Consider the following 576716-nt stretch of genomic DNA (forward strand, 5'->3'; position numbering starts at 1 on the left):
AGGCCAGAAGGAAACCCACTTTGATTAAAAAACAAATGTTTACACCTGTTTACTAGACATAGCCAAGTAAACCTTTTCAATGCAGGTGAAATATTATTGACACGCAGAGTGGGCTGGGTGGGTAACAGAATCAAAGATGCCAGGGGGGACTGAGTTATAGTCAACTTCAGAAACCCCACTATTGTGCAAAATCTATTGCATTACAGTAACTGTTCTCCATTAACTGGTTCTGCTATTAGCCTATTTCCCCTCACCCATTTTTGTGTTTCAGCAACCACCTTCAACAACAGGGATGATTTTACATTTAGACAAAACACATGGCGCCAGACTCGGCTAATGACAGGGCAAGGCACCCTGTATGCCCCAGCATTTTTCCACGATGATAGGGTTGACCCTAGAGTCAGACCAAACATATGGCACCAGACTCGGTTAACGACTGGCCAGGGTCCCTTTCAAATGCAATCCCATGTTTTCAACTTACCTCTGGCGAACAAGTATGGGGTTCTGGAAGAGGTAGACTGAATCTCGGCCAGGTGACCACCTGGTCTCCTTGTGCAAGGGAGTGCTTAGTGGCAAGGACCACGGACCCTAAGAAGAAGTCACCTAGCCCCCTCGAAATTGTCCCTTTTAAGATCACTGATATTGCTCACACTCGGGTAATAGCCCCCTTGAACCTCCCACAAATACAACTACTACTAGTAGATTTAAAGCTCCCATCACCATTAAGGATCCACAATCTGGCACTCTTACACACCCACACGGTCCGGTTTACTCACATGGAAAGAGGGAAGAAATTGGAAACGTAACTTGGGGGGTAGACACCATGCCCACCTTTGATTCCCTGAATGAGTTTCAAGTAAAAACGATAGGTACTGCAGTGTCCCCAGCAGGGCTTAATTTGTAAAAGAAGAAGTGCAGGTGCTGAAAGTTTTGCCAAGTAGGCCACAGCTCACTTCTTCCTCCAGTGAGCCCCACTTTCAACACTCTCAGTGCTTCAGTCTCTATCTTCTAACCTTGATCTGTTGTCTGTCCCCTAAGTCTTTTCTCTAAGAGTCTATCCTCTCACCTGTCTAATTGTTTTCTATCATCTTTGTCACACCTGGTGTGGAGAAGTGTGGCTCAATGGTTAGTGGAGAAGTGTGGCTCAATGGTTAGAGCGGCAGACCCTGATGCAGAGGTCTAGTCTGGGACCAAGGTTCAATTCCCGCCTCTGCGGGTCTCGGGCTCAATTTCCTCGCACCTGATAATTCTTGCCTCGGTGCCTATTCTAATCATGGGTCCCACTCTGCAACTCTGGGCAATAGCTTGCTTAATCTCCACAACGGCCCCAACAACTCTAGGATGCCTGGCTTCACCTTGGGGGTGCCCAGGAGTAGGCACTTCACAGGGAAAAGCCAGGAAGGGTTCCACAGCGGTATGGGTACAAGCGCTGAGATGCCTCATGGTGATTCGTGCTCTATACAAGTACTACACATTTACATTTACCTTATTTCCTGTATTTCTGATTTGCCCTCTATTCATTCTAGCCCTGCCCTTTTTCCTCTTCACTTTTATCCATGCTCTGCTCTCTCTCCCCCCGATCTTGGCTCTTTGCTATCACTCTTCTAGCACTCATTAGCTGTGTCTCCTTTTTATCATTTGTCTGTTTTTTCCCTCTGTCCTGTTCTCTACATCCTTTCATTCTATCTTCTCTCTTCCTAATGCTCTCTTCTTCACATCATGGCTGCTTTCTCTTTGTATCTGATTTGCTCTCCTTTTCTTCTACTTAGCTCCGTCTTATCTCTCTCCTCTCCTGTTGTTTCTTTCTCCTCTTTACTCCTGCTCTCTCTCTCTCATCTAGAACACTGCTGCTGCCTGTGACCCTGCTGTCAGCCTGTACATGTCCCTGCTATTTTGAACTCTGAGTTTTCCTGTTGTCATTCCTAAAGAAGTGAAATATGGCGTGTTTTACTTTACATCGAGTGCATAATCAGTGCGGTATGACTGGGTTTATTGTGGAACAGACGGCTGCTCGAGCACAGCAGGTGATGTCACTGCTAGTGCTGGCTGTAATTAGTAGGTCCAGGGGTGGCGACGGCATCGGCATCCACTGCTCAGCTTGCTGTGACCCTGCCTGCTACAGCACAGGCATTGTCCCCAGCCGTAATGTTGCCAATGCTGGTAAGTATGGCTGTGGTGCCTTTTGGACTCAGGCATGCTCAGCAATTACCATGCTGAGGTGCAGTGCACAGATTCTACAGGTGACGCCATGGCGCACAAAGGTTGTGTTGGTCCACAGCCACATCGAGCATGTTGAGGATAGCAGCAATGCAGGGCTGCAGGAAATGCTACTCTGGCTACGCAGCAAGTGGAAAGTCCACACTTACTTTTGTTTATTCTGCCTCAAGAGCCCTCACTCCCAATTTCCAAATGCGCTCTTGCAGCTTCCTTGCCTCAACTGCCTCATGAGCCAGCCCCCAGCTACAATTATCCAATGGGAGGCTTAGGCTCAGGCAGTGGCCGGGTGCAGCAGACTCAGGGAATGGAATGTAAGCCACAGTCTGTCAATGACTTCTTGGATTTGTGATTGGTGTGATGACATCATCACTAACGTGGTGATACACAATCACGCCTGCCTGGACAGGCTTGTGCTGGCCTGTCTATGAACATTTACCAGCCAGTCACCATGCAATGTAGGTTATTCATTTTATTTTGAATTTGAACAATTAAGATTGAGACCACAACCTGCAGGGCCAGAAATTGTAGCACTAGCCCTGTGAAAGAAGTGCCGGTGCTGAGCACCTGAAAGCACCTGCTCAAATTAAGCACTCCAGACATTGTAGACCATTCAAATATCAATGCTCAGGGGGACACTTTTGTCACTAGCAGTACAGTAAACGACCTCAAGATTGTATCCTGGAACGTGGCAGGCATCAAAAACAAGCATGACTACCCCGACTGTTTTTTTTTTTAGAAATATGAGATATCTGCCTGTTCCAGGAAACCTGGTTGGTGGAGAACTCAACCCGTAAGGCCTTTGTTACATTTCATATACTGGCTGTAACTGAGGGACGAGGCAGGCCATCGGGTGGGCTATGCACGTGGGTTGGGAGTCATCTTGGATGTAGGATTGCTTTAGTGCTCCACATCTCCCCAGATATACTGTGCCTTGTACTAACGTTCAAACCAGAGTTAACAATCGCCTTAATCAACATATACTCAGGCCGGTTAGGATTGGCAAGGAGTCAGCCACCCTAGAACACCTCAACAATCTGTTAGCTAGCCTCCCGAATAATGCTTTAGTAGTGCTGGGAGGCAATATAAACTGCCAATTTAAACCACTGAAAGATCTAACGGGTCCATCAGTAACTGAGGAGGATGAGCTGTGGTCAATCCCCGATACCAACATCACTCCCATTAGAGCCTGGACACCATTGGCACTTCAAATTAAGGCGCTTACCTTAAAGTATTCATTTTAAACCTGTAATGGTCGCTTTGGCTCAGCCTGCCCTGGAACCAAACTTTTAACAGAGCTGTCCATTCATCTATCTTAGATTACATCTTTCTAGAAACCAGGCTATGGCCCCTTGCTAAAGATTTTACTGTCCGTCCGCGGCAAGATAGCGACAATAATGCCTTAATCCTCACACTTAATCTTCCTCCCGTTGGGAACAAATCGGTGAAATCTTCCGGAGTTGATCACAGACTGACCCTCTCAAATAATAGGTGGAAAGTTAGGTGGGCCTGGGTGGAAAAATCGCAGGTAAAATTGTCTCTTATTTAACTCCATCATTCCCAACATTGAGGCCCTAGCAGAGATTGTGAAATCTGGAGACGTTGCAATGTCCCTTGATGAGGTTGATATGATCAATGAATCCATAACAACAAAGTTGGAGGAAACCTTTTGGATAATGTGCACCAGGGGTTGTGGTAGGACACCTAGGCAATCTTGGTTCAATGGGGATTGCCGGGTGGCCAAAAAGGCATTATTAGAGGCCATTAAAACAAAGTGCAACACTGCAGTAAAAGCAGACAGACATCATTATAAAAACACCATTGCAGCAACTAAAACGTCGTGGGAAATAGACCAGTGGGACATCTGGAACATCGTAACCACTGGTAGTAGCAACAGCCAAGCAGCATTTACACCAAACATTGCAGCTGATTGCTGGAGAGAGCATTTTGCAGCCCTTTATGCCCCACTAGATGGTACAGAGAGTAGTCAGACCCTAGCAACCCTGACTAACTTGGGGCCAGTAACAGCCACTCCGGAGATATCCCTGACAGTAGTCCTTAAAGCCTTAATTAAAATTGTACCTGGCAAGGCTGCCAGTTTGGATAAGATTCCAGGGGATCTCTATCGGGCTGAACCTAAGATCTGGGGCCCTTACTTCTGGGCAATCTTTAACGCCATCTTATTGGGAATGGCTCTTCCTGCAACTTGGTTAGGTGCAGAGATCATCCTGGTATATAAGTAGGGATCCCCTTTGTGACCGGCAAATTATAGACCGATCAGCTTGATCGATGTCTCACAGAAAATCTTTGCTAGGATTCTTTTAGAACATCTGCAGTCTTGGCTGGAAGAACCAAAGATTCTGACCCCCTTGCAGGCTGGCTTCAGGGAGAAAACATCAACAATTGACCAGATTTTCAGGCTCCAGCTTTTTTATGGGAAAACTGTCCATTTAGAAGGGGGCAGCCTGTATCTGGTCTTTGTTGACCTGAAAAGTGCGTATGACTTGGTACCCAGATATGCTCTATGGAGGGTCTTAAGCAAGCTGGGACTACCCCCTTACCTTTTAAATGTATTGAGAAGGCTACACAATGAACCTTATGCCCAAATTATATATGGGGAAAAATGGAGAACTAACGCAGCCCATCCCTGTAAAAAGGGGGGATAGACAGGGATGTGTGCTCACCCCCACCTTGTTCTGCATATACATCAATGGTCTGATTGATGCGCTGAGAGTCTGTAAGGACACTAACGCTCCTAAAATCGTGCAAAAGCAAATTCCTGCCATGATGTTTGCAGACTATACCCTTCTTCTCTCTAGTCACCGATGGGTATCCAAAGAATCCTAGATGGGTTTTGTGAGTTTTGTAGGACCAGGGGACTAGAGATCAACATTAACAAAACAAAATGTATGATCTTTAACCCCAGCAAGTCTACATGCCCTAACGTGCACATGAATGATATCCCTTTGGAGCAGGTCTCTGTATTTGATTATTTGGGTCTAACTCTTACAGAGAATATGACTTGGGGTGGGGGGGTCAAATTAGCAAATCTAATCTCAAAATGACACAGACCATAGGTGGTCTGGCCAAGTTCTTTAGGGAAACATTCCAGAAACCAGTGAGCCCGGTCATGGAGATATACAGAACTCAGGCCAGGAGTGCTGCCCTATATGGGGCTGAATTCTAGGGGCACTCCAACCTTAGGCCTCTGGTTACTACTGAGAACAAATTCCTTAGACAATTATTCAGTCTACCGATTAGCTCCCACCTGGTTCCACTGCGTTTGGACATAGGGGTGAGATCTATTGCTCAGGAAATTGGCTGCAGGCCATTACTATTTTGTCGGCGCCTCTGGGTAACACCGGAGCTCCTAGAGTACAGATTAGAGCTATTGCAAATCTTGAGTCTCCCCGGGTCAGGAATGTTGCCATGGCTTAGATTCATCAGGGAGGGCCTCTATGAAATAGGCCTAAAAGAACTATGGGATAACCCTGACATAGCTTGCTCGAGAACACCACGCAAATTATTAACTACCAGTGACTGGGGCAGTTTATCCGCAAAAGTCCAAGTAGAATCCGCTCATGGCTCTCTCACATTACCAGACCATCCACAGAGGCAGCTAAATTGGTCTGTATCACGAGACATTCTAATGTTAACAACAAACTGCATCAAATCATCACTTCTCAGTGGCATATTCTCATCTGTGGGCAGGGTACCCCACTCCCCAGACCAGTATTCGCGTTCCGTCGCAATAAGAACTTGCGCAATACTCTTGTTAAATCTGTGTGCAAGCCAGAAAGAGAGTTTGTCCAAAAATCCATTATAGGTAGCAATCCTGTCTTAGGTACACACAAATGTTGCAACTGCCATGCATGTAGTTCCGCCATGGTTACTGCGGAACTACAGTGGCGAAATAGGATATATTTTTTTAAACAAATGAATAATTGTAGAACATCCAATGTCATCTACCTGATTCTCTACCCCTGCAACCAAGGTTATGTGGGTGAGACTGGCAGAGAATTCAGAGTAAGATTTAGCGAACACAAGTCAGCCATCAGGAACAGACGAACTGGAGAGCCATTGGTTGAGCATTGGAGTACCCATTGCCATTCTGAAGGAGATCTCAAATGGATGATTTTAGAGAGAGTAGTTCTCTGTCTAATACGTCCGGTAACCCCACCCACCTTCCATTCGCTTCGCCATATATTTTCCCTGTGGTTTGAGCTCTCTACCAGAGCGGCCAGGGATGCGGACGGCCCCACTCGTAATGGTGATCTTCAACTTATAATTCAGGTTTTCATCTTTTTCGCTCCTCTCCCTCCTACTGGGACACTCGTGAGCATTTAGCGTTATCGCTGCTACACTACATACGGACATTTCATTAAGTATGTCCTGCCATACGCTTTATTTTTAGAGAGAGATCTTTTTGGAGAGTAAGACTTAGTGCTACCATTACTTCTTTCCCTACGGGTACTCCATTAAGCTTGTTCTAACTTGCTCTTAATTTTCAGAGATAGACCTGTTGGAGCAAAACTTTTAGTACCCGGGTATTCCTCCCCACACCCTTTGCACTTTTCCTTCTTAAAGATACCGGATTGGGATTGCTTTATTTCATGTCTCTATGTAAGTATGGATTATGTCCAACATTTTTTCTGCTCGTTTCATTTCTCCCGCTAGTATCGCCAGACTCTAGCTTTATTTCTTGGTGTATTAGCATTGTTTAGGCATTGGAAGGTGCTCATGGTTATTATTCTGCATCCTCTCCAGCATTCCCTCTCATGTATCGGATTGTTGGAGGTCCTTAGCACTGCGTGATTAGTGGTGTTTATTGGCAGACTACCTCTGGACCCCTTTTAGATGCCCTGGCCTGCATCAACTCATGGTAATTCTGCATTTTTAAATAGACTTAGGCTCTGTTTATTTCTCTATCTTGGGCTGCCTGTGTAATCCTAGTATTTTTATGTATGCCCTTACTAGATGGTTATTATACCACATGTCATGGATATTTGGTGATACCAAGAGCAGGAAGATTTATTCTTTTTTCAAGCTCCTGTTCTTTTAAAGTAGGTCCTGATTACAGAAGTATCTACCTCTCTTCCTTATCTCTATGTGCATTCTTTGTACTTGGGTATTCAGCCCTACACCTTCTGCCCAATGCAATTCGCTTCTTCACACGACTCATTTTCTGTGGTGTGTTTCTCATGTGGTGGTGGCATTAGTGTTGCTGAGGCATTCTGAGCACTGGGCTATCCTTCTTAACACTTGTACATAGTCTTATTTCACTTGCCGCTGATGGTATTCACTTAGTATTTTGTCAAGCTCTAACTTGGTCATGTTTTTAAATGTGTGATAGTTTTTAATCCTTGCCTTGTTGTTCCCGCAGATTTATCTTTTGTTCTTTGTGAGCCCTTACACCACATATCCGGTGGTCGCTCCACTGCACACAGATAGCCCTACAATATTGAAAGTATTAAAAGTTTACGCCCTGAAGAAGGACCTATGTATGTGTTTTAGTGTTCCGAAACGCTCATCAGCGTTTTGTCTCTTTGTTTTGTCTTTTTGCATTATCACTTCATTGTACTTTTGTATTGTGTATTGTTATTGTGTTTGATTTATTTTTGTCTTGAGAGATTTGGTCTTTGGTATTATTTGTAACTATTCTTCATCAAGTCTTGTTCTATAACTAATGGGCACATGCGTATTTCTTGTACATTTGTATGAATCTTTTGTTGACAAATGTTTGTGGAAAGAAAATAATAATTTTTAAACATTACTGTCTGTTACTTTGTTATATATTTGATAAAAAATAAAAGAAGAATAAATAATATGTTTGATGTTTTGAATCTGCGGGACAACTATATATGTATTTTGGATGAATCACCAATACTGTTATAGCTATAGGGGGAAGATTTTGTATTTTGCCTGTACTTATTTCCCTGCTCTCTTCCTCCAGATTGAGATTTCAGGGACCTTCTTCTGTTTACTTGTTGTCTCTCACATCACTCTTCCTGGAAGTAAAGGACACTTGCAGGCTGGAGGCATGCCTTGATGCAATCTGCCCGGCATTAGCAGGAAATTATATGTACAGTTTCGACATGGCTGTCTTCCCCTGCGTGCCTTCACGTGTAAATGGTCAGGTGGTAATTTAAGTGGGTGTCCAGCCTGTAACATGTGTGATGAGTCTGAACTTCATGTGTTCTTCTTTTATCCAGGATACCGCTCAACAAGACAAAGATGGTTAGTCCAGCTATACAAAAACTTAGGCACAAGCCACTGCATCAAAGCCGTCAGAATTTTAAAATACAACACAGATTCTCATATAGTCTTTGCAGTATCGCGCTTCCTAAATACCAAGTGGTGCGTTAGGACAAATTTCCTTAATATGCAAAATCAAGGACTTGAATGTGGCTGACTTTTTTATTGTCTTTTTAACTCAAAATGTACTATCTCAGATGAATTGTTTTATTTCTTTTAAACTTTTTAACTATTTTAACTGTTTGTATATGTTTGTGCTTGTTCTTTTATGGTGAATAACCGAAATAAAGAAATATTGGATTGGATTGGAAAGTTTAGAATTCCAATTTCAGTAGTTCTCCTGAAAGGGAGGATTTACAATAGCTGGATGCGGATTCTTCTTCCAGGTCAATTTAATTTTTTGGATAATCTGGTTTGGCTTTGGTAGAACATATGGACGAGGAAGAACAAAGTGAAGGAGAATAACTGGAAGTTGTGAGGGGAAATGGAGGTGTTGAGCAAGATGTTGATGTCCTTGGGGTCTGGGGTAATCCTGATTACGATGTGTTGAAGGGTGCAAGTGGTGGAGAAGAGAATGGTGTTGCAGAAGATGTGTGTAGTAGGCGTGAGAATCGTGTGGCAGAAGAGGTGTGTGGCAGGAGAGAAAAGAAAAACACCAAAGTGATTGGAGGATTTTATTTCTAGGGAACATTTGACATTATTTTGAATCTGTATACAGACTATTTTGTCTTTTTCTCTTCCTTAAAAAAAGGTGGAGGTAACATTCTATTTTATTTGCAAAAGTATGTCATCATAACTTATTTCGTCTTGTTTTTTACCTTCAATATGTTTTTGTATTTGCATACTGTTTTTACGTTGTTATTGTATAATGTTGTAGAATGAGGGGAGGTGTTATGTTGTGTTATAAAGAAGAGGAATGCATTGTGTTTGTAATTCTTATGATGCCTTTTTTCCTCACGGCATTTCATTCAGGAGTCTGCGGGGCCTGGAGAGTGGTTGGCAGAGCTGAGGAGTGGAGAGGACGGATGTACGTCGTTACAACGCATGCTTTTACAACGCATGCCTTTACGACACAACTTTTACAACGCAAGTCGTTACAATGACTTGCGTTGGGGGGTGCTGGATAGTGAATAGTTTAATTTACTATTCCAACTCCAGTCCCAGTGGATAGTAGGGAAGGTGTTGGATAGTAATTAAAACTATTCCCTATCCTAGAGCGCCCCCCAGCGCAAGTCGTTGTAATGACTTGCGTTGTAATGGTTGCGTCGTAAAGGTACTGCGTTGTAAAAGTTGCGTTGTAAACGCTGTTCCCCGGAGAGGACGGATCTGTGTCTGTTATTGTGGCTCCAGACAATCAACGCAGTGGCGTAACGAAAGTTGAGGGCCCCCCCCCCCACCAGGTACATGGAGGGGCCCCCTTTGGATTTAATCCGGAGCTCTCTGGCCTGAGTACTGTGCTGTGGGGGGCCCTTGTAGCTCAGGGGCCCCCACACTGCGGGGGCCTGTGTTACGCCCCTGAATCAACGTCTTTCCAGCTAATTTGGTTGTGTTGTGCATACAACAGTGAGGTCGATACACATTCACAGTCATCCACAGTCAAGGTAAGATGCCTGCATGGCAGTTTTCAGACCCTTCTCATTGGAGGGGCACATCCTGCCACCATGGCCAAGCCTCAGGAGGTCCTCCATAAGGTACCTATGATGGTGTCGACGGTTCTGTTTAAATGTAAGCACCCCACCCTCATAAGATGGATCTTAGCTGCCCCATTGTTTTCTTCAGATGAGGGCAGTCTATGCCTGAGGGACAAGGACTAAGAGGCGTCCAATGAGAAGATAAGGTTCAGAGGCAGAACCAGGGCCTCCAATGCTGTTTGTGTGGAGCACTGAACATCTTCACAGCGTTTCAATGCTTTGAATTACTTTATTCTTTGATTAATAAAAATCATTACAATGATGAACATACAACAATAAAAACATATGTCAGCCGGTTACTAAAATATTGACACGTGGGAGAATAGAAAAAAATACATTAACTGAGTTTCTTTATCTTTGCTTACATTATTTCCTCGCGCTCTTTTAAAAACAAGCCTGGGTACAGCTCTTTAATCCGTTAATAGTGTCACATATATAAATAGTGGATAATAAAGGAATATGATATTTAATTCTGCTTAAATATGGACTGCATTTAGACGAGGAATCCGTGTGGTTAAGACACTGTTAAAACAGTAATGATCCATTTTAATGTTAACGTCATGCTAAAAAGAAGGGGCTAAGACCTTAGCCAGTAGCCAATGTCCGACCGTTTCTTTCTATATAATGGCGTGGAGGAAGGGGGCGGTGCTGGTAGGTGAAGAGAAGGAGTATAGATTTTTTTTACCACTTGTAAATAGGTTAGATTTTGTTCGAAAGCTGAAAACATACCATGAATTTTTGGTGGCTTTACATCTACATAAATATACTACCCCGTAGGTGAAATGATGGTTTGGTGGCAAACCTAAGCTGCAAAGTCAACCCAGAATTTCGCCTACAGCAGTAAAACACCTCCACTTGAGAGTGTACTAAGACCCTACCACCTGTTCTCCACTGTTTAAATACCGGTAAAGGTGGGGCACGCCTACTGGAGAAAGAAGCACAAATACCTGTAGAATCTGCCCCACCTGTACTAGATTATTTTTACGATACTGGTGAATTAATATGAGCGTGTTGGTCAGTATACTTGTAAATGTAATTACCGTAATATGAAATGGGGAACGCCAGTGTTATCAATGTAGGCTGTTTTTTTAATCGTGACTATGTGAAAATGCACTACAAAAAAAGTGCACCCCAAGAAAGAAAATGCTATTAGATAAAAAGCGTCCATAAAACTTTTCATCGAACAAAATTTACATTTTTGATTTTGAATTAGGAGATTTTCATACTTATGGTAAAGATTATTTTGTGAAATGAGAAAAATACACTTGCAGAAAATCGTTACAATTGCCTGTACTAAATTCGAAAAAATCTCGACAAAGAAATAGCTTGCACAGACTGCTAAGTAATGTTTTTTGTTATTTGCCTCTTATCTAGATTAGCCTCACTGATTTCTCACACCCAGTAAACATTAGTCAAATATCAGCCACAGCCGGTAGTAGGTGTAACTGCAGGGCGGTGACGTGGGGAGGGGGGGTAGTAATGTATGGATTACGGATTTAACAGGTAAGTAAACATTTAAATAAATAAAACGAATTTCGTTGCGCGCACTGCATCACCAAATGCGATGCAGTGCGCGCAACTAAATTCGTTTTATTTATTTAAATGTTTACTTACCTGTTAAAGTCCGTAATCCATACATTACTACCCCCCACCCTGCCCCTCCCCCTCCCCACGTCACCGCACTGCCGTTACACCTACTACCGGCCGTGACTGTCAAATATCTATCGTTGAAACAATTCCCCTTACGTGTCACACCAACATGGCCTACACCAGGCACGCAACGCCCATTGGGCTCACGGGGCTTCAGTGGAAGAATTAATCCCCCCCCCCCCCCCCCCCCCCCCCCCCCCCAGGAAATATTTTTCAGCCCCCCGAAATTTGGCTTTAGTTTCCCGCCTGGCCTACACTCTTTTTCAGAAGTGATTTTTTGAGTGAGACATGTTTTAAAGTGTCCCAAAATCTTTCTTTCTCAATACTTTGCTTTAGGTTTCACCCTTGGGCAAGAAGTGAAGCCGAGGTGTGCGTATGTATAGCCATGCAGAAAGAAACCTGCTGCAGGTGAAAGAGGCGAGAGGGGAAAATATTTGTGTGGTATTTGCTCTCGAGGCGTTGCCCTCCCTCCTTATTGCAGGCTGACAGAGGGGCAGGTCTCTGTCAGCTCAAACAGGTGGCCAGAAACAGGGAGCGGCTGGGCAGCCTTTCTTCCCTTGCAGCGCACTCACGCTTCAGGTTCTGCTAGTTCGAGTCTGTCTGTCCTGTCGGTGGGCTCTGGCAGGAGGCGCTCACTTGTCCTCTCGCGCTCCTGCTGCTGACTCTATTGGAGAGGACCTCTCAGTCGCCGAGGAAGATGCCTCACCGCTTCCAGGACCCCAACCTGAAGGAGACCCCCCTGCCCGAGAACTCCAAGCCCACCCACTCCTCGGGCAAGACCTTCGAGCAGCTGAAGCAAGAGTGCCAGAGGAAGGGGGTGCTGTTTGAGGACTCCGACTTCCCGGCCAATGAGGCGTCTCTCTTCTACAGCGAGAAGCCCTCCATCCCCTTTGTGTGGAAGCGGCCTGGGGTGAGTGGGGCTGGGCCCTCTTGGTGGCGGGGCGGCCTGGGGTGAGTGAGGCTGGGCCCTCTTGGTGGCGGGGCGGCCTGGGGTGAGTGGGGCTTGGCCCTCTTGCTGGCGGGACGGCCTGGGGTGAGTGGGGCTGGGCACTCTTGGTGGCGGGGCGGCCTGGGGTGAGTGAGGCTGGGCACTCTTGGTGGCGGGGTGGCCTGGGGTGAGTGGGGCTGGCCCCTTTTGGTGGCGGGGGGGCCTGGGGTGAGTGGGGCTGGGCCCTCTTGGTGGCGGGGGGGCCTGGGATGAGTGGGGCTGGGCACTCTTGGTGGCGGGGGGGGGGGCCTGGGGTGAGTGAGGCTGGGCACTCTTGGTGGCGGGGGGCCTGGGGTGAGTGAGGCTGGGCACTCTTGGTGGCGGGACGGCCTGGGGTGAGTGAGGCAGGGCACTCTTGGTGGCGGGGCGGCCCTGGGGTGAGTGAGGCTGGGCACTCTTGGTGGCGGGGCGGCCCTGGGGTGAGTGAGGCTGGGCACTCTTGGTGGCGGGGGGGCCTGGGGTGAGTGGGGCTGGGCCCTCTTGGTGGCGGGGCGGCCTGGGGTGAGTGAGGCTGGGCCCTCTTGGTAGCGGGGGGGCCTGGGGTGAGTGAGGCTGGGCCCTCTTGGTAGCGGGGGGGCCTGGGGTGAGTGGGGCTGGGCCCTCTTGGTGGCGGGGCGGCCTGGGGTGAGTGGGGCTGGGCCCTCTTGGTGGCGGGGCGGCCTGGGGTGAGTGGGGCTGGGCCCTCTTGGTGGCGGGGGGGCCTGGGGTGAGTGGGGCTGGGCCCTCTTGGTGGCGGGGTGGCCTGGGGTGAGTGAGGCTGGGCACTCTTGGTGGTGGGACGGCCTGGGGTGAGTGAGGCTGGGCCCTCTTGGTGGCGGGGCGGCCTGGGGTGAGTGAGGCTGGGCACTCTTGGTGGTGGGACGGCCTGGGGTGAGTGAGGCTGGGCACTCTTGGTGGTGGGACAGCCTGGGGTGAGTGAGGCTGGGCCCTCTTGGTGGCGGGGGGGCCTGGGGTGAGTGGGGCTGGGCCCTCTTGGTGGCGGGGTGGCCTGGGGTGAGTGGGGCTGGGCCCTCTTGGTGGCGGGGTGGCCTGGGGTGAGTGAGGCTGGGCACTCTTGGTGGTGGGACGGCCTGGGGTGAGTGAGGCTGGGCACTCTTGGTGGTGGGACGGCCTGGGGTGAGTGAGGCTGGGCACTCTTGGTGGCGGGGCGGCCCTGGGGTGAGTGAGGCTGGGCACTCTTGGTGGTGGGACGGCCTGGGGTGAGTGAGGCTGGGCACTCTTGGTGGCGGGGCGGCCCTGGGGTGAGTGAGGCTGGGCACTCTTGGTGGCGGGGCGGTCTGGGGGGAGTGAGGTTGAGCCCTCTTGGTGGCGGGGCGGTCTGGGGGGAGTGAGGTTGAGCCCTCTTTGTGGTGGGGCGACCTGGGGTGAGTGAGGCTGGGCCCTCTTGGTGGCGGGGAGGCCTGGATACCTGGGTGGGTGAGGTCCCCACTCCATGTACTTCTATGGGGGTCCTTATGCCCCTGTCTCAGTCTGGCCATGTGTCCACTAATCACCTTACCTCACACTTGGAGGAACTGTTGCACCACAAAGTAATAGCAGGGGCCTTTCCACCAAAACCGTAGACATAAGAAAGATGATTTATAATTGGTGAGGATGAGGGAACACAGAGAGTATTAGTTAAATTGCTGTGGTACTCTTTCATTCTGCAGTGGTATTGGGCTGCCAAACTCAATGTGCTGCTTTTGAAAAGTCTCTCCCAAGCTCCTTTGCTGGTCTGTTTCTCCTGAAAATAACAGAATGACGTGCAGGTTTGAGAGATGCTCGGTCATTGACAATTTGAAGCTGAGAGAGTTTCTGGAAAGTTACACCTGTTTGCCAACAAGAGACGTTTTAAGGCAGGGCAAAGTGGGCTCTGGCCCAGGGCCCCAGCCTTTCAAGGGGCCCTCAAATAGATCCAGCTCTCTTCTGCCGGGGGTCTAGTTCTGGTGATTTTGAATAATTCTTAAACAGATTGTTTTAAATACCGTTATTACCTTAATTTATTTTTTATGTGGGTGATGTGTGAGTCTATTACAAACATTTTGCAAAGAAATGTTTTTGTTTGTTTCATACAACATCCATAAAAAAAGTTTATTTTAGATCAAAACACGACCTGGCATATGAGAAATGGGAGAGTGTCACGGATATTATTAGCAGCAATATGAGTGAACTGCTCCTGTTCACAGTATTGAAAACACACATCACTAGCCCTGAATATTAGATGTAAACACATTCATAATTTTGCCCAGTCCATTGTCAGTAACCTGGCCATAAAGGAGCTGAAACTGGATCTTAAATTCAAAACTGTTCTGAACAGGGGCTTCCAAAATACGTTTCGCCAGGGCCCCAAAATCCTTAAGATGTCCCTGTTGCCATCTCCAGTGCTAAGTATCTGTTGATACTTACATACCTCCTTTTCTGTACAGCCCTTCTCTGTATTTGTGCAGATCTTTGCTTCTTCATATGCTTGTACGTCTGAGAACTATTTCAAACATTCTACTAGGGCCCTATAATGTTCTCGCTGTTTACTTCTGTTCTTGCCCCCTCATCTCCCCACACAGCATGCTCACTTCTTAAAATATAGTAACCTGGAGATTGTGTTTAAAGGAAAACCTAAAAAGTCCTTCTTTTATCAGAAGGTACATTTGTTTTACCTGTTTTCATTTGAATTTATTTCAAAGATATGTTTTCGTTGAAAACGTGTGGTCCTATACATTAAGCTTTTTTGTATTTTATTTGGTTTGATAAATTGTATCAGTGAGAAGTACATGTTTATGCCTGAACCCTAAGCAAACAATGATGGTGGCACAGTATCACACATGGTTCAGAACTCTACTACTTTAGTTGTGGCCCCTAGCATCATCTGCATCTGCCCTCTCTCTGGTTGTATCCGCTTTGGGACTTCAGTCCTTTACTCTACTGCCTGCCATATTGATAGACGTACCTTTAGCCCTCACTCCTTGTCCCTTGACCTGTCATTGTGCCTTGAGATGGGGCTGAGGCAGGGATGTCAACGAGTTAAGATGAATGCAAGATGGCGGCCTGCATCCTGGTCGGCTTCACCCCCAGCTGACTACCTGCCATGCCACGCCCCTTGACTCACCCCCACGCCATTGTACATCACAGAGAAAGGAAGGGGCTAACATGGAGACAAAGGTAAAGTCCAACCCCAATTCCAAACTATTGACTAATTTTCAATGCTAACTGACTTGTTGAATTTGTAAATAGATGTGTCCCATATTTGTTGCTATTGTAGCATAAAATGAGGGGCCTATTTATTAAAAAGTAACACAGCTTAGCAAGTCACCTTGATGTGCTGCGCTGTGCTGCATTACAAGGAAAGGGGAGAAATACACCCTAATTAACACAATACGGTGCATCCCTGCCTTTTCCCCAGCACTGGAGCACAATGGGCTGCCTAAAGCCAACACATGCACCCTTGAGGCATATTCCTCTTTCTATGTGTGCTGCATTCATGGAAAGAGAAAGTTAAAGTGGAGAAATAAGGATCTTTCTTCTCGTAACGCCTCCCCTAGGAAGGCCTAGCTTTTTGGCGCATTCCCATGTCTACCAGTAACGGTAAATTTGGGAATGCTTCAAAATCCATGGGACCACCCATGGGACGCCTCCCTCGGGTAGAGTAACGCAATGCAGCGATTTACACTGTGGCGTTACTCGTAATTTATCAATGCACAGAGGGCCACACAAAGTGGCCTTACATGGCTTGATAAATCGTATTTTAGGGTTTGTGTTGCGCATTCACCACGTTGAGTGGTGCAAGCGCGATACAAACCTTTGATAAATATGCCCCCGAGCTTTGTTTCAGGTCTGGGAGGGGAAGATATAGTCATTTGGAGGCCATGTATATTTTTACGTAAGGTAGAAAAAAGGCCTTTCAGTTCTTATCGGCTGTAAAATTTTGTGCCAATCTCCATGTGTAAAACACGACACACCCTGGAGGCGTGCTCACTTGTCAGTGACGTGTCAGTGTGTAAAGTCTCTGATTCATTCCTTAAATGATACCAGGATTGTGAATTTTGGATACATCCCAAGTGCACCTTCCTTCATTCAATACGGCGCAGCAATCAGCAAATATTGGATAAGTGCTTTACATGAGGGTGGTGTCAGTGTTGAAGGGACGAGGGTCATTTCCTGAGTGGCAAGCAAGACTCACCATACTAGTAAAACGAAGCGAGTGTAGCGCTTAAGTAGGACGGATTGCATTGGGTTAATAAAGTGTGCAGTTTGCTGTCATTTCAAAAGTTCTAATTCGTATTATGATACCTTAAGTCCATAGGCATTCAAATCTGTATTTGTGGTTCACCTTTTTAAATCACTTAAAACATGAAGGTGTAAAAAGCTGGAGAGCTAGAATTCTTGTAGCTGAAAAAGTTTAGTTGGCAACCAGTCTCTAAAGCTTAGAAAGAAAAGAAAAACAGCACCTCCTGGGTTCAGTAGCCTGGTTTGCCTCGCGCACATTTTAAAGTAACCTTCGAGGCTTACTTGTGCCCTTCATATTGTGAAAATATGCACTTTATCCAAGGCCACCGCCATTAATGGATTCTCCGATCAGATTTTTTTTGCAAAAACTATGGATTTACCACACTTGCAGCATAATCCACACCGGCTGCATGAATTCCAGAGTCCGAGAATATGTGATTCAGATTTAAACGGATCAAAGGTTCATTCAAAAGATCACAAGTGGTGGCACACCGTGGCAGACCCTTTGCACCGTTACCTTTCGTTTGGTGTGTGCTGCCTTCCGGTGTTAAACTGGTACTAATCACACTACACTTTTGCCTGAACTGTAATCATTTGCGTTGAAATGATAGCAGCCAAACAGTACAGCAACAGAATATGCCGCACAATCATGGACGGGTCGGGCTGGTCTGTTCCCATGAGGCACAGGGTCAGACTGATTTGCATATGGCCATGTCTGAACTGGGATGGCAGAGTGGGCTAAAGAACGGTGATGGATTAAACCCAGATCTGTTGACTGGGTGTGAGTGTTTGATTGGTTCAGATGCTCCGTCCATCACCACCCCCTTTTGTACCGCACAATCATGGACGTCACATCACCAAAATACCAGGGGTAACGGAAGTGACTTCACTTGCCCTTTGACCTTCACTTTCACTCACACATACTTATACACACACACAGCCTATCCAAACACTCTCACATAAACACGCTCAAAAGTGCAAGCACGCACACAACATACATACATACATTTAAAAGCTTTTTTTTATTTTTAATTAACTCAGCCGCCAGGGAAAGTCATAATCCAGCTATTTGTACTCCATTTTAAAATAAACTAAAAGCAAATAATGTAATATTTTTCACTACTTAGTATAATAAAAAATTGTCAAAAAACAAGTAGAGTGAAGCCCCGCCGACATCCATAAGGAGGAGCTGCGTCTGTTCCTGGCACTGATTTTGCTAGGGGTCGCAAAGGCAGTGCCAGGGGTCACAAGGGGCATGCTAGGGGTCGCAGCTGCAACCCCTTCATGACGTCCATGCGCACAGTCTGCTTTTTTAGGTCTCGCCTGTCGATGCGCATGCGCATCGAGCTTGCGAGCCTATTGCGGCTCAAACAACGTTTAACTACGAAGCAAGGAATCGTGGCGATTCCTTGCAGTGCCCGTGACTTTTAAGCTCAATGCGCATGTGCATTGAGCTTAAAAGCGCGTGCACAGCCGCCCGCATTCCTCCGACACCTTTGAAGTGAAGCTTAGCTTCACTTCAAAGGCCCGGCTTCTTCACACCCACATGCCATTCTCGCTCTCCCCGCTCCGCTCCGCCCCCTCCCCTGCCCGGCCGGCTTCTTCACACCCACATGCCGCTCTCGCTCTCCCCGCTCCGCCCCCTCCCCTGCCCGGCCCGGCTTCTTTACACCCACATGCCGCTCTCGCTCTCCCCGCTCCGCCCCCTCCCCTGCCCGCCGTGTGACCTCGGCTTACACTCACCCCTCCTTTCTCCCCTTTAGGCTGCTTTCGGATGCTTTGTTCGCAGCTTGTCATTTACTTTTGCATTGTGGGCGTATTATGATTCCTCATCAACATTCACTTGGATGAGTCAGAACATATTGGCCCTCAATATGGTAAACTTGAGCAATTATTGATTTAGCTGATCCAGTCCTTTTTCTGTTTGATTGTTTAACAGCACCACACCCATAATCTTTACTGTCCTAAATAGTCAGAAATCGTCAAGTAGAAGTGGGAGAAGGTCTGGTCTCAGTGGCGCAAATACAGAGGGAGTTGAGGTGCCTAAAAGTGTGTATTAAATGTATGGATGTATAATCGATCTTGCCTGTTTCATATACATCTAAAGTTGCCGCTCTGGCCATAAACTCTTGTAGCCGACCCTAGGGTCGCTCTTGGGGGTCGATGAATGTACTTGACATCCAACAAATGTTACACAAATTGACAACTGTATTGCATGCATGATTAACAATGAAAAGTATGTATTCAACTTGAGCTTGTTTTAATAAAAAAGATTTTGGGATTAAAGATCTTGCCCTAGCTTCTTGTATGCATGGTGGGGAAAGCTGTGATGAGTCCGGGGAACTAATGTGCATACTGGACCATGCAGTTTTGTTTTCCACCTTTAAAATGATTCTAATGTTTTAGGAGAGGACGCTTTGCAGTCTGGGACTAGTAGTTTCAGGTTTTACCATTACAAATAAGGCCATATACATCTCGCTAGGCAATCTCCTGTTCTTAAAGCATGGTGATGGTGCCATTGCACAGTTAAAAGTACAAAATAACAATAGCACGTTGCAGGGCTCCACTTAGTAGTTATTGAGCCGACTTCACTATTGGGGGTAACTGAATAACGAGAGAAAGCTGGGTGGATTTAAGCATCGTAGTTCATCCAGTCACAGACAGATGACCCGCGTCGTATATAACCGCCTCAGCCCGCCTTAACTATATTTTGTTTCAAACTGTAATTTATATTCTAGACCGGCCTGACTTGTAGGTCCTGATTAATGTAAAACCTGAAACTACATGTCCCACAATGCTTGTGCGTTGCTGAGACTAGAAGGCAGTGTCACATGGATGCATTTGGGCAAATCCTAGTAATTCCGTCGTTAATCTGCTTCAGCGCCACGATCCGGAAATAATGCGCTGCATTAATACAAATGCAGTGAGCAGTGTTAGCTTTTCTCGGCTCCTTTCCCCTCCCCCAGGTGCATATCCCACATTCCTGCAAAACAAAAGTTGCTATAGTTTCTAAAATCAACAGGCACCCTAAGTGTGTGTTCCCGTGCGTCCATGTAAATGTGTGATGGTATTGTAAATATGCAAAATATAGCTTTAGCAAATTATTACCTGCTTTATGTTCCTATTTAGAACAAAAATTCCTTTTTTATGTGAAAATAAATTCAGTTTTAGCAAACTAAAAGTGTTTGGAAGGTTAGTCTTGGTGTTTATGTATTCAAGGCTTTACAGCGACTCACTGGCACACGGCGCTGCTTGCAGTTAAGTTACTCTCCCGTATATCTTCCCCAAACACCTACCGCCCCTCACGGCTTGTTATTTAAGAGTAAGGTTGTTCGTAATTGTGCCACTACACCCATTTTGTGAAAAAAAAACTCACTCCCTTACATAAAGAACAAAATGCTGCGCTGCAGGAAATAACTGATTACACTGATTACACGCCCAAAAGGACATTAAGCTGTCAACAGATATACAATCCAGAGCGAAACATAATACGAAAATAAACCGCAAAGCAAAATACGGGCTTTCCTACTCCGCTTACCCAGGCTCTTCCTAGGTGGCTTCCCCCTTTCATTTCACTGCGTTTCCATAGGCCTTTTTCAAATTTTTTCCTCTGGCTGTTTTCTCTCCCATCCCCCCCACTTTCTGTCGCTCCACACCCGTTTCCAAATATAATGTCCTGCTCCAACTGCTAATCCAGGAGGTGCCTGCCCCCCCGCAGCTCTCCAGTTTGCGCTTCAAGTCTGGGATCCAGTGTAGATCGATTCATAGAGCAGGACAGCCAGGGAAGTAATGCTGCCAGCAGCTACTTTTACCTACCTCACTTGGCCCTGCTGCCTCCTACCTATCTGCTCTACGTTCTATCTCAGGGGTCAACAGTGGACACTGCCAACACTCTAACAGCTGCCATTAATACATAAACAGTGAACAGTACCATCACAGCACTAACTAGGAGTGGCGTGCTACTGTAACCGCACAGCTGTGTCTACCGCAGTGATAACACACTAATAATGGGCACTAACAACACTACACGTTCACTGACAGCTGCCATTCCATATTGGGCGCAAGTATCCGCTTGCTTACTGTAATATGTTCTCTTAGCCTGGCATATTTCTTTGTGACCCGAGCTGGGTTGCTGCAGGTTGGCGTCTGCACTTTCCCCCAAATAGTTCCCATGTGTACAATTAATAACACTCACCCTCACTCACCCTCACTCACCCTCAAACCCTCACCCACACTCACCCTCACCCTCACTCACCCTCACCCTCACTCACCCTCACTCACCCTCACTCACCCTCAACCCCTCACCCTCACTCACCCTCAACCCCTCACCCTCACTCACCCTCACTCACCCTCACTCACCCTCACTCACCCTCACTCACCCTCACTCACCCTCACCCACCCTCACCCACCCTCACCCTCACTCACCCTCACCCTCACTCACCCACCCTCACCCACCCTCACCCTCACTCACCCTCACTCACCCTCACCCTCACTCACCCTCACCCTCACTCACCCTCAACCCCTCACCCTCACTCACCCTCAACCCCTCACCCTCACTCACAACACATATTGTGTTACAATAGGTGTCACATTTGCGAAAGATAAAACTATCTAGAGATGTAGCATAACGACCAGAGCTGCCATATAAGTCACATAAATACAAAACATGTTGCATTCCAAATGCTATAGGTGTCACATTCGCAAAAGTTATAACTATTGGCATTGTAAATGACAAAGCCATCAATTTAGCAATTTTAACAACGAAAAAATAAATAAATTGTCATTTACAAGACCAATAACTACAACTTTTCTAATGCGAAACCTATTGCATTGCAACGTCACTCACCCACGCAACGTCACTCCCACACGCAACGCCACTCTCACACGCAACGCCACTCTCACACGCAACGCCACTCTCACACGCAACGCCACTCTCACACGCAACGCCACTCTCACACGCAACGCCACTCTCACACGCAACGCCACTCTCACACGCCACTCATCCACGCAACGCCACTCATCCACGCAACGCCACTCATCCACGCAACGCCACTCATCCATTTGCAAAACGAAAAAAGTTAAACTCTTCTATTGCGAGACCTATTGCATTTTCAATGCTTGTTTCTTGCTGCATACTGTTAGTCAAATCTGCCCCATCCTTTGGTTCTTCATAGCTGCAGGGTTTCAATGGCCCTCAGCCTATCACAAGAAGGCGGCAGTGCAGGGCGCAGACACAAGCCCTGTCTGATGACACAACAGGCTCCGTGGGAAGCTGTGCGGCTGTCTTGTCGATGTAAGCGGGCACTGCCGCAAAAATGTCAGAAAGCCTCTCTTCCAGGGATTTTAGGGAAGTTCAGGAGCACAAAGTGCTGGGAGGAGTTCGCGAACAGTCAAAACAGCCACACCTGACACGGATTAATGATTCCCTGAGGAAATGTACCGAGTTAAAACCGCAGGCGTGCATCGACAGCGGCTGGATGTACACACCGCTTGTTTCCTCAGTTTATTTTGATAGCTTGGTTGGTTTTCACATCCGTGAATGATGGTTTGTGTAGCACTAGGTTCATGTCTGTTTTACAAGTTCGCTTTAGTTTAGGCAAACGGCTATGATTGAGCCTTTCCAAGAACATCAGTTAGCTGGAACAGGGGTTGCAGCTGCCAGCCCTGGCTTGCACCTGCTCCTCGTGGTCTCAAGCAATGGGAAATAGTGGTGGTGGCTTGGGGGGGGGGGGAATAGAAAGGAAACTGCGCCCTAGGAACCCTATTCACGTTCTGTCTTTTCTGCTCCTTGCTTTTGTCCTGCTCCTCGGCAGCAGCAGGGCTACGGGTGAGACAAGTGTCCAACTTGTGTTGAAATTGGTGGTGAAAAGGGGAAACATCCTTTACAACGCAACTTTTACCACGCAGTGCCTTTACGACGCAACTTTTACAACGCAAACCATTACAACGCATTGCGCTGGGGGGCGCTCTAGGATAGGGAATACGTTTAATTTACTATCCAACACCTTCCCTAGTGTCCACGGGGACTGGAGTTGGAATAGTAAATTAAACTTTTCACTATCCAGCACCCCAAAGCGCTATGCGTTGTAAAGGTTTTCGATGTAAAAACCGCGTTGTAAAGGCATGCGATGTAAAAGCATGCGTTGTAATGTCATACATCCGGTTAAAAGGCGTGCGATATAAATTCCCCTCAATGCTTACATTTGTAAAAAAAAATATGTATATAAGTGCAGGGGCCCTGGTTGTTCTTAGGACCCCGCTGCTGTCACCGCCGAGTGCTGGCATTGCACACTACCAAACCTGCCTGGTATTGATTCCTCCCCATGCCTCTTTCTTTCTTCACATCTTGTCTCTTAGTTTCAATCTTGCAGGTTATTTTAATGGCTGCCCTCTACCTTTGTCACCCTTTTCTCCCCCTTGACTTGGGCTAGTGCAGTGTTGAAGTTGAAAAATAAGCTCCAGTCCCAAAAAAGTGCCCACCACCTTCAACTATCTGCAAAGATTAGAGACTAGTTCCCCTACCACTGTGTTGAACAGGCACCCATGTGTATTGCTTTGCATTGTGTACGCCCTCTGACTGCCATGCACAAATTAACAAATACTAATATATATTCATAGTTTTCAGGACTGCAATAAGATTGCTGCTCCACCTCTCTGACCACCACCATCCATCGTCCACACACCAAAGTGACACCTGAGTCAGAACATACCCCACCAATGCGCTTGGTGGCACCTCAAGAGCAAAATGATGCATTCTGAAGGCAAAATGAACACAACAAATGGGGTAATGGGACTGATTAACTTTCTTTGGCTGACACTACTTATCAGCTCCCATCCCGTTAGTCTTAATAGAACTCAAAGTAGTAGGCCTCTGAAAGTGAATGCCCGACTCCATTTTATATGTTCTTAAGCATTTGCTGCAGAAGGAGCAAACCTTGGATACTTTGTGCTCACCAATGCCGAATTATGCTGGTTCGTACTTAATGTGGGTTTTCACACCCAGCTCGTGCTCTCATCTTCAGGATCTGTGTCTGGCTACTGGAAGACCATATAGCGTTTGGGATCCTTTAGGGTCCTCGAAGCGAGATTGCCCATCGAATCACAGACGTGGTGTGATCTGGCAGGTTACCCTTTACTGTGAACCCTGCCCACTTTTTCCACTTATGTGCAACTTTTGGGATCATAAAAACACACTCCAAGAAGCTTTTTTCTGATCTACTCAGTATCAACAACTGCAGTTGGAAAATGTTGCTAATAAATAGGCGAAATTGGCATTGGTCTCCAATAAAGACAGAATAAAACATAAGTCGTCTTTCAAGTGTTCACCTGTAAAAATAAGTGCTGCCCATTGCTGTAGCTGCTGCAGTCCAGACACTGTGGTGTACTTTCTTCCCGTCTTTTCAAACCTCCACATTCAACAATTGCTCTGAATTCTGGGAGCGTTCTGGTATGAAGCATCTGTTTTAGCGGCGGGAGTGAGTTTGTCAGACACCCTAAATAAATTACATTTTGGGAGATATGATATTTTGGCAAAGAATACAAAATTGTCCAAAAGTGGCAGCATTTTGTAGATTTGCGTACATAGGTTCTTGCATTACACATCGTGCATGGCGCACGCTTTATTTTTCTCTTTCCCAAAAGGCTTGTCGCACAGAAATCTTCTTGATCATAACTGAATAGTTGGTTCAGGTACTATGAAAGCGCGAATAGCAATTTTAAGAAAATTGACCTAAAAAATATGGACAGGTGTTCACTGCGGCACTGTGGTGAATGATGTGTCAGAAGACATGGATCTCTTGCTCACGGCACCTGCAGGTACAAATTTGACAGCGCTTAGTTGCTAATAAGGCAGATGCTCCTCTTGGACTATCCCAGGCAGAGTAGAAAGATAAATGGGTTGGGTAGGCTTATCATTTTGGGACAAAAGAGGTACCTTAGAGTTTGGTGGAGTGGGTTAACCACCATAAATAGGTGGTTCACCTGCTCCGTTAAACCGGTTGTATCCTCTCCTCATTTATTTTGAGATGTGGAGCCGCATGGTTTCCACTAGCAACACCTTAGCTGACTTATGACTGTCTAATATGGGGATTGTTTCTAAAAATTAAAAACAAATGCTGAACGAGCCAAGGAGAGCATGGCAGCTTGCACTTTATTAGTAATCACACATGCTGAGGTGACTAATATACTTTGGTCACAAAGATCTCTGCTAGGTAGGTGGGGATCTCAAAATGTAGAGGGTGGTCCTCCACCAGGAGAGTGGAGGCCAAATACCTAGCAGGCAGGCAGCCCCCAAAGGTCTAAAGGACCTCTATTATCAGACCGGTTTGTGTTTGTTTGACCCCCTTCTTTAAGGCCATTGGCTGGTTAAAAAATGATAAAATGTTACTCCGAGGGCCCTAAAGTGTGACAGCCCCACTAATTAGGCCTTGGCGCAAACATTTTCACTCCATCTAAATAAGGACCATCCCACTTCATCTCTCCTAGCACTTGTTCCCTTCTCTGCCCAAGCTGTCAGAACTTGCAAGCAGTTGTTAGTGCACAGGTGGTGGTGGTGCCCGCAACCAACATGTGAAGGACATGACAACATGATCCACTGAGAACCTCGGTACACTCCTCGCTAAGAGGTGCTTGCGATTCTCAGGTTATTGACTTTAGATTCTGAGAGGCTAGCAAGGTCTACCCAAAGTCATACCTGCACTAGCGTCTTTGACGCATGGTACACAGGAGAGCTTAGAAAAGACAGAGGGCCTGACTCTTCCGAAAGCTCTTTAATGGGCAGGTTAGTGCAACATTTCTTTGAATAAAACCTTATAACCTTCCACTGCTTCTAGCTTCTTGCGGGGTTAAGCACCATAGAAATTCTGCAATACACAAGGCTCCTTTTTGGAGACTCCTCGGTCAATTATGACACTGTTTTTCAAAGGCTACCAAGAGAGAGATCTAAAGCCTTGACTTACGGCTTGATGGTAATAACGGAAAGGTATAGAATGGATTTTTTTAAACATTTTGCTGCCTTTCTGTATTTAAACACATGTACAAATAATATGAATAACACTTTAATAATAGTGCTTCAATATGCACGTCTGCCCTTTTCATGCACTTCTACCGTTTCCAAATGCCCTAAATAACAGCTGCTACAATTGCCTAATTTAATAGTACTCAATTTACCGACGTTAGGAGGATAGAAGGCTGTGTTGGCCTTGCTAATATTAAACTTATGAAGTGCATCTCACAGAAGATATCAGCAGCCAATGTTTCACTCAATGAGTAATTCTGCTAAGATCCACATCGCTGCACATTGTAATCCTACATGCGGAAATCATCTTCATACGAGGTCCTTCAAAAGTATTCACAAATACACCATAAAAACACCACCACCCAAAATCGGGAGGTATTCATTTGTAACCCTCCTAAGAAGGGCACCATTCACAAATCTGATCATGCTGATATCAACAGGGATGCTTCTCTACAAGATCTGCGGAGAGGCAGTCGCATTCATGGGTTTGTAATAAATAAAAGGGACAGCCCAATGACCCTGGGGCAAGGCAATCAATAAAGAAAAAACAGTGGTACCTTATTGGGAAGTGTAAGCCTCAACTTCCTCAGCAACCATGGACAATCATAATTAGATTGGCTTCAACGGGAATCAAATCAGATTTATTCAATTCAATAAATGACATCAAGAAGAAAAACATCTTTGTGAACACATTGTATCACACAGTAACTCCACAACGAAGGCGGCACAGTGAAAGGGAAATGGGTGAACTTAAGTGCGCAAGTGGTATATACAAAACATATGAACAAGACTCGTGGCTGAAACGGATGCAAACTTCATTAACATGTATCAGAATATAATGTTCCACATCATAATTTAAAACCGTGTCAAATGGTATGTTTGTCGACGTTTCGACCCTATTAAATTACTTATATGAGGGTCATCATCAGGACCAACAGGATTGTTGGTTGCACCAATATGTTGTGGTAACCTCTGAAGCGCGATATGTTCCTTGAAAAGCCCTTCATGCAATAGTATGAATATTTTACTCCATCACCCAGCAGTTATGGTGCATTATTTGAAACAGTTAAAGCTTCGCAAACCCTGATCGCTTCAGGGTGGCAGTTGTAGCAAGTTGCCCTGTATCTTTTTTTCATCCTTAAGCATAGCTCATTGCAGACTTTACTGGCGCATAATTCACCATACTTGCTGGGTGGTGGGGTGAAATATTCATAGAATAGCATAGGTTTTCACGGAACCTATGCAGGTTTGAATAAACTTCTTTTAAGAGCAGCAAATATTCTACCTGCGCTTTGTTGTTTCTTCATGTGCTTTTTGCCTTTGAAAAACGGATCAGGTGGGAGTGAACACTGCCCTAGGGTGGAGATATCCAGCACAACTGGCTTTTACGCCACGGTGCTCGGAATGCCGTGGGGCCCCACTGTGGTGCCGCGTCATTCTTTAATCTGGAGTGTCTTTACAGCAGCCACTCCGCTGCAAACAGGTTTAGCTGTCAGTTCGGAAAGGGTGGCTTTACCATGTATTGTCTGTCTAAGTGACTCACGTCGTCTCTCATTCTCCCTTATTCTGGCCCATCTTGAAAAAAAAATATGATTACTAAGGGCAGGGCTAAATGATATTTTTTGAATGTTGTATTTCCTTTTTCTTTGGTACCATCTACTGTCAAAATGCCAACGACCGTATAGGCAATAATAGAGAACGACTGAGGAAATATTCTGTAAGAACTGGGGTCACCAGATCCACTGGGTAGCTTGGCGCGAGCGGGAAGGCATCCAAAAGCTAGGTGTTAAGCAGAAGTGCAGCACACACTCACACTGAGACAGGGAACGCACGCAATAAAATGACACCACACCAGCTAGTCGTTTTAAAACAAGATGCTTTTATCTGGATTTGTCTCATTGCAGGTAAGTAATTCATTATTATAACCACACATCAATGCATCAGGCAACATTTCATTGTAGAAGCATAGGTAAAACCATTCCTTTAAAGATCAACCAACATTTCATTGTATAGGCATGTGCATCAACAGTGGCCTAAACAGATTCAGTAAAAAAAAAACAGCACTTCATGGGTCACTTCGTGATGGAACATTTCCTAGTTGCCATTGAGTACATTACCTTATAAACCAAGGCTTAGGGATAGATCATTAAAACACATGAACCCCTGCTTGTATGGCACATCAATAACATAAACCAGGTTTCCTGCTCAAGGACAGGCTGCAGTGAACACTTCCCTAGCCAGGGGTTAACGTTAGCACCAAAAGCAGTCAACAAGTGAGGCTAATGCCCAGTTCAGGGGACCTGGTGTACTTTCCCCTCTCACCTCAGTGCTGGAGGGCCATCACGGGGTTAATCAGGGCCAACAGGGCACAGCTGCAGTCTCCGGCGGGGAAGGGGCGGTCACGGGGCTGCCTTTCGGGGTTCTGGGGGCTCCTTGGCAGCCCCGCTATCCCTTGGTGTTGTCGCCCTCCACCGGGGGGTGAATTTTCACTTCTAATTCCGGCCCCTTGTCATGTGGGCCGGTCAGGGGCTGCCGGCCCGGCTCCGGCGCTCTTCCCTGGGCCTCCCCGCAGCTTCAGGACGACTCCGGGCCTTCCGGGTCTCTCAACGGCCCGGGAGCCAATCAGGGCACGGTTCCTGGGGGGCGCGGCGCCAAGGCCCAATACGTGCGCGGCCGGTGACGTGGCCGCCGCCCCAGCCACGTGATACCGCCCTTCTCGGCTTCTCTAGGCCCGGCGCGGCCTACCCTGCAATCCCACAGCAGCCCTCCCCCAGGCTCAGGGGGCCGCACGGTGAAAGCGAATGGCGCGAAGTAGGTTGGGCAGGCCCCCGACAGCGCACCCGACGCTGCGCCACACAGCGGACTCCTTTAGCATGGCGCCCGGGCTGCGGCGGTGTTTTACGGCCCAGAGGATCTCCGAGCAGCGCTTCGGGACAGCGCAGGTGACGCCGGGCAGCGGCGGTGATTGGGCACAGCGCTTCGACGCTAAGGCAGCCTCCAGCTTTACCAGCACAGCGCTTAGAAGGCACAGTTCTTAGTTCAGGTGGGGCACAGTTCTTGGCAGGACAGCGCCTAGGGGGGCAGACAGTCCCAACAGCAAGCAGTTCACAGCTGAGGCAGGACAGCGCAGGGGAGCACAGCTCTGGCAGGGAAGCGCTTGGATGATTCAGCGCTGTTACCTGGTTGATCCCCCAGCAGACCTCACAGCAGGTAAGTGGTTCCTTGCGGCGCTGGTCGGTTTCTGCGCCCTTCTTATGTAGTTTCTTGGGGGGAAGAAGAAGGGGGGTTGAGTTGGTGGCTCAGAGGCAGGATGGTTCCCTTGGCTCGCTGGGGGTGGTTCCCTGGGTTCCCCAACGCTGGGCCAGATCAGTGGGTTTGGTAGAGTCCCTCTCCTAACTTAGAAAGCAGTGCCTTGGCCCAGTCAATTCCAGTGGTGTAGGTTCCTCCCCTAGACCCTACCACCTAAACTCCTGCAGAGGTTCCCCCAGGTCCAGTGATGCCCCAACTGACTGGCAGGTTTCTCCTTTCCCCTTATACCCCTAGGTCAGGTGACCACTCTCTAAAGGCGGCAAAGTGTAACCCCTCCCCTATTCCGGAAGGTTCCAGGAGCTTCCACAGTCTAGGCTATGGGCAGAAAAGGCGGGATGGCAGTTCTACTGTATCCTAATGTCCCAGCCTGCTCCTGACTACTAGTGTGTGTTTAAAAAGGCCACTCTGCAGAAGCAGGGGCCTGTGGCAGCCATGTAGTTAGGAGAGAGCACCTGCACCTTAGCACTGATTGGCAGTGGTAAGGCGCCCAGAGACCTAGGTCCAACGAAAAAGGTGGTGGAAAAAACAAGGCAAAGGGCGAAACAAATGGGGTAAGACCACCCTAGGGCTGACGGGTCTAACATATTCCAAAAAATTATGGCGTGGCACAGAAACCTGGAGCTTAATTTCCCCGCAGCAAGAACCCCAACAGAGGGATGTGGTCATCCCGCGACAAAATCCTAGGCCACTACGAACCCCCATGAACCAAAAAAGAGAAGTAAATATACATCCGGTATTTCGCAAGGGACCCACAGAAAGAGCGGCTAAAACAGATCAGAGGAGTTGAATAGAAAGGGGGAGGGACAGAAGCCAAACACGACCACCCACAACAAGCTGAATGTCACCCCCAGAACTTATACCAGCACCTACATGTTGTTGCACTGCCTAAACCTAGAATAAGCACCGCACACTATATGTTTAGTGTTAAATGTTGCAAGGCATAGAAGCAAGGAAGCAATGTAATGTGTAACAAAGATCTAAATATCCCACCAGCCTACCACCAAAGGCTGGGGACCTTGTAACAACAAGACGGCGAAGTTTAAATGTTTTATGTCATATTTTGTAAATGTGAAAAAATCTCAATAAAATTATTTAAAAAAAAAAAAAATCATGTATGTGGAATTAGCACATTGGGACATATTCACAGAGACCTTTTGCAGTACATAAAATACCTCTCCTGCAGCATTCTATTCTCTACTCGTACTTGCCGTTGTTACCAGGCCCTCAAAATAGGAGATATTCCTGGACTGTGGTGTACTTTCTTCCCTTCCTTCCAAACTTCCACATTCAACAATTGCTCTGAATTCTGGGGAATTTTGGGAGATATTACATTTTGGCAAATAATGGAAAATGCTAAAAGTGGAAGCATTTCATTGACATACATACATAGATTATTGCATTACGCACTGTGCATGGCACACAATTTATTGTATTCTTTCCCAAAAGGCTTGCACTCCAGAAATTATCTTATCATAGTTGAAGAGTTGGATCAGGTGCTATGAAAGCATGAATCACAATTTTAAGGACATTGGCCTAAAAAATATATACAGATGTTCACCGCGGCACTGTGGTGGGTGAAGAGTGAGAAGTCCTAGATCTCTTGCTCACTGTACCTACAGGTGCAAACTTCAGAGCGCTTGGATGCTAATTAGACCGATGCTCCTCTTGGACTACCCCATGCAGAGCAGACAGAGTTTCATGGTTTATGTAGGCTGGTCTGTGTACATTTAGTACAAATAGAAAAGGCTGTGACTTCTTTACACTTTTGCTAATAGGGGACCTTTCGGGGGCAATCCACAGAGTCATATAAGAGTGACAAAGCACTGTTAAGCATCCCACGTATCCCATGGGACGCTGACATGGATACAGAACTGTTGGATAGGGAATGGGCGACACTGCTGGCCTACCCGAAAGTAGTGTTGTGTAATGCGCCATTTAAACGTATCCAATACTTAATTATGCAAAGGGCATTTCTAATTCCACACAGAATACCCAAAATGTTCCCCACAGCATCATCAAACTGCCTGAGATGTATAGAAGAGGCAGGGTTTGTGCATATGACATGGGCATGCACGGCACTCACACAATGCTGGACACAAATAGCGCAGGTGCTAACGGATGTGGTAGGTTGGTAGACCTGGAATACGGCAAAGAGCGGCATATTGGGGGCGTATCCTAAATCAAAGTGGTATGAAGTGCAGGCACGACTTGTGAACTTAGCGCTACTGCTAGCAAAGAGGCTCACCACTAGAAGGTGGAAGGCAACAAGACCGCCAAAAATAGATGCATGGAAGGAGGAAGTGGTGAAGTGGACCCTAGCCGAAAGCGCTGCGATACGCAGGGAAAAACAGCGTGGACAGAGGAAAATACCCATAGCAATGACCTGAGATATGCTATGTGAGGCATTCAAAGCGTGGGATGGGACCACTCAAGTGGCAGAAGAAAACCCGGTTGAAATAGCATTGTCGTAGCCGTTAGTCATTCAAGCGTTGGTGTTGCATCATTGGGGGTAATCCCACAAGTAAAAAAGTTAACAGGGTAGAGAAGTGTAATTTGCACAGGTGTGCACTTAAAAGGTACTGTAGTAACCTGTACTGCACAATCAGCACTGTTGTTAAGAATCATGTACATAGAAGTGTACAGCTGGGTATACTTGAGCGAATACCAACTGGGTTTTCAGTTAGTCAACAGGGAGGAGGGAGGGGAGGGGTATAGTGGGTTAGGTTAAGTTTATCAGACATAAACATTGCGAATTCCACTTGCAGATTGGTACATGCAGGAAGAAAGAGCAAGTTGTACGACAGATTAAGGGTATAGGTATGTGAGCACCAATATGCAAGATGTGACTAAAATTGCAAATGCATAATCCAATAGGCTGGTGTTTTAGCCCGTAATTGTAGAATTATACATTAATGATGCCTCAAAATAAGTGTATGTATACATGTGTAAAAAATGCAATAAAGTTTGTGTTAAAAAAAACATTAACATTATGTGAAGGAGTAATCCTGTAGTACGTGAGCACAGCATACCCATAAATGCCTATGTTAATCGACCTTATTTTGCCTGTATGCAGTCCTTCCATCCCTTGAAGCTAAAGCATTCCACTCGTTCCTAAATTCTCCAGTCAGTGAAAAAAGAGTAGGACTGGTTCCACCACAGCCTCCTGGGCAGTAATGGGCTAGATCTCTGCTGCATGGTCAGTCTAGCAATTCAAACAAACAATAACCAAGAAAATAAATAAGGACAGCAAGTAAGGTGGAACCCACTAATGAGACTAAATTAATTTCTACTTTCAACTTGTTTTTATCAGTAGGCTGAAGGCTTCCCTTCTCTTATCTGTTATTGTCCTTAGAATTCACTCCTTGCTTCTCTTCAAGTTGCTGCTCTGCATGATCTTCACATCTAAACCTTTTTGCTTTTACCTAAGGCTCTTGTTAGGTATTCACCAGTTCGGGCTTGTTCTGTTTTTAAAGGGCTCCTTGTATTGTTGATAGTACTGTTCATTATTGCATCAGCTGTAGGTCTGACACTGAACCTACGTAGCCGGCTCGAAAGTGGTCAATGCTGCAGGACAATCATATGCTAAGCGTTTATTTCTTCAGGAGTCCGTACGTATGGATGCGGAATGTCTATAGCACAGATCTCGCCAAAAAGCAGCGGAATGCTGTGGAGGCTCATAGAGGAGCATAAAGTCTGCGAGCGGCTGAAGAAGTAGTTGGTTAATGGAATGTTAATGCATTGTGATGTAGTGTTCTTTAAAGAGGTTCATCTTTAACTGTTTCCTATATTGGAGCAGAGTGGGGGCGGTCTTGGTGGATACGGGGATGGTGTTCCAGCTCCTGGGTGCATTGATGGAAATGTTTTTCTTTCTTGAGGTTTTTCTTTTTACACTTCTCAGTTTTCAGTCTGATGGTGTCCTGACTGCCGGTGTGCCGAGACCCACCAGACATGGTGAGCTTGTCTTTAAGATAAGCAGGTTGTTGGTCATGATGGCTTAGTAAATGATGCAGCTGGTTCTGAAGATGGTGCAGGCCGACAAGGGAAGCCAAAGACTTTCAATGGATACTGATGTAATCATATTTGTTCAGGCCATATATGAGACATGCTGGGGCATGTAGGATACCCTCAAGGGGTACCAGTGTGAAGTCTGCTGGGCCATGGAGCAGATCATCAGTGATGTCACCAGTTATGTCATTTAACACGTTATGAGTGATGTAATAGGTAAACTTATAAGCAGTGATCGGTGAGTGGGCAAGTTATAGTTAACTCTGTAAACTAATACGGAGGAATTTCATAGTTTTTGTTTTTATATGTTAGTTTTCATCTAATTTTAACACCTAACTATAACATCACATTATACTTTCCTTTTTTCAGTAAGTTTCTGGTTTTCTTTTAATGCAAGCTGAGATCTTATTACCATACCTAAATAAAATGTCACTTTAACCTTTGGGTTTTTCAGTGAATTTCCCTTTTCTTTTTAACGTAAGCTAAGATCTTATTACCATACTTAATTATAATGTCACTTTAACCTTTGTGTTTTTTCAGTGCATTTCTGGGGTTTTATAATCTAAGCTAAGGTTCTTTTTCAATACTCTCTATAATGTCACTTTGCCGTTTTTTTTCTCAGTGAATTTCTGGGCCTTTTTAAAAATCATATTCAACGAACGCCACCACTGCACAAGGGCGTCACCCCGTGGCCACCAAACCGCCCACTGCACATGGACAAAGGCTGTGCATAGCAGGGATGTGGCCTTAAGGCCTGACCTCAGGCCACGCCCTATGTCCAACCCCGCCATTGGCACCCAATCTACTACTACACATGGCCTGGGGCTGCAGTCTGTCACCAAACATCAGTCAGCCAACACCCCCCCCCTCGCTGCACATGCCCTTCGGCTGTGTGAAGCGGGGAATAATCAATACCCTGCTGCACACGGCTTGTGGCAGCAGCTTGTGTACATTGCCACTAGGATGGCCAACTCCCTATGTACAACAAGGAGATGGTCAAAGGCCGAGTTCAGGCCAGGCCCTGCACCAAGCCGTCCGCTGTGCATGCTCTTTGGCTGTTCGCAGCAAGATGTTAGCTGCAGTACATTGCCTATGCCCAGGCCTTGTTCAAACCCTGTTGTGTGCATTAAGCCCTATCGTATGGTCTCTGGTCTGTGTGCAGCAGGGGTTGTCTTCATGACTTAGCCTTTGGCCAGGCACTGCAATCAACCCAGCTCTTCCAAGGAAGACCAACACCCCACTGCAAACTATTTCTGACAGGCTTTTGCCACAAGTTCTAGTTAGCTTCGTAAATTATAACTGGTGAATTTCTTTTTTTTTTTTTGTTTAAAATTGAGTTTTTATGGATATTTTCACATAACTCTAACGTTACTTTAACCTTAGCTTTTTTTCAATTAATTTCTGCGGTTTATATAATCTACCTATATTGTCACTTTAGCCATTGTTTTTTTTCAGTGAATTTCTATGTTTTTTAACGTAAAGTAAGATATTACCATACCCAAACCCTGAGTCCTGTAATGGCCACTTCAACGTTTCTTTATGTTGCGGCCAGCCAATCAGAGCACTCGCTCCAAAAATGCCCCCTCAGCTAATCAGAAGCCTTGAATTTCAGAACTTCATCCCAACTGTCAATACATCTATACATTTTCAATGTAAATTTCTGCAAAAATACTGAACGGATTTACACAAAAAAGAAGGTTTACTGGTTAAATATCTAGCTCTTGTCAAATATGGTGTAAATCCATTTAGCTAATTTGGCTGCAGTGCTGTCTAAACTTCTGTATATAAATTGCATTGGGAAATCAAATTTGGTGATACTCTCTTTTTTCACCCTTCCACTTGACCGATCAGCCCAAGACTTCCCAGGAAGGAGCTCATGTGGGTTGACTTTTTCTTAAGAAAGTTTCATGAAGAATCGTCAATCGACGCCAAAGTTATTAGCAAACCAAAAAACGCTCTTCTTATGGAAAGACTGACCATGTTTATATGTATATAATGAATATATATTTATTCGTATATATTTTTTCCTCCATTTTCTGTTGTGAGGAATAGCCTCCCATGCCCCCTCTTTTAAAAAAAAACCTTGCCTCCCTTTACAGTTACCCACCCTAGTACCCTATAACCCCTTTACCACTACCTGCCCCTGAACCCTAAAGCCCATCTCCTCCCTTTACCACTATTCAACCATGATCTCTAAAAAACCCTCACCCACCTTTACCACTACCTGCCTGAACCCTCAAAACCTTTACAATCCTTTGTTATTGCCTGCCCTTGATCCCTAAAAACACCTTACCACTCGTTACCACTATGTGCCTCTGAGCCCTAAAAATCCTTACCTCCTTTTACCTCTGCCCACTCCTGACCTGTAATTATGCCTTACCTTAACCCAAGAACCCCTCCTTATTTCAAGTAAATCCCCTGCATGGTAATGCTCTGCGTTGTAAAGTGCCTGAAAAAGGATTTAATGGGAGTTACCTGTGTGGTAAGGCCCCACAGTGTAACATTGATTGTGGTAACACGTGTTGTAAGTGTTAGATATTGATAGACAAAGGTGACAAAGAGGGTCACGTAAAGTGACAGACGGTAAAGAGAAAGGCAGAGATTTAGGGGCCTATTTACGGGAATGTGATGCAGTGTAGCACATCAAGTCACTTTGCTGCGCTGCGTGACAGGGAAAGGGAAGGTCTGTGCTCTATTTAAGGCAATACGGCACATTCCTGCCGTTTCCCCTGCGCTGGCGCCCTTTCGAGAGCCTTGCGCCAACAAAAGCACCCTTGCATCATGGTGCAAGGGTGCCTGCTTTGTGTGCAGGATTGTTTTTGTGCATGCAGGCATACCGTCTTACACAAAAACAATTCTGAGAAGCATATTCATCTCTCAATGTGTTCTGCATAATGCAGCACACATAGAAAGCGGAAGTAACTAGGAGAAATACATATATTTCTCCTCTTTGCACCTCTCCTGGGAAGACGCATCTTTTTGGTGCATTCACAGGTCTGGTAAATCTGGGAATATTTAAAAAATCATGGGAGTTACGTGGGAACACCCACGCAATGCCCATGGAACACCTTCCAACAGCAGAAAAAAGGCAATGCAGCGAGTTGGGTTGCCTTCCTCCATATTTATGGAGCCACTCGGGGCCAGGCAAAATGGCCGTGCGTGGCTTCCTAAATCACATGTAAGGTTTGCGTCGCTCTTGTACCATGTTCCATGGTGCAAGAGTGATGCAAACCGGATCATAAATAGGCCCCTAAATGTCTTTTGAGAAAGAGAGAAATTAGGTAGTTGAATGAGAGGAAAAGATAGTGAGCAGGATATGGAGTCAGGAAAGACTGGTTGATAGAAAGGTAGAGAGATCTGAAGTATTTATAGGCAGAAAAAGACAGATTCAGAGGTAGAGGTAGGCAGAAAGAGGGCGACAGAGAAGTTTTCTGGCCACTTTACCGGGGGTTTCCTTGGAACTGGGGCACCGTGGGCCATTGCCCACTTTGTCATAAACCACATAGTGATCTGGAGGATTAATGAAACAGTCATTTCAGCCTCCCACTAGAGCAATTAATCACACCAGAACTGACTGCATACCAGAAAGAAGGGAAGTGGAAGGACAAAGTGGGTACAAGTACTTTACTGTTTCAGGACGATGCCCTTTACTCACTCCCATAATAGGGTGGTATGCTTCATTCGCGGGCCTTTCCTGGCACTGATCTATGTGATCTATGTGCCTACTTTTCCCGTGCCTTAAATTGGCTCCATATAGTCATTAAAGTGTGCACATAGCAGGTATACATATAATAGAACATTGTGGATAATATTCAATACATACACACTTTTGCATGGTGTTTAACTTTTCATCTGCACCATGGTAAATCTAATTGTGAATCAAATACTTCTGTGATATCTCTTCTATACATTCTCAACTCCAGCCAACATATATAGAAGAAGGCCTCCCTGTTAGAAATTGGGTTGCTGATTGAGGGGAGTGTGAGCCCTTTTCAAGAAACAACCACAATCCTTGTGAGTGTGAACCACAAAAAGTCACTAAGTTAACCTGTGCCAACTGTCTAATACTTGGCACAAAAGCAGTCAGGCTTAATTTAGAGGCAATTTGTTATGTATTTATGCAGGCTCAATCAGTAATAAAGTGAGAACACCACACATGGAAAATTCCACACCAATCTACAAAAATAGAGTGCATTTTAATACATAAAATGATACCAGAACAATAAAAATCCAATCAGTAGAACTGGAACTATGGCATTTCAAACTTTCAGAAAGATTTAGCACCAGAAAGCGCAAAACATCAAATGGGGGCAAACCCGGGACAAAGTCACAAGTTCAAGCCGACAACAATGGAGCGCTGGCCTGGTACAGGACAGAGTTTATCCCGCTGGGCAATGTACCTGGTTGTACTTGGACTGAAATGCGAGGTCCTGCATCCCACTGCATTGAGTTGCGTCAGTTCCAAAGGGGCTCTGATCAGGACATGCAAGTTGCTGCATAGAATTGTGTTGCATTGGTTCTGATGAAGTCACACTATACCTGAGTTTGCCTTTTTATATTTTGTTTCAATATAATTGAACTTTTGATATTCAAATATTGTACATTGGGTCTAATATTCCTATTGTCAATTCATGGTCTTATAATTTTCGAGTGACCAACTTGTTGCCTAGAGATCTTTTATATGTACAATTCTATGATATGACTATACTTCGAGAGGCGTGTCCATGTCTCAACAATAGCATGCTCAGTGTTCATATAATTACATTTTCCTGCTGGTTATGAATAGTGTAGCAAGGATTTGAAAATGAGACCCTCCACTGGAAGGGAAAAGGTGTCACCTGCCTTTGGATAGAACAGAGCGCAAAGCGTCTCTAAATAACTAAAGGCAAATCTCTCAACCGGGGAACAGAATCAATAATAAAGCGGACACCTGAGAATGCACCTAATTAAAGAAACATCCATAGTAGAAAATACAAAAATATTTTATTCAAGATTAAACAATTTCTGAATGTTCTATACAGTTTTAAATTTTTTTTATATATACATGTGCACTAGAACAAAACAATAGATGTATTAACATAAATATATTCTGTCCGATTGAATCCACAAGAAAACATATAATAATGTGGCTCATGGCGTGCCCTCCAAAATGAATAAACTGCGGCAAAAACGATTAAAACATCTCATGACAATTGCATCCTAACACAATCTTAACAGACAAAATACCGTGATCACATCCACACTTCTATCTCACTATCACAATCAACATGAAAAGAATTGCATATATAGAGACAGGAACTTCAAATGAAAGGGACAGTGGTATCGTGCACAGTTTTGAAGCTGAGTCAAAAGCCAGCGCAACTCGATAAGGTAATGAGAATTCAAGAGATAGTTGGAATAGCATAATCAGACCACAATTACTCAGAGGATGTCATACACATTTTATAATTGGTTCAGAGGCATTGGTTTTGCTATGTTACTGGAGTAGTGGAAGAAAGGCACATGGGAACCCTTTGTCCTTTTCAACTCTTTTACATATACCACAGAGTTATTTCTGTCAAGCCCGGTGCCGACGTGCATTTCAGTGAAGGGCTAAGGTCTAGTCGTCACCTTCTTCAGGGCTCAAACAAGATGCAATCCAAGGTGGAAGCCGCAGTGGACAGGGGGAAAAAGGAAAGTTTTTGTATATCTAATGAGGAATGGGGTCCAAGTCTCTGTTAGGAGAAAACCCGCGGCGTAGATGCTCAGTCCGTAGTGACTCTAATTGTCAGCATCTGGTGTGGGTTTGGTAAACATCGTTTACAACGCGGTGTTTACACCGCAGTGCCTTTACAACGATGCCATTACAACGCAAGTCGTTACTACGACTTGCGCTGGATGGCGCTGTTGGGCAAGGAATGTTGTAATTTTATATTCCAACACCTTCCCTACTGTTACGTGGACTGGTGTTGGAATATAAAATTATATTATTCCAAAATCCTCCAACGCAAGTCGTTGTAACCCGCGTTGTCAAGTACCGCGATCTTTTAGATCGCGTTGTACTGACATACATCCCTGAGCCAATGAATATTCAGCTCAGAGCGAGGAGAATGTTCGACCCGGCCAAATTAAATAGCGGGGGTCCAGGAGCAGAATGCGAGGCACGTCGAATGGAGGCACCGCGCCCTCCAGAGTCGATCTGGGGCAGGCCCCTCCTGCAATACTGCGGAGCCTGAAGGTCTGAAACATCTGGTGAAGTGGGTCAGAGAAATAACCGTACGGGATACAGCTAAACGCGAAGCGTCTCAGTCCTCGGCGTTTTGTCAAAGGAGTAGGCGGTTACGATCTGCTTTGAAAAATGTCATAGCAAGGATGCAAGTAGGAAAAATTACCCCTAATGACTGCTGTTGGAGTCGTAAAATATAGTAATTATCAGTGCCCAATAGGCCCCTCCTGGCTCAGGGCCCAGCACCATTGCAAATGGTGCACAAATGGTAGTTATGCCCCTGCTGATTGTAACAATCCCTACGCTCTCAAGTATTCCTCTTGCTCTCCTCACTTCCTCGTGACACAAGTAAGTATGGACTTCATTTACTCTCTAGTCTAGCAAGTGACCTTTATGGTGTCCTGACTCCTGGCAACCAGAGAATAGGATATTGTGAAGATTCTGTGCACAATCTCTGTCCCGCAGAATCCAGAAGTGCATATATAACCAGGCATTCTGGGGCACAGTAAGCAACGACACTGGCATCATTTAGGTGGTACAAGTTTGCCAATCCTACCACTTTGTTTCCCATGCAACTGCTGTGCCTGCCCATTGTCTCTCATGATGTCATTTACTGTGATATCACTGGAGGGAGGTCTAAGGGAGTGTACTTTCACCTCTGCTATCCTATTAATTTAGTAGAATGATGGAACCATTTCAGACCACTCCGTGTTATTAGCAATTGGCCCTTTTCCTTTTTTGTGTATCTTAACTCCTCAACCACCTCCCTGCTCTGCTGTCTAAGGTTTTACAATCAATATGATAATTTCCTGTTTTCTTAAATGCCACATCTTTTCTACAAACTTTGTGGGTTACTAAAACATACCATCCCCTCTAACCAAGGCCCATTTATATAAGCGGAGGGGCCAAGGTCCCTCACCTTTTCCCCGAGAAGAAGTGTGTCTGTCAGGCTGAGCAATGGTCAGCCTGACAGACACTCTTCTTGTTCAGGTCAGGCAGCCAGGAGCTCGATATGCACTGAATGCGCAGGCTTCTGGCTGTCTGAGCTGTACCCTGCCAGGCTGAGGATTTCATAGCGCCTTGGGCATGACCTCCTTAGCCTGGCAAAAGTGCCTCGAGACCCTTCCCCTTGTGACCAAGGGGAGCGTCACCAATTGCCTGGGACCTGGGCACTTCTGTTTTAAGCCCTGAAGTGCCCAAGGTCAAGTGTCAATCAGTGACACCTTTTTACAGGGTGGGGTGGGGTCAGTAGGACTCTCTGAACCAATTACACTTTGTGAGCTGTGAGGGACTAGTGCCTTCCTAGGTCAGCCAATGAGAGAAGGGAGCAATCCTACCTCTCCTGGGACCTCTGAGGCTTTCCTTTCCTGCAGGAGAGGTAAGTTGTATGTCCCCCCATGTTTCGTGTGTCTATGTATGAATGTGTGAATTTATTGTGAGTGTTGTGAATGGGTGTGTGTTTACACGTTTGTGAATGCATGAGTGTGAGTGAATGAGTGTATATGTGTGTAACCTAAGCCCCCCTCCCTGCCAAACATTACCAGCGACCACTGCCTCCATGAGGGTACAATGTCTTCCTATGAGGTCAATAAACGGACCCAGAGTCCACTAACTTCATCGGTCAACAGTCAAGTAGCTCTTTCCAGCTCTAGTGTTTTGGCTTTTAGAGTTCTCTCAATAACAATCTTATAAAACGCCTAATGTCTACGTACCAAAAGGAACAGTGATGTAAATGAATATTCACAAAAAAAGATTGTAATATCACTTACAGATGCAGCCATTGATCTGTTAGTGAGTCATTCACGGTTATGTTCCGCTCAAAACAGCTTACCATCATTAGCATGCTGCGCAAAATTTTTCCCTTGTTGCCTGACTCCTTTAGAAAAATTCTAGTGCAGGCCCTTATTTTGAGTCGAATCGACTACTGTAACGGGTTTGCTTCTCTCCGCTAACGACGGAGTGTTGGCTAGACTCCAGGTAGTCCAAAACACGGTGGCCCGCCTTGTCCTAAATGCCCCCCCAAGAACAGCATCTAAACCACTCCTAAATAAACTACACTGGCTTTCCATCCGAGAAAGGGCAACATTTAAAATATGCTGTATTATTCATAAAAGCATAAATGGACAAGGCTCTACCTACCTGGAACAGAAATTCATGCCCTACATCCCCTCTAGATCCCGCACAAACCATTTACTGGTAGTGCCTCGTGCCAAAAAAAACAGACACGGAGGCAAAGCATTATCAGTAGCAGGACCCACATTGTGGAATGGACTCCTCGGACTCAGACTATGCACTGATCATCTGAAATTTAGAAAACACCTTAAAACCCTGTTGTTTAAAAATGAGATTTAGCCTTTGTATCACTCATCTTCTTTGCATATGTAAACAGGCCAAAAGCGCAGAGATACTCCAGTTGGAGTCGATTCCAGCGCTATATAAACTCGTAAATAAATAAATAAATTATGGGCCTTCTTCAGTATTTGTCTCACCTCTCTGTGAGTGAAGTCATGTGTTCTCTTCCACAATGTCTATTTCGGACAAAAAGTAGTCCCATTGCACAGTTTTACAAATACCATTCAGAAACATTACCAAGGGCCAATGTTGGCAGCCTTTACCAGACGTGACTTACCCAGTGTTTGTTTAGATTAGGCTGGTTCATCATCACAGTTTATAGCACACCTAGAAAGTGTCCAACATAAGTTAAGCCAGGTCACCATGCAATGAGATCTAGTTTTTTAAATCTCTGGATCCACTCACCTTACCATCCTCCAACAAGGCAGTAAAATGGGTACAATTGAGTTTGACATTTGTCAATAGTGCCGCACAGACAACAGTTGCAGCAGAACATGCAACAAAAATGCAACCATTATTATTATTTACATGTCATACCCCTAGGCTATATAGACCTTATACGAGTCTTATACTTTTTAAAGACCTTACTGACATAAGAGTACTTACATTTTTGGGTTTGAAGGTGTTTCATTTTTAAAACAAAAGCAAGAAACACATCATATCAAATAATTACCGTAACAAAATATAAATGTTAACACGTTTAAAAAAGAATAAATAAAGTCCAAAATAAAATATACAATATATTTTGGGTAAAATGAACTATTACATTTAGGGATATATTTTTGAAGAGAAATGATTTATAATTACAAGCTTCTACAACAGCCCCTGCATCCACAGCACTTCACTTTTAAAGGAGAATTTCCATGCTAACATAAATGCAGCTGCCCTGCAAGCCAGTCCTGAGCACGAGATCCAGGGCAAGATATGATAGCAAATATGCCACCTAGCTGTCATGTATACAGGTTTTATCGTCTTCCCTCCAACATGTTTTATATTTTTAGTAAGAGGGGACATGCAGATGTGATATCAGGGAAACAGAGATGGTTTGGAGGACAGAGTTGGCGTCTCTCTCGTGCTCTCTGCGGTATGGCGCCTTAGCCCGCACTGTAACCTGAAGTGTTCTCTCTCGGGTACATCAGAATCGAAGGGGAGGAGCTCTTCACCATCGAACATGGCTGCCGGGCGGCCATGTTCCTCAGCATCCATAGAGGCGCATTACTCACATACAGGAACTTAGGCTATTAAATCAATTTCCAGAGAGCTGAGGGGTTATTCTTTTATCATAAATAATAACTTGTGAGCCCCACTTTTATCATTAAAGGAGTCTTCACAATGTATCTATGTAAAGCATCTGAGAACATAGCAATGACATAGGACTCGAATCACACCAGGTCACTAAACGGAAACAAAGGACAAATCACTGCAATCTATATCTATGGACAGTGACATAGGACTACACCCAGAGAGGTTTGATACGTGGAAAGAGCAATAGGACTACTCCCCAGATCTATACTATCGCTGGATAAGCAAGCAGCTATCTTGGAATGGCTTCTATAACACTTAATTAAAATATAGCATGTGCCTGATTTCATCCTTCAACTACATAAACCACAATTTCATTGGTGACATTTCTCCTAAACTGGTCAGCCACTATGATCTAAGACCAAAAAAGATTTATCCAGGTCTACAACTAGAGACATAGGCTTCCTCCCACCACATAGGCAATGGAAACAGGACCACACCACTAGAGGACCCGCTAATGGAAACGGGGAGAGGACCCACTCTCAAGATATGTCATGTGGAACACATGGAAAATCTCATACTGTCCGACCCTACCAACCACTAGACAAAAGCGACACCTACACTATGGAGCTCATGGGCCAGCACACCTATTCCATTAAATACCCCCCTAACCTTACAAAAAAAGCTGCCAAAGGCTTCAAACATAGTCTATTAAAATCTCACCCAGAAATTCCAATCTCTGACCCTTACTTATCAAATAACAAAGTGCATATAACAAATTACATCATCTCCTATAGCAAAAGAAGAGCCCAATGGCGGAAAGCCTTTCTTGCCCTATTCGCAATTACATCCACTAAGAAAACAGGTCATTGTCTTACATTAGCCATCATTCCCTCCCTGTTCTACAAAGTGGCTGCTACAATTACTATATAAAACAGGATCATCCTTATGCAAACATCAGACCATAACCTAACTCTACTGGACAACATCTTTCTGCACATAAAAGAGAAGGCAGTAAGACCCCATCCCACCTCACCAACAGACCACTCCCCTAGCTCTCTACCCAACTCCCTACCAGACCCCCTTCAAGACTTTTTCCTTCGATATCCCATTGTACATATACACCCAACCCAGACCCAATCGACACCCCATTGATTGACAAACATCTCCCCCAGCCCTACACCTCCCCAGCACCACCATAACTTCTACTATGCCTATCACGCATCACACCCGTAACTCCTCTCCCCCAACCTTTCCACATGCCCCCTCTCCCCCCCACCACTACTCCACATCGCCACTCTCTCCAAAACAAACCAAAGCCTGTCTACTAATCTTGCTTGACCTATCCTCAGCTTTCAACATAGTCAAACATGATAACTTACTAGACCTCCTGAAACCTAGAATGGGACTATCTGGAATGGTTCTAAACTGGTTCACTTCTTTCCTTCAAAATAGAACACAAAGAGTCCAGATCAATCAATCCCTATCAAAGCCCACTCCAGTCACTCTTGGAGTACCCCAGGGATCCTCCCTCTCCCAGACACTCTTCAATTTGTTTAAGGAACCCCTCACTGAGCTTCTCAACTCTTCAAATGTCCACTACCACATGTATGCAGACGACACACAACTCTACATTAAGGTCCACTCACTTGAAGACATCAAGTCCGTCAACTCAACGCTCCAAAAAACACATTCCTGGTTGGCCAAAAAACACTTCAAACTAAACACCCTCAAAACAGAATTCCTCCTAATTGCCCCCCCCCCCAGCCAAACAACCATCATCCGCGAATGGATGAAGCACCTAACAGCACTCAACGGTCAACCTCTCATCATCGACTCTGTTAAATCGCTAGGAATAACTCTGGATATCAAGCTAAATATGCAGAATCACATCAGCGCTGCAAGGAAAGAAGCACATTTTCAGATGAACACCTTGAGAAGATATAAACCAGTCAAACCCGCAAATGACTTTAAACAGGCAGTTCAGTCTCTAGTAATCCCCCAAGTGGAATATGGGAGTGTTGCTTTTTGCGGCCTTCCCAGATCAATGACGGCCCCTCTAAGAGCCTCAATCAACGCAGCCGCCAAACTCATCCCAGGTTCCAAAAGAAACTGTCATATCTCCCCGGACTTTTGTTCCCTCAACTGGCTACCTTTTGAGGCCAGAATCCATCTGAAAATCGCCTGTATGACACACAAGGCATTACATCACAGCACCCCTAGATACCTAGCGGAGAAATTGGTACTATCGGGTGGGAACAGAACCACTAGGAGTTCATTTAATCTTCTGCTGAAACCACAATGATTTACCAAGAAGAAAACATATGATCGTACCTTCTCAGGAATGGATCCCAGCATCTGGAATGCCTTATCCCCAGAAAAAAGACAGAACCCAGTCCCAGCATCCTTCAAAAAAGATGTGAAATCGATTCTCTTGGCCAAATTCACTTGAACTATTTTATACTTTCTTGTAGATATCTGCAATTCTTCATTAGTTAACACTGCTGTATTAACATAACCTATAGTATCTCTTTTGTTGTACAGGTCTTTCACCTACATATGCCCTGTAAAGCGCTCTGATACCCGCAAGGGTCTTGTTCGTGCTATACAAAACCTTTAAAGAAAAACATTTTTTTTTAAATGACTCTGAATAAGATCATGTGGCCTCCTGCTCCGGTTTTCTGTCGTATAATATCATGTTAACTCCAACACCTTGGGTAAATACACTGTCACAAACTGCATCTGTCAGATGAAACGTAAAAGATTAAATAATCATTGGCTCGTGCAGATTGATCCTGGAAAGGTACAGGGATAGGAGGAAATGACGAAACAATGCTTTTTTGAAATTGATACCCCAACACCTGAGTTTCTAAAATGAGTCATATTTCTGCGAATATGCATGACGTAAAGAGCCTTTACAATACATTAAGTTGTCAGGCAAACTCTCCAAATTACAGAGTCCAGCAAATAGGTATGTCACAGAGATTATGTGTCCAGTACAAGACTAAAATACTAATATTACCAACAAATTATTACTTTTAGTCACTTAAGCTACTAAACAGTTTACTAACTGTAACTCTGAGGACGTGAATAAAATACAACCATACAGGACAGCTGCTGAAAGTGTGTTAAAACCATAATTATACACAATGTTATGAGCTTCTGCCCTCCAGGAACATTGGAGTAACACACACACAGCTCCTTTAATGTATAAAAGAGTAATTTTCCTGCTGCTAACTTCAGCGTGCTTACATCCAGAAAGGGCAGGGGACGGTCCTTTGAATGTGAGAACAGACACAACTGTTGGCAGTGATTGACAAGTTAGGTGTCGCACCCTTAAAAGTCCAGACTTTAATAGGGCAGGGGATTCATATAAACGAGTCTGGAGCCCCTTGAGTAGAAGTCGAAAGAAATATCTCTATGGCATACTTGGCATACTTGGCTCTTAGTTACCACATCATCGTCCTCCTACTCCTGCCAGGACTTAAAGCTTCCACCAACTGTGATCACCTGCCAGGCTTCAAATCAAATCAAATCGAGAGAGGACAAAGGCTTGTCTAGACAGTGAGGATATCAGTTCCTGTCAGATTTTGGAGCTGTGCGATCGTACTTGAAATAATGTGGCCATGGTCCGCAGAGTACAATGGGCCTTCGTCCCTGTTTTTAGTCAACAGTTATTGCTGAAATTTGTTGACATGGCAGTGTCTGAAATATCTGAATGGACTGGAATTTGGGTCCGTGTGTGTAAAAAGAAAAAGTCCAGTCTATGTCGCCAGATGGCCGACCACTTTATTGGAATGCAACCAGTTGGTCCACTTAGAGCCAAATGAACCATTTCTCCATAGGAGCAACGGTAGTTAGTTCAGAGAATGAATCAATCTTTACTTTGGGTCAGCCAGCACTGACACATTTGCAAAGACAGAAAACTAATTGGGCCCCCCAGCCATTATTTAGTGATGCTCTATCTACTTTGAAAAACATTCAAGAGGTTTTTGCCTTGCAACAGAAATACTGTGTTTAGTAAAAATGCCACTTATAATTGTGAGACTAGCAAATGCTGTATGGAAATACACAAATTGACCTACTCATCACAGGACTACAGCACCATTAAACGTATCAGAAAGCTTTGCAGTTGCCAGTGCACAAGGGACGACCACAAACTGTCAGAGATGGGATTTCAATCTGTGGGAGCATGGACTCCAGATGTTTGAGTCCATGTGAGGGTAAAACCTATTTTTATGAATTAAGAAGACTCGGTAGTAGCATCCATAAGCAGGAAGTTAAATTGGGAAAAAAAAAGAAGTTTACTAAAAAGTTTGTCATGTAGATCCTAACGATTTAGTTAGTGAAGCTAAGTCCTCTCCAGTGGAGAAACAATGCCAGTAGAAGTATCTTCCTGGTTGTAGCACAACCATACCAGCTACAATTCAAGTTAAAAAAACAAGTGGAGTGGTGTGGCTCACTGGTTAGAGGCGGCAGACCCAGGAAGCAGAGGACGGCCCGGGACCAGGGTTCTATCCCCGACGCGGCAGGGTCGTGGACCAGGGTCAGCAGACTCTATAATTCTCGCCTCGGTGCCTACTCTAACTAGGGATCACACTCGGCAACTCTGGGCATTAGCTTGCCTCATCTCCACAACGGCCCCCCACATACGCCGGGGATGCCTAGTTTCACCTTGGAGATACCCAGTAGGGACCATCTCACAGGGAAAGCCAGAACGGGTTCCCCAGCGGTCTACAGCGCAGAGATACTCCTTCGGGAGTCGATTCTAGCGCTTTAGAAACCCACAATCAATCAATCAATCAATCGACACACCTTACATGGATAGATACCTTCATATTCATACGGTCATCCACTGTTATATGCAATGAAGGCCAGTGGTGCCAAGATGTTGGGTGATATTTACCCTAAAACTGCAATACAAATAAATAAACCAAAAAGTGAAATTCGCTAACTCTGGACAGGCAAATCACTAGCGACAAAATAATAGTGTAAATGATGCAAAGTTGTGTGTTGGTTTGTAGGCAATCAAGCACAATTGTATAAATGATTGTCTATTCCCTAGCCCTGCAGCATCATTTGGCACCTGATACTAGATTGTCTCTCACACATCGTACACCAGCAGTCTTCCCGTCCAGCCTCCTAAAACAGGTATATAATAAACATTAGAGCACAGATTAAAAAGCAAGACACCGGCACTCAAAGTAAGTTCTAAGATGCAAAACTTTCCACTAGAAAGTCTGGTCACTGACTAGATCCCTCCCCCTCCCAGTTATTCACAAAACACCACCAGATGAAAGCCTTGTAGGCAGTAAGCAATGTTTGACTTTCAAGGTGGAATCAGAACAATTGGAGTTAGCAGGGAATTGGTTCACATTCGGGACCATAAAGCAGAACGTGTGGTCACCAACAGAAGAGCAAAGATCTTCGATCAGTACCATAGGAAATGATTGTTTCAATTTAACTAATTTCACCATTAATAGGGTTACGAGTCAACGTCGCTGATTTTAAGGTCAAGTAGATAGCTTGGTTATGGAGGAATTCCATTGGTGACTTTTTAGCTAATACATTGGCAAAAGCTAGTACCAAGATTGCTTTGATCATTATACTGCTCCCAAGGAAATTATGTATTTAACTACCTTCGCTGAAATGATCTTTAGGTATCTGCGCACTAAACAAATTTCTTTTTATGGTTTCATTTTTGCCTCTCTGTTGTTCACCGTTTTTCAGTCCACATCAACTGAGAGAAAATTAACCTTTTTAATTGTGTTAGTTAAATACTTCTAACGTGAACCTAGGACAAAGGGAGGTACACTGTTGCTTTACTTAAAACAATGAACAGGGAACATGGGATACATCAAAGGAAGTTGAGATAACATATTTTGGGGCGAGGAGTTGGCCTAATGGCTAGGGCCGTCGACCTCAAATCTGAGGCAGTGGGTTTGAGTCTCGGCAATGACGCTGAACATCCTGTGATTCTGGGCAAATCACTTAATTTCCCCATGCCTAACAAAAAAATAAATGGGACCTCGTGTGATGCAACTGGTGCTATGTAAAGCGCTCTGATAGCTGATTCGGTCAAATTCGCAATATATAAAACTCTGTAAAATAAAATAAATCATACATTTATAGCCGTAGAGTTTATAGCAAGGCAAAGACTTAAGCAAGGAACCCAAAGAGCATCATTTGTAAGACTGATGCTATTTAGGATTGGGTCAGGTATTCGGCAAAATTAGGTGGACTATTTTTGTGTATGACTGCCTGGACTAGTACACAGCTTAAAGCAAATCATTGCTTGTAGAGGGAGCCAATGAAGGTCATGGAGGAACGGGGTGTTGCGGTCAATGTCTTTTATTACGTACAAATCTCCCAGCTGAGTGAAAGACAGCTGTGTTTGGGGCCAGGTGTATTTGTGGAACTCTGCTAGACTCACGCTACTGAATATCAAACAATATCACAAGTGCCTGTAATGTTGTCTCCAGATATTCAGGACGGATGAGGTGCCTTGTTTTGTTCAGTAAATATAGGTGGAAAGTTATGTTAGCGTTTGGGGTAAATGTAAGGGTGGGATCAATAGTGAATCCCAGTGATTTGTCTGCTGACACCGGAACTGCAGAAAAGCTAGTGAAGTTTAGAGGGATCAGGAGAGATGGGTGTAACCTTTTCGACAATTTGGATTTTTTTTTGTTTCATAGGGAGAAGTTGTCTTTTTAGTGTTTCTATTTTGTGAATAGTTGATGTTTTTGACGCAATTGAGGATCATCAGCATATTGTGTAGGTTTAGGCCAGAATCTCTCATTGACAACAATGGCTGCATATAAATATCTAAGAGATTTGTTCAAGGATTCAGTCCTGGGGAACTCACCTGTCAACCTTGTTCGAACAGGGGATCTTTTCCCAACTGTTATGGCACTGTGTCTTATTTCATCTACATTGGTTCTGTGAGCATTCAATCATACATAATAAATAATTCTAAATACCCAACATTGATGTTACCCTGACCAGGCTCTAAAAAGTTGCATTAAGTCAAGTTGAGACTATTCTGGGTGGGCTGTGTGAAACCAGGGTGGTGGACAGGAAGGAGACAGAGATGCTATAGTGACATCACTTCTTGCTGAGGAGGCAGTGACATCACTATCTGGTTAGGGCATCTGAGTCAGGAGTCAATTCAATTAAAAGAATCTTTTTTAAGCCAATCGTGGCCATAAAAGGCACATATCAATACAGTACACTATTGTATAGCATTAAAATAATATGCTAGCCCTGAGTCGAGTCATTGATGACGTCACTTCTGGGTCAAGGGGTCCAGAAACCATTGAACTTTTGGAACAGGGCTTTTGATGCGGGTCAAATGTCATACTAAACTCACAAAGAGAAGAAGCTATGTCTAGTTCTGTGGAGACACAGCCAACTGGTAATCTAAAAAGGACCCCCTTTGTGACAGTAAAATTCCCACATAAGGGAAAGAATGAAAAACAGGAGAAAGAGAAGGGACAGACCGAGGTAAATAAACTCTCTCTCACAATCAGAGTCTGGAAGCAAACCAACAGGTTTGTTGAAGACTGCCCTCACCCGCTAGATAGTGGCTGGCTTTATCATTGGGCTGCTACTACACCCTGGTGCAGACCAACACTCGGGGAGGAGTGCTGATTTTTTAGAGAAAGAAGAGAGAGAAAACAGAAAGGAGACACTTCTCCTAATTGAAGAATCCCAAACATGCAGAGAAAGCGAAGTTGATTAAAACTGCCTAAGTGGTGACCATTGTATTAATTTTATTCTAGGTCCCACTTGACAGGATTCAAATTGGTTGATGGGTGTGTGGGAGAGGTTACCACTCCAACACCCCTTCTGCTCCTACCAACATTTTTCAGCCAATTGTTTTAGCCCTACTGGGTTTCTGGCCTTCTTCAGCGACCTGATCATTACTCACAAATTTGTTTTTAATCTTAAATGGTTCCAATGGAGTAACAACATTCATCTTTATACCCCAAGTTGCATTAGAAGTCCTCTCAACCCGGGACTGGAGTGGGACACCGCCCTGTAGTCAAACTTTCATTAAGGCTCCGGCGTAGCTGCATTAAAAGGGCAAGCGAAGGGCATGTTTATGCCCGAGAGCAAGAACGGCAATAGGGAAGAAAACTAGAAAATGTACAACAAGTAGCCACAGATTTAAAGGAAACATAGAAACAAAGGGGTGAAATAAGACAGAATTATGCATAACATTAGGAGTATTGGTAGCAAACACAATATGATACAAGAAAACAAAAGAAAAAAGAGATTAGCCATAAGCATAAAGAAGTATATAATTATGCAACAGTCCAAAAAATCCATGGGTAGAATTATACATATTTGAAACCATCAAGCATTAGTCTCCATAGTCTGATTTTTAATATTTCACAAAAAGGTTTTCTGTTTAGCAGGTTCATCAAAAGAACGTGAGATGCCTTCATGGGTAATCTTACAGAGGCAGGGATATAGAATGTCATATTGAATGTTCAAATATCTCATCTGGGGTTGAAGAGTTAGGAATTATTTTCGACTGGCATTGGTTGCACTGGAAACATGCTGTGAAATAAAAAGGTTATAGCCAGACTAGATAAGATGACGTTGTGCGTTAGCAGCCTTCAAGACAACCCTCAGGTTAGTGAATTCCAAAAAGAGCGTTATGATGCCATGTAGTTTAGCTGAATGAGGTTGAAGACAGCCCAGGTGATGTGCTCTCTGAATATTAAGAGGAGGTGTAGATGGAAGATCAAGGAGGTTCAGAAGAAATTTCTTCAAGAAAGCCAGAAGGTCAGAATCCTCAATGCTCTCAGGAAGACAATGGAGGTGAAGATTGTTCCATCTATTTCGATTTTCAAGGTCTTCTGTGTGTTGTTTGAGCTTCTGAATTTCTTGTTCCAACACACGTATCTTGTCAGTTATGTATTGAAGATTTCCCACACGTTGTTCCAGCTCTGACATCTTTCCCTCCATAACAATCAATCGATCCACAATTTGTTGCAATTTTTCGTTTTTTTCACGCATAAATGGTTGAAGTCCACTTACCTCATCTAAGTTAGAGTCTAAGACCGGATTCTGGGATGATAAAATAGGAGAAGGAGGGTCATTCTTCGATCTTTTTGGTTTTGTACCTGAAGAAGACGGTTTGGAGGTTGTATGCAAATCGCTGGCCATCTTGACATAGTGAGTCGAACACCACGTAAGGTTTTTTGAAAAGGACGAACCCGGCCCATGCACCAAAGAGGAAAATATCCGCACAAACAACTCAGTGAAGAAGCGTATATGAAGGGTTATTCAGAAAAAGCAGGTCACAAAACCTACATTCTCTGGGCCTGCTGTACTTGTTAACTAGTAGGCATCATAGAGTAGAACCACAGTGGTTTTCCAACAATAAGCAAATTAAAGAAGCAGACCCAGGCTATAAATAAACATAGTCATTCATGTGCAGATGTGTTTGAGGAGATATTACTTCACTGAAGAAACATCAACAAACTGAGGCAACAAAATCACTGCTGCAATACCGCGTCCGAGGATTATACCTCATAGATATTTGTCCCACTGAAGGAAGTTACCAGCCAAAATGAGGAAGAACTTGAAAAATTCAAAAAGAAAAGAAAAAAAATTCAAACGTAAGTAGCGCGACCTAAAATGGTGGGCGCTCGCATCTATATGAGGAGAATGACCGCCGCGGCACACAGGCCACAGAATGCACCTCTATAGTGCAGAACAGGTTGAGGACTCACCGCAGAAGATAAGGATCTGTGGACTGCATCCATCGTAGGCAGTTAAGGCGAGGAAGAGGCCACAAAAAGCACAAAAGCTCCATATCCGTACTGGAGCTCAGAACACAGCCTTTTAAAAAAAATGTTTTTATTGATTTTTTTAACATAGAAATTGATACAATATTTCAAATTAGCATCTTGTTAATGACCAGCATCTGTTAGCAGTTGAAGAAGAGAATTGAAAAGATGAAATCTATGATTTCAATAGAGAATAAATGTCAGACTAAGGTTGGTTGACCTAAAGCATCTAATTACAATAAAACATTAGTCCATACATAATCTGTTCGTGCCTTTCCTTGTCAGTAGTGTGAATGATTAAATGGGGGAGGGGGTGAGCGAAGGAGGAGAGAGCTTGGATGAAAGAAAATCAGAGGAAAGGACAACAATAGAAAAGCATTTTTTTTCGTGAAATATGCAATTGTTTGTAACAAACTATAAACTAACTGCAAAACTACAAACAGTATGGGAGGCAACAGTGGTAAATGGACTGTCTGTGGGGTGACCCAATGTCTTTTGTGTGCCCCCAAACTGTTAATGGACTGTTCCCATGAGGCACAGGGTCAAGGCTGATTTGCATATGGCCATGTCTGAACTGGGTGGTGTGGTGAGCAAAATAACAATGGATTAAACCCAGACTGTGACGCAATATTCCGTCCACCATCTTGTGTGTTTTGCTGCTCGCCCTATGTGGGAAGGGTATGCCCAGACGTGGGTCTCGTGCTCACTACGCCACTGGAGTCAAGCTATCCTGGCTGATGACCGCTGTAAGCCAGAAACCGGTCCTAGGATGCTTAATTCCGGTCCAGGGAAGACATGGCTTGGCAGTTCGGGCGGGACTGTTCCCATGAGGCACAGGGTCAAGGCTGATTTGCATAGGGCCATGTCTGAACTGGGGTGGCGTGGTGAGCCAAATAACAATGAATGAAACCAAGATCTGTGACTGGGGGTGAATGTGTTGCCAATGTGCAACATTCCGTCCATCATCTTGTGTGTTTTCCCGAACTGTTAATGGTCACATGTATGATTGTCCTGAAGGGCGCACCCGAAGGCCCACCTGGTCAACAGCACCATTCAATGTACTCCCTAATTTACATGCTGGCATGTGATGTATGAACATGGAATGTGTCTTGCATTATGCTCACTGTTTGCAGTCCTAAAAACAAATTAAAATGTTGGACAGAAAAAAACAATGGTTAGTAGGAAAGGCTTAGGCAGAATGGCTGTGGCCTCGGAGACATAGTGGACTTTAGAGATTAAATAGGCAGCAAAACAGAACTCGATACTCTGTAGGTGCCACCCAGATGCATAAGTTGTCTATGCAGATGAATATCATTAAATGTTGACAGACTGACCTTGTGTGCATTATATCATTACCTATGTGGTGACCTCCTTCACCTCTAATCTACCATAAGAGGAGGCACGACCCACCCACCCTACTTCCTGTTCCTCTGCCAAGCCTCAGTAATTACCGTGGCTAGGAAGGCCATACTCGGAGTAATGAAGATTACCAATAAGTAACCAGAGCATCACTAAAGACATCAGTGCATGAAAGAGGCTTAAATAAATGGACTACAGCAGTGAATGCTTTTTTAGATGAACAGAGAGAAAGGCTTTCATGCTGCACTCTCATCAGCATCCTCAGCAGTACAATGTTGTTCAAACCTTCTGGGTGCTCTTTGTTCTTGTTACTGGTTTAAGAGTGCCGAAACAGTTACCAGAGTACCTTCACCTCTGATAGCCAATGGCAGCCATCATCACCCCGATAAGTATTTGAAGCACAGGTTTGTGAGCTCAGTGTACTTTGTTACAATTAATATTAAACGGATATATGAGATGAAGATGAGCATTGTTGGATTCTAGAGCTTAGAAGATTCAAAGAGTATATTCTATTTTGCACAATTAATTAAAATCATTGCAAAATATACAATCATAAGACAGCGGAACAAACATGTATAAAACATATGCAAATTCAATTCATAATAAAAACAAAGTCTGTAATCACATATAACAGTCATCAAATCAGAATCGCAAGAATCCAATAGTTCAGTTAAAAATGCAATCCAAGGACATTCGACAAATTAGACCCTGATAAATGACGCAACACACCAGACTCCCAGGTTTAAAGAGCCAGTGCTTACCAGGAACTGACCTGCACCCCATACAAGATTTTTAAAGCCAATTGTTTTTAATTGCGAGCCTAATTATGCCGCAGTGAAGGTTCAAAAACATACGAAGGCGTGGAGAAAAGGAAGCAGCTGCAAGATATGGGCCCAAGTGGTGGATCTCTCCTTAGATCTAGAGTGTGAATACAAAACAGAACCTAGAAACCTGCTTGTAAAACACTGTCCTCTTCAAGTCATTATGAGAGATGGCAGGGTAGGGGCCTGGCTAGCATCCTGTTGTCGCATTCCTCACCAGTAATGACACAGTTGTTCTAAATGTTATGAATCTTGGTGCTAGTTGGCTTGATTTCCCTTTTAGATATTCTATGACAACCGCCTTGCAGACCCTTACATTGAGTTGTCTAAAGATGAGGAAAAGCCAAAGACGCTGTGATTGGACAGGAGTGGACAAAGACAGAGCATGTAAAGCTGGGGTTCCTTTGTAGCACCGCTGGCCCTACAGAAAACCTCCTGAGTCCTTGTTATCTGTCCATACTTGTATCCCTTAAGCCGAATCACACCTAACCGCAGGCGCAAGAGTTGGACCTCAATGCTGTAATTTGTGGGGCAGGATAGATATGTCCGGAAGAATTTTAGGTTCACAGAGGTCAGCTGTTGAATGAGCTTTGCTTTTCAAGTGGATGCTTTGTAGGCCCTCAAGGGCTCAAAGTAGCCCAGCTTGTTTCAGCAGAAGTTGTGAGAGGTTTTTTGTAGGGCAAGCATTTCACAGGAGACCCTTTGCGGCGGGCTGATCGGTAGATGTATAATGGAACATATGTAGGTCTGAGGAGGTAGCCTTGATGATATCCCACAAAAGTTGCTCTGGAGGCCCCGTCACTGCTGTTGACAATTTGACACAGATGCAAAGAAAACTTGCACTCAGTGCATATTCTTGGCGGACCAGGTTGATCTCGAGGCGAATTTGCGCAGGTAACTTGAGTAAACGCGTGTAGCACTGAAATGCGCCCAGTTCAACCTGCTAAAGATGCGATTGGGGTACACAAAACAGCCATAAGTGAGCATGGTCATGATTTTGCACTCAATGATTTTGCAGACGGCTGCAGGATCCCGATCTAGCAGATTCTTGAGCTGGCGCTAGAAAGCAAAAGGGAGAGCACTCGATCTTGCTGCCAGGGCCTCAATCTGAAATTTTAGGAGGTCAGGTTCGTTTAGCTAGACTCCCAGATACTTGATATTTGACACTCTCCACTTTCTGGCCATCTACAAACCAGGCCCTATTACTGATTTTTCTTTACCAAAAACCTAGATCTTGCTTTTGGCCGTATTGATGCTGAGCTTGTTGATTTTGCAATAATCCGCCAGGCTAGTCAAGGATCCTTGTAGCCCGGTTGCTGTTTAGTCTAATAATGTTGTATCATCCGTGTATTGCAGTAAAGGTAGATTTCTGCAAAGTATTTTAGGTGAGACATTTTATGAAACATTTATTTGATCATTCTGGTCCGCACTTAGTAGTGTGAGTAGTGATGGTGACTAGCGTTTATCTATACCGACAAGAGTTTTTGCACTGCAAGGGGCACGAGCAGGACTGTCCTAAGTGGTGTATTATATTTCTAAACATAAGTCTCAAGTGCCTTCCTTTTGTCTGCCTTTTCTGTAGGTATGCAAAAAGAAAAATTGATGGACAGAATGCAGAATAATGTCATGCATTCACCCCAGTACAGAGGTCTGGGCCTAAATCCATCGTTTTTTTCTGCAAGTAGGCTGGAGTCAGATAGAAACAAATAACACAAACAATTAAAGGGTCCTAGGGAATGTTTAAAGGCCTGGCGTGAACATAATCCCCCTATTCAACATGTACTACACACAACTGCACGTGGACTTGCTTGACCACTACTCAGCAGGAGGATTAAACCTCACCTCACCTGGCTGCGGCTCAGGGAGACGAAGCACCGCTCTGACCGTCGGTACTCGGGACGGTCATCCAAACCGTCTCAGGGAGGTCGGATGACCGTCTGGAGTACAGACGGTCAGAGCGGTGCAGAGGATATGATGTACACCTAGGATCCCAGGTGACATGCTTGTACGATTTTTATTAACTTATTATTTGTGCACAGTGCAGTAGCAATTATATTGAGGTCCTGAGGAAGGCAGAGGATATCTTTTCCTCTTTTTTGCTGAAACATGTCGACCCCATAATTAACGATGGCAGTTATTTGTTGAAAGCTGTCTCTTTTTGCACTGTTTTTAGTCTTGGGCACTGAGCAATATTAATAAATATAATTTTTCTCTCATTTGCCCAATTTGAATTCACTTTTTGTTATTGAGTTTCGCACTGCAATATAGTTTTTCCCATCGTAAATGATAATCATTTCATATTTGTAGGACATCCAGTGACTCGTAGGTTGGCGTGGGACACGATGAACAGGTCCCAGGCTCACCATCAAACGTTTCACTATGGAAATGTCAAGCAGAGACCCAGATGATAATTAAGGGTGGCACCGGTTGGTGACTGATGGTTATCCATACTTCTAATGAGGTCTCTTATGGTGTTTAGATTTTGAGTTGATTCATCAGCGAGGTAGATTTTGGTAATTGATTTAGACCCGTGGACAGTTTTGTGGCGTCAGATAGACCCTTGCATGAACACCACAGCCAGGAGCATGGAAAGTGCAACCTCTTCCTAGCCCGTGCCCACCAAACATTTCATGACCATGTAATATGTTCCACTGTATCTCGCTGGGGCGGAAAATATAGTTTCCGCTGTATACCATCCTTAGGGTATTTCAGTGGGTTTTAGGGCTTTCACTGTACGCACAAAATCACTCAAACTGTAGTTTTGAATTTCTGGGGCTTTAAAAGCATATGCTAATTTATTATGAGAAAACGTAAACATAACTTTTTAATAAAGATTTGTGGTGAAGGATAAACTGCACACAGTCCCATCTCACTCACTCCAGCAGCACATGACTCTTAGCCCGAGTAGCATCCTCTCACATCCCTACCCACCCGTCTTTGCATGGACTTTGACCTTGAGCAGTGGCTTCTGGGCAGGGGGGCTGGCCTGCGGCCAGGTTCTGGGCCCAGCCCTTTCCAAGCCAGCTGTGCATCGTTTTTGGCCTTACACACGAGCCTGAGAAAACAGGGTCTGGTGTTTGAGCAGCTCCTGCCCTAAGCACACATCCCACCCGAGCTAGCTGTGCCATATTCGAATGCGCGGAGAGGGACCCGGCTACAGCACCCCCTTCATCCACGACAGCAGCTCACAGCTGTTGGCCACCTGGGGTGGCCCACAGCATGCATTACATTCCCAGGCGTTTTTTTCACAGTGCCTTCACCCAGGGTGCTCAACGCTCACTACTTTATACGCATTTGAATATTAAATTGATGAAAAAATGTGTGTGTGCGAACACTTCAGCACGCACTGAGTTCCTGCCTGGGCCGTAACACAGGCCCTTGCGGTGCGGGGGGGGGGGGGGGGGGGGCTGACCCATTCAAGGGGTCACTCGTTCTGCCCAAGACCAATGGATATCTGTGAGATATAGGAGAGTAAACGTCCCGGCTCTCAAGATCCTGAAGTGGGGGGGGGGGGGGACATTTTACGATACGTCACTGCCTTCTGCATGTTAGATGTCGGGATAGCACTGCAGTTGAATCACGTCGCCGCTCTTCTCCTCTCTTCCTTTTTCGGCCATTACGGAATGTAAATTGTAAATACTTGTGCAGCTCTGCCCTTTTCTGTTTTTTTTTGGGCAAGCGTGACAATAGAGTCGGGTCGCAGGTTAGCTGCTGCACCCTGGAGGCTATGGGTGTTGGTCTGAGTTGTCACTCAACACAAGCATCCACCTTACAAATCTGCATTCCCGACACACCCGTGGTTTTACGACTACAAGATGAAATAGGGAAAAGATGACACCCTTGGGGTGTGCGCTGATGGTCTATTATTCCCAAAGAGGTCGAGAAGGGGCTGTCCCCGTGAGCAAATATGCCGCAAAACCAGTTCTTGTGTGTAGCTAAAACTCATTTGCTGTCAAAGTTCATGACACTACAGTGCTTAATTTGTGGAAAAATAAGGTGGGGTCCAACGTTCTTCTGAGCCAATCGCCCTTGCTGTCAAACATGAGGGTTTCCAAATAAAGGCTACTCAGTCATGACTCCTCCACCCACTCCTCTCTTCCACCACCCTGCGCTCCTTGTCTCTTTATCTCACTCCTTTAACTTCTTTATCATTCCTGTTTTCTCTCGTTTTCTCTGCTTTCCTATATTTCCCTTCCTCCTTCTTTCTCCCTTTCTTTGTTTTGCTGTGGGTCAAAGTCGGATGATAATAATATTTTTTATCAGGAAAGCTTGGGTTCATAATGTACATGCCGATAAATGTCTAGCTGAGAGGTGGATAGATAGATAGATAGATAGATAGATAGATAGATAGATAGATACATAGATTGATTTATTTGATTTTTCTCTAAGGGCTGTCTGTCAACATTTTGTGATTTTTACTTTAGTTAAACCATCCTAATTTTAACTGTATTTGAAGTAGCTGGGGAAGTCTTTCGACATTTTCTACTGACACATCCCTTAGTTAGCCCATTAATAAGCAGCACCCTTGTCTTGCATTGTATTGCAATGTATCATTTGGATTGCACTTTCCCACACTATTACTCAGTGCTGTCTGGGTGGTTGAGTAAGCAGGGGGGTTTATGTTTGAAGTATTGTGATTTACAAAAATGTGCCTGAGACTTGGTGCAGCAAGCTTGTGGTAGAAGCATGAAGAAGAAAGATGCGAGTCACTTTAGCATGTACTTAAAATACATAAGTTCGTTATAGCCAATGTTGACTCGATGAGGGGCTCTTGGTTGAGAGAGGCCAGTATCGAAGCCTCGCGTGTTTGATCCCGGAAATCAAAAAAACATTATTCCGTGTGTAGGCCCGTGAGCAGAAATGACGAGACCTTCAGAAGCAACTCAACGAGGGCCCACCCAGAAGTGGAAATGATACGACCCAAGAACAACCAAGTTATGTATTTACAACTGGTTAGGTCGGATCTAATTTTAAACCATATATCTATGGTCTACGTGTACAATGGTGGTGGAGGTGGACATTGGGCGTGCCACAGACACCACAGCTGTGGGTATCAGAGGTCTACCCTGAAACAGATGGTGCCAGACCAAGGACAACTTAAGACGCCACATTAGTGCATCCGTGACTGGCTTCTCCAACGAGCAGAGTAGCTCATGATTTATGGGTAGCTCTCCAACTACCCGTAAGTAGCTCTGCCGTATACAGAAAAGCACAATCAATTATCAACTTTTGCTTTCTTAAATTAATATATGTTTGACACAGTTGAAAAGTGTGTATTTATAACACAAATTTGTGTAGTTTCAGAACTCATAAGCTGATGCATGTAAAAAAAAAAAGGCTGCATTTCCAAAATATATTTAAAGCTGATATTGGTGTGATAAATCATGCAGCGTTGGGACAATTTATTACTAATATTATTAACTTGTTGCCAGGGGGGCAGCACAGTGGTTGTTCTGTATTACCCATGTAGAGGCATTCCACAGTGACAATGCATTTTATTTACATTAGTGCTGGAAACTATGCGTTATGCACTGAGGTGATCACTGGTGGTAACCTTGTATATGATGGCCACTGTTGTAATCTTGTTGATATGGACACTATTGCAACTCTAATAATATTATTAGATCGGGATGATTTCCATTGAACACAAAGAGCTCTATGATAGAAAATGTTAGAGGTCCCTCTTCTATGAGATATATAATGGGAAGAGGCTGAAGCAGAAATCAATGAATACCACAGGCAAAATGGAGATTCTTTGGGGTCTACCCTGTAGGAGCCGGGGTACAATGCACAGGAGTTGTTGCCCAAACCTCAAGGGCATTCGGACTCGACCTGGCGCAGCGGTACATTTATTGTTTCAGCTGTCTACTATGTCTTGTACTCTTTTAGCTCACGGTGCTCCTATTTCTGCATACTGTAACTACCTTGGCAGCCAAACGACTTTCTTTATCTGTATTTATGCATGTACTTCATTCATAAGACTTCGTATTACATGTAGAGGGCTATGACACCTTCTGGTCTAGCTAGCGCTATATAAAACGTAGAAATAAAATAAATAAATAAGGTGCTACTTGGTAACCAAAACGAACTTAATATGAGCTAGAACCTGAGCATAAAACAGTGACCAGCTTCGAAGGAGAGAGAGGAGAGGCATCTGGGTAGTAAATAGGATGGGATACAAGGGGAAAAGAGTGGGGTGGGCTAGCATTATACACTTGCTTGCATTTGTGAGTTGTATTTGCACCTACTAGTGGTTTGTGTCATCGCCTCTCTCTGTGTGATGACGCTGTTGAAGTGCCCTGGAGCCAGTCTGGCGGTGAAAGAAAATCGTCTTCCCTGCATGTTGTCACCTGCTTATCTCCACCAGACCAAACAGCTTTAGCTCCTTTCTAGTAGGAGCATTTCAGACGTAATTATTTAGCCATTAGGTAAGGGAAACGTGTACATAACAATCCGGAACTCCAACCATTTTCACAGAGATTGAGTGGAAGGCATTCTCCTCCTTACTCTGCAGATTAGGATATGTTATCTATATCCTAAAGGGTTTACATAACTAGAACAGACGGCTCATCTAAAAGAATACATTGGGGAGTGAAAATTGACCATTGCTCTAGGAAACCCTGAAGTTCATAATATATTGTAATTGCCTCTTTAATTTAATTAATTAATTTAATTTAATTGTGGGTTTATATAGCACTAGGAATCGACTCCCGGAGGAGTATCTCCACGCTTCGACCGCTGGGGAACCCGTCCTGGCTCACCCTGAAAGATGGTCCCTGATGGGTATCTCTAAGGTGCGACCAAGCATGCCCGGCGGACTGGGGGGGCCGTTGTGAAGATGAGGCAAGCTGATGCCCAGAGTTGCCGAGTGTGGTTTCTGACTAGAGCAGGCACCGAGGCGAGAATTATCGAGTCCGCTGACCCTGGTCCACGACCCTGCCGCGTCGGGAATCGAACCCTGGTCCCGGGCCGTTCTCTGCTTACGGATCTGCCGCCTCTAACCAGTGAATTGAGGGATGTGAAATGCACTCCTTTTTCCTCAGTTTTTATGCTTTAACACAATTTCTTGTTGTACTTGTCCAAGGGTGTGCTGGGAGGGGAGGAGCGGCCAATCTCCACAATGAATGAATGAATGTACACTAGTGACTGTCGTCAATAGACCCTTTCCGCACTACCTTTAGCAGAAATCCATCTGCTTGTTGTAATCTGAATTAAGATCCATATACTTATAAGTTTTCAACAAATTTATTAGTATAACTCTTTTCAAAAATACATGATAAATGTTTTCATTGTTTCAAAAACAATCTTGGTTGCTTCTTTAGTGTGCAACTTGTCCAATTCACTGAGTTATGTAAACTGAACTCCATCACTTAAAAAAGAAAATTCTCCTGTCCCAATGCATTTCGGGATAAAATCCCTTCGTCAGGGGCACTGTAAAACAATTTAATGAACATGTTTAGCCTGAGGCTCTCGGCACACTGCGTGATTCATTAATTAATTAACAAAATCAAATTTACATTTTACGATATTCATCAACTGATAACATTTGCTACGTGCAGAAACCTAGGGAGAAACCTAGGGAGGAACCTCTTTTCGGTGTGATGTTGTGTAAACATTCCTATACTTTTGAATACCTGAATTGCCTGTATACCCAACTGTGAAACAATATTACCAAAAACTATGGGGAACATAAACTACCGTGTGATTCCTGATAAAAAAGGTGGGGAGTTAATGAACTGTCCCAAGTTAGACAATGTGAAACAGCAGTGGTTGACACACAAATAATGACGAAGATAAGACAGAAAATGAAACGACAAAAGGAGAACAAACTCACCAATAACGCTCACTATCATATGGTGCTTAGAAAGAGTTCAAGACCGGAGGATCAATAGATATTCCGAATGGCGCCTGTGAAATTAGTGATAACACTGTGATTATAAAACGGTCCTTTAAACTACATGAATGCAGAGTAAACTGAATAACTGGTTGTCATACCGTGAATTAAAGATCCAATCTAGTTGGGTGGTCTTCGATTTGAATCGATGGGATTGCTGTGAAGTAAACAATCGCGAATAAAACAATTGCTAAAAGACAGATGGAAAATAATACTGTCACTGTTAACTGAGGTTCTGTGTTACCTTGTTAGTTGAGGCGTTTGGAATAAAGAATTTTGAGACGATCCCTCGTGGATTGTAACAATTCTCCGTGTAACGGCCCTGTGTATTCTGAGAAGTACATAAAAAATGTGTATAAATCTACCGCTTATCCTCACTGCACTGGAGGAAAAAACGGTTCTGAGTATAATTTACCTGTTTGTAGCTAGCGATGTCGTGCTGACGGCTGTTATCACGTAATAGTTTTGGATACTGTGGTCTAGGGGTGCTAAGGAAGCAAGATAAGGTAAAAAATATGGTCAGACGAATAATTCCGTGTAGGACCTTGGTGGTTTAAGGACAGAAATGAGCAATTACCTAGCGTGAACAGGCTGAAAAAACCGCGAACGCGGCAACTCAACGTGCAGGGTGGAGCGTCTACTGAAAATGCACTGGTAATGTTAGCTTGCAGGTCCTGAATAAAGAAAACAATTTAAGAAGATATATGAGAATGTGTATAAAACTACGATTGCGGGAAACTGCAATCTGTATTCTGTCTATTGCATGACATAAATACCTGAAAAATGAAGCTGCTGGTTGCCCAGTCGACGTCCGAGGTTGAAAGTTACACGGCGTTCTTCCAGAGTCTCTCCTTGCTCGATAGTGTAGCAATAGACAACGGACTACAGAAGTGGTCCGCTAAGATTTAAATGACCACCAGAGTGGAAAACAGTGGACGTTACTCTAGGATGTCTACGACTCGATGGTATGACAATAGACAACAGACTGTGGAAGTGATCTGCGCTGATTTATGGAAATAACCCGAGCAAGAAAAAATATATGTAAAGAATTCTAACTCGAAACGAGAAAAAGAGTACTACGATAATTCTGACTAACCTCTGTTGCTGATTCTTAACGTGCAAAAAATGCGGAATGCACTGATTGTTGGATAGAAACTAGATGCTAAATAAGAAGTGAACTGTGGACATGGAATAAATCTTGAGTTGCGTTCTAGTAAGATCTGATAACGCGCAAGCCAATAAAGAATGAACAAGAGTGAAAGACGGTGCAAGAAATAATATAATTCCAGATTAGAAAAACGATAATGTAAAATGTGTATGTAGTTAATTCTATAGGTAAATATCATGCTGTGTGTACATAGAGGTTCTCCCATCCACATGGAGCTAATTCAATTCACATAGAATATTATTTTGTCCTTGCGTGAGAACCCATTATTTAATCTCTGGAAAGTAAACTAAGACTGCGGAGTAAACCTAAATCCTATACTATTCCATGAACAATTCTACAATCTGTGGAAAAAATGCTCTATTGAAGATAGATGTACGATTTGTTCAAATCCAATCTTTTATAAAAAACATAACATGTCAATTTTATCATTGAGTCCTTTCGGAGTTTGGGTTTGTAAAAAATCAATCCACCAAATCTCTCTCCGTGATAACAGATTTTCGTTGTTTCGATCAGGTTTCTGTTGAATCTGTTCCAAAACTTGAAATCTTAATTGGGGGATTGTATGTTTCATTTCTGTCCAATGAGATACCAAGCTTGAGGTTAGAGTCTTGTTTCGTATTCGACTTTTGTGTTCTGTGATTCTCACTTTTATCTTTCGCTCCGTTTTGCCTATGTACAGTTTTCCACACGGACATTTGATGCTGTAAATCACATGTGATGAATTGCAATTCGTTTGTTGTCTTAGTTTGATTCTTTTGCCAGTTTGGGGATGCTGTATGTATTGTCCTTCCATTACATTGTTGCAGTGAGTGCAGTTATAACATTTTTGCATCCCTTTGGAGGGGCTTGTGAATTCTGTGTCCCTTACAGTACGTGTGACTATTTCATGTATGTTGGAGTGTCTGGTGTGAGCAAACACGGGTTTCTTGTCGAAAATACCACGGAAATCTTCCTCCTTTTGTAACAATTCCCATCTGGAATTAATAATATTTTTGATTACTTTTGTTTGAGTAGAATATTTAGTTACAAACACTTGACGATCCATTCTTGGTTTGATCTTGGTTTGTAACAGTTGCTCTCTTGGAATTTCTGTAATTTTGTCCTCTGCTGCTTGTATGACATCATTAGGATATCCTTTAGCTGCGAATCTTTGTCTTTGATTACTGATTTCTGTTTCTAGAGCTTGTGAAGTTGATGCTATTCTTTTGCAACGTATGAGTTGCGAATATGGTAAGTTTCGCAGAAGATTCCTTGGATGAAAGCTATTGTAAGCCAACGTATTGTTTCTGTCTGTAGGTTTGTGATAAACCGACGTTTCCAGTGTGTTGTTTTGCTTTTGTACCAGAACGTCTAGGTACGGTATTTCTTTTTTACTAATTGTGTAAGTGAATTGAATTCTCGGATTTCTTTGATTGAGTTCTTGGATCTTTTCAATCAGAAGAGTTTCTGGGCCTTTCCATAGTAAAAAAATATCATCTATGAACCGTTTGTAGAAGATAGTATACATTTGCCAGACCTCGTTCGTTATGATAAAATCATTCTCAAACTTGGCCATGAATGTATTAGCAAAAGAAGGAGCTCCAGAAAAACCCATTGAGGTTCCGCTGATCTGTAGGTAGTATTCATTATTCCACTTGAAGTATGAATGTTGTAGGCAAAATTGAAGCAGTTCAAGAATGAATACTTTGTTTGCTTTTAGATTAGATAATTGCAACAATGCCCATTCACATGCGTCCAGACCCTCAGCTAGAGGAATAGAAGTATACAAAGATGTTACATCGATCGTGCATAGAATAATATCGTTATCAACCAAGGTGGTTTCATTGAGAAGTTGAAGAAAGTGACCTGTGTCTTTTATGTATGTTTCCCAACCTTGTACAAAACTTTGGAGGAATTCATCAATGTATACTCCCAACGGTTCAAACAATGACCCACAGCCGCTGACTATGGGTCTCATTGGTGGATCTGTGGCATTTTTGTGAATTTTCGGGAGCATATATAGTTCAGGACACCGCGGATGTTTCACTGTCAGAAATTTTTTAGTGTTGTCATTGATCCATTCCATTTCCAGAGCCCGATTTAGAATTACTTCCAATGTTTTAGTAATTTCTTGGATGGGATTGTGTTGAAGTTTTAAATACGTAGTTTCATCTTGGATATGAGTTTCAACCTTAGTGTTGTAAAAGGAAGTATCCATAATGATTAAAGCTCCTCCTTTGTCTGCTCTTTTTAACGTAATTGACGGCTCTTCAGCTAATTTTTTGAGAATGGCCATTTCGTGTTTATTCAGATTGGTTCTCTGGTGCTGGTGCCAATTGATTTGTTGAAAATCCTGTTTAACTAAGATCTCAAAAATATCCAAAACTTTGTGTGAAATTGGTGCCATATATGTGCTGGGTTCTTTGAATTCTTTGTATTCTGCGTCTGTCCTGGTTTGTATGAATTCAGGCATAGATGGTACTATGTTTTCAAAAAAATGTCTCAATCGCAATACCCTCATGAATTTGAAAACAGCGATTTCAGTCTCTAGTTTATTACTTTGATATGTAGGAACGAATCCAGTGCCTTTTTCTAGTACTTGTAGTTGTTGTTTACTGAGTTTTTTTTGATGAAATGTTGATTGCTAGACTCCTTTTTTGCTTCTCAAGTTCTGACTTACTGTGTCCCTTTCCACGGCGGGTCTTGTGCTTTCTATTGTTTCCGGAGGTTTTCCTGCCAACGGTACCTGATCTAAAAAACTCTGTTGTTTAGATGCTGCACTGGTGGTGCTGGTGGAAGCTACATCAGTTTGTGATGAGGTTCTTGACTCCACAACAACTAATGGTTGACGAGATGCTGATAGGTCTTTGTCTGATACTACACTTTCCTGTGAGGATGATACGAATTTGGGTACTGGTTTTCTTCTAGCATACACTTCTGCCCATGTGTAGACTTCATTGAGTTTGTAGTCTATCGTATCTCTCTTGAATTTGCGTAGTTTCATTTCTTGCGTGTCTTTCTCGTATTTATCTAGTTTGTCTTTGAGGTCTTTAAGAGTTGCTGTTAATTCATCCTCTTTCAATTGTTTTGAAATTTCCTGCGTTAAAACATCGATCTCTTCTTCTAGCTCATTGATGGTTTTCGCTAATTCCTCTACCAATAATAATATTAAATCCAAGGAACACTTGTTTAGAATAGAGTACCATTTGTCCATGAAGTGTTTATTGTATTGGAATTTGTATAGCATGGGTTTAATTGAGAGTCTTAATCCGCGCGGGATTCTTTGTACTTTGTGATATTGTATTATTATTATTAGTTTTTATATAGCGCTCGATCACCCGTAGGCATCTCGGCGCTTGCCTTGGGAACCCGTCCTGGCTTCCCCCAAGGTGAAAGCCAGGCATCCCGCCGCAGGGGGGCCGTAGTGGAGATTAAGCAGGCTAATGCCCAGAGCTGCAGAGTGTGAACCCATGATTCGAGTAGGCACCGAAACGAGAATTATCGAGTCCGTGGATATTTGGGCTCAAGACCCTGCCGCGTCGGGAATTGAACCCTGGTCCCGGGTCTGACCTCTGCTTCAGGATCTGCCTCCTCTAACCAGTGAGCCACACTTCTCCACCGTCGATGCATGAAGCTTTTGGTTGAGAGCTCTCCTGGAGATGAATAATAATTGTCGTAATGATTGGGTTACTGAACCTCTTCGTGTGCCGAAGGTCGGGATCTCTGATATTAAAGAATATATATCTGAGGCTTGGGCTGATGTGTATGTTTTAGTTTCCGCCTTATTATCCATTATGTTTGAGATTGAGTCGAAAGACATCTTTTTCTTTGTTGGGTGCTATTTCACCGTTGGCTTGTATGAAAGTAGATTGAGGGATGTGAAATGCACTCCTTTTTCCTCAGTTTTTATTCTTTAACACAATTTCTTGTTGTTTTTATCTCCACAATGAATGAATGAATATACACTAGTGACTGTCGTCAATAGACCCTTTCCGCACTACCTTTAGCAGAAATCCATCTGCTTGTTGTAATCTGAATTAAGATCCATATACTTATAAGTTTTCAACAAATTTATTAGTATAACTCTTTTCAAAAATACATGATAAATGTTTTCATTGTTTCAAAAACAATCTTGGTTGCTTCTTTAGTGTGCAACTTGTCCAATTCACTGAGTTATGTAAACTGAACTCCATCACTTAAAAAAGAAAATTCTCCTGTCCCAATGCATTTCGGGATAAAATCCCTTCGTCAGGGGCACTGTAAAACAATTTAATGAACATGTTTAGCCTGAGGCTCTCGGAACACTGCGTGATTCATTAATTAATTAACAAAATCAAATTTACATTTTACGATGTTCATCAACTGATAACATTTGCTACGTGCAGAAACCTAGGGAGGAACCTCTTTTCGGTGTGATGTTGTGTACACGTGTAAACATTCCTATACTTTTGAATACCTGAATTGCCTGTATACCCAACTGTGAAACAATATTACCAAAAACTATGGGGAACATAAACTACCGTGTGATTCCTGATAAAAAAGGTGGGGAGTTAATGAACTGTCCCAAGTTAGACAATGTGAAACAGCAGTGGTTGACACACAAATAATGACGAAGATAAGACAGAAAATGAAACGACAAAAGGAGAACAAACTCACCAATAACGCTCACTATCATATGGTGCTTAGAAAGAGTTCAAGACCGGAGGATCAATAGATATTCCGAATGGCGCCTGTGAAATTAGTGATAACACTGTGATTATAAAACGGTCCTTTAAACTACATGAATGCAGAGTAAACTGAATAACTGGTTGTCATACCGTGAATTAAAGATCCAATCTAGTTGGGTGGTCTTCGATTTGAATCGATGGGATTGCTGTGAAGTAAACAATCGCGAATAAAACAATTGCTAAAAGACAGATGGAAAATAATACTGTCACTGTTAACTGAGGTTCTGTGTTACCTTGTTAGTTGAGGCGTTTGGAATAAAGAATTTTGAGACGATCCCTCGTGGATTGTAACAATTCTCCGTGTAACGGCCCTGTGTATTCTGAGAAGTACATAAAAAATGTGTATAAATCTACCGCTTATCCTCACTGCACTGGAGGAAAAAACGGTTCTGAGTATAATTTACCTGCCTCTAACCAGTGAGCCACACTTCTCACACTTCTTTCAATCAATAAGATTATAGTGATGAACAAAAACAGTGTTTGTTAAATTGTTACTGACTATGTACTCAACAGAAAATCACTTATTTCACATTGCCTTTGTTATAAAAAAATGCAGTCTTTTCACTGTAATCACACAGCACGTTTAAGGGAACTTAGCATTTCTATGGGCCTGATTTCGAGTTTGGCAGTCCAGGAGTGGGCCACCATGCTAGTGCCCAGCTCTAGGACCGCCAAACTTCAACCGCCACCCGCCCACCCACCACTTTACAAGTATTTTCAGTGTCGGGCGGGAGGCTTGGCGGTCCAGTTGCAGTGCATTTTAAAGGCTCATAGTGAGCCTTATAACTGCCCTGCTACTGGATGTTCCTGCACGGCATGGACTGAGCAGTCCATGCCGTGCATGAACAGGGGTGCATTCACATGGGGGAACCTCCATGCACAGGGACAACAGGGAGCCCTGTAGGGCCCCCTTTCTTGCCCCACTGCCAGACTTTTCATGGTGGGCTCACCTCCATGAAAAGGCTGGTGGTGGGGAAACTCGTAATATGCATGGCAGTGCCGCTGCGCCACCGACAGGGATCGCGGATCTCTGGCGGTTGCTGCGGTCCAAAAACACTGCTACAACCCCCTCTCTACGAGGGAGGAGCTATGGGGTGTTTTTTTATGAGAGATTTGCCTACAAGGTTAGTTAAGATCAACTTTATTCTACTACCTTGTGCCAGGTTTGTTGTTTCACACACTCACCATCTCTGCAGTAGCTTTACTTTTATCCTGATGAAGGCCATGCCACTTTTATAGGTCCACAGGCCGAAACATGTCGATCGTTTTCGTATGCAACTGTCTCTAATGTCGGCAGCTACATTACAAGCTATTTGTTTTTAATCCTGGCACAGGGTAGTAGAATAAAGTTTGTCTTAACTAACCTTGTAGACAGTTATGACCACCATTCACTTAGCACTTCATCTTACCTCAAACACACCAAGCTCACGTAGGGTTTTAAGACCATCCTCTCATAAAAAAAATCCCTGAGCTCCTCCCTCATAGCAAGGAGGTTGTAGCCCGCGTCCCGACTTGGTTCTTGACGCGAGGAGGCACCCCCTATGATGAAGCATGACACCTTTGGTGTGTGAGGGGAACCGTCTTTTAAAAGGGATCCCCCTTCAAGCACGGTAAGCACATTTAACGCACCCAGGACATTTACCAGTAGGACCCGTGGGCTCTTTTTGAGCAGGTTCTTTAAATCTCCTCGTAGCCTCCCTTGTGTGTATACATTGTTTAGTTAACTGCCAAAAACTAAGTTGCCATATTTCTTTCATCTTGCCTTTCTGTTGTCAAGGCAGATGATCTGGTGAAGATTTAATTCTGGCTGTGTTCATCATGCCTGCCACTTTAACTGCATGCTTTTCCATTTAACACTTTTTTCATAGTGCGAATTTCTCCTCATTTTTTTTCCTGAAGTCAGTGGGTACAATTCACAAACATTTTTCTTTGACCTATTCTTGTATTATTCTTTGCATGCTTCTAAAGTACAGCAGTAAGCTAAGGGCATTCCTGGCTTACCCCTGGAATTCAGGAGTGAATTAAGATTAATACAAGGATAAGTCACCCTGTTCATAGCAAAATATATGTGCGACTCGGGACAAATATGTATGAGCTACGTTTTGCCATGAGAGCTAATGACTTTGTTTCCTTGGTGTATTTGATGCCATATCATTTTATATTTTCCTTTTGGTGCTGAGTCTTTGCACAAAGCTACACAAAGCCGCCTAGCTGAATCTCGGATCTAATGTTTCCCTGCACACATACCCAGATCGTGAATGAATCTGGCAGTTCTCACAGCACTACAAATACGAGACAATATTTTACCTTATTGTGCCTTTACCCAACAGCTGCATTCTTTCAAGTTCCCACAAAACCGGTTTTGTTTGCATGACTCAGAGACCCGGCCTCTGCTCTATTCTGGGAGAGAACGAAGCCGAACTTGGAGGAATGCAGCTCAGCAAAGTGTTCACAAGGCAGCCAAACCAGCTTGGAAAAGCTGTTTTTCTGCATACTCGGTTTTGATTCTTACCTTTGTCAGTCAGGATTAATGTTTTTATCCTAACCGCTGCATGTCTGTGGGGGCTCTGGCACACCTGAAGTGTCTGTTACTAGGAGGTCTGTTCCCTTAACCCCTTGCATGCTAGTGACGAACCCCAGCCGTCACGCTCCGCGGTGCTCGTGTGCGGATGACGGCTGGGGTTCGTCACGGCCCCGCCCTGTTCGTTTGTTTACCGCACAGCGGCGGAAACGGGCCAGCATCGAAGGGGTTAAAACTTTCTACACTTTTCGCTGAGCATCACGTCTTGATTCTTATGCCAATAAAGCACTGCTCGATCAAGTGCCGCAGCCATTCGCTAAAATGGCGGATATTAGGATAATTACTCATTTCAGATGATTTGCCAGAACCTGTCCAACAGTCCACTTTTGCTCACTTCCTATGAACATAGCATGTGTTGAAATATTTTCTTGAACGTAGTGGCCTCTCATAGGACGCAACCTCAAAATATCACGTGTTAATTTGACCTTTCTGATCTTGGTTCACAATTAATCCAGTTTGGGTAGTGTTGTTCATTTTTTGCGCCTCTTTGCTTTTAATAGTAGTATATGTTCTGTAAATCAAAATATAGCACTTACAAATACGCCTCTCAACCAACCTTTTGTATCTCCAAGGAAGGTAGCTTTGAGTGGGAGTCCATTGAAATCAGTGGAGATGAAACATTTTTGGAGGACGAGGAAGATTTGCAGGGATGGTGATAACATTGAGGTCTGTGGGTGGCATTTGACTTGTTTGAAGCATGAAAGTGAGCCTTGGGAAGTAAAATCCTCCAAATGGGGGTGTGTTCAGAGGTATGTCCTTGTCTCCATCTGAGAGGAGCTGTTGATGTCAAGTGGAAAGGATAACAGTAAGACTAGTAAGTGCTCATACTATAACGTTGATTAAAAGTATAGTATGAGTTCTAAGTGACTGAAAACACCTTGCCATTTTCTAATTAAATGAAAATGTTCATGTTGAGAGGAAGACTAGGCCAACCCTTTCATATTAGGAAGTGTATACATTTCTTGGCGTAAATTCCAGTTGACAAGTTACGAAAGGTCTAAATCAAGAGATGGAAGAGAGAGGGAAACGGAGGTCGTGACTCACCCTCCTCATACACAGTGTCCCAATCGAAGAGAGCGCCAACCTCGAGTCATCTAGGGTGGGCCCACTGAATATAGGGAAAATACCTTTTCCTTGAAAGAACTCTCACTTAGTGACATGCTTCATCATCGAGTGATTGAGTTACAAAAGTCTCCGACTGAATCCAGTAGGCATATCGTTTGTGGACCCACAACTTCTTATTTCCATTGGATACATTGGAAAATATGTTGGAGACTTAAAATAGCAAATAATATCAAACATCACCACTAAAGGCAAACAGCCAGCTTCTAGATAGGGCTGGAATCAACTTGAATTTTTGCCACAGCAGTTCACTAAATGTCCAAAAACACCTATGCTAACAAATGGACCCAGGTGCACCACCTCAAGTTCACCTACAAGGGAGACGCAAAGATTAAAATATTGTCAAGAAAAAGTTGCATAAGAACACAAGGAGAGTCAGTGATAACAAAGTGTCTAATAAAGGAGTCCTGCATGTGGTATAAGTGCTCAACAAGAACAACTATTCAAGCAATTCAGCATAAAGAACAGCTAGTACTTTGTATACTGAAGATGATATTGGGTAATGGCCTCGAGACCTCCTTGTGGTCCTTATTGGCACACTGAAGCTCATTTAATTCCTCACTTGTAAGTGTTCTTATAGGTGCTGTCAGTATATCCCCTAATGGACTGAATCATTACACTGATTCCTACTCTTCCTCGTCGCAGGCCTTACCCCTAACACAGATCTACCCGTGGGTGCCGACATCTTAGTTACTCAAGCAAAAGTAACTCTTTTTCACAGCCCCCCTTCCCTCCAAATGTTTCTGGAGTGTTTTTTTGTACTCCACCCCATAGGATGGTACCTAATTGGGGTCAGACCTCAGAACATATACCCAAGCATAAACCCACACCATTGAAAGGTGTAATGATGTGATGAGAAAAAATAGCAGGTCACCTGCAGGGCCTCGGTCATTGTCACCCCTTGCTCCTCTTCCTCGTCAAACTCCTTGCATCTGAGGCTAAGGATTCTGGTACTTTGTGTAGAAGACAACTTAACTTCTAGCTCCCTATGAAACAGCATACTGAATGAGGGCATACATTGAGGATGTTAATAGCACACAGGGCCACTTTTGCTCATACATTATACAGAGCCGAGAGTTATGGAACATGCGCATATGTTATTCCACAGAAAACTATCAGTTTACTCAGATTCTAAACGTAGAACTTACATGCAAAAATCGAGAGCCCATGTCCAGGCTATAGAGTGTCACAAAGTAACAGTTGAAAGCCAAGTGGCTGACTGACAAATTTATGAAAACTGCTGCACCTTTGAAGTCAGTCCATAAGGACACAAGACGCTCTCTAGATTTACCCGCTATAGTCAGCCAAATCTTTACATGTGCCAGATCACATACCACGCAATGGCCGGACGAATCCCTCTACTTAGAGTGGGTGTCCTATTGCCTGACCAAATGTTCGCAATTAGGTAATCCGCGATTTGGTATAGGATGTATGGTGTAGGACGTGTGGAGTTGGTCAATCTGACATTCCCACTTTCAGAAAGGATTTGTTCAGATTCTTGAGTCTGAAAGGAGAACACTATGTCCTGGTGAAAGCAGAACCCCAGCAACACCTCAGGATCAAAAGTGAGTGAGGGGAAATGTACCATTTCCTCAGTTAAGGTTATTTGTGCACAGGAACCCATAACTCACTCAAACAAGAATACAGTATTTACAGACAGCAACTTTAGAGCAACATCTCCAAAGCCAGCAACTTTAGAGCAACATCCTCCAAAGGCTCAAAAAAAGCTGGACAGGACCCTGGCAAAAAAGGTGGGGGCTCAAGCAGGAACCGGAAATCAGATCCTAGGTTGGTCCAACTACACACTCTTTAAGTGTCTAGAGCTCTACTACACCAATACCTGCCCAGGGATCTCAGACATCCTGCCATGTGGGCCTTCTAGGTCGATGCCCAAGTAGAAGACTATTTTCATGAAATCCAGGAATATAGATAATTACAAGACAAGTGGTTATTAGCACTTTTGGGGCACTCAGTGAAAAATGAACCTCGGTTTTGATAACATGACCTGGAATGAATGTTGGAATGTTGGAGTGTAAAAGCTACCTCCAATGACATTTCCCAAGAATGGACACCCAAGAATGGACAATGAATTGTATTTTTTCTTCCCTTTTGGCGTACCACCAAGAGAGACCTTCAAATATGAACTTGCCTGTTAGATTCTGATGTGATATCATAATTGCCTATGTAGCGGAGCACTGTCTCGTCCTCTACCACCCCCCACCTCCCACTGTCCCAGCCATGGGAGACTACAAATTATAGTTCAAGCATTTTACAAAAACGTAAATAAAATTGAAAAAGTAAAATGAACACAGCCGGAGCCGTTGAAATTCTTAACCGTCAGTAGCATGCCTAGTAAAATGAGTAGTGGTACTACTGTCTACCCAAATGATGGTGGGGTTGTAATTGTATTTATATAGTGCCTACTACCCTTAACAAGGTGTTGAAATGCTTTTCGGTGAGTAGCACGCTACTCCGGAACCCAAAATGGATTAGTGGTGGATTAGTAAAGGTACTACGATCCCGTAAATACAACTGCAGACCTGCCAATCTCAAACAAAATCTCACCATTTGTGAGGGAGGTACCAGCAGGGGGATAGGCCTGGGGAGTAGCGAGACTTTGAACCCATTGCCCGCATTATGATAGTCTTGAGAAGGGGGCGTGGCCAGTGAGGGTTAGTGTAAATAACCACCCTTGGTGCAAATTACAGCACCCAGCCTCCCTCCTTCCGTTTATCCCGGAAACATTAAGAGACAAATGGTGGTTCTTGATTGTTACTTCTATCTGAAACTAAATTTGGTCTGCAAAGCAGAGCAAAATGAACACGCAAAGGCAAAGCCAATACGTCTCACGTTTATAATGCGAGAGCTGATTTATTTGCTTTGCCAATGTTTGTCTATAAAGTATTATTTAAAAAAGAAGAAAACATCAAAATACTGGATGAAAAACACACATATCTTACGGTACCTCAAAACTGTACACTGCATTCAGTTTTTCAATCTTTATAAATGACATGGTTTATTTTTTAAATACTTTTCATTCAGGAAAATCTGAACAGAAGTTTAAAAAGAATAGGAAAGTTTCAGAATGTAAAGGGAAAACGCTTGCTATGGTCCATCTTACTTTCCACAGGATTCAGCCATTTTGTTATCTGTAATGGTCAATTTATGGGCCTCCCGAAGCGGTGTCAAGCTCAATATATCGTCTGCCTCAGATGTCAGTAAATGGCCCATCTCCCAGCACCCTAAAAGACCTCGAGACAAAACTTGTGCTTCCATGAAATATATGTGGAATGTAGGAGATAAAATCAGTACACCCTTTAAAGTCTGCTTTTTAGCCATACCCCAGCAAAAATAACCCTTTTGCTGTGTTCTACAGATAAGCTGGGAGGGGTGGGGCTCAATATTGCGTGGGGCAGGCTGACTGAGGGGTTGAGCAGCACACGAGGAAGAAGACAGAAAACACATGCAGTCTCATGGAGTGCTTATTGAATAAGAAAAACATAGTTCCTTGAATACAAGCAGGGGCAGGATACAATTCAGCCAGTCAAAATGATAAGTTATGCTCCAGGGGAGGTACAAACACAAAAAGAGAAAGGCAATCTATTGAATAAGAAGGAAGCAAATAAGAGTGACAGTAAAGCCAACCAATTGTTGGCAATGGGCGGGCTGTAAGCGCACTGGAAGCTCACAGTAGCTCGTTTGCAACCTCTGCTAGGCGAAACCTAAAAAATGCTGAAAAGTGATTTTATATCCTAAGTACTAACAGAAAAGCACACACACACAAATGCAAACACAGACACAGAGTCCAAGATGATTTTCTCATGTCTAGCCATACAACTCCAAGTTCAGGCTGGAAAGAAGGTGGGATAACATAGTCACTGATATTAACAGCTCTTTTAATTTTGTTTTGTTTTCCTAGCAAATTGTCAGCAACCCTGAGTTCATTCTTGGAGGGGCCTCAAGAACCGATATCTGCCAGGGAGATCTTGGTGAGTTGGTATCCATTTCTTGTTCAATCTTTTGTTTACCCAACTTGAGGGGAAGTGCATTCACATTAAAGTTTGGTACTACATTGGTGGAAGTTGTAAAAGAAAATTGGTGAAATGAATACATTGACATTTTAATTCCTGGCATATTTTGTTTTATTTTTTTTAAAATTATTATTCCCACAGTGAAGTGCCACTGACATTCTCATACAACATGGTCATACAAAATAACAAAACTATTGTACAGCTTTCAAATGTCTCTAAGAACAAAGGTAAATTACTGAGGTGCCAAGTCAAGTATCATTATCTTCATATTAATAAGTCATAGCTGCTCTACTTTTTAATTCCCGAATCCTGTGTCAGTGCCTGGCTGAAAGCATTGCCTGTAAACCATATGTGTTAACAGATGCAGCAGATTTCTAAACTATTTTTAGAGAGAGTTTGTCAAAGGCAGCAGTACATGTTGATGCCATGTGTGTTTGTTGTGCATATGTCATTCTTCAAATTCAGATTCAATTAAACGCAAGAAACCTCCCCTACTACCCAGGATGGATGTATATCGCTGCATTTTATGCATTGTTTTGCAATTGCATTATGGTAGAGGAAGTCGTTTACCATCTGAGATACATAATGTATTGCATTATCACACTGTTCAAAAATGAAATTCCTACAAATAAGTATACTATTAAACTAATAATGGATGATCATGTTCGGTATAAAACAATGCTTTTTCAAGGATGTACGACGTTACAACGCATGCTTTTACCACGCATGCTGTTACAACGCAGGTTTTACTACGCATACCATTACAAAGCATTACACTTAGGGGTGCTGGATAGTGAATAGTTTAATTTACTATTCCAACTCCAGTCCCCGTGGACACTAGGGAAGGTGTTGGATAGTAAATTACACTTATTCCTTATCCTAGAGCGCCCCCCAGTGTAATGCGTTGTAATGGTTTTCGTTGTAAACCTGTGTTGTATCAGCACTGGGTGGTAAAAGTTGCGTTGTAAAGGATGTTTCCCCTTTTTCAAGGTTGGTTGTGGTTGGTGAAGGACACAAGGTAGCACATTCATGTGAGCAAATGCCATTCGCTTTGGCTCTTATACAGATTAAAGGCTTTTACTAACCTTTACAAACACACAACACAGATACAGCAGAAGTCTAAGCTTGTGGACACAAATAAACGGTAGAGATGTGCAGATGGTGACAGCAGTGTTGCACTGTTAGAGCATGCTGAACTTGGGTAGCAGCGCGTAGGGATGCTCTCCGCCAATCACAGAACGGGCAGTGCTTAATTTGTAAACAAATAAGTGCCAAGGTTCCCCTCAGGAGGCCCCTGCAGCCTGCACCACACACTGCCCCTGCCTGCACTGGCAATATCAACTACTAACCATGACACTTCAACAAGGGTGACACTTTTGACTATTCCAGGCCTCCCAAAGCTATAAGAATTGCTTGACTGGCTGGTATTAGTAATTTTCAATGTATACATAAACATTAAACAACTTTGTGCTCAATTCAAAATTAGACAGACAGCATCTCCATGTGGTGGTTTTATACGTACCGGTGCCAAAAATGAAGTGCCATTGCCGAGCACCGGAAACCACCGGCTCAAATTGAGCACTGAGAACAGGAACAATATATGCACAGAAGCGGCACAGCAGTGGAAGACAAAACCAGGCACGAGCTGCGGCACGTGCAGCAGCACTGCATGCTTAACATGTGTTTCTGTTGTGCGTTCATGTGAGTGTTGTGTTCATTGTTCTTATCAGTGTGTGGTGGTGTGTCCTATTAAAGTGGTTGCAGAGTCGATGGAAGAAGAAAATAAGGATAAGGTAGCGAGAGAAAGGCTTAGAGGAGTTGGAAAGGAGGTGGATTTGGAAAGAAGAGGGGAGTTGGAGAGAGGTGTGGCAGAGGACAGATAAGGAAAAGAGATCAGGGATACAGCAATGAGTGGGAGGCAGAGAGGACAGCGTGAGATGAAAGGGAGGTGTTAATAGAGGAGGGGTGGTGGAAAAAGAGAGGGCAAAGATATCGAGAGAGGGGGTGGGAGGCACAGAGAGGGCAGAAGGCAGGGAAAGGGGCAGAAGTGGACAGACAGAAATTAGGGTGAGGGGGACAAGAAGTAGGCGATAGAGATAGGAGGGGAGGCAGAGAGAGGCATAGCAGGTAGAGAGAGAAGGATGAGGCTATGCAAAGGAAGGAGAGAGAATGGTGAGGCGGAAAGAAGAAAGTGAGACAGAGAGAGTTGGATGAAGCAGATAGAGGAGTCAGTGGTGGAAAGAACCGAGTCACAAGGCGCATCATGCAATGATTGCTCACAATCTGCCAAGAAATACTACCACTATGACATGGCAAGAATTAAACCGTGTTTGGACAGCATGTCATGGATACTCACAAGTTACCAGGAATTACTTCCCTTTTGGTCGGAGTGGTACTTTACCAGAATTGGGTGCAACCCACATAGGTGAGCACACATTACACAAAGGCACTTGGCACAAATAGACAAGCAGTCGCGCATACACAGACAGTATTCAAGTCATGTTTTATTAGTTACCACTAGCTGCCTCTGGAATCCCGACTCCTGGGTTCCACTGATGTCACGATTCCTACTCTAGCACAACATCACACAAAAACAACACATCACTTAACCTCTGTAACAAACTACAACACAAATATGTACAAACATACTTGTCACATATATTACCATTCCCACTAATCTGTTTTCAAAATACGATGGTCAAATGTGTTTCCACCATGCACTACCTTTCTTACCACCAAGGACATATAATAGCGCCAGTCGCAAATGTTTTGCAATCTGGCCTCAACCCTTCTAGTCATGCAGCTACCAAAGGATCCCTGCTAAACCACTACAGTCCTCCGCTCTACCAAGGGAACTATAGAAGGCTCATATTGATTTATAGTGCCCTAAAAGATAGTAACAGGTGGGAGAAATCTGTTACATCGCGGTCTTCACAGCGCGATACGTTCACAACATGGCCATTTCAACACATAGCGTTACAACGACTTGCGCTGGATAGCGCTATACACTAAGGAATAGTATAATTTACTATTCCAACACCTTCCCTACTGTTACGTAGGGTGGAGTTGGAATAGTAAATCATACTATTCCTAAGTCCAGTGCCCTCTAGCGCAAGTCGTTTTAACAACTTGCGTAGTAAGGACTTCATTGTAAACATATCGCGGTGTGAAGACCGCGATGTAACATCATACATTCGTAACAGGTTGAACCTGCTGCTTCTATATTTATCTTTGAATAATTCATTTAGCATTTTCAATATGGAGATGAGGGATGGAAGATGCTAACGTCTCTGTACTGAACTCCTTATTCCTCCTATTACATGGCAGCTGCAATGCAAAGGCATGGTGGATATACCCTTTCAGGGAAGTAAGCTACTAAAGCCACAGAGCATGTCTCATTGCCGCCCTCTCAGTGAAGGGAGGACATGCATGAAATGTTTCTGAAGCTAAAAAAACGTAATTCTTGAGGAGCAGAAATGTGAATGAAGCACCATGCTTATGGCAGCAGACAGCGGGCAGAGGTGCCCTCCTTTTCAGGCACATATGTTGCAGTGAGATGTTTCTAGCCAAGGCGTCCATCTCAACATCCACACCAATACATTGGGTTTGTATGTATGGAGGTATGTGCTGATATTTGTAAAGTGCAAACCTAGTTTGACAGCAATGTAGTGGTGAACAGAGGTCACCATCCCTGGGAAGATACAATAAATGGTTGATGGCCACGGGTAAAATGTTGTCAGGGGTAGTTTTCCTTGTAGAAGTGTGTTTTTAGCTTTTTCTGAACTGTAGGAGAGTCAGTATTGATCTAATGTCAAAAAGGATGCTGTCCCAGATCTTGGAAGCAGGAATGTCAAAGGTCTGCCTTCTTTGTTTTTTATCTCCTTGCAATACTTCGTCTCCAATGTAGTGATTTCCAGGTGTCTGATCTGTGGTAGTACCACAGACATGGTTATTTTGTTTGCCAAATAAGCTGGGATCTCATTGGTGAGGCCTGTACAAGTGATGCAGCTGGTCTTGAAGATGACCTAAACAGGATTGGGGAGCCAGTGTAGGTCTTTTAATGTTGAGATGCTGTGATTGAATTTCTTTGAGCCCTTGATGATCTATGCTGCTGCTTGTAGGATGCATTTCTTGAGAACTAGGGTGATAATAACCGTGAATAGCTTGCAAGTCATTACCTCCTTCAAGATGAGAGGGGGCTAGATATTGTATGGTTCTTCTAAAGTAATCTTCTAGGAGAACCAGTGTCACTTTCTTCAAGCGGGAATGTTGGAGCCAAACTCTCTTGATCTTCCTAGCGATGTGTTGCTTCAACTAGAGGTATCTGTCAAGGGTGAATCTCAGAGATTTTACATGGTCTGTCAACTGAGGAATAAAACCTAGTTGGTTAAATTTGAAGAGCTGGGCTTCCATCTGAGGTTGTTTGGTGCTGTTGGCAAGAGGAATTCCGTTGTAGTGGAGTTCTGCTTCAGGAAATTAGTTGACATCCAAGATTGGATGTGTTTGAGACAGGATTTGAGTTCTTGTATTTCGTTGGTTGAGAATATTTTTAGGCAGAGTTCAGTTCCTTCTGCATATTGAATAGATGGATCGTGATGCTGTTGCCTGCAAGAATGGACCCAACGGGGGGTTCCATTTTGAGGTTAAAGATGATGGGAGAGAGTATGGAGCACTAGGGAACTTTGCAAGAGATGTAGAATATCCTTGATTTTGCAAAGGCTGGTGCTACTTGGTGTTGCAAGATGTGAACCATTTCAAGATTGTACCTCAGAATCCCATGCATGATTTCAGGGTGTCAATCAGAGCTGGATGGTTGGCACTGTCGAAGGATGCAGAGAGGTCAAGCAGGACAAGGAGGCAGGGTTTGTTATCCAGGAGGAAGGTATTGTTGACTACTTGCAGTGTTGCTGTATCAGTGTTGCTTCATGCTATGATGCCTGATTGGTAGTTCTGTAGAAATTGACTCTTGTTGATCTGCTCCTGTAGCTGTGAGGGCACTGTTTTCTCAATGATTCTTCCTGTGATGGAAGGTGGGAGATAGAGAAGACGCTGGTAGGAGTAGCTGGGTCCAGGGATGGTTTCTTTAGTAGTAGAAGAATCTGATCTGCTCTATGGGTGTCTGGGAATATTATTTGGCTTAGGGACGCATTGACAATGTGGTGAAGTGATGTGAGGCCCTCTTCTTGATTTGTTGATGGAAGAAGGAAAGATCATCTTCAGAAGAGGTTGCCTTGAGAGAGTTGAGGATAGTGGAGAGATCCGTAAGCAATAAGCAACACTGGATTGAAGGAGGTCTGTTAGGTGGTCAGTTGATGGGAGATGGTTAGAACTGATGGGCGGTGGTGATAAAGATCAATTTCAAAATGGTCAGGCGCTTTCAGTAGATGTTTCCTAAGTTAAATTTGCCCGGCGTAAAACGCCTCTAATACCATACGAAGTTATTCAATAAAGAGGCAGGCGCTGGAGACAGGAAGACAGGAAACAAGTTTATTCCGTCGGAGTAGAACACATCAGATCAGACAACAAGGTATCGTCTCGAGGTGCTCTCTCAACCTCTCTGAGACCTGCTCTTTTATCCCCTGGGTTAAGACATGTGAACGCTCTTAATTACAACAAGGGCATTGTGAAGTATGAGAACGACATCCCCGGCACCCCCCCAGTTCCAGCCCATTCCAACACATGACAACAGTAGAAGCCCTTTCCCCTCATATGATTGGGAGGGGGTTATCACGCAGCTGAGTGTTCTGCCGATTCCTTTGGAATGTGTGCGCCTGATCGAATCTCAGGGGGTGGGGACGTCATGATCAATAGTGGTCTCTTTCAGGAGAGGCGAGTGCATACAGTAGTGGGCAATAAACTGTACCCTCGGGCTAAGGGATGACCAGCGGTTTGTACAGGCAGTTGGGCTCAGAGGAAGGGGTCATCAAAGGAGGGGTATTCATGGACGGAAAGGAGGTGTTGGTCAGGCGCGGGGTGTGATTCCCTGAGACAGAGTCATGGGGGGGGGGGTCATGACTTGTGCATGTGAGCGCGGGGGCAGCCAGGAGGCGCGGGGAAGGCTTGCAAGGTTCAGGGAAGTGTGCTGACTGGCGATCGTGAACAGGGAGACCATGGTACCTAAAATGGCTGTCGTGTATGTTCATACGTGAATCGGCAAGATGGCGTAGATGATGTTTAGTACACGAACTAAAATTCCACAGTCCTCCCTTTAACATGTCTCTCCAGCTTGTCAGTTCGGATCGATCCCCATGAGACCACGCACCTCTATCTCGTATAGGGGACTCATGTGCTCAGGTTTAAAGTTCAAAGTCTTTGGGCACATACAGTTGGAAATGAGTGCACATAAAGGTGGTAAACATTGAATACCTAGGCAACACCCACACAGTATCATGATTGGTATCAATAAAAACGTGAACAATCTCCATCCCCAGTTCTTCAAAGTGTCCCAGAACCAGCCTCCAAGCGACCATCCTTCCTGCTCCTGGTGAACCTCTGAGGACAGTCTGTGGAGGTGTTCGATTGCTTTGTAGACTGAAGGTGAGTTATCTGGCACGTAGGTGCAACAGCTGGAGCCGATGATGCGGCATGCTCCTCCGCGGTCGGCCAGAACCACATCTAGAACAAGACGGTTTTGAAGAGCCACCAGGCAGACGGCCTGAAGCTCAGCCGTGTTGTTGGCGAGGATGCCAGCGGTGATGTTAATGGTTGTTTCTAATGCCTGAGTCAGGTGTCGGATAGCGCGGCTATTTGCCATTGGTCCCCACAGAGGAACAAGTCCCTTTGCTGCATCCAGGAACTGTGCTCCGGTGGAGTCGGCTTGTTCAACATCTCCGGCGCGCTTTTGCCGGTGGTGGTTGGCTGAAGCCACATACGTGAGAGGAAGAATGAAGGCGATGTAGCACGTACCCCTCCAGCCTCTTGGGAGCCAAGTGTAAGCTTTGGTGCCACAAACAAAGTACATATTCGGGGAAGCAACAAAGGAGGGGGGGGTCAGCTGAGACCAATGTTTTGGTGATGCGACAAGAACTGTGACCCACCAGCTGCGTTCCTTGTCCTTCGAGGCATACGAGTCCTGTGACATTGATGACAGACAGGGCCACGGTCAGGGTGGCAGCCGTTTGTTTCCGCAGGTGGGAGAAGGTGGGTCTGGCTGGATTGTGGAGCACTTGCATTTCGACCCTTTCTTTGGCAGGGATGTTCGTGAGGAAGGTTGAACCTGAAATTGCAGGACAAAAGGGAGCAGACGTCCGTCCTGTTTTGTTCAGCCAGAACCCATAGTAGAAGTGTGACACTGTTTGACCAGAAGCGGCGTTGTCCTTGTGGCTTTCCTGCATGAGGATCAACCAGGCGAGGCAGGAGCCGTGAACTGAGAAAGGAGAAGGGATGAAGGGTATGGAGTGTCCGGTAGCATGTGGGAGCAACCCACAGATCCAGCAGTTCGTGGCATTTGCAGCAAGGTTGTGCTGGTGCAACAGTTGTACGAAGGAATTGTTCCAGAACTCCCTACGCCTTTCTCGGAGCTGAGGTGAAAGGGTGATCAGGTGGTGCTCTTTCATGGTGGTTGGCTGGACAGTGGTTGGCAACATCTGGTGAGCGGGTGTGCTTTCCTCCAAGATCCAGAAGGAAGTCATGAGGAGGAGGCAAAAGAGGAAGACAATGAAGAAAGCGATTGTCTTTGATTTGTGCAAATTGTCAGTCTTTGGGTTCCTGTAGTGGGTATTTCCTGTTGCTTCCGACGTCTTCTTATCTGGCGCTTCCATCATCTTCATCTTCAAGGTGCTCGGTAGTGGGCAGAACCACAGACTTTGTTTAGCTTCTCTCCGGGTAACCCTTGGTTGCTTTGGGTCACCATTCTGAGATTTTTAGCTTAGTCAGTGGCCTACTTAGCCGAAGCTCCCTCCTTTCGACGCAGGAAATACCCTTCTCGAGATGGCACAGTGGGATCAGAGTGTTTTGCAAGTTCAAGTGCCTCGGTATCAGGATAGCAGTTCAGTGATGGTCGGTCTTTGTTCAGGAGCTCTTCTTGGGTGCTGACGTTGTCTGTCGTGGCCAGGGTCGAGGAAACCTTTTTGCAGTGGTGGGCGTGCAGCCAGTGCTTCTTCCCCTCCACTCCAAGAGCCGTCCGAGTGGTGATCAGTACTTGCCAGGGGCCCGTCCACCGGGGTTCCAGACTCTTCGTTCGTTGAAAGTTCCGGACTAGGACATAGTCCCCCGGTTGGATATCGTGACCGGGACCCCTGGAAGCATCGGGGATGGCCTGCTGCACCTGTTGATGAATGACAGACAATGTTTTAGTTAACTTGTATAAATAATCTGACAGCAGGACGTCGGGGACGTCGTGAATGGAGGTTGGTTTGGGGGCAGTCCAGAGGTTCATAGGCCGCCCAAACACAACTTCATAGGGGGTCAAGTGGTGCTTAGTGGGAGTGGAGCGCATCGATAGTAATGCCAGTGGAAGGGCATCTGGCCACTTAAGTCCTCTGATGGCCACTATTTTTGACAGTTTCAGTTTCAGTGTAGCGTTGTGTCGTTCAACCAGGCCAGCGGATTGGGGGTGGAAGACCGCATGGAACCTTTGTTTTACCCCCAACCCCTTCAGGATTAGTTGGATAACTTCAGCTATGAAGTGGGGGCCATTGTCGCTCCAAAAAATTCGACAAAGGCCGTAGCGAGGGAAAAACTCTTTCAGTAGTACTTTGGCAGTAGTCATGGCAGTGTTATCACGGGTCGGATAGGCTTCCACCCATTTGCTGAAGGCACATACAATGACCAATACGTACTTCAAGCCTTGGCACCTCTCTAATTGGATGTAATCCATCTGGAGGACCTCAAAGGGGTGGTCGGGGATCCCAAACCCTCCCCGGGGTACCACAGTTCCTTTCCCGGGGTTGTGTTGTAGGCAGATAAGGCACTGCTGGACCAGGCGTTTGGCTGAGTCGGGGATCTTGTTGTTGTGCCAGACTCTGGAGATGAGTTCAATCATGGGGGCAGAACCTATGTGTGCAGGGGAGTGTGCCATGGTCAGTATGGGGATCAGGTATGCATCAGGCAGCAACCATTTGTTCGTGTCTTTTGTCCGCCAGCAGTCCTCATCGTCCCTTAGACCCACCCGTGCCCACTCAGTCAGTTCGTGTGGTGTGCTGGCCGATTGGATGTCCCTGATTGTTTCCCTAGCGTCGGTCCATTTTTCTGCTTGTGACCTGGTCACATACATGCGTGTCGTTGTCCTATTCTCAGCTGTGGTTCGGGCAATGGTGTCGGCCAGTGCGTTTCCCTGTCCGACTAGGTCTGTCACCTTCTTGTGTGCTTGGCATTTGATCACTGCTAATCGTTTGGGGAGAAGAACTGCTTCAATCAGGGCGGAGACTAAATCTCCGTGAAGGATGGGCGTACCGTGGGACGTCAGGAATCCCCTTTCCCTCCACAGGAGCCCAAAATGATGAACCACCCCGAAGGCGTACTGGCTGTCCGTGTAAATGTTTGCCGTGGTTCCTGCTGCTATGATACATGCTCGTGTGAGGGCAATTAGCTCTGCTGCCTGTGCGGATCGTTGTGTGATGCGAGCTGTTTCAACAACTGTTCGAGCTGTCATCACCGCATAGGCAGCAGAGGTGGTGCCGTCTGGGAGTTTGATACAAGAGCCATCTACCCATAGTTCTCCATCAGGATCTGTGAAAGCAATGTCTCGGAGGTCAATTCTACTCCTGGTCTGTTCGTCCGTGAGGGTCACACAGTCGTGTATAGGGGGCACATCGGGGTCATTTTCTGGCAAGGGTAACAGTGTAGCAGGGTTCAATGTCGTGCATCTCTTCAGGGTGATGTGGGGTGCAAGTAGAGTCAATTCGTACCCTGTTAGTCGTGCGCTAGTCAGGTGTTGAGTCTTAGTCTGGTTCAAAAGGGTGTCAACTGCATGGGGCACTAATACCGTGATGGAGTTTGAAAGCACAATTCCCTCACTCTGGCGGATAGAGACAGCAGCAGCAGCTACTGCTCGAAGGCAGGCAGGTAGAGCTCTGGCGACTGGATCAAGAGTGGCAGAGAAGTAGGCACAAGGGCGTTGTTTGGCGCCGATGGGCTGAGTTAGAACAGACAATGCGCATCCCTCCCTTTCGTGAGTGAAGAGGGAGAAGGGCTTGGAGTAATCTGGTGTTCCTAGAACGGGTGCCGAGCAAAGGGCATCTCGCAACTCCTTAAAGGATGCTTGGCATTCGGGAGTCCACGGGAGTGGGAACGGAACATCTTTGGCCAACAGGGAAAGTAGGGGTTTTATAATGAGACTGAAATTTGGTAACCATTGTCGGCAGAAAGAAGTAAGGCCCACTAATGAACGGACTTGCTTTTGTGTTTTTGGAATGGGGGTGTCTAGGATGGTTTGGATTCGGTCGGGCGTAAGTTTCCTCCCTTCTTTGGACAGGAGATGGCCTAGGTATGTTACTTGGGGCTGGCAGAACTGCAGTTTCTTTTTGGAGACTTTGTGGCCATTCTCCGCAAGAAAGTGCAAGAGTTGGATAGTGGCTGTGATTGCAAGTGGAGTGGTGTCGGCCGCCAAAAGGATATCGTCAACATATTGGAACAACACCACTCCATCTGGTAGCTGGACGGCGTCCAGCTGTCTTTTGAGGGCCTGGCTGTAAATGCTGGGACTTTCAGTGTAGCCCTGGGGAGCTCTACAAAATCGGTATGAACGGTTTTTTAAAGTGAAGCCGAAGAGATAACGGCTGTCTGGATGGATGGGGATAGAGAAAAATGCATTTTTAAGATCAATAACGGTGAAGGTGGTGGCAGTGGACGGGATGAGAGTCAGGATGGTGGCGATGTCTGAGACTACGGGGTACTGTGGTACCACCACTTTGTTGACTTCTCGCAGGTCGATGATGAAGCGGTACGCTTTCTCATCTCCCTCACCTTGCTTCTTAACAATGGGTAGGATAGGGCTATAGCAGACATTACTAACCACTTCCTCTACCACTCCTGCATCTACCAAGGACTGAATAATCGCTACCAATGCCTTCTCGCCTTCGGGCGATATCCGGTACTGTGGGAGTTTCGGGAGTATTGCATCTGGTCGAACAGTTATGTGTACAGGATCGATCATCATTCGTCCTACATCCGAGTCGTTTCTGGCCCATAGGTACAGGGGTATGGTATCGAGCAAGGATAGGTCAGCATCTGTTATGGCGTACATATGTCGTGCGGGGTAGGGTCTGGACATGCTCGGGTTGTCGTACAGGATGACTCGGACTCCATCCGGGGAACACCTAATAGTAGCTCGGAAATGTTTCAGTAAATCAGTACCCATAATGGCGTCAGGGGAGTTGGAGGAGAGCAGAAATGTTGTGTCAGTGGGATTGTTTCCTAGGTCAAAGGAGATAGGTACAGACAGGGGATTAGTGGAGGGCGTTCCATCGAAACCTATCGAGGTAATGTGTGAGCCAGACAAGGGTGCCCTTGGAATCAGTCGTTTTGATAATACACTACGTGTCGCTCCAGTGTCTACCAAAAATGGAGACTTTGTACCCAGGACCTTAGCAGTGACGTAAGGACCTTGCTGGTCAACACAGAGCTCGACTGGATCCCTCCCTTGCCCCTGGCAGTCCTATGCAGAGTCGTGAGCATTGTTGCTGATGTCGGACTGTTGGCACTGATTCTGTCGGGGGCGGTCAAATGTGTTTGGTCTGCCAGATCGGTCATTGGTGGTGTCGCGGGTCTGCCCTCGTCCCTGCCCTCCAGTTTTGGAGCCATTTGTCATGTCCCTTGTTTCTTTATTTTTAATCATTTCCCGAAGGGCCAGGCATTGAGACTTCCAATGCCCAAATTCTTTGCAAAATGCACACTGGTTCTCATCGAGGTCGGTTCGTGGAGCGCGAGGTGTGGGGTTGCGGTCTCTAGGGGCCGAATTCCTAGGGGCATTCGACTGGTAGTTTCCCCTATATCGTTCCCTTCCTGTAGTCACTTCATGCAATTGAGCAATCATCACTCGTTCCTTTAAGTCCTTTTTCTTTTTCTTATTCGCCCTCTCGTTCTCGTTCTTTTGGTGTTCATAATACTGAGCCATCTGAAGGATAGCTGCAGGTTTGGAGGCTCCCCAACTACTCTCACTCGTCTGTAACTTTTGGGAGACCTCTTGCGATAGCCCTTTTACGTAGTTTTGCACGAATAGGTGTTGTCCGGTTGCGGTGGTCATGTCTTGGCCACTGTAGTTGGAGAACACTGTTTCAAATCGGGAGAAATATTCTGATACATCTTCCTGAGGTTTCTGACGACAAGCCGTGACTACCGACCAGTCTACCTTCTTTTCTGGGATCAACGTCTTTAGCTTCTGTACTATTTTGTCGGGGAGTTCCAGTATGTCTTTTACAGGTTTCTTTCCAGGCTCTCGCTGCCTATCTAGGTCATCGAGTTGTTTCCAGGTGTGTCCGAACAGGTCTGTGTGGTCGGCTTTCCGGATTTGCTTCCACACATCAGCCGGCAGACACAACCCGAAAAACAAATCAATGTCCGATAGAGTCATTATGGTTGAGCCCAAGGCTGTGCCTAGTTCTGTATAAAATGCTGTAGGGTTCTTTCGTAGATCGGGCAGGGTTTGCCTAAAAGTTAAAATATCTTGCCGATCCCATGGTTGGTAAACCCAGTTGTACACAACCCTCCCTTTTGCATCTGCGTGGTTGATATCATCGTTTGTTTCCTGACCTCTTGGGTTAACCCAATAGGGGGCGGCTTCTCTGATAGGCATCATCGTGTTGGCTGCTTCTAATGAGGACTCAATCGTCTCAGGGACTGTGATCTTGACCTCTGGTTTCTGTTCCGCGAGGTGGCGGAAGACCTCAAGCGTTTGCATGAAGAGGTCCGTCACATCGCTCTCAGTTCCATCTCCAACATCGACCCTTCTATATAGAGCCGTCAATTTAGCAGGACCTTTATTCTGGTACCTATCCTCATACGCGTTCAGGGTGTGGTAGCTGAACCGTAAAATGAAATGCCGTCTGTGACTTCCGGCATGTGAATTGTGCATATTCATCGTATATTCTTCGCTCTCCTTCCGTTCTACCAATGTTTTTGCTATCTTGTCGATTCCATCCCGCTCATCTTTGCTCAACCTATTTGGTCTGGCTGTTAGGTGCCTGCTAGTCTCATGTCCATCTGCTGTTGTTACCAATGCGGCTGGTGCGAAGGCCGTAAGAGCCGGGGCACTAGCGCTAGGGTCACCCACACCTGCACTTTGAACTGGTGAGTGTTGTGCTAGAGGCTGGCTGGGAGCATAAGGAGGAGGCATGTAGATAATTGGAGGACCGAGCAGTAACTCATCATTTGCCCGCTGTTTGGAGGGCATCTCCGGGTAGAGCGCAGAGGTGGTCCTGACAGGGCATTGGCCTGCCAGTCCTGATTCTTGCGTTTGTTTAACTTCCTCTCTTCTTCTTATTTCTTCATCTAGTTCTTTTGCGGCCAGATGGGCTGCTTTTCGTAACTCTTTCACTATTTTTGCTTCTTCTCTTTTCCTTCGATGTTCTGCTTCTTTGCGCCACATGCCAATACTATCGAGCATAGTGGGCGTTGCCTTGTTTATTTTTACAGCTGCTTCTAGTGTTTTTACTTTATTTTCATCAAAAGAACCTATCAGTGGCCACTGACTTTCAGGATCCTTTTTTGTATATTTATGCCATAACTTACTATAAGCTATAGCGACTAGTCCTTGCTTAGTAAACATGTCCTTATTAGGGGTGCCTTCCAGTGGAGCTGGATGGTTCATCTCTAATAAGCGGTCCGGGTTGACCCAACTATTAACCAATGGGGAGAAGATAGGCATGACGGATTACAATGGGGGGCAAAAGCCTGCACTACCTATCTTTTCACTATTTGCAAACACTGGACAGAATATTCTATTCTACGCTATTTGCAAACAGAGAATACCTCCAGAAAGAACCAATTCCAAACAGTCAATGTTTGGACAAACAATCAATCAATGAGGAATGAAATAGGCACGACGTGTTAAAGGCTTGCGTTGCCTACCCTTCACTATCTGCAAAGGGAGAGAGAATATTCCTATTCTTCCCCGTTTGTAGGCAGAGAAGATCCTTAAGAGAACCAACTTCGAACAATTCAATGCTCGATTCAATCAATCAATCAATGAGGAGAAAAATAGGCACGACGTGTTAAAGGCTTGCGTTGCCTACCCTTCACTATCTGCAAAGACTAAACAGAGTATGGCGATTCTGTACTTGTTTGCAAATAGAGAATTTCTCAGAAACAGTCAATAAGTAATACTAGTATTTTCAAACAATCAATCAATTTCGCAATTTTGTCGTGTGTCACGACCTTACCCAGACCGCATGGACAGTTTCTCGTCTTCCGCTTCCAGCGCCCGATTGTCCTCTATTCTCTTGTTGCTATCGCGGCACTCCTGGTGGTTCCCAGTCAGGACCGTAGATCACTCGGGAGAGGTCAGCTCGGAATCAGTGAAGTTCAGATGATCGGCTGTCAGACGAGGGTCTATCGGACAGGAGCTCTCCCGATCGTTGCAGTTGTTCACTCTGTCGTCAGGACCTCTCCCACTGGATCCACGTGTCGCTGATGGGCCCCGCGTTTGGGACGCCAATTGATAAAGATCAATTTCAAAATGGTCAGGCGCTTTCAGTAGATGTTTCCTATGTTAAATTTGCCCGGCGTAAAACGCCTCTAATACCATACGAAGTTATTCAATAAAGAGGCAGGCGCTGGAGACAGGAAGACAGGAAACAAGTTTATTCCGTCGGAGTAGAACACATCAGATCAGACAACAAGGTATCGTCTCGAGGTGCTCTCTCAACCTCTCTGAGACCTGCTCTTTTATCCCCTGGGTTAAGACATGTGAACGCTCTTTATTACAACAAGGGCATTGTGAAGTATGAGAACGACATCCCCGGCACCCCCCCAGTTCCGGCCCATTCCAACACATGACAACAGTAGAAGCCCTTTCCCCTCATATGATTGGGAGGGGGTTATCACGCAGCTGAGTGTTCTGCCGATTCCTTTGGAATGTGTGCGCCTGATCGAATCTCAGGGGGTGGGGACGTCATGATCAATAGTGGTCTCTTTCAGGAGAGGCGAGTGCATACAGTAGTGGGCAATAAACTGTACCCTCGGGCTAAGGGATGACCAGCGGTTTGTACAGGCAGTTGGGCTCAGAGGAAGGGGTCATCAAAGGAGGGGTATTCATGGACGGAAAGGAGGTGTTGGTCAGGCGCGGGGTGTGATTCCCTGAGACAGAGTCATGGGGGGGGGGGTCATGACTTGTGCATGTGAGCGCGGGGGCAGCCAGGAGGCGCGGGGAAGGCTTGCAAGGTTCAGGGAAGTGTGCTGACGGGCGATCGTGAACAGGGAGACCATGGTACCTAAAATGGCTGTCGTGTATGTTCATACGTGAATCGGCAAGATGGCGTAGATGATGTTTAGTACACGAACTAAAATTCCACAGTGGAAGTGGTAATGCTGTTGAATTTGATTTTGTCAATCTTGGTGAAGAAGACGTAATGACATTATATTTGTCATCTAAAGCAGGGACTGTGTGTTTGGGGAGAAGCTTGATGCAGTGTTTGACGGCCTTGGAGAGAGCATTGCTTCTGTTGGTTGTCTCACTAATGGTGCTTTTGTAGGTGGGGGCTTTAGCTGTGATGATGAGGAATCAGTGACCATAGCATAATTATTTGAGTAGGGTGAGCCTATCTGGGTGTTTTGATCTTTTCTATTTCTTTTACTGTTTTTATCTGGTTACCTTTGCTTTCATTGAGCTCTGGAGCATACCAAGAGAAGGCTTTGGCTTGGTGGATCAGGTTTCAGAGGGGCATAGTGTTTGACATGAGTTATCATAGTGGTGTGGTAGATTACTAGGAGAGTACAGTCATCTGCACCAGGTTGGAAGTCTTCTGGTAGGTTGTTTAGTTCTTCTTGGACTTTTTTTCCAGATGGATGTCTTTGATGGAGGGCAAGGTTAATTTTCCCGTTCTCAGTTTTCCTTGATGCTGATTGGTAGCATATGCAATGGTGAAGGGGCGACTTCGTAGTCATTTCAGCCCTGGCCTATAGGTGTCTGGAAGTTGACATTAGGAAATGCTGACAGGATAAGGTCCAGTATATTGTGTTGGAGTGGTGTGGGTTATTGATAAATAGTTTAATTCCCATTATGTTCAAAAGTACGTAGAAAGCTTCCTTCACATATTTTGTGTTGCTAGATTGAAATCTTTGGAGAGTGTGTGGTGGGTGTTCTGGGTGGAAGCAGATGTGATGAGGTCTGAGGTTTCTTCTATTTGGTCTGAGTGGTCTATAGATAAGATGAAAGGAGGCTTTATACGAAATCTAAGGCATTCTCACAGCCACAGGGGTCAGATTTCTAACCCTTTAATGCAAGGACTCAGTTCAATGCACCAGCATTAAATTAGAAATCAAATTGGACCACAACTATGACACTTTAGGTTACTATCAGTCCCTTTAGATTAGTTCAAGGACGGAGTTGCAAGCTAAACAATATTTTGTTTATGTTAAAGAAACTCAAAGATAGCACTTAGAGATATGAGCATGTAACTTAAATTGTTTTTTAAAAAAAATACTTAGAATAGTGCATATAACATGAACAGTAACCACACAGTTAGGCATGTAATGGTCAGCAAAAACAAGATAAATGTTACTACCATTTTAGTGAGTATCTGACATCCTAACACAACGCTAGAGCTCTTTCTAAGTGCTATGTTAATTCCTATGTAAAGCATCAACCAGTAAGCCTCCCTTTTGAGCTTTTAAGGATGGATCACACATCATACATCATACTTTTGAATGGCTGGCTTGAGCTATACTTTATCAAAGTTCTGCCAAGGAAACAAAATATGTACATTCTGTGGAGGACACCTTCACTGCTTCTGAAATCAATTCTCTAACTGAGAACAGTTGGCTCGGCACTCTGGTGTGACCTCTGGCGATAATTCTAGCGCAAAGTCCCCTCAATATCAATGGTCAAATTCTGGGGATTTGAAACTGTTGGACCACTGATGTTATCTTATGGTTTCAAAATCAAACAGGGTTGAGAGACAGTATGATTTTTGGAAGACTTGTCTAACATGGTGCAAAATATGACCGCTCTGTTTACATGTTGATCTTAAATAAACATGCATCTTCGTAAACAATTAGAAGTATGGCAGCCTGCACTGTAAAGGTCCATAATGTAATGGCTGTGTCCCTTTAACAAAAACAAAAAACATGTCAGTCTTCAGAGTGGGTGGCCATGATGATATCAACATTTTTGGATGTGTTCCATGAACATCCAGGTAAAACAATAGAATGACATTAGAAATACTGACATAAACAGATGTAGGGGTATGGAAGCCACAATAGATGGTAATCACAGATATCATTATTCATAGGGAGTCATAAAATTCTTACATTAAAAATATAATTTATAATAAAAGCATTAAAAAGAATTAATTGCACACATCGAATGTAGATACATATTTTCCCCTGTTTTTAAAACATCCATAATCCATACTTCAGCCGGAAGAAGGATATCTCTATCTCATGTATGCTTAACTCCAGTTACCGGGCTGAAAGATCGATTATTACCAAGTGAAGGGTTTAGAATTAATAAACACGGGACTGAGCACGCGTGTTCAGCAGATAACTTTGTTTTATCCACATCGCAAGGAGGAATTTCCAAACTACAACAACTTAGATTGGGTCAGTATCTGATTTTAGGATCCTTAATAGTTCTCGATAGTTCCTAATACCCAAGTTTCTGCACAGTTGTATCACCCATTTAGCCCTGGCCTGTTTATATGCCAGGCAGAAAAACAGTACATGAATTTCTGTTTCCTCCTCCACCAAACATCCAGGGCAGAGACAATGGTTTGCACCCGACCACTTATTAGTTATTGTGTGAAGCGGGAGTGTCCCATATCTAAATTGCAGATACAACTTCCTTGCTAGTGGAGGTTGCATACAATCTAAAACCTCTTCAAATTGGTAGTGGCACTTAAAATCCACGAACCCATACGTCAAACTTGTAGGTTTGGCCTCCTGAATTAAGCTAGCCAAATTTATACTCTTTCACAGCTTTGGCAAAAATAATTTGGGGAATAGCTGGGCACGATTCCTCCGGGGAGGTCCACAAGTCTTTCCTGCCCATTTCATGAAAAGAATCCCTAACAAACGTCAACCAGGGAATTTTACCCACCACCCCCAGTATTGACATTACCCCTTGTAGTTCCTCCCTATAGTGTCTCAGCTCAGGTGTACTCCACAGCCGTCGCCAATAGAGCAGCGGTCGGGACGAGATTAGATCCACCATAGGTAGGATATCCAAATCCATCCTTGGCGGTACTAGGAGTGTGTTGACTGAGAGTGCCAGGCTTTGCCTAATGAACTTATTTTCAGTGAGAGTCAAGGCATTAGATGGACTATGCCCCCACAGTTCTGCCCCATATAAAGAAGCCGACCGTGCTTGTACTTTATATATTTCTAGCGGTGGGCTAATAAGCTTTGTGGCGCAACCCTTCTGGACTTTTAGGATACCCCCAATTCCCTGAGTTAACCTCAAATTAGCCTTATTCATTTGGGGACCCCATCCCATCCCATTTTATCATTTAAAGCTAGGCCCAGGTAGTTAAAGGTGTCTACCTGCTCAAGAGGCCTATCATTCATCATTGGGTGGGAACAATTAGTGGATTTGGCATTAAAGACCATGTATTTTGTTTTATTGATATTTACCACTAAATTCCTCTTGCTACAAAACTGGCTAAATTCTTTAAGAACTCGCTGCATCCCCATCGATGACTTTGAGAGGAGCAGGGTATCATCCGCAAACATTAGTGCTGGAAATTTGCGGAATGCTATTTTAGGAGAGTCCAGATCCTTTGCAGCAAGTAAATCTTCTATTAAACCATTTAGGAAGAGGGAGAAAAGGGTCGGTGCGAGCACACAACCCTGTCTTACACTCTAAGAAACAGGGAAAGGGGCTGTTAATTGACCATTTCTGCCTTATCTAACTCTCGCGTAAGTACCCTCGTGGAGGCGTTTGAGTTGGAAACAAAGATATGGTGGAACCACCATGTCCAGTAGGATTCTCCACAACTGGCCACGGTCCACCAAATCAAACGCTGATTTCAAATCCACTAAGGTAAGATACAGGCTCCCACCTTCCAGAACTACATGCTTCCAGTGGATCAGCTGGAGCCTAAACAGCTGGTCCGCGGTTGAGGTTTGGGCTCTAAAACCAGCTTGCAACAGGGTTAAAACATCAGTCTTCTATCCATTCCTGTAATCTTCCTAATAAGACCCGTGCACATTTTTTTTGTGTGACGTCAATAAGGCTGATGGGCCTATAGTTTGCAGGTTCAAGGGGGCAAGGGATAAAACTGACTAAATGAGAACGGTCATAACGTTCACAACAGGCTTTTCAGAGGTTGAAAAAGTGAAGTGGCAAGAGAGAACCTTTAAATACATAGGAATGGTAGTGTTGCTAAGGGTGCAAGGGCAGGATGCCCTTTAAATTATTGCAAGTTTCCTTCATGCTTTGAGTGTGTTGCCTACGTGTTGGATGGTGTAACCATCAGGGATGAGGATGTCTAAGATCTGTGTGGAGTAAGATTTGATAAAGGTTTCAGTGCTAACAGGTGCTTCTAGGTTGTATTGGATGAATATGCCGGCAATATCTGGAACACGTATGACTATAGATTGGGCATTGATGAGCATTGATTGAGTGTGGTCTGTTTTGGGATCTGTGTGTGTTCTACTGGGTGGTATGTGGATGGATTAAGAGGTGTCCGATGTGTGAATGGGATGTATATGTTTACGTAATATAGGTGTGAATAAGGGGATGGTGTGAAAAGTGATGTTTGCGAGGCATATGATGAAGCTAGTTTACCCAAAGCAGGGAATTCTGCCACAATCCCTTCCATTTCCAAATAGGACCAAATGGGTCACACCTTTATTTGTTTGCTCTCAGGTGGAGATGTGGAGGCATCGGGACCCCGGAGGAGTTGACAAAAGTAAGGGATGAGCCCAAAAATGATTTACTTTGTGACAGTAGTAGAGGAGGCAGGAAATGATTCCCTTTGTGGCATTTGCTACCAGATAATCCGTTTTTTGGCACAGGCATGCTTTTACAGTAACACGTACACATTTCAAGAAGAGTATAGCAATATGAAGGCATTTCACATCACATCCTTGACTTAGATGTATCAATGACAACCTCGTATGTCTTTGTGTAACCAGCTACAACTCCTCCTGACATTTTAATCCTCATAAGAGGTAATTATTTATTCACTAAATATTAAGAGTGAAGTTTAGTCTTGCAAAAGAACCCTAAGCTAGCCGTCTGATTGCTCAGAGACTAAAGATACTTGGAATTTAGTCAGTGAACCATCGTATGAGTGGGACCCTAAACGTTGCCTGAAATTCACAGCATACGTTTCCAAAGAAAATGTCTAAAACGCAGATGCAAGCAGTTTCGAAGTGGCTTTTGTGAAACAAATGCTCAAATACTTCATGGTGGGCTGAGCAAGCCCAGCCCATCCCAGTGGTTTGGGATTGACTCTCAGAAATAAAACATTAAATATAATAGGCATGGCCGATGCTGAAAATGCCTGATACAAAGGATTGTAGGTATACAACACACAGATTGGCTACACAAGACACTGAGCATTACCAGGTTGGCTGGACTAACTATTGCAGGAAGGTCAGGGTCCAAAAGTCTTTCCTTGGATTCTTAACAGAAAGTGAAAGTCCTAAAGTCAGTGTGACAATATTCCTCAATTTGATACAGGAAATCAAAATTTTAAGCTTAGGGGTGAGTTCTGTGTATGGTATTATGCATGCCTTTAAATCTTCATACATTTATTAAATGTAGATTTCAATGCCAAATAGCATTCTGAGTGATTTGGAAATCCTGGGCACTGAACGGTGGCCCTTTGAGCATGTCTAATTTTTTCTCAGAGTATTCTCAAGATATTAACTAAATGCGTTATATTTGTAGGTGATTGTTGGCTACTGGCAGCAATAGCATCGCTTACCCTCAATGAGAAAACCCTACACCGTGTTGTACCTCCAGATCAGAATTTTGGCAAGGGGTACGCTGGAATATTTCATTTTCAGGTAAGACAAATGGAAGGCGTGTCATGGTAAAGTCTTTTCAGGACAATCTTCCACTTTCTTTGCCATCTATTTTTTTCTGTGTTTTTCTTTCACACTGCACATGGTTCACAAGTAAAGTAAAATGGACTCACGAGAGAATATTCCATATTATGCCTGCATCCGTCAAATGCAACTTTACATTGATGCAAATGATTCCTACTTGGAGAGTAGTTTTGCCACATATTTGTCCTAGCGCTTTAAGTATCCACTAAGGGGTACCACCTGCATCTGTTGCAGTGTATGCATTAGGCACTCAACCACCATTACAAGACAGACAGTACTGACATCAGACATCCTACACTTGGCATCTCGTACCATTGCACCCAGTACCATGGAGGTGTAGTAATTACTGAATGAGATATTTCTCCTTAATTGCATTTGTAATTTCCCTGGACATGGGATAACTATAGAAATGGGTGTTTTGTGCTCCACTTTAATAATTGCTTTCTCAGCTCCCATGAGGCACAGGGTCAGACTAATTTTCATATGGTCATGTCTGAACTGGGGTGGCAGAGTGGGCTAAAGAACTGTGATGGATTAAACTCAGATCTGTTGACTGGGTGTGAGTGTTTGATTGGTTCAGATGCTCCATCCATCAGCACACCCCCTTTTGTACCACTTTCTCAGCTCTGGGCACTTTTCTACCTTCACTTTTCTTCAGGCTTTCCTTGCGAAAAGTGAAGGGGAAATTGTCAGGAGGAGTATTAAACATGGTGCAATGGACGTGTGCACCTATCTATTGTGCCTCCGGAGGACTATGGTATTACGAAGGGCCCCTTCTGCAATACTGATATCTTTGGCGCACATGCGGCTCCAGTGCTATCTTCAGAGGGTGTTTCCTTATTTGCATGGTGACGTTGCCCCAAGCAAAGGAGGGAATCACTTTACCTCTGTGCCCGCACACTGTCACGGACGTGGCCCAGATGCAACATGCCCTTTAGATGCCCGGCTTGCTTGAATCCAGTGGCAAAGTGAGCAAGGGACTCACGTCTGAGCATACCCTGCCACACTTATGGCGGCCTAAAGACAAAAGCGGTACAAAAGGGGGTGGTGATGGACGGAGCATCTGAATCAATCAAACACTCACACCCACACCCAGTCAAAAGATCTGGGTTTAATCCATCACCGTTCTTTAGCCCACTCTGCCACCCCAGTTCAGACATGGCAAAATGAGTGCACACCCAGAGGGCAGCCCTTTGGATGGGGAAAAAGGAGTCGCATGTACCCCCAGTTATAGGAAATTGCAGCGATTCACTTCACCTCTCTGCAAGGGGAGATCTCGCCTCTCTTTAAAGTGCAGGTGGTATGCAGCCTACTCACAGAAACATGGAGCGGGGAAGCTCATTCATTATAATAGGGCGCACTATCACAGTCTGCACCAGGTGCACCTATTGAAGGGTGCGCCATGGCGCAAACAGAGAAAGCGCACCTTATGTATAACACGGGCCCTGATGTTTGTTTTTCCAACTCAACTCGTTATCTTGATCCAGACACAAAATCCTGTTTTCACTCAAATCCTGATTTCCTGACACATATCGCAGAAGGTCTGAAAGGTGCATGCACTATATCCCCTTGAGCAGAATCAATTAGGATTCGAAATTGAATTCCACCCCATATATCATCCCACATGGTTTACGAGGGCCCACATTTAAATGATGCACAGCTGGCGCACAGGCTGGCAGGGTGAGGATACACTGAAAGTCAAAAAAGGATCCCTGGACTACACATGCTTTCCTTCACATTCTAGAATACCATTTACACCCATCTATTTGGCACAGCAGACTCTCTATAAATGTATCACTCCAACACCAAAATATGACGTTTACAATTTTATTCTTTTATTTGTTGTTTATAACTATTATTAAAATTCAGAACTGTGCTGAAATATATTATTTAAAAACACAAGCAAATATTCACATTAAATTCATAAAACATGTCAATTTTAAAAAAAACAACAATACAAATAATAAGAACCTAACAAATTATTCACATCAAAGATATCAAAACTCCACAAACCATAATAGATCACAACCTATGACCCCTCTTAACCTGTAGGATCAGAAATTCCTACTACCTTGATTAACTGACCCAATAACCTCATATATCTAGACCAAAAACACAGTATCCAAACTTATGGTAAATCTGTTGTTCTGTAGGGTTTTCATTGGATTCTCTTATTCCAAGCGTCGACGCGTTTCGGTGTCAATTCATTGATATAATAACACCTTCTTCAGGACAGCCACAATTTTCATGGGGTCACTATTTCTATGTTTCTGCGTTTCATGAAAAGACTGGTGGGTGCTGTTATTCCTCCCCAGACAGAGGTTCTATTCCAAAAAGGGATTTCTTCTCCTTTTCTATTCTTCAGGGTATCAAGCTATACTGGCATGTGTGACCCTTTCTCTTTTTGAGACGTTGGGGAATTCAGTGGTGTAGATCAAATTTCTGCTTCACCCCTTGACCTCAAGCTCGTCATATAAGAGTTTATGTACCTCCGTGCGATATTCCGCTGCACCCTGCCGATTTCTGTTCACCAGACAGTGTTTCTTGTTTATCTCTTTTTCGTGGGAGTGCCCTCTCTCTGATATTGGGCTTTACTCATCGAGGTATAACTTCAGATTTCTGTTTTTCATGAACCGGATACGTTCAGGTTTTCTTCCGTGCGTGCGTCTACCTCGATACCACTTGGTGGTTCCCTGGAACTTAGTGGGGTCTTCTCTCTTGTGAAAACAAGGGTGAGGATACACACCAGAAAAGGTTTTACCTTGCCAAGAACATACTTCTAAAACTGTGGTCTATTGGGTAACTAATTGGTGACCTTGTGTTGCAATAAAAGTCAGACTAAAAAGTGCAAGATTTCCAATCACTTCTCTGGACACCCTGTAATTAATATGTTCATGTGTGTGCGCGCCTTTTAGTTTTTGGTCCCATGGGCCGTGAAGGGACCAAAAAAATGACCACCCCCCCCCCCTACATTTGCCCCTTCAAGCTGCCCAACCGCACCTAGCCGTGCCATACTGCCCTAAAGGCTATTTCAGTGACTTGGAATCTTATTGAAAAGATGGATGTCTGTGTTCCTTTAACAAGCACCTGATCTATGAGTCTGATACACTTTATAACTTCGTAGCTTTTAACCAAAGGACGCTGAACTTGATTTGTTAAGTTAGGCAGGATACGCATCTTCTTGCACTTCTGAATGTGAATATGCTTTTACCATGAAAGTTATTTATTTTGTACCTTGCAGTTTTGGCAGCACAATGAGTGGCTGGACGTCGTTATTGATGACCGGCTGCCCACCTTCAGAGACCGCCTGGTTTTCCTACACTCCGCTGACCTCAATGAGTTTTGGAGCGCATTATTGGAAAAGGCGTATGCCAAGTAAGTGTTGCCAAGAGACTGGTGTGGAAGATGGTTCAAACGTTTATGGTCAGTGAGGATCCCAAAGCCAGTCATTTTTCCATCCAGGATAATTCTTTTTTTTCTTCCATCAGAGTGTATTTCTCTGTTTCCCCACTTCTTGGTTCTACTTTCATTCCCGAGTAGCTACAGTGTAAGTCTCAAGAGCCAGGAAAAATGCCAGTGATGCCACTAAGTCACAACTGAAGGATGAGAGGGAAAGCAGAGACCAAATGATCTGGTGTAAGTCTTTGGCGAGTCGACCCTTGGGTGGTGAGCTAGTCAGTGGTGTAGTGTAGGCAGGGCCACAGGGGCAATTGCCCAGGGTGAAAAATTGTTAGTGGGTGCACTATTTTAAAAGGAAAAAAAAATCTCTCTACTATTTTTTTTTTTCTTTTCAAATTTTGTGCAAGGAAGTGCTAACAGCCCACGGGTCAGGGCACAATACTTGCCTTGTCCCGGGTGCTGGCAACTCATGCTATGCCGCTACCTACAGTGAAACTCTACCAATATGGCAGGGGTGTTTATAGGTATCAGTGCGTAATTGGTGGTTAATTTGTGACGGTCATTGCAGGTGGTGGACGACACTGCTCAATTTTTGGGGAACAGGACTTAGCTTTTATCATCAACATTTGACCCAGATCAAGAAAAAGGAAGGTTGAATAGGGCGAAAGAAGGAGGAATAGAACAATAGTAAAACCGTAAAAAAGGGACGTAGCAAGGATAAGGATCCCTCGAGAGTAAAATAACAAGACAATCTGCAGAATAACAGAATAAAAACTTGTGATGTGGAATTAGGACCAATGTTTTTAATCTTTTTCAAGTTGTGCGGAAATGGTATGTTTTGGGGTAGAGCTATCTGGACCATGTTCAGAAAAGAGAATAACTATGAATCACTTTGTGAGCAACAGTGATGAGTGACCTATCATGTCCAAAGGATGCTAGTGGTAAATAAAAAGGTTTTGGTGCTTGGTGTTTTTCTGCCACACTATATGTCACCTCTTCCCAAAGGAGTCAATGGTGTTTATCTTAGCTGACGGGGAAAGATGTTGGAAAAGGATCTTGCATGGGAAATTGGTGGGTGAACTTGCTGGGTGGTTGACGCTGGCATCTGCATATGTTGATGGTATATGAGGTCTATGAGACTGGAGCCTGTTCTTTGTCCCACAGTCAAATAAATGTTATTTTTGTCGGTTTGGCTTTGGATGGTACCAGCTCACAGCACTGATTTTTGGGGTGTGTCACTCTGGTGTGCCTTTCAGCCCTGAGGGCAAGGGTTTGGCGGGTGGGCAAACACCTGCATAATCTCTTTGGTGGTGCTTCAGCTAGGATCCAGATGAAATGTGTGTTGCTGGGCTGGGCACCTGAGCACCTCCTTCATTTTGGTTGCCAGACCTCCGAGGACGTTCTCTTGCTCCAGTGCCTCTTACTCATCGCAGAAGGTGAGGTGAGGGCTTCAGTAGGATGGCGGATGTTCTTGCATTATGGGGCTCTTTATGAATGTGTGGGAGGAGACGGGCCTTTGCCTGCCTGATTGGGGTCCTAAATTATGTGATCTGTTTCTTGGGGGGGTTTTAAATATTTTTACATGCACAGATTGTGATGGTGAATAGCAAAGCAGCACGCTTTGCAGACACCTAGAATGCACACTTGGAGATCTGAATTATCCAGGAAAGGTCCTCTTGTTCTTTACTTCTCTGAATTAGAAGGGCCAAAAACAATTCACAGGTTTCAATCAATCAATCAAGCGTCTTGTAAAGCATGACTATTCACCCGTAAGGGTCTCAAGGCGCTGAGGGGGCACTGCTGATCTGTCGAGGGCACTGTGGTTCAGTCGAAGAGCCAAGTCTTGAGTTCCTTCTTGATTGCGGCCGTGATGGTGATTGCCTGAGGTGGAGATGCAGGAAGGACCAAGTCTTTGCTTCAAGGTAGGAGAAGGGTCTTCCTCCAGCTGTGGTCTTGCGGATCCATGAAACGGTGGCCAGGGCCAGTTGGGTGGAGCGGGGGTTTCTGGTGGGTGCGTGGAATGAAAGGCGGTGATTGAGGTTCGCAGGTCCAGCTTCCTGTAGGGCTTTGTATGCATGTGTGATGAGCTTGAAGGTGATTCTTTTGTTGACTGGGAGCCAATGGGGGTCTCTCAGGTGGCCAGTGATGTGGCTGCAGCGTGGGATGCTCAGGATGAGCCTGGTGGAGGCGTTATAGTGTTCTGCAGTTTTTTGAGGAGTTTCTGGGTGATGCCGGTGCAGAGTGCATCTGCGTCACCTAATTTGTTTCTGCTGAGCCAAGCTGTCAGAGTACAGGGAATCCTGGGGCACTATCATCGGGTTTCATCATGACATAGGTTTTGTGTTCTCAAGCTACATGTTTTCATGTAGCTTTTATTAGGCCTTTAAACCATTTTGTGTAAGGCCAAAGATACTGAACAGCACAACACACTGTATTCGGTACAACAAAAATGTGCCAACAAAGACTTTCATTGATCTGGAAAACTCCATTTTTTCATCTGTTTAGTTATGTAGGAGCAAATTAGGAAAGGCAAAGAGTAGTTTGATGATTAAGGCTGCTGTTTTTGGAGCCTGCTGAGAAATGTTCTGGTTACACAGACGTTCTGTAATTTCAAACATATGCTGCATACAGACACTTGCCCATGCGCCCCTCCCTACATCCTCCAGAGCTCTACTAGTTCCATGCACGAGTAGGTCACCCAGCCCAGTTTTTTTTTGCATTTAAATCAGAAACGTGTGCTTTATGTACTGAAGATCATTATAGTATAAACATGGCCACTGGATTTATGCGGCTGGGAAGCACTAAAAGTATGCAGCAGGGTTCACTAAATTATGGTCAAGAAAACCATTGGCGTAACAAAACTTGAGGGTGCCCCCTAGAAAGTACATGCAGAGCACTAGACAGAATCTACAATCCAAAACGAAACCTGCATCTTTCATTTGAGTTGCTGTTGCTGGAAACATACCCATTGAAAAGGCACAACTTTTTCACTCTACTCTCCAGGCAACCTCCCCACAGTTATTACTCCTCTATGAGTCTAGTTGTAATCAGACATCTTATCTGTTCAGAACAGTAACTTTAAGTTAATTTGCTCTTTTAGGTGAATATAAAATGGACTTCAAGCAGGAGTGCCAACGTAGGTCGAAGTAGGCAGCAGGGTTGGTTAAACTATGTGGCAAATTATGCAGCTTAATGCAGAACATTTTATAGTAATATTTCTCTAACTTGTCATTTTAACACACCTCGATGCTCTCTAGGCAAATGTTTCACCTCATTAGTATTTTAACATCTGAATACAGCAATCTGCAACTAAAGGATGGCCATATAAGATTAGCAACGGGTCTGCCACAATACAGTTTTATGGGTGTTTTTTTTAGTCTTTTTTGATCCACTTGAGCAGCAAACATTTTTTGTTGTTGTTGAAATTAGCAAATAATGCAGCAGAAAGTGGATTATGTGCAAAGTGTAATAAATCTATAAGTATGTGGAAAGCAAATCCCAGTGGCTTTGTATAAAGTTAGCGGGAGCTGACATATCAAGACAAGGTTTCAGTAAAGACATCAACATACATTCCTTAAGCATTATGACTCAAGTCTAGCAACAGAGGAGGTTCTAGTAAGCTCACAAATAAGTTGAAGGACCGCTGACTTGACATCCTTCACCATGGACTTTGATCCCATGGTGTTCTTGAGGGCTTACGTTAAGGAACCACCTAAACTAAGTTGAGAGTTGGTGGCCCATTCCTGGTTTAACTTGAGTATGACAGACATCCAAAATATCACAAAAGCTACTAAGATTGTCCTGAGTCAAGCAAATATTAACTTCCTAAGGTCAATGTTGCCTTTCTGATAGGATAGACAAGTACAAGCCTTCTCTACAGACGAGTGGAGAGAACAAGAAACAAGCATTTGAAAAACCAATAGGTCACACCGGAGGGGCTGAGCAGTATCGGATGAGCTGCTGCGGAGATGTTAACCCAGAGGAGACTAACGGGGAGTAATAACTGTGGGTGTAGGAGCAATGGTGGAACTTAAGGTGTGGAGGGAGAAGAATAAAATTAAATCAAAGAAAGCCAGGCAGGCAGCAGTGGGGGAAGAAATGGAGAAACAGTGGACTGGGTGGAGGAGGAGGAGGAGAACATAACACAAAAAGCACTGGACATTAATTTGAGGGAGAAGCAGCACATGAAGGTGAGAGCTAGAAACTCATGCATTCCAATTGAGTGCTGAAAGAAAAAGAAAACAATAGTTTCCTGAATGTGAGATGTGGAATCATACAAGACATCCACTCAAAAGGATGGTATATAATCTAAGCTCCAGGGGCGGGTTAAGCACAAGAAGAGGAAGGGAATCTATCAAATAAGAAGCAAGTAAATTAGATGGACAAGATGGCCAACCAATGGTAATCAGTAGCTTGCACTAAAGCCAGTGTAGTATTGAGAATGTTAGCTACATGTCTTCAGCAACAGACAGCTAAAATGCATCTGTAAGCGACAAATAAAAATGAGTGCAGTTCAATAAAACAGAATGAAACCGCACATGTATAAATTCATGTAGAAGCAGGGATTTAATAACTGTAAATACCTGTGAAAATGGATAACGACTGCCAGGCTGGTTGTAGCCTTGCAGCTCTTCTAGAAAGGTAACATTTCCAGCAGCACACAGATATAGGATAAAAAGCAATAAATACATTTCTGCACCTGCTGCATACCATCCAATCCATCTAAGTGAATAAAGCAAACACACCTTCCACATATGAATGAATGCAGTTTCATTTGGAGCGCTCATACTGCTACCCATAGGGCTTCTTGGCTCTGAAAGTGAGCACTGACTGTGAGGAACGGTAGATGTTGAGTTATCGCAATTGAAACAGCCTCGTTTTCAGCGTCTCCCTAAAACCACCGTGATCAAAGGTAGTTTGCATATGTAATGGAAGAGTGTTCCAGGTTTTGGCTGCAAGATAAGAGAAGCACCTGCTGGTGTGAAAAATGATCAGATGTACTCATGGGGGTCAAACGTAAGTATCATGACTATCCAGAACACCATTATGAAAGTAGTACCTATTATGTGCTCTATGCTAATGCTATAAAAAAAAATACGGTTTCACAAAAATAAAGAAACGTGTTTGAAAAAACGCAAAAACAGCAAGATATGTTCTAATTTAATAGATACCAATCTCAAATTTCTTTCTACTAAATCACTCCCATTGCTTTTAGCTGCGTTATGACCTCATTGTCTTGTAAGTGCAATTATTTATTTATTGTACTAGGTCAATAGTGCTACCCAGCTTAGTGACCTCGGCACATCATTCTAGTAAGACTTGTGAGTAGAAAATAATGTTGCCAATATTTCAGTTGACCATATTTTACAATAAACATATTCAGGGCGAAGGTACAGTAGGTGTTAGGCATCAACAGATAGAAACATTTATTTCCAGTAAGAGCAGGGCTGCTCGACATGTCTTGCGCTGACACGAGTGGTTCTTAGCCAGGGCTTTAAGTGGGCTTGGTCCTGCCGGTGCTCAGCACCGGCAGTTCTTAAAAGCAGCTGCTGAGACGGGTCCCTAGGGCTCTGCATTTTTGCCCTCACCCTCAGTTAACCGATCTTGTCCGACCACCAGTGTCTCAATAACCTCCTTTCACTTGCTGCTCAGTGGCTATGGAAATAGCAAGGAAAGCAAACTACAGAAATCCGAGAGGGCTACAGGAGCCTTCTGTACATTCTCTGCCTGCTGACACCTTTATGACCCGGGGAACATCCTTTACAACTAAACTTTTACCACGTAGTGCTGTTACAACGCAAGTATTACAACGAAAACCTTTACAACGCATTACACTGGGGGGCGCTCTAGGATAGGGAATAGTTTTAATTTACTATCCAACACCTTCCCTAGTGTCCACGGGGACTGGAGTTGGAATAGTAAATTAAACTATTCACTATCCAGCACCCCCAAGTGTAATGCGTTGTAAAGGTTTGCATTGTAATACTTGCGTTGTAACAGCATGCGTGGTAAAAGCATGCGTTGTAACGTCATACATCCTTATGACCCCTGTGAGCATGCATTAAATAAAACCTCTTCACAGCTAAAAGTGCTTTCCAGTTCTACCACCTGTATGGTTATCCATTACCTGCCTATCCTCAAGAGAGAAACCAAACATCCACATTGGAAGCCCCACATAACTTCCTTAAGTCTCAAGAATTTGCTCTGCACCCTCCATACACCTTATTAACATCTAACAAGAACTGTTATAACATATGTACCTTCTGATTGTGCACCACCTTGAGTCACGCAGGGTTCCAAGCAGTCGCTTTAAGACTCAAGTTGGCAAATTCCTATATGAAATGCAGCAAGTCTAGTCTCCTTGCCTCTGTCTCCCTGCTCAGGTCTGGGAAAATCAAAGTTCTGGTCCTGCAAACATGGCCAGTTTTTGCCAAACTACAGCCTGGATCACTGTGTCTTTCTATGTCCAGACTCCAAACATTGAGGCATACTGCCCAGCTGGCGACATCTGAAGTCTAAATACATTACCTCTGAAACTTATCGTTCGCTGGACAACACATTAGCTTTTTAAAAGTCATAATTCGATTCAGATCTTCAATTTCTCCAGTGGCGGAAAATCCCAACATATCTAGGGGTTGCAAAAAGGGATCGGCTCTTTAGAAAACCCATCCAATCTACTGCTAAAAACTTCAGAGCAGAACGGGCCGCACATTCAGTTAACTTGCTGATCTCCTGTCACTCCTCCACCTCAATGTTGCCCAGTTTCTGAGTTGATTGGTCCATCCCGTGTATTAAGCTCTGTATTGTGTTACGTGGCCTACAGCTCTTGTATCGTGGACTTCAGAATGTGCTTTCCCTGAGACAGCTCCCCGCATCCTGTCTGCACTGTAACCAAAAAGTATCTACCCCAGATCCGTTCCAGGATATGTGGAAGGAGGGGCAAACTTTTCTTCCAGCTTTTTCTAGGGGCTAGGTGATGTATCATGGTCTGAAAAAGAAGACAAACAATGCAAACTAAAAATGGAGAAGAACAAATTAACAATGGATTGACACTGCATAATATTGAAAATAATGAACTGGCTTTATGCAGGTAAAGAATGCAATTTTGGATATGTGCAACCCATTGCAGTCATTTGTAGCCTAAAAAAGTGTCATTGTCATGCCATTGTTGGAGAGAACATGATACTGTGGTCACAGCAGACACGATGCATAACGTGTGGATGCATATCCCTCCAGCTTCCTCATACTTCCTGTGGACTCCGATCACTTCATGAAGTGACTAAACATTAGGCAGCTTGGAGGACTGCGAGGAGGCAATGTGCCCTCTTACCCCAACAGATATCATTCTAGTTGGATTACTTTGCAGCGAATCATCAGAGGGACCAGCTAGGCTGAAACTTTAGTTAAAGACTACTTTAAGGGGTGGAACCAATTTGCATTGCAAGAAGACTAGCTATGCTGGGTCACGGGTTTCAAAGTGGCCTAGCAAGTGTGTCCCTAAATCCTGGACAAGATGGCCACACTGGCAAGCTGGGGATGTGGAATTTAGTTCCAACTTAGCATAGAGGTAATATTGACGCATTCACACCTGGAAGGCCGGCATCTTTCCCAAGAAAAGCAGGGGAAGAGGCGATTGGGGTTGTTCAGTGGTCCTCAGAGGAAGTACACCCTTAGCAGACTGATAAACAGTTTTAGGAGGGGATGGTATCTTGCTACAAGTTATCGCTGTGTGGTAGCAGCTTCTGGATGATATATAAAAGCAAGACAAGTTTTAGTGAAACACTATTTTAGGTTCATCGTTCTTAATAATGCTTTAGGTATTGATATTAAAATCACAATTCAATCAATCAGAGCATTTATAAAGCGCACTACTCACCAGTGAGGGTCTCAATTCACTATTTGATGTTTTATTTCTTCATTTTCATTATATTTTATTTTACTGAGTTGCTATTGCAAAGTTCCACATTTTTAGACGATTGAGTCAATATTTTGGTGATGCCAGTCAGGATCTCTGTCTTGCTTCTAACTGGTGAGCAGAGTTCCCAAGAACCTGCATAAAAGCGGAAGGTTTCTTGCTCCTGAATTTGTAGTCTTCAGTTTAGAAATGTAAGGAAAGCAGATGTTTGATCCAGTGGCGAAATTCAAAATGATGGGGCCACCAGCTGAATGTGTCGAGAGGACCCTTAGTCTCCCATATCTCACAGATGTGCATTGACCTTGCGCTGAATGGGGGCTCTCTGAAGGGTTTGGGGACTCCCTGCTCTGCAGGCGCCTGCGTTATGCCTCTGTCTTGATCAATGGAAAGCACATAGTAAAGTCTTTAAATATGGTAAAAGTTGCCTGTTGAAGCAGTGGAGGTGGTAGGCGAACTTTAATGCTTTGGAACATGTATAGATATTCTGCGGGAACTGTAATTGTTTAAACTTCTGATAACAGGTTCGACAGGGTATACCAAGACACCCAATCTGTATTTTAGTGGGGTATGATGGAACTTTCTCGATTGAATATTATGCACATTGTCAATGATAGATGTTACATTTGACTTCTTTCTGTCTGTTCCAGGCTAAATGGGAGTTACGAAGCCCTGAAAGGCGGTAGCACAATCGAAGCAATGGAAGATTTCACTGGAGGAGTTTCTGAGACGTATGATTTGAAGGCAGTCCCTGCAAATTTCTATGACATTTTAAGAAAAGCTATTCAAAGGGGCTCTATGTTGGGTTGCTCCATTGATGTAAGTAAATAACTAAGTAAGTTGATATATATCATGAAAGGGCAAATGCAAAATATAAACACAGGCTAAATTCTTGAATTGTTAATGCATGCTGCAAGTTCTCTTTTTGAAGTTTTGGTATAGTTGTATTTTAGCACAACTGGAGAAAAACCATTGGAGTATATCTATGGGCAAATACATATTGAACATATCCTTTGGTTGGCAAAGTAATGCTTCCATTGCAATGCAGGTGATGGTGATGAATTTATAGCGTGCACTTGTGTCGGATTCATATTCTTCATGTAAATATAGTTTAAATGTCTTGGGGCTACAATACTTGCATTAGATGGCACAGGTGAAGCACAAATGGTAATAACGCTTATTGTCGGACAACCACATCTGTGTTTAGCTGTAAATGGAACTGTTTTGGGGAAGAGCTTGTTGTGTTTTTGTTTGAGCCACTTTGTATTGGGCAAGGGAGTGGGCAAGCAAATGGCACATGCACAAAAGTGTGCTTTCTGAATCAAAGAGTCAGACTTGCATATCCATTTTTAATTTGTATTAGTATGTTTATATCTGCCTATAAAACATAGGTATATATTTCTTTCTGTAAATTCTCTTCACTGTACTTCAATACATTTGTTTTTTTTTCTTGTCAGATATTCAGTTCAATTTCCTAAAATGCATTGCCAGATTTACACTACTGATCTAGCGTTAAAAAATGCCCTCCTCAACATTAGATCAACATTAGTTAATCAGGGTAGTAAATAAGTAACTAGGGGAACTCAATAACTGAGTTCTAAATCATGGAAAACTTGAAGGGTTTTATTACAAAAATCTTAAATTAACCACTAAAGAGAAAGGTAGAATATATGCCATGAATGCTCAGATACAGAGTACATAGTCAGAAGTCAGAACTATTCTAAGTCCCTATGAACAGCAAAACCCATAAGTGGAATAGACTGCATCCCTAGAAGGAAATCAAAAATCTGGTTTACCCCAGAATCAAGGAGTTTTTATACTTATTTTATGAATAGTTAATAAGCAAAAACTGGAAATTCGGTATGGCATGACTATTGTTAACACATTTTGGATGAGTCAGAAGTTATAATGTTATAATAAAGCACATACACCTAGCCCACCTTTATGAAAGGCTCCAGCATCTGGATTGCTGCTGTCCAGAGATGCATGACGCAATGTGAAATATTTTTCAAATAAAGATCCATACACCAGTGTATTCTAACAGGCCCACATCGGAACTATTGTGGAAATGTCTTTAAACTGTTTATACTTTTGGAACACGTTGAAGGTTTCATTCACAATACATTTCACAATTCAAGCACTCTAAGGAAAATAACCAATTGCATCACAGTGTCCTATGCTCTGGGAAGACTGTGAGGAGAAAAGACACATAAGGGGACATAGATTGGGAGGGGTATTGAGCAGAAGCAAGATAAATAGCACAACAAATCAGCATCCATATTAATAAAAATGTTGTCCAGGTAAAATGGGCATAGCCAAGCAACATTAATAAACACACTTCTAAATGTCTGATGAAAATCGTTTAAAGTGTAACATTATTAATTCATCATCATAACTAGATGCATCTAAAAATAATTAGTGTTTCAAAATGTATTTGACACCCAAAGTTGTGCATTAAATAAAATCTTTAGCAAACCTCCCCCTGATTATTTTGTAATGACTACAAACACATTAATAAAACTTTATTAATCAGTCACCAGTAAGTAGACATCGTCATTTTCTTCAGTTCTTTTCAGAAAATTGACCTCTGCCATTTTTATCTAGTTGTAGACAGTCTTTAACCCCTTCCATGCTCATGACAAGCTCAGCTCGTCATGCAGTACACTGCTCGTATGCTCATGACGAGCTGAGCTCGTCATGAACAATGGGAGTCCAAGATGGTCAGCACAGCAGGATAATCTCCCTAGCAGCCAAGGTGTTAAGACTCTCTAATTCCATCTCTATAGACCTTTTCATTTTCTTCAGTCTATTTTCACCTTTACCTTTGATTTTATACCTACTAATCATACACTCAGAAATTGTTTAGCAAAAACAGAATAATTGCACAAATCTTTGATTACTATAGGCATTAGTATGCATTATCACCTAAATTACCTAACCATTCGCCTAAGGTACCAAAACTCTTCTAACCCTTTAAAGCATAAACCTACAGTTTCCCATAAGCTATGTCTTTCAAAAGATTTAATCTCATATGAGAGATTAGTTCAATTTGTCACAAAAGAATCAATACCTACTATTATTGGGTATACAAGTGCAGCATCTCCTGACAAACTCTGTCCTTTTTTGCCAAGAATCTATCTAATGCTAGATAGTTTTGCCTCCCCATCGCCCTAATAGCTGCCATTCCTACATGTGGTTCCTTAAATGGCCCTGTTGTATCTACTGCAAGTCTATCTACATCCGTAGACAAACGCCTAATTTTCTCATCATTCTTTGACACACCTACAGAAGGAGTTATACCACCTATTATATATATAAAACTACATCTCACTCTTCTCAAACTATGTTCACTATCTAATTTATTCATTAGATAAACTCCAGGAAACATGAACGCTTACCAGAATGAACTGCCCCAATTTCTGAGCAAACTAAAATAAGTCGTTTTCCCACAGACATCATAAATTCACCTCAAAATAGGTCCCCTCTTGCAAATAGCCTACAGTGAATTCATAAGTTCTACCACACATGCTTTCTCATACAAATTGTACCTTGCGTCTCTTTGAAGAGCTACTCCTTACCATACTCAACTCACCTCTTCTCTCTTGTTTCATTCTCAATCTAGGATGTAAACTTGACAGCCTGAATTTTTCTTCATATTTTGTCTACTCTAATGCAACCTTCTGTTCTTACCAGTTTCTGACAATCTTAACTCCTCTCTCATTGTATTCTCAAATACAATTATGTTCCACAGAACCTAAAATACACAAATAACCTTGATTAGTACATGTATCATACTAGTTTTTTGCAATCATTCCCAAAAATAGATATTTGATTTCTCTATTTCTCTAGTAGGTAAATCATCTGAGACACATTAAAATCAATCAATTAAGGAGACAAAATTTAAAATGATTAAAATCACTTTATATTCATTGCAAACTCATTACTAAATAGGAAGCTTTACATATGTAGAACCCTCCTCTGTGGACTTAGGAAGCTAGGCACACACATAAAATCCACTAACTTTCATAATAGCTACATATATGCTTAAATCCCCTAACCCAATGTTCTTTATCCACTGGTACCTCATGTTAGTACTCATTCTTTATTAGCAAAATCGTGGGGAGAAGAAACTATTGTTCTGATCCCCAAGCCAGGGAAGGTCCCGACTGAGTGTGGGTCCTATCGCCCAATCTCGCTTTTGAATAGTGACTATAAAATCTTTACTCAGCGAGATTGGGAAGTGTAATTGGTGCAATTATACACCAAGACCAGAAAGGTTTTATTAAAGGGCGTCAGCTATCAGATTTAACATACGACTTGGTGGGGGCAATAGACATTGCTTCAGCTTTCTCCCTTCCATTGGCCACCCTTACGTTAGATGCGACCTTTGACAGGGTCAATTGGCCCTATCTGGTCGCAACGCTAAAGAAGTTCAATTTTGGTGAGGGTTTTTGTTGAGCCATTACCTTATTGTATGGAGCTCCATCGGCTAGGTTGTTAATCAATGGTGTCCTGTCAGAATCTTTTAAAATCACGAGGGGCTGCCCGCTCTCTCCCCTCCTCTTCAATTTGTATATAGAACCATTAGCACAGGTCTTGCGTGCTGAGGAAAATATTCCTTCTTTCAAATTTGAGGAGTGGGAGAGGCGCGTTGCACTTTACGCTGATGACATCCTCATTTTTACTTCCGACCCGGAAAAATCATTTCTTGTTGTTATCAAGAGGGCGGAGGAGTTTGGGCGTATTTCGGGGTACGAAATTAATGCCAGCAAAACAGAGATCATGGCTTGGAATATTCCCAATTTACAGCTGGGTGTGACCATTTCCACCTCTATGCGATACCTCGGATTACGGATTACCCAAGATGTAGGAAATATTGTACAAAACAACCTAGATCGGGAACACAATGAATGTAAGAAGCTATTAAAATCCTGGGCTCATTTACCACTCACCATTTTTGGTAGGGTGAGCCTGATAAAGATGTCCATTCTTCCCAAATTTACTTTCATCTTTAACACCATTCCCTTGGCATTTGATGCAAAAATACTGGATAAGTGTCAGCGAGAGATCAACTCCTTCATTTGGAATTATAAATCCACCAGACTGGCATGGAAGAAGTTGAGGAGGAGGAGGGAAAAGGGGAGGCTCGCTCTTCCTGATTTACAGTATTACGCATGGGCTTTTCAGTTGTCCCACGCAAGAAAGCTTTTAAAAACACCATCTAGTTTACTGACTGGGACTATGTTTAGGCCGTGCTAGTGGGAGCGGACTTGCCAATTGACGGTTTCCTTTTTAAATTCGGGGACCAGAAATTCTTCAAAAAAATCAAGTTAAAAATTCTCCAATCCTTGGCGGAAGCTTGGGCACAAGTTAGAAAGAGATTAGGGCTGTCCTACTTTTCAAATTTTGCTCCAGTATGGAACTCTCCGGGTCTACCGGTATGTTTGAAAGACAGCCTGTCTACTCCCGTTAAGGATGCTGGGATAATAAGATGGGGAGAGTTGTTAGTAGAGGGGTCCGTGAGAGCATGGGAGGAGCTACGTGAGCGGGTCAGCCCTGGTCTCTCTAGATTTAAGGTTATGCAGCTGGATAGCTGGGCCAGGGCCCTGTGTCGTAAAGGACTATTATTGGGGAAAACCAGTAACCTGGAACAGCAGCTAGTAGAACGAGGTGGGGGAGGTAAAGAGGTATCCTTGTGGTACTGGATGTTGTTGGATGAGGTGGATGGGGGGTTTGCCCTACCTGACAAGCTGTGGGGGAGAGAGCTAGGCTTTCAGTGCGAGGAGTTATCGTTAAAATCCTCTACTCCCCTCTATAAGATCGTCAAACAGGCATGGCTGAGATGCAATCATCTGTTCACGATCCATCGGGCTTACCTCTCGCTCCTGAGAGTCTCCAAATTTCTCCCAGACAAGAAATGCAATAAATGTAACCTTATCGAAGCATCAGATATACATATGTTTAAGGACTGCCCTGACATCGGCCAGTTTCGGGACGAAGTGAAGTCAACCCTGGACTCCATCCTAAACATATCGTTGTCCATCACGTTGTCACTAATAATCTTCGGTTTGGATACTGGTGTCACTGGCAAAGCACGGTCTTTCTTGTTTTATGCAATTCTCTTGGCCAGGAGGCAAATCTGCAAATTCTGGGTAGAAAAAACCGCCCCATCACATGCAGGCTGGCTGATGTCCCTATATGAGACATCCAAGGTGGACCTGGCCAGGTCCGGTAGCAAACGTAACTTGGCATATTGGGATCTCTTGGTCCAGTGGAGATAGAGTTCGGGTTTTTTTTTTTTTTCCCGGGTCCTATGATTATGCCTACAATACTCCATGGACCTGGTCTCCCCGGTACGTTATTGGTCCTACAGGTTGAAATATACCTTGATGGAGTCATCGCAAGTACATACCCCTTCTTCTATCCCTCCAGTTTTTATCAGGACTCTTCTGCCACCAAAAATGTAAAATCGTGTCTTGGTTTTAGAGACAATCAAAATCTTAAGTCTCTCCGGGTTAGACACGCAAGGTGGTTGGCGTTTCTTGAATACAGGGTAAGGCAAATGAGGACAAAAAAAAAAAAGAACATTAGCATCATTAGCGTGATCAAAGCATATCCCACAGCAACTTTCCCACTAAAACTATTAATATTATTATTAATACTAAGCTTACAATTCTATAGCATTTTCTACACTCCATCTCCTAATTAAGACAAAACTTTATTGCGGTAAAAATTAGAAAACGACAAAACATTTCTTTAAAACAGTAATATTTGGCTTCTTTTTTAAATTAAAAATAATAATCAAAACAAAAACACAAAAATCATCTTAGTTTTCTTTTGTAGAGTTAATTTTCAAAAATGTTTCAGTTCTATTTTACATTCTCTTTCTTTAACCGAAGTTTCACTATTTTATCTCAAAAAGTCTCTTTTCTCGATTCAAGGTGGTTCTTCTGTTCAAACTCAGTCTCTGATTCACTCTCAGATTTGTAAAGGCATTAATACTCCAACGTATAGTCGTCCAACAGTTTCATCTTCTTCTGAAACTGTATTTAAATACACACATTCAGGAGAGGCATATTTTCGATTTGGTTCTTTCTTTCTCATTGATCTCTTGGTCACTAGTGATTCACTTCCACTAGTTTCAAAATGTATTTGTCTCATATGCTTTTGTTCTGGTTCACAGTGTTTTCATTTGCAAGTTCTCTTCCTTGGATTATCTTCCTCAAATTCTTTTCATTCAGCAACAGTCTTTGTCAGAGTTACTTTAATCTTCAAGGAACTTTGACTCGAACTCGAACTTGAACTTGAACTTTGATCATCTTTTTCTGCTCTGTTCACTGTGAACTTCTTCTTTCCTCTGGGGTCTTTGTAACTTTGATTTTCAATTGCAACTTTTCACCGCTTGGATCAGAAACTACTTTGTCTTGCTGCTAATCATGCTTTTGTCTATTGCATTGTAACAGCTCTCACACTGATGTCTGCCTTGAAACTGGACTTCAGGAATTTCAGGTTCTTCATCAGTAAATTTTAATTAACCTGAATCTTCACTGTTTTATTTGGCTTTTGCCAGTTGACTTTGAATCCAGAGTGGCGTGAACATTTTTAAAGTGGCACTCTGCAAACGTAAGTTTGACTCTGAGCTTGACTTTACACTTGGCTCTGTGTAGTTACACCTGCTTCATCAGTTGATTCTTTCACTGTTTCTGCCACCTTAACACTCTTCATGTGAGCAGCATGAATCCACTGTAACACACCAGCACATTTTACAGCGATGTTTGTCGTCAATATTATCTGGAAAGTAGGTCTCCAACATTTCTCCAGAAAACTGTTTCTGAAATGTTTTCAGATCACAATCCAGTTGCTGGCGTTGAGGTCATGGCAAGCAATATCGCTACATTCCTCTGTCTCCACATTCACCTGAGAGACAGACATCACCATATCAGCCAGACCTTTGCAAAATCTAGCACGAAGTCATCAGCTACCGAAAATGGTGCAGCTGAAGGAACACATGCAAGCCTCATTGCCCTTCTCATGATAATTTCACTGCGCAAAAAACAGTCTCTCTGCCCTGCAAGACAAGAGAAAGAGCATCAGGCAATTTTCAACCAGTTGCAGCACAAACTTTCGCCAGTTTATTCTTGAGAGTGCCATAGTCTCTTTTCACAATTCCTGAAGATTGAGATCAATAACTACAATGAAATATTTAGTTTATCTCAAATGCTGTGCAGGTTATTTGAAAACATCTAATTTTAAAAATGATTTCCATTCCAACAAACTTATTTCGGTCAGTATAGATCATAAAAGTAGATGATATAAATACAAACAAAACTTTAATATTAACAATGATAAAATTTCATCAAAGGCAGGATTAATCCTAGAAATATAAAACTTCTTCTTGACGTTAAACAACTGCCATAGTAATTGTTCTAGTTAAGGACACCATCATCAAAAAAAAGTTAAAGGTGGCCCCATTTCATTTTGTGTTAATAGAGTATCATTTCAGCAATATTTTTAGTTTTTGGAAGGTAAAAAGATAATAAAAAGTGGGTTAAAAATGAGTTAAAAAGTTCAAAATATTTAAAACATAATAGTGTACAAAGAGAGATATTTATACTTGCAGTCTTGAGTTTATCAGTGCCCTATGACTATGCCACATGGAATTCAGGAATCGGGACATGGTGAAGACTATGGATGAGTGGGAATTGGTTCTCAATTGATATGCCTCAACACTCTTCCTACACCCCAAATTTCTGCAAAGTGTTACAAGCCAATGCCGTCTGGCTGTTTTATAGCCAGGGCAGAAAAAGAGGACATGAATGTCGTACTCATCAGTACAATTGCAAGCAGGGCACCCAAGGGAAGGGGCTTTGAGCCATTTATTCGTGAATGCACGAAGCGGGAAGGTCCCTATCCTAAACTGAATGTATAGCTTCCTTGCACCGGTAGGTTGTATATCATCCAAAAAAGGCTAACAGTGGTACTCCGCTTTAATATTAAGGAAGTCAGCGGTTACATGACAAAGTTTAGTATTCCCCGGTATGTCAGCTAGTTTGAGCGATCTATAGGCTTTTACTTAATCTAGACGTGAAATTGTCTGGCACACCACCTCAGGGTTGCTCCATAAGTTTGGAAAGGCTATCCTAAAAACCGACATCTCTTATATGGCTAAACCATGGTAGTTTGCCCACTCCCAGGAGTCCTAAAATCCCCTTTAGTCCTGACCTGTAGACTGCTAATTCCGGGGTCGCCCACAGTCTACACCAAAAGGTTACTGGTCTGAGTCCAATCTCCTCTGCAATAGGTCTGATACCTAAATCCAGTTGTAGGGGAATGAGGGGGTACTTGCCGGTATGCCCAATAGCTGTCTCATAAATGTGTTCTCTATTTTGGACAGTCCGCCAGTGGGACGATGACCCCAAAGTTCAGACCCATACATTACTGCGCTCCTGACTTGTACTTTGAATATCTCGGTCACCGGGCCAGGCGGTATATAGGAGGAGTTCCTAAAGGTTTTTGTGATTCCCGCTACTGTCTGAGCTAGCTTTACGCTCTCTCAATAGAGAGAGAAAGGTTAAATCTAAGAAACAGCACCCTCAACAACAGTTTGGAAACTGTACAGTTATCTGGGCCCATATTACGATAAAAGCTCACTTTCCCAGGCTTTATGCCAAATCCTGGTACCTGGCATTGCATTAGACACTTACACTGTGCCCTAGCTCATTTGGAGAAATTGTCCGACGACCTAGTATTGTTTCTTGTCAACTTCAAAAAAGCCTTTGATACTGTCAACTGGACTTACTTGGAGGCGGTGTTGCTCCATGTGAGTTTCAGGACCCGGTTTCAAGCGATGATATCAGTGCTTTACTCACGCCTAACAACCTGGTCTGAGTCAAAAGAACATTCTCCATTGGATTCCCAACTGAGCGAGGAACCCTTCAGGAATGGCTTCTCTCGCCGCTGCTTTCCACCCTCACAATTCAGCCCTTGGCAAGACTGCTTCAGTGCGATGCACCTCTCAGGGGTTGGTGTTGGTCATACTCCTCTGAAGAATCGTGTTATATGTTGACAATGTTCTTCTTTATAGGGCAAACCCGGCGTTCTCGGGCCCTCATGCCATTGAACTCCTCTTTCTCTTTGAAGAGGCCTCTGGCTTATGCTTCAATAGAACCAAGTATCTTATTGACCCACCAAGGGGCGAAACCGCCTTTATCATATCTGAAGGCTCAGTTTTAAATATCTGGGAGTGTATGTGACAACTGTGCCGGACCTCACTCACAACCCTAATTTCATGCCAATCGGAATGCATAGCAAGACCTCCCGTTGAATATCCTCAGTAAAGTAGCACTGATAAAAAATAAATGATAATCCTTCCTGGCTTTATTTATTTTACAAAGAGGACCTATGTGATCTCCCAGAATTGAACTCTCTTGAAGCCAGGTTGCTTTTAGTAGAGACTGGGCAAATGTGGAATCTCTCAAGGCCCTGGTAGGTATCGCATCTGGGTCACTAGCGCGGTTGCACCAGAAGTTGTAGTTTTGGGTTAGGGAGCTAGATGAGGTGGAGTGGTAGGAGGGTTGTATGGCTAGGGGAACTGATGATCTCCTCCTGCTAAGATTTATTCAACTGTATTACCTCCACCAAACCTCCCTAACTTTTCAGAGAATGGGCCTTGCATGGATCCTGTCCGATACTAATTGTACATGCTACCACTCTTCAGACACTGATTTCTTTCACGACATGGCTGTGATCGTGGCTTACTCCATGTTGGTCCTGTGTGGGCTCTACCCTTTTGGCGGTTCTGAGAATTCCCATACAACTGTAGCCTAAAGTGGATTTGATGGGGTGTTGGATGGGTTGTAGGGCTCTTGTGCTGACGACACATGATTGGACTAGCGACTTTGGCGGTGAAGAGAGACATTGCATGAACTAGGAGGTATCCATGCCCGCCAACACTGAAACAATGGCATGCTGTCATGGGTTGGTGCACTAAATTGGAAGAACCTATCTACATTTCTAGGGGCTGCCACGATCAATTTTCCAAATTTTGGGGCAAATGGTGGGACTATTATGGCTTATCCTCCACATTGGACTCCTTGGTGAGCCATGTGAGTTGAGTCTCTGGGGAGTATGGTGGGTGGGCACAACAACCTGAAGCACTTTTATTGTTGTTTTTGATTTTCCTTGTTAGTTATTATTGCTTTCTATTTGAAAATCAACAAAATCTTTTCCTGTTTGCGCCATGGCACACTTTTTAACTGGTGCACCAGATGCAAACAAGAAAACTTTGCCCTATTGCAGAGAATGTTCTGCCCTCTGAGCTCAGAGCAGCAGCAAACTTGTGCTGCCCTGGGGCATTGCATTCAGGTGAAATGGGAAAAGGCTGCTTCAAAGCTTCCCCGTTTTTCCACAGTGCAAGCAGCAACTCACCTGCACTTTGAACAGATATTAGCGATCCACTTGCAGCCAGGTACAGTGAGTGACTGCACCCATCTCTAATTGGATGTCAGGGGGTTATAGGGGACACAATCATCTACCCTGCAGAGGGCTGCCTTTAGGAAGCGTAATGAAGCAGCACCAACTTTTTGCTGTGAACTTTCAGTGCACCTCCTAAAGGTATGTTTGCCTCTGCGTACCCCAATAATATAGCGCAGGCACAGAGGCAAGTCATTCCCTCATTTTCATGGGGCACCACCCCCATGCAAATGAGGGAACGCCCTTTTGAGATAGGGGTTACGCTACATATGTTCTAGCACTATCAGTATTGCAAAAGGGACTGCATAAGCATCTTCGACCCCTTCTGTAATATCAAAGTGCCACTGGGGTGCACAAAGCAGGTGCATATGCCCATTGCACTCCCTGGGCGCTTTCTGTAATACAGCCCCAGATCTTTTGGTACGAAAGACTTGAACGCATTTAGACAACAAGCAGATAATTATCAAGATGTACTTTAAACAATAATAATCCGGCATCTCAATAAAATCTGCTTGAAGTCGTATATGGACCTTCTGTTTTGCCAAATGGTTTATAACATTAACTGTTCTTTTGCTTTTATTACTCAAATGCCATATTAGACATTGAATGTAAATATCCTCAGCAACATTAACCCGTTGGCTGCTTTCGCTTTTTTGCGGCAGTGCGGCGGTTTTAAAAAACGGGCGTGGTCGCGTCTGCCATTGGCCGACGGCAGCACCAGCGAGGTAGTGCTGCCGTCAGCCAATGGCCGACGGCAGCAGCCAACGGGTTAAGAAAATCTGTATTTTCGCAGTACTTTTTCAATATTCTAATCAGACTATCCCTACCTGCAGATGATCTATTATGTAAATACTCACACATTGACTACAACATTGAATACAGCAAGACATATTTATTCTCAGCATTTACATACAAATCCTGATAATTTCTCTTGTAACCAAGTATATCCCATTTTCTATTTTTTTCTTAGACATCATCCTGCAAATCTCTCAATTTTCTCAAAGACGTTTGTATTAACCTCATAGAGAAACACTTCATTTGTTTCTCAATTCACAACTAATTAGTTCTCAATGTATCCCTTTCAGCTTCGTACAACTGTCTCATCCTGATATACGTAATATTTTGGCAACTTGGTCGGCATACTTATTCCCAAGCATGATCATGTCTTTTCCAACCTTATCGGCAAAGCATTTTACAACATTGATCTCTTTTTGTTTTTCTATGGCTTTCAAGAAATCCAGTTTGTAAGCACTATTGTTTTGGGGGCTCCTGAGCATGCCATAAAAACCCTTTGTGACCACAAATGAATATACTCATGGACAACTCTAAAACCATAAAGGCAGTTTGTATAAATTGTCACAGCCAAATTCTCTGATAAGCAGCAAGCTCTTGTTAATTCAACCAATTCTGCCACTTGTTCTGAAGGTATGTTTGGCAGAGAAGATGCTTCTAAAGTCTCAGAAATGGAACATACTGCATAGACAGCTCTCAGTACTTCATATTAGTCTCTCAAGAAAGAACCATAAACAAACAATATCAGATCAGCCATTTCCAAGGTGTCTCTTTAATGTCTGGTCTTGGTTTTGACTATAACTCAGCTACCTCTATGCAATTGTGGAGTGGTTCATCATCAATTTCATCATTTTCCCTGTCTTCACAACTCTTGGCTGAAATAGGAAGCAGTGCTGCTGGATTTAGAATATTACACCTCCTAACAGAGATGTTCTCTGCTGCAAGTATGACCTGCTCATAACAAATCAGCCTTCTGTTAATTATATGCTATGTTCTCATTCCGGTAAAAATAATTTCAACTGAATGCAGGGCATATACAATTAAAGTATAGCTCATCGCAGTTATTTCACTTTGTTCAATTGCAATTCAAAGAGCTGCAACTGATTTCAAACAACCTGCAGGACATACAGTTACAAGATAAAATACAGAAGAAAGATAAGTCACTGGGGGCATTAAACATCCTTGTTTCTGTCTAAGAATCAACTGTTCACATCCATTTCTCTCATGCCAAAAATGAAAAAACCTTGTATTGTAATCAGGCATCTCGCGTACCGCCAGATGAAACAAATTCTTGTTTCATTTTTTAAAGGCATCATAACTGTCTTCATTAAATGGTACAGAATATTGGACATCATTACTTGTCATCCTTACTATAGATTTTATAACCATTCACTGACAGCAGTACCCAACAATTCTAAGAATCATCCGATCATCCCTCTGGGTGGTTGGCTGACTAATTTTCAGAATTGTAGAAACATTTTCTTTTGAGACTTTCCTGATACCCTTTTCAATATGGTGTCCACGATAGATGACTTTCTTCTTACAATACTGCATTTTAGTTGGAAAACCTTACATACGTTCTCAGTTGGATGATTTAGTAATGCAATTGTATCAAGTTTGCAGTCCTCCTTTGTCTTAGATGTGACTAGTAGTCAATGTACTGCACTAAGATTGAATTACAAGGCAACTTCAAATTCTCTAGCTCTTTCTTCTTAATTTGGATAAAAATGTAAGGCTTTTTGTATACCTTTGTGGGATTCTACACCACATGAGAACTTTATTATAAAATTGAAACACAAAAAGGAACCATAGATTCTTCATGCAAAGGAATTGAGGAGAATGCTTTCATAAGTCAATGACTGTATACCATTCTGCGTCTGATGAAATCTGAAACAAAATCACTGCTGGACTTGGTACCACTGGACAACATGGAAGAACAACCTTGTTCATCTTGTTGCACGCTTATCCTCTTGCCATTCAAGCTTTTTAATTCCTTTAACAGGAGAGTTACAAGGAATTCCAGGTAACTCCCAGATAATCCCCTGCTCCATCATATTTTCTATCACTGTTTTCTTTCCATTTTCTGCCTCTTTTGTTAGTCTCTATTGTCTAGTACTAACTAAGAAATATTGCAACTGGCTTAACTATTATTTTAACTTGCTTTGCTCTTTTATTCAATCCAGTCTTGCTTCCAGTAAAAGCCCATACCTCATCTTTGACAGTATGTCTTCTGTCCAAAGACCGGTCTTATTTTGCTAAAACTGGGAATAACTGGGGCATGGTATCGCAAGATGGTCGACAGTATGCATCTTTGAGCAGCTCCTGGCTGACTTATCCCATCCTGCATCATCCTGCCACCCGCAACAACCTGGGTGGCTAAAATTAGACTCCCCAATGTGTTGTGACCTGCTGGCAGCCGAGTACGTAGTTTGTTATTAGATCTGTTGTGCCCCTGCTGAGGAAAAAACCCCATGAGGTGTGCAGGTGTGGCTGTGAGTCGATTGCATCAGGGAACACCCTCTCCCGAGCAATCTCTCCTGCCACTCATCTGACTGGGTGCCCCCCGGAGGGCATACCCATCGTCAACATTGGGGCCGTAAGTATTAAGAATAGTGATATCCCTGCCATCCAATGTGCCCTGAAGAGTTTGACCCCAGTAGGGCAGCTTGATGTGTGCATTTCGGGGTGGAGAGGGACACATTTGTGCATCTGGCGTGGCAGTGCGCAGGGCTATGTAGCTTCTGGGAGGAGGTGGTGCTGTGAATTAAGGAGATCACCGGCATTATTGTCCCTCTAAATCCTGGGGCATGTCTTCTGGGCATGGTGGTGAAGCCCATAGGACATAGATTTTGTATAAGCTCCTACAGTTAGTGCTGCTTCTTGCTAAGAGCAGAGTGGCTATTGGGTGGATGGGGTCCTGAGTGGAGCCCCATGGGTCAGAGATGTCCTTGAATGGGGAGTTGCAGATGAACAACACCTGCGAGTTTCTCTGACTGATGACAGAGCTGCCAAGGATTTGGCGGCCTGGAGGTTAATGCTGGACATGTTTAATGAACACAGAGACTCGGACACTGAATCAGACCAGGGTATGCAGAGCAGTGTGGCATTGGAAGGATATGGCTACCAAGTGAGCTTCTGGATCACGCACAGTTATGTTTACTTATAGACATCAAACATGTGATACCATTTACTCTGTGAGGGACCTCACTGTCGATCAACTCTGATGCATAATGAGGCACCTGAACTTGGCAACATGCTCTGTGTGCTGTGTTTCTTTGAATTCAACAAATGCAATAATAAAGGTTGAAAAAAAACTGGTAATAACTAAATTCTCTATTCTGGTGGTTCAATTAAACATGCAATCCTCATCTTATGTTTTGATCACAGCATCATACAGTGGCGCACCAAAACTAGAGGGGGCCCTGTGCAAAGTACATGCAGGAGGGCCTCCATGCTTCAGACCCAGTTTGGAGCTCTCAGGCCAGAGACCTGCCAGTGCCGGAGGGGGCCCCAGGAGCTCAGCCCTGTCATTTCAACATACACAGTGATACCGTCACCACTACTACCACCTTGCATCTGCATTTAATTCACTCCATTCATACACGACTGAACAAAATTCATATTTGCACCCATTTCTTTTCAAAAGCTTTTTTCCAATTGCTTTTTTTGGGGTCAATCATCAACTTCTCCTTAATACTGTTCTGCATTGTATTAATATAGTCTCTACCATATTTTGCCAATTTCAAAATCTCATCTATACTTTTTGCATTTCCAGCTGGACACAGTAACGTGCCGGCAGCACGGTGCTGTCAAAAGGCTTATACTCTAGATACCTTTCCACCTATCCCGGTCGATCAGCTGCTAACACTTTGTAGTAGGATCAAGTCAGGTTACCCCACCGACCCGCTTAAACCAGACCAATTCAGGAAAGTACTGCCTACAATCCTACCCTCCTTGAGTCAGGTGATAAACGGGTCTCTGGCCACGGCTACTCTGCCTAGAGCATGGAAACAGGCCAAGGTAATTCCCCTACTTAAAAAACCTGCACTTGATCTGGCCAAATCAGAGAACTACTGCCCTATCTCCTTGCTCCCTTGGGTGGTAAAGATCACAGAGGCATATGTGAACTCCCTCCTGTCAGATTTCCTGACCTTGAATAACATACTGGACCCCTCCCAGAACGGCTTTCGACCTGGTCAAAGCACGGAGTCCGCTCTTCTGGCCGTGACAGAACATCTCTGGTCAGCATTGGATGCAGGGCAAACGTCTGTGCTGATCTTGTTGGATCTGAGCGCCGCTTTTGACGCTGTGTTTCATGACATATTGCTGAGATGCTTGCAGGAAGCAGGAATTGCAGGCTCGGTCCTAGAGTGGCTTGCCTCATTCCTCAATGAGAGGTCATTTTCGGTAACAGCCCCCCATTTGCCTCCGGTGAACACTCTGTTAAACAAGGGGTGGCACAAGGTTCGTCCCTTAGCCCCCTGCTATTTAGTAACTATGTTCAACCGTTGGCTGTAGCAGCCACTAGCAGGGGTCTGACCATGGTCTCCTACGCTGATGATACACAGTTGGTGGTGGCACTCTCGAACAACACCGAGCGGGACGCCCTTACATTTCTGGGCAACCTTGCGGCAGTGGCCGGGTGGATGACCACCAACTGTCTCCAGCTGAATTGTAACAGGTCAGAGGTATTGTTGGTGGGAAAGGATCATGGTCAGTGGAGTGAACTCTGGTGGCCAGATAGCTTGGCAGGGCCCCCTCTCCCAAGCAGGCAGTGAAAAATCTAGGGGGTTGGCTGGACTCATCTCTTAACTACCGAGTCCAAACAAAAAAGACGGCAGGGACCTGTTTTTGACTCCTACTGGGGCTTAGACCCCTGTTGGGCTACTTCGTTGCACCTACGCGTCAGGTTATCATTCAGGCGTCTGTACTGTCCAGACTCGATTATGCCTGTTCTCTTTATCTGGGGTCCAACAAGGCGGAGATTTGGAGGCTACAAAGGGCACAGAACGCGGCAGCAAGTACCCTTCTAGGTTTGCGCAAACCTTGCTCTGTGTCTGAGGCCATTTGTCGTCTTCATTGGTTACCTGTTGCCAGGCGTATTGAATTTAAAGCCTTATGTATCGCCTTTAAAGCTTTGAAACTGACCACCCCCTCCATCTTGGCCTACCTCCTCTTGCCATATGTTCCCTCACGACCTCTCCATTCACAGGGTCAGCACTTGGTGGTGGTTCCCCGGACAGGAAGAGTTTGTGCTGGTGGCCGCTCTTTTCAAAGTAGAGCGGCCATCCTTTGGAACTCACTACCTGCGCATACTCGTGGCCTTAGTAACTATTTAGAATTCAGGAAGGCCATCAAGATGCTGCTTTTCCCTGCACCATTGTCCGTGTCCGTTCCATCTGCTTATGTCAGCGTTCTTTGGTTTTAGCGCCGAGACGCCCCTTTGCTGAGGCAGCTGTAGCGCTCCACAAATCATAGTAACATAACGTAACATAACATTACAAATCACTATGCTGAATGTGATTACTTCTACCTGGCCTCAAGCCCATCATGAAAGCCGAAACAAACAAATCCACTGGCACCATTTTTTCCAAGGACATCACTCCGTTATGTCTCTTGAAAATCTGCATAAGCATCTCATAAAAGGAATGCACTGACCCTTTCGGCTCTTCTCTAGTTCGCAAAATCCTATTCCAATTTATATCCTTCTTAGGAACTCATTTTTTAAAGTACACTATCACATTCTTATATTTGGTATTTACCTCTTAAGAAAGAATACCACAAGGCCTAATCTTAGTTGTTTCTTGTGTAAACCATCCAACAACAGCCTTATACTCAAACCACGTGTGACTAGGAGCAACAATTTCAACAGCATATTTAAATCAGTCCACAGCATGAGAAATGTGTGTAAATGTGTGTATCTCTCATACTATTTTACTGAATCCTCTCTAGATTTAGTGAAATTATTAGTAAATGTGTTCCTAGCACATGCACAAATTCCCTCCATGAACTTCTCTCAAGGAAAACTCTAAAACTGCGCGGGCCTCATTTCCAAATCCCTTGAGAAAGCTCTCACCCTAGCTTCTGTCCCTTTCATTCTCTTTTTATTTGTTGTCCTTTTCTTCCATCTTTCTCAAAATGTGTTCAAACCACCCAAATCCCTTTTTTCCTCAATTAAATGTTTTAATATGGGCAATCAATGTGATTAAACCCATCTCTTTAATTTCATCATGTGTCAAGTCCATTTTTTATTTCATTTCACATTTTTCTATCTTGCTGATGTCAAACTCTAATTCATCACCCAACTGATCTAATTTATTAGGTGCTTCATTTGTACATCTGGCTGCTTCTCTAATCAAATATCTAATTCCATCAGCATTGTAAGTCAATAACCTACTTAAGTAACAATTTCTCTGTAACCTTTCAACACATCCAATTTTTTAAATACGAATGTTAATTTCTTTAAGAGTTTCTTCAGCTACAATTGTTCTTACAGGCGTGGAAGCTTGAATCTGTACACCCAAATTGGTATCTCCACTTGTGCTAGACACAGCAACCATCGCTGTCTGCATCAGTGCACTCGGTACGACTATAGTAGTAGTAGACCTCTGCACAACTGTACCACCATCTCCTCAATCACCCGTATCAGGTCCAGAGTTAGTGCCACCTGTCTTCACTGATCTTACTATATGTGGAGTAGATGTAGAATTCAAAGACTCATTAATAAAATTAGCCTCCTCATCAAAATCATTATTCTGCTTCTCTTTTTTATTTGTCTTTTTGAACACCAAATCAGCATCCATATTCATAAAAATGTTGTCCCTGTCAACATGTGGCGCGACTGAACTACATTATTAAACACACTTCTAAATCTCTGATAAAAATCATTCCAAGTGTAACATTAATAATTGATAATTTACGACTAAGTTCATCAAAAAATCAAAGAAAATCTTCTCACAAAACAATTGTGAAACAAATATTTTTACATGTAATCTATGAATCACAGTTCTAGCCGGCCTGGATTTCCACTAGAATGCTTGGGAACAAAAAGCTCCCAGCAATCAGAGGCAGGGCAAGAATGCATAGGTGCATACGGACGGTTCTGTCATAGAGAAAAGTGGTCACAACCAAAGAAAGGGAGCATAGAGGTGTGCAGAGACTTAGATCATGAGAAACAAAGAAGATGGCCTTCAGCTGTTACAAAAATGTAAACAACTATCAACAGTTTCTCATCTTGTCACGAAGATGTGAAAGGGAGGCATTTATTAGCATGAGCAAGTTACAGCTAGGCTAATTGAATCATTATTCCATAGGAGGCCACCGGTGATTCAAAGCTATCTTTGGGACTGCTGTTATTGCATATGATTAAAGCAGTAATAGTGGTTCATTCAAATGACTTGAAATCTGTAATAGTTTTCTGGAATATTGTAAACCTTCCGGCACAAGCATAATGTTTGGTGTAGGTGTGGAGAAAAATAGAGATCCAGTCCCATTATAGCTAGTGTGGGATCTTTAAATTTTTTCAGCTAATAGCCATTGAAGGTAACTCTGCAGAGTAAGGGTTTTTTAATTGTGGGAGTAACTGTAAGTATGTTAGACTAGAGGAAAGCAGAAACTATGTGCAAAAGAAAGTAATGTCCCAAGGCCTGATTACAATCTCGCTAGGAAAGCCCTCCGTACGACTCGGATCCAGAGGGCTTTCCGAGCGAAATGTGCTCTGGGAGTCCAAACGAGCGAGTACGAGACAGCCGTATGCTTCGGACTCGGTTCACTCAGACTCTCATTGAACTCTATGGGAGCCTGTGTACAGACACGTACACAGACCCCCATAGCAGAAAAAGTGTGGGTGGGGAAAAGCGTACACCCTGTGGCGAGCACCACACACTGTGCATGCCTGGATCGGGGGGGCATATGGGCACACTCCATGACAGATTCTGAGGCCCCCTAGTGAAAGGGGGCCTGCTACGGGCGCCCAAGGTACGATTCCGACAGCCATTTTGTGTTGCTGAGACCGAGGCAAAGCAGCTGTCCAAATCGTGCATCATACTCGCTTGGTCAGAATTCGGCTCCATTGCGCGGCACGATTTGGGTACGAACGAGTCGTACAGACCGTTCGGGTCCGGAAACAATTCGGTCGACGCGAACGAGACCTTGCATCGTAATGGTTGTTCGGACCTGTGTACGATTTAGTCGGAAACCAGTCCTACAAATCGGATCCAGGAAAGCCAAATCCGAGTCGGAGGCCTTCAGAACGGCATCGTAATCAGGCCCCAAGTTGTTTTCATAGTGACAGAACATTGGTTAACTTGGCTCAATGTAGAATTGCCTTATTCAAAGCAAGGGTCACTAAGCTTCCAGAAGCAGCTAGAAGTTTATGTGGAGTCAGAAACCTCAAATGAACACTCGGGTTCTAATCAAGTACCCAGGCAAGTTAGATCCAGATGCACAGAGAGGGCTGATGTCAAGACTAGTATTCATCTTTCTGTACATCTGTAAAGAACTTACCATTTTGTGGAGGCACCAAGATATTTGAGTCGATCAAGTGCAGATGCAAATGGTTTCCTTTAAGGTGAGCAGAATGTCTGTACCTTACCATTGCATTTGGTATTGCCATGCACCATGGTTTAAACCTAGAGGCATGGAAATGTGTCTTAATTTTGCTGTTTAGAATAGCAAAATGTTTTATGATCAGCAGTGTATACGGCAGGACAATAATGTTTAAATGTCTTCCTAAAAGCCAATATGTGCACAAGTCTTGAGAACGAACACTACATAGAGGGGAAGCCAAATACAAAAGAATATCAGGGGCCGTATTACGGAAGTGCCCTGGGGGCGAAACTGGTGTTTGGGTCCACTTTGTGTCACCTTCAGGGCACTTTGGTAATACAGAAGGGGCAGCGAACGCTTCTGCTGCCTCTTCTGTAAAACAGATTTCACAGACGTACATGTTACGCCAGAGCTATCATTAGAAGGCGTTCCCTCATTTGCATGGGAGTGTCGCCCCATGCAAATGAGGGAATCTCTTTACCTCTGTGCTCACGTGTATTACAGATGTGGGTGCAGAGGCAAACTAGCCTTTTCGAGGTGCACTGAAAGTGCACCAATAAAGGTTTCCCTCTGAAGGTATAAATGGGGGTCCCATGGATCCCCCAGAAATCCCCATGCAAGCAGGTGCAGTCACTCACTGCACCCACCTGCAAGGGGATTTCTAATCCCTCTTAAAAGTACAGGCGGGTTGCCGTCTGCAGAGAGAGACACGCAGCAGGTTTTAAACAGCTGCTTTGTATTTCTCTTGAATGTGCCGCCCTGAGGGCAGCACAAGTTTGTGGCTGCCCTAAGGCCAGCACATTTAACATAATAGGGCGCACTTTCCCGGTCTGAACCCAGCACACCTGCTTAACGGTGCACCATGGCACACACAGGAAAAGTGCGCCACATTCTGAATAGCCTGCAGATATTTGGTCTAATAATGCAGACAATCAGCTTTGACTTTATTTATAATGCCAAGCTTGGAATTTATCGACATCCCGATCTGCAGCTGGATCTGTTTTGAAGGGGGTGGGAGGGGATATATGAAAGGTGTATGGTAATACTCTGCAGGGTTCCCAAATAGCTTCATTCTGACAACAGCTCAGATCTAAATGCTTATAAAAAGGTCCCCATCCCACCAGAATTACACCTATGGTCACAGCCAACAATTATGTATGCGTCACACACCTTTGGGTGAAATAAGATCTACTCCACATGATCAGTATTTAACATCAATTTATTCAAACCATTCATTTGTCAGTTAACATATTGGTAACTATATACCACAAAATGTATCTACTGTTTGCGCAATTGGCTCTTTATATCTAACATATTTAAGCTTCTTCTTGAAATAAGTTTTTTTTTTCTATATGATATGTTTAAGCTACTGGCAGGCTTTATGTAAAAAAAATGATAAATCATATAGATAATCCACATCTAATTATTCCATTGCTAATCCCAGACTGCATTACGTGTACACTGCATATGTAATGCTTGTAGTATTTGACTAAAAAAAGTTTCAATTAAGCTTTTTTTTTATCGTTGTTGCATTTTTAAAAGAAGCCTGGCATCGTGCTACAGAAAACATGGGCATTGTTGCACATTACCTTTCAGGCACAAGTGGGGATGATTTTGCCTTCACTCTAGCACCCCAGAACTAACCATGGTTAAGCTGAACAAACTAATTGTGTCTCATCAGTTAACTGACCGAAATTTCCGCTTTTTAAACTTTATACAAAAACAGCTTTCTTCTCAGATCACAGACAGTGTAGTAGGGGTCTGGTCGGAAAGCTTCAGTTACTTCAGTACTCAAAATACCAAATGACAAGAATAAAGTGATTGGGTGAAATATGTCAAAAAGGTAAATTCTCTCTTGCTAAGAAAATTGTTGACCAGTCCAGCCACACGCAATATGTCTGCCAGTAACTAGAACTAGGAACGCAAATCCATTTGGTAATGGCAAGGCTGGAAGGAAATTGAGGCTGATTTAAGCTTAACACCTGCAGCACTGAACAAATGTAGGACTGTTGGGGACCTTCAAGATCTGCACTACAAAGACCAGATGATGAGGTTCAGAACGGTCAATAACATCCGTATAAAGTTCAACAACCATCAGCATAAGTCATTCAGCCCAAACTATACATTGTACTTCTGGAATTATGGAAGATTTAAAGCTTTAGTAGCTTATGTTACATCAGTGATTATAAAGTTCCTTATTACAATAGGTGATATTCTGGAGTTTCACTTGAGTTAAAGTATATTTAATGTCGACAATTAAGTTGTGGCATAGCACAATCATTATAATGTACGGTTGAGCCTTTAGGGGTATTATCCGTCGAAGTTGCATGCAGTTACTTCTCATCCTTTTTAAGATGTTTTTTCTCCTTATAATTTGGGGTGATTTAACTGCAAACGTTTATTTCCTCTAAAAAGCCACCAACAAAATGTATATCAATAGAGCCATTTGATTATGGGGATCATACAACTAGTTAATCATTACCATGCAACCTTCCTTAAAATTGAGTTTCTTTCTCAGAAAGCAATACATATTCACCAAATTTAGATGCATCCTGACTCCTTTTAAATATGCTTATTTGCCTTTCAAATGGCTGTGACCAGATTATAAAGACTCTAACTCGGGTAAAAAGGTATCAAACAAAAGCCCTAATCGGTGTCTGGGGGCAGTCGGCAGGGTCCACTGAAAATAAATCAGAGGACAAACTGGTGGGTGTTGTGGATGGGAAAAACTTTTAAAAAAATGTTCATGATCAGGAGAGAGAGTTCAGAAAACATCGGGGCCCAGATTTGAAAGAATTAACCTGCCTCAAGAGACTAACAGGCACATGCATCAATATTGCATTTTGCGATTCCTTAATTGCGAAAAATAAGGAATCGCAATTAAGGAATTGCAAAATGCAATGCATCAAGAAATTGCTAAAAAAAATTGCGATTTCTTAATATTCCTTAATTGCGACTCGCAATTTGAGAGTCGCAAGGACACCCTGTTGCACCCCTGAAATCAATCTGTGCACATATGTTGTGCACACACATGCCCTTAGGGCATGTGTGTGCACAACATGAAACTTGGAAAAATGCACAAAAGTGCATTTTTCAAAATTTTCGCAATTTACCATGAGGTTCAACCTCATGGTAATTTGCTCCCCTTAATTGCGAAATCGCAATTTTTTAAAGTTTCATGCATTGCATTTAAGGAATCGCAAAATGCGATTCCTTAAATGCAATTGCAATTTGAGAATTCGCAAATATTTGCGAATTCTTAAATTGCGAGGGCCTGGACCCTTCATGCATTCCAAAAGCAGATTTTGCGATCGCAAATGGACGAATTTTGTGATTCGCACCATTTGCGATCGCAAAATCCTTTGATGTATGTGCCTGTAAGATAGTTAAATTTTCTAGGGAGCATTAAACTAGAAATCTGTTATAAAACGATCTGAGAGCCAGCTACCAACTATACACCATTTGTGAGCTAGATAATAATCACAACGTGCAACCTGCAAAACTGTATAAAGAAATTAAATAAGGAAGTAGGACCAGGGTGGGGGTGGGGTTACAAATGAGAGAGTTTAGTGGGGGGAGGCGGGGGGGGGAGTTGGGAGGAAGGGCAGGAAGGGAAGGGAGTTTCTTTTTTGCAGTTCTCTATGCTAGTTGTTATGAAAAGACAGATAAAAACGTAGTTAAACCAGTTGTGCTGGAACAGTTTTTAGAGTGGGTGTGCTGCCATCACAGAAGTCACAGGGCCTGTGAAAAATCCAAATGTCACACAGAGAACGAGTGTAGCAAGTGTGCCACGCCTATTCAGAAAGAGAATGGTAAGGGTGTGGTCTGCTGTAGCCAATGGTGCGTTTTGGAGCATTCCATCTCAAATATATTACCAAAGTATGGTGTGGTAGTGCACTGCCGTTTACAGACAGCACGTTTTCCATTGAAATGAATCAGGCTTCGTTCAGCAAATATTTATCCTTTGAACAAAACCAATATGAGAATCTGCTTTGTTTTGGTCCTACTAACATTGTAGCTTTCTTCACAAGTCTGAATTATCAAAACATGTGCTTCATGCTTTCCTAACTGCTGGTATATTTTGAAACATTTGTACAGTTCATTCAAAATGTGTTGTGTTAGAAAAAAAAATAACATCCTACAGCCTTTCCATTCACAGTTCCTGTACCCCAGCAAGATTGTCACATTGCAATCAGAGAAAGAAAAGTAACCACAAATCTTCTTATTTAAAGAATAAGCAGCAATGTGTCATAAGACATAGCCTGACCTTTGAACTCTGTCTTTTAATGCACTGCAAATATGGCAAGATCGAAAATGTGAAGGCATTTTTATTTCCCATCTACCTTCTGAAATTCAGCCTGGTTAATTTGAGGGTGCTGCAGCACCCTGGATCCCTACCTCCAGCACCAGTGATTTAAACTTAGAAAATCTCTAATTCAGCAACTGAAATTAAAATGTGGGTGTACTTTAAAAAGCTCGTGCCATTGTATGAGTAAATTCCTTTCGATATTTCCTCATAAAGTTTGGATCTAATGGGCAGATGTATGTGTTTTTGCAACATAAGGAAGGCTAAGATGCTTAAAAAACATAATTTGCAGGCAGAAACCTTCATGATCGGATTTAAAGAATGAAGATTTGTAGAAATTTCTGCTCACAAATCTCTTTTTTAAATGCAAAACAAATTTGCCAGTTGGGATCAGGTTAAATTTACTGAGTTTAGGATTAGGGTCTAGACATAGTGTATTTCATTTTTGGCCCACAAGAAGTTGGTGAACAACTGCAAAGCTGTATGTTTATGGGCATTCTCATAACTCTTGCAAGTAATTTCCCGAAACCCCCACTCTGAGAAGGAGAGGATTTAAGGAACAATCTCACCTTTATTAGAGAGGGTAAGAGGTGTATCTAAAGATAAAATATCTTCCCTGTGAAGAAGATAAAATGATTAAAACTTAATTGTGCAAATGCCCCAGATGGCATGCTTTGTGTAAGTTTATATTGAAAATTGAAGTACTCCTGGGGCCGTATTACAGTAGGCTGCACATTTTCCTGTTTAGCGCTGGGCGCACCTTTTAAAAGGTGCGGCATTATAGGAAATGAGCTGCCCCGGGGGGCCATGAATACAGGTGAAAAATGGAGTGGCTACTTTGAAGCCGGTCCGTGTTTCACTGTGCTGGCGACCACCCGCCTGCACTTTGAAGGGGGATTAGAGATCACCTTGCAGGTAGGTGTAGTGAGTGACTGCACACATCTGTAAGGGGATGTCTTGGGGTGCCCATGGGACTCCCTTTCCCCTCTCATGAGGGCTGCTATCAGGGGACGCACTGACAGTGTGCCGCCTTTTAGGTGGCGCACTGTCAGTGCGCCTCCTGACAGATTCTTTGTCTCTGCTCCCGTCCGAGCCCATCGGAATGGCTCGGTCGGAAAGGAATCGGGACGGCACATTCCGATACGGGAGAAAGGGCTCCAAACGTCGTTCGGAGCCCTTCCGTCCGAAATCGGAATCGGCCCCTGGTTTTTATTAAGTTACGTCTACCGGGTTGTTTTAGCTCTGCTTTTTCCCATTGCCACTGTTTTGCTATTTTTCTCTCCCTCTTTCTTTCTTCCTTTGCTGACGTTCTGTCATTTGCATTGGATCAAAGTCTGATTTTGATAAATAAGTGCAGTTCGCCAAAAATTGGATCAAAGTCTGATTTTGATAAATAAGTGCAGTTCACCAAAAATTGTCAGTAACCACTACTGGCAACCACAGGTACAAATTAAACACAGATTAATACCGTTTTTCAATTCGTGTAAATTATTTCCATACATATAGTTCTGCTTGGGAAACTATTTATATTTATGAGGACAACATGTGCTTGTTGATAATATGAACTATTAGCTCTTTGGATATATGTGATCTTTAGATATTCTATGAGTTCTCGCTTTCTATACCTGCCCAGTTGGGTATAAATTATAATTTTGCCTATACATTTCCATTTTTATTATGCTTCCTAAGTACCAGTATGTACTTCATCTTTCACGGTCAGTGCTCATTTCTGTGCTCACAATGCTTCAAAATCTAAGCAATCGCTTAATACATGGCTGTAAATGTAGAGATAACTTATTCAATTATTTAAATTACTGTATCCTTAGATCACAAGTGCAGCTGAAACGGAAGCGAAAACTCCGCAAGGCCTTGTTAAAGGTCATGCATACTCCATTACAGGAGTAGATGAGGTATGTTCCAACATCTTATTCATAAATGAATCAATGTGTCTACCGACAAATCATGAAAGTGAAGCCTAATATTGAATTTAATTAGATATATGCAATCCCACGTCACCCATAGACTGGATTTATGTAATTGATTTATGCTAGAGAGAGTTTGTTTTCTTTACTGTGAATATGTTCTTAAAGTTGTCTGACTGAGAAATATGCCCCTATATATATGTTGACATATTTCGAAACGTTCTTAATAAGTGTTCTCAGCCTCTACTGACCACGTCCAGTACGTTCACAAGTTTGAAACCTGTGAAACCAAAGTTGCCTTTCATATTTCATGCCTTTCATTTATAATTCCCATTCCATTGACTGGGGAATTTGTAAAAGTTGCCCTTTACCAGTTTATTGGACCAACCTGACAGCTACAAAATATCAACAGTCCCTTAAAGGGATCTGGTTCAATAAAAAAAGTCATCATTTTTGGAAAACTGCAGTGAGAGCAGACAGTGGTCCCATTGACCCCTGAAGCAGTCATACTGATTTTCAATGGGAAGAGGTCCCGTTTGGACCGTTTGCAGATCAGTTTGGAAAGAGTTAATGAATGACCAAATCTGGTTGGTACATCAGAAAAAGTGATCTAAGAGTCGCAAAACTTGTAATTCTGGGTTTGCAACCACCAAGTCACTATAAATAAGATCCTAAAATTCAACTTGAAAGCATATTATCATCATTCATGTAATCGTTTAGACACTCACCCCCAATTTGTTATAGCTGTGCATAAACGTACACAGTCAGAGAACTAAGAGATCAGCTTTACTCAGGTTATAACACTCATTACCAAAGTTGATTTAAATACCTCTCTTGTTGAAACATGCTCAATAATCTTTTCAATGAACGCAAATTGCAAAGTTGTGGTTATTGACTTCAGAATAAAAATGTTTCTGCCCTAAAAACTACAACCATATTTAAAAGCCCTTGCCAAAAAATAAATGACCTATTATATGTCTTGGATGCAGAAAACGAGTTTGATAGATAAAAAAAAAATTTTGATGACGGTACTGAAGTGCCATGGGATACCATTGGTCATTGATAATTAGTCCTTGTTGAATTAGATCACATTTTGTTTAATTAGTCAAAGACTATGCATTTGTTATTAGGATAGACTGAATAGAGGTATTCATCAAGGTTGTCTACTCACACCTCCCTCTTTTACATCCCAGCCCAGGAACAGGAATGTCAATGTAGGATAAAGACAGCAGGATCCATAACAGGTTCTCATCCCAACCTCTGACAACTTAAATATTTCCATTGAGATTCACTCTATATCATTTTACTTGATGCAAGAACCTTGAAGATGTTGGATTGATCAAGTTCTTTTTCAACCACATTTGATACCCATTCCTAAGACCATCTGCTAAGCAAAGCAAGAAATCAATACATTATCAAACGAATTATTCTCCAAATAGCAGAAATCAAGATCTGAACCTATGCTAACGTTATTTCGCTTTTTAAATCCGTGCAAACTCCAAACTGGAGATAATGTGAGTAAAATGATACCCATGTCTCAGGCTATTAATTCAATTGTGATTTAAAAGGAAGGCTATTTTTGCTTCAAGTCCAATATCTCTGATATGGTCCTGTCTTGGAATCTCTGGACAGTTTAGTTAAATCTTTAAGTAATCACTGTACAATACATGTAACTTTCCACATAATGGCGAACCAAAGGCTTGTTTTAGACAGTAGTAAAAGCAAGATCCGCCAATCGTCTCCCCTTCACTTATTCTTTTATAGTACGAGGTACAAAACAAATGTGCTATCGTTGTCTTCATAGTTTTTTTTGCCACGATTCTCCAAGCGTTCGCCATCGCAGTTACAAAGATTTTAATAGATAATCAGTCTAATTTCTATAGACAGCTAAACACCCCCGAATTTCACTCAAATGCTTCAGAATGCTAAGACCACAAAACTAAGGGCAAATTAAATTTCCCAAGCTATAAAAACTGCAAAAAAACAGTGAGTTGAAAAAATGGATTTTAATGCTTTCATCACAAACATACATATTTAAATTACACCTTTGCCAGGAAATGGAACAGCGAAAATACAATGGAGAATAATTGAGGAAACCTAAAGATTTCAAGGACAAGAGAAGAAATGAGGGCCACACAATATAAATCTACATCAGTGTGGAACTGTATTTAGCTTTTGTTGAAGGCATGACCCCAGGAAGAGGTAAATTCACTCTCCTTACAGTAAATGTAATTGAGCAGAAGCTTCAAATGGCTATCAGTTTTCCAATGCTTCCAGTAGGTTTGTGCATCTTTGCTCAGAGTAGACTGTAGCTTGTTGGCCTTTTTGGTCCTGATCAGTCTGTCTTATTGTATAGAAATTAGACAAAGACAGGTTAGGACAACTCACAGTGCGCAAACAGGTAGAGCCTGAAAATGTACAAAAGAATTACAGAAGTGGTTAAGAAGGATAAAAATATGGTGTGTATGATAGCATAGTCGCACAGTAATGGGTAAAAATAATATTGGAAGGCTAATATTGGAATGCAGGCCTGTGAATAAAGCTGCCATTATGGCCAAGCTAATAAGAGAGATATTAACATGACATAGCCATCGAGTCCGCAGAAGAACTGATTGATCTTTGATGTATAAATATCACTTTGTAGTTTTGGATTGATCTGGTTTCAGCTGGTGGAAAAGTCAGCAAAGTGTTGCTTCTTTTTCTGAGGAGATGCATGGAGGGCAATGAGGCCTAGGTGACTTGAAGAAAACCCAGATGTCAGTCATAAGAGAGGGTGAGTATCAGGGATAGATTCTTAATCAAGTACACCAACACAGCCAGCTCAATGAGGCTCTCCCGCTATCTCACCCTGATTCTCCATCCAAATCCTAGATTCAGTCACATGGCTGCCACTTCTATGCAACCATTAAAAAAATGACAAGACCACAAGGAAAATGTCTAAGGCACAGGGTAACCGAAGGGACAGCAGAGCTATGTCTAATACTCTTGCATGGAGGGAACAAGCTCTTTTTTTTAAAAAATGGCATATTTATACAATAAACATAAACCGGAGGTTTTTATAGTTTATACATCAGGCAAAAAGAAGAAAGAAAAAGAGAAACAGATATAAATACACAAAACAGAAAAAGGAAGCTCTCAAGTTCATAACAAATACGGAGAGGTTTAAGGGAGACGCATCTTCCTTCATATCAAACAAATACTTACATCATTAATCCATCCAGAGCCAATGGTCTCCATAGCACCTCCAGCTTGGCTAATGAGCCAAGCTGGAGGTGCTGCCTTTGCCAGTGCTGCCTCTAAGCCATAAGTATCTCTAATGATCACCCACAAATCCTCTGCCACAGGTGGTGTAGCAGAGACCCATACCCTGGCAATAGCCAATCTAGCAGCAGCAATCAAGATTGAAAAAAGGCACGCTATTGCTGGAGCATCATCTTTGTACCCCAACATAATTTCAAGATTCGTAAGTGCATAATCCAATCTTAACTTAGAATGAAGTATTTGCTCAATTTTCTTCAATACCCCCTCAATTCTGGACATTCCATAAACATGTTTCAAATTATCAGCATATAGTCCACATTTTGGGCAATTTATCTTATCCCCCATCTTATTTCCCTGGGCCCAGTTAGCTATTCTAGCCGGGGTGTAGTACAACATGCAGGTAATACGTAGTTGCTGGAGTTGCAAACTGACAGAATGGACTGAATCCTTGACGTAGCCAAAAACCTGTTCAATCATTCTGGGTAAAACCATTATCCCCAAAGTTTGCTAGTTTCTCACTACCTTCTGGTCTAAAACTATGTAAATGAGCCTACATTGACCCGATAAAAGATTTGGACTTCCCGCCATATATACAGTCCCAGACAATTGAATGTTTTATTTCTTTTGCCTCCACATTGGAGGCCAGATAATCTTTGATCTGCAGATATTTGAAAAAAAAGTGGACCGCAAGTTTATAAGCTAAACATACATTTTCAAATGATTTAATCCCTCTATCATTATATTGATAGCCCAAGCCATATACTCATAATTCGCCAAAGATTTACCTGCTTGATCCTAAAACACCTCAGGAAAAATGGGATTCCCCCAAAATGGATAGTTTTTTATAAAATTCTGACGTCAATAACCACAACTTTGCAATTTGCGTTCATTGAAAAGATTATTGAGCATTTTTCAACAAGAGTCTGGTACATTCGCAACTCTTCGCGGACCAACTTTCGTTTAATTATACTATTGAGACCTGCCACATTCCAGACCATACATTTAACCTGATTCATGATAACATTTCCTGACTTTTAGCTGTACCCTCCTTACCACCTCCAATACCTCCCATATACTAATCCTTAATATGTTGCCTTCGAAAAAAAAGCTTGAAACCTGCCATTTACGCTAAACCAGCAATGCCCTAGTGATGATTTGTTTTGCCCCGTTTTCCCCCCTTTCCCCTCCCACCCCACACTCCCCACCCAAACCCTCCCTCCGCCCTGTCCCATAGAAGAGGATTCCCCCCTTTATCCAGCTGCCGCTAACAGGGCAGCCCTGCGGAGCTTCAGCCATGATGCCCGTCCCCGTACTCCCTCATAAAATATAAACAACTATTTTTTTCCTTCTGAGATAGTGCTTACATTAGCCCAGGATTGACCTAATTATGACTATACCAATCAAAAGACGGGGGAAAAAAAAGTAAAGGGGGCCAGAAGACATAGCTAACAAAACTTGCCCATCCCTTTAGGAGGTAAATAATTTTGTACCAAATACCCCCCCTGCAAATTCAAACAAGATACCCAGACACTAGCTAAGTAAGCTTTAAGACCGTGCCCACGTCCAAGACTGATAATTTATGACCCCTATTCTACTTTTGCAATGCAGCCTCCATTTGCCACTTGGCCACTGCCTGCCCTGTTTCCTTTTCTCCAACAAAAAAGTAAGAGTGACCATCCTTAAGAACTTTTAAGTGCGCAGGTTCTTGTAGAAAGGCCTGCGCCCCAAGGGCTTTTATCGGGTCTATGAATTGGAGCAGCTTCCAACGTCTGTCCATTGTAGCTTTACTTAAATCCGATCTGACAAAAAAAGTAACTGCTTCAGCTTTTACCGGAGAATTAGGTCGAGCTTTCAATGCAACTGCCTGTCTCAACAAAAAAATTCCAAAATAAATCATAAATGGTCGTGGGTATTGCCCCCCTTGCTCCTTTGGGCTGATGGTAATCTGTGAACCCTCTGCAGTTGAGAGTCCCAGTCCCAATTGGAGAGTTCAGGGAAGGCCTTCTGAAATAGCTGCACCATATCGGCCCTCGGATCCGCCCCTTCAGGGATACCAAAAAGTCTTAGATTTTGTTGGCGCTGGCAGTTTTCCATGTCCTCCAGTATAATCTGTATCGCTGAGATCTGATCATCATGTTTCTTTGTAAGACCATCTGTAAGAGCTGATAGTTCCTCCGTATCCGGAACCCTCTGTTATAACTCTGAAATATCCTGGGTTAGACCTCCAAGCTTACTCGCCATCTCCTGTAAGGACTGTTGTACTCTGTTATTATTTTCGCGAACCTGAGTATAATGCTGTTGAGCTTCCTGCCTTTGCTCTTTCAGTGACTGCCATATCTGACATAGCGATGGTGTCATAACTTCTTGAGTGCCAGTTGTTCCTGTTGCGCCATCCCCCATTACAGCCACCACCTGGGTGCCTTGAGTACCTTCCTCAGTACGAGCAGGTCTGAGGCCTAAGTGCGTAGATCTTGCTCTATCCGGGAACCCCATCTTCGCACTATCTACCACCGAGGACACCGAATGAACTTTCGCTGGAATGCCCTCAGTAGAACTACTGCCCGAGATTCGTGACGCCATACTCTTGACGCCCCCCTTTGCTTGTATCCATTTACGCAGAGGGCTATTATCCGGGATTGACTTCCCTCATGGTGTCATCACATTCTGGCCAGCAGGCAATTTCTTTTTCTTTTTGTTTTTCGCCTTCCCTCTCCCCTTTTTGTCTATAGATGGTTTGACGATATCTATCGACTGCATCACGAGTTCCGTTGGCTCCTCGATGTCATCAAATGAATCCGTCTCCTCGCCTTCCCCATCTCTCTCCTCACCTGCGATACCATCTATAGCATTGCAGACTCTTGCCCCCAGTTCTGCCACTATTTTCGATTGAGCAGTCTCATCAGATCCGGGTGAGTTAAGTAAATTGGAGGGGCTCCTGTCTGATACCCCAGTTTTATGCACTAGCTGTTTCGACAAATCCCCTCCATTCCCTGCTCCTGCATTAGTGTCACTATTATCTAAACTTCCAGCAGCAGGTGGGGGAATATCCATAGTAGCATTGGTAATAGCATTTGTGGCAACTGAGGCATCTGAGGCAATGCAGTAACAGTAGTAATAGTTGAAACAGTGTCAACAGTATCTATCGTAACAATGTTACCTTCTGAGATGGCTGCCAACAAAACCTCGGATATTTGATTACTGGTTAATTTATCCTTCTCTGGGTTGCCTGCAAGTAGCTCTGCTGCCTTCCCAGACTGCAGTATGCATGATAGCGGTCTTCCAACAGCTGCGCTGGGCTTCTCCACATTAATTCTCTCTACCATGCCCCCGCCATCCGAAGTGTTCATCTCTCCCGCCACAACGTTTTTTCCGGCACTGGTATTCCTTGGGTCCGTTTTCGGTGGTGCCATCACACTCTAGTTTGCGGTAGTGGAGCCGCTGCCGGAACAATAGCAAAAACCAATCCCGACCAGTCAACCGCCGACCGGCTACCCAGCTTCCAGGAGAGCAATCGAGACGCCAGGAGCAAACGTCCAAGCCTGCTTGCGAAAGGCCGCCACATCCGTGCTCCCTCTTCTCCACTTCAGAAAAGGGTACAGCTTCAGGTATCTAACAGATATTTTCTGTATCTTAGCTCCATGAGCTCTGTAGTAACGCTGTAACACTGTAAAAACGCTACAACATGCATGCACCTCTCAGCTCGGTTTGGGTGCGGAAGCGAGAGACATCACTCGGCTGAGCTCCGTGGCGGCTTCAGTCCGCCATCTTGCTCCTCCCCATTTCTGATTCTAGAGGAGGGAACAAGCTCAATGTTCTGGTGGATCCTAGTACTGTCGGGTACGCTCAGAAAATCATTGGTCATAAATGAAAGATTGAATTACAATGATGGAGTCTGAAGGGCTGATTTACAATGAGTACTTCCTGGGGGAAGGTGAGGAAACAGGGCCATTAACATAATGGAAGTTCACAGTGGAGAGAATCGCTGACATAATATCAGAATCAACAATATCATGTAACAGAAATGTTGTGAAAAAAATATCGATTTCCTATCTTTATATTGGTAAATACAAAAATATATTAAAAAATATATATTGTTTCACAGTATAATTGTTAAAAAGCATAATTAAATATTTATTTTTAGTATATATAGTTTAAAGTAATGCATCTAAAATATTTCAATGTAGACCATTATACTGTAAATTAAATAAATCTCACCAATATTCAATACCATATATACTTATATGAACACACATACATATGTATGTGTGTATGTCTACATATATATATACACATTTGTATATTTTAACAAGATTATTAAAACATGTTTTTACATTATAATAATTTTTTTACTTAATTCTTAACATTTACTACTATAAAAAGCACATCACACACACACACATACGTATATTCATATATTTATATATACACATATATATATCTATATAGATATATATAGATATATATATGTGTATATATTTTAAACAAAACGGAAAAATATTAGCTATTCAATTCCAAAAGGTTAAATAAATTACTAAACAAATAACATTTCTGAAAAACAAAAAAACGCATTTACAAAAAAATATATAAAAATTTTAAAACAAAGAGAAACATAAACAATCACTATTAAATTAAAATTATGAACAAATATTTAAAATATACATTTAATCAATATTAGAACAAGTATTGGAATCTGGTACGAATGTGCCTTGTTGTTGCACAGGCTTTTATTACGCGTGCCATTACAACACGGTCAAAACAACGACCGCGTTGTAACAACGTATGCCATTACTCCGCAAGTCGGAACAACGACTTGCTCGCGGAGGGGGGGCGCTGGATGTTGAAAAAGTAAAATTTACCTTCTGACCCCCAGAGCAAGTCGTTGTTACAATTTGTGGAGTAATGGCATGCGTTGTAACAACGTGGTTATTGTAACAACTGTGTTGTAATGGCATGCGGTGTTCCGGTTTTTTGGGTAAACGATGTTTACCGTCTGGGAATAATAGGTTTATGAAGCAGTGGAGAAATTGTAGGACTTCGGAGGGGTAAATATATTAATATCCACTACAAACAGCGCAGTAGTAGCGAAAGCATTGGACTTCAGAGGAGTTAAATTTTCTATCACCACTGCAGTCTGTGCAACAGTAGGAAAAACATTGAATTTTACAAGGGTAAGATTTATTATTCCAACTCCAGGATGTGGAACACTAAGTAAAGCACTGGACTTTGGAGGGATTCAATGTACTATTCCCACTCAAGTCTGTTCAACAGTAGGGAAAGCGCTGGATTTTGGAAAAGTAAGATTTACTATTCTCACTGCAGTCTTTGCAACCGTAGGGAAAGTGTTGGACTTTGGAGGGGTTAGATCTACTATTCCCACTCCAGTCTGTGCAACGTTGGGGAAAGTGCTGGACTTCGGAGGGATTATTTTTACTATTCCCAGTCTAGTCTGTGCAACAGTAGGGAAGGCATTGGACTTCCAAGGGGTTAAGTTTTCTATTCCCACTCCAGTCTTTGCAACACTAGGTAAAGCACTGCGCTCCTGAGCGGTAAGATTTACTATTCCCACTCCATTCTGTGCAGCTGTAAGGAAAGCGTTGGACTTCGGAGGTATTACAGTTATTATTACCACTCCAGTCTGTGCACAGTAGGGAAAATGTTGGACTTCGAAGAATTAAAATGTACTATTCCCACTCCAGTTTGTGCAACATCAGGGAAAGTGTTGACTTCAGAGGAATACGATTTACTATTCCCACTCCAGTCTGAGCAACAGTAGGGAAAGCGTTGGACTTCAGAGGGGTAATATTTACAAATTTTACTCCAAGTCTGTACACAGTAGGGAAAGCGTTGGACTTCGTTTGGGTTAAATGTACTATTCCCACTCCAGTCTGTGCAACAGGGATTACATTTACTATTCCCACTCCAGTCTGTGCAACAGTAGTGAAAGTGCTGGACTTCGGAGAGATAAGATTCACTATTCCCATTCAGTTTGTGCAACAGTAGGTAAAGCGTTGGTTTTCGGAGGGATTAAATTTACTGTTTCCACTCTAGTCTGTGCGACAGCAGGGAAAGTGTTGGACCTTGAGGAGTAGTAAAATGTACTATTCCCACTCCAGTTTGTGCAACAGTAGGGAACGCGTTGGTCTTTAGAGGGATTGATTTTACTACTTCCCATTCCAGTCTGTGCAACAGTTGGAAAAGTGTTGGACCTTGGGGAGGAGTAAAATTTACTATTCCCACTTAAATCTGTGCAACAGTAGGGAAATCGTTGGATTTCAGAGCAATAACATTTTCTATTCCCACTCAAGTCTTAACAGTAGGTAAAGTACTTCACTTAAAACACGTTACATTCTAGAATAACCCTATTAATTGAGAAACAATATACAACTCTAAATATAAACATTATTCCTTAACATAAAATAGATATAAATATTAAAATAATAATCAACAATTATCCATTCTTGTAATAATAATCCATACATGTAAAACACAAACCATATCACCATTTAAGGTTTCAAGGCGCTGGGGGCCGTTGGGAAGATTAAGTGAGATATTGTCCACAGTCACATGATGATGAGCTGAGCTGCCCATCAGGAATTGAACCGTGAGCCCCGCGCTCCAGAGTCAGCCACTCTGGCTGCAGCACCACACCTCTTCCTAATCCAATTACAAAATTATCGAATTTACAAAATTCATAAACAATGTAATAATCAATTTTCAATTAAAAAATAATGCTTATTTAATTAGAACTTGTTAACATTCAACCCTATACCCCTACAAACCTAGCACCTCACACCTAAAAAACAATGGAAATTAATGAGTGTCACAATTTACATAATTGATAACCAATTACATAACTAATTAATAGGTAATTGTTACTTATTACTTAATTAACTTCCCACCTTAACATCCAACAAATTCAGCAGCCCACACCGAAAATATAACTAAGATGTATAGTTATTATACAATTTACATAATTATTAATTGTAGGACAGTGGCTCTATATATACTGGACCAAAGTAAGGTGCAGTGTGTATAGAGTCCCCAGTCCCCAGAGGTTTGGCAGAGGCTACAGTTAGATATAACTTTACTTTCTAAAGTGGTAGCTTGGTCGAGCAGTAAGGCAGTATCAGAGGACCGTGTAAAGCATTTGTTATACACACTCAGTCAGCAAGTGGTCTCACACACTCAAGAACTGAACTCTAGGCAGATTGTGTTGTATCAAAAGATATAGTTTTATTTTAGAACCAACAAGGTAGCAAAATATACTTTCTCAGAATGAGCTACTTTAGTTAAATACTCTTCAAATAGGCAATAGACTTTTTGAATGCAATAGTTAGTTTGTTGCAATAGACAACACAATTGCAAACACAATGCAACATTGAGCTCAATGGGAATTTCTAGTTGAATGCAATTAGTTACTTTGTAGATTACTTTTCTAACCACAGGACTGGATCCTAGATTCAGTCCCGGGACATGAGCTGTAAACAGTTAAGTAAAAGCGTTTTGGTTACAGTAGTGATTTTAAAGGAATTTTATTGTATTTTAAAAGTTGACACTGAAACTTTTTCAGTTGAAATTACCAATGTTATCCAATGGAAGGAAATTCAATTTGCAGGCAAAGTATGTTCACGTTACTTTTGTAATCCAGTACTGGACTCCTAGGTTCAACACTGGGACCTCTATCTAAAACAGGTAAGTAATTACGTTTTGGTAGTTGGTACGATTTTTAAAGAATATTTGTAATTTCAAAAATCGACACAGAAGAAATTTCACAGAAAAACAGTCATGGGTTTCAAATAGAAGAAAATGCAGGTTACTGGTAAGTACGGTTAAAATTACTTTTCAGGGTTGGTGCTGGGCTAAAAGGTGCAGTACTGAGGTCTCTCCTGATAACAGGTGAGTAAATCTGAATTCGTTGTTTGGCCGATTTTAGGTGAAAATTTTAAAGTTCCAAAAATCAACACAGAAGAATTTCCAAATGAAACCAGTCAATGTTAGCCTATGGAAGGAAAGTGAGCTATTGGCTTTTAGACTCGGGGGGTCTCCCAGGGTCAGGTAGGTACAGTTGGTACACCCTCAGCGCCACAGGGGCAGCCGGGTGCAGAGGTAGTTAGGCCCAATGTTATCCAATGAGAGGCAGGGGGCCTTCGGTTGGTGGCTGCTGGATAGCAGGCCACGCGGCTGTGGGAGCTGGGCTCCTGGTCACTTGCTCAGGGCACATGGGAAAGTAGGATAGGATGCAGGTTGCAGTGCCAGGGGCACTCAGGCGGCTGGGTGCAGGGTGCTTTTGAGCCGTCAGGCTCTCAATGTTATTCAATGGAGATCTTGAAAAGGGAACAAAGGCTGCAGGCCCGGGGACGGTGGATCTTCTGGAATGACCAACACTTCGAGGGGTAGGTTGGGATCTTGGAGGGTAGGTAGGCACCCCAGAATTGGGCACAGGTGGCCAGGGGCACCGGGTGCAAGGGTGTCTTTGGACGTCGGGAAATCTTACCCTCTGCTGGTCGCGGTAGGAGGGGTCCCTGGTTCTGAAACTGCAAACGTTGTCTGGGTCGTCGAGGAGGGTCCTTGGGCATTGGATTCCAGGTCAGAATCGCCGGGGGAACGTCTTCAGGGTCTTTATTCACTTGGGCACAGGCCGGGCTCGGCAGGTGCTGAGTGGGCTGGATTTGCGGTTCCTGGCTGGCACCAGGGGTATTGCTGTCTGAGCAGAGCCACTGCTCGTGGGAGTCCCAGTCTCTAAGAGGGTCAAGGCAGGCAGGTCCTCCGGGGTTCTTGAGGTTGCTGTCCACAGGAGACGCCGGGGTTTAGCAGGAGCAGGTTCAAGGATCAACAGGTCTGTAGGGCTGGGGCCAAGTCAGTTGGTGTCCTCCTCTTGTTAGCAGCTGCTTCTTGGTCTTCTTTCTTGTTTCTAAATCCGGATCTGAGGAAGGAAGGTTCAGGGTGCCCCTAAATACTACATTTAGGGGCGTTGAAGGGCAGGGACCAATAGGTCCCTGTCCTGGGGTGAGTATACCCCCTATCCTGCTCCTCTCCTGTGGGAGGGGGGCAGGAGCCTATCTCTAATTGGGCAGGGCTCCCCATCTTCAAGATGGCCGGAGCCGGGAGTTGTGCTTCACCTCGCCTCTCCCACCTGAGGGGTGGAGTTGGCACAGGCTGGCGCACCCCCTTTCCTAGCGTAGGTTTTCCCGCCAGTCTTGCTGGCAGAGTGGGGGTCAGAACCGGTAGGGGCCAGTTGCTGAGTACAGCAAGTGGTCTGGAGAAGCTCCCAAAGGCGGTATGCCTTTGAAGGTTCCCCCTGCCCATCCTGGGGAGGAGGCCTAGCACCTTACCCAGGATGTGCATTGTTGCAGGCCCAGGAGAGCGGGGGGCCCTCCACCCAGGGGTCCAGCAACATGTCTGCTGTGTGGCAGCCTAGGCAGCCTCTCAGACCAGATGTGGATTGTAGGTTAGGTTTCAGGAGGCATCTCTAAGATGCCCTCTGTAGTGCATTTTGCATTAAATCCCACACTGGCACCAGTGTGCGTTTAATGAGCTGAGAAGTTTGATATCAAACTTATCCGTCTTCAGTGTAGCCATTATAGTGCTGTGGAGTTCGTAATGACAACCTCCCAGCACCATATACTGTTAATGGCATCACTGCACTTACAGTGCCCAGGGATGGCCCTGGGTACTGTAGGGGCACAGGGCTCATGCACCTGTGCCCTCAGCACTGGCCTAGGGCACATAGCTAGAGGGGTGACTGATGTTTGCCAGGGCAGTGGGTGTGTGGGCCTGGCACACAGGGATCTGTGCCATGTCGAGACTTTGTTCAGTTCTGCACCAGGCCACTCAGTCTGGAAATGCAGTGTGCGGGGGTCAGGGTGCAGGGCCTCTAAGGGTTTTATGAAAAATGGGGAGGTAGGTCCTGGGACGTGGGGTCAGCTGGACCATATACTACTTTTTGAAAAACAAGGAGCTGGCCCTACAGTTTATTTATTCAAGCTCATTAATTAGAGCAACAAATCAGTCTTATTCCTAGATTTGTCCGGTATAGTTTATTTATACCCTTTACTTTTTCCTTACTTTTTCACTTGATTATAAAAGTTCGATTGTTTGAGAAAAACATCACATTTAAACATTACACATATACTCAATTCACAACATTAAACAAAAAAACAATAATTCATTCTATGCACATACATACATGTTGCACTGTTATAAAGCAAAAAAATCAATCTTTGCAATGTATACAATTTAAAGGATAAAGTCGCTTTCAAAAGGAGAGATAAAATCACTTTCAAAAGGAGATAGAAACAAATTCAATAAGATAAATATATTTGACTTATCGAATACATCAATGTTCTAGTCAATACAATAATTAATTTGTTCCTTCCCACTAGAAAGTAATTGCCTCCTTTTTGCCGACGCGTTTCGAACTTGCTATTTCATTTTGCGAGTTCTCATCAGGGCTTTATCACTTGTTGTCTGCAAATTATGTACAAAATAAAAAATGAAAAAATGAGTTTGTCTATACCTTATTTACATCCCCTTTTAATACTGCCCTGTGCTACTTGGTTACAAAAGGAATACCTTTGTTCTAATTCGTAGCGAGTTTCCGGGGTTCACTTTTTTCTGTGGCTCTGTAGACAGTTTCTGAAAGATGCCAATAATCTAATTTTAGTTGTCAGCCTTAACAGTTAGCCTGTGGTGAAAACGCCATGAGCACTCTTGGATTGTACCTGTAAGGTATGGATGTTTCAATCTCGGTATTAATCGGTACTCCGTGCTCATGCTTTTCAATTTCTGGCCCAGGATCCTGAAAACAGCAGTGTTCCTGTCTGTTTGCCTGAAGAAAATGATCAGTGTCACTACTGAGGTCCTATTTAGTATTAAACCGACCCCGTGCCCAGCATTGAGAGTGTACCTTAGTCTCTGCGCTTGGTTTGCTCTCTCCGACTTCTCTTTAGATACAGTGTATTTTAATGCTGCATCCCCTCGATTTTCACGATCCTATCAAAGTTAAAGGGAAACAGTTAGCAGCCGCCAACTCCTCCCGTTATGTTTTTTTCCCTTTTCCGCATCTATGTTGATTCACCAGGTTCTGTCACACTTCGAGCTGTGGCCCGGTCTCGTGTCCATTCGGTCTGCGCCAGTCAAAAAAACCGCGGCTCGCTATCAGTGCGCCATGTTTGAATGACACGTGGTATATACTTGCATCACGTGATATCCTAGAATTATGGGATATGTAGTCCCTGTCTGTGGAGTGTATTAGTAGGGGATCAACTGCAGTAGATCTCTCATTTGGAGCACTATATAAATGTACAGCGGATCGGATTTTTATAGTCTGGAAATTTCAGACATAGTATTCAAACCTGTTTGGATACTATTAAATCGCAATATTAAATAGGCCTCCTTTTTCAGTAAGACATCATCAACGTCTTTGGGGTATTTGGCATGAGTTGTTTTGTAAAGGACCGTCCATTTAAAATCGGTCTCAGTATGGCCCCTTTCTGTAAAATGTTGAACCATTGGGGCGGTCAACACTTTATTTTTTATTCGTGACCTATGTTGTAATATGCGGATATTAACCTGCTGGTTGGTTTTTCCGATGTACAATTTTCCGCAGCCGCAGATAATTGCGTACACAACATTCCGGGTCCGACAATTCGAAAACCCCTCATTTTTCCATCTTACATTTTTGTGCAGGAATTCACTGCCTTCAATTGTTGTATCACATGATACACAGTTCCCACATCTATGATGTCCCTCAATCGGCTTGAGGCCCCATATTGAGAGTAAGTCATGTTTAGGTTTTTCAATCATGACATCTGCACGTACTATGTGTTGTCCAATGCTGCGATTTTTCTTATATGCAAAAATTGGTCTGGGAAAAGGGCATTCTAATTCTTCTAGTAAATGCCAATTTTTCAATATTGTTTGTCTGATTTTATGAGTATGAGGACCGAACGTTGTTACGCAAACCATTTTGTCCAGTTCTTGTTTTTCTTTACTTTGGAGTAAGCACTCCCTTGGAGTATAGCGGGCTCTTTTGTAGGCACGTTTGAGTAATTTTTTGGGGTAGCCTCTGGTAATCATTTCATCACAAAAAGTGTGTGCATGTGAATCATAATCTTCTAATTCAGAGCAGTCCCTTCGAATGCGAAGTAGCTGCCCATACGGGAGGTTGGTTTTTAGGTTCCTTGGGTGCGCACTGCGGTGGTGGAGAATGGTATTTTTGTCTGTCTTTTTTCTAAAGAGAGATGATTTTAGGTGACCGTCAACACAGCTAATTTCCACGTCCAGAAAGGTCATTTTGGAGCTACTGTGCTCCATAGAGAATTTAATGTCTTGGTGTTTGTTATTCAGCCACTGATGGAATTCTATCAATTCGGTGTGGCTCCCCTGCCACAGGAGCCACACGTCGTCGATATATCTTAGCCAATGTTTGATACATTTTTTGTAGAGATTATTGTTGTCAACAAATTTTTTCTCATATTCAGCCATAAACAATATGGCCATCTCTGGAGCATAAGGACAGCCCATGGCTGTCCCTTTGATTTGTATAAAGAACTCCTCATTGAAGCGAAAATAATTTTTCTTCAATGTTAGTTCAGCAAGTTCCAGAATGAACGTCGTGGGCACCCTATGTGGACGGTCTCTGGTTTCAAGGTACATCTCCATTACCTCTAACGCTTCTCCCTGAGGAATTTGCGTGTAGAGGGACGTGACGTCCATAGTGACCATAATTTCCTTGAGCGGATTAAACTCCATCCCCTCTATTTGACCAAAAAATCGGTCGTATCTTTTAGATATGATTTGACATTACTCACAAAAGGCTTAAGGAAAAAATCCACATACTTCGAAAGAGGCTCAAGACACGAGTCACACCCTGAAACGATAGGTCGTCCAGGGGGCTCGTTCAAATTTTTGTGGATTTTAGGCAGAAAGTACAATATTGGTGTACGTGGAAATTTCTTGACCAGAAAATCACTTTCTTTAGATCCCACAAACCCCCAATCTCTGCCTATTTGTACCAGTTCCGCGATTGTCCCTTGCATTCCTTTAGTTGGATCTTCATTCAATTTCCTATACCAAATTTGGTTGTTAACCTGTAGTTCGCCTTCCATCAGATATTTGTCCCTAGGCCATAAAACAATTGCATTTTGCAATTTGCAATTGTTTTATGGCCTAGGGACAAATATCTGATGGAAGGCGAACTACAGGTTAACAACCAAATTTGGTATAGGAAATTGAATGAAGATCCAACTAAAGGAATACAAGGGACAATCGCGGAACTGGTACAAATAGGCAGAGATTGGGGGTTCGTGGGATCTAAAGAAAGTGATTTTCTGGTCAAGAAATTTCCACGTACACCAATATTGTACTTTCTGCCTAAAATCCACAAAAATTTGAACGAGCCCCCTGGACGACCTATCGTTTCAGGGTGTGACTTGTGTCTAGAGCCTCTTTCGAAGTATGTGGATTTTTTCCTTAAGCCTTTTGTGAGTAATGTCAAATCATATCTAAAAGATGCGACCGATTTTTTGGTAAAAATAGAGGGGATGGAGTTTAATCCGCTCAAGGAAATTATGGTCACTATGGACGTCAAGTCCCTCTACACGCAAATTCCTCAGGGAGAAGCGTTAGAGGTAATGGAGATGTACCTTGAAACCAGAGACCGTCCACATAGGGTGCCCACGACGTTCATTCTGGAACTTGCTGAACTAACATTGAAGAAAAATTATTTTCGCTTCAATGAGGAGTTCTTTATATAAATCAAAGGGACAGCCATGGGCTGTCCTTATGCTCCAGAGATGGCCATATTGTTTATGGCTGAATATGAGAAAAAATTTGTTGACAACAATAACCCCTACAAAAAAATGTATCAAACAATGGCTAAGATATATATCGACGACGTGTGGCTCCTGTGGCAGGTGAGCCACACCGAATTGATAGAATTCCATCAGTGGCTGAATAACAAACACCAGGACATTAAATTCTCTATGGAGCACAGTAGCTCCAAAATGACCTTTCTGGACGTGGAAATTAGCTGTGTTGACGGTCACCTAAAATCATCTCTCTTTAGAAAAAAGACAGACAAAAATACCATTCTCCACCACCGCAGTGCGCACCCAAGGAACCTAAAAACCAACCTACCGTATGGGCAGCTACTTCGCATTCGAAGGAACTGCTCTCAATTAGAAGATTATGATTCACATGCACACACTTTTTGTGATGAAATGATTACCAGAGGCTACCCCAAAAAATTACTCAAACATGCCTACAAAAGAGCCCGCTATACTCCAAGGGAGTGCTTACTCCAAAGTAAAGAAAAACAAGAACTGGACAAAATGGTTTGCGTAACAACGTTCGGTCCTCATACTCATAAAATCAGACAAACAATATTGAAAAATTGGCATTTACTAGAAGAATTAGAATGCCCTTTTCCCAGACCAATTTTCGCATATAAGAAAAATCGCAGCATTGGACAACACATAGTACGTGCAGATGTCATGATTGAACAACCTAAACATGACTTACTCTCAATATGGGGCCTCAAGCCGATTGAGGGACATCATAGATGTGGGAACTGTGTATCATGTGATACAACAATTGAAGGCAGTGAATTCTTGCACAAAAATGTAAGATGGAAAAATGAGGGGTTTTCGAATTGTCGGACCCGGAATGTTGTGTACGCAATTATCTGCGGCTGCGGAAAATTGTACATCGGAAAAACCAACCAGCAGGTTAATATCCGCATAATACAACATAGGTCACGAATAAAAAATAAAGTGTTGACCGCCCCAATGGTTCAACATTTTACAGAAAGGGGCCATACTGAGACCGATTTTAAATGGACGGTCCTTTACACAACAACTCATGCCAAATACCCCAAAGACGTTGATGATGTCTTACTGAAAAAGGAGGCCTATTTAATATTGCAATTAATAGTATCCAAACAGGTTTGAATACTATGTCTGAAATTTCCAGACTATAAACATCCGATCCGCTGTACATTTATATAGTGCTCCAAATGAGAGATCTACTGCAGTTGATCCCCTACTAATACACTCCACAGACAGGGACTACATATCCCATAATTCCAGGATATCACGTGATGCAAGTATATACCACGTGTCATTCAAACATGGCGCACTGATGGCGAGCCGCGTTTTTTTTACTGGAGCAGACCGAATGGAGACGAGACCGGGCCACAGCTCGAAGTATGACAGAACCTGGTGAATCAACATAGATGCGGAAAAGGGAAAGAAACATAACGGGAGGAGTTGGCGGCTGCTAACTGTTTCCCTTTAACTTTGATAGGATCGTAAAAATCGAAGGGATGCAGCATAAAATACACTGTATCTAAAGAGAAGTCGGAGAGCGCAAACCAAGCGCAGAGACTAAGGTACACACTCAATGCTGGGCACGGGGTCGGTTTAATACTAAATAGGACCTCAGTAGTGACACTGATCATTTTCTTCAGGCAAACAGACAGGAACACTGCTGTTTTCAGGATCCTGGGCCAGAAATTGAAAAGCACGAGCACGGAGTACCGATTAATACCGATATTGAAACATCCATACCTTACAGGTACAATCCAAGAGTGCTCATGGCGTTTTCGCCACAGGCTAACTGTTAAGGCTGACAGCTAAAATTAGATTATTGGCATCTTTCAGAAACTGTCTACAGAGCCACAGAAAAAAGTGAACCCCGGGAACTCGCTACGAATTAGAACAAAGGTATTCCTTTTGTAACAAAGTAGCACAGGGCAGTATTAAAAGGGGATGTAAATAAGGTATAGACAAACTCATTTTTTATTTTTTATTTTGTACATAATTTGCAGACAACAACTGATAAAGCCCTGATGAGAACTCGCAAAATGAAAAAGCAAGTTCGAAACGTGTCGGCAAAAAGGAGGCAATTAACTTCTAGTGGGAAGGAACAAATTAATTATTGTATTTACTAGAACATTGATGTATTCGTTTAGTCAAATATATTTATCTTATTGAATTTGTTTCTATCTCCTTTTGAAAGTGATTTTATCTCTCCTTTTGAAAGTGACTTTATCCTTTAAATTGAATATACATTGCAAAGATTGATTTTTTTGCTTTATAACTGCAACATGTATGTATGTACATAGAATGAATTATTGTTTTTTGTTTAATGTTGTGAATTGAGTATATGTGTAATGTTTAAATGTGATGTTTTTCTCAAACAATCGAACTTTTATAGTCAAGTGAAAAAGTAACGAAAAAGTAAAGGGTATAAATAAACTATACCGGACAAATCTAGGAATAAGACTGATTTGTTGCTCTAAATAATGAGCTTGAATAAATAAACTGTAGGGCCAGCTCCTTGTTTTTCAAAAAGGGCCTCTAAGGGTGGCACAATACGGAGTGCATCCCTTAGGGGTCTTCTCTGGTCACAATGCCTGGGTACCTAGGGTACTATTTACCAAGGGCTGACATGTGGCCAGAGAAGCCAATGGGGTTTCAGCTTCAATATAGTTTTAGGGAAGGAACACAGGCCCTGGGCACCTGATTGGCAAGGGATGTATGACATTACAACACATGCTTTTACCACGCAAGCCTTTACAACGCTGTTTTTACAACGCATGCCTTTACAAAGCATAGTGCTTTGGGGCGCTGGATAGTGAATAGTTTAATTTACTATTCCAACTCCAGTCCCCGTGGATAGTAGGGAAGGTGTTGGATAGAAAATTAAACCTATTCCCTATCCTAGAGCGCCACCCAGCGCAATGCGTTGTAATGGTTTGCGTTGTAAAAGTTGCGTCGTAATGGCACTGCGTGGTAAAAGTTGCGTTGTAAAGGATGTTTCCCATTGGCAAGAGCCCAGGGCACACTCAGTCTAAGCACATCAGCAATTCAGCAAAAAGTGGGGGCATACCAATGCAAGAAAGATGGCACTTTATCACATTAATCAATTAACTATTTAATTATACATTAATAATTATTATTTTGCAATTATTAACTTCCCACTATATACTCTTGCAAACATAGCAACCCACAACTATCATCTAACTAAAATGAATCAATATTACCTAATGTACATAATAAATAATCAATGCACTAATTCATAATAAATTAATTCATTGTTAATTATTTATTACTTAACTGCCTACCCTATACCCCTACAACCCCCGCAGCCCACACCTAAAATATAACTAAAATATATGATTACACAATTTACATAATTAATAGTCAATTAAATAATTAATAATACACTATAAATTAATTGTTAATTAATTATTACCTTATTAACTTCCCAGCCTGTTCCACTACAAATTTAGCACCCCACATCTAAAATATAAGTATAATGAATCCGTATTACATAATGTACGTAATGAATATCAATCACATACTGGGCCATTGTGCGCCTCAGAGAGCGAGGGGAGCCACTGCTTCTTTGCACATCTCTCTCCTTGTAGCATCTAGCGGCATGGCATCTCCTGTGGCACCCAAAACAAGTCTAGCAGCTTCCACAATCTTCGATGCATGCAGCAATACCTCACTATACTGCATGCCCTGCTAAATAACATAAACAGGACAAGCATTTCTTTAATTTTGTTTTTTCTAGACAAGGGAAAACCCGAAGGAGTAGCACTAGGGTCCTTGGGCAGTAATCTATTGTTACAAGACAGTGGACCCTAGTTATTTAGGATCATGTAAAGGAATAGACATATACTAAATAGTATATAACCTCTGTCCAGCCGGACAGGAATTTATTATTTAGATTTTTTGTAATGGTTCAGATTTTTCAACATTTATACAAAAGTGGGCACAACCTGTGACCCACAGGAGACAAGACAAAACAAGTGACAAGATTTTATGTAGAAAGCGCACAAGGCGGTCTGTACTATTACTCAGTATAACAGACTAAGATTCATTTTGAGCAACCCATTGTTAGCAACATTTCTGTAAATTCATAACAACATATGGTGCTTTTAAAGTCGACGACGTTTCGATGCAATTCAAAGATACATGCATCATCTTCAGGACAAAACTATTAAGCCATGTTTGTCTTGAGATTATTTTACATATGTTACATAACCATTCAGGTTGGTCAGCACGGGGAATTTACCGGAAATTGATAAAATAAGTTCCTAGATCTGGAACGCGGTGCTGCCGGGCTTCCAAATGGAATGTGTGAGAGGTCTTGCTCGATGGCAGGCCGGATGGGGTTCTGGCGGTGATCGCTACAGAGTGGTGTTTAGTTTCACAGTTTCTCACTAGATCAGGCCTTATAAAGGTTGCGTATCAATTAGAAAGTCTCTGTCGCCAATTTTGACCAGAATGGCGAGTTCGCAATGCTACAGTCGTCTTTACAGAAATTAAACTCTCCATCCTAGGTATTACTAGTTTTCTGTTCATGTTTTTAAAAGATTATTTCTAAGAGCTTTACCTGCTCCTTTTCTCTGGATGTAACTGGCTCGTGTTTGGCTACAGCGTTATAGCCTGCTGCTGAGGGCTATACCAGTTGTTAAAGGCCCTGATCCAGAGGCGAGAGCCTATAACAAAGGAGAATACCTTAAACAACAGGTATAGCCTGAGGCAGAAGGTCTATAAGGCTATTAGAACATGGCCAGGGTAGAATGTTCCAAATTAAAAAGGGAAATACAGGAAGACAAACATTGGAATATTGGCGCTCCGGCTTATACAGCCATTTAAAGCCCGGAACTACTCCATTGTCTTCAATGGCATTCTCAACTTTCCAATGTTCTAATAAGAAATATAGCTAATGTTTTCACAATAAAATATAACAATACAATAAGTGTATACAACCTTTAAATGAAGAAGGAAATCAGAATGAGTTTGGGGGCTATAATTATTTTCCGTTTTCTGACTAAGTCATAAGCAGTGGCTTACTAGACAGGTGAAGAAGTAATGTACTTATATGATATACATTTTATTATGTATCTGGGACACTTGAGTTTTCTTAGGATCAATTATTCCTAAAATCTCTGACCTCCCGATTTCCAAACTGCCTTCTCTTTGTCTTGTTAAAATCCTGTAAACTCCCTTGTAAATGATTGCAGTTAATTGTACCCACTTGTTATTTTCTTGTTATAGGTAGAGTACAGAGGCAAGAAGGTTCGGCTTGTTCGCATCAGAAACCCATGGGGTCAGGTGGAGTGGAATGGCCCTTGGAGTGACAAGTCAGTATACCGGCAGTATCACGCATTATAAATAGCAAGGGGCATATCTGTTTTTTCATATGACTGTGACCCAATGTTAGCATCAGAACATATAGTAAATCGTCAAAGTGATATACCACCACTACATCATATGCATTATACCTCTTGACAATAATATTGGATCTATTATAAAAACCAAGCCACCACTTCATATATGCAAGGAGATGTGGATTTAGGAACAGCAAATATATGCTTATCTTGCAATTATAGTATTGTTGTATATGGATCTCATTGAGGGGCCTCAATCGTTAATTTCAATTTCTGGATCTCATAAGCCACTTGTATGACATAGCAGCAGTAGATAACGAAAATAGTTACCCACTGTTGTGATGTCATAAAGGCCTTCCAGACCAGGCTGACACACCCCTACTCCTCTGCTTTGACTGATAGCAGACATCACAACTGCAGGGAGAAGTGGTGGTGGTTGGTCAAGGATGGCAGGAACGTTTTTTATGATTTTCTAGTGAAATATCAGAATAGATGTGTATGTTTAATGGCTTATATTTTTGGCATAAAGAGTGTGATTAACCCCTTCCACGCTCATGACGAGCTGAGCTCGTCATGTCACGCGGTAATTTAAAAAACGTAGCGCGCAGGGGGAAAACCGCTAGCGCGCATGCGGTTAAAGCTATTCACTGAAACACGTCAGTCCTTATTGAAGGAAAACAAGGACGATGTAAAAGAAATGCTTTAATGTGCACAATTATTAATTAAAGGAGAATTTGACTCACCAAAAAACAGTGGTGCCATCTGTGATTCGTGTGCCGCTGAGACTGACATCTGTGAGGAGGACGCCAGAAGGAAGATGTGTGTGTGTATATATATATATATATATATATATATATATATATATATATATATATATATATATATATATATATATATATATATATATATATCAAACACAAAATGTTGCCCCATTGGAATGCCGCACTTGAGGGGGTTTCACTCTCGTTTGCCGCCAGTAGTGACAATGCAGCCCACCATGCTTTCCTCCATCTCATGCCAAACGCTTTTTGGGCGTATCTCTCACCCTTGATCACTGGCTGGAACAACAGGAAATGTAGGCAGATTAATTGCACATGTTTTATTCTGAAGTTAAAGTCCCGAAGAATATATATTTCTTTGTGGTGCTGTGATTTTTCCTAGATTGTAAGAATAGGGTAGAAATGCTGAACAATATTATTAGTAGTAAGGTTGGCAATTATTAGGGGCACCTTTGTGATTTGGTCTAAACCACCCTGTTCCCTTGGTTTAAGAGGTATTCTCATTTATTTTTTCTATTGAATGGAGTTTATACAGGCATATGCTTCCTATTGAGCAATATTTTTGTTGGGTGCTAGAGCAAACTAGTTGTGACAGTCTGTTAATAAACCTCTGTTGCTCTTGACCACTTTAACTGCACACTATCATGTTCTCTTTATGCAATGAGAAGGTGGTGTGCCAAAGGCAAGGAATTCCGTGTCTCTCAATAGCATCTGGGAAGGATATGGTTATCACAATGAGGCTTCATCTAAAATTTACCAGGTTCCCCAACTACCCACTCTGCAAATTGTGAATGCATACCAATTAGTGCAAAACTCTGTAATCAACTTCTCTTAAATCAGTCACTGCCAACCATCACCAATTCACTTTAAATTCCTATTTTAATTAAATGCACTAGTGCCACTGGAGCATGGGCATGAAATCATGCATTAAATTGAATAGTAATGTAAAATGGTGCAAAATAAGGCAAAAATTAGAATAACTTTTCTTTCCTTATTTCAGCGCTCCTGAATGGCGTTCTGTGGACCCATCAGAGCAGAAACGTCTCACCCAAACAGCAATCGATGACGGAGAATTCTGGTACAGTATCATTTCATACACATTTGAGTGTTTCATTATGTAAATTAACAAAGCAACACTAGGTCTTTACACTTCTTTCCCAAAAGAGGGTTGCCAATGAGTCTCCTACTCATAGCGAATGCAGAATAACAAGATATAGTACCAGCACTTATCAAATTGGCTTGGTCAAATTTATTTTTGTTTATAATCTTTCTATTCCACTCTGATACAACTTCCTTAGTGATCACATCAACACTTTTCATTTCCTATTTCCTATGTCCTCTGATTTTACATCACCATTCCTCTTCACCAGCCTAGTGAGAGAGGCTTGGAGTTCCACATCCAGCAAATAATCAACACAGAAAGTGATCCTGCATGCTACTGCCTCATATAAGACATTTGAATGTTATTATGGCCCACTCTACCACCAATACCTCCCTCTCTATGACGGAATATTTACTCTTAAACATCATGTTTTTTTTATTTTCATTCAATTTCTGAAACAAAGACTCTCATAAACTCTTAACTCTGGTATATGTTATAATGCAGCAGTCATAGTTTAAGGGCAGATTAAGGACATATACATATGCCGAGGCACACAAAATCAGTCGATATTGTAATATAGGAAGTAACCAATGTAGTAAACAAAAGGAGTCCGTAAGATATTCTTTTCCCTTTATTTTCTTTTCTTTTCTAAATCCAAATACAAGCACACTGGCAGCCGACACGTGTTTCGTCCAACTGACTTTTTCAAGGCTAAATGGTAGAAGCAAAGACACCCGGCACCTCGAGGAGCAGCGTACCAGAGGAAAAAGTGTCAACGTGAAGGTTCTATATGCAGAAGAGACCTGAGTGTCTGTAAACAGACGTCAAATTTGAAACACCAGTCCTAAAACCATTCACAGTATTTGCCGAATTCTAACACTGGAAATGGGTCCAGGTCTCCAATGGTAATGGATATGCCTGTGGTCCACCGTTATTGCAACGAGTATCTGAAGTAAAACGTAATCCACGTGGAAGTTGTACGTCCAGATATTTTGTGGGTTGTGGCTTAGATAGAGAATGCCAGTACCTCCAGGAATCCACAATATAATGTGGAGGTCTGTAACAGCGCCCAATGTTAACGAGCACTAGTAACCAGTTTGTGGGAAAATATATCTCTGACCTGTTGTACACAACCTTTATACAACGCTATATGTTATCTGGCAAACAAAACAAGTACTGTGGGTATAGGTCGTGGAATGACACGGAGACTGACTTATTACCAAGACCTGATAAGCCAGGAGTGACAGGGGAACCATATACGTCCTGTCTATTGCGTGCCCGCAATAGACAGGACGTATGCCGGTTACCCCGTCGCTGTGTATGTAATTTGTGAACTCGACAGAGCCCGCTTTCCATGGAGTTTTTTATTGTCTCTTTGAGGGTGGAGGGAGACTTTTTACTTTGAGAGCACCACATTGTATTGTACACCAATATTACTTTCTGGTTGATTGATTACAAAGATTTGCATTCGCAAATAGGCATTGCCACCTCTGTGTTTCTGTGTAATAGCTCAGAGTAGGGGCCTGATTTGTATTACGGCAGATTGGTTGCTCCGGCACAACAATGACTGATATCCCATCCTCCGAAATATAAATCCAATCGGATGTAATGGGATTTATATTTCGGCAGACAGGATATCTGTCACAGTTGTGACAGAGTAAACCGTCTGCCGAGATCTAAATCAGGCCCTAAGTCACTACAAGACTGGCACTTCTCATGAATCACTCAATACTGTGAAATTCCTTCTCACATTCATCCAAAATAAACTATACCCTTGTCTTCAAGAGCTTTCTCATATTTGCAGTCTGGGTGACCGCATTCCTCACAGACTTAGTACAAAATTCTTCCATACCCATTTCTAATTTTTGAAACAGGCACTTGAGAGATGTTTTCAACTATACCTTTTTAGGTTTCACTCCATTACTACTAATCCTACCAAAGCTTATTCCAAATCTGTATATCTCAGTCCTAAATGTCAATCAATTGTTTTGAAAAACTTTCAAAATGTAATTCGTAGTATATGGCACCAAGGGCACCATGGATCTGTAAGTTAAAGTGTCCATTCAGGGCTGCAGCACTGATTGTGCCACCCTGAGTGTTACAAGGAACAACAAGGCTCCCAGCCTTCCACTGCAGCCTGGAAGAGCAGTTTTAAACTGCTAGTTCGACTTTATCATTTAAACCAATTGTGAAGCCCACACTCCCTGAATAATACACAAGTCTCCTCTAAGAAAGGCCCACTGAGCCCTAAGGCAGGAAGCTATACATGGTTAAGTAGGATATATACTTTAATATGTCCTAACAGTAAAAGCCCCAAACGGTTATTTTTACTGTGAAAAGGCTAATAGCCCAATTGGCAAGTACAGCGTTATAGGCTGACATCTCAGTCCTGATAACATCGGAGTAGAATAACTAAAATGGGTACATCAAGGTACCAAATTCATCACTCCATTAAACTCAACTTGATGCCCAAGACGAATTTAATGTCATTTTTAAGGAAAAGCAACTTTTGAATGGTGCCACTCTATTGCCCGGTTTTTCTAGTGGCCATTCACAGATGCTGCGCATCAGACAAACCTCTGCCCTTCTGGGTAGGAGTGTAAATGACTCCCAAGTACAGGAACCATAGAGGCTTACCTACCCTCACAGAAAGCCTCCCAGGGTGTTGGTCCAAATAGGTCCAAATTGGTCTTCAATAGAGAAGCTGCCTTTAGAATCAATCGGTTTTATTGAGCTGTAAGACCACTAATAACACAGCTCAACTGCCTACATCCACTGGCCGGCAGTGCAAATTCTGGGAATAGTTGACACAGCGTTCGTGCCTACACCCCGGAGGGCGACCCCGCGATGAAAGCATCAGACCGTATTAGGCAGCCATGGCAGATGCATAGTTACCACCTTTTAAGAACCGAGAAAGCAGACAAATCAAAAGAAACACCCACTCCCCCACCCCCCAAACCTCCCTACCACTACCCCCCCACCCACATCCGCATCAGTCTCACATTCCTATTCAGATGCCGTACTGCCAATAGACCCCCCCCATACCGCCGCTCAGATAGTCTTAGCAGCTCCCCAAGGCTCCAAAGGGATAAGTTGACGAATCTGTAAGTACTTCGGACAAGTGACCTCCCTCAGGTCTCTAGACTGCAGATGCAGGAACGGACCCCACAGTTCCGCGTATTCAGCACCCTTCCCATCTATGCTTAGCGAGAGGCGTTCCATAGCTAAAAGGTGCCAAAGTCGTCGGATCCAGTCCCAAGGATCAGGTTGGTCTGGGGAACCCCATTGCGCCAAGATGACTAGTCGCACTGCCAGCAAAGCTAATGCGATCTGCCTACTCCTCAACGAGCGCAAAAGAAACGATTTGGCTTGTGGAAGCCCCAATAGCGCATGCTCAGATGCTCGGGGAATTTGATCTGGAAGGCCCTGTCCAGGTCATCCAGAATCGCCTTCCAATACCTCTCCAGCTTCGGACAATGCCACAGCAGGTGTGTCAGAGTACCAGGAGAACCACATCCCCTCCAACACAGACCCGAGTTCTTTGCATCCCAAGCTTTGATACGTGCTGGTGTATAGTACCAATAAGCGATCACCTTATAGGTGGACTCGGTACCCGCTACGTTAGCAGTGGTGTGATGCGCACAATAGAAAATGTGTTCCCACTCCTTACGTGTCAGCGGGCGCCCCAGCGCCGTCTCCCAGCGGACCTGCTCCTTCGTACGTGGTGATTTGGGGTGGGCCATGATCATAGAATATAAGTCAGATATAAGCTTGCGGTCATCCTTCTTGCAGACTACCCACTTTTCAAAGGGCGGGACATAGAAGCGATATTAGAAGGTTGGGTAACCCAATGCGCCACCTGCGAGTAAGGAAAAGCATCGGACTCCAAAAGAGAAAAACAATCTCGGCAAAGCTGGGGAAATGGAATCAGGCCATCGAGGTCAAAGAGGAAGCCCACTCTCTTACAGCCCTCTTCCCTCCACCGTTGGAAAATCGGGGATGCACAGCCCGGGGGGAAATCCGGATTATCCACAATGGGTGTCTTAGGGGATGGAAAAGTAGTCCAGCCCCTGCGCTGCGCCAATTGGTCCCAAGCTTTCAGCGTCGGTAATGTCACCGGAGAAGAGTAAAGACGCCACGCTCTATGCTTGCGAGGTAGCCACAATTTGCACCAGATATTACACCCCACCACCTTCTGATCCATGAAGTTACAGTGCTTGCTGGACCAGGGCCTGTTCCACTCAATGACATAACGCAAACACGCCGCCTGAAAATATGCCTTCAGCAAGGGTAAACCCATCCCCTCGACAGACTTAGAAGCCGTAACAAGGGATAGAGCAAGTCTCGGTCTTTTATTACCTCATAGAAATGTATTAAGGCGTCCCTGTAATTTCTGGAGGGCACCCGGCGGGGGGCTCAATGGGAGCATCTGAAAGAGGTACAGGATGTGGGGGAGCACCGTCATTTTGACTGCCGCCAGCCTCCCGTACCAAGCCAAATTAAGACAGGACCAATCCGACAAGGATTTGGCAGTCTGATCCACCAACATCTTGTAGTTAAGAGAGATGTTTTAGCTATAGAGCGGGTGAGACGAATTCCCAAGTACTGATTATTGGAATTTATCCACTGGAAGGCAAAGTCCTGCTGCAAATCCTGCACCTCCGCATCAGGAATGGCTTTATTAAGGATCTGCGATTTGGAGAAATTAACTTTAAAGCCCGCAACCTCGCCGAATTTGAGGAATTCTCGGGACAAATGCCGCAGGGTGGAATGAGGTTGAGTGAGCAAGAGGATCACATCATTTGCGTATAAGCTAATTTTGTGCTAATCAGCGCTGAACCGAATCCCCGATATGCCCCCATTGGACCGTATACGCTGGGCAAAAGGCTCCATATAGAGCGCAAAAAGCAGCGGGGACAGGGGACACCCCTGCCGTGTCCCTCTGGTGATGGGAAAGAGGGCGGACCTGCACCTGTTAACCCGCACCGCCACCTTAGGAGCTGCATAGAGGCAGCAGACCAATCGCACAAAGCCGTCGCCCAGACCGAAGGTCTCCAATACCGCAAACCGATATTCCCAGTCTACACGATCAAAGGCCTTCTCTGCGTCGATAGATAAGAATAAGTCCTGTGCACGAGGGCCGTGAACCAAATCCGTGAGGTGAAGAAGCCGCTTAGCATTAAGCCCCCCCCCCCCCCGGCGCGTTGGAATGAAGCCGGACTGGTCAGGATCTATGACTCCATCCATCAACAGGCTAAGTCTCGCGGCCAGGATACTGGCAAAGAGCTTCATGTCAATTTTAAGGAGCGAGATCGTCCGGTACGATCCACACTCCTTAGCATCCTTCCCGGGCTTGGGAATAACCGTAATGGCTGCTTCCGATATGGAAGGAGTCACCTCTGCCGTAACCAAAATGGATTTGAAAAGGGAGCCAGCTCCACACAATACGTCTTATAAAAAATGGCAGAGTAGCCATCCGCCCCGGGGATTTGGCCACCTTCAGGCGCGCAATTGCGGATATGACCTCCTCTATATGAATTGCGGCATCCAGAGCGTCTGCCGAGGTCTTAAGGAAAGGCGTAATATCACAGGATGCCAAGTAAGCCGCTACTTGCCCAGAGTCCGACGCCTCCCCCTTATACAGGTCCTGATAGAACTGCCGAAAGGATTCCACAATAAGTGAATCGGTAGTATGTTCCACTGCTTGAGAATCCTGAATGGATTGAATGGCCGTCAGCTGCACTCGTGCTCTCAACCTATGCACTAGCATACACCCCCCTTTGTCCCCACTAAGGTAGAATTTGTGTCGCAAGCGCAATATGGAGTGCCCTGCCTTATCTAAGTCTAGGTGCTTTAGCATGCGCCGCTTTGCCTCCAACTCCCTCCAAACTTGCCGGGCCCCCGTCCTCTTATGTATCGCTTCTAGGGCACTCACCTCCTTTTCTAATTCCGCACGCTTCTCTTTCCACACCCGCGCATACGTCGCGGCCAGCGCAATAAACTCCCCCCAAACCACCAGTTTAAGGTCCTCCCATACCAACGTCAGGGACATTTCCATTTTGGTCATTATTGGCGAAGTATTGGGTGATAGTGTCTCTGATTCGAGTAACTGCGGACTCTGAATGAAGGAGGGAGTCTCGGAGACGCCAACCAGACGGTGGCGGCCGTTTGCTATGACAGGTGAGCAGGACCGGAATGAGAGCATGGTCGGAGAGGGAGCGTGGGGTGATAGTCGCTGCAGACAGGTGAGATAGCAGAGAGGACGAAGCTAAGAAATGGTCTAAGCGTGCATACGTTTTGTGTGCAGAGGAATAATAAGTGTAATCCCGCTCAAGGGGATGCTGGACGTGCCACACATCATGCAGCCCACCCTCAAGTAACCATTGACTCCCCCCCTGAGAAAAAGCCCCTGCCTGGTGAGACTGCATCTCAGACCTATCCAGCCCCGGGTCCATTACTGCATTCAGATTCCCCCCCCCCCACCACCAGTACAAGTGCATCCGGGGATGCCAACACCTCAGAAAGGGCCGCCCGCAGAAATGGATCTTGCCGTTCATTTGGAGCATACAGTGACTCCACCGTTAGTTGCGTGTCTCCCCATTGTAACCAGACAGCTAAAAAACGCCCTCTGATGTCAACCACCTGGGAGAGAATTTTGCAATGCGCGCGTGCACTAAAAAGGATTGCCACCCCATGTTTCTTCGCTGGACCTGAGGACCACAGTTGTACAGGAAATCGCCTGTCCTTCATCCGTTTAGTATCCCTAGAGGGGAGGTGAGTCTCCTGTAACAAGCACACATCACCTTCTGCATTCTCCAATAAGGAAAGGATGGCTGCACGCTTGACAGGATTATTTAGGCCCCTAACGTTCAGGCTTACAATCTTCAGATCCCTTCCCATAATCCCTGAAAAGAAGGGAAGTGCCAGCACGGTACCCCAGGACAGTAGTGCTAATGGGATCATAGTAAGCAGCCTGCGGGCCTAACCTACGCCTAACTGCTAGGAGAACTGACGTGGAGCCCCAAAAACAACCTGAATCCCAAAACCAAACCCCAACTCCCACGAGAAAGTACTGAACTATAGGGAGGAAACAAAATACCAAGAGTCTTGTGAGATGACTATAGTCCGTCTGACAAAACCAACCGTTGGGGAAACATGGCGCCATCCTAGAACCTTACCCAACCCTGATACAGGGCGCATCCAATCGACAAGGACAAAGAAAAAAACACAAGAAACCCTCTCTGCCCCAAGTGTCCAGCCTCCGGCACCGCCGAAGAACCCAAACAGTGCCAAGCTTGCGGACCTCAAGGAACTCCAGTATTATCAGTCACCAACGCCACTGATGAAACAGCCGCTTCCCTCTTCAGGAGGCTCGCAGAGAGGTCCGGGTTCACCGGCGAAGGCGATCTCCCAACTCACTGCCATTCGATAGAGCGTGTGCGCTGCTGAGGAGGTGATCCAGCTGACTCGCCCCGTGGTGCGGGTCGCTCCAGTCCCAGCGCCTCTAAGGCAGCATCCAGCGAGCAAATCTGCAGGAGTTTGCCTTTGTGTTTAAAAATAAGTCGAAATGGGTGTCCCCACGAGTAGGGGATGCCCTGCTCCCGCAGATAGGCCGTTATGGGTTTGAAGCTTCTGCGCTTGACTAGTGTAGAGGCCACTAGGTCTTGAAAGAGTGCAGGTTGATGGCCCCTGAACTGCACAGGATTGAGATCTCGAGCTTTGCGAAGAATCGGTTCTCTAATCTGAAAGTCATGCACACACACCAGGTTGTCTAGTGGTGGAGCCTTGGCCCCCCTCGGCAGGCCAACGCGATGTACGCGATCCAGCTGAATGTCCCGCTCGTCCTCCTCATCAAGAATCTGTCAAAACAGCGCACCAACGTATTCACGCAGATTGTCTCCTTCTCCTTTCCACGGGACCGCTCGTATTCTGATGTTATTTCTCCGCAATCAATTCTCTCAATCTTCAGTGTGCGCCTGCAGATCCAGGTTTTGTTCCGTAAGATGGAGAACATCCTGCTGGAGCTGATGAACCTCATCGGCAGTGCCTAGGTCATGCTCTTCCAGGGTTGCCACTCGCTCTCCAATGGCATCAACATCGCGCCGCATCTCCCGCTCATCTGAAGAGAGCTGGGAGCGGAGCTCCAAAATGTCCTCCTTGATGGCCGCAAAGAGCTCTAACATGAATACCTTCGTAGCCGGTGAGTCAATATCCTCAGGCTGCGAGGACTGGCCATCCGACTGCGAGGCGGCCCTCCCCGCCGCCCTCTGCAGCATGTCCTTAAGGGGTTTTTCTCGCTTGCTCCTGGAAGCTGACATTGCGACGTAGCCAGGTCCCTAGCGGGACGCGATCAAGCCACATCGGCGCCCACACCTCACTTTGCGACCCAGGCCCGAAACACAGCAGGGAAACCCCACCCGTCGACGTGCGGGCCGATGGTGCACCTCCCACTGACCTAGACTCCCTTCACCACAGCACTGCCTAGGGGTAGCACCAGGAGGCCTCCCGGCCCACCAACCACTCCAGGAGTATCTCGCTGCAGCAACCAGTCAATTGAGGCAGAGGAGCACCGCGCTCCGAGACTCAGGCCAACCCCAGTGCCTAGCACAGTCAGGCAACTACAAACACTAAGTCAGGGATAAGCCAGGACTCTCCTCCTCCACCGCCACCACTACAGTCCTCCTTCCAGGCCACTCTGAGGGCCCACTCGCACTGCAGCCTCCGAACACCAGGCTTCACACTGCACTCACGTAGCAGGCCTGGTAATTCCAAGATGGCGACGACTCCCCGGGCACCAGCTCCACTCATACACCATCACCGCTGTCACCCAGGGCGACATACCGATCACTGAGTGTAAGGATCCAATAGCTGTTTCTGCAGGAGTGCCAGGAACCGTAGACAAGCCCAACCCGTCCCCCCTACACCTCTTGTGTCTATCAAACCCTAGAACACAATGCTGGTATGGAGGGAAAGGAGGGAACAAAACAAGGAAAGCAAAAGGGACGAAAGGACTCCACGGACAGATCTCCCAACTGGTCGGAAATAGGTGCTAAAAGAAAGGATTATGGTCAATAGGCAGCATGAAGATACGAACAATAATATCGTGACTTTTCTATATATGTGTTTACCAATTATGCGTCTGGAAATCACAAGCTATACCAATGTCCAATAACGTATTCACAGGCATCGTTTGGCCTCTTCTTCACAATGATGCTATTGAAGAGCCTGTTCAACAAAGATACATATTTGTCAACTAAATATGCCTATAGTCAAGCAATGTATGTTTGTTAATGTGGAATAAGGCCTTACCCTATCGGGTTATAGGGGAGATAGAGAAGGTAAGCCTGTCTATGATCTGGATTCTCAGATCTGCAGTATCTGCAATAGAAGGACACCCATATGGATACTCTACATATCTATCTGGCTGACTGTAAGGATAAAATAAGTAAAAATGCGCAAAGCGCGTTACCGTATCCTCTGCTTTCCAGTCTGTGACGAATGCCAGTCTCCAAAAACCAGTGGCCATCCAAAAATAGGGAGTAAATATAGAAAAACAACAAAAAGGGGTCTCTGGGCGGACTACAACTACCAAAATTCCCTAGGATCAGCCAAACACTAGCTCTGCCCTGGTCCGGCCGGCCGACGGAACCTAAAGTCCGGCCGGCGGGCGGAACCGGGTGTAGCAGGTTGCTGTCCCGGGGAAAATGTTGGAGAAGGTAGCCGGCACCAGAATTAATCACAGGGAACTTCGAGTTCGTCAAGGCAGTAAGAACGGAGGCGAAGTGGGAGGGGCAGCAAGACTCTCAGCCGAGAGCTTAAAACTCCTCGAAAAGCGGAAGTACATAGAAGGCACATAATGCGGAGCCAGAACCTCGTAACTCCTCGGGTAATAGGCGCTGGCTGCGGGAAGTGGGTGACAACAGGTTAGAAATCCGAGCACCGGGTGGAACGGCTTAGCGGAAGTGACGCAACGCAAGGATCACAAAACCACTAGAACGCGAAGCACCGGTGCAAAGGGAAAGTCAGGCTTTTGACTCCTGCCTGACCCCCTTGCACATGCGCGTTGCAAGGCAGCCATCTTTATTTGCCTGCGCGAACTGGTCGAAAACTGGCAGGCGTGACACTGAGCCTTACACAGCCCACAAGACAGGAGGGCCGACACCTCTGCCCCGCCTCTGTGGACCCAGCAGTTCGCCGCTCCATCAGGGCCGGCCCGCCCAGGAAGGACAGCAATCCAACCGTCAGCCCGCGAATATGCACACCTTCAGCACGGGCCTCTCCTAGGCCTCCAAACCCGCTCCCCGATATCGGGATGCTCCCGCCGCTCATACAACGGCAAGTCTCAAGCGCGGCCCAGAAATGCAGAGTAGCAGCGTGTGAGGTGCTGCCTGCCAACGTGCAGGCCGAGCCAGGGCCTCTCACCCTTTACTGGAAGCTCACCCCCGGCGCCGCAGAGCAGGCCTCTCGCCGCCAGCACACTGGAGAAGACCTCCGCAGCCCACAGGGGACATCCGCAGGGCCCCCGTGTCCACTCAGCAGGCCACAGCTCATCAGTCACAGAGGGGGGGCACCGACCACACCACACACCGGCTCTGGCAATGAGGTCCCCTGCTCATCCACCTGCGGGGGCCTCACACTGTCGCCGATTCACAGACTGACCTCCCGGCTGCGAGTTATCAGTCCCTCACTCCTCACCTCGCCAAGCGCCGTCGCCAGAGCAAGGGCACTCCTCTGCACCACGTCGCGGGAGCTCACCACCGCCCTGCAGGGTCTCGGTCTCAGCTGCCACACTCCGATGAGTGCCCAGAATGCCCCCACCACTCCAGGCCTCTCTGCCGTCTAGGCCCCTCACTCCCCACATGTGCAGGCCGCCGCACTGTAATATGGCAGCCACGCCACGGGTCCCAGCTCCGATCCTCCACCACCGCTGCCCCTCCTCACACGTCTCCGGGCTAGCGGGCTCATCGCCGCCCCACCAACAAGGCAGCGGCCACGTCAGGCAAACGGGGCCCCGTGTAGTAGGAGGCAGTCTCCGCAGCTCTCTTCCGCCAGGCCCGCCGGGCCTCTGAGACGCCAGGGCCACGATGCCCGGCACTACTACCAGGCACACTGCAGCGGGGAAAGAAACACACCGCAGCTTCAGGGCAGTCCACAGAGGCAGAAAATCCCCACGGGCGGCGTGGATGGGCACCAGATAGGGCGATACACAAGGCAAATGCACAGGCGGCGCCAGAGGGACGGGAGAGCACGTCCTACACCGCCACCATTTTGGCCACGCCCCCCCACCGCGAGAAGGACAAATAACAACCATACTAGAGAGGGGCTACCCCTTTGTTTAATTAGACAGGCTGGCAGCAGTAAGAGAGACGGGAAACCAGTTGCCGAACCAGTTTTAACTTCGGCATGTATCACATAGGTAGCCACACCTCTTGAGTGGGTTACCAAGTTCCCTAAACCAAGAGAGGGGTCAGACAACTTGAGTGGGAAGAGTAATGCACTCTGGGACTGCTAAGATGCCACACATGGCAATAGGTCATCATAATGCAGAAGGAAACCTGTTAGCCCATTGGCTAGTGACCGCTTTATCCCCCCAAGGGCACTTTCGGGGCATAAATATGGTACCCCTGGCTACCTGAACCTCAGATCACATCTGGACTGCAGAGAGGACCAAAGAAGGACCTGCTGACATGCTGGCCCCTGCACCTGGCAAGAAAGGCTGTACAAATAGCTGGACTGCACCTGCTGCTCCTTTGGTTAGCAAAGAGAGAATTGTGCGTGTGTTGCCTGGTTTAAAGCGCAGACGCTTCTGAGCCCCAGACAGAAAAGGTGAACATCAAGAGTCAGTCAGTTGACTCCCTGTTCCCTCATCAAGACCATAAAAGCAGAAGTTGCCTGTCCTGGCTGGCCAGTAGCTGCTTTCACAGAATCACTGGTGATCACCAAAATGCATCCAAGAAGACCACTCCTCAGTTCTCAGAAGTTGCACCCAGGTCCTTTTGTCTGAGTGCAGATTGGTCACCAAAAATGGACACTAGACTACACCAAACAAATCAGCTGAACATGCTGTGACTGGATACCCTGATACCAGTATCTCAGTCATAACCAGATTTCTCATGGCTCAAAGAAGACTTTGAGGGACCCCAACTCCTGTGGTCCAAATCGCCCCACCTCAACTGTGGACCAATCAATTCCTCCAGGAAGGCCCACGATTGACCACAGAGACCTTAGAACATCTTTCATCATCCTCAACATACTCAGCATCCTGTATCCGCAGCATGAGGACCATTCCATTGTTGTCTATGGTGGTCCTTGTGTAAAGTGTGGAATTGGACTCAAGACTGCTTCAGTTACCAGGTAACTGTCAAGCTATTCCTTATTGGCCCCCTTGACATTCTTCCTGTGGGAGTTGGTCACCCAGTCAGGACCAGAGTTGTCAACTACAACTCTTTAAAACTTTTCAAACGTTTTCAATCTGTAAGGTTAGCAACTTTTTTTGTGCTTGGGACTAAAAAGCTGAGATTGACATTTTACTTCAAAATCTATAACTCCGGAACCCTCCAGTGGATTTTTTCCATTTTGGTATGTAAAAATTCATAGAAATCTAATCTATTTTTATGAATTGGTGTTGGATTTCTTTTGTCTTGTATGAATTTCTTATTCTGTTGTTTGTTGCATCTAAATGCTTTACACTAGTTTCTTTGTTTAAGCCTTGCTGCTCAAAACCACAGCTACAAAGGATTAAGCAAGAGGTTAACAAATGAGCCTGACTGGACCAAAGACAGATTTGTGAGTGTATCACGCGGTGAAGTCACACAACCACACCATATAAAACACCATAATCTTCACATACACAAACCTCCAAATTCAGGTCAGGCTTAAAAAATTACTATGGTTCAATCCCATACCAACCAGATCAAAGATCACAATTTTTCCGCTTCAATCAAACAGCATTTGTAAAGCGCAACATTGTCACCCCTAGGGGTATCTGGGTGCTGCTTCACTCTATACCTAGTGGTTTCCTTTTACACCTTGTAGTGTAGTTCCTATTATCCCAATAGGCTCTGCGCATTGGAATAATACCTTCAATAGTATAGGCCTAGACCAGACGTTAACTAGGTCTACTACTGTCGATATTAGACTTAAAGTTTTGGGTTTGCCAGCTAGCTCAGAGTTCACTAGAAACTTTCTCGAATAGGCAAGGAGGAGTTGAACCTCCCTGGATAGACAAGAAGGGATTTAGTTTCTGACAACCATAGAACATGACAACTTTGCTCTCCCCTAATCAAGAGTGTATCTCGAGAGTCGTGTGAACAAAAGGCAATTTATTTTACTCAGTCAGTACGTGCATTCTTAGTCTCATCAGATTGTAGAGAAAAGGAAGAGACGGGCGTGTTCAATAAAAGATGTTATTTATTGATCAGTCTCTTTTCTCATACAAGAGAAATGGATCGATATTATTGCAATACTTATGGTTAAGTAAAGTGCATACATTAAAAGCAGAAGTATAAAATAATACTGTAAAAACATTGATATGGTTTCTAAGCCATATGAAGGTTTAAAATGAACAAAATATATTACATACACATATACATTTGGTTAATCGTACTCAACTGGTGTTTCTAGCTACGCCTACCCCGTGTACCTGACCTAAGCCTAATACGTGGGCGGGAATAGAAAGTTACAGTTTAAGTTAAGTTTGTTTTGCCAAGTGACTGACTAAAGAATTCTCTGTGAGGGGTTATTCAGTTCTGTACCTGGAATCTAGGATGGATGAGGGATGGTATCTCTCGTCTCTGGTCTCGATATTCCAGGCTGCCTGCGAGGGCTACCCGGAAGCACCGGAGCTGGATTTCTCGGCAGGAGAAATAGGCAGCTGCTCGTTCTCAGCGCGTCAGGAAGGCGGGGCTGCGCCAGCGGGGTCTGCTCTGCTCTGGGCTTCGGCAAGTCTGGCTGCTCCGTTCTCGTCACCACCACGTGTGTTTGCATAGGGCAATATCGGTAATATTTATACCTTTAAGGTGCCGAGATTGACGTAAGGATGGACATAGATACGTCAATAAGGATGTCATACGACCAGGTCGTTAGCACATTCTTTTGCTGAAGTTCTCGGTGAAATCAAAACAATGGCCGCAGGGTTTTTCCCAGGTCTGTCATAGGTTTGATTTGTTTTGAGAACTCCGTATGCCTTATCAGGGGCTGGAGGAATATCGCTTGTCTAATTAGATGGCAAGCGTTATGACCTAATCAGATAACACGTTCCTGTGCCGTAGTGTGGCTTTATCAGATAACGGTTCCTGCATCATGGGGGTTTTCTGCCTCATGGGATGGCTGCTAGTTAACTTGTTAGTTTGTTAACCAGAATAGGGTCAGGAATAGGGGGATCGATACAGAACCTATAGGAATACATCACAACCTCCTTAGAAATACTTCTCAATTTAGTACCAGCAGAGTTGACTAGTGTGTCACCATTACATGTCACTTTCACTAAGCCAATAAACTTTCTTTCTTTCCACTATTGACCTGCAATCAATTTCGCTACAGTCCTCATCTACATAATTGATGTATTTTCTTGCATTTAGACAACACCTGACATAATGCCATTTCTTACAACAGTTTTTACAGCATACCCTTACTGTCAGATTACCCATACTAGTGACCACATGACCCATATTATCCACAACAACACTGATTTATGATCATTTTCTCCTCTTTGATTATTTTGGTATCCTGATTTTGATGCAACTACTTGTACCCACTGCTTCTTGCCTTTTCTTTATTCATATGTTTGAAATAAGTAATAGAATACTTAAAACTCTTGGAAATGAAATACTCAAGACCTCTTGGAAATGCGATGGTTAAGACCTCAATAAAAGTAGAATTCTTATTCTTACCTTATTTGTGCCACTCTTACACCTCAGTATAATTGTTTTCGTATCCTTTTGTCAAAAAGTACACACATTTACACAACGTCGTGATAGGATTTTCCATTTTTAGCATCCTTCTGCCCTCTCAGTCCGAAATTATATTGATCAATTACTTTACTAGCTTTTGTATCATAATGTAAATCCAATTTTTTTCACATTTCCCATGCTTGTACAAGCCCTGCCATCCCCATCAGATACGTCTGATACTTTTTTAGAGACATGTTGTCGCTCTGAGCCCAGACACTGCGCTAAAAGGGAGGTTTTGCTTTCCGCACCCATATTTGCACTACACTGTGGCACAGTGCAAAAAAAATATTTTTTTCATTTTGGCCAGTTCAAGTTGGGTTACTCTGGAGACATCATAGAAGCTGTCATATTCTGCATAGTTAACTTGCTGAGCATTCTTATACAGAAACATACGTTACACACAGGACTACCCCAATTCTTACAAAGGCACATTTCTATTAATTTCAGTCCCTGCACCGTGTGCTACCATGTGGCATGCTCCCATTTCTCTATGGGAGCATGTGCTGCAGGCGGTTTACAGCCGCACACAAGCTCCAATAGAGAAATGGGAGAATGTGATCGCACCATGTGCAATTGCATTGTAATACCGGTGTCGGGGCCCCCGACTGGTGGTCGGTCGGTCCCAAGACCGCAACATCCCCCAGACATCGTGTTTTGTGGGAAAACAAGTGAAAGCAATTTGTAGCCTGTGTTGAGTGAGGAATGTCCCCTTCATGGTACGTTGGTGTTTACCTTCTCCCCAAGTGTCCCAGTCTATGTGAAACTGGTATTCCCTTTTTATATTTGGGCACTGGCATCACATTAAAATAGTGTGTGTACAGAGACCTAAGCCTGTCCCTCTTAATGCAAGGTCCAATACCTGTTATGTGACAGGGAGAGGCGTACAAAGTTTGATCTTATAATGGGTGCAGAACTACTGTTCATGCGTTGGGTAAATCATGTGTAGCGCTTGTGACAGAATACCCACTTTTTCTGACTCAGTAGAGTGACCATGCTTTTTTCTCTTTGGCAGGGAGAGGATAACTACTGACCCTTATTATGTAATTTACTTCTGAGATATGACCCCTTAACCTTGTGCTGACATTCTGTGTGCACTTCAAGTGTATATATGTGCAGTGAGCGTATAGCGTATAGTACATGTAGCATTAAGCTCTTTGGACCCTATTATGATGTTGGACAGAAAGCCTCCGACCGACATCTCTGGTTTCGCTTTCGACCGCTGTATTACAAAGACGGCGGCCGGAAGTGAAACCAGCTGGTCATTCCGGCTGGCTTCCGATGGGCTCATGGAGCCTGTCTGCCAGTCAGAACTGGCACATAATCCCTTAAGGATGGCTATTCCGCCATCAGGATTACGATGTCGGTTTCCCACAGGCTTTCCATGTCGGACTTCCCGACATGAGAAAACCTGTCGGAAAGTAACTTTGAGGGCCCCTAACAGGGCCTCCTTTTCTCTGCAGTCTCTGGTTGGGGGCCCTGCATCAAGTGGTACCATGTGGCAGGCTCCCATTCCTCTATGGGCGCTTGTGCTGCGGGCGGGTGTCAGCTGTAAGTCGCAGCACAAGCTCCAATCGAGAAATGGGAGTATGTGATTGCACCATGTGTGGATGCATTGTAAAACCAGTGTCGGGGACACCGACCGGTGATCAGTCGGTCCCAAGACAACAACGTCCACCAGACATCCTAATGATGCCCGCAATTATTTGAGTGTGAGTACTGTGACTAGTGAGATCCATTTTGAATGGCCATTGGTTTAGTTTGGCACAAGATGGAGATTGATGTAGCTTTCCAAGATAGTGCAAATATATTGACCGCATTTCTGTGACTAGAAGGTTGATATCCAGTAACCGAAGTGAGAGAGGACAGATGGGCTGCCATTAGAAATTTTATGAGAACCGTGATAGTAAAAGGCTGCTGATTAGTTCTATTCTGACACTGCCAATTGGTTGATGGTAGGGATCAGAAATGTCGTTTCTGTTGCTCCGGGTGGGGACATTTCTAGGCAGACCCCACCCTTTGTCTCTGATTAGTGCTTCAGGAAGACTGATGAAAGCCAGGTGTAAGCGTATTTAATTTGTTTTATTAGTCATTAAAAACCCTAAACATTGTTAAAATATACAATTAACATCACAAATAAATAAGTAAAAAAGAAGGAAAGGGGGACAACCAATCATGTGAGGCCTATGTACACAAAAAAGCATCTGAAGGATGTTACAGATACGTGCAAAATAGCACGTAAAGTGCAACAGAGCAGGTCTTTTATCATGGGGGATCAGGAGCCCCAATAACATAATAAGCCTATGAGCCCTGATTCTACCTGGCATCCCATAATTGTGACTTGCTAGTGTAAGATTACCAAAGACATATGCTGTGTGCAAAATTACACGTAAAGTGCAACAGTGCTGGTATTTGGTCAAAGGGGGATATTCGGATGCGCTGGGGAGATATCCGACCTCGTGCGATAGGGAACCAATAAGCACACATTGTCCTTGCCAGCCCACCATGATGTTGGTGGGTTCCACAGATTCTTGACTGAGCCTGTCTTGACCATCCGCCTTTGTCCCCATCTGGATCCGAGAGTTCACTTTGACAAGGGATTTAAAAATGTCCCAAAATTGTACCAGTCTGATATTAAGCATTGCATTCTTTGGGTCAAATGACTCAATTACTACTGATCTGCAAGACCTAAACCCTAGTGCATCAAATTCGTTCTTCAACATGATTCTCAGCTGGTGGCCTAGACTGGGGTAAACGCAAATAACGTGCTGCAGCATTTTGTTTGTCTGGTGACATGAATGGCATGTACTTTCTTCTTGATCTTCAGGGAGTAAGTGGGCTCTAACAGGCAGAGCCAAGTGTAGATATCTCACACTTGATTGTTCTCATGGGTTGAATACCACTATTTGCCACCAGCCCCATAGCTACCTGTTCTGTGAGCCATCACCTTGCACAAAGGATGTGTCCGATAAACAGCCAGAAAATTACATTTGAAAGAGAACCACCCCAAACCAATTCTGAAACCTTAGGCACATTATCCACATTCCCTAACCGGTAAATATGTATAAAAGAGATCCAAACATTCCCACATGATTTCAATTTCAAGTTTTTTTTTTTACCAAAGCAGGGAAAACTCCACAAAGTAATTGAAGGGCTGTTTTGTAATCATGGAGGGTGTCTGCCTGACAGTGAAACTCCTAAGGAGTCTCTCGGTTTCTAATTGGTGCACCTGCAGTGGACCTCATCCAGATACCAAGCCTGTGAATTATTCACTTGCTGCTGCTGCCCAACTCCAGGCAAATCAAGTGGAGGGGTGACTGTCACTGACAAAGCAAAAGTCTGATCTTAGCCCAGAGGTCCCAGATAGCATACGAGTACCCCGAGTGTTCCAGAATCAGAAGCCGCTATTGCCTGTAATGAACATCGATCAGATCCCGAGATGGAGGGTGCATCTGCTGGGATTAGGCTCACTTAGCATCCGGCTCACTCATTACGACCAAGTCCCAAGTAAAGTCTCCTCTGCGGTCCCGCATGAGCGGAGCCACAAATGAAGCTGCCGGCAAGAAGGAAACCCAGCAGTGCTGCATGACCGCAGCAACAGGAGCAGCCTCACAAGTGAAAAACTGAGCTAGACATACAGACTGTATTCTGTAACAGAAACTTCAACTGTCACTTTAACAACAGAAACTTCAACTGTTACTTTAACAATCTAATTTTGGTATGAACTTTAGAGCTGAACTTTGAAATGCTCTGCATGAGTAGAGACCATTTGAACTGTTTGCCCAGTTCCCCTAAGCCATATTAGGTCAACTCCAAGACACCTCAAGACGCTAGTGGCAAACAACCTCCAACAGCGGGACCAGACTCCAGTAACCCCTGACTGCCCTGTGGCCCCCATATGGGGTCTGGCAGCCTGCTTACTGTTTGACACCTTAACTCCGTGCTAGATATAGTAACAAACTAAGAAAGACTACAAGAAAAATTGGAGAAAAATCAGTTGCTTGCTTTTCCTTCCTCCTTAGGATAGGTTAGCATATCATTTTAAACTGTGTAGTAAATCGGCTGCATTTCAAAAGAAGTGTCAACCCTTTCACAGCCCTAGATGAAGCTGGACAGAGTTCCGCCAGTTACACAGATAGCTTTGGGGGTGGGGGTGGGGGTGGGGGGGGTGGGGTGGGTGGGGGGGGTGGGGGGGGGTGTGTGTGTGTGTACACACACACACAAATTGGCTGGGATGTTGGAGTTGATAGCAAAGGGTAGATGGACCAAGTCTGTTGATGTTTTCTAAGGTTCTGTCCTTGCCAGGTTCTTCAAGGAGCAAAGACAACCCTTACAGGTGGATAGTGCTCATTCTGGGTGGCCTTTGAAAAACATGCACAAGATGTCTAGGTACAGTGCCTGCAGAGATTATTTACCTCTAAAAGTCAAATAGTATCTGTCTATCTAGGGACATGATGAACATATATCTGAGTGGTATCTTGCAAAAATCTTTGAGTACATTTCAGTAGGAAAATGTGTTTCAATATCTGGCCACTCCGAAGTAAAGCCAACACTGCTTATGGCAAATAGTAGTACATCTGTGAATTTGATCAGGGTATGTTTTTTGTGGCAAAACAAAACCAGTGAGAGGGGAGGGAAACAGTTATATGGGAAAGGCACTCAGTTTCCCCGGACTGACATATATGAACCAAAAGTGAAGACTGTCTTCCAAAACCACCAGACTGCATGGAGATGTGGTCTACTGGGCTAGGCTGGGAAGTCCCAGCTGAGCTTTGGTGCATGTGTGATCTTTGATTCCCAGCAAGCCCACCGATTTGCTCCGATGAGACCTGAGTAATCTCCATTACCACCATTCTTGTAGTAGATAATAACCAGATTTCAATCAACTCACCCTGAATGGAAGGGTTGGGTAAACCATCTCTTAATCATGCATGGAATATGTGCGCATGCGTATCTCCTGCTCAGTATAGGTTAAGCGTACAAGCGTCTTAGAGAGCCTGCTGAAATCTGTGCATCTTGTAAAGCATATGAAACATGTCGATCTAGAATAAGACACAATGGATTAGTTAATGCCTCTTTGTGTCATATTATGTTTTTTGGGAGGGAAATACCTTCAAGCTGACTGGTGCACTTAATCTGAAACTCCAAGGTTTCTTAACATAAGTTCAGTGATTCTCATGAAATTAATACTTCATACCATGTTTATACCATGTTTATCTCCAATGTTGGATATTTAATTGTTCCAGTAGCATATGTAAATTACTGTTCATATTCATAATTCATATGTTGTGACATTTGTTTATTCATTGTTAGCATCCAATCTGTATACAGCCCAATGCATTTCGGGTCGTAACTGACCCTTCATCAGGGGTTACTGTTGTTGATCTAAAAAATTAGAAAGGTGGCTTTACTCAGCTATCCACACATCTTAGAACATAAAAAAAAATTACTAGAATACTCCAATCATTACCAATGGTGCACATTAATACCAAACTTAATGGTGGGGCCGCCAGGATAGGCATACTGATAATAGTGGTCGGTGATCCATAAACAAAACACGGGTGAAACTAAGGATTATTACGCAATGTAAACAGTGAACCATAAATCCATTTCCATGACATGTAGTTAAAATGGTCATGCGAACGGTGCATCGTAACCCGATAAGTTGCTCCAGACAATATCTTAACAAACGGATAAACGTGCCTGTTATTAAAAACGCAATACGTGGTGTAAAGCTGTCAGTATCGTCATGCGAACTGCAAAAAGCGACCCACTTAGTTTAGACTTACTCGAACGCACGGTTAAGTGACAGTGCCCGTTACTCAAACAAGCTCAGAAGTGAGCAATACATGCGATTATAGTCGTGCCTACACAGAGCTGAGAATCTTACTGGAGTGCTCGCGTTGCGCCTAATCAAAGTTAAAACAAACCGCTCGCTGCATGTGACATGTTACGTAAGCTCGTCAAACATTCCCATTCAAAGGGAGAAGTGCAGACGTTCCCCGTGCATGAATAAAGTTCATCCAAAATAAAAAATGAAGTGAAACCATGGTTTCCCAAACAGAAAACCGGTATAGAAAAGACTGAAAGAAATGCTAATACTAATACACGAGTATTCTACAGGAATAATATGAAACATACAATTACAGATGACAATCTATAACAGAAGATCAATATAAACCGTGTTAATTGCAGTCTCTAAGCAATTCATAGAAAACATTGATATTCCAGTCTATCATTCATCCCCAAAGGCTGCATTGCCTGTAATTTACTGATCAAAAAAAATTCAGATCTGGCCAGCATTTTTTGCGGATCTCTGTCATTTTTTGGCTGCAACACCTCATGAATAGTGAATCGCAGTTGGGCAATGTTATGTCTGGCTTCCAACCAATGCGTTGCCACAGTTGATTTTAAATTTTGGAGTATAATGTTGCTTTTATGCTTCGTAATGCGTACTTTTATTTTACGCTCTGTTCTTCCAACATAAATCTTGCCACATGGGCATTTCAGAGCATAGATCACCTGAGCTGTATCACGTACTTGAATGTTGTAACTGAATTTTTGTTCCTTTGTTAGGATGAATACAAATATTACCGATAATTGCGTTGTTACAGTGCACACAGTTCATGCGTTTTTGCATGGCTTTGAATGTTCTTATTTGTGTAGGTTGTTTTTTGGAAAGAAACGCTTTCAAGTTATTAGGTCGCTGATATGCAAAATTTGCCGTTGAGAAAAAAGTTGACTCCAATCCGGTTCAGTTTGGATTATAGAACAATGTTTCATTTTGGTGGATTTAATTGCATGAGATTGAGTGGAATGTTTCGTTCTTTAGTTTTAAGCAATTCTTCTCTATTGATATTTGCAATTCTTTGTATGGCATCTTTCACTATGTTATGAGGATAACCACGTTGTTGGTATTTGTGGGCAAATTGATTGATGCTGCTTCCTCTGGGTTAGATGTTATTCTCTTCAAGCGAATAAACCACGAATAGGGAAGATGCTTCTTCAAAGAGTCTTGATGAAAGCTTTTGAAATGTAAAGCATTGTTCCTGTCCGTGGGCTTAGTGAATACATTGGTTTTGATGACCCTTGATTCAATTTGAATGAGTACATCCAGGAATGCCATTTGATGCTTTTCTATTTGAAAGGTGAATCTGATGTGACTGTGTATTTGATTGAGTACTTTAATGTTCGTTTCTAGACTGGAACGGTCACCCTTCCAAATAACCAAAATGTCATCAATGTATATCTTAAACAAAACCAGCTTATTGGTCCACTGAGGATTCTCTAGGATATTATCATGTTCCTGTTTTGCCATGAATGTATTTGCATACGAAGGGGCTCCAGCGAACCCCATCAAAGTTCCATTACATTGTGCATAAAAACATCCCTTCCTTTCAAAGTAGCTGCGAAACAGAGCAAAATGCAAAAGCTCTAGCTGAAATACTTTACTATTTCTTCTTGCTGCAATAAAGCCCATTCTATGGCTTCTAAACCTTCTTGGTGAGGTATACATGTGTAGAGTGCCGTCACATCTATCGTACAGAGCCACCTCTCCTCAATGTCAGTCGTATCCAAAATTCTTAACATGTTTGATAGTGCTGTACTGTCTTTAATGTGAGTCACCCAATTCTGTGCTATGGGTTGTAGAAAATAATCAAGATATTTTCCTATAGGTTCAGAAATGGATCCACATGCAGAGACAATCGGTTGAAAAAGTGTATTAAGCAAATGTTTGTGAATTTTCGGGAGTAAATATATTTTTGGACGACGTGGATATTGTGTACTGAGGAAATTTCTAGTATTGGTGTTGATCCATTTCATCTCTAATGCTCTTGTTAAAATTTGTTGTAATATCCCTTATATACTTTAGTGGGATCTTGATCCAGTTTAACATAAGTGTTAGTATCCATTAGATGATCCATACCTTTGTTTCATAAAAATCTGTGTCCATTACAACCAATGTCCCACCCTTGTCTGCTTTCTGGAATGTAAGCTGTTGGTTTTTCGCCAAGGTCACTAAAGTACTCCATTCTTTGGTTGTGAAGTTAGATTTCCTCATTGTCTTGAATTTGATTTGTTGCAATTCAGTTTTGACCAATCTTTCAAACGTATCAATGGATTTGTGCGAAATAGGAGCGCAACAAGAACTTCTCCCTTTACATTCTTTAAATTCAGATTCTTGAACAGGCTCCGTAGTTGGTTCTAAGGTACTAAAAAAATATTTTAATCGTAATATCCTAACAAATTTAAAGAATGAGATCTATGTTTCAGCCAAATTGGTATGATACATTGGTACAAATGAGGTTCCTTTGTTCAGAAACGCTAGTTGAGCGGATGTCAAAACTGATTTTGATATGTTTACCACTAAGTTGGTTTCGTCTTGCTTCGAAGATTTCTCATCTTGCTTTCTGTGACGGGTTTTTTGGCTCCCCCTTGTTTTTGTTGGGCTTTGTCTGGCTGATGGTTGACACAGGGCTTATGGATAAAAAAGCCTCTTTAGAAACTTGCTGATCACCCGCACTCGTCAAAGGTTGAGAAGAAGTATTGGTAGTAAGCGGTGGTCTGTTTTGAGCATCCTCAGAATCAGATACAACACTCTTGTGACAAACTTACATTTGGCTGTTTTTGCCACTTGCGTTGGTTATAAACTTCCGCCCAAGTATACACTTTCTCTGATTTGTAATCAATCGTATCACTACGAAACTTCTTTCAGCGTATTTATCCAGTTTTAGGTTGAGTTCTTCTAATAGGTCTCCCCAATTTTCTGGAGTTGATGTTGAAATTCCATCTTTCACTGTTTGGATTTCTTCTTCCAGATATTTCAATATATTAGAAAGTTCTTCAATTATCAACAAGATCAAATCCAGAGAACATTTGTTTAAAATGTGGTATCACCTTTCCATGAACATTTTGTTTGTCTTACATAAAATAGGTTTCAATGCGATTCGCAATCCTCTAGGGATTCTCTTTGTTTTGTGATATTGTATAAGTGTTGTGGCGTGAAGCCTTTGGTTGATCTCCTTTTTGCTTAAAAATTCGAGTTGTCTGAGTAATTGTGCTGTTGTTGAAATGTGTGGACTGAAGAATCTAGCCTCATTCAATCCATAGATTTCAGTGGCTGCTTCTGTGGTATATGCTAATGTATCTGTTTTGTTTGTTGTTAATGACACTATTTCTTCAAACGACATGATGGCTAGTATTTTATGGCAAGTGATCATCTCCATGAATATTTTTTTTTACAAAACTGCACTGTGCAGTAGAAATTTGTCCCCATCACCCTACTTGCCTAATTTGAAATTGTTTGTGCAGTTCAGCCTTCAAGTTTCCTTGCTCAAGTCACAACAGTAACAGACGAGACTCAATTGTGGAAATTATACAAAGGGCTGGTTAGCATAAGTGCGAAGTGATAGCCTATCAATATCGTTCATTTTACTTAACTTCAAGTTAAAAAAATGCACTCCACTAAAACAAACCTATAAAAAGTAAAGACCGTGTGAAACCTGGAAAGTGGTTCCTGTGCAAAATAAATTAATGAAAGTAATAATTTGATGAGGGCCAATGATGGACAGTGAGCGTAGATGGGGCTATTGCATTGTTTGAAGTTTAGTCCAGTAATGATTAGTAGCGGGAACTAGTTTATTTTGAGTGAAAAAAGCTATCAAAATTAATATAATACATTTCAAAATGCAAATTTGTATGTTTTATGCTTATGTATAAGAATAATCAAGACTCTCCTATATTCTCAAGAGATGTAATATCATGAGGTTCTCTCTTTCCTTTTTTGTTCAATCTGGTCATGCTTTCCAACTACACAAAGTGTCACATGATAATATTTTCTGATTATATTAGAAGTGAAAGAGACAAACATATCATACCTAATCATGAGCCGATTACCCTGAGTAAAAGAGTATCATTTGAGCTTGCTCGAATCAATATCATTTATCAATGAAAGGACTATAAGAACACTGAGAACTGTGTTTGTTTATCAAAAGGATTAGCTATATGTTAATAAAGTCAATTGCATGATACATTTACACCATTAGAGACATGAATACATGTTGAGCGAAAGGCATCAACGACAACACAAATGGAGTGCATGGCATTGTCATTAATAACTGTTAAAATACCGGGACTTCAGATGGGAGTGGGACATGAAAGACCTGTGGTGCCTCTTTGTTGTTGGTCTATAAAATATAGCCACCTGTGATGATGCTATTAGGCATCATTGTAATAATCAATTAACTAAATTCCTAACAGTTACTCGATTGTGAACTATGTTTACATAAGGGCTTGGTGAGTGTTTTACCTACAGCCAGAAAGATGGAAAGGTCAATTTTAAATGACTAGAAACTACAACTATGGGGCGGTCCAAATAAAAAAGTTTGCCCTGTTAAGTTTGTTGGAAGTAACAGTTGCATCAACAACTTACGCTTACAGTAGTGTCACATTAAACGTCACACGTCTTACCCACATGAGATAATGATTCTTGCCTTACTTAGCCACTTTTTAGGTGCCTCAAATGTGACATGTTCATCCTTTTCTCACATTTTGTAGGATGCAGTATGAGGATTTCTTAAGACACTACAGCAAAGTTGAGATCTGTAACCTCACCCCTGATGCTCTTGAAGAGGACACTTCCCATAAGTGGGAGGTAATGGTCCATCAGGGGAGCTGGGTGAGAGGTTCCACCGCTGGAGGCTGCAGAAACTTCCTAGGTAAGCTCTTACTTTAATTTTGCTTTAAGAAACCAGTGAATGTATAATAATTGCATTTCTATAGCGAACTTCAAAATGATGTCATCTTAAAAATTCAGATGTACAAATTTCAAATTATGATTCAGTATCTTGTTACTTAATCACAATTTGGTTTAGCAATAAATGTTGTGTTTGGAATAGGCGTATTTAGGGCTTCCCTTCCAAATACCGAATTGCTGTGCAATGTACAATTGTTTTGTGACCAAGTTACTGTTGCAAAATATTGATTTTTTTACCAGCTCCTAAAAGATAGTGGCAACCATTTGCAAATGAGAAGTAGTCCCAACTCTCACAAGATTTTTCATAGAAGACATGCCTGGATGACCTTCATGTCCAAGTCTTAAAATCTCATCTTGCATAGACTCTGGAGGGACACATTTCCCATCTTTAAATATTAATTCACCTTCTACTTCCTGCTCATCTGATACTTGTTGGGAAGGCCTCATCTCTGAAGGTACTCCTTTTTCTCTGGGCCAACATTCCATGTGAAATTTCTTTAACAATTTCCATCTCATGTTCAACACTACTTTTACTCCATTCCTCTTCAGAATTACTCCCACACTCCCCAGTCACATAATCTCTAATGGATGCAACCATCTCAATATCATCACACACTTCAGAGATTTTGTTACTAGGACATGGTAATCGGGACAGACAATCAGCAGTTATATTTTATTTGTCTGGTACATACTCCACACTGAAGTGTTACTCCTGTAATCTAGATGTGAACCTAGTTATGCGTGCTGTGGCATTCCAGCCCCCATCAGGTGAAACAATCGCCACCAAAGGTTTGTGATCCATTCTGAGTACAAATCTATCTTCCCACAGTGTTTGATACCCCACACACATCCCAAAAGCTGTCTCTCAGTGAAAAAATATTTATTTTCTTTGTAATTGGGTGTGTAGGAGGCAAACGCAATGCACCATTCATCTTTAACACATTTCTGGAAAAAAACACCATCTGTGAGATGTTGGCCTGACATAGGCTGTCTACTAGTTATAGTGGGCACCTTGCACCGGTCCAAACAACCCTTATTGATGATGGGTTTAAGACAACATTTATTGAAAGATATCCTAGTGGTAGCTATGGAGAGAAGCCTTCAGGCTAAGTCTTGAAGGAGTGTAAAGCAGCTTGGTTTACCAGATTATAACCTCTTGAATGACCAAATGAAAAGGGAACCACACAAGGTATACACATAAAATATATGTATTTATTACTAAACATTCTCTACTAACATCTTTATGAGATTAGAGAACAAGATACACAATATCAACACATCAGAACGTAAGTAAATAGCACAATATACAATGGGTCCCAGGGGGAGACCAAACCATATATTAAGAAAGTGGTATAAGAACTACGACTTGACTAGACACAGTGCCTAGAGCATGTAGAATCGTTAGGACCCCAAGTAACCACCCAGGGTAGTGACACAGGGGATCCACTGGGGGCGCTCCATACAATCCTATGGGAAAGTCGCAGTTGGAATTTTAAAGATTAAGGACATTTCGGAGAGGACTTGGAGCAAACCCTTTTAGACTTAGAAGGTTCTAAGGCCAGCACCCATGTGAGTACCAGAGTACTCATGTTACCTCACCCACGGAAGTCGGGTGCATAGGTGCCAAATGGTGTCTGGAATCGACGCTGTTTTCAATGGCAATTTGCTGCAAAGTGCTGCTGCCGTGGAAAGGAAAAGTGTCTGATTTGATCCCAGCTTGGATCAGAGATGTGAAGAACCTTAAAGCAGAGTGGACAGGGTCTGGGTCATTTCAGGGTGACAAAGGGCACGGTAGACCAATGGCCACCAATGTCGGGTGTTTCAGGTGCGATGAGGTGAAGCTTGACTCTGCTGCCACGGGGACCAGGAGACATCGATGATGACCAGAGTCCGCAGGCAAGCTGCCCTACAAAGGATGTCGAGTGCTGGGGGGTCAGTGTCCCAGCCGCGGCCCATGGAGGGAGTAACGGTGGGGCAGGAAGGCGGGGGTGGGGCGATGCAGTGCGCGCTACGAAATTCGTTTTCTTAATTAAATTGTTTACTTACCTGCAATTATCCATATGCCGGTTTTTAGCACCCTCCACCCTGCCCCTCCCCACCTTCCTGCCCCACCGTTACTCCCTCCACGGGCCGCGGCTGCAGTGTCCGTATCGGAGACCAACCAGCCTTTGCAACACCAATCCATGCGGTGAGGGTAAAAAGCCTTGGAATAGGGCCAGCAAGGTCCGGGTGACTCCCCAAGCAATGGAAAGTCAGGGCACAACTGGAGCAACCAGGTAAGCCTGTTCAGAGTTACAGTACCCTTCTCAGGGACCCACAAGTCGACGGACAAGGGATCGCGGAGGGACCTTGAGAGGAATCACTAATTACCAGCCCACTGGTCACTCATGGAGTGTAGGCCAGTAATCTTCAGCGGAATTACTGCTCGGGGTCTGGACTACAAGTAGCCCAATGCACAGCCTCAGGGATTGGCAAGAAGTATATGCAGCTGCAAATGGTCACAGTGTCCAGGGGTTCGGGTTGCACGGTCCCCAGTAGGGCTTTGGATCTCAGGTTTGCTGAGAGCATGGATCGGCCTCGGGGAAGCTTGGAAACCCACCTCCTGTGTTGCAAAGTCTTCGGCGTCCTTCAGGAGCTGCGTAGTTGCAAACCAGACAGATGCAACTTTGGTGCCTGCCTTGCGGGGGAGTAACTCCTTTACTATAAGGGAGATTCTTCAGTCATCTAACGAAGTGTAGATGGAAGTTCTTGGACTCTGTAACATAGTTTCGTCCAGGTAAAATCTAAAGTCCTGTAGTCAGGGGTTCCTACTTTATACCCCAGGAAGGGGTGGGACAAACTCTGGGTCCCACCTATGGGAGGGTCAGGATAGAGGGGTGGTTACACCCCTATCCTTTGTCTAGTTTCACACCAGAGATGGGGCTGGTAGCCCTTGCAACCGGTTTGAGCTGGACTATGCACAAGGACACCAAATGTGCCCCCAGTGCAGACATCAATGCACCCACCCAGCCCTAATACACTAAAGCCTGTCTGGTAGGTGGTTACACCTCCCTGTGGCAGGAAACCTATTGTCCAGCCTCCCCTGCCGGAGTTTCATCCAGCAGCAGGAGGGCAGACTCGTGTCTGTGGCTGCAGCATCCATTTTGTGATGCCAGGGTTCTGTTAAGCTGTTACCAGGTGTACCGGTGTAGTCATATTTCTCCCTCTAGGAGGGTGGATTCATACCTCCCCCACCAAGACTGGCAGGGAGGAATGATTCAAAAGTGTTTGACACTAAACACGACATGTTTCCTTGCAGCCATTCCAAAGTTAGCATTTAACGTGAGGTTATAATGCACTTAAGAGTATATGGTTTGGCTGCATCACAGAACAACCTCGGATAATAGATTCCGAAGGCTGCAGAGGGGCCCTGCACATGCATGGGCACCCTCCCACACAAAACCCAGCACCCTGCCTTCAGGATTGATAAGGCCTGCCATAGGGGTGACTGATAGGTTTATATGTGCAGTGATATAAGGTAGATATATGGAACCTATATCTAAGTAAGGGGTGCATACACCACCTTACACAGGCTACTGTAGGAGACCTGTTGTGTCATTTTTAATAATCTCTCAGGGGTGGCATAATACATGCTGCAGCCCCTGAGAGGCCTCTGGGGTACCTATGACCTATGTCATATACTAGGGACTTATAAGGGTACCCCAGAATCCATTCTGTGGTGTACTTAAAGTACATGCAATCATTTTAGAGAGGACGCAGCTAGGCTGGGTCCAGGATAGCAGGGCCCCAGCCAGACTAAAGTCGAAAAACAGTGAAACATCAGCGAAAAGTGGGGGTAACTATAAGTAGCAGATCCTACTCTCCTACACCATCAATGCCACATAAACTAGCATCAACAGTGATATTACAAACTTGGTTTACACAGAATGGTTTCAACATAGGAGCTTGTTCAATTTCTTCCTTAATGTGCTGCAAGGCATTCTTTTGTCTTTCCGCCCAAAAGAATTCTGCCTTGTGCCCAGTTAGCTCCCTTAGTGGCTCATCTTAGTAGCAAAGTTCTTAATAAACTTGCTATAATATTCGCACAACCCAGCAAAAAACACACGTTTTTCCCTGTTGTCGAGAGCAGGAGTGTTTACAATAGCATCTACAAGAGATTTTTCAGTAATTACTCCATTTCCAGAAAGAGTATTCCCCTAGGTACTGAACCGAATCGCAGAACATTTTGCACTTTTACTCCTTAAGAGTCAGACCATGAGATTCCAAAAGTTTGCAAACTGCCATAATATGTACAATATGCTCCTCTTGGTTTTGATTAAATATAGGTATATCGTCCTGGAAGTATTTCACAAAACCATCTATATCCTTGAAAATATGACACATTGCCAATTGACGTGGCAGAGGCCAAACCAAAAGGCATCCTCTTATACAGGAAAAGACCCTGTGTGTAAGGAAAGCAGTGGATTGTTTTGAGTCATCAGTCAATTCTATTTGGTGATAGGCTGATCGAAAGTGGAAAATACTTTGCCTCTTCTAGCATGCAAACGACTTCATTAATATTGGGCAAAGGGTGACCATTCACCACCAAATTAGAGTTTCGTGCTCTTAAGTCCACACATAACCTCATACCTTTGTCAGATTTTCTCGCCAAAACTATGGGAGAAACCCATTCCGATGGATCTATTCCTCAATAATATCCTCATCAATAAGTCCTTGTAACAAATTCTTAAGTTCCTCTTTCACATTCACCTGTACCCCTCTAAGTTTTTGTTTGACCGGTACTGCTCCTTTTTATCTTGTGACAAAAACTATTACGTTTCCCAAGCTTTTCTGAGAACACGTTAACTGGCTAATACCACCATTTTTGTTATCAACATCAGATACCACCAACACAGGATCACAGTTTCTTGGGTTGAGAATGAAGTCCAAATTCCATTTATCCCTCCAACTAAGATATTTATACCTTTAAATGATGTTTACAATTTAATATGTTGTTTCTTCAAATCATTGAGGCAAAATATTCCATCAAAGCAACTCATAAAATATTCTTTAGTAATTATTGTCCAAGGTGAACCTGAGTTAGCCCATAGGCTCCAATTCCACATTCAAAACCTGCACAGTACAACTCTGGTGCTTCCACCTTCTTAATTCTCGTCCTCATTTACACAAGAAACTTTCCCTTTAGCAAATACTACATTACATTACCATTCCTTTAGAAATCTCTGCACACAACAGCAAAATGCCCGCGGTGTCCACATTTCTTGCTTTCTTTACCTAGTGCAGGACAACTTGGAAAAGATGCCGCATGACTAACACTCCCACACCTAAAACAATGGAAAAACGTATCAAATTTTTTGTACACACTCTGCTCACCATTTGGATTTGCAGACTTCACACTGCACACATCCTCCACTAACACTTTAAGATTTCATCAACTTCTCTAACTGTTCTATTTCTTTGGCAGTGCTGATGAGATCCCGTAAATTCGGATCACTCATAATCTGCAACTGCTCTTACACCATTTTACACCGGACGTGTTCTATGATTTGATTCCTGATCATTTCATCTGTTATGAGTCAAAAATTACAGTTAATGGAAAGAGCTTGCAACCCAGTAAGGAAATCACCAAACGTTTCACCATCTTCCTAAGCCCTGGTATAAAACTTAAACCTAGTTAGAGCAACACTGGAAGTAGGTTTGAACCTGGTCTCTAGCCTTGCTATGGCTTCTTCAAAAACATTCCTGTCACCACTACCATGAGCTTATGGTAGTGTTCTAAACACAACCTAACCTTCTGATTCCAAACAATGTAGAAAAATATTTTTCATCCTCTCAGCTGACTATCTTTCACCATCAATAGCCTAAAGATAAGTCAAAAATTCCTTTGGTTAGGAGAAACTTCAAGGGAGGATCAAACTGCATTGTAAAATGTTGTAAAAGCAAGTATTCTCCAAATATAGGGGCCCATTAGGATGGCGGAAGGGCCGCCACCCCCACATGTGCGGTGGCGATCCGTCTACCATCAAACATGGATTTCCCACCCGCCATATTAGGATGACGGGCTGATCCACACATCAACCGTGGCGTTTGCAAAGACCGTCCGCCACGGGACCGCCACAAGCAATCATACAGATTGCCTGGCAGATGGTCCAGATAGTCTAAAATGGTGGTGGTGCCTAGCAGGCACCGTCCACCAAATTAGGATGCTGGCTACAGCCAGCATCGCCGCCATGGAAAGGCTGGCAGGGATTTATTACGGGGGCCTGTTGCAGCCCCCCCTTGTGTTGGGGCAGGTGTGAGTGCGACATTTCACAGCACTAAGTGGCAGGCACCGTGTTGTTCCTGGGACGTAGTGCAGTGAAATGCACATCCTGCCTTTTTGGCATTGCGGCGGGTGCTGCAGTCAGCAGCACCCGCAGCAATGTTAAATGGCAAGATGCGACCCCCATGGACTCCAGTCCATCCGCCATCCTAATGAACCCCATTGTTTTCTTTTCCCAGTTTTCCTTTCCCAAGCCTGGAAAAAATATATCTTACTGCAAAGCACTTATAAAAAAATATCCGTGTATCAAGAGTTTAAATAGTTGCTTACTTGAGTTATCTGGCGTAAATGCCCTGTGTTGTGTCACAAGACCGCTAATATCCTGGATGGATATAATATGTAGTGTTGCGCAATGCACCAAAAAAAGTCCTGTGAGCGCTGTGTCTCAAATCAATGCAAGCTTGTGGAACATCACTGATTCCTGCAATGCCACGTAGCGATAGAAAGGTCAATGACATCACACTGGTCAGTGGTTGCATGGGCGGCAGGCAGTTTCCTAGGAAACAGTACACACGGTAAGAATAACAACAATACGCATGACGGGCATGCTGCACAGCTCGCGCAGTAAGGCAGTTGGCAAGAAAAAAAAGGAAAAACAAATTTGAAGAAAATACCCTTGGAGCAGGTGTTTCCTTGAAGCAGGTGTATCTGTATAATATCTAGAATTCGCAAGAAACAGACCGAAAATGTAAATCCAGTGTAAGTTCTTCTGGAGAACAAATCACTTCTGTGCTGAAATGTTAAGGTAGCAGAAGGGTCTTCAATTTTTGCCAAATTTGTAATGATCCAGTTCAGCCAGTTGTACTTTGTCACAGCACAGTACCAGTGGTTGTCTCTGGCAAATCTTCTGGAAAGTCTAACTTCCTTTAGAGGTTGGAACAGACTATTAATAGCATTTAAACCTATACAAACACCACAACCAACAGCAATAAAATAAATGCAACCATCATTTCCTGCCACGCCGTGCAGGGATTCACAAAAACTTCCATTTCCCTATGTGAGTTTGTGCTGCAGTCAGTTTCCGACCGCAGCACGAGCTTCCGTAGAGAAATGGAGGTTTACAACCGCACCATGTGTGTTTGCATTATAATGGGGGTGCGGAACCGCCAACTTACTGTCGGTCAGTTATCACACCGAGATGGTGTCGGACAGAAGCAAGTCAGCCCAACATCGTAATCAGCCCCAAAGTGTCATACTCAGGAGGTGTCAAATTTACAAGTTCCACTACACTCAATACAATAGTAGGGAAAGTGTTAGATTACGGAGGGATAAAATGTACTAGTCCCACTCCAGTCAGTGCAACAGTAAGGAAAGTGTTGGATTGCAGTGGGCTAAAAATTGACTATTTCCACTCCAGTCAATGCAACAGTAGGGAAAGTGATTGCAGAGGGGCAAAATTTACTATTCCCACTCCAGTCAGTTCAACATTAGGGAAACATGTTGGATTGCAGAGGGGTCAAAATTACTATTCCCAAACCAGTCAGCGCAACATTAATAACAAATAAAATATCTGTAACAATATTTTTTTTAAACAAAATAAATTAAAATAAAATATGTAGAATAAAAACACAAATGTATTTAATATAAAAATGTTAAAAAATAAAAACATATTGCAATATTAAAGACATATCACAAATATTATTATAAGTAAAACACAAAAATATTTTTCATACAAATAAACATTTGTATTTAGAAAGTGTTTATTAACAAAAACAATGTATTCTATAAATTTAATTTAGTTACTTCCCGCCCTATAACCACAGAAACCTCACAACCTGCACCTAAAGCGTAACTAAAACAAGAAATCAAATACACTATTAATATAAATATTTATCAACAAGCAAATGATCATTCATTAAATATTAATATTAATGCATTTTAATAATGTATTTTCCAGCGCATACCCCCACAAAACACACAGCACACATCAAATGGACAGAAATGTATTTACACAATTAATATAATAAGTTATCAAATTAATCATTAATTGACAAATAATTATTATTTACTTAAAATGCACTTACTTCCTACCCCTACAAAACCCACAACCCACATCTAAAGTAAAAATAAATAAATTAATTGCACAACTTACGTAATTAGTTATCAATTAAACAAATATTATTTATTAAAAACTAAGAAGAAATTCATTAAGATTAATTAAACTTCCCACCTTTCCCTCCGATAAACCTCAAACCCTCCACCTAAAATTAAACTTAAAAAAATTAGTAACACAATTAAAATAATTATCCTACAATCAAATAATTAATAGTTTTTACAAGTAATTATTAATTAATACAATTAATTTACTCTCCACCTTTTACCTCTATAAACCCCACAACCCGCTCCTATAAAAATGTTATAGAAAAATTACTATAATTATTTATCAATTAGTTCTTATTAATTAATGACTAATTATTAATTAATTAAAAATAAATTACTTCCCACCCTTCACTCCTATAAAACCAACAACCTGCGCAAAACCTTTACATGTAACAAATTTAGAGCGCAATTAGCATAAATAAATATCAATTGAATAAATAATATTAAAAAGCATAATATTCATTAATTTATTATTCTTAAATTGCTTTCCATTCTATACCCCTATAAACCCACAACCCGCTACGGACCTAGAAACCACAAAATGTAATTAAATTAAATGTCATACCTACTAAAAATATTAATATAGTGAGAAACATAAACAATAATTAAACAAATAATTACATCATAAACATTTGATATATGCTAAAATACATAACTACAATTAAATAACAATATTTTAACCAACTATATTTTTGCTAACAATATTAATGACTTCTATATTTTAAAAATCAATATTACTCACCTAAAATTCGATATTCTTGACATCAATATTTTTGATGTCGATATTTTTGTATCGCGATATTTCTGACTCAATATTCTGTCTGAATACCTCATTGATTACCACTCCAAATGACCAGAAGTCAAATTTGTCTCTCAGGCTACTTCACAAGTTGTTATAAAACTCTTTAAGGAAGTTTTTACCCGCGAAGGCAGTCCTGAGGTTTTGGTGACGTACAATGGGTTCCAGTTGAAGTCATGTGAGATGGAGGAGTTCCTGAGGAAGTGTGGCATTAAACATGCGATTACTGCTCTATATGAACCACAGTGTAATGGCCAGGTTGAGAAGTTCAACTGTGTACTTAAGGATGGCGTAGCATGGGCCAGGAAATCTGGATGGGAGTGGAAAAATGTGTTGAGTGAGAGAGTATGGATTACCCCTCATTCTGTTACGGAAACGAGTCCTTTCCGGTTATTGAAGGGAATGGATCATATGTTTAAGTTATGCCCTTAGTAGATAAAATGGAAAATGCCTGAAACTAATGCTAATGATGTACAGAGTGCCTCGTTAAGGGTAAAACACAAACAGGAGAAAGTGATAGTAGAGTATGATGCCAGGTGGAAGGTGAAAGTGCCTACCTTTGCGGTGGGTGATTGAGTGAGGATACTCAAACATAGTTTCAAGGTAAATGGTGCTTCAAAATGTGGTTGTGCACTGAGAGTGGTGAAAGTTAATATGAACAGTTTAGTGACCCAGGATGGCAGAGTCTAGAATGGAAGGAGAGTTGTCAAGTGCCCAACTGGAGTGACGGAAGAGGACCATAAGAGCTTTGCTGATGAGAACTAGGATACGGTCAGAATGTACAAGCAGGATGATTTTGCTAGAAGTGAGTGTCAAAGTAGTAACCTGCGTAATGAGAGTTCAAGAGGTAGTGTCAATAAACCCACTGACACAGAATCTGTGGCTTTCACACTTAAAGTGGGCAGTAGGATTGGAAATCCTCCTGTGAGGATGAGGGATTATGTTTAGAGCGTTCGTCTTTTTGTTGTATTAAGGGAAGTTATGTGTTCTATTGTCTTTATAATGGTTGTATTTATTGTATTGCTGTTGCTTGTGGTATTTTCATATGTTTAAATACAGTCAATAGTTTGTTGCTATGATGCAAGGTCCAAGTTCTAATGGAAGTTAGACTTTCCAGACGATTGCCTGAGACAGTCACCCAGGTTTAATCATTTTTAAAAATAGAAGCCCCAGGGGGTGGTGGTTCCCGGGGCTGCGGGGGGGGGCTGTGCGCCCCGTGAATATTTCAGAAAAGCCCCGAGGGTGGCAGTCCCCGGGGCTTGGGGGGGCCTTGGAGGCCCCCTACAAATTAAACAAGCCCCAGGGGTTTCGGTCCCTGTGGCTGCTGGAGGTTTTCAAATTTCTCAGGAACTACAGAACAGATTTACAACATTTATCAAAAAGGGCTCTTTCTGAAACAAGACCTACGTTTTTGCCAAATTTGGTGTAATTTCATTCAGAAGTTCAGGCTGTAGCTGGGTCTAAAATTTCCTATGGAGAATTACATGGGGAAAACACGTTTTGGGACCCCCCTTTATTCTCAGCCCCCGCTTTTGGAATCACGCTGAAACTTTCAAGACAGGAGCTAACCGGAGCGGGCCACTAGTTTTGAAAATTTCGGGAAGATTTGTCAGCAGTAGTTTTGGAGATATTAAAAGATATCCACATTTGGATATCTAGAGGCGCTGATCCTCCGCAAATTGTTCACAAATTTACACACCAACAACACAACTGTGATTGGCTGGCCACAACCTGAGTAGAAAGTTGCTGTCAACATTTTACACTTCGTGGGAATGGTCCTCTGCAGTGAAAAAAAACATGGATTGTGGAATAAAGGCCGTCCTGAGATCTCTAGAGACATGCAGTAATCAGGTTGCATTGTCTGTGATGTTCAGTCCATCTGAATGCAAATGATTTAAATTCTATATCCAGAGGTTTTCTATGGCGTCTAGTACTTCTTCCTGTAAGACATGCTTGAGAAGGAAAATCTTCAAATCTGTCAGCAAATGGTCCTCAAAGTTAAAATGCTGCTACAGGTCGGATATACAGAGGATAGCTTCACATTTGAATAATCTGGAAAGCTGTTTATTTACATATGTCCTCATTGCTGCAGATGCTTCACTTCTGATTGCTTGGCTGTAGATGGAGCTAAGTTTAGTGTGGAGTGGGTGACATGAACTCCAGTTTATATACACTGACACCTTATGAAACGCGGATACTTTCGGAAACCTCAGCGAACTGGGTAGTGTGGAATACAGCAGCTTTGGTAGCAAGCTTCCTGATCGGTGTGCGACAGGAGCCTTTTCGGAATTGCTTTATCGATTCTCAGTTCCCTGATCCAGTGGCACAGGGAATGAAGTTGAGTCCTTGACGTTGTTTGGAAGCACTTTCAATATAGGACTCTGGATGATACTTTGATGGATGATTGAATCACCCCTTTAAAAAGGAGTTAACTCCACTCGGCTGATTCAAAGATACACTGTGTTTGGCCATATACTCTTGGGGTCATCTTTAACCCTTGGTTGTCCCACCATTTGTCCTGAGGAAGACTCACACGGTCCAGGTCTAACTCACCGGATGACCAGAAGTCGAGTCGAAACGTCGACGATATCTTTCCCACCTAGGATCCACTTTTGCAATATATTAAAATGTGCACACATTTGACATGGTTGTCTGTGTTTAGCTTATATTGACATCAGCTGTTATTAAGTATTACTTTGTGGGCCAGGTTTTCGACACGGAAAATTGTAAGACCGTGATTTTTTTATTTAAATGTGAATATAATTTTGCTCTATCCATTATCCTGAACTTTCCTTCTTTCTTTACTCACCGTACACACTTTTGATCACTTCTTTTGTGCACGCTCTTTTGGGCAACCTTTTACTCTAAAAATATTTTTGTAGATCACCAACCATTTGAATAGAGACAATGAATTACATATTGTACTCTGATTTGATACACTGTTGTTGTAGTGATATTTCTTGTTTGAGGGAAGTAACTGAGTCTATATATAGGTTGGAGCGGATTCTGTAGGACCGCCCAGGAACATTTTCATTGCATGAACATATACTGATTTAATCAGACTAGAAAGAAATAGGTTCTGGGCCATTGTTTATCTTTATTATATACACTGAGCAACTCGTGGTACAGATCAATAACAATTTTCCGTTTCCTGAACATTGAGTAGTACATACAGCAAAAGATGATGTTTCTGTTTAGTATTGCTGCTGGAGCTTCAGTATTGCTACTAATGGAACTATAGCTGTTGAATTTCAATGGTTTTGTATGAGTGAAATCTTAGCCTAACTACAACGTCCCTGTAACTTTGTTTATTCAGTGAATTACTAAGGTTTTTTTTTAATTTTATTCCCTAACTATAGCTTCAGAATTTCTATGGTTGATGGTACAATGGATACAGTTGATATAAACTGTAAATTCTCCCAATTTTCTACTTCCTGCATTTTGATACTATAAATATGTCATCAATGTATCTTAGCCATACCAGGGGTCTGATGCTAGAAGAAGCAAGTATATGGTCCTTTAGTTTGCCCAGGAAGTTTTTCGTATATGATAGAGCCATCCATTTGTCCATGAATGTCTCTTGTATCTGCAGATAGTGTTTTCAATTGGAAATACAATTGTTGGTTTTAAGGATAACTCTTACAACGTTGGTAAGCACTTTAATTGATGGCTTTTTCACAGTTCCTTCATTAAGGTTTGTAAGTGTTGGTATCCATGAGTTGTGCCCCTTAATATAATCACTTACTTTTGTGGCAACCACTACACCACCTTTGTCTGCTGGTTTTATAATGACATCTATTCTCTGTTGTAGGTGATGGAGAACTATTCTTTCTCCTCTGGTAATGTTATCAAAATCATTTTAGGTGCTAATTATCTGATGAGTTGGTTGATGGATGAAATGTATATAGCATGAACATAATTTCAACTGCATTGAGGAGTCCATGATTTGGGATGACAAAACGTCTTAAATGTTTCTGGAAGGTACATTGGCAGATCAAAATCAGTATTATTGATCAAGTATTCTGTATGTCTACATCTTCTCTCAAATGTGTTTAGGGGTCTGATCATGATGGCAGTATTATGGCCTTAGTACAAAACAGAAATAGAGTCCTTTTCTCAAAAGTTGCATTTACCCTGGTGATGAATGCCCTCTAGTTAAGTCAATATGTGTCTTAGGTCTGGAAGGGTTGCTGCTGGCTGATTCTATGCAGTCTTTTTGTCCTATCACCCTTCTGTTCTTGTTATGCTGTTTACTCACAAGACTTACACTGACAAGCGAATCTTCACAAATAGAATGATTTATGAATCGGTAAGGTGGAAGAGGATTAAAATGAAATCTTAGCATGTCTCTTTTTGTTTTTATCAGGTTTAATTTTAAAAGCATTTGTGACTGTCATCTTTTTACTTCTGCAATCCTCTGTAGTATGTGTGCCATTTCAGAGTCACTTTTGTCTTATTTAATAAACTTCCAGTTATTTTTGTAGTTTGATTTTAAGCATATTCATTGTTTGAATGCTTAATTTAACAGATGCTTAAAGTAGTGCCATTGATGAGTTATGCAGTAAAATAGTCCACGTAGCACACCATACAAAGTTAGTTCAAATTGTGGCGTAGACTTAATCTGCAACCCCATGGAATAGATGTTATATTTGCATAGATTTGTAAATGTGCTTTTGTAAACTGGCACTTGCTGATATTCACCTGAATAAATAGTCTTTCTTCATGGATATTTCATTTTCTTGTGACTCAGTGTATCCTTTGAGATCTGGATTTCAGGCTTTCCATAAAAAAGGCATTTTTTGTTTTCTGTTGAAGAAATCTGCACAAAACTTTCCCTAAAAAATGTCCTTCACTTATGTTCCATCACAGAGTATTTTGAGCTGATCTACCAAATGAGGTTCAAGAAAAAGGGGGATCCTAAAACATTGTTTTCCCCTATTTAATTCCTATAGGAAAGTTTGCTCTCTGATTCAGAAAATAACAGCTGAACAGAATAATTAAAAAAATAGCAAAAAAAAGTGAGTTCTTTGTTATTTGGTGTAAATTCGTACAGTAGTTTTTGAGAAATTACCATTTCAAAAGGTTCTCGGTGGGCATGAACAGTTTAACCACCAGAAAAGATAGTAATATTTGGATCGTTGGTGTCTAAATATGCTCTGATTTGTGATTTTAAAGGGGATTGGTTAATCCTGATTGGCTGGCCACAACATGAACAATATATTGTCAAAATCTCCTTGGGGAGAGGGGTTGGCTAAGGCGCTCGACCTCGGACCTGGGGATCTGGGTTCGAGTCTCGGTAACGACGCCAAAAACCTCCTGTGATTCTGGGCAAATCACTTAATCTCCCCGTGCCTAAAAAAATTAAAGTGTGTCCTCATGTAACGTAACTGGTGCTATGTAAAGCGCTCTGATACCTGATTCGGTTCGGGTCTAGTTCGCGCTATATAAAACTCTGCAAAAAAAAAAAAAAAAATGGTCCCGCACTCTAAGCATGCATTATAATAAAACCTATAAGTGAGCAGGGTGAACATGTGGGGTTGGTCCAAAGGAATCCACCCTTAAACGGCTGGCCAGAGCATGGACAACATATTAGAATTTCTTAAAGCTCAGACATCTATCTCAGAAAAGACTGCCTCTTGTGCTTCTTTTCTTCCACCGCGGCAATCTAAATCATCCTCATTTACCTTTTGACTTGTCCCTGCAGGTTGACTTTCAGAAGGACTGCCTTTATTGTGTGTCTGTTTCAAAGTCCTTGAAGGTGAAAGAGGCATTTAGGATGCCTGGGGAAAAGTCCTTAAGAAACAGTGAAATAGGCCTTCAATATATGTTCTCTGGTGCACACACTAACAAGAATGTTTTTCTTAAAAATTGCAGAAACCTTTTGGACAAATCCGCAGATCAAACTGCATTTGAAAGAGAAAGATGATGGGCAGAAGGATTGCACATTTATAGCAGCTTTGTTACAGAAGAACCGACGCAAGCTGAAGAAAGTTGGAGCTGATATGCAAACAATTGGATATGCAATTTATGATGTGAGTCTATTCTAATATTGTCCTGTGCCCTTCAGTGGTTACCAGCTCAGATAGTTAAATAAGTTCAAGCACCTTCTATCTGAGGGTGCATAGAAGTTTCAGTGACAGTGGGGGTGAAGGCATGCTACACAAAATCTGTCCACATTATTTACATGTGCCTACTTGGCCGCATGTATTCAAATTCAGATAACTGTACTTGAAGGATTCTAATCTGACATGATGCAGGTTTCCCTGAATTATTATTAAAACAAACGATTTCAATTACTATAAAAGTATACACTTGCATATTTCCAAATGTGAGAGAATAGATTAACCTCAAAAGGGCTGTGCTCTTGCCCTTGATAAGAGTACATCTTTAGCAATTCCCAGAGTGGGAACCTGTCTGGAAAATGGTTTGTGTATTACCACCGACATGTATGATTGTGCATTATCATAAGCTTCCACTTCTTGTTCTGACTTGCAACAACCAGAAACCTTCCACTGGAGGACATTTACTCACACGGAAACCTGATTATGAGTTAATTTTTTTGAGAAAGTGAAACATACTTCTGTGAATTACAAAAGTTATTCTGCACTCAACAATAAGTCTGGTTTTCATGTGTAGGCCAAATGTGCATGTGCAAATACCTAAGTGAATGAGGCACTGTGTTGCCAGAATGATTTGCTTGCGAAATACACTGGGATCACAAAAAACCGTGGTAATCAACTGCTGTTAGAGCTCCTCTTGTAATTAGATTAGAAATGTGACTTTTAGGGAATGAACAAACAGCCTCTGGACAATGGATAGATGCAAATGATAGATTCCCATTCATTGTCTTCTTCAACACTCGTTCCTGGGGACTGTGAGACAGGGGGACAATCCACACAAGTGAGTAGGGATGCGCATTATTATGCTTAGCAATGTGTTTTTAAATGTCTCCAGAGAGAAAGTAATTTGTCTAAGAAGAAGCCCTTTGCCGCACAACTGAGTTGTCGAGGTTGATAAACATTTCCATTCTATCCCACACTTACTCAGCCTTTAATTTGGAGCAAGTTTAGCTTTCACTGCACAGAGGGTGGATGAACAGTTGGAAATGATTGTAACAATAAAGTCACAGCTTTGTGGGTGCTCATTGTCTTTCTAGTGGATATCCTTGCCCCTTCCCTTCCCTGGCAACATCAGGAACATCCATGCACCACCCAGTTTCCCTAAGTTAGTACTGTGAGGAATTATTAAATGGTAAATACTAAATTCCGTCTGCAGGAATAAATGTCAGTAGATCTTGAGTCTCAGAAATAGGATCTACTAAATTGTGCTCCAAGATGTTGTTTATTCATCTAAGTTAGTGTACATAAAATATAGGGAATTGAGCCTACTATGATTCTGTTTTGAAGAAGAGCCACGTTTTCATGACAATTGGAACACTATAGCGATCTCTATTGAAGACAATGGAGCAGCAGCGGCCTACAAAACCTGTTATAGGCCCACTGCTCTCAACACTACAATGTCTTAATACACAGCCTCTGCCTATCCTTTTCCCCTGCCTCTCCAAAATATATGGATTGGGTAGGAGAAAGGCAAAGCCTGTGCAGCTGGGACACTGGAGCCGCCCCCTTCCTTTATTTCATGTCTCATAGGGGCATATTTACAAGCCCCTATCGCCACTAGAGCGTCACTTTTTTTGACGTTGTAGTGGCGATACGGGCCTCGCCGTATTTACAAGCCATTGTTAAGCCACATAAATTGGCTGAACGCCGCCATGTAAATAAGTCACCCTTTCACGCTATACTTAGCGTGAAAGGGGTGGCCATTGTGCAGCACACATAAAAACGACAAAACACCATGCATGACTGTTTATGTACAGCAAGGTGTCCCTTCCTGCACATAAACAAACCTTTAAAAAATGACAAGTTACAACTTCTATGTGTTCTCAGAAGTTACTAATCAACAATCAAGAGTGTTTTTGTGCAGGAATGGACACCTTTCTGTACATAAACATTCATTACCCACAACGCAGGCACCTTTGCACTATGGTGAAAGGGTGCCTATGTTGGCGCTAGGCAGACAAAATTAGCGCCAGCGCAGGGGGAAACACAGGGCTGCACCATATTGGTTCAAATTAAATATGGTGCAGCCCAGCGTTTCGCTAGAGACGGAGGACGGCGTTAAGCCAAGAAGGCTAACGCCGTGCTCCGTCACTTCCTTGAAAATATGAGCCATAGTGTGACTGAAGCCTCAGAAGAAGGTAGGGGGAATTTTGTTCAGCTTCTGGGTCTCCCTTGCTCGTGTGGACAAGAAAAGGGAGTTTAGCTGACCCCAAGGTGAACTAGGGGCTATCTTCATCCTCCTATCACAGATATTGCTGTGAATGTTCAGCAGTTAAGAGCCAGGGCCCTGTTAACTGTTGAAAATTCCCAGCAATAGCTGTGAAACAAAGTCTTCCAAGCCGCGTTGGGGTTTCAACCCTCTTGAGGTCTCTGGAAGGTGCTTTTTTAAATTAGAACAATCTTCCCTCATGGAGTGGAGTGTTCTAATAACTTCACTATCTGCTGTAGCTGGCCATATCGGTCATTAAAGGCCCTTGTACTGCCTTTCATGGCTGGTGTAGACTGCTATGGCGGGCTATAGGGACATAGTAAAACACAATACACTGAAAGAAGTAGAAGCTAATACATCAGGGTGCACGAATGGCACAAGAATGTTCAATGCTTCTGGCGAAATAGCATTTTACTCCAGGAGTGTTCACTCATCTACTAATAAAATGACAGTTTTTTTAGGATTTTCCTTTGTGTGTGTTGCCACCTCGTCTTAAGTGGATATCAGGCAGGACTAGTGATAAGGGCTATAAAGAGGGTCTACTGCTTTTCTATATTTCTAAGATGTAATGAGTAAATAGCAAAAGATAGATTTCCCAAATCAGTTTGTACCCCACCAGACCTCATTCAAACATGTAAAATTAAAGCACAGTGGGCCACATTTGCAAATGTTTTGCTCAGATAGGAGTAGTGAATGTTCTAAGCCCAAACTGCTCTTATTATGGTAGAAAATCTGCCATATAGTCACCACCATAACTTTATGGTAGAGCTGCGAACGAGGACCTCAAAGGTGGGGGTGGCCATGAGAAATGTATTGAACATGCTCAAACCCTCATGTTTGTGGGCATTTAAAACATTTTGCAGGTAGTTTCTCACCAAAATGGAACACTTGGAAAGCGGCATCTGCCCTGTCCACCCAGTGGAAAATCTGAAGTAGTAAATGTTACCCACTAACAGTACTCCTGGTAGTCACCTACTGCTATAGAGTTCTTAGAGCACCGTAACTATTCTATGTAAATTCTCAAAAAGTCAGACTCTAATCCAAAGATGAAAGTAAACCTACTGAAGTGGTATTCTGTCTGTTGCCAGCCCTGCTTTATGAGTGGGTCAAAACATATTCTCTAGCAATATACACAGCACATTATGTTGACCCTGTAGAAAACCTTTTGAGATTTGAAAGAATATGAAAATAGCAAAACAATTGCACTGTATCAGTTGGTGGAAGAGCATATGGGCCTCATTTAGTGTACGTCAGGCAGCCTACTGTCCATCAAGGTGACAAAGGTAATTACCTCCGCTACCCTCGCAGGCCTACCAACAACCATATTTGGAGAGCTCTGCCTGTCCAGCAGTGGACTTTGTGCCTTCAGAGGAGCTGCTGCCACTGCAGCTCCTTCAAAGGCACAGAAGGTTTTCCTGAGCGGCTAGCATGTTTCAGGCATCCGTTCAGCAGACTCATTTGCTTTCTAAAAGCAAGCATTTACAATGCAATGGTCTCGTCTTTGTTAAAGTTAGAGCTATTGGTATTGCTCATGACATTATTTTTGTTTTTAAAAGATATAAATAAATGGCATTGTCATTTACAATGCCAATAGCTTAAGGGTGAGGACCAACAGTATGAACAACAGAAATAGACAAGGCATCAGCGGCACCAAGGCAGCATGGTGACAAGGATATGGGCTGCCACGGTATACAAAAAGAGAATGATAGTAGGAGACCCGTACAGTGCGAAAGGCATATGCGTGCACAGACAATTATACAAATCGGCACACCAATAGTGCCAAAGTAGGAGATTACGAGGGCGTTAAAGATAAAAAAAACACGGCTGCGACGAGGGGTGTTACTTTGAGCAGAGGATCAGGCGGTGGAAAAAACCATCCGGGCAGGGTAACTGCGCGCTCACAGCCGAGATGCAAGGCACTGTGTCGGGAACAGAGTTTAAATATTTAGCGCTGGGCTGAAACCAGATAAATAAGAAGATGGACTATAGAGGAGCTTCTCCTCTTAGATTAACTAACAAAATAAACAGAGGACAACAAGAAGGGAAACAAAGTGGGCAAAAATGGGCGCCATGATAAAATGGTGCAGAAAACTACATATGCAGTGGTCGAGGCCAATACCCCATAACATAAACCGGGGATGAAAACAAAAAGCATGAACAGCGCCGGTTACCTTGGAATCTGCGGGGCAGGCGAGGCTTTCAGGCGGTCTCAGTCCCAGTCGGCTTTTCTTTCAGGACGCTCCCCGGCCTCGGGCAGCAGCTGCGCTTCGTGGATGAGCGAGGGGGAGTCCTCAGAGGCTGGGACCAATCCCAGCGTGGCCCCACGATGACGTGGTGGGAGTCCCTACAGGCGGGAGCCAATCCCAGCGCGGCAGGCCGATGATGCTGCCGCAATCCCTGGGGGCAGGAACGAACCACAGCCTGCACACCGATGATGTAATCCCCGTCCTTTGCAGACTGGGGGGCGTGTTTTTTGTTGAGTGACAGATGATGTCACGGATAGAAAGGACAGCAAAAACACCCCCCTCAATCCGAAACGGACAGGGCTTAGAGTGACAGGCAGAGCTCTTCTCCAATGGCTGGCCGCCGTTTAGGAAGCCAGCCAATGGAGAAGAGCTGGCTCGTTTACCTCCCTACTCTAAGACATAATTTCTCGCCCGGCGAGACTGCGCAAGCGCAGCCTAAGAAGGCCGAAACCTAACAAGCTTCCAAAGACAGAAAATGTATTACCCGACATCATGAGAGTTTTCTCCCAAGGCAAGGAGCATCATTTCTTTTTCTGTCCGGGACCACCAAGGTTTCCCTGTTGCCAGTCCTTCTTTGTGAGTTAGGTGTACTGTTTGGTTTTCATGTGTTCCCTAATAGAAATAGAAATCCTCAAACCATCTACCACAAGTATAGCAGACAGTTTGAGGTACCTTCTTCGGCGGTCCTAACTCCATCGATGCCAGATGAGTGAAAAATTGTCATAAAATATCTTGCTCTGTCAAAGCAGCCACAGTTCTTTCACCAAAGGAGGTCGCAGGCCAATGTAAAAGACTAAGGTGATCATTTACAGTTGGCTGGGTGGGCCATTAGCTCACCAGGTCAGCAGCAGTTGCAGTGAAGGCAGAGGACTTTGATGAACAGGTGTTATATTGTTTTCGCCCCTCATGGTAAAGTTTTCTGACAAGCAGGGATTTTATCTCCCTGTATGTCGGGCCATTGATTGATTTCCATACTTGGGATCACTGTAGCTCACATTAAAATCTTGTACCCCTCAACCTCATCACTCCCCCAATAGGACAGAGCAACCATCACAATGATCTAGCAGCACAGTGAGTGCTGGCAGTCCAGTCAAGAGTGTCTACCAGATGGGCGAACTGAGGGGCCAAGGGTAAAAACCCTGCCTAGCTGCCTGTCCCCATCTTTCAATAAGACAGGGTGGCCAAGATGGGTGACTGAACTGGCAATTTCCTGTTCAACCAAATCATTAAATAACTCACTAAGTCTCAAAAGTGTCCTCTAGTAACAAAACTCCAAGCTTCTCTCTTATTCTTTCATTGGCATTTTTCACATCAGATTGTTGTTAAACTGTGATTTTTTTCCTCAGCAACTTATTTCGTACTTCGACATTGCTAATAGGCATAGGGAACATGTTTCGACCAAGTATTGGCAAAACAATAGTAGTCTATAAAAACTCTTAAATGTAATACTACATGACAAATAAACACCTTTTTGGAGTTGCATTTTCTGAGCTCTGCCTCTCTTAACTGTGGAGCATGTAGAGAATCGAGAGCTTACTTCTGTAGGTCTCATGCATTTACACAGATGTTACCCACATTTGACAAATCGTCACCTTTGGTCATTTCCACGAACTAAAAAAAAATAAACTACTGGAAAGCCTCCCAAATGATTCTACTGAGGTAAGACTTTTCCCATGAGTCACTTTTCTTTAAAGACAAACAAATAGCTGTGCTTTGCTGCTCTGTATAAGTTTCCCCTCTGTCGTTTGTTTACATCCTGGAGGCCAATGCAGTTGTCTGGGCCAGAATCTTGAGGACCCTGTAATAGTAACACTCTTGGCTGGTTTCTCTGCTGGAAAAAAATATAAAGGCCATCATCTGTCCAGAATTTCAGTCCTAGAGAAACCGGTTCCATGTCATGTGCAGAGCTCACCATGTTCTGCTTGTAGCTGGGTCCTCTGGATTTGGTCTCCAACTGTATATCCTCAAACCAGCTGCTGTTCCATCCACCTTCTGCCGTTGGAAGCCTGACAAAATGCCAACACTAATGTTCTGTGCTCTATTTCTCTGGAAAGTTTGATGTGGAAGGCACTAGTCTTCTCCAATGTACCATAGTAACAATTAGGTACTTGCCTCTACTTGGATTTGAAGAAGAAACTCTGCAGCACCAGCTTATAGCAGAGCACCTGCTAGGAAAAACCCTCTGTTGTTGTTCCCCACAAGGTGAGAGCTAAGCACAGAACCCATGAACAACACCTACAGCTCTGTACCATGCTCTGTACCTTGCTTGGAAGATGAAGGTGCCCATTTGCACTTTCTGGCTATACCTTCCTTCAAACTGAATCGCTTTGGTGGAACAAGGTTCGCCATACTAGGCCCCAGATACTGGCACTCCCTGCCTCTAGAAATCAGATCCTGCACAGACCTCATGAGTTTTTGTAGACTCCTAAAAACATGGCTATTAGGACAGGCATACGAGTAACATCCCAGACCAGCACCCTTAGAGTAGCGCCATGAAACCAATCTGGTGTACATGCACTCTACAAATAAGTATAACATAACAAGTTCTGATCTATCCAGAGAAGAAGAGCTTCCCTGAGCAACGTGAGGTGCACCATCTGGTAGGATCTTGTATAGAAGGCAAGGTCTATTCAAGAGCATACCCAAGAGTGGCGATTACCTAGTCAACCTTGTCCACTAAGCGCTGTAGAGGAGATCCAGGGAAAGTACTTCTGCCAGGTGAGCTCTCACCCCTTCTTTATTTATGATGACGTCTTCCCTGTACTTCTGTAATAACATTGTAGTGTGTTCCTGGGCCCATGACAAAGTGATTCTGGCTTATAAAGGCCATTTGAACTCCCTTTGAGTTCCTCGGGTACCTGTAACTTCTGACATGAGGGTAACACTAGGATTTCAACCTTGCATCCATCATGGCAATGTCCTGTATTCTGGAGTGCCAAAAAATCTGCAGATAGAAAACGCAGCAGTGCGCCTGATCATCATAAGTTGCAAAATGAACCCAAACGAAACTGCTCATTGGTATGTATTTATAATTTTTTTGATTCAAATACCAAACAGATTCCTGCAATTTGGTAATAAATAAAACATCCCTGTGGAACCTTTTACTATGCTAGCCTAGTTGTGCTGAATGTGGGACCATTTAGAGCTATCATTCTCCATCCTGTGGTACCTGAGCTTTCAATGTTAGGTGATGCAGAGTCACTCTAATCTTGGGTCAAGGACCACTGTTCTCAGTGGGTTCCATGTTGACTAATATGTGCCCCCAGATCTATGGTTGCACTGGGCCTTGGAAAAATGTAAGCGTGACCACCAATTTCAAAGTGCCGTCCCCTGAAGTTTGCAGCCAACCTCAATTGGCATCTTACGATGATGTTTTGAATGTGGTCTCCTTCGTGACATCTAAGAACAATGCCCAGATACTGCTAGCTGCCCAAAGACCTGGAAAGATGTCATCATACTGTTAGGCAAACAGAGGATCTGGGCATCAGGAGACAAGCTAATACAGGCAATAAAGTCAGTTTTTTGCAGAAGAAGCCCATTTAAGATAGCTGATACTCTCAGTCTAGACGAAACATGAGCATTTAGTATGGACGACTGATCAAGGATGCTGATCAGAGCTCTGGCGTGGTAGTAAAAACACAAACTATCAATACAGGAGCTGAATCCAGCAATGGCGCCCGTGAACCAGTGCCTCTATAGAGCAGGACTGCAGCAGCGGGTATTTCAGTGATGGAGTGGCTAAGCATGCACTGGTGACAAAAAAAGGGCGCTTTAGTACCTATTGATGGAGATTTTGATAAAACATAAGCGAGTTCACACCTTGACTCTTTGATATAAACGTATTTTGCAGGGAATGGAGATACAGCCGTTGAGTATATCCGTAAACAGTTAAAATCTCCAGATACAATAGGCGGAAGCTTACGACTCTTTCAGTATCAACATATATTCATTCCTCTGCAACTCATGCACAAAGTATAAATGCATGTTGTAAACTCCAACCATAGATTCTTGTAATTCATGAACAATGGTAATGTATGTCTATTTGTCCCGCCTTCATGTGCAAGATTAACTAAATTGTGGATTTTCAGTCTTTTTATCACGTTGAAAAAAAATGGCTACATAGGTTGCATGTACGAGATCCCTTCCCACGCGCATCCTGAGAAATCGGGGCTAGATTTTGCTCTTTCCCACACTTTTTTTCACTACTTATGCCAGACAAATTGTATCTCAAGTTGGGGGGGTCTCCCAAGTATGGGAAGAGCATGTGGGCTTGCATATCAAAGGACTGTGCGGGAAACAAATACTACTAGTGGATGGGACCCAAGCTTACATTTAATGCCTCGTGCAAATCATGTGCAAATCATTGTAGACGTCTATGTTGGAAACCCACTTGGAAATGAGGTGCCCGGAAACTTGCTTGCATTCTGTGTATGTTGATCTCATTTACCTGCATGCATTTTTTTTAATTAACTGTAACCTTTGCATGTGTACTTTTTTAATTTGTACAATGTGTTTTTAACAGCTTTATAGGCGCTCAGACAAGATCAAGTAATAGGGTTAATGTCAGTAGTTTTTATAAAGCGCAAGTGCACCCAACGTTTTCATGGCGCTGGAGTATCGTGATTTGACGAGGTGCGCGGTCCAGACTTGCAGGTCCACCGTAATTAATCTGGTCAGCCAGGTGTTAAGCAAAGCCTTGTTCCACCAACCAGGCCTGCAATGCTTTCTTGAGGGAAACATCCATAACAACGCGGGCATTACCCTGCACTGCTATTACAACGCTGCTATTAAAACGCAAGTTGTTACAACGACCACTGCGCGTATCGCCGGATACTGCTGTTATTTTTAAAATTCTGCACTCGTTAACCTTGGCACTTTGATTTTAACTGCGTCGTTTGTTCTGGTGCTAATCGCGCTATTGTAATTTTTGCTTAACTTTCTGACCTGCAACCCGGGGACATAGCGAGGCTCACCTGCACTATAATAGTTTTTCACCCGCATTTAGCGGGGTTTAGATAGAGAGGCTCCGGGTTCCTGGTGCTGCAACTCCGACCGCCATCGTAGGTGGGGGTGACGCTTGGGACACTTTAGGCGCCATACTAGGTGGGGCTAGAGGCTCGAGTAGCCGGAAGCCTGGGCACTGGAGAGCCTATTTAAACTGCTCCGTTGGTAGGTGCTACAGATCCTCTACCACTGCGCGTATCGCCGGATACTGCTGTTGTTTTTAAAATTCTGCACTCGTTAACCTTGGCACTTTGATTTTAACTGCGTCGTTTGTTCTGGTGCTAATCGCACTATTGTAATTTTTGCTTAACTTTCTGACCTGCAACCCGGGGACATAGCGAGGCTCACCTGCACTATAATAGTTTTTCACCCGCATTTAGCGGGGTTTAGATAGAGGGGCTCCGGGTTCCTGGTGCTGCAACTCCGACCGCCATCTTAGGTGGGGGTGACGCTTGGGACACTTTAGGCGCCATACTAGGTGGGGCTAGAGGCTCGAGTAGCCGGAAGCCCGGGCGGCGTAATAATATAAATAGACATGTGTCGACAGGCGCGCAGCGGATGCGCGCAGCGGACGCGCCGGAGGTGCGCCAGAGGTAAGCCCGTTTGCGCCCGTTCGCCTCCCGGACGCGCTCGGTGCGCCGCTTTCGGATACCTCTTACTTATTGGGCTCTCAGACGGACTTACTGGTATCATCTGCCGACAATACGGGGGGAGAACAACATCAGACTCTCTCATGCGGACTTTTGAATGTCCGCTCCCTCGTCAAACATTATGCCGAAATCGCCCTGGTAATAGAATCCTCCAACCTGGACATTCTGTTCGTGACCGAAACCTGGATCACAGCAGACTGTGAGGTAGAACTCGGTTGGGCGTGCCCACCAGGATACCTTATAAGACATATTCCTCATGGCTCCGGGAGAGGAGGTGGAGTCGGATGTATTTTTAAAGACTCAATCTCCCTCCTGCAGCTTGCGATAAAGGAAGTACAGGGATTCGAGCTCATGGGCTTCTCTATTACCGCCCAAGGAGGCACGCTGATGGCTGGCCTTTTATGTTCTAGGCCACCTTCGTCAACTACAGTGGCCCTTCAGTCTCTGGTTGATCTGATATATGACCTTTCAAATTCCCACTCCAAGTTCCTGGTTTTGGGCGATTTTAATCTTTGGCCCTCTGGCCCCCAAGATCTAGCCTACAGAGAACTCTGCCAAGCGTGTGATAATATTCAACTTGAACAACTGGTTCTGTCATCGACTCACACGAAGGGGCATATACTGGACTTGGTATTTGCGGAGAGGGAACTAGTCATAGTGAAAGAAATCTTAGATCAATGTTGCACCGACAAATTCACTGATCCTTTTCACTATAGCCCAGCCGGCTTTAATAAAATCGATTAGCTCGGGGAGCACTAAATTTAATCGATCTTGGACCCGCCTGTTAAAAGAGACGAGCCGACCTATGTTGCTGTCTGGAGCTTTTAGGATGGAGGACAATGTGGATAAGAGCTACACTGCCCTCTGTCAGCAAATTTTGACATCACTCGAGGAGGTGGCACCTCTACGGAAAGTGAGGGATCGACCCAGAGGGACTAACGGCTGGTTTACTGAGGAACTTGGCCAGTCCAAGCTTCGCTGTAAACAGGCGGAACGCACATGGAGGAGAGGGTATACAGAGCAGGACAGGGCTGCCTACAAAGCTATTCTGTTGGAATACAAGCTCCAGCTAAGAAATGCTAAAGCTAGGTTTTTGGAAGAGACCTTGGCAAAAGCACCTAATAAATCGCAGACTTTGTTCAAACTGGTAAAGAGCTTATCTAACCCCTCATGTGCTGCACCTTCCACCCCTGTGTCTCAGGAGCTGTGCGACTCCTTAGCCCTCGCTTTTGATGACAAGATTAGGAATATTCTGAAGGGACTAGAAATGTCCAGACAGCATATACCATCCTTGCCTTCTCCCTCTGTATCCCTTGGTCATCCGGCATCCGGGGAGAGTAAGAATAAGGAGAGGACTTGTCAGTTGCCAAGTTTCCCTACCCCCTCATTGGAGGAGTTTTGTGTTCTGGCCAATTGTGTATCCTCAGGCTCGCCCCTAGACCCAATGCCGCATAAGATCTGGAAGGCCTTCCAAGGCGAGTTGTTTCCCCCGCTACACTTCATCTGTTGCCAATCGTTGGCTACTGCATCAGTTCCAGACTGTTGGAAGTTGGCAATTGTAACACCTCTGTTGAAAAAGGCTACCTTGGACCCCCTCTGCCCAGCCAATTGTAGGCCTATTTCGCTCTTGCCATTCGCGATAAAAATCTTGGAGAAGTGGGTCACGAGAGCCTTGGCCAACTTCCTGGAAACCAACTTCTGCCTGAACGCAGCCCAATTTGGCTTCAGACCGGCCCATGGCACTGAGACTGCTCTGGTCACCGTGCTGAACGATCTGCGAACGCGTGTCGACAGGGGCAAATCCGCATTTTTAGTGCTGCTTGACATGTCGGCCGCGTTCGACACGGTGAACCACGAGGTCTTACTGGGCCGTCTTCGAAATGCGGGAATAACTGGCTTGGCTCTATCCTGGTTAACTTCATATCTTGCCAATAGACAACAGGCCGTGGCTTTACCACCTTTTCGATCTGACATACGTCAGGTGAATCAGGGTGTCCCCCAGGGCTCTGCGAGAAGTCTGATTCTTTTTAATTTGTACCTCCAACCCTTGATACAACTAATAAAGTCTTTCGGCATCCAAGTCATCAATTATGGTGATGATACACAATTGATTTTTTCTTTTGATGGTTCTGGGGCAGTTTCGAGGGACGCTTATCATCAGTGTATGTCGGTCACGGCAGAGGTTGCAAGCCAACTCACTCCAGTTCAATGGCTCAAAGACGGAGATATTGTACTGTTCCTTGGACCGACTTCCTCGTACTCTGCCGGAAGACTTTTGGCCTACTTCTATACCAGGCTCGGTGGAGGCTGCAGAATCGGCTCGCAATTTGGGAGTCGTATTCTAATCAAATCTACAACTTGACGTCTCGGTGAATAGGACTGTTAGGACTTGTATGGGTTTGCTCCATGCTCTTCGGAAGATACTGCCGCTTCTTCCTCGGGAAGCTAGAGCAGAAGTAGTGCGTAGTACCATTCTCAGTAGGTTGGACTACTGCAACGCACTACTTCTGGGAGCTCCAAAGACCCTGATCCTTAAGTTACAGAGGATTCAAAATATGGCGGCAAAATTAGCCTTGTCCCTTCCACGCTCGGCTTCCTCTTCTGGAGCTTTGGCCGACCTGCATTGGTTACCGGTCCAGCAGAGGATCTCCTATAAGGCTTTATGCCTGATTTTTGGAGCTCTGCATGGTCAAGGACCAATACCACTGCAAAATATTTTTTCGTGGTACCAGGCCGCCAGACCTCTGAGATCCGCGTCGGCGTTTCTGGTAAGAATTCCGAGGATAAACAGAGTGAGAATGGGCGGCCGCGCCTTTAGCTTCACAGCCACCACAACGTGGAACACTCTGCCTCTGACGCTGAGGAGCAGACAAGATCTGGTCTCTTTTAAAAGGGATCTCAAAACATATCTTTTTCCAAGAGTAGTCTAAAGCATACACCAGATGGCTGAACTGATCTCAGCGCCAGGATACCCTCTGGGTGACAGCCGCGCTTAACAAGCATTAAAATACATACATACATATACATACATACTTGCGCTGGAGGGCGCTGTAGGATAGGGAATAGTTTAATTTTCTATCCAACACCTTCCCTACTGTCAACATGGGCTGGAGTTGGAACAGAAAATTAAACTATTGCACTATCCAGCGCCCCTCAACGCAAGTCGTTGTAACGACTTGCGTTGTAAAAACTGCGTTGTAATGGCATGTGGGGTAAAAGCCCACGTTGTAATGCCGTACAACCCTTTCTTGAATGAGGCCAGACCAGGGCCTAGGGCGCATGAGAGACCCAGTCTCACAGATCCAGCCACGAAAATCTACGACCACTATATCGGAGTAGTTTAAATCTTGTTGTTTTCAACAGGTGTGCAGATGAGGGTCGAAGAGTGCATCAAGGGGGGTATATCTAGAGTTTCTTTTAGAGGCGAACTTGGGGACAAGGACATGAATGGCCTAAATTACCAGACAGCAGGTTATAAACTGCATTTGTTGTTTGATTGACAACCCATAAAGCTTTTCCAGTAGGGGGTGATCTTTCCCTGGCTACCTTTAAAACCAGCCTGGCTGCCGAGTTTTGTACCAAATGTAGCTTAGCTAGATCACCTCTGGGAGTCCGATGGAGATGGCATTGGCATAACTCAGGCGGGATCCAATTACCGCTGTCAGAAATGGCTTCAAAGCATCGATGAAGTTCCATTTGGAGGCAACAGTTTTAATATGTGTTCTCAAGAATAGCAGATTATCATGAGTTACTGCCAAACCTTTAGCAGCCTTGGTAGGTTTAGGGCGGGGTCCAGTGGGTCCAGAGTTCTTTATTTAGTATTTAGTTATAAGAACAGATGAACAACCCAAAAAAATCTAATTAATATGTATCTAAAAGGGGTCTTACTACACAAAATCACCTAACTACAAGAGGGAGTAATTACAAGTACACGAACGACTATCAAAGAAAATAACTATTGTTGCAGACATTGCGATCGAAATGCGTGGTATTCTCCGGGTGCAAGCTCCTCCCCCAGAAAGACTGACACCACAATGCGCATGTGGTAAGTGGGAGCGGCGGCTGTGTGTGGTAGGGTGCTAGTGAGGGGCTATGGGGCAGTGCAGGCTATGAGTATGCACAAGTGCTTAATTTGTAAAACAAATAAGTGGCAGGACCCTCATCAGGAGTGCACCCCCCATTGTCCCTGCCATCTGTGCCAATGATATTATCAACACAACTACTAAGCATCACACTCCCATAAGTGACAATTTAGACTATTCCAGGCCCCCAAAGCTAAAAGAAAGGCCTGGACGGCAGATATTAGCCATTTTTAATGTACAGTGAATGAACTATTGTTGGGCTCATATGTGAATTAGACAGGCAGCACCACCATGTGGCAGACTGTTATAAGCGCCGGTGTTGGCAATCAAGTGCTGACACTGAGCACCGAAAAGCACCGGCTCAAAATAAGCACTGGTTTGCACTGGAAGCATTGCAGGCTTCCGTGCTGCAGGAGGGGGCTTGGGTAGCAGCCTCATGGCATGGTTGCCCAAAGCCCTTGCCTGCTATGCACAAGATTTTCTGGCCTGCTAAATTAGGGCTGATGTTGTTGTACCAAGAATATCCAGGCACAAGAACACAAGGCTTCTTGTGATCAGGTGGGGCAGCCAGTAACCCCGCCCAGGAATACCTCTCTGCCCAACTTGTAATTCCAGGTATAAAACTAAATTACACATGGAAACCGCATTGTAAACCGGCTCAAAGAAACACCCTTCGTCTGTAGCAAACCCTGACTTGATGACACATGCATTTATCTTTGCTATGTTTGTAAATGTATGTTACTGAATTCATTTCAATTTTTGAAATTCTGAAGAAAATTTCCTGAAATGCATTTGTTTCATTCTCTTTTTTAGTGCCCAGGAAAGGACAATCAACTGACCAAAGACTTTTTTAGATTCAACCAATCTAAGGCAAGAAGCAAGACCTACATCAACACCAGGGAGATCTCACAGCGCTTCAAGCTCCCACCTGGAGAGTATGTCCTTGTCCCCACCACCTTCGAGCCTAACCAGGAAGCCGACTTCTGCCTGAGGATATTTTCGGAGAAGAAGGCTACAATACAGTAAGGGTCAAACAGTTACAGTCGTGGCACACACTTTATTTTTACGCAAAGCTTATTTGTACAGTGCAAAGGCGCTCCTGCACTCCCTTCCATGAAGGGTTTGTTCGAAGCACACCACATAGTTCAAATTTGAACAAGAGAACAGTGAGTGCTCCGTAACATTTGTAATTTTGCTGCAATTACACATTTTACACGCGACATTACACTTGTCTCTTTTTTGCACGAGTTTCACTTGGAACTAGGAACTCATGTAAAGCGGGCTCGTGCTATTTTATCGGATCTGGCTTTGTTTTTGTTCAGTACTGACCACGTGAGACCCCGTTTGCATAGATTAAGGAGGGGCTGATGCAGGGCCAGTCCACACTGCGTTTGCATCAAAGTTTCTGTGCAAAATGACAATTTACATCTGATCGGTCTGTATCACTAACGGGCTTGAACCAATCACATGGATCCTGCGTGGGACCCACACACACATTATCAATCTAATTATAGAGACATTCTTTGCAGAGGCTGAAAAGCATCTTGTTCAGTATCGCAGCTGACACGTTTTCAGATTGCCTATGTGTGACATTTCCATGGTTTCGGTGTACTTATGACAGACCTTCAACGATCAAATGTGTGACACCTAGAGTGACATCTTGCGTGTAAAACTAAGCACTGAAGTGCATTGAAAGAGATAAATATCAGAAAATACACTCCTGAGCAATGAATCGCTCTAAAAAAGATACTGAAACTGCTACAAAACACCTGAAAAGTAAGGTGACTTAATTACTGCCTCTTTCTAAGATGATCACTCCCTTCCTCTTGCATGCACGGACCCCTCACCTGTGTCATCAAAGTCAGGCATGCCCTGCAGCTCCTCAAACTTGTGTAGTGCAGTGACAAAGCAGCCATCTATGTGGAACACAGATTGGGAGGGGAAAGGCACGTGGTGACACACAAACATCTAAATTGTGAAAATAAAAAGCACCATTCGGCCTACATGCTCACTCATGTCAAGCTAACGTAAGCAGCTCATATGATATGTAATAAGGACATTGCATGTACAGCTTATTAGGACAAGTTAATACGCAGAATAATTATCTGTGGAATCTGCACCTACAATCTGCCCCAGATTTATGTTTTGCTCTTCTATACTGTTGTTCGGGTAAAAGTTAAGACCCTTTTATTAAGTAAATATTTGGGAACCTAGCAAGTTGTTTGTTGTAGAAGGGTAATTTCTGAAAATTGTGTTAGGAAACTGAGGTTGAGGTGTTATCTGTGTGATCCTTGGTCCTTTTTTGTAAACTATAAAATGAAAGAACATTTTGAACTTATTAAATATGGGTGCACGCCCCTTCCAAAAATCGAATCGCAAAGGCAAATTACGATTTGTTAACAAGTTACTGAATCGCATTTTGATCATTAGAAAACACATTTTTACATCCCAAAACTCCGAATCAGGCCGTTTGCGACCGCAAAAATGCTTTAAACATTTGGCCCATAGTTTCTCTGTGAGGGCGAAAGACAAGAGTTTTTGTAACAGTGTACCTGATAACCTCTGAAGGAAACCATTCTATACAGGTTTAGTTGATGAACACAACGTAGTCTATTGGCCACGTCTTTTTTTGCTTGCACTGCTTACTCTGCCCCGAGGAGCAAATGGCTAAAGCCCATTTGCAGGATGTTGAACACACGGGTGAGCGCAGAAGCACTTAGGGTTTTAAGAACTAACACTTCAGAGATTGTGATCATAGGTGTGGCGAAATTCCTGGGGTGGGCATGGATTATCAGAGCAAGATACCCACAATTAATGTGATCAACTGTTGGTTTTAAATAATTTTATATTAGTACGTCTCAACAATGTAATTTAATTTAATCATGTTTTAATACTTAGAATGTCTTAACTAGGAGGAATGAGAATTGCTAGATTGTTTGTGTATAGTGTTTTTTACGGTTGTTTTGCTATGATGATTGTCTTTTATGATGCAAACACTCGAAATAAAGACGTATGAAACCTGAACCTGAAAACAAGGTAGTCATAATGAGGGAAAGTTTGACCTGTACTAAAATATTGGTTCACTTATCTTCCAACAATACACCGCACTGCGCATATTCAATGTTCAATTTAGTTGAACAAGAGAGGCATGACCAGTATCATTCAATAAGAGTAAATTATCTGAATCGCTCTAAATGAAAATGTAATAAATATCTATTCTTCCAATTATTCCTCAAAAGAAACTTAAATATGAATGATTATGCATCACCAACTAATAGGTACGTTTTTATTCCAAACATAGCAAAGCATCCAGTGACAGCAAACATGTTTTGGAAGATGATGTTCCCTGCTTCAGGAATAAACGTTTATGGGAAATATTAACCATTAGTATGACAATTTTACTTCATCTAATACATAGTAGAATTTCTTAAAATACACAAAGAAAACTACAGTTAAAAAGTAAATAATGGAGCTCTTAAATTACAATGAGTTTCTGAGGACTAAGATTCAACCTGCTGTAATCCATTTGTTCCTACTTCATTTGCAGTCGTATGCAAAGTTCATGGTTTAAGTGTATCAACCTCTGTAATTGAATACAAAATTAACAGCATTATTTCAAAGGAGCAATAATTCACAATAGATGTTTTCTATTGTATTCTGGCAGATTCTATAGATGTTCTAAAAAAGTTCAGAAGTGTTCCTCACAGTGTTAGTGAAAGAATCTAGGAGTAAAAGTCTATGAAAAATACCCTTAAAGTTTCTTCAGCAATGTTACATCTCTCACAAAATGTAATACCTTTGTTGTAATATACCATAAGTGTAGAGAAAAGGCATGTTGTAGCCCATTATGGCCTCATGTTTGAGTCACCTTCATTCCATAACCCGTTTACCTCAATTAGGTCATTAATATATGACCATGAGAGGAAATGTCTTCACATTACCATTTCCTATTCATTAAACCCACTTTCTTCCTTCCAAAGCCACCATCTTTACACAGTGCTCAAATTAGCAAGGTCATCTCAGACGTTGTCCCTGCAAAATCCTGGTATTACAAAGACATTCACTTTATAATAAAGCATTAAAGTTTGTTTTTTTTACACATTTTGGGAATTGCTTACAAATAAAGCAGCTTCAGGAGAAACCGCCCCGGAACTCAATATTCCACTGCCATAACCTTACATCAGTATTGGTGAGCTAACTAACGCCAGATCTGAAATGTTAATATATTGACCTTCAGTGGTGTTCACAAAAAGAAATTGTGGAATTCAGGATAGAAATATTCAGAAATTTCTCATAGGTGAACCACTTTAGCAGATTAGATTTATTATCCATTTGGTAGCTCTAGGTCAGTCAGCTCAGTCTAGATTCTGAACGTGTTAGATAAACCTGGTGGCCAAGTCCGGGGCACAAACCTAATGTATCAGTAGTGTATTTATGCACTCTATCAAACTACCATCAAGGAAGACCTATTTTTATTCAAATTTGTCACAGAGGACATCTATTTTCCTTTGAGAATAGCATATACATTACAACTGTTACATTTTTGTCTGAGTAAATAACAGTAGCCAGCTTTAACACAAGCACCAAGCACAGACCACATGTCACGAATTCCTAACTGTATAACTATTTCTTATTCATTGGAGGCATAACTAAAGGTTTGTCTTTTGTGATTTTAAGCTGCCTTTTTCTTTAGACAAGACATAAGAGGCCACAAAGGCAGTTATCCTTGTAGTGGAATTTCAGCAAGGTAAGTAATTGTGGGCATGCATGTAATTGGTTTACAATCTTCCATTGGTGAGTTGGTCCGCAATCCATGGCTAGGAGTAAGATTTTGAAGGGAATCTCAGTAAGTGAGTACTTACTATTCCATGTGAGTGCACAATATGTCTGTAACTAATAACTTTTAGATGAGGTCCTCCTGAGCAATATATGATATATGCGATTCAAAGCTGATCATTTGCTAGTGTTCAATGTACATTTATGTTCCATGAATTAAACCATTGCACAGTAATCTTAATCTTACTTTGTTTCTCACTTTTTTACAGGGAAGTCGAAGGAGACATTAACATAAACATCCCAGACGTAAGTTTTCTTTTAACATACTTTCCCGAGGTTGAAGAAATGGTGGAATGTACCATCTATATTACTTCCTTACCTGAAGAGAATATTATCCATATGACAAATCTGCACATATATGTTTCATGGTGATTCATGCATGGGCATTGTGCTGCGGTCATTGATAGAACAAAAACAGTCCTGCCATTTAACCTTGTTCATTTGTAATCAATACATTAAATACATATCTACAGCAGTCTTCAAGCAGAGGAAGCCAGATGAGTTCAGGCCACATTTTTAGACAAGAAATGAGGCATAATTAATTTCAAGGAATTTCAGCAAAATTGGTGGCTGTGGATGACCAATTTCCAAGGTCAGTATAGAGGGACTGAGCACGTGGAAATAAGTTTAAGTCTGCAAAAGTTTTTTTTTTTAACCAATGAAACGTGCAAAAACTGAAGGGGTTTAGGTACACCTCAAAAAGGGAATAGTTGGATGCGGAAGCTCAGAGTGATACATACATTTTGAGTAGCTGCAACAGGTATTATGATTCACAATCCATACTAAGAGAACAAATGTTAATTTCCAATTGGATGCATCCAAGTATAAGAATCCAGATAAGCTACAAAGATATGCATATCGAATGTGGCCAGCAGGTAACAGAATTGACATTTTGTTTGAGAACAGTGCGTAAGTAGATTATGAACAACAGGAGTTCCGTTCGATCAACTCTATATTTTGTAAATCTCAAAAATGGGTGTCCAAGCTGTGTAAACTAGGTAGACTCTCCCTTTACAACAAGCATTGGCAAAGCCAATAGCTCTAGCCCTGACAAGTTGGTGCAGTGGTTATCTTTTAAACTTTTTTTATTGCAAGCATAGGCTTTTTCTTTGAAAAAGAAAATGTGCAGCCACCTAAACATGACCATCAAATCCTTGCCATTAGAAATGTAAAATAAAATTAAAATCACTGATGTGGTAGTGTTACTTGTTATGTTTATTTCAAATAACTAGCTTTCAATTGTGTCATGCATTTAATTATAAATAATTGTTAAAGTAACAAGAATAAGTCATCACGCAACACAGCAAAGTCATTGCACGCAGCTACAATGTTGCAATGCCAGTTAAACATTGATAAAAACAACTTTAAAAAGGATATGGAATGTAAATCGCCATCTAACTGTGCAAATGAAGTGCAAGCAAAATGAATAGCTGCAATTTAAAGTCAATGTATATGAATAAAATCTAACAAATTTTAACCAGATTTTCACTGAAGAGAAAGGAACTATTTTAGGTGGGTGTGAACAATGTGCATAGGTTATGTGCTATTTCATAATGTGAAGCAAGGCAGTAAAGCTGGCTGCCCCATGCTACATGTTGTAGTGGGTGGAAGCAAACTCTGAATGAGAATTTCAAGTGGATGACTAGTGCTAACCTAAAGCCCCTATATGTATGTATACTATGTATGAAGTGTTTGGAAAAAAAGAATCCAGACCTAAAAAGTGCTTACAAAAGCAAAGAAGACAACTGAGTCGGTGCATTTGGTTGAGAAGTGGTCCTCCTATCCAGGTTTTTTTTATTTTCTTCGAAAAAAGCCTTTGGCAAGCGTTTTTTTATAATATGTTTATGTGTCGGATTCCACAGTGCTGAGATTTCTAATCTGAAACAATGGAATGCACTTTTCTAGAATTCACTCACATTTCCACTAATATTCCTGAGAAACTATATAATTTGCGACTTTACACATGTACTATTCAAAAAGTCATGTGTCGTTTCCTGACACTAGTATTCGCATAATGTGGGAGTCACACATTAATCAGGAAAGCCAGCGCATACACGTAATTGCGCATTTTTCATTTACCCCCCTAAAAATGTTCCCTATGGAGAACGCCTGTTCCCTACAATCCCAATGAGGCTTAGTGGTGTTCCGTTCCCCTTCGCACCCTGTAAATTGATTTACTCTAACATTTTGCAGGAGCAAATCTCAAACCCTTTCTTGAGTGGGAAATGGTCGGAGAGGAGTTTGTAAATGCTGACAAGCGTAGAAGTTTCTAGGTGTTCACAAACACACACAAATAACCACACTTACCTCCCACATTGTACATGGATTTAAACCTGAGTAACTGCACTCAGTTTTACCATACAGATGCACAGGTATAACCTGATTCTAGCATACATTCTGCCATTTATGGGCTTAAAAATACATTTATAGCAAAAATCCCTTTGTGAATCAGGCCTCATGACTTTAAAGGCTTTAAATGTTGTTCCTTCAAAGTATTGATTATGAAATAAGGTGATTGTAGCCCTGCAGGGCCATACCCAATACATAGTTGAAGTGGCATCAGTGCTTTTGTATTATTAACAGCCCCTAAACCGGGATTCAGGGATGCTGAGGTAGTTTTAGAAATCCACTCCAATTCTTTGCAATATCTCACACACAAACTGCACTTAGAAAAATACACTTTAACTAAAAAGCGTTTATTTCAACAGTCTTATCATGTTGCTTATTACATGTAAAATAACCACACAGAATATTATTAAAACAGCACAAATAACAAGATTAAAATGAACATTTCTACCACCGCTAAGATGTTCTCTAGCAAATTAATACCCTAAAACCTGCCTATGCGCTACACTAGGAGGGCATGGAGCAGCATAACTTGCATCTAGAGTTTCTTAGGAAGAATCACAGCAATGCATACCCATTTACAGCAAAACACTATAATTATCAGAAGTCTACAAGAGAGTTTTCCCCTAAAGGAAAACACTCATTACATCATCTCCTCTCCTCCCTGACTTGGCTCACTATCAGCTTTCAGCATAGTATGCTGCAGTATGAAAGCAATCTGGCAGTATCTTGTGAGATAATCTGGGGTGAAGTTTCTTGCGAGATAACCTGGGGTGAAGTTTCTTGCGAGATAACCTGGGGTGAAGAACCTCTCCTCCCAAGTGGTCACATGTCAGGCCTTTTATACTGTATCTTATCTGCTATTCGAATTTCTGACATAACCTTGGGAATGTCTTACCTAACTTATGGGCATCAAGATGCTACGCATAGACACATTCCTATAAACAAGGTAAAACATCTAATTTCAGATTACACTACTTATGTTGTTATTATTATCTGACCTTGAAATAGAATAATAAGAGACACGTTCTAAACTGATGGCGCAACAGGTGTAATAGCAAGGTCATTGTCTGCTCATCAAGTGTCTTATTCATGTCATTGCCTAAAAGATTTGACACTTGCACATGTTCTTGAAAAGATAAAGACAGATGACATCTGCGTGAAAGGCAGACATGTCAATGATTCAGCAAAAATAGAGAAAATGGAGTATCTGCCTCCTCAAGATGAAGTCTGGCCATATGGACTTTTTCAGAAGCAGGAGGGTGAGAAAGAGAAATATAGGATCTGACTGGCAAAGCAGATCTGCTGTAAGCCTCTACATAATACAAAAATCTTAATTTTAATTGATTTATGAGTTTGCACAAATTTTATTTGGAGATCAAGGGCCCGATGTAGGTGGCAAATACCGGTCGGAAACGGCCGAATTCGGTCGTTTCCGACCGGTATTTGGCATCTTGAGATGTAGGGGGCCAGATTTTACATTTTCTGTAAATTTACCTAATCGGTACATTTACAGAATCTGTAAAATACCGAATCGGTATTTTTACCGATTCGGTACCTTCCAGATGTAGGTGGGACTCTTCAGGGTCCCTAAGGCCTTACAGAATCGGTATTTTACCACCCAATCCAATTGGGTGGTAAAATACCGATTCCAGGTGTGCATGCACATGTGTGCATGCACACCTAGCCATGTGACAGACAGACATGCCCTTAGGGCATGTCTGTGTGCCACATGGCAAACATGCCCGTCTTTGGGGTGCTAGAGGGTGTCAAAGTGACACCCCCTGCACCCTTGCTATAATCGGTATTTACCGATTCTGTAATTACAGATTCGGTATTGCCCATTGATTCCTATGGGCTTCAAGGCCCATAGGAATCAATGGGCAATACCGATTCGGTATTTACAGAATCGGTAAATACCGAATCTTAAAGATTTGGTATTTACCGTTTCTGTAATACCTACATCTCCCCCCTTCATATTTACCGACTCTTAAATACCGAATCGGTAAAATTCGGTACTTAAGAGTCGGTAAATATGAATTACCTACATCTGGCCCCTGATCTTTTTCTACTTCTAAGTCAGCACTTATACTTTTTTCTTCTTTGCCTTCACCAATTAGTTGGGATTCGTTTTTCCCAAGTTGGGTATCAGGAGGTTTTCTTTTTGACATCTTGACAGCATGCAGTGCAGAGTGGTCTAGTTGTTGGGCCTCATGTAGGATGTTCCGCCACTCCAACACTGATTCGAGTACATGCGCTGCACTTCCACTCACTGAAAAAAAGTCTGAAAAAATGAAAGTGTTACAAGATTAAATCATTATATAAGTGATACTTTTTCAAAAGGTTTAAAAAATCAGTTTCTAATGTCAAGGGCAATAAGTATTCTATGATGTGAGTGTTTAGGGAACAAAGTCATTTTCCATGCCAGTGACTCAGCCATCAAAACCAATGAGATTGGTTGAGGGAAGGAAGGCTCAACCAATGAAGAAAACATATTTTTCACTAAAGATATAGGGCCTCATTTAGAGTAAGGCCACCGGCTTCCAAACTGCAGCAACAGAAGCAGAGGATGTGCCACTTTCATGATGGGCATAGCTGACATGCCTATTCTAAAGTCTTGTTGGTGGACATTTTTCCACAGAAGGGGCTCCCACATAAAAAGAGGAAGCTGCTTCGGAGTGAAACAACTTGACAAAAGGTTGTGTTTTCTTTTATGTTATTTCTAAAAATTAAGAACTAACATAACTTATGCTCTACAAACACAAAGAGATTTTCTCCCATCTGTGAGTGTCATTGTAGGACTTTTTCTTTTCCAGTCAGCCTTGGTTTACCCAACAGTGCTAGACACAAGGGTGCACCACTGGGAATCAAATGTGAGATAGCCACAGTGGCTTTGCCCCCCAGTGTGTTGTCATCTTCTGCTTTCTAAATGGGATTAGGGAACTGAGAGGGGAATATGGAATTATTGGCAAAGGTACCATTAACAGCCTTCTCTATATGAAGTTGCTTAGTGTCTACTTGGAGACAGAACATAAATTAGTACCAGTGATATTTGTACATTTTTATTTAACTTTGCCCATCCTAAAGTGTGCTGCATAAAGTGTGAAAGAGGTCTGTAACAAACACAAAAGATCTATAGTAATGCAAAAGGAAGAATAAAACTGTGCAACGGATTAGAGCTGTAGTGTTAAAGATGAACAAGAAACATACTAGTTGGCAATAGGCTTGCTGTCTGTCAGTTATCGCGTTCTACATGTTTATACATGATACAGAAAATGGAAAAGACACAGATTGTGGCATACGGCTTTTATATCTGAAGTATTGTTTTTTCAGAATATAGCATGTTTGATTAATTTATTCTTCTGGCCAAGGGCCATCTACTTAGCAAGACCACAAAATATCTGACCATTGACAATTTGTATTTGCTAGGACAGCTATCAATTATAAAAACAAACACGTTGGGCCTGATTCATATCAATTTACAGAACCAATAGGGGGATTCATCAATTAAAAGCTTACGCACTGCCCATCTATAAATGAGATGGGCATTCCTAGGTTTTGGGAGACAAGGTAGTCATTCAAATTTGAGAAAGAGGACTCTGTACCACAAACTCTAAATTGGGCCCACAGCCAGGAGTACTACAAGAGTAAGTCATACCAACTAACATAATCTTTGTGACTCGCACTCTTTGACTTTGCTTATTGATTTTGTTTAATTTGTGTTTTACAGCCACCAAAACCTAACCCACCTCATAAAGAAACTGAAGAGGAAAAGCAGTTTCGCCAGCTGTTCGACCAGATTGCTGGAGAGGTAAAGCTGCTCAAACGCTGTTCTATTGCAATCAAGTTTCTTTGCCTATTTCTATGCTGAAAACCATTAGAAATGTGTGTTTCTCCATCAGGGCCCACGGTCTGACCACACTGAGTTTACATACATTTATTCCAATTTCACGCCAAAGAATTGGTATTAATATCAATGCCTAAAAATTCTTCTTGGCTGCTGTGCCACCAGAAGCAAATTACTAATAAAATACGAATGGACAGGCATGGTCTAAACTGGTTATCTTTTTAGTAATCGACGGGGATACAAAATTGATAACTTTTTAACTACAGTATCATGAAAAACACAGATGAGACATTTATATCTGATTAAGGAAAAGAGACACGGAAGGAGGGGCCTTTAAGGCGAACCAACCACTAAAACCTAAGCCGAATAAGCTGCACTTCTTTAACCTAGTATCTTGGAATTACATAATTTGATACACTTTTTCTTGAGCTGCAGTCACCTGCAATAGACCTCAAGTAAATGAGTGTTATTTGCAAAAGTGTCTTCTGAACTGTACAATTCCTTGGAGGATAATCATTACCATGGGTTGAGCCTGGAACAACCAATAAACGTCATATCCCAGATGTTTTTTTCTGCCTGTCTCATTTAAAGAAGTACCAGTGACAGCAACTCTCTGGCTGACCATGCTTTGCTAACCTGCTTTGCTGAAGGGCAAGAGACTGACATAAAGACAGCTTCAATCTCAAAGTTGGTTTCTAAATTTAAGACAAAAATACCTGGCAAACTCCAATGTTTTGAGGTCCTGTAAGTTCATGTGCTGTATGTTAACTTATGCTACCATTATTATTTGGTGAATTGAATAAACATCCATTCTGCCTTAACCCTCTCAGATGATTTTATGAGTTTTAGCTCTTTCAGGTTTTATCAAGGGATCCAGGATACTGTTCATGTATATTCATGAAGGCTTGTTCATCCTCCGAGGTAGCCAAGCAACAAAATAATCAGTGGAAACTTGCCAAGCAACAAAATAATCAGTGGAAACTTGCATATGTTTTCTCGGCTCAGAAAATATTGATGTGACTTCCCTACACCATCTTCCTACTGTAAACTCCAGGAATACCACTTTGTATTACAGGGATGCTGGCCCTGAACCATGACCTACAGAAACAAAGCATTGGTGGTACCAGTTGATTTCTGGAGACCAGAAATCAATCAGTTTATGGAAGCAGCAGGAAAATAGTATTGTCTCTTTGATTAAGAAATATTATATTGCTCAGAGACTTGGTTCTGAAAGAAGAAAAATCCATCCAAGCTCCACTTCCAAAAGTGATTGTCCCAATGAGAATGAAAAGTAATGGTTCTCACCGATTCATTATTGAAAGGATTCACTGTACCAGAATGATAAATTGTCAAGCAATATTCCCAGTAGACAACATTAGCCAAAAGCACCCATTGCACTGGGAATCCTTGCATCAATTTTAGGTACCAACAAGATACAGATATATGACGGAAGAACTTGGATGACCTTGCTCTTGGTTCCCTGTGCTTCTCAGATACGTATTATTCTGACTCCTCCATTCAAAGTCTGGTCAAACCTTACGTGCCCACTTGCCAGCTAAGGTCCGCTAGCCTTTCTCTTTTCTCTGTACCCAGATTCCATGTTACTCGTATGAGAGGTTTCTCCTTTTCTTACTTCGGCCCAAAGCTTTGGAACTATCATCCAATGGAACTTATGATGTTCCACTCATTGTTAGCCTTTCGCAAGAATATAAAGACTTTCCTTTACAGACAATTATAAACTCCTTATCCTGTGTATGCTTTGTCTGTGCCCTGATTAGTGCCTGGAGACCCTGTTGGGTAGCTGCGCACACTATAAAACTATATAACATATAACATAACATTCTTTTTTACAATATCCTAGCTAGGACAGATTAAAATGGGGTTCAATTTATGAACCTCAGTAAAATGGATGATTGAATTCATCATGCTGGGATTTGAAACTGTGACTCCTTGATTCTGCCAATATAACGCTTGAACTATCATATGGCCCAAACAAGAAGGCTCAGAAGAAAGTTCTCAACTTCCTGTTCAATGTCCAGGAAACTTCCCTGACAAACTAATATTGAAATCCTCAACCAGGATTAAAGGAATGGCACCAACACTTTGGGCTCGCAATCAGGTTTGCTCATCTATTCCAGTCCCTGCCTTTTGAAGGCTAACAAACTTCTACACGTGGCATGCTTGAAAGTGCACTAGAGAATTTGAGACTCTAAGCCGGGAAGGGTTTCAAGGTTTGATTCTACCAGAGAGGGAATTTAGAAATTCACTTGGCTTCCTAAACGTTTAGCACTACTCTTGAACTTTCTGGCATTTGGTGGCTTTTTTTTCACCCATGGCACTCCTGACTGCATGGCAGAAGCAGCTGGGGTTGACAAACTCAATGGACTCAATGGAGGCTTTTCCCTCGACCCATCACTCACACAAACCCGGCCTCTATGATTCACCCCAGCCCCTTGTCAATGTTGCTCCCCTGATCCTACCCTTGTGATTTTGCCCATCTGCCCCCATATGGACTCAATGCCCTTCTTACTGGTAGCCCCCCACCACTTCCTCCAGCTAAATGGGGCGGAATTTCAAAGGTCCTCATTTGGGATGTTCTATAGTTCCCTTACAGACCACTATACTGTTAATGGCAGACTGTCATGGAGGTGTCACCACTGAAAATACTGTCAAACTGGTAACTCTAAATAGGGTGTGTGGTCTGCTACCATTTTGGGCATCCCCCCACCCACGCCGGTCATGATTGCTGCCTTCCCCGAAGTGTACGTTGGCAAGTAGAACACAGAGGTGAGGACAGCGATGTCTACTGTTTTTTTACCTGATATCACATTACTGCCCATCTTTGAATTAAGCCCTGTTTCTTTTGTTTGAACTGTGCACGATGAGATATTCTTAAATGGCTTGTCAAAGATGATTGGCCATTTGCTTTTAAAATCACCCCGTGTTGATTTGCTAATATAAAAAAATGCTGAATTTGCTAACAAAGTAAATACATTCTGAATGAATCAAACAGCTATAGACAGTGCAAATACTGTAACACTATTTCTCACTTGTTAATCACAGGACATGGAAATCTCTGCAGAAGAGCTGCAATATGTCCTAAATGCAGTGTTGCAGCGAAGTAAGTGTAATTAATAGTATGCTTGTTGTTTTTTCCAAATTTGTTTGGGTTGCCTTTGACCATCACCTACGTTAACATGCATTTCTTTTCTACAACAAAAAGGCTCCATATAATTTTAAGCTGTTGGCTTTGTTTCTTTTAGGTGGTTGATAGATCCAGTGCATTGACAGCTATATGTACTGTGTGTGCCAAGCATGTTTTATGTAAACGTGCGGCACACACAGTACTTGAGTTGTGGCCCTATGCTTTCTGTCCTACTCAGATAACAATATTTTATGCATTTTTGGGGCATTTGCATATCAGTTAGATCAGAGGGACGCAATAGGCGTGGGCACATTAAAGATGATGAGATGAAGAGTAAAGGTATTTAGAATCTGCAGGATGGAGAAAAGCAAAAAGAACCTTGTTTATCTCTAGAGGGAAAGTAGTTTCTGTGATGAATCAATGCATCATTATGAGTTGTTTGGCAAAGCAACAAGACACCACTGATCATTTCAAATCCGTTCACATATGCATTGTAAATTTCAGTTAGATTCGACTTTCCTATCAAGAGATAACAAATATACACATTGGGGATGATCTGTTTAAGGTCTGTGGGAAAAGTGTGTTCTTCAATCTTACACTCCATATCTGTACCTTGTGTAGCTGAGCAAGATCTGGGTTGCTGTGCCATAGAAGACATAACACGCTACAGACCCCTAGAATACTGGAGAAGGCTCTGGTCCACCCCAGAGTTGTCATTTTACGCTAACGCATTAAAGGATGTCAGAGGGGCAGATCTATTGAGTAATATTCCTTGGTTACAAATGATAAAGTGCACACTGGGAAATATGGGGTTGACTCTATGAAGCAATTCCCAATATAATGAAAAAGTGATAATCATCATTACAAATTGATTTGGAATGAACTTTGTGTTTGTTTGAACTTATTTATACCTACGGGTACTCATAAAGTGGTGCACTGGGGGACAACTCCCATTGGGAATTGCTTCATAGAGTCTACTCCAACGCTGATTTGTCTAGACAGCGAAGCCCTAGTTTGCACACAACAACCTCGTAACTCTTCAACTGGTTTACATTAGCGGTGCGTGCCTTACTCTTTCATTAAATATGGGGTTGAGCCATTTGTGGGAAGACTCGTCCCAAAAAGATTTTAAGGAAGCTTACTGGAATATGGTTGAAATAAATTGTCTAAAATCTATCAAGAGCACCTCTCTGTCGGGCATTCTTTTGGAGCACAATACCGATACCTTGTTTGAGGATTATTGGGGTTTTATATCCAAACCATGTGACAGGAAGCGATTCCACCAATTTAGGGTGGGTACACTCCCCATTACATCGTTCACACACAAATGGCATAGTCCATTAGGTAACAAATGTGTTTCCTGCCCCGACCAGGTTGAGACAATTCCCCAAATGTTATTTGTCTGCCCAGCGTACAAGCTCCCCAGGGACAAATCGTTAAAGCCAATCTGCTCCAATTTGGGCAACAGATCTGGTGCTATAGCACTTCGACTACTAAAGACCAATACACAATAGCCTATAGTAGTAGCCATGGCTAAATTTCTGAGCTGGATGTGGGGTATTCGAGCTAAAAATTTGAAGACTTAAGGATCAATTAATGTCAACTGTACTTGATGAGAACTTTGATTACACATGTTGCACATAGTATTTCATATTCAGGAGCCATGTCTGATAGTTATTCAGGTTATGCTTTCCTAAACTCTGCAGAATGCCTGAGCATTATGTTGAAAATGAAACATATACTCGAATGGTAGCTAAGCCAAGTTGACAGAGCGATGTGCTTACTGCACTATTAAATCATAGTCATTCCTTATCAATTTTACTAATTTTTAACATTTTATAAGAATGTTTTTGAATTTTTTTAGAGCGCACTGTACATACATAAAGCCACATTGTTTATTGTCTAATGTATCTACTTTATCTTAACTCTTGTATGTATATTTATTCAAATTTTCAGTCATGATGTAATACTGTTAATAATATTGTGTCTTTTATGATCGAAATGATCGAAATAAAGACTGCTTTGACTTGACTTGACTAGGTAACTGAGCAAGAACTCTACAGATAAGGCAGTTGATTTACCAGAATAGCAGATATAGCAATTTTGAATAAAAGGCCTGCTTTTCTAAATGGAGCACACATGGCTGGTGCCTGATGAGCAGGCTGTTAGCAAACTGCAGAGGTAAAAAAATACCAGATGTGCAGAATGAAACAATGGTGGAACTCAGCAAAAATAGAGGTTTTGTTTTACATCCAGTTTCCATTATTCCCTACACAGATTCCTTGGTGTGCCAATAAGTGCATTATACAGTCTCCATTATACTCCAGTCTTCACAAATACCTTTTCCCATTATTAAACACATTGCCCAACTTCCATAATAATTCAGTAAGCACATTATACAGTGCTATACCCAAGTAAGCCCACTGCACTGTTCCAAACATTATTTAACAGCATTTTGTCAAGTTTCCCAAATTCCTAACTCAGCACCTTGCCTGGTTTTCCCAATACGCACATTGTTTCCATTCTAGGAGGAGATGTGGTCTAGTAGGTCTGCTGAAAACCTTGAAACCTGCATTCTAAACCCAGGCCCATCGCTTCACTGAAATGATGTGGTCCTAGGCAACACTTGATTTTCCTGTGTGTTAAAATTATGAAAATATATGTAATGCAATTGCTATTGTGGAGTGTAACATGCCCAAATGATTAATGTGATCTTGTATTGTTTCTTAAACATCCCACACCCCAAAACAATATAACTAGGCGTATGCTAAAGTAATATCAACACATACATTGTACTGTAGCATATTTTCCATTAAGTCATACAGCATTTTTCCAGACTTAGATTATGGCTTGATAAACACATTAGTCACTTGTCATCATGCTCTGACAAAATGTTGCCAATGCTCTACTCTTTGTCTCAATATGATCATTTCTAAGACAGAGACGAAAGATATGTTTCCTCATACATGTATACCACAGATCCTTTGACTCCTCAGTCAGGAAACCCTGTTGTATCGTCTCTGTGAGGTATCAGAAACTATCTTTTATCTTCTCTGGTTTTCATCCCTTCTTTCTTGACATTCTCAATGACTTGGGACCTGATTTGAAGTTTAGCAGACAGTTACTGCGTTACAAACCCGGTGGATATCCCACCCTCCTTATTACAGATGCGTTGTATCCTAATGCACTTGCAATCGGGTGGATGGGGTATCTCGTTTGTTAAGGAATGCCATCCACCAGACTGTAATTCAGGCTCCTAGTGGATTATTCAGAGTTTGACGGGTGGGATAACTGACCAAAAATGCGGCTGATATCCAGTCAACTTTATTAGAACGTTCTTATTGTCTACAGCACTTCTAATATAGTGGACAGGAAATTATCCATGTTTTGACGGACTGTCCCATCCACCAAACTCTAAATAAGGCCAATAGGCAGGGACACATCATCTCTGACTACTCAAAGGTCAATTTCGCAATGAACAAGTATATCCCATGGCAGCCGCAATCTCAAATATCTACTTTCAAACTTGTGGCTCAAAGGCAGACCCACACTACTGAAACATTCTTAGGTTGATGACACCCAAATGAACCTGCACATCACCAACATCACAAACAAGAAAAACAAAACCTAATCAAAACCATGTCCTGGAAATGTGCTGACAGCCATTGATTCTAAAATGACAAATCAGTGGAAGCAAACGTGAACTTATAGTCCTCAACACCAAGCCACTTCAGTTCAATCTAAGCCACTCCTCCTGAGTCAGTCAATCAAGCTTATTAAAACTCATTGAAAGATTTGCTTTTGGACAAATATTGACATAGAGGCAAATTACCTTTTCTTGGCCTTTCAAATGAAATTCCATTTTCACTGTCCAATTAAGCAGCACTGATTGCAACATCTGATTGTATCAAAACTATGATGCAGGAGGAGAAATATAATTTGTCTCTATCAAAACTAGAAGGGAGAGGTGTGGCGCAGTGGCCAGGGTGGCAGACTCTGGAGCACAGGGCTCACGGTTTGATCCCCGGCGGCAGCTCAGCCCAAGGGACTCTGGGAAATAGCTCGCTTAATCTCCCCAACGGCTCCAAGTGCCTTAAAACCCATAGGGGTGATTAGTTTGTGCTTTACAAATACCGGGTTTATTTTATTCAAATGGAATAGTAGCAATCGTATTATTTGTTTTGCCCTACCTGTGGTACTCGCCATCAGTCCATGCTGCTAAAGAAACATGACCGCATTTGAGTGCAAGGAGCTGGCTAGATGTGTGATGCCTACAAGCTCAAACCTGAAAACCTGTCTCTTTCCGCCAACAAGATTACATTATATCAGCAGAAAATAATTAGCAGGTACCCACATTCACAGCTGCTCAACTACTCAGACTGCTCTGCTCCACATCATGTTTACACGAAGCTACCAGTCTGCTGTACCATGTCTGAAGACATCTTTTAACCTTCCTCACCTCCGCCAACACCTCCATATAGGGCAGCACTGTGTGAAGATCATCAGAACCATGGACTGTTGAGGGTTCCGATGAAAACAATGAAGTGGCTCAGTGCCAATTTATATTTCTCCCTTTTTAATTGGAATATTTTACCCTCAGTGTGTGTAATGTTCTTTAGGAGGGGTGTTTTGAGAACTTAATCTTCTCTTTTAACACGACCCATCCTATTTCTTTTTAATCCTGGTTGAGGAACCTATGAATAAAGGTTTTATTGGTATCCCCAAAACCAGTTTTAGAGCACTTCCTCATTAACTGCACTTTTGTCTTATCACTATTCCCAGTCACAGGGTGATAGTCACTATTTTTGTCACTATATTTGTTATATATGTTTGTGTATGTTGTGTCTTGTGATTGTGTATATCTTTTATTATTTTTTACCCCCTCCCTTATGCTCCGCCCTGAGTGTGGCTACACCAGGGCGTTTTGTAAGCAGACCCGATGATGAAGCATGTCACGCACTTCGGTGTGTGAGTGAGGCAAGTTTTTCAAAACAGGTGTATTTTTTTTGTTTTGTGAAGTTACATGTGTCCTTTAGTCTCTCCACCCCTTCATGTGTGTATACTTGCTTAGGGGGTTTAGGGGTGGTTGAGTTTACTTTTGACCCTCTCCCCTTCTTTGTGATTTGTAATGTTATAATAGCATTATAGCCCTTCTGCCCTGAGCTATACTGGTTCTTAAGCACCCTCTACCTCGTTATAGGCCCTTGCCTGCAGCTTGAGCCTATCACTCAGGTTCAGGACAGGACGTAGCTTCAAGAAGGGTGTTTGGCATTTTCAACCCGACCCCCTAATAAATGTATTTTCTGATCAATAATTGGGCACAGGTGCTTTCAGTTGGGTATGGTGAGAAGTCTGTCATATTTCACCAGGAATTTGTGCATACACCCAGACAAAAACGCACACACACTCTCCCTCTCTTTTTTGAAAGTCCTCTAAAATATTGGTTATTTAACGAAGTATGGTATTTTCTCTCTTAGTATTTCTACACATCTGCATTCCTCTCCCTTTCCATTGACCATTAGAACCCTCTTAATGCACCCTGTATGCTGTATTATGTATTTAAACCTTATTTTCCAGCCTGATTGCCCCCCTCCCCATTTATTGCTCAAGCTACGTCCCTGACTAAGGGCCTTTAACAGCCAGTGTAAAACTCTGTGATGTGCTAGAAGGCACTAGTAAATCTAGGTTTTTATACTGTTGGGACCCACCATCAAGAACATCATATTTCAAAGATCTAAACCCGGTGCCATTGATTAGGAGGCAGGTACTGCTAGAGTTCAAGAAGAACTACAAACTCATTTGGCAGGCTTCCGTGAGGTTTCCAGCCAAGCGGAGGGTTTGCAATGGGAATAAGATTTTTTGGTTCTCCAACCCCAGTGCTAACAGAGACTATTTGGCCCATAGGGAAAAACAGTGAAGACTCGGTTGAGGGTTGATCAACCTGACTAGCAGTTGTTTAACCTATAATTTAATGTTGTTTTCCATTGCATTTCCTGAAATTTGTTAACCACCCGACACCAGGCCTTAACAGATGATGTATTGTGCCCTGTTCTTTTCACCTACAAATCATTATTTTTGGGTGTGTTATTGTTATTAGTTAAGTAGAATTAAAATGAGACAACAAACCCCAAAATGCTTCAGGTTATCAAAGGAAAGTTCAGGGCTGGAAACAGTGTTAGTAATGACCGGGAAGGCGGTGGCCACGCTAATTGAGATATTTCCACAGATGTTAAATGATAGGGTATTATGTAGTGCGATTGTCTCTGTTTGTCCCACATCCCTCTCTTCCTACTTCTTCCATCTTTTGAGATCTGGAGATACATTCAACAAAGTTAAATGGAAATGGTATGCAATAGATATTGTGAGAATCATTTTTTTAATTGGCATTTCTGAAATGTATAGGGCACAGATTCTGCCCTTTGTCATTTCATAATCTGTGATTTATTTTAATATTTCAATAAAACAATTTAAACAGCAAATTAAACCAGTCAACGTTCTCTTTAACCAACCATTCAAATAGTCCAGAAAGCAGCCAAAGCAACAAATGCAACCATAGAACTGCCCTTGGATACCGCAACATAAAATCAATAATTGTAGACTTCCCCTGCATTTTTTACTTTAATATCTAACCTGCTATTAAATGGCTAAATGCAAAAAGAACAATTGATGGACAGAATGTAGAACAATGCCATACATTCACCCCAGTACAGAGATCTGGGACCAAATCCATCATTTATTTTGCTCCCCATGCCATTCCAGTTTGAACCCAGCCATATGCAAATCAGTCTTGACCCTGTGCCCAATGGGAACAGTCTAGCCCGAACTGCCAGGCCAGGTCCTCCCTGGACTGGAAACAAGCATCCTAGGACCGGTTTCAGGTTTTCAACCCTCATCAGCCAGGATAGCTTGGATTCCAGTGGCATGGAGAGCACAAGACTCACGACTGGGAATATCTGCCCCACTCGGGTGACAAATGCAAAAAGAACAATTGATGGACAGAATGTAGAACAATGTCATACATTCACCCCAGTACAGAGATCTGGGCCCAATGGCTAAAGCAACAAATAATTTCCGGACTTGCTGTGTATTAAAATATACCTTCAATGAAAATGTTTGTCTTGGCTTTCTAAAGAAATTTCTTTACTTGCTCATACTTTATTCTGCTTCCACAAAAATATTTGTAAGCCTTATTTAACTTGTCTTTTGTTATTTTATATTTCAGCCAAGAATATTAAATTTAAGGAAATGAGCGTGCTGTCCTGCAGAAACATTATTTCCCTGATGGATGTATCCTTTTTGCTCTATATTGTTATTCTTGTGATCATGAAAAGGTGCACTCAAGACCAGATCATACCTCTTTCTGAGGAAGCCAGAGGTTGATTGTTCAGTGTTTGGGTTAGAATTACGGGTGTGCACGCCTAAATTCTTCTGATGGAAGTTTACAAACCTAAGAACTTTCTCAAGTTCTCATGTTTCTAAACTTAGCAGTTCTTTGATTGCGGTTGGAGTTTTCCCACATAAAAATGTTTTTGCGGTCTGTGAACTTCTCAAACAAAACTGCTGTTTTGATGAACAATCCTAATCCAAGTAGGTTTCCCAGGTTCTTTTCCTAAAAACTAGCGGCATAGGTACAAGGAGTTAACGCCACCGTAGCGTCAATTTTTTAACGTTATGGAGGCTATTTTTTTTCTCGTCTTATTTACAAGCGGTCGCTAACCTCAGTTAGGAGCAGTTTTCTTGCAAAAACTGGCATTTTTATGATCACCACTTCTGTTAGCGGGAGTTAACGAAAATGAGATGCAAGGTAGGCGTTCCCGTACAAAAACTGCCAGTTACCCCACTTTGGGATATTTACAAGGAATTCCTTGTATGGTGCAAAACCAAAAAAACTGCCTCCTACTGCTGTTAGAAGCAGTTTTTTAAGACCAGAAAATAGCTTGTCTTAAAAAAGGTGCAAACACTTGAGGCCTCATCTCAGAAGGTTTTGGTGCTGGACAGTGCTGTAAGAAATGTTGCTGTGCTGCCCTGCGACAAAACTAAAGGGCAGGATTGCGCACCATCAATAAGATAGGGCGCATTCCTAGGCCTTCTTCATGAAAAGTGTTGAATTGCTGCGACAAAACAGCGTTGCAACACTTTTTACGATGCCCTTCCTGCAACACCAAGGATGCGCTGTATTCACTGTACGGCGCACCATGTTGCAATTAATGACAGATACGTCTGGAATCCTGACGTATCTTTCAGTGCTTAAGTCACGCATTGCTGCAGTTGTGTCACAAGCATGAAGTATCTCCAGCAATGCATGGGGCCAGCCTATCCCTGTGGCACTGCGTCACCCTTATGCCTGCCGTGTGGCAGGTGTAAGGTACTGACGCAGTGGCGTCCTACAAGCAATGCAGTGAAATCTGATGGATTTCACTGTGCCATTTCTATGAGGCTTTGTTGCGTGGGAGCGCCCACCCTGCATACATTGTACCTGACACAGGTATAATGTGGCACAGAGCTTCACAAGGTCATAAATATGCCTAGATGCGTCACTTTGCACATACGGAGCACATATCAAGCTGCAAGTATGTCAAGATAATCACACACTGGAGGGGTGAAACTGTCAGAAGGGGCTCATGAATAAACCCTCCTTGTCTTTTTCACCTACGTTGGCGCACAATGCCTGCCATGTGCAGAGTTGGTTGATGTTGTGACTCCATCTCTTCTCGAGACGTCTGCAGGTGGGGCTGGACTAGTGGAGGGTGGAAGTGAACCAGTTGTCCTCCTTGGAGCATTGTTTGCTGCTCTTTTCTTGAGGGGTGTCAGCGCAGTTGGAGATCCGTCGGTGGAGGTTGCATGCTGCGGTGGTGGCTTCTGTAAGCATTGGCGGGGTGGTGCTGCTGAGGGAGTTAGCTGGAAGTTCTTCGGTGGCCCTAATTCAGCAGCGACAAGGGTGGGGCGATGATGGCAATGGTGTACGGTGGACGTGGTGAAGACGTGATGTAAACAATGATGGTCGGTCCAGGGGTGTCCTGTGATGTGGCTGTGGTTGAAATTCCTGCTGGTGGAGAAGACAGGCTTGAGCGTGTCAGGCTATGTGGGTTGGTGCAGTGACTAGTTGCTTGAGTCTGATATTGGCGAGGTTCACCCGGAAGGGGGTTGCTGTTCTGGTCACTGAGGTTGTCCAGGTGGAACTTGAGGTCTGCGAGTAGGATGTAGTAGGTGGATGGGAGAGCCTGGGATGGGATGAGGTCTACAATGGCATCAGTGAAAGGGGGTTCATGGCTCGGGGGGCCTGTAGATGAGGGTGCCATGGAGGGTGGTGCTGAGGTTGGTCCGGATCTGGAAGTGGAGGTGTTCCATGGTCACCGTCGATTCTTCTATTTTCCGGCTCTCCTGAGTCTGCTTTCAGGAACAGGAAGCAGACAGACAGGCTCCCTCCCCAAAGTAAATCACAACGCTGCAATGCAGCATTGTGATTGTTCTTGAGTGCCGTGACAAGGCGTTCAGCCAGGGGCATGTTCTCCATGCAGGCTGTAATGCAGCCTGCATTGCGAACAGGGATGTGCGCATGACTGCTTTGGGTGGCCTGAGAGGGCCGACCAAACAGTCATTGTGCACTTGAGTGGGCGTACCACTCCGCCCTGCCCTGCTTCGAGAGCAGGAGCAGCCCCGCCCACCCTCCCACTCGCAAGGGAAACATAGCATGAGTACATCAGAAAATGATCATCATGTTATGTTTCCTCTTCTTGCATTGCTTGAAAGCAGTGGGGCGAGGGTCTTCCACCATAGAGGGTGAGCTGCCACTGGGGGTGCATCACCCACAGGTGCTAGGCCTGGGCGACTCGTCCCCTGGGCCTCCCACGCTACACGTCCCACCTTCTACTCACCTGGAAATTGACACCGTGGCACAATCCGCTGCACTCTCTCCAAATCTGTGACTCAGCCAGGTGGATTTTTCCAAGCCTAGGTACAGCAGTCACCGCCAAGTCCGCTGGGGAACCTCCCGATGCAGGTGATGCGACAGGACCCCCTCAGGCATCAAGTTGCAGCGCTCCCACCACACACGTTTGGCACAGCTCAGGGGCCTAAGCCTCCGCAGCGAAACATCCTCCGGCCTGTGATGCAGAGAGGTGCCGCCCACCATTGGTAATCTCCTCCATGCACCCCAGTGTATAGATGGATCATTGTATGTGATGCAGACCTTCCTACACTGGTGCACAGAAGTGCCTCTATCATTCAAAGCTCCAAGGGGTGCAAGACGGTCTTCTCACACAGGTTAGCAACGTGTCTCCAGGGGTTGTATGGCATTTCAATGCGGGCTTTTACCCCGCGTGCCATTACAACACTGTTTTTACAACTCAAGTTGTTACAACGACTTGCGCTGGATAGTGGAATAGTTTAATTTTCTATTCCAAATCCAGCCCACGTTACACTAGGGAAGGTGTTGGAATAGAAAATTAAACTATTCCCTGTCCAACAACGCCCTCCAGCGCAAGTCGTTGTAACGACTTGGGTTGTAAAAGTGCGTTGTAATAGCAGCGCGGGGTAATGCCCGCATTGTTATGGCTGTTTATCCTCTCCAGGTGACCTGCCAGACTTCACCACCAGGTAAGGGCGATCGCCGCGCCTCAAGTTCTACCACCACAGTCCAGCGTCTCCACTGGCCCTCTACCTCCCAATCCAGGCTCCAAACGCAGGCCCAGCGAAGCCTTGGGACCCGGGGACTGTCCACTCTTTCAAGGTTTTGGATGCCATAGTGTTACAAGGAGTGCACAATGAAAAGTGATGCATCGCTGCTTTTGCACAGCGATGCGCCTCTTTTCATAGATGTAGCCCTGATTTTTTTCTTCCCCTGGGACTCTGGCTGGTCATCCTGGCTGTTGGGGGCTTGAGGGGGCAGTTGTTCTGTGCTGCACTTGGCCCTGGCTGCTCCATTCTGCATTCCATTGGTGTTATTTCCTATTTTTAATTGGAGGTGGACTAATAGGCTATTTTTGCCTCTAAAGACAAAAAAAGTCAAGTTGGGCTGACTAACGTGAATTTTTGCCACTAACGGGCCTTTCGGCAGTTTACGCCTGCTAGCATCAGAATTTGTATCGCCTTCACGCTAGTGTTACGAGCAGTTTCCACTGCGGGTCCCTGAAACTATGGCCATGTAGCGACGTGTTGTAAATAAATTGCTAACAGGGCGATAGTTTTCGGTGATACGCCGCATTAGGAAAACTGCAGTTAACTAGCGTTAGCGTTAATTAACTGCAGTTCTTGTACATATGCCCCCTAGTTCCATGGGATTTTGGCTCAATTCAAAAAAACAAACGAAAGGGAATCTCACCTACTTTACAAAGCCCTAATTTGAATGCCTTTTGCTTCACCTGGTCCTGTGTCAAAATGCCTGGATTACTTACGCGTAATCTTCATTTCTTCGATTACTCCTCCCTAGTCCCAGTATTTAAACAATAAGAAATTCCCATATTTAGCTAACTGACCGCCCATATACAGGCCTTTTTTTCCTGTCCAGGAACTCTTGGTAGAGCAACTTCCTATAATAATAAAATCTCCAATCTAACCCACTTCATGAAATTCTGTTGAAGAGTGTTGCCAGAACAACTAAAAAGGCTTGGGACTCTGGCTGGTCATCCTGGCTGTTGGGGGGCTTGAGGGGGCAGTTGATCTGTGCTGCACTTGGCCCTGGCTGCTCCATTCTGCATTCCATTGGTGTTTTTTCCTATTTTTAATTGGAGGTGGACTAATAGGCTATTTTTGATTCTAAAGGCAAAAAAAGTCAAGTTGGGCTGACTAACGTGAGTTTTTTTGCCACTAATGAGCCTTTGGCAGTTTACGCCTGCTAGCATCAGAATTTGTATCGCCTTCACGCTAGTGTTACCAGCAGTTTCCACTGCGGCTCCCTGAAACTATGGCCATGTAGAGACGTGTTGTAAATAAATTGTTAACAGGGCGATAGTTTTCGGCCATACGCCGCATTAGGATAACTGCAGCTAACTAGCGTTAGTTAACAGTTCTTGTACATATGCCCCCTAGTTTCGTGGGAATTTGGCTCAATTTTAAAAAAAATGCGAAAGTGAACGTCACCTACTTTACAAAGCCCTAATTTGAATGCCTTTTGGTTGACCGGGTCCTGTGTCAAAATGCCTGGATTACTTACGGGTAATCTTCATTTCTTTGATTACTCCTCCCTAGTCCCAGTATTTAAATAATAAGAAATTCCCATATTTAGCTAACTGACCGCCCATATACCGGCCTTTTTTTCCTGTTCAGGAACTCTTGGTAGAGCAACTCCCTATAATAATAACATCTCCAATCTAACCCACTTCATGAAATTCTTTTGAAGAGTGTTGCCAGAACAACTAAAAAGGCTTCATGGGGGGGGGGGGGGGGTGGGGGGGTGAATGTACTGGGATGAGGGAGGAGGTAATCAAAGTAATCAGTATTACAGTAAGTAATCTAGCCATTACCTGCTCATGTACTTCCTTGTCCCATTCCTTACACATAAGCAGTGTGCCTTCGCATCTGTATTACATTATAAGGAAACTCCATTAGAGAGCATACCCGCACCAAAACTCAATTTGTTATTCTGAGCCACTCTGTCTGGAGCATGACATATATGTAGAGATACCGATGCTCAGTCAAAGCAAAAAGAGAGGGGTCCCGCAACAAAAGGGACAGGACACCTTATAAAAACTAAAATGTCAAATAGCTTCCCCCTGGAAACTCAATTTTGCACAATCCTAAGCATGCAAAATCATTCATTCAGTCACTACTGTTAAAGTTGGTCAACACACTATTCTGACCCCAATCCAAATGCAATTTTGTACCCAGAAGTATCAGATTGTGAAAAGCTCCAATATTACAAGTAACAAAACATCTAATTTTGTATGACCATATATTACATGACATAGCTCCTATTCTTGTCAGTTGGTAAATATGGCAGTATCTTCTAACGCAGTTTAAAAACATCAGCAAATTACAGTGCAAACACTCAAACAAAAATTCTAAACAAGAATGATTAAAAAACACAAATAAATCGGACTATGCCAAGGGAGAAACATATAAGACAACCACATGTCTTTTCTCGCTCCTAGTTTGTCTGAATCATAAATTGAGACTTCTGAGATACCCATGTTGCCACCTTACATATATATATATATATATATATATATATATATATATATATATATATATATATATATATATATCAACAATGGAAATTCCATCCCATTCTGCCCAGAAATCAGCCATTCTCCTGGTTGAATGAGCACATTATCTGGAAAATCCTTACCAGTATCTTTATAGGCTAAAGAAATGCCAGATTTAATCCATCTGACGATGATAGGTTTAAATGATTTATATTCCCTTCTGGCTGAACCAGTTACAAACAGGCTGTGTGATTGCCTAAAGACTACTGTTATCTGCAAATAGATCTTGAGAGCTCCTATAATATCAAGAAGAGGTTTTGAGGGATCTGAGGTATGTCAATGAAGGAAGAATAACCTTCAGTTCTCTTGGAAAGAAAGAATTCTCTGGGGAGAAAGTTAGGATCCAAGGTCAACACAGCCCTAACCTCAAACATCTTCAGATAAGGGTAAGGGTATTGTAAAGAACCTAATTGCTTAGTTCTTCTTGCTGTGGTAAAACAGGAGAGGATGTAGCCTTACTGCTAGAGCCGTCGACCTCGAAGCTGGGGAGCCAGGTTCGAGTCTCAACATCCTGTGATTCTGGGCAAATCACTTTATCTCCCCGTGCCTAACAAAAATGAATGTATCTATCTGTAACGAAACTGGTGCTTGTGTAAAGCACTCTGATACCTGATATCTTAGGGTCTAGTCTGCGTTATATATACAACTCTAAAATAAAATAATGTAAGTAGTCAAAAAACAACTTTCAACGTTATAAACTTCCCAGAAACAGTTCCCAAGGGTTTAAACGGGTAACTCTACCAAAAAAAGATAATACTAAAAACATGTCCCAGGGATGATAGAAATTCCTAATTTTAGGTCTTAGCAAATAAAAACCTTCAAACAACCAAGAAACTAAATTGCTTACAGATGGTAAATCACCCCAGGCATCCTGGAAGCCCTAATTGCGGATCATTGGAGTCTTAAGGTAGCTGCTGATAGGCGTTTGTCAAGTGTGTGACATAGAAAACAAAGAATATTCTCTGAAGAGCAGCCCACTGAAGATGAATTATTAGAATTGCACCATTTGTCAAATGAGGCTCAATGACAATTATAGAATTTCTTAATAAAATCTCTTCTACAGGCACAGATATAAATAGAAACAGGAGACACAGGTCCCTTTTTAGGAGGCCTTCCCTCTCAACTTCCACACTTACAGTTGAAGCACGAAAAAGGAGTGCAGAAGGAGAACTGAATGAACCAGTAGAGGAGGGGGTAACAGAAGAATACACTCTTTCTCTGTTGCACAGGATCAATGAAGAGGTAATCATGTTCTACTTGGCCAGAAGGGTACCACCAATATCGCTCCAGCTCTCTCCTTCCAAATCCTGGCTGGAATCCTGACAATTAGTGGAATCGGGGGAAGGCCTAGAGAAGAGACACTGCCAGGTAAACAACAGGGCCTCTTTCCACAGAGCTTGTTGATCTGCATATCTAGAGAAGTACAAGGGAATTTGAGTATTTTCTTGTACTTCTCCAGATCAGTGGATCAAGTGAGCTCACTTGAGGTTCCATCATCTGAGGCAAATTTCTTGAAAAACGATATGCTTCAGGATAAAGTCCTGGGAACTCAGTAAGGCTCCACTCAATCAGTCTATCTTAATATTGTAAATTCCCTGGGTATGAACTGCCTTAAGGGAAATTAGCCCAGCAAAACTATCAGAAGGATTATATGATTCAAAGCTTGAGACCTTGCTTCAAACTGATGGTTCAAGTAAGCCTTTGTACCCATATAGTCTACCTAATATCAACGCAGTCCTCCTGATCTGAGGTGAAAATGTCTGCAGGGCTTCCCATACAACCATTAACTCTTTTCAGTTGAATGACTGCTGTGCCTCTTGAGTGGATCAAAGACCTTGTGTTAATTTTCCATCTCCGCTCCATAACCCAAACTGCTGGGTCTGTAGTCAAAATCGTGGGATGTGGTGGGGAGAATAGAGTGCCCTGCTTTAGAGTTGCAGGCATTAGCCCCAGGCCACGTGGTGCCAGTTGGGCTTTATCACAAGACTGTAGAGTTCATAGTTCTCCGAAAGAGGAGACCAATGAAGAAGAATATGCAGGACCAGGTGTCTCATATGAAAACAAACTGAGAGAAGTACTAACAAAATGGGAACCTAAAAGTAAAATGAAGGAGAAGAGGTAAGAAGAAAAACTTTCAATGTGGCTAGTTTCCTTCTATTTGTTGTTGGTTAATATTTTTCTTTAGTTGTTCGGAAACTGGTAAGAGTAAATTAAATTATTACCATTTCTCCCTGAACTTGAAACCACTCTCTCACTGGAGCCTCGTTCATGGTCCATGCCCAAGATACATTTATATTTTCATCCTCCTTGTGGGTAGCAGACGTGCAATCCCTAAGTCCATCCTGAATAATCATCCAATATATTCCACAATTTGACATGGAAGAAGCTGAGACTTCTGTAGACTGATTAGAAATCAAAATGTCTGGTTACTACGAGACACTATTTTGGGTGTCCACCAAGGCCTGTGATTGTGACTAAGAGTGGATCAATAGGTCATCGAAACAACGGTGGATCTTTATCCCCTGACTGGGAAGATTAGGCATCACTGGTGCTAGAAATTTGCTGAAAACTCTGAGGAACTGTTGATGAGAATCTGCAATCAGGATGTGTAAATAGGCATCCTAGAGGTATATTTGCATCAGAAAATCTTTGAGAACAATCACTAGAATGACCGGTTGTTTATTGAAATGGACTGTGGGAATTAATCTGTTGAGAGACTTCCGGTCTATAATCATTTTGTATTCCTCAGAGGTTTTTGGACCAGAAGGCCAATGGAATACCATCCAAACGTTTCTCTTTAGGTGTGGTACCTGACATATGGCTCTCGGTTTGAAAAACTGCCTGTAAGAGCGAGTTTCTGTGTTAGAATTCTGGGCCAAGAAGAATGAACAAACTGGTATTGTGGAAGATCTGGTGTAAAATGCATCATGTATCCTAAAGAAATCAACTCCAAAACCCAGTGGTCTGTTACAAAAGCCTCCCATTGATCTACAAAAAGTGCCTACATGACCCCCATAGGGCTTGAATCTTTCAGAATCCCAGCACAGTCCGGTATGCTGGTTCCTGTGTCTTGGGTCCCCATTGGATGATGAGAGGTATCATTATCCTGAATGGACGTGTTTGATTCAAGCTATCTTGAACTTCATCAGGGCTAATATTTATGTTTCAATCGATGTCAATTGTGATTTCCATTTGGCCATCAAATGTTTTCTATATTGTTCACTCTGCGTTGCAAATGTCTGTAGTTCACTGCAGGGATAATTGTTCCCCTAATTCTAATACCTGAATAAGTATTGAAAACGAAAACGCCACATTCAGTCTGTCAAATGCCTACCTTTACATTGAAGATTTGGATAAACAGGGAACACATAAACGTATCAAAACAAAAAAGTTATTCACATTGACAACAGATCCACCAAAATTGGCTGTTTCCATTACCCATTCAATGCTCTATCATCTATCTATATTTTAGGCTGGACTACTTCATATTCTTTTGAGACAAAAATCCATAAAGTGGTGTATGAGGTATTATGCAGCATGTTACTATTATGCATGTTTACGGAGGATATTAGCTTTAGGAGCACTTACCAAGAGAAAAGTACTACTTTCCATTTTTGAAATGCTAAGGCATTCGTTTTTAAAAAGTCGAGCCTCGGTGGTGTAACTCATTATAGCTGCTTGTTCACCTTTAACTTTATTTAAAAAAAAATGTTTAACAAGGAGTGTACTGGCTTGATTTTAATGTAATGTCTGTGTGAAGCCCTTTCTAGGTAAATTCTTAGGCATGGTAAAAGCCACAGTTTTATCTATCCTGAGAATTTGTGTGCTCACAATCATATCCCAAAAAAGTTGGAATTGTGCAGGTCTGCCCAGAAGTCACTGATAAACTCAACTGTGTGTGTGCAGACTATTAAATACGGATTTCTGCTTGTTGAAGGGGAGGGGTGATACAATCCTTAAAGTGCATTTTATAGAGGAGGTATAGTGGTTAAAAGGTTACTTTAAAGGATTATCTGTGCATAATATTTTGAAGTCTTATGTTATGGGTGGTAATGGAGATAATTATTTACGACTGCATTAAGAAGGAACAGAATTAGAGCTGCAGTTTGTTTTCTTTGGATATCAACATAGTCACAGATTTATTTTGCGGAAACCTGAAGGACAGATAACAGTCTTGAAAAATACATTTATTGAAATTTACTAACAAATTCTAAAGTAGACACATAAGGGCTGAGGACAAATCAGGTGAGCGGTATTCCTGGGTGGGATACCACTCCATCAGATCACAACTGGCCTGGTGTTACTACACTCAGTATTACAGGGTTCAGGAGCACTGGGCCCAATTTGACCATAATGCCAAAATGCGCTTGGTAAAATGGCATGCGGTATGGACAGGGGCTGCGGACAAACGGGCAGCTAAGTCACTGCACCACATGGGCCCACCCCACTTCTACAGGGCACGACCATCCCAGCCAGCCTACTGCCAGCTTGACCCCTGCCATACTCCTCACCCATGACTCCCACAACACTCACTGGTACCTTCCTCCCATTTATCAATTTCTCAAAACAGGTGTTAGTTGGGGGCGAACAGGTCCCCAGATTTGTGCATAACCAAGCAGATAAATACCTGGTAATTATAATGAAAACTTATAATTGTAAAGTGAAAGGGTGTGATTATCGGCTTGAATCAATGATTGCAGATGCCGTTATTTCGGTGCCCCTGCACCGTGCAATTCAAAATTGCTAAGAAAGGAGGAGTAGATGTATACACCGGGAGCTTGTGCACTTCTTCATCACCCAATTGAGTGCAAAAAATAAGCAAGTATTGTACCTAATAAATTACATAGCACAACACAAATTTTAACTTGGCTGATGAGGCCTAGGATGTACTCTCAGAGTCAATTTAATGATCCAAAAATATTACTTCTCCCTTTTACACTAGGGTTCAGTTTGACTTGGGTTACAAACATATATAAACAAAAGGAGAAGAATGGCTAATGAAAGATAGGGGAATACCCATCCTTCACTGCAATTGTCAATGTAAACATGCGCCATCCATTATTTTATTCCTACCTAAATGGTACGTCACCTGTATTGTATGCTTAAGGAAAAGACCCATTTGTAAAGCAGGGTTAGACTAAACTATGGTACTTAAACATACTTGAACTCAAAATGTACTTTATCTGTTACAGAGCCAGCATAATGTGATTCTATTAGTCGATTTTGCGATCTGACTGGATATTTATAATTGCAAACGTTTATTATAAATAGGGTCTCTTGTCTCAATTGAACATGGTCCATAAGCTGAAAATACCAGTCAAATAGCCGACATTTTTGTTTTTTTGCCTAAAAAATATAGGCGACTAAATATCTGTTTTAGCTGCCAAGGTGTCCCATATTTTGTCTCCTCACACTTTATATGCTTTATTTCTTGCACCTCTGTATTTTGCCTATGAAAGGAGCATCATAATGGCTGAAATCAATTTAGCAGAAGGCGGGTTGTTTGAAAATGTATTCCCTAAAAGGGGATGTCATGAACCCTAAAAGATAAACAGAGGGATTTGAAGGATATTATTTCCTGCACGGGAAAGTAATGTAGATCTAGATGTAGGTGAAAACAGTCAGCACTGTACATTTTTTGAGTCATTGTTATATCACTCTGTAGGTCGTGGTTGAATTGTACACGAGCGATCATCTACCGAGGGCGGAGGGAGCGGAAGGAGCACCTTGAAAAAAAAAAAAATATATATATATATATATATATATATATATATATATATATATATATATATATATATATATATATTCACTGAAAAAACCATAGGTTATAGACCATATATAGTTAGGAATTAGCATTTAAAAAACCTTATTTTACTCGCACAAAACCATTGAAATTCCATATATAGTTAGTTGCACTAACTATATATCGCGCACCCGCAATCCACTGCTGATCATGTCACATATTACATCATTCATGACATGGTCAGTGACATCACTGATGACATCACTGATGACAACATCCAGTGACTGTATGTTTCTGTAAAGTTAAAATATGTCTTACATATTGAAGAATGAGTGGATGTATAAGTGTCTGGATGAAGGATTTAGTAGGTGCGTGACTGACTGTATGAGTGAGTGATTAAATGTGTCTCACTGAATGCATGGGTTAGTGACTAAACTGTCTTATTTTGTGCATCATTATGTCTGTTGTGATGTAAACTGCTGCATGTGTTGATCATTAGCTATACGAGAGGCTATATGTGTTATTAATTGATTGCCCAAGTATTTCTATGGGAGATTGAGTTTGTGTGGGGGTGGCTGGAAGGTGTGCGACTCTGTGCATAGATGTGTGAGCAGTTTATTCACTAGGTGTATGAGTTCGAGTGCATGTGGAAACAGCTACATGGGCAGTTGGCTGTGTGCATGAGTGTATTGATGAGTGAATGGATATCTCAATGCTACATGTCATAGTAAGTACATATGTAAAACACAGTACATGTGAGAGTTGGCATATATAAATAACTGTGCATGAGAGCCACTGAATGAGTGAGTGGTTGTATCGATCATTGTGAACTTGTATCAGGGATTGTATAAGAGAGTAAATATGTGTTAGTATATGTTTCAATAAGTAAGGTGTGTATAACTGTATAGTTGAAGAAATGGAGGTGAGATTGTTTCTTTGCATGACTGACTGGGTGTGTGAGTAACTCCATGGATGAGTGGCAGTGTGTGAGTGTCTGTATACACTGAGTGTATCTAAGGTTATATTAGAGTCTGAAGAGGTTTATCGTATTAGCACAAGAATGATGTCAAATGAGATGTCATCAGTGATGTCATCAGTGATGTCATTTGAGATGTCATCAGTGATGTCATCAGTGATGTCACTGACCATGTCATGAATGATGTAATATGTGACATGATCAGCAGTGGATTGCGGGTGCGCGATATATAGTTAGTGCAACTAACTATATATGGAATTTCAATGGTTTTGTGTGAGTAAAATAAGGTTTTTTAAATGCTAATTCCTAACTATATATGGTCTATAACCTATGGTTTTTTCAGTGAATTTTCAAGGTTTTGTAAATGCTAATTCCTAACTATATATGGTCTATAACCTATGGTTTTTTCAGTAAATTTCAATGGTTTTTTAATAGCAAATATCATAAGCTGTCGAATGTCAAGTACGTGGTAAGTGAAAACATTTTCGTGTTTATGCACACTGATCTGCTTTGAATGGTGCCCCCCCCCTCATTTCTATTAGGAGTACTCTCTCTTTGCAGATAGTGAAAGGTAGTTAACGCAGGCCTTTGCCCCCGTTGTAATCCGTCGTGCCTGCTTCTCTCTCCATTTGATTGATTGTTATCCAAGTATTTACTGTTTTAGAATTAGTTCTCTTTGGTTCATTCTCTATTTACAAACAAACACAGAGTCGCAATACTCTGTTTAGTCTTTGCAGATAACGAAAAATCGTGTAAAAAAAAAGAAAAGGAATCGAGCAAAATCAGTAGGCCACTAATGGGATCTCTTTTTGACCTCGCTAAAATAGAAACATTAGGAACAACCCCTCATGACAAATACAAAACTAGTGAGATGAACTGAACTCCACACAATGATGGCTGCAAAACAGCTCGGCTCCGCCACCCACCCCGCCCAAAATAACGATAAAGAGCGGCTGCCATGATTGGTTGCGGAATGGCCACGACGGAGCTACGAAATGGTGCTGCTCTCATGCTAACCCCAGCTTCAGTCTGAAACATCCAGAAACACTGTAGACTACCAATTCGATCAGTTCCGGTAGCGCCCCAATGTAACCCGGTAGAGAAGAACTAGCCCTCCCCTCTTTGACTGATGGTTCTTGTTGCCTGTCCCTTCTGTTGTCATTTAACAGAACTATTTAGCCTGCTGAAAGGGGTTGTCTTCCGACCGCTGGTTGGTGGAGACATTTTGACTATATTCTGGACCTGCGTTGTCGCGTAATGCGTCATATGACGCGCCGCGTTAGCGCATCCGGAAGTCATCCGGGGCGCGCAGCGCGTAACGTAAGCATAACAAGTCATGTGACTTGTTAATAAAACTTTTCATTGGTTCATTTTACTTTTCTTATTGTAATGATGAAAGGCTTGGTCATATGACCTAAAAATTACGCTTTTCATTACTTCCGAACATTATTTTTTCTTAAATATATGTTATAATGTTCCAGGCTTATGTACTTTCCCGGAAATTTTACAACTGTCCTGCAAGTAAAATATATTCTTTTTTCGAGAAAAAGAGCGTTTCTTCGTCCCATGACGGAGCCGTTGAGCAAAAGAGGGTCGACCTGCTGTCTTAGTCGCCGATACGCCTGATTATGAGATTCTTATCGATCACTTTATGTTGCAGGAATAGAAAACACAACAGCCCTTGACCATTTATCTTTACTGCGTTCCTTCGTATTATACCTTTTACCCTTCATGTAATTGGTCTGCTTTATTTCACTTGCCTTTTAATGATTCTAAAACAGTGACTATTATTAAAAACTTTACCAATGTATATACTACTACCATGTTTTCTTTTAAAAACCTTTATTGTGAAAATTTCATTATACAAATACGAGCCTATAACCACGTGGGCCTGCCACGGAGCAAACTGTAATCGTATATGATGAATAGACATTTACACTGTAGAGGAACGTAACGGGCGGGCCATTAGGTTGCAAGAACTAAGGTGTCTAACAGTTACGGAATCGGTGGACGTACATTTTATAATTAAAATACGACAGGGCCAGTTACAATAAAATTATCTAGATATACATTTGCGGGCAAGTACCATGGGTGACGTTAATTCGAACTTTCAACAGTACAGTAATCAATAACACATCAGAACTTAATATCAATAGGGATGTCGAAATATTCAATCAATTCTCGTCCCCGCCCGCCATGTGCTTCAAAACTGCATACGTATCTCGTGATTTCAAGGTTCTGCAACCAGTACACAACAAGGAGTTACGAGTCCCATTTATTCCGGGGCCATTTTGGGCGAGGACGGGCAGGTCCAGGATATAGTCAAAATGTCTCTACCAACCATCGACTATGATGATGTTCATATGCTGTATTTATTAGAGTAACACTCATCTGTCCACATGAAATTAATTTGCCACAATCTAAACATGTCATTTTAATCTTTCCAAAGTTCTTCTAAATATTTGGGACCGTTTCCCTTGCCTCTGAAGCTCTCAGTGCCACTTCTTTGATGAATGTACTAGCAGGTCAGGGGTTCTCCTCCAAATCTCTCTTTTATGCAGCACTATAAATAATTGGTGCCACCTCTCCATATGACGATGCATGGTATAGTTACCACAACTATATTTTTTTTCGGTTCCTCTGGAGAGTTCATCGTGGCAGATGAAGCGTGTAACGTACCGGGCATTTACCTTTTTTTGCATGTACAGGAAAGGAAAAAAAAATCGAGCGTCCGAGTTCTAAGGTGTCCCAGGGCCATTTTAGTGGACCAGGCCCAAATCCAAAGAACAGGCCGCCATTTTGAGAGTCCTCTTGCAGCCGCCTGTCGCTGTAGCATCAAGAGCAGCCGAAACTCAGCTGAATGGCAACTGAAACGGTAAAGGGGCGCCCCACTACAGCAGACGAGCCTCCACCTAGGAAGGCCCATTCACGCCGCCTCCCCCCCCCCCCTTCGGGCACCCCACGCCGTTATTCGGAGCAGTATTGTAGGATGGCCACACCAGTGCGGCAACTTGCTAGACATCACCTCGGTGGTAACCGAATCTCAACGCCTTGTGGTGTCTTCTATTCAGAAAACATTGTTATGCTGCCTTCGACCTATTCGCCGCAAGTGCGCACACAACTCAACTGCATAGCTTGCTAGACACCACCTCGGTGCCATCCGGATCTTGGAATGTCAGCGCCTTTTGGTGTCTTCTCTTCAGAAAATATTGTTGCGCTGCCTTTGGCCCCATTCGCACATCAGTCCGCTACTGACGCCATCTCACAGGCTAATGGGGCGCCCCACGCCGACTTTCAGCATTGTAGGATGACCACACCAGTACAGCAACTTGCTAGACATCACCTCGGTGCCATCCGGATCTCGGCGCCCCACTGCAGATGAAGTGCCTCTCAACTATGAAACCACCACGGTGACATCCGGATCTTGGCGCGTTGTGCTGCCTTCGGCCTATTCGCACATCGGTCCGCTACTGACGCCATCTCACAGGCTAATGGGGCGACCCACGCCGAGTTTCAGCATTGTAGGATGACCACACCAGTACAGCAACTTGCTAGACATCACCTCGGTGCCATCCGAATCTTGGCATCTCAACGCCTAGTGGTATCTTCCATACAGAAAATATTGTTACGCTGCCTTTGGCCCCATTCGCACATCAGTCCGCAACTTAGACATCACCTCGGTGCCATCCGGATCTTGGCATCTCAGCGCCTTGTGGAGTCAGTCAGAAAATATTGTTGCGCTGCCTTTGGCCCCATTCGCACATCAGTCCGCTACTGACACCATCTCACAGGCCAACAGGGCGCCCCACGCCGACTTTTACCATTGTACGATGGCCACACCAGTGCCACAACTTGCTAGACACCACCTCGGTGCCATCCGGATCTTGGCATCTCAGCGCCTTGTGGTGTCTTCAAATCAGAAAATATTGTTGCACTGCCTTTGGCCCCATTCGCACATCGGTCCGCTACTGACGCCATCTCACAGGCCAACGGGGCGCCCCACGCCGACTTTCAACATTGTAGGATGGCCACAGAAGTGCGACAACTTACTAGACACCACCTCGGTGCCATCCGGATCTTGGCGCGTTGTGCTGCCTTCGGCCTATTCGCACATCGGTCCGCTACTGACGCAAACTCACAGGCCAACGGGGCGCCCCACGCCGACTTTCAGCATTGTAGGATGGCCACACCAGTGCACCTTACTAGACACCACCTCGGTGCCATCCGGATCTTGACGCGTAGTGAAGCTGCAGCAGCTGCAAATAAGCTTCAGACAGTGTTACAACCGCTGCTCAGAACTCTCAACTATGACACCACCTCGGTGCCATCCGGATCTTGGCATCTCAGCGCCTTGTGGTGTCAGTCAGAAACTATTGTTGCGCTGCCTTTGGCCCCATTCGCACATCGGTCCGCTACTGACGCAAACTCACAGGCCAACGGGGCGCCCCACGCCGACTTTCAGCATTGTAGGATGGCCACACCAGTGCGGCAACTTGCTACACACCACCTCGGTGCCATCCGGATCTTGGCATCTCAGCGCCTAGTGGTGTCTTCTATTCCGAAAATATTGTTGCGCTGCCTTCGGCCCCATTCACACATCGGTCCGCTACTGACGCCATCTCACAGGCCAACGGGGCGCCCCACGCCGACTTTCAGCATTGTAGGATGGCCACACCAGTGCGGCAACTTACTAGACACCACCTCGGTGCCATCCGGATCTTGGCGCGTTGTGCAGCCTTCGGCCTATTCGCACATCGGTCCGCTACTGACGCAAACTCACAGGCCAACGGGGCGCCCCACGCCGACTTTCAGCATTGTTGGATGGCCACACCAGTGCGGCAACTTACTAGACACCACCTCGGTGCCATCCGGATCTTGGCGCGTTGTGCTGCCTTTGGCCTATTCGCACATCGGTCCGCTACTGACGCAAACTCACAGGCCAACGGGGCGCCCCACGCCGACTTTCAGCATTGTAGGATGGCCACACCAGTGCTGCAACTTGCTGGACACCACCTCGGTGCCATCCGGATCTTGGCGCGTTGTATTGCCTTCGGCCTATTCGCACATCGGTCCGCTACTGACGCCGCCTCACGTGCCAACGTATTTTCTCCGCATTTTATACCCTATGCCGCATAACAGGTCATGTGACTTGTTTATAAAACTTTTCATTGGTTCATTTTACTTTTGGTTTCCTAATGATGGAAAGCTTGATCATATGACCTAAAAACAACACTTTTCATTGGATGAAAACTTTTTTTTTTTCCCAAACGATGAAAGCCCCACCTTGTTTCTGGATGTTTCAGACTGAAGCTGGCGTCAGCATGAGAGCACCACCATCTCGTGGCTCCGTCGTGGTCATTCCGCGAGCAATCATGGCAGCCGCTCCCCACCGGAAGCCTGCGGGAGTCGGGGCTCCCAAAACTTTTGATGAATTCTCAAGGCGGAGGGGACGCTTTCGAGAATGGGGTCCAAGACCTAGCAGACAAGCGTCCGATTTCCAAGGTGTCCCAGGGCCATTTCAGTGGACCAGGCCCAAAAAGGAAACAGCCTGCCGCCATTTTGAGAGTCCTGTGACAGCCGCCTATCGCTGCACCGCAAGAGTGGGCGCAACTCAGCTGAATTGCGGCTTTTGACACAGTGGACCAAAAACGGACGGAATGGCAACTGAAACGGTAAAGGGGCGCCCCACTACAACAGATGACACTCCACCTGGAGAGGCCCGTTCACGCCGCCTCCCCCGGGGCGCCCCACGCCGTTATTCGGAGCAGCATTGTAGGATACCAAAACCAGTGCGGCAACTTACTGGACATCACCTTGGTGCCATCGTTCTGCTGCCTTGGAACTATTCGCACAACAGTTTGCTACTGATGACCCACCCCCCGCGACGCCCCACGCCGTTATTTGCTGGGTGGCAACTTACTAGACATCACTTTCGTGTTATCTAGATTTCAACGCGTTCTGCTGCCTTGGAACTATTCGCACAACAGTTTGCTACTGATGACCCACCCCCCGCGACGCCCCACGCCGGAAATCTGGACGTTGTGCTGCGTTGGGACTATTCGCACAGCCGACCGCTACTTCGTTGTTTTTCCCTAAAAATGTTTATATGTTATTACTATTTTTGTTTTCTTGTATATATTTATAAATTATTAAAGTTTTATAATCTTACTACTTTGTCGGAGTGCTATATATTTTTAATGTGACACATAATTGTAAAAACTTTGATGTACAAAGAGTCATCCCTGGAATCTTCCGCTTCAGGCTCGGTCCCCTCCCCAATCACAATACAGGATGGTTTTCAGATAATAGCAACGCTTCTGCTGTGACGGATCTCATCGAGTGTGGGCCTTGATCTACTATAACTCCTTTGAAGAGGGGTGATTCTTTACAGCTGTGGCCATAAACTACATCTGCAGGGCTAGCTGATACCCTAGGACCAGCCTGGACAATCGGACACAGAGGAAAAGGAGTGTCAGAGGGTGCGGTAGTGAATAGGGCGAAAGGGAGGTGTCGGGCGGGCACAGGGTGTGATTCTCAGGGAAGAGCAGCGCAGATGGGGGGAGGTTTATTACCCATGCATAAGACAGAGAGCGGGGGTGACCACTGCCTGGGGGAGATGCTTGCGAGGATGGGGAGCCATGCTAAGGATCGACAGCGTGCACAGAGTGGGTCTGGTCAAGGCATCTAAAATGGCTGCCGTGCACGACAAAAGTGTGGCATTTGAAAAAAGACAAGATGGCGCAGACAATGTTTTTCAACACTTCCTGATTTCCTTCGAATCGAACGTTAACAGACGTTGGGGCATATTACCAAAGTTAAGCGATATTTATCCCTAACGATGCTTAGCAACGATTTTTTTACCGTCAGAAATTATCGCAGATAAACCTTGCTATTATCAAGGTTTATCACAAATACGATAAAAAACGACCGCAATGCATTAATATCGCTGAAAACTCAGCGATATTCATGCATTACCGAGCTAATGCTCTTAGCCATGTTATCCACCTCCCATTGGATAACATGGCTAAGAACTGCTCAGGGCAGGTGCTAGCTTTTGGAGATATTCGCGCTTATCTCGAATATTTCCAAAAGTTGATAATAGGAGATAGCGATGTTAGCGACTGTTTCCAGTCGCTAACATCTTGGCATGCCCACTTTGCATGTCATTAGTGATAAATATCACTCACATGCAAAGTGGGGCCCAAGATGGTCGCTATCTCCTACTAGCCGTCGCTAACTGGTGTTAGCAACAGCTAGGTAATACAGATATAATTTTATCTCCGCGAAGCGGAGAGCTGTTACAGATATATATCTTGTTTTTGAACGTTAATTTCTCAAAATGCACTGAAGCACATATATTGAGACCTAGCAAAGGCACATCGGGCTACCAGTCCCTAATATTTTACCAAGTTTCGTGCAAATCCATTCAGCCGTTCGATTATTATTATTATTTTTTTTTTTGCCCCGCGGGACCCTTTTAAAACCTCCACATCAAACCTAGGGGGTCAGCGAGGATCTACTATGCCCCCTTATGGTCATTTGCCCCTTCGCTTTGGCCTCCTCTTGTCTCTCGATCCTACCGAGAGACAAGATGGCGGCCGCTACGGACTGTTTGGAATGTTTACAGACACCGGAGAGCCAATCAGCTTCGCTTCGCAAAGCTCCGTAACGCGAAAAGTACGCGAAGCGGTGCGCTGTTACAGATATATATCTTTTTTTGAACGTTAATTTCTCAAAATCCACTGGAGCACATATATTGAGATCTAGCAAAGGCACATCGGGCTACCAGTCCCTACAATTTTGCCAAGTTTCGTGCAAATCCATTCAGCTGTTCGATTATTATTTTTTTTTTTGCCCCGCGGGGCCCTTTTAAAACCTCCACATCAAACCTAAATGGTCAGGGAGGATCTACTATGCCCCCTTATGGTCATTTGCCCCTTCGGTTTGGCCTCCGCTTGTCTCTCGATCCTACCGAGAGACAAGATGGCGGCCGCTACGGACTGTTTGGAATGTTTACAGACGCCGGAGAACCAATCAGCTTCGCTTCACAAAGCTCCGTTGCGCGAAAAGTACGCGTACTGGAGCGCTGCCCGGTCCGCTGTTACAGATATATATCTTTTTTTAAACGTTAATTTCTCAAAATCCACTGGAGCACATATATTGAGACCTACAAAAGGCACATCGGGCTACCAGTCCCTACAATTTTGCCAAGTTTCGTGCAAATCCATTCAGCCGTTCGGGCTAAAAGTGAGGCCAACCGCCCTATGGAAAACTCAATGTTAAAAACACGTTTTGGGACCCCCATTTTTTCTCGGCCCCCCCTTGACGAACCCCCCCCAAATTTTCAAGGGCTGCTCAGAAACAAAATGTGCCATTTTCCTGAAAATTTCAGCCAATTCCGTCCACAAACGCCAAAGTTATTAGACATAGAATTTTCAAAAATCCCATAGAGAAGAAATCCTAACTATATATACCTACTGGCGACCGCCAGTAGGTAATATATATATAGTTTACACATTAAATATAAATTATATATATATATATATATATATATATATATATATATGTGTGTATATATATATATATATATATATATATATATATATATATATATATATATATATATATATATAAAATATATCCCACAACAGCAAAAAACGAAAATATGCTGTCACCTAAACTTTTCCTCTTGTGTTTACAATACAAAATTTGAATTTTAAAACATAATTTGCCAACACTGATGTATTACTAGTGTTTTTTATTTAAAAAAAAGCCTTTTAGATACACCATTACTTCTATTATTATTATTATTATTGTTATTGTTATTATTATTATTGTTATTATTATTTATAAAGGAGATAAGAAATAAATCAACACCTACCAAACACTCACATCGCAGGCAGCTACAAAGTTGCAACGTCAATTAAACATTTTATCACATAAACTTTATTAAGGACTGCAGGAAAATAAATAGCCAGTTTTTAAACTTTTTTTTTTTTTTTTTTTTTTTGGAAAACCTTTATTAAAGCACTCAAATCAGTACAGACGTAGGCCTACAACCTCAGAGGCCAGCAGTAAATCAGGAGAAGCAAACAGGAGCAATGTAGTAGTCCACAATTCAAAAGGGAATCACTATGTATGCAGAATACACGGTTGCAGGCACTATGTAGCACAAGGATAAGAGAGGTTTCATTTTATAATATGGAAGCAGTAGCAGTGGTTGTATCAACAGAGGCAGCACACTATACGATATACCAGAAGAGACGGGAGGAGCATATCCCTCCATGCATTCGAGAATTAATGATGAACAATAAGGCTGAAAACACACACTACGCCTGCCTAAGGCAGGCCAGGAGTAGAAAGCAAACAATGGCAAGCAAATTAGCAAAAACGTCATCCGTAAATCCCACCCGTCCGAAACGATAAAGGAAAGGCAAGTGCAGATGCTCAAATAGTGAAAAGGAGAAAAGAAGAAGATACAGCCAACCCTACCCTAAGAGAAAGAGAAAGGGACCATAGAACAAAACAAACTAAAATAACAACACCCCCCCCCAATACCCACCACCCCACATCACCGTAATGGCTATGGCCTACCCCACTAACAGCGTGCCTGTCGCCCCAGGAGTACCCCGAAGAAAGAAAGAAGAATAGAAAAGAGAGAAAAACAATAATAAAAGGATATACGTGGAGGAGGACCTCCCAGCTCCCGCCCCTCCCCCCACCCCATATGCTATCACACCTAGTAAGGATAACGCAAAATTGGCAAATTAGGGGGGAACCAATAATCACCTAGCCCACCCCCCGCAAGGGAACAATATGAAGCGAAGTCCTAAATCAGCACCGATCCCAGCAATGCAGTCCGTATAGGCAGCAGTTGGTCAACCTTGGCCAGTTCGATCCAGAGCAGTGAGAACTCCAGTACCATCCGCCATCACTGCCATAGGGCCAAACAACCGGACACGTCCCTCGAGGCCCATCCGAATGGAAGCTGAAAGCCGCAGTACAGGCACAGCCCAGCTGTCCCCGTCGTCCCAATTCACAAATAAGGATGGTCGGCGCTGGTATCTGACGGAGAACACAAAGTCCAGGGGAAAAGTAAAACCCGCATCTAAGCACCTCAGACCAATTAACTCGCTATCAGCAAGACCCCGCACTTCATGCGATAAGGAAGGTCGGTCAACCGATGATCGCAAATCGATGGGGTCTAGAACCGTAAGATCACCATTTAGAACAACAGAGTACATAGTCTTGAGCCCCATCGCAGACACAACAGCATCCAATTTAGTCTCAAGGTCTAGCAGGCTCCGAGTCATGAAGAGGTGCAAGTCAGCGATAGCCGCCATGGCAGCCCCGGGCGTATATTCCATCTCCCCTCTTCCGGTAGTAGCAATTGTCAACTCTGCCCGAGACCCTCCAAGAAGGATAATCCTTACCGGGGTGATATTCGAGCCAGTTCAACCCCCTCGGAGAATCGAAGCCGGGTTGAAGCGGGACGTCGTCCGGCACCAATACACAAACCGTGGCCGCTCTCCACCATCGATGCTAAGAGGAGATCCCACCGATCCGGCTCCCTGTCGCAGCCAGTGTACGGCCCGATGGAATTCCGGGCCACCCCCGGCAGCATCAGCGGTAGATTCGCACCAGGCGGGCGGAGCTGTTGTCGGCCTTTGTCACGGCCACCATCCGGAGCATCAATTAGGGCAGTCAGGCAGCGCTTAGAATAGTGTTCCCCTGTCTCGCTGGTAGCGCTGTGCAGACGTGTTAGTCATCGCTGAAATCGGACAAATCAGGTCTCCCATCCGGGTCGACCGGTCCATCTTGGCAAGTCATGGCCGATGTTGTTGTGCTTGCCGCCGGCCGCTCCACCACTAGAGGTCCCGGTTTCTTAGTTGGTCAGGCCGCAATCTTCCCGGCGACAATAATTCCATGGGCAAGCCGATATTTCAACCGGAAGCACACCGCTGGGCACCGCTACACTTCGCCGATGCGGGATCGTGTCCCAGGTGCAGGATTAGTGGCAGGATGTCGTGGAAGGAGAAGGCGACCGACGGAGCCGAGAGCCCGAGCGGCCATCTCGGTCGCCGGCTTGGCTCCTCCCCTCCAGTTTTTAAACTTAATATAAAACAGAATGAATTAAAAAAAGCACACCTAAACCAGCTTTATTATAGGAGAGAAAGGAGCCATATTAGGCGAATGTGAACAATGTGCACAGGCTTTGTTCACTCGATCAAAGTGGAGAGAGCTAATGGGTATAATGCACTCGCCCATTACCTCATGTTGTATGATGTGGTGGGCGGAAGCTAAATGTGAATGATAGTTTACCAAGCCAATGGGTGAAGCCAGTTGATCAAAAATCCCTCAGTGTATGCATAACATATGTGATACTTTTGGGAAAACTTTATCCTGGCAAGACCGCTAAAGCTGTCTCAAAGGCCAGACCTAAAAACAAGCATTGAGCCATGACTGTATACAGCCCTCTATTCCTGTGCTTCAACAGTTGAAGAAAAAAACGGTATCTGCCTGCCTGCCTGTTGCAGGATAGTGCTGCAGTGCAATTGGGATAAGGGGCGAAGAGAAGCAGGCGATAATTATGTTTTACATTTATTTGTGTCTCTGGGCCTTAGATAGTATTTCACTCCAGTAGAACAACCACGTCATTGCCACTTACTTTAAACTTTCCTTGTCTAGGGTTTTATTGCTTCAAGCCGCAGACAACAGTGCTATTCAAACTGCTGATTTCAGATGTTATTTGTCGAGGGCATGAAACTTTTGATGGAATTGCATTTTGTGCTTTGCACATTGCACTTTTTTGGAACTGATTCCATCGTTGCTGAATGAAAAGATAACTTCCATACTTTATAGTGGAAGGGATATGCCAATGTGCCATTGATGGTCAAGTTCCTGGCATTTTGTGTCTTGTATTTTATGTAATCAATTGAATAGCTGCTAGTTGTGGAAATTTTACTGAATGCACTGTATTGCAACTAAAAAGATGTTACCCGACTCTTCGCACTTTCATGTATGTGCTGCTAACTGCAAATTACATCCCCCGTACTGTATTGCAATTGAAAGGAGGATTAATGAATTGTATATATTTTTCTTTTCCTTTTCTTTTCTTTTTTTAATGTATTGTATTTATTGTCACTTTGATGATTCTGTGAATCGAATAAAGATGCTTGAAGAAATGATCAAGAATGGGATTTGCATGTAGGCCTCTCCCTTAAATATATAGACGCACAGCTGTTGTGGTGATACCCTTCTTAGGTCACCGCCCACCTTTTCATTCCATTTAAAACCCTGGTAATAATAATGCATGCTGAAAGGCATTGAATGTTTTACCTCAGAATAATTTTCCTGAAAGTGTGCTGCCACAGAACACCGGAAATGGAAAATTGGGATTCAATGAATTCAAAGTTTTCTGGGACAAGCTGAAGAAGTGGATTGTAAGTTGCAATATTTCTTTCATTTGTGTCTCGAGTGCATGAATGAACCGTTCAAATGAGTCATATTTTGTGATTATTCTTGCTATATTTTTCTGTTACTGATATTATTGAGCTATTGTATATAACAACTTAAAGTGTATGTCTCACACCTTTCCACAACACCCATGCTTGTACGTGGTTTAAAACCCCAAGAAACACTCCTAGTCTCTTTGAACCTTGTGCGCGCCAACCAGCTTTTTCCTTCATAGGATACATACCACAAACATGCCTTCAACTATGCACCATAGGAACCCAGGAACCTACAGGGCGCCTCGATTGCCTGAGAAGGCTAGCGATCACTATATAAATAATGCATATGGAGCAGCCAATAACGCAACTCTTGCAAAGGAGCTTTAGGGGTCTGGCAGGCGCTATGTACATACCAATGAAATACAATACTCATTTATTACTTCTGATATAAGGAGTTCAGCACTGTTATACCATCTTTACAGAAGTGCAGAATGCTTAGTTATAAGGTTCTAATAAAAGAATATAGCAGCAGAATTTTAATTTTTTTAAATCTCACACTGATAAAGTTATTTACATTCTCCCGTGGTGTATTGCTGCAGGTCAATGACGCCATGTAAAAAACTCGACTTGTGTGTTTTTTATTTAAAAGATAAATATACTTTTTGACTACTACTTCTGGTGTTGGTATTAGAGTCATATCAAATAAGTGTATAGAATTTATGCTCAACTTGAGGGATCAATTTGTTTTTTCCTTCAGAAAATAGAGTTTATTTATTCCTCCGCATTGTTGTTTGCATTTACAATGGAGTTAAAAATATTTTTCCCTTTGGACTAGAACACTTACTTATACATCTAATCTTGAGACACACAAACCACACTCATACACTTGGAACAACTCCAAAAGGGATATAGTAAATGATATTACAAGTCTCTTCTTTATTACAAAAACAGAATATGTTAAAAAAAATCACAATAACAAATCATCACATTTGAATATAAAAAATCCCCTCCCCCTATGAATGAAATAGCATCCATCCAGTCATGCCCCTGTGACTAGGAGAAAAGCAAAGACCCCGTAGGGTGATACAGTATAATGGACAAGGCCACTGGATTGTGAGGGAGCATCTGAAGGCTCTCTGTCTGCTATGGCCCCACTCATCAGTGTCTCAGGCACTCGCTGGATCTCCGGCTCAGCAGCGGCCATGGAGCTATCATGCTGGACACAATGCAGCTGGTGCCTCCCATCGTTGGCCTATCCCCGACTCTGGACCATAGGCTCCTCCAGCTATGCCGCCCACCCCAAGTGTGAAAGTGATCCATTTCGCTCAGTGTGTGTGTAAGGAGTCCATCTGACATGTCTAGCCAGGACCAGAAATCCTCAGGCCGCTCGAAGAAGTGTGACCTTGCTGCTGGGATGACACAGAGTTTTGCCGGATAAAGGCGCATGTACCGGAGGTTCATGATGTGCAGCTTCCTTTTAACCTCCAGAAAAGACTTGTGCTGTTCCTGTACCATCTGGGTATAGTGAGGGCAAGTTGTAATGTTACAGTTTTCAAACTACAGAATGGGCATTTCTCTGACAGACATCAGGGTCACGTCCCTGTCCCTATAATTCAATATCCTAGCGAAGATGAGCCTTGGAGGGGCTCCCGGTGGGGGGGGGAGGGGCAGGGGGGAGGGTAACAGGATCCCATGCCCCATGCAACCTTTCCACAACAAAGAAATCAGCAAGTCTTGAGGCATAGTGTGTGCCTCACCCATTGCTCCAGGAAGCGCTCCGCTGACTGCCCTTACACCCTCTCATGAAAGTCCACGAGCAGCCTTCCACATCCTCACCTCGGTGTTCCAGGGTGCTGGAGATGACCCTTAGCTAGGAGGTCAGTTGTTTAAGTTGCCTTAACTCCAACTGCAGGGTAGTGATATTAGCTAGCACATTCTCCACCTTGTCTGCCACTTTGTGGAGATCCGCCCGCAGCAAATTCACCTTAATAGACAGCCCTGCTATTGGCCCTCAGGAGCTGTTCTCGAGCCTCTATCGCCTCCAGAAGGGCAGCACATGAAGGCTCCTTCTAGATCTCCTGCGATCGCTTCAGGGTACTTGGGTGGTCCTGGCAAGTGAGCCTGTGGGTGGCCAGGCACGGAGTGATAGTATTTCCCTGCTGCTGCAACACCACACCCGTCACCCTGAGTGGAGGACCTCCCAGGCCAGGACCTCAGCAACTCGTGACCGGTGCCTCCTGCAACCACCTGGAGCAAGGCTCCTCTAGGCAGAGTTCACACTCCTCCAGGCATCGGCATGACGGTGCTGATTCTGTAGGGTCCCTGTTTGACCTGGCACCATTGGCGTGGGTCTTCTTCCATGTTTTGCTGTTTTGCTATTGCCTCTTATGTTTTTGCTGGTTTTAGATTCTTTGGGCATTGTGCCACTGCTATTCAGTGCAACAGTGCAAGTGCTCCCTATGTTAAATTGATGTATGGATTAGTGACTGCAAGATTGGCTTGTTTGGTTTACTTGTCAGACCCTAGTACAGTGCACTGCCTGTGCCCAGGGCTTGTAAATCAAATGCTGCTGGTGGGCTTCCAGCACTGATTGCGCCACCCACCAGAGCAGCTTGTAAAGTGTGTCTCAGGCCTGCCATTGCAGAGCCTGTGTGCAGTCTGGTACTGCCATGCTGACTTGGCAAGTGCACCCGCTTGCCAGTCCCCAAACCTTCCCTTTTCTACACATCAGGCACCCCTAAGGTAGCCCCAAGGGCAGGGTGCATTGTAGGTAAAAGGTTGGACAGGAACTGGTGTGTGTGGCATGTCCAAATAGTGAATTACAGCGATTTTCGTTTTTTACTATTGCAAGGCTACCTGCTCCCATAGGCCAGAATGGGCAGTTTGATTATAACACCTTATAATCCTAACTGACCCAGGGAACATGGTAGAAAAAAGAATTTAGTATGCCTGAACTCAGAATGATAAAATACATCTTTTAGTGAAGTTGGTTTTAACATTCTGTGTTTGAAAATACCACTTTTAGAAAGTAGGTATTTTCTTGCCTAACTATCCAAGCCTGCCTCTGCTAGTTTGTGTATTCCTTGTCTGGTTTTTGAGTGACAGGGACTGGGGGGCTCCAGGAGACAGGGTGAGTCAGCACAAGGCTAAAATAACCTGTCTGCATGTAGAGTGGTGGGAGGAGTTCCACCTGGGCCTGAATAGGGCTGAGCCTGCCTTCCACACTGCTGGCTCCACCTCCTGTGGTGTGTCTGATGACCCTGGCCCACACTGTCAAAGGAAAGAAGGAGTCCTGTAAACAAAGTGCTCCAAGACTGCACAGAACTGGTTTGGACTAGGTACATACACTCTGTCTTCAGAGACAAAGGACTTTGGTGTATAAAAATGGGCACCCAGACCCCAGAACTTTAGATTACTTCTGGGAATCAAGACAAACCTTTACTGAGGAGAAGAACCAAGAAGCTGAACGAGGAGACTACCCCTGTGCTGTGTGTTTGGGGGATGGCCTGCAGTGGTTGCTTCATTGCCAAAGAGGGGAGAAAGAGGACTGAGTGTGCTTTTCATCACCTTGAAGAAGAATCTCCAGGGGCTTGAACTTGAGCATGCCTCCTGCCTGAAGTCTCAGGGATACAAGCCTTCACCAACCAGCTCCCCCCTGAATTCCCTTGCTGGGAATTGAAGTGCCTGTTGTTGTGCTGGGTATTCAGAGAGATTGTGTGTCGCAGGTAGCTAGATATGCGGCTCAACGACGAGAAGCATGTTGCCGCTGCAGCAGTTGCCATCGCATCGCCAAGGAAGTGTGCTGCCGCTATCGCCACTGCATCACCGAAGCACGTTGCATCACCGGAGAAACGTGCTGCCGCCGCAGAGGTTGCTGTCGCATCACCGGAGAAGCGTGTCGCAGGGCCTGTTGCGGCTTTGAAGATCATCGAATCACCGCATGGCCGTCGGGCGTGCACGCATTGCATCAACTTTGTTGCATTGTAACCAAGACGCCATTTTGTCGCATCGCACCGGAGAGAAGTATCGCATCGAGGCGCCATCTTGCTACATCATACCCGAGAGCAGGAAGAAACCGACGCATCACCACCCCACACAATAAGGAAGGAAGCGAGCACCAACTCCCCTGCGCAACAGTAAGGAACCAACACATCATCTCCCCTGAGTGTAAGGAACCAACGCATCACCTTCCCTGCGACCCTTTTGTTTGTTCTGTATTACGCATCCAAGGTACTTTGAGAGTAAAGTGTCGCATTTACAATCTTAAGAGAACTGAGCTATTTCCTACCATTTTAAAGTCTATTTTTGAGTACAGTAGTGTGGATTGCTGTCATTTGGTCTTGTGTTAAGTCTATGTAAAAATACTTATTTGTATAATACAACCTGTGTGGTGTCCATAAGCAGTGTTGTCACTGTATTACTGTATCTGTTCACAAATGCTTTACACACTGCCTCTGAGATAAGCCTGCCTGCTCGTGTCAAGCGACCAAGGGGGTGAGCAGGCGTTATTTTAGAAGTGTAGCCCCTTACCCTGACTAGAGGCAAGGGTCCCTATTTGGTCAAAGATACCTACCTCTGCCAACTAGAGACCCCCAAATCTAACAGTCCCCCCTTGCCATACTCTTCTTGGCTTCTACGCGGCACCCCAACAGCACAAACGGATTGGTGAATTCCTCAATGCTGATCTATTGCTTTCAGTGCCCCCCCTCCATAGCAAAGGTGAGCGGTCAGCAATCCCAACCTCCCCACAAGGGCAGAGCTCCTCCGAGCCACAAGCTGCGCTCGGAACCCACAGTAGCCCTCAGACCCCTTAAGTACATGCCCTCCGGGCACCCTTGCACCCACAACCACGGAAGAGGAGGTCGGAGGGTCACATCCAGCTGAGGGATGTGCAAGGGACCAGCAGCAAGGCATTAAACACCTCCCAGGAGGCTCCCCCTCCTTCAATTTCAATGGTGTCCATTTTACCCTTTAAATCACACTACTGACCATGTGCTTTGGTGCCTTAAAAGGTCGCAGTTCATTTAACCATAGCATGGTTATACATTTCGCAATTTTCATGGCTATTCCAAAACATCTGTGTTATCACATTTATTGACTTTGCAATTATTTCAGTACATTCCTTGTCCTTATGAGCTCTCAGACAAACTAATTTCTGGGGAGGGGTCCCCAATGTATGAGTCGCTGTTTCAATGGTTCTAGGCTTCAGCTTGCTACCGAACTTGGTAGGTGTCTGGACCTGCCCGGGCTGCAAGTGCCATCCCGCTTGCGCTGGACCCCTTCTTGGCTCCTCCCTGCCCCTCTGGATCTGCCATGTGGCATCCCAAGGACCCTGTGTGAGCATTTCATCTATTCTGCCTGAGGCTGAGAACTAACTTCTCGCTCCCTCTATACCCCTGCCCTGAGAAATCCAAAGGGACCTTTGGGAGCATCACATCTACTCTTTCTGTGGCTGTGTGCTGTTTTTAGCTCCCTTCAGTTCCCCTGTCATGAGGCATCCCAAGGACACTGGATGAGCCGTCCATCCACCTCTAGTAATTTATCTCTTTTGTCTATTTTTCTTGGGTTTCTTCCGCCACGTTACCTATGGTTTCACAATTGGAGGGAGCTCCCCCTTTTCTGCTTCCCCCTTACTTCCTTCTATGTGAAACCCATCTGCTCTAGCACCCCCACAAAATGGCCTTCTTGTTTTTATGGGGTAAGTAGTGGCAGGGGCGGCTCTAGGCTCATGGCGGCCCTGGGCAGGGAGCGTAGGTAGGGGGCCCCGGAAGAGGGGGTCCGGAAGGGGCGGAGCGCGGAGGCCAGTGAAGAGGGGGGTGTCAGGGTGTTTGGAAGTGGAACAGAGCCGGAGGCCAGCAAATCCCTGCCAGGGGCCGCCACGCAAATATGTATCCATCCCCAAAGGATTATTATATTAAGGAAATATATTGGCTTGTTGGCCCCTGGGGTTTGGTGGCCCTGTGCAGGTGCACAGCCTGCACATGCCTAAGGCCGCCCCTGGTAGTGGCTGCCCCCCACCTGCACCCCTATTGCCCCTGTCTGGGGGGGCGACTGCTCCTCACTTCTTTGTGCCTGCCTTCTCCTTGGTTCTGCTTGCAGCGTATGGCGGGGTGGCTTCCCCTACAGGACCCACATGCATGTTTAAACCTGCAGGCAGCCCCCACCTACCATCATCCTTGTCAAAATTCTAGCAAGACCACGGCCCGATGTAGGACCCGAGCAATATGGGTCTCGCCACACATTGCACGGCCACCCTCAGCCCTGCAATCTGTGGCAGAATTGCTTCAGGCGCTCCCCCAGGTATCGGATGAGTGTGAGGGAGACCCGGATCAAACAAGGAGTGTCAGATAGTATGCAAAGCATCAGAATATTGCAGGGTTTTAGAGCGGGAAAACAGAGCTCCTTAGGGTCACGTCCTGTCGGCCATCTTGGCTGGCCACACCCCTCCGGCATTGGAACTTCTTAACTACAACTTAACATCCAAACCGAGTTCCAAATGGTTTAGAAATCATGTGCAGTCACCTATTTAGACTTTCTTTTAATTGAACTACCTATAGATCAAGGATTGTGACTGATGAATATCTGGCACAATTACTCAACGTACTACAATAGGACTGTATCCTACCCCTTTGTCCTCATTAAGCAATAAAACGTACTTCTCTGTTCAACTCTGTAAAGTAACTGAAACAATTCAGGCTTTACAAAGGCTATTACTAAATAAGAGCTACCGGGTTTTCTTGTAAAACTCCCTTTGAGCTGTCAAAAAGCATTCCAGAGGACGGGCTCTCTAAAACGGATTTTCTTGGACAGCCTTGGATTGGTAACGCAGGTACTCGGGCAATGCCTGAGGGGCCGGTATCCGAATTCCAGCTGTGGGCTGCTTTTTTGAGCAGCCTGGTGGTGGCCGATTTGGGCAGTTTCTGGGTTGCTCAAAGGCGCCAGCAGCCAAGTGGGTGCCTCAGTGGCCTTTCTGGAGGTAGATGGGCATCAATTACCTACCTTTCATCAATGGGCAGCAGTGTCACTTCCTTTCTCTCGCTGGCTGGCCAATTAATGTGTGCAAACTGAGCGGGGACAGGAGACATGAGCAGAAGTGGCCTCACTTGTTTTCAGGTGTGTTTCACCTTTGTAATCTAATCCGTGCATTTTTTTGTAACCACCCCACCCCATTTTCTTTAAATAAAATTTTGCCGAAGCAGTGTTTTGCAGGAAGGCATTATACAAATATGGGCCACTTTTTTTTAGCATGCCCGGGCTGATTTTCAATCCCAATCCAACCCTGTTCTTTAACACCTTCGCTGCGGCAGCTATTCCGCCGCAGCGCTAAGAGGGCGGGGGGGCGCGCGGCGCGCCCATGCTGGTGACGGAACCGCTCCGTCACCAGCCTCGTTTGAGCTGTGCTCATGACGGAGCTGTTCCGTCATGGCCCCACCCGCTCAATAGAACGTGCCGCGCAGGCGCGTCGGGCGGGCCATGACGGAACCGCTCCGTCATCAGCACAGCGCTACCGCGGCTGACGGAGCGGTTCGTCATCAGCACGGAAGTGGTTAACCACACAATCGCATCTCCAGTTTCATCGCCTTTGAAGGCAAAACGTCCCAAAAGAGCTTCATTATGGTAGATGTACTTCTTAATAGTGCACTGGAAGAACTGGTGAGGGCAGACACCATGCTCTCCACCCCATACATTTCACAAGCAATGTAAAAATGTGTTTGTATCAAACAACCAAAAATGCTAAACGAACATTTTTTGTGATACGGCCCAGAGTTATGTAACAAAATTGCTGTTCTGGCTTACTTTTATTAGTCACCGACGGATATCATTTTAACATAGTTAAGGTATTGATGCACATGCTGCAGGAATCTACCTGTATCCAATCAGTCTCAGGGTATAATACTGGTAAGAGAACTCAGGTGGTTAATGCTCTTATTGCTGAGATCTGGAAGTAAGTTTGTCTTAAATGTGATGCAAATATAAACAGACGCCCTCCTTTTTACATTTATTGACCCCTAACTCCCAGGTTTCTAATAAGGTCCACACCTCTCAGATTAATGTGTTTTAAATCTGATTCCTAATAAATCAGCATAATGTCCTTGTTGCACAGTGCTGCATTTAACGTGAATTTAAGGGGTCACATCTTTCTAAAATTGTTGCAATTGTAGTGATAAACTTGAATCCTTGTAGGGTGTATTTCATTCTTTCCGCTCATGATTCTTAATAATACCAATTATCAAGTGCCAAAAACAATTCCTTTTGTAGTGTGTGATTGCCATCTGAGGTGTAATCACACTTATTAATCGGCATAAAAGTGCACTTCTGTATATATAATGTGCTTTGAAGCAACATTTAGCTAACCTATCTTGTCAATCATTGTTCCATAAGTAGCACCAAATTCATTCACTTCACTTATCATTTATTGAATACCATAAAACACACTTATTTCTATGTGCATCTCTTGGCTAATGTGTGAGCTCACAGAGCAGAGTGCATCTGCATTCACAGAGACAGCCTGCTGTCAAAGATGTGACTGGTTTCAGCTGAGCTCCCCTTGAATTTGGCACATCTAAGCCTTTTATTCCCATGTCTTCCTACAGACAGCCAATGGGCACAAACATGTGTGTTGGCGGCATGTGCTTACATGTACATCGTGTCCTTTTGAACTTAAATCAAGGAACTCTGCTCATTCTGTCTTAGGAGATCTTCCAATGTAGACACCTTATTATAATACTAAACTAGTTGTACTGTATTTTACATATATATATTGCGTGTTACCCCTATGTGGTGTGTGATACACCTACCTACATGGGTTGCACACTACCCCATGTAAGATCTGTGGTTGGAAGGGCATTGTCTCTGTTTTGATCCTATGTGAGAAGTGTTTACATGTTGTGCATGATGACCACTGAGGTGTAATTATAGTTTTATGGGATGCAGTGCTGAGCAGTGTGATGGATGAAGAAGTATAAGAGACATGCGCACAGGTTATGGTTTTCAGTAAATGGCTGCTTTGATCAGTTCTGCAAGTCCCTTTATGGTAGTTCCTTTGATCATAGTTTCCAAACCGGCATGTCAATTCTTTTTCATTACGTTTATGGTTCTGAGTAGGCATAGGTATGAGGGAGAGATGGTCAGGCGATCTCGTAGTGGTACAGTCATCTGTTATATATATATATGTAATTCTGTGATGTCAAGAAATGGTCATAGTATGTGGTTAGTTGGGACCTGCAGCGGTGGACTAAATAATAGTCATCTGGTGGTCAGTGATATGATGATGATTGGATTGTTGCTCTGGACTGGTACAGTTCTTGAAGATAGACATGACCTATAATAGTTTTGTTTTTTGTAAGAGTATTAGGGCCAAGTAGTATAAGAGAATTACTATACAGCTTGTTGATCTACAATTGTAGTTGAGAAATAGGTTGTACCCTTTTATTATAAAATTAAAAAATAGAAATTCGACATTAGCACCCTTCAGTCATCCTGCTAGATATGATATTTTATTATTCATTTGGTCATTAGGTTTAATGCATGATTTGCAGCCAGCACGGGTTTTGCCCCTTATGGCGGGCACGCCTGGGGCTTTTTCAAGGCACCCAACTTCATTAAATAGAATCTTCAAATTGTAGTCTTTTCGATTAAAAAATGTCAAGGCGCCAGAGCCAAAGAGGCAGACATCAAGCCTCGACTTATAGTGGTCTCCTGAGCCATCCATTTTTGGAAGAGTTTGTGTAACATCTGTGATGTGGTTCACACTGCCCTTGTCAATTTAATTCCTGCTTCGTTCTGTTAGCATAAGGTGAACCTCAAATGGAGTCTAGCGCTGTATATGATGGTAATTCCATTGATTTTATAACTCCTCGATCGACTCTTCACATGGTCTGTCTCACTGCTCATGGTAAGGTGGCAGCATATATCCATGTTTATCCATATTTTGATGACATTTTCTGAATCTGTAATGGTGCCCGAGATACTTACGTTTAATAGTTTACTCATTTTGATCTGTTTCTGTGACAGGCTATTTATCTCCAGTTTGACAGTGACCACAGCGGCACCATGTCTTCATATGAACTACGACTGGCCTTAAAGACAGCAGGTAAAGTGAAAAAACTACAAACCATATACACATTTCGTTCGCATAAGGTGAAGCCAATCCGGACCGAAATGTTTTTGGAACCAACATAATTATGCCTGATGTGCAGGTTGGGCTTTATTTGTCCAAGTGCCTGCAATTTTAAGAGAGAAGATATCAATGCTATTGTCTTCAATCAGTTTAAGATAGCAAGCCCGCCCACATCTTTCGTTCTGTACTTAACCCCTTCGATGCTCATGACGAGCTCAGCTCGTCATGAGGTATACCTCTCGTGTGCTCATGACGAGCTGAGCTCGTCATGACCACACCCATATCCATTATGGCTCAGCACCTCAGAGGATCTTCTCAAGCAGCCAAGGTAATAATAATAATGGTTCCCGTAGCCAATTCGTAACAGACTTTAAAACAAAAAAAAGAAATCACAACAAAATGAGTGCTAATGATTAGTTTTACTTTTCTGCCATTTCCAATTAAAACCTAGGTTTACCTCTCCTCATGAGCCTAGAAGATTCTGGAAGTGAAATGGAGGATATTTTGCTGCTAGAGAAAAGAGGTTATGTCTGATGTAGACCTTCATTTAGGTGACAAATGAGAAGAGGAGTAAATATTCGCCCGCACTATCGCAGTCAACATTGTGGAGTACTTTTGCAAAACTGTACAACGTCATTTGGCCTTCCTTGTCATTGCGGCCCAATCAACATTTTTATATTTTATATTTATATATTTATATTTTTCAGAATCAAACCCCAAAGTGGTTTTTTTTCTGCAAAAGAAAAATATTAATGTCTAAGAAGATTTCTACGAGCGCAAGGGGGAATTGTTGTTTCTTCCCTACCCAAAACCACTAGACTTTGACTGGTGGTCTCAGGTAGGAACAAACAACTTCAGAGAATCCCCCTAAATAATCCACAGACTTCAAACCTGATAAACCCTTCGAAACGGCTTGACGTCCATGGGCCTTTTGTGCGCTTAATAAATCCTGATCAAATCAAATAAAACCAGTAGCTGTGGGAAGGGAGCTGTAGCATGGGTACATGACCCATACCTGCCAACTTGAAGAATAATCTCCAGGTTGAGGAAGAGGCAGGGCATCGTGCTGAGAACTAACTAGGAGGCACGTTTGAACCCCACCCGCACTCAAGCCTCTCCTACCAAAAAAAAAAGAAAAAAAGCTTGCTGAGGCTGGTGCTGAGGTCCTGGGGTGTTTTCTCTCCCCTTAATGGACGTCGGCAGTTCAAAGCCTCTGGAAAACAAGATGGAACACCACTATTTACCGTGGTTAAAGCTTGTTTTCCCTGCCACCGTGTGATATCGGCTCCTCACCTGGAGACCCCATGATGGGAGCTGATATTGTGTCTCAACAAGTAGGGGGATGAGTGGGCTTTTTAAAGAGGTCCAGGTCCCTTACCCGTCTGGGTCAATGTGGTTACAAGGATTGAGAGCTGTTCCTCTGGGGTTGGTGTCCCACACCAGCTATTAAGTGGTGGTGGGTATGGTCTGGCGGTGTGTTTTTAAAATGAAGGAGGAAGAGGGATGGGGGACCCCGCTTTAGCGGAACTAGGGTCCTCACACACCCAGCAAGCTAGGTGTCATGCTTCATCATATGGACCTGCTCCTCGTTGAGCCAGCGGTGCAATGCTCAACGGGCACCCGCGAAGGGGCTCTTTGTCGGAGATCTTTTGTTCCTTAGCTGTATGGTGAAGTGGGGGGTGTGGCCCGTGGGTGGTGTAGATATGGTGTTGTGAGTGTGTGCTAAAGTTTAAAAGAGGTTGGATAGTCCAGTTCAAAAAGGCTTTATTCTATTGGTAATCCACCTCATTAAAAAGTCAATAAAAGTGGAGAGACACTACCCTGGATAGGGCTGTTCAATTTAAACTGTGCTCTACTCTCTGGGTCAACATGTTTCTTGCCCTAGTGGTTCGTAAGAATACTGTTGCAATTCTTCAAGACCGGTTAGTGTAAGTGCTGTGTAAAGTGTGTGTTATCTACACTGAGTGGTGCTACTGTTGATGTGCTACCTCTCAGGAGTGACTACAGGTCAAGCGTTGTGTAGTCACTGTATATATAAAATGACCTCTCTAGTAGGGGTCGGGAGCCTAAGCAAGGACGGGCACGTCGTCAGGGCGTCTCAATGGTAGGAGCCTTGGATGAGGGTGAAACCACGCTGGGTAACCTACCCTCGTGGGACACCAACCCCCAGAGGAACAGCTCCCAATCCTTGTAACCACCCAGCCGATATTATGTGTCACACGGTGGCACTGCGTGAGTTGGCAGGTATGCATGACCTTGGAGGTTCAGGTGACATTCGTCAGTAGAGGGCTGCCCTAAAGGGCTTAGTGAGGGGCATGCAAACCACCCAGACTGAGAAGTAGTTGCCAGTCCCTGCAGATATCAGCACCTTGCACATAAATAGGTATTCCTTCAAGGAGCAAGGCTCCACTTTTTCTCATAAGCAATATACAATGAACAATGTCATGCAACCAATGTGATTGCATCCTGGGCTTCTTACACACGTGAAGTGCACAGTCCACCTTTTGTCTGATTATATCATAAAATTAATGGAACTCTGTATCCTGGAGAGGAGTACCATAACAGTAAAAGGCTGACCGCTGTGCGCTGTGCCATTTGGCTATAATTGCTTCCTGGTCATGCGTCATCTCACTTTTTGACTGAAAAATAAATTACCACTTTTTGTTAAACCCAAAAACTTTCAGACACACTCTGCAATGGACTAATACTCAAATTACTCATCCGTCGTGACTAAGGCACTATTTTTGTGGTTAAAATAACAAGTTTACCGAAAAAATAAAACCCACCTTGACAACAAAAACATGATCAGTGCATAAAGGTATCTATTGTATGGTAGTGACTGTCTCTGTTTTTTTCAGTTGATTATTTGCCAACTTTTATTTGATCAAACTGGTGCCATAATCGTTTTCTTTTTATTTCTTCCTTGTAGGATTTCAGCTGAACAATTATGTGCTGCAGTTAGTAGTTCTTAGATATGCTGATGACAGATTTCAGATTGAGTTTGACGACTTTCTAAACTGCCTTATTCGCCTGGAAAATGCGTGCAGTGAGTACAGCAGCTTTTTAAAAAAAATATACAGTTCAATTAAATTATTGCCTCGTGCACACACACATGCAGACACCGATCATTTACACTTATTCGAAATGTAGGACTAATTGAAGGGGGGTGAGTGTCTGAAAAGTTTCAACGCTCTGTTCATCATCTCGTTTTGTTTGCTTTGTTCGCCCTAAGTTGGCAGGGTATGCCCAGACGTGGGTCCCTTGCTCACTTTGACACTGGATACAAGCTAGCCTTGCTGATCAGCGGGTGATACCCCGAAACCGGTCCCGGGATGCTTGTTTCCGGTTCAGGAAAGACCTGACTTGGCAGTTTGGGCTGGACTGTTCCCATGAGTCACAGGGTCAAGACTGATTAGCATATAGCTGGGTCGGAACCGAGGTGGCGAAGTGAGCTAAAGAACGATGATGGAGTCAACCCAGATCTGTGACTGGGTTGAGTGTCTGAAAAGTTGCAGCTTCTCTGTTCATCATCTCCTTGCGTTTGCATGGCAGTATCCTTAGCCATCTCCCAGAGAAGGTACATAACTTTGGATTTGGGTTTCAAGTTGGAGACAGGGATCACTGCCCCTCAGTGTTCAGATTCAGAGTATCACCTGCTGCTGGAAACCAATCAGAATATTGCTCTCTTCTCTATTGATGACTTTTGCAGTGATGTTCACCTGAATTCTAGACAGGACCGTTTTTACTAGGGTGCTTTCCCAGGTGGAGGTCCCTTCCTCGTTGCTTGCATTCAGGATGGCACCAAGCATCTGTGCATCCTCCCCAGCTGTCTAATGGATCAAAGTTCACAACTCAGGCTATTTATCAAATCAGTTTTTATAAATATTGCGAAGCACATTAATCTCCACCAGGAATACAGAGAATGGTTAAGGTTTCAAACCATAACATTTTATTAAAGATTAAAATGTTTACAGAGAAAAAACCAGCTAATCAATTTTAACCAATAACCCATACATGATTTCACTAGTAAATAGGAAGTGCAAATCGATCTAAGTCATACAAGTAAAATGGACAAGCTACAATAAAGTTGCCTCAAAGAAACAGTTCAGTAAATCAGTTCTCCCATAAAGAGAGTACCTTACTCTGCCCTAAACTGTCTGGAAAGGAAAGTGAACAAAACATGTCTGAACTATATTTACTCTGCACTACTTCAAATCACACGATTATAACATTTGCTACACCTACACGTAGTTCTCATAAAAGTATCCAATCATTTAAGAACAGAAAGCTAAAGTCTTACCTCATTAGTTTCTCGGGATTCTCAACAATACATCTCTAAGCATCCTTTAAGCTTACATTTATCTGCACCATAACAAGATACATTGAACAAGTCTGTAATCTGCAGGTGTACTGTTGCAATCAATTAAAACAATATATGGTTATCATGTAAAAGAAAACATTCAACATATAAGGTAAAGCAAAGGAACATCGCATTTGTTAATTTGGATTTCAGCTTTGTCTAGAGATAAAATGGATACATCTCTTCAAGCAAGACGTGGACCAAGCGTTAGCCATTTTAAAAAACAGGCCTATATTAGCTATGGTCAATCCAAATGTGAATAATACAAAGCTAAATACATTTGAAGGTTTCGCAAGTTTACATGCTAATGCAAATAATTAAAAACTATTTATTATGAAAAAACCCTTTCAACAGTATTAGTACAGGGACAGCTCAGGTTAGGTGTTTCCATAAATCCATGTATTAGAGATTCACAAAGCCCAACAAGAAAGCTCCTCCATTCCAATTTCGCTAAATTGGTGTCATCATGACACACATGAGTATCTCATTCCCAGACAGACCCTGAGATAAGATAGTGAGCAGTCATAACACAAATATCTACACTTTCCCCTAGTTTAACCATCCTTAACACTTTGCCAAAGCAATTCCTTTTAAACACCCAATCCCACTTAAAACTACTGAAACATTTTGTACTGAAACATTTTGTTAGAATTGACACCCCCTGAAGTTCCCACGGCCGAGGTTGATGGAGTCCCTAAGGAGGAGGCCCCTGAGCCAAACTGTTGAGCTGGTCCATCTCTCTACGAGGAATGGACTTTAGAATGGAGTATCGTCCGGGCTAAGACCATGCCAGTGGTGATGGTCTCTCCAGGTTCTTCCGCCTTAGTGAAGAGAACTCCAAAGGGGTCGGGTAACTCTCCCAACTTTCAGTGGGGAGGGACAGATGTTACACCTGACAGCCTTAGTGTGGTCCCAACTGTTTGCCTGCCTCCCTCTATAGTTATGACCTTCTTTTTGCTGGTATTTGGATACTGGGCACTTTACACCAGGATGTCAACTACTAAAGTAGCTGTGCAGTCTCCACTAAACATGGTGATATTAGTTCATCCCTCAATTGGTATATTGAATTTACTCATAAGTCCCTAGTAAAATGGTACCCCCTGTACCCAGGGCCTGTACATTAAGTTCTACTAGTGGGCCTGCAGCACTGATTGTGAAGCCCTCTAACCGTGTCTCAGCCCTGCCATTGCAGAGCCTGTGTGTGGAATTTACACTGCTATGTCGGCCTGGCAAAATAACCCTTCTACCAGCCCCAAACCGTACCTTTTTATATATATATATATATATATATATATAAGCCACCCCTAAGGTAGGCCCTAGACAACCCAGAGGGCAGGGTGCAATGTATTTAAATAGAAGGACATTTAGTTTTACGTTTTACATGTCCTGGTAGTGAAAAACGCTCAGTCATTTTTCATTACTGCAAGGCCTATCTATAACATTGGGATTACCTTATTACATTTTATAAAATTTACAACTAGGAAGAGATAAAACCTCCAAGTCTGGTGTCCACGGAATCCTAATTAAAAATCCTAACTTAAGGTGAAGTCAGATTATAAATTACAATTCTGGAAATGCCTCTTTTAGAAAGTTGTAATTCTTTTACTTTGGACATTTGGTGCCAGCTCCCTGTCTCTGATCACATCTGCAGTGGGTGAAAGCTACACTCTATATATTCTTTCTAGGTAGCCATACACAATGGAAGCTTAGTTGTGACTAGTTGGGCCCTCCTGGCAGGATGGGAGGGAGGAGCTGGACCCAGCCGCATTTACACCTGAATAGGCTGTCCTCTGTCCCCACACAAAGGGCTGCATACCCCGTGTAGTGAGTCTGGAGCCACGGCAGGAAGGGCAGGACCTCTATGCACTTCAAAGGTCTGTCTTTGAAGTCTCCCCCACTTCAATGACCCAACTGGGTACAAGTACTAAACATCTGCAACCACCACTCCAGTACACTTCTGGACCTGTGAAGACTCTGCTAGGAAGAAGGACTTTTGTTTTGCTTAACTCTTGCCTGGCTGTGATGACTTGCTGCCTGCTACTCTCTTGCCTGGTTAGTGGACTGGACCTGCATCACTTCAAACCAGAGTGACTCCAAGGGTTAGTTAGCTGTCTTCCAGATCGAAGTCTCAGGGACACAAAAGATTTCCAACGAACCTGCTTCTGCACCTGGACTCAGCAATCTGTGAGTCTGCCTGCCACATGGTACCACCCCACTCCTGACCGTTGGAAGTGGGCATAAGGTGTTTCTCCAGGGGGTCCAACTGATTCTCTACTCAGACGTTGGATCCCGAGCAGAACTGGCGCATCTCCTCAGCTGAGTGGCACATCTTCGGGCAGAAATGATGCATCGCCACTGTTGCGTGGATGGGACTTGTTGCAAAAGACTAGCACTGCTGCTGCATCCTGCATTTGGGATCGACTCATTGCCTTCAGAACAGATTCTGCACAACGCTTTTCCCAGCAGAAGCTACTTGCAACCTTCATCAACGGCAGCCTCGAGGACGAACCTCCGCATTGCAGCTTTACTGCTCATCGGAACCAACACAGTATCTTCACTGCACCTCACATCCTTGACACCGGCCTTTGCATCATAAGCCCAGTTGCCAGGATTCTTGACGTCGAAGCATCAGGAACTTGCCCTGGATTCTTATCTCGTCTTGGAATGAACGCTTTGCATCTGCTGCACAATGCATCTTAACGTGGAACCACGCATCACTCCTCAACCCGGATTCAAGGTAGTTTTTAAGCGGGCTTAAATGGGTCCTTGTGGTCGGCCTGCGCTCCATTGGGGTCAGCCTGAACATTTGACATTGTCCCGGTCCAGCGCAACCCATTATCCCTTAATAGCGCTTTGTGCTTTTTGGAACTATTTTTCACTTAAAAGTTAAAAATCCAATATCTCGAGTTGTACTGATTGGATTCTTGTCATTTTGGTCTTGTTTTATTTATTAAATCGAAGTATATCTAATCTTTTTGTGTGATGTTTTCGCTGTTTTACTGATTAAAGTGTTGCACACATGCTTTACACATTGCCTCCAAGTTAAGGCTTACTTCTCTGTGCCAAGCTACCAGAGGGTGAGCACAGGTTAATTTAGAGGAGTACTTGTGCCTTAACCTTACTAGGATTGTGGTTACTGCTTGGCTAAGAGGAATACCCTAGTCAACCAGGATTCCAATTTCTAACACATTTACAGGTCAACACCTGTTCACCTTCCCGACAGGACAATATTCTTACAAATAACCCATCAACAGGCGCCAATTCATAAAATAACCAGTTTAAACTTCATTTATTGTGTTCAGCATCAGCAAGCAAGCAAAACACGGTTATTGCTGATGCTGAACAGCATCGGCACAAAAGAAAAAAAGATACTATAAAATATATGCATGCGTCCATGCATGTTTATACCACAGGGGTACTTTTAGGCCTGCCACATGACGTGTTGGCATGCATGTGTCATGATGTGGCAGATATGTTTCTTAACTTAACATTTCAAAAAAGCGGATGGCAATCGTGCAGTGATAAATAAAAAAAATATACTTGGCTAAAATGCATTCTTTTTAAAAGCCCAGTAGTACAAATTACAGTTGTTAGGCCCTACAAAAAGTTATTTTATTTAAATTAAAGAATGTGAAGGGTAGTGGTGAGGAAGTAACGCAGAAGCAGCTGGTTAGTGATTGGTGGGGGTAGGAAGAGGATCTCAATGCCACCAAGCAGCAGGAGCAGCAGAGAAGATATGCAGGAGAGGGGAGATAGTTCTAAAAATGTAAGAAAAAGCAGAAGAGTTTCTGGTTTCTAGACAGCTGCAGGGAGAAGCAACACATGCAGGAGGGGCCATGAAAACACATGCACGCCTAAGGAGTGCAAAAAAAGGCCCCTGAATGTAAGCAGTGTGAAGACACACATCATCCAATCAGAACATAGTGAGGAAGAAATGCTCAAGAGGTGCAACAAAAAAAGAATAGGGAGAAAAGCCATTAAATAAGAAGCAGGAAAATTAGATAGAAAAGATAGCCATTCAATCAAGAACATGGGACTGATCTGAAGCACACTATATGTATATTTGTTATGCATAATTAATATTATTATTATTATAAGACATTTAGAGAGTGCAGTGTTCACCTTGCCGGTACCATGGTGCTATTATACAGCCTACACAATAAAATCTCCTGTTCCGCAACAGTTAGCCTCAATATCAGGAACTTAAGGTCTCTCAGTTTGGGAAGAGCCAAGTTTTTAGATGCTTCCTAAAACTAAGCAAGATTCTTTTAGCTCTAAAGGGGGGGCTGGTTATTTGTTCCATTATTTTGTTACCTTGACCTGAAAGGATCTTCCGCCCGATGTTCCTTTCAAAAACCTTGGCACGCATACCAAGTTGGCCAATGAGGACAATAGATACCTCTGAGGCTTGAAAGAACAGAATTTTCTTTGAATTAACAAAGATCCTGTTTCATTCACAGCTTTGTGTACTATACACAGGGCTTTAAAAACAGTTCTCTCCCTCACTGGTAGCCAGTGAATCTCCCTCAAGGTGCTTAATACAGCAGAGTCATATCTTGAATTCTTCAAGGCAAGTTTAGCTGCTAGAATTTGAATCCTGCACAGTATCTTCATTAGGTAGTCTGGTGCACCTAGTAGTAGTGCATTATAGTAATCAATTCTGCTTAATACAGTGCATTGTACCACCAGTTTCCTAGCTGGCTGGGGAAGCAGTGTAACAATTTTCTTAAAATTCTTCAACAGTCTAAAACAAGCGGCAGCCGTTTTAATATGAGTCTCCGTAGATATTTTTTCATCCACCGCAACTCCCAGATTTCGTACTGTCTGAAGTGTCTTAAGATTCTCAGAACAGGTTCAGGGCCAGAAATTGCTCGGGAGGGAGTATGGCACTATAGAGAGAGCGCAACACAAGAATTCAGTTTTATTTTCATTAACCTTCAATGTATTCCTCCTATGCCAACTTGCAATATCTTTTAGGCAGGCATTCAGTCTTCCTATCTGGCTCTGGTTGTTATTGTCTAAGGATAGGATTAGCTGGGTATCATCCGCATAGTTAAACAAAATCCCATGAGATCTAGTCAAAGTCAATAGTGGGTGTAAATAGGCATTGACGCTAATGGCGCTTAGAGCTGATCCCAAGAGTATTCCGTGTTTAGTTTCCTTAATCTCTGAGTGAAAAGGAGGGAGTGAGATTGCTTGACATCTGCCTGAGAAGTAAGATTTAATCCACTCCAAAAGAGTGCCATCCACTCCCATTTCTTGCAATCTAAGGATTACTATTTGATAGTTGACAGTATCAACTGCCGCTGACAGGCCTACGAGTACCAGAAGTGCCTCCCGGTCACTGTCAACCATCATCCTTAGTTTATCCATAGCCAGAATTAGTGCTGTTTCTGTACCACGTATGGTCTAATCCCAGTTGCTAATTTTTTTTAAATATGATAGTTTCCAAATAACCAGATAACTTTTTACTGACCTACTTTTCTACAAATTCTTACTGGGTAGGAAAGCTGAGAAATTGGGCAGTAGTTGCAGGGGTCATTTATATCTGCCCGTGGTCTATTCAGTAGAGGGGGGCTAATGTTTTCTTCCAGGCAGATGGTACTTTATCAGTAGACAATGATCGATTGCATACTTTGAATAAATCTGGATGCCATTCCTCTACTCTTTCTTTCCATAGACTGGGTGGAATTGGATCCAATATGGAGCCTGAGGACATTGTGAAGGCCCGTGTTCTAAACTCCTCTTCTTTCATAATTTCTATACTTTCCAATTTAGTACCAATTGCCTCTACTTTTGGGATTTCACTGGCACCCCGCTTATCAAACTGAGGATCACCAGCCAGGGAATCAGTCTTTAGAGACAATAGGTCTTCAACACCAGACAGCAGTCTGTAGGTGAGTCTTAACCCCTTAGTTGCGGGGGTAATTCCCCCGTGGTGCGGGGGCGAGGGGCCACATGCGGTGCTCATGATGAGCCAAGCTCGTCATGAGGCAGAGTGGAGCTGAGCTCATGGTGAGCTGAGCTCGTCATGACTCCGCCCACTCCCGTGGAACGTCCGCAAAGGCGTGGAATTCTGCACACGGGGGAGTGGCGCCGCCGTTATGACGAGCCCAGCTCGTCTTGAGCACAGCTCCACTGTGCCTCATGACGAGTTGGGCTCATCATTAGCAGGCAAGGGGTTAAATATCTAAAAATCACATTAGTGGCCCATTCTTACATTTCCAAATATCACGAATATTTAGTGCTTCACGCTACTCCCTCCTTTTCAACAGAACTTTAACTTTGGGAATGGGAATCTCATTTACAAACAGAGTAATTGGTAAATTCGAAAACTTTGTACCCCACTGGTCTGGTCAGTTCCATCAACCTTGAATTTAAGCAGCAAGAAGGCAACCTGGTTTGTGTTGACTAGAACCCCCCCACCCCCCATCCCCACCCCAACGATATGCTTGACTGTAGAGAAGGTGAGCCATAACTTATTTTTTCTTGTTATCTTTACAGAGGTATTTATGGCACTGGATAAGAGCAAATCTGACTCCATCGGTCTCAATCAAATAGAGGTAATGACTACATAGTGCTGTTCATGTTGAAAAATGATTCAGATGATAATCGCAATGTTAATTCGATGTGCAAAGCAAACCCACTAAGGGAAACTCACTACACAAAGAAAAATCACCTCATTGTTCTATCTCAATAGTTCAAAAGTTGCTTCTATAGCACTTGCTAATTTCTTATGTGGTTTCTATATATGGATCATCATCCACTGGGATCAACAACTCCATGACTGTTCTGGGAATTTAGACACCTAGTGACGCCGGTACCCCCAGTTTAACTGTGCTGTCTTGTCCTGAGATTTTAGCTCTCAATTTTTTTCAAGTCTATTTAGCCATGCACTTCTTGTTTTGTGTTATCACTGCATGTGTCTCCATGATGTTGTAACTTTGCTTCAACCAATGCTGGTATCCAGAGACAAAGGATGTGTGTTGTTCTATGGGCTTAGCCATTGCAATCTAGTGTGTCCTTTAGTATCTTTTGAGTTCCTTATAGTATTTACTCATGATGTGTGCTGTTGATCTTGGTGTGCGTCAGTTTTTCCCAGTATTCTGGCAGATGTTTCACTTGTGCTGCGGTATATGCTATTTAAGCTTGTTACAATTCTATCCAAGTCTAGACATCAGTCCCCACTCACTGTAGATGGTGAGGAGGTACGAAGATTATTAGAGAGTGGAGGATTTTGCTAGCATGTCGGTGTTAGAGGAAGAGAAGAAGGTATTAGGAAGGGAGATGTCTGGTGGAAAGGCAGTAAACACTGGTCTGGGGTATATTGGAGTGATAAGGGTAACAGATGCGGTGCGAGTGGAGAGAGTATAGAAAGCACCAAAATGGTAACAGGGAGAGTGAAATGGAGGCTAGTAAGATAATACTAGTGGAAAAATGATGGTTTGTGGGTAGTGAAGAGAGCCTGATTGTAAGCGCAGTAGGGTATGGTAGTAGGGAGAAAGGAATGAGGAGCAGGAAGGAAGGTAATTAAAACAGGTGTTTTATTGGGGGAGAGAGTAAGGAGATAGGACTGAGGGGATGTAGAAGGAAAAAGAGAGGGAAAGGAGAGAGACCCCGGCACATATATTAATTGACGTTAAAAGCGAGCAAGAGAGGTGGTTTGGTGAAGTGAGGTTAGTATTTAAGTGACATCTGTGAGGGAAGGAAGAAAAAGTATGTGGGGAAGGGTAAGGAGGTAGTTTGTGAAGGTGAGAAAGGATGGTGCTAGGAGGAATGGGTAGCAGGTCAGAGATAGCAAGCTGAGAGTAGACCATGGTATGGTGAGGAAATAATTGGGAAAATGGTAGGGAAAGGAGGAAGAGTAGGCAGGGATAGGTGAGAGTGCATGTATGGTGGGTGGTAGGTACAGTAGTAATGAGAGATAGTATGAACAGTGGAAAGGAGGTGGTAGTGGTGGGCAGGTAGTAGCATGAGAGGGTGGTACGTATTATACTTGTTAAGACGGCTGTGGACATATTAGGTTAGAGAGAATTGAGAAAGCAGAGGTTGGAGGGGATTAAACACTCATCCTCTTTTTAAATACATTTCAATTATTCTCTTCCCTCTGTCAACCAATGTTGAAATTCCAAATTTGGTAATACAAACTAATGCAAACAATAATCTTGATTTAAATACCAAATATATCAAAGAGGGACATAACAATAATTTATATTACATTTACTTTGGAAGAGAATACCTTAATTGCCTCAAAGATATATATGAAAGCCATATGGAAACTCAGGGTTGTCTTATACGATGTCTGGGGCACTTGTGCAGTTATCCATCTTAATGTCAACATGACTCACTTATTAATCATACATGTTCATCAATTATTGTCATTTGATCAGGCTATTCAATCAATCAGTGGTTTATAAAGCGTGCTACTCACCCGTGAGGGTCTCAAGGCATGGGGGGTGCAGCTCCGGATCAGTCGAAGAGCCAGGTCTTGAGGCTTTTCCTGAAGGTGTGCAGAGTTGGGGAGCGTCTGCTGGTGACTGGGAACTCATGTGATAGCAGTCCTTGGTGGACCCATACCTGAAGCAAAACATAGTACTCTTTTGATAATCATTGATTCTTAATAGTGTTCTTTGACCTTCAGTTGTCTTCTCATTTCCTTAGTATATTGGTTGGTGCTTAAAATAACAACATTGCCTCCGTTATCAGAGGTCTTAAAAATAATGGATTTGTTTAATTTCCTCAATAAATGACAAGAGGTACAGAAAAGAGAAGCACCTCCCAGTCTTGCAGGCTGTGTTATACCCCCTAATAAGCCCATCTGCAACCCTAGGCAGGCAATCCATGAGGAGGTCTCCTGGCTACAGCACCAAAAAATAGAAAGCTTGAAGGGATACCAGCACCAGATAATGTTAAAGAGGAGGACTAATCAGAGGAAAGGACTGGTGAAAGCTATACAACTAGGGGTGGGCGGAACTCACAGGGTTTCACTCCATGGAATTCTACGGGGTTACATAAACACTCAGTGAGATTCCGCTGTGTTCCACAAACGGGCAGAAATCAGCACATTGCACTGCTCACACTGATTTTTAGTGCTCGGAGCTTGTTCCACACTGCAAAATCAGTGCGAATGGCACCACGCAGCGCACCAGATGGTGCTGTTTCTTTACTGCCGCTTGAGTAGATTTTCAACTTGAGCCACAGCTTTCTCACCACAAGCAGTTGCGACCGTCCGCATTGACAACATCTTGCCGGGTCCCCTCCTAGCACCCAAAATAGCGCTAGGGGACTCTAATTCTCGCTAGTGCTTGCCAACTTGCCTTTGGTGAGCCAGGCTCAAGAAAAACCTCTGCCACACAGCAGTTGACATTGTTTTACAGGAACTCCACGACAAAAACATAGTGGGGAGTGAGCACGACTCCACGAACTCTGCCAGAGGAGTGGTATTTATCCCCCACCCATAGATACAACATCTGAAGTCAGATAGGTTAGGGTAGAAGAGAAGACTATTAAGAATTATTGAAACATCTGTTTATAGATGCACACATGATGGTAGTTGTATGTATATTTAGTTTAGGTACATAGGTGAATGGAAACATCTGGTTAGCTTTGCACCCATTTCTGAGCCAGAAAACATGTTGGGTATGTTAGAAATTTAATTATACGGCAGCTGCCCCTTGTTGGATTTCTTGGAGGGGGTGCTGGGGACTCTGCGGATGGTGTTGGGCTGGAGGGTTCCCAGGGAGTCGAGACTGGTCCTACTGCATGTCGCACAGGTCTGGAGGGCAACAGATATCAGAGGGCGTTGCTCTGGCTAGGACTGCTTCAATCAATCAATCAGGTCATTTGTAGAGCGCACTACTCACCCGTAGGGTCTCAAGGCGCTGGGAGGGGGGGGGGGTGCCGCTACTGCTCGAACAGCCAGGTCTTGAGCTTCTTCCTGAAGGAGAGGTGGTCTTGGGTCAGGCGCAGATTGGTGGGAAGTGAGTTCCAGGTCTTGGCGGCCAGGTAGGAGAAGGACCTTCCTCCTGTTGTCGCTCTTCGGATGCGGGGGACGGCGGCGAGGGCGTGGTTGGTTGATCTGAGGAGGCGCTTGGGAGTGTAGAAGTTGATCCGGTTGTTGAGGTAGCTCGGGCCTTGGTCGTGTAGGGCTTTGTGTGCGTGGGTGAGGAGACGGAAGGTGATTCTCTTGTTGACCGGGAGCCAGTGCAGATCTCTCAGGTGTCCGGAGATGTGGCTGCGTCGGGGGATGTCGAGGATGAGTCTCGCCGAGGCGTTCTGGATCCGCTGGAGTCTCTTCTGGAGTTTGGCAGTGGTTCCGGCGTAGAGGGCGTTGCCGTAGTCCAGTCGGCTGGTGACGAGGGCTTGGGTGACCGTCTTCCTCGTCTCGGTGGGGATCCACCGGAAGATCTTACGTAGCATGCGCAGGATGTTGAAGCATGACGAGGAGACGGCGTTGACTTGTCTGGTCATGGAGAGGGAGGAGTCCAGGATGAAGCCCAGGTTGCGTGCGTGGTCCGTCGGTTTGGGCGCGGTGCCCAGGGCGGGGGGCCACCAGGAGTCGTCCCAGGCGGAGGGCGTGGAGCCCAGGATGAGGACCTCCGTCTTGTCTGAGTTCAGTTTCAGGCGGCTGGTCGTCATCCATTCGGCTACGTCTCTCATCCCTTCGTGCAGGTTGGCTCTGGCGGTGGCGGGGTCGTTGGTCAGGGAGAGGATCAGCTGGGTGTCGTCAGCGTAGGAGATTATGTTGAGGTTGTGTTGGCGTGCGATGGCCGCGAGGGGGCTCATGTAGACGTTGAAGAGGGTGGGGCTCAGTGAGGATCCTTGAGGGACGCCGCAGATGACTTTGGTGGCCTCTGACTTGTACGGTGGTAGGCGGACTCTTTGTGTTCTTCCGTCGAGGAAGGAGGTGATCCATTCCAGTGCCTTCTCCTGGATTCCGATGTTGCTGAGGCGCTGTACTAGGGTGCGGTGGCAGACAGTGTCGAAAGCCGCGGAGAGGTCCAGGAGGATGAGGGCCGCTGTTTCTCCGTTGTCCATCAGAGTTCGAAGGTCGTCGGTGGCGGCGATGAGGGCGGTCTCGGTGCTGTGGTTCGCTCGGAAGCCGGACTGTGAGGGGTCGAGGGATCCATTCGTCTCGAGGAAGGCGGCCAGCTGTTTGTTGACGGTCTTCTCGATGACTTTGGCCGGGAACGGGAGGAGCGAGATGGGACGGTAGTTCTTGAGGTCGGTGGGGTCTGCTGTGGGTTTCTTGAGGAGAGCGCTGAGTTCGGCGTGCTTCCAGCTCTCAGGGAAGGTGGCGGAGTCGAAGGAGGTGTTGATGATGTCCCGTAGGTGGGGTGCGAGGACAGCGTCGGCTTTGTTGAAGACGTGGTGAGGGCAGGGGTCAGTCGGAGATCCGGAATGGATGGAGTTCATGGTGCGGATGGTGTCTTCGGTGCTGATCGGGGTCCAGGTGCGGAGGGTGGTGGTGGGTGGCGTCGTTGCGGTTGTGGCTTGCGTTGGTTGGTTGTTGAAGCTGTTGTGTATGTCCGTGATCTTGTTGTGGAAGTAGGACGCGAGGGAGTTGCAGAGTTCTTGCGACGGGGTGATGTCATTGTTTCCGGCGTTGGGGTTGGATAGCTCTTTCACGATGTTGAAGAGTTCCTTGCAGTTGTGTGCGTTGTTGTCCAGCCGGTCCTTGTATGCATTTTTCTTGGTGGCGCGGATCAGTTGGTGGTGCTTCCGGGTGGCGAGCTTGAGGGTGGTCATGTTGTCCGTCGTTGGTTCCCTTCTCCAGGCTTTCTCGAGGGCTCGACAGTTCTTCTTGGAGCTCTTGAGTTCGTCGGTGAACCATGGTGTTTTTCTGCTGCAGGATCTGCTGGGTGGGGTTCTCAGAGGGGCGAGTTCGTCCGCGCAGTCGTTGATCCATTTCGTGAGGTTGTCGGCGGCCTGGCTGGGGTTCGCTGAGTTGGCGGGAGGGTGCTGGCTCAGGGAAGCGGTGAGCTGGTCGGCTGTGATCTTGTTCCAGCTTCTTCGAGCAACCTGTTGCTGGTGGTGGTGGATCGTCGTTCTTCTGAAGGTGAAGTGGACGCAGCTGTGGTCCGTCCAGTGGAGTTCTGTGGCGTGGCTGAAGGTGACGTCTTTGCTGGATGAGAAGACGGCGTCGAGTGTGTGTCCGGCGAGGTGGGTGGGGGTGGTCACCAGTTGCTTGAGTCCGAGGTTGTCGAGGTTGTCGAGCAGGCTGATGGTGTTGCGGTCGTTGTTGTTCTCCAGGTGGAAGTTGAGGTCCCCCAGGAGGATGTAGTCGGCGGAGGGGAGAGCGTGCGGGCTGACGAAGTCGGCGATGTCCTCGCTGAATCGTGTGCGTGGTCCCGGGGGTCGGTAGATCAGGGTGCCTCTGAGGGTGGTGGTCGGGTTGGTGTGGATCTGGAAGTGCAGGTGTTCAGCGGTGGTGAGGGTGTCATCGGTGTTGGTAGTGATGCGGATGGTGTCTCTGTGGATGATGGCGATGCCTCCTCCGGTCTGGTTGTCGCGGTCCCTCCGGGTGATCTTGTAGCCCTCTGGGATGGCGATGGCGATGTCTGGGGCTGAGGAGGCGTTCATCCAGGTCTCGGTGATGAAGGCAACGTCGGGGACGGTGGTGTCGAGCAGGTTCCAGAGTTCTACGGCGTGTCTGTGGACGGAGCGGGTGTTGAGCAGGATACACTTGAGGTGGGTGCTGCTGGAGTTCGGCTTGGCGGGTGCAGGGAAGGTCCGGATGCAGGTGAACTTGCAGGCGTGGCAGCTGAAGGGTCCGTGGGTGTGCTTCGGGGCGGCTCGGTGACATCCTGGGATGCGGCCGGTGTTGAGTGCGTTGAGGTCGGCGGCGCTGTAGGTTCGTCGGGTCGGCTTCCGTCGGTGGGGGCCAGGGGTCCTGGCCCTGGGCGCGGTCCAGGCGCGGACGGGCGCAGACGGGCTTACCTTTGGCGCGCCTTCGGCGCACAATCGGCGCGCCCGCTGCGCGTGACCGCTGCGCGTTCGCACGGTCGCCATTTAAGGCGAAGTGCGCGGGTGGGCGGGGCAGCTGGGAGGCGGGAGCGGGGAGGGATACAGAAGAGAAGAAAGGGGCGGGGCCAAGCGGCGGTGGCGGGAAGGGAGGGTGGAGGGCGGCGGACAACACGAAGGAAGAACAAAACAGGCAAAAAAAAAAAAAAAACTGCAACAAAACAAGGGGTATGAGGGGGAAAGATACCAGGAACACGGAGAAAACTACACAAGCACAACTGTTGGACAAAACAGGCAAAATAAGGAAAGAAAAAAAGGAGATGCACGGAGTTTAAGGAGAGAAAACAGGCACAAATGATTGTCAAAACAACCCTACTGCGGGGGCAGCCGGCAGCCGGCAAAACGAGGCAGTAGCGAGGCAGAGGGCGGGCAGGGGCACACACAGCAGCTGGTGGCCGTGCGGCGCGGGGGTGTCCCACAAGTGTGGCCAAGCAAGACATTGTGCAGTCTTGCAAGAGTGCAGAGGACCAGTCCCAGGAAGGGTGAGCAGAGGGCATACATTTCTGCATGGGTCTGGAACATCCGGTATATCAAGCTCGAGGGAGTCCCTGCAAATATGTCAAGGTTTGGAAAGACTGGGCGGAATATAGAGGGATCTACATAGAACCTTGCCCGTCCAGGCCCTGGCTTATTGACAATAGGTACGCTCCCTCGCACCCACATCAGGTTGAGGTTTACGTTGGCCCACTGTTGCTTTTACACCTGTTATGGTCAACGGAGATGCAGCTATTGGGCTTAGGGCTGTGGGCATGATGCTCCACATGGTTTGTGGAATGATACTACTGAAATGACACCACAATTTGTATGTTTTGCGCCAGGCTTGGCTCTCTTGTACCCCTAACACAAGAAGACAACAGAAGTGGGATGAGGAAGAATTAGCGAGAAGGAACGAGAAGGAACATTGGTGGGGAAAAAACTGTGAAAAAAGGAAAGGGTGAATACAGGATTCACAGAGTGACATTTTAAAAATTGCGAAATGTGAAAGTGGTTGTGAGGCTGTAGGTTATGTAGAGCTGCAAGGCCATTCCAAGGGGAATAGGGACAGAGCGTTGTAGAAGGCAATGAGCATTGATAGGCTACAACATTTTAAAGTAGTAATTGAATTGACTAACATAGGAAATGATGCAAAACATTCATCTGATTGTAGTGGGAGGATAAAAATGGACGAGAATGAAGCATTTGCCTGCATGTTTACAAGTATTCAATAAATTTAGCAGCAAGTGTATCTAATTTTGTTTAGTTTTGCAATAAAGGAGCTATGATGATTTGTGGCTTCCAATCCCAGTCCTCTTTCTAAGTGTTCTAGTACATGGGTTGGAAATACTGCATTTCGTAAATTTCAATATTGCGTTATGCGATGGATATCGAGTGTGGCATTAACCACCCATTCAGAGCTTTGCCGTATGGAATGAGGTAGAGCATGCAGTATTAGAGCAATATCAGAATGTGGTCAGACAATTAACACACATTTTGCCAAGACACTGAGAAAATGTCCTGGAAACATTGCAGTTGTGGGTAATTACCTCAGACTCACAATTTAGATCCAAAATATAGTTTGGGACTGAATCAGGGTTGGTGGACACTTAAGAATGTACAGACAATGTTGCGTTCCCAATTGAGGGGTACTTTGTCAGGACCAGCCGTCTTCTGCTACTGGTCAATGTTGATGCTTCTAGTGTTGGTGTGTTAATAAAGAAAACTCTACTCTGTGCGTTGCCATTGGATTGTCCGTTAAAACACACATGTGCCGGGTCTTTTCCTGGACTTTCTCATCCACGATCAAGTATTACAACAATGTTAGCAAGCTGTCTGGAATAAGGCCAGATGCTTGCCTGAGTGACCCCTAACCTTTACACACATAGTAATTAGCACTGGGAGAAGTTAATTGTGTGGCAAAGTGGATCTTCTCCTTGTCAGAGTGCAAATGTGGACCATTCTGACTTTATACTAGTACCTTTACCTGCAGTAACCAAGCATCCCACCCCTCAGGCAAGAAGTGCTGGGGAAGTGGCCAGAACTGAAGTTGGGGAAATCAGGCCGTGATAAGGTCTTGTTGGAATAATAAAACCACTGTGCATTGCTGCAGGAATGAGGCTATATTCTGTTACTGCAAGCACATCTGACAAAGGGATTGCAAATGTGTTCTCTGATATTTATTAATTAGTTAACATGTATACAATGGGTGTCTGCCATTCCCATTATCAGTACAGTGATATGAACTACTGTGTTATTTCTCTTTTCTTTTAGTTTATCACCCTGGCATTGAACATTTAATGGCAAGGAATCTGGATACACTCCGGTTGCGAAATAGTTGGGGTTAGTTACAATGTACCTGAAAAACCAGTGGAAGGCGAATTCATCTAATATTCTTAAACATGGTTGTTTGATTGTTTTGTGGGTCTTTGTGGTGAAACATTTCACCCTGGAAGGAGCAGCAATGGATTACCCTGAAAGCATGAGAAAAGTGTCTGCAACATGATGGCTGCTCATATGCAAAACACAAAAAGGTTCATGGTCTTGCCTTGACCAATCATGACATGATCACTTCATGTTTCACAGTGTTTACCCTTCATTATTATGGCTGCATGTGATATGTCTGTATCAATAATCAATGAATGTTACTATTTCACAAAAGTAGAAACTGGCGTGTAAGTAACAGTGTATTGGGCTGTACCGTTGGGTGTTCAGCAACACTAGCAAAATTATTTCTATCAACGTTTATGTATGACTATGTGAATAGCGTGATCCGTATCGGCACTGATGTCGAGGATGTATGTCTGCACATCAATAATTAAGGGTCTGATTTCAATCTTGGTGGATGGAATACTGCGTCACAAACATGATAGAAATTCCGTTGGCCGTATTGCAAGTGCCATAGGATATAATGGAATTGTAATTTGGCAGAGGGGATATCCGTCACAAGTAACCCTGGCCGCCAAGATCATAATCAGGCCCTTTGTTTGTGGATTGTCAACGTATCTATGAAAAAAGGTACTTTGAGTTAAAAAGGGAGTGATTAGACAGCCACCTGTCTGAGTTATCAATAATTTGAAGCGGTAATGCTGCACATTAATGCTGCATGATTTAAGCTTGGATGAAATAGAATAAAAACAAAAGAGCTAGCAAATCATTTTGATCCTTCTAGCGATGAAAGTTAAATTACAATATGTTCTTAATTTAATCAATGCCAAAAACCTCGACACAACATGTATACAATCATTGTTGTCTTGTATAGTCTTCTTAATAATATATTTATGCAGCACTCAATAACACCGTCATCCTTTACAAGGGAGTGAGCAACAAAATTATGTAACCCATTATGGACATAACATAACCCCTCACAGGTCAGAAGGGGCAGGTAGCAAAAGAAAATGCTGCATGTGCCCTTTAGCTTTTTTAACTATTATCTACAAAATAACCTTTCAATGAGCTGATTAATGTATATTATGATTATGGGGTTCACGTCAAGGAATGTTTTTATGTCTTTTATTGCAATAATAATATGCTGTATCTGGGTTCATTTTTATGCCCTGAAACCTGCAGAATGGGCAGTTTGTCATTTCCTCCTGTAGAAGGGCCATCAAGGTGGATTACGAAATGAATATTTGTTTTAAAGATCATTTTTTTGTTAAGAATGTAACATGGAAGATGTTATCAGAAGAAACAATAAAGATATTACTAAAAACATTACTTTCTAAATGTTCTCTTAATGGATTTTCACACTTTTTTCAGTTTAAGAAATTTTTATTAAGTATTTTAAGATAATAACAGTACATATGTTATGAACTTGCGGAAAGCAGGTAGATAATATGAAGAAATAAGGAATACATAACATATGCAATAAAAGCTAAGTAGATTGATAAGAGGGATAAAGAGGAAGGGAACAGGAAGAAAGAGTTGAAGAAGCAGAAAAAGAACAAGAAAGAAGAGAAGAAAGGAAAAGGAAAAGGAAAAAGAAAAAGAAAAAGGAAAAAGTATGTGGGAGTAAATAGAAATAGAAAGCATTCAAAAAGGAGAATTAGAGGAAAGATAGGATGTGAATGGAAGCCAGAAAAGATCAGATTTAATTTTTGGGGGAATAGAGGAAGAGGCAGCAATAGAAATCCTATGTTCATCACATACAAAATTCCACCAAGTATGAACAGAAATCTTAGAATTATCTTTCCAACACGATAAAATGACTTTGAATGCAATAGAGATCAACAAATCCAGCAATTTGGCAGAGGAAGATATAACATCAATGTTATCGGATAAAGAGCCTAGAAAAACGTTCAGTAAAGATAACTGAGCAGAACAAGAATATATCCGCATACAGGTTTTCCAAACTTCCTTCCAAAATGAAAGGACTAGGGGACATGCTTATAATAAGTGTATAAGCGTTCCAGGCTCTTTAGAACATGACCAACATAGTGAGGATGAAGTTTGGGATAACTTATGAACATTAACAGGTGTAATAACGACTCTATGATAAATAAAAAACAGAGATTGAGTAATTCGAGCAGCAATAGATGTTTTAAACAGTTTAGACCATATATGATCCCACAACAAAATAGAGAAATTAGTATCCAGGTCACATTCCCATACAATCTCAACAGAAGATTTGGGACGATTGCCAACAATCGAAGTCAAGATTGTATAAACATGAGCAGCTTTGGGTTGATGGCTGGAGAATAAAGGATATAGAGGGGAGATAGGGACAAAAAAAGGAAAAATAGCAGGTGGTGAGAGAGAGGCTTAGTGAGACAGAATAGTAGACGTAATGATGTTGTATTCATTGATATAAGAAGAAGGTAAGTCAAATAAGGTTTGCAATTCTAAAAAGGGAAGGATAGAGCCATCAACAAAAAACTGATGAACAAATACAATATTCTTTTCCTTCCAGTGTTTGAAATCAAATGTTTTACCCTTATAACGAAGAAATTTGTTATACCACACAACTGAAGCCAAACAACATTGCAATGGGGATAGGTGAGACAGAAATACATTGGAGAGCACAGTTTGGGAGTATTTTAAAATAGGGAATTTTGTCAAAAAAGCACAATTTGACATAAAAACAGTATGCTGAAAGGAAAAATCCTTCAATAGAGAGCGTTCAAGAAGAACCCAGGCAGGAACGGGGGTATCAGTAAAGTTATAGGCTAAAGAAAAAGCATGTCTAATCAGGAATGCTAGATGGTATGTCTTAAAATTGGGGAAACGAATGCCACCTTCAGATTTGGGACGCATCAACTTATGCAAGGCTATAGGGGGATGTTTATTATTCCAAAGGAATTTGGAGCAGAGAGAATTTATACGGGAGAAATAGGAAAGTGGAATTTTAAAGGGGAGCATGGAGACAGTATATAAAACATGTGGAGCAATCATCATTTTAATTGTGTCCAAACGCCCCCACCATGAGAGGAATAAGGGAGACCAAGATTGAAAAAGGGATTGGAGTTTCTGTATGAGAGAAGCAAAAGTAAGCTTGAGGGTGTCTTTCAGGAAGGGTGCAAACCAAATACCAAGGTATTTAATTTTGGTGGGACACCACGCAAAATCCGTATTATTAAACATGTATTGATAACATAACACGTTGAGTGGTAGCACTTCGGTTTTGGAGAGATTTAGCTTATACCCCGATACAGAGGAATACAAACGGACCTCGTCCAAAAAGGAGGTAGAGAGGATTCAGGGTTGGACATATAAACCAGTACATCATCTGCATAGGCTGACAATTTAGTTTCAGTAGAAGATAATTTAAATCCGGAAATCTTAGGATTAGATCGAATTCTTTGTAGGAAAGGTTCAAGACATAAAATGATTAATAGGGGGGATAGGGGGCAACCTTGTCTAGTACCTCTAGAAAGGGAAAAAAAATTAGAAAATTGATTGTTAACAAAAATACTAGCACGTGGTGAGGAATAAAGGAGTTTGACCATTGATATGAAAGAGGGACCAAAGCCAAACCATTGTAAGGCATGGAATAAGAATTGCCAGTTAATGCGGTCAAACGCCTTTTCCGCGTCTAAGGAAAGAGCTGCCAGAGGGAATTTAAGTTTTTTACTATGCGAGATGACATTGGAGAACATACGGGCATTATCCGCAGCAAGTCTACCTTTTACAAATCCAACCTGATCAGTGTTAATTAAACGAGGGATAAGGGAATCAAGACGTAGAGCCAAAGTTTTTGCAAAAATTTTGCAATCATAATTGATTAGAGATATAGGGCGATAGTTTTTACATTGGGAGTGATCCTTGTCTGGTTTGGGAATGATAATGATTAACGCATCCAAAAAGGATCCAGAGGCCTTCGCATCCAAAATAAACGAGTTAAAAAGTTGTAATAGTTTTGGAGTAAAAAGGGCATGGAAAGCGGAATAAAATTCTACTGGAAGGCCATCAGGACCGGGTGCCTTAGATTTTTTAAGCAAATTAATGGCCCGAGTTACTTCTTGGATAGTAATTTCTTTTTCCAAGAGAGCAAATTCATCTGGAATGGAAGGGGGAGAAGGAAGGCCAGCAAAAAAGGACGTTAAATTAACATTAGAAGGATGCGTATCATCAGTATATAAGGCTTGGTAATAATTATGAAAAACGTCAGCGATATCTTCATCCGTTGAAACTAGTTTGTTTAGAGAATCATTAAAAATTGGACCTACAGTTTTACGTTCTGACTTTACTTTCAGATAGTTTGCTAGCATTTTTCCCGCTTTATTTTGGCCACCATGAAATTTAGACTTAATTTTGAGAAGAGTGTTACAAGCTTCATTCGTAATAGTCTTATTCAAGTCAGTTTTGGCAGAAATTAAATCTTGAAGGGCGGAGGGGGATTTAGAAGAAAAATAAATATGTTCCAGGGATTTGATTTTGTGAAGTTGCTCCTCATATTTTTTCCTATTGAGTTTCTTTTTGTTAGCAACATAGGAGATAGTAAAAGCCCTGAAAGCAGCTTTAAAGGCATCCCAGTTGTTAGGAATGGATGTATCAGAGGGATTATTAAAGGAGAAAAATTCTTCAAAAAACTCCACACTTTTCTTCATAAAAACCGGGTCAGATAACAAAAAGGAGTTACATTTCCAACGACTAAATTTGGTAGAAATAAGGGATAGGTCAAGTGAGGTAAAAACTGGAGCATGATCCGAAATAAATATGGAGCCAATTTCAGAACTTTGGATGGAGGGGAGTAACGATTTACTAACCATTATATAATCAATTCTAGATCGGGTGAGATGAACATTAGAAAAAAAGGTATATTCCAACACATCAGGATTACACAATTTCCATGAATCAAATAAAGGATGTGAGGCAATGGCAGATTGAAAACTCTTATGGGACTTATCAGGTTGAAATTTACTGGAAGAAAGTCTATCTGAGAAAGGGTCTAACCATTGGTTGAAATCACCGGCAATAATAAAGTCAGGGGAATCAATGGAGGAAGTTTTAATGTCATTCCAAAATTTAGGGTCAGGACGTACCGGACCATAAATATTTAACAACACCAGTGTCTTATTATGGATATTCACCTTAGCCATGGCCCAACGTCCTTCATCGTCATTTTGAGTAGAAATAATCTGTACTTTCAAAGCTTTATGAAATAGGAGAGCGACCCCCCCTTTTTTTATGAACAGCAGGAGAAAATACAACTTGGCCCACCCACTGTCTTTTAAGCTTTAGAGATTCCACATCAGAACAATGCGTTTCTTGAAGGAAAACAACTTGCGAATTGAGTTTAGATAAATGAGACAATACCTTTTGGCGTTTGACAGGATGACCAAGACCTCGCACGTTCCAGGAGACAAATTTACACACCATGGAGGGAGGAGGAGGGGGGCGACACGTGAATGAAACATGTGGTAAGGGAACAACTACGGAAAAGGAAATAACAGAGACAAAAAATACATGAGGTGGGAGTTATCAGAATACTCTCTGTACAAAACACAATTGACTATGAGTCAAAAAGGATAACATGAAAGAGAACAATGGAAGAGAAGAGCGCATAGGAACATAGAAATATAGAACAAATAATAAGAAGAAGAAGTAATCAAGAAAAGAAGAAAAAGGGAGAGAAATAGAAAAAAGGGGATAGGAAAGAAGGAGGGAAAATAAAAGCGAGAGAAGAATAAACAGATCAAGGCACAGGAGCCTGATCGGAGAAAGATAGAAGAACCGAAATGAAGGAGACATGGATACACCAGACAGGGGACTCGTCCCCACGAGCAACCAATAACGGACACGAATAGAAATAGATAACAGAGTGTAAGAGCTAAACCTCAAGAATGAGAACAAAGATTATAAGAAGGTAACAAAAGAGGACAGTAAGAAGAAGAGAATAGCTGCAGTACAGTGGAAAGAGCATCACAAGAGAAAATCAGCAAGAGGAACATTAGCTGGCACTGTCCATATTCGAAGGCGCGATACTCTGTAGGTAAGCATGGAGCTTCTGAGGATCATCATATGAAGAGGTGCGACCATTGTGCGTAATCTTGCAAAAGCATGGATGCAGGATGCCATATTGAATGTTAAGCTGTCTCATGAGAGGACGAAGATTCAGAAATTCCTTGCGTCGGGCATTCGTCGCTGATGAAAGATCTTGTGAAATGAAAATGTTGTGGCCAGACCACTGAAGGCGTCTCTTGAGTCTGGCGGCTTTCAAAACAGACATCAACTCTGTGAATTCCAGAAAAAGCAGAATAATGCCACGCGGTTTATTAGAGTTCGAGTTAATGCTGCCCAAATGGTGAGCCCTCTGGATGTTAAGAGGGTATGACGCAGGTTGGAGGTTCAAAAGTTCCTGTAGAAACTTACGTATGAAAGCCACCATGTCGGGCCCATCCAAATTTTCCGGAACACCATAAACACGTAGGTTATTTCTACGATTACGATTTTCCAAATCCTCCGTGTGAATCTTAAGTTTGTGGATTTCCTGTTCTAAGAGTGGAATTTTGACTGAAACATCCTGGATATCGCTTACTCTCTGTTCCAAATTCAAGACCTTGGTCTCCATAAGTACCCAGCGCTCCTCAATTTGCTTAAGGCGATCATTAGTAGTAGACATAAACGGTTGGAGACCTTGGACTTCCTCAAGGATGGAGTCTACCACCGGGTTTGGTGAAGAGTTTGGGCTTGGTACCTGTTTGAGACAGTCGCGACGTGTGAGAGTCAGCAGCCATATCTACGATGATAAGTAAAGCCAAGAGATCTTGAAAGGCTGGAAATGCAAGCTAGACACCGCCCAGGATATCACAAGGAACGACTGAGGGCAAAGGAGCCCCTAAAGGCAACGGAAATTGCACTCCAGTCAAGCAACTGAAACCACAGAGAATAGAACAGGAAGTCCCAAATAGAGGCTCAGCTGAATTAGGATCTTGAAGAGATATCTCCAGAAAAATTCAGAAAAGGGCATTAAAAGAACGTGACCGCCTCCATAGGGTGTAAATAGGTAATAGCTCATTAAAGTAATGTCTCATGAGATTCAACACCATTAGCGAAGACTGTGTTGCGATTAGGAGCACTCATGAGAGATCTGGAAAAAGCAGTAGAGGAAGCTATTCTAAAATGGCGTCAGGCATATTCTAAAATGGCGTCAGGCATTCCCTTGAAGCACACACCAAATGTGAGGGAAAACTGTCAAAAAATATGCAGCGCCGGTCAGATAAGGAAAAAAGATTGAAAAAGCATTGCAGGGCAGCACAATGGAGTAGTGTTAATTGCAGGAATCCCTCATGTCAGCATAGTAATCAGAGGCTGAGGAAAAGTTAGACGCGAGCACAGCGGCCAAAATGGCGGCCGCTCGCGTCGCAGAAGAGAGAAGAATTACCGTCGATATTCAGAGCTAGCTCCGCTGCATGAGTACGGCTGGAAACATCATCCTCACATTCCCTGGGTATTCCGCCGTAATTGCAGCCGCCTCAGGACGAAGGAGAACAGGGAGAACAGCTCTCACGGCATCCGCATTTCAGGTCCGTAGCGGAGCTCACGGAGAAGCCGTCCTCACCAGCCGGCGCACAAGCCACGCCCCATGGATTTTCAGACTTAAACTAAATTAAAACAAAGATGCACTACTGAAAGCAAGATCACCCTTTATGCGCCTTGATTCCGATACACACCAGCGTTCGTACACCTAAATTGAACCTGTGTGGTGAAAATAGCACTTTCAGAACTCAAATTCCTTATCCGCATTTACAGAGTTAGGACTGAAGGAATGTTTAGATTCAGAAACTTCTGACAGTTGGAGCAGCTCTGCCTGCAATAAGCCTAAATATGTGTTATGAAGATAGTAGAGGAGAGGTAATGTATCCATATATAATGGGCATGTGGGAAGGGGTATCTCCAGGGAGTCAAATATTTCCTCAGTGGAGAAGAAAGTCAAGTGCCAAAGTACATGTGCATCCCATTAACAAATGCATCATTTTACAGATGGTGCAAAATTCGCATTTGTAAATTTAGTCATAGAGTACTCGAAATTTGACAATGGTAGCTTTCCAAGGTTACTCGTGGGATTTTAGGTGAATCCCCAAAAAGACTACCATTCGCTCAAATGTCAGACCACAGACTTGAGAATAGATTTTAAACTTTTCAACTTTACCCTTTGCGAATGTGCCATTTTGGTGCCACTAAGGAAACAGTAAATTTCCGAAAAACGGAATAATGAAACATGAAAATGACACATGGAGAATTATGCATGATGTCCTCGGACTAGTGATGTTACTATTAAGAACAAGCATTGGTAAAGCCAACAAGTCTCGCCTATGAAGGATCTATTGACTTTGTCAACAAGTGTTTTTTTAGCCTTGTTGCACAACAGTGGGCCTGGCATAGAGCAGGGCTGACAGTATAAACAAAAATAATGTGACGCAGTCAAGGAGGTATGGTATGGCTTGTCATTGTTCTGTATGGTATGGTCTGTTGTGTTGTATATTATAGTATGGTCAGGGCCACTTTAATTATGCGGCAGAGGGGGACTAAATTATGTGGCAGGGTTGACTACATTATGCATCAACAAAAGGCAACTATATAGCGTAATGACACACATTTTGCAATAATATTACTTGCTTATTTTGTCATTTTTTGAAAAGTAATACTGTCTAGGCAAAGATTTGACCTTATTACTACCAGCTTAACACCAAAATACATGAAGAAGCAATTGAGAGATGACCATTCAAACTTTGCAAAGGGCTCTCCTCAGTACATGGGCAAGTGCTGCCACATTTTTAGTAACTCTTGATCCGAAGAAACATTTTTTATAGAATCAGCAAATTATGCAGCAGATGGTCAATTATGTGGCAAATGTGGCAAAACCATAATTATGAGTAAAATGTCTCAACGTCAGAATTGCATGATTCCAATGGCCCTGGGTATGGGATGGACTGCCATTATATAGTATGGTATGGCCTGTCATTGTATAGTATGGTATGAACTGGCCTGTTATTGTATTTTATGGTATGGCCTGCCATTGTGTAGTACAGGATGATAGCCTGTCATGGGATGTAATGGTATGGTATAGAGTGGTATTTTATTGGCTTGTATAGAATGGTATAGGCTGTCATTGTATAGTATGGTGTGGTATAGTACAGTATGGTATGGTATGCTCTGTCGTATATAGTATGGTATGGTATGTCAGACTTAAAACATACCCTGTTTTTTGGATAACACATTTTAAACCGTACCCAAGACACCCTGAACACAAAAAGCACTTTGTTACAAACTAAACAAGTAATTACTTTAGAGAGATAGCCCAAAGCCATTAATGTATTTTAAAATCATTACTACAAGCAACGCTAACAGTCTATGGGCAGCTGATGGAGCAAACACGAACATGAGAAATGAGCAGGTGAAAGCAACAGTGCAGAGCAAAACCAGGAGGAAGACAATCTAAAAACACATTTATGAAATCTTGGTATTATGCTTCTCTACTTATCTAGCCCATAGAAAAGCGACCTGCTGTCAAAATGTACGCATTTTTTAGAATTATGGAAACGCAACAGAGCTTCAAATCTTTGTTACAATATGCACATTAAGCGACAGGAGGAAGTCCAATAGGACCGACCAAACAAGCAAAAAAACACTTACAATATAATTGTAATGTTTATTTCACACTAGATTCTTCTATCCAATCAATCATTGTGCAAAGATAAACTAATTTAAAACATGCCATGTTTTTTGCATAAAACATTTTAATTATGCCGCAGATATCCTAGCGGCAGGGCACTCCCAAAAAAACAGAAACAATACTTCGGCCATGCTCCATGCATGGTGGAAACACACAAACATAAAGTGCAGCCAAAAGGCGCTCAGCAATGAAAATGAAGCCAACAACTGTTAAGTGTAAGAAATTAGGTTATTGGGTGAGGGAAGGCAGAAGCATCACTCAGGCAAGCACTACAATCCTTTTCAGAGTAAACCACAAGAAGTCCCTAAGTGAACCTGTGCTTAACCCTATGGTAGCTAGGCAAAAAAGCAGTCTAGCCTAACTTATGGGCCATGTTTAAAGTATTTTTGAAGCACACAAACGGTCATGAAGTGATAATACAACACAAATAAAATCCCAAACCAATTTAGAAAAAAATTGTATTTTTCAATTAATAAAATGATACTAGAGTGAGCAGAATCCAATCAGTAAACTGGAGACGTTCAATTATCAAGTTTGTAAGTGGAAATAGCATCTAAGAACACAAACAGCCAATCATGGTCCTCTGGTTGCGACAGACTGGGGCAAAATCACAAGCTCAGGCCGACTGCAATAAAGCGTGGGTTGGATACAGAAACCAGGTTAGTCCAGCTGAAAGGTTACCATCTCCAGACAGGCATGAAGGGTTCCATTTGCTTTGCAGGAGACTCAGAGGAGAAGGCTTTCGGCAATAAGGGCAGGCCAAGCATCTTGAATGTGTAGCACGAAAATCCATTGTCGTGGACTGACGATGTCAGTGAGAACAGCCGGTCTCCCTGGAGCTTGCACTTTTGTCCGTTGAGGGCAGCAGGGTTTTGGCACACACTGGCCCATTCATGGTCGTGAGGAGGCCATACTTCAGAATTTTAATCTTTTCTGCTTGGTGGAGCTTTTACTGATGCCAGCCAAGGGTCCAGGGCCTGGGGCACCTTTTTTTGGGATCAGGACTCAGCCCAGCAGAGGCCAGCCGTAGGACTCAGGCAGGTTCGGTTGCAGCTGGGCAGTTGCAGGAAGGCCTGTGAAGCTTGTTGTGTCCCTGTAGCTCACACAGGAGGCTAGCCCACTAGCCCCTGGAGTCACTCTGCTGGTCCTGGGTTCAAAGGATAAGTTCTCCTTCCTCAGACAGCAGGGCAGAAAGCCAATCCTTACAGCAGTATATCTGCAGGGAGTCCTTCTAGCAGCAGTGCAGCCCAGGAGTGTTCTGCTGAGTGGGTCTGGAGGTACAATACTTATACCTGGTGCCAGCCCTTGTGTGTGCGGACCCCCTGTCCTATCGCCTCAACTGATTCTGTAATGTTCTTCCCCTTCCCCTAGTCAAGGCTCCAAACTGTCTAGGGTGACAAAAGGCAGGGCAGATTAGATTCCTTAGTGTGTGCTGTGGGCAAGGCCGATTGAAGTGCAAGTATGGCTGGGTATAGCTCCTCCCCAGTCTTCCTGCCAGGATGACATTTCCCAGCCCCCCTTTGTGTCATTGTCCGGAAGTAATACACACACCCCAACAGCAGAGCCATTCACAGTCATGTTACTCAGGGCACAGAATGAAGGCATAATTGGTTGGGACAAGAAAATGCCAACTTTATAAAAAGTGGTATTTCCAAAATTGTAACTTAAAATATGCCTTCCCCATTAAAGAGGATTTAAAATTACAACTCATTTGAGTGTAAACAGAATATTTCCATCCTCGCCCGCTGCTTTTTTCCTGTATATCTCAGATCGGCCCAATTCCCTTGTGCAGGGCCCGGGTTTTCCACCTAACATTGGGGGCTGGTCAATATGTCTTCTGTACACAGATGACATAATAATTTTGACTCTTACCTCTAAGGGTCTTAATAGTAGTTTAGTGGCATTGCTGTAGTACGCTGACGCTCATTTTTTGAAAATGAATTCCTCCAAAAGTAAACCCCTTTACTTCCATGTGAGGAAAAAATGAACCTTTGCCTATAATCCATGGTATCTAGGCTCCCAAAAACTGCAAGTGGTTAAATCTACATTTTTTGGGGGGGAATTATGCACAGCAATTTGAGTGATACTGACCATATCTCGAATAATGTATGTAATGTACGGTCCCATTCCAAGAGAGTGGGAGCATTTTATAATGTGGTGGGCAGAAGACACTTTTATCATCTTCTATCAGTCTATCAGGTCAAAATCCCCTCCCCCTTACTGATGCAGTAGAGCTTATTGAGAATATTGAGAAGATCAATATCCTGTAACACCTCCGCATCAGTAGCAGCCCTAAGGCTCCAATTTGAGATCAAAAGCTCCTATGTACATGGTTTGGAGGGAATTGTTCGATAAACTACCCGCCTTGTAAAAAGCGAAGTGGATGTCTAAAGATATTATTTGAGGACGAAAAGTTTTGTGGAGAAAAAAGAAAAATCTTTATTCTTTAGAGATTTTAAATTCACCTTAGACCAACTTAAGCTGGAACAAAGTCTAGTCATTTCACTTCCTGCAACTCAATTAAAGGCCTTTGTATCCCAAGCATTGTTGGCTCTAAGTTTTGCTTGGACAGTGAAGCTTGTAGCATGAAAAGGGGCTACCAAATGATAAAGGTTACTATTGTAATGAAAAAAGTCTAACCATATATGAATTGGAATATGCCTCAAGGGGTTAGACATTTCTGGACACTCCTACGATTAAATATTCTGCCCCTAAATTTATTAACCTCTAAATGGTGAGGATCTTCAGAAATTTGTAACCTTTGCTTATATGGTGTCCAAGATCTTATGCACGTTCTCTTCTGTTCTGCTATTACACTGCTGTAAAATGTTAAGACCTTTATATCTGAATTGGTCCGTGCAATCTTCCTCTGAGGCCTTGCAATTAATGCTTAATCCATCCAATGAAATGTTCTGTGGTCAAATTTTTACTTTTTAAAAATGTTTCTTAAATTAATACTGATTTCTTAGCACAAACTATGTTTTAAGATGTTAATGTCTCTTATGACGGTCTATGCCCTAATGAATTTATGGCTCTCTCGAAGATACTGAGATTTGATATTTTATGTCTTTTATGGTATCTAAAAATTTTCTGTCTACTTGTGTGGACCTCATCGAAGTTCCAAATCAGGAAAATGATGAACTTGAGTGAGTAGGGTAGATAGGGGTATAGTGGAATGCAATAGATTGGGGCAGAGGTGAGTGGGGCAGAGTGGGGTAGAATGGAGTGGGGTGCATTGGGGTAGATTGTAGTGTGGCGGAGTGGGGGTAGATTGGAGTGGGAGAGTTGGGTAGATTAGTGCAGTAGAGTGGGCTAGATTGAATTGGGGTAGAATGGGATGGAGTGGGGTAGATTAGCGTGGGGTAGATTAGTGGGGTGATAGGAGAAGAGTAGATTGGGAAAATGTGGAGTGGAACATATTGGGGTAGATTGAAGTGGAGTTGGGTAGATTGAGGAATGGTGGAGTGGGGTGGATTGGGGTAGATTAAAGTGGAGTGGGGTAGATTGGAGTGTGGTAGATTGGGGTAGGTGGGATTAGGGTAGAAAAGAAAGGAGTGGGGTAGTTAGGAGTGGGAAAGATGGGAGTAGAGTGAAGCGGGTAGATTGGGGAAGGGAAGGATTGGGGTGGAGTAAGGTAGATTGCCTGGAGGCTGGAAGGGTGGGGGCTGGTTTAATAGCAGTGGGGGCCGTTTTGTTACTGGGAGCTGGTTTTGCAGCGGTGCTGCAATATCGCCCCCCAGTAACAAAAGCAGCACACTTGCACTCCCCCTGCTCTGTGGGGGGGAGGGGCCCGGGGGTAGCGGTCACCAAATATTGCCAGGGCTGCTTTGGGTTCTCAGTCTGGCCCTGGATTTGGGTGTAGATGAGATTGGAATTGGAGTGCAATAGATCGCGGAAGTGTGGAGAGGGCTAGATTGGAGTCGAGTGGGGTAGACTGGAGTGAGATGGGTTTGAGTGGGGTAGAGTGTGGTGGGGTACAGTGGGGTGGGCTACATTGCACTGGATTAGGGTGGAGTGGGGTAGACTGGACTGGAGTGGAGGGGAGTAGATTGGTGTAGATTAGATGGGGTAGATTGGGTGAGGTATATTGGGGTAGGGTAGGGTGGGGTATATTGGAGTGGGGTGGATTGTGGTGGATTGGGGTGGATTGGAGTGGAGTGTGGTAGAGGGGAGTAGATTAGAGTGAAGTGGAGTGGGGTGGGGTGGATTGGAGTGAGGCAGATTGGAGAGGAGTGGGGTAGATTGTGCTAGATTTAAAGGGGAGTAGATTTGAGTGGAGTGGGGGAGATTAGAGTGGAGATAAGTTGGATAGGTTGCAGGGGAGTTTGAAGTGGAGTGGGGTAAATTGGAATGGAGCTGGGTAAATTGGACAGGAGTAGAATGGAGTGGAGTAGAGTCGTGTGGGGGTAGATTGGAGTGGAGTCAGGTAGATTGGAGTGGAGTAGGTTCAATTGGAGTACATTGTATTGGGGTGCATTAGGGTAGAATGGAGTGGAGTGGGTAGGATGAGGTCGTTTGGAGCAGAGTGGGGCATATTTGAGTGGACTGTGGTAGAATGGGGTGCAGTGGGGTGGGGTTAATTTAGAACATTGAGTAGGGTGGCATAGAGTGGAGTGGAGAACATTGGAGTGGAGTGGGGTAGAATGGAATAGAGTGGGGTAGATTGGGTTAGGGTGGGTTTAGATTAGCGTGGGTGGGTAGAATGGGGTGGGGTGGGTAAGTTGGAGTGGGGCAGATTGGAGTGGAGTAGAATAGGGTGGAGTGGAGTGAAGTGTGGTGGGGTAGATTGGGTGGAGTGGAGTAGATTGGGGTAAATTGTAGCGAAGTGGAGTGGAGTTGGAGTAGAGTGGAGTAGATTGGAGTGGAGTAGATTGGGGTAGATTGGGATACATTGGAGTGATGGGTGACAGGCTGGAGCTGAGTGGGGTAGATTAGAGTGGTGTATGTGGTGTAGAGTGGGGGGGCCTAGAGTGGAGTAGCGTGTTGTATCATTGAGTGAGTGGTGCAGATTGGATTGGGTAGTGTCTTTAGGTGTCTTAGAGTGGAGTGGCATACATTCGAGTGGCATATCCTAGAGCGGAGTGGAGTGTCATAGAATGGAGTGATTTGACATAGTGGAGTGGCGTAGTGTGGAGTATGTATGGTGTGGTAACACACTACCATTACAGAAAACACATTATCACTGTAAACGACCCTTACATTTGCACCAAAATATGGTTGACTGCACACAAATGATAACGTATGCAAATGTTGTCACCTAGTTTATTAATGTGTTATGGTCATATTCAAAGATTTGTTTCCACCACACTTCAGAATTACATAAAAAATGTGCTTCCTTTGTACTAATTCTGATACAGCACAGTTCATTGTTTTGTGTGCTAAAAAAACATCCTACACCCTCCTCCCCTTCCATGGATACTAAACAAGATGTTACATAACTTCTCTCACTTTGAAGTCAAAGAAAGAAAAGTAAACGCCAAGCTCCCTCAGATGGGAGGAATTGACATATGACCTTGGTCTTCCAATGCACAGCAAATGTGACAAGATAAGAACAATATTTAAAGGCCTGTTTACTGACAGTGAGTTTGTGGAAGAATACAGTACACAAAGTTGGAGCAATGGGAGGGCCGAACTCAAGCTGGACAGCCAAAGGCAAATAATGCCCCCAAGGTGTCTGTAGCAGACCAGACATATGCGCTGCCTGGTAGGCTTTGACCTAAAAGGGAAGGTTTAAGCCTGGCAAACGTTTTTGTTTGCCAGGCCAAAATGGCAGTTTAAAACTGCACACACACGCTGCAGTAACAGGTATGAGACATGTTTTAAAAGGCTAAGTGAGTGGGTGGTACAATGAGTGCTGCTGCCAATTAGTAACATTTAATACAGCAGACTGGTGGTGTGAAGGCAAAAGGTTTTAGGCAAATACCACACCAACAATGTCAAGTCAGACAGTAACCAATGAGCAGGTTTGAAGCCAACTTTAAGCTAACAAAATGCCTGACAAGTGACTGCACAGACACTGTCTCAAGCGAGACCTAACAATTTCTCTTAGTGACAAATAAGTGCCCTTCCCAGGCATTCTCACCTTTCTACTCTGTGCAAAAGAGAATAACAAAGGATATGTGGAGTGCATGCACGTAAGTAACCATCTCCTCTGAAACCACAGAGTTCTGATAAAGAAAGTTGAAAATACACAAATAGCTGCTCCCAATCCATTGTTTGAAGGCAAACTGACACAAAATTCAAATTGTGGTAGATACATGTTTCTGAGGTAAAACTTATTTCTGCACTTCATCATCCATTAGAACTGGTTTGCATACAAAGTAGTGTAATTTTAACAATGCTGTGCTTTTTTTTTGTAAAAATACAGCTTTGTACTTAAGCAGCATATTAATGGTCATGGTACACAGGGTCATAGCTTCGGGGAGTGGGGGGGTTGAGGTGTTACACCCCCAAATAAAATTTATTCTAGTGTAAATAGTTGGGTACAAGTGCTTTAAGTCAGGTATTGTGAAATGTCTGACGAATTTCACCTGGGATTTTTACTTGCCACTTTGAGAAAAACACACACACTCTCTCTACTTTCTGTTTTGAAGGCCGTAGAAAATATTGATTCATTTTCAAAATGTTTGTTTTTACTGCCCCTAACAATATGCCCTCCTCTCTCTTTACACTGCCCCTTAGGCCCCCCTCATGTCCCGCTTCTCATATATTGGGCATTATTTACAAGGTTTTGCCATATGTAGTGCCGAAGGCCTTTCTGCTGTGCTGCCCTAGGTCAAAAAAAGGGATGAAATGCGCTGTATTTATCAGATACTGCACATTCCTGTCCTTTTCCCCTGTGCTAGCACACAATGTGTTACCATGCGCCACAGCAGGCACCTTAGCGCCATGGTGCAAGGGTGCCTGCGTTGCAGGGATGATTGTTTTTGTGCAGAAAGGGAAACCTTCCTGCACAAAAAAAATCTCAAGAGGCTTTTTTCTCTTTCTAAAGGCAAAATACGGAGAAATAAAGGTATTTCTCCTCACTGCACCTCCCTTAATCTCCCCTGGGAGGCGTATGTTTTTGGCACTGTCTCAGAGTTACGATTCCTAGTAAATCTGGGGCAGTGTAAAAAAAACATGGGTGTTGCTGTGATGCCCACAGCAACACCCATTACACACCCCTTTAACGCAGAAAACTGCGTTAAAGGCAATGATATTCACAAGGCCACATTAAGCCACGCAAAGTGGCTTGGTGCTGCCTGGTAAATATGGAGAAGACCACTACGTCACTAGAGCATTGCAAAAAGTGTCGCTCCGGTGGTGCAGCCTGATTGCAAATGAGGCCAATTGTGTTTTAAAAAGATATCCCATCGTGATTTTTGGGAAATCTGAAGCTCATACCATCCCAATCTTATTGACCAAGCTCCTCCCCTGATGGGTCAGTTATAACACGATTAATGATTTCTCCTCCAATGTGCTCTGCTGAAATTCAAAAACTTAAAACACAGCACAGGAATGTCCACATTTGTATGACAGCCTACCTTTTTTGTTTTCATTTCTCAATCACCTACTGAATGTGAGTGCTTGCTTGGATGGACTATTTTGTTACAGCGAAACCATGCAGAGTACTCAAACGCATACATAGTTTACCACCATATTTAACACTTTAACACTGGATTGCCACATACTTAATTCCAGCACATGATGTAAAATCCTAATAAGTCTATAGAAAAATACTTTTATTTATAATATCTAATGGTGTCTTTATGAATGATGTTAACCACATTCACTTCATATTCACATTAATTTGAAGATAGTTATGCAAGTGTTGTATACTGTTTAAAGAACCAAGGAAATCTATGAATCGTGTGTTACACCATGATGTTTGGGGGGGGGAATGTTAATATCAGTCAAATCATTTAAGTATTTAAATGAATGCTAGTTACGCAAGCGTTGTTCACTGTTTAAAAAAATCAAGGAAATCTATGAATCATGTGTTACTCCATGATGTTTGGGGGGACATGTAAATATCAGTCAAATCATTAAAGTATTTAAGTGAATGCTAGTATGTTAATTAAACTGTTCTCTCTCTTCTCTTAATTTCTTTATTTGTTGTCTTCTCATCTGTCTTGCTTTATGTTTTTTCTATTTCTTTCATTTTTACTTGTCATGAGTGTGCTTCTTCTCACTCTTACATTTCTCTTTCTTTTGCAATTTTCTGTTTGTCTTTCTTCCTTTGTTACTTTTTCTTTCTTCCTTTCTTTCATTCCTTCCTTCTTTCATTTTTCTCTCTCATTCCCTCTTTCTTTCTGTGTTTGCCCTCTAGTATGTCCTTCAGTTTCATTGTTTGCATTCTTTATTGATATTTTTTGTTAATTTTGCATAGTCATATTTTCTATCCAACTTTCTTCTTCCTTTCACTTGTGCTTTTTTTTCAAATGTTTCTCTTTCTTTCTCACTTTTCTTTCTGGCTGCGTAACCAGATTAACATAGATTTAATGTGGCCGGCTTATGTGCGGACTCACGGGGCCCTAAGAAATCTTTGTCTGTAGTGCACCTAAACATTCGGTGGCTCAGAAACATTGTTAACCTGAAAGTTGTGAGGCAATGTGTCCCAAGAAACAAAAGTCTAAACAGCCTTTTACAACACAGTCAATAAAAAAAATGGCCGACTCAAAAAGGGAGTTTGAGATCACAAATTTAGCAAAAACCAGTATTAAAAAAAAACAAAATTCATAGCACAAGAAATATTAAAATGCAATGCAGCATCTAAAAATGCTTAGCTTCAAGTGTACAGCAAAATCAATAAGAAATTGGACAGCCTTCCGGGACATAGGAAATAGCTCCAGTGCCCAAACATATCTGCTCCATCCTCAATTTCAAATGTTCATGTACAGTTTTCTTGCATATAAAACTAGAGAAATGTCACATATCCCTATCACCTAAGCACTAGCCTACTACATGAATATTGATTCACCCCTTCTGACCTAATGTCACCTGATGATGCTAGAACAAACTAGGTATGTAAACAACAGAAAACCATTGTGAATGAATGTTGTATGGTGCGTGAGAAGCAGGCCTTGGACTATGTTGGAATTAGGCTTCATTTAGCGAGTCTTCAAGAATACTGTCATACAGAAATAAACGAACCACAACTTGCTACATATAGTGTCAAGCAGAAATATAAACAAAGAATGAATTTAATGAAAAGGTATTCATTTTGAGCAAGACGGCATTGAGGCCTAACTGAGGTCTAGTTAGCCTTAGCCAAAAAACACACTTCCACACATCATAGCAAATTCGTTTCAATTACAATAACCTAATTTCAGTATATGAGTGAATGAAGTGCATTACAACTGATAATGCACATTTGTAAGTAAAATCATAAAAGCTCTAACATGTGCCACATAGTGTCTTCCACAGACAACACCCACATTTATACCAGCAAAGTGCTGGTCTAAATGTGGGCCTAATTTGTGCTCACTGTGATGGCATCAAAACAGTAAATAAACTAAGAGGTGATTGTATAAATGCAGTGCTTTGTGTGCACTGGGACATCTCATGCCTAAAAGACCCAGTGTCTGCTGGCGTAAACAGGACAGAAGCTGCTGGCTGCCTGATTTTCCATCATAGGTGTGCGTCTGCCTCTCCATGACAGGTATTGCATAATGGGAGATCATTACTTAATTTCTTAATGTAAACTGACGTCTGTATTATGATCCAAACCCTTGTATCTAATCTGCTCCTCAAAACTTTCTCCACAATTAATCATTAATCTAATTTTGGGATGTTTTATCTCTATGTATTTTTACCCCAGGTTTTTTGTCCTCTCGCTGTAGCCTGTTTTTGTTGGCTATAGAATTCTATGTACTTAACCACTGCTAATGAGTGGTAGGGTGCTTGTCCTCCATTCAACATGGTAAAATTGGTATAACCTGGCATTTTTAACTTAGCTATAAGTCCCTAATATATGAACCACGGTGTACACAGGGTTAAATCTTCCTTTTTAATATTTTTTTAGTGACCCCTAACTAGTCATTATTGCCCCTAGTGCTTGGTATTTAAAAGTAGCGCATGTAAAAAGGAACGGCCACATGCATCAATGTTGCCGTTTGCGAATCCTTAATTGCGAAAATTAAGGAATCGCAATTAAGGATTCGCAAACGGCAATGCATGAATAATTCGCTTTTTTTTTAGCGATTCGGTAATTTTCCTTAATTGCGATTCTCTAATTGAGAATCGCAATTAAGGAATTTCTACACATTCATTCCTATGGGCCTAGAGGCCCATAGGAATGAATGGGAGGGCATTCTCAATTTGCAATTCATCATTGTGAATTTGCAAATTGAGAATGCAATTTCAAGGGTGCAGGAGTGTCCAAAAGACACCCTGTTGCACCCCTGAAATTTGCTTTTGGATACATCTTACACACACACATGCCCCAAGAGCACGTGTGTGTGTAACATGTAACAAAGAAAAATGCATTCAAAAGCATTTTTCTAGATTTTCGCAAATTACCATGAAGGTCTAATTCATGGTAATTTGCATTTCTAATTTCAAAATTCGCAATTTAAAAAAGTATGATAAATTGCATTTAAGGAATCTCAAATTGAGATTCCTTAAATGCATTTGCAATTTAAGAAATCGCAATTGTGCACTTTCTTAAATTGCGAATTTCTAAAAAGGGTTGGTGCATCCCAAATCAGGAAATTGCATTCGCAAACGGCCGAAAAATGCAATTCGCACCGTTTGCGAATGCAATTTACCTTGATGCATGTGGCCGGAAATGTTCAATATGTGCTTACAGTGAAAAAGCCTTAAAGGCCATTTTTCCAGAAGCAGGGTTAGGTGTTCCGTAGGAAAGCCCTGTAATGCAACATTAAATACGAATACCTTGTCATGGGAATGGGACTAGCTAGAAAAATAATTAAACAAATATTTTTAATAGTTATTTCAAGTCCAGTTAAATTATGAATTTTTATATTTTTCAAAATATTATGGAAAAGTAACTTTTAAAAAGTTACATTTGCCCTCTTTGAAGTCCCTGGAAACGAAATCTGCATTTTTGCTCTCCCACTTTGGCCAACCAATAAATAGCATTTAAATAGGTGTGATTAAGGTGTAAACTTGCTCCCAAGATAAAATAATAGGCTAACGTGAATGAAAAGTGTTTACTTATCTGAAAATGAGATATGCAGGGGAGGCTGGCAGTGTCATAAAGTAAATTGAGGGGGCCACCCTGCAAGGTACCTGGAGGGGCCCCCTTTGGACTATCAGGAGCTCTCTGGCGGAAGTGCTGTGCTGAGGGGGCCCCCTGGAGTGTGGGGGCCCCCACACCGTGGGGCTGTGGTGGCCTGTGTTACGCCCCTGGAGGCTGGGAGAATACCCTTTTACTTTAAATTGTCAACCCCTTCTTGAAAGTCACATCCTACTTGAGAGGTCCACTGGGGCTTTTCATGTGACACTTGTGGTTCACTTCAATGTGGTACCCCATGTAGCAGGCAAATGTTAGCTGACACTTGGACTAAGCCCCAGCCTATCAGGCCTCAAACACAGTGGGCTTCTTTTTGACATTACAGTGTCCCAGCTTGTTTGACAGGTCTGCTGAGTTTACTTATAAAATTTGGAGTGCACTTCGAAGGAGTGAAACAGAGTGCCAAAACACTTTAGGACTGATTCAATCAATCAATAAATCAGTACTTATTAAGCGCGGCTACTCAGCCGTGAGGGGCTCAAGGGGCTGGTGGAGGGGGGAGTTGCAGTTCCAACTGGGGGCACAAAGGTAAACTTACAATTTTATATAAGTTTATGATTTTTTGAAATTCACAAAGGAGTTTTACAAGTAGTATCCTTCCGACTGTGGAGTCTTTGCACGCATGGGGGAAACTCCTCACATAAAAAGGTAGTCAGTCATAAAGATACTACTTAACTATAATCCTTTGTGAATTGCAAACAAATGTAAACTTACACAAAAGTGTAAGTTTACCTTTGTGAATCAGGCCCTGTTGCGTGCATCTACTGTCTGGCTGATGAGAACTTGGCTTTTGTTTGTTCTACCAGACGTCTCTGGGTTTGGTGGTGGTTATAAGGACTGCCAAAATGTGAATTTTACCATTTGATATGGGAGAACACTAGGAGTGTGATAGTACCCATCACACACACTAAGCCTTTATAGCCCAATTTTAGGGTGGCTGAAGATTTCAGCCATATTTAAAATACCCAAAGTGGGTACGGTTAGCCGCAAGAACCTTTACCCTGTTGGTTAGGGCATCCCCGGGGGTCAATCGCACCTATTAGCTCATGACAGGCATAAATGTGCTATCTCGAGGCACCCACTTGAGAATACTCCTGGACCTGTGGAAATCAAAAGAGGACTGAACCTGCTGTTTGAGACCTGAAAAGAGGCCAGAAGATTGGACATGCTCTCCCTCTTGTAACAAGGACAAAGAAGCAGGCTCCAGGGGTCATAATGCTGGTGTCCTATTAAAGCTACAGGGATACAACAAGTTACAAGAGGTCTTTACTTGCAACTGCTCTATTGATCAGTAACAACTGGACTTTGACTGGACTCCTCCGGTCTCTAAGTGCCTTCCCTAAGGTCCTGGGGAGCTTAAGAAGTGTTTTCCTTCCATGAATTAGCACTTAGAGGACTAACGTCAGAACGCAAAAATGTTTGACGAGGACGAATCTGGTTGGTGTATCCGACCCACACTCCATAATGGTCATTATCACTTTGCCACTGGAGTCAAGCAAGCCCGGCTAAAGACGGCTGTAATGCCAGAAACCGGTCCTGGGAAGCTTGATTCCGGTCCAGGGAAGACATGGCTTGGCAGTTCGGGCCGGACTGTTCCCATGAGGCACAGGGTCAGACTGATTTGCATATGGCCATGTCTGAACTGGGGTGGTGGAGTGAGCTAAAGAACGGTGATGGATTAAACCCAGATCAGTTGACTGGGGGTGAGTGTTTGTATTGTCAACGCTCCATCCATCACCACCTTTGGTTTTTCTTTGTTCGCCCTAAGTTGGCAGGGTATGCTCAGACGTGAGTCCCTTGCTCACTTTGCCACTGGAGTCAAGCAAGCCCGGCTGAAGACGGCTGTAATGCCAGAAACCGGTCCTGGGAAGCTTGATTCCGGTCCAGGGAAGACATGGCTTGGCAGTTCGGGCTGGACTGTTCCCATGAGGCACAGGGTCAGACTGATTTGCATATGGCCATGTCTGAACTGGGGTGGCGGAGTGAGCTAAAGAACGGTGATGGATTAAACCCAGATCAGTTGACTGGGGGTGAGTGTTTGTATTGTCAACGCTCCATCCATCACCACCTTTGGTTTTTCTTTGTTCGGCCTAAGTTGGCAGGGTATGCTCAGACGTGAGTCCCTTGCTCACTTTGCCACTGGAGTCAAGCAAGCCCGGCTGAAGACGGCTGTAATGCCAGAAACCGGTCCTGGGAACTTGATTCCGGTCCAGGGAAGACATGGCTTGGCAGTTCGGGCTGGACTGTTCCCATGAGGCACAGGGTCAGACTGATTTGCATATGGCCATGTCTGAACTGGGTTGGCGGTGTGAGCTAAAGAACGGTGATGGATTAAACCCAGATCAGTTGACTGGGGGTGAGTGTTTGTAGTGTCAACGCTCCATCCATCACCACCTTTGGTTTTTCTTTGTTCGCCCTAAGTTGGCAGGGTATGCTCAGACGTGAGTCCCTTGCTCACTTTGCCACTGGAGTCATTTTATTCTTTATTTCGGCATGATTGCCATAAAAGAGTCACAACACAATTCATTACATTAAAATAAACTTTTTTGTCAGCAAGAATTTAAATTCATTAAAAAATACATTTCTTAATACAAATAAATCGAAGCACAACCGTTTATAAATACCAAAGATCCCCCTATACTTACTAGGACACATTCTCATTCTATTCTTAAGGATATACTTCTTTTATAGCTGTTGCCCTTTTTTTTTCCTTAGGAACAAGATTGAGTGCATGAATCGACTAACACTAAATATTATTGTTTGATTTGTGTTTGTTTTAAGTATTCTCAGGGCCTGGTTACATGATCTCAGGCCTAACAATAGGCATAGTGGTTTGATCCATCTTTTTCTAGCCAATGCATAGGCAGGGCAGAAAAAGAAGATATGAAACTCATTTTCAATCTGGCTGCAATAACACATAGAACAAATTTAATCTGCCACTAGGGGTGGAGCATTAGGCCTCCTTGACCAACGTGCCAAAGTTGTTTTGGTCAGAAGATTCCCATATCTTAGTTTTAAAAATAGGGTTTTGGCAAGTGGGGGCTCTATCTCATCAAGAAAAATCTCAAATAGTGGCTCATCCTCGAAACTAAGAAAGTTTGTTACTAAAGTTCCAGCAACCGAAACATTTGTTGCCATGCTAACCATAAAACTCCAAAAGGCCCTTTTTAAAATTAGTTTTGGGTTAGACGGTAGATGTTCTGGGTTCTCCCAAAAATGCTTTAAACCTATTTTAGTGAGCCAAATTTTAACATGTTTTAGCCATGGGATGGTTTTTGAATTATCCAAACCCATGATTTCTTTTAGACCATCTCTGTAGTCATGCAATTCAGGCACCCACCACAGTCTAACCCATAGCATCAGTGGGCGAATTATAGTGTAATGGTCAGTTCTTTTGACGTTTAAATCCAGTTGAAGGGGCAATAAAGGAGTGCCTCTTGGGATCCTTACCAGACTTCTCATAAAGTTATTGTCCAGGACACAAAAAGTATCCTTTGACCCTGGTCCCCAAATTTCTGCACCGTACAACGCTGCTGGTTGAACCTTGAATTTAAAAAGCTCAACTACCGGAGACACTGCTTTACTAGTACTCAAACTTTGTTTCCTAAGAATTGGCTTTACATTCTGAATGAATGCCAGCTTGCTTTTTTCCATTTGGGCTCTCCAGGAAAAGTTAGAGTCTAAAGTGACCCCTAAATATGAGAAATGTGGGACCGATTCTAGTTTAACACTATTCAGTGTTAAACAGCCTTTGTTAGTTTTTGGTGGATTGAGGGTCATACCACTATTCAGTGTTAAACAGCCTTTGTTAGTTTTTGGTGGATTGAGGGTCATACATTTTGTCTTTTTCCCATTTATTTCCAGTCCTTTCTTGCTACAGTATTCACTAGAAGAATTAAGTAGTGCCTGGAGGCCTTTCTTGGTTTGGGAAATCAAAATAGTGTCATCTGCAAATAATAGTGATGTTACCCTTTCTCCATTCAGTTTTGGTGAATCATTTATGCACCCCTCTAGATGTGTGGGGATGTCATTTACGAAAAGGGAAAAAAGTGTAGGGGCCATTACACAGCCTTGGCGAACGCCACGTTCAATAGGAATTTTTTGGGTCAGTTCCCCACTTGGGCCCCATCGAATTTTCACAAAGTTCCCTTCGTGCAGCTCTTTTATCTGAACCAATAGACTATTTGGCAGCCCTACTACGCTCAATGTTTTCCATAAAAGATTGCGTGGCACTAAATCGAACGCTGCTCTCAAATCAACGAAAGCAACGTATAGATGTCCCTTTTTAATATGTACGTATTTCCAATAAAGGCAGCAGAATCTAAATATCTGATCTATTGTGCTTACTTTACATCGGAAACCAGCTTGGAATTTGGTTAAGATTGCGTTCTCCTGCATCCAGTCACTGACACGAGTTAAGATATGTCATGCGTAGATTTTCTGGAGAATGTCCATCAAGCTGATTGGCCGGTAATTAGAGGGGTCCATCCGATCCCCTTTTTTAAAAATTAAAACAATTTCAGCTCCCCTCCAACTTTCGGGGAAATCTAAGCTAAGGGATAACCTATTACACAGGTAGTTTATATACGGTGCCCATACTTTTAAATCATGTTTGTATAAGTCCCCAGGGATCTTATCTAGGCCTGGAGCTTTGCCAGTCTTAACTAAGTTGATTGCCAACTCGGTTTCGTCTAGTGTAAAGTCCAGGCAATCAGTGGGGTATTTGAAGCATGGGACATCCACATCGAGTTGGGCATCATCATACTTTTTATAGAGGTTAGTAAAGTGGCTAACCCATGTTAGCTCGTCCAGTTAGACTTCCATAACCACTCTCCCTACATGGTTCCCATTGGCTACTAACCTCCAAAAGCCTACACTATCATTTATTTTAACAGCTAGCAGCATGTCAGCCCATTTTTCTTCCTCCCAGGCTTTTTTGGAAGCCTTTTGTACTGTCTTATGATTATTCCTTGCTATTTTTATGTCAGATAGTGTCTTAGATTTAATAGCTAATAAAAGCGCCCTTTTAGATTCCCTACAGATTCTATCATACCATGGTTTACTATGGGACAGATTCTGTGTCTTTTGTTGGTTTTTCTTGGGCATTTTAGTAACTAACATTTTTAAATCTGTAAAAAAAAAATTGTGGAGTGACATAAAATGAGTAGGATTTTCCTCATCTACTATGGAACCTATGTATGAACCAAAGGTCCCTGCAAAAAGTGTGTATATATCAGCGAGAATCTCGCCATGGTCCAATATAAATGGCCATTTGAGTACTCGACTGTTGTTACTGATATGTATCTCAGCGTTATTTCCATTGTTTGCATCTGCTGATAACGGGCGCAATACTCCCTGAAACAAAGAAGCTTCTATTAAAAGGCTCAAGGGAAAGTGGTCACTTTCTAGCCTGTCCTTTACCTCAAAGTCTAGGATACTCGACCAAATAGGAATAGAAACAATCACAAAATCTAAATTGCTTTTGTAACTATTTCTACTGAAAGTTGGTCTTTTCAGACTATCAGACGGGAGCCGTCCATTACAGGCCCTGAGACAATGCTCCGCACATAATTTTGTTATTTGGACTGCCAAGACCGAACATTTAACCGGGTTGGCATTCTCCAATGCTGGAATTTTGTTAGCTTGGTCCTCATCTTCGAAAATGTCGCTGAGCCCCAGGACTGGTTCGTAATTGCAATTCAAGTCACTGGCCAGAATAACATAGTCCTCTTTACCATCCAATCTGCTTAGAAGACAATCTAGTTTGGCTAGTGTGGGTGATTCTTTAGATGAGGATAATGGTCTATTATAGACATTTATTAGAAGGAATTTTTTCGCTTCACATGTGGTAATTTTTAACGCTAATATGTCAAAAGAGTTTGCGTCTACCACCTCAATCTGTATCCTCAGATTTACTTTCACCCAAATTAATAAGCCACCCGAGGGCCTTCCACTTTTGGATGGGATGGCGCCTAATCCAAAAGACTTAAACCCTAGTCTATGTGGTGTAACCACCACCCAGGTCTCCTGTAGCAGGCAAAAATCATTGGTATCAATGAATCTTGCCCATTCGGGGTCCCTTATATTTTTTGAGACTCCGGCTATATTCCAGGAGACTAGTTTTAGTGGCTCCCTCATTTCGGCTAGGATCTCAGATTGGGCCACCAATGTTGTTTCCTCAATTGTCGACATTCGTATTGGCATTTCTTCTGCTTTTCCTAATGCATTAGGACCTCTTCTGCTCTCCCCCTGAACACTTTCATCCCTCACTACCATATTGGCCATTGATGAATTTACTGCAGTTGAACACCCTGGGATAGCTCCTGTGACTTGATCATGGCAATAACCCAAGGATCCCTGGTCTCCAAACCCGTTGGGGGGGTACCATTAGGGCCAGGTTATATTGTGAACAACCTTCCCCATGTAAGGTTAGGGGACCTGAGTGCTCATCGCACCCCATGGGCCTCTGGACATTGTCAATCAGTCTCAGGGCTACCGTTTCTGTTCTTCCAATCAGACTACTTAAGTTTGTTGCAGTAATTAAGAGGTTGACCCCAGAAGTCCCCATCACTTCAGCTCCATTATCAATGCCCTCCATACTGAGGGTATGAATTCCACTTCCCTCATCCCCTGGACTCACAAAGCATCAATCACAGTCATCTAGGCCGTTAAATATGTCGAACCTATTTGTGGTCTCCAATGGCGTAAATGGTTTTAAGCTGTCCATTCTCCTGTTGGAGATAGTATTGGACCTAGTTGCTACAAAGTTCCACCCATAAGGATCAGGGACCAGCATAGAATAGGGCGCATATTGAGGATTCCTGACATTTTGTATGATCGGAGGGTGAGTATTAGGATGAGCTTGTATTTTCATATGTTGAGGAGGTTGGTGCTGAGATGGGAACACCACTGATCTTGGATAGAAATACGTCAGTGGTCGGGGAATAATGCGATTGTTGGCATTACCTGGGGGCCAATTTAATATGAAATAAACAGCATTTGGATCCCTAAAATTCACAACCACCACATCACCCTCAGTGTCCTTGGGTCTGCCCCCCAACCACTGAAGGCGGCGAACGTGTACAATTTCGCCGCTGATGTTGCTTGCAATTGGCCTATATAAACTCAGCCAGTGCATGATCTTATTCTTCAGTTGAGCAAAACCCTCCCGCTTATTCTCTTCCAACACAGGCACCCCTGTAAGGACTACAACGAAAGGTACTGCTTCCGGTGGAAGTTCTGGAAGTGGGGCCTGATTTGGTCTCCCCCAAGTATGCCTAGTACTTTCCGCTTCCCTTGTTGGTCTCCCCAGTGATGTATTACCCAGGCCCTTAGATGGTCTAAGTAGCCGGGATCTGGTCGGGTTTGCTTTTTGGCAAATTAAGAGGTGGATTTTGTTGTTTGGTATTTTTATTGTCGGGGGGTTTCGAGGTAATTAAGTTCATGTTTGAAACAGGAATCGGGACAGATGTAGTGGGTTGAGTAGACAGTGTAGTGATTCGCGTAGCATTATTTACAGCTGTCCCAATAGAGACTTCCTTTCTTCCCAGTGCCTGCTCGATTTCCCCTAGTCTTTCTTCCACCTTGTTCAATCTCTCTATGATTACTAGGGAATAGCTCCTAATTAAGCTTTCAATGCTGTCCAATGTAACAAGGTTTTGGGCTACTTGAGGCACAATATCTACTGGGCGGATATCAGTGCTAACCTCCCTCCCTATCTATATGTATGGTAGGTGAAGGTAGGGACGTTATATTTGTAACCTCATGTGCAGCTATTGGGGCCTTATCACTCCCAGTGGCAATCTTTGCCCTTTTGCCAAAGTCAGTATGGCTCAGCTTTTGTTGGTGGGATTCCCCCCTTTTCCGCCTTTTTTTGTTAGGGGGTGGGCCATAAATTCTGGGCAGCGGCGTGATTTTTTTCGCCCTGTTTCGTGTAATTATACATGGCATAGATGCAGGGGTAATCAATGCCTTAGTTATACTAGGAGTGCTAATGTGATTGGTGGGCGAAGGACCATTCGTAATTAACTTTGTGCAGGTACTGGGTGTCGACGGGCAATCTCTAAATACTAAAGGCAGGCTATCCAATAAAAGTACACTTTCATTGCCATTTTGGCTCCCTTCATCAATGGAAGCAACAGGTAAGGGTGACTGTGTCACTAACTTAATCTTCATACTTTCTACAGAACAGCAGCGTTACGCTCGTCGTTCTGCTAAAGCAATTTCCTTTGGGACATCAACAGCAGTCTTTGTGAAATAATTGTCCAGTGTTCCGTTAAGCACACCCCCTGACTTGTCAAACATGACTAGTTCTGTACTTAACGGTAGCAATGACATTTGTGAAAAACAACCGGCTATAAATAATAGAACAGTGTGGTCTTACTCAAAACGTGTATAAGGATGAAAATCGGTCAAGGTATTGTGCCCAGTCCCGTGTCCTCGGGCCTCTGAGGGCCACAGAGGGCCCGCCCTTTGCCCGGGCTTCGCCTGCGCGCGTCCCGCGGGCCGGATAAGGTGGTCCAACTATATAGTTCCTTAAGGAGGGAACACGCCCCCCAATTTGAATGCACAGGGAGGAGGCGGTGGGAAGAGGACCAGCTGTGGCAGGTTGGCGCGCTGCCCGCTGGTCCTCGCAGTCCCGCAACGAGCCTTGGTGGATTGTTGCTCGAGTCCTGTGTGCACAGTCACTGGGGGACCCAAGAAGGCGAGTGGTGCCCGCGGAGCGTGTGCCGCGAGGCGTTGGTCCGGTTCCCAGAAGATAAGGCTGCGTGAAAGGTACTGCAGAGTCCGGTGGCTATTCAACCCGCCCTTGCATGGAGACACACGCAGAGCCGATGTCCAGCCCCCAATTTGAATGCACAGGGAGGAGGCGGCGGGAAGAGGACCAGCTGTGGCAGGTTGGCGCGCTGCCCGCTGGTCCTCGCAGTCCCGCCACGAGCCTTGGTGGATTGTTGCTCGAGTCCTGTGTGCACAGTCACTGGGGGACCCAAGAAGGCGAGTGGTGCCCGCGGAGCCGGTGCCGCGAGGCGTCGGTCCGGTTCCCAGAAGATAAGGCTGCGTGAAAGGTACTGCAGAGTCCGGCGGCTATTCAACCCGCCCTTGCATGGAGATACACGCAGAGCCGATGTCCAGCCCCCAATTTGAATGCACAGGGAGGAGGCGGCGGGAAGAGGACCAGCTGTGGCAGGTTGGCGCGCTGCCCGCTGGTCCTTGCAGTCCCGCAACGAGCCTTGGTGGATTGTTGCACGAGTCCTGTGTGCACAGTCACTGGGGGACCCAAGAAGGCGAGTGGTGCCCGCGGAGCGGGTGCCGCGAGGCGTCGGTCCGGTTCCCAGAAGATAAGGCGGCGTGAAAGGTACTGCAGAGTCCGGCGGCTATTCAACCCGCCCTTGCATGGAGACACACGCAGAGCCGATGTCCAGCCCCCAATTTGAATGCACAGGGAGGAGGCGGCGGGAAGAGGACCAGCTGTGGCAGGTTGGCGCGCTGCCCGCTGGTCCTCGCAGTCCCGCAACGAGCCTTGGTGGATTGTTGCTCGAGTCCTGTGTGCACAGTCACTGGGGGACCCAAGAAGGCGAGTGGTGCCCGCGGAGCGGGTGCCGCGAGGCGTCGGTCCGGTTTCCCAGAAGATAAGGCTGCGTGAAAGGTACTGCAGAGTCCGGCGGCTATTCAACCCGCCCTTGCATGGAGACACACCACTGTCAAGCAAGCCCGGCTGAAGACGGCTGTAATGCCAGAAACCGGTCCTAGGAAGCTTGATTCCGGTCCAGGGAAGACATGGCTTGGCAGTTCGGGCTGGACTGTTCCCATGAGGCACAGGGTCATACTGATTTGCATATGGCCATGTCTGAACTGGGGTGGCGGAGTGAGCTAAAGAACGGTGATGGATTAAACCCAGATCAGTTGACTGGGGGTGAGTGTTTGTATTGTCAACGCTCCATCCATCCATCACCACCTTTGTTTTTTCTTTGTTCGCCCTAAGTTGGCAGGGTATGCTCAGACGTGACTCCCTTGCTCACTTTGCAACTGGAGTGAAGCAAGCCCGGCTGAAGACGGCTGTAATGCCAGAAACTGGTCCTGGGAAGCTTGATTCCGGTCCAGGGAAGACATGGCTTGGCAGTTCGGGCTGGACTGTTCCCATGAGGCACAGGGTCAGACTGATTTGCATATGGCCATGTCTGAACTGGGGTGGCGGAGTGAGCTAAAGAACGGTGATGGATTAAACCCAGATCAATTGACTGGGGGTGAGTGTTTGTATTGTCAACGCTCCATCCATCACCACCTTTGGTTTTTCTTTGTTCGCCCTAAGTTGGCAGGGTATGCTCAGACGTGACTCCCTTGCTCACTTTGCCACTGGAGTCAAGCAAGCCCGGCTGAAGACGGCTGTAATGCCAGAAACCGGTCCTGGGAAGCTTGATTCCGGACCAGGGAAGACATGGCTTGGCAGTTCAGGCTGGACTGTTCCCATGAGGCACAGGGTCAGACTGATTTGCATATGGCCAAGTCTGAACTGGGGTGGCGGAGTGAGCTAAAGAACGGTGATGGATTAAACCCAGATCAGTTGACTGGGGGTGGGTGTTTGTATTGTCAACGCTCCATCCATCACCACCTTTGGTTTTTCTTTGTTCGCCCTAAGTTGGCAGGGTATGCTCAGACGTGAGTCCCTTGCTCACCTCGCCACTGGAGTCAAGCAAGCCCGGCTGAAGACGGCTGTAATGCCAGAAACCGGTCCTGGGAAGCTTGATTCCGGTCCAGGGAAGACATGGCTTGGCAGTTCGGGCTGGACTGTTCCCATGAGGCACAGGGTCTGACTGATTTGCATATGGCCATGTCTGAACTGGGGTGGCGGAGTGAGCTAAAGAAAGGTGATGGGTTAAACCCAGATCAGTTGACTGGGGGTGAGTGTTTGTATTGTCAACGCTCCATCCATCACCACCTTTGGTTTTTCTTTGTTCGCCCTAAGTTGGCAGGGTATGCTCAGACGTGAGTCCCTTGCTCACTTTTCCACTGGAGTCAAGCAAGCCCGGCTGAAGACGGCTGTAATGCCAGAAACCGGTCCTGGGAAGCTTAATTCCGGTCCAGGGAAGACATGGCTTGGCAGTTCGGGCTGGGCTGTTCCCATGAGGCACAGGGTCTGACTGATTTGCATATGGCCATGTCTGAACTGGGGTGGCGGAGTGAGCTAAAGAACGGTGATGGATTAAACCCAGATCAGTTGACTGAGGGTGAGTGTTTGTATTGTCAACGCTCCATCCATCACCACCTTTGGTTTTTCTTTGTTCGCCCTAAGTGGGCAGGGTATGCTCAGACGTGAGGCCCTTGTTCACTTTGCCACTGGAGTCAAGCAAGCCCGGCTGAAGGCGGCTGTAATGCCAGAAACGGGTCCTGGGAAGCTTGATTCCGGTCCAGGGAAGACATGGCTTGGCAGTTCAGGCTGGACTGTTCCCATGAGGCACAGGGTCAGACTGATTTGCATATGGCCATGTCTGAACTGGAGTGGCGGAGTGAGCTAAAGAACGGTGATGGATTAAACCCAGATCAGTTGACTGGGGGTGAGTGTTTGTATTGTCAACGCTCCATCCATCACCACCTTTGGTTTTTTTTTGTTCGCCCTAAGTTGGTAGGGTATGCTCAGACGTGAGTCCATTGCTCACTTTGCCACTGGAGTCAAGCAAGCCCGGCTGAAGACGGCTGTAATGCCAGAAACCGGTCCTGGGAAGCTTGATTCCGGTCCAGGGAAGACATGGCTTGGCAGTTCGGGCTGGACTGTTCACATGAGGCACAGGGTCAGACTGATTTGCATATGGCCATGTCTGAACTGGGGTGGCGGAGTGAGCTAAAGAACGGTGATGGATTAAACCCAGATCAGTTGACTGGGGGTGAGTGTTTGTATTGTCAACGCTCCATCCATCACCACCTTTGGTTTTTCATTATCAAATTGTGCCTAGGTCACAGACTAGCACGATCATTGACAATTATTGGACCTCTTTGCTTCTCGAGTTATGATTTTTTGATTCGTTATCACCATTAGACTAAGGTATCAAATAGCTGGAATTAACCACCATCTAAGGTAATCATTCATTTGACCTGACAAACTTAGTATATTAATTATCTAAATGGAATACGTGAATAAATCCCTTAACGGCACCTGTACCCTACCAGTAACATTGATGACAGCACAACCACTCTAAAAACTGTTGCAGCACCATTTCCGCCCGCCCCCTTTTTAGGTCGAGCCTGGGCACCGCATGCATTGCTCTAAGAGGCATTCTGTATTTGAATATGTACTTTAAGCCCCGCCCACTTTCAGCCCATATTTGCCATTGGCTTGTGTCAGTGTCCTTCGTAAATGCTGGCTTCTGATTAGTTAATAGGCTTGTTAGTCCCTCCTTGTCTTCATTTGTAACCTCCCATGAGGACGGGCCCTTTTACTTCTTTTGTTACACGGTATGTCTTATTTAGTCTGTAAGCACTATTTTCTCTAAATGAGTTTCTCCTACAGCAGGCAGAACATGCTTTCCAGCAGCATTCAGCACACCATGCGCGCTTTCACTTTTCAAGCAACACAGGACAATGGCAGCTGCTTCTTTAAAATGCAATAGGTCTCGCATTTACGAGAGTTTGAGCTATTGGCATTGTCAATTATAATGCCTTTTATTCATGTGTTAATTATCACAGATAAATAAAAGGCATTGTCATTTACAATGCCAGAAATTTAAACTCTCGCAAATGCAAGACCTAGTGCATTGCAAATGCTTGTTCTCTTTTGCCCTTTGGCTGAAATTAGAGGCAGACATCCACAATGGTAAAAAACTGTGGACCACATATGGTTGGAGATACGTGGAGGCTTTTGTCAGAGGACGGTTAGGAGCCGAATGAGACACCATAGAAATGCAACACTCTCTTGTGCCATTTTGAATGTATCCACAGACTATGTAGTGCATTAAGAAACACCCAGGTTCAAAATGGTGGAATTAGATTACTCACACATGGTGAAACAGTCTTATGGTGTAAACTGTAGATAGTACATTCAGCCACTGATGATGATGATGAAAGATTTATAAAGTGCAACAAATAACCTTCGATGTCTAGGTGCTGCGATCTGCTGGGACATATTCTTATTGAATGTGATCTCTGAGATCTCACTCCATACCTGGTGTGTACCTAAGTGGTCCTTATTATAGATGCAAACTCAGTTTACGCAAGGATCCTACCTCCATTCCAGAGCCTGTCTCTCTGCTGGAATTCTTCTCTCTGCCTCCCAAGGGTCAGGACACGGTTTATATGATAGGAACTACTGTGTTAAAAAACTGTAGCTGTGCTACAGTGTTATGTCTAAAAACATTGAGCTGACTGGACACAAGACAACAGTGCACCATGTTCTTCGACCTTGTACAAAATGTTCAGGCTGGATCCCAAGAAGAGTCACTGAATAACCAATAATATGTGCAGCATATTTTAAAAATCATATTGTATCACAAAAACAAATGTATTATGTGTGGCTATGCAAAGCAGAGGCAGTCTAAAACAGCTAATACGTCCAAGGGGGAATCCAAGTGGGCCCGAAAGGTAAATCATTCCAAGTTGCTATTATAAAGAGGCAAAAATGAAATGAGAGCTATTGGAGAGACAAAGTGAGATAAGAGATTAGACTGAATCTGGTAAAGTGCTTTAGGTAGGCCTGTCATGAGAAACTAGGATCCAGGAAGGTTAGGGTGCTAGGTTGGGATCCCTGTCAGGCATTTCGTGGTTACAATATAGAGATCAGATGTTTATTACATTTTCCACGTGTTACTCTCCTGTTGGTTGGCTTGACACTGACAAGGTAAATTTGTTCGAAGACCCCCTTTCTTTACCTTTTTCCTATTCCTTACCTTGACTCCTTGCGACCTTATGAAGACCGGGATTGCCGTCCTGAGGTACTTGAATGACATTGCGAGGTCGAGTACGGGTATCATGGATCGTGTACCTTTCCCACACCACATCACATTTGGAGAGCTTAATCCACAGTGATGATTTTCTTGCTTAACATATATACCACATTATGTTATGCTTTCTGTCAATGTACTGTTTATTATGGAGCTGCTTGGAATATGTAACAAAATATTTCTCTTGTAAACTGTTCTGGTACCTTTGGGTAATGTCCGCTCTATATAAATAAATGGCGACAAAACAAAATAAAATAGCTTTCCACCATAGCTCCCATCCTAACGCAAGACAAACAGCAGATCCTGCATGCATCATTGTTAAAAACTGTTATTGGGGTTCATTCTCCAAATAAATGTAAAAATGCTGAAATCTGTAGTAACCGTACAGTACTTCTGATCGGCTAAATAAGAAACACTCGTCATATTATTAATATTGCTTTATGAAAATGCAAATAAGGAAATGAACATACGTGAACTAAATTAAATATAAATGTGTTTTAGCTTAGAATAGACTTTTATTCTATTCTTTTAAATCTATTTTAGTCTTATTTTTTTAGTTAAAAAGTAAGTTTATTGGAAGAACAAAAGGTGTCAAACTATAATACAATAGATCAATGAATAATCACCTCATACAGAGTAACTCTCAAAATCAGAAACCGTTGGATTGGTAAAAAGGAAAAAGGAAAAAGGAATGAAAAAAGGAAAAAAAAAAATTTTCATACATAGGAATGCAAAGAAACAGTTAGGTAGGTCATGGGGGTTGAAGAACTTCTTGTTGAACAGGACTTAGCATATAAGACCTTTTAGGGCTAGCATCAACAAACAGGTGACCAAAGGTTTAAGCGTTTCGCAGCCAAATGAATAGGATAAAGAAAGGAGGTATCCAGTCTGTGATTATGGAAGACAGCATACCACCATGCTTGATGTGAAATTTTGGTAACATCTTTCCAATTTTTGGTAATTTGTTGAAAGGCGACTGCCAGCAACAAACGAATGATCTTAACATTAGAGAAATGGTTCGCCCAAATAGGGGATAAACTTCCCAAAAACACATGAGTAATACAAAAGGGGACGCTGGAGCCAAAGATTAAATTAATTTGGGACCAAACACTTCTCCCAAAATTACGAACATGTGAGCAAACAAATAACAAATGATATAAGTGTGCAGGTGAAGTTGATCACGTCCAAAATGTATCCGGTGAAGTAGGATACCTTTTATTTAAGATAACCGTCTTATTTTTATTTCATTGCAATGCCCTCTTAATATATATAACAAATATATCTCCTATCTCATCCCAATGTTGACACTTAAAATTGTCAGTTCTTTGGGTTAGGTTTTGCTGCAAACTATCAAACATACAGAAAGCTGTACCCGTTTCTGTCCAAGTCTCTCGCTTTTGAGTTTTCTAATAGTGGAACATATAGCCCCGGAAGCAAATATTCTTCCCTCTCTGTGAATAATTGTCTTCTCACAGCCCCCTCTGGGAGCATCTGCTCCCAGAGATGGCCAGCTGTGGGAAAACATTTTTGAATATGTTATACCATTGATATACAGTGCTGTTTTCTCAGCCACACAGATGCATCGAAATGGCGTTTGATGTGAACGACTGCAAAAAGTACGGCATCTTGAATTTATTATTTTTGCATGCCCGGATCCTAAAAGCGGCTAATTCCGCTCATTGGCTGCCAATATAGCAGCAGCCAGATTAAGGAGGGGACCTACAGGTAACTATTGGGTGGGGGGAGGTTGGGGCAGGACGTGGGGAGGGGAAGGGGAAGACTCATTTTGGGATAAAAAATGCATCAAAAGGCACAAAATTTACAAAAGTTACAAAATCAAAAGGAAAAATAATGTTGTTGTGATCTGTTGCTTGATTAATTATAGAGGTCATATAGGTAGTGATATACATAATTTCAAATGTATCAAATAAAATGTTTAGTTTGGAATGTTTCGGGTCTAAATAATAGAATTAAGCGGAGCCTTGTATACGAGGAGCTTAAGATGTATCACCCTCAAATTGCGGTTATTACAGAAACTCATATAGCTTATAAGGATAGACATTTACTTAAGCAGTTAGGATATGATATTATAGTTTGCACTGAATTCAATGCTTCAATCCGGGGGGTAGCAATTTTAAAACATAAAGGCTTTAAATGTGAGGTAATGAAGACGCTTACTGATAAAACCGGCAGATGGGCCATAGCACAAATAAAATTGGGCAGTCGCAAATATACAATTTGCGGGGTGTATGCGTCAAATCAAGATGAACCTATAATTTTTGATCAAATCAATATGGAATTACTTGAATGGGATGGGGAATATATGGTGCTCGGTGATTTTAATTGTATTATGAATTATAATTTGGATACTACTCGGAAAAATTCTTTTCAAAGAATGAGGAAAACCAGAGCTGCAATTCTGGATTTAGCTGCTATTCATCTCATAAAGGATGCTTGGAGATGCTTAAATCCTAAAATAGCTGGCTATACATATTACTCTGCAGCTCATAAGTTATACTCACGTTTGGATATGATTTGGGTCTCAGATTTTATTTTTGATAAATGCTCAATGGCCATATATCCAAGGGTGACTTCGGATCATAATCCGATTTCTTTAACTTTTGAGGCTGCAATTGAAGAATTTTCGCCTCGCCTCTTTTCATTTCCAAGATATCTGCTCATCGACTCTGTGTTCATAAATCAACTCAAAGAGCATATAAAAGAATTTATTGATATAAATATACACTCTAGCTTACCATTGATAGTTTGGGATGCTTGTAAAGCAAGCATACGTGGATTTACTCAGCAATATATCTGGCGACAAAATAAAGAACGCCGAAATTTACAGGAAGAAAGGCTTGGAGAAATCCGCGATATTGAACTTCAATTGGCAGAAGCACTTTCTGCTGGGGTATTGAACATAGATGCACTTAACCTTAAATTAATCGAACTTAAAACTGCATTAAAAGAGGTTCTTAGGGTCAAGAGTGTTGACAAATTAAAGAAATACCAACTTGATCAATATGAAAGTGGTGACAAAATTGGTAAGCTTTTGGCCTACAAAGTTGCTGAAGATCGTTCCCAGAATATGGTTAAAGAGATTAAAGGGGATAATAATCAACTATTCTGTGATTCTAAATCAATACTACAACAATGTGCTTCTTTTTATCACAATTTATATACACCCGAAAATGCAATTTCGGATGATAGTATTAAGAATTATATAGAGTTAAATATGGTTAAAAAGCTAGTGCCAGAACAATCTATACAATTAGCGGTAGATATTACAGCCACAGAAATTAAGGATGCTATTAACTCCCTAGCACCTGGTAAGGCTGTAGGGGAGGATTCTATCCCTTTGGAATTATATAAATGCTGCACGGAGGAATTGATACCTTTATTGACCGATGTGATCCGCGCCATCGGCAATGGGCAACAAGCTCCCAAAACTTGGAATTTAACTCAAATTATTTTTTTTTTAAAAAAGGGTAAACCTCCACAAGAGAGAGTATCCTACAGGCCAATTTCGCTCATCAATTGCGATGCTAAAATCTTCGCTAAAATATTAGCTAGGAGGTTGGCGCCAGTAATGTCTCAGCTTGTTTCTTGTCAACAACATGGATTCATTCCAAAAAGAGACACTTTAGCGCATATTAATATGGACATTTCTGCTTTTGATGCTGCACGGATCCAATCCGCCCCACTCGGGATGATTTTATTGGATGCAGAAAAAGCTTTCGACCGAGTGGGGTGGGATTTTTTGTGGGTGGTCTTACAAGCATTTGGCATTAAAGGTCAAATTCTGAGATGGATTCGATCGCTTTATGATACCCCTATGGGTAAGGTATCTTATATGGGAAAATGCTCTCCTATATTCCCAATTAAGAGGGGGATAAGACAGGGGTGTCCTTTATCACCCCTGCTCTTTGCTTTAGGTATAGAACCCTTCTTAATCGCACTGCAACGCCAGGCTTTAATTTGTCCTTTTTTCAACGGCCTAAATAAACTTGATATCACTGTGTATGCGGATGATATTGCAGTTTTTTCCTCTGATGTCCCTCAAGCAATGAAGGGTATTTTAATTGAAGCTGGTAAATATGGTCTAGTTTCTGGTTATAGACTTAACACTACTAAAACGCAAATTGTTATGAATTATCACTCGCCTTCCCCCATCACAGGCATATGTGGTGTTGCAACTTATTTGGGCATCAAAATTTCCTCGAATATTGATTCCATTGTAGCATTAAATTATGAATCATTGTTAAAAGAGACTGCTATGCAATTTAAGAAATGGCATAAATTGCCACTCAGTATTATCGGTCGAATAAATTTAATTAAAATGAAAATCCAGCCCAAGTACTTATATTTATTCCGAGCGATTCCCTTACGGGTCAATAACTCTTACTTTTCTAGATTAGAGGGGAATATTAGTAGTTTTATATGGGGGTATAAAAAAGCCCGACGTGCTGTATCTTTACTTAAATTTCCCTTTAATCAAGGTGGATTGGCTCTCCCGGACTTTAAGCTTTATTATTGGTTGTCTTTCCTGATTCGTCTTCGTAGTTTAATAGTTAATGATAAATGTTTTTACTTTCATAAATTTCTTCTTGGACAGGATGTTAACATGTTTCTTTACAGGCTAAATGACCCTAACTATTTCAAAAGGGTAAAATTCAAGACGGTACGAGATACCGTCAAAATCTGGCGATCTATTATGGCCAAGTGTAATGTTTCACACCTACACAGTAAAACTCCTTTGTGGGGCAATCCGGGCTTCCCTTTAATTTTTCATGATACCTCTTGCCTAATATTTTCAGATTCTGGTATCAGACTCTTGGGAGATGTATATGATCATCAGGGATTTATGTCATTTGAAAAAATGAAACTATGCTATAATCTACCTGAACTGGCTAGGTTTAAATATTATCAGATCAAGGACTACTTAGTGAAGAAATTAGAACTGACAATGGTAGTAGATTCTTCGCTTTGGGACTGTCTCTACAGAGAGGTCGACAAATCTATGATTAGCATGGGATATAAGATTCTTTTTGGCTTTAACACTAATGATGTAGTTAAGTTAACTGAGAAATGGAATAAAAAATTGGCTTTGACTCTACCATCTGACCTAGTTCCTTCATCTTTTAAAAGTTTAAATCTGGCAGTTCAATCTTCTAGCTTAAAACTGCAAATGTTTAAAACTATTTGTCAGTTATACCACACTCCCGAGAGAATTCTTAAATGGACAACGAATAACAACTTTGGGGATCGTACGAAATGTTCTAAAAGTGATCTGAGCGGTGCTGATATTGTCCACATGTTCTTTTCTTGCTCTTATCTTAAAGATTATTGGGATGGTATAATTAAGGTGGTTTCTGATAGACTTGGTCAAAATATCATATTATCACCCACTGATGTATTGGTGGGTATTTGTGGGGGTATCACATTTAGGGATCTGTTGAATATCTTAATTACCTGTGCAAGACTTATTATTGCTAGAGCTTGGATTCAAAAAAATGCACCTACGGTTATGGAATGGTGGAACCTAGTTAAGGAAACATACAATATGGAGGTTGCACTTGCTGCTTTAAGGGGTATACAAGCTAAACTCAAAGTTGACAGAATATGGGGTTTGTTTATGGCTTAATAATAGCACCTGTCATTTTCTGAAGTGTTTTTCTATAGTATGTGACATTCTTTTCTTTTTTTCTCTTTTTTTTCTTCTTTCTGTATGACCTCTTTCATGTTTAGTACTTATGGAATATCTAATGTTTATTTTTCGCTGCTACAGAAATCGATTAATTTTGTAAATGATGATTTTTTGTTTTTATTTTTCTCATGTGTCCATTTGATGCAAATAAAGATATTTAAAAAAAAAAAAAAACGAAATGGCGTTTGCTCTTCAAAATATAGAAAATATAAAGAGGACTTAACGAAAAATACAGAGCTGAAAATCTTTGATATTTACATCTAAATCTAACAAAGATAAAAATCCATCTATACTGTGATTATGTGGTAGAGGCAGTTGCAGGATGCAGCTCTTGACACGTGGAAAGGAGTATTCACATCTAATATTCAAAGACTTGTGAGGCTTTAATGCAAAAGGTAAGCTGATACCACATACTAAAGTCAGTGCAAAGTCAAAACTACCATTAGTGCAGCAGGTGCAGTGGAAGAGGTGAAAACGAAGTGATAGGATGTTGTTTACACCAAGCAAATTCGGCGCAAAGTTTTAACTCTGCTCTATCTACTTTGATGGACCTTTTTGTTTTAAATGTTGCATTAAATGCAACAACATATCACTTACAGTGAAGCATATTTTGCCCTACAGTAACCAGATCTTCAAATTAAACTGTAAGTATATTTCAGAACACAAGCAATAAAAACAACACCTCAAGCATCACCTCAACACGGAGCCCACCTGGACTCAAAATGGACAACACACCGCCCAGCTCACAAACGCATCAGAACCTGCAAAAAAGCAAAGTTTCAACAGCACATAGCAAAGTGCATGGCCCTATTACACTCACAGCCCTAGGACACTGCAACTGCTTCAGGAGCACCTGAACACTGTCAATTCTCCACACCGGACCATGGAAATTTTGGGAATGCGGACTGGACTGGGGCAGATTTTAACTGTCTCTGGTTCAAATTCGAACTAGTGACAACACTTCTCTGCTACCATCTTGATAATGTGATAATAGGATGGTGTTTGCACCATGCAACTTCACAGCAAAGTCTAAACTCTGCCATAACTACCTGCATAGAATATTTTGTGGAACTGAGGCTCAAAGCACCTAATTTAACAACATATCAATGGCAGTGAAGCCTTTTTTTTGCCTCACAGTCATGACAGAGAGGAACATAATTGCAAACTATGGAGGTGTATTAACACAGTCATGAAGTTACATTCTTAATTAAATCAATTAGTAATAAAACATTCATCACCCGAATATAGCATGGGTGAATATAGTCTAGGCAAGACAAAGGTAAATGGGAAGACAGGTTATTTAAAGAGAAAATAGGCAAAATCGACAGTTTCTGTTCCCTTGAAGGGAAACTCCGTAAAGCTAAACTATGGTTGCAGAAAAAGTCTGGAAATGAATAAGCAGTAGGTGTCAGGAAATATAATATCAGAATTAGAACCAAATGGAGGTTTCGATCAGAAAAAGCAGAAATTTGCTGGCACCTGAAGCTATCTCTAGGAGCAGGGTTCAAAGGACATGTAGTCTCAAGAGTGGAAGGGGACGCCCGCCTCCAAAGGTGAACAGAAAGGGTCTAACTGTTTAATACCAAAAGCACACATTTAATACTGAGCGTTCAGAGAAAGATACATCTTCTTTAGTTTCTATAAATCACAAAAAAAAATGTTCATGATGTGCCTGGTGTATGCTCTCTTCTGATGGTTAATACAAGGCTGAATTGTCAATCTCCGCAGCCTTCATGGTTATCACCCAAGGGAGCATTCTCTCCTCCCTCTTCCCTCCATGCAGGTGCTGGGAATCACCATCCAATCCATTAAACTGTGTCAATGATGATCTGATGACACAGAATTTAAACGAAAAACAAGATCATGGCAGCTCTAGGTGTCTGGAACGTGAAAAAGCGTATGCACAGCAGACAAGAATAGTGCATTTCATTTAAAATGGAGTTGGTCGTCTGAGGCCTACAACTCCTGCTAAGTTAATGTGACCACACTTTAGCTTCAGTTAAATCTATATCTATACTAATATAATAAAGAGAGAGCCCAAACCTTTGAGGCGGGTAATCTCAGGAACCACAGCACCAATCACAACACCCAATACAGCGTTGGAAAGAGCAGTTGCAGCAGAAGGACATAGGCTATGCAGACGCCCACCATATAAATTTAAAAGGTAAAAGAACCGTGCCAGCAAAGTAGTCCCTTGTGGGCGTGTCTGCGTTGTGCTGTGGGCGTGACAAACGCTGGGGGCGTGTGGTACGTTCCGCCCTTCATGCCATGTCTCATATCGTGTGCTGGGGGCGTGTGCTGGGGGCGTGGGCGTGTGCGGGGCACGGGATTACGGAAAAAAAAAGCGAGCGTTGTGCCCAATATTTCATTGTATTTTCTTCCCAGGTTCTGTACTTTCCAGCTCCTGGTGTCCACCCTGCTCCCTTTAAATACCCCTGCACCCCATAATCATAACCCACCCTTACTCCTTAAAATACCCCAACACCCTTAAGCACTAACCCATCTTAACCCTATAAATATACCTGTACCCCAAAACCCAAACCTATCCCTAAACCCTAAAAATACCCCTGTACCCTAAAACCCAAACCTAGCCCTGAACCCTATAAATAGCCCTGTACCTCAAAACCCAAACCTACCCCTGAACCCTAAAATTACCCCTGTACCCAAAACCCAAACCTACCCCTGAACCCTAAAATACCCCTGTACCCCAAAACCCAAACCTAGCCCTGAACCCTTAAAATACCCCTGTACCCCAAAACCCAAACCTACCCTTGAACCCTAAAAATACCCCTGTACCCCAAAACCCAAACCTAGCCCTGAACCATAAAAATAATCCTGTACCCCAAAACCCAAACCTACCCCTGAACCCCAAAAATACCCCTATACCCCAAAACCCAAACCTAGCCCTAACACTAAAAATACCCACGTACCCCAAAACCCATACTTATCCCTAAACCCCAAAACTACCTCTGTATCCCATAACCCAAAACTATATCTGAACCCTTAAAATACCCAAACACCCCAAAACATATACCTCAGTACCCCAAAACATATACCCCTGTACCCATACTTACCTTATCCAAACATTAAAAAAAACATGCTTTTACCATTCATGCATTTACAACGAATTTCGTTGTAAATGTATGCGTAGTAAAAGCATATAAAATGTAATGCCATGCGTTATATTGGCATTGCGGAGTCATGGTACTTTCGTAATGAAAGTATGCGGAGTGATGGTATGCGGAAAGAAAGTTGCGGAATAATGGGTGTTTACCCTCCCCCGGTAAGTACATTGGTGGCACAGTGGCCCACATCTCCAGCAACATACTCATATTTTTTCACCACCGATTTGAAAAATGCACAGGTCTCTCTCATTGATGGCCAGCACCGACATACACTTTTAGACACACCTCCCGACACAAGTTCTAGAATTGTGAACTTTATTTATTTATTTATTGAAGTTTTGTATAGCGCTAGCTGGACCCGGAGGTATCAGAGCGCTTCACAGCATGTACAAATTGTATGCAAACAATATCTGAACTGAAAATAGGAGCAAAGAAGAAAATACAAACAAAGCATCTTTGGTTAAGTAAATCAGCGTCAGAATGACAACAGTACCGGGGCTTGATTCCCGGAGGTGGGAAATCAATATAAGCCTTCTTCAGTCCATTCTAGGTTCATCTTTACGGTCGAGTGCGCTCTAGGAAGAGGGCTTTTAGAAGTATCTTGAATTTCGGGAAGGAGGGTGTCAGTCTGATGTGGGGAGGGATGGAGTTCCAAATTTTGGGCGCATAACCCGCGAAGGATTTCGTTCTGGTTTTTTGTTTCCGAGCTCTTAGTGGGATGAGTAGAAGCGTGTTGGAGCTTCTGAGGTTCCTGGACAGACCGGCCCTTTTGAGTTTGGCGGCCAGATATTCCGGTTTGCCTGTGTGCAGGGCTTTGTGGGTGAGACAGGCTGTGCGAAAGCTGGCTCGTTGGTCAATAGGAAGCCACTTCAGTTCCCTAAGTGCCGGAGAGATGTACTCAAACTTTTTCGTTTCTGTGACCATTCTTGCTGCTGCATTGAGGGTCGTGGACAGGGGACCTAAGTGAGAACTTGCTGAGCCGGTCAAGGTTGCGATACCATAATCGATTCTGGAAAGCACCAACGCCTGTGTGGCTTGTTTGAGATCTTTGGGAGGTAGGAAGGGTTTTATTCTGTACAGGAGCTACAGGTTTAGGAATGCGGATTTTGCGGCTTTTGAGATGTGTTGTTTCATGTCCAGTTTGGAGTCGAGGGTGATCCCTAGGGATTTCACAGAGTTCGTTGGCGTGAGAGCCCCGTTGAGGGCGTCTAAGGCTTTGAGCCATTCTTCGATTTGCGGGTTTTTGTCTCTGTTAGAGATGAGAAGAACTTCTGTTTTCTCTTGGTTGAGTTTGAGGTGGTTCATTGAGAGCCATTGCTGGAACTCTTTGAGTGTGGCGTTTAGTCTGTGGATGTCTTCAATCGATGTGGTTTCCAGGTAGAGTTGTGTATCGTCTGCGTAGAGGTGGAAGGGAATGTTAGATTTCCTTAGAAGTGTGGTAAGGGGTTCCATATATACATTGAAGAGTTGAGGAGAGAGAACTGATCCTTGAGGGACTCCTCTACTGACTGGCCGGGGGTCGGACTCAAAGTCGTCGATTTTTATTCTTTGTGAGCGGTTGTGAAAGAAGGAGGAGAACCATTTAAGTACCGTCCTTTCGATGCCCGCTCGCTCTTGGGGGGCTTTGAGGAGCAGGGAGTGGTCAACTGTATCGAACGCGGCTGATAGGTCAAGTAGGATGAGAAGGCTGCATTGGTCCGAGTCGAGGGACATGTGAAGATCGTCTAGGACGTTTAAGATTGCGGTTTCGGTGCTGCATCCCTTTCTGAATCCAGATTGGTGAGGGTCAAGCAGATTGATATTCTCTAGGTGTTGGGTTAGCTGAGGGAGAACACATCTTTCGAGAATTTTAGATAGGAGCGGAAGGTTGGACACCGGTCGGAAGTTGTTCATGTCCTCAATGTCCAGACCAGGTTTTTTTAGTAGCGGCATGACTTGGCCTACTTTGAGGCAGTCAGGAATGAGTCCCGTACTCAGAGAACTATTGATTATCTTGCACCAGATTGGGGCTAGGGTGAGCTTCATGTCTTTCATCAGGTTCGAGGAGAGCTGGTCTAGAGAGTGGGATGAGGGTTTAGCGGCGGCTATCAGCTTGATTATCTCAACTTCCTGGATGGGGCGGAATGAGGACCAGAGCGTAGGAGGACTCACTAGAGGATTGCTTAATGTTGCTAGTGTCGAGGTCCCCGTGAGAGAGGCAGGGTCCGTGCTAAGAGCCAGATCAATTTTGGCGATTTTATCATTGAAAAAGCTAGCAAAGTTGTTACACAGCGATTTTGACGCCGTCATGTTGGATGTTGCCGGTTTGGAAGTTTGGCTCCTAATGATGTTAAAGAGTTCGTTGGGGCGGTTTTTAGCGTTGTTTAGGGCCAGGCAGAAGAATTATGACTTTTTGTTCATGATGTGCTTACTATAGTTTCTGCGTGCTGCCTTAAGTTGATCGCGATGGAGGGAGGAGGGATTATTCCTCCAGGTTCTCTCAACAGTTCTGAGGTGTCTTCTTTCCTCGTTGATGTCAATGGTGAACCAAGTCCTTGAGGGTGTTTTTCTAGGTTTTTTTTTGTTTCAAGGGAGCCAGCTTGTCCAAGGAGAGTGTCAGGTTAGAGTGGTAGAGAGAGGTTAGATCGGAGGTTGAGAGGTGCTCCACTTCGATTGGAAGTAGCGAGCTAAGCCCTTCTTCTAGTTTGTCTCGAGGGACTCTGGATGTGTTCCTGACCCATTTAGGAGGAGCCAGAGTGGGGGGTTTGGGAAGGGCCGGATGGTTGATATGAAAAAGAATAATGTGGTGGTCGGACCAGTCGACAGGAATGATGTAGTCAATAGTGATTGATTTCTTGTCCGCGATGATTGCATCTAGGATTGCTCCTCGGTGGTGTGTTTCTTCTAGGCAATGTTGGAACAGACCGTTATCTAGCAGGAGTTCATTCAGAGATTGGAGGAGTGGGTTTTTTGATTCATTCCATCTCAGGTTAAGGTCCCCTAGAATTAGGCTACTATCGTTGCTAAGAGCGTATTGGGTGATCAAGTCCTTGAGCTGTGTTCCAAATTCGTTGTGGTTACCGGGAGGATGGTACAGGAGATGGCAGTGAAGTGGGCTATTAGTACTCGATTTGATGATGACCAATAGGCATTCGAAGGAATTATAGAGGCATGAGGGATGATCTGAAATGGAGAGGTCGCTCTTGTGAATGATGGCTACACCACCCCCTCTGTGCTCAGGTCTGTCTTTCTGGATGATTGAGAAACCTGGAGGCACCAGCATGTCCATGTTGGGGAGAGACAGGGTATTAAGCCATGTTTCAGTGATGAAGGCTACATCCAGGTTGTGTGAGAGGATGGCTTCCGCTATTTCTGTAGCGTGTTTGGCAGCAGATCTGCTGTTGATGAGCATACAGTTGAGGTGTGGTTCTTCATTAGGCTTCTGAGTGTCAGGGAGGGCCCTGGGTATAGAAGTTAGGTACTCTGGCGGTCTGGGGGGTCTGCGTTGGGGAGGGTCCCTACCCATACCAGTAATAACTTGGATTGCGGATTTGGGTGAGGGTGTTGGAGTCGGGGTTTGAGCTAAAGTGGGCGAAGTCGATATCTGTAGGTTGGGAGCTAGCTTGTGAAGGGGGATGGTAGGGTGGTCGTAAGATGTGGCGAGTGTGGTCGCTTCCTGGTGGGAAAGGTTGGGATATGTTCTTCTGGGTCTCTCTGGTCGTGAATCCACCCAGGGTTTCTTAAGAGGTGGCCGGGGGCTTGAGTGAGCCATGGTCTGGGTGGTGGGTGGTGGGTCAATTCTGTTTGTTAGCGAAGGAGAAAGGGGGGTAGCCAAGACTGGGGATGACCGCTGTGTTTTACCTAGGGAGTGAAGAGTTTCCTTTAGGCCGTGAACTAGGATCCCGAGCTGTGCTTCTAGCAATTCAAGGCGTTGCATCAGCTTGTCTGGGGGAGCGGGGGGCGGTGGAGGGCGGGGTAGAGCCCTGTGGTCGAGAGGCTGCTGATCGTGTCGATTCTAGGGGGGTTAGGAGGTGGCTGGGGAGCTGATTCTGGCAAGTCACCCAACTGCGGTGAGGCAAGGGGGAGGGGTCGGAGGCCTAGTTGAGGATGTAGGACAAGGTTCCCTTCACTGAAGGAGCTCTGTTCTGGTTGAATAGGTGTTAGTGGGGTGACGGGTCAGATTCCCACTTGGGCGGGTGAAAGAGAACTAGGTATAGACTGGTTAGTGGGAGGAGAGGGACTGTGGAGCAGTAGTGGATGGGAGGGGGGCTGTGGGGGTTGGGTTGGGAGGGTGAGGGGGCAGGGGAAGGTGGTTGGATGGTCTGCGGTTGCGGAGGAGTCTAGACTAGGGCGATCTCGTGGCAAGAAAGGGTGGTCTCTTGGATCGGGCCTGAGCGGGAGCAGGAGGTTTAGTGCTTGAGTTGGGTTGCTTGAGGGGGTGAGCCTTGCCTGTTGTGCGTTTTGTGAAGCTGCTTTCTTTAAAGCAGGGAAGATGGAGTCGAAGAATTCCAGGTTTTCATCCTTAGCCTGAATTAGTATGATAACAACAACAACATGACGATAAGGTGGGACCCAAGGGAATATTTATAGACCAGGCTCTGTGTACATCCCCAACGAATACATAACAACAACAAAATACCAGAGGGTCTCGAAAGGAAAAACAATTGATTTGTGGTGTGTGTGAAAAACTAGACAACAAATAAATTTGCAATGGACCTTAAATGAAAAAGTATTCTATGACAACCTGAGGGATGGTCAAAGATACCCATCAGTCACCACTCGGAACCGCCCTTCATCATTTGGGTTTCTTCCATTGCCATCTACCCAAGTGGGTTATTCTCAGAAAGAAGAAGATCAGGATGTAGATTGATCTTCTTGATTGAGAAAACCGGTAGTATGGTATGCCACTTCTCAAGATAAATGAGTGGAATAGTATAAGGTGACTGATGCAGTGCAGTGCTAAAAGTGAAAAATTAGAAAGTAAAGTGTGTCTTAAAATTTGGATGAGGGAGTACAGAACAGAATTTATTCAAGTGATACTCACTCCACCAATGTTAAAAAATTTGTGAAGACAGTTTGAAAATATATGCTGTCTAGAAATGGAACTAGGTCTACATGTTTCAGCAATTGGTGGACAACTATATCCTTGCTTTCTTCAGGACCTTACAACAAATTGACCGCTACTGCAAAACTATAAATGTGGAAGTGTATTAATTAGTGACGAAACAAGATTCAAAGACAAGTACAGAGATCACCTGTAATTTCTAGGTGAAAAGGTCTTGTCTTGTTCCTTACAGGTTATGTCGTTCACTAAAAAGGGTCAAAGCAAAAAATTTAAGTGTAAACAAGTAGAATTCACACACAGTTACACAAATCACACTAAATAGCTTAGTCTAAAGATTAAGAACCTTAAGCTTGGGTCAGACTGTCTGTGCTGACTATCAAACGATCATGTTCGTCGTGCATTTTGAACTCACACTCTTTAGGATATATCAATTATATGCCATGTAAAAAATAGTGATTCTTACCATAACTTGTAAGAAATGGAGGCCTCACCCCACCTGGCAGTGGCTCAGGAGTAGAGTGAAGCACCGCTCTGAAGAGACAAATAAACGACGAAGTCAGGAATTCGTCTCTTGTACATGAAACAGACACCCGTATAGCGAGCAACCCCAAAAGAGAAAGAAGAATAAGGAAGAGATAAGGAGAACGCCGGATAGGCGTGTTTTGATTCGAGAGACAGGATAATATTGGTCTCTTTGTTGTCTCACCACTCGCGTTTTAAAAAAATCGCCAAATAAATTGGAGCGTTAGCGAGTGGGCGCAACAAATGCCGAGTTTGGAGAAGACTACCGGCATGTGGTGAAAAACGGAGGCCATAGCGTGCTTACCTATACGTCGGTACTTCGACGTCGGCGTCTGAACCGACTGGGGAGGCACCGGCGGATTGCTACGCATTGGAATATAAGGACCGCTCCGATTGGACAAGATAATCATGTGGTTTTTTAACTCGTCCTCTGATTCGTTCACTAGGCCCAGGAAGTGTGGCAAAACAGAGCATTCTATTGGTTGATGGGTATCTAGGTTACCATGGTGTCTTTGTAAACAAAGTACCGAAGGTATTACATATAGGTTGAGAACTGTAACAAATTACTGCCGTGATAGACGACATTTGTAACCTTCAAATTAAAGCTAAAGGGCCATCTCCGGTATAACAGAGACGGCGTCTGCAGCAATTGGGAATGCGCCAGCTGATAACGTGTCAACATCTTATGGGGACCATAGTCACAAAATTCTCAAAACAATTCTGTAGATTCATCCCATAACCTAAATACTGTAATATAACGGTTATATATACACAAAAATATCTGTGTTACCAGTTTAATAAATAAACAGGGTTTGCATGTGTCTCAAAGGCTGTAAGAGATCTATGTTTTGCCACTAAACTGGTGCACCTAGATATTGAGGAAGGACCATCTTATGCAGTGTACAGGTTGAAAAAGTAAGAAATGGATTCACAAGCAATGGTTGAAACCTTAACACTATCAGGACCCTGCTGTTCAAAAGGTTCAAAAAGAGGACCATGGAATCTCATCGTTGAGTCCACTTCGATGGGTATCCAGCTTCAAGACCCATTTTTGTTCCTTAAGAAGAAGGAATTTGGCCACATCTGTGGTATGAGAGGGAATGAACGGTTGTTCCAACACTGTCCATTGAAATGAAGTAGATGGATGGTTGACTTCTAAAAAATGTGCAGTAAGTTTAGTAGCCTGTCTTTTACAATGGATTGTGCTTTTTTGTGCTCAGATATTCGTATGCGAATTTTGCGTGTCGTCATTCCCACGTATTTAAGCCCACAGGGGCACGTGATTAAATATACTAATCGTTCGCTGTTGCAATTAGTGAATTTGGTTTGTTTCCAAGGCCTAGATGTTCCTATGTCGACCTCTGTAGTTTTTTTGGTTTGAGGGCACGCCTGACATGAGCCACATGGGTGGTGTCCGACAACTGGGGGCAAGTCCCATAATGTGCCCAGGGCCCTGGGCTGTTCTTCTCGGGGTCTCATGTGGACCATTCTGTCTCTCAAATTGGGACCCCTCTTAAAGGAGAACAGAGGAGTCTGGATACTCATGTGTCCAGAGTTGAGAATCGGCCAGTGTTTTTTAACCGACTTCTGGATCTTGTTAGAAAGAGTCCCAAATGTGTGTACGAATGTGAGTCTTCCAAGTGGAGGTTTCGGTACAGAGGGCTCCAACAGAGCTGATCGATTATTGTTCATGGCCCGTTTCATAGATCGTTCTACCAGTCTGGAAGGATAGTTGCGTGAGATCAGTTGTTTGGACAGTACTGTGGAGTGTTCCTTGTATGCTGTGGTTGTGGAGCAATTTCTTTGAACCCGCAAAAATTGTCCAAAGGGGAGATTCTCCCTTAAGGACCTGGGGTGGTGGCTATTGAATAGTAGGAGAGAATTCCTGGATATTGGTTTCCTATAAAGTTCAGACTGTAGGCCTCCAGGCGTGGCCACAATCAAAAGGTCAAGGAAAGCAAGTTTAAGGCCTCCTATCTCGATGGTGAATTTGAGAAAGGTGTTCCTGCTGTTTAGCCATTCTAGAAACTCGATACATCTCTCACTCGAGCCACGCCAAATGACTAGCACGTCATCGATATACCTTTTCCAGGTTCTCAAATTATCGATGTAGGGATTGTTGTCACCAAAAACATGTTGCTGTTCAAATGAGTGGACATACAGATTCGCTAGGCTGGGGGCGTAAACGCTCCCCATACTTGTGCCAGACACCTATAGATAGATGTCTTCCTCGAATCTAAAAAAAATCCGCTTCATGGCTGGAGTGGCACAAGCCATGATAAAGTGGACTGGTGTGATGCTATCCAGGTCCCTTGAGTCCAGCAAGTTATGGACGACTTCCAATGTCTCATCCTGTGGGATGGAGGTATAAAGAGCCTCTACATCGAAAGACACTAGGAGGTCCGTGGTGATGTCAAAATCAATGTTAGGTAACAGGCGTAGGACATCTGTAGTATCCTTCAGATACGTAGGCATTTCTTGAACCATTGGTCTAAGAAAATGGTCCGTGAAAGTGGACAGTGGTTCAAGAACCGATCCTATGCCTGAGATGATCGGACGGCCCGGGGGAGGCCTCTGTTGTTTATGGACCTTAGGTAAGGCATAGAAATAAGGCGTCACCGGATGTTCAGTGTACAGGAAAGTGGCTTCAGCTTGAGTGATCCAACCTTCGGACGAGGCCTCCTCAATCATTGTTTTGATTATCCTTTTAAGTTTTTCTGTGGGATCCTGTGTCAGGAGATGGTATGCATTTCTGTCTTGAAGCTGTTGTAGACATTCGGACCGATAAACACTGGTATCCAAAAGGACGATCGAATCGCCTTTATCGGCCGGTTTGATGGTGAGTTCCTTATCGGCTGCTAGGGATTTGAGTGCCAGATGTTCGGTTTTAGATAGATTACAGAATGCCCTGTTGTCTTCTGAAAAAAGGCTCTCAACTTCCTTTTCCATAGCTTGTTCAAAGGCTAAGACCTGGGGTGGCATCAAGTGAGTTGGTGGATTAAAAGTGGACTTACACTTCAGACCAGTATTGGTATCTCTTTCCTCTTGTGAAGACGTTTCTTTATCGGCGAAAAAGACATGTAATCTGATCTTCCTCAGAAAATTGGCAAGCTCCAGACGAGTCTCAAAGTGATCGTTCCGATGCGTGGGGACGAACCCAAGCCCCTTGTTCAGGGCTTGTTCCTCTGCTGGAGTCAAGACATGTTTGCTCAGATTTATTACAAGTCCGGGTTCGCACTGTTCTGTGCTTGTTCCTTGGTCTTCGCGGAGTTGCTCCTCAAGTTCCTCGTTCCCGTCGAAGTTGACGGAGGACTGTAATGGACTTGGAGTTGAGTCTGTCCTCTTCTTCTCCCGCGTGACCTGCCTCGGCCAAATCCTAAAAAAGGTCCAGAGAAATTACCTTCTAAATTTGGTTGATAATTTGCTGGGGCAATAGGCATACATTGGCCCATAGGTTGTTGAAAAGGCCCTGGTTGTTGTGGGGGAAAGAAAGGAGGAATTCCTCCGAATTGCCACGGGTTCGGTGGCCACCATTGTTGTTGCTGGTGCTGGTGGTTGCCACTCCAGTTGTTTCGCAGATTCCTTTTACCACGTCCTCTCCCCCGAGTATTCGAGTTGCTGTTACCAGTGTCACTGCCAGACGAATTTTCATCAGAACTAGATGTTCTATATGTAGAACAATTCTTGCGGCTATTGGTATTGAAGACTGGGGGAACGTAGGAATCACTGGAATAGGGGTATACTTTGTCAAATTTGAATTTATCAAGGTCTTTTCTGAACTTTTCTATTTTGACCGAAAGTGTGTACTCTTTGTAATCCCTATTGTTCTTATTACTATCATCTAGGTTCTTCTGGAAGGCTTTAGATGAGAGAGTAACTTTAATTTTGGATTCCATTACCTGAATCTCGATAAGCATGGTATCCGCTGCTCGTTTGGCTGTCTGGATAATTAAAATCAGCCAATCTCTAGTGCATCGCCATGCTATCATTGCCCAGTTTTTCAAAAACTCCTTATCTGAAAGGAACAGTCTAGGGGCATTAGTCACAATGAGACCAGTTGGTGCGCAATTATTCCGTAAATATTGCGCCATTATAGAGCCATGTAATGCCGTGCGAGTTTGAGATTTTTTAAGGCCTAGTAACTTACACCACTCATCTTCATTAATAGAGATGACAGTCAGTACAACATCAACTAGATCGGGATGTTCTGCCAGTGCTGATAAGAAGTCATCTTCAGTGAAGGATAGGCCGTGGTTCTCAGCCATGATGAAGGTTGAAAGAAAAAGAAAGAAAATAGAGAAAGGAAGGGGGGGGGAGCTCCCAAGTGAGGGGGTACTATCTCAGGAGCCAAGGGCTCAACCACTAATTTGTAGTGGCCTGCACACACAGTACAATGGTGTGGCACTAATAGGGTCTGCAGCCGGAAGACTGCTCAGGAAACAACAACAACATGACGATAAGGTGGGACCCAAGGGAATATTTATAGACCAGGCTCTGTGTACATCCCCAACGAATACATAACAACAACAAAATACCAGAGGGTCTCGAAAGGAAAAACAATTGATTTGTGGTGTGTGTGAAAAACTAGACAACAAATAAATTCGCAATGGACCTTAAATGAAAAAGTATTCTATGACAACCTGAGGGATGGTCAAAGATACCCATCAGTCACCACTCGGAACCGCCCTTCATCATTTGGGTTTCTTCCATTGCCATCTACCCAAGTGGGTCCGACAACTGGGGGCAAGTCCCATAATGTGCCCAGGGCCCTGGGCTGTTCTTCCCGGGTCTCGTGTGGACCATTCTGTCTCTCAAATTGGGACCCCTCTTAAAGGAGAACAGAGGAGTCTGGATACTCATGTGTCCAGAGTTAAGAATCGGCCAGTGTTTTTTAACCGACTTCTGGACCTTGTTAGAAAGAGTCCCAAATGTGTGTACGAATGTGAGTCTTCCAAGTGGAGGTTTCGGTACAGAGGGCTCCAACAGAGCTGATCGATTATTATTCATGGCCCGTTTCATAGATCGTTGTACCAGTCTGGAAGGATAGTTGCGTGAGATCAGTAGTTTGGACAGTACTGTGGAGTGTTCCTTGTATGCTGTGGTTGTGGAGCAATTTCATAGTTGTCCACCAATTGCTGAAACGTGTAGACCTAGTTCCATTTCTAGACAGCATATATTTTCAAACTGTCTTCACAAATTTTTTAACATTGGTGGAGTGAGTATCACTTGAATAAATTCTGTTCTGTACTCCCTCATCCAAATTTTAAGACACACTTTACTTTCTAATTTTTCACTTTTAGCACTGCACTGCATCAGTCACCTTATACTATTCCACTCATTTATCTTGAGAAGTGGCATACCATACTACCGGTTTTCTCAATCAAGAAGATCTATCTACATCTTGATCTTCTTCTTTCTGAGAATACCCACTTGGGTAGATGGCAATGGAAGAAACCCAAATGATGAAGGGCGGTTCCGAGTGGTGACTGATGGGTATCTTTGACCATCCCTCAGGTTGTCATAGAATACTTTTTCATTTAAGGTCCATTGCGAACTTATTTGTTGTCTAGTTTTTCACACACACCACAAATCAATTGTTTTTCCTTTCGAGACCCTCTGGTATTTTGTTGTTGTTATGAATTAGTATGATGCCGTTCTCAAAGATGGTGATCGAGATGTCTCCTCTTAGGGACTGGTGCTTTAATAGGGAGAAGGTTAATTTGCGGCTGTGGGATGTAATGGTAGTTTTAGAGATGTGGAGGTGAGAGTTGAAGATTGTGACCCAGACGTTACTCCTGTCTGTGTGGAAGATGAAGTCCATTTTTCGCTGCCCTTTGGATGAACAGTGATAGATGTCAACAACTAGTGTTTCGGGATGTTGTCTAATTAGTTTGGACTTGAATAGTTTTTTTGCTTTGAAGGAGAGAGTGTGGGGGAAAGAAATCGCGAAGGAGTTAGGTCCATGAGGAGATAGGAAGTTCGGGGAGGTGCGAGGCTGCGTGACCAAGTGCGAGGTCGGAGGCATCTTACAGGACAGTGGGAAGAGGCATTAGTCAGGAATGGGGGCTTGGGGAATGAAGGGACGGGTGGTGGCTGGGTTTTTCAGGGGGTGTTAGTGAGGTCAAGCGCTCCGAGAACTCTCTAATGGCGCAAATAGTTAGCTCTGAGGGGAGGGGGAGAGGTAGGGGTGCAAGGAGGGGCGAGCCGTTAGATCAGGTGCTAGGAAGAGGCCTCTCTAAGGGCAAGTCGCTAGGGAACCGGGGGGTGTCGAACCCTAGGTTCTATTCAAGTGAAGGAGCGACACAAGGTTCTGGGCTAATCTGACCTAGGCAGGATCTCTGTGGGCTTCTGGAGCTTCATATTAGACTCCTGGTTGATTTTGCTGGTACCTGGGTGCAGCGGTTAATTTAGGGACAGGCTCCCTTCTAGCCGGTATGTGGGCTCAGTTGGGCTATTCTTTTGGGTCTGGGGGGGATGGGGGGAGGGGGTGGGGTTTCCGATCCCCCTGGAGGGGGCTGCCCTAGTCCGAGGTGGGGGGGTTGCTTCAGGCCTCCACCTTTGTGAGGGGCCTCAAAAGGTTTCACGCTTCATTGGGCAGGGGTAGATGTCCGGGCGGAGCGGCCATTTTGGGGTCAGGCGGCCTCTGTGTTAAAAGTAATACTTGCTTCAGAGTCGACTTGGGGGACAAAAGTCAACATAAAAATAGCGTGCTGTGTCCACGAGCTAGGGGGAAAGACTGACTAAGTTAGCCGACATTTTAAACAGACGACCTTTGAGGACGGGCGGAATTGGCTGCCATTTGAAATACGAGTAAAAATCCTGCGACAATTGAATGGGAAGGTGAGTGTCAGCTGCGTCGCAAGAGGAACCTGTAGGCACCAATTGGTTAATTTGATTTATTGATTTTAGAAAATTGGTCCAAGTAGCTCGCGCTCTTAAGGAGAGGGCAGATGTCCGGGTGGTGCGGCCATTTTGGGGTCAGGCTTCACCGGTGCCAAAGAGGCACGTTGGGGCTTAGAATCCTCAGCGCTGGCCGTGCATTCCAGTACTCTTTTCCTGGTGGTGAAAAACTGGTGTTCGACCCTAGGTTGACAACTTTCAGGGGTGAACCAGCCTTTACCACTGAGTATGTTTAGCTTCCTCTAGCGGGCGGCCATTTTGAAAGCAGGCCCTCACCGGAGGTTATGGAGCGAAGCGTCGGGTCTGTGCTGGTATCCGCCTCCTCCTGCAACGGTGGCTCTGTGCCTGGTGTGCTTGATCTCCGAGGTCGGCATTTCGGTTGTGACTGTCTCCACGTCGCGTTCTTCGTCTTACTGATCAGCTGCCGTCGTTGCCGCTCATGCTGTGCTGCAGGCTGGGGTCTCCGCTAATGACCGATTCGGTCCGAATCTCCGTCAGTCTTTGGCACGGGTGAATGATTGTCTCTTTTTGGTCTTGCTGGTATGCTTCTGTCTTGGTGTGGAGGGGAGGACGGTACTTCCCCTTGTAGCTCTGCCGTCAGGACCGGTAGCCTCCTCCGTGTTCAACGGGGGGGGGGTTGTGAGGACCTCGGTTCCAGACCCGCAAGAGAGACCCTGATTGTGAGCTGCGTCACTCAGGGGGTGTGGGGGAGATCGGGGGGGTCGCTCTGGTCGGGATTTGCACTGGATGTGATCCCAGGACCCGGAGCTCAGCCCCGTTGCTCCCTCCTTTCGGCCATCTTGCCTACTTTAGAGCTGGGGAGCTACGTTCGAATCTCGGCATCAGCTCAACATCCTGTGATTCCAGGCAAATCGATTTGTCTCCCCATGCCTACCATAAATGAACGTGTTCTTCTGTAATGTAAATTGTGCTCATGCCATGTTGTCGAGTTCGCGCTATATAATATTGCAAGGAAAAATAAAGTAGAGAAACTCGAGTTCACACACTTCTGAACGCGCACTCTTAAGTGCATCAGCAGTGCACTGTGAATCGGAGCATTTCACAGGCCTGTCACAGATAAGAAATGCTATCAAAACGAAATCCTACAAAACAATATACTACTGGCCGGCAGCAATTCATACCCAGACAACGTAAGGACGGGCTGCTAGTATTAATATAAAATCACTTATTAAAGTCGATCTAAGTATAAAATGTTATGGGCAAATAGGTAAGCAACGATTATACGTGTTAAACATTAGCAAGTCATTTTTAAACGGAAAACAAAAATGTGGCATTGCGACACCTCCGGGGCCCGGAGACCCGAGGAGTCCATTGAATCATGACAATTGCTGTGTTTTACTACCCTAACAGAAATCACAGGGTCCATTTCCCTTTCTTTACAACAGAGCCTGCCTGCCATCCTTGCAACGCTACCGAGTCAGTATTTTTTCTGGATATTTTTAAAGTTTTTTTAGGAGAGTAAAAACGGATGCTTTGGACTGCTCTGTATTATTGCGCTATATGGTAAACATTGCATTTATGTGACATTTGGTCTGTGCCCCCAGCGCTATGCCCAAACCCCTCGCCTCTCATTCTGACTGTGGCCCCCCTGTTTCATCCTGTTCCTTGTTGCACTCTCTTCCATATGCTGTACCTTCTCTCAATGTCTACAACCCTCTCTCACGACTTTCTGACCCTTTACCACCTCATTGAACTTTTGTGTTCTTTTTCCTAGTCCGAGCCATCTCCTCCAGATTTAGCCCATACTCTGCCTGTGCCCTGTTGTACCCTCTCCCATATTCCGTGCCAGTTCTCCGTGCCCTCTCCTCGCCTGTGCCATTTTTAGCACTCTCTCATTACTCTGCGTCAAGTCTTCCAGCCTGCAAACTCTCCAATTCATGAGGAAATGCCTTTTTTGTCCACTTTTTCTCAGTGACTGTCATTTCTCACAGCTTTATTCCTATTGATAAGCCAAATTCAATTCAATTAAAAAAATCTTTATTCAGCGGTACGTGCCTATAAAAGAAAAAACAAACATTTTTTTAAAACAAGTGAGGAAATAAATAATACAAGGATGAGGAAAACCAAACAGTACAGCCAGTTACTATACCAGCATCCCAAATCATGAAAACACATGAAATAATGAACAGCCTATTGACTGTACCTTGTACTTCAAAGGCCATAAATTATATTAAAAAAATAATTCGTGTAATAGGGATAACAAAGTTAAAATCAGTGTAAACAATTTGATAAAGGAAAGGGCATCAGTAACAAGATAGCATGCAGGACAAAGACCATTAGCAGATACTGCTAATGGTGGTTGATTCCCTACTTTAGCCCTACTTTGAGAGCTAGCCTTCCATTGATTTTCTACATCCTAATGCGATTTTAAGCAGGGAACCAACCCTAAAACATATATTGTGGATGTTCGGCAGTTGCAGGTGGAATAATGCTTCTCTTCATTTACGATGGCCCAAGATGTTCAATGGTTGGTTGAGATGGGGTTTGCGCAGAAAATTTATAAAAACTACAGAAAATCATAAAATGCAACTGTGTTTGTTCTGCAGTGCCATCACAGACGCAAGGCAGAGCTGTTCTACCCATGGGACTAGAGTCACCCTAAAAGCCCAGGAGCTGCCAAACCGTACCTGCTCTAAAACGGAAGAGGAGAGACCTCTTCCAATGCGTAAGGTCTAAGAACAGATATAGGGCAGGTACAATGGAGTGTTTTAACGATTCAATGTTCAGCCTTCTTATCAGTAACCGATTAAGTGACGTTTGGCTCATTGTTCATCATCTTTTTAACATTATGGGGGGTCAAGAACAAGGTGTATAATCCTAGTACATGGAAAGTTCTTGAAATATAATCTAGCTATGGGATTGTACGCCCCTTGTCCAAACTGAGGCAATCCGAGATAATATCTCTACACAGAGATGCCTCTGGGTTGGTCCACACCCTAACCTACAGCAACAAAGGGGTCAAATGGACCTTTTCCGTTATATATTGGTATAAGTGTAGCTCAGAGTGTATGATAAAGCTGAAACTGGATGGGGGTAAAAACATGATCCTTCGGCAGATACAATATTTCCTCAACTTAAAGAGGGGAGGTGTTGTGAAAGCCCCAAACACCGGCCCCATAGGTGGCAGCTGGAACACATTGGGCATTGTAGACATTTAAGCGAAGGGAGTCCTTTTCCTCACAACTATAGGGAGGTTAAGCACTGCACCAGCCACTCGCTAAGTTGCAGTTGATCCAGCGCCCCTATAGAAAATATGTCATAAGCTACACTACCCAACTTCACAATACTCACCATTAACCATAGATCATTCACAAGGCCCATAAACTAACGTGACATATTTTGAGCAACTGAATCATGTGGCCTAATTAATAAAACCTATTCACAAATTATATACACATTTATATACAACTGCAGTATAATGATTTCACCATGGTTATATAAAAATTAGCATTTAATTAAGCCACTTAGGCTAATGGATGTGCTGATGGTAACGACTTGTGAAATAACAAGGCCAGCTTGTCTTTTCAAAAATCTTATTTATTAACTGTTTATTCAAGGAAAGTGCATTTTATTAGAATCTTTTTATTCAAGCATCGTTATTTGAGGATTAGCAAAAAGAACCAACAGTTTCAAGCAAAAACAATTAGCATATTTCAAAGAAGAATAAACAGTTTCCCATCACCTAAGCCCTAACGTCTCTATCTAAAACTCACTTCGCCTAACGGAATAAAGTAAAAGTCATTTAGCCCTATTGATCCTTACGTGCTCCAAGAAAGTCCGTCAGCACGTCACGCATAACTGATGTCAGGCGAAGATGAGCAGCAAGCGCGCCCTCCCTCCCAAGGGGACAGTTTTTATACCTTTCTAACTAACTAAAGTATCAGTATTGTATGTTTTTTTCTGTTAATCTAAGCGTCTCATTGGTTAAGCCACGACAGTCCATTCTGAGGTCACACGCTTATGACCAACTCCGGGGCTTCATCTCTGCCCTTATTGTTCTTAGTCTCACCCTCCTCTTTGCTTCCTCAAAACAATACTTTTGACAGGGAAACTTTACTTCCTAATCTTGGCAGGCCAACAGCATCCGTCCTGTCCTTGGAAAAGTCACCAAGAACACATTCGACTCGACTAGAACTTCTTCTGCATAAACTTTGTCAGCTCAGCAAAACATTCTGCGCATGGGTGACAATTTCACTCTGGTCAAGTCACGAAGGCTGCAGTGCTGGCAGCCATCTTCTTTAGGCCCAATCTCAAAACTAATATATAAACAAACCCAAAATATCGATTAATGTGAGAAATAAAGTCCGTTCTGTTATCCACCCACCTTTGCTAATTATTAACCCATTAATCTATGTTACCAAGCAGAAGCAAATGAAGCAAATAACAAATTTGTGCACATTTAAGACAGAAATACAAAACATAAGCACACAGAAATAAGCACATGCAATTATAAAACAGCCGCTTTTAATTCTGACAAGGTCGATAGACAAAATTAATTTATTATTTAACACAAACATGCATTTGCAACATAAAGCACATGTATGAGCACATATATTAGTTTCCCGCGTGTAATGATCTGCAATTTTAATCTAAGTTGAATAATTATTTTCACTGCAAACATTGTTAATATTATTATTTATTATGGAAGTTTAACTTTGCGAGTTGAAATACATTTATTTCCAAATCTCGCTCCATCAACTCCCTCATCTGGTGATTTCAAAATCACCAAACCACACCCAAAAATTTAGCAAAATGTTATCTTATAAATGAACATGTTTCAATTTCACTATGTTAGCATTTCTAAAGACTTGTCTCAGCTGTCTGTCTGCAACTCTCATATTGAGTTCTACGAAACTCTTCCAGTTCAATCTCTCTCTCCTGTTCCTTTTTGATCTTGTATATCCTCTTCTTTTCCCTCAGGTATTTCTTTCTCTTGTGTAACATGCAACTGATCTTCAACAATAGTATCACAAAAACTATAACTAATAAAGGTGTCAGAATTTTGCCAAGAATTGAACCACCAATCTCTTGAAACCAGGTTTTGATTGCTGCAAATCTTTTGGATAAACGTTCAGAAAAATCATCTTCTTCTAAGGGTACAATTTCTGATTGCAATTCTGTGATATTTTTGATATACATCTCAATATTCCTACTCTCATCTGGAATATAGGTACAACAGTGTTGGACATGTAAAATGCCACAAACTCCTCCCTCTTTTGCTAGCAGAATGTCAAGGGCAAGACGATTCTGCATTACCATAGACCGTATAGCAATGACCTCAGTATCTTCTAATTGGAAACCACTAGCTGTGTCAGTTGACAACCTGTCAACAATGGTAGACAATGTTCTGATTCTTCCTGCATTCAGGGTTATACCCACTAAAGGTATCACTGCTTCAAAGATGTCCCCCAAAATTTCTGAGAAACTTTCTCTTTTAAACCTATTTACATGATTGCTAATTTCAAATGAACCTTCTGCATTTCTGTCAACATGAAATATTTTCGGAAAAACAAGACCAACAAAACACGTCCCATACCAGTGATCTGGGAGGGTATAGTAGGCTTTGTCTCCACAAACAAAATAAATTCCAGGAAAAATTGGATCGTTGCCACCCTTGAATCCCCAACCGCCCATGATTTGATAAGTGTCCTCACAATGGCTTGCTCCAACAAAATAGTTATCGAATAACGTATTATCCCTCCTAATACATAATTTACCACTAATTGGTTTGTCTATGTGTATTGCAACATTCTCGAATGATTTACCATTAAGCTTTTCATCCTCTAACTGCCAGAATTTGGATTTGGTCTGCTTGACCATCTCATTTCTTTTGTAAATTGCTCTTCTCTCCTCAACTAGATTCAGGAAAGACTTTTCCTCAGTTCTCAATTTGCATGTCAAATTATTTCTAGAAGCATACTCATAGGTGAGTTCATTTGTCACAATAAAGAATTCCCTCGTCTGTTTGGCTTGCTTGTGCTTGTTCAAGCTTTTCTCAATATTCAGATTTGCAAAAATGTCATCATAATTAGAGTAATAATACTCTAAACGACCAGACTGACAAAATAAACTAGCTATTACACTACAGGTTATGCCATAAGTAAGAGGAAGCATTTTGTATGTCACTCCCTCTGAAACAGAAGCAGGCAATTTCACACAGATATAACAGTCCTTGACCTCCATGACCTTTACATACTCAGCCAGGAGTCTTGAAAAAGTATTGCTAGAAAAATCACTAACAGATTTATCCTGATGAATCTCTGGTCTGTGATCAATAACTTTGCTAGTTTTGCTTGTTGCGCTATGTTTGTCTTGATTAACCGAAGCTTTGCTTGTCATGTTGACCTTAAACTTTTCTTTGTCAAATCCAAAAGGGAAAATGACAGCTAAAACTAACCAAAGCAAGATTATTAGAATCACACAGATTGAGGACATCCTGCAACATCTCTTGAGAATAGAGCACCTTGAACTGTTATTAACAAAAACGTAAGGCATTTTTCACAGAGCCTTGCAAAGAATACAGAACCTTGCAAAGAAAACAAAAAAAACAAAAAATTAAAAATTTCTAAATTTCTAATACCCCCCTTTTTAAAAAAAAAAATTTTAAAACAAAACCCACCTTCTAACAACTTTTCTTCGACCTTGCGTCACAATTTGTTTTCCAACTAACAAAGTTTCTTTGACCTTGTGTCACCTAACACAATTTCTTCAGCCTTACGCCAAAAACAAAAACCCTAAATTTTAACAGAAAAATATTTCAATCATTGTCACTATTGTCTTCAATCTCTTCCTGACTACTGCTATTCACCTCCACTACAGGTGGAATAATGATATAAGTCCAGTCAGGGGACTTATATTTTTGATTCGGCTTTACAACTCTCTTTGCCCTACTACTAATGACTTCTATTTTCTTTCCTGCTTCATTTCTCTTTTCAGGATCTTTTTGACTTGAAATCTCATTGACTTGCTCCTTTGATTTCTTTATCAATCTGAATTTCAGACCTTCATTTTCACTTGGCCAGTTATCACCTTTCCTCGGTAATTTCCATTTTGGCTCTGTCACATTACACTCTGTTCTCCAATCTCTTTTTCTGAAGTTTCTTATCTGTGATTCTTCATCACTGTCTTCAGTTTCACGGTCAGAGATTTGGATTCTTGACTCAGGTACTTCTTTACTCGGCCATTTCACTCCGTTAGGAACTCTATCTTTATAGCTGGTACTTGGTAATTCTTCTTCTTCTTCAATCACCTTCAACTTCCCAGTTTCAGATTTTCTGTTCCTGCTTTCAGAGCTTCTTTTCTGCTTTTCAATACCCTCCTGGTCTTGAATCACAACTTGATCAGACTCCTCCTCTGCTTCTTTTTCTAGCAGATCTTCATCATTTTCAGAGTCTACAATCACAATTTCTAAATCTTTTTCACTCAGTTTTTCATTCACAGTTGAATTTTTCAGATGTCGACCTGCCTGTCGATCTTCAAAATCTGGATTTCTCTCAGGTTCTTCTTCAGAATCTGAATCAGCTGTGGTGTCACTTTCTTCGTCAGAGTTTTCAGGTGTAGGCACACGAATAGTATGGCTTGCATGGATCCACCTCTTCAGAACCTTGCACTTCACTGCATTTGTTGTAACAAGAATGACTTGTCTTGGGTACCAAACAATTTCTTCTTCGATGAATTTTTGTTCTTACCCAGTCACCTGGTAACAGATCATGTGCTTGCTCTTTTTCTCTTGTTTGCACTTCAGTTCCCACCTGATTGGACACAGAAGTCACAACGTCAGATAAGTTCCTGCAGTACTCCAAAATGACGCTATCATTAATAGTCATCAATTTTCCTACTGGTATGAATGCCTGTCTCATGACTCTGCCCATAAGAATATCATGTGGGCTTAAACCTGTCTTTTTATCAGGTGTACTTCTCAGAGACATCAAAACAAGTGGAAGTGCATCTGTCCACTTCATACCTGTAGCTAGACACATTTTTGCAATCCTGTTCTTAATGTTTCCATTTACTTGCTCAACAACACCTGATGCTTCTGGTCTGTATGCACAATGTAATTTCTGCTCTATGCGTAAAGCTTCACAAATCAATTGTAACAATCTGTTTTCAAAATGTCTTCCACGATCACTTTCCAGAGTCACCGGGAAACCGTACCTAGGTATTATTTCCCTTAAAAGTAATTTTGCAACAGTAATTGCATCATTATGACGCGTAGGAAACGCTTCAACCCATCTTGAAAACAAACAGACTATTACAAGGACATAACGCAATTTGTTATGCTGTGGCATTTCAATAAAATCCATTTGCAATCTGGTGAATGGACCACCCTCCCGTCCTATGGTTCCCATTCCCACAACTGTTTTTCTGATAGGGTTCATTTGTTGGCAAGTCAGACACCTCTGACAAAGAGATTCTGCAATAGTTCTGAATTTTGTATTGAACCAGGTCTGTCCAAAAAGCCTAACCATAGAATCTCTTCCTATATGTCCCAGACCATAATACATCCTGGCCATATCGGCAATCATGCTATTTGGTAAAACTACCCTGCCATCCTTGTAAGTCCAAATTCCATCCTCATCTCTTTGTCTACATTCTGCTCTCAATCATGTGTTTTTCTCCTCATCACTGGCTTCATCTTGCAAGTCTTTTAATCCCTGCCATGTTTCAACTACTGATGTTAGCATTAGTGAATTTAGAACATGTTCATCGTTTTTCTCCCGATTAATTGCAAAATTGTTTTTAGCGCAATACCTAGCAACTTCATCCGCATAGGCATTTCCCTTCGTAATAAAGTCTTCTCCCTTTTTGTGTGCTGCACATTTCACAACAGCAATCTTTTCTGGTAATTGAATGCCATCAATCAATCTTTTAATTAATTTAGCATTTCTGATGGGAGAACCTGCAGAGGTCAAATAACCTCTTTGAGACCAGAGCTGTCCATAATCATGCACAACTCCGTACCCTTATTGGCTGTCAGTTATTATGGTGATTTTTAAATGTATTGCTCTCTCACATGCACGAATCAAAGCAATCAATTCTGCTACTTGAGCTGAACGAATTCCTTCGAGACATGATGCTTCAACAACATCAGCTACTATGCAAACCGAATATGCTGCTCTCAAAATGCCCTCTTCTGTTCTTAGACAAGAACCATCAACAAAGTAAACATAATCTGATTCAGGCAAAGGAACATCTTTAATGTCCTGCCTTGGCTTGGTGCAGTATTCCAAAACATCCAAGCATTCATGGTCAATGTCATTTTCATTTCTAATTTCAGTTACAGTACCATCAGGCAATAATGTGGAAGGATTTAAATTCACACATCTTGCTATCGAAACGTTATCTGATCCCAGAATAACTTTCTCGTACTTAGTAAGTCTGTTACTTGTTAGGTGCTGCGTCTTGCTTCTGGTAAGAAGAATTTCAACTGAATGGGGCACATAGACTTTTACAGGAAATCCCATTACAATTCCCTCACTTTGCTCAAGGCTCACACTTGTTGCAGCTACTGCTTTCAAGCAGCCTGGTAATGCTTTCGCAACTGGATCAAGCACTGCTGAAAAGTATGCTATTGGTTTTCTCAGTTTTCCGTGTCTCTGAATCAACACAGACAATGCACATCCTTCCCTCTCACTGCAGTACAGCTCAAACTCCTTTTCATAATCTGGCATACCTAAAGCAGGTGCTTCACATAGGCTTCTTTTTAATTTTTCAAAAGCTTCTATCTCAATTTCTGTCAGAACAATTGGATCTTTTATATCTGATTTTGTTATTCTCTGCAGTGATTTTGCAATTACTGAAAATCCACAAATCCATTGACGACAATAGCCAACCATTCCTAAAAACATTCTGACCTGTCTCTGTGTTTTTGGAGGTTGCATTCCCTGAATCATTTTAATTCTCTCAATTGTTACTTGTCTCATTCCCTTTGCAATTCTGTGACCAAGGTATTTTACCTCCTGTTTGCAAAACTGTAATTTTGCAGGTGACACTTTATGTCCCTCATCTGCCAGATGATTCAAAAGAGTAATTGTATCTGTGACACAGTTATCTCGTGTTTTCGCTGCTACGAGCAAGTCATCAATATATTGGACTAATGTTGATCTTCCAGGTAAATTTAGATTCTCCAATGATTTCTTTAACAACTGATTAAAGATAGATGGGCTCTCTGTATACCCTTGAGGAATACGACACCATGCTAATGTGCGACCTTGGAACCGGAACGCAAAAATTTGCTGGCTATCTGGGTGCAATGGAACAGTAAAGAACGCATTGCAAAGATCAATGACTGTATACCATTCTGCATCATGCGGAATCTGGTAAAGGATCACTGCTGGGTTTGGAACAACTGGGCAACAAGGAACAACTATCTGGTTAACCTTTCTCAGGTCTTGAACAATTCTGTACGTTCCATTTGGCTTTTTGATCCCCATGATCGGTGAATTACAAGGACTGCTCTCGATTTCTTTCAAAACACCTTGCTTTATGAATTTTTCAATTACAGGAATGACACCTTCAATTGTTTCTGCTTTCATCTTGTACTGTGGAATGTTTGGAAAATCTATTCCCTGTTTAACTGTAACTTTGACTGGATCAACATTGTTCATCAGGCCCATCTCACTTCCTGATAAATCCCAAATATCAGCCTTAACTGTCTTTTTCAACTCCTCTGGAAGATTATCTTTGTCAAAGACAGGAAATAATTTGCTTTCCTCTGCTTCAACCATTAACATTGTCAATTTATAAAGCCCATCTTCCTCTAGTGTCTGAAGCTCAATACCCTCCGGTGAACAATATATTTTGCAATTCATCTTGCAAAGGATGTCCCTCCCTAGCAAGTTTACAGGACTGCTGTTACAGACTACAAATCTGTGTTTATCTTTGAACTTTCCAATCTCAATTTTGACAGGTTCCGTCAAACTTGTTTTAATCTGCTGATTTGCTACACCAACTACTTGGATCGATTCACCAGAGAGAGGGAGGTTTTCTATTTCCACTGATCTAACAGTAGAACGGGTAGCACCAGTGTCCACAAGAAAAGTGATTTCTACATCATTCACTTTGCCATTTATAAATGGACCTGACTGGTCAACCTCAAGAGTGGCTCCAAGCACACACTCTTCCCCCTCTCTCAGGCACCGTCATAAGTTATCCTCAGAATCACTTCCACCATTTTCTGTCATCAAAAAGTGTCGAGAAACATTTGGCACATTAGCTCTTTGTGTTCTTATTACCTGATCACCTCCGCTGAATCCTGTTTTAGAATTATACCTCTGACCACCTCCACAGTTTGGAAGGGGAGGTTGTGGAATCTGATTCTGCTGATTTGCTAACTGTCGCTGTAGCTGTTGCTGAAGATTCAGCTCGTTTAACTGTCGCTGTAGCTGTTGCTGCAGATTTACATCATTCTGCATCTGTGGATTTAATGATGCATTTTTAAAATTTCTGGGCGGATTTTTACACTCTCGCTTCCAGTGTCCAATTTACCCGCAATTAAAACAAGGCAATTTTTGCTTCAGCTCTTCAATATTAACATTAAATTTTGGCTTGTTAAAATTACCCTTAAATTTTCCTTGACCCTGATTCTGATTATAATTTAAATTTTTATTCTTCAAATTTGCAATTTGCTGTTCAGCTACCTTCACCTGTGCCCACATTGCATTCTCCTTTAATTTCTTCTGCCTGGCATCTATCTCATCACTGCAGTATTTTGCCTTTCTTAGTATGTCATCAACTGAGAGTGCTTGCCATCCGACAATACCATTTTTGATCATATCACCAATTTCAGGTCTCAGGCCCTATACAAATCTGTATATAAAGTGGCTCATGTCCTTTTCACTTAATTTTTCATAGCCACTGTACTGTTTAAAAACCAACAGCAGTCTTTCATAGAATGAATGAACTGACTCTTTTGGCTCCTGATTCGTTCTGTCAATTTTAACCCAATCTACTTCTTTAGGGGCAATTTTTCCTTTCAACCAATAAATCACTTTGTCATACAGTCCCATGACTTCTGATGATGAAGCACCTGTCACTGTATCTCGAGCTGGTTCTACTTTTGGCCAACTTACAGCAATTTTACATTCTGTCCAAAGATCTGATGGAACAACAATGTCAAAGAATCCATCAAGATCAATCCACAGAACTTTCGATACTTTATTAAATCTGTCCACCTGACGATACCATTCTACAGGCTTTTCTCTCAGCCGAGGAAAATCATTTGTGAACAACAGAATGTCTTGTCTAGACCAAGGAACATGCACATAACCACCTCCTGCAATTTCTCTCATTGGGTATTGATTAGCCAGCCTTTCTCTTTTTTCTTCCTCTCTTTTCTTGGTCCACTTCACTCTCCATTTACTCAAGTCATCCAATTTCTTAATGTACACAATCAAATCTTTTATATGCACAATTCCTCCCATCGTATTAAAATTCTCAATGTCTTTTTCAGTAAAATCCAATCTGTAATGTTTTCCCAAATGTTTCTGCCTGCTCAAATCAATCTCTAATTCTGCAGCCAATTCTTCTAATTGATCATATTTATTTTTTGTTTTCCACTGTACACTTTTACAAATGAATAACAATTCATCATCTTTAACTGTCAGGACCAATTGTGCCAATGATTAATTCCTCCAAATCTGCTTTAAGTTTTGCGACATCAAGTTTTGAAGATGAATCTGTTTTCTCAACACTCTTTTCTGGTGACTCTGTATCTGACTCTGCACCCATTGGTGTTCTGCATAATGAACCTGGATTAAAAGTTAAATCAGGCATCATTGTTTTCTCTCGATGTATTTCAGTTAATTCTGAGTAAAAATTTTCAGCCACTGTTAGACTTGGGCCTTAGGGCAGGTTCACCCCTAATCTTTTTGCCTTTATTTGTGACCCTGTGTAGTGATTTTTGGGTCTTGGCGCACTTTTTCCCTGTGTCCCAGAGTGAAAGTGCGTGCGTGTAGTATGGCTGGCCTGCCCTCCCATAGGAATGCATGGGGAATGTGTGTGCCCTGGTAGTTCCTGATGTGTGGGGAGTGCAGGCTCGAGTTTAGTATGTATGAACTCGTGAGAGTGAATGCTGCGCAATGGTATGTGCGGCTTGTATGTGTCTAGAAGGGAAGTGCTACTTCTGGACATTGATGTATGTGTGCAGTGAGGATACTGGAGCGTGATTGGCTGGAGCTGGCTGGCATGCCAGGCTCCAGGAAGTCTGGATGGGTCTGCCCGGTGGTGAGTGAGAGATCAGCATGAGTGATGTGTGGGAGGAGTAGATCTGTGTCCTGGATGGGCTGGGTTTTTCCCCACACAATGCTGGCTCCGCCCCCCTGTGGTTTGTCTAATGATCCAAGCCTCCCCAGTGAATGAAAGGGGTGGTTGGGCCATCAAGGGTACTCCCAAGCCAGCTGCAACTGGTTTCCCCCCACCCTGCACCTCCTAACAAAGGATTTCTCTGTATAAATATGGGGCTGTGTCCCCACAGAAGTGGTTCTACTTGTGGATCCTTGCCAGAGGGGGCTGTTGCTGCTGCTGGGGCCAGGAGGACCGCCACTTGGCTTGTCTCCCTGCCTGGAGACCCAGTGTGCTGGCTCTGGCCCTGCCCTGCCCCTCTGCCTGCCTCCAGTCCCTGCTGGAGCTTTTGCTTTGACTTAGAGTGCCTGGAGGCGCTCTTATTTGATTTATAGCGCTAGGAGCGCTTTCCTGGTGCCACAGCGCTCAATAGCGCTTTTGCTGATATCAATAGCGCTAGGAGCGCTTTCCTTTAGCCCCCAAGCGCTGGGTGCGCTTTATTTCTATTATAGCGCTGTGGAGCGCTTTTTGCCGCTTTTTGGCATAGCGAGTGCCTACCTCGCTTTACCTTTATTTTGAAGGCCGGTGCCACCCGGCATTGCCCCGTGGTCTGTATTTATTTTCGAGCCGGTGCCACCCGGCATTGCCCAGGACATCACCGCCGCAGCCCGGGCGCACTGGAAGCTGCCGGGCCGCCGCGCTGCCTGCAGCGACCCGGAAGTCCCGCCTCCTGACCCCCAGGGCCGCGCTGCCATTGGCGGCCCCGGCGGAAGTCAGGCGGCGTGTGGAGGAGACAAGGCCAGGCGGGAGACGAACGAGGCGGCCGGTCGTGTCCCCGAGGCTCCCCGAGTGGAGAGAGGAGCCCCGGGACGAGAGGAGCCCCGCCCGCCCTGAGACAGCCGGTGAGTGAGGCAGAAGGGAGGGGCGCCGGGACACATTGTTGGTGTCCGCCCCCTCTCCCCCCGGTAGCGCGATCTCGCGCCATTTGATGGAGTGAAGCCACGAGGGCTTCAAAGCAGCATACCTTGGTTCTCTGAGCGGCCCCGGTTGGCAGCGGGCCGCTCCAACGTGGGCAGCATTCGTTTTTAGAGCCACGAGGCTCTGAGGGGCCATTCTATTCTTCGAGCCCTGAGAGGCTCCGGGCATTCCTGATCTCGAGCCCCCGAGGCTCCACGCCGCAGTTGTCTTTGAGCCCACGAGGCTCTCGCCCCTATTTAGTTAGAGCCCACAGGAGGCTCTGGGGGCATTTCATTGATTATTTTAAGAGCGCTGGAGCTCTAATGTGCACATTTGCTTTGCGAGCCACAGAGGCTCTAGGGGGACACAGGCAGTGAGTTGGTTGTAGCCCCGAGGCTCCCACGCTGTGTCTCCCCACCTGTGTTCTTGAGCCCACCTGGCTCCAACGTTTGCCTACTTCATATTTACAACTGTCCAGCACTTAGTGGACAGTTGCTACGTTTAGGCTTTTGTGTCTGTGCTGCCTGCGCAGACCTCCCTGACACTGAGACTCAGGGCATTCCGCCCCTTTCGAGGCCAGTTGGCCTGAGGGACATTTTGAGTGTTGTGCTACATGCACCCTGCGCATTGTGATTTCTTTGCTATATGATTCTTGCGCAAAAGTTCTAACCTGCACCTCTGAATGTGTTTTAATGTTACATGTGCAATTCTTGTTTATTATTACCTTTGCTAAAAGTGACCTGCTTAGGTAATTCCTTATGTGTTTATCCCCTTTGCTAAAAGTGACCTGCTTAGAGGATTGGTTGTGTCATTACCTTTGCTAAAAGTGACCTGCTTAGGTAATGCCTTGTTCTTTTATTCCCCTTTGCTAAAAGTAACCTGCTTAGAGGAATGTTGATGTTTGATTGCCTTTGCTAAATGTTACTTGCCTAGGTGATTATTTTAGGTTTCCTTCCCCCTGCGTGATTTCCCTACAGAGACTAGGGTGGCGTAGGAGGTGATAGGTTTCCCTTCCATAGGTTTCCTTCCCCCTGCGTGATTTCCCTACAGAGACTAGGGTGGCGTAGGAGGTGATAGGTTTTCCTTCCATAGGTCCTAGCTCCCTGCGTGATTTCCCTACAGAGACTAGGGTGGCGTAGGAGGTATTTTCTCTTTACCAGTAGTTACTGGTTGTATGCTACATTTACTATTTCTGTGTTACAGTCATTATATGTTTATGTGCTAAAGTGTCATACCTACAAGTATTATTTCTAACAAGTGCATACCCCTGACAGTGGTCCAGGTGGCCCTGTCCTGTACATAATCCCTTGTAAATCTTGCCCGTGCCTGTTGGCACATTGTAAAGTGTGTGTGTTATCTAATGTGTTGTTATTATTATAATACAAAGGCTATTTTTGATATAACCTTGTGTGGAGTTTCCTTTGTGGTGGGCCTTTGGTTGTTGTCGCTGGGGTGCGCGCGCAAACGCTTTACACATCGCCTCTGAGATTAGCCTTGCTGCTCGCGCCACGTTACCTAGAGGGTGAGCGGGGGTTATCTTGGTGTGTGACTCCCTAGCCCTGACTTAGAAATGGTGATCCCTGACTGACCTTGGCGCGAGCCTTGGCCGGCCAGAGGTCCCGTTTCTAACATTGGTGGCTAGCGGTGCGGATTGGACTTGCGTTTGCGTTGTACCACAGTGGCGACAGGCCACACTTCAAAACTCTGCAATTTTAGATAACCACATTTTTGGGATTATTGTTTTTTAGGGAAGTTCAGTTTTGCTTCTCCTGAAAGGTGTCATTTGTAGTTTGTCCAGTACCTTGTTCCCCGCCCTGCTCCCAGAGTTTGGTACCTGTGTCGCTAGTGGTCAGGTTGAGATAATCAGGGGTGGTAGAAACTGCCTTACCAGTCCGAGGGGAGGGTTGTGTGTGAATGAGTGTGTGTTACGCTGGACAGTGGAGTGCAAGTTCTGAGATAGGAATCTTGCTGAATTTTGTTGATTGTATACTCCTGTTTAGCTCAGACCCCCAGGTTCCCTGTGTCAAACTCTTCTTGAGAACGTCCGCCAAAATGGAGCCTGTTTTTGATCTCTGTTGTCTTTTTAGGTACAGTAGGTCAGAGCTGGTCAGATTCTGTGAAGAGGGAGGCATGGAGGTGAGTGAGTCGGATACTCAGTCCCAGCTTAGGGACAGCCTGATCCAATGGCAAAAGGGTCAGTGGGATCTTGAGTACAGGAAGGAAGAGAGGGCCTTGTTCAGGGAGAGTAGGTTATCCCCTGAGTGTAATTGTGATTGTCTGGATTCCCCATGGAGGGTGGAGTCCAGTGGTGGCAGCTTTTTAAATATTTGTGTAGACAGTCCCACTCTCAGTTCCCCGAGTATGGTTCCTGTTTCCCCAGAGGAGGAGAATAGGTTGAGGTTTAGGAACCTTAGGAAACCGTCTCATCAGTCTTGGGAAGATTTTGTGGATGACTGTTGTGGAGCCCTGTGTGATTGGGTACGGGAGCCCACGAAATGTGATTGGGACATATTGTTCGATATGTTTCTCAGAGAGCAGTTGCTCAGTGTTGTTTATCCAGGGTTGCGCCAGCACCTGTTAGGGTGTGGATTGTCTGAGCCATATGAACTGGCAGAGGAAGCAGACCGTTGGGAAAGTGCGAGAGGTTCTTTTGAGTCACTAGTGAGTGATTCCAACAATAGTGGGTCAGGTGTCTTCCAGCCCAGTGTGGTGGAGGAGGGTGAGAGTAGCCCAGCTAGGTCCTTGGTTAGTGAGAAGGGTGTAGGGGCTGACTGCCTGTCTCAGTGGAGCGGTAGTGAGTGTGTGACCGAGAGTCCCCAGATGCCCGAAGCCCTGTCACAGAGCCTGGATGGTTTCTTTAGGGAACACCAGGAAAGGAACCTAGACTTGCCTGTTAGTTCACTTGAGGGAGATCTCCTAGTGTGTAGAGAACCTGGAGCATCTGTAAGCGGAGCTTCTATGGTCCTAGAAGCTGGCAGTACCGCTCCAGGAGGGAGAGTACAGAAGTCCAGTGAAAGGAGTGATTGGGGGATAGGATGTGAGTCCCCAGAAGTCCTGGAGTGCCAGGCATTGGTTCCACCGAAGGTTTTAGACCAGAGGTTGGATGGCCAGGTTCAGGATCCGCCTGACCTGAAGGGTGGGACTACTGTAATCAGTGTCCTAACCAGTTCTTTCTCCAGAGGTACCGCCCCGGTTGGGAGGGAGCAGGACTCTGGAAGGGGGTGCAGAGGGTGGGAAAGCCCACCCCTGACCCCGGTACCACCTGAGGGGTTAAACCCTAGGTTGGGAGAATTGTGTTTAGAGGGGACCCCTCGCAGGAGGAGGAGGAACCCTAGGAGAAGAGGTAAGGGGAGGAGAGCCTTCCCTGAGACTCCTGGTCCACCTGAGGTTGTAGACCCTAGGCTGGAGAACCAGTGGCAGTCTAGCCCTGTCTTACAGACAGGAAGAGTGGAGCATGGCTAATTATGTGCCAGGGGTTACTACCCCCCACTTTGTGAGTATACAGGATCCAGTGGTACCTGGATGGCCTAGGGCCTGGTCCTGGCCGAGGGCAGCTGGAGAGTGCCAGTGGGGTACCCCAGTTAGTCCCTACAGTAGTTTTAGAAGGAACCCCAGGGGTTCACCGTGGCGTAAAACAGGAGGGTGTCCCTGCAGTTGTGGGCCCGCGTCCTTGTTTTATCGCCCCAAGCAGGGAAGCCCATCACGGTGGTGATCGGTCTGCCCTGCGTTTTGGCTGGAAGGGGGTCGTGTTAGACTTGGGCCTTAGGGCAGGTTCACCCCTAATCTTTTTGCCTTTATTTGTGACCCTGTGTAGTGATTTTTGGGTCTTGGCGCACTTTTTCCCTGTGTCCCAGAGTGAAAGTGCGTGCGTGTAGTATGGCTGGCCTGCCCTCCCATAGGAATGCATGGGGAATGTGTGTGCCCTGGTAGTTCCTGATGTGTGGGGAGTGCAGGCTCGAGTTTAGTATGTATGAACTCGTGAGAGTGAATGCTGCGCAATGGTATGTGCGGCTTGTATGTGTCTAGAAGGGAAGTGCTACTTCTGGACATTGATGTATGTGTGCAGTGAGGATACTGGAGCGTGATTGGCTGGAGCTGGCTGGCATGCCAGGCTCCAGGAAGTCTGGATGGGTCTGCCCGGTGGTGAGTGAGAGATCAGCATGAGTGATGTGTGGGAGGAGTAGATCTGTGTCCTGGATGGGCTGGGTTTTTCCCCACACAATGCTGGCTCCGCCCCCCTGTGGTTTGTCTAATGATCCAAGCCTCCCCAGTGAATGAAAGGGGTGGTTGGGCCATCAAGGGTACTCCCAAGCCAGCTGCAACTGGTTTCCCCCCACCCTGCACCTCCTAACAAAGGATTTCTCTGTATAAATATGGGGCTGTGTCCCCACAGAAGTGGTTCTACTTGTGGATCCTTGCCAGAGGGGGCTGTTGCTGCTGCTGGGGCCAGGAGGACCGCCACTTGGCTTGTCTCCCTGCCTGGAGACCCAGTGTGCTGGCTCTGGCCCTGCCCTGCCCCTCTGCCTGCCTCCAGTCCCTGCTGGAGCTTTTGCTTTGACTTAGAGTGCCTGGAGGCGCTCTTATTTGATTTATAGCGCTAGGAGCGCTTTCCTGGTGCCACAGCGCTCAATAGCGCTTTTGCTGATATCAATAGCGCTAGGAGCGCTTTCCTTTAGCCCCCAAGCGCTGGGTGCGCTTTATTTCTATTATAGCGCTGTGGAGCGCTTTTTGCCGCTTTTTGGCATAGCGAGTGCCTACCTCGCTTTACCTTTATTTTGAAGGCCGGTGCCACCCGGCATTGCCCCGTGGTCTGTATTTATTTTCGAGCCGGTGCCACCCGGCATTGCCCAGGACATCACCGCCGCAGCCCGGGCGCACTGGAAGCTGCCGGGCCGCCGCGCTGCCTGCAGCGACCCGGAAGTCCCGCCTCCTGACCCCCAGGGCCGCGCTGCCATTGGCGGCCCCGGCGGAAGTCAGGCGGCGTGTGGAGGAGACAAGGACAGGCGGGAGACGAACGAGGCGGCCGGTCGTGTCCCCGAGGCTCCCCGAGTGGAGAGAGGAGCCCCGGGACGAGAGGAGCCCCGCCCGCCCTGAGACAGCCGGTGAGTGAGGCAGAAGGGAGGGGCGCCGGGACACATTGTTGGTGTCCGCCCCCTCTCCCCCCGGTAGCGCGATCTCGCGCCATTTGATGGAGTGAAGCCACGAGGGCTTCAAAGCAGCATACCTTGGTTCTCTGAGCGGCCCCGGTTGGCAGCGGGCCGCTCCAACGTGGGCAGCATTCGTTTTTAGAGCCACGAGGCTCTGAGGGGCCATTCTATTCTTCGAGCCCTGAGAGGCTCCGGGCATTCCTGATCTCGAGCCCCCGAGGCTCCACGCCGCAGTTGTCTTTGAGCCCACGAGGCTCTCGCCCCTATTTAGTTAGAGCCCACAGGAGGCTCTGGGGGCATTTCATTGATTATTTTAAGAGCGCTGGAGCTCTAATGTGCACATTTGCTTTGCGAGCCACAGAGGCTCTAGGGGGACACAGGCAGTGAGTTGGTTGTAGCCCCGAGGCTCCCACGCTGTGTCTCCCCACCTGTGTTCTTGAGCCCACCTGGCTCCAACGTTTGCCTACTTCATATTTACAACTGTCCAGCACTTAGTGGACAGTTGCTACGTTTAGGCTTTTGTGTCTGTGCTGCCTGCGCAGACCTCCCTGACACTGAGACTCAGGGCATTCCGCCCCTTTCGAGGCCAGTTGGCCTGAGGGACATTTTGAGTGTTGTGCTACATGCACCCTGCGCATTGTGATTTCTTTGCTATATGATTCTTGCGCAAAAGTTCTAACCTGCACCTCTGAATGTGTTTTAATGTTACATGTGCAATTCTTGTTTATTATTACCTTTGCTAAAAGTGACCTGCTTAGGTAATTCCTTATGTGTTTATCCCCTTTGCTAAAAGTGACCTGCTTAGAGGATTGGTTGTGTCATTACCTTTGCTAAAAGTGACCTGCTTAGGTAATGCCTTGTTCTTTTATTCCCCTTTGCTAAAAGTAACCTGCTTAGAGGAATGTTGATGTTTGATTGCCTTTGCTAAATGTTACTTGCCTAGGTGATTATTTTAGGTTTCCTTCCCCCTGCGTGATTTCCCTACAGAGACTAGGGTGGCGTAGGAGGTGATAGGTTTCCCTTCCATAGGTTTCCTTCCCCCTGCGTGATTTCCCTACAGAGACTAGGGTGGCGTAGGAGGTGATAGGTTTTCCTTCCATAGGTCCTAGCTCCCTGCGTGATTTCCCTACAGAGACTAGGGTGGCGTAGGAGGTATTTTCTCTTTACCAGTAGTTACTGGTTGTATGCTACATTTACTATTTCTGTGTTACAGTCATTATATGTTTATGTGCTAAAGTGTCATACCTACAAGTATTATTTCTAACAAGTGCATACCCCTGACAGTGGTCCAGGTGGCCCTGTCCTGTACATAATCCCTTGTAAATCTTGCCCGTGCCTGTTGGCACATTGTAAAGTGTGTGTGTTATCTAATGTGTTGTTATTATTATAATACAAAGGCTATTTTTGATATAACCTTGTGTGGAGTTTCCTTTGTGGTGGGCCTTTGGTTGTTGTCGCTGGGGTGCGCGCGCAAACGCTTTACACATCGCCTCTGAGATTAGCCTTGCTGCTCGCGCCACGTTACCTAGAGGGTGAGCGGGGGTTATCTTGGTGTGTGACTCCCTAGCCCTGACTTAGAAATGGTGATCCCTGACTGACCTTGGCGCGAGCCTTGGCCGGCCAGAGGTCCCGTTTCTAACATTGGTGGCTAGCGGTGCGGATTGGACTTGCGTTTGCGTTGTACCACAGTGGCGACAGGCCACACTTCAAAACTCTGCAATTTTAGATAACCACATTTTTGGGATTATTGTTTTTTAGGGAAGTTCAGTTTTGCTTCTCCTGAAAGGTGTCATTTGTAGTTTGTCCAGTACCTTGTTCCCCGCCCTGCTCCCAGAGTTTGGTACCTGTGTCGCTAGTGGTCAGGTTGAGATAATCAGGGGTGGTAGAAACTGCCTTACCAGTCCGAGGGGAGGGTTGTGTGTGAATGAGTGTGTGTTACGCTGGACAGTGGAGTGCAAGTTCTGAGATAGGAATCTTGCTGAATTTTGTTGATTGTATACTCCTGTTTAGCTCAGACCCCCAGGTTCCCTGTGTCAAACTCTTCTTGAGAACGTCCGCCAAAATGGAGCCTGTTTTTGATCTCTGTTGTCTTTTTAGGTACAGTAGGTCAGAGCTGGTCAGATTCTGTGAAGAGGGAGGCATGGAGGTGAGTGAGTCGGATACTCAGTCCCAGCTTAGGGACAGCCTGATCCAATGGCAAAAGGGTCAGTGGGATCTTGAGTACAGGAAGGAAGAGAGGGCCTTGTTCAGGGAGAGTAGGTTATCCCCTGAGTGTAATTGTGATTGTCTGGATTCCCCATGGAGGGTGGAGTCCAGTGGTGGCAGCTTTTTAAATATTTGTGTAGACAGTCCCACTCTCAGTTCCCCGAGTATGGTTCCTGTTTCCCCAGAGGAGGAGAATAGGTTGAGGTTTAGGAACCTTAGGAAACCGTCTCATCAGTCTTGGGAAGATTTTGTGGATGACTGTTGTGGAGCCCTGTGTGATTGGGTACGGGAGCCCACGAAATGTGATTGGGACATATTGTTCGATATGTTTCTCAGAGAGCAGTTGCTCAGTGTTGTTTATCCAGGGTTGCGCCAGCACCTGTTAGGGTGTGGATTGTCTGAGCCATATGAACTGGCAGAGGAAGCAGACCGTTGGGAAAGTGCGAGAGGTTCTTTTGAGTCACTAGTGAGTGATTCCAACAATAGTGGGTCAGGTGTCTTCCAGCCCAGTGTGGTGGAGGAGGGTGAGAGTAGCCCAGCTAGGTCCTTGGTTAGTGAGAAGGGTGTAGGGGCTGACTGCCTGTCTCAGTGGAGCGGTAGTGAGTGTGTGACCGAGAGTCCCCAGATGCCCGAAGCCCTGTCACAGAGCCTGGATGGTTTCTTTAGGGAACACCAGGAAAGGAACCTAGACTTGCCTGTTAGTTCACTTGAGGGAGATCTCCTAGTGTGTAGAGAACCTGGAGCATCTGTAAGCGGAGCTTCTATGGTCCTAGAAGCTGGCAGTACCGCTCCAGGAGGGAGAGTACAGAAGTCCAGTGAAAGGAGTGATTGGGGGATAGGATGTGAGTCCCCAGAAGTCCTGGAGTGCCAGGCATTGGTTCCACCGAAGGTTTTAGACCAGAGGTTGGATGGCCAGGTTCAGGATCCGCCTGACCTGAAGGGTGGGACTACTGTAATCAGTGTCCTAACCAGTTCTTTCTCCAGAGGTACCGCCCCGGTTGGGAGGGAGCAGGACTCTGGAAGGGGGTGCAGAGGGTGGGAAAGCCCACCCCTGACCCCGGTACCACCTGAGGGGTTAAACCCTAGGTTGGGAGAATTGTGTTTAGAGGGGACCCCTCGCAGGAGGAGGAGGAACCCTAGGAGAAGAGGTAAGGGGAGGAGAGCCTTCCCTGAGACTCCTGGTCCACCTGAGGTTGTAGACCCTAGGCTGGAGAACCAGTGGCAGTCTAGCCCTGTCTTACAGACAGGAAGAGTGGAGCATGGCTAATTATGTGCCAGGGGTTACTACCCCCCACTTTGTGAGTATACAGGATCCAGTGGTACCTGGATGGCCTAGGGCCTGGTCCTGGCCGAGGGCAGCTGGAGAGTGCCAGTGGGGTACCCCAGTTAGTCCCTACAGTAGTTTTAGAAGGAACCCCAGGGGTTCACCGTGGCGTAAAACAGGAGGGTGTCCCTGCAGTTGTGGGCCCGCGTCCTTGTTTTATCGCCCCAAGCAGGGAAGCCCATCACGGTGGTGATCGGTCTGCCCTGCGTTTTGGCTGGAAGGGGGTCGTGTTAGACTTGGGCCTTAGGGCAGGTTCACCCCTAATCTTTTTGCCTTTATTTGTGACCCTGTGTAGTGATTTTTGGGTCTTGGCGCACTTTTTCCCTGTGTCCCAGAGTGAAAGTGCGTGCGTGTAGTATGGCTGGCCTGCCCTCCCATAGGAATGCATGGGGAATGTGTGTGCCCTGGTAGTTCCTGATGTGTGGGGAGTGCAGGCTCGAGTTTAGTATGTATGAACTCGTGAGAGTGAATGCTGCGCAATGGTATGTGCGGCTTGTATGTGTCTAGAAGGGAAGTGCTACTTCTGGACATTGATGTATGTGTGCAGTGAGGATACTGGAGCGTGATTGGCTGGAGCTGGCTGGCATGCCAGGCTCCAGGAAGTCTGGATGGGTCTGCCCGGTGGTGAGTGAGAGATCAGCATGAGTGATGTGTGGGAGGAGTAGATCTGTGTCCTGGATGGGCTGGGTTTTTCCCCACACAATGCTGGCTCCGCCCCCCTGTGGTTTGTCTAATGATCCAAGCCTCCCCAGTGAATGAAAGGGGTGGTTGGGCCATCAAGGGTACTCCCAAGCCAGCTGCAACTGGTTTCCCCCCACCCTGCACCTCCTAACAAAGGATTTCTCTGTATAAATATGGGGCTGTGTCCCCACAGAAGTGGTTCTACTTGTGGATCCTTGCCAGAGGGGGCTGTTGCTGCTGCTGGGGCCAGGAGGACCGCCACTTGGCTTGTCTCCCTGCCTGGAGACCCAGTGTGCTGGCTCTGGCCCTGCCCTGCCCCTCTGCCTGCCTCCAGTCCCTGCTGGAGCTTTTGCTTTGACTTAGAGTGCCTGGAGGCGCTCTTATTTGATTTATAGCGCTAGGAGCGCTTTCCTGGTGCCACAGCGCTCAATAGCGCTTTTGCTGATATCAATAGCGCTAGGAGCGCTTTCCTTTAGCCCCCAAGCGCTGGGTGCGCTTTATTTCTATTATAGCGCTGTGGAGCGCTTTTTGCCGCTTTTTGGCATAGCGAGTGCCTACCTCGCTTTACCTTTATTTTGAAGGCCGGTGCCACCCGGCATTGCCCCGTGGTCTGTATTTATTTTCGAGCCGGTGCCACCCGGCATTGCCCAGGACATCACCGCCGCAGCCCGGGCGCACTGGAAGCTGCCGGGCCGCCGCGCTGCCTGCAGCGACCCGGAAGTCCCGCCTCCTGACCCCCAGGGCCGCGCTGCCATTGGCGGCCCCGGCGGAAGTCAGGCGGCGTGTGGAGGAGACAAGGCCAGGCGGGAGACGAACGAGGCGGCCGGTCGTGTCCCCGAGGCTCCCCGAGTGGAGAGAGGAGCCCCGGGACGAGAGGAGCCCCGCCCGCCCTGAGACAGCCGGTGAGTGAGGCAGAAGGGAGGGGCGCCGGGACACATTGTTGGTGTCCGCCCCCTCTCCCCCCGGTAGCGCGATCTCGCGCCATTTGATGGAGTGAAGCCACGAGGGCTTCAAAGCAGCATACCTTGGTTCTCTGAGCGGCCCCGGTTGGCAGCGGGCCGCTCCAACGTGGGCAGCATTCGTTTTTAGAGCCACGAGGCTCTGAGGGGCCATTCTATTCTTCGAGCCCTGAGAGGCTCCGGGCATTCCTGATCTCGAGCCCCCGAGGCTCCACGCCGCAGTTGTCTTTGAGCCCACGAGGCTCTCGCCCCTATTTAGTTAGAGCCCACAGGAGGCTCTGGGGGCATTTCATTGATTATTTTAAGAGCGCTGGAGCTCTAATGTGCACATTTGCTTTGCGAGCCACAGAGGCTCTAGGGGGACACAGGCAGTGAGTTGGTTGTAGCCCCGAGGCTCCCACGCTGTGTCTCCCCACCTGTGTTCTTGAGCCCACCTGGCTCCAACGTTTGCCTACTTCATATTTACAACTGTCCAGCACTTAGTGGACAGTTGCTACGTTTAGGCTTTTGTGTCTGTGCTGCCTGCGCAGACCTCCCTGACACTGAGACTCAGGGCATTCCGCCCCTTTCGAGGCCAGTTGGCCTGAGGGACATTTTGAGTGTTGTGCTACATGCACCCTGCGCATTGTGATTTCTTTGCTATATGATTCTTGCGCAAAAGTTCTAACCTGCACCTCTGAATGTGTTTTAATGTTACATGTGCAATTCTTGTTTATTATTACCTTTGCTAAAAGTGACCTGCTTAGGTAATTCCTTATGTGTTTATCCCCTTTGCTAAAAGTGACCTGCTTAGAGGATTGGTTGTGTCATTACCTTTGCTAAAAGTGACCTGCTTAGGTAATGCCTTGTTCTTTTATTCCCCTTTGCTAAAAGTAACCTGCTTAGAGGAATGTTGATGTTTGATTGCCTTTGCTAAATGTTACTTGCCTAGGTGATTATTTTAGGTTTCCTTCCCCCTGCGTGATTTCCCTACAGAGACTAGGGTGGCGTAGGAGGTGATAGGTTTCCCTTCCATAGGTTTCCTTCCCCCTGCGTGATTTCCCTACAGAGACTAGGGTGGCGTAGGAGGTGATAGGTTTTCCTTCCATAGGTCCTAGCTCCCTGCGTGATTTCCCTACAGAGACTAGGGTGGCGTAGGAGGTATTTTCTCTTTACCAGTAGTTACTGGTTGTATGCTACATTTACTATTTCTGTGTTACAGTCATTATATGTTTATGTGCTAAAGTGTCATACCTACAAGTATTATTTCTAACAAGTGCATACCCCTGACAGTGGTCCAGGTGGCCCTGTCCTGTACATAATCCCTTGTAAATCTTGCCCGTGCCTGTTGGCACATTGTAAAGTGTGTGTGTTATCTAATGTGTTGTTATTATTATAATACAAAGGCTATTTTTGATATAACCTTGTGTGGAGTTTCCTTTGTGGTGGGCCTTTGGTTGTTGTCGCTGGGGTGCGCGCGCAAACGCTTTACACATCGCCTCTGAGATTAGCCTTGCTGCTCGCGCCACGTTACCTAGAGGGTGAGCGGGGGTTATCTTGGTGTGTGACTCCCTAGCCCTGACCTTGGAAATGATGATCCCTGACTGACCTCGACGCGAGTCTTGGCCGGCCAGGGTCCCGTTTCTAACAGCCACTTTCTGAATTTCTGCATTTAATGGAATAGTCAAACCTGAATGTTTAATTTCTCCCTGATCAAAAACAGGCTGTACAGGACCAATCGTTACTGGTACTGTTACTGCTTCCATGCCTTTAGTCAATTGCTGAATTAATTCTTCTTTTGATCGTAAATATTCTGAAGTACTAGGAGTTTCCTCATCTCTTACTGTACCCATTAGACCTCTGGAGAGAGTCTCATTTCTTGAAACTGGAGTTTCAGTAAAATGTCTGCTTTCCCCATATGCACTAGAATTAGTTCTCGTTTCTAATCTTTCAGGAGTTTCTGTATTATTCGGGTAAAATCTGGGTGATTCCTCATTAAGTGGAGGTGCACTCGGTGTGGTTCCTGTAGAAACCATCGGGGTGGACCATGAACAAGCTGGTTTTAAAGGAGTCTGTTTTTTATTTGTAAGATATATTTCTTCTAGAACTGGATCTTCCAAATCACTTTCCCCAATATTATTTCTCTTTTGGGTATTCTTTTGACCTGGTATTTCCGTAATCATTACTTTCACTGGATAGAGACCATCACACATGTCTGCCTGTCTCCATTGACGCATTCTATCCTCATGGGTTTCTCTTTGAAAATTAGATTTTGGAGGTCTTATTATACCACATGCTTCTCGTTGTAGTTGAATCATCTCATCCTCCCATTCAACTAAAGCCTCAAATTGTGTTGGTCTAGGCTTCGGTACAAGAGCCGTCATTTTTTCTCTCAAATTTTTCAAAATTCTCATATTAAATGAGCCATCCTCCGGCCAAGCCAAAACACCATCATCTTTGGTATAATCTATCCAAACATCAAACCAAAGACAAGTATGATAACCATTTCACCTTCCATATAAGCTGCGGGTGTTTTATACTTATGAAGTAATTTGCCACCTCGAGTTTCAATTTTCTTATCGGGGGAAATATTTAATTTCTGAAGCCATGTAGGCTTATTCTCCTCTTTTTTTATAGTAATAACTCATGTTTTAATCAAATCCGTTTAATTTAAAATGATCGTAAATGTTTCCTGGTTGTTCCGCAAAATCAGCCAATCCGTGCACGAAACACACCAACAAGCCAATCAGGTTAAGCTATGTCACCACCTTGCTCAACCAATAGAATTACTGCTTTCCCAAAGAGCCAATCAGCTAACAGCTCGTCAGAGTCACGTGAACCTATCAGTGCGCTAGCTGTGACGTATGTCAGCCAATCACAGCGCGGACCCTGTGACGTACACAGCCGCTGCAGCTTTTCGTCTCTCACTCCAAGCGCTCACCCCTCCTTCACAAAAACTTTTCACAGCGCCATTTTAAGAACACTTTTTCAATGGATTTCAATTAATAACAACAAATAAACAAACCATTTGTCTGTTTCGCTAAAATAAAGTGACAGTTTTTACAAACATTCAAGTATTCTTTTGCGTGGAATAGACGACGCTACTCTCACAGAATATACATACGTTGATAAAGTAAACCTTTACTCTACCCTTCTAACAGGTAATATTCGAACCCGTTTCCCTCTGAATGCACATAAAGTAGCAATTCAAAGTTTGACTCGAACGAAATTACAAATCTTTTACGCACTTTCAAACGGAAAGTTTTCCTAACCACACATACATGAAATCCTGGCAGGACTTTAACCAGCCATAGAAATCCACATTTGCCAGTAAAATAGACAACGCTACCTTACCCTTCACACAAGCTCGAATTAAATTCTACTACTCTTTTCGCAGTGAGTTTTAAAACAGGCTCCAAGTCCCTATACTCAAAAGCTACGATTTCATAGACAATCCTCACTATACATTCTACGTAACACACCTAAAATCCCTAAATTCGTGCTGTACGACCACAACACTAGTGATAACAACACCACTATTTTGAAACAGAACGAATGCACTGTGTAACTTCACTTTGTCACACCACTCATATGCCGGCACAACTAGGATTTTTCACACTGCAGGAAAAAACCTTTCGACTACATGTAACAAGTAAACAAACTCAACATGTGTTAAACATCGATCCTATGTAATTACCATGTAGCATGTCAGTTACCATAGCAACCGTAACTCTGCTACCAGAGAATTGATCCAGCGCCCCTATAGAAAATATGTCATAAGCTACACTACCCAACTTCACAATACTCACCATTAACCATAGATCATTCACAAGGCCCATAAACTAACGTGACATATTTTGAGCAACTGAATCATGTGGCCTAATTAATAAAACCTATACACAAATTATATACACATTTATATACAACTGCAGTATAATGATTTCACCATGGTTATATACAATTTTGCATTTAATTAAGCCACTTAGGCTAATGGATCTGCTGATGGTAACGACTTGTGAAATAACAAGGCCAGCTTTTCTTTTCAAAAATCTTATTTATTAACTGTTTACTCAAGGAAAGTGCATTTTATTAGAATCTTTTTATTCAAGCATCATTATTTGAGGATTAGCAAAAAGAACCAACAGTTTCAAGCAAAATCAATTAGCATATTTCAAAGAAGAATAAACAGTTTCCCATCACCTAAGCCCTAACGTCCCTATCTAAAACTCACTTCGCCTAAAGGAATAAAGTAAAAGTCATTTAGCCCTATTGATCCTTACGTGCTCCAAGAAAGTCCGTCAGCACGTCACGCCCAACTCTTGTCAGGAGAAGATGAGCAGCAAGCGCGCCCTCCCTCCCAAGGGGACAGTTTTTATACCTTTCTAACTAACTAAAGTATCAGTATTGTATGTTTTTTTCTGTTAATCTAAGCGTTTCATTGGTTAAGCCACGACAGTCCATTCTGAGGTCACACGCTTATGACCAAGTCCGGGGCTTCATCTCTGCCCTTATTGTTCTTAGTCTCACCATCCTCTTTGCTTCCTCAAAACGATACTTTTGACGGGGAAACTTTACTTCCTAATCTTGGCAGGCCAACAGCATCCGTCCTGTCCTTGGAAAAGTCACCAAGAACACATTCGACTCGACTAGAACTTCTTCTGCATAAACTTTGTCAGCTCAGCAAAACATTCTGCACATGGGTGAAAATTTCACTCTGGTCAAGTCTCAAAGGCTGCAGTGCTGGCAGCCATCTTCTTTAGGCCCACTCTCAAAACTAATATATAAACAAACACAAAACATCGATTAATGTGAGAAGTAAAGTTCGTTCTGTTACCCACCCACATTTGCTAATTATTAACCCATTAATCTATGTCACCTAGCAGAAGCAAATGAAGCAACGAACAAATTTGTGCACATTTAAGACAGAAATACAAAACATTAACACAGAGAAATAAGCACATGCAATTATAAAACAGCCGCTTTTAATTCTGACAAGGTCGATAGACAAAATTAATGTATTATTTAACACAAACATGCATTTGCAACATAAAGCACATGTATGAGCACATATATTAGTTTCCCGCGTGTAATGATCTGCAATTTTAATCTAAGTTGATTAATTATTTTCAGTGCAAACATTGTTAACATTATTATTTATTATGGAAGTTTAACTTTGCGAGTTGAAATAAATTTATTTCCAAATCTCGCTCCATCACAGTCATGAGCTGGTTAATTGTGACTGCCAAGAACCTATGAAACTAAAAATGACTCCCAAGTTGCTAAAGTCGTTCACACTACTGAGCGACTGACCTATGATGGAAAGCCTAGAACAGTTAAATTTACCAGGTCTACATGCCATGATTTGAGACTTTCCAAAATGTGTGACCAGGTCCAGATTGCTCATACATAAAAATGAAACGGTCCACTAGCAGCCGTAGGGCGTTGGGAGTGTGTGCCAGTAGCACCACATCATCTGCGTAGAGCAATGCCGGTACCTGGATGTGGTTAATCATAGGGGTATCTAAGGAGCTCATGGTCAGATAGGAACATAGGCCATAGATGTAATGTAAACAATAAAGAGTAGCAAAGCTAAGTTGCAGCCTTGGCACAGACCTCACTTAACGGAGAATTCGGGGTTCATTTCCCGTTGGTGCAGCTAAATCAGTGTGCAGGGAGTGCAGACAATTTACTAAAGATGGCTCCATCCCCAGATCCAATAGCATCAGCCGCAACTTGGACCTAGACACACAGTTAAAGGCTGTGGATATGTCCATAAAGTCGAGGTACACTGTGTAACGCATAACATAGATGTATTTATTAATGATCAGGCTCAGGTTTAGGCATTATTCCACTTTAGGCAGCCCTGGGTGGAAACCAATCTGGAAGGGAGGGAGAATGTTGTTTTTTTCAGCCCCTGTGGCAAGTCTATCAAAAACCACTCTACCTATGATTTTAACTGCACTGTTGAGGAGAGCGATTGGCCTATAGCGTTTTGGGGACATACGGTCTCCCTTTTTAAAAACTGGCATGATGATGGACAGTGCCCAAGAGCGGGGGCTGTTTGTGTTCAGGGAACGGTTTAAAACGTTGGCGGTCAAAGGGCCCCGAAGATCTACTCTACATTTTATCAGGTTGATAAGGACCCCATCTGGCTCTAGAGCTTTCCAAACCGAGCTCTGACATATATCTGCCTCAACTTATGATAAAAGCTCACAAAGAGGCAGTGAATGCTGTAATATGCTTCGCAGGTAGTTGAACAGGTCCGTATTTGCCCCAATGTGGTATATGGCACTGAAATGCGAAACCCAATCAGACCCCAAGATGTTACAGCGCAGGAAAGTGCTTTTATGGAGTCTTTCTGAGCCTTATTCTGTTTCCCAAAAGGTCTGGCTATTATTTCCTGCTGCAGCTTGCCCAAGGAGGTCCTAGTCTCTCTTGTGCAGAAATTCCTTCCTGGATTTTAGGGTGGATTTATCTGACAGGTAAGCGGACCAAGCCTTAAGCCAGACTCTAGGAATAGCAGGCAGAGCCTTCCGCAGTCTATGGTTTTCTACCAAACAGTGTATTTCGAACCAGCGGGCCCCTCCATATGGGGCTGGGAGGACTTATCTAGTGAGTCTCCCATGGCATGATTTTAGCTGTCATAATGGGCCAACATATCACCTACGCTCATATCTGCCAAACAGTTAAGAGGCAGACCTTGAATCGACTTCGATAGGGAGGTCGAGCTATCGCCTGGATCTTTGACGCCTGAAGCCATGGGAAGAATGCTGTGTGATAGAAATTGCTTTAGTAGAGCATTTATACCTTCTCAACAGCAGTTGTTCTAAGGCAAAAAGGGCATTATGGTCTCCCCAAACGGTCTGCACAATCTTTCCCTTACAGATCCAGGGCAAGACGTTCTCAGTCACAAACTTGTAATCAATGGTTGAAGGACAACCAAGCCCTCTAAAAGACATCAAAGCTATGCAGCTCCCCCTAAAAGCATTGACCAGGTCAACTTGATCAAGAGTGGCAATGTGTCTGAACAGCTCTTCCCCCTACTATTTCTGGTTACCCTGAAAGGTTCTTCCACTAGTGCCACCAACACCTGAATGTGATCAGCCAACTTAACATTAAAATCTCCACACAGAAAATAGTGTGGCTGGGTTTTAATGCCTACCCCCAGTAGATTGTAATTTGAAAAGAAAATTAAACAGGTGGGTAAAATGAATACAAACACTCGACAAAATCGTTGCTATAACAATTTATTAAATAAAAAGAGAAACAAAATAATTTGTCCTGTACCAGCAGAAACAGAAAAGCTGAACTCCCAGAGTCAAATACTTTAGTTTCCACAAGAAGATTCAGACTAATCTAGACCAAGAGCTCTCCCTTAGCTCTGCCTTGTGGAGAGGGGGGGGGCTTTATTAAAATAACATGGTAGCCATTGCAGGTAGTTAGGGAGGTGGTCTATGTTTCCTGCAGAGCTATTATGTCAAATTTAGTACTTGGGCTAAAAAGTAGCTTGTATACCAGGAACAGAAACCTGAAATTCACAATTACGCAGTCGCCAGATTTATCTACTGGGTTTTACCTGATCCAGGCGCATCTCTGAATCATCAAAATGTCTTGTGCGCTATAAAGGCGTATCTATTTTCTACGCTAAAGACAGTCTAATTCCTAAGTCATTTAATCCGTTTGTGTAACTTTGTGCCCTTTTTTTCAAGCCAGTGCCTTCGTTTACTAGCCTCTGTATGTTCCTGATCTAATATTGTCTCTTCCAATACTGTAATCTAACTTGTGTGTTATGTGTCACTGTCTTTGGCTCGTACTCCAAGCCATCCCTCTGTTCTTTCTTTGCTCCTTTCCTCTGTCCTCTCCTATTGATATGCTTGAGATAAACTGATCTAAGCTCTTTGGAGCCAGATGTGTGGTTCCACTATATATGAACAAGTACAGATCCTTCAACCCACCAGGACCAGGGTAAACATAATATGTGTAACAGAGAAATTATTGCCTTTTTGAGTAATCTCTAGGTAATAGAATCAATCAGCTAACAGTCAAGTTATGCATATAGTAATCATTCATTGGGTAACAAAACAATGTGAACATCAGCCTCCATCAAGGATGAGATGCTCGCTATATAGTGGATGAGACGCTAGCTACATAGAGGTTGAGACACTGGCTACATAGAGGATGAGACACTAGCTGCATAGAGGATGAGATGCTGGGTACATAGAGAATAAGACACTGGCTACATAGAGGATGAGATGCTGGGTACATAGAGAATAAGACGCTGGCTACATAGAGGATGAGATGCTGGCTACATAGATGATGAGACACTGGCTGCATAGATGATGAGACACTGGCTACATAGAAAATAAGATACTGGCTACATAGTGGATGGATCGCTAGCTACATAGAGGATGAGACACTGGCTACATAGAGGATGAGACACTGGCTGCATTAAGGATGAGACTCTGGCTACATAGAGGATGAGACGCCGGCGAATGAGATGCTGGCTACATAGAGGATTGGATGCTGGCTACATAGAGGATGAGACGCTGGCGTCTGAGATATTGGCTACATAGAGGATGAGACACTGGCTACATAGAGGATGAGATGCTGGCTACATAGATGATGAGACACTGGCTGCATAGAGGATGAGACACTGGCTATATAGAAAATAAGATACTGGCTACATAGTGGATGGATCGCTAGCTACATAGAGGATGAGACACTGGCTACATAGAGGATGAGACACTGGCTGCATTAAGGATGAGACTCGCGCTACATAGAGGATGAGATGCTGGCTACATAGATGATGAGACACTGGCTGCATAGAGGATGAGACACTGGCTACATAGAAAATAAGATACTGGCTACATAGTGGATGGATCGCTAGCTACATAGAGGATGAGACACTGGCTACATAGAGGATGAGACACTGGCTGCATTAAGGATCAGACTCTGGCTACATAGAGGATGAGACGCCGGCGAATGAGATGCTGGCTACATAGAGGATGAGATGCTGGCTACATAGAGGATGAGACGCTGGCGTCTGAGATATTGGCTACATAGAGGATGAGACACTGGCTACATAGAGGATGAGATGCTGGCTACACAGAGGATTAAATGCTGGCTACATAGAGGATGAAATACTGGCATTTAAGATGCTGGCTACATAGAGGATGAGATGCTGGCTACATAGAGGATGAGACGCTGGCATCTGAGATATTGGCTAAATAGAGGATGAGACACTGGCTACATAGAGGATGAGATGCTGGCTACATAGAGGATTAGATGCTGGCTACATAGAGGATGAAACACTGGCATTTAAGATGCTGGCTACATAGAAGACAAGATGCTGGCTATATTGAGCAGTGCTTCGACCTATTGTGGGAAATTAACTTTCCCTAAAATAGATACACAATAATGTCATATGCGACATCTCTATGGACAGCACCAAGAGACAGGGCTCCTGCTTTAACAAATATAGATACATAGTAGCGGCTGTTGCACAATCGCCATAGAGAGCCCCAAGAAACAGGGTTCCTTTTTAGGTTTTTCCAAGACAGTGCATGAGAGACATGTTGTTAAATACAGTAGGCCTATAGGCCTTCCATACCATACCATTTCTTAGCTACAGCATCACTCTGATTTCCTTTGCCGCCATTTGTCTTGCATTGCCTACATCATGTCCTTTTCTTGTGATTGCCCTCCCGTGGAGCATGTACCAAGTACTTGTGTCCACCCACTGCTCCTGTTTACGGAGTTACTTTTTTCTTTGAGTTCCACCACTGCATGTGAGTGTTTATGGTTTTCAGTCTGTCTCCCATATCTCCGTCAATTTATCTTCTATTCTCTCCACCCATACCCCTAACATTTTGCTTCTTTTCCCTACCAGCTGTTACTCTGTACTCTACACCACTGTAATTGATGCCACTACACTCTACTCTACACCACTGCACTCTATGCCACTGCACTTTACTCTGCACTACTTTTCTCTATGCCACTGCATGCTACTCCACTCCATTCTGCAGTATTGCACTCTATGCCACTCTACTTTACACTGCTCTACACTATAACACTGCACTCTACTCTGCACCACTGCACTCTATGCCACTCTACTCTGCACCACCCTACTCTATACCACGACACTCTACGCCACTGTACTCTACTCTGCTCCACTCTACTTTAGGCAACTGCACTCTACAGCACTGCACTCTACTCTGCACCACAATACTCTACACCAATGTACTGTACTCCACTGTACTTTGCACCACTCTATCTACGCTACTGCACTTCACACTACTCTACCCTAAACCACTATACAGGATGCAACTTCACTCTATGCCTCTGCGCCATTCTAGTGTAGGCCACTGCACTCTATTCTATTGCATTCTATACTACTGCACCCTATGCCACTCTGCTCTACTTTGCAACACTTTACTCTATTCCACTGCACTCTACACCACTCCACTCTGCACCACTCTACTCCACCACACTCACCCTTGCAGCACTATAGGCCACTCTATTCTGCACCACTCTACGTCATGGCACTCTACACCACTGCACTGTACTCTACACCACTCTACTCTATGCCACTGCACTCGATGCCAGTACGCTCTACTCTACGCCACTCCACTCTATGCCACGCCACTCCACACAGTGCCATTGTACTCCACTCTACCCCATTCCACTCCACACAATGCCACTCTACGCCAATCTACTTGGCACCACTTGACTCTACCCCACTCTACTCTATGTCACGCTACTCCACGCCAAGCTACTCTTCTTCACTCCATGCCACTCCACTCCACACCACTCTGTGCCATGTCACTCCACACCACTCCACTCCAAGCCACTATAGTTTACTCCACTCCATGCCACTCTACTCAACTCTATACGAACTGAGCTCCATGGATATTTCCTACTGGAACACTTGAGAGCAGGAGCAATTCCTCGGGGATTGTAATTCAAGAACACACCAGTTATATTTATTGAAGATCTAGAGTACAAAAAAGGCTTCAGTTATATTGGTACAAGGTGCAGCAGAGATTGGATAGTACACTCAACCGAAACAGTCCAAAGTATTTGTGTAAAAAACAATTGGAGGAAATCTTGGCTCTTGAACAAGCTATAAAAGATAGTCAAATAATAGCAGAAGCTAAAGCACTTATGGGGGAAATTGAGAAAGAAAGAAACACATTCAAGGATAATACTATAAATCTTGAAAATATTAAATTTGAAAGAGGCAAAAAAAGTGTTACATTTAGAGACAGTCTATCCATAATTCAAATAAGATTCACGGAGAGTGTTACCAGAGTTCCAAGAAAGATCAATAAATAGGTTTCTTATTTTTTCAGTAACTTCACCATTCGAATCCACTGGAGAATCAGTTCCAGGAGAAAGATCATCTAATCAGAACACGCAAAGACAGAGTACTTTATACCAAGAGGCCAACAAAAAAACACAGGCTGGTAAAACCAACCATGAAAAATGCATACGAGACGCCAAATCTACAAAAACTGAATACAACTTTAACAGTTAACTCATCACCAAAAGTCTTAACCAAAGATGAAGAATCTATCCTGAAACTAAGCCTGTCATTTGTCCCCTCAAAACACACAGACTATGTACTGTTAAAAACAGAACCACTGGAATTTTAAAGAAAGATTAAACTCAAAGCCTATTTTGCCAACAGAGAAGATTGTCACAATGAGGAACCATCAAGTCAAAGTAAGAAGTCAACCTTTTGTCCTCACCCAAACACTGTCCCCAAAGAAATCATTGCATTTGAGCAAGCGGTCTTTTCAACCTTAAATCGACTGGAAAGATGTCTACAAGAATAATATAACAAAAAAAGTCAAGCAAAATCTATTCAAGAATTAAAAAACTGATAGTACAGTAGTCATAAAACAAGCCAATAAAGGCAGAGCGGTAGTTCCAAGGGCAAAAGACCAGTATTTAAAGGACGGTAGAAGCCAAGTTTGCAAACAAAATATTTATCACCTAATTCCATCTAATCCAACAAAAGAAATTCAAAATGAAATCTCGAAAATCTTGCAAGAAGAATTTGATATTGACTTCCTGGGCCCTAAAAAACTAGAATTTTTATAGAAAGTGAATCCAAGGATTCAAGTGATTTATTTCTTACCTAAACTTCACAAGGATGTGAATAACCCCCAGGGTATCCAATTGTTTCTCGATGTGACTGAATTTTTGGAACCAATTTCTCAGTATGTGGAGACATGGAAGAGGAACAACTTAACTCAAGAACATGAGTCGCCATATTTGATGTCATCTCACTGTATACACAAATTTCTCAAGATGAAGGATTAGAGGCAATGGCATTTTACTTGGAAACAAGACCACAACCCTGCAGGGTTCCAACACAATTCATTCTGAAAATGGCAGCCAAAGACTTTAAGAAAAAGTATTTTAAATTTGAGGAGGAATACTTTATTCAGACTAAGGGGACTGCCATGGGCTGTTCTTGCACTGGAAGTGCATTACTTTTTATGGCATTATTTGAAGACAAATTCATCTACAATTATAACCCTTATTCCGTTTACATCAAAAAATGGCACAGAGACATAGACGATACTTGGTGCCATTGGAGTAGAGATGAAGAACCTCTGTACTCTTTCCATGAGTGGCTAAATAACAAAAGCCCAGACATAAAATTCAGTATGGAGAAAAAATCAGAACAATTTGTCATTCTTAGATGCCAAATTTAAGGTAAGAGATTGAGGAAAATGAAATTTTGCCTGACCAAGATGCCCCCTACGTATACCCTATGTTACATGTGTGTGCATGTCATCCATGCATATTTCCTTGTAGTGGCCTGAATCACTAGGCCTCTGCATTCATGTCCTGCATTAAGGTGCCTGTCATCAAGTTTCCCAAAAGTTAAGCTAACATGAAGGCCCATGTATTTTACATTGTGCACTTTTAAATAAATATCGTACTGAACCCTTTTTGTGGTTCAGATTGAACCACCAGTCCCTGAATTAATGTTTTCATGACTCCTGACACACTGAAAGCCGCAAGAAGCCCAGCAAGAGGCCTGCCAAGACAGTATTATGAATAACAGTTATCTGTTTGCTTTACAGAATCACATTTCAGTCTGGTGAAGAAGGTACACAGAACCCATCTGCATAGATAGGGCCCAGCCATTCTGTCTCTGTTTAAGTGAATCACAGTGCTTGCATCCATAGAAAGCTCATGCAACGAACGAATAAATATGCCCTCTCTGTCTTTTAGTGATGAACAACTATTGCTTCAGATAATACATCCCCTGACTCAAGATATCAGTTAGTACTAGATGTGCTGGTCGCCTTGACACAAGAGATCTCTTCTAGACTGAAAGTCAGCTCTCCTCCCAGTTACACGTCAATTGCACGTCATGCTCATGTTGCACACAAGTAGGACAAAGTTTGAGCTGGTCAGGCAAACTCCTCCTCTAAGTACCCACCCACCTATGACACCTACCTATCACCTACCTATGACTCATCGAAGTACACACCCTCATGTACGCCCACATGCTCTTATCTCTTTCTTTCTTGCTCTGCCTGGAGCGCTCCGCCCTATGTACAAGGAGTAAAATGTATATATTCTGTTCATTGTTATTAAATGTTAGAAGACTCTTCCTGAACCTCAGTGGTGATGGAACATATTCTCCCATGACTCAAGTTATTGGAATAAAGCCCATTTTAACTCAGATACCACGGATCCTGTCTCTCATTTGATGCATGATACTTTGTTAATGCCTAGAAATTCTGCCAGGGTAATATTTTATTTACCACAAGATGTCAAATTCGTTACAACTCTGCATCAAAAACCAACTGACAGGAACAATAAATTGCAGTAAAAAAGTTTTCACCCTCAAAACTTGCACGACAACTTGCCTTATGGAAAATTCTTGAGAATCAGAAGGAACTGTACAGGTAAAGAAGATTTTTTTGAGAATTTAACTATACTAACGGATACGCTAAAAGAGAAAGGCTATCTACATAATCTCTTGAAACGTTCACTTAAAAGAGCTTGGTATACACCAAGAGAATATCATTTAGTTTACAATCTCCAAGAACATGGAAAAACCAGTATGTGTCCACATACTGCCCACAGACAAATAATTTCAAAAGGCCGTTCGTAAAAATTGGCATTTGATAAAAAACATCCAGATGTGGATTGAGTGTACACTATTTGCCATGAAGAAGAGTGCAAGTTTACGGAAACATCTAGTAAGAACATGCAGCACCCAGGCAGAAAGAAAAGGGGACCTAAGAACTCAATGGAATATGAAACCGCTGAAGGGCCACCACAAATGCAAAAACTGTGTAGCCTGTAGCCAAACAATTGAAGTCACAGTTTTTCAAAAAGAACGCATCAAATGGATGCATACTTGCTTCTTGAACTGTAAGACCAAAAAAGTTGTATATGCAATCATTTGTCCATGCAAAAAAATATATATTGGCAAACTTATCCCAAAAAAAAGAGGATAGTCCAAAACAAATCCCGAATTAGAACAAAAACTATGACAGCTTCCCTAGTGAACCATTTAATTTCCAGGAGCCATACAGAAAAATATTTTCAGTGGACAGTACTAAGTGTGTTACAACCTAATCCAAAATGAGGAGACCTAGATGCAAATCTCATGCTAAAAAAAGCTTATCTAAGTTTGAGATTGAATATAGTTACCAGTGGTCTAAATCAAATGTCTCCGAATTACATATATTGAAATAAATAAAGACAATATGTATAAGGGTCAGTACTCAAATTGATAAATCTAACAGGAGGACTCACAAAAAATGAAAGACAAAAAACAAGAATGGCTTCTAATAATATGAGAATTTGAGCAATAAAACACCACCAACGGTTCAAATATACACAGATAACAACAATCTGAATCTCTAAATTGGACCCAGGCAACTAATATGTAGCAATAATTCTTCACGCTGGCATATGAAATTCAATGAGCTAGAGTTTAAGTTGAACAACATTATAAAGCACTACATTAACCAGCATGCAAAGCGATATCCAGTGAGTGTTCAACTATTTATGCCTGAACATCGACATAAGCACGATCATCAGTCCAGCACTCTGTGAGCTAAAGCAAAATTAGCTGGAGGGATGCAAGATTCGATCAAATCACTCCGACGAAGTAAGTTTGAAAACATTTGAACATATCGTACTGCTGCGAAAATAATTAATATGAGAAAAAGTAAAAGGGGAAATAAAGCCGTTGTAACTGTTACAGCCAGCCTATGAGTGGCTATTTTGAATATGCAGGTGAGAGATACAATGTATCACAGCACGGCGACTTAAAAAAGAAATAGCATCCGAAATGCAATCAAGTATACAAAGTAATCCACAATTCCACCAAGCACTCAATTATAACTCAAAGTCCAAAATAGTAAAGTTGAGATCTTTGAATCTTCTTCTCTTTATTCCTTCGTCAAATGCCACAGTAATTCACAAAATACAGCCAACACGTGTTTCGTCTTGCCAGTCTATGACAATTAGACTTCTTCAGGGCTGTAAACATATACAATAACCTATATTTAGGTCTCAAATCCACAAAAATAACAATGTATTCAGAATTGAAACAATCAAAAAGTCACCGAATAAGTGATAAAAGGAAAGATAATGCCGAAGAAGTACCTAATACCAAGAAAAACCTAAATCTCCCAAGTGTGACAGAACAAGATGCCAAGTCGGCAGACCATAGTATGAATCCCGTACAAGACAAAATCGTCTGTTTAAAAGCACATTAGAAAACGTACCCTAGATCTTCAGTATTTTCAAAGAATCACAGTGTAAGTAGCTTCCAATCTATAGAAAAAATATATATTTCTTTGTATAAGCAACCCTATCACAAGCCATTCTTTCAGGTCTAATAAACAGCATAGAGCAAACGACTAAGAGACTCACCAACTAAAGATTGAATGTATCACGTAGCACGAATCTAACGTCTCTTCCTCATAAGCAAAGCGTATAGCTTTAGTAGTTCAAAAGTACAGAACACAGTCAGTTGCTGCAAATAAAGTAATAGAACCATAAGTACCAGTAGTAAACTAAGGTAGTCACTAAGTATTAACACACAACACACTTCTAATTCCACCACTATCTTACCTGTTAGTTTCATCTCCCATAATCGGGTTAAGTATAATAACGATAGTGGTCCATAAGCTGCAAAATAGTAAATAACAAAGTCTCAGTATTCATACACAGCCCGAACTAGTGATCAAAAAAGCATAACTAGCTACGTCTAATAAAGTAACCCACTCTACGCGGTTCCATGCAAAGCTTTACCGCTTGTCAGCATAAACCTACCGTCAACAATTTCCGCGTATTACGCGTGCCCCATATTATAAAGGTCTTAAATAGTAACAGAAACCTCGCACCACCACAGTATTCAAAACGCTTGCAAGTATTAAAGCAACAAACAAATATACTAGTAACCCTACGCAGTTCCATGCACTGCTTACCGCTTGTCAGCATGAACCTGTCATTTATGATTTCCGCGTGCTACGCGGGCGCCATCTTGTAATGGCCTTAAATAGCAACAGATACCTAGCGCCATCTTAGAGTGTTCAAAACCTTCGTAAGTCAAATAACAACAAAAAAAATAAATATAAATAGTGGCCACTAAAGCGAGTTACCTACTCCACATATAAATATCCTAAGTAACAAGAAATACGAAAGCAGCAACCGCACGTCAGTAAATATTTAACCTGTGTATCGATATCACCAAAGTCCTCTCTCTACTTCAATAACACACACAAGTAAACAACAATTAAACAGGTCGTCTGTTCCATGTCCAAAGCTCTATATTGTAGCTGATTCCAACTAAATATCCAAAACGCCCAAAATTACGAACTCATGTAAGGGTGTAAGTTATTAAACATACAAATCATATGTATAGTTAATAAATACAAATCAACGATGGGGGAAAAAGATAATCGTGAGAAACATAGTGTAAGGGAGAAAAAGAGTAATAAAGATACATTCAGTTACAAACAAATATACATCTTACAGAAAATTATATCTAGATGACATTTAATTACAGCAGGTCACCAAAAAGATACAATAGCAGTACATGTTATTAGTCATTGTTAGAAACGGGACCTCCGGCTGGCCAAGGCTTGCGCCAAGGTCAGTCAGGGATCACCATTTCTAAGGTCAGGGCAAGGGAGTCACACACCAAGATAACCCCTGCTCACCCTCTAGGTAACGTGACGCGAGCAGCAAGGCTAATCTCGGAGGCGATGTGTAAAGCGTTTGCGCGCGCACCCCAGCGACAACATCCTAGGCCCACCACAAAGGAAACTCCACACAAGGTTATATCAAAAATAGCCTTTGTATTATAATAATAAAAACACATTAGATAACACACACACTTTACAATGTGCCAACAGGCACGGGCAAGATTTACAAGGGATTATGTACAGGACAGGGCCACCTGGACCACTGTCAGGGGTATGCACTTTTTAGAAATAATACTTGTAGGTATAACACTTAGCACATAAAATGGTTACATGTAGCATACAACCAGTAACTACTGGTAAAGGGTAAATACCTCCTACGCCACCCTAAACACTGTAGGGAAATCACGCAGGGAACTAGGACCTTAACATCAGGACCTATGGAAGGAAAACCTATCACCTAAGCAAGTCACATTTAGCAAAGGGAAGGAAACCTAAAATAATCACCTAAGCAAGTCACATTTAGCAAAGGCGATAACACATCAACATTCCTCTAAGCAGGTCACTTTTAGCAAAGGGAAATAAACCATAAACAATTACCTAAGCAGGTCACTTTTAGCAAAGGTAAAACAAACATTCCTCTAAGCAGGTCACTTTTAGCAAAGGGGAATAAAAACATAAAGAATCACCTAAGCAGGTCACTTTTAGCAAAGGTAATAACAAACAATTGCAAATGAAACATTAAAACACATTCAGAGGTGCAGGTAGAATATTTGCGCAGAAATCAAATAAGCAGGAATCATAAATTGCGCAGGGTGCACATGGCACAACATTAGAAAGGTCCCTCAGGCCAACTGGCCTCGCAAGGGGCGGAAATGCCCTGAGTCTCAATGTCAGGGGAGGCTGCGCAGGCAGCACAGCACACAAAGCCTAAACGTAGCAACTGTCCACTAAGTGCTGGACAGTTGTAAATAGGGCTGGGCAACGTTGGAGCCTCGTGGGCTCAAGAACACTGGTGGGGAGACACAGCGTGGGAGCCTCGGGGCTCTAACCAATTAGCTGGCTGTGTCCCCCTAAAGCCTCTCTGGCTCGCAAAACAAATGTGGCACCGTGGAGCTCAGCGCTCTAAATAATAACTGGCACCCAAGCCTCTCAGGGCTCACAAAACAAATGTGGGCTGGGGTTAAGAGCTTCAGCGCTCTAAATCAACAAAATGCCCCCTTGAGCCTCGGGGCTCGTAAATCAATACTGTGGGCGTCGTTGGAGTCCCTCACGGGGGACTCGGAACAATGGCCAATGTCACACGAGCCTCTCTGGGCTCGAAACTACTAGGCGCCCTTCGAGCCTCTCGGGGCTCGCTCACAACCAGGGGGGACTCGTGGGAGCAGCCCGCTGCCAACCGGGGCCGCTCTCTATAAAAACAAAGGACCCTGTCCCCGCACTCACCGGTCCTTCGCTGGTGCTGCGGGGGCAGGAACACTGCCGGCTCCTCATGCGCTGCTCTTCTCTGGGCTCTCCTTCACTCGGGGAGCCTCGAGGACGGGGCCGGCTGCTCCTCTCGTGCTCCCGCCTGGACCCGTCTCCGCTGCACGCCGCCTGACTTCCGCTGGGGCCGCCAATGGCAGCGCGGCCCTGGGGGTCAGGAGGCGGAACTTCCGGGTCGCTCTAGGCAGCGGCCCGGCAACGGTTTCCAACGCTCCTGGGCTGCGGCGGTGATCACGGGCGGCCAATGCCGGGTGGGCACCGGCTTCCAATTAACAAGGACAACGGGGCAATGCCGGGTGGGCACCGGCCTCCAATATTAAATATACGGCGAGGTGGGCACTCGCTCTGCGCAAAAATCGGCAAATCGGCTCTGCTGCCGGGTGGGCACCGGCAATGTCGATAAAGCGCTCCCCAGGCACAGAGAAGCGTGCTCAGCGCTAAGGGGGAAAATAAAGCGCTTCCAGGCGCTCTGGCCACAAGCAAAGTCCTTCTAGGCGGGCAGGGGGCAAGGCAGGGCCAGAGCCAGCACACTGGGTCTCCAGGCAGGGAGACAAGCCAAGTGGCGGTCCTCCTGGCCCCAGCAGCAGCAACAGCCCCCTCTGGCAAGGATCCTGGAAATAACAGAGAACCGTTTCTGTGGGGACACAGCCCCATTTTTATACCATAAATTCCTTTGTCTTCAGGGTGCAGGGTGGGGGGAAACCAGTTGCAGCTGGCTTGGGAGTACCCTTGATGGCCCAACCACCCCTTTCATTCACTGGGGAGGCTTGGGTCGTTAGACAAACCACAGGGGGGCGGAGCCAGCATTGTGTGGGGAAAAACCCAGCCCATCCAGGACCCAGGTGCACTCCTCCCACACATCACTCATGCTGATCTCACACTCACCACCGGGCAGACCCATCCAGACTTCCTGGAGCCTGGCATGCCAGCCAGCTCCAGCCAACCACGCTCCAGTATCCTCACTGCACACATACATCAATGTCCAGAAGTAGCACTTCCCTTCTAGACACATACAAGCCGCACATACCATCGCGCAGCATTCATTCTCACGATTTCATACATACCAAACTCGAGCCTGCACTCCCCACACATCAGGAACTAACATGGACACACACATTCCCCATGCATTCCTATGGGAGGGCAGGCCAGCCATACTACACGCACGCACTTTACTCTGGGGCACAGGGAAAAAGTGCGCCAAGACCCAAAAATCACTAACACTGGGTCACAAATAAAAGCAAAAAGATTAGGGGTGAACCTGCCCTAAGGCCCAAGTCCAACACGACCCCCTTCCAGCCAAAACGCAGGGCAGACCAATCACCACCGTGATGGACTTCCCTGCTTGGGGCGATAAAACAAGGACGCGGGCCCACAACTGCAGGGACACCCTCCTGTTTTACGCCACGGTGAACCCCTGGGGTTCTTTCTAAAACTACTGTAGGGACTAACTGGGCTACCCCACTGGTACTCTCCAGCTGCCCTCGGCGAGGACCAGGCCCTAGGCCACCCAGGTACCACTGGTTCCTGCCTACTCACAAAGTGGGGGGTAGTAACCCCTGGCACATAATAGCCATGCTCCACTCTTCCTGTCTGCAAGACAGGGCTAGACTGCCACTGGTTCTCCAACCTAGGGTCTACAACCTTAGGTGGACCAGGAGTCTCAGGGAAGGCTCCCCTCCCCTTACCTCTTCTTCTAGGGTTCCTCCTCCTCCTGCGGGGGGTCCCCTCAAAACACTCTTCTCCCAACCTAGGGTTTAACCCCTCAGGTGGTACCGGGGTCAGAGGTGGGCTCTCCCACCCTCTGCACCCCCTTCCAGAGTCCTGCTCCCTCCCAACCGGGGCGGTACCTCTGGAAAAAGAACTGGTCAGGACACTGATTACAGTAGTCCCACCCTTCAGGTCAGGCGGATCCTGAACCTGGCCTTCCAACCTCTGGTCTAAAACCTTTGGTGGAACCAATGCCTGGCACTCCAGGACTTCTGGGGACTCACATCCTATCCCCCAATCACTCCTTGTACTGGACTCCTGTACCCTCCCTACTGGAGCGGTACTGCCAGACTCTAGAACCATAGAAGCTCCGCTTACAGATGCTCCAGGTCCTCTACCCACTAGGAGATCTCCCTCAAGTGAACTAACAGGCAAGTCTAGGTTCCCTTCCTGGTGTTCCCTAAAGAAACCATCCAGGCTCTGTGACAGGGCTTCGGGCGTCTGGGGACTCTCGGTCACACACTCACTCCCGCTCCACTGAGACAGGTAGTCAGCCCCTACACCCGTCTCACGAACCAGGGACCTAGCTGGGCTACTCTCACCCTCCTCCACCACACTGGGCTGGAAGACACCTGACCCACTATTGTTGGAATCACTCACTAGTGACTCTAAAGAACCTATCGCACTGTCCCAGCGCTCTGCTTCCTCTGCGAGGGTGTCTGGATCAGTCAACCCATATTCCAACAGGTGTTGGCGCAACCCTGGCAAACAACTGTTGAGCACCTGCTCTTTGAGGAACATATTCACCACTTCGTCCACCTCATTGTCCGAGTTAGCCCTCAGCCAATCCCACATGGCATCAGAACAGTCATCCACAAAATACTCCCACCCCTGGTGAGGTGGTTTCCTAAGGTTCCTGAATTTCAACCTGTTCTCCTCCTCTTGGGAAACAGGTACCATACTCGGGGAACTGGGCGTGGGACTGTCTACACTAACACTTAAATAGCTGCCACCACTGGACTCAACCCTCCCTGGGGAATCCAGAAAATCAAAATTGCACTCAGGGGATAACCTATCCTCTAGGGTTACCTTCTCCCTGAACAAGGCCCTTTCAGCCTCTAGCTTGGCGTGTTCCAACCTGAGCTGTTCCATCGCTAGCTGATGCTCCCGCTCTTCCCTCCTATCCAACCACTCCTCTGGGGACAGGACAAGGGATGGGGCGCTGATACTGACACTGGACCCAGCAAGGGACTCCCTATCTATGGGGTCCTCACTATCTGCTGGTGCCCAATCACTGTCATCCTCATTCACTTCACATTTTTCAGGGCTCCCCACAGACTCACCACCCTCATGGCGTGCGGCCCGGGCCCTCTCCTCACTGCGCTCAAGATCCCACTGACCCTTTTGCTATAGGATCAGGCTGTCCCTAAGCTGGGACTGAGTATCCAACTCACTCACCTCCATGCCTCCCTCTTCACAGAATCTGACCAGCTCTGACCTACTGTACCTAAAAAGACAACAGAGATCAAAAACAGGCTCCATGTTGGCGGACGTTCTCAAGAAGAGTTTGACACAGGGAACCTGGGGGTCTGAGCTAAACAGGAGTATACAATTAACACAATTCAGCAAGATTCCTATTTCAGGGAACTTGCACTCCACTGTCCAGTGTAACACACCACTCATTCACACACAACCCTCCCCTCGGACCGGTAAGGCAGTTTCTACCACCCCTGATTTCTCAACCTGACCACAAGTGACACAGGTACCAAACTCTGGAAGCAGGGCGGGGAACAAATGTACTGGACACAAATCACAAAATGACACCTTTCAGGAGAAGCAATACTGAACTTCCCTAAAAAACTATAATCCCCAAAATGTGGTTATCTAAAATGGTAGAGCTTTGTAGTGTGGCCTGTCGCCACTGTGGTACAGCGCAAACACAAATCCTTATCCTCACCGCTTGCCGCCAATGTTAGAAACGGGACCTCCGGCTGGCCAAGGCTTGCGCCAAGGTCAGTCAGGGATCACCATTTCTAAGGTCAGGGCAAGGGAGTCACACACCAAGATAACCCCTGCTCACCCTCTAGGTAACGTGACGCGAGCAGCAAGGCTAATCTCGGAGGCGATGTGTAAAGCGTTTGCGCGCGCACCCCAGCGACAACACCCTAGGCCCACCACAAAGGAAACTCCACACAAGGTTATATCAAAAATAGCCTTTGTATTATAATAATAAAAACACATTAGATAACACACACACTTTACAATGTGCCAACAGGCACGGGCAAGATTTACAAGGGATTATGTACAGGACAGGGCCACCTGGACCACTGTCAGGGGTATGCACTTTTTAGAAATAATACTTGTAGGTATAACACTTAGCACATAAAATGGTTACATGTAGCATACAACCAGTAACTACTGGTAAAGGGTAAATACCTCCTACGCCACCCTAAACACTGTAGGGAAATCACGCAGGGAACTAGGACCTTAACATCAGGACCTATGGAAGGAAAACCTATCACCTAAGCAAGTCACATTTAGCAAAGGGAAGGAAACCTAAAATAATCACCTAAGCAAGTCACATTTAGCAAAGGCGATAACACATCAACATTCCTCTAAGCAGGTCACTTTTAGCAAAGGGAAATAAACCATAAACAATTACCTAAGCAGGTCACTTTTAGCAAAGGTAAAACAAACATTCCTCTAAGCAGGTCACTTTTAGAAAAGGGGAATAAAAACATAAAGAATCACCTAAGCAGGTCACTTTTAGCAAAGGTAATAACAAACAATTGCACATGAAACATTAAAACACATTCAGAGGTGCAGGTAGAATATTTGCGCAGAAATCAAATAAGCAGGAATCATAAATTGCGCAGGGTGCACATGGCACAACATTAGAAAGGTCCCTCAGGCCAACTGGCCTCGCAAGGGGCGGAAATGCCCTGAGTCTCAATGTCAGGGGAGGCTGCGCAGGCAGCACAGCACACAAAGCCTAAACGTAGCAACTGTCCACTAAGTGCTGGACAGTTGTAAATAGGGCTGGGCAACGTTGGAGCCTCGTGGGCTCAAGAACACTGGTGGGGAGACACAGCGTGGGAGCCTCGGGGCTCTAACCAATTAGCTGGCTGTGTCCCCCTAGAGCCTCTCTGGCTCGCAAAACAAATGTGGCACCGTGGAGCTCAGCGCTCTAAATAATAACTGGCACCCAAGCCTCTCAGGGCTCACAAAACGAATGTGGGCTGGGGTTAAGAGCTTCAGCGCTCTAAATCAACAAAATGCCCCCTTGAGCCTCGGGGCTCGTAAATCAATACTGTGGGCGTCGTTGGAGTCCCTCACGGGGGACTCGGAACAATGGCCAATGTCACACGAGCCTCTCTGGGCTCGAAACTACTAGGTGCCCTTCGAGCCTCTCGGGCTCGCTCACAACCAGGGGGGACTCGTGGGAGCGGCCCGCTGCCAACCGGGGCCGCTCTCAATAAAAACAAAGGACCCTGTCCCCGCACTCACCGGTCCTTCGCTGGTGCTGCGGGGGCAGGAACACTGCCGGCTCCACATGCGCTGCTCTTCTCTGGGCTCTCCTTCACTCGGGGAGCCTCGAGGACGGGGCCGGCTGCTCCTCTCGCGCTTCCGCCTGGACCCGTCTCCGCTGCACGCCGCCTGACTTCCGCTGAGGCCGCCAATGGCAGCGCGGCCCTGGGGGTCAGGAGGCGGAACTTCCGGGTCGCTCTAGGCAGCGGCCCGGCAACGGTTTCCAACGCTCCTGGGCTGCGGCGGTGATCACGGGCGGCCAATGCCGGGTGGGCACCGGCTTCCAATTAACAAGGACAACGGGGCAATGCCGGGTGGGCACCGGCCTCCAATATTAAATATAAGGCGAGGTGGGCACTCGCTCTGCGCAAAAATCGGCAAATCGGCTTTGCTGCCGGGTGGGCACCGGCAATGTCGATAAAGCGCTCCCCAGGCACAGAGAAGCGCGCTCAGCGCTAAGGGGGAAAATAAAGCGCTTCCAGGCGCTCTGGCCACAATCAAAGTCCTTCTAGGCGGGCAGGGGGCAAGGCAGGGCCAGAGCCAGCACACTGGGTCTCCAGGCAGGGAGACAAGCCAAGTGGCGGTCCACCTGGCTCCAGCAGCAGCAACAGCCCCCTCTGGCAAGGATCCTGGAAAGAACAGAGAACCATTTCTGTGGGGACACAGCCCCATTTTTATACCATAAATTCCTTTGTCTTCAGGGTGCAGGGTGGGGGGAAACCAGTTGCAGCTGGCTTGGGAGTACCCTTGATGGCCCAACCACCCCTTTCATTCACTGGGGAGGCTTGGGTCGTTAGACAAACCACAGGGGGGCGGAGCCAGCATTGTGTGGGGAAAAACCCAGCCCATCCAGGACCCAGGTGCACTCCTCCCACACATCACTCATGCTGATCTCACACTCACCACCGGGCAGACCCATCCAGACTTCCTGGAGCCTGGCATGCCAGCCAGCTCCAGCCAACCACGCTCCAGTATCCTCACTGCACACATACATCAATGTCCAGAAGTAGCACTTCCCTTCTAGACACATACAAGCCGCACATACCATCGCGCAGCATTCATTCTCACGAGTTCATACATACCAAACTCGAGCCTGCACTCCCCACACATCAGGAACTAACATGGACACACACATTCCCCATGCATTCCTATGGGAGGGCAGGCCAGCCATACTACACGCACGCACTTTACTCTGGGGCACAGGGAAAAAGTGCGCCAAGACCCAAAAATCACTAACACTGGGTCACAAATAAAAGCAAAAAGATTAGGGGTGAACCTGCCCTAAGGCCCAAGTCCAACAGTCATGTCCTAAATAGTATTCAAATTCATGGTCAATGTTTAAACCTCGCTCCACAGCTTTTAGTTTCATCAACCACATTACTTCTCTGCGTCGCAATTGCAGCTGTCTGTTGCCACCTCTGGGATCACGTTTTACATGGTCAATCCCATGTAGGTAAATACATGTTTTTCTTTTTCATGGTAGTTCCTAACCATGTGAGAAGCGATGGGGAGAAGCGATGTTTTTAAAGCTCTAAAGTGTTCCACCATCCGCTCTTTAAGTTTCCTAATAGTGCTCCCAACATATATTTGGTTACAAGAACACACAATGACATACACTACGAAAGTAGTGTCACAATTAATGAACATCTCTATATGGTGATCACCAGTACCATTATAGTTAAATGTCTTGATTCTTGCCATGGCCCATCTGCACGAGCTGCACTTGCCACATTTGTAAAAACCTTTCGATGTTGCAGTGAGCCAGTCAAGTTCTGTTTTTTTCACAGGACAACTGGGACTAATATAGTTAGACAGAGTACGACCCTTCCTGAAAGTCAATCCCGGTTTGTCTCCAACAAATGGTAATAAATCCTTATCCATACTCAATAAATGCCAGTGTTTTTTCATAATAGTGTACAATTGAGCACTGTCAGTACTAAAGTTAGTAATGAAGCGAATCTTAGAATCCTTAGCGGTATCCTCACATGTTTTTGCATCCAAAGCTTTAATTCTCTTAAGTTTCTTAACTCTTACTATGGCGTTCTCAATTACCTTACTCTGGTAACCACGTTTTATGAACCTCCGTGATAAGTCTGTAAGATTGAATTGAAAATCACTTTCGTCAGAGCAATTGCGTCTTGCCCTCACCATCTCGCCATATGGTATGGCATTTATTTGGCTCATTGGATAGCAACTTTGGGCATGTAAAACGGCATTACAACTGGTAGGCTTACGATACATACGACTACCCAGTCTACCATCTTTCACATACAACTCAATGTCTAAAAACGTGATGCTGTCTTTATCATAATTGGTTGTAAATTCCAAATTCAGCCTGTTATCATTTAAATAATCAAAAAAGCCCTTTAGTTCATCAACAGAACCGGTCCATATTAGCAGGCAATCGTCTATGTAACGCCCCCAAAATTGTATGTACGGCATCCACTTTTTACCTGATGGGCCCCAGATTCTCTCCGCCTCGAACCACCCCATAAAGAGGTTCGCAAAGGACGGAGCGAATCTGGAACCCATCGCAGTCCCGAGGCGTTGCCTGAACCATTTACCATTAAAAAGAAATACATTATTTTGAAGAACCATTCTTGTCATCATTAGAATCATCTGATTGTGGTCATAAAATTCAGCTGCTCTGTTGCTCAGAAAAAAATCTAATGCTTGGATTCCTAAATCATGATCAATGTTAGAATACAGTGATACAACGTCTAATGTCACTAGTATCATTCTCTCATCCCATGCTAAGTCACACATCAAATTAAGCACATGTTTTGTATCCTGTATAAACGATGGTAAATTTTTAACATAGATTTGTAAATAGGTATCAACATACTGGGAGAGACGCTCAGTAGGCCCTCCAATACCTGAGATTATCGGTCTTCCAGGTGGGTTAACTCTTGACTTATGAATTTTTGGTAGTGTATACATACACTGTGCCTTAGGTGCCATAACCTGTAAATACAGATACTCGTCATGATCAAGCAGAGTAAGGTCATACCAGATCTTAAGTTGGTCATTTATGGTCTTAGTCAGAGCCAGCATGGGATTACTCTGTAATTTTTCATAATACTTAACATTGTTCAGTTGTGAGTAAACCTCCTCATTATAATCAACAGTATTAAGAATCACCACATTGCCACCTTTATCCGCTTTACGTATAGTGAGCTCTGAATTACTCATAAGTTCCTTAAGTGCCACTCTCTCACCAGAAGTAAGGTTGTCCTTGTATCTCATAAGCCTGTCAAAGCGCTTTGTATCAATAATTCTATCAATGTCATGATTGACCGCTTTGAAAAAGGCTTCCAAGGTACTACCAGATGAGATTTTAGGTGTCCATTTCGATTTTTCTTTTAAGCCACTCCCCTCACTAAAGAATCTATCAATCTCAAAGTCATCCAACAGTTTAGTAATAGTAACCGGATCATCTTCTTTTTCAGTGAGTGAGAGTAATAATTGAATCTCTTTCAATTCCTGTATGGTAATATTGCTTAGCGGTTTAATTCTTTCATGTTTAGTTTTTTCCGGTACATTCCCCCAAAAATTTTGGGGAGTTTCAACCTCCTGACAAATCTAAATAGATCAATTTTAGTCAAGTACCAGTCAGACATAGTCACAAGACAAAATCCCATCCCTCTACTGAGTAAACTCCTCATTTCATCAGACAATTCAATTGAAGACAAATTCACAATCTCAATATCTTCAGTATCGACAGCATCACTTTCTATTAGGGTTTCCAGGATCGCAGTCTCATCCCTACCCTTCCAGTCCTCCTCCTACCTCTCCCCCCTCTCCTGGTTTTTTTACAATTAACTCCCGATTCCTTTCCGAATGCCTGTTCCCACGGCGCAGTCTGCGCACCTCCTCTAAAAAATTGTTCTCAAGTGTAGGGAGGGCCAAAGTTTCAGGAGTATCCTCATTCTCACTACTAGAAACATTGCTAGAACCTGGATCACTATCACTAACGAATGCGGTATTACTCTTCTGTTTGTCAGGGACAGTCTTGATCAAATAATCAAATTTTCTTGCAAAAGTATAAACGCGACCCGAACGATAGTCACGTTCGTCACATTTAAATTTTCTGGCCTTCCTTTGCTTATTATCTGTCTGCAGTTCATTAAGTTTCTGATCTAAAATAGTATAGTTATGAATAGTTGCCTCTGGAAGGTTCAACTCCTTAATCTCATCCTCCACCTTTTGGATCTCAACCAGTAACTTTGCTATTTTTCTTTCAGCATTCTCAATCAAAATATTGATGAGATTTCTAGAACTCGCATTCAGTTCTTTTTCCCAAGTATGATAAAGATCAGGTTCGAGATCCTCATATGTGGGTATGATCTGGGATCTCAGCCCTCGGGGCATCCTATTAAGTTTTAAGTATTGTCTCAATGTTGCCGCATCCCACCATTTATTAAGTTCTGTACGTTTGACGGATTCAAGTTTCACAAACTTGGCTCTCAGGCCTTCTTTCTTAGTCTCTTTAGGGGGTCCCATGGCAGCTCCTATTGATCCACCTGCCACTAAATTATCAAAGAGTTGTTCAGCTTCTTTGTCTCTATTCATTCTAGCTTATGCGGCTGCTCCAAAACTAATTTAAACAAAACACACAGAGGTAACAGTTATGCAGGAGCGCACAGCGTGTATAAGCCTTATACACGCTGTGCGCTCCTGCATAACTGTTACCTCTGTATGTTTTGTTTTAAGTATACAAAGTAACTTTAATGGAGTTAGGCAACTGTGATTAACTAAAACAGAAACATATGAAATGTACTGAAATGCTGAAAGATTAACTGCAGTAGGACATATGTAAACTGAATTCAACTTCCTAAAGTAAGAGAACAGTCAATATACGTTTGACTCTAGTTAAACAAGTTGGGAGATACAATATTGATGCATGCACAATTTTGAATCAAGGATTAATAACATCTCCTCCTGTAATTTAGGAAAGCAGTGGTTTTTTTTATACAAGATCATAAGACACTCAAACTCACAGAGAAGAAGTCAATGGAAGCAACAAAAAAACCCAGTAAAAGTCCTACATAAAATTAAAAGACATGGGAGCACCTTTTTTTTTTTTAATATAAAAAAAATACTTTAGAATCTACTAAACCTTCTGCCTATATCAGCCCTTAAAATACTCCAGCAAGGCACAATAGACGGCTAAGAGATTTGGACTTAAAGTGTGCGCCAGGATGACTCATTATATTTAATTAATATTAAACTCCTTCTTGCAGGAGAAGAAATACATTAGAAGACGGAAGAAAACCCTACTAATATGGCGGAAGATGCCCTATGATGTCCAACATAAGCGTTGAACCTAAAAAAGAATGAGTTAATAGGAATTATTAGGGGGGTTAGAGACACTATATAGAATAGAACCAAACAATGTATTAAAAGTAATTTTATTTATTGTTCCACAGTACCTAACCAGTCAGGGTCCTCAGGAGAACCCAAAAGCAAAAAGAGGTTCAAAATGCGTCGACAGGCATGCTTGGAGAGTGCTATATTTGAACCAGAAACCTATACCAGGCAATCACAAAATATTGGAAAGCTTCTTCAATAGAGTGAATCTCTAACCTCACAAGACATTTTAAGCAAGAGGTTCATTTTCCAAACAGTAATAATGATGTTTACCTCTGCACAGACTGGTTTCAAGTGGAAAGCACCTTGTGGAAACTTTCAAGTTTTTTGTAGTCAATAGTTTACTTATGGTTTTATAAGTCTTGTGATGTAATGTATATTTATGTTCATTTAATGCAATAATGTGTTTGACATTTGAGCTGTGGTCTGAAATAATTACATAAACAAAAAAAAATTAATTTGAATAAGTACACGGGCCAAGAGAATTAATTTAAATGGCACTTGATCTAAAGGGTTGATTTAATAATTTCAGCTTTGGTAACTTGCTCATGCAAACTTAAGGAGACCGAACCCAGCTGTTCCAAAAAGGGCTAATTTCATACTTTTAGAAAGTTGGCATTTTTTCTGCCTTATCCATTTGACACCTGCAGCCTGTTTCTGGGTCAAATAACTGGGTCTAGCTGACAGTTGAGAACTAAACACAAAATCGAGCTTAGGTGTGCTTGGATGGGCCATCGCTGGCAGGATGTGAGGACGGAGTTGGGCTTAGCCCTACTTGCCCTTGAATAGGCTGTGTCCTCCCTCCACACAAAGTGCTGCATACCACCTGTAGGTAGTTTGGAGATAAGGCAGGAAGCCTGTGTACTTCAAAGGGAACCCTCTAGACGCTTCCCCTGCTACAAAGGAAGAACTTGGTATTACTTTTGGACTTCAGACACCAACTCTTCAGTACATTTCTGAACCCTTGGGGACCCTGCCAGGAAGAAGGACTGCGGCGCTGCTGAAAGGACTGCCACTCTGCTGAACTGCTAGACTGCTGCCCTCCTGCCTGAGTCAGAGGGATTTTGACCTGCACCGGAACCCAGGACTCCTAGAGTGGCTCAAAGGGCTAGTCTGCTGGCATCTTGTTCAAAGCCAAGTGACATAACAGGCTCCCAACCACCAGAACCAGCACCCAGATCCAGCTGGAGCATGCCATGACCAGAAAAGTGGTACCTCTAAGTTATTGGACACTTGATGTGGCCTAAGGGAGGCATAATCAAAGTTTTTTGGCTCTTCAGGAACAGGCCCTCCACGTCAAAATGTTGACACCCAGGGGGGAGGAGCCTAGCTCGCGACCGAGATGGCCGCGTTTTAGCTCGGCTCCGTTCAACCGCCTGCTTCTCTTCGTTTATCCTGTATTACTCCTGCCCCGGGAAGCCCTACTTGCTGTGTGTGGTATTCAAGTCGCTTCGCCGACACTTACCCGTTGCTCCGGTGATCCTGAGTGCTGTCGATCCTGTGCAGCGATCCCGCCCGGAGCCTCCGGGGCGGACTGGCCGGACCTCATTGCGGCGCCGAGACGTTACGGAGCATGATGCTCGGCCCTTGCTGGCGCTGTGGAGCTGGACGCGGGGGCTGATGTGCGGATTGGCCGGCTGTGCCCGTTGGCGACCCGACTGACCTGGGCCCAGAGGTGCGAACGCTGCCCCTCGCGGGAGAGCCTACTCAATTGTTCGGCTGAGTCCCCCTTCTGTTCCCCGGCCCGGCCATTTTGAATTTTTCCGCCCGGGCCCGGAGAACGGGGCCGGCGGTACGGGGGGACCGACGGACATCCTTCTTCTGTTGGCTCTCCTTCCTGCCTTGGGGCGCCTTGCCGCAGTTCGGCTGACCTTCCTTTGCTCTGGTCTTACCCCGGCCGGGGTCCCCGAAGACCGAGGACTTGCTGGGCTCCTAAGATGGCGGCCGGCCTTGGGAGTCTCTGCCGGGCCTGGGCGAGCACTGGGGGCCCGCCGCATGGCCCGGATGTCGGATCTTGTACAGATTTTCCTACGCTTCAAGTTGTCCTGGATGCACTGAACTCCTGGCGGACTACCGTGGCGGCGCCTGTTTCCGCTGTGAGGGCGGATCCTCCTTCTGACCTGTGCGGGCCCCCGTCATCAGGTTTGGCCTCCTCGTTGCTGGTTGCGGCTGCTGTGCTCCTGGACTCTATGCTCCCGGCGGGGACTGCATCCTTGGGTCGGAAAGTCTCCGGCGCTCCTCGTCATCCTGTTCGGTTGCCTCGGCCCCTGGTCTGCGGTCCGCTTATCTCCTGGCCTGGCCTCGATGATCTTTCCAGTTTCTCATCGCGTCTACACCCCGGCCTAAAAGCCTGTGCCGGCCCGGCTGGGCTTGCCTCGTTCGCACTGTCCTTGGAACTCAGCCTGCGATGCGACTGTTGTGCTGTGCCTTTCCTGGACCTTCAGTATTTTCTTTCACGTTTCTTCTTAGGACTGCCGCGGACCTTACTCCTGTGCCCTGTGTCCCTCACTGTTTGCTCTTTGTTTGTTCGGATGGTTACAACTTTGGACAAAAGCGGACAGGGCTGAAACTATTTCTATATGCGGTAGTCTTGTTTCTTTTGATATGTGACTGACTAGTGCTGTTGTAATGTTGTGTACTTTCTTGAGACTCCTGAAACTTATCCTAATATCATTGACTTTCCGTGGGCTCTACCCCTCCTTTGTGGCAGGTGGCGGGATGGAAGCAGATGATCCTGTTTTTTCGCCCTCCCCCCGTGTGCGCTGTTCTCTCCTTCCCCTGTCCCTTCCCTTTTGTCTTTGTTTCTAGCCTGTTTCTTTCTTCTACATTTCGGGTTCTATTTAGGGCGACAGGCACGCTGCCGGGGGGTAGGCCGTAGCCCTCTGCAGGGGTGTAGGGTGGGCTTGTGGGGTGGGTGGGAGGGTCTGTTGTTGTTTGTGGAGGGAGCTTCTGTCTCCTCCTCTTTTTCTCCCTTATTGGTTCTATGGCCCTTGTGTATCCCCTTTTTCGGGGCTCTGTCTCGCCATCTATCCCCCTGGTGTCTTTCTGGTATATTTCCCCGGTATTGCAAAGATGGGGATTTGCTATGTCTGTTTTCCTATTTTGTGATCGATTTTGTACCGGACTTTCGTTTTTTCTGTTTTGTCACCTGGGGGCGGGTGCTTGGGTTGGGGTCCCTTCTTTTCTTTTTTCCCCTTTTCCCTTCCCCCTCCCCTTTCGTGGGGTTTTCTTCTACCTGGGGGTACGTTTCGTATTGTGTTGGTATTTGGGTCCTTTATTGTGCTGATTGGTGGGATGGGTGGTGGCTACGGTGGGCGGGCAGTGGACAGTGTGCGCAGTTGCCTTTCATTATGCTCGTGGTTTTGCCCGGTACTTATTGGTATACCTCTGTCGTACTTGCTTCTCCTGTGTCTTTAAGATCGCTGTGTGGCTGCCCGCCGCGACCCCGCCCCTCTGGTTTGTTTCCCGGCCCGCTATGCGCCTGACCTCTCATACCCGTTCCTTTTAAAAGAAAACTGCCTTTCTATTTGATTGCTCCTTAGACTGCTCTACGATGCCTGTTCTTTCCCCTGACTCGTTGCCTTTGTATACTGTGACGATTGGTGTATGACTCCTGATACGTTTGCTATGTGGTGGCCAGCCCTGGTGGGTTGTAGGCCCGTATTTGTGAGCTTTCTCTGTCCAATAAAGGTTTTAAAAAAAAAAAAAAAAAAAATGTTGACACCCACCCATAGCACACCAATGTGAAGTTCCATGAACACGACTCTTTGTGTTACACCATCAACATTTCACAGGGAGCTCTGGCCGGGCCACTCACAACAACAGGATATTTGTGCTACAGCTTCGCAGGTCCGCGACAGCAGGAATGTTATTTGCGCTAAATAGACAAAGGTCCGGAACACTTAACTGCTCCTCATGCCCCCTCCCCTACGAACAAGACTCTTTGCGCTGGACTGAGAAGGTAACTCCTCAGTAAGATAACTTGGTCCTTGTATCCGACCTTCACTCCATCGTGGTTGACCTGAATTTCAGACTTTCTCCCGGTATCGCACATCCAAATAGCTGCGAATGGCACTTTGGGCTTTTTGGGGCTATTTACACTGAAATCTTTAAGCTTGCATATCTCTTGGTTAGGTCTCGCCTGAACTTGCCCATGTGGTGCTTGGCGAGACTTTTAGTGAATGGGCTTCAAAAAGCCGAGCACAGATTTTTGTGCGGCCTAGAGCATGTGGTTCCGGGCACAGGCGCCATCTGGCTTTCCTGTCTCGTCATGGCTCATTACACCCTTACAGTTACTTTCTCTGTCGCGTGGCCGCGTCTCTTTCATGGCCAAGCAGCCAATGCTTGTTCACCGGGTTTCCTCTCTTGGCCTTTCTGTTGTGCTCTTGCTTTGTTTTGCTCCTTATCTCCTGATTCATGAGTCTCCCATGTTTCAACGTTTCTCTTTTTACGCTGATTGCTTCTGCCCGCTTCCACGTCTTTCCATCTTTCATGATTTTTTCCCTGCTCTCCCTTAGGGAGTTCATTCGGGATGCCTGCTCCACCCTTACTCTCCCTTCTCCTGCCCGCACCGCCTTCCCCACTTTTCGCGCTCACACTTTCCTCTCTGTTCTGTGCTCCAGTTTTGAGCTTTCTCTATAAATTAAACATTTCTCTGTGCCCGGCTGGGCTGCGAGTTGTTTTTATTTTTGCCCTGAATCCTAATGAAGACTGCAATCACACTGGCATTTTTGCCTTAGATACATTCCGCTATTTGGGTGTATTATGACGTTTGCTGTGACTTTTGTAAGTGTTCATGTGTCCTACATAATGTTTACGCTTTGAAGCACCTGAAACTGGCCCTTTGAGTCACTTTCCAGAAACCCCAGGGCGTCATTTTCAGAAGTATTGATGGTTTAACCCCTGCCCTACCCAGTGCCTAGTGCGAGCAAGAAAAATGCCACCAAACAAATTCTGCGCTGTCTACCGGATAGGTAGTTAGGTACAGCCATTGTTTGGGTTCTGTGGGCCTCCAAGGCCGTTGCACTTGCTGCACTATTGACAGCCACTCCCCTGGCGCCATTTAAAGTGTTAGCATGGGACTCCAGCACTGTGTGTCAGCGAGCTGCTGACTTCAACACAGAATGTCTGCTTCTAATGTGCGCATGCAGAAACGGCCTTACTGTGCCACCGGCAGAAGTTGGCACGTGCGGGCTCTGGGCCACAGAACCACATGTCTGTGCTTCAGGTACAGTCAGTGCTGCACTGAAGCGAGTAAGGGTAGGAACAGGAGCAGTGTGGAACTGGCATGGTGAAATGTGCTGTACATATTCAGGAATTGTAAAAGTGGCATGGCAAAGTGTGATTTACACTCTGATGCAAAAGCAATATGGACATGGAAGCTGCAATACCAAAGGGGATGATGGACGGAGTGTTGAACAATGCAAGCACTCACCCCCAGTCAACTGATCTGGGTTTAATCCATCATCATTCTTTAGCTCACTCCGCTACCCCAGTTCAGACATGGCCATATGCAAATCAGTCTGACCCTATGCCTCATGGGAACAGTCCAGCCCGAACTGCCAAGCCATGTCTTCCCTGGACCGGAAACAAGCATCCTGGGACCAGTTTCTGGCTAATCAGCCGTCATCAGCCAGGCTAGCTTGAATCCGGTGGCAAAGTGAGCAAGGGACCCACGTCTGGGCATACCCTGCCAACTTAGGGCGAATAAAGCAAAACCAGAGGGGATGATGGATGGAGTGTTGAACAATGCAAGCACTCACCCCCAGTCAACTGATCTTGGTTTAATCCATCATCATTCTTTAGCTCACTCCGCCACACCAGTTCCGACATGGCCATATGCAAATCAGTCTGACCCTGTTCTGCATTCTGTCCCTCAACTGTTTTTGCATTTGTCCCCCCGAGTGGAAGGGGTATGCCTAGACATGGGTCCCGTGCTCTCCATGCCACTGGAATCAAGCTGAAGAGAGGTGAAACCCCTAAACCAGTCCTAGAATGTTTGTTTCCAGTTCAGGGAGGACCTGACTTGGCAGTTCAGGCTGGACTGTTCCCATGAGGCACAGGGTCAAGACTGATTTGCATATGGCTGGGTTCAAACTATAATGGCATGGTGAGCAAAAAAACGATGGACTTAGGCCCAGATCTCTGCACTGGGGTGAATGTATGACATTGTTCTGCATTCTGTCCATCAACTGTTGTTTTTGTATGGAAGCTGCAATGTTACATTACATTTACATTAAATACGAGGCCAACGTGCAATTACCATTAGGGGAGTATGTAATTTGTTGAATAGCCATGCCTTCTGATGTCTGCGTTTGTGTGTTCACCAATCACAGGACAATCAGTAACTTATACCTACTTTGTTACCCTGCTAATCGGGCTGATGCTCCTAGAAGTCCTTTGGCACTATGGGCATCTTTCTATTTCTGTCTGGTATAAAGGACAGTGGTGCCATATTTGAGCACCCTTCCTGCCGGACTAACAGACTGTCATCATATTGTTGGCAGCACCCGGAATACTTTACCAGAAGCCTATAAGGTCGTTGGTCGCACACTGGACTAGTTGTCCAGAACGTATGTATAATTTGGTTTGTCCAGGTCATAGGTGGGCAGCAGCGTGGAATAACATGTCATCAAGTCTTGCATTATTTTATTTTCTGGAACAGCAGTTTGATGGATGATTAACTGATTTAGGAACAGGGATGTTCATCATGCTTGGAACATTATTTAAACTGATATAATGGCTTCTCGCTCACAGTGTTACATTTTCCCCCAATGGACACGCTGTGTCTTTCGTTTTGCTTTTCCTCTGCTGTGCACCAAGTGTTGAGTGTCAGACCGATCATTGGCTCACAGAAACATGTACATTTTACTGCTGTGGAAAACTGTACTACTGAGAGCTGTGACAGGCTGTAGTATTTAGATATATTTCATTTATTCCCATTCAGAATAACCTGAAAGCATATGGCTTTGCTGACAATATTTCTGAAAAACGGACCTACACTTGTTTAGTTTTTCTTGGAGCGGAGAAGTTCTGCTGATGGTCGTGCTGGGTGTCTGTGCTGCTTGCTTAGTGCCAGAGCTAGATTCCGCTGTAACACGCATGAGGTCTAATTTATTCTCGTCCTGAGTACAAAGCATTCACTTTCAATACGTTAGTTTCCCTTCTATATGAGAGAGTTGCCAGGTGAGATATGATCTCTCAGCCTTAGTGAAAGGAAGTTGTTCGGTTCTGCCTTTATTTACTTTGCAGTGGGGTTTGCGATACAAAACTGTGGCTGCTGCTTGAGAAGGGCTTCACCCTCCCTCAACTAGTAACCCAATTTCTTACAAATGGTTATATTATTTTGTGGGTGTGGGTTTGTTTTACTATGTTCCTCCTGTTGGCTTGAAATTGTGTCTAACGGACTCCTTCTAGCATTGTGCGAGTTAAGTTAGCATTTGCGGCACCATTTTGTATTCACCCGCCAGTTTTATATTATGATCGAACATAAGCTTCCTCTCGAAATGTTTGCCTCGGGAGAAAGCAGCCTCAATTGTTTCTCTTCTTCATATTCAAGGTTGAGCTTCACTGTAATAATAAATAGATCGTTCTGTCTCTGCATGCCATTCCTCTGGAGTAAGCCCTGCTCCCACCTCAGCGAGACGAGCACAGGCTAGTAACCTTGAAGCTAAGAAAATGTGTACCCAGTCTCAGGATGATAGCTTTTCCGTCTGAAACTCCTTTGTTCATCAGTGCCAAGGCTGGAAAATTCCACTCTGGGCGTGTCTTAGGGGTATTGGAAATGTATATTTGACTCTACCTTGTGAACAGGGGTCAGTCCCTCAGCAGCTATCTAAGGGGGCTTGTCAGACCAGACTCTGCTCGAGCGAATACTATTAAAATAACTTTGGTTTGTATTCTCTACTGTCTGACTGACACTTCATTTGTATGGAAGGCTGAGAGGTGGTTGCCATTAACCCGGGTGGCTCTAATCGGGTCACTTCCTTTAGTTGACACCAGAACAGGGACCCCATCGGGTGAGTGACCCTTCCTTGCCTGTGAACGGGTGAGGAGGATGGGGCCACGTCGGGTCGGATGGGCGGATCGGGGATTCCTGCATGATAAAGCCTAGTACTCACAGCTGCCCCGACTGTCTGACCGGGTGGTGCCTTGCCCAGATATCATCCCAGTTGGTGTCCTGAAAGGCAAAACCCTTGGATCTGACTGTTTGGTCTGAAGAGTCGGCAGTGTTTGACCTGTGTGCACCAGGAGAGTTTGCTTTGGGTTTGTTTGTGTTCTTTGTGAACATGGTATTGTTCTGATCTGGATTTGGTGGGGTCTGTGGACCAATTTTGGTAATATATTTCCAAATATATGCTTGGCATAGGTAGAGAAAAAGTTTTCCATTTCAAGATGCCATGTTTTAGTAGACAATTTTGTGTGAGTTGTTGTTGTTGTTCTAATGATGCTAGATTGGACGAGAGTCAGCCTGTGCCTCCAGAAGGTACCTCAAACTTTGAAATGTACGTTAAGCACGGCCTTGGCCCTAGTATGTTTAGTACATTATGGCACAAATATACGAGGGACAACTCCGAGTTGCAGTGGCCGTTGACGGGCACTTTTAATGAGCAAAAGCATAATTTCCTGCAGGAGATATTGTTCGCAAAAAGGAGTAGGCAGTCCATGTTTGATTCCCTTAGAACGTGGCAAAAGGAAGCTAAACAGAGATGAATGAAAGCAGAAAAGGAGGCCCAGAAAGGAAGGATGCAAACGGTGACTCAGAAAGCTGTTGCGTACGATAGAGAAAAGAATGAGAAGAGAATTGAGTGTGCCAATAGTAGGTTCCAATTGCAATGTGAAAAGTCTTATGTGGCTCGAGAAGACAATGATGCGTTTGTAGAGGAGTTGTTGGATGCCACACCGTTGCCTCCATATGCCCCACAGAGAATATACCCTACTGTGCCACAGCCCCAGTCGACTGTCTCTTCTGTCCCTTTTGTGTTTGTTTCTTCGTTACTGACCCAGCTGCTTTGGCTGCTGCGCTTCCTGCAGTTTCTGTGGCTTCGCCTTCTGTGCCTATGATATCTGTTAGTCTCCCTGGAAAACGCCTATTGTGTCAGCGTCACTTCTCTCGCCAACCCTAACCCCCACGACATAGCCATTGACGACTTTAGTGCCTGTCCTTCCATCACTACTCCTTCCCTTATTCTTCATTCCCCGACGGTACTGGGTAGTGGGACACCTGTACGTGGAGTGGGGGATAAGGACTGGGTGACTGCTAGGGAGCAACTGGGACGGACATTGATACAATCAGATGTGGGAGAAGAGGAGAAAAAGGTAGTAGCCAATCAGGCAGCTCAGTGGGCTTGTAACCCCATTTACAGTGTGGAGGATGTGTGGGAGGTGATGAAAGACTATGTGCCTTTTGTCCAGTGGCATGCCCTTAAGCAAATGTCGGCTACTTTGATTGGGCTTTGGGAACAGTGTTTTAATGAGGCAGCGCCACTGATTATCTATGATATTAAGGATCATGTCTATGTAGCTGACATGGCACCTGGTCAGGTGTTTGGTAATGTTGTGGCGATGGTTGCCTACCGGAGTAGGCTACTTGATAAGAGCCCGAAGAAGATGTCTCAGTTTCCGATGAGGGAGGTGCACCCCATGTATCACCCAGAAATACCAGAGCAGCAAGACCAGCATTATGTTGTTATCAGTCCAAAGGTAGATGCTCGGTTCAAAGAACAATGGGTTCAAACTCCAGGAAGAGGAGTGAGCTTTTGTCCCTTAAGACTCACTTACTCGACCGTAGAAAAAATCCAACAGCATATTGCAGCTTCTTTGACTTTAATGACGCTTGCCGACATTGAAATGTTCTTTGGTCTGCTGGTGCCCGTTGATATTTGGAGGCAGGTGCACACGCAGGATCACTTTGTGGAATTGGGTGGTACATGGGAGCAGATTAATGAGTGGGACAAAGACAGGAAACCTGGAGAGAAGCCTAAGGCTGAGATACTAGCTTTACCTGGTCGAATTATTACGTATATGCATTCTCTTATTCCACAGACAAGGGTAGATTGGGACAAGTTAACAGCATGTCACCAGAAGAAAGATGAAAGTGTGTCTGATTTTTTCACTTGGTTTGGAGGCGTGTTTTGGGATTTTAGCGGACAGGATCTGTCGGTGCAGGGGGAGTTAGTCTGTTCGTTAATAGATTTGTTACAAACCTGCTTCCTGAGACGAGACTCGGCTGCAGACTTCGGAGAGTACTTGGACTACCTCCTTCCTTTCTGTAATATTGAGTATGGCACAGTACTATGAACACAAGGAGAACAAGGAGAAAGAAAAGGTTGAAAAGAATCATAAGGAGTTGAAGACGAACGTGTTGTTGCAGCAGGCATCTAGGAAGAATGGCAGGGGACGGGGTGCTGGTCCTGCCTGGCAGCTTCCTTGTACTAGTAGGAATGCTGCGCTGGTAGGGCCGAAACAGTGTACATACTGTAAGGAGGAGGGGAACTGGCACAGTAAGTGCCCGGTATTATTGCAGAAAGTTGCGGCACCCAAAGGACGAAGCCGCGGTGTAAGTGATCAGGCTGCGGTTTGAGAGGATGGGACACTGCAGACTTGCTCTGACCAGAATTATTTTGATGACCCTCAAGGGAGACCGTATTATCACGATGATTATGATCTGGACGAGGTGACAGGGATGTCTCACAGTTAGGACAGCCAGGGACTGGGTGAGGGACCAGTTCAGATACCTGTAGATCAGCACAGTCCTTATGTCACCATGGATTTGCAAGGCTCAGTTAAGAAATTCTTGGTGGATACAGGTGCAATGAATAGCTCTGTTTCTCGTTCACAGGTCCCCGGGGCAGCTCTGTCTGGCCAAAATAATGTTTTGGCAGGCTTTTCAGGTGTACCGGTTGTGAACCCCAATTGCAAACCTCTTGCCTTGACTATTGGTCTTTTTACTGTGGATTTGCAATTTCTATTGACATCCTATTGTGGAGAAAATTGAATGAGCCTAGATTCATTGAAGAAGTTTCATGCAACAATTTTTTTGCTCTCCAGAAGGTGTCTATATGATGGTGGGACCAAATGTGACCAGTTCCAAACAGTGTCTGTCCAATGATGAGCCCCTTCCTGCTGAGTTTAAGGATGTGCCACCCACTTTGTGGGCAACGGGTCATACAGATGTGGGACTCTTGCAAATTCCCCCAGTTTCCATCAAAGTTAAGGACAACGCTGTTTTGCCCCGTATTCCCCAGTAAAAAATACATAAGGCGGGGGAGCAAGCTTTGTCATGCAATATACAAAATCTATTGAGTCGGCGGTAGTTGAGGAAACAGCAGCAAAAGTGTGTAACAGCCCTATTCTTCCTATTCTCAAACAGGCATCCCCAAACTTCCCCAATGACAATGCAGAGGTTTATCGCTTTGTGATTGATTTGGCCACAGTTAACCAAATAGTGGTTCCTCAGTTCCTGGTGGTCCCTGGCATTACTGCCCTTCTCACAAGGATTCCTTCCTCTGGCAAATTCTTCTCTGTCCTTGATTTGAAAAATGCGTTCTTCAGTATACCAATTCACCCCAATAGCCGTCATTTATTTGGTTTTTACACTAGCTGGCAGAAATGTTAGATTCTGTCGGGATCCTCTGGGCTATACTGAGAGCCCTAGTATATATACCAAAGTCTTGAAATCTCAATTGGGTTCCCTCGCGCTTTTTCCAGGTAAGGTATTGCTCAAGTACGTGGATGACATATTGCAAAGACAGTACTGTTAAATTGTTGCTCCATTTAGCTCACCATAGACATAAAGTGTCCCTTTCCAAATTTCAATATTGTCGACAGGAGGTCACCTATTATGTCACCTACTGTTGAAGGAGTGTAGGCGATTCACATCTGAGCGCATTAGCACCATTGTTAAAATGCCCATCACTAAAACCCAGAGGGATGTACATTCCTTCATGGGCATCACTTCCTACTGTTGACATTGGATCCCTAATTACTCAATACTAATAGAGTGTCTGCTAGCGCTAACCGCTAAAGATGTGCATGAGCCCCTGCCTTGGACTCCTGAATGTCAGCAGTCTTTTTAGCAAGTAAAGATTGCCTTTGCTCTGCTCCTGTGCTTGGCACGCCTGACTATGCACAGCCATTTGTGTTGTATGTACACAAGATGGCTGGTTGTGCGCTTTCTGTTTTAACACAGGCCATTGGAGGTAAGCAACGCTGTGTGCTTATTTTTCCACTTTGCTTGACCCAGTCGCCAGAGCCCTCCCTAGCTGTCTAAGAGCAGTCGCGGCTGTGGGCATCTCTATAAGGGAATCGGCTTGTCTCATACTTGATACTAACCTCACAGTCATGGTCCCCTATACTGTGGACACTCTCTTGAATAAGACCAAGACGCAGCACCTTACCAGTGCACGTCTGACCGGTTATGAGCTAACTTTTTGCCCGCATATTACGATAAAAAGACATGCCACTCTGAACCCTGCCACGTTACTACCCCTCCCTTCTGAGAGTGCGGAAACAGACATACATGATTGTCTCTTTCGGCCAGAAGAAAAGACAAAGGAACGGGTAGACCTGACTGATGTTCCCTTATCTGACCTCCAAGGGGAACTACATGTCAATAGCTCTTGTTTTAAATTACCAGATGGCACTACCACTGCAGCATATGCACTCACTACACTGCATACGGTAGTTGAGACATCCCTAGTTCCTTATCAGTCTGCCCAGGCAGCTGAGTTAGTCACCCTTATTAGAGCTTGTGAGTGAGCGAGGGATTGGCTGTTAATATTTATACTGACAGTCAGTCTGCCTTCGGGGTCGCCCATAATGTTGGGCGGCTCTGGGCAGAGAGAGTGTTTCTCACATCCCAAAGGACACGCATCCAGAATGGGCCCCTTATACATAGGCTTTTGTCTGCCCTAACACTCCCTTGATTCTGGGCAAATCACTTAATCTCCCTGTGCCTAACAAAAATGAATGTGTGTCCTCATGTAACGTAACTGGTACTATGTAAAGCGCTCTGATACCCGTTTCGGGTCAAGTTCGCGCTATATAAAACTCTGCAAAAAAAAACCTGATGATGTTAGAAGGGAAAATGCATTGGCATACCAGACAGCTAAGAGGACAGGTCGAACAAAGAGTAGTGGGTCCTGCTAGTTGGGTACCTGAGGCCACCATGTTTGAGGATACTCTAGACAATGTGAAGGAGATACAGAGCGAGGCAACGATTGAGGAATTGGCAGTATGGCAGAAAAGCACAGTCGCTTAGATGAAGATGGATGTTGGACGGATAAGTCTGGAAAACAGAGATGGATATTACCAGATGCATATGTCCTTCCTGTGGTTACGATGGCACAGGGGCCAGCCCACATTAGTGCGAAGGGCATCTGCAAATAATTTAATGCTGTATGGCAGAATGACAACATTCCCGAAGTTGCTGCTCACTTAGTGAAGTATTGCATGGTATGCATGATGTATAATCCGGGAAAAGGCACCCCTACACCTCCTAGTAATTTTGCACCGCCTTCCTTCTCTTTCGAGGTTCTCCAGATGAATTTCATCGAAATGGAACGAGTCAACAATGTGAACTATGTATTAGTAGTTGTTTGTGCGTTCAGTAAACGGATTGAGGCTTACCCGACTAAAGAGAACACAGCCATGGCGAAGGCACTCCTAAAGGAGTTTTTCACACGTTTTGGTTTGCCCCTTTTGATTTGGAGTGACAACGAAAGTCACCTCAATTCAAAGGTTATCCAGCTGGTGTGCGACGGCCTGCACATCAAGCAGAGATTTCATGCTGGTGAACCACCCCCAGTCGGCAGGTTTGTTTGAGAAGTACAACTGTACTCTCAAACTGAAACTGGCAAAAATCAAAGTGAGCACAGGATTGCAGTGGCCAGATGCTTTACCATTAGCTCTTTTGTCTACAAGAGCCACGGCTCTCTCTAAGACAGGATTGCCACCATACAAGGTTGTGTTTGGACGCCTGGCGAATGTATGGAGCATCCGCGACCTCGTCGGTTCTCTGATCTAGAATACCCTTTACTTGTAGATTATTTATATGAGTTGACTAAAAACTTGCGCTCTATTCACCAAAAGGTTTATGAAGCCTTGCCGCCAGCTCCCGTTGGGCAAGGCCACAATATCCGGGCCGGTGACTATGTCCTGGTAAGGAATTTTTTAGAGGAAAGGCAGTTTGGAGTTTGTAGCCGCGCTGGAAGAAGCCTGTCCAGGTCCTCCTCGCCACTCACACAGCAGTAAAGGTGGATGGCTGGAAGAATTGTATTCATTCTAACCACTGCCGGAGAGTGCCCCTTCCATTGCTCTATGATCAATGGGTACTTGATGGGATCGGCGACTGAAACAGAGCAAGTACCTCATTTTGTTCCCTTCTCAGATGCCCGACTGATGTGGGCACACACGAAGGAGGAGAGCAGAGCAGTGTTGAACGAGGCAGTGCCACCTGAGATCAAGGCCATCCAGGAGCCCCAGGCTATTGGCACATCTGTGTTTGAGCCCCTGTCGCTTGGCCCCTCTTTTTCTGAGCTCCTCTTTATAGACCCCTCATCCCTGGAGCAGTTAGGTACAATTTGTGTCCCCGGCAGAGGAACAGTGCACCAAAGGAAAAGTCAGATTAGCAGGGATGGACTCGACAAGTTAGGCCACAATAGAATAGGGAGAGGTGACATTGGTGCATTGTTCGGACATTGAACAGGATCGCTCGAGTGTGCTCCCCTGGGAAAGGGAGTTCCTCATCATGTGCGACGAGGGATTTCTCCAAAGAGTTAGGATTGCCTACCTCCACCGCTGGTGCTCAATAGCACCAGTACTTGATGAACAATAGGAGTCTATCAGCAAGGCTCAGAAGGATGCTGGGAACATTGCCTCTTTCTTGTTTTCTCAATGTTGGCTCCATTGCATGTTCTTTCCTCTGATTTAAAAATGTACCCATTTGGTCGCCCTATTAAGGAGGAAAAACAGCCCTTCGCGGCCCCATGTTTTGTGCAGGGGGGTTCTGGTTGGTCTAGCTGGTCTACCAAGAGTAAGATAGTTTTCATAGTATTTATCCTGACCTTTTTGATAACAGTACTTGGAAAAGCGTGGTTCCTTGAGGAGAAATATCCTGTGCACTCTTTGACTGGCACAACACCCACTCCCCCTGAGCACATGTTCGTTACCTTGGCCCCTCATAAGGGTGAGCACAGAAAAACATATGTTGATAATGTTTTCATACAAATGCTTCGCCAGGCACATAACACATAGAATGTTACTAATTGTTGGATTTGTGGACTACACCCTTCTGTGACCCATAAGAATGATATATTATTGTCCGTGCCATTTTCTTATCTGGGGAGTTGTAAGTTCAAGTTTCAACTGTTCACTATGGTGTATACTCATTACCATTCTGAAGCCATGAATATGACGTGCTGATTATGACACTGTTAGAATATATACGTATTCACCAAGGGTTTAGTCCATGAGAGCAAGGGGCCCCTGATACCTTATCTCCAACAGCCTATATGAACGTATATCAGAACAAAAAAAAGGTAACATGGCCTCAACGTGAAATAATGGATTTTCAGGGCTCTAATGTTACTGAATATTTTAAGTCTTTCCAGATGAGCAATATTACTCAGGATGAAGCAATGCCAGTGCCTGTAGTTAACACGACAGACAGTTGTTGCGTTCAAGGTTTTGGGAATGTTAACATGGAAAGGAGTAATTGCAATTATACTTATGTGTTGAGCATGACCAGTAGCCCACCTTTACTTCCACCTCATAATGTTTATTTCGTTTGTGGGTCCCAGGCTTATGTGTGGCTTCCTAGGGGGTGGTCGAGCATATGTTGTGTCTCTTTCCTCCTTCCCCTGGTGTAAATAGCACTGTCCAACTACCATAGGGATCACCGATTGCAGCGTAGGGGTATCCATCTGTCCCATATTAGAAGGGTCATCAATATAGAAGACATTGATCAGACAGACACTACTCTGCAGCAGTTCACTGATGCTACGAAGAGTATTGTTCCTTTTTGGGGCCCTATGTCCAATAGACTTAATATCCATCATCTCACCAGGGAGGTGGAAGGAGTCATTAACACCACAGCTGGAATTCTGACCAATATTACAGCTGAGCTCCAGGCTACGAGGCTCATTGCTCTTCAGAACAGTATGATGTTAGTCGTCATTCTTGCTGATCGGGGTGGGGCCTGCCGCGTCATCGGCATTAGCTGCTGTGTATACATTCCGGACCACGCTCCTAATGTATATGCTGCAATACAGAAGCTGCACAGGCTTGCATCTGACATTCACCAAGAGGATGGCACATGGACTCTTTCTGGTTGGTTTTGGGGTTTAACCCCTTCGATGCTTGTGAGTCACGGTTGAGCTGTGCTGATGACGGAGCGGTTCCGTCACGACCGCACCCTGTTCTGGAATGTCCAGCACAGGGGGGGAATCGGCGCCGCACGGAAGCGGTTAATAGCATCCTAGGGTTGGAAGCTCCTTATCTTTCTAGTAGTCATTGTGGGTGTCATTTTCACTTGTTGCCTGAGCATCCATTGCCTTCCTGCCTATTCCACATACTGTGTTAGAAAGTTAACACCTACACCAAAGGCTCCAGAACATGATACTAAGTCCTCAACTATGATGACGCACGCTGTCCATCTATGAAGGCATCTTTGAGTATTGATAATGTGTGAATTAAGAGAGGTACCAGTAGTTTTGTGATACCAATGCTTATTGCTATCCTATGCATTAGACAAAATTGTTAGCAAATGCTAAAAGGAGGATCTGTTGGACTGAATGTGTCTAGCTGACTCCTTCTACCATTGTGCACGTTAAGTTAGCATTTGTGGGACCATTTTGTATTCAGCTGCCATTTTTGTACTATGATCGAACATAAACTTCTTCTCATATCATTTGCTTCAGCAGAAAGCAGCCTCGATTGTTTCTCTTTTTCATATTCAAGGTTGAGCTTCACTGCACTAATGAATAGATTGTTCTGTCTCTGCATGCCTTTCCTCTGAAGTAAGCCCATCTCCCACCTCAGAGAGACTAGCACAGGCTGAGTAACCTTGAAGCTAAGATAATGTGTACCCAGTCTCAGGATGATGGCTTGCCGTCTGTACCTCCTTTGTTCATCAGTGCCCAGGCTGAAAAATTCCAGTCTGGGTGTGTCTTAGGGGTATTGGAAATGTATATTTGACTCTACCTTGTGAACGGGGGTCAATCCGTCGGCAGCTATCTAAGGCGGATGCTCAGACCGGTCTCCGCTCAAGTGAATACTAATAAAATAACGTTGGTTTGTATTCTCTACTGTCTGAACAATCTTCATTTGTATGGAAGGCTGAGAGGTGATCGCGAGCGACCCAGGTGGCCATATTCGGGTTACTTCCTTCACTCCCTAAAATCAACTTTTTAAATTTCCCAAAACTCCCCCCATGTAGTAGTAGTAACTATTCCACATTTTCCACGCCCTCCCCATTGTCCTACCCACTGTTATCACAAACACATATGAAAAGTGTGAGATCTCTGCCACTTTTGTGGAGATTTCCACAGGGAAATGATAGGACAGTTGAATCAGCAGGCCTCTGCGCAAATGTTTTTGAATAGCAATTTTTATGGCATGAATAGTATTGCTGTAGTAGTACTTTACGTACTACAAAACGTAGTTTGTGAATAGGCCCTAAACAGTGTATGATGGCTAGGCTTTTTTTCAGCAACTTTATTTTTAGCTCACAAATGGAAAAAATAGCAATCACAAAACAATGTTTTTTTTTATTGTGCTTAGCTATCTGAATATGGTAATCTTTGGGGAGGACGTGTAAGGTGGCAACTATGGGAAATATGAAATCCATTGAACTTGCTTCTTTTAATTTACATGATTCAAGGACCCTGTTCTATAATATGATATCCATTTGAGGGATGTTTGGTAGCATGAAGACACAAAGGAGGCGCCATGAAAGAAATACAAAAGGCCTGTTTTTTTGCACTGCATGAGTGTACACCTAATTTGTAAAATGTCTTCCTATTTCCTTACAGAATTGACCTTTAAACAAGAAGTTCTTATACTTTGCTGCTACAGCCTTTCTAGAGTGACTTTATGTTTTAGTCACAGACCGTTGAAGGATCGTGTGCAGGACGTTTTTCCAAAGGAAAAACTGGATTTGTTTCAAACACTGAATCATATTCTTCACACAATGGTTAATCTGTCCTCAGATGCATTTGCAAGTCACACAAAAGAAGCCATTGAAATACACCACCCCACAGTGCATTTTACCACGCACTGTTCATGGCTTCTGCACATTTCATCCATAGAAAATTGTCTTTGTCGTTTCAAAATGGTGTGATTACCACCGCTTTATGTTTCTTTTAATTAAATTTTAAATAGTTTGCTTTGGTTTATACAAAAATGTATCTATACAATTTATAAAGGCATAAATTGGTTTTGAATGATATACAGATCGAAATAAAAAAAAAATCTCCATGTAACGCCAGTCTTGGAGAGGAGCACCATTTTGGCGCAAACCCATGTTGATTGACTTTAGTAAATATGGGGTTGCGTCATAACACGGGTGGATGCACGGGAACGCCCATGCTCCTCCCATGTAAACCCTTCCCAGGCCAAAGTAACACAAGATACTTTTGGATTAAAACCCTACACAAAGCAACTCAAACCTTGATTTGTGTGGCTTTTGAAATTCCAACATGGAATTTTTATCGGGCTGCACCAAAAAAGTTGCGAAACCCCTACGCAAAAACATAGTAAATCTGGCCCTAAAAGAATAAAAGTAGAAAAAAAATAAACCATGTGACCATGTAAACTTGGTGCTCATATGCTTGCAATACAAAAATGAAATTAAATATAGCAGCAGGCGACTGTCTTTCGATGAATGTGTACGTAGTCTATCATAGTTTTAAAGTTACAGCATTGCTGTCATGTTTAGAAGCAGCATATTGGATATCTTGGAGTGGTAAAAATCTGACATAAAGACCCTCTATGTATGTTTGCAGAGTTTGTTGTAAATAACTTTGTCCACCCTAAGCGTGGAAGGGTATACTCAGATGTGAGTCCCTTGCTCATTGCAACATCAGGATTCAAGCAAGCCGGGCCGAAGACGCCTGAAATGGCAGAAACCGGTCCCCGGAAGCTTGTTTCCTTCCCAGTGTAAGAATTGGCTTTTGTAGTCTGGTCTGCCCTGTTCCCATGATGCACTGGGCCAGGGACAGACTAATTTGCATACAGCCAGGTTCTGAAACTGGGATGGTGCAATGAGCTAAAAAACGGTGTTGGATCTAGCCCTGATCTCTTGACTGGGTGAGAGTACTCTGCTTAATTCAGAGACTCTGTCCATCACCACCCCTTGTTGTAAATAATTTTGTCCACCCTAAGCGTGGAAGGGTATACTCAGATGTGAGTCCCTTGCTCATTGCACCATCAGGATTCAAGCAAGCCGGGCCGAAGACGCCTGAAATGGCAGAAACCGGTCCCCGGAAGCTTGTTTCCTTCCCAGTGTAAGAATTGGCTTTTGTAGTCTGGTCTGCCCTGTTCCCATGATGCACTGGGCCAGGGACAGACTAATTTGCATACAGCCAGGTTCTGAAACTGGGTTGGTGCAATGAGCTAAAAAACGGTGTTGGATCTAGCCCTGATCTCTTGACTGGGTGAGAGTACTCTGCTTAATTCAGAGACTCTGTCCATCACCACCCCTTGTTGTAAATAATGAGTTTTTATTTCAGGCGCCTAGCTGATAACTACACCTCCCACACCCTCTCAAGAAGGTCTAGCAAGGAAGTTCACAGTGAAAATCCTCTAGCCACTTTAACCCATAGGGTTTGCCAAAGGAACTGACATTAAAATCCTTGCGTACAACAAAAGTAACAAACAGATCAGGTTTATGGCCTTGATCAATGTTTTGTCACCATAACCATGTCAGTCCTGAGGATTTTGCACCTGTTTTCACCCTCTCTTGGCACGTCTGTAAGCTCCTCGGGCTGCAGATCCACTTCAGCAGCACGGATAGCCAACAACACCGCTGCACCCGAGTCAGGTAGATTGGATCTGCCTGGTGACCCCTGGACCAGTACCAGCTCCTTGTTTTATTCCCAAGAGTTTTGCTCAACTCACCCCTCAAGTACCTTTTTGCTAAGGTAACCTTTCCAATACTGCAAGCCTGATTGACAGCTCCGTTTGACAGCTAAAGTGCACCTCTGCACCCCACTCCACTGATCCAGGTAAAATTGGGTTAGCTGTTGTAAACTGGTCCAGGGACTCATGGGAATCTAGGGACATTAGGTCTGCTCCATCTTTACATGTTTTAAGAAAACTCCTTAAAACCTGGCTTTTCAACAACTAATCTCTCTTACAGTTTCTCCTGTGCTCTCTGCTAAGCTAGCGCCAAAACACCTTAGGGTACACATCGTGCTTTCGAAATTTTCTAACATAACATAACATGAGACCTCAACTCTGAGTGGGTTCCTTTAAACTCATTCTCTAAGTAACCTATTGCATAAATGTGTTTTCCCATTGACTGCAACGTTAATGTTTTAACATTGAAAAGTACTGATTAATGTAATGCTTTGAAATTTATGTTTGGGGCATTTTTTATGTTTTAAACAAAGAGGGGTGCTAAGGCTTATTGAGCCACGGGGACCACCACAGCCCTGGGGCTTTGTTTTAAAAAATGGAGTTGAGCCATGCAGTTGTCCCTCTTGGCCTTCTAAAAAGCCACAGGACCACCAACTCCCCAGGGTTTTGTTATAAACAATGGAGAGGAGCAGTGCAGATCCCCTCTTGGGCTTCTAAGAAACCCCGGAGACCTCCACCCCACGGGGCAATGAAACAAATTTCCAGGGGGCAGCATGGAACCCCCCAGGCTTCGGAGACCACTACCTCACCGAGGCCTAAATAATTAATAATACTGGCGAGGCAGCGTGGCCCTCCTCCTGGGTCGGCCTTTGCTTAGAGAATGAACTGGTCCAAGCAGACACCCTCCTGGAGCCAATTATGACCCTGGGGACCACCACCCCCAGGGCCAGCTCCCGCTATGTTCCAGAGTGCCCATCCCAGGGACTTAGCTGTTTGCTCTGACATGGCGGGAACTGGCAAGTCAGAGCAAACAGTTACTCTGTTCCCAGCAAGTGAGAGCTGTGACTCCGCTCCTGCTTACTGAGAGCAAAGTTTTTGTCTGTTTCTCTGCCCGCTTTCAAGTTTGGCATGTTTAGCAGCTACCTATTTGAATAGCAATGCTTGCTTCCACAGGAGAATAGGAAACCGCAGTGACCGCAGGGGCTTTAGGCTCCCCCAACGGTGGTGAACGGTTGCCCTGGTTGGGTTCCTAGGCACCCATAATGAAGTGGCTAACCCGGGGGATGGTGTCCCTGGGCTGAAATCAGCCTGTGGGCCATGAGGCCCCCTCTCACTTTAAAGGTACATGAAAGCCCCAGGAAGGGCGTCCATGCTCCCCCACTCCTATGGTAAAAATAAAGCCCCAGCGAGGTGGCGGTCCCCAGGCTCTTGGAGCAAAATGAAGGGGGGTTCCCACTGCCCCCTCTAAAGTATCATTAAATCCCCGAAGAAGAGGTGGTTTCTGGGGCTTTTAAGTGGGAAAACAGAGGGCAGAAAAATCAGCAGGAGTGACAAAACAGACAGCAGAAAAACTTGCAGGAAAGACAAAACTGGGGGCCAACAAAACAGCAGAAAAAGCAAATGAGAGGGCAGAAAAAGGTACAGAAAAGGCAAAAAGAGTAGAAGAGGGAAAACAGAGGGGAGAAAAATGAGCAGGAAATGGAAAAGCAGAGGGCAGAAAAACAAGTAGAAAAGGCAAAAGAGTTTAGAAGAGGGCAAAACATAGAGAACTCAGACTCTCACAGACCCACTCAGACACATCCACCCACTCACAGACTCATGCACCCACTCACAGACCCACTCAGAGACTCTGTCAGTCACTCACAGGCCCACTCACAGACTCATGCACTCACTCACTCACAGGCCTACTCACAGACTCCCAAACCCATTCACAGACACACACCCACTCACAAATTCACTTTGAGACTCATGCTAAGGAGAGTTGATTGGGTGGGCCATTCTAGAAAATCATGCGATGGAGAGTGTGTATTGGTTAACTTTCGAAACCCAAACTTGGTGGGCAATTTGCTAAATCATTTTGCGGATTATTACAATGGATCTTCTCTAGCTACAAACGATCGTATTATGGCAGTCCCACTTGGTTTCTTTTACAAACCTATTTCAAATAAACACTCTATAAAACAGAGATACCAGCCGATGTTAAATTTCCCTCTGTATAACATATTTTTCCCACTCCGCAGATGTAGTGAAGTAGATTGACTTAGATGGATAAGGGGTGACCATAAGAGACTGAACTTAGGTGAAAATGTTAATTTTTGGTCTCCTGACATGTACACATCTACACAATTAGAGGGGACGGGTGAAGTGGATCAAATGCCTGTTAGCAAAGACATTCTTAATGTAGTAAATTCGACCATTAATATTGAAAAAGAAAATGAAGTGGCCTCAGGCTCACAAGAGGATATGGTTAAATTACATACCCATGTTATTAGACATGCACTAAAGGGTGAACAGGAGAGCGGTGGACTTTTGTTACCCATTGGCGAAACTTTTAAATTTATGACCTGGAATATAGCGGGCATTAAAAGTAAACTTAAGGACGAGGATTGGCTAAAAATGTTAGATGGACATGCGATCATCCTAATTCAAGAGACATGGTGTACTGAGCCTTTCTTTATAGATGACTTTCAAACGATCAGCACCAATGCTAGGCCGTCAAGTATGGGAAGAGCAAACGTTGGCCTTGTTATTCTGATCGCGGTCATTTCACCACTAACCTTCAGAAAAACCTTTGATTTGTCCGAATATTACCAATTTTTGGAACTTCGCTCGCTAGAAATTCAGGCTTTTGTCATAATAAATTATTATAATAATATTTTTGATAAAACAAAGTGTAAAGTAATAACATCACTGGAAAATGATTTGGATACATTTTTGAAGGGTGTCAAAGGGGATTATAATATTATTTGGGCAGGCGATTTTAACTGTGTTAAGTGTGCTCATGACGTGGGTGAACCCTGCGGGTATTATGAGGCTTTAGGGGATAGGGTTCCACACTTTGAACATGATGGGTATGGTGAGACAATTAATTATATGATGCATAAGTATGATCTATCTGTTGTAGAACCAACAGGCTTGGATGGAAAATATTTGGTATCCTAGTTTGTAGGAAGTAGATCGTCCTCTGATATAGATCATTTTATTATATCCTTTAACTGTTGTAACCAGGTGATTGCCTCTTATATTGAAAACAGCCTCTTTAGTGACCATAATCCATTAACTGTCACAATTAGGCTAGATTTTTCCTCTAGAATAAAAGGAAAACAACTAGACGAAGAAATTACTACTTTTGGCAATAATGGAGTCTCTATTAAATGGACAGGAGTGAATCCAATTACTTTTATGGAACAGTTTATAAGGAAATCACAAGGTGATATTGACACTTGTCTCGAAGCCTTTTCCACTGTTTCAGCAATTGTAAATGCCTTCTGCAACATCACCACCTGTATTGCCAGGGACCTTACAACTAAAAGAAAAAAGCAAACGGCAATATTAATCCCAGATGGTTTAACCATCTATGCTCAAAATTAAATGGAGACCTGAAATTGGTGCTGAAACAAAAACCAAGAGATAACATTAGGATTCGTACAGTGAGGAAAGATTATCATCATGCCCTAAAAGAACGGAAAATAGAGATACCTGAGGGGCGTTGGAAAAATGAACCCAAGCTGCAGCTACGAATGATCAAGTGCTATTCTGGAAAGTTGTAAACAATCCTTTTTTCAATGGGAATAGTGTAGCAAAAATTGATTCTGTTATTGCTCTGGAAGCTTGAGCATATCTTTAATCCAGGGGCTATAAAAAGTATTAATGCCATTGTAGATACATTTATAACCATAGAATCGGTCGGATTGGCTCCAATAACTTGAGATGAGATTAAAACTGCACTGGAAAAAAGTGCAAATGGGAAAGCGCTGCCGCAGATGGTGTGCCAATCGACGTATTTAAGTTTAACATGAGTCTCTGGATACCTATTTTATTGAATGTTTTTAATGCAACATTGAAAGGTGCTTTACCTGCAACCTGGGTAGAGAGCATTATCGTACCCATATTTAAAAAGGGGGACCAGAAAATGACAAATTGCTACCGTCCAATATCTCTTCTTGACTCCTCCTTTAAAGTGATGGGCCATATTTTGTTAGCAAAGCTTGAAAACTGGGCAACCGAGGGTAACATCTTATCGGATGCCCAGCACAGATTCAGAAGAGGTATTGCAACGGTGGAACAATGCCTGGATTTAGACTTACTACTAGGGAAATATACCCTAGGAAAGGAAGGAGCGTTACATCTATGCTTTTAGACCTAACTAGTGCTTTTGACCACGTTAACGATCAAACACTATGGTAAACACTACGGCAAACACTAAAGGGGCAAGGAGCACCCTTAGAAATTATTAACTACCTGTCCCAGATTTATAATTTTTTAACTTCTAGGGTACGTTTTGGAAAAAATGAGAATGTACATCAGCCTTTAGAGTTACACGAGGCATAAGATAGGGTTGCGTATTAGCGCTTTTCTTATTCTCTCTTCATATTAATAGGCCAGACTCTTTTTTACAATCACTACCAGCAGATGCTCCAAAAGTTGGTACGTGACCTACGCCAGTCCTCTTGTATGCGGACGACGCTGTCCTAATCTCTAGGACAGCAAATGGGCTGCAACATTTGATTGAAAACTTTGTGTCATTTATGACCGACAAAAGTTTACAGTTACATTTGAAAAAAACTTTTGAGATGACTTGTGGGAAAAATAGACCTAAGATCAGACAACAACATGCTGGTGGGGTTGTTATAAATAAAGTCTCCACTTTCTCATATTTAGGAATGCTTTTTAGCAAAACTGGCCATTGGAATATGCACATCAAACTGAATAGCATGACATTTTTAAGAGTGACGGAAAGTATTTTTAGATTTGCCACAAGATTAGGAAACAAACCCATACGAGAGATTTTAGCCCTATACCGGAGCAAGTGTATTACTGGGGTTTGCTATGGGACTGCGATCTGGGGGAGAGCTCCTATTGCTATTTTGCAAACAGAAAATACATTTCTTAAAAGATTATTAGCGGTCCCTCTAGCTACAGCAAATTGCATAGTACACAGGAATTATTGGCCCTATACTTAACCGACACGATAAATTTAGCTGCCTTGCTCCTGTGGCGAGGGATATGGTCTAAGGATGAAACTAAATTCTAGAAAGAAATAATAATGGACTATCTGACACTGGAGATAGTAGTAAAATTCCATGGTTGGAGCATATCTCCAAACTATTAACCTTTTGTAAAATTGACTTTGACAAAAAGAATCCATCGACCATCCAAGAGATTAGTAAAAAGGGACCTGAGGGATAGATATTCCAAACTTGTGGAAAACGACAGAGATAGAGCCGCTAATTTAAAAAAAAGTGTTGTCTCCTACCATGAACGGGTAGTCATGGTTGGCTTACCCATATACCTTGTATTGGTGAGAAATATCCAGCAAAGATTTTACCTAACAAGGATGAGGATGGATATTTTACATTTTTTAGTAGCCTTCCCAAAAACGGAAGAATTGAATCACAAATTACCTAACTGCCCATGTGATGGAATATCTGCACAATCAACCATGCACTTTATCTTATTTTGTAATTTTGATATAGATATACGGAAATTGTTTTTAAAGCCTCTATTTTTATCTAATAGACTTTTTAATTATAAACATGCTTTCAGTCATATTTGTTATCTGGGAAACACGAAAATCATTCATTTTGTTATCAGATATATACAACTTGCAATTAGAAAAAGAAAAGGCTATTCTTATCTGGAAGCCTTATTATATGAGAATGAGGATGACATAACTTAGTTGTGTAAATATACATTTTTATAAGATTAACTTGTAGAGAGAACTATAAGCCCTTAAATATTATATATATATATATATCCCATCTTATATACAAGCATCTGCATTTTATGACAGAAAATTATTAATGAAATTTTGTCTTATTATTCTTATATTATATGAATTGTGATTTAAAAAAAATTTGTATTAGTTGATATTGATGTCGTATGAACGTTGTGTTTTTATGGTGACTTTTGTATGCACCGAATAAAGCTGAATTGACTCATGCACCCACTTACCTTAAAGCACCTCTTAAACCCTCATGCACCCACTCACAGATTGACTCACACACTTATGAAGGCAGTCGCAAATCCACTCAGACACTGACACCCACTCATAGACCCACTCATGCACCCACTCAGATACTCATGTACCCACTCACAGACACACTCAGAGGCTCACAGACCCACTCACAGATCCACTCAGACACTAATTCACAGACTGACTCACCCACTCCTGGAGGTACTCGCAAACCCACGAAGACACACTCACATCTACTCACAGACCCACTGAGACGCTCACTCAGACACTCATGAACCCACTCAGAAACTCACTCACCCACTCAGACATTCATGCACTCATTCACACACCAAGTGAGACACTTATGCAGTCACTACCACCAGGCCCACTCAGATACACACACCACCATTGAGACACACACAAGCCCACTGATACATTCATGCACTCACTGTCAAAGGTTACAGTTAGGAAATAACATTTTAAAAACCTTAGAAATTCCCTTAAAAAGCCAAAGGTTACAGGGATGTTATAATTTAGAAATAGAATTTATTAGAAAAAAATAGAAATTCACTAGAAAAAAAAGGTTACAGGGACATTATAGTTAGGCTCAGATTTCATTCATACAAAACCGGTGAAATTCAGCAGTTATAGTTACCCGAACTACCTATAATTTATGCCCCACAATACACTGCTTATGACCTCACATATTACATCAGTCATAAAATGTCAATGACATCATTGATGACATCATCCACATACCCACTCACACCCTCATAGAGCCTCTCATACACCCACTTCCACACAACCCCTCAGATATCCATTTACCAACTCATTCCAGTACTCACACAACCAATCACTCATCAGTAGAGCCACTCACACATTCATTCACTCATACTGCTACTCACAGACCCTCTAACTCTCGCATACAACTACTCAAGCACACACTCACTCACCAATACGACCACTAACACATACAGACATACAGACACATACACACCCACTGGTACGTCCTTACAATCACCCATACACCCACACAAACACCCATACAGAAACTCACACAGTCACTCACTCACCTATACAGGTACTCACACATCCACATGCTTACCCATACAGTCACTCACACTGCCACTCATTCACCAATACAGTTACTAACACACCCACTCACCTACCCCTTCAGCCACTGACAGCCACACACACATCCTTGCAACCACTCAAATGCCAACTCACTCATTCTTACAGCCACTCACATGGACATTCACTCTCTAAATCACCCACCCACCCACTCAACGATACACACACTCACATAGCTACACACCCATACACCCATTCACACACCCACTCCCATACCCATACAGCCACTCTCACACAGACTAAGTCACCCATACAGCCAAATAACTCATCCATACAGCCCCTCACACACCTACTAACTCTCCAATACAGCCACTCACCCCCCCATACAGCTACTCACATATTCGCTAACACATCCATTCAGTGACTGACACACCCACTCCGACATCCACGCACACACGGATACTGGCGGCCACACAGCCACTCAGATGAGATATGTTAAAAATAGTATGACAAATTACTAGTACAGAAAGAATAGTAATTTAACTTATGTTGTAGCTTAGTATATATCTTTAAGTCTTAGAAACATTTACTAAACACTTACACTCATGGGATGTAATCAGTGATGTAATTTGAGATGACATCAGTGATGGGGTTGTTCTAATTCTATTTTTCTGTTTCCTAACTATACCTTCCCTTAACCATAGCTTTTTCAGTGCGCATATTTTGTCCAGCAATGTGCCCATGCACTTTAGAGGAGCACTCGTACCGAATGGTAGGCGAGTCGTCAAGTGCTCCTCTAAAGTGCAAGGGCACATTGTTGGACAAAATATGCGCACAGCGCCCTGCCGTGGGGGGAGCACCATCTTGTAAAGAAGGCAAGGCTGGGGTTTGGAACTGTTCTGTAACCCATCCGCACGATGAGCCACAAATTAATTTGCTTGCACCAATCCTACTACTTAATAATGGATGCTGGCGTTTGTAAACCCACTTTGGGAATATGGAAATGTTCGAGGAACTAAATGTCCCAGAATGCAGCAGCGCACGTACTACATGAAGCGGCGCCTAAGGGAGGGCTATTAATTAACTAAAGCACCGAAACAAAAGGAGCTTTTACAGCGCCATCAGTTTGATCAACAAGCCTTTGAAGAAGAGGTCTAGAAATGCGTCAGGCAAACAACCAGAATATTGAGGCAAGTGGATTACAAGTACTGAATGGTAGGCGAGTCATCGAGTGCTCCTCTAATGTGCATAGGCACATTGTTGATATATAATTATATATATATATATATATATATATCAATGCTCGAAGGTGTCCACCTTTGAGTAGCACGCGAACAGCAGCTTGGTTTATGTATAGGTGAGGACGGGGATCCACTCGTAGACGCCGCTCCGTACGGGATCTGCCCGACGCGTTTCGACGCTCCATATCCTTCTCTTCAGGGGCTTTAACGGAAGCGGTGTGCGCAACCGCCGACCCACTTCCCCATTTTATATATAACACACCCACCGATGGGAGGCTCAAATGAGACTGTGCATTCTGGGAAGTGTGGTCCCCGTCCTCACCTATACATAAACCAAGCTGCTGTTCGCGTGCTACTCAAAGGTGGACACCTTCGAGCATTGATTTATACGCGGCCGTCCAGCCGCGGAGTATGCACCACCCCGGCACCCTGGGGGTCACTAAAGTGAAGCAGCAGTCGTACTTGGAATCGAGGACGGGCCCACTTGTGGAGTCCATACAGGACTTGATTGTGTGCTTCCCGGACCACACTTCCCAGAATGCACAGTCACAGAGACCAACAGCACTGCTGTGAGTGCACGGTTTTAACTTTCAACACCTGTCCATGTGGGCGTGGCCATCCTCATGGCCTTAAGGGTGATGTAGTACAGTCCATGTTTTCCCCAGTGGGTGCGCTGCTTACAGTCTCTTGATAAAACCAATAATCTTGCAAATCCAAGAAGGGGCCTGCCCCACTTTATGACTGCCAAAAGAGCTTGCGAGCTGGCAAGCTCCCTGTAAGGGCACCCGTTCATCTTTGTTCCTGTGCTGCAGCAACTGCGTGAGGCCGTAGCTGACCCGCCAACAGCGGTGGGCGTCTCTTCGCAACCGGGTTGCAGCCGCAAATCAATCCAACCAACAGGAACCCATTTGAAGAGAATTGCCACACGAAGGTAGAAATCAGCTTTTTTACTTTATTTCTTTGGTAGCCTGCCAGCAGGAAACATCAAGGAACAGCATCACTTCATATAAGCCAGCCAGACGCGTTTCAGGTGAAGACATTTCTTCAGTGGCATTCAGTTATGTGAGACCAACAGCGCTGCTGCGAGTGCACTGTTTTAACTTCCAACATCTGTCCATGTGGGCAGTCCGAAGGTGATACCAGTTGATGTTCAGCAGGACAGGAGGTCGTGCTGGGAGTCCTAAGGTGCAGCATGGATGTGCACAATCTTCCACTGGGGTGTTTTATAATCAATGATGACAGCTGGTGGCACCTTTCTCAAGGAACACTTCAGGCACTACAGGTACCAGTAAGCTTTGCCAGTAGGCACTGGGCGGGTACCACATGTATAAAATAGTGCCCAACATGCTCTGCGCTTGTTACATCATTCTGCCTTTGAAGAAGTGAATTTTATCACAAAACGCATCGGCAGTTGAACTGGTGTGAGATGCCTGCCGCCCATGCTGCAGCTTCCGGATTAAAAACGATGAATTAAACCTACCTGTGTGTGGCTCGTCGAAATGGGTAACTCTTATTTGCTTGTGAATATAAATATATATATTCGCCAGTAGGTAGTTATAGTTAGGACCAAGATTCCATAGGAAGAGAATTTTTTGTTTTGCTGATAACTTTGGCATCGTTTGATGAATCTTTATGAAATTATCTAAACAAATTTTGTGTTCATATCCGCTCCTTTGCTGAAAGTGTGGGGGTGATTCGTCAAGGAGGGCCGAGAAAAAGTCGTGAGCTAATTGCTGTAAAGTGATGTGCTTGTACCAAGGTATTGGTAGCTCCGGCCCGCCTCGAAGTGTGGATTCAGGACAGGGCTGCTGCCAGGAGCAGTTAGTCACTGTACGAGGGGCTGAGAATCATTACATCTCAGCCCACAGCCCGCCTGTCGTCTACATGAGGGGCTGGGACGTCTATCGGGGACTCGAGGAAGTCGGGGGACCACACTTCAATCCACGGACATCCACCCGGATTTATCACACCCTCCCTGGTTTTCAAATGCCAAATTGAGTTGGACATAATTACAGTTTCCCCCCGCGTTATCACGCTCCGGTCAAGGTGAACTCTGGGATCTGTAGTGAATTGCAACAACTACAGAGGGCGTGTCAGTATGTGAATGTGGGGGTGATTACCTGAACCAATGGGAGTTCATCACTGCATGTAAAGGTGTGGGTGGAGTAGAGCTGGGATCCCAATGGCATCTGAGGAAGGCAACACTATACGCCGAAATGCATCATGCCTGTGGTTCCATTAAAGGCTTTTTAGAAATTCCCCGCTGTGGCTTCCTTCTTCTCTTCTAAATGGAGTGGTTATATATATATATATATATATATATATATATATATATATATATATATATATATATATATATATATATATATATATATATATATGTATATATATATATATATATATATATATATATATATATATATATATGTATATATATATATATATATATATATATATATATTCGCCAGTAGTAGTAGTTAGGACCAAGATTCCATAGGAAGAGCATTTTTTGTTTTGCTGATAACTTTGGCATCGTTAGATGAATCTTTATGAAATTCCCCAAACAAATTTTGTGTTCATATCTGCTCCTTTTCTGAAAGTGTGGGGGTGATTCGTCAAGGGGGGGGCTGAGAAAAAGCTGTGAGCTGATTGCTGTAAAGTGATGTGCTGTGGGCGCTGTAGGATACTGGCCGCTGTAGCATACCTGTGTAACAGTGTTAGTATGCGTTTATATGATACAGGGAGTGGGAAGCGAACTACTTACCCCTACCGGTCTGAAGACTCGAATGCAGTGTTTTAGCAAGCAGTAATAAAGAAATATTTGTGAAGAATATAATGCAGAATGTTGCAGTGAAATCAGGTGGGTCTAAGAAAGTGGCTGTGTGTAATAAAGCGATGGAGACTGCAAGTTATATAAAAAAGTGTCTTTATTTAAGTGCCATAAATGGACCCACTGGTGTAAGAGCTAAGGCATCCAGCTGAGACAAACTCCAACCGCTTCTGCTGTATTCAAATGTAAGCTCCTGTGTCAGTGTATTCCACATTACTTGTTACAGTTCCATGTGACATAAACAATACGTATTAGACATGAATGACTCTAAATTCTATGATGAAAATAAAGGTAAGGATATGATTACCACATGTATCCTTTAAGAAAACAAAAACAAAAAACAAACAAAATATTGCAAAATGTAATCATCATACTTCTAGGTACCCTGGTACTCCTTTTTTGAAACACAAAATTATCAACAGTGGAACAGTCAGCAATCTCTTCTACAGTAGATTCAATCTGGTGCGTCTCGGAATTGGTAATGGTTCCACCCACATCGGAATTTTGAGGAGGAGCACAAACATTGCGCTTCCCAGAAGCACACTCAGTATTCTTCTTGTCAAACCATATATTATTGTCTTCAGCCCTTTCAAAAAAACATTCTTGTGCAAGAGCTAAGGCATCGAGCTGAGGCAAACTCCAACCACTTCTCTTGTATTCAAACCTGAGCTCCTGCATCAGTGAATTCCACATTACATGTTACAGTTCCATGTGACTTAAACAATAGCTATTAGACATGAATGACTAAATTCTATAATGAAAATAAAGGTAGGATACGATTACCACACTGTACCAACCAGTTCTTAAACAATGTTGTGTATTTTTATCTTGATCGCCAGCTCATGAGCAGAGGCTGAGGATGAGCTAATTTGTGTGAAAGGGCTTTGTGGATAACAGGCAGACAGAGAGATGTGTGCGCAAAGAATAAACATGGTTTCAAAATGGATGTCGGGTTTAGGCTAATTTAGCAAGTAAATAGCGTATTTGCATAGGCAATACATCACCCATGCCTGGTTAGGCTAGAGACGTAAGGGGCAATAATGAAAACAGAGTTCAAATGCTTGAGCATACTTAGAAAGTTAATATATGAAAATAGTTCAATTGAAGTGTATTAAAAAATGTTATAAGAAAAAGTTGGAAAAGTTGGAAAAATCAATCCAAGAATAGCGTGAATTTCTTAAGTCTTGGAGATTGCAGTCCGGAAGTTCTTCAGCGGCATGAGATGCGTAATGTTCCAAGAGGTGATTGTTGCCATTGTGTGAGAAAAGCGAAGCAATCCAATTCATATCCTCAAATGTTCCTTGAATGTTGGAGCGACAATTTGAATTGGCAGGCAATCTGCGATGTTGTCAAAGGTCGCACGTTGCAGGAGATCTTTTGCGGATGCGCAGAAATCCCATTCGCCATGTTACCTTTATGCGTTGCATCCGCCATTTCTCCAATGCCTGAACAATCAAGTTCATGGTTTTCAAGATACTCCATTACCTGCTGGATATCGGGAGCGATTGTTGGAAAGTTGGCAAGGCATAGATCCATTCGCCAGTCGAATTGGCAGGTTTTGAAATAAAATGAAGATTGCACGCAGATTGCATATATGTAAATAAATGTCATGTTGTAGCTGGCTCCGATAATAAATCGAGGCAGGCAACCAAAAAGTTGTTCCATTATTTCACGGTATTGATGTAGCTTCGCATAGAGGCGTTTTCTGTTGGACATGCTTGTTACCACAGAGAGCACAGCCATTTTTTACAAGTAAAAATAGTAGTAGTATGGCCGCAAAGAGAGCGAGAATTATGGGCACTGTTCCTATTATTCCAGAGATGATCGAATAAATGAAGTCTGGTATTATACCAAAAACAGTTTGAAAGCCTGTTACAAGGCCGGAGGAGACCATGTTAAAAAAGTGTGCCATAGCTTGAGTGTCAGATGTGTTGAAAATTGTGTAACAATTCACAAAGTATAATGGGAGATTTGTATTTAAAAGGGACTGTATTTTACTTAAAGTACGTGGTAACTGCAGTTAAATTTCTTTTGCAGAAGTGAGGGACACTTCTGTTTGAAACAAAAGCATTTTTAGTTTGCTCAGTTTAATGAAATCTGTTTTCAAAGTAGGTGTTGAAGGCCAAGTTGAACTTTGGGAGTTACTTTGTGTGGGTGGGAATAGACATTGCCACAGGAAGTTACTCGGTTTGAAACAGTAAGGACATATGGTATGTCAGCTCACATTCCGTAGCAGTCCATGTCATTAAGAAGCAGATACCTGCCGTTAGAAAGCTGTGTGAATGTGGGTCTGATTGTGGGAGTTGGCATGCTTTTAAGAAAGCACACAAGATTGGGGTCTGTAAGCTTAGAAGCGTGGTGCAGTTGGACATTCTTGCATAGTAATGAATTGTGGTCGCACTTTTCACCTGTGAGAAAAACTTCTGTATCCTCCATATGACTGCGATATGTAAATGGGAGAAACCACTGCTTGTGAATGAACGCGCTACCTTATATAATCACATACAACATGACAAACAACATGTACACCTAGCAGACACAACAACACTCCGTACGGTGGGAACCGTGGCTGGCCATGTACACAAACCAAACATGGCATGGCACCTCTGCCACACAATGCAGAATGCAGGGAGCGATAGGAGCAAAGTATGTGTGAAGATGGCAAGTGATTCTAGATCATAAAAGTATACAATGCAAAGTGTTAAGGGGATGTGCCGGACAGACTTGAGTATGCAGAGCACAGACATGTACATGTCAACATACAGTGATGGTTTATTGAGTGAAGTGGACAGTGGACGCAACCATGATAGTACAGTCAGTAGGGAAGATTACAAAAACATAGCGCGTTCGTGCCCCCTCCCCCCGAAATCTTTAGCGTAGTGGGCTGGCTCAGCGTACGCAAGGCTACCGTAGGGGTATGAATAAAAGGCACGTTTCTCTGGGTGTGGTTCTCTTCCGGAATGGCGAACGTGTCTGCCAGGTCTGCGCAGCTTACACCGCCACAAGGCTGAAGCCGTGAGCAAAGGTGGCTGCGTGAATGATGCTGTCAGCCTGCTGGTACTCAGAAACCGTCATGGCCGCTGCGACGCACATATGCCCCACAGTTCACCTTTTGACAGTGCCGTATGTGAAAGGCGGAAGGTCCTGGGCCGAGGTCTGCGAGCTCGGAAGCCTCCTGAGATCAACGCTGGCTGCCGCGACACAGGCACACAGCGCCCAGCCTGAGGCCCAGCACCGTGGAGTGCTCTGTATACTACTAACACAGTAGTCCCACAGGTACCAACAGTGGAACAGTGTCTTAATCCCAGAATGGACGATGTTAGAACTGCATCTGAGAGTGGAGATGAAGGTACTCCCTTCGACCAGGTGCAACCAACTCTAGGTCCCAACAGTGGAACGGTCTCTTGATCCCACAATCGACCATGTTAGAACTGCATCTGAGAGTGGAGATGAAGGTACTCCCTTCGACCAGGAGACCACACCCGACGTGATTTTGAGAAAATATATTTACTATATACACTTTAAAGTTATTTAGATATAGTTTTGAGACATAAAAAAAAAAATGAGGGAATGGCATACCCGACGCGACACCATATGTCTATGACGTAACACAGGGCCTGGCAGCGTGCACTCATTGCATATGCAAGGCGCAGCGGGCGCGACCCCCATATGTACATGACGTAACGTGTGGCTCAGTACTGCGTATCCATCACATACCAAAGTAGCAGCTGGTGCGACCTCATACGTATATGATATTACGCAGGACACGGTGCCACGAACCCGTCGGATACGAAATGCGCATCATTTACGAGTTTAGCAATATGGCAGATAGGATTCGCGTGCTGATAGAGCTTGGTACACTACCGGTACGGGACTCCAGTTTTCTCAAAAGAAGATATAAAACATTACATAATTTTTTAAGTAAAAAAAAAGGATAATAGAGTCCAGAGAACACGGAACGGCGCTGTTGGTTTCCCGAACACGGAGCTCTTTACCGAAATAACCACATCCCTACTACGGGTCAGCTTAAAGGAGGCAGTATTTTGTTTCCTCCTAACTCTGGGACCACCTCTTCTGCTACTTTGAGAGGTTTTCCTCACATTTCATCTGTCCTTACACAGACTTGCTTAAGAAAATAGGAGAACCTACGAGAACAAACACTTGCTTTGCCCTGAAGAAGCCCATTTCTGGGAGAAACGCGTTGGCTGTGTTGAAAACCAAGTGCATCTTGCATAACAGCACCTAAAGATCACTAGGAACGATGTGGACTTACTTGTTATTTTACTTCATGTACATACTCTATATTTTTATCGTGTATATATATTGCCTCTCACACCCCTGTGTAATATTTGATTAATATCTTTAAAATGCACTGAGATCACTCCACTCTGTTTTCAGCCCATTCCTTAAGCATTTTGAGGTCTAGGTTCTCATAGGAGGGTGCCACTAAGATCCGTAACCCTCTCGGGATCCTGCCCACATCAAGGTACCTCTGGAGTAACTTGCACTCCCACCATTTAGAAATCTAAATTCTCTGTAGCTTCTCTAGCGTTCACATTTGGGACTTCAGATTGGTTCCCGGTGATTGTGATCTTGAATTCACTGTAGTTCTATCTGGGACCTGAATGTGGTCGTCATTGAAAACTTCATCTGCTGCTCATTCCCGCTCCCGCCATCCTGTTAATATATTGTATCACGGTGTACTCCACTCGTTGCTTGGATTTAAGCAACTACCTCTCCCATCAGCCACCTTACTCGCACACTCTTGAACGGACTCAGAAGAGCTTACCTGGTGTCCTGAATGCCCTCCGGCTCTCTGGATACTGGCAGTTTTCTCCGTTGTCTGACACTGGAGCTCTTGGCTTGTGTTTCTGCTGGTGGGGGCTTCGCATATTGTTGCAATACTGTTCCACTGATTCCAGATACATGGTGCACCAAACCGAGGTGAGTCGGCGTGGATGGTTCCGGACGCTACGCCTTAACATAGAAAGCAGTCCCGCTCCCCAGTACCTGAAGCAGGCACAAACACTCTGGAGATTTACTTCAACATTTTACTTCAAAGGAAGGCTCCTGACGTGTTTCGGTGGACAAGCCACCTTGTTCACATAGCTCGGCGCCATTGAAACAGGTAATAATCTACAAACAGAGTTGTCGTGGAAATCATGTCACTGACATGGACATAGAAAAGTAGTTAGGCATAATATAGCAAGCATGTTAATGACACGTTAGTCAAAACAATTTTGTATTATAAAACTTAAAATTATAACACTTAAATTAAAATATTAGCATTCAGCAATATTATTTATGCATTACTAACTGATCAAAAATAATTTCACATATGACCATGCTGTTAGCGCACTGATAGTGAGCACTCATTTACGTACCTCATCCACACTGATGACCATTAACCGGTTCTAATGTCAGGTTGCAATGTTTTATTCCAATCAGAGACATTCCATTACTGCACCTAACGTGTCCATCTAGTTCAACATTGCTATAATGCCCATACAAATTTAGAAGATTCCACAATTCTGTGACCATGTAATGAGTAATGTAATATATGAGGTCATAAGCAGTGCATTGCAGGGGCTTAAGTTATAGTTAACTCGGGTACACCATAGTTAGAGCCGAGTTCCGATGTGAAGAGCATTTTATTGTCTTAAAAACATATTGTAACAAGTAAGTTGTACTACTGTAGTACTAATTTGCATACTACAAAATGGTGTTTGTGAATCGGGTCTACAATATATAGCTTACTCCCAGTCGTTACATAAAATCTAAGATAAGACTGCAAGTGTGAAACTGTGGTTAGAGTACATACTGTCTTTTGATGTATCCCGAAGTATACACCACTAGGCATTGTTGTTACGGTGTAAACCTACGGGAGACTATTACAGTCACTCAAATTGCTCAACCTCCGCAGAAGGTATGGCTTATATCTAGCGCTTGAAAGCACCCTAGGGTGCTGCTCAGGATACTTTAAAAGGCTCATAGTATTACGAATAATGAAAATATATTGAACAGTTGCAACCTTTCTGACAAGCTGGGATGGCTATTTCTATTAGCCAGCCAGACGTGTGTCATCAAAATACACTACTATGTGGAAAACGTGTAGTATTTTACTTGGCATAAGCTGCAGCCATTTTGGCTGTGGTGTCCATTTAAGTTTCCTTCGTAATTCTTTCGTCTTTTCACTCTGCTTGTGTTATCTATTTTAGTTAACTTTCTGACTCAGCTAAAAGCAATGTAGTGCTGAGAGCTTGTAGCTGTCAGAGCACCTGGTCTCAAATGTTAACTGTCAATCATTTACTGCTGACATAAGCACTCCTGCTCCCCCTCCCACTGTGCTGACCAAGTGGGTATTTACCTGCTCTTGTTTGCTGAAAACTATTCCTAAAACATGTCCTCCCTATTTCTGTTCACGTGCTTACACTGCACAAAACTTGTATAAAAGACCTGTGTTCTATGACTGCAGTGCACTAAATCCTTCAGCACTTGAGAGTGCTGTCTGGATGTGGTCTCACTCATGAGAGATTAATAAACTTGTTATTTATTTCAGTGCTGATCTCTACTTTGTTGGTTTTTGAACCCGTGGACAAAAGCGTGACCCTGCACCAGTGTACCCCCAAAAAGGTACATTTCCACAGTTGGGGCCCATCGTGGGACCCCACTGGAGATGCGGCCGTCCGAAGGAGTGGTCTTGACGGAGGATTGGAATTTTGCTGAGGAAGCGCACTGCACGAGGAGACCTTTGTCTTTGCAGGTGACGTGAATTTTCCGGTTTTTCCTGATTTGACCCTCCAGGTGGTGGCAGGTCTCAACTGGGATTTTCTTTGGCGCACTTATGTAGTGACCATTAGGTCGACCAGAGATCAGCAAGTGGGAGTTGGACTCTTCTGTTTGGTAAGGTCGCTAAAATGGCACTCTTGATTTGTTAAGCCTGGGCTTTTTGTTTGAATCTGTTATTCAACCTTTGCAAAGTTTGAAGGCAGGTAATGTGGATATTTTTCTCCTTTTTAAATATTTTGAAGTAGTAATATTTTACACATATTTTTGAAGCATGCCTGTTCTCAGCCCACTCCGTAGGTGGTGTTGCTGCTCTGGTGGTACCAAACAAAGTTTAGAAAAAAGTCAGCCGGCTCCCCCAGAGGGGAAACCTAATAGAGACATGTATGTCAAATATGGTATTTCTTCCATAATGTACGGTCCACTGTGGAACAAATACACAAAAAAAGATTCTGATCTACAATGGCCAGTGAATGGGTCATTTCATTTTAGAAAGATTCATTATGTAGAGCAGTGTTTATTTAAAAGAAAAAGTAGACAGGATATGTTTGATTGTGTGTGTGTATGTGGGAGAAAGAAGTACGAAAGAGAGTGAAGAGAGCAGAAGCTATAGCAGAAAAAGGACAATGAAAAACGACATATCAAAAAGCCCTAGCATTAAAAAATAAAGAAAAGAAGGAAAATATAGAAAAAGAAGATAGGGAACATCGATTAGAGGTAAATGGCCAGTATCCTATTAGGCGCCCTATTTGTCCCATACTTAATAAACCACAGGATCACTGCATCATATTAGAACGACCCCCACCCCCGTATAAATTTCCCAATCCAAGTGCCCCTGTTGAGGTTTCTGACAATGAGCATTTGTCTTCAGACGACAAAGAACAAGATAAACAAGATGGGCGACAGACTCGCTCTACTTTGACTAGAGCAGAAAAAGATCAATTAAAAACCGCTGCTATGGAGGAAGCTCGTCCATCTCACATAGCATCACTCATTGTAACTATGGTTCAACAGGGGCACAGTGCAGAGCAATTTTATTTTGTAGAAAAATTTGTTTGGGAGGAAATATTTGATTATAGACCAATTTCTCAGGAACTAGAGCCAGCTGATATAAATAATGATTACAAACGATTAACAGAGGGGACTTTTCCCATTTTAAACCTATCTGATATGATTAGACAAGTGGTTAGAATAAGAGACGCAACATTGCATTTATGAAAGGAGCAAGAATTAGCTAGAAAACAGAAATATGTAGAAACAATTCAATCCCCAGTGCAGAAAGTAGATGCCCCGGTGGATGAGGTTGCACATGTTAGAAGTACAGTTGCTTTAAAACCTATGTGTGAAGCTGCACCCCTTTATGTTCCTCCGAAGGGTGCAGGAACCAATGATGAATCTTCAAATGATGCAAAAGGGATATTTTATATATAATTGGGTTTATACTCCTTGGAGTAGAGCTGATGTGATGGCTCTTAAAGCTGCTTTGCCCGACCCCGGAAAAATCCTGCTGCCTTGTATGAGGAGGTGGAAGGAGCCATTACCTCCTGCACTATGACCTTGCCAGATATTGATATGTTCTTTGGGCTTATTTTGCCTCCTGATATGTGGAGAACAATACTTAAAATAGATGACAATGTAGCATATGGTGATACCTGGGAACATTTAGAACAAATAGATGCGGAAAGGGAGCCTGCTCAGAAACCTCAGAAGGAGATGTTAGATCTTCCTAAAGCTATTGTGACTAAGTTAAAGACTCTCATACCCCTAAGAAAATAGATTGGACTACAAATTCACTGCAGCATGTCCATTTTTGTTTTCCCCTAACACGCAGGACAACATTGTGGGTATCGATATGCTTAAATATTTTCGTGCCACAATACGTTGTTCTCCGGAAGGTGTGTGTTATTTTGAATGACAATTATTCAATGAGGATGCCGCTCTGGCATCCTTACCTAGTGTGAAGAATGAACACTGTTATTGTTATCATTTCTTGCCTTCCATTATCACAAAGTCTCCCGAAAGAAATTGCAATTTTGTATACAGCAGGTTAGCTATTTAGGTCACCCCCTGTCTAAGGGGGGACGTGCACTCACACCAAACCGCATTCTAAACACTCTAAACACTCCTGTACCCCGCACTCAGGAGGATGTCTGTGCACTGATTGGCCTCACTTCTTTTTGTAGGCAGTGGAACCTCAGTTTTTCGCACATTATTAAACCTTTGTTGGACCTTTTGACTAAAGACACTCTAAAGCCCCTCCCATGGACTACTGAATGTCAGAGTTCCTTCCAACAGTTACGCCAAGCCCTTTGTTCTGCACCAGTATTAGGTACCCCAGATGTGTTGATGAGTGACAATTTGTCCCAGATAACTGACAGATTGTCTTCTATTTATCAGCAGGTGCAAGAAGCTCTTCCTTCATGAGCCCTGCTGTGCTGACAGGTCATCACGACATTTTGGTCACCGAAAAAGGATGAGCTGTGTTGCCTGAAAGACCTGAGGAAGTCATCCCGGACCACACGATCCCTGGTACATCTAGATATCTGCTTCGATCCAGGAAGAAAGACATTTCATCGCAGAAAGAGACTGTTTGAGCCACTGTCCTGGGTGGTTAAAGACTGACTACAAAGGGGGTAGCCTTTTAGTGACTACTTGTCTCAACGTTAGTGAAGAAACCAATGCCTGCCCAGGACCTTTGGGCATCATCTATTTTGTTGTTTGCCGATGAAAATTAGCTTGCCTAAGAAGGAGATCGCTGCGACAATGTGCAACGGCTGTACAATCTGCATCCTCGGTCTGACTTTGACTATTGTCATCATCGCCTCTGTAATGTGGGTAGTGGAGGAAGTAATGCCTGGAGCCTCCTTACCTAACATTACTGTTACATCACTTGCTGCATAAGAGCACGATCATTTTGATTTGCCGCAACATGAACAGTGATACCAGCAAAATCTGAGAAACAATTAATTTCTTCAAATGTTGCAACAGACACACCAGCTAAGCAATGCTACTAACCGTTGGGTTTGTGGCAAGATTCCTCCTCATCAGAACGTAAAAGAAATCCCATTCTCACTGCTGCCATTCTCTCACAGTGGCTCATGCCCAGCTTGGTTCAAACTTCTACATGCCTCTTATGAACAAAGTCTGTTACCCCAATGAAGACGGGGACACACAAGCAAATGGTACTGCTTTAGAAATGGAAGAATATAGTAAAAGAAGTGCAGCAACAAACAATGTGTATTCAAACTCTAGGTAGGCTAAAGGAAATGGACCCTTTGTTATCTATGCACACAAAGGGGGCCAGTGGTCATGGCAACAAAGTACAGGCGATGTGCAAGTGGGCCACAGTAACTGTACTGCAGTGTTGCAGATGTCTACGAGAGGCCGAAGCAGCTTTCTTGCATCACGTCATACTCATTTTGTTTGTGGAACTAAGGCATACTACTTCCTACCTCCAGGCTGGTCTGATACCTGTTACATAGTCTTCCTTCTACCACCTGTGTTTTTAGCTTCCCCAACCTTCCATCAAGATTTGCAATTGTTCAATCACCTATGCTGGTAGTAGGGGAAAACTTGTAATCGATGTCTCTGTAGTTGCCCAGACAGAGACCACATGGAAACAATATAGACTGTAGCATGCTGTATCATCAGATCCAGCTGTTGTGTCTTCACACCGGATAATTCACCTTCTGTATATGCGGTAATCTCCAAACTACACAAAATAGCCACTGAGATACATCAAGATTCGGAAACATGGACTTGGGCTGGATGGTTCTGGAGAGTATTTTCTGTACGAGGCTTACAAATAATATCGGTCTTGTTCATAATTATTGCAATTCTCTTCTCTTATTGTTTATGTATCCAATGCGGGCCAATGCTTTGTTCCCTCTGTATTTCCACTTGTACTACTTGTCTACCATCTAAAACAAATGTCCAAAATGTAAATGCTAGTTTAGCAATAGACCGAGAAGTCAGCGATATGATGTTGATTGATGCACATCACATTTATCGTACACCTTTTAAAGCATAAGAAAATGTCTTAGCTCATGCCAAAAGGGCTATCTGTAGAAAACGTGTATTATTTTACTTGGCATAAGCTGCACCCATTTTGCCTGTGGTGTCCATTTATGTCTCCTTCGTATTTCTTTTCTCTTTTCACTCTGCTTGTGTTATCTATTTTAGTTAACTTCCTGACTCAGCTAAAAGCAATGTATGTTCTGAGAGTTTGCAACTGCCAGAGCACCTAGTCTCCGATGTTAACTGGCAATCATTTACTACTGCCATAAGCACTCCAGCTCCCCCTCCCACTGTGCTGACCAAGTGGGTATTTAACTGCCCTTGTTTGCTGAAAACTAAACCCCGACGCCTGGAGTGACACCTGGTGGCCCACCGCCCTCGGAAACCCGCCAACCCCCACAGACCACGCACGCAACCTGGGAATCATCCTGGACTCCGAGCTCAAAATGGACCGCCAGATCAACTCTGTCTCATCTTCCTGCTTCCACACCCTCCGCCTCCTTCGTAAGACCTTCAAATGGATCCCCCTCGAACACCGAAAGACAGTCACTCACGCCCTGGTCACCAGCAGACTCGACTACGGCAACGCACTCTACGCCGGAATAAACAAAAACCTCATCCGCAAGCTACAGAACATCCAGAACGCCGCCGCAAGACTGGTCCTCAACCTGCCAAAACACTGCCACATCTCCCAGCACCTGCGCACACTCCACTGGCTCCCCGTCGAGGCGAGAATCACCTTTAAGATGCTCACCCACGCACACAAGGCCCTCCACGGCACCGGACCAGCATACCTGAACAGTCGACTCAAATTCCACGCACCCCAAAGGACCCTACGATCAGCCCAGCTTTCCTACGCTGTGGTCCCCCGCACCAGAAAGACCAGATCGGGAGGCCGCTCCTTCTCCTTCCTCGCGGCCAAAGCATGGAACGCCCTTCCGCTCCACCTCAGACAGACAACATCGCTCCCCATCTTCGCAAGAAACCTCAAAACCTGGCTCTTCGACAGACCCCCTCCTTGATGGAATGGAACCTGCACCCCCCCAAGCCCCCCCCCACCCCTAGCGCCTTGAGACCCTTACGGGTGAGTAGTCGCGCTTTAACAAACTCCTGATTGATTGATTGATTCCTAAAACGTGTCCTCCCTTTTTCTGTTCATGTGTTTACACTGCTCAAAACTTGTATAAAAGACCTGTGTTCTGTGACTTCAGTGTACTACCTCTTCCAGCACTTGAGAGTGCTGTGTGGATGTACTCCCACTCATGAGTGATTACTAAACTTGTTATTTATTTCTTACTCCAGTGCTGATCTCTACTTTGTTCGTCTTTGAACCCGTGGAAAAAAAGGTGACTCTGCACCAGTGTACCCCTAAAAAGGTATATTTCCACAACCACTGAAAAAAACAATTAAAACCAAAAGCCTGCACCATACATAACTAATCTGTCAGTCTTGATGACTATCTCCTCAAAACAAACAGGCTTTGCAATGCTCACTGCACAAACAGCATTTTTGAGTGACTCAGTCGGGTTTCATGAATTGCTAAACTAGCTGAACTATGAAGAAACGATCAGCCAGAGGGCCTGCACCATCTACCTAAAAGCAGAACAGACGAACGTTCTACCTTTTGGAATAGGCTTTAAATTGATTCACTCGCAACACGTTGTAAAGGAAATTGGGATATTGTACATGTACCCGATATAGCATGTGCCTCTGTACTGATTTCTTAAATTAACGTTGAATGTCATTCTTTCAAAGCATTAGAACCAACACTAGCATGCACTCACAGACCTCTTTCTACTGGTGGAAGCTGCCAACACTCAATCATGCCAACGCTCCTGATTGAGCTAAAGAACGGTGATGGATTAAACCCAGATCAGTTGACTAGGGGGTGAGTGTTTGATTTGCTCAAACGCTCCGTCCTCATCCCCTTTTGTATCGCCTGATTTTAAGTATGACATGTTTGAAGACAAGAAATATAGTATTTTAGCTTTCAACCATTTAAACCTTCCTCCAGTGCATTGCAAGTAAATGCAGGGACATTTCTAGTGGGGGCCAACTGCAGCCAGGCCAACCTATGTTTAAATTTGCTTCCCCCGTACAATCAGTATCTGTTTAAATAACTGCATTCATCTTAGAATAACTGTTTGGTCTCTGTAGTTAAGGGACAGGCTTCTTCCATTCAGGATGTGCTTTTGTATATGTTCCGTTATAGCTAAATATCACAATACTTGTGCAGTGAGATTTTGCGCAGCCGGAAGATCACCTTACGTGGATTCTTAGGGCCTTATAAATATATGCCCCATTCACGCAGAAAAGTGGGTGAAAGTGACATTTCAACTATGTTGCTGGGGTGGGGGGGTGTGATCCCAGCAACATCCATAGGTTTTTGACGCTGCACCAGATTTACAAGAAATCATAAGTGTGAGGCACCATCAAAAACGTACCCCTCCCCAGAGGAGGTGTAAGGGAGGCACAAATATCTTTATTTCTCCTTGTTTTTCCTCTTTTCTCTTTCTAGGTGTGCTGCATTCTGCAGCACACCTAGAAAGAGGAAAAAGCCACTTGTTTTCCCTTCCTGAACAAAAATAATCATCCCCGCAATGCAGGCACCATTGTGCAAAGGGCCTGCGTTGGCACACCCCAGCCCATTATGCACTGGTGCAGGGTAAAAGGACCTATCTAATAGGTACAGCCTATTCCTGCCCTTTTCTTTTGCCGTAGCAAGGCCTGCTGTGCTGCAAAAAAACATAAATGAGACCCTTTGCCTTCCATGATGCCAGAATCAACTCCTTATGCCCAAGACATTCCAAATGCCCACTTGCGCCCAGGGTTGTAGCTACCAATGGTGCAGCAGGTGCAGTGGCATTGTAACCCAGAGCCTGGGACCCCCCTGAATCCTAATATTGCTGCATTGTACTATCCTAACAGATGTCAAAGGGGCCGTTTTCCTTGCTTGCACCAGGGCCCATGCCATCCATGCTGCACTACCGCTTGTGGTACAGGACAGTCCAGTTACATCACGGTTGATGCATTTTTTAAGTGTTACAAATACTGAGGTGTTGGGGTACATTGTAAATCCAGCCCAATTGGCTGACGAGACACCTGTGTAATACACAGTGTAAACGTGCAGGAAGGTCAGCTATGCTGGAAGGACACATCAGGAACTGGCGCAGGAACGAAGGCTGTGCTGGACGGTATACATCTTGGTTGGGTATTTTACTGGCTGGACAGAGAAAAAATTGCTATTTGGACCTTTAAATCCAATCAAAGGAATAATTGGTGTAGAAAACCAGGAAATACACCCATTTTAAGGATGTTCTCATCCAGGGCTTAATTTGTGCCAGTGGTTTCGGGTAGATGGCACAAGCACTCATTTTTGGCAAGCAGAACTTACTTTACATCAACAAACTTGGAACTGAAATAAGAGAGAGGTTGAAGAAAATGGAGAGAGGGTAGCATATAAATATCGGAAAAAATGACAAAGGGAATCATCAGGGAGGAAAAAGAACCTAAATTAGTGAGATTAAAAGACAAGTAGTATGGGCTGGTTGAAAAAGAGGAATTGTTCTTATACTGTTTTTACAAAATACCTACTGTTACATTCCCACTTTTTTTTAGATAGCCTAATGCAGCGGCTTTTACTCCTCCCTAAGTAAAACAAAGCTTCCTGTACATTTGCATTTGACTCCCATCAAATTGCGCACTACACCCCAAATTCTGAAAACTATCACGGAACGCAGCACAGTCCCCTAATAGGCTGCGCTGCATTGTGTGAAAGAAAGAGAGCAGAAGAGCACCATGTTCACAGAGATATAGCACCTTCCACCCCTCTCCCCAGCGTTGACGCTGATTTCAGCTGCCACGTGCCATGCACACACCTTAGCGCCAAAGTGGGTGCCTGAGTGTAGCATAGGTTTTGTTGAGGGCGGGTACTGTTCCTGTACAAAATACTACACCAAGAGACACTTCAAAGCTTTTCCAGCTTTGTGTTTGTGATGCAAAGTGCAGCACGCGTGCAAAGTCTGAAAATAAAGAAGAAATGAAAACTATTCTCCTTTTATCGCCTGCTTTACAGCAGCGTTAATTTTTGACGCTAAAACCAGTCTAAAGGCATGGGTAGTTGCATGGTAATGCCCATGTACCACCCATGTAATGCCCCCTTGACGCAAAATAATGCAAAGCAGCGTTTTGCTCTGCTATGCGTTACTTTTCTATACAGCCAAAAGCTAATCCCAATTAGCATTGGTTTGTTAATCCCCAAATAAATTTAGCATCTGGTTAGAATTACAAAAGTAATGCTGACTCGACACTAAACCTTTGTGAATCGGTGCCTACATTATTTCTTGAATGCTTTAAAATGTAAGATTTGTAAGCTATATCAGGGCAAGAGGCCACTGTAGTGCCATAGTGGACTCCTACAGATCAGCAAAACTCTAACACCCATCCACATTCCCAGACACCTGAAAAAATGCCACCATCACATTCCTGCTCAAAAAACCATCCACTGACCCATCCACATTTTCCGACTACAGGCCCATCTTCCTCTTACTATACCGGACAAAGGTCTTAGATAAACTAATCAACTGACTCCTCAGCGACCACCTCAGCGACCAATAGCTCCTCTAAGCTATGGAGTCCAGATGTACGCCCAATCACAGTACAGAAACAGCACTCATCATCCCTACAGATTACTCCACATGATCCTTGGCAGAGGAGACATGGTAGTCTTCAGCATTTGACATGATCTCACACACCCTCCTCATTAGATGCTTGCATGAGATTGGCATCCCAGGACCCAGACTCTGCAGGATGTGCTCCTTCTTAATGGACAGAACATGAGCTGTCAGCCTGGCACCCAACTTATAGGCAGCCTGCAAACTTATATGTGGAGTGCATTAGGTTCATGGCTGAGCCTCACCCTCTTCAACACTTGCATGATCCAACTGGGCAACCTCACACCAGCACACATCAGCATACTCTTCTATGCCAATGACACGCAGCTCATGCTCTCTCTTTTTCTGATAAGACCCCCAAGACAAGGAATAAGTTAATCGCTTGCATGACCTAATTTGCTAACTGGATGAAAGTCAACTGCCTCAAGCTCAACAGTGACAAGACAGAAGTAGTGTTCTTCGGCAAAAACACCACACCATGTGACTGAAACTGGTGGTTGGCCAAACAAAGACCCGCACCCAGCACTCACACAAGGAACCTCAGAATCATTATCAACTGCAAACTAGACATAACTGCACAAGACAACACTGTCACTGCATCCTGCTTCCACACCCTGAAGATGTGGAGGAAGATCTTCAAATGGCTCCTAAGCAACAATAGAAAACAGAACTCATGCCCTAGTCACCAACAAGTTGGAATTGGGTAACATCCTCTATGCTGGGATCAGCAGGCCACACATCCGTAAACTACAAACCATCCAGAACTTGGCAGACAGATTCATACTCAACGTCCCAGACCTCAGATCACACAACACCTCAGGTTGCACCACTGGCTCTGGATGTACAGATGTGCTCATTTCAAATTCATTGCACACACATTCAAGGTACAAGACAACTTAGGCCCCATCTACCTAACAATTGCATCTCCTTCCACCAACAACCCGGACACCACCGCACTGAAGGACTCCTACTCACACATATGCCATACATACACAGAACCAGTTCAGGAGCACCGCATTCTCTTTTATTACTCCTAAAGCATAGAACTACCTCCCTTTCCACATCAGAACCTCCTCCTCTCTTCTTCAATTCCACATGAAGCTGAAGACCTGGATTTTAAAGTAATCAACCTACGATAGATTGGGTCAAGTACAGCACCAGGATGCTATTGCGGGTGATAATGAGCTTTGCAGATGCACATAACATAGCATTATATATGTTGTTGTAATTCATGAGGGACATGCTCCTCTAAACATATTTTCCTGGTTACAGACCTGAATAAATCGAGACATTTAATTTCCCTAACATTTAACTCTAAATTTCCCTCTTAGGTGATCCCCGGTAGTTCATGTCTGAACTCCAGAGAACTAGCAGGTTTAAAAACCACCATTCTGTAAAACGAGCAGAGTCGCCAAAGGGATTTGCAAAGGAATGGCAGAAATAAGCGTAGCACAACAACTAAGCCTCAAAAGAGTAAAAGTGTATAAAATAATAAAGCCATAACCTTTTGGCTGCTCGAGCATCTATAGCAATACAATCAATCTTGAGCAGAAATGGAAACAAAATGTAACTTAAACATAAGTCTTCACAAGCTGTGTCTATCCAAAGACCAACTTGAACTCCCTATAATGAGATTATCTGTAACTGAAACAGAACATCAGACATTACTCCAGGCTACCATAAACCGCTCTCCTTTGGTCCATAAAGGCCTGGCTAAACATGTAACATAATCACCAAAAACAACTGAAGTCATAAAAACACATGAAGTAGTACATGGCACAGTTACAATAATGCTAACAGACCTCTAGATCCAACAGCAAATGTCCACAAAGTGAAACAGAACCTACTAAGAAAGCATAAGCAATGGTCTGCCGGACCCAAAATCTTTCACATCACTTTATATATGTATTGTGAATACCCAGACTGTCACAAAGAACTTCAACAAAGGGCCAGAGGTCGAAATAAGGAAGCAGAAATGAATCAGTCATCCTTGATTTTGAACATTTAGGGGCCTAGTACAATGGCGGGCGGACCGTACCAGAAAACGGGATCGACCGCCATAGGTGCTTCGGTCCCACCATGGAAATTAGGATGCCTCGGTGGTGGTGGCATCCCACATATATTGCATAGTGGCGGGCTGTAAGCAGCACCCGCCACAATGCAATATATGCATGTTGTGCATTTGCATGCACAACGTGGCAGGCACAGCGCGGTGCCTGCCATATTGTGCATGCAAATGCCAAGTGCACCCCCAACCCCTGGGGGGCCGCAACGGGCCCCCTAAAGTAAACTTCGCCTGGCTTTCCATGGTGGGATCTCCGCCATGGAAAGCCCCGCACCGCCGCCCATCCTAATATGGATGGCGGTGTGTTGCAGACAACGCCACCATATTGAAGCCCTTTTCTGCCCGGTTGCCTGATCATACCGCTGGTCGGGGTCCCCACCACCATTGTAATTTGGCGGGGGAAATGGTAGGCGGGTGGTGGAAAATGGAGGCTGAACGCCACCGCCAGACGGGCGGTAACGATCCACCCGTCATCCAAATAGACCCCTTAATGTTCCTCGCCGTAAATTGAACAGTGGGAGAAACATGAACCATAAAGGCCAGCTGGGCAGGAGCGATGCACCTACGTTGTGTTCGGCAACTGCCGACCACTGAACACAAAACGCTGCCCTTCCATTCGTTTGACGCACCTATGGTCCATAAAGTCCCTCAACCTAATTTGGCTGCTTACCTTGCATAAGTCACCAGGCCTGAGTTTGTTCCTCCAAAAAAGACTTGAAAAGTGACTAAATCCTAAGTAACCCTTTTTAACAAGTAATTGTCTGTGAAGGTTCTGGCTTGGACATGCTAGCTGTGAACAATTTGTATAACAATGCCCCTAGAGATGAAATTATAACTCAGTTGTATAAAATGTATGAGCCCATGGAAAAACTGGATAATAACAATAGGAAGAAACTATTTCTTCTGTGGGGCGGTGATTTTAACATCCAATTGTGTAGCTCACCTTCTGACAAAAAATGTGGTATGAACAACCTAGATAGTGTGGGTAAAACACATTTTACTCACAATCGTTATGGGGATAAACTAAACAAACGTATTTAGACATTAGATTTACAATTTGCAAACGAAATTTCATCTCCATTTGCTCCATTTAGGTGTACATTTAATGGAAGAAATAATTATAGTACCATTGATTATGTTATAGCTTCAAATAATCTTGCTACCCATGTTTTTAACTTTAAAACGCATTCTATCCTACTAAGTGATCACTGCCCACAATCCTTAGAAATTTCAACAGTGTTATTAACCAGAAACCAAATGGGGCATGGCCCGCCTCTTGCTGGAGACCCTGAGTTAGCTACTCATAATGGCTACTCACTGCGCTAGCATCAGATTACCCCAGAGGGTTTTTTAAGAAAGCTAATCCACAATACGGGGGAAGCCTTTAAGATTTGTCTAGATGAAACCTCTCAACCAAAGGAAATCATTGATGCTTTTTTAAAACTATTAGTTAGGTTGTGAAGGAGAATCTTCATTCCACCACAAAAGCTAACAAAGATAGAAATGGTTGGTTTGATCCACAATGCACTAAGGCTAATAAGAGGCAAAAGGAGGCACTGCCCAAGAACCCCAGGTGTAGAGCAGTGGTCTGGAATTGTAGATCTGCTTATCGTATGGCCCTGAAACAAAGGAAAGCATGGTTAAGAAAAGAGGCATGAGATGCATTATGCGAAGCGAGCATGAATAATAATAATAACGTATTTTGAAAGATAGTCAATTCTTCACCATTGAGAGAGGATGCTGGGATTATGGTTGCAATACCTAAGGATGACTGGATTAAACATTTCTCTGCTGTCTATTCTGCACCCATCCCTAAACTTGACATTGGCCATGTATATAATGCTAATGACAATCCTCCTGTGTTAGTCCCTTTAGCATAGAGGAAGTTACCAAAGCAATAGTGGCTAGCAAAGGAGGTAAGGCACCTGGCCCCAACGGGAAACAGCCATAACATCGCAACTTTTACAACGCACTTCTATAACAACGCAACTTTTACAACGCTGGATCCATTACATCGCATGCATTTACAACGCATGACATTACATAGCAGATGCTATTACAACGCATGCCATTACAACGTAAGTATAGGTAAGTATATAATTTTATTTTATATTTTATTTAACATTATTTAATTAATTTAATTAATATTAAAAATAAATAAATATATTAATTTATGTTTTTTTATATTGGGTTTGGGTTTTGGGGTACAGGGGTATTTTTAGGTTTCAGGGTTGGGTTTGGGTTTTGGGGTACAGGGGTATTTTTAGGTTTCAGGGTTGGGTTTGGGTTTTGGGGTACAGGGGTATTTTTAGGTTTCAGGGTTGGGTTTGGGTTTTGGGGTACAGGGGTATTTTTAGGTTTCAGGGTTGGGTTTGGGTTTTGGGGTACAGGGGTATTTTTAGGTTTCAGGGTTGGGTTTGGGTTTTGGGGTACAGGGGTATTTTTAGGTTTCAGGGCTGGGTTTGGGTTTTGGGATACAGGGGTATTTTTAGGTTTCAGGGCTGGGTTTGGGTTTTGGGATACAGGGGTATTTTTAGGTTTCAGGGCTGGGTTTGGGTTTTGGGGTACAGGGGTATTTTTAGGTTTCAGGGTTGGGTTTGGGTTTTGGGGTACAGGGGTATTTTTAGGTTTCAGGACTGGGTTTGGGTTTTGGGGAACAGGGGTATTTTTAGGTTTCAGGATTGGGTTTGGGTTTTGGGGTACAGGGGTATTTTTAGGTTTCAGGGCTGGGTTTGGGTTTTGGGGTACAGGGGTATTTTTAGGTTTCAGGGTTGGGTTTGGGTTTTGGGGTACAGGGGTATTTTTAGGTTTCAGGGCTGGGTTTGGGTTTTGGGGTACAGGGGTATTTTTTAGGGTTTCGTTTTAAAATACAATCTTTTATTTTAATTAAAAAAATTAATTTTAATAATTTTGTTATTTATTAAAGATAGTTCTTTATTATTAAAAGTTCTTTTAAAAATAAACTTAAAGTAATATATGTACTAAATAATTATTTAAAAATAAATTAATTAATTTAATTAATTAAATTTAAATTACTTACATTTAAAAAAAAAATAATATACTTACCTATACTTACATTGTAATGGCATGCGTTGTAATAGCATCTGCTATGTAATGTCATGCGTTGTAAAGGCATGCGATGTAATGGATCCTGCGTTGTAAAAAATGCGTTGTAACGGAGTGCGTTGTAATATTTCGCGTTGTAACGTCATACATCCGGCCCCAACACAATACCTGTGGATTTGTAAAGGGCCAATATTCTTCTACGGTGACCCATTTGAACCCCTTTTTAAGGGCTTGTTGTAAATCAGAATTTCTCCCAACCTGGGCGGCATCTATAATAGTGACGATCTATAAAAAGGGGGACCGGCATAACCCTGCCAGTTATAGGCCAATTTCATTGCTCGACTCTTTGGTAAAAATAGCGGGCTGAATAATTTTAAACAGACTCCAAGAGCGGCCTGAATCAAAGGGTATGCTGGATGATATACAAAATGGGTTCCATACTGGCTTAGGGACAATAGAACAGTGCATCAATTTGAGCATGTTATTAGGAAAATACACAAAGATTAAAGGCAGGGATTCACATCTGGGCTTTGTATATTTGTCCCCTGCCTTTGATTGCGTGAATCACACAAACTTATGGTTAATTATGGGTGATATGGGTGTGGAGCCTACAATTATTTCCTTTCTGAGGGATTTGTACTCTGGCATGAAAGCTAGGGTCAGATATGGGAGTAGGGGCGAATGTTCACAGCCATTCAACATAGAAAGGGGGATGAGGCAGGGTTGCGTTCTTGCACCCTTCCTCTTTTCGCTTTATATAAATAACGTAGGCACTGCGCTGACCTTGAAGTCTAGGGGCCTTATTTATGAAGGCCTTGCGCCGCCGGTGCGCCACTTTTAAAATGGAAAAAAGTGACGCACCAGCGGCGCAAGGCCTTCATAAATAAGGCCCTAGATATCTTAGCCAGGTGGGTCATCTTTCAGTCCCTGCCCTTCTCTATGTTGACATTTTAAGGGCACCCACTCTAATGGCGATGCAGTCTGCAATCAATGATTTTGTTAATTACATGCAGGAGCTTGACTTGCATGTGAACCAAACGAAAACATTCATTATGAAGTGCAGCAAGAAACCAGGAAACTGTTGTATAATTGAAATCCTGATACTGCATAGAATTCACTAACAATTTCTCATATCTGGGTGTTTTATTCAACAAAGAAGTCACATTGAAGCGTGCCATTGAGACCAAGGCACTACTGTTTAGAAGTGACTGTACGGCCATCAAACTAGGAACAAACCCCCCTAGAGAGATGCTTAATAATGCATTAGTAAAGCATTATATGGCACAGGGATATAGGGGCATTTAAACTGTACAGCATTGCAACTCATAAAAAATGTGTTTTTGTGGTACTTGTTAGCTACACCCAAAAGTGCCTCAACTTTTGTGTGCCATACAGAGCTCGGTGTATTGTACCTCACTGATCTAGTCAAGATTCAACCTAATTTATTGTGGCACAAAGTCTGGTTGTCTAAGTACACTGTTCTAAATCGGTCTGTTATTGAAGATTGTTTAAAATCAACACTCTATACATGAATCCCATGGTTTATATATATATACAGTGATTTTGTCAGGATCTGGGACATCCAGACTATTTTACTAACCATGAATCCCTAGCTGATATCAATAGGACAGATTTAAAGGCTGAGTGTATAGCGCACTTAGAGAATGTACGATTGCTGAAATAGTAAAGCCCACTTTTTAAGAAACCAGCTCATTTTAACGAGTTTTGACATGCAACACTACCTGAGAGTCGTACCAAATCAAAAGCACAGGTACATTCTAACTCGTTTCAGAATGGATATTTATCATCGTAAGGTCACCTTCCCCAAACTGAATGACTGGTCCTCAAATTTATGTAAATATCCTTGTGACAGTACTTCGACACAGAGTACAATGCATGTTGCTTTTCTTTTGTAAATTTTATGAAAAGTGGAGGAAGGGTAATATATTACGTTTTTTAAAACATTTATCGTTTACTCAATGTCTACCGGCATACCTTTTCTTACAGAGACTGCCTACTGTTGATATTTGTGTAAGAATGGCATCCTTTTTATGGTGTCTCTTATATGCTAGGGTGCATAAACAGAATTTCGAGTTGTTATTATCGATATACCATAATATCAAGTTGCAAGTATCGTGATACCAGAATATCGACTGCAAGAATATCGTGGTCCAGAATATCGACTTTAAGGTAAGAAATATCCTTTTTTTAATATCGAAGTCAGTAATATCAATTTTGTAAAAATATTGTTGCTTATGATATTGATTTTTATATTTGTGTTATGTATTTTGGTATGTGTTTTAAAAGTATGTGATCTAATTTTTTTGTATAAGTATAGTTTTTTTAATGTATGTGTTAAATCTTTAGAAGTGATTATTTTATGTTAATTACATTTTGCGTTTTTTAGTTCTGTAGTGGGTTGTGGGTTGATAGGGGAATAGGATGGGAAGTAATTTAATTATAATAAAGTAAATTATACATTTTATTCATTAGTATTTATAGTAAACTATTTAATTAATTGGTAATTGGTTATTAATTTTTATTAATTAATTGATAATTATGTTATTTTTTTAGGAGCAGGTTGTGGGTTTATAGGGGAATAGGGTGGGAATTAATTTAGTTATAATAAAGTATAGAATTTTTTCTTTATTAGTATTTATAATTATTTTTTATTAATGATTAATTGTATAATAATTTATATTGATTAATTGATGATTATGTTGTGTTATTTATTAGAAGAGGGTTGTGGGTTTATAGGGGAATAGGGTGGGAAGTAATATAATTATAATAAAGTAATTAATTTGTATTTATTAGTATTTATAATTATTTTGTTATTAATTGGTTATTTATTTTAATTAATTAATTAATCATTGTTAATTGTGTTTGTTTTTTGGGAGTGGATTGTGGGTTCATAGTAAAATAGGGTGGGAAGTAATTTAAATATAATAAAGTAATTAATAATTTTTATTTATTTGTATTTTATTTCGATTTTATAGTGTTTGCGGTAATTCATTTATTAATTAATTGTTTGATAATTATTAATTGGTAATTATGTTAATTGTGTCAATTATGTAGGAGTGGTTTGTGGGTTTATAGGGGAATAGGGTGTGAAGTAATTTATTTAAAATGAATTATTAGTGGATTAATGGTAAGTAATTAAAATGAAATATGGAAATTTCAGATGTGAGTTGTGGGGTTTATAGTGGTAAAGGGTGGGAAGTAAATTATTTTCAATTAATTAATAGGTTGTTGTTAATTGATAATTTAATAATGTTAACTTAATTATGGAAATTGTGTAATTATTTTTATGTGTGTGTTGGAGTAGAGGGTCGAAATTCAAAGTTTTATTAATTAATACATATTTGCTAATTATTGATTTATTAATTGATAAATTTTATGGTAAATGTTGACTTATTTTGGGTGGGGATTTTGATTTATAGGGGAAATGTTTGGTGAGTAAATTAATGTTCATATGTATTAGATTGATTTTTAATTAATAATAATTGTTTATTTGATAATGTATTATATTAAATATGGAGGTACACTTTTATAGAAATTTAGATGTGTCTTGTGAAATGTGTGGTGTTATAGGGTAGGAAATATTGTTTTTGTTTAATTAATCTTTTTGATTATAATTAATTTATATTAGTTATTTGTTTGTAAAATGTTTTTTTAATTTTTATAAATTAATATTTACAGTTGTTTTAGTTATTTGTTAACATTATAATGTGTTTCTATCATTTGTAATTTTTCATATTTATATATATTTTTTATTTTTGTTTTATTAACAATTTTTGTATTGTAGTTGAGATATATATATGTGATCAAGGGCTCTTGAAGCCCGAAACGCGTCTTGCTGGCTGTGAAGGAACAACAATAAAACTTTACCTTGCCTGATTTTGCTGTAGTCGGTCTGAGTTCCTGCTTCGCCGTCCAAACGGAAGTGGTTGGAATTGCCGGTGCATATATATATATATATATATATATATATATATATATATATATATATATATATATATGCCACACACTCCCCCTGAAACAGACGAAGCAGGAGCCCGGAGGGGATCAAGTGAGAACAGATTTATTCGAGCTGCAAACGAGTCCAGTGGCGGCGAATGCATTTCGGCATATCCGCCTTCTTCAGCGCCCAACACCGGATAGAGTTGTAAGGGTAAGTTGTGTCCTGCATGTTCAATTAGTAGGCGTGGATTCCGCTCCTCCCCCTAGCCGTGTAACACACCTGTTGTCAGTCCTCTTAGTATTCAGTACTGCAACTCCCAGGATGCTTTATGCTTAAACACCATGGGTCGGTAAAAATGTGGGGAGAGACCAAGGCAATGCTTGCTGCGGAGTCTGAAATCGCCTTGTGATGTCCTTTGCCCAAAGAGCCTGTTCTCGGGTCCCCTCCTTACCGCCACAGCCGCGTCAACAAAGGCTAGTGTGAGTAGGGGCTAGGGTACCGAAGCACAGTGCCCATGAAGAGGTGCAATACCTCACTGCTCGGTGTCCTCTGGAGACGTGGCGGGTACCGGCTGATTCCCTCGAGGAAGAAAACAATGCTGTGAAGCGGTACCAGTGTCGCGCCGGACCCTTAGGCGTGGCGGGGGCTCCTGAACTGTGCCTCTGGTCAGCACAGAAATATGCCACACACTCCCCCTGAAACAGACGAAGCAGGAGCCCGGAGGGGATCAAGTGAGAACAGATTTATTCGAGCTGCAAACGAGTCCAGTGGCGGCGAATGCATTTCGGCATATCCGCCTTCTTCAGCGCCCAACACCGGATAGAGTTGTAAGGGTAAGTTGTGTCCTGCATGTTCAATTAGTAGGCGTGGATTCCGCTCCTCCCCCTAGCCGTGTAACACACCTGTTGTTAGTCCTCTTGGTATTCAGTACTGCAACTCCCAGGATCCTTTATGCTTAAACACCATGGGTCGGTAAAAATGTGGGGAGAGACCAAGGCAATGCTTGCTGCGGAGTCTGAAATCGCCTTGTGATGTCCTTTGCCCAAAGAGCCTGTTCTCGGGTCCCCTCCTTACCGCCACAGCCGCGTCAACAAAGGCTAGTGTGAGCAGGGGCTAGGGTACCGAAGCACAGTGCCCATGAAGAGGTGCAATACCTCACTGCTCGGTGTCCTCTGGAGACGTGGCGGGTACCGGCTGATTCCCTCGAGGAAGAAAACAATGCTGTGAAGCGGTACCAGTATCGCGCCGGACCCTTAGGTGTGGCGGGGGCTCCTGAACTATGCCTCTGGTCAGCACAGAAATATGCCACACACTCCCCCTGAAACAGACGAAGCAGGAGCCCGGAGGGGATCAAGTGAGAACAGATTTATTCGAGCTGCAAACGAGTCCAGTGGCGGCGAATGCATTTCGGCATATCCGCCTTCTTCAGCGCCCAACACCGGATAGAGTTGTAAGGGTAAGTTGTGTCCTGCATGTTCAATTAGTAGGCGTGGATTCCGCTCCTCCCCCTAGCCGTGTAACACACCTGTTGTCAGTCCTCTTAGTATTCAGTACTGCAACTCCCAGGATGCTTTATGCTTAAACACCAAGGGTCGGTAAAAATGTGGGGAGAGACCAAGGCAATGCTTGCTGCGGAGTCTGAAATCGCCTTGTGATGTCCTTTGCCCAAAGAGCCTGTTCTCGGGTCCCCTCCTTACCGCCACAGCCGTGTCAACAAAGGCTAGTGTGAGCAGGGGCTAGGGTACCGAAGCACAGTGCCCATGAAGAGGTGCAATACCTCACTGCTCGGTGTCCTCTGGAGACGTGGCGGGTACCGGCTGATTCCCTCGAGGAAGAAAACAATGCTGTGAAGCGGTACCAGTGTCGCGCCGGACCCTTAGGCGTGGCGGGGGCTCCTGAACTATGCCTCTGGTCAGCACAGAAATATGCCACACACTCCCCCTGAAACAGACGAAGCAGGAGCCCGGAGGGGATCAAGTGAGAACAGATTTATTCGAGCTGCAAACGAGTCCAGTGGCGGCGAATGCTTTTCGGCATATCCGCCTTCTTCAGCGCCCAACACCGGATAGAGTTGTAAGGGTAAGTTGTGTCCTGCATGTTCAATTAGTAGGCGTGGATTCCGCTCCTCCCCCTAGCCGTGTAACACACCTGTTGTCAGTCCTCTTAGTATTCAGTACTGCAACTCCCAGGATGCTTTATGCTTAAACACCAAGGGTAGGTAAAAATGTGGGGAGAGACCAAGGCAATGCTTGCTGCGGAGTCTGAAATCGCCTTGTGATGTCCTTTGCCCAAAGAGCCTGTTCTCGGGTCCCCTCCTTACCGCCACAGCCGCGTCAACAAAGGCTAGTGTGAGCAGGGGCTAGGGTACCGAAGCACAGTGCCCATGAAGAGGTGCAATACCTCACTGCTCGGTGTCCTCTGGAGACGTGGCGGGTACCGGCTGATTCCCTCGAGGAAGAAAACAATGCTGTGAAGCGGTACCAGTGTCGCGCCGGACCCTTAGGCGTGGCGGGGGCTCCTGAACTGTGCCTCTGGTCAGCACAGAAATATGCCACACACTCCCCCTGAAACAGACGAAGCAGGAGCCCGGAGGGGATCAAGTGAGAACAGATTTATTCGAGCTGCAAACGAGTCCAGTGGCGGCGAATGCATTTCGGCATATCCCCCTTCTTCAGCGCCCAACACCATATATATATTTTTTTTAATACATTTTTGGGGAAATATTCATTATTTTAACCTTCTGCTATCCAACACGTTCCCTACTGTTGCGCTCTCTGGAGTGGGAATAGTAATTTTTACCCTTCGCTATCCAACACTTTCCCTACTGTTGCACTCACTGGAGTGCTAATAGTATTTTTTCCCCTCCGCTATCCAACACTTTCCTTACTGTTGCAGTAATTGGAGTGCAAAATGTAAGTTTAAAAATGTATGAATATTTTAATAATTTATTTTATAATATAATGTATTTATTAGGTTTTATGTTATAGGTGTGTATATATATATGTTTAATAGTTAATTTTTATATACTTATAATATTTTAATATAAATTAGTTATTAGTTTTAAAGTAAATCTACATTTATATATTACATTTTATATATGTACGTTTATAGTTCTTTAAATAATATGTGTTCATTATATTTTTTCAAAAATACATTACATCTAAGTAATTTGTTTAAAGTAAATTTGATTTAATTTAACAATATTTTTTATATATTAAAAGAAATGATATTTTGTACATCGATATTTTTTATATTTATATTATTTTTTCAATATTTTTGTCATTTACATTATAAAGATAGGATGTCGATATTTTGTCTATCGATAGTTTTGCATCGATATTTGTGTATGTAGATATTTTAGTATTCAATATTATGTCAGTGATCCGAAGCTAGTTCTACTTGTTCGGTATTTGTAAAATACTAATACATTGCTTTTATAATGCAACCTTATTAGCATGACGCAAGGTAAGAGAGTTGAATAGGATTATATGGTGGATTTAGACAAGAGGTTCTTGATCTCCTGAATGTACATCACTCATAGCATGTATTGAATTTTAATGGGGATGAGTCATAAATATGGTATAGTTGAATTTTAGACTGGTATAAAATGAGTTGTTTTAAAATATGCATTTTTGATAAATGAAATGGGATTTTATTGTATTATATTGTGTATTTTATATGTATACTTTTTATTGATGTGCTTTTATAGTCTAAATAGATTTTGACAGAATAAAGATGCTGGATGAATTACATGCTTTCACTTGGGGATTTTCCATATACTTAAAAGCTTCCCAGTTTTAAATGATTGGGCTAGGAATTTGGACCAATCTACGCTGCATATTCTTTTATTTTGTAAATTTTACTTTAACCCTAGAAAAAGGTTTTTTACTGCCCATTGAAAAAACTTTGGGTTTAAGAAAATGTCACGCAGCTCTACTGATGTTACAAACTCTGGATAATGAATTGATTATAAAGACTGTTGCTCTGTTTTTTAATTAGTGTCATTTAGTCAAGGAAATCTATGTGTAACTGGAACTCTGACTTTTAATTATGCAGATTTTATGTATTTATTTAAGGATATGTGCAATTGACTAATATGTTTTTATTGTAAACTGTGCATTATATTTGTGCTTTTATGATTTATTTTTAAATTGAATAAAGCTACTTTTGATTTGATTTAACTACGGATCTCTGCTCCAACTCACCAAAAGAGCCCAAGGAGAAGGTCTTTATCCGTGCCAGACCATTAAGAGCCCCAGCAAGCTGAGTCTCCACTCCAGGCTGAGCCCTGGTGTGATGCTATTTATTGAGTTCTGGAAAGGAACGCTAAGGGCATGATTATGAGTTCCTTGTAATATTCCGAGCCATGCGTAAACTCCTGTTTACTCATGGGTCAGAATTGAGTGTGAAGGTATTAAACGCACCCGATAACTTGCCTTATTAGCAGTTAAAGCATTCAGTCACAGAACTCTTCTGTAGCTTCAAGTATCCTCATAATGTATGGTAGAGAGTACTTTAAACCATATATACCTCTCAAAGTAGAGATATTGTGAGAAGTTGGCCTGATGTATGAGGTCCACAATTCTGGGGGCACCTTGTATCAGTCCAAACAATCCCTTATGGTGGTGGTTGTAAGTCAGAAAGTCCCATTAACCATAAGTGAAACCAAACAATTGAAGACATCAGCTACAGGGAGCAGCCTATGTCCAATTTGGCCAATAAGGGAAGAGAAGGGGCTCTTTCCTTATAGAAGGACCCTCACTCACCACTAGTTGGTGACATGCTTCATCATCGGGTCCCCGCTGGGGTGGCCGAATGCCTCCCCAGCGTGCTACAACGCCTGAGTTACAGCGGAGCAGGATGGTGTTGAGTGTAAGAGTGCTCAAACTAATAAAGTGTTTTTTTTAAACGTGAGTGCTAGTTAAAAAATACAAAGTTGAAACCCCCCAAAAAATGTTATTAGGGTCAACCCGCATTGGTTAAAAACAGTGTGGATGGACAACCATAGGTTCTATATTAGGAAACCTGTGTCCTCTAATGAGGAAAGAAGGTCAACATGTTTCTGCTGTTATTAAAGCTATTGCGCTCAGCATTCGTCAGGACCAATTAGAAATAAAAGACAGGCCTCCGGTGGTATGCGCGCGCTAAGGCGCACCCTCCCGTGGGCACTAAATGTGAAAAAATGTGATTGAACTCACGGTTACTGCCCGTGACCACTCACTGAATTTCACAGGAGCAGAAAAACCTGTGGAAAATGGGAGAGAAAGAGACAAAGGACACAATAACATATAATGACATACACAAACATGTAGTTGGTCGTATTTCCAGTAGTAAAACTGAAATTGTTTGTTAGTAACTGTGTCACTGGTCTTTTATCAAATCTCCAGTGTGCCAATCACTGGAGAAGTAAGTATATTTACTGTATGGAAATCTTGGTCTCCATCTATAGAGAAAATTCCCTAGATATTTAAATCCCCCTAGAAATATTTAATGTGAAAAGTCATTTATTATTTTATCTGGGCAGTCTATCATACGGCGTGGCCATACTAATCACATTGTGTGACTGCCTGCTTGTTTAAAAATTACGTAAGTAGCAGAAGTGTTCAGGTCTGTTAGGAAAAAGGCCGTTACTTAAAAAGTTTGAAGAAACATTTGAAAAAAACTGGTAGCATCTTAGTTTTTTTAAGAGAGATCGTTTCAAAGTGTAAATAGACACACTCACGTGGGTAAAGGGAGAGAATTTCTCCTTCGGATCTGGCAATGTGGGAAACCTTCACGCGGTGTAAGGTCTAGTCAGAATTGAAGGAAAGGAAGCTGTTAAGCTCTCACCTGATAAACTGCAGAGACGGGGTCAGGTGAATAAGATTATCAAACTTACTCAGACACACGCGACTCCCCGCATAAAACCTACACCTTCGGATATTGCCAGTCCGGAAGTGAAAGTCAAAGGTCGGGGTCTCGTATTTCTATTGGCTTGATTGCCGATCACGTGATTGACCTCAGACTCCGTCTTTTGTGAAGCTTTTAAAGGGACATGCGCTTAGTATCTTTATGTCAGCGCTGGTTCGAATCCCGAAGGGGATTTATCAGAAAGTCAAAAGGAGTTGTAATCTCCATTGTATAAAATAAACTTCTTGATGACATTAATACAAGACTACCATTAAAGGGGGTCCTTGTAAAAGAAACATAAGTTTGCTGAGAAAAAGTTTTTCTATATATATGCAACCCCTATGTATACAGCACATTGGTCATAGACAGTCAAAACCCTTTCGAGAAAAAAAGGGGCATTTACAAGTAAGCACAGTGATATCGAATACAGGCTTTCAGATATGCCCACCATTATGAGAGAGAAAAAAACAGTGGGTTAGCCACCAATTCTCGATCAAAAAGTCGTGGTATTCAGAGCAAGGAATACCTTTATAAATATATATAAACACTAAGAAGTATATATATAGATATAAATGAGAGGGGCTCGCAAATTCTTGGGCACAGACCTCCTTAACGTTGTAGAACTGAGCCCCACGGGATTTCGTCATTTAGCCCTTTGGTGTTTGTGGCTAGACGATACACCCACCGTTGCTCTTTATCAAATAGTACTGTCTCGGAGATCGACTCCACATGTTCAAGAATAGTCCAGTGTAGGTCATTGGGGATGTGATTCCTCTCAACAAAGTGAGCTGACATCTTAGTTGCAGTTCTGTGACACCGGATATTGCTACGATGTTCACATATTCTCACTTTGACACGTCTGGTAGTCATGCCCACATACTGGAGGCCACACGGACATGTAATTAGATATACAACGCTGCTGGTATTACAATTTGTGTGTTTGCGCTGTTCCCAAGTTTCGCCCATGGTCAATTCTAGAGTTTTAGTATGTGATGTTAGGTGGCAGACATTACAATTCCCGCAGGGGAAATGCCCAGTAACTGCAGGTAAGCCCCATGCGTTTAGAACAGTCGCTTCCTGTCTTCTTGTTGATGATACCCTGGGACGTGTGTGCACTAATGAATCTTTTAGGCTCAGTGCTCTTTTATAGGAAAAAAGAGGTCTATCCCATTTAAATTTGTGGCTTGTTAGTATCTTCCAATTTTTCCGAATACTTTTGTTGACGGCATTTGAAAGGGGATTGTAAGTTGTCACACATGTCAGTGGCAAGTCATCAGCGGTAACCTTTGGATGGTTATCCAGGAGTGTATCTCTCTGTTGATTCCTGGCTCTCTTCTGACTTTTCTCAATTATGCCTTTTGGGTATCCTCGTAGTTCTAACTTAGTAGTTAATTCACCAGCCTGTTGCTTATAATCAGATAAACTGCTACAATTACGGCGTAATCTGAGGAATTGCCCGTACGGAAGATTCTCCCGTAAGGCACGAGGATGGTAACTTTTGAAATGTAATAAGTTGTTTTTTGCCGTTGGCTTGTGATAGGTCTTAGTCTCCAAATGGTTCCCCTGTATAGTGATGGTGACATCCAGGAATGTTATGGACTTTGAAGAGTGCATATGTTAACCCAAGTAAAAAATACAATTGAAGATTTTCATCCCCCTGCCAAATCATAAGGACATCATCAATATAGCGTCGTCGGGATTCGAACCAGCGCTGACATAAAGATACTAAGCGCATGTCCCTTTAAAAGCTTCACAAAAGACGGAGTCTGAGGTCAATCACATGATCGGCAATCAAGCCAATAGAAATACGCGACCCCGACCTTTGACTTTCACTTCCGGACTGGAAATATCCGAAGGTGTAGGTTTTATGCGGGGAGTCGCGTGTGTCTGAGTAAGTTTGATAATCTTATTCGCCTGACCCCGTTTCTGCAGTTTATCAGGTGAGAGCTTAAAAGCTTCCTTTCCTTCAATTCTGACTAGACCTTACACCGCGTGAAGGTTTCCCACATTGCCAGATCCGAAGTAGAAATTCTCTCCCTTTACCCACGTGAGTGTGTCTATTTACACTTTGAAACGATCTCTCTTAAAAAAACTAAGATGCTACCAGTTTTTTACAAATGTTTCTTCAAACTTTTTAAGTAACGCCCTATTTCCTAACAGACCTGAAAACTTCTGCTACTTACGTAATTTTTAAACAAGCAGGCAGTCACACAATGTGATTAGTATGGCCACGCCGTATGATAGACTGCCCAGATAAAATAATAAATGACTTTTCACATTAAATATTTCTAGGGAGATTTAAATATCTAGGGAATTTTCCCTATAGATGGAGACCAAGATTTCCATACAGTAAATATACTTACTTCTCCAGTGATTGGCACACTGGAGATTTGATAAAAGACCAGTGACACAGTTACTAACAAACAATTTCAGTTTTACTACTGGAAATACGACCAACTACATGTTTGTGTATGTCATTATATGTTATTGTGTCCTTTGTCTCTTTCTCTCCCATTTTCCACAGGTTTTTCTGCTCCTGTGAAATTCAGTGAGTGGTCACGGGCAGTAACCGTGAGTTCAATCGAATTTTTTCACATTTAGTGCCCCACGGGAGGGTGCGCCTTAGCGCGCGCATACCACCGGAGGCCTGTCTTTTATTTCTAATTGGTCCTGACGAATGCTGAGCGCAATAGCTTTAATAACAGCAGAAACATGTTGACCTTCTTTTCTCATTAGAGGACACAGGTTTCCTAATATAGAACCTATGGTTGTCCATCCACACTGTTTTTAACCAATGCGGGTTGACCCTAATAAAAAATTTTGGGGGGTTTCAACTTTGTATTTTTTAACTAGCACTCACATTTAAAAAAAACACTTTATTAGTTTGAGCACTCTTACACTCAACACCATCCTGCTCCGCTGTAACTCAGGCGTTGTAGCACGCTGGGGAGGCATTCGACCACCCCAGCGGGGACCCGATGATGAAGCATGTCATCAACTAGTGGTGAGTGAGGGTCCTTCTATAAGGAAAGAGCCCCTTCTCTTCCCTTATTGGCCAAATTGGACATACGCTGCTCCCTGTAGCTGATGTCTTCAATTGTTTGGTTTCACTTATGGTTAATGGGACTTTCTTAGTAATCATTTAAATTAAAAGTTTTTTTCAATAAAAATAAAAAATTAATTTCTTTGCACTCAGTTACTCCTTAGTTGTTTATGAAAGATTTATTGGGGTATAGGAGTGTCTACTCTAGCCCTTCCTCTCTTGTTGTTTCTCAGTGGTTGTAAATCAACCTTGTAGACAAGCTATCCTAATGGTAGCATGGACTAAGCAGTCTTAGGCTAAACTCAAGAGGGCATGCGAAGCCAGCTGTTTTACCATATGCAATCCTGTAATATCAAATGAAAGGACACCACACAAGTTATATATCATAAAAATATATGTATTTATTACTAGAATAATCCCCTGTACTCGTTATGAGTGCAGAGGCACAAGCGTTTAAACAAAAGCACAGTTAAACATACACAAGTTGCACAATTTTGGATGAGCCCGGTGGCCACTCTAACCATATACTAAAATAGTGGTACAACTACCACCTCTCGAACACTGGTAGGGCCTAGGGCCTTGTGAATCGCTGGGACTACTCGGGACTAACAGTGATGAAGTCGGGAGAGGCCCACGGGACAAGGGTGCAGTGCCTAAAGCACACGCATGCACCAATGCAAAGTCAATGGCGCGTAAAAGTTAGAAAGTTACTGTTTTGGAAGTCTTCCGACTGGAATAGAATTACCCCACTTTAAACTAGGACACTAGAGGTGTAAACCACTACAGGAGCACCAGTGTTTGATCGTTACCTCGCCCACAGGAAGCGGGTGCATAGGTGCCAAAGTGTGTCGGGTTTCGTCGTGGAGATCTACGGAGCCTGGAGCTGAAGATGCTGCAGGGGGCCAGGAGAAAAGAGTCCAGTTGGATCGAAGGGTGGATCGAAGATGTAGAGTACCTGAAAGCAGAGGGGACAGAGTCTGGGTCACTAGCCAGTGACCAGGATGGAACCAGGAAGGAACCAAGCAATGTCGGGCGCAATCAGGTGGTTGTTGAGAAGCTTGTCTCCACTGCCACGTGGATTCTGGGGCATCGAGGGCGTCCAGGAGTGGATCACCAGTTGTCGCACAAAGGCTCTCGCTGTTGGCGGTGTCAGCTTCCGGATCGGAGTCAACAGGCCTTGGCAAATGCAACCCATGCAGGATTTGAAGATTGCTTCTTACTCGGACCAGCAAGGTCAAATAGATTGCTCCTTTTCAGGGGAGTGAGGGCCAGTCTGACGCAACCAGACTAGCAGAGTAAATTCAAGGATTCGTCGGTACTGGGGCCACTAGCCAACGGGCAAGTGACCGGACCAACGCGTCAAGCAGGAAAATGCAAAAGGGCCCCATGCAGCACTCGGTGAGTGTGAAGGGGAGATCTTCGGTGCAAAAGCTGCTCGGGGCTGGGGCTTCTCAAACCACACTGCACAGCTTCAAGGGAGCCTCGGGAGCTGCACGGTCAGCACTTTGTAGTTTTTCCAAGATGGCCGACTCCACGCTTCACGTCGCCTCCAAGGGTCTCAGATTCGCTGGGACTGTGGATCGGGCTGTTAAAAGTTAGGGAAGCTGGGTCTTGTTGATCTCTGTTGCTCGAGTTCTGGCGGGAACTGCAACAAAGCAAACTGTTGAGCGCTGGATGGTGCCTGTTTGCACAGGGTGGTCACTCCTTGACCACAAGGGAGATTCTTCAGTCTTCCACGTCGAGTGGCATGTTGAAGGGTCCAGAGTTCTGTATCAAAGTTTCAGTCAGGATAATCTAATGTGCACTGGCACAGCTCCTACCTTTATTCCAAATCAAGGGGCTGTATTACCTGCTAGGTCCCTCCTGTGGGTGGGACCCAGGAAGGGGGTGGTTACACCCCTTTCGCTTTGTCCAGTTTCGTGCCAGAGCTGGGGCTGGAGTGCCCCAGAACCGGTTTGACTGGATTTTGCATGGGACACCTTGTGTGCCCCAGGCAGTGTCTAGTTTTATTCAGCCCTCCCTGCCCCAATCCACTATCTCCTGTCTGGGGAGGTGTAGCACCTCCCTGTGACAGGAAACCCTTTGTCCAAGCCTCCCCTGCCAAGTTTCGGTCAGCAGCAGGAGGCCAGACTTGTGTCGGTGGCAGCAGCATCCATTTTGTGATGCTGAGGCTCTGGTTAGATTTAACCGCGTTTAAGTAAAGTAACATGTGTTTTCCCTCTAGAAGGGTGGAATGCTACCCCCGTCGCCAGAACTGGCGAGGGGGTAGTATTCCAAAGTGTATGACACCTTACACGACATGTTTTGATAAAGCCAAACCAAAGTTAGCAATAACCGCGAGGATTATAATGCACTTAAGAGTATATGGTATGGCAATACCCTGGAACAGCTATAAGGAAATGGTTCCGAAAGCTGCAGACAGGCTCACCTCATGCTAGAGCACCATCTCACATAAAACCAAGCACTCTGCCTCCAGGATTGTTAAGGCCTGCCATAGGAGTGACTTATAGGCATATATGTGTCCAGATATAGGTTTAGATATAGGTATACTATATCTAAGCAAGGGGTGATTACACGACCTTGCCCCAGCTGAGTGATCAGCCAGTTGTGTCTGTTTGAATGGCCAGCCAGGGGTGGCAAAAGATATGCTGCAGCCCCTGGTAGGCCTTGGATGCACCTATGCCCTGGGTACCTATAGTACACTGTACAGGGGCTCATAAGGGGACCCAATCCAATTGGTTATGCACCTAGGGTACATGGAGTCCATTTTAAAGAGAGAGCAGATAGCCTGGGACCCTGATTAGCAGGATCCCAGGCCAAACTAAGTCGAAAACCAGCTAAACACAAGGCAAAAAATTTGGGGTAACCATAGTCAGGTATCCACCTTCCTACATAACCCCCCCCCCCCAAACGAAAGGAGATAAGGCTATCCTTGACCAGGTAAGCCTATATTGCCTAAGTGGCTATATAATGACGTACCTGCACTAGCATGTCTCATGGTCCACTAAGCAATCCCTCACCCTAGGGGTATCAGAGGGTCTCCACCATAGGGAATCACTACCTGTGGTGTGTTTTGGCAAAGTAAAAGGCTGGTGTTGAGATGGAGTACTGAAGTGAGGCTCCACTAATGTAGGGCTCAATTTCCTCCAATCACTGTCCACCATGGATGCCTTTCTTTCCATGACTAAGTTGCACTGTGCTCTCAGGGTCAACCTCTGGCTGCCTACAGCTGGAGGCTGGGTCCCTTTGGTTGGCTTATTGGTGGGACAGGTCAGGTTTGTGGCTTTGGGGTCCCAGGTTTGGCTGTGCCCAACAGTATCCATCTGGGGGAGGTCCCTAACTAGTTGTAAGGGGGATCCCTCAGGAGTTTTTAAAGTTTTCACCTTGCTAGGGCTGCTAGCTTTGGTGCCCCTAATCTGCTGATGGGGGTGTTTTATTTGACAGGGGGCCCTTTGGTGCTCACTGACCTCCTTGACCTCTGCAGCCCTGGGCTGACTGAGGCAGGGTAGAGAGGGGCAGGTTACCTGCTCCAGACTGGGTCCCACCTTGGAAGGGTCCACTGACATCAGGGGCTCTGCCAGGCTAGGCCTGACTACCTCTGGGGCAGTTTCTTCACAAGGGGTAAGATCAGTTCCCTGAGGAGGCTGATCCTTTCCTAAAGTCTGGTGGGAGGGAGATTTCTCTTCCTCCTCAATGCTCTCTGTTTGTGTGGAGTGATCCATAGTTTCAGGCTTCACAACACATGAATCTGTTTGAGTTTGGGCTGAGGCCATCACAGCCCCACCAACCTTTTCAGGAAGGGACTCAGTTTGGGTGTGGCTGTTACCATCACAGCCCTGCTAATCTGTTTAGGAAAGGAGTCTGCTTGAGATGGGGCTGTGTCCAGCACAGCCCTACCAACCTTTTCAGGAAGGACATCTTGGATTGGGGCTGTGGCCATCACAGCCTCACTAACCTTTCCATGGAGATTTACCATTTTAGAATGGGTTTCTTGTTCAACCTCAGCCCAGGCTGAGATTTCCAAATCATTCCCCAGTAGACAGTCTACAGGCAAGTTTGTTGACACTGCCACTCTCTTTGGGCCAGTGACACCTCCCCAGCTGAGATTTACTATTGCCATGGGATGAGCTTTCTGCACTCCATCAATATTGGTCACCTGGTATGTGGCACCAGGCAAAAGTTGCCTTAAGGGGACTAGATTCTCAGTCACCATAGTGATACTAGCCCCTGTGTCTCTATAGGCCTCAACTTTTTGACCATTGATGAGGGGCTCCTGTCTGTACTTGCGCAAAGTGTTTGGGCAATCAGTGAAGTTGGCAAACCCCATGCCATTTTCACAGACAAGAGTAGCTGTAGTTGGGGACCTGGTTAGGCCAGAGTCCACATGAGTTCCAAAAGTAAACACAGCCAAATTCGTGGGGGTGCTCCCACCACCTGGGGGATTACTACTAACAGTAGCAGTAACAGGAGGTGTTGGAGCTTTACTTGGAGGAATATTTTCTTTATTGCTATTCTTTGGACAACAGCTATCTGTTTTCCAGTGGCCAGTCTGCTTACAGGCATGGCAGTAAGGTTTCTTCGGGATAGAGGAAGTATTTTGGGACCCACCCCCATCCTTGGAGTTTTGGGGCCCTGTGGGAGACTTTTCTTTTGGTTTATCCCCAACCTTCTCTTGAGCCTTGGAAGTATTCTTCTTTTGGTCATTACTCTGATTCTTAGGCCTAATCCTGGTTCCGACCCATATGTCTGCCCTCTTACTCAATTCTTGTGGAGAGGCCAGATCTGAGTCCACCAGGTGCTGGTGCAAAAGCTGTTTTTGACAATTACTAAGGATCTGCTCCCTCATAATCAAATTATACAATCATGTATAGTCATGTACTTTGCTGCCAAGTAACCAACCTTCCAGAGCCTTAGTAGCACAATCTACAAAATCAGTCCAGTCCTGAATCTGAGCGTTTTGGGTATCTCTGAACAACAACCTGTATTGCTCAGTGGTTAGGCCAAACCCATCAATAAGAGCACTCTTCAGGACAGTTTAGTTTTTAGCATCCTCAGGTCTGACTGTGAGGAGCTTATCTCTCCCTTTCTCAGAAAAGGAGTACCATAAGATTGCTGCCTACTGATCTTGGGGAACCTGCTGTACCATGCAGGCCTTCTCCAGAGCAGTCATCCATTTGTTGATGTCATCCCCTTCTCTATAGGGGGGCACAATCTTTGTCAGGTTTCTAGTATCATAGGACCTGTCTTTCTCTTTGGGGAATAATGCTGCCACCAGTGGGTATTTCCCCACTCAATTTGTGTTCCCTTGCTAAAGCAAGTTTAGCTTGGGCCAGGGCTATCTCTTCCCTCTCTATCTGGAGTTTGACAGCTCTCATCCTGGCCTTATGCTCTTTTCTCTGGGGGGAAGTCATTCCCCTTTGAGAAGCCCTTGAGGCACTAGAAAGGTTAGAGTCCCTGGAAAGGGATCTATCTCTTCTATTGCCAGGGAGTATTCGGCTATTGGGTCTGGGAAGGTGCTGTGTCTCCCCATCTCCATGTAGGCTCAAGTTAGCATGGCTAAGCCTCCTAACTTGGACCTGTATATCCCCCTGAGTATCTGAATCACCTGATTCTGGATCCACCTCCTCATCTTCTACCTCTGGGGTGGTGTTCTCATTCTCTGGGGGGTTCACTCCCTCTCCTGGATTACCTGAGGGACCTGCACTAGCCTTCTCAAGATCATCCTTTTCTAGGATGGGAATGGTAGGGTTGTGACCCTTTTTCAGCCCCCTTGTAGCACACAAGGCACTCAAGTCTCTGAAGCTGAGTTTGTCATAGCTGGAAGGTGCCTTGGTAGGGTCCCCTGCCACAGGCAGAGCAGTTGGTTGCTCACCTGTGCCAGACATGCCTCTAGTGAGGTGTAAGTGGTACACTTACCTACACTATGTGTTTTCCTACTGGACCTTGCTAGTGAGTTGTAGTCAGGGTGTGCTAAGCCCTTCAATCTACAACTACTAAGTTCAGTAGAACTTAAATATGTAAGCTTTGTTTATATGTACCTATGGTACTTAATGTGATCTTTCAAATTATATAAAGATTGCAATGGTAAAACAACAGCAAGCTCAAATCCCAACCGCTGCACACCAATGTGAGAAGTTGGCCTGATGTATGATGTCCACAATTCTGGGGGCACCTTGAATCAGTCCAAACAATCCCTAATGGTGGTGGTTGTAAGTCAACCTTGTAGACAAGCTATCCTAATGGTAGCATGGACTAAGCAGTCTTAGGCTAAACTCAAGAGGGCATGTGAAGCCAGCTGTTTTACGATATGCAATCTGTAATATCAAATGAAAGGACACCACACAAGTTATATATTATAAAAATATATGTATATATTACTAGAATAATCCCCTGTACTCTTTATGAGTGCAGAGGCACAAGCGTTTAAACAAAAGCACAGTTAAACATACACAAGTTGCACAATTTTGGATGAGCCCGGTGGCCACTCTAACCATATACTAAAATAGTGGTATAAGTACCACCTCTCGAACAATGGTAGGGCCTAGGGCCTTGTGAATTGCTGGGACTACTCGGGACTAACAGTGATGAAGTTGGGAGAGGCCCACGGGACACGGGTGCAGTGCCTAAAGCACACGCATGCACCAATGCAAAGTCAATTGCCCGTAAAAGTTAGAAAGTTACTGTTTTGGAAGTCTTCCGACTGGAATAGAATTACCCTACTTTAAAGTAGGACACTAGTGGTATAAACCACTACAGGAGCACTGGTGTTTGATCGTTACCTCACCCACAGGAAGCGGGTGCATAGGTGCCAAAGTGTGTCGGGTTTCGTCGTGGAGATCTATGGAGCCTGGAGATGAAGATGCTGCAGGCGGCCAGGAGAGAAGAGTCCGGTTGGATCCAAGGGTGGATCGAAGATGTAGAGTACCTGAAAGCAGAGGGGACAGAGTCTGGGTCACTAGCCAGTGACCATGATGGAACCAAGAAGGAACCAAGCAATGTCGGGCGCAATCAGGTGGTTGTTGAGAAGCTTGTCTCCGCTGCCACGTGGACTCTGGGGCATCGAGGGCATCCAGGAGTGGATCACAAGCTGTCCCACAAAGGTTCTCGCTGTCGGCGGTGTCGGCTTCCGGATCGGAGTCAACAGGCATTGGCAAATGCAACCCACGCAGGAGTTGAAGATTGCTTCTTACTCAGACCAGCAAGGTCAGATAGATTGCTCCTTTTCAGGGGAGAGAGGGCCAGTCTGGAGCAACCAGACTAGCAGAGTAAATTTAAGGATTCATCGGTACTGGGGCCACTAGCCAATGGGCAAGTGACCGGACCAACGCATCAAGCAGGAAAATGCAAAAGGGCCCCACGCAGCACTCGGTGAGTGTGGAGGGGAGATCTTCAATGCAAAAGTTGTTCGGGGCTGGGGCTTCTCAAACCCCAATGCACAGCTTCGAGGAAACCTCGGGAGCTGCACGGTCAGCACTTCGTAGTTTTTCAAAGATGGCCGGCTCCACGCTTCACGTCGCCCCCACGGGTCTCAGATTCGCTGGGACCAGGGCCGTTTCTACCATTAGGCAGTACTAGGCAGCCGCCTAGGGTGGCAAATGGGCAAGGGGGCAAAAGGGGGGATTTTTTTTTAAATTTGAAGGCAGTGAGTGCAAGCGCACCTGCTTGTACATCCATGCTGTGCAGTGCACCCACTGCACCCTTGCATAGTGGTGTGCATAGTGGTGTGTGGAGCAGCCGGCGGTACCAGTGTACACACAGATTCTCACTCTGCTCTCTGCTAGTCGCAACTTTCTCCCAATGTTCACGCATATTCTGCTGCTCACTCCTCTTACTGCTCCCCACACTCACAGCCCTCGCCCCCCTCCACCTCCACCAGGAGCACCTGCATTCACTATTCCGCTGCGTCCCCCACTTAACACGGAGCCGCCATTGCCTGCCATTCCTGTGACCCACCTGACCCGCCCTGCCTTTCTCTGCCCCGGCAGTCCACGAGGCGACAGGCCTACAGCCCCAGCCCTTCCAGCCACGGAGCTCCTTTCCCCTCGGAGGCCGAGAAGGGAGAGAAAGCACAGCGTTGCAGTGACAGAGGGAGCGGGAAGGGGTGCTGAAATGGGCAGCAGAGGCTTTGCTGTTAATTGTGCAGTGGGAGAAGTTGCATCGAGACACAGAAGGGTCCAAACATAGCTCCTTTTTTACTCCACAGGGGATGTTCACAGTAGGGCCCTTGGCACCCTTGCTAAGGCACTAGTAGGCAGGAGGGGGGTTGTGGGGTCTAAATGAGTGGACTAGAGCAGCAGCAAGTGGAGAATGGTTTGCAGGTGCATGTGGGAGAGGCAGAGGGGCTCGAGGTTGTGGCAGACGAGAAAGGGGGTGAGAGAGCTGAGGAGAAAGACGAGAAATCAGAAACTGCTAAAGAGGGGTGAGTGGAAGAGAGCAGACCACGCAAGAACCAGGGACACATCTGGTGTATTAGGGAAGCAAGGAAGAGCAATGCAACACGTAGGAAGCCAGGTGTGAGCAGGAACCACTGAAGGGAGGGATGGCAGGCACAGAAGCAGGGAGAGGAGAAGCTAGTAGGGGGTGGCAGGCAAGAAAAAAAGGGTGAGCAGGACCTGGTGAATGGAGGGCGGGGGTGCTAAAGGAAGGGATACAAGTGAGTATCCAGAAAATTAAAAGACCCCTCACTTGTAACTTACCTCTAATCACACCGAGCTCGCAAAGCCTGCAAATCCAACCCTGCGTAAAAGAGTTCCTTTCAGCTTTTCATCTTCCTTCGGAGGGTCAATCCATTCCCCCTCCCTTCTACTCATCCATCCACCCCTTCACCTTTCCCTACACTAACCTCTTGCCCCATTCAACCATACTGTTTCCATTCATCCATCTGTCATTGCATTTGTGCATCCGTCCTTTCACACATCCGCCCTCTTTCCTGATATTCCCTAATGCTGGTATTTTTACTTGCAGCAAGAAGAGGCCCCCAAACGACAGGTCAGGACCACTGATATCAGGAAGTGATGAAAGGTGACGGGGAGGCATGGGTTAAAAAAGGGGGGATATTGGGTACTCTAAGTTCAGTGGAGATAAAAGACACCAAGAGCAGAGATGAAAGAGGCGATGAGGGAATCATTGAGGTAGAAGGTGGTATGATAGGAACTAGGAAGTATCAGCAGTGCAGGGCCTGTGAACAGATGTGAGCTGGTGAAACAGGAAGGACAGGACTTTTTTAATAGGACCAGGGCAGGGTGGGGGCGGGGGTGGTTAGAACAATACGGAGTGGTGGAGGGAGAGGGACATTTGAAAACTGCAGAGAGAGTCGGGGGGAGAGGCAGATGAGAAATGCAAGGGAACGAGGAACACTGGAACAATAGGTGATAGACTCAGGGAGTGTTAATGAACCAGTGGAGGGGTGAGAGGTGCAGAGTAGGGAGCTCTAAAGGGAGGGCTCGATATGAACCTCAAAAGAGAGAGATGCGGAGTGATAGTAGTAAACGGGGGCGGCATTTTTCAATTCTCGCCTAGGGTGGCAAAACACCTAGAAACGGCCCTGGCTGGGACTGTGGATCGGGCTGTTAGAAGTCAGTGAATCTGGGTCTTGTTGATCTCTGTTGCTCGAGTTCCGGCGGGAACTGCAACAAAGCAAACCATTGGGCGCTGGATGGTGCCTGTTTGCACAGGGTGGTCACTCCTTGACCACAAGGGAGATTCTTCAGTCTTCCACGTCGAGTGGGATGTTGAAGGGTCCAGAGTTCTGTATCAAAGTTTCAGTCAGGATAATCTGATGTGCACTGGCATAGCTCCTACCTTTATTCCAAATCAAGGGGCTGGATTACCTGCTAGGTCCCTCCTATGGGTGGGACCCAGGAAGGGGGTGGTTACACCCCTTTCCCTTTGTCCAGTTTCGTGCCAGAGCTGGGGCTGGAGTGCCTGGATTTTGACTGGGACACCTTGTGTGTCCAAGGCAGTGTCTAGTTTTATTCAGCCCTCCCTGCCCCAATCCACTATCTCCTGTCTGGGGAGGTGTAGCACCTCCCTTTGACAGGAAACCCTTTGTCCAAGCCTACCCTGCCAAGTTTCGGTCAGCAGCAGGAGGCCAGACTTGTGTCGGTGGCAGCAGCATCCATTTTGTGATGCTGAGGCTCTGGTTAGATTTAACCGCGTTTAAGTAAAGTGACATGGGTTTTCCCTCTAGAAGGGTGGAATGCTACCCCCGTCGCCAGAACTGGCGAGGGGGTAGTATTCCAAAGTGTATGACACCTTACACGACATGTTTTGATAAAGCCAAACCAAAGCTAGCAATAACCGCGAGGATTATAATGCACTTAAGAGTATATGGTATGGCAATACCCTGGAACAGCTATAAGGAAATGGTTCCGAAAGCTGCAGACAGGCTCACCTCATGCTAGAGCACCATCTCACATAAAACCAAGCACTCTGCCTCCAGGATTGTTAAGGCCTGCCATAGGAGTGACTTATAGGCATATATGTGTCCAGATATAGGTTTAGATATAGGTATACTATATCTAAGCAAGGGGTGATTACACGACCTTGCCCCAGCTGAGTGATCAGCCAGTTGTGTCTGTTTGAATGGCCAGCCAGGGGTGGCAAAAGATATGCTGCAGCCCCTGGTAGGCCTTGGATGCACCTATGCCCTGGGTGCCTATAGTACACTGTACAGGGGCTCATAAGGTGACCCAATCCAATTGGTTATGCACCCAGGGTACATGGAGTCCATTTTAAAGAGAGAGCAGATAACCTGGGACCCTGATTAGCAGGATCCCAGGCCAACTAAGTCGAAAACCAGCTAAACACAAAGCAAACAATCTGGGGTAATCATAGTCAGGTATCCACCTTCCTAGAGAAATGGTTTTGACTGGTGCAACCTGAGGAACTTTTAGGCCCCTCTGGCACCAAAATATGACCCCTCCACTGGTACCACCCCTTCAATGCACGCAAGTCCAATTACGACCCTGGTGGTATTGGTTTAACATTAGCATCACCCCATCCACTAAGTGTCCTTTGCAGAAAAAAAATAACGCTATGGTCCAAGGAATTAGTTAGGTCATTGCAGAATATTGTTCATAGGACACATGGCACCAATGTTTTATTTGAATCTGCTTCAGTATTCCATAAAGCGTATCGCATTATGCCTAAATTGTTGGGGGTTTTAAGGCTAGCAAACAGTGCTTAATTTGTGCCGTTGGTTCCTGGCACCAGTACTCACTTTTGGGGATCAATCAGGACTATTATAATCACCTCAGGGGTATCCACGTGCTGGTGAGCTGTGTCCGTCGAAGAGCCAAGTCTTGAGCTCCTCCCTGAAGGTGGCCAGCGACAGGGCGATGCATACGTGGAGAGGGAGGGAGTCAGAATCTGTCGGCGAGATAGGAGAATGAGCGTCCTCCGGAATGGGTGCGGCAGAATTATGGTATGTCTGACCAGGCAAGGTGTGCAGAGAGGAGGTTTCTCATGGGTTGGTGGAAAGTCAGATAGTACTTCTGTACGGGGAGCCAGTGGAGGTCCCTCAGATGGGTGGAGATGTTTGACCTTTTGGGGAAGTCAAGTATGAGTCTGGCCGCTGTGTTCTGGATAGATTGGAGTCTTTGCACGAGTTTGGTTGAGGTGCCTGAATAGAGTGAGCTTCCATAGATAAGTCGGCTAGTGATAACAGCTTGTGTAACTGTTTTCCTTCTGTTTGTAGGGAGCCATCTGAAAATCTTACGGAGTAGGCGGATCATGTAGAAGCAGGCGGAGGCAACTGTGTTTATCTGGCGTTTCATAGTGAGTTTGTTGTCCATTGTCCAGTATGATGCCTACGTTTCCTGCGTGGTCTTTGGGTGGGGGGGTGGGTCCAGGCTCTGAGAGCCACCAGGAGTCATTCCAAAAGGTGTTGTCTCTCCTGAAGACCAGAACGTCAGTCTTGTTGGTGTTTAATTTGAGGCAGCTTTCTCGCATCCATGTTGCAATGTTCTGCATGCATTTGTGGAAGTTGTCTTTTGTCTGAGTGGGGTTCGCTGATGATGAGAGGATGAGCTGGGTGTCGTTGGAGTAGGAGACAATGTTGCTGTGATGTGCTCCTATAATGTCCGTGAGTGGTGTCAGGTAGTTGTTGAAGAAGGTGGGGCTCAGAGAAGAGACTTGTGCTACTCCGCAGATGATGTGTTTGGGGGGGCAGGGTGAGCGGGGGCATCTTAACTTTGAGTGTGTCCTGTGAGGAATGACTTAATCTAGTCTTTGGATGAGGGTGTGGTGGGAGACTGTGTTGAAGGCTGCGGAGAGATCTAAGAGGCTGAGGGCAGATGTCTCTCCTCTGTCGAGTAGTGCTCATGTCATCTGTGGCTGTGGTCAGGGCTATCTCGTGCTGTTTTTGGCTCTGAAACCCGACTGGCAAGTGTCAAGTAGGTTGTGTCTTTCCAGGTGACTGGTCAGTTGTGTTTTGATGGCTTTCTGCAGGACTTGGCTGGGAAGGGATGGAGGGAGATCGGATGGTAGATCTGGAGATCGGTGGGGGTCTGCGGAAGGCTTCTTGATGAGGTGACTGATCTATGTGAGCTTCCATGCTTCTGGGAAGGTGCTGGTGCTGATTGAGGTGTTCAGTAGGGTGGTGAGCTGGGGACTGGTTTTGCTGTTTCGGAGGTTGAAGATGCGGTGCAGGCAGGGATCGTCAGCAGCTCCTGAGTGGATGGAGTTCATCGGGTTGGTGGTTGGAGGTGTGATGACATGGTCCCATGTGGAGTGTTGTTGGTTGTCGTTTAAGTTGGGTGTGGGGTTGTGGGAGGCAGCTGGCAGGGGGTTTGAAGTTTTTGTGAATGGCAGCAATCTTGTTGTGGAAGAGGTGGGTGAGTTTGTTGCAGAACTGTTGAGTGGGGGGATCGCGTTCTCTGAGGCCGTAGGGCAGGAGAAATATTTGTCGATGGTGAAGTTCTTTTATCTGGTTGAAGCTGGCTTTGGTACACTGAGTAAGGGCTTCTGTTTTTTGTGGTTCTGAGATGGCGGTGGTAGTTGTTGAGGGCCATATTGCAAATGTTGTGGTCAGTGTTGGTCCTACTGGTTCTCCACCTTCTTTCCAATCATTTCCATTCCTGTTTTTCTGTACATAGTATGGGTGTGTACCAGATGGTTTGTTTGGCTGGCCTGTGGGCCTTGGGGGTCTTTGTGAAGGCGACTTGGTTGGCTGTGTTGCTGATCCAGTTGTTGAAATTCTGTACTGTTAGGTCCAGGCTGGGGGAGGTGATAGGTTTGTGGAGCACAGAGCATTCGTCCATTGTTGCTGGTTTCCGCTGGTCCAGTTACGTTAGGGTGTGGTGCTGTGGCTGGAAAGGGCAACATGGACTAATTAGGTTGAAGTGTTCAATGGCATGGTCTGTCCAGGTGAGTTCAGATGTGTGGCTGTACTTGATTCTGTTGCTGGTTGTGAAGATAGGGTCAAGAGTGTGTCAGAACGTATTGTGCATGATCAGACATTAACGCAGTGCAAGAGATAGAAAGGCAGAAAAGGGAAAAAGATAAAGGATGAGAAAGATGAAAAAACAGCAACAGAAGGAGAAAACGAGCAGGGAACAGAACCTTCAAGAGTGAATTAAGGACACATGAAGTGTACGGTAGCAGAAGAAAGAGGCATGAGGTGGAATCAAGAGTAGACTGCAATGGTATTCGAGGACCCCAGAAGCACCGGGTTCGGTGGAGGGCTGCTTAGAAAAACCTTTGGCTGCCAGCATACTTATTAAGTACTGTTTGGAAGCCTACACATGAGGGCTAGGTCTGACATAGTTTTTATATATTAAAGTGTCAGCAAAGTTATCCTTGGATGGTATGACTTGCATAGCAAATGTGAAATTTTTACAATATAGAAAGGAAAGAATTCACAGTTTCGCAACAAAAAAAAAGTGTCCCACATGAAGGGAATTTCGAGACTCTGCAAGCCATGTTCCAAGCTACAAAGAACTGCAGCGAAACATTTGATAGAAAACTGTTGCCCGACTTCCTGCAAGAGCAAAACGAGAACAGTACATTTTACGCCAAGAAATATTAATACCATAGCATGGCAGTAAACTGCTCCACATTGAACCCTGTGGATTCCAGATGTCAAGAATATTCTTTTGAGAGTTTTCCAGTTTTCCCAAAACATAAGAACACTGCACAGCTGTTGAGAGGCTGGCATGGCATATGCTGTCCACTAATTAAAGTGGGCACCCTGCACCAGTAAAGACAACCCTTATAGTGATTTAAGAGGTCTCAGACAACCTTAGAAAGCAATCCAATTGATAGCTGTTGAAAGCAGCCTTCAGACTAAGGGGTCGATTAAGAAGCCACCGCCGGCCCGGAGGATGCAGATTCACCGCTGCGGTAAATAAAAAAGACCCCCCCGCCACATTAGGATGGCTGGGGGGTCATCGGCGGACAGCGCCGCGGTCGCCTTCCGACCGTGGCGGAAAAGCTCTAATATGGTGGCGGTGTCTATCAGACACCGCCAGCCGTATTAGGATGAGCTTCAGGACATGCCTTTCCACGGCGGAAGGCATACAGTCTTTTATTTGGGGGCCCGTTGTGGGCCCCCAGGTTGAAGGGGGCCGGGGGGTGCACATGGGGGGTACCTATGGTACCCCCCTGCATTTGCATGCACAATGCGGCAGGCAACGTGCGGTGCCTGCCGCTTTGTGCATGCAAATGCACAGTATTCACATTTAACTTTGCGGCGGGTGCTGCTTAAAGCAGCACCCGCCGCAATGTTAAATATACGGGATGTGACCGCCAGGGTGGCGGTCACATCCTAATTCCACCGGAGGGACCGCCGCTGCCCCTGCGGATGGTCCCTCCACCTCGGAGTTGGCGGTAGGACGCAGGTCCGTCCGCCATCCTAATAGGTGCCAAAGTCTTGAAGGAGTGTAAAGCAGTTTGTTTTATCAGAATGCAATCTTATAGTATAGATGAAATAAAAGAGAACCACACAATAGTTATTAAAACAATATGTATTTAATATATAACACTATCTAGTAAGTTACAGTATCTCGTGCACGGAGTTGGACACAAAGCACACGATACGTAAGCAAAGAAATGACAGGAAATAGCACTAATACACAGTGCGCCCTAGGGGGGGACCAAGACATATTCTATGAAAGTGGTATGAAAACCACAACTTGAATCACAATGATGTCAAGAGGACGTTGAATCGCTGGGAGCCCAATGAGACACCTGAGGTGAGTAGATAGGGACCCCACGGAGGACAGGTGCAGTGTGGGAACACGACTGAGTGCTCCGTACAGCTCTATGTGAAAGTCGCGGTTGGGGTTTTAGAGATTAAGGACCCTCCTCAGTGGACTATGAAGAAACCCAGTGGAAGACAGAAGGTTGGAGTGCCACCCCAGCCATGGATACCGAAGTACCCAAGTTACATAACCCAGGGAAGCCGGGTGCATAGGTGAGAAGTGGTGTCGGAAACCGCTTTCGAACCCAATGGAGGACTTAAAAAAAGAGACGCTGCTGGAAGGGAGAAGAATGTCCGGACCCTCCCAGGGGAGTTTCTGGACAGGGGGGAGGTTACTCCCATGTCCTTTGTCCAGTTTCACGCCAGAGCGGGAGCCAATGGCTCCCAGAACTGGTTTGAACTGGACTATGCACAGGGACACAAAATGTGCCCCTCATGCAGACTTTCAGTCGCCGGCAAACACACCCACCCAGCCCTAATACACTAAATCCTGTCTGGGAGGTGGTCACACGTCACTGTGACAGAATGCCTATTGTTCTGCCTTCCCCTGCTCGAGCTTGGCTCAGCAGCAGGAGGGCAGAAATGTGTCTCTGGTCAGCAGCAAACATTTTGTGCTGTCCGGAGTTAGAAGGCTGGTACCGGTACCACCAGGGACCCCACGAAGCTCACTTCTGAGGGGTGGAATCATACCTCCCAACCAGTGTAGGGTATGATTCCAAAATGTTTGACACCAAACACGATAGGCTTTGTTTCAGCCTTTTTAGAGTTGGCCCTCACGCAGTCGCATAATGCCCCTCTATATATTATCTATGGCTACTTCACTGAGTACCCAGGAGAATGGACTCCGTAGGCTGCAGGGGTGTCCTGCTCATGCAGGGGCAATCTCTCACTTAGAACCAAGCACCCTGCCTTCAGGATTATAAATGACTGCTATAGGGTTGACTTATAGGTTTTAAGTCCAGTGACCCTTAGATATAGCAAACCTATAGCTTAAGTAAGTGGTGCATGCACCAACTTACACAAGCTGCAATGGTAGGCCTGTAGTTCCATTTTGCATGGCCTCTCATGGGTGCCATAATACATGCTTTCGCCCATGGGAGGCTTCTGGTGTACCTATGACCTGGGTACATGTGTACCCTATACTATGGCCTGACAAGGGTACCCCAGTATCCAATCTGGAGTGCACCTAAGTACAAAGCATAATAGTTTAGGGAGAAAGCAGATAGACTGGGGTCCTGATTAGTAGGATCCCAGTCAGATTAGTCAAAAACAGTATTACATGTAACAAAACGTGGGGGTAACCATAAGAAGCAGATCCAACTTTCTTACAGTTGTTGGAACATGAGCAATTTGAAGTTAAGATTGTTGGGAATGGTTAGCATTCAAATAATAAGCATTGTGTTAAGTCACAGAAAGCATGTTCCAAGATTGAGGGTGAAGGAAATGTTAATCTGCATTTTATCCTAGTATAGCATGGCTGTCGACTTTACCCCATAGTTTCTGAGCTCATGGTGGCTTTTCGAGAACCATTTCTGCTCCCATGGTTGTGTGACTTAAATGTGCACAGAATGGAAAGTTTGACTTTGACGCAGAAGCTAGTCGTACCAGCACTGAGTCGAAATTCAAAACTTTCAAATATTATACTCACAAGGCAGGCTGCATATGTTTTTTGAATTGTAAGCATAAGGATAGAAGGCAGAGCATCGATAGTGGGAGAAGGAACAGTATGAAAACGGGGCATAAAACTAAGCAGCCATTACTAAATTAGGGGAGGAACGGTTGTAAGTTTTTTGGAAAGACAAGCGTGAGGGTTGACTGTGAAGGTTTGTCTTAACAGAGTTCCAAATATTCGAACTAGGCAGACTGCATCTTTAGAGATGGGTGCTTCTGAGTCCCTTGTAGCTACCAAGGTACACTGCCAAAAATAAACTTTTAAATATAATGCTACAAAAATATTTAAGCAAGAATAACTACAATCAGTATTTAGCAGCTAAGTATAGGGGTAAATAAAGATGTCTTATATTTAACTCGAAACATATGTACCTTGGCAATATATGTATCTGCAAAGTATGTAGAAGGGAGTAATGCCACAACATCACACAAAGTAGTGTAAATTCTTGCTGAAGTACTTACTTTCCAACACAAGACTTTGTTTACTCTGGAAAGTTGCCCTAAAGTGGCACAAATGGTGCTGTGCGGTACTTCGTGTCAAAGGAGCATTTCATACATGCTACTTGAGCATTCCACAGGGTCCACCAATGGTTTTCGACACAATTCTAGATCAACAAAGATTGCCACACCTCACTTTGGGTGAAAAAACTCAGCTCCTTGAAGCATGTGCAAAATTCTATTCTATTCAAGATGTCTTGTATAGTGCACAGCTACCTTGAAAGGCCTCCCTGCGCTGATACAGGCACACCTGCATGGCTTGGCAAGCCATGCCAGAATGAAAATAGATGAGTGTTTAGGAGTTTCATAAAAAAGATTTCTGACTGGGCCACCTTAAATTGACAGAGAGGGTATTCCACAGCTTAGCAGTCAGAAAGGCAAAGGAACGGCAATCACATCTATCCTTTTAGAGCTTAGGAACGGTCAACAAAAAGGAGTTCTCAGATCGGTATACAACCTTTACAACGCAACTTTTACCACGACCTACCATTACCACGCATTTTTTACAACGCAGGATCCATTACAACGCATACCATTACCACGCATGTATTTACAACGCAGGTACTTTTACAACGCATACCATTACAACGTAAGTATTGCTAAGTATATTATTTTATTAAAAATATTATTTGGTTTTTTTTGTAAAGGGGTATTTTTTGGGTTCAGGGTCAGTTTTGGGTTTTTGGGTAAAGGGGTATTTTTAGGGTTCATGGTCAGTTTTCAGTTTTTGGGTAAAGGGGTATTTTTAGGGTTTAGGGTCAGTTTTCAGTTTTTGGGTAAAGGGGTATTTTTAGGGTTCAGGGTCAGTTTTCAGTTTTTGGGTAAAGGGGTATTTTTAGGGTTTAGGGTCAGTTTTCAGTTTTTGGGTAAAGGGGTATTTTTAGGGTTTAGGGTCAGTTTTCAGTTTTTGGGTAAAGAGATATTTTTAGGGTTTAGGGTCAGTTTTCAGTTTTTGGGTAAAGGGGTATTTTTAGGGTTCAGGGTCAGTTTTCAGTTTTTGGGTAAAGGGGTATTTTTAGGGTTCAGGGTCAGTTTTCAGTTTTTGGGTAAAGGGGTACTTTTAGGGTTTAGGGTCAGTTTTCAGTTTTTGGGTAAAGGGGTATTTTTAGGGTTCAGGGTCAGTTTTCAGTTTTGGGGTAAAGGGGTATTTTTAGGGTTCAGGGTCAGTTTTCAGTTTTTGGGTAAAGGGGTATTTTTAGGGTTCAGGGTCAGTTTTTAGTTTTTGGGTAAATGGGTATTTTTAGGGTTCAGGGTCAGTTTTGGGTTTTTGGGTAAAGGGGTATTTTTAGGGTTCAGGGTCAGTTTTGGGTTTTTGGGTAAAGGGGCATTTTTAGGGTTCAGGGTCAGTTTTGGGTTTTTGGGTAAAGGGGTATTTTTAGGGTTCAGGGTCAGTTTTGGGGTTTTGGGTAAAAGGGTATTTTTAGGGTTCAGGGTCAGTTTGGGGTTTTTGGGTAAAAGGGGTATTTTTTGGGTTCAGTGTCAGTTTTGGGTTTTTGGGTAAAGGGGTATTTTTAGGGTTCAGGGTCAGTTTGGGGTTTTTGGGCAAAAGGGGTATTTTTTGGGTTCAGGGTCAGTTTTGGGTTTTTGGGTAAAAGGGTACAGTGTAAAAATTAAATATAATTAAATTTAAATTACATTAAATTAAATTGATTAAATTAAATTAAATTAATTAAATTAAATTAAATTAAATTAAATTAAAATAAATTAAATTAAATTAAATTAAATTAAATTACATTATATTAATTTTAATTAAATTAAATATTAAAAAATATTATATACTTACCAATACTTACGTTGTAATTGTATGCGTTGTAAAGGTATATGCGTTGTAAATACATGCGTGGTAATGGTATGCGTTGTCATGGATCCTGCGTTGTAAAAAATGCGTGGTAATGGTAGGCGTGGTAAAAGTATGCGTTGTAACGTCATACATCCTCTCAGATCATAACGATCTCTTAGGCGTGTAAGGACAGAGTAGTCTTCAAATCAGAATGTGACCTTTTCCTTTCATCGCTCAGTGGGCCATCCTTAGGACCTTGAACTGGATCCTCTTTTGTATTGGGAGCCAGTGTAACGCAGCCAACGCTGGAGCTGCTGAGTGGTGTTTGGGGAGCTTGAAGAGTGAGCGTGCTGCGGCATTCTGAATGATTTGAAGGCGTCTTAGGGCATATGGAAGGCTTCCCTGAAATAGGGAGTTGCCGTAATCAAGGTGGGAGTTAATTATTCCCTGCATAACTACTCCTTTGGATGAGGGTGGCAACCATTGGATGACTTTTCTTAATGTTCGCAATAGTCCGAAACAGGTGGCGGAGGCTATTTGGGCATGGGTTTCCATAGTGAGTTTACTGTCCAGCCAAAAAACGAGGCGTTTTTAGCTGCAATGGAGGGTACTGATCACTCCCCAAGGCATTTTGACCAAGAACAGTTCTCTCCAGCAGGACATGTTGTTGCTGACAACCAGCACCTTACTCTTCTCACTGTTCAGTTTGAGGCTGCTGCCTGACATTCATTTTGTTGCTTCCTTAAGGCAGACATTTAAGTCACTGGATGCCTGCTGAGAATCAGGGGTGAGCCAGAGGATCAATTGAGTATTGTCAGCATACGATTTGAGATCCAAGTCTGTACTTTACTTGCCAGCGGGAGAACACAGACATTAAAGAATGTTGGGCTTAAAGAAGAGCCATGTGGAACTCTGCATTCAATGGAATAGGTGACTGAAAGACAGGGATTGTTGCAACCCTGAAAGCTTCTGTCTTTCAGAAAAGCATTGAGCCCTTTAAGGGCTGAGCCAGAAATGCAAACATTTTAAGAATCTTTGGGCCATAATACAGTTAGACATAGTATCAAAAGCAGCGCTGAGATCCAGCATGATCATGGCCGCTGTACCACCTCGATCAAGGATAGCTCTGACCTTTTCAGTAGCCGCTAACAATGCGGCCTCAGTGCTGCTTCCCGGCCTAAATCCTGTCTGGGTGGGATGAAGGATGGACTGATGTAACAAAAAAATTAGAGGGATGTTTATTAACATGTTTCTCTAAAATTTTACAGGCTATTGGAAGCAGGGAATGGTCAGTAATTCTCAACTACCAAAGAGTTTGCATGCGCCTTCTTAAGCTTAAGCAGCGGTTTGACTATTGCATGTTTCCATGCAGGGGGAACAATGCCAGAGGTGAAGGAACTATTTAAAATCTTCATTAGAGTTGGTAAAATAATGTTGCCTGCTTTAACTAGGATATCAGGTGTGGCTGATGTCCTTGGGGAAACATATGTTATGGAGAATAAAATAGATCTAATGTCATCAAAAATTTGGAGACGGAAAGAAAGTCAGCTGGGCTGTCGTTGGTTCTTAAAGAGGAGTTGTATAAGGCGATGTGGGCGGGAATCCAGTATATTTTTTACTTTATTAATAAAAGCAGAGGCAAACACGTTGCATCGCTCAATGGAGGGCAGGAAACCTACTAGACAAGTAGGAGTTGTCATTAGGGTGTTAACTACTTTGTATAATTCCCTAGATGAATTGCTAGCATTTTCAATTTTTGTACTAAAATGAGGAACTGTGGCCTGTCTTATGGCCTGTTGATATTTTTTATAGTTTGTCTGTAGATTATTTTGCTAGCCAAGTCATACCCTTTTCTCCAAATTCTTACCCTTTTCTCCAAATTCTTTCGCTTTTCTTTGACTCTTTTCTAAGCTCCTCCGACTCCAGAGTATACACTGGAGCCCGGCAGCCATTACTCATTAGTTTCAGGGATTTGGAAGCGATGAAAGGGTCAAGTGACTCCGTTAGCCATCTCTCATATTCTGGATACGTTTCGGACGTATCGTCCTCCATGGCCAGAGTTTATTCTTTCAGGGCGTTGTGCCATTTGCTCATATCGAGTTTATTCCGTAATCTTCCAGGTCTTTGAAAGAAGAGTCTCTTTCATTCGTGCTGTGGGGAGATTAGGCAGAGGGGACGATAAAATGATCAGATCATAAGACCGGAAGTGTCTCTTCCTTGGCTAACTGTGAAATGTTAGAGGAGATTGGGTTCAAAGTTTCTCGCAGATCTAGTGCTTCATTTTAACGGTAGTGCTGCAAACCTTTGTGCTAGTCTGGTTGCAATTATGTCTTTATTATCCTCAGTGTAAATCGAGGTCACCCAGTACGGTGAAGTTGGCCTTCTTTTAGGCTGGTTTCAGCTACAATTTTAGGCAGAGCTAGTGCGAATTGAGTAGCTGCCCCCGGGGGAAGGTAATTATGGATCCGACTGGAATAATTATTTTATTGTATAGTTAATAAAAACCGTTACAATGTGATATACAATCTTGTTTTTTAAAAATATTTAGAAAAAAATGCATTATTATACAAGTATTAAAAACAGCAGTTGATAAAAATTATAAAAAACAGTGATACTAATAGTTTAGAAAAATGTATTCACTGATAGAAGATACAGTTTTGAGAATCCTAAGCATTCAAGATGATATTAACTCATTACAAAACATTTTTGTTTGTTTTTTTCGAAATTAGTGACATATTTAATCATTCGACAGATAAATTGTGGGTCTGCTGAGTCCATCACTTGTAAGATCGCTGAGCGACATGTATGGATTCCTTTTCCTTTAAATTTTGCCTTTAGTAAGCTCCGGCGTTCACTGTCCAGTGCGGGGCAAATTCAGATCAAGTGAATAAAGTCTTGTGTAGCAGCGCCACATAGATCACACTCCTTGGGGCCCGGTTGCTTCCAGCCGGGTTGACCGGCGTTTGTTGGTAATTTACCCATACGTAGGTTTAAATATTTTTGTTTAAAGTGTGATGGAAAGGCAAGACCTAGATAGGTTGCAGGTGCCGGATTTTTATAAGATTGCAGTATCATCCAAGCGTGTGAGCGTTGTCTCAGAGTTAATTTGTCGTCAATCAGCGAGTGCATGTTGGCTGCCTTTTTTACGGCCTGCCTAAATAGGGGCGCAGGTAGCTTCTTTTGCCATAGTGGTGCCAATTCAGTGATTTCCAAGGAGGAGTTTAGATACTACGCATACTGAGAACTAGGAGTCCTTTGCATGGCTTCCCAGATTGCAAGGTTAATTTCTATCTCACGGTGCAACCAGATGCTATACCAACATTTTACTGTCTCGTATTTTTTGTGCAATGTTTGAGTCTGCAGGCCGAATTCCAACCGAACCTGTGCCGGTGAAGCGTCACGTGGTAAGCTAAATACCCGTTTATACACTCTAGTTTGAATTTTATGCAAAAGCGGAGCGCTTCGTCCACAGTGTACCACACTGCCATAAGCTATTGTTGGGAGTAGCTTGGCATTGATGACTGTTAGGAGAGGAGTAAACAATGGGCCGCTCAGCTGCTTAGATAGGCTGCTGAATGCATGTAATAGGGCTGCTCCTTTCTTCTCAAAGGCATCAAAGTGCGTGGAAAAGGTGAGCCGTCTGTCCAGGTATATTCCCAGGTATTTATAGCTTTCCACTGATTCCAAATTCTTGTTATCAAGTGTGAAATTCGTTGGTTTTATACGGCGATGGGTTATTGTCATGACCTTTGTTTTTTTTAATGTTTATTTCCATAAGATTCTGTCTGGTGTATTCGGCTAGCTCTTGAATAAGGCGTTGCAGGCCTATTTTAGTCTGGCTAAGGAGAGCAACATCGTCGGCATATGAGAGGTGCGTGACTGGCAACAGTCCAAGCAGTGGAGAGTGTTCGTTGATCCTGTCTAGCCTTGGTATTAGATCGGCCATGAATATATTAAACAGATATGGGGCCAAGACGCAGCCTTGCTTTAAGTCTTCGTACGTACTAATCTTCCGCGTTAGCCGATTGCTGTTAGCAATCTTGACCTGCATCCAGGTGTTGCTGTATAGTTCCATTATTGGATTCAAGATTCCATCCGGCAGGCCCTGTTCCTTTAGTTTAGACCAAAGTAGTTGTCGGCTAACACGGTCGAAGGCCGCCTTGAAATCCACGAAACATAGGTACAACGCTTGTTGATTTTGCAGGCTTTTTTCAGCTAACAGGCTTATGGCTACGGCATTTGCCATAGTGCCTATGCCGCGGCGAAACCCTGACTGATTTACTGGGATGTTGTTGTTATCATCAGACCATTTAGTAAGGTCAGTTAACACCAGGGAGGCATAGTACTTAGCTTCTGCGTCGAGGAGCGCTATCAGGCGGTAGTTTGCTGGATTTTTTCGATCACCGCCTTTATATATTGGGCTGATAATCGCCCCTCTCCAGCTTTCCGGAATCCGGCTGGAAATATTTATCGTCAAAAACAGTTTGTTAAGGGCACTAGCCCAGAAATCGGAGTCTTCCTTATAGATTGCCTGGGGGACGCCATTCAGACCTGGTGCACTATCTTGCCTGCTTTTCTTTATTATTTGTAGTATTTCTACTTCCTCGCATATTTGTGGCGTGTGGTCTGGCCCCTTCTGCTTATTATTCAAGATGTTTAGCAGATCAGAAACTGTTATCGACTGAGGCTCTACGTTTGGAGTTTTATGCACTGGGATTACCATTGGTAGCAGGGATGTCCTGGGGTTTATTGAGAAAATGTCAATTAGATGCTGTACCCATACCATTTCGGTGATACAGGTCGTACTTATGGTGTTTGCAGTTCTATTCAAGGAGTTTACTTGCAGCCAGAAAGCTCTCGGATCGGGTTTCTTTGCATTATGTAATATTTTTGTCCAGAAGTTGGTGACCTCAGTTTTTTTCTCATTCCAGATTTGTTTCTTATATAGTTTCTTAATAAGACGTACATCCTGCCATACCTTAGATTGTGGGCTGTGTCCTTGTGCTCTCCGCAGGGACTGTCGGAGACGCTTTCTCAGGGAACACGTTGTCTGGCTAAAATGACTTGTTCTTTAGATTGGGCCTCATTTTGAGGTTGGCATTAGTCTTTGGTAATTTGTTGACAAAGGCAGTCCATGTTTCAACGGTCAGTTCGTTTTCGAGGGTGAGCTTTTGCATTAGGTTCTTTGCATTCAATGCTATTTGAGGTAGAGTGAGGCTCGTCCACCTAAGCCGTTTCAAGTTTATTGTTGAGGTTTCCCCAGGTAGTAGTGGGGCTTCAGAGTGTTTAGGGGGATTTAATTTCAAGTCAATATGCTGAACCGAGTGGTCGCTGTCTGGGGAGCATATGATTTGAAACTTTGTGATTAGTCCAAGTAGTGGCAGGGAGACTATGTTGTATCCAGGATTGAGCTGGTACTAGGACCGATGTAGGTCCTACCAGGAGGTCTGTCCTGTTTTATTCTCCCATTTAGCACTCGCATCCCTTGTTGCTCGATCTCCCACAACAGCTGTCGGCCCACTTTGTCCATTCTCTTCGCATATGGGATATCCTGTGTTTCGACAGCCCAAAGTTCGGAGGCAGCAATGATGTTGTCTTCGTCCTCATGAGGATGTAATAGGTTGGTATTGAAATCGCCTGTAAGAATTATCTCCCAACTAGGCTGTTCGAGACGGAATCCTGATATTACACTGTTAAGTTTTTTAAAGAGCTCTTGTTTTTGCTTTGATATTTGGGTGGGCGTATACGTTGATCAAGATGATGGTTCCGGCATCAACCTGTGGTCCCTTTTCAGGTTTAATTATTTGCATGTCTGAGGTAGATATGGATAACTGGGAAGACTTGATATTCAGTGCTGTAGAGATGTAGACCAACAGACCACCCTTCGCTCATCCGTAGTGCTGTGTTCGGATGGCATTGACATGAAAACATATTCTACCTGGGGTGTCGACTGGGGCTGTTAGCCATGTTTCCTGTAAAGCTATGATTTCAAAGATATCCCAGGAATCCGTTTTTCTCTTATCATTGGATCCGTAAATCAGGAAAATATTGTAATGTTTCCAAACTTTTAACTCTCTGCATATGGGCTGCTCTATACAGCACACATCCAAATGTGTGAATTGATAAAGAAATCGTCTAGGAATGGTGTTTTGTAGCTGAAAGCTATCCTTTCAGTACAAACCTTATGCTTAATGGGATACACACAGCTTTGTACAACTGTGCAAAGATGTGTGCATGATTCTAAGCAGCCTTAAAAAGCACCTGCACGGGGTTAGATAGCAGCAGCAGGCCATATTCTTTTATTCCTTGCTGTCCTGGGGGCTAGGCCTTGGAATCACCTCCCCAGACACCTCAGATTTGTCGATTCGGAACTTCTCTTTAGGATACAACTGAAAAATTGGATCTTTGCTGCTCCTGACTCCCTAGGCCATTCTCTGATATAGGGCACTTTTCTTATGTGCTCTTCTGTTCTGTCTGCTATAAACGTTATTATTTCTGCTCAGTGCCAAGATACTCCATTCGGAGCGGCAGTCACACTTTACAAGTACAAGATTTATTCATTCATTCATTCCTATTTAGTACATATGACTCTGCACAGTTTCTTCCCCTAAACCAGATGGTGTGCATGAATAAAGGATCTTAGAGGAGCCATGGTAGATTTATTTAGGACTGCTAGGAGGGCTTTTACAAAATCAATGCAACATACAACCAGAGATGATAAGCTGTCCCTCACCCTAATGAGCCTCCAAGGAGGGTGAAGTCAGGCGTTTGTGTCAAGGGAAGCCAATGGAGGGGAAGAATATGTTTAGGAGGCTAGGGCAAGAAAGGTTTTGCTGCTGGGTGACTTTATTGAAATTCTATGGAAAGCATTTACATTGCTGTGAGAACGAAAATTGCTCCAGCATGGGTGACATCCACCAAAAGAAGGCAAGCTGAGGGGTGTGTTGAGAAGGGCTGGGAAGGAGACCTGAAACAACACGTAAACTATCTTAGTAAGGTTCAAATCAAGGATTCCCTCCGGCTGTTTGAAAAGCTGCTTCAGCTGTATGGTTAAATCTCATATGTAATGATGGCCTGTTCTTCTCACAAACCAAATAGTTCACAAAAAGCAGTCTTTCATTCTGTGCCACAACACAAATCTATCAGTTAACCAAAGATGTTGACTCACTGTTTCTATGGCCCCCTCGTTCATGTTGTTTCTTCCTTATTCCTTAGTGAACACTCTTTTTAGAGTGCACAAAGTTTTCTCCATCTTGATTTGTAACCAGAAACATTCTTCTATAGTTATCAATAATTCAATGTCTTCTCCTTTAATGGACAACAAGATGAAGATCTGTATATGTGACATTCATCTGCAGTTACTCCTTTAAATATTCTCCGGTGGGCCTCATACTCCTCTTTAATTAAGAAAGAAATGGGTAACTGTCTCTACCCTCTGACTCACAAGATCACACGGCCAATGAGCATAACATATTTGTTAATATGTGCATATACCTGAATTCCTCTGTGAAAACTAGAACATCTACAGAACTTTGGATGCAATTCTTCCCTTCCGCTTTCTCTGTAGTTGAAGACCCAGTAGACCTGAACATTGGAGCAAAGCTGCTGATTCCCTGATGAGACACAGGCAGGTAGGGTATCCTCTCTTTGCACTGGAAGATACTCAGTACTCAGTGCATGAGCCACAGCGCGGTTCTCTTTTATAGCGGCATCCACCAAAGACGGCTATCGCCTAGTCTGCTTGGATTTGTAGTCCAAAACTCCTAATAATTGTTAGCATACCCTAGAAGTGTTAGCATGCCACAGAACTCCATTTTACTAATAAAAGTACTGTTCAATGTAATTCCCCAAAACTATTACTGCAGTGAGTCATAGAATGGCTAAATAACAATGTTTCACAACAGATACTCATTCTCTCCCACTCCCTGCAACGTTCTGAGTACGGTTCAAGTATATGTAGCAAATAACAACTTGACCAGAGTAAAGAGATGCCAGAGGAGTGACTGCACTCCAAGAGCCAGACTGTGACCTATGGAATTTAAGAAGGCCATCCATTTTGGATTTGTACTCTCTCCTCCAGAACTAGGCCTGGTGAATATTCATTCAAGCATGTTCTAGGTAAACCTTAAATATAAATGAATAATATGGTCATATTATATAAATAGCTTTCTCCTCAAGTGAAAAAGCGTGTTGTATCTTTCGCCTGCGGATGGCATCATCAGTAGAATTCGCATCACATCCAATATGGCTGTTCTGAAATACTGAAACTCACACTGCTGTGCAAAGGCAAGCCAGCATTATTTTGTATAGGATTTGTACTGGAGGTTGACCCTACAGTACAAATTCTGAGACGTAGTCCACATTACAGGTAGGAAACGTGTAAGACATATGCTGTGGGCTAGGGTAAAGCACACACGTTAGATATATGTATATCAGGCGATATTGCACCTTGACATGGGCATCTTAAGGATTTTGGGGGGCCCGTGGCCAAGCGAATTAAGGAGGGCCCTGTCGTAAATGCTCTGAATTTATAATCCAGTTTCTGCTCTTTTTATGTCCTATATGGCCCAGTCATTGACAGTGCACAGGCACACTAGTCCACATTCTAAACGTGGTTACATCTAATATTCAGGGATAGTGGTGTATGTGTGTTTTCAATATTGAACAGAAATAGCAACTCATTAATTTTGCAAATAATTCAGATGACATCCTCCCATTTCTCATAGGTGAGGTCCTGTTTTGATCTAAAATCTTTTTATGGATGATGCATACAACGTAAACATAACATTTCTCTGCAAAACTTCAGTAATAGACTCCGACACATCACACCACATTCAAAATAAATTAAAGGAAGACGGTATTGAAAACATTCTGTTTAAGAATTATTCAAGGTCCTTAGGGCAAGATTCTCTGCAGAACAGAGCTGGATCTATTTGTGGGGGCCCTGAAAGGCTGGTGCCCTGGGCCAGATCCCACTTTGCCCATCCCTTAAAACGACTCTGGCGCTAGGCCCCTTGCTTGTACCTGTGTTTACTTGCCATTAGGTAGTATATGGCGAAAAGCCAGATAGTGTACTTTAGTAGATCTGATTTAGTGCTAAGAAAAGTGCTCAAAGTTAAGTGCAATATATCATGCAGCGTAGTAAAGTTAATCCGTCGCTAATGTTTGCTGTACTTAGTGACACTTTGCAGCATGCCAATACTAGAGCAAACATTTAGTAAAACTGGACCTTTATTCCGAAACCTTATGCATTTGCGATATAGGTTGTGTAACAACACATTATCACAAGAGTTTCAAGTAAAACAATGAATTTCTAGAATTCAGAAGGTACCCACCTCTTCATCCAGGGCAATGAATAGATTATGGCAGATACCTAGAACCAATCTCATGGAGTGAACCACAAATATTTTAACACCACTCATCTCTAAACCGGAAGATCATTTCTCACTGGCGGAGTCCACCAAGTTGACAAGTTATTATAACCACTGAGATCCTTGGCATCATTTCTCCCTCCAGGATGTATCCCTATCCCAAAACATTCCAAGGCTTCACACAGTGACATACAGTACTTTACAAAACACAGGGTTAAAAAAACATATTGTGTACAATTTAAAGAGAGATAAAATAAAAGCATCTTAACAATGACACATTTGGCCACTCAACTGCCATCAAAATATCATCCAGCTTGAAGCCCGGCTCAATGGTACTGGACACCATTGCACCAGAGTAGAAGCTTCTAGATCCTGTCCCACAGAAATCCTCAATTGAGTGTCATCTGTATAGGACAGGACCTTGCATCCCCAAGATTCAACTAGATTCGCTAACTTGGCCACATAGATATATTAAAGAGTGCAGGGCTCAGCGATGACCCTTGGGGAACCGCCATTATTATGTCACAATCCTTGATCTAAAAGGAGAATAGAGACTGCATGGGTTTAATATTTTAGAAAGTCCCTACGCCAAGCTAGTGTCAGCACATGTACTCCGATGTCATACAGTGTCTGTATGAGGGCTTTGTTGGATACCGTGTCGAAGGCAGCTGATAAATCAAGCAAAATAAGCATTGTTGAACTGCCTTCGTCTAGGGTAATCCTGATAGTTGATAGCAGCCAAGAGGGCTGTTTCGATGCTATGAGCGGCTCTGAAACCATACTGTGAGGGGCCCAGTAAATGATTGTTCTACAGGTATTGGGAGAGTTGTCTACTAATTCATTTCTCCATGATCTTACTGAGGAATGGTAGAAGTGAAATTGGATGAAATTTGGCAAAATTTGTAGGGTCTGCAGTAGGTTTTTACTAAAATAGGGGCCAGTCTTTTGGCACAGTGGCCAATTCCAAGGAAAAATTGAACGAGTCCATAATGTAATGCACCAATATTGGAGACAAGGAAACAAATATATGCACCGTGCAGAGATTCTCTGGTGACCTTGACTTAACTTTCAGTAGTGTCTTAAGTACCTCCTGCGAGGTAATGGGGTCAAACCTTCCTAGTAGACCAGGTGTGTCCTGTAGAGGAAGGTGGAAGCCTACCTTATGAACTAACGGTTCTAATTGGGGGTGGGGGAATCCTCATATATTTTGTTGCTCTTCTCACAAAAATAACTCTTTTAAGAATCACATGAGCCCTGGACAGCAGGAGTCAATGTCCTTCAGGCGTCCGGCTTTATATATCAATTCAAGTTTTTCAAAATGTTCCTAGTCGAATTGCCTGACTGCTTGATCCTTAACGCCAGAAAAGTTTTGCGTTCATCGCTCAGCTGTAAATGATACATTGTAAAGGTTGATTTATAGGCCCCTCTCTCCTGGAGAGATTTGGTCCTGCACAACCAATTTATTGCATTTGTTTTTGGGAGGGGGCGTTTGATATAGCACAAACTCAAATCGAAGGTATCAGAGTGCTTTACACGAGCACCAGTTGCATTACAAACGGACATATTCATTTTGTCATTCACCAGGAGATTAAGTGATTTGACCAGAATAACTCGATGTAGAGCACCCCTGTCAACACCAAAGGTCTGTTCCCCAGCTTTGAGGTCAACCGCTTTAGCCATTAGACCACATCCTCTTCCCTTTAAAGTTAAGTTTCATATTTCCTGTCTAGGCTTTTCTTAATAACAAGCCAAAGACACACAGATGATGGATAGAATGCAGAGGAAATCAAACACTCACCCCCAGCCAAGAGATCTGGGTGAAATCCATTGTTACTTTGCTCACCATACAGCCCCAGTTTAGACCCAGTCATATGCAAATCAGCCTTGAACCTGTGCCTCATGGGAACAGTCCAGCCCGAACTGCCAAGCCAGGTCCTCTCTGGAATGGAAACAAGCATCCTGGGACCGGTTTTGGGGCATCACCCCTTATCAGCCAGGCTAGCTTGAATCCAGTAGCACAGTGAGCCCAGGACCCACATCAGGGCATACCCGGTGCACTTAGGGCGAGAAAGCAAAAGACACACAGATGATGGACGGAATGCAGAGCAAATCAAACAATCACCCCCAGTCAAGAGATCTGGGTGAAATCCATCGTCTTTTCACCATGCCACGGCAGTTTAGACCCAGCCATATGCAAATCAGTATTGACCTTGTGCCTCATGGGAACAGTCCTGCCCAAATTGCCAAGCCAGGTCCTCCTGTAAACGGAAATAAGCATCTGGTACCAGTTTCAGGGCAGCACCCTTCGTCAGCCAGGCTAACTTGAATTCAGTGGCACAGTGAGCCTGGGACCCACATCTGGGCATACCCGGCGCACTTAGGGCGAGAAAGCAAAATTCACTCTAGCCATGAGGCCACAATCTCTTCCCTTTAAAGTTACGTTTAATTTTCCCTATTTAGGCTCCTCTTTATAACAAGGTGCGTGATTTTCAGACTGCCTATTTTAAAGACTTCTAAGTGGATCCACCCAATCTAGGGCCTTGTTAAGGGAGTCCTAATAACTAGAAACTGCCCCATTGATGTAAAAAAAACTCTTCAAATCCGGTAGTTGGAGACAGTTCCCTACATTAACTTGGCCTTTTTGAAAACAAAATAAATTCTGTTTTAGTTGGGGTGAGTTTTAGATGATGGTTAGACATCTACAGGTAGATGCATCAAGCATTTTTGCGAGCGCAAACGGTGCGAATCGCAAAATTCGGCCGTTTGCGCCTGCAAAAATGGCATTTGAGATGCATCAAGGGTTCATGCACTCGCAATTTAAGAATTCACAAATAATTGCGAGTTCTCAAATTGCGATTGCATTTAAGGTATCGCAATTTGCGATTCCTTAAATGCAATGCATGAACCATTCCAAGATTGCGAATTCGCAATCTGGGGCCGCTATTTACCGCGAAGTCAGACTACGTGGTAAATAGCAAAAACTTAGAAATATGCACTTTAGTGCATTTTTCTAAGTTGTATATTACACACACACATGTCCTTGGGACATGTGTGTGCGTAACACCAGTGAACATTACCATTTCAGGGGTGCAACAGGGTGTCCTTTGGACACCCTGGCACCCTTGAAATTGCTGCACATTTGCGATTCGCTAATTGCTAATCGCAAATAAGGAATGACTCCCCATTCATAAGCCGTTCCTTATTTGCTATTAGCAAATAAGGAATCAGTAGGAATCGCAAATAACATTGCGATTCCTACATGCATCCCGTTTTGCGAGTCTTTAATAGCGAATTCTTAAAATTCGCTATTAAGGACTCGCAAAACATTACTTTGATGAATCTGTGGGTTAGTCTTGAATCTTTAGGAGAGTGATTAAAAAGAGTGCAAGATCTTCAGGGGAAGGTATTTCCATGTATATTTGAGTGTTATCAGCGTAGAGGTGGAAGAGAATCCCAGCATATCTGAGAATCACACATAGTGGTTCTAGGTACAGGTTAAAGAGGCTTAAGGAGAGGATCGAGCCTTGAGGGATTCCTTGATGTACATTGACAGTTCTCAAGAATGAGTTGCCCATTTTCACAATTTGGGAGCGGTTGGTTCGGTAAGACGAAAACCAATTGAGGATTGTGCCTCCACAACCCATGCGTTGTTAAAGAGTGTGAAAGAGCTCCAGATAGTTTATAGTGTTGAATGCACTGAACACGTTCAGCAGGATCAGGATGCAGGAGAAGTCACTCAGAACCCATGCTGAAAAGAAACATCCCTATAATTCACTGCTATCCATTTATAATTCAAGTATTATACTCAAACCAAGTGGCTAGTGTGGGATCAAACAGCCTACTGTCTGACCCCTTTGTAATTGGTAAACCTTAGCTATTGAATTCATACCATTTGGCGGGCCATCTGAAATATTCAGTAATTGGGGGAATTCTGAACTTTTACCCTTAACATTCTCCACATCCCCCTACCCCCTACCACTGACTTGGAATAAGAAAGCTATAAAATATTCGAGTACATAGGAAATACAAGGAGAACATTTGCATGAACTTCAGCATAACTCTGGACAAAGCAAAAATTAATATTGAGATTTGGATTAAATTGTCAATGGATGACGAGCTCAGCTCGTCATGAGCGTACGAGCGTCGTCACTCATGACAAGCTGAGCTCGTCATGAGCACGGAAGGGGTTAAGCACCGTCCGCCGCAATGTTAAAAATGCGGGATGCACCCGCCACTGTGGCGGGTGCATCCTAATTGGGGGCACGGTTCCTCTGCACTTGTGGCGGACGGTACCTGCCCCAGACAGGAAGGCGGACGGACTTTGTCCGTCCGCCATCCTAATCGACCCCTTAGTTTGGCGACAGAGGGTTGATCAGAAGTGCAATATGTAGTGCTAACCATCTTAAGGGTACCTGCACTATATAATAGTGAATTTGGGCTGTTCTGTATTGCATGGTTTTGTAGCATTTATATAGCACTTTTACTCTGTTGGCGGGTACTGAGGCACATTTGCATATGGGTAGTATGCTACACCATGGGGAAAAGCCAGCGTGTATTCCTATGTTCGAAATGTTTTGCAGTACTTGTGTGACCAGAAAAGTGTTCTCATTTTGTGTTGGGCCAGACAGCCTGTCAGTATGAGGATGGTACAGGAGGAGGTGTGCAAGATAGGCGCCCAAATAATAATTGTTATTGGATGGAAACATATAGGCAGCTACACAACATCAACCTAACCAGAGTTGCAGTGACATGCTGTGAGCTTGAAGAAAAGTCTAAAGGGCTCATAGAACTTAGCATGCCTGTTCTTGATTGTCAGCTCCCTGCCCATCATATTAAACTCTGATTCAACAGCCTGCCTCTTCAATTCCCTCTGCCGCCTCCCTATATTTGTAGCCGGCAAATATAATTGTTGAGACATTTGCAACTGGAGCAAAATATAAGATGACAAAGCATACCTATTTGTGTGAGCTGATAACACTGCAGGAGAGATAAAGTGCCGAATTGTATTTCAGTGTACAGTCCAGCAGACGCTGTTTACCACATGAGAACCCTTGCTGTAAGCACATTTCACTTAAAAGAGTGTGTGCTCTTCAACTCAGGATGATGATCCTCCGAATAAAAAGTTCTCATTTTCATCAACACTACTAAGTTTTAGGTAGGTAAATGCATTTTAAAATGAACAGAAAAGAAAGAGCCCTGGGCGACCATTGTTCGCCAGCTTTAAACAAGGCTGAAACTATCCTGGTTTGCTATTGTTGAAATTCACATGAGCCTTCTAATTTTAAGTTTGTGTGAAATTACCGTAAGGGTGTAAAACAAAGAGTCATGTGGGCTTGACCCAAGCTGAATTACAGGACTCTTACATAAATTACATTTACCTTCCATGAATAGAAATATATTGCATTTACATAGATGGTGGTTGCAAGAAATTGGATCATTAACATGGGATTGTGACTACCCACCTCAAGGAATAATAACCCTTGTCAAGGTGAACCCTCAAACTCACCAAATTAACCTGAGCTCCTTCCCTTGGTAGCTATGGCACAGAGCAAACAGGTTTAACTTAGGACAATTTGTAAAGTATTTATACTGTACTAAAACGGTAATAAATTCAAGTTGCAAAACAATAAAAATATCAAAATGAATTACAAAAATAGAGTAACATTTATTAAACAAAATAACAAATATCCTAACAAATATCCTATAAGGGGAGTTTTAGGGTTTAAGAAGAAATAACACCAAAAAGCACAAAGCACCAATGCTCTCTGTTCTGGTCGCAGTCACGTTTGTCCTGGCCAAAGATTTTACTTTATGACTTAGCCTTTGAAGTCCCAGTTCACCACAGTATACTTCAAAAGCCCCCAAGACCAAAGAAGAGGCACTTAGAAACTCACAGGAAGTCAGGCAGAGGTCAATAGTTGGGTTCAGTCCAAGTCCAGTTGCAACTCGTCAGCAGTTTACTTACAGGATAAGGCCTCTTTCAGCTTGCTGTCTCCCTGTAGCCACGTGGGACATCAGTCCATAAAGACCTGGAGTACACATGTTTTCCCTGCATACAAGAAGGAGCAGGTCCATCCCTTTAGTGCTCCTTCCAGGCTGCAGACAACAGGTCCAGCCCTCTTCTAACCATCTGCAGTTCTGAAAGTGTTCTGAAGAGGGTGCCAGGTGATGCCACACTTATGCCTGGCACTAGCTTGTGGGTGTGGGCTCTAGTGTTGAAGAGGAGCGTTGGAGCAATCTCAGCCTTCGCTAAAAGACAGGGGCTAAAACCTTTTGAAAATATATAAACAATATACCAAGCTAAAACAGTTTCGGCCGCCTCCTACGGGGAAGGCGTTTGGGGTATGGCAGCTGTCACCTTTCTTCAAAGCCTGGAAGATAGCTTCGTCAAAGGTTTAGCCTCTCTCCCTAAGTCCTCTATAAACTATACATGTCATTTAGAGCTCAGCGTGGCCTACCTGACTGATAGCATTAAAATGGCACCAATCATGTTATGGCATTAGGTGTGGCGTAGGGATATTGTAAGCCTTACACAACGGATCATAAAAGATTGCCTTAGACTAGATAACTGGCACAAAACAGCTGGCTACATTTCATGGAAAAGACCCTTACTGACATCGGGTACAAGATACTGTTTGAGGAGCTTAGTGCTTGCAAGAAAATTTCTAAGTGTGATCTTAAGACATCTTACTTGAAAAAGGCCGCCTTGATCGTTATGAATCGAATCTTCTAAAGAAACTGGTGATTTTATATCAACAAACACCCCCAATCTTGGAGGGAGCTTATTCGTATTTAGGAATTACTAATAATTCCCCAACATAGATTCATTCTAATCAGATTACGAATGAATTTATTTCCGTTGATGTTGGGCTTTCCTGCTAATAAGTATACCTATTCTGACCTATCACCTTGCCCCAGTGATATGATATCCAAGCAGTTTGATCTTCATATTGTTTTATTTTGCACTTTTTATATTTTGGCTTGGGCAAAGTATATTTTCCCAATTTTGAAAAGCCGCAATTTTAGACAATCACGAGTAGCATTATATTTTTTTTAATCTCTCCCAGACCCTTTTGTATGCTGCTCAGTTGCTGCATTTTATGGGCCTGCATGTGCATTAGGAAGACCCTGCACTTTAGTACTGTCAAATAGTGACATGGTCCTCAGGTTCAAGAGTATTTACCTGGCTTGCCTCTCCACACTTTTGGGCTCTGTCAAAATGCTGAATTTTTTTTTTTGTTTTTTTTTTTTTGTTAAAGACTTTTATTGAGCAATCAAATAAAAATTACAAAGATGGGCCCACAACCACACGGGCTGGCCGCTAATAGCAACGCACAACATAAGAAGCAAACGATCACTTTTGTGGCCAGGCACATATCATATACCAAGTATTGCTCAAAGCATAGGACAGGACATAAAATTTTTCTGTATTAATCATAAAAACAACGAACTCTAAATAAGGCGAATGCACATTAATCAAGTCAGCCCAGAAGGCGGAGGGGAAGTCCACTAATCAGGAAGACAAAAGCAAATCAATGGGACTCGGCAAGGCCGGGGGGGGGGTCAGCGGGGAGGGCAGGAAAATCCTAAAACAACATGAGAAAATTTCGGGAACGTCAGCCTAGGGAGATAAGGCAACATCGGGAGTGTCAACCAAGGGAGGGGTACAAATATCTCCACAATATGCATTCCACTGACCCCAAATCTTCGTCCACGCCCTGGGTCTGCCCCTAGCCACATAGATGGTCTTCTCTCGGAACATGGACCAGTCCATGTTATTCTCCCACACCGAGACTTCGGGCGGTCGGGATGCGCCCCAAAGTTGCGCAATGTCCCGCTTCGCGACCATGTATCCCAAGGTCGCCCATCTGGTCTGGGCCACAGAATAGTCGGTGGGCTCCCACACGTTCAACAGGCATCGTCGGGCCTCAGGTCGCAGGGCAACACCAGTCACATCAGTCATCACCGCAAGCACATCAATCCAGTAGGCTGCTACCACCGGGCACTCCCAAAGAATATGCAGAAATGTAGCACTCATCCCACAACCATGCTTGCATAAGCCATCCGGGGAAAAACCCATCACTACCAGACGCGGACCAGTTACATACACCCGGTGGAGGATCTTAAGTTGAACCAAACGGAGACGGGCGGGGATGGCGACCTCTTTCGGAGAAGAGAGTGCCGACTGCCAATCCTCGTCATCCAAGTCCAATCCGTCACCGACCCAAACCTCCCTGAGTCGGACCAATAAGTCAGCGCGATTATTAATCAGTTTCTTGTAAATAAGAGAGATAGTGCTATCAGGCAGGTGTCCATCCAGTATGCGATCCTCAAGGGGGGAGGACTCGGGCAGGGTCACATCAGGAGTCAGAACTGAGGCCAGGGCATGCCGGACCTGCAAATACCGAAAAAACTCCCTATCACTCAAGTCATATTCTGCCTTAAGGGCCTGGAAAGACTTCACTCTACCCTTCACACAGACGTCACCCACCTTACATATACCAATCATATCCCAGCGGTCAAAGCCCTTAGTAGACCAGGGACCCCCCAAACGTTCAGAAGCATAAAGCGGAGTCGCCATTGTCAGTCGGTTCTCCCATCCCAAACTCACATTCGCGGCGCGCCACACATTGACAGCGGTCTTGGACGGGCCCACAAGATGGCGCCCGGCCGATCTGGAATAAAGCGCTCTATTAAAATCCCTCCCCGGCAGCTGAAGTCTATCCATCTCAAAGGCCAGATCTCGACCCGGGGAATACATTGCGTGGTTAATGGCAGACAGCTGGGCAGCCCAATAATATCTCTTGATATCGGGGAGCGCCATGCCCCCGTCATACCAAGGGATGGTAAGTTTCGCAAGGGCAATACGTGGACGCCCGTCCCAGATAAGCTGCCTCTGAAGACTCTCAATCTCTCGGAAATAGGTAGCGGGAATGTCATCATAAGAATTTTGAAGCGCGTAGAGGAATCGCGGCAAAGACATCATTTTAAAAAGGGCAGCCCTGCCCAGAGGAGACAGGGGTAGCTTACGCCAACGGGCCACATCCAGTCGCAGTCTAAGAAGCGGGGGAAGGAGGTTACGCTCGAACCGGAGTGAGGAGTCCAGCGTAATAAACATCCCCAAATATTCGAAGCCAGATTGGACAACCTGGATAGGAAACCTGTCCGGTAAAGGGGGCAAAACACCCGAGAGAACATACACACATGACTTAGCCCAATTAATAACCAGACCCGAATTAGCACCAAACGAAATAAGAACGTCAAATAAGACATTTAAAGATTTACGCGGGGAAGTAAGATACAGAAGAATATCATCCGCGTAAAGCGAGACGCGGTCTTCAAAATCCGGTGACCAACGGATCCCTTTGAGTGAAGGTTCCCATCGAAGCCACGCAGCCAACGGTTCCAGAGCAAGCGCGAAAAGCAACGGAGACAAGGGGCACCCCTGACGGGTCCCCCTACCAAGACAGAAGGGGACAGAAACCCGACCGTTTACCACTACCTGTGCCAAGGGTTCAACGTATAACAGCCTCACCCAACCAATAAACTCAGGCCCAAAACCAAATTTCTCAAGAGCCGCCCAAAGATAGGGCCACTCTACCGTGTCAAAGGCCATCGAGGCGTCTAGTGAAGCCAAAATGGCCGGCTCCGTCAGAAGCCCCGCCCTCGCAACAGCGCCGTGGAGACGACGTAGGTTAAGAGCCGTGTTGCGATGCGGGATAAATCCGGATTGATCCGGATGAACCAAGCCACTAATGACCGTCAAGAGGCGGGTAGCCAGGAGCTTAGCCAGGACCTTGGGTTCAACATTCAACAGGGAAATGGGCCTGTAAGACGAACAAAGGTCCCGAGGTTTACCTTCTTTGGGAATAACAACTATCGTAGCCAGACGCTGATCATATGGGAGAATACCCCGTTCGCGGGATTCCAAAAACATGGTACGAAGATAGGGCGCCACCCTGTCAGGACGTAGCTTGTACAATTCAATTGGCAATCCATTCGGGCCCAAAGCTTTGCCCGAACGCAGTGAGCGAATGGCCGTCGCTATCTCGTCCGTAGTAAAAGGGGACTCCAAAGAGACTCGGTCCAAATTGGAAACACTGGGCAGAGCTATATCACGCAACAAAAGGCGAGAGTCATCAACATCCCGTTCAGACACAGGGGTATAAACCACACGAAAATAATCCGCAAAACATTCAACTATTCCAGCCGGGTCTGTCACTCTCACACCATTCAAAGTTTGAATCACAGGCACCACACGATTCGCCCTCTCCTTCTTATCCAACCATGCCAGTAATTTACCCGCTTTGTCCCCCACATCATACAAACGACCCTGTTGCTCCCGAAACATCAGTTTAGCCGCATCTGTGACCAAAGACTTATAAGCAAATTGTTTCAGACCCAGGGCGTGGAGTTTATCAGATGTAACATCCAATTCTAGGTCAGCCTCTATCTCAGCAATCTCCCTCTCAAGATCCACCACCTCCCGATTCCTCGCCTTTTTGGATTCAGTAATAAGGGAAAGGGCCTGCCCACGAATCACCGTCTTAAAGGCCTCCCATAGGGATACCGCCGAGGAGACGGAACCCTCGTTGTCTAAAAAATAATTGTCCAAAGACTTAATCAAGAGATTACGGGTCTCGGGGGAGGTGAGATACCAAGGGTTGATAGGAGCCACCCGGCCCGCCGCCTCCACTCCCACCTCAAAACAAAGCCAGAGCGGAGAATGATCAGAGATGCCCCGGGGGAGGTGTCTAATCTCACGAACCGCCGGCGACTGCGCCGCAGGCATCAGGAAATAATCCAGTCTAGACAGACTCCCATGGGCCCCAGAGTGGAAAGTGTATTGAAGCTGAGTAGGATGCATAAGCCTCCAGCAATCCACCAGGCCGAACGTATCCAGAAACCCACCCAGCCACTGTTGGGCCAAAGGGGTGTCCCTAGGGGGGTGACGATCATGTAGACCGGAAAACACAGAATTAAAGTCACCTGCTATGAAGAGAGTACTATCTGGGAGGTTCAACAACACACGGCCCAAATCGGAAAAGGTAGAGGTCTGTAGACCGGGGGGCACATAAACGGCAAACAAGGAAAGGGTCCGACCCTCATAGCGACCCACGAGGACGGCATAACGTCCCCGATCATCAAGGATCACATCATCAATAGCTAGGGGGAGGGAAGCCCGAACAAGGATACCCACCCCCCTAGAACCCGTGGTAAACCCCGAATGCGCGGCGAGGCGATAGCCCCACCTATTCATTGCACGACAGGTATTGCCTACCAAATGAGTCTCCTGTAGAAAAACAATATCTGGAGACAAACGTCGTAGACATCGCAACACCACACCCCGCTTAATACGATCCCCCAGACCATTAACATTCCACGAAATAAACCTCAACCCGCTACCCCCATCCCACACAGCAACGCCGCAACCCCCTTCCAATGAGCATGACATCAAAAACATCTGTAGCAAGATAGAATCGCCTTGAGAACACAACACACAAACATCAAACTTCCCATCCACCCACCCCCCAACAATAAAGGAAACACCCCCCACCCTGCACCCCTGCAAGAAGCTAAAAAGCCACCCCAACATGCAGTGTGCCTGTCGCCCAAGAACCCCCATTCTACAAAAAGACCCCGGAGGAGGAAAGGCTCTGGCCCGCCCGCCACCCCCACAAAACAAATAACAAGGAAAACACATAGACAATAGAGGCACTGAGGCATAGAATCCCAGAAGAAGTTACTGTACACGAGGACCCGGGCATAGACCAACAGTTCAGCTCTCTACACCACCCTCAGCACCACCCGGGTGGGCGGCGGACTCAGCCGCAGGAGGTCGGTCCGGCAGAGAGTCCAGCCAGTCATTCACAGAATCAGGCCGATCAAAGAAAAAGGTTCGATCATTGTACTCAACTCGCAGCCTGGTCGGAAAAAGCATAGCGTAGCGCAATCCCATGTCCCGGAGACGCTTCTTAACTCCACGGAAGCCCATACGCTGTTTCTGCACCTGTTGAGAAAAGTCCGGATAAAAGTTCACCGTGGCATTCTCAAAGGCCACCGGGCCCTTCACACGTGATGCCTGCAGGATAGCGTCCCGATCCCTATAGTGGAAGAGTTTCGCAACAATAGGCCTCGGCGGGGCGCCCGGCTTACCCTGGCCTCCCGGAACACGATGGGCACGCTCCACGGCGAAGAACTTACTCAGCCCAGACGGAGAGAGGTAGTTCTGGATCAGATCCTCGACCAGGAGATCAACAGAGTGCGGTTCTGGATTCTCCGGAACGCCAACCACACGCACATTACAGCGACGTGCCCTGTTCTCAAAGTCCTCCAAGCGCCGGGTCATGAAATCGTTCACCCTACGGAGGTTGCCAATCTCCGTCTGTATCTCCGAGACGTCTGCCGTGAGGCTGGATGACTTGAGATCCAATGACTTCACCTTCTCATTGGTTTTAGATAGGTCGGCCCGAATCAAGGTCACATCAATGGCCACGGTGTCGATTTTGTGGGCCAAAGCTTCATATTGTTGGCCTATCGTTTCCTTCATCCCAGAAATGGCGCCCATGATGTCCTGCAAGGACGGTTCCATTGACGCGTCCACATTGTGGTCCACCGCACTTGGGCCAGGCAGGGCGGCTCCGGGGGACCCCTTCGCATGGGTGTAGCGGTCCATAACGTTAGACTGGACCGGGCCCCCACGCAGGGGCGTCTTGGTCTTTCGTGTCTCTCGGTCCCCTCTGCCCGCCATGTCGGAAACCGCGTCACCAGGAGACCCACTCGACCCGATGGAAATGGCCACAGGAAAGCAGGGCGTCGGGACCAAAAGGCAGCTGCAAGGGTACCACTAGGAGAGAACCAGCCTGATAGAAGAATAAGCCAGCCAAAGGCCCGACAGCCGTCTCGTGCGCCGGACCCAGCCCAGGCCAGACTCCCCAGCCAGATGTCTCAGTCTGAGGCCGAATCGAAACCGAAACTTAAGAGGGGGACCCACAAGTCCAATCCCCCTGCCGCTGTTGTTCAACTCCGAGACGGCCAGAGAGCCTCACCCAGTCCCGGGCGCACCGCGAGGGCGGACCCCAAAAGTTCCAATCGCCGTAACTTCGGCGCCCCGGGTCCAAATCAAATTCCAAAAGTCCCAGGAAGATCAGCCCAGCGTCCTCTACATAAATCCTTGTGAAGAATCAGGATATGTTCAGGATATTATGCCGGGAGTGGCGGGGGTCCGGAGAGCGCTGTGCTCACGCGGCCATCACGGATGCCCGCCAAGCTCCTCCCCCTGAATTTTTTTTTTTTAATCTTCTATCCTTATTCTATTCCTTGATTGAATTTCTGCTCGTACTTTGCACGTTTGTTTGTACAAAATAGACTTGGGCTTTTTATGTGTTTTTATCCGAAACTGTATATTTTATAAAATGTTTTTGATCTCTTGTATTAATGATGATGTTATGCAAATGCACGTTGTAGGCTGTAAAGCGAGCTGTCTTTTTTTTGTGCTTTTATGAATTAATGTGTAAATCCGAATAAAGTTTATGACTGACTGACTGACACCTGCACCCTCCCTAACCAAAGATGCAAAAGTTCCAATGGATAACCCGACACAGGACTTGGATAAAATGGACAGCCTTCTCACTATTCTTTAGGCACTAGCTAAAGATATATTACGAAGTGGAATTGGATTGAGACGGCCGCCCTCTGCCGCAGTCTCAAGCGATAGCTGAGATGTCCCTTGAACAGGATATATGTTTACCTAGTGCCTTGAAGACAACCTCAAGGACCAGCTCCTCATCAGCACCCAGTGTGTTTAGTCGGCTGACAGACACACGAAGACACTGCTCTCTAAAGAATACTGAGAAGGCTGTCCATTTTATCCAAGTCCTGATGAAGACCCGCCCCTGATGCATGTAGTCAGCGCATCATCATTAGGGTCGAAACATCGACGCACCATATTTGAGATCTAACTGTACAAAGTTTGTTAGGAACAAAAGAAATTATTTTGCTTAAATGACTATTGTGTTTACAGTTGACCACCTGTAATATTTGAACTAGTGTGTATTTATGTATGTATGTTTTTAACCTGCACTATTTTTCACAAACCACGTTGTTTTGTATTGTATATGTTCATTTGCCGTTTGGACAGCAGAACTAATGTCTGAAAACAATTGAATACATTGAGAAAGTTTATGACTAAAGAATCACTTTGTCTACCAGTTTGGTCAGTGTGTTTTTATAAAGTGCTACCATATGTTTACAGGGACAGGGACATATCAGTGTAGACACAGACTGGAATACTGTTTCATTTAGTATGCACTTCCGACAGAACCATTATTATTTGTTTAACTACCCGCGCAGGTTCTGAGGGTTACAAGGTCACCCCATTATACTTAATGGTCTATTCAATGGCCAGTCATCATAGAGAAAACAACAGGACCTATATGGCATGTCTAGTAGAGGAGATTAGTTTTGTAGCTATCTTTAAGCAAAATTTCCCAGTTGTACCCCTAGATAAACATAATGAGAAATATCCGGGCTCTAGAAATATGCTATAAATCGAATGAAGAATGAATTACTTGATTTGTAAAGCACGCAGCTACCACTAGAGTGTCCCGGTGCAGTAGTACCACAATCCAGGAGGAATGTGGGCAGAGTTCATTATTTAAATAGATGGGTTTTTTGTTGTTTACAGAACAGTGTTTTACCTGGGATGCATCGAATGGGGAGAGGTAGGGCATTCCAGTGTTTGGCAGCCAGGACCTAACAGGTCGAGCAAACCAATTTCTTCCTTTTGATACAGGATATGGACAAGCGATGAGCTGAGTGTGAATGGAGGGGCCATTGAGGGCAGTATCTGAAAAGTCTTTTATGCAGGTAAGTTGGACCTGTTTCGTAGTAGGTTTCATGCGCTATCAACAAGGCTTTGAAGATGACCCTTTTTTTCACAGTGAGCCAGTAAAGCTGGATGCGATATTGAGAGACCTAAGCAGACTTATGGAGTTTAAATAACGGACGCACTGCCATGTTTTGAATCTTTTGTGGTCTATGCAGGAGGTATTTGGGGAGACCAATGTAAAGTAAATTATCGAAGTCCAATAAGGACAGTATTAGAGCCTGTTCTTCCGCTTCTGGACTTCCAAAGAAAAGAGTTTAATGAACTTCCTAAGCATTCTTAGTAACCAGCAGGCAGACTTGACCACAGCTGCAATCTGGTGCTGGAAGGATAGACGCTAGTCAATAAGCACCCTTAGGTTCCTAGCCACATCCGTAGGGGCTGGGGGAGCAGAACAGCAGGTGGGCCAAGCTCCTGTCCAACCCGGAGGTTGGTCGGCACCAAATAGTAGAATATCCGTTTTTCCCAGGTTACATCGTAGAGAATTATTTTAAGCCAGTTCATTACTGCAGTAAGACATGCTGCAAATTATATCTTGGCCTCAGGATCGTTGTTGTTGTAGATCAGCAGCAGCTGACTGTTATATGCATAGGTTGTCTGCTATGTTGTATTGTTACCTCCAGAGACATTCTGGCGTTTTGCAGCGCTTTCTTTCATCCACTAAGTCTTTCGTAAACCATCGAACAGATATTGTGTGTCTTGTAGTTCCCGTTTGGCAAGTGAAACCGAAGTAGATGTGGCTTTCATCAGCCAGTTATTCACCAGGGTTTTGGCGGCTATTATATTGCCCGTCAGATTTGGCTTAGTGCAATCTAAAGTGTCGTTCAATTGGACTATGCTCACTTTGTTCCATGCCAGGTTTGTTTCCATAGGGCCCAGTCTTTCTACCTTTTTTGGCGCAGACCAGGTCCATGAAAATTATATTAAAAAGTAATCAGACTGAAAGGACTTCTTTAGGGGTGACAATCTTGAGCATGGTGTTAGAGAAGAAGGTATCTATACTGTGATGTGCCTTATTTGTAGGGCCCTTTAGGGATGTGGATAGATCAATATCAGCAAATGAGTCTCGTAATTTTATGGCTAGACTGTCAATGTCATTTTCTAGCTAAATAGTGAAGTCCCTAGGACTGAGTAATTCGTATAGTTGAAAGCTTTGAGTCGCCAGCTGGCCCAGGGGGTGGTAGATCAAAACTTCTGCGTAGGATCGTTTTACAGAGGGGGAGATGACACACTAAAGCACCCACTAGGTTATCAATCGTGAAGGTTGTTATATCCTAAGGTTTACATGTATATGTGAATCAGCCTAGGTCCTCCTAGCTGCTCAGCCAGAGTGAGAGATGGTGACGGAATGTTGGTGTGACTGTGATGAATGGAATGCCTGGGTGCCTGTGTGGATGAGTGGTGACAGTTGGAGATGGGCTGAGCAGCTAGGCATGCTGCTCCTGGTGGGGCTGGCGTAGGAGATATGGGAGCTGGGTTAAGAGATGTTACATGGCTGATCCTTATTTGACACCACTTGACATGGATTAATAAAGAAGACTTTAAGCACTTACAACCTGGCTACCAGTGTCTTCCTATACAAAGTACAACAAATGTGTTACATTGAAGTGTTTTCTTGAATGCTATGGCCACCCCACCTCCCCTTTTGCCCATCCGATCTAAGTGTAGACAAGCAAAAGCTGGCCTTAGCGCCAGATGAAGGTCATGGTAAGAGTCCTCATTGAGCCAAGTCACTGTCATGAAGAGGACGTCTAAGTTGTCCTCCTGAAGAAGATTGTATATATTAAGTGCGTGTTTGGGGAGTGAGCACACATGTGTTAGTTCTGCCTTGACATTACCAAGGCTAGCCGACTGCTGATTATTGATGCTGTTTCCTGTATAAACCAAGGGTAGATGACATTTGCATTTAGAGCAGCAGACTGGGCCTAAGTATTCTGAAGAAATACGTTTTTCTTGAGCTGATGCTTGCAATCCTCTTTATCTAACAGAGGACACAAGTTTGATCTTTTTAAGCCAGCCTGTGCCATGCAAAGTTTGGCCTAACCTGATGCAATTCAGTCAAACTCTGTACCAAATGAAGCAGTCTTGCGCTATACACATTTCAATTGCAGGCATGCCATGGAAAAAGAATACCATGATATACCACAACTTCAAATCAAATAATTGCAAGGACAGTATGTCCTCCTGAGTTGGTGAACAAAGCATGGTGTGAATGCTTGCAGTTTGCCTGTTGCTGGGTCTGCAGGCACCAAACTCATTCCTACATGTGGTGTGTGGCCTCCAGGAGCTGGTGCCCCATTCTCTTAAAATAGATGAATTAGAGTGGGCTACATAGACAATGAGAAATGGGGATGAATACAGAAAGATTAGATTGACTCTCACATATCTGGAAAGAAGTCGGTTGTCCTCAGGGAATGCAGCATATTTGCTTCCACTTCAGGATAACTCACTCTTACTAGTAAAGCTTGACCAGTGGACTACCCTCCTCAACATCTTTTATTTTTTTTAAATCTTTATTTTCATATTTTCTTTCACAGAAGTAAAATAAAGAAAATAATGAGAGGTACTCTGTCAGAGATCATAACATGTAGCAATTATTACATGAATACAATATAGCAAGTAGAGCCTAGACACTTCAGCAGGCATGATATTCACAGCATTGTACAGGTTGACACATTTCCCTCAGTTTGCATTGTCTTTCTCTTCGGACTGCAATAGGCCATCGCTACACAGTCTATGTCATATACCATAGAGTATTTCCAGAATCCACCATGTACTATTTAGTTAATACTTTGGCCGCGTGTCAACTAAGGAGGCAGTGCCATGTTCAGAGACGTGTCTCATCACCCCACTCCCTCCGGGACTATGCCGCTTTCTACTTGGGAGGCAGTGGCTTGGCGCATGGTTTCAATGTACGCCCTATATGGGCCCCAAATGTCCTTAGGACGTGACAAACTAGGCATAAGGTTAGCGTAGATCTCGCAGTTCACATTGCAGTGAGCTAGGCTACGTAGCCACCCCTGTAATGTTGGGGTAGTTCGCCGGACCCATAATAATGCTATTTCCCGCTTCGCCAGCAGTAACTCAAGGGCCGCAAATCTCCTGATCTTTTTAGGAAAGTTGACAGTGTACCCCAGGAGTGCAATTTCTGGTGTGGGGATAAGCGTCATGGCTGTCATGGCGCCCAGCGTGTTATGTATTTGTTCCCAATATGTCTGTAACTTGGGACAAGTCAATGTGAGATGTGCAAAGTCTGCATAGGGGCGGAACATTTCAGGTAATTGTGGGATCTGGAGGGGTCTATTTTGTGCACAATGACCAAGAGAAGGTGGAAAAATTGGAAAACAGAATAAACCATTTAGAACAAGGAGTAATAGAAAGTACTGGTGCTATGACAAGTCATTAAATCAAGACCATCATGGCATGATGTCAGTAAAGTAGGCAGCATAGGTACCAGAAAACAGTTGAAAACGAGGTGACAAAGGCTACGCCCCCTATGGTCTGTTTCTTGAGAGCGTCTCAAGCCAAAATGGTTCTGTTATCTATTCTTGGCTATCTGTTCTCACACTTCCTACTTTGATTGGGTAACCACAAACATTAGCTCTCTAGTATCAGCACAATTTGCTTCAATTGATGTAGGGTGATACATAGATAGCTCAGTTGAAACCACGTTAACAATTTTTTTGCGGTCCCAGCTCTGCCTACTTCATTCCAAGTTTGCTCTGTTTGTGTTATACCTTGTGAATAGAGGGTATCCACTTATCGGATTTTCCCTCCATCACACATTTCTTAGGAGTTAATGAATAGAAGATAAATAGAGAGGTATGTTTATACATGGCTTCTGTGACAGTTTGTGATCAATGTTCAACAGTTCAACCTCTGCATCAAAGAACAAACAATTCTGGAAGTATATAGCGTTAGTTGCAATGCTTGACGTTTGAAGACTGCCTTTGAGGAGCCCAGAAACGTTGAGGGTGGTGAAGTCTCAGCATTAAACACTGTGATTGCTACTGAAACCAAGCTACACCTGACTGAAGAGGCCCATCCACGATGAAATCAGTCTTGGGTTGCTTGTGTTCTGGTTTAGAGTGGATCTGGCTTTGCAGGTTAGGCTGGACTGTTCCTATTGGAGTAGGACCAAAACTGATTTGCATATGGCTGTTTCTAATCTGAGGTGGTATGGTGGACAAAAGAACAATGGGCTGGAATGCTACCCCGAGAGATTGCCAGTGGTTAGACTTATTGCAAAGATTCCTCCCATGACATTTGGCATATTTGAAGTCTCATTATTAACACAGTCAGAAGCAGCTGCAGCACATCTAAAGACTTGAGAAAAAGTCCAAAGAGTAACAATGCATTTGTGAAATGTATTTTCATTCGAGCTGTAACTGTGTGCCCTTCACCTTTTTCTCAGGTGTGTGATCACCTGGCATGTTTCTGCTCTGATTGATGACCCTATGTTTTGGGGTAGGATGTTAACCATGTCTACATCCTTTCGAAATCCAATTATGGTCTCTAAATCTACTTGGGAGGCTTATTTCTTATCTCTTTTGTGTATTTCAGGTGATGTTAATCATGTGAGCGCTTTTCCAATTACAGAGGAATTTTTCCCAAAGGCCTTGTTTCGGTTTTGCTTTTTTTTGCTTAAATGTATTTTACATACCAATTTAAAAAAAACCAATAAACAGAGAAGATTGGAGGAAGATAACGATGAGCACATGTTTTAATTGCTATAGAGGTAATCAGCCCACTGTTGTCAGCTTTCAGCCTTGGTCAAAACAATATATTCACCCATTTGTTCTACCCTGGGTTGGAGCTCTACTATTGCCCCAACACTGTAGACACAGTGGCTGCGTCACCCCACTGCCACTGGAGCAGTGTAAAATAAAAAATTAAATAATAACAACATGAGTTATTATCATTTTATTTTTGATATTGCCAGTTTAGAGCGGGGTGGGGCTTGGCTCCTTTGATGTCCAGGAGGAGGAGTGATTGCTGCACTCTAAAGCGTGCATGATGGGTTGGCCGGCTGTCTTGGCCCAACTAAGCCATCACGCGCACTTTGCATGTTCTCCACTCAGGCTAAACTATAGCCTAGGTGAAGAACATGCCCAGGCTCCCATTCCCCGTCATAGCGCCGAACCACAGCGCTCAGACCAATCACAGCGCTGCATTGCAGCAATGTGATTGTCATATGGGAGCCTGGGTGCTTCCTGGTTGAGGAGCGGAGGAGAGGCAGTTTGGGAGAGACGGAGGAGAGCCGGTAAGTGCATTGGGTTTTTTTTTCCCGCCCAACCGTCCACCCACCCACCTCCGTACAGTACTGTACCACTGCCACTGCGTAGACACACTGAAGAAGGGGAGAACTGATATACCATCATAATTTGACATAGTCCCTGTGACCGTCCAGCCCTGTGGGACCTTGACAGTGTCATAAGCACAAGGTATGTCAGCCCACAAGCATAACTAAGATACTCCTACTGTGTATAGCATACATGCAGGGATGACCTTTTTGTTTTATTTGTATACTGTAGTATGAGCAATGTCACTTTATGGTTATTGTCACTAGGTTTTGTGTGCCAAATTAACTCTATGCCAGCTTTCCCGGGCTCTCCATTGCTGGCTGTGCTCAATGAGATTTGCAGAGATCTCTGTAAGTATCCCCGGCCATCTTGGGCATGGCCACTATTTAAGCCATGCCGACAAGACCACATCCTGCTATGCTTTGAGACTTCGAGGTGAGAGCGGCTTGCCCCAATCACACGCCTTACCCGAGACCTTGGATCACCTTGGACTTTTTCCAGCATTACGTCTGGAAACCTTTTGGGCCCAGAGCTCCCCCTCTAGCGCCATGCAAGAAGAAAGAAGACGTTATTTGTAAGTGCCCAGTACACTATAGTACAGACAGGAAGCGCACAAGTACAGAAGAAAACAACGGTAGACGTAAACAGGCTCTTATTAGATTTGCCTTTCCTTTAACGTTCAACAGCTCTTGTAGAAACCTTTCCAAGCACCATCAACCAACAAGGCTCTCTTCCCAGTCCACCCTTCTTGGTGTAACTAAATCTTCAGTTTAAGTGAAAGGGTATGAGAAGTTGGGTCCATACTGTCCGTCTCTGCAAGCCACTGCCACACATTATAAGGTAACAGCTTACATCATTCTGACAACTGTGGTGTTGAAGAAATGTCTGGAAGGCCTGGGGATAGTTGGAGTTCAATGATTGTTGGGGAAGATGAGGTACTACTGAAAACAGAATGATGATGATGATGATAACACGATGAGGTAAGTAAGGGAACAGCAATAGCTGGGGAGAAGTTGGAGATAGGGGTGTCTTGTCATTGATGAGGAGGGATGATTTAAAGGGAGGATTGAAGATGAAGAGCTAAGGTGAAAGCAATAATGGTAATGGGATGCCAGGCCGAGGAGTGACTGAGGCAAGCATGAGGGAGACAGGAAGTGCAGGAGGTTGTGGAACAAGAGAATGATACACATCATGGTAGAGTCTGGAATGAAATAAAAAACAGGAGAATGGAAGGGATTTCTGATACAGAGTGAAAAAGAAGGGCGGTTGGGTGTGATGAAAAGGGCAATCTAGATGCATAATCCTGCTCAATTTTTCCCATGAATAGCTTGTTCTATCCTGATTCTGTGCACCGCCCAACTTGGGGCAGTTTAGAGAGGGAGCGAGAGCAAGCATTGCTTTAAAGTAAAGAAAGCTTTAGTGCAAAGGAACTTACATGTTGCCCCTGGCCAGCCTAAGATATTATGTTGCTAATTTGTAGGCCTCCTTAAGCCACCAAGGGAAGGGGGAGAAAGAAAGGAGAGACAAGGAGCAAGGAAAGGGTGACGCAAAACAGTTTAATGAGGATGGAGCCTTATGGATGGCACTGATCTTCTCCAAAACTGTAATATTTCACTACACAGAAAAAAAATGTACGTGTAATCAGCTTTTGGTATCTGACCAACAGGTAGAGAAAAAAGAAAAATGGAAGACAGTGAACAAAATCATGGTATGAGAGGCATGAATATGGGCCTAAAATCAGTGCTATATTAAAGCCGTCCAGCCGGACAGAAAATGTAATAAAGTATCAAATCACATAAAACACAAGAATAAAGTGAGACAAAATCCTGCGTCTAACGCAACATATATAACAAAGACACAAATGAACAGAAATTCACAAATTCTGAAAAAGGCTCAGGCAGGACAAAAAATGCTTGTAACATGTATAAAGAAATGCAACAAGCAAACACTATGTAGAGGCACCGTTCCAAATCCGTTAATTCTATTGCGTTTATGATGCATATAAGGTCGACGATGTTTCGAACCCATAGAAACAATATTGAGATCAGCATCAGGACGTAAAAAAGTACATGCCTGAGGGAATTTTAGCCAAGCATAATAGCAAGGGGCAAACAATGAGGCAATTGCGATAATGCCAGGAGTGGATTACTACTGTCGCATGGAGGTACGTTCAATCACTCGAGCGTCTTGGCGCATAGCAAAGGAGGAAGGGTGGTATTGGGGCAATTTCCAATTGAGGGTACTGGTGTGGAGAAGCGCGGTAACCTAATTACATGAATAGCGGCAACCAATCCAATTTGGAATGATATGAATGGTGCTGTGAGTCACGCAACAATGATGCAAGTACTCCTGAGCCGGTACAATGACCTATGTATCCTTCGGTATTCCGGTGCGGAATTGGTTGCCGCTATTCATGTAATTCTGTTAATTTGTGTCTTTGTTATATACGCTAAAGAGGGTGCATGGGAGGGAGACTGGGTTCTGGGAGGACAGATGTCAGATCTTTAAGAATGGTGCGGTGGTAGGAAGGAGGCAGTCCTGTTAGCAGGAGGGACCTTGCTTGAAATGGAAAATACTAACTCCACTTATTTAATATCTTTAAGGAAATACTTCCTACTCAGAAAAGACACTGGGCCATATTATCAACAAAGGGCGATACATTATCGCTGCTTTTATCGGCAGGAAACTGCCGCTAAAGCGGTGATAATGGGCTTGATAATATGCCCTTGCAAATTCCCATAGAAGCCCAGGTTAACACGAGAACCTGGGCTTCTATGGGAATTCACAAGGGCATATTATCAAGCCCATTATCGCCGCTTTAGCGGCAGTTTCCTGCCCTTTCTTGATAATATGGCCCACTATTCTTTGTAAATTATAGGAGGTTGGGACTAGGATATCTGCCAGGTCCCAGTGTTCTGCCTTTTGCAACACAGTGGACACTTGTACGTCTGTAACTTAGTCTTTTTCTCAACCAATGATTATTCCTATTTGTCCACAACCCTTTTCACTTTGTTTTTATTTATCTCTAGTTTTGTTATAAACAGTTCCATGTAGGTACCATTATTTCTGAAGTAAGACTCTTTGTTCTTTCCACCATTAAGGTCCATTTTGTAATCCTTTTGTCTCACTAAAGAATTCCACCCATATATACAACATAATCTGTAAAATATTTATAAAACTTCCATGGATGTACGTTGCAACTGTGGAATACTTTGTGATTTTTTTTGGCACATATTTTTACAATTTGGATTACTGTTTAATCTTCCACTATTCTGTGAAGCTTGAAGTAGTGGCCGGTAAGTAGAGTGTGTGGGCGGGCCCACGGGCTACACGCACACCTACACACTCAATCACAACCATGCATGCACATGCACACACACACCATTCACAACACACACTCACAAATACACACACATTTATACATAAACACACACGTGCACAAAACATTCAAAAACTTACATGCTGTAGCCTCTTGAGGAGGGCAGCTTCTGAGTTTCCAGAAGGGTTGGGACTGCAGCCTCCTCTCACTGGCTGAACGAGAGAAGGTGGCAGTCCCTCGCTAGTCACAGAGTGGAATCGGGTCAGTGAGACTGCTTTCCCACCCCATTCTGTGATGACGTTTCACTGACAGACACTCGACCCTGGGAACATCAGGCTTAAAACTGAAGTACCTAGAGACTATCATTGATGCTCTACCTTGTCACGAGGGGAAAATCCTTGAGGCGTTGACTGAGGAGGTCACGCACATCCGGGCTGTGACATCTTAAACTTAGGAAGCCAGGTGCTTGCATATGTATGGCACATGGCTGCCTAAACATGAGGAGTGTCTGTCACGGTGACCTTTGCTCAGCCTGACAGTCTTCATTTTGGGAAAAAGGTAAGGGGCGGGGCCCCTCCGCCCTAAAGGATAGGCTGCTGCCGCAAACTTGATAATTGGTTCTGTGAAGTCATGAAAGGACAGATACTAAAATTAAATAGAGGAATAGTGAATGTGACATTAAAAGCCTTTTGTCTCCCAATGACATAATACAGGTGATCTTTTGCCAGCGGCTTCAGCCTCTTAACCTCTTATTTCCTACTCAGGACCACAGCAGAGGCAAAGTAGTGTTACTAAAGAAAAGAAACTGACTTTTAGAGCTCAATTAACTTCATAATCTGGCCACTACTTTCAGTATCCCAGAGACAGGAGTAGCAATAGCAGTGTGAGGAGTAACACACTAGTTGTGGGCCAGTGAATACCTCTAATACCTCTAATTACTGCCCTAGTAGTCTGTGGGGCTACTAAGAAGATCTACAATTTGTGCATAGTAGCTACATTTCTGTTGTCATTAGTGTCAAACACTTTCCAAGAGTAAGAATGACAGTGTCCGAGCATCTCATAGCCAAGACTACATTACTGACTTTGAATACGTGCTCTAATCATGTCTAACTATGATCCAACTATCTGCTACCAATTTCCTTTGGGTAAGGATGCCCAGAAGTTAAGTAAGAATTGTTTGAAGTCCTATCACGTTAAGATCAATATGCAGCTTACCACTGACTGTCCCTGAAGGTAGAACCCGAAATTCGCCATTCTACTAAGTTGAAAGGCAGAATGTTTATTAAAATGCAGTATTTTTAACTCATTCTGTTACAATTTCCTGAGTGAGAACCCTTGAACATTGATAAGGACTATTAAGCTGAGAGAAAGAGAAATGTTATTGGTCTTTTAAAATGCACAACTGGCCACAGATTGTCCAGAACAATGGTGCCCCATATCAAGTAGTGTAACAGAACAGGGAAGGAAGCCACTACATGTAATTCTGACAGGAAGCTGGCTCCTTCCTTACTGTTTGAGACATTAGCCCCCTCTCCACCTTGAAATTGTGGTCTTGTAGTGACCATGACCCAGAACCCGTACCAGTCTTCAAAAAATTGAATTACGCTGTTCCTCAGGGTCAGGGAATATGGAGTCTGTAAAGACTGGAACCAACTAAGCCCCAATCGGGGTCAGTGTTGGGAATCCATATGTTGGATTGTGATGCCCTCACATACCCTTGCGGGTGTCATGCTTCATCATCTGGGCTGCTCCTCGTTGGGTCGGCGGTGCAATACCCAACGGGCTCCCTTTAGAAGGGGCACTTTATCGGAGATCTTTTATCCAACAGCCGTTTGGTGAAGTGTGGGTATGGGGCTAGAACTGTGTAGATGTGGTAAGGTGATCTAAAATAGGGTTGGGAGTACTTTGAAGGAAAAAGTTTATTCTGGGCGTCTCCTACCCAGAGTAAAAACAGAGAAGACAAGGCACTAATTTGAGTACAATGACTTGTGTAGTGGCGTCCTTGTCAGAACATGTGGGTCAACATGTTTCTTGTTTCAGGTTAATTACACTTGCGATTTTTCAGGACCTAAATGTAAGAACTATCTACACCTATGATTCTAATGCAATATAATGTAACTCACATTAAAGCTAATATTTAACGTACCTGTTATGACCTGGATCTACCCTATTAGAAAAGTACCCAGGCTTCACCAGTACCTGGTGGCTCCCGCATAAGGCTTTGCTCCTATGTGTGTCGGAGGTTATGGCAAATTATGCTCTATCCAAGATCTGCCCTCTCCACCGGGCCCAGAACCTGTACCATCATTTAACTCGGTCCCTTGGGACCATGCACGGTCAAGCCGCCAAATGGTGTAACTTAGGGCCTGATTTAGAAGTCGGCAGAGGGGAACATATATCCCGTCCATCATACAATGATCACATTCCATCCTGTGGGGATCGTAATGCGACGGACTGGATGTTTGTCATGTTTGCAATGGAGTATTCCCTCCGCCGACTTCTAAATCAGGCCCTAAGTTATCCAATTGGAATGTAAAACTGTTGTGGCTCTGGACACCATTGGGAAATGACTGCATCCTCACAGGATAGTACTCCTGACTGCCTCAGGGTCTCAAGAAAAAGCATCACACTGACCTCTACTGCGCTGTCATTTGACAACTTTACAGAGGATAAATCAAAGTTAGAAAGTCACAGGATGGCCCCTTTGGAGTCTGGCCACCCCTTGAAGTTACCCTATCCACCTGCATAACTTATCAGGGCAAAAACTACATTATCGCTGCATCTCTAAGAGATAACTAATCTGGAGGGGCTCTGCCTGTCAGAACTTCACAATAATGCCCAAGTTGACCAGTGTGTCATACAGAGGATCCACTCTCTTGCCCCACCAACTAAATTGCTGTAAAGACACCGTGTTGGTTTTTACCCTCAGATATAACACATGTGCAGAGACTTTCAAAACATATTTTTCTGCTAATGTTTACGTTTTGTGTTAGCATAGACCTTTTCAATTAAATATATATAATAGTCTTCCATAAAGGAGCTTTCTTTTAAATTCGACTGCAGAATGTGTGAGTCTCGGGACATACATGTTTTGGGCTATCCTGTTCAGAGCTAGCTTGCTCATTTAACCCTGTATCAATATTGTGTACGTATATGAGACCCTTAGAAGAGAGATACAGAGTTAAAAGTAGAAGTAGGAAGGTTCTGATAGAGAAATCGACATAGGTAAGCTAGAGTGAGAGAAAGATCATATTTCCAGGAGGCCCCTTGGAAGGTGCAGACTCTGGGCAATTGCCCAATTTGCCCATGCATTAAAATGTCTCTGGCCAGCGCTCTTCGTCTATTGATCTATTGTTGTGCCAGTCACATTTTTCTTCCTCCCGCTACAGCATAGGCCAGTGGGTCAGCCCACTTCAGCCATTGGATATCTTCAGTGTAAGTGTCAGAATTCTGCTCTTTGACAACAAGCACATCTGCTCAGAAATTAGTACTGTTCAGTGCCAGGGACTGCTATGGTGCTTTAAAGTGACCTAAAATATATTTTCTTTTTAACCTTTTTTTGTAAATTTGTGAGAAAGCATCAGTTACCACAAAAATAAATGTCTACGAAAGCTGCAACAAAACAAGCATTGACAAATTCAAAAGTCTGACAGACAATGGCAGACCTATTGGCTTTGCCAATGCTTATTTGCAATGCGAATCTTTTTTTGCAGGACTGTGTCCTTATCACATCTGTTACCCCACTCACCTTGCTGCATGCTAGCCTCAGCCAATATTATGCTTACTGTATGTCCCCTTGTCCTGAAGATGAGCTGGTACTGCTAATTTCTATGACCCAGCGAACTGTTCAGTAGAGGGAAAAAGGTGGAGCTAGGGCTTGCTTTACGTACATTGCTCTCTGTAAAAGTCTGCTTGCAGCTGATTTTCAGTCAGCATTTTGCTGGCAGCTCGAAGTTACATCATTTGATGAAGCCTGCAGCTGACTGACTAAAATAGCAGACAGCAAGGTTTTCTCCAAACTCAATTTGATTTTTAAATTAAAAGCTCACCACTCCGAAGAATATTTCACCCTCCAATTGGATGTATTATTAATTAGTCATTTCGTTAACATGATTTAAAGCTGGTCAGTTGCACTCACCCGTCTATTAGAATGCATTTTTGATTTTGTTTTTAGGTGGAACGCCTTGCCAGATCAGCCTTGCCTTTCTATTTCGCATACTGTAATGTTCTTTCTTAACCCCTTGCATGCGGCGCACATTTTCGCGCTGTGCGGGCGATTTGAATAGAGGGCGGGATTCAGACAGTCCCGGCCGTCCTCCGCACACGCCCACCATGACGTCCGGACAGCCGGGGGCCGTCCTGAGCATGCAAGGGGTTAAAGGTCTGACCCACATGTTTCCTCCAAAACCTTTTGTCATGCCACATTGGGGCCCAATTAGGTCTAATGCAGAATATGCACTATAGTTAATATGGTGCTTTTCTAAACCCAGAACGACCTTTAACTAATTCAGTTTATGCGGCTTTGAAAGTTCCATCTTAAGTAAGCGCTTAAGTAAGCGCTGAGGGGTGGGGCGGCGCTGGATGGGGAAGCCGACAGACGATGTAATAGATATTAATTATTTATTTAACTATACCAATTCTGTCATCTGTCGACTTCCCCCCTCATCCCACCCAGTTTAAAAAAACAAGCATCAGTAAATATCATTAGGTTTCACCTATGTGATTAACAATACAATAATAGTTACAGAAAGTCTGTTAAAGTGTTATGACTTGTTTATGTACAAAGAGGCAATGTATTGTGCTGTTAGTAGTGGATTAGTGCAGGTAAGTAATAGCAAAAATTTGAAAAATGAAAGAGGGAAATAATAGAATTCATTGATGTAATAGCAATATTATGTGTTCAGAAGAGTTCGGAGAGCTTTTGGGTTTGGTGCCCCTGCACCTGCTTCACCATTCAAATCATGCCCCTAGTCCCTGTAAGATAACTGCATTTGTGATTGCCTGTTTAGTAGCAAAATATAGCAACATTTAGTGTTTAGAGGAAGTATGAAAACTTTTGGCCCTGGTGCCACTGCACCTGCTGCACCATTCAAATCATGACCCTATTCCTGTAAGGTAATTGCACCTGTTTAGTAGCAAAATATTGCAATATTTGATGTTTAGAGGGGTTCCTAGAGCTTTGGGCCCCGGTGTCACTGTATATGTTGCACCATTGAAATCATTACCCTAGTGCCTGCAATGTAACTGAACTTGTGACTTCTAATTTAGTAGTTAAATATACTAATGTTTAGGGTTAAGAGGAGTTCTGACAACATTTGGTCCCGGTGTAACTACACCTGCAGCACCATTGAAGTCATGGCCCCAGTGCCTACTAGATAACTGCATTTGTGACTGCCTGTTTAGTAGTAACATGTAGCAATATTCTGCATTTAGTGGGGTCCCTGGAGCTTTTGGCCCTGATGTAACTACAACTGCTGCACCATTAAAATCAAGTCCCCTTTAACTGCAAGGTAACTGCAATTGTGTCTGCCTGTATAGTAGTAAAATAAAGCAATATTAGGTGTATAGAGGAGTCCTGACAACTTTTGGGCCGAGTGCCACTGCACCTGCTGCACCATTCAAATCATGACCCTGTGGTCTGCAAGATAACTGCACTTGTGACTGCCTGTTTAGTAGTAAAATATAGCAATATTAGTGGTTTATTACGGTTCCTAGAGCTTTTGGTCCTGGTGCTACTGCACTGGCTGCACCATTCAATTCATGACCCTATTACCTGGTAGATAAATGTACTTTTTGACTGTCTTTTTTAGTAGTAAAATGTATCAATAATCTGGGTTTAGTGGGGTCCCTAGAGCTTTTGGCCCCAGAGCGATGGCACCTGCTGCACCATTCAAATCAAATACCGTTTAACTGCAAGGTAACTGCAATTGTGACTGCATGTGCAGTAGTCATATATTGCAATATTATGTGTTTATGGTTCAAATGTTTTTATTGATTTGATTTAAAACACACGCAAAGAATGGCATTTACATTTAGTAATTATCAAGCTGGTTCACTACAGAACAGTCGGAAGGTGCCAACCGAGAGCCGAAGGCTAGCCCTTAAGCCAAAATCCGCTCATTTCGTGTGTCTAAAAGCAACAACCTATAAGAAAAAACAAAAAGTACCGAAAACCCTACCTCTCCCACTTCCCCCCTCCCTCTCCCCATCCAGTGCTCCCAACCTCTCGCCCATCTCTTCCCCTCTCGCTAATCCCTCTGAAAACTGTCTAACACTCTGCCTTTCGGGGTTCAGTGAGGCGCAACAGCCTAAGGTACCGGGGACACGTAACTTCTCGGAATTCGGTGGCCAACAGTGATAGGAAAGGCTGCCATAAGTCATCATAGGTGGATCCCTCCCCTGCCATAGTGAGCGACAGTTTTTCCATCCCAAGTACATGCCATAAGCGGTAGAGCCAGCCACAAAGGAGGGTGTAGTGGAGGTACGCCAATGTGTAAGGATATTCTGAACCGCTGAGCCTAGCGCAATAGCCATCAGCCTGCCCCTGCGGGATTTTAGTGGGTACGTCAGCGGGTTGGGGAGGCCTAGAAGCACATAGGCTGGGAAGCGTGGGATTTCCGTTTCGAAGTGTTTGTCTATTTCATCCAGCACCTGAGTCCAGGAGGGTTGGATCTGTGTGCTTTCTCACAACAGGTGTACTAGGTTGCCAATCTGTCCACAGCACTGCCAACAGGTTGCCTCTCGGTTTCAGTCTATCGCATGTAGTCTGTCCGGGGTATAATACCAATATGTCACCATTTTCGTGAATGTTTCAGTGAGCCCCATGTGGTATGCCGAATGTCGGGCTCTATAGTAGATCTCCCCCCACTCTTTGTGGCTGAGGGTCCTGCCCAACTCCCTCTCCCAGCGCTCTCTGCCAGGGTTGTGAATGTGTGCCTGTGTGTTCTGAAACATCTTGTATAGGTTGGATATGAGTTTGGAGTCCGTTGTGCCTGTGATGAGCCATCGTTCGTATGTAGAAAGTCGTCTATCTGCGCTAGCGCGGACCTGAGGGTGTAGTGCCCAGTGACGTACTTGTAAGTATCTCAATCACTCAGTCTCTGGGAAGCCATACTCTTGCCGAAACTGTGCCATATATGCAGCCCGCCTTCCGCCAGTGTGTAAAAGCCACCCCTTCCGTGCCTGGGTGGAAGTCAGGGTTATCTACCAGCGGGGTGAGGGGTGACGGGAAAGTTGTAAGGTCGTGTGTGATGTTGGTATCTTCCCATACCTCCAAAGGGACCCTAGTTATGTGGGAGGCATACAAGTTGGGGGGTCTATGGGACTTGCACAGGAAAGGGATTTCCTGCAGCGGTCGCGCCACCACTGCCTGATCTTGAAACAACCAATGTTTTCCGGATTCCCATCCGCTCCATTCAACTAGATAGCGTAATTGCACCGCTTTAAAGTACAGGTGTAGGTCAGGAACACCTAGTCCCCCCATTTCTGGGGCAAGCATTACCAATGCTCTTCGCATTCGCGGTTTCCGGACATTCCAGATAAACTGGGCCAACTCGAATTGTGTCTGGCGGATCCAGCCAGCTGGTGGTTGGAGAGGGAGGGTGTGGAATAGATATAGAATCTGGGGCAAAACCGTAATTTTTACCGCCGCAATCTTGCCTAACCATGAGAGAGAGTAGTGCTTCCATCTACCGACCTCGCGTCGAATTTTCCCATGCAGGGTGGTGTAGTTAGCGGCTACCACGTTAGGGAGTGAAGGAGCTAATTGGATCCGTAGATACTGGACTGTGTCAGACGCCCATTGTAGGGGGAACTGGTTCTGCAGGAAGTCCCGAGTGGTAGTGGACAGTGAGAGGTTTAAAGCTATTGATTTGTCTGTGTTCATTTTAAATCCAGCCACTTTGGCAAAGCTGTCCAACTCTGCCATGCATGCCAGCAAAGCCATCTTTGGATTCGTTAGCGAGACCAGCACATCATCGGCATACAAGCGAATTTTGTGTATATAGCCCCCAAATTTGATCCCTTCAACGGCCGAGTTCTGTCTGATCTTCTGGGCTAGAGGCTCCATGTAAAGTGCAAAGAGAAGGGGCAATAATGGGCACCCCTGCCTCGTGCCTCTCTCAACAGCAAAGCTAGTGGAGGTGTATCCATTTACTGTGACCGTGGCGGTAGGGAACTTGTAACAGTTTAAAATAAAGGTGCGAAATTTCTTCCCCATCCCCGCCCTCTCCAGTACTTGCTCTAAATAGGGCCAATTAACACAGTCAAACGCCTTTTCGGCATCCACGGCTAACAGCATATACTCCCCAGATACCCTAGAGGCTTTCTCTATGAAATGAAGAATTCTTTTGGTGTTGTCGGACGTTTGACGTCCTGGTATAAAACCCGTCTGATCCAGGTCTATAAGGTCAGGCATGTGGGGGGCCAGTCGGGCAGCTAAAAATCCTGGTGTATAACTTAAGATCAATGTTGAGGAGTGAAATCGGGCGATAAGCCCCACACTTAGTTCTATCCTTTCCAGGTTTGGGAACTACTGCTATGGGGGCTCTTAAAAGATCTCCTGGGATCGCTCCCTGCTCAACAAAGGAATTGAATAGTCGGGTAAGGATTGGGGCAAGTACTGCACAGAACGTTTTGTAGAAAATGGCGGAGAAGCCGTCTGGCCCCGGAGCCTTCGCCAATTTAAGGCGGTAGGTAGCAGCAATGACCTCCTCTGTTTGGATGTTCCGCTCTAGATGTTCAGCTTGGGATGTCATCAGAGAGGGCAGGGAAACCGAATCTAAAAAGGCAGTTCCCATCAAAAGATCTCCCGAGCTCCCAGCGTACAGAGCTGCATAAAAATCGCAGAATGCTTCTGTTATCTCCGCATCCGTAGATACACAAGATCCGTCTGGTCTGACAATCTCTCTGACCCCTTATTGCTGGTGAACCTCCCGTAGTCTATTGGCCAGCAGACGTCCGCATCTGTCCCCTCCGGTATAATAAGCATGGCGTAGACGCAAGGCCGCGTATTCTGCCCTATCTTGAATATTATGTGTTTAGAAGAGAAATTACAACTGTTGGGCCCAATGCTACTGCACCTGCTGCACCATTCAAATCAGGACCCTGTTGCCTGCAAGATAACTGCACTTGTGACTGCCTATTTAGGAGTAAAATATAGCAATATTTGGTGTTAGTGGAGTTACGATGTTTGGCCCCGGTGCCACCACACCTGCTGCACCATTTAAATCAAGCCCCTTTTAACTGCAAGGTAACTTAAACTGAGACTGCCTGTATAGTAGTAAAATATAGCAATTTTAGATTTTTAGTGGGGCGCCTAGAGATTTTTGTCCTGGTGTCACTACACCTGCTGCACCACTGAAGTCCTGACCATGTTGTCTGCAATATAACTGCACTTGTGTCTGCCTGTTTAGTTTGTCACTATTTTTTGTCGGTTTTGTCGAATTTATGGCCAGACTTGATTTATCGACAAATTTGGAAAAATCTTACATCATGTCAACAGGTGCAAAAGACAAAGGGAAATTTACCTATAAAATTGGGTCACACAAGATTGGCCAGGTTAAGATCTTTTCATATCTTGGTGTGCTGTTTGACGATCAAATGAACTTTAACCCCCTGGTGGAGAAACACGCAACAAAGCTGGCGGCGTCAACAGGGGCCATCATGGGGTACGGGAGAAGACTGGGCAGATGGTCCCCAGAGCAAATTTTGAACTTGTACAGATCAATTTGTTGTGCCAAGGTTACATACGGAGCAGAAGTATGGGGTTTTATAGATAAAAAGTTACAACAGATTCAGGTGGAAGAAAACAAATTCCTCAGAAGAATCTTGAAACTGCCACAGAGCATTCCGGCCTATATCATTCACGAGGAGGTTGGAGAACCTTACATTGAAGACCGGATCAAAATAAAACCTCTCCTTGCCTGGGTTAAAATCTGGATTAACCCAGAAGCGGTCCTTACAAGACAAATTATAAAAGACTGTCTGAAACGTGACAAAGGGGGTCACATACCCTGGCTAAAGTATATAAAGGACTCTCTGGAGGTAATTGGCTGTAAAAATTTCTTCACAGACCCAGAATCCTTAACCGGCCAGAACAAAACCATGGTTAAAAAACTTTTTACAGACTGGTCCCTTACGACTAGGGCTGAGATGGAAAGACATAAACCCACTGTTTTATCCTATTGCCAATTAACAGTGAAGCAAGGAATGGAACCATATTTGAGGGTCATGCACAATGCTCAGGATCGTTACCATATGACCCGATTTAGACTAAATATGCTTCACCATTTACTTGCGGTCCCTTCTGGGTTCACTCTTACAGTGGAGGCGAAGGGTACCTGCGACTGCGACACTAGGTCTCCGCAGGATACCCTTCACTTTGTTTTGTTATGTCCCTTTTATTCCGCCCCAAGACGTACGTTTTTATTAGGGATCCTGAAAGAAATGAAACTCAGACAAGCAAAAAAGGCTCTGAGATTTCTGCAGGAAGCCGCAGATGCCCATACGTTGCTTTGCACTACAAGTTTTATCCGGGTTGCATTGCGGCTAAGGAACACTAGAGAAATAAATGATTTTAATGCTTCCTAATCACGTAAAGTAAATCCCTCTTTTCCCTATCTTTATGAAATGCGTTTTTTAGCCAAATTTTAACCTTTTTTAAAATGTTTTATTTAAATATATGTGTGTATATCGTGTATATGCTTTTATGGTGTCTTTCTAAGTGCCGAATAAAGATTTATCATTGAAATTGAATAGTTTGTCACTATAGCAATAATCTGAGTTTAGTGGGGTGCCTAGAGCTTTTGTCCCCGGTGCCACTGTACCTGCTGCACCATTTGAATCATGACCGTGTTGTCTGCAAGATAACTGCACTTGGGACTGCTGTTTAGTAGTCAAATACAGCATAGCTCTTGTATATTAACTTTATTTTTTAACGCACAATGTTTATTACAAGATTTAAAATTTGATCATAATGACCTAATAGATTACGTTGAAAAAATCAATCCAATAATGCCTACAAAGTGCAAAGTAAGGTACTAAGGACTGAATATGAAATGACACAAACGTTTTAAGGCTAAAGCATCTGCTTTACACAACTAAGTAATAATAAGGAAGCATTCCAGCATACTGTTAGAAGCTGTATGCCTTTTTCGGGGAAGAGGTCCTGTCTTGACAGTGAATGGGGCTTAAACAGTGTAAACAGCTTTCATATATGTATCATAAATGCGGGCAGCCACAGGAAGTTAACAAAAAAAGTCCACACAAAAGTGAATAAACACAGTAATTGAACCATGGGAACTAATAAGAGCCCCTTTTTAAGACATATTAAATATAAGAGATTTCACAAGCACAGTGCAGGTGCTGTGCAGGCAAAACCTAAGAAATGGCTGCTTAAGGGTAGTGGAACGTTTAGAAAAAGATATCGAAGTTTAGGGGACATGTTCATTTTGATCAGTGATATTCTGCCCATCTAAAAAGGCATGCTGTGCATTTCCAAGCACAACATGACAGGCACCGAGTGGTGCCTGCCATGTTGTACTTGGAAACGAAGGGGGGTACCATAGGTACCCCCCATGTGCACCCCCCACCCCCTTCACCCTGGGGGCCCGCAACGGGCCCCCAAAGCAAAGACCGTATGCCTTTCCGTGGCGGCAATGCCGCCACGGAAAGGCATACCCCACAGCCCATCCTAATATGGCTGGCGGTGTCTGATAGACACCGCGACCATATTAGAGCTTTTCCGCCACGGTCGCAAGCCGACCGCGGCGGAAAAGCGCGGATGGTGTTTCTGACCGCCGCGGTCCCCCGCGCCATTGTAATATGGCGGGGGGAAATTGAGAGCGGACGGGCACGGATGGCGGACGGATCGCCACCGCCTGCATGGCGGTGGCGATCCGTCCGCCATCCTAATCTGCCCCATATTTTGCTCTGAAATGGGAGAATGTCAATCTCCTCACTATTTTTGCAAAGAGGGTGTAAGGTAGCAGGAACAACACAAACTACTGTGGGTTCACATCTTTGCCAGAACAACTCGCATTCGAGGACACTTAACGAATAGAAGCGAGACTGCTGCCGAAAATTATGATATGTCACTGAATGCTCTGGGAAATTACGGTGACCAGAAATAAACGCACTCTTCCTAATTGAGATAAGGGAAGTGTGTGAACCAGTGAAAATTGGAACTAATAAGGATTATAATCAGAAGAAACTACTGGTTCATCTATCTCCTAGAGTTTTCCTACCACAATGAGATTTATTAGTTGTGGCTAAGACAACATACTACAAAGAGAACCCAACTGTCTTTTAAAAATAAAAGCTTGTCCTGAAGAAGTTGGTGCAGAATAAGACAAGTCCACAGAAAACGCTGGATCAACACTTTGCTTTTACTATATTTGTAATTTACTGTTTTTTAAAAAACTTGCCTGTATGGGATTTTGATAATATGTGAAATGTTTGTTAAGAGTTATTCATGTGCAGAGATTCACAGATACAATTCAGTGTATGAATATTGTGATTTTTAAACACGTGTAAATAGGAGGAATGACAAAGGAGGCCTTCTGTTTTTGTTTTACATCTTAGTATAAGATTGATCGATGAAAACATTTTATGAAATATTTATTTGGAATATTGACATTAGAAGGAACATTTTTTAATAAAGGAGACATCTTTTGCAAAAAAACAGGTTTTATGCCTTTTGAGTATAAATGCATGAATGTGATAATAAAGGAATAATAGGGGTGTTCCACGAGATTGATTGAATCAACACAAGGGGGACAATAATTTTTTCGGTTATTATGTTTTTTTTTTTACAAGAGATTTTATTGAGTTTCCATCCAAAGGGGAGATCCCCAACAAATCACATGCAAATAAGGCAATTAACATACATATGTTAGATGTCATCGGGGGTATCCTTCGGGAAACTATAAAACGCCCACCCCAACAACCCCCCACCACCCACCACCCCCCATCCCTGCAGCATCCAACCCACCTGACAGACTAATCAAGCATAAATACATAAAAGCACATCTCTGCGCCCACAGCTCCATGAATAGGGGTGGAACCTCATGTGATGGTAAGACTGTCTATACATTCTTGAGTCGTGGGTGTGTGAGACTCCGAAAGGGCAATACCCCGGTACTTGACCCATGCAGCCCAGATTTTCCTGTGCTTCTGCGGGCAACCCCTGGCCTGAAAGACTGCCACCTCAGCAGACATGCATCTATCCAACGCGGACTTCCAAGCTGCCACTCTCGGGGGAGAAGAGGATTTCCACTGCTGAGCTATGTCGCGCTTAGCAAGGGTGAGCCCCAGGAAAAGAAGGTGCCTCTTATAGATATTCCCTCCTATATTGTCAGTACTGTGGAGGAGAATCAGGCGCGGATCGTCAGGGAGGTCCCATCCCAGTACTAGCCCCAGGCAAGACAGAACCCCCGACCAAAAACGGCACAGCACTGTGCAGCCCCAGACAGTATGTAGAAAAGATCCGTCATCAGACTGGCATCTGAGGCATGCGGGGGATGAAATAACTCCCATCTTCCAAAGGCGAAGGCGGGTATAGTACACCCGATGCACATACTTAAACTGTATCAGTCTGTACCTAGATGACACAGCGGAGCCCCTAGGACTAGCAAGGGCCTCTGTCCAGTCGTCGTCAGTAAGGGTCGGTATGTCAGCTTCCCAAGCCGCCCGCGTCCGATGCAGATTAGTCTTAGTGTGTGTGGTCAACGTCTGATAAATCTGACGGATCTTGTGAGCCCCCAAGTCACCCAGCAGTAGTCTACCCTCCAGGGGATAGAACTCTGGCAAGGTCGTAAGGTCTTTAATCAAGGGAGTTTTTTTCGGTTATTTGAACCTCGTTCCCTTTGTTTGTTTGAAGAGTTACTCTCTATCAGTTTTAAAGGTTTCACTTAAAGCCAGTTCTACTAAAATAGTGTCACCAGTTTGAATGAAATACTTGCATCAAATGAAGCCAGGTGAAAGCAAGGGCAAGCAGAATATTGCATGATATTCCTATGCATAAGAGGAGTAAATACCAGAAAATTACATATTTTATGCAGCTTACCCTTGATGATTGCCCTCTCGTTGCAGTTTGTACTGGAGGAGGCATCTCGAGTAGGAATCTCTTAGAAGACAATGCTGGTTAACTGTACACTGTAGTGTTCACTTAGTATTATGCTAAAACAGCTTTTTTAGCTAGAACATCTCTAAGGCATCATCGGCAGCCAATACTTAATAAATATGGCACGTCACAATTTTATTTACCATCAGTGGCTGCTCCTCCGCTAAGGCGGAGGAGCTTCGCCTCACTGCTTTTCAGCAATGTAAATAACGGAAAAATAAAATGATAATAACTTAATGTTATTATCGTTTTATTTGTTTCTGCTGTGGCAACTTTGCGGGCGGGGCTGCTTTATTGTCAGAGGAGCAGGGGGAGAAGTGGTGCCACTCTGTATGTGTGCATGAATGTTCGGCCGGCCATCTCGGGCCGGCCAAACAGTCATGCGCACTTTGCATGTTCTCCACTCAGGTTGCATTACAGCCTGGGTGGAGAACATGCCCAAGATCTCTACCCCATCTGATCATCCAACCACAGCGCTCAGACCAATCATATTGCAGGATTGCAGCGTTGTGATTGGCTCAGGGCAGCCTGGTTGCTTCCTGTACCTGGCAGAGCAGAGAGACAATTAGGAGGGACGTGGAGAGGAGGTAAGTGCAATTTTCTTTCTTTTTTTTACTCCCCACTCCCACCCCTGATCCATGCCAGCTGCCACTGTTTACCGTTTGTGCAACACAGTGATGCTGATTTTGAAGCTGCACCGCACTAAGGGCCAGATGTAGGTAGCCAAATACCGGTTAGTAACAGCCAAAATTCGGTAATTTCGGCCGTTACCGACCGGTAATTGTAAAATGAGAAGTAGGAGTCAAAATACTACCGAATCAGTAAATACGAGTCGGTATTCTACCGATTCGGAATATTCCGAAACCTTATTTACCGAATTCTTAATTACCGAATCGGTAATTAAGAAATGGTAAAAAATGACTTTCGAGATGTAGGAAACCTAAAAAATACAGAACTTCATGAAATTCGGTATTTAAGAGTCGGTAAATACCATGGATTGAAAGCAGGTGGTAACCAGGTGCAGGCTATAAAATAAGGACCCAAAATGCAACAGTGCAACCAGAATGGCGGCATTCTACGTCATAGCAAGGCGGCTACGGCTACAGGCAGCAGGAGAGAGGGTATGGAGAAGGGAGGAGCAAGTCTACAGGCAGAGGATAACGCTCTTCCAACTGACTGAGCCAGAGATACTGCAAAAGTACAGGCTACACCCCCAAACCATCCTGGACTTGATCAGGGACCTCCACCCACTCCTGGATCACCCAACACCAAGGGCACATGCCACCCCACCCCATATGCATGTGCTGTGTAGCCTACACCTACTTGCAACTGGGAGTTACCAGAGTGTGATTGCTGCAGTAGGTGGTGTGTCCCAGAGCTGCCTGTCCCGTTTCTTTAGGAAGTTCCTTGAGGCCATAATGCACAGAATGCATCATTATATTAGGTTCCCTGACACACCTGCGGAACTTGCGAATATTAAAACAGATTTCTATCAACTGGCACACTTCCCTCACGTCATAGGTTGTATAGATGGCACCTACACCCCACTCTGCCCACCTGCAGCCACAGAACACATTTACAGGAACCGGAAATCAACGCACTCAATCAATGTGCAGGTGATATGCAACGCTGGCAACATCCTAACAGACATTGTGGCCAAATTCCCAGGGAGTACCCACGACTCGTACATCTTCCAGAACAGTGGGATATACACACGCCTTGTTGCTGGCGATTTCGGGGATGGATACCTGCTGGGTAAATAACTGTGACACACCCAATGCAGATGGATCAATCATGAGTATGTAACTAATGGCATTCTCTTTTCCACCTAGGTGATACTGCTTATTCTCTACGGTCCTTTGTTCTCACCCCCTACAGAGGCATTACAATGTGGCACACAGAGCAACACGCAGCGTTGTAGAACGCACTTTTGGACTTCTAAAAAGCAGGTTCCACTGCCTCCATAACAGTGGAGGTGCACGGCAGTACACTCCAATCATCTGCTGCAAAATAATAGCGCCAGCAACAGATGGAAGACTGAGACGGGCAGAGATCTAATGCAGCTATTTCTAAGTAAGTAAGGAGACACAGGCAGGCTTAGTGTTTGAAGTACGGAGTTTAATAGTCACTACGGCACTTTACTGATACCACACCATGGTACTACATTGTCTGTATTCCACAGTGGGTGGCCACAGTTGACCTCACCATGACCTGTCCTGTGGGTTGAGGGCATCGTCAATGTTTGTGCCCACGCACTACAGTACGGGATGCACGAGACTGGGTGTCAACGCTTGCAGGGGTGCCTGGGTCAGCAGATTGGCGCCTGCTGCTCTTACGAATGTCAGGAACAGGAGTGCTAGAGCCACTCCTGCTGGTGGAGTCTTCTGTGTCCCCGACACCTGTGTCTCCAGCAGTGGCTGCCTGGTGTGTGAGCAAAATCTCCATGGCAGAGGTGCCTCTCCCCATCCCCCTCGACAAATCCATGCAGCAGTGCACAATGTCATCCTGCATGGCGACAGAGCGCCGGCATAGCAGGGAGGTTGCTGTGGCAAGCCGGTTCATGGCTATGGTCTGTTGCCGCATGCACTGACGATCCCTGCGCCTCTCTGAGTGGTCACTTTCTAGTTTTTCACAGAGGGCACGCATGCACTGTGTCATGTCCCTCATGCCCTTTGCCATGGAGTCCATGCTCTCTGTCATGGAGCCAATTCCCCTGACAATGTTGGACATCCTGCTGTTTAATATGCGCACCTGTCTATGCACAGCTAAAATGCCCTTTGCCTGCAGGCACTGCACTTTCACCATGGTGGCCTCAAGACCACAGAAGACCCCCTCTCCATCCTAGCCTTCGCCTCTCTCCCGTAGCCTACGGCCTCGGACACCGGCACGCATAGCTCCAAAAGAAGTCTGCTGCCCAGCGTTGTCAGCCAGAGGTGGATCAGTTGGTGTGAGAGCCTCCACATCTTCCTCATCTGACGTCTCCAGAATCCTGAGAGGGGGCACATCATGCCTCCATGGCCTTCCCAGCACAGATGACTCTGAGGTTGGTGTAGGGGAAAGTGCTGGTGGTTCCAAATGTTGTGACCCAAACAGCAGAGGTGACAGTGGCTGTGGTGTGGTTGGTCGCTCCGGTGTAGTGGCTGCCTGCGCTGGGGGTGTTTTTTCCAGAACAGTGCTTGGACCTGATCTTTCAGGCGCTTTTTCCCTCATCTCCGTTGCCGGTGCCCTCTCCTCCCTCTCCTGCGCTGTACTGCACAATGACTCTCCTGTGGACAGATATGGACAATGGGTCAGTGGTGTTGTTCACCTGTGTGACATTATTAAATCACATTCCTATCACACAATTACCTAGTCCTCAATAGCTTATGTATGTAGTGTGTGGCATGCCATGCTGGTTTCTATGTTGACTGCATTGATGTATGTTCCTATGACTACGTCTCCCATGATGCATTGCTGGTAAAAACTAAAACCAGTTCTGGAGTGTGATGCAGACACCCACATCGGGGAAGGGGGTCAGGGAAAAGGGTGGGGATTCATGACCATGCATCTTACCTTATTTTCTTGCAGCTCTGGCTGAGCTGTCAGCATCCCCAATGCCATGGATACTGTCTGGCTCCAGGGTGGATTCCACCAGCTGCTCCAGGTCGGTCAGTCTTGGTGCACGGCTCCTCCCTCCACCTGTGCCTCCGGCTTCTTTCTTTTTGGGTGATGATCCGCAGATCATACCACCTTTTTTTTAGGTAATCTATGTCCCTGTGTATTACCCCAAAGGCATTGACCTTGGACTGGATCTCCAGCCTGGTGTTCCGTTTTACAGACTCTGCAACATGCAGAGACTGTTTGCCAAAGAGCTGGGTGTGGTGTTTGACCACCTCCTCCACCAGCACCTGTAGTTCTGCTAGGCTGAATTTCATCTTCTTCTTCCTCCATCCTTCTGGCCATCCTGGGACTCCATTATGCTGCTCAGTATGCTCAGGGCAGCCTGCTCCTCTGTGTTTCTTCCAGCTCTCCAAACAGTTCAGTTGCTCTGCACCTGCATGGGTGTGGCCACATCCAGGTACTGGGGAGGGGTAGTTGCATCTGATTGGTTGGTTCCTCTGTTGCTTTGCTGTGGGGTGTGGTTGACTGGCTCACATGGGTTCTTTTTATTTTTCCGAATCTGTATTTACCGAATCGGTATTTTCTGAATCATTATTTACCGATTCGGTAAATCCCATTCATTCCTATGGGCCTGGAGGACCATAGGCTTGAATGGGAATTACCGAATCGGTATTTTCCGAATCGGTAAATACCGATTCGGTAAATACCGATTGGGAAATCCGAATGTTACCAAATCGGTAATTTTTACTGATTTATTTGCTACATCCCGTTTTCAGATTCTAAAATACCGAATCGGTATGATTCGGTATTTAAGAGTCGGTAAACTGGGATTACCTACATCTGGCCCAAAATGAGGTTTTGGTAATCTGATTCAACGTTTTTGGCCACAGCACTATTTTTTAACTGCAGATGGTATGATTTGCTATAAACTTTCATTTAAACATGCAGGGGCGCAACTAGGCCTACATCTTGATGGGTTTCAACCTATGGAAGTGAGCTAACACTTCAAACAATGGGGCGGACTTATCATTACAGTCAGTACAAGAAAATAGAGTAATATAATGTCTATTTTAAGCATATCGGCGAAACCCAATATGATTACAAAAAACAGTTGTAGCGAATTTGACCTGTTTATAGGGTACTGACAGATTTCTTAAAAAATTGTAATACTTTGCCAACTAAGAAACAATGTCTACAGATTTCAATACAAAGCAGTTTAGAATCAGTTTTAGCACAGTTATTTCAAGATGACAATTCTTTTTGCCAATCCTCCAACAATTCCTTCTGTGAAATAACAATGAGCTCATAAAATAATTGTAATTCTATTTGCTGAAAGACACTCCTGTCTGACTGTTGACTCAAGCTACATTTTCAGCTTGCTCATCAGTATATTGAAATATATGCTTGTTTGAGGCTGCACACATGTACAGGTCTAAGAATCTTGAGCTTAATGAGCTAAAGCACCTGATGTCAGGATGTGTGATTGGCATGTCTCAAGTTTGATTCCTATAAATCTTCCATTGCTCCTGACATTAAATAAGTGAGTAACAATCAGTTGGAAATATTAGTGCCTATTAATTACTCTGCCAGGAATCTACACTATTGTAAATCAAAATAAAATAGTTGTTGTTAGCAACCCACATTGAGGCAGTTCTCATATGAGATGACTGGGCTACAAGAGCAACATCCATGCAGGGACCCATCAGGCCTAAAGAAAACAGCAAAAAAAAGGTACTTGACTTGAAATAACTTTGCAACAAATAATGTACTAGCATGCACAGAATACAAGTATTCCTTCAGGCTCCAGAACACATGGAGCCCATTATGATGTCGGGCGGATTGCCCCCGCCAGGCTGGCGGTAGCCACCGCCAGCCTGGCGGGGGCAACCCGCCTGACATCCTTCCCTGAATTTCCCCCCCGCCATATTAGTATGGCGGGGGGACCACGGCGGAAGAAAACACCGCCCGCCACTTTCCCGCCCGGTCGCCTTGCGGCCGGGGCGGAAAATGTTGAATATGGTGGCGGTGTCTATGAGACACCGCCAGCCATATTACAATGAGCATTTTGCAATGATTATCCGTGGCGGCAATGCCGCCACAGAAAGGCTTGCGGTGTTCACTCTGGGGGGCCCCTGTGGGCCCCCAGAGTGACGGCCAAAGGGGGGTGGCACACGGGGGGGTACCTGTGGTACCCCCCTGCATTTGCATAATCACAGCAGCAGGCACCGCACGGTGCCTGCCGCTTCGATTATGCAAATGTGTGCATTTGTTTTTAACATTGTGGCGGGCGGTGCAGTGAGCACCGCCCGCCACAATGTTAACTTGAGGAATGCGCCCGCCACTGTGGCAGGCGCATCCTAATGCCAATGTCGGGACCCCCGCCCTTTAGGCGGGCGGTCCCGATCTCCGTTAGTGAGACCCCATAGAATGTGTAGATAATGGGCAGTGGCCTAACAAAAGTTCAAACGAAATAGAAATAGTGCTACTTAATGGCAAATGCTATATTATCAACAATGCTTTCAGTTCTGGTCTGAAGCCCCCAGCACATAAAGTGTCAAATCCACTAAAGTATAAATGTTGTTTTGAAACCCTGGCTGGGCAATGTGCTATGTAGAATGCAACATTTGTAACACATTTCTCCAAAGTTCTTTTGTGAAAGATGACTATGTTCTCCATAATAGTTTTTACTTGTGAAGTGTAACAAATGTCATAAAGCATCTTGGCGCTAAAATAACTAATGACAATAAAAGATATGAAGATAATCAATAAAACAGATTACTGTTAAGAGACTTCATAAACAGAATGATTCAGAAGGCCAATACGGAGTGCATTCTAAATAGGAACAGAAGAAAATGAACACCCACCTTAAGCTCCCTTCTCCATCGAGCATCTCTAAATTTGGGGACTGGTAGCAGAAGGGAAGTGCCAAACTGTTGGAATCACTTAGACTTGAAAGCAAACACATAAGGAGTATGGGCCTGTTTTATAATGGTCTCTGCAGTCAAAGCAAACAGCCTATTTCCCAGTCTGTATCTTTTTTTATATGAATAAAAACAGAAAAGAAAAAAATACTTTTTGAATGGTTCTTAGCGCTGTTACCCAAGACTGCAAAGCCAATAGCTGTGCAGACTGACAGTTCAGGGAGTTAAAATAAAAAGTGGGGGTGGCCTGGCTGCCAAGGGAGTAGGACACGCCTCACGGTGTCTGCTCTCCTGCAGCCTGCCCATACTTATCCTTCAGTATCCGGACCCGGGAGCCAGGGGCAGACCCTGCTCTAGCCCATCGCCTGTCGCCTGACACACCCTGCAGGCAGCTTGGACCTCCTGAGGGAAGAGGTAACCAGCAGGAACACTGAGGCCCATGGATTGAGAGTGGCCGTACCCGCCTTATTGGGGTCAGACGAGACTGTGGTGGCGCGCCCCTTGAGGGCCCGGGTGGACTCCTGACCCACTTTGGGCCCCCTGTGGGTGCCGCAATGTCTGCCCAGGCCTGGGGGTCAGAAGCGGCCTCCCTCCACGCCTTGCTTGAATACCGGTGCGGTCCGCCTGGCCAAGACCAGCGATGCCATCTTCTAGGCCCTGCTTTCGGCGGCGGACTTTGCTGCCTGAGCATCATGGTGACTGGCGTCCCGCCTCCTGTGACTGGGGGCGCACTGAGGGCTGGTCGGAGCCCGGGGGATCTGTGCCGGACCCCGACCTCTTTCCTGCAAGGCCTTGGAGGGCGGCCTAGCCTGCATCCTTTCCCTGCGGCCTTGCCATGGAGCACAATGGTTGGGCGGCGGTGATCTGAGGGCCTCCTTGTCCCCTGAACTGACTGCAGGGAGGGGGCAGGGTGCAGTGCCGCACCCCCACTGAATCCAGGACTTGGAGGGGACCTGCCAGCATCAGGGCTAGGTGCGGCCCGGACGAGGTCTGCCGGGGGCCCACCTGTCCTACATCTGAGTCTGCAGCTGAGACCCTCCGTCATTGTTGACACGGAGGTGAGAGCTCAGGCTGGCGCATATCTCGTCATCGGACTGCGGCGAGGAGCGGAGATCAGCTGTGCTACCGGACAGTGAGTGCTTCCCCCACGTGTGTGGAAGACTGCTGCTTGGGCCTGGGACCCCCACAGAAGATTGGGCCCACGTGGGGTTGGTGCACACCCTTGGAGAGATTGCCTTGGGCTTCCCTCGCCTCTATACCCAACGCAGACTTGGAGACTTCTGCCCCATCTCCCTCTCGGGCTATTTTGCATCAGTTTAGTGCCTGGCTTGGGCCTGAATCTTGTGGACGGGCACCCTTGATCTAACTGACGGCGTGGGACTCCTTGAGTGGGGTGTGGGTGATCGGCTGCACTGTTGGGCAGTGTGTGCTTACCCCCGCCTCCCAGAAGCTAGTGGAGGATCGGTGTCCGTCCCTCAGGCCCCTGCGGAGAGTCCAGCCTCTTTGGGGCCCACATCCATCTGTCGAAGAGACCGGCCTGGGGTCCAGCTCCTGCCTCCCCCTCCCATGCAGCCATACGACTTTGTTTACATGCGAAGGCAAGCGCAGATCACTCCGATCCTTGCAGGAGGCTTAGCAGCTGCTCCACATCTCGGCGGATTCTCTGCCCAATAGCCCGACTATGCAACGCTCTCTGCCTAGAGCCTCTATATGCCCAGAGTGGGCAACTTTACTGCACCCCAGACATAAGTCCTGGGCTAGGGGAAAATCGATTCTCCAAGCCAAGCAGAACATTATACAGCGCCTACTCTCCATGGATGACACTCAATCGCCAACTCTTTCTCCTCCGGCCCCGCCCATGTACGCCTTGACCACAGAGATTGTCCGCTAACATGCCCTCGCTGGCCCCGTTCGGCTGCCCTGGTGATCTCTCCAACACGTAGACAAGAGATGCACGATGCACAATACATGCACCTGAAAAGACAATGATACCCCTGGGAGGGACCAGGCATGCCTGAGAGCTCTTCCACCACCCTCATGTTTCATCCACAGGGTGATTTATGTATGGACGTGGTTCCACGCTTTCCCGGGTCGTAGGGATGACGCTCCTACCTTCGTGTTGATGGCCGGCCGCCAGGCCCGGATGCCGTGAACTGCAAAGAGACTTTCTCGGATACCCCATTCAACTTGTCACCATGGGGAGTGACTTCCTCAGAATGGCTCTGGTCTCTACCAATGGGCCATTCCAGGACTTGAATGGACCTCTATGGCCCTGTTGGCCTTAATGTATTTGGTACTGTTGGTTTACCCTTCCCTTTCCCCTCCTTTCTGTCTCTGGGGCCCTGGGGGTAGTGGTCACTGTAACTTTTTCTTGCTACTCAGCCTCGCCATGGGGGCTTGTTACACTGCATACTGCTGGACACGTGGGGCTGAACACATTCCAGCCTTTGTCCTATTCTTACATCCGTGTGCGACGGGCCCTCTTTGACACACGCACCCCACTATTAGTTGTTGGACAAGGGTTGGCGCACTGCCCCGCATTGTGCCCCACATGAATAAACATGAAGCACATTAGATTCCTCTCCCTCAATGTGAAAGACCTCAATGCCCCAAACAAGCGAAGAAAGGTCTGGCACATCTCTTGCCACAAGACCTGGATATTATCTTCCTCTTCCGCTCAGACACGCATTGCATGGCACATCGAAAATACCCAATACTGGGCATCCTCTTTATCTAAGATGGCAGGGGTCGCTAATCTCCTTAAGGCAGGTCTTAGTCTGCAGAGGGCTCAAGTGACACGATACAGGGAGGGACGCTACCTCAAAATGTAATCTCACATTAAGGCAAGACCCCTTATCTTGATTAACGTCTACGCCCCCAACCAGTCCCAGGACACATACCTTAGAAACCTCCTCAAGGACATAGTTTCACAAGAGGACGGAAGCTGCTTTTGGAGGGCTCCATTCTGGTGTGGCACCCTGAGCTGGATCGCAGTGCGATTACCTTTCAGGGCGCGTGGTGATTTCGGCAGCACTGCCCTGGGCTTGGTAGACAATTGGTGCTAGAAGTCGCTGGGCGCACAAGACTACACCTTTTTCTCCCATAACCACCGCTTGCATTCATGCATCTACTATTTCTTGTTATCGCACTCACTTATCCAGACCCTTGAGTCGGCGAGCATTTCTGATATATCTATCACGGACCACGCACACCTTGAGATGACCGTGAAGGGCGTCGGTGGGGCATTCCACCTTTCATCACACTGGTGCCCCCCCCCTTAAATTTTATGCGACCTTGTCAATGTTGCAGAAATCTGGCAAAAGATCCAAGCCTATTTTGAGGTTGTAAGCGGGACAGAGGAACTCACAGACACCGGTGTAGGTTTTAAACTAGCCTTTAATGGTTTCAACAATTTCTTCCGTCTAGTGCTTTGTCTATAGTATGGTAACGTGGCTTCGGGGTCTTTGTAAGATGTTGCCTGTCCTCTCAAGAGGGTTCTTCCTTTCCTCCTCCACTCCAGGGTGATCCCGAGTCAGCCACCGGTCCGGGAAGCAAGTAAAATAAAAGAAAAAGGACTTGGTTTCAGTCGGGTGAGTTGCACAGTCAGTACTAGGGAGGGGGGGTGAGGGAGCACACAGTGCACAAACTAGTCAAAAGATTACGAGCAACCGGTAATGGTTGTCGTGTGCCAAAAAGTGCTCAGGGTGGTGCTCTGGGTAATGCCGGAGTGAGTTTTACGGGAGTTTGAACCCCTTCTTCCCTGCCCAACCCGAGACTTGTGCCTGTACCTGGGGGAGCCACGCGTCTCCTGACGAGTGGCTGGGCGATACGTGATAACGTTGGCCTCCTGGCTCTGCCGTCTGGTGCAGGGTCTCGTCTCTTCCGATTTCCTCCTTCGGACCTTCCTCGGCTCGTCCCGCAGCTTCTCCGCACTCTCCTGCTCTTGCCCGCGTCGGGGATGCCTCCTCCTCCTCTCTTCCGGGTTTCGGAACCTCACAAACCGTGACGTCCCAGGGGGCGGGGTCTTTCGAGAACTCAGCCCAATTAAAGTAACATGGTCCCGTTTACTCTGGCGGTCGGAAGAGGGTTGTTCTTGCTGTTTTACAGGTTTCGGGTTGCTGTGAGGAAAGAGGTAAGTTCTGTCAATTAAATCGGTGTTTTCTACAGTCCTGGACTGGCCGCCCCGGGACAGAGGTGAATGTCCTACCCAATACTGATGGACATACCTTGTGGGATGCCTTTAAGGTGACCAGCCATGGCACCATTACCTTAATCATAATTGCCTGTAACTGGGAACTTCGGCTGATGGAAACTGGGCTGACCAGGGGCATCAAGGCCTTGGAACGCTTGGATCATGCTGCGCCCTGGTGATGGCATAAGAAGCAGCTAGCCTTACTTCATGGCCAACTGCGGGTAATGTGTGTAAAAAAAGATCACGTCTCACTCTGAAACTAAAATACTACAAAGGGCCTTCTGGCCAGCCAAATCCACACCCATATCTCAAAGGTTAAAAATAAAGATGGCACGTAGGCCACCTCTGAAACTGACAAATGGCGGGCATTTCATACATTCTATTCCACCCTCTATAGCCAAGGCGATAAATCCCAAGGAGAGGCAGGTCTCTTCCTCACTTCATGCCCATGGTCGCCTCTCAACCCTACTCATACACAAAGTCTGGAGGCCCTGTTCACACTGGCTGAAGTGCATCAGGATTGAAAGACCTACCGGTGGGTGAGGCTATAGGCTGTGACGGGCTTACTGTTTCCTTCATCACTTGTGTTTACCCCAAATACAAGACCACCTCCTTAAACTTTTTAAGTATTTCTCTGACAACACCAGCATGACACCCACGATGACCATGGCTGAGATAATTCTTATACCTAAGCTAGGGAAGGATCCATCGCTCAGCGTATCCTACCACCCCATCTCCCGCCTCAACACAGATGCCAAGATCTATGCCAAGCTCTTGGCAAACCGATTGGAGCCATACCTACTGTTGGACTGAAAATGCATCTGGCTGACTCCTTCTAGCATTGTGTGAGTTAAATTAGCATTTGCGGCACCATTTTGTATTCGGCCACCATTTTGTACCATGATCGAAATGAAGCTTCTGTCTCATACGGTTTGCCTTAGCAGAAAGCAGCCTAGATTGTTTCTCTTTATCATTCATGGTTGAGCTTCGCTACACTAATGAATAGATCATTCTGTAACTACATGCCTTTCCCTGTAGGTAGGTCTGCTCCCACTCTTAGAGAGACAGGAACAGGCAGAATAACCTTGAAGCTGAGATAGCATGTACCCGGTCCCAGGAGTGTAGCTCATCCTTCTGTGCCTCATTTGTTAACCTGCTCCAACTGGAAATTTCCAGTCTGGGCGGGTCCTGTTGGGTATTGGAAATCTATAATATCTGATGTTACATTGGTGAGGGTCAGTCCCTAAGCAGCTATCTAAGGAGGCTGGCCAGACCAGAATCCACTCGAGCACATACTATTAAATAACTTTGGTTTGTATTCGCTCTACTGTCTGACCGACCTGGAGTGACCTGGGGGACCTTAATCGGGTCACTTCCTTCAGTTGGTGCCTGAATAGGGACCTCATCGGGTGGGTGACCCTTCTTTGCCCGCTGACGGGTGAGGACGAGGCTGCGTCGGATCATATGGGCGGACAGGGGATCCTTGCACAAGAGAGTCTGGTACTCTCAGCTGCCCTGTCTGTCTGATCAGGCGGTGCCTCGGCCAGTGGGCATCCCGGCTGGGGTCCTGAAACCCTTGGATCTGACCATTTGGTCCGAAGAGTCAGCAGTGGAGAATAACTTAGTTTGATTTGGGTGCACCAGGTGAGTTTGTTTTGGTTCTTTATGGCTATGGTGCCATTTTGGTTTGTGTTTGGCATGGTCTAAGGACCAATTTGGATACAAAGTGTTTGTGAACACTTTGCCAGGCAACGCTACGAATCTGGTTTACTTTTTAAGATGTCTGGGGTTAAAAGGCTTTTGGTTTGTGGAACCACTTTGGTGGGTGCCTTTGGAACGATCTGAGGATCGATTTTTGGAAGAGTATTTGCAAATATTTTGCCAGGCATAAATAGTGAACATGTTTTCTTTTGAGAATGTCGGGTATAAGTGAACAGGTTTTTTTGTGCTGTCTTTGTTGTTCTACTGATGCTCAACTAGAGGTAAGACAGCCAGCGCCTCCAGAAGGCATTCTAAATTTGCATAAGTACGTGTAGGATGGCCTTGGCCCTATTATGTTTAGTAAGTTAGGGCACAAATATGCGCGTGACAATGCTGAAGTTGCAGTGGCCGTCAACAGGCACTTTTGATGAACAGAAAATTGTACCCTAAAAAAGAGAGAGAGAAGAAATTGTTTGCAAAATGTAGGCAGTCAGTGTTTGATTTCTTTAGAACATGGCACTAGGAAGGTAAACAAAGACAAATGAAAACAGAGAAAGAAGCACAGAAGAGAAAAAGTGACTAAGAAAACTGTAGCATACGAAAAAAAAAAAATAGTGTGTGTGAATAGGAAGTTACGATTGCAAAGTAAAATTCTCATGTTGCTCGAGAAGAAATGATACGTTTGTGGAGGAACTGTTAGATACTTGACTTTCACCCCCATATGCCACACAGAGAATATAACTTGCCATGCCCCAGCCTCAGCCATTGTAGTGTAGTTCCTATATTCCCAATAGCCTCTGCGCATTGGAATAATATATCCTATAGATTTGACGTAGGACTTAGGTCAGTAGGTCTCTATCGAATATACTAAACTTAATTGTGAGTGCCAGCTAGCTCAGAGGTCACTAGAAACGTTCTCGAATTCACAAGAAGGGATTAGTTTCTGACAACCGCATAAACATGACAACTTTGTTTCCCTAGGACTGGAAAATATCTTCAGAGGCGTAGAAACAATAGATAAGTATTTCACCTAGTCAATCGTGCATGCTTCGTTTCTACAGAGTTGCAGAGAAATAGTGAAACGGGCGTTTTCAATAAAAGGTTTATTGAACAGTCTTCTTTCTCATGCAAGAGAGGTGAACTGCTACAATCGTTAGACAGAATGCAAAGTATAATGCGCACAGCGAGAATAGTATTATGAAATAATACTGTGATAGCATTGTATTGTTTCTAAGCCATATACAAATACATACATAAATAACACAGGCTAAAATACTCAACTGGTGCTTCTAAAATACGCCTACCCCAATGTACCTAACCTAGGTCTAGTACAAGGGAAGAAGTAAGTATGGTCTTTAGCATAGGTTTAGTTTTTGCCAAGAATCTACCATAGCCTTCTCTAGGTTCTAATCAGCTTCATACCTTAGAATGAAGGAGGTCTGGTATCTCTGTCTGGATTTCTCAGCAGAGGAGGGCAGCTTCCTGATCAGTGCGTCAGCTGGAGTGTCGGCTTCCTTCGGCACTTTGTGTAGCGAGCTGCGTCGGCAAGTAGGTCGTCGAACTGCTCCGAACCATTGTGCTTTGCCATAGCAAGTGAAGGTATATTTATACCTTGAAGGTGTTTAGGAATGCCATGTTTGACGTAAAGTCGGGCATATGAACGTCATGAATGAACCCCTAAGGAATAGATGTTCATTGTAAAACTAACGGAGTTCTTGGAGAAATCAATATTCAAGCAAGGAGAAGTCCCTAACGGCTTAAGCTGGTTTTCCAAGAAATCGTTGTGACGTTTGGTGAACGGATGGAAGTAGCCATGCCTGTATTTGGGTTGCATGGGCTATGCCTAAATAAGGGCTTGATTTATATGCCTATATAAGGGCAATGTGGATTGTACCTATATAAGGGCATGAATCGGGGAAATCCATTCGGAATCTAAAACGCCATACAACACCCACTCCAGTAGATGTGGAAGAACTTTGGCTAACCTCATGTATAGTATTGTGGGATTTGGTTAAGCCTGCTTGGCTCCGAAGGAACCATGTATTTACAATACACAGAGCTTATTACTCCCCGCAAAGACTGTCAAAATTTTCCCAGACAGGGCCTGTCTCTTGCCCAAGATGCGGATTGGTGTCGGCGTCCGACATCCACATGTTTTTTGAATGCCCACAAATCACTCCATTCTGGGATTCCATAAGTAGTAAATTGTCTTCGATTTTGGATTGTCAGGTCACTATCGATTTGGGCTTAGTCATTTTTGGCCTGAGTGGAAAAACTCGTAACGCTGCCTCCAACTTAGTGTTTTACTCCATTCTGGCGGGCCGCAGGGAAATTTGTAGACACTGGAAAGACGCTTTGCCACCCACCTTCTATGAATGGCGTTCTTCAATCCTCCAGATCTCGAAACTTGATTTGGCAAGGGGAGGAAATCTGGCGAAAAGAGCCTTTTGGAAGCTGCTTGAGAGGACATGTTGACACCTGGGTTTTTTTTTTTTCCCCCAGGTCCGATGATTAATGCAGACATGGCTCACTTTCTGGCTCCGCCACAGTTGTGTCGTTGCTTAAAGGGCCTTGGTAATCCGGGCACTATTGTCTAACAGAGCAGCCCGCATGCTAGAATCTCACGGCCTGCCAGCTGACACTGAAGGGGTTTTCTTCACCATCCCTCCTACGTTATCCCCGCCAGCTGAAGCTGAGTCAGTACAGAGGCACTGCCTGATTTTCGGCTCTGCGGTAGCCTTCTGTCTTGACAGATTGGAGCCAATGAACGCAAATGAGGATAAAAAGAAAAAACTTTTTTTTTTAAAACACCCACTCCACTTTCTTATGTACGACTTCTACTAAGTTCTAAACACGTTAAACATATCTAAACATGATGTGTTAAAATCCAATCGAAATACTAAAGAAAAATGCATTTGAATTGGTTGTACACATAAAAGATGCATTGGTACTGTATGCATTTAAAGCAATGTTTCATTCGAAGCCTATATGTTGACATTTCGATACCAAATGAATGAATAATGAAAATATACATTTATGAAATGGCTCGTAAATACAGAAAAAAGGTGCCGAAACCATTTCATGTCAGGTTACATAAACTGTTTGAATGTGGACAAGGTTGAATATTGTCTCTGGAATTTTTCAAAGAATTCTAGCTCTCTATGAATAGTTCTACTTTAAGCAGATTAATTTGTGCCAAAAAAGAAAAATACAAATTTGGAAGAAAAAAAATTAATCATAGAAAAAAAGAGTCCCAAAGTTAGAACTTTGTTCTGAAAAAATGAAGGTCGAATTCAGAGTCTCTCAGAACTCTGTGTGCCAAATCAAAAGTCAGTGTTATTGTTTGGAGAAAACACCAAATCTTCTAAGTCTGTAAAGAATTTGTCTACCATTGTAGGTGAAAGTTGGATTACCTCGTTTAGAAGTTTAACCGCACATAGATGTGAAGCATCGCCGTCAGCATTGGTCGCAATAGCAATGTTCGAAGTGGATGATACCTGTGTGCCTGTCTCCTCACGTACCTCACCGTCAACATTTTGCGTCTGTGAACTGTGGCTGACACAGTTACTAGATAGAGTAAACCTGGCAACATGCCACAGCAGCTGTGATCGTTCAACATGAGGTAACTTCCATTGGAAAGTTGTCCAAAAACTGGATCAATCACCCCAGCTGGTGAACCTTGCAGGTGGCAGGATAAGTTGGTAGAGGAACCATCGCAGGCCCTGTGTAAATTAATACCCTGACAAAGGAGAGAACCGCTTAGTGCGTTTTCACAGTTTTTACCACTAAAAAACACTTCTCTTCCCCCACTCCAACATCTGTGTGTGTAGGGTAATTCCCAGGATGTCTTGATGTATTCTTTACCCCACCTTTCATATGTGCCTGCTAGTATATGTTTTAGGCAATATTGAAAATGGAAAATTGTAACAGGCAAAGTGATTGTTCCATGTATAATCCATTCAGTGGCTGGTTTTTCAGCGACGGTAAATGTCAATCTTTCCAGTTTTTCAATGCTCAGCAGTGTATACTTTGCTCCCCTCTGTGCCAATTTGATCTGTATATCAGTGAGATTGAATTCTGAAAACAGTGACGTAGTATTGATTAAACGTCAAGGCACACAGCCTGAACGTAGGTTTTGTAACGTCCAGCCTAATAGCATTATAGAACGTAATTGCGACTGACCATATTGCAACATGCGGTACAAAAGGGGGTGTGATGGACGGAGCATCTGAATCAATCAAACACTCACACCCAGTCAAAAGATCTGGGTTTAATCCATCACCGTTCTTTAGCCCACTCTGCCACCCCAGTTCAGACATGGCTATATGCAAATCAGTCTGACCCTGTGCCTCATGGGAACAGTCCAGCCCGAACTGCCAAGCCATCTCTTCCCTGGACCGGAAACAAGCTAACGAGGACCGGTTTCTGGCATTCCAGCCGTCTTCAGCCCGGCTTGCTTGAATCCAGTGGCCAAGTGAGCAAGGGACTCACGTCTGAGCATACCCTGCCACACTTATAGCGGCCAAAAGCGGTACATATTGCAACATGACCAAGTCCTGTTCCATGATGTCTATGGCAGAAGATACTATTCAGTCCAAAGAATATATCCTGGACGACAGAGTCGTTAACCCATTGTCAACCACAGAGAGAGTTTTCTCTAAATGAATACAATGAATTTCTCGTATTCTTTCTGCAGTCTCTGCTTGCGTAATCTTCCATGCTTCATTATAAGCAGCATGGATACCGGCATATATAAAACGTTTATGATGTGGTGTTCTTGGTCCTAGCAAGAATTATCTAAGATCAGCGCCATCTTTAAGTAAAGATAAGTGTTGTTTTACATTCTTGAGTGTAGATCTATGTAACCATTCAAGGCATAGTTTCCCTACACTGTATGTTGTTACTATTCCTGGATGCTGTCTTTGAACATATCTTGGGTCTGGCCTAGTGAATGTGAAACCCTGTGTTCTGTTCAGGAATGTATCTTGACAGTTGTTTGTGTCTTTGGGCCAGATCAACCATTTTTTCCAATCTGGATCTGTTCTGTTGTGAAGCAAAATAGTATGTACGTCGACCTCCCCCTCTGAAGTGTTTCTGCTATCAGGTGTGGGTGTAGGTATGGACGGATTGTTCAGGTCTTTTATCTTGGCTAACCCAAGACAAGATGTCTGTTGGAGAGTGTATTTCAAAAACATAATTTGCTCTGGGATGATGCAGGCTCTAAATAACGCGTCCATCACCTGCACTTGCCAATCTTTTGTACCCCAGACAGTTTTTGTCTCAATGTTGTCTTTCCAAAAGTTGAAACCTATTGAAGACAGCTGAGCATAAAAGGCTGCAGAATTTGATGGGTATATCCCTGATCACGCCATCTCTCTTACCTACAAAAAACTGATCAACAACCCCCCCGACATGCTCCTCTCCCTCAAAGCGAAATGGGTTGCGGACGGGCTTGAGATGGACGAGGAGGAGTGGACCTGGGCTCTTGCCTCCCCTAGGGAAGTGGCGATATCTGCCAGATTGCGTTTGATACAATTAAAAATTGTGCATAGAGTATACATCTCCTGCACTAGGCTGCAAGCTATGGGGAGGGGAGGAGAGGGCCTTTGCAGAAGAGGATGTGGCGGGCAAGGCACCTTCATCCACATACTGTGGGATTGTCCGAAGGTACAAAGATACTGGAGAAGGGTGGTGCAATGTATGGGGGAGGTATGGGAGACGGAGATCCGTTTGGAGGCCAAGCGATGTCTCCTGAACATTTGGGAACCCACTGACCTGCCTTCTAAAGGGAGGATATGGGTGACCCTTGGGCAGATGGTGGCCAAGAGGAACATCGCCAGGCTTTGGGGGGCCCCTACTCCACCGAAATTTGTGGACTGGCAAAGCTACATGGACTGGTGCATGCTGCAGGAAAAGACTGTGTATATAGCGAGAGGTTGCCCCCGCAAATGGGGTGAGGTCTGGTCCGGCTGGAACGTTTTTAGAGGCAACCTCTGTGAACCACCCCTTGTATCGCGGCCTGGCTCAGAAGACCTGGACTAAACTGTTGGTCTATTGCTGTGAATACGGAACTGTCTTGATTTGTTTCAAATTGTATTTCTGCTGGGGTAACGGACATGAGCTGACTGTAATTGATTGCTATGTTTGATTTCTTTTCCTGACTAATAAAAAGAATTTTCAAAAAAAAAAAAAGGCTGCAGAATAAATTTGCTTGGTATTTGTCAACATACTTTTCATGCCTGTTATGTTTACATTTCTAAAGTAAAATGATTCAGCATTGGATAGATTGAACCCTGAAAAGTAAGGACATTTTCTTGCAAATGTTTTTGAGCTACTCTTTGGCGGCGTAGAACAATGTTTCCATTGGTTATACATCAATACATTTCTAGGGTTTGCAGATTTGTGCAAGAAATGATGACCATAGTGATTATAACAATACATTTGTTCATAATCAGATGAACATTCTAAGTATTCATGATTTGTAAATACAGCAGACATTTCTAAGTCTGACATCATATTATTAACAGTCTCGAAGTCCCAATCATCAGAAAAGGTGCTAGATGAAACAAAGTAATTCAAGGACATCTTGAACTGGTGTGGAATCTTCAACAGCTCCGCAAGGCCAAAAATATCATATTCACTTCTGTCCCAAGCTATACCCCCTGGTGAAGGCACGGCTGTGATGTTCACTGATGACAAGTCTCTTTGTTCACAATGAGATGATTTGTGTGGCTTGAGTAATAAGTTGATGTTCTTACTTGCTGTGTACGTTTTAACATATCTTCCATTTATTAGCATTCCCAAAGTTATTACCAGAGTCAACCAAAGTAGAAGAAAAGCACACCTAACACAATCCAAAGTTCAATCCATGGTGAAACCAGATAGGTTTTTTTCAAATGATGAAAAAGTTATGTTGCTTGTTCTTTCAAAGTACTTTTCGCTGGCGTAATTTCAGGTTCACTGGGATCCTCAGAAAAGGTATCAAAGTTAATGAAATAGCCAGAGGCATTTCTGTCAATTGTTGGGATTGCATCAGGATTCATTGAAATCGCTGGAACCACTTGATCACTTGTCACATTCGTGTAGTCTGATGCTACTTCGTTGTAGACAGGTGTTTCTTGACAAACTGTTATTTGGGTCAAGAGGTACAAGTTCCATAGCTTTGTTGCATAGACCTTCATGTCGCACGGCAGAATCTTCAAAGGTGAGGAGTCTTTTAGTTTGAACCTCTTGGATAGTAGCGAGATTAGGGTATCTGCTACATTGGCGGAGTCCACTTGGCCTACTGCTTATGATCGGCCACATGATGTAGTTTGACCAGGTCGATGGACACAAACCTGTTCTCCTTTTTACCAGCAAGGGGTGGCAGTAATACTGTTCTTGATCCATGGATTGCTAGGACAGGTACTGGTTGTTTGTAAGAAGGCCCAAATTCCTTCTTGTCCGCGATCTTTTCTCTGACTAGATCCCCAAGCATAGGAATCCAGACAGGCCTTGCTGGGACAGTCGGTTTCTCTTCACTGGTGGTTGGCTTCAGGAACATGTTACTTTGTTTCATTCTTATTTAATTTAAGTCCTGTAAAACAGCCAAACGGTCTTTGAAATCAAAGGGTTTTTGGTCTACCACTGAAGTCTGACCATCGAGATCCGATACTAACATTCTGGTCTCAAAAAGGACTTCATATAGAGTGATACCCCCTAGAGAACTTCTTGGCAGATTGTTAAGACGACGTTGGACACTTATTAGATGTTTGACCCACCCGTCACCGGAGCCTAATACCCTAGCTGTTATAGATTGCTTTATGTCCCGGTTTTTTCTCTCCACAACTGAATTTCCCTAAGGATGGAATGGACTAGAATACCGCAAGTTGACCATGGCCTCCTTGTAAGCTCGAGAGCTAAACGCAGGACCCTGGACAGAATGTAGCGTGCTGACTGTGTATGTGCCGATAAAGACTCGCAAATCTTTTAAAACAGTTCAAGCATCAGTCGAGCGCTGAGGCCACATCCAAATGAACCTTGAACACGAATCCACTGCGACTATGATATATTTATAGTTACCATCCCTCTGTAAGGGACCTTAGTGGTCCAGGTAAACGCAAGCTAATGGTTTATCTGAAATTACCAGGGGCGTCTGCGCAGGATGTTTTACTGTAGAGACTTTCATCTTTTGGCAGATTTCACATTCCAAAACATAGTGTCTGGTCTGTTTCCTCATGCACGGGCACAGGTAACTCTATTTTAATAATGAAACTGTGGCGGAAACACCAGCATTTACAGAGGCAAGCCCTTCATGTGCTGCTAAAATGAGTCCTAATCTATGTTTCATGTTTGGAATTACCCTATTCCCCACTCCAGGGATTCGAACAAATGGAACATTATTTGCATCAGTTACGTGTGAGTATATGAGTGGAAACCCTTTTGGTAATGTTTTACCACTGTCTTTGCTTTAAGGATTGACAGCTTGCATTAATGTGCCGTCTATTTTTGTTTTTGAACGAGTGATTGCAGCTATGGAAGCCGTTTGCACAGCTGACTTCGCGGCTTCATCAGTCAATGAATTCCCTTCAATGTGAACGCCATCACGTTGATGACTCAGCGTATGTATCACGTGAGTGTTTTGTAGTCCTTTTCGTAACTGAACTACTTGTTCCCAAAGCAGTTTATGCTCTTTGTAACCGTTTTGAAGCCAGTTTTGCAAGTATTCATTGTAAGATTGAACACAATAATACGAATCGCACACTATGAGTGTGGGGTATTCGCGATCTGTATTTTCAAGTGCCATCTTGAATGCTTGTAGTTCAACTCGCTGAGCTGTACAATCTCCTAGAGATTGCGTTTTAGTGACCATTGGTCTGAATTTGCCATTGTGCCAGCGACATTTAACGATCGCGCACGCTGCACTATAGCGTTGTTTACCTCCGTAGCGGGTTGAGCTGATCCGTCAGTATAAATTATACATTCATACTGTTCTAGAGGCAGAATTTCAGTAGGCAGAGGACATTCTTGTTCGTAGAAATGCTTGTGTTTTCAAATAAGGATCAAAAACGTATTCAACGTCTGTTGCAGCAAGAGAATTAACCCATTGTATCCATCTTGGATGTAAAGCTTTAGCATTTGGAATGCTCGCTTTTGTCACTGCCTCCAAGGCAGGTACAGGTGTAACAACCATAATTTGTTTACCCTGTGCGAGGGCTCTCTCTTTTGCTACTGAAGTTTGAACCGCTGTCAGATTTTTTTCTGTTGAAGTGAATTTCATTTCTGCTTGTGTGTACAAATGTGATTTGTAAGCTATTGGTACTTTTTCACCTTCGTTAAAAGTTAAGTACGTGAATCTGCATTGTCCTGCAATGATTCGGATCACTAAGTTGGGTACGTTTAAGTGTGTGTTTGCAAATGTTTTGTTGCAAACATATCTGTTTGCAATGAACGCAAAATTTCTGTGTATTTTTGTGTCCAATTGCCTGTTTTAAAATCAGGTTTGATTAATTCGTAGAGAGGTTTAACCCTTTGTGCGTAGTTGAGAATGTATGTTCTTCCGAAATTCAGGAAACCTAGTATCAACTGTAAGTTTTTCAGCGTTTTTGTAGCTTGGAGCAGCACACATTTCTCTTGAAAGTTTGCTGCCAGGCTTTTGCCTTCACTTGAAAGTTCATATCCTAGAAAGAGGATGTTTAAATGGGCAATCCTAGATTTTTTTAAATTGAATTTGTACCCTTCTGAGGCGAATACCAATATAATTGTATTCACCCTGTCAAGTGCCTATCCAAGTCATCATCTGTCAAATAGATGTCATCTACGTATGATAATGCTTCATCATCATAAGTTTGTAGTAACTCTGTTACTCTTGCTGAGAATAACCCAGGACTGTTCTTGAATCCCTGTGGGAGACTACAGAAGTGACGCTGTGTCCCCATAATTGAGAAATCGGTCAAGTACCTACTTTCTGGTGCAATGTTTTGACAGAAGAAACCGTTAGAAATATCTAATGTGGTTTTATATTTTTTACGCAATGTTATTCATTAATGCTGCACTATGTGCATTTTGTACTGCAAATGTTTTGCAACAAGAGTTTAGATGTCTGTAATCTGTAATCCAAAACTAGACGATGTGTATTGTCTGGTTTGGAGATAGGAAATAAAGGATTGTTCATGGACGAGGTGCATGTTTCAATCACCCCTTGGTATTCAAGTTGATCTAATACCTCCCTGACCTGCTTTTTGCTTCTTGCTTAACTGGGTACTGCCTTTGTGCAGTTGGTTGATTTTTCAACTGGATTTTATGGTGAGGAGAATCCTCATCCCATCCTACGTGATTTTCATATAATGCAGGAGCCTGGGCAACTGCCCATTTTCTGGCATAGGTATATTTTAAATTAATTGGAATGTGGTTGGAGAAGGCTGGTATAATGATGTCTTCGCCATGTGGGCACTCCCTGACAAATTGTGGTGGCCAGTCTTGTTCAGCTAGAAGAATGTCATAACCCTTAGAGAGTCACTCCCAAAAGAGTGCTCTTATCTTTCTAGGTATGTCTCCCTCCATCCGGAGTGTTATTTCATATAACTTATGTGGAGAACTAACCCTGGTATCTGCAGTTTCAACTTTAATGTATTCATTCAAGTCCACTATCTCCAGATGATCCTTCAAGTTCTTGCAAGCTATGGTGACTTCTGCTGCGCAGTCCAACATTGTCTGAACCCATTCCCCGTTCTTGAGTTGTGTCCTCAAGATCCTCGGCATGTCTGATTTTTAGACATGCTACCTTCTTTTTGGTGAATTGAGGTTTCTTGTTTTTCTGAACGTGTTGATCGTCTTTGGACTTCACGCGTTCTTCCTTGTTTTCTGACAGTCCTATTCTTTTGAATTTCTGTGACAAAGTCTGAAAGGTACGAGAGGAACGTGTATCAGTATCTTGATATCTATCAGGTTTTCTCAAATTATCCCTGTTCTTGAGGTTATTCCTCCTTTCAGAGGGCTCCTTGTGAGGAGACCTACCTCGGGATTGAGAACGCTTTTCTTTAGAAGTTTGCTTGCTATTTCCCCACTTCTTTTCAATAGGAGTAGGAGTGTTTTTAGTAAAGACCTATTCAGGACTTTCTGACCGTTGGGGTTTAACTGGTTTCCCATCCAACCTGTCTCTGCCTAGTACTTCATAGGATTTTTCAATTATTCTGGCTAATTCTTGTGGTTGCTCTGTTACGTCAAATTCCCTCAATTTCTGGCGGATCGCCACTGATGCTGCTTCTCCTTTAATATTAGCTAATATTATTGTTGAGACCTGTTTGAAATCTTTCAGTAATTTCATACCTAAATTTAAAGCGGGCTCTGCCCCGTATTAATAGACGGAACACCATATGTTTTAGTGTAGATTGCAGCAAAGACTGTACCCCAAGTAGATCAGTCCTCCATATGTGGTGCGATCCCCATTGGTAAACAGATTGTTAAAGCTCGGTGTTTCTCATGAGGGGTAGTATTAGGAAATACTACCTCGATTTGACTAATTTTTGGAGCTATCCAGAATGGAATTTGTTCTTGTTTTCCGGGTAATTTACCAACGACCGAATGTAGAGTCTGTGGTGTAATTTTATTTGTGTTCCCCTGGTGGGTGAGATGCTGTGGAATCATTATTGCTGATTGGACTGTAAGAGTCTGCATGACATATTGAACCAACTGTCTATAGATTTTGATTAGCTCTTTGAGTTGAGCTCAAGGTTCCACATCTGTCATTTCATTAATTTCAGAATGTGGAGTATAGCTGGCTAAAACCGGCCATGTTGCTCCTAGTCTACCTAGTGGACCGAGCCTGGTAATGTTATTTATATTTTTTAGGGCGCCTTTAAACCAGAGCACATGCTCCTGGTAAGTTATTGGAATTTCAATATCCTCGAAAGGAATGTATTCCTCCGGTGCTTTATCTTCTTTGTAGAAGTAAAACATCTGTGTCACTGGATTTACTTCAGGGAAGACTATCCATGAATAGAATACCTCTGTTTGATGATATTCATGTGCTCCTATCAAAAAAACTACCCTACCACCTCTCGATGTTAGGCCAGTTTTTATTAGTTTTAAAGTGACGATTTTCCTTAAACTTATAGGAATGCATAAAGCATCGTTGTTGGTTTCAGTAAAACCTGTCAAAAGCTGCTGGATCAGCCGCAGCTCCACCAGTTTCGGTGTTGTTGCCGTGGTTCGACATTGTTTAATGAAAATTGCAGAGCAAGTTTCAAGGAAACAAAGATAAGGTGCACAATATTTTCGAACAGTGTATCCTTCAACGTTGAACAAACCAAAAAGCTAATACATAGGATTTTCGCCCTACTCGGCTATGGCGGATATTATCCCTTTACCCACTCCAGACATCTATTGGAGTATTACGGAAAAAGGGGTCTCTGAGAAAAGCACGACTGAGTTACTTTAGTATCTAGCGTTAAATTAGTGCCTTACCAAACGTTGGGCGCCATGTAATGTAGTTCCTATATTCCCAATAGGCTCTGTGCATTGGAATATTATATCCTATAAATTTGACGTAGGACTTAGGTCAGTAGGTCTCTATCGAATATACTAAACTTAATTGTGAGTGCAGCTAGCTCAGAGGTCACCAGAAACTTTGTTGAATTCACAAGAAGAGATTCGTTTCTGACAACCGCATAAACATGACAACTTTGTTTCCCTAGGACTGGAAAATATCTTCAGAGTCATAGAAACAATAGATAAGTATTTTACTCAGTCAATCGTGCATGCTTCGTTTCTACAGAGCTGCAAAGAAATAGTGAGACGGGCGTTTTCAATAAAAGGTGTATTGAACAGTCTTCTTTCTCATGCAAGAGAGGTGAACTGCTACAATCGTTAGAAAGAATGCAAAGTATAATGCGAACAGCGAGAATAGTATTCTGAATTAATACTGTAATAGCACTGTATGGTTTCTAAGTCATATTAAAATACATACATAAATAACACAGGCTAAAATTCTCAACTGGTGCTTCTAAAATACGCCTACCCCAATGTACTTAACCTAGGTCTAGTGCGAGAGAAGAAGTAAGTATGGTCTTTAGCATAGGTTTAGTTTTTGCTAAGGATCTACCAAAGGTTTCTCTAGGCTCTAATCAGCTCCATACCTTAGAATGAAGGAGGTCTGGTATCTCTGTCTCAGGACTTGATTTCCCAACACCCCGCAAGGGGAGTCAGAAAAACTGGAGCTGGATTTCTCAGCAGAGGAGAGCAGCTTCCTGATCCGTGCGTCAGCTGGAGTGTCGGCTTCCGTCGGCACTTGCTGTAGCGAGCTGCGTCGGGCAAGTAGGTCGTCGAACTGCTCCGAACCACTGTGCTTTGCCATAGCAAGTGAAGGTATATTTATACCTTCAAGGTGTTTAGGAATGCCATGTTTGACGTAAAGTCGGGCATATGAACGTCATGAATGAACCCCATGAATGAACCCCTAAGGAATAGATGTTCATTGTAAAACTAACTGAGTTCTTGAAGAAATCAATATTCAAGCAAGGGGAAGTCCCTAACGGCTTCAGCTGGTTTTCCAAGAAATCGTTGTGACGTTTGGTGAACGGATGGAAGTAGCCATGCCTGTATTTGGGTTGCATGGGCTATGCCTAAACAAGGGCTTGATTTCTATGCCTATATAAGGGCAACAATAATTGTACCTATATAAGGGCATGAATCGGGGTAATCCATTCGGAATCTAAAACGCCATACAACACCATCTGCTCTTTCAGTATCTGCGGTTTCTGTTCCTTCTATTATTGATTCAGCTTCTTTGGCCACCATACCTCCTGTCCTTTCTTTGGCTTTGCCTTCTGCGCCTGTGATGACTGTGTGCCTTCCTGCTATGCCTATTGATTCAGCATATCTCTGTCCAGCTCTTCCACCTACGACACCGTCGTTTGCGACATTGGTGCCTGTTCCCTCTGTTACTACTCCTTCACTTTTTTTTCATTCCCCGATAGTACTGAGTAGTGGGGCACCCGTATGTGAATTACGGGACGGAGACTGAGAGACGGGGGTGGATATTGATGCGATCTGATGTGGGAGGTGAAGAGAAAAAGGTGGTAGCTAATAAGGCCACTCAGTGGGCTTGTCACCCCATTTACAGTGTGGTGGGTGCGTGGCATATGATGAAAGATTATGAGCCATTTGTGCAGCCGCATGCTCTTAAGAATGTGTCTGCTACTTTGATTGGACTGTGGGAGCAGTATTCCAATGATGTAGCACCCCAGATTAATTATGATAACAGGGAAAATGTGTATGCTGCTGCTATGGCATCTGGTAAGGTCTTTGGTAACTCTGCAACGCTGGTCGCTTATTGAGGTAGGCTGCTTGAGAAGAGCCCGAAGACAGCATGCAGGAAGTCGCGGGTTCTTGGGGATGGCGTCGTGGAGCTGGTGGACAGGACAGAGCTCAGCATGCTGCCGCCTCATAGGATCATTCGGATAGTAACAACGTAGGTGACAAAATGGGTGGACAGTATTATCACAATGACTATGAAGATGGTTATCATTTTGTGATTGATTTGTGTGAAACGAATGTAACAGTGATTCCCCAGTTTACAGCGGTTACTAACGTTCAAGATTATTTTTTTTACTCTGTTTTCTTTATCTGGAGTTTTCTTTTCTGTCCCCGACTAAAAGAGCACGTTCTTTAGCATTCCTATTCATCCTGCTAGCTGATATCTGCCTGGTTCACCTGGATTTTTGGGTTCACATGGGTTCACCCCGCTGGTAGAGCTTTTAGGTGTTGCCGTGCTTCTCCCGACTACCCCGCTATCATTGATTCGACAATGAAAAGTATTTCTTTGCGCTCCCCACAGATCACGCATTATTTAAGTATGTCGACATGTAGCTAAAGATGACCAGAAAGCATCCCTTTCTAAATTTCAATACTATCAACAGGAGGTCACGTACCGTAAAAGGAGGGTAGTGGACTGACCCTGCTGTGCATGATCGTGCTGTGCATAGGCGCATGTTCTGGACCTGAGTGTCAACAGTCTTTGGAACCATTAAAGGTTTCGCTTTGCTTGGCTCCTGTGCTTGGTTCACCTAACTAGTCATTGTGCTTGGTGCAAAGCTGTTCGTGTTGTGCGTACCGACGGCTGGTTGTGTGCTCTCTGTTTTAACACAGACCGTTGGAGGTAAGCAATGGATGTGTGCTTATTTTTTCTGCTATGCTTAACACTGCAGTGTGAGCCCTCCCGAACTGTCTAAGAGCGGTCGTGCCAGTGGCTGTCTTGATAAGGCAATCGGTTGGCCACGTATTTGATACTGATCTCACAGTCATGGTACTCCATGCTGTGGATAAATTTTTTGAATAAGATAAAGACACAGCACCTTACCCGTGCACGTCTAACTGCCTATGAATTAGTTTGGTTTGATATAAACATCACGATTGACCGACGTGCCACTCTGAATTTAACCATGTTACTGCCCCCTCCCTTCTGAGAAGAGACAAAAGGACGGGTAGACTTGGTTTATGTTCCCTTATCTGAACCCCGCATTAGGAACAATATGTCGATGGCTCCCGTTTTGAAATACCAAAGGGCACAAATACTGCTGTTTATGTTACTACAGTCGATCGGGCAGTCCGAGCAACAGAGTTAGCCGCCCCTATTAGAACATTGGAATTGCAAGTGTAGTGTCCACCAAAAAGTCACTGATAATGTGGGAAGAGATAAGGCATTGGCAGATCAGGCCACTAAGGAAATGGCTTGAAAAATGAAAAGGATGTTTGTGGTAGACCCTACTAGGTGGGTGCCTGAAGTTATAATGTTTGAGGACACGCTTGTGAATGTGAAAAGAAGTACAGGGTGAGACCACAATAGAGGAATTATCAATATGGCAAGAATGTTTAGTACAATTGAACGACCCTGCATGGCAGAATGTCAGTATTTTGAGAAATTGCCCATCTAGTGAAAATTCTGTATGATCCATAATGTTGGGAATGGTATCCTTATACCACCCGGTAGTTCTACACCACTAACTTTGTCTACATGTTCAGTAGAAGGATTGAGGCTTATTTCATCACTTGTTGCTGATAAAATTATCTTTGCCAGTTAACCAAAAGTTTGTATTCTATTCACTCATAAGGTCCGGGAAGCCCTACCCGTTACACAAGAGGGCCCGGACGCGATAACCAGCCTGGCTATCTATTATGGGCCAATTCGAGGTGGCTGGTATGAATATGGATTTACAGCATGCTGAAGTATTGCTCGCAGCAGTACCGCCAGATATGAGGAGATGCCCATGAGTAATTTTTTACTGATCCCTCTGTGCCTATCAGGTTCAATTTGCACCCAGACGAAGGAACAGTGCACCAAAGGAGAAGTCAGACTAGTAGGGATGGACTGTGAGGAAAAAGAATAGGGTGTAACTTGCCTGTGGTACCAATTGTTGTTTAGGGAAAGGGAGATTGGTGCATTGTTTAGACAATGGACAGGGTGAATTCGAGGTGCTTCCCTGAAAAAGGGGGGTACACTATCCTGAGCAACGTGGGATTTCTCCAGAAAAGGCTGCGATCGCGCCGACAGTGATGAACAATAGGAGTCTACTAGTGAGCCTCTGGTGGACAATGGAAACTTATATACTTCTCTTGCTGGAAATTTGCCCCCTTGCTTACTTATTCAATATATATACCCCTTTCGGCAAAATGGTTATTGGCAAAGAACAACAAGTAATTTTCCTTGTTCGTGTACGAAACGTTTGGTCTACTAAGAAAAAATTGCTCTGTGCTGTTTTTGTATTGTTACTGTTGTTGATTTTGGGTGGGGTGTCTTGGGTTTTGGAGTAGGATTGTAATGCCCCATCATGTGCTATATACAAGATTGTTTCTCCAGTTCATGCAAAAAGAACAATCCCAAGCAATGTATTTCTAGATACACATAGAAAATTATTTGGTGAAGGTACAGCTTGCTATCCTACTGAATCTGTTACGAGTTTGTGGACTACTTACCCATTGTCACTGGTTAATTATACATATGTTCGCCAACCACAATTCGTAGAGGTAAAGGGTGAGTTCGGGATAGGCTATCCTGGTCCCTGTTTGTATTATAGGAAGCCACGGGGGAAAGGATACTCAGGTTGTAACATAAATGTGTATTGTGACAATTTGTATATGGAGGAACAGAACATTACTTTAGTGGGCTGGCATAATCAAGATTTGACAGTTACCCGAGAGGCAGGTTACTATCCTGCAAGCTGTCCGATAGTAAATAGTACTGACACTTTCCTATACATAAATTGTTTTGGACTGATATTGTTCAAGAATACAATGTCCTTAGTGAAGAAGAATGATCCAGGTACAGTGGGTATGAACAACAGATATGCTCCTGTAGATTATCAAGGTCCATTTTATGCACACCCAGGATTTTATTTTTTGTCCAATGGTACTTATTCCAGTCATCATAATGGTACCAAGGATGTTGCTTTGGGAATGGTGCTTCCTCTTGGGGTGCCTTGTAGGTATAGTGAACCAAATATAAGATGGGTTAAAAGGACGTTAACAAAGGAATTTTGCGACGGAGTGGCAGACTTGGAGGTCAATAATTATAGTAATGGTATCACCTTTGGGTATATACTTTCCTCCATTATCATGTTTGGTGGTACAGCTATGGCTAGAGGTGAAAGAGCTAGGGAATATTTTGGATGTAAGCTGCAGATACTGTCTAACTCCACAGTACAGGCCTTACGTGACATCACCACCCAATTGAAAAGTATGCAAATATACTCTGAGGAAACTAGATATGCAGTCTATTTCATCCTAGCTAAGAGCAGTGGTGTGTGTGCAGTAGTAGGAGACCAGTGTGTAGTCGGGATCACAAACATGGAAAATAATATTACCCAACACATTTTAGATATTTTGGAGAATGGCAAAGGAATGGAAAGCGGAAATTGGAGTTGGTCTCTCTTTGGTGGATGGGGTTAGATTCTATAAAAGGAGATCTACTTTTTTGTAATTCTAATAGTCTGTTGCATTCTAGAACAGTGTCTTCCCTTATGCTGCTCTTACCGCACAACACTCTCACCCCTAAGCCAAGGAAGACAGTCCGTGACCCTGCTACGATTATGTTGTAGAAGGACATCCACAAAATGATGCAAATAGATGAGGGCATCTTTGGTTCTACATAATCCCTTACGACTTCTATTCCTGATACTGAATATATGGATAATTCTGAGTGTTGATGTCCCTATGCATCTCAGACCACACCCCTAATGACTATGCAGGTTGCCCAAGACTTAATGTCTATTGACGAAGGTATTTTTGAATATTGATAATGTGTGAATTACCATGCAACAGTGGTCATTTTCTTACTATGTGAGTAGTTCTTGATTTCCTAGCATTGGACAACATTGTTAGCAAATGCTTAAAGGAGGGTCTGTTGGACTGAAAATGCATTTAACTGACTCCTTCTAGCATTGTTGGAGTTAAGTTAGCATTTGCAGCACCATTTTGTATTCGGACGCCATTTTGTACCATGATCGAAATGAAGCTTCTGCTCATACTGTTGGCCTCAGCATAAAGCAGCCTCGATTGTTTCTCTTTATCATTCAAGGTTGGGCTTTGCTGCACTAATTAATAGATCATTCTGTAACTACATGCCTTTTCCTGTAGGTAGGTCTGCTCCCACTCTCAGAGATATGAGCGCGGGCAGAATAACCTTGAAGCTGAGATAGCATGTACCCGGTCTCAGGACTGTAGGTCATCCTTCTGTGCCTCCTTTGTTAGCCTGCTCCAACTGGAAATTTCCAGTCTGGGCAGGTCCTGTTGGGTATTGGAAATGTATAATATCTGATGCTACATTGGTGAGGTCAGTACCTTATCAGCTGTCTAAGGAGGCTGGTCAGACGGACTCCGCTCGAGTGCATACTAATAAATAACGTTGGTTTGTATTCTCTACTGTCTGACCGACACTTCATTTGTATGGAAGGTTGAGAGGTGGTCGCGAGTGACCCGGGTGACCTTAATTAGGTCACTTCCTTCTCTACCTGGCCTGATAGACCTAGACCAGTTCGGGTTTATATGCCAGCACCAGGGGGCAGGCAACATACGTTGCCTGGCCCACTTGGTGAAGGTCCAGGGACAGGACATTCCAGTGTGTCTTCTCTCCCTAGATGCTGAGAAAGCATTCGATAGGGTGGACTGGACCTCTCTCAGAGCAGTCTTGCTGAGGATCAGGCTTGGACTAATCATGGTATACTGGATAATGGCATCTTATGTTGCCCCATCACGCAAATCTGTGTTAACGGGCTCCTCCCCCATTACAGATCTGCAGAGGTACTCGACAGGGCTGCCCACTCTCCCCCCTACTTTTCACCCTAGCAGTGGAACCCCTAGTGATAGCTATCCGTCGGTCGTCTAACATCAAGGGCATCCCATTTGGTGGCGATGAACATAAAGTTGCACTATTTGCAGATGACCTTCTGCTTACTTTGACCAATTCCAGGGAATCTTTCCCTACACTGATCTTGCTCCTTCACACGTTTGAAAAATTTTTGGGCCTCAAGATTAACACAGCTAAATTGCAGGCGTTGATCCTAACACTCTCACCACAGGAGGTCCTTGAGCTGCAAATACTCACTGTGTTCCAGTGGGCGACCCACTCGATCGATGCCTGGATTTCAATGCGACTCCTACCATGGCCTCATGGTTTCAAGCTGATTGGCTGGAATGCTGGCACTCTGTCCTAGAAGATCAAAGGTGTTGGAAGTCACGACCCATGTTGTGGCTTGGCCAACTTAACTCACTGAAGATGTCAATATTGCCGAAAGTGCTTTATCTTTTCCAAACTCTCCCTACACCCATTCCCCACACAGCTATCACAAGCCTCCAGAGGGACGTGAACTTCTTTATCTGGGGAAAGGGTCGGACGAGATTTTCCAATAGGATAGTCATGCTGGCCAGGGTTAGGGGGGCTTGCCTGTCCCAATTTTCTTGTTTATTACTGGGCGGCGCACCTGTGCTACATCTCAGAGTGGGTGGTTTGCGAAAGCGAAACACATTGGTTTTTATATGGACAGGGCAGTGGCATGAAGACTTCTTTGGGACTTGGCCTGGCTACCGAAGTGATTAAGACCACTCAGTGCCTACATTGCCACCCCCACAAGAATGGTCTTAGACATATGGGACAAGCTTGCTGCCAACAGGGGTCTCACCTCCTTCCCTACTCCCAACACCACATTGGCCTGGAACCCTAACTTTCCTCTGGCCCAACAACCTCACTCCTTAGCCTGGGGGGAAGGGGAATGTTGACTATCAGCGATCTTTTTGAAGGGAAACTTTTGAGACCTTTGACCAGTGCACACAAAATTTCCACCTCCCCGCCATGACACAACTGCAATATTATCAGCTCCAACAACGGCCACTCACACCCACTTATACACAAGGGACCACGCGCCGGCTCACCTAATTAGAGACACTAGTGCGCTCCTTCGATGGCTCATGGGGACTGATTGTCCTAACTTTCCTCTGGCCCGGCACATACCAGATCCTACAACACTTTACGCCTATGCCCCTCCACCCTTACCAAACGTAGTGGCACTCAGACACCCCAGATGCTATTCTCTTGGATCAGTGGGAACATGTTTGGCACAACATCTCTAGGATTTATAGAAGCATCTCTCTGCGTGAAACTAACTATACAGTTATGACTCAATTTGCCGGTTGTGTTGGCGATGCAATTCTGGGCTCTTTCATCCATATCTGGTGGTCTTGCCCACTTTCAACTCTCTTTTGGAAGGAGGTGCTGAGCCACATCAAAGACACAGTGGGGTTCCCCATACCCATTACGCCGCAGGTAACCATTCTAGTGATCCAACCCCAATCTCTCAAAGCTATGATGCACACTGACTGGCGCCTGATCCTGCACATGCTAGGGGCAGCTAAACAAACCATCGCCTTGCAATGGAAAAAGCCTTCGACCTTGTCCATCTCGCTATGGTTCACTCACCTCTGGCACACTAAGGCTATCGAGCTTTTAACTTTTTGTATTAAATTCACGCATGTATGGCAACCAATGCTAGAGCATCTCTCCAAATTAGAACACTGTCACTTTACCCCCCACCCGCCTCCACGCTGTACAGCTCTTTGAAGATAATACGCTAACACGCGGGGCTGAACTCTCAAAGTGAAACAACCCACACCAGCATAAGCGAGGGACCCTCTATCCAATCCCTTCCCCCTGTATCTCTGCCCTAACCCCTCGGCTCCTATCCATGTGCCCCACCGAACATGACCAGGCTTCAAGCGACAACCCCTATGGGCCCCATCTCCTCTACCCCCTCCATCTCCTTGTTTTTCTTATTTACCCTGTTTTAATGTACACAAGCGGAACTCTGTCTTTACGCTGCAGCCCCCTCTCTTATCTAGGCTGTGCGACCACACTATATGTTCTATACTGTGAAATATTTTCATGTCTTACAGCATATATTCAGTGAAATAGACTCTCAATAGAAATAATACCACAAGGGCTAGTAAGAATACTAAATACTTCATGGCGGTGTATAAGATGTCAAAACAATATTATAGAGATCAGAGTGTTACCTTGAGTAACCACATAACTTTCTGCTACAGTAGGCTGGTTTGCAGCAAATGTTGGTCGAATCTGCAATCAAAAGTCCTTGAAGCTTGGACCACTTGCCAGAGTCTAATGGGAACTACACATGCATACAAGCACAGTACTGTGATAAGGTCCCCCAGGATATTGTAGGTAGCTAGAAGCATATTGACAGGATCCGCCAAGTTATTAATATACTGTCACTGTGAATAATGCTGCAAGTACCATAAATGTACTTACATTTATTTGGCAAACAATAGAACAAAAAAAAAAAGTGGAAGTTTTTCTAATTAACAGAAAAGAGATGCAGATATAAATGTGCACGATCTAGAATGTTGTTGTTTTGATTTGAGTCTATTTATATCATATATGAATACATGTAGCATCAAAACACATTAGGCATTCAAATATCAATATACAAGTACTGGTTTAATATATACAGAAATGTATCAGTTGCAGCTTCTTTCCTTCACAAAGTCCAAAGCAAATATGGATAAACGCACATAAAATAAGCAAAAAAACAAATATGGATAAACTACAGACCGAAATCTCTAAAATATAAATGCTATAAAACAGGGAGCCCTTCTTATAATGGATCCTTTTAGAAACCTGCACTTAGGGCGGCTTAGGGCGAGCCTCAGAAAACCTATAAAATGTCCTGAAATTCATGGCAAGTCACGCTGCTTTATTCTTAGCACTTTGAAGCTTGTAAATCGCGGACTCAGGAAGGCCAGCGGCATAGTTCAACCTAGAAATCATCACATTAACACAACACGAGCTTCCAAGTGGCAAAATTGTTTTCAATATGCTCATTTGGAGATAACAGGCCAGCACAACTGAAACAGCAGGATGAAGCAAGTGTAAATGCCATCATTATATAATCTTATCTGACATCATTCAATACAGCCACGGGAACCTTCTCAGCGCCTAAATCGGACCTTACTCTCACCCGGTTAGCATCTAATGAATGGTGATATTAAAGATGTTTACAAAGTCAGTGTACAAGAATTTATCACCAATGTTAGTGACTGATGGCAAAAGGATGATGAATCTGTAACTAGCTTCTGCCTTGGCATCCAAGTTTGACCTTTTTTTCTTGTAAAATTTTTATTGGCATTTGTAGTTTACAGTATCAAAGTGCATTTGGATACAGCATGTCGATTTGTATTTCTCACATTTATACCATATTACATTGCCATTCGTACAGTACTAGACAAATAACTTGCCACGGATAAGGTCTTAAAACTTATAATTTCTATTTGGAACTTGCGTTACGTTCATGGAGTTCTGGGTGCGGGTGTCAGATTGGGCAGTAGGGTGATATGCGTCTTGTTTGACAATATTCCTAAATGTTACTGGGGATGAGGGGGAAGGCTATTTTCACATTGGCCCTTAAAGATTACAAAAATACTATCCTTAGGACCAAAACTGAATATTTCTCTTTGATAATCCTTGATTCAACCAATAAAGCTAAATAAATTTTCTCCATTGTAGACGAACTTGTCAAACCTGACCGTGTTACACATAAGCCCATCCCTTCACAACTTCTGTGTGACTCCCTCAACACATATTTTATTGACAAAATTGCAACCATTAAAGCCAGCATTCCCAAAGCCGATTCTTTATCTGCCCCTTGGTGCCCACACATCAACCCTCATCATTTTGATCGATTCCCTCCTATCACTCAGGAGATCCTTTCTTCCTTACTTAATAGGCTTCGCCCTGGCTCTCCTACTGACAGTTGTCCTCCCCACATCGCGCGGGAAATCTTTCTCCGCTATCCCGAACCCCCCCTGTCGCTCCACAACAACACCCTTATTAAGGGTACTGTCCTCAATCTCTTTAAGAGTGCGGAAGTTGTTCCAGTTTTTAAGAAAATAGGTTCTAATCCGCCCCATATCGATGATACCCTATTTGGGAAACATTTTAGAGGCTCATGTTGCAAACTGCTTGAGCTCTTTTGTAGAGCGTACTGATTATCTTGACTCACACCAAGCAGGCTTCAGGCCTAAACATTCTACCAAGTCTGTTGTATTGGCGGCTCTTGACGAACTAAGGAAGGGAGCAGATCAGAACATCACGCAGGCCTTAGTGCTTCTGAATCTCTCGGCGGCTTTCAACACCATCGACCATCATCTTTTGGTCAACCGTGTCGAGAGCGCCAGGTTCCTGGGCCCCCCACTAAAGTGGATAGCATCTTTCCTTAGTGATCGCTATCGAGCGGTTCGCCTTGCTAATTTTTCATCTGCGAGAAGAAGATTGACCTGTGGGGTTCCTCTGGGGTCATCTCTCTCCCCTCTTCTTTTTAATCTGTATATCATTCCTCTGATCCTGGCCCTATGCAAGATGGAGGTTGTCACCTTTAATTACGTCGACGCCCTCCAGGTGGCTTTTAATACTGATTCTTCGCCCTCTTCTCTGGAGAATTTTAACAATACCATGACCTTCATCAGTAATTGGATGAATGAAAACCAGCTCAAACTGAACCCCGACAATACCGAGCTGGTCCTTACTTGGGACCTGGCCAACCCTTGGAATTCCAACTTTTGGCCTCAATCATTGGGTTGTCCACCTTCCCAGCCAGCTCTGTTAAAGGTCCAGGCATTAATATCAGTAGTGATCTCACAATGAAGGCTCAGATAAACTCAGTGGTCTCTGCTTGCTTCTTCAACTTGCGAAGAATTCGTAAAATAAGCAGATTTTTAACTACTGAGGCTATGATCCAAGTTATTTTGGCCCTGGTCATGTCGCGACTTGACTACACTAACTCTCTGTACGCTAGAATTCCAGCGTACCAATCACAAAAGCTTCAATAGGTGCAGAACCAAGCCGCAAGGCTTGTTTATGGCCAGCCTAAATCTCACCATGTCAAACCATTACTTAAGAGCCTCCATTGGCTCCCCATGAGTCAACGCTTCCTTTATAAACTTGGCTGGATGACCTACAAGGCCCTCCTGGATCAGGGTCCGGCTTTTATCTCCACTAAACTACAGCGATATGCCCCTACTCGTGAGCTACACATCTAATATGAACTTTCTGATTCCCTGTCCATTTAAACGGAAAAAACACATCAGTCTTAGATTTTCGGCCTTCGCGCCACAATTTTGGAACTCTGGATCTCCGTCTTGCTACCTCTTACCCTACTTTCAGGAAATCTCTTAAAACATGGCTGTTTGCTCAGGCTTACAATTAGAGTACCCTTTGTGTTTGTTTGCATGTGTTTCCGCTTAGCGCCAAGAAACCGTTGGTGAACGTGCGCTTAAGAAATATTTTTAACATAACATAACAGCTGTGATCGGTCTTGCTCCGGGTTCTGGCTGTCGAGTGGGGCCTGTTGTGCGGTATTAGTATCAATTATATTAGGTGTGTGTTGCGGAGGGAGATTTACTACACGTGTTTGTGCCTGCACTTGTGATTGTGGGTCACCCTCTGGGTCGGCGTGGGGTATTAATTTTTGAAGTGATTCAAGATTAGAGCCTGTTCCATAGATATAGAGTGCTTGCACACTACTTTCACCTCTTCCTCTCTTAGTGCTTCTTCTTCTGCGATTGCCAACGTGTTTACCGCCCCCGCCCATGCTGCGATCGGAGCACCTGTGAGGGACCGCCAATGCATGGCTATATTCGTATTGGCTAGTAAAATGGCTAGTGAGGTTAATTTAAAGGGCACTTTGAGTTGTTTCCGCTTCCGAAAGATACCTAATGTGCAGGCCTCCCAGGTGTTTAGATGTGTGAGCCCGGTGAGATCCATAAAATGTAAATGTAAATGTAAATGTATAGGCATTTATATAGCGCACTACTTACCCGTAGGGTCCCAAGGCGCTTCGACCGCTGCGAAACCCTTCCTGGCTTCCCTGAGAGATGGTCCCTTAATGGGTATCTCCAGGGTGAGACCAGGCATCCCCGGCGGTCTGGTGGGGCCGTTAGTGAAGATGATGCAAGCTAATGCCCAGAGTTGCCGAGTGTGATCGCTGATCAGAGTGGGCACCGAGGCGAGAGAATTATCGAGTTCGCTGACCCTCGTCCAGAAACCTGCCGTGCCGGGAATCGAACCCTGGTCCCGGGCCGTCCTCTGCTCTCGGGTCTGCCGCCTCTAACCAGTGAGCCACACTACTTCACATAAGTGATTTATGAATGTGCTGCCAATATGGTTGTAATGTGGGGCAGCTCCAGAACATATGATTAAACATATGATTAAAATCTTCTGCTTGTGAGTGGCACCTGGGACATAGAAACTGGGTGTCGGGATAGAATAATTGGACGCGTGCTGGTGTCAAATAAGCCCTATGGAGGATGTAGTATTGTATATTTTTGAATCACGCATTTCGAGACACCTTCTTGGGTGTTCAAGGGCTCACTCCCATTCTTTCTAGTGTAGTGGCCGCCCTAGTTCATCTTCCCAGGTAGTCTGAAGGCTCTCTAGGGGTCTTTTCATGAGTTCCCTGATGGCTTTAAATATCCATGTGGTCAAGTGTTGTCCTACTCCCATGTACAAGATTGTGTGTATAACCGGATGTGTGGCCGGTTACCCTGTTGAGAGGTCATGGTGCTGGCGGTAATTTTCAAGGATTTGGCGGTGGAGTAGAAACTGTCCAGGGGGAGCTCATAGTCCTCTATAAGTTGTTGGAATGGTCTCAGTTGTCTGTCTTCGAATAGCGATTCCATTTCGGTGATGCCGCATTCTGTCCATGTATGAAGCGTGTTAGATGTGTAATCTGTCTCGTTTGGGCCAGCCAACCAGCGGAAACAGTGGAGAGTATGAGGGCCTTCCTGATGATATACGGTGAATCCTTTGCATGCATTTGCGTGCTACTGCTACTTGTAGGGGGTGTGTACGTCTGGGTTGGGTTTCTGGTAGTAGGAAACAACGGAGTTCAGGGATGGGCACTGGCCCAGTCGTGGTGAATGTTTCCCCTATGTATCTGCCTGCCATCCAGTAGCAGAGCCACTGTAGTTGCGCTGCTAGGAAATAGGATTCGAAGGATGGGGCGCCTAAACCGCCTTGTGTGGTGGGTAGTTGCAGCTTTGATAATGCTATCCTATGTCCGTGTGTCCCCCATATCAGTGAGCTGAGGAGTGAGTCCAAGTCCCGGAAGAATGTTCTGGGCGGAATGATTGGTAGATTTGTGAAGTAATATAGTAACCGTGGGACTATTATAATTTTGGCGAGAGCTACGCGGCCGATCGGGACTAGTGGGAGATTCTTCCAGAAACCAATCAGTGATCTGATGCTGGCCAATGCCCTCATATATGTCGGCCGGGTGTGGTAGAGACGGATCCCGGGGTATCGAGGGGCGTCTGTGCTCCAGGCTATGCTCTGGTTGCCCAGCCTGATATCCTGGGGAGGGAGGTTCGGATGTAGCGGGTACACTGTGGATTTATCCCAGTTTACTCATAGCCAAGAGACTTCCGCGAACTCGGTCAGTGTTGCCCAGATGGGTGTGAGGTCCTTGGTAAAGTCTCTTATATATATGAAAAGATCATCTGCATACATGGAAACACTGTGTACGCCATCTGGTATGGGCATGCCCAAATGTTCTCCCTCTTGCCTCAACCGTATGCCCAGCGGTTCTACAGCAAGAGCGAAGAGTAGAGGCGAGAGTGGGCAGCCCTGTCTCGTGCCTTTTTGCACCGTGACTTCCGACGAAATGTAGCGTCCTATCCGAACACGCGAGGTTAGTTTTGTGTATAAGAGTTGGGTATACGCCAAGTGGGTAGGGCCAAGTCCCATTCATTGCAGGACCGAGAAAAGATACTGCCATGTGAGGGTGTCAAAGGACTTCCCGAGGTCCAGGATTAGGCAGGCCACCCAGGGATATGTGTCACCTACTTATCTTGAACATGGAATAGTCGGCTTATGTTCTGAGATGTGTTCCTACCCGGGACGAAACCACATTGGTCAAGATGGATTAGGGGCCGAATGATTTGTGCATATCTATCCGCTTATATCTTCCCCAGAATCTTACAGCCGGTAGATAGGAGCGTGATGGGGCGGTAAGAGGCCAATAGTTGTGGGTCGCGGTGAGGTTTCAGGCAGGTCACGATAACTGATTCCCAGAGGGATCTTGGTAGCTCCCCTTTTTCCAATGCCTTGGTGAACATTGCTACCAAAAGGGGGATTAGTAAGGGGGAGAAGGTCGTGTAGTATTCCAAGGGGAGCACGTTTAGCCTTGGTGCTTTGTTGCGGGCTAAGGCGTGGAGGGCCTGAGTGATATCCGCGGATTGTATCGCCGCATCTAACGTTATGCTATCCACCTTTGTAATCTTGGTGATCGTCAGGGGATTGAGAAATTGGTCTATTGTGTCCTGCGCGGTTGGGGTTGTGTGACAGTAGACTTCCAGGTAGTACTGATGGAATGCTGAGAGGATCTTATCTTGGGACTGTATTAGATTGCCGTGGGGGTCTATCTATCACTTCTGTAATGGGCTTTACATCGGTGTCTTGTTTGGCTAGCCATGCCAATAAGGTGCCTGATTTATCCCGTTCCTTATGCATCCAGGTTGCATATGTCCTAAAGTTGTATCGACGTAGGTCAACGCATGTGGCTAGATATTCTGTCTTGGCCCTGGCTATCTGTGCCGCCGCTTCTTCCGATAAGTCATCCCGCTTAGTGGCGGAAGCTAGTTTCTTTTCGGCTTTAGTAAGCACCATTTCTAGGGTCCATTTAACCCCCACTATTTGTTTGATACAGTCCCCCCGGGCCACCACCTTGAATGTGTCCCACTCCACCAATGCGGAGGACGCTGTCCCTGCATTGTTAGCGAAGCCCCTGTTTATGTTTGAAAACTGGGTCCGCTAGGCAGTCCCGCGGTAGTCGCCATGTGGGAACTGGGGGGTCTCCAATTTAGTCGCAGAATATGGGCGTCATGGTCAGAAAGGATCCTACCCATGTAGTCTGTGTGTTGCACCTTGGGAAGAACCGTCGCTGAGCATAAGAATCTGTCTAGTCGGACTAGTAGGTTGTGTGGGATGGAGTGGAACAAGTACAGTCGAGTCCGTGGGTGGTGCATCAGTGAGCCCCCAGTGTGCGACCCAGGCCTTGAATCGTTCGGTCTGTTTCTGGGCGGCAGAGTGTATGGGAGGGGGGTGGGAGTGGTCCAAAGTGAGGTCTAGAGTGCAATTGAAGTCACCCCCTAGAATCCACGGGATGGAGGCAAATTGGGCTAGCACCTCAGGGAGACAATCCCAGAACTTGTCCAGCTCTACATTTGGGGCGTATATACTACCCATTAGCACCTCACCGAGTGCCCGTCTAGGAGTCCCTCTAGTAGGGCATATCTACCCTCTTTGTCCACCACCTGTCTGAGCTCCTGAAAAGGGGTCCCAGGTCGAACCCATATTAATGCCCCGCGGGCTTAGGCAGAATATGATGTGGCGCATATGGTTCCTCGCCATTTGGTCTGTAACTTGCTTATCTCAGTATTGATGAGGTGTGTCTCCTGTAAAAACACAATTTGGGCGTATTGGTGTTTTGTATATGAGTATACGGCATAACGTTTGCTTGGTGTATGGAGGCCCCGGGCGTTAAGCGTTAGGAGGTCAATGTCCGCATACTGTGTCGTTATAGCCATAAGGTAATGTCAGTGTTCGCTAGAATGGATTGTGACAACCGGAGAACAGTGACCAATGGGTTACCTATTGTGTGAGGAACACATATGATACCCCCTGTCTCCCATATATGTGTTTCAAGCACCCTGTTATGTGAAGTTCCATGAGGGGGTGGGGTGTGTCTGCACAGGGCAAAAAACTGGGAAACTGGGGTCGGGAAACATTCCCAATGCTGAGGACCCATTGCTGTCCACGATACGTCCAAACTTACTCTCTCAAAAAGGGAGAGTACAACAATACATGGTGGGGGTGGCAGTACTTGCTTGCGAGGCGTTCCATCGATCGGGCCTTGGTAGGATCATTGAGCGTCGTCTGGAGTGTGCTGGATCATGTCTATGTCATGTGCACTCAATGAGTGAGTTCAGGCTGCAGAAGTCGTGTAGGATTGTCGGTGGGGCCATCTCATGCTGGGAGGGAGTTCATTTGTTCATCCAGGGCAGCATGTACTTGAATCTGTTCCAGAGTGTTCCATCGCTGTGGTCCTCCCCACCTGATGAGAAGATATGTGGGGCCCGGTCTATGTACTCCGTATGGAGGATGCCTGTAGGTCAATAACTGCTTGTAAGACCTCACGTCTCTCCTTCATAATTTGTTCCAGGTCCGGGGAGGCTTGGGTGTCAGTCCCGAGCTTTCCCTTCGTCTCCTCGTGTTGTTGCTTCGAGTTGCGCCTCCTGGCATGTGGCGATTTGAATGTCAGGCTTCGCATGGATTCAGATTTGGATTGTTGCTTGCAGTGGTGGTCCGCCCATTCATGCGCCTCCTCGGCGTTCGTGAAAAAGGAAGCGGAGCCATTGTAGAGGATTTTGAGGCAGGCAGGGAACAGGAGGGAGTATTGTATATTGTTTGCGCGTAGTCGTCGTTTTATTTCCAGAAGCGATGATCTTTGTTGTTGTACCGCTCATGCATAGTCGGGGATTATCATTATCTGTTTGTTTTCTATATGCAGAGGACCTGTTTGTCTGGCTGTTCAAAATACTGCGTCCCGTTCTCGAAAGTGTAGGAATTTCGCCAGCATCGGTCTAGGAGGGGCTCCTGGCGGGGGTTTGCGAGTCGAACTCGGTGGGCGCGCTCAATGGAGAAAAATGCCGTCCTGTCCGTCGTGGGAGTGAAGGATTTCACCCATGTTTCCATATATTCTAGCGGGTTTGGGCCTTTGATTCCCTCCGGAGGGCCTAGCACACGATTGTTGCAGCATCCCGAACGACCTTCCAAATCGTTCGCACGTTCTTCCATAGTGGATAGGTGGTTCAGGACGTCTTGCAGTGTCTGCTGGTGCGCCTTGATGGTAGGTTGCAGCCCAGCTAGGTCCTTCTCCCCCTCCTTCACTTTGTCGACGAGTTTACGCTGGTCGTCCCGTATGAGGCTGATGTCCGTCACAAGGGTGCCCAGTCGTCTCTCCATGGAGATCCTGGAGGGTTCGATAGCCGTTAGTACCTGATCCAGCTTGTCCGAAATTGATGGGTCAGGCTGGGGTGCATTAGATGCGTCCCATGTCCGGGTGTTGGGCATGTTTTCTGGGGCGGTCTCGGGAACTGCAGTTTGCTGGGATGCTCGTGGTTTCCCCATTGCGGCAACGAGGTGAGTGTCACTGGTCCCAGGCGTTGTCGAGGGTTATGAGGTGTGGGGCCTGCCTCTGTGATGTCCCGACGCAGGATTTACTGGTCCCAATGCGAGGCTGATCTTCGATTGGCGAGGCGCTGAGTCGTAGGGGTCAGTGGGCCTCTAATGGGGGGGAAAAAGCTCTGGTTCCGGCTGCCAGTCCACCTCCCCGCAGTTTTGGATGAAGGGTGGGCGCTTCCAGAGAAGGTGAGGGGTGCTGTGCGGGATGCTGGTGGGGGAGAGGTCTTGGGGCCTCTGAGGGGGGTAAAAGAGGGTTCCTAGTCCGACCACCGCAGTGTCCTGTTCACCTCCCTGCAGGTTCGGATGGAGGGTGAGTTGGCGATCAGTTCCCGTGCTTCACTTTCAGCAGAGTATA

General features: G+C 44.1%; 1 protein-coding gene across 1 annotated transcript; it reads left to right on the plus strand.

Annotated features, from left to right (window-relative positions):
• The first annotated feature begins 11868 nt into the window (after positions 1-11868).
• CAPN9 (calpain 9) lies at positions 11869-293421 on the plus strand. The gene is made up of 20 exons (XM_078649072.1): positions 11869-12720; positions 76501-76570; positions 97605-97723; positions 101007-101140; positions 109727-109895; positions 136020-136103; positions 158453-158538; positions 160345-160422; positions 185952-186112; positions 201246-201403; positions 216495-216703; positions 220727-220763; positions 226594-226674; positions 229774-229831; positions 237078-237142; positions 262151-262219; positions 272243-272321; positions 275278-275394; positions 283213-283271; positions 291979-293421. The coding sequence occupies exons 1-20, from the start codon at positions 12508-12510 to the stop codon at positions 292003-292005; spliced, it is 2073 nt and encodes a 690-aa protein (XP_078505198.1). The 5' UTR covers positions 11869-12507; the 3' UTR covers positions 292006-293421.
• Positions 293422-576716: the final 283295 nt, after the last annotated feature.

Source organism: Lissotriton helveticus, chromosome 6 (assembly GCF_964261635.1).
Source record: "Lissotriton helveticus chromosome 6, aLisHel1.1, whole genome shotgun sequence".
Classification (NCBI taxonomy): Eukaryota; Metazoa; Chordata; class Amphibia; order Caudata; family Salamandridae; genus Lissotriton; species Lissotriton helveticus.

What these genes read in the sequence shown, in the direction of transcription:
- CAPN9 (XM_078649072.1), top strand. Translation starts at nt 12,508, where the DNA reads ATGCCTCACCGCTTCCAGGACCCCAACCTGAAGGAGACCCCCCTGCCC. An exon ending in ATCGATGACGGAGAATTCTG is followed by an intron (nt 160,423 to 185,951) that starts GTACAGTATCAT and finishes CACATTTTGTAG; the next exon opens with GATGCAGTATGAGGATTTCT. An exon ending in TCGACCAGATTGCTGGAGAG is followed by an intron (nt 226,675 to 229,773) that starts GTAAAGCTGCTC and finishes TGTTAATCACAG; the next exon opens with GACATGGAAATCTCTGCAGA.